The 528,257-nt window shown below is 37.2% G+C and overlaps 2 protein-coding genes across 10 annotated transcripts; one reads left to right on the top strand and one right to left on the bottom strand.

Annotated features, from left to right (window-relative positions):
- Positions 1 to 196,109: 196,109 nt before the first annotated feature.
- Positions 196,110 to 197,000, top strand: LOC131036621 (uncharacterized). The gene has a single exon (XM_057968550.2). The coding sequence runs from the start codon at positions 196,110 to 196,112 to the stop codon at positions 196,998 to 197,000; it is 891 nt and encodes a 296-aa protein (XP_057824533.2).
- Positions 197,001 to 223,033: 26,033 nt separating this feature from the next.
- LOC131036604 (uncharacterized) lies at positions 223,034 to 486,467 on the bottom strand. Of its 9 annotated transcripts, XM_057968516.2 has the most exons (27): positions 486,182 to 486,467; positions 485,843 to 485,900; positions 485,582 to 485,689; positions 485,272 to 485,456; positions 475,601 to 475,710; positions 455,856 to 455,928; positions 448,157 to 448,218; positions 409,766 to 409,907; positions 380,199 to 380,420; positions 380,013 to 380,079; positions 363,392 to 363,791; positions 358,153 to 358,300; positions 357,198 to 357,358; positions 356,870 to 356,969; positions 354,177 to 354,251; positions 353,868 to 354,002; positions 337,566 to 337,658; positions 294,090 to 294,272; positions 293,878 to 293,982; positions 275,338 to 275,496; positions 238,457 to 238,501; positions 238,109 to 238,330; positions 224,715 to 224,821; positions 224,548 to 224,604; positions 224,371 to 224,452; positions 223,728 to 224,065; positions 223,034 to 223,577 (listed from the first exon to the last, which is right to left on the bottom strand). In XM_057968516.2, exons 4-26 carry the CDS (start codon positions 485,410 to 485,412, stop codon positions 223,904 to 223,906), a joined length of 3,051 nt encoding a protein of 1,016 aa, XP_057824499.2. In that variant the 5' UTR covers positions 485,413 to 485,456; positions 485,582 to 485,689; positions 485,843 to 485,900; positions 486,182 to 486,467; the 3' UTR covers positions 223,034 to 223,577; positions 223,728 to 223,903. The 9 variants fall into 9 exon arrangements, with proteins under 9 accessions (XP_057824499.2, XP_057824503.2, XP_057824501.2 ...); XM_057968520.2 differs by lacking the exons at positions 485,582 to 485,689; positions 485,843 to 485,900 and having other exon boundaries at positions 223,728 to 223,785; positions 223,984 to 224,065; XM_057968518.2 differs by lacking the exon at positions 485,843 to 485,900.
- Between the last annotated feature and the right edge of the window lie 41,790 nt (positions 486,468 to 528,257).

The raw sequence follows: 528,257 nt of genomic DNA on the forward strand, positions 1-528,257 counted from the left end.
GCCTCACAACCGCCTAAGGACATACTTTGTATGGCATTCGTATCCTTTTTATTAGATGAAAATTATGATTATGTTAATTGAGCATTGAAGTTAGAATGCAATTTAAACTACTTATATATATATATATATATATTTATTTATATGTTGTTATGTTCTAACAATCTGTTCTGCAGGTTAATGATCTCTAAATAGTAGGGACATTACATAGTGTTTTAGAGAAGATTTGCCTACTTTCAAGAAGGATACAACTGGTACATCCTCCAGTAAGCTTAGGAATATTCTACATGTAGTTGATTCTCATTTTATGTCCTTGGAGAAAGTTGTAGATAAACAATTTTGAATAGATTTAATGCAATGAGATTGCAATCCTTTTTTAAAATAGTTGAGGAAGATAGGGCTATTTTGCAAACTAAGGTGAATATTATTGAGGATGCTTTAGATGAAGGTGGTAAGTGTTAGGATCCGGAGGAAACTGAGAGGGGGGGGGTGAATCAGTTGTTTATTAATTTCAACATAAACATAACTTAATTAAACTTGATACTTAGTACCAGTAAACCAAACTTAATCTTGGTAAACATATTAATAATTAATATCAATACCGGTGAAACTTAATGTATGAAATAGAAAGAGAAACAACATCCACAACACATAACACAGAGATTTGTATGTGGAAACCCTGTAAGGGGAAAAATCATGGTGGGAAACCTTACCCACAATCAGATGATACTAATGCAAATAGTATGTGTGTACAAATGGGGTATGCACATGTAGAAAGGCCAGCTGCCTAGAGCTCACTGCTCAATCACAAAATGGGAGTCTCACTGACTACAATTGAATGATTAAATCCAATGACAATGTACTGCTCAAAGTAGCATCTCCAATGTTGGATTCAGTACTGGTTAAGCTTTGATTATCTCCTTCAAACCTTCCTTGAATCTTCAAATGAGGTCTGTGTGAGTAGCTCTACTTATATTCGCACATACCAAATATCACAACCTTACCATACCATTTTACATTTTTCTTCTTCAATCTCACAAATGAGATCCTACATATATACCAAAACCTAATACCAAATGTGTAGGTTGGCTCACTAAGAATATTATAATTAAAATCAATTACAACAAGTCAAGATGCGATGCATCATGTCAGCTCAACAAAAATACTAATTGATTAAATCATCTCCATAACGTGTCATGCTGATTTGAAATAGATAACGCATGTCAGTCCATAACCCAAACCAATTTATCGGTAACAACAACTATGTCAACCCGGTTAGACCAATAAAAAAATCATCAAAACCAAGTGTCCAAACCATGTCTAGACATAACCAAGTGATTTCCATATGATAACAAGTCATCCTTAGTGTCAGTGAACAATATAACCTGTCGGTGAACCAGATACCGATGACTGTGCATAAGTCACTGAACTTGCCGGTGAACATAACCAAAGATCTCCAAAAGGATAAGTGTTAACATCAATGACAAAACCAATGCAGCATATCCATAATACCAACAATCTCCCCCTTTGGCATTAATGGCAACACAAGATGGAAAAACCATCTAAGTGCCAAAGCAGAAAGGCCAATAAACCAAAAACCAACAATCTCCAGAATAGATTAATACCAGAAATTAAAATACAAATGCAGAGAGTAAGAATCTCTTCCCAATTGAGTAATCTCTCCCCAAAGAATAATGTTTTAATATTTTTCCATAGATATCTCTCCCCCTTTGACATCAAATGCCAAAGAAATACAAATACCAGATAAAACCAGTTCATAGAACCAATTACAAATACCAACTACTCCCCCTGAGAAGTAGCTCTCCTCCATCAAAGCCGGAAAAATATTTCTTTGTAAATTCTATCGGTTTGATGCAAAGCATCAACTATCTAAGTCTCTACCGGTGAGAGTATGACCCCAAGCTTCTCTCTGAGATATTCAAAAGTTTCCATAGGCAAAGGCTTAGTAAAGATGTCTGCAATCTGCTCTTTAGTATTCACATAAACCAATCTCACTTTTTTTGCTTCAACGTTCTCTTTCAGAAAATTGTAATTGATAGAAGCATGTTTAGTTTTAGACTGAAATACCGAATTCTTAGATATATCATTTTTTGCCATATTATCATAGTAAATGATTATAGGTTCTTTGTATTTTACCTTTATGTCCTTCAACATTTGCTTAATCCATAATACCTGAGTACAATTAGTTGCTACTGCAACATATTTTGATTCTGTTGTTGATAATGATTTACAACTATGTTTCTTGCTCAGACATGAAATCAATCTGCTACCAAGAAATAATACCCCACCGGTGGTGCTCTTTCTGTCATCTACATCTCCTACCCAATTAGCATCAGTGTATGCACATAAATCAAAATTTTCATCTTTAGGATACCATAAACCAAGATTTGTTTTGCCTTGTAAGTACCGGAAAATCCTTTTCACTATTGATTCATGATTTTCTCTAGGATTACTCTGAAATCTTGAAACAATACATACTGCATTCATTATATCAGGTCTTGTTTGTGTCAAATATAGTAAACCTCCAATCATAGACTTCTATCTTGTCAGATTAACAGGAGCTGATTCATCCCTCAATGATAGTTTATCAGTTGTAGTCATAGGAGTACTTACCAGTTAAGAGTTTTCCATACCAAATTTCTTCAGTAATTCCTTCAAGTACTTTGATTGACATAAGAATATACCTTTATCAGTCTATGAAATCTGTAATCCTAAAAATAATTTTATCTCCCCAATCATAGACATTTCAAATTCTTCCTGCATCTTGTTAGAAAAGCCTTTACACAATCAATCTTCTCCTCAAAAAATGATGTCATCAACAAAAACTTCAATAACCAAAATTTCTTCATCAATCACTTTGAAATATAAGTTGTTGTCAGCATTACCTTTAGTGTAGCCAAGATTCATAAGATATTTGTCCAATCTAGCATACCAAGCTCTAGGAGGTTGCTTCAATCCATATAAAGATTTCCTTAATCTGCAAACCATGTCTTTGTCATTTGTCAAAGAAAATCCATTAGGTTGTTCAATGTAAACTTCCTCTTCAAGATCACCGTTCAGAAATGCACATTTAACAACCATTTGATATAATTTATAGTTTTTGTGTGCTGCAAATGCAAGAAATAGTATGATTGCCTCAATTCTAGCTACCAGTGCAAAGGTTTCATTGTAATCAATTCCCTCTTTATGTGAATATCGCTTACACACTAATATTGCTTTGCTTCTGATTACCTTACCATCTTCATTAAGTTTATTTATGAATACCCATTTAGTTCCAATTACATTTTTTTTTAGGCCGAGGAACCAATGTCCATGTATTGTTCTTTTCAATTTGTTCCAATTCATATTCTATAGCTTTAATCCAATGTTTACCGTCACATGCCTCGGTAATAGATGTTGGTTCAATTTGATAAATTGAACATACCTCTTCATTTGTCAGTCTTCCTCTTGTCATAACTCGATATTTATTCCCAATTATATGACTTTCAGAGTGATTCAATCTTACATACCTGGGTTTGTTCACTTGTTGTTGTTCTTCAGTCATTGTGGAGTTCTCTGATGATGTCGGTGTGACTGGATCAACATTCTGTACCGATGCACTCTATATAGGTTCATTTGTGATTATCTCAACTACCAGTTTAGAATCCATAGACCTTGAATTTCTTCTAAAATGTTAATCAATCTTCACATTTGCACTCTCAATGATTTTCCACAATATTTTATTAAAACATCTATATGCTTTGCTCTTAGATGAATATGCAAGAAATATTCCTTCATCACTTCTAGGATCAAATTTACCAATATACTCATCTCTCCGAATGTAACATTTGCTTCCAAATACTCTAAAGTACTTAAGAGTAAGAATATTACCAAACCACAATTCATAGGGTGTCTTACCGATTTCACCTTTGATGTGAACTCTGTTGAAAGTGTAAACTGATGTATTCACTGCTTCTCTCCAATACACATCAGGTAGATTTGCTTCTAATATCATGTTTCTAGCCGCGTCCAGATTAGTTATGTTCTTCCTTTCCACAACTCCATTTTGCTAAGGTGTCCGAGGTGTTGATAGTTGTCTTCTAATTCCATTCACTTCATAAAATTTATTGAACTCCTTAGATGTAAATTCACCTCCTTGATCTGATCTTAAACATTTGATTTTCTTGACGGTTTAATTCTCTACAAGTGCCTTGAATAATTTGAATTTTCCAAAAGCTTCTGATTTCTCCCTGAGGAAAGTAACCCAACACATTTTAGAATAATCATCAATGATTAGCATAAAGTATCTATCTCCCTGTAGACTTCTTGTTCTTGCTGGACCATATAATTCAGTATGAATTAAATCAAGACCATCATTGGTTTTCTCAGAAATACTTTGAAAGGTTGTTCTAACTTGTTTTCCCATTTGACATTCCTTACATATCAGATTATGAGGTTTTACAATCTTAGGTAAATCTCTTACTGCCTTAGATGAACTAATCTTTACAATGCAATTAGAATTTACATGACAGAGTCTTTTATGCCATTTTCGGTTGCAATTTCCAAACATGTTCTATTCATGATTTTGCATTTACCATTCTTGAATTGTAACTAAAATCTTTTTTCAACTAATTGACCAACACTCAAGAGATTATGCTTCAAACCTTCAACATAATAAACATTTTCAGTAATGTGCTTACCATCGAAAGATATTGTGCCTTTTCCTCTAATCAAACAATCTTTGTCATCTCCAAATCTTACTAGACCTCCATTGTATTCCTGAAAGGATACGAATTTACTTTTATCACTAGTCATATGATGTGAACATCCTGAATCTATAATCCATTCATCTTTTTCTTCAATTTTAGATGCCAGTGACTGCTCTACCGATGGAGTAGTAGGTGTCGGTTGATCTTCTGTTATTGCAACAAAAGCCCATCCATTGTCTCCTGGTTCTTCATCAGATTCATCAATAACTCCTTCATCAGCATAGTAACATGATTTGTCTATATTCTTCTTAAATTTGTATCTCTGATATTCAGGGTTAGGCTTATATGTTCTTTTAGCTTCTTCTCTTAATCTTGCATGTCTATCCGGACGTCTAGATGCCATAAGATGAATTTTATTGCAGTTAAAACATTTAAATGGTGCTTTACCTTCATACTTACTTCCAATAGGACCTTTGGGCATTTCCCTTGCAAATAGTGCTTCAAGCTCTTCCATTTCTTCATTTTCCTTCCTCATCTCTTCAAGTTCTCTTGCATAAAGTTCTTTCCAATCAGATTTATCAGCTGATGATGAAGATGTTGCAGATGATGATGCTTTGAAGGATAAATCTGTTTTAATTGTAGCAACAGGACCAAATTCCTCAAGCTCAAATGCTGAAAGTTTTCCAGCCAAGGTATCTCTAGATACTGATGTATTAGGCATAGTTCTTAGCTCATTAATAACAGTTACTTTCATTTTTTATGTTGGTGACAATGCTCTTAAAACTTTAGAAACAATTTCATCTTCACTTAAGGAACCTCCACAACATTGTATTCCCCAAACAATTTCATTAACCCTTTCCATAAAAGCAAAAATTATTTCATCTTCTTCTATTTTCAAATTTTCATACTTGACCTGGAAGCATTCCAGTTTTGCAATTTTGACAATGGAATATCCTTCATTCAATGTCTCCAATTTATCACAAATAGCTTTAGCAGTAGATCAGTCTGATAATCCCATGATTTGTTGATCTGATAAGGCGCTCAAAAGTGCTTCTCTTTCTTTGCAATCATTCTCTTGATCCTTAGCCAATGTAGGTGGGTTAGGTTGACTCTGTGTAGGACCAACATAACCATTCTTTGTAACATCCCATATGTCTTTTCCAATGCAATTCAGATGTGTCTCCATTCTGATCTTCCATATACCATAGTTAGTTCCATCAAGTTTTGGACTGTCCTTCCTGAAATAGTTAGTTGCCATAGAATCTCCTCAAGTTGTTAAACTTCTACAAAAAGAGGACTTGGCTCTCATACAAATTGTTAGGACCCGGAGGCAACTGAGAGTGGGGGGGGGTGAATCAGTTGTCTATTAATTTCAACCCAAACATAACTTAATTAAACTTGATAGTTAGTACCGGTAAACCAAACTTAATGCATGAAATAGAAAGATAAACAACATCCACGACACATAACACAATGATTTGTACGTGGAAACCCTGTAAGGGGAAAAACCACGATGGGAAACCTTACCCACAATCAGATGATACTACTGCAGATGGTAAGTGTGTACAAATGGGGTCTACACATGCAGAAAGGCCAGCTGCCTGGAGTTCACTAATCAATCACAAAATGAGAGTCTCACTCACTACAATTGGATGATTAAATCCAATGATAATGTACTGCTCAAAGTAGCATCTTCAATGCTGGATTTAGTACCAGTTAAGATTTGATTGTCTCCTTCAAACCTTCCTTGAATCTTCAAATGATGTCTGCGTGAGTAGCTCTTCTTATATTCGCACATGCTGAATATCACAACCTTACCATACCATTTTGCATTTTTCTTCTTCAATATCACAAATGAGATCTTACATATATACCAAAACCTAAGACCAAATGTGTAGGTCGTCTCACTAAGAATATTACAATAAAATCAATTACAACAAGTCAAGATGCGATGCATCATGTCGGCTAAACAATAATACTATTTGATTAAATCATCTCCATAACGTGTCGTGCTGATCTAGAATAGATAACGCATGTCAGTCCATAACCTATACCAGTTTGCCAATAACAACAAATATGTCAACCCAGTTAGACCAATAATCAAATCATCAAAACCAAGTGTCCAAACCATGTCTTAGACATAACCAGGTGATTTCCAGATAATAACAAGTCATCCTTAGTGTCGGTGAACAATATAACCTGTCGATGAACTAGATATCGGTGGCTATGCATAAGTCACTGAACTTGCCAATGAACATAACCAAAGATCTCCAGAAGGATAAGTGTTGATAAGTGTTGAAATCAATGACAAAACCAATGGAACATATCCATAATACCAATAGTAAGATATATAAGTCATGTCATATTTTCTGAAATTTACTTTAGACATTGACAAGAAGATTAAGGAATATGAAGGGAAGGTAGCTGCAATTTCACAATCTTTTTCCCCTCATTCAATTTTTGCTAGTAGTCTTGAAGCTCAAGTTATGGACCTAACTGTTGGCATGATTGTCATAACTGATGTTGATGAAGAATGTTGATGAACCGGTAAAGGACTGTTGGTAATGATATAGTGATGAAGAGATTGAGATTATTGGATTAATGACTTTGATCAGTTATTTTTGTTGTGATTGACGGAAAACTATGTGGCAACTATGTTTTTCATGTTTATTTTTTCATCTATCTTTTTAGTCTACCGGAAATGAAGACAGTGAACTGGGAATTAGGACCTTAATCGATAAACGTGGAAATGTTTTGATTGGTTCTGGAGATTGGTGATGAGTCAAGTGTTGAGGTTTGGAACATGTATTTGTATCATTGTAATGTATCTTTGACTGAAACCGCCTCATGCTTTGATTACTAGAAATCATGTTTATGATTTATGTTGTATTTTCTGTAGGGTTTAAGAATGGGTTAAGAACCGGTATTCAATTCTTATAACCGGTAATGATTTTGAGTTCAGCGGTGTATTACATTATGTTTGTAAGTTGGTGATGACGTGGTTGAAACCACATGACTTGTTTGAATGATGTTTTGGCGCGATCAAAGAGAGAATTTCTTGGGAATGTGCAAACTGCTTAGCGGTATGAGCTAAGGGTTTGAAAGTGTATCAAATCAAGGTGTGGTGATCATTCAATGACTATAATTGATTTTTAATTGATTGTAATGATCCATTTTGATGATCTATAATGAGTTGTAAAGATCGATGATGATCTATGTTGTTAGTCTTAGGTTTTTGTAACTGACTAAGTTCTAAAGGTTATTTAGGTCGGTATAGTTGATGTTTCTACTATGTAACTCTTGTCTACATAGCTTGGAGTTTGTTGGTTCATTCCCTAACCCACTCCTATCATTACACCATTATTTAGCAATTGGATTTTTTTCTCCACTTGCTGTGCTATGGTTCCCAAGGAGAAAAGAAGTGAGTTAGTCCATCATAGTCATAAATAAAATTTTCTAGGCTCCTTTGAATATTCAAAATGATATAGGTTGTATGATAGAACATATAGGAAATTTCTTATTGCTCATGATGTTGTATTTTGTGAAGCTTCAAAAAATATTGTTAGTGTTGAACATTAGTTAAGCTTGTTTAGGTTAGAAATAACATCTTGCGAAACTTCTCACTTTGAGAGGGGGATAAGTCATTTGGTGCCACACTTGGAACCTCTAACTCAATAGGTCTAAGAAAAGATCCCCTTGAATGAAGAATTTCATCTTTCTCACGAAGATGTTCAAATTTGATTAGAAGAATACAAGATTTAAGAACTACATGGAAATAGTTAGAATATGATGGAACTTATTTTTAAGAATAGATGTACCAATAATTCAATCTAAATTTTCACAAAAATAGAGAGACAAATTCAAGAGAATTTCAAAAGAATGCTTGATTTGACCATAACCCCTTCATATGCAGGAGGGGGATGTAAACATTATTTTTTATGGTAACACACACAATTTTGGTAGTTTTCCTCTCTTAGCTGATTTTGTCAGCTAAAATGGCCCTTCGCTGCCTATAAATAAGAATAAAAATATCAATTTGTTCAACAATAAATTTACACCACTTTGTGTTACTTCTCAATCTCAACTTGACAATAAATTTCTTACTATTACATGTTTTGAAAGGTGGAAAGAAACTTCAACCAAAGTTGGAAAATATACTAGGCAAAATTCAATAGATGTTAAATCTTGTTCAAAAGTAAATTTACACAATTCCATCTTTTGTTTTTTAAATCCTAACTTGACAATAAATTTTCTACTATTACACATTTTGAATGGTAGAAAGAAACTTCAACCACACATTATAAAAGCATATGATACGAATGTCAATAGACATTAGATCTTGTTGGATAATAAATTTTTACCACCGTGTCTTCTTTTTCAATTCTAACATGAAAAAAAAAAATTCTTATTTTTACATATTTTCAAAGGTGGAAAGAAATTTCAACCGCACATTACGGAAATATATGATGTCAAAGTCAATAGATATTAACAAAAAAAAATGATATCAAATCAGAGGAATATGTCCGCAAGGAAAAATGAGTCGAGTAGATTACAAATATGAAGAAATTTGTGCAACATCTTGACTACAAAAAATTCTCAATAGAACAAATAATATTTCAGCTGATATCAAATCAGAAGAATATGTCCGCAAGAAAAAATGAGTCAAGTAGACTACAAATATGAAGAAATTTGTGCAACATCACTCAAATCAAGATAAATTTTAATAAATGCAGCACGGGAATTGTTGATAAACTTTAATGGTGGTGGGATCCAAAATAGATATATATTTGTTTTTTTATTGAGTGCAATAAAAAAATCTGGAATCTGTTCTAGCTGCATACGATGTCATTGGTTGCTGGTGCTCTGAGGTTTATATTATATGACAATGCATAGAGATTCAAACAAGAATAATCCTGTGTGGAAAGTTTTATTATAGTATGATTAAAAAGTCAATTTCAACTCTTAGCTTTTTTAAATAAAATTATGAATTTAATGAATAATGTTAAAATTTATTTCTTTTGTATTTTGTTATTTAGTGGAACAGTGAGTAAAATATGATGAGGTTTATATTTTATATTTTATATTTTATTTTAGAATATTGAGAATATTTTGATGATAGTTTGATGTTTAAAATAATATTTTTAGCTTGATTTTTTTGTTTGATTTTATTGTTATATCATACTTTTGCAAAAAAAAATCTATTTAACTATTTCAGTGAAACATTTTTAAGAGGAACTTTTATTTAAGATATTAAAATTTATCATGATTTATTTTATGATATAAATTAGTCAAAATTATGGATTTGTGTGTCTCCTTAGAATAACCTTGTATTTATTTATGGGACTTAAATAGTGTGATTCTTACATATACAAGTTATTGAATAATTAGTGTGATTCACAAAAATAGAGAGAGATGTTCAAGAGAATTTCAAAAAATGCTTGCTGTGACCATAACCCTTTCATATGAAGGAGGGTGATGTAAACATTATTTTTTATGGCTTAAACACAATTTTGGTAGTTTTCTTCTCTTAGTTGGTCATTCACTTCCTATAAATAAGAATATAAATTATATCTATTTGTTCAACAATAAATTTACACCACTTTGTCTTATTTTTCAATCTCAATTGACAATAAATTTCTTACTATTACATATTTTGAAAGGTTGAAAGAAACTTCAACCAAAGGTGAAAATCATATCATACACAAGTCAATAGATATTAGATCTTATTCAATAATAAAATTGTACCATCTTTTTCAATCCCAATATAATGAAATAAATTTATTAATCTTATATATTTTGAAAGGTAGAAAGAAATTTCAATCGCCATGAATGATGATTAGCTCCCATAAAGCTAAAATGTCACATAGCAAGGAGCAACATAATAGATGAAAGATTTTAATCAATGATGTGACAAATATGATAGAGAAAATATTCAATGTCACTTGTCATGCAAATAACACCATCATTAAGAGCTTTCACAATTCTCTCTTAAAGACCTTACATTTGGTAATGGTGTGACTAGCTATGTGATGATATGGAAAAAAAAAAAAATCTTTTGATGAGATGGATGATATTGTGGAACAAGGAGAGTAATCAAGTGGGATTTTTTTAGTTCTAGCAATATTTTATCTTCTCTAGAAAGAGGATAAATATCATGAAGCAATCCTTTCTCATGTGAAGTCCAAGTTTTTATTTTATTTTCAGGAGGTAATGGGGAGGAGGTGGAGGTGGAGGTGGAGAAGAAGGTGGAAATTTAACACTCTTTATGTAACAGTGCAATGTAAGATCCACATGCATCATAATTTCTTGCTTCGTACATCCAATACCTTGTCCATTATGTCCACACTTAGAAAGCATGTTAAAACTGTTGGAATCCAAGAACACTGAGAAGCGGGGGGGGGGGGGGGGGGGGGGGGGTGGTAACTGAAACAAATAACGCAATCACATAAATGAACACTATAACACAAAGATTTTATACATGGAAAACCTCAATGAGGAAAAACCACGGTGGGATTTGTGACCCACAATATCAGTTCACTGACCATATGAAGAGATATTGCATATAATGGGGTCTGCACATGCAGGAAGGCACACTACCTAGAGCACACTACTCATCACCAAGAGTCTCACTGACTACAATCACTTTCTAATACAAAACAATAAAACTGAACTCATATAATGCATCTGCAATGCCTAATTAAGTTCTGGTTCTTAAACCATAAATCCTTGCCAGAATAAAATACACCTTCTGAGTACCTTAGAAATGATCTATAGATCATTACATAATATTGCTTTCGCATACAAATGATCTTGCATACATAAACTTTACATTTCAGACCTTATCACGAATATTATATCTTAAATGACCTAATAGAGTGACTTATATACCCTTACAAACATTTATGACATATGGTGGCTTACATACAAAATGATAATACATGTCTGCTCATTACAAATACATATGAATTATAAAATGCTTTGTCGGATCTCCAAGTGATGTCAGCTTCCCATATCGGTACCTAGTTTGCTAGTAACCTTTGAAATCCTTGATGCTGGTGAAGTGTCTGTCGGATGCTGGTGAACCAAAATATGTTGCCAATATTTTCATCAATGACAACATAAGAAACCGAATGAGTGTCAATTGTCAACAATCTCCCCCTTTGGCATTGATGGCAACACTCATGTGAAAAATGGTTTCTATCTGCCCTGTCGATCCTGGAATGAGATACTGCTCCCCTTGAGATATATATATATGCCATCTGAAATCTGATACATACATATTTCTCCTTTCCCTTTTTTTTTTCATCATCACTCCCCCTTTGGCATCAATGCTAAAAACCAGTACAAAGAATGAATAAATCAATGCAATTTTGTACAGTGGAATGTCTCCCAAAATACTTACTAGAGTTGAATGAGCTTGAATATTTCCGGGTAAGAATTCTTCAAAAACTCCAAGTATGTGTCCCAACTAGATTTGAATGTCCCTGAAATTGACACAAGTCCATTTAGGGCATATGCATGAGATTCTTGTTCCTTGAGTTCTATCGGGGTGGGCTTTCCCAACATATCTATACACTCCTTATGTACATGCAATGTGTCCAACCAGGGACTCACTAACCCTCTGAGCTCCTTAGCTCTCTGCATGATTTTATCCTTGTCTCTTTCAAGAGCTGAAATTTTGACTTCAAATAACAAAATTTGACCATCTACAGATGTGGTTAAAGAATTTACTCCATCAAAGTTATTTACAATGCCTATAATTGAATTTTGAATATCTTTAATGCTTTTGTCTATACCTGATGTAAGTAATCTTCAATTGCAGCATACCTGGTAAATATTTGTACATTGCCTCAAAGCATCATCTATCATTTTCAATCTATCAGCTATCTGTACTTTATCTGATTCAATCAACTGATTAAAAGTGGCCTTCTTGGCCTGAGAAAATCGGTCTAGAGCATGTCGGTTAGAGATTTGCTGCATTGATTGAAATTCCTTCGAAATATGCTCTATTAGCATCTTGAGATTGTCAGATGGGCTTGCTCCCTTATCGATTTGGCATTCCGAGACTAACTAGTGCAAAATTGGAATGGAATGATCAATTATTTGTTTTTCCTTAGTCCCTTCCTTGATCATTTTCTGAGCTGCAATCATCATTAGTTTGGTTGAACTCATCTTAGTTATGCTCTTTTGCTCAACATTTGCAGTGGTAATTGCCAACAATGTAGTTCTAGCTGTCGGTTCTCTGTCAGATTCCTCTCTCTTTTTCTCTGATGATTGAGAAGAAAAACTTATCTTAGTTTGAAGTTCCTTTTCCTTCTCTCCTTCCTGATTTTTCTCTTTATCCTTCTCCTCTAGTTGGTTTTCTCCAATATCATCTTCTTTTGCACTGGTGGCTTTGCCACTTGGTGCAACATCTGTTACTATCGGTTCCACATTAGTTGTATCCATAGCCTATTCATTTTGATCCGGAGGACTATTTTCATCAACATCTATAACCTGTTCATTTTCTTCTGCCAGAGATTATGTATGTAAATCCTTGACATCTTTCAAAAATGTGAATGGGCTATCCATTATACCTTTGCCTTTGCCATCAATCGAGATGTCTGAAATGTCAGACTTAGGATTAGATTTCGGTGATGTAAAGAAATCAAGGTTGTCAATAAAGAATTTAACCCATGCTTCATTGGTTTCACTAATTATTTCTTTAACTCTACCTGCCATAAGGCTAACTGTCTTGTGCCTACTTTTGAAAATTGTTCTATTAGCAGTTTCAAGGCACCTATCCATCTCCTCTGGGGTAATTGAACCATAATTAGTTAATAATGCTTGAATCTTTATGTGTCTATCTTCCTCCATAGAAGATAATATTCTAACATTTAGATTATTATATAATTATGTCGGTATTTTCTTTGCAATCTCTAATAAATCCTTCTTATATATCTCCAAGTGTAACAAAATTGCTTCCTCAATTTCTCTTTTCTCACCATCATCCAAATGTTCATAATATGTTGAATGTTCTTTAACATACCATCCTTTGTTATCTCATCTATTAACTCAACACAAGACATAGGTGGAATAATGGTTACATTACTGGTTTCAATAGCTTCATCTATGTCTTCCTTTTTCTTCTTCTTGCTAGATGATGCAGGAGTTTCATGAAATTTGCCTACCCATAAGGCATCTACCTCAATTGCCGAACGAGCTTCTTGCCGGTATAGGAACATTCTGCTCTATCGGTTGAGTAACCAGAGAAGTTTCACCTCTTGATTGATCATCTGACTTCCTGACCCATCTCTTGGTATGATCATGTCGGATGTCATTTATCTTTTTCTTTCTTTTATCATTGGATCCATCATTGTTAACCAATGGATTTTTGCTTCTACAAAACTTGGCTATGTGTCCAATCTTATTGCATGCATAGCATGTAACATTGTTCATTTGAATTTCTTTGCTATATCCAGAATAATTGTTTGACCTACATTGATTATCCATGTGTCCAAACTTTCCACATGCATGGCATTTTACATTCATTATGCAATCTTATATCTTATGACCATACTTATTGCATTTTGAACATTGACCGGGAACAGAGCTATAATTATGATTTGTTCTACTTCTACATTGTCTATCCAAATGACCAAATTTATTATAAACAAAGCATCTACCATTGAATTTGTGAGCATTGAACTATTTTAATGGTGTCCGCTACTTCCGATTGTTCTGATCATTATGCATACCGGGTGAATGATCTTGATTTACAGTACCGAAGCTCTGACCTTGTTCAAATCCAAGTCCTCTGGAGTCTTTATTCTACCTTTGGCTCTCCAATAATTCATTAAGATGTGTCGAACTAGCCTTGAATTTATCCTTATACTCATTTGCAATAGTCAGATCATCTCTTAGGATTGTCACATGTCTTTCAAGTTTTTGTTCATTATTTTGGAATTGTACTAATTTTGTTCTCAACGCATCATTTTCATGAGCCAACCTAATGCATTCTTAAGATTTGTCCTTCAGTAATCTAGCAAGGTCTTCCTCCTTTTTATTTTTGTCTTCAATTTCTTTTGCCATCCTCATAGTTAGGGCTTGTGTTTCATTCTTCATAACTTCATTTTCTTGACTTAGCTTCTGACATAGGTTCTTCAAATTGTCCTTTTCTTCATCATCTTGATCTTGCAGTTGTTCCCATAGTTCCTTCCTTTTGGCTTGAGAATTTGATAGCTTTTCTTGCAGAGTGATAATGAATTCTTTTGCAGATCTAAGTCCATCTTCCAGTTTTATGTTCTTAACTTTTTCAGCTTCAAAATCTTCAAGAGCAACTTCAAGCTATTGCCTTAAACACATCTCCATGGATTCCAAATTCAGGATCTCCCTCAAGTTGTTAGGCTTCCTCCAAGGCACAAATCTCTAATACCAATTGTTGGAATCCAAGAACACTGAGATGGGGGATGAATCAATGTTCTACTGAAATATAAGATTTTAGCCTTATCAAAACATTCATTCATTAACCGATAAGCATAAATACATATAATTGAAACAAATAATGCAATCACATAAATGAACACCATAACATAGAGACTTTATACATGGAAAACCTCAATGAGGAAAAACCACATTGGGATTTGTGACCCACAATATCAGTTCTTTGGCCATATGAAGAGATATTACATATAATGGGGGCCTACACATGCAGGAAGGCACACTTCCTAGAGCACATTGCTTATCACCAAGAGTCTCACTGACTACAATCACTTTCTGATACAAAACAACAAAACTGAACTCATATAATGCATCTCCAATGCCTGATTGAGTTCTGGTTAAGGCTCTAACTGTTCCGGTTCTTAAAACCCAAACCCTTGCCAAAATAATATACACCTTATGAATACCTTAGAAATGATCTATAAATCATTACAGAATATTTCTTTCACATACAAATGATCTTGCATACATAAACTTCGCATTTCAGACCTTATCATGAATGTTATATCTTAAATGACCTAATAGATTGACTTATATACCCTTACAAACATTTATGCCATATGTCGACTTACATATAAAATGATAATACATGTTGGCTCATTACAAATGTATATGAATTAGAAAATGGTTTGTCGGATACTACCCTTTGTCGGATCTCCAAGTGATGTCGGCTTCCCATACCGATACCTAGTTTTCTAGTAACCTTTGAAATCCTTGATGTCGGTGAAGTGTTTGTTGGATGCCGATGAACCAAATTATGTTGCCAATGTTGTCATCAATGCCAACATAAGAAATCGAATGAGCTTTAATTGCCAACAAAAACGAATATGATAATGCGATTCTAAATCCAATAGAGAAGGAATCACATCACAATCCCCAATAAAATGAGCTATATAATCATATTATGAAGCACGAAAAAGGATGAATGGATGAAGAAGGATTGATCCTTTTTATTAGGATGTATACCTTTACTATTGTCATCCATGTGCAATGGAGAATTATTTTTAGCAAGGGACTCCTCTTTAATTAATATATCCTAATGAGTATTGTACTTTCAAACTAGACAATCATCTTTTTGGATTTCTTGAATTCATACCTTTCACTAAAATCTTGAATCCGTACCTTTCATTTTTAAATTATTTTATTGAGCTTCTAATTTTCTTTGTCAGCATGTAATGGAGTTCTTCCTCAAGATCTAATTCAAGCTCTTTATCTTCATTGCATGCTTCTTTTTCTCCTTTCTCTTTCAAACAAAAAAATAAACCTAACAAAATATTCCATAAAATATTTGACCATTTTCCAAAACATTTCCCTCCTTGGTGTATATGTGGGTTTAAAAAGCTATATTGAATTTTGAACCTTTTTGGGAAAAAATAAGTATTTATCATGTTTAATTTTGAAGACATCAAACTCTTTCAAATTTTTAACTTTAAAAGCATTTTGAATGACTATTTTGATTGAAATTAAAAATAGGCCAACTCTTTTGGTGACTTAAAAGGGGTTTTTTTCTCCTAAAACATGAAAGGCTAGTAGCCATTGCAAATCCAAGCTATATTGAATTTTCAACCTTTTTGGGAAAAAGTAAATATTTATCCAATATCCAAGCCATATCAAAGATTATTGGACTCCTGATTCTTCCCCACCAATTGAAAAGGGTTGTTGAGGAGTTTCTTGGGATTCTTAATAATTTGGAGACATTAAACTCTTTCAAATTTTTAACTTCAAAAGACATTTGAATGACTATCTTGATTAAAAGAGAAAATAGGCCAAAATGCTTGGTGACTTCAAAGGGGATTTTTCCTGCTAAAACATGAAAGAGCAGTAGTCAATGTAAATTCATTGGGTATAAAATTGCAGAGAGCCTTGAAGAAAACTAAGAACTATAGTTGACATGTTGCTATTTATAACTTTAAAAACTAACAAACTAAATTTGATGTGTGCTCAAGATTTCAGCAGCATAAGGGTCTTGTGCTCAAGATTGCATGAAGTTCATCAAAGTTGTGTATTTAGAGTGATAGATTCAAAATTGGCTAAGTGTTGATTGAATGAAGGGAGATTGCATGGAGGGCTAGGATGGAATGCATCTGAGGTGAGATAGTTGAAGGACATGTCCACTTAATGTGTAGACAAGACTTTTCCATAAAGTCAAAGTTTATCTCTACACTCCAAGTACATTGGAGGATGGAATTTAGGAAGTGAAAATTGCTACAAGGGGGACAATTGGGAAGGACCCATGTGGGATACCTTCCCAAAATTAGATAGCCTTTAAGGCTAATTGGTCAACTTGTGTGGCCATTTATGGCATGATTTGGCCTTCTCCCTAATCATATGATTAGGAGTGACCACACCATTAGAGAAAGATTAGGTGGGATATTTGAGGGTGATTGTGATTAAACTTAGAAGCAAGTGGGAAAATTTGCAAAATTTGACTTGGAGAGAGGATGAGCAAGGAATTAAAAATTGATTCTAATTCCAATTTGAACGAAAATGGAAATGGTGGATTTAATTAAATAAACATGAAGATTTATTTAATTGAATAGATGAAGGGCGAAAGGGACATAGGTGAATAGGAAAATTAATTAAATTAATAGCCTAGGGGATTTATTTGAGAAATAGATTCATAATTTGGCAATTAATTAAATAATTATGAGTTATTTGATTAATGAGATCGATATGGAATTAGGTGAATAAAGGGGGATAAATTGACCAAATGCAAGTGGTCAAATTTAGGTGTCTACATGAACAACCAAAAAAACCTCGACAAATATGCTAGAGCATACTTGTTTGGCATCTTTTTGTAATTTTTTAGAGAGAACGGACATTAAAACCCCCTGATATAGAATCCACAAGTTTCAGTTGTCTCAAAAGCCTTTAGAATGAAGTCCCTTGTGCACTTGTCCATCATTTTTCAGGCTAAGATTGCAGTTGTAGATTCTTCTTTGACTCGTATTTCTAAATCTATAATTCTGAGTCGGTTTCTAGTTCTGTATTGTGCTATTTATGCTAAATTTGCTAGTTTCCTATCATTAACCCTAGTTCTTCAGAAATACTTCATAATCTCAAATCAAATTTATAAGAAATAAAAAAGGAAATATCAAGACACGCATTTAACTCTCCTATCAAGTTAGTGGCTAAACCTTTTTATGTTCCCCAATTATATGTTATTGAAAAAATATTTGAGATCTTAGTTTGCATCCATAGACCAAGATCTCACTTTTCCAATATATCGAGTTGAAATTTGATTCAATGAATTATTAAATGTGTTAGGACATACAATATACAACACAAGAAAGAAGAAGAAAATGATTTTTGTACCCACTATTTGTAATATGAACCAATAGAATTAAAGATAAATGATATTTTTTAAATTATTTGAAACAGAAAATTAATAGTAGGCTACATATAGAATTGTTACTAAATAATTTTAGTTCTATATGATCGTTGAGTAAACTTACAAAAAAAAGAGTGTGTTAGAAGCATTAATATTCATATTCCTAAATAATAAAAACTAATGAACCCCATAATGCCGAACACAAATCAAATAAAAAATAGTGATAGATATGCATCTGACACTTCACTTTTACCCCCATGATTGACTAATAATATTCATCCAGCTACCCAATATTACTCCCTTTATTGATGGATAGATATACAATCCTAGGCCTCAAAACATAGAATTTTTTATGATATACTTAAGATCTCTCCTTTGCAAGATACAAACTTTTATAATTTAAATTATGTTTTATAAAAAAATTACATAAATACAATCATTTAATATAATCTCATAATAGGGGAGATGACCCTGTAGTTGAGCACCCTAACTTCGTGCTTCTCCAAATCCATGTGGAAATTTCAAATCTGTCCCAATTTTTCTTTTTAGCAACTTAGTTGGCAAATCCCTTTCTTATTGTTAGGATTCCCATAGATACTGAGAGGGGGGGGGGGGGGTTGAATCTGTATCTAACCGGTTATAAGATTTTCTTAACTTAAAACATGTAGAGCATATTAATACTATGTATCCATTAGCAAAAAGTAATGCAATAAACAGAGACAAAAGCAACCACATGAAAAACACACCATAACACAATATTTTGACGAGGAAACCCAGTGTGGGAAAAACCTCGGTGGGATTTGTGACCCACAATATTCGCTTACTGGCTAATAAGAGAATATTACTGCTACAAGAGGGGCCTACACATGCAGGAAGGCCAAGTGCCTAGAGCTCACTACTCAAATACAAAATAGGAAGTCTCACTGACTTACAAAATGGATTATATAAATCCAGTGTCTTGTACTGCTTCAAAATAGCATCTATAATGCTAGATCCAGTACCGGTTTTTGCTCTACTTCTTACATAAACCCTTAACCTATAATTTGCATAATAGGTCTTCCTTATTTCGCCTAATTGCATTCCTTTATCTCTCATTCCAAAATGTTCTACAATGATCTCTCTTATATAAGAGTCATTTTACAACTTGCCAAGTCGGCTTACAATGATTTTACAATAATAAACAAAATATATTAACAACAAAATTCTTGTCGGCTTTTGTGCTGATAAGCTTCCTTTCACTGTCGGTGTCAGTGGTCTGAGTGTCGGTGTAGAGTCTGATCTTGCTAGTGCTGGTGGAATACCTTGTCGGTGTCATAGGATTGTAAGGTTGCCATCAATGACAAAACCTTCAAACACCTACAATATCTCATTGGAGTGTGCATATGCCAACAATCTCCCCCATTGGCATTGATGGCAACACTCATGAGAAAATTTCAAAACTTGTAATCCAAAAATTGTGTACCAAAAATATGTGAGCTCCCCCTGAGCAGATAAGTCTTTTGCTGATTGTTTTCTCATACTACTACTCCCCCTTTGGCATCAATGACAAAGGTTGTCAAAGTGTCAATAGAGTTGTAGTTTTCTGTCTCAACCTTGTAACTGGGTGGTTACAATTTGAAAAAGATCCACCAAAACCAAATTTATGCTTTCCAAAAACTTCTTACTTTCTTTTATTGTTGCCTCTGTTCTTTGAATTGTATTGGTGAGGTGCTGCATATGCTCTGCCGGTGTTTTTTGTCCTTGTACTAGTGCTTCAGATATTTCCTTCCTCAGGGATGCTAGATAGTCCAGTCTGGGACTTAGTCTTAATCTTAGATTCTTAGCCTTGTTTATTATTCTCTCCTTTTCTCTCTCTAGCTTCAATAACTCTTCCTCAAAACCTGTTATCTTTTGCTCAAAAATTGATAATGAATCAGATGAATTTACAAAATTGTCAGCAAGTTTATTAATTTCCTCCTGTATCTTGCTCATTTTCTTGTCTATGTCAACTGTTAAAAAGTTTGTCTTACAAGTGTCTTTGTAAAAAGTTTTGAACTCCTTGAGTATGCATATGCCAACACTTATAACTAATATTGATGCCCACATCATCAAACATGATGCCACATCATCATTCGTTTTGCCAAGGTATTTGAAAAGGCCCAAAAAATAGTTAAGACCAATACTGGTGCACTTGGTTTTCTTTTATTGTTGCACTAATGTGGTGTCACATAATTTGTTAATTTTAAGATCTAAGGAATACATTTCATTCAATTATGGATAGTCTTCATCGACACTAATATCATCAAAGTCACAACTATTAGTGCAATATTGTTAAATATATTAGACATTAAATCAACAATTACAATATAACAACTAGCAAATCCTCTCCCCTACATTTTATCTAAATAATTACACGTTCCCAACCATATTTTATCTTAAATTAACTCCCCCTACTTTATAGATGTGAAATACCAACCATAAAACAGACCAAAAAGACATAAATGCACCCAATGCCTTCCTTTTACAGTCGCAACTATTCTAGCTCCAAAACGGACCTTTTGTACAGTGTGATAGGGACATGTTAATCAATCGCATCCATTTATTGCAAAATTGATGGTGTAAAATGCATGACTAACACATGTGTTAGTCAATCCGTACTATCATTTTGAAGCTAGAATAGATGTGTCCTCCTTTTACTCTCGTGGTTGACTCAAAGCCACTTTTGTTGGGTATATGAAGCCCAACAATCACATGGTTGTTTGTCTTCCCCAAAAGACTCTTCATTTCATATCTAAGATGTCTCTATAAATGACTGAGTGCAATCATGTATGACTGTAGTATTGGATATTTGGTTAATAAGATAATTCCCTACATTTTTGGTGGATGTAGCCACTTAGTGGTGAACCACGTTAAATCTTGTGTCTCATGTCTTTTCTTGTTGTCTGATTTTCATTTTTTCTATTTTGTGTTTATCTTATGTTCTTCTCTTCTCATTTTAAAACTAGCAATTGGTATCAGAGCTTAGGTGAAGTGATTGAGAAGAGATGGAAAGGTAGATAGATAAAGGATTGAAAATTCTTGAAAAGATGTCGAAGTTCGAAGTTAGAAAAATTAGTTGCTGGTATTGTGGCAAGTGAGGTCATGTCAAAAGAAATTATTGGTTTTTTGAGAAGGATAAAAGGAAGCCAAAAGATGAAGACATTGATTCAGTCATCAAATAATTTCTTGCAAATTTAGACTCGGTGGAGAGTAAAATTGTGCAAGGAAAAGTTAAAACAAAATGTCGTGCTCATTGATGGGATGGCTGGAAAAAGGAGGAGAATTCAATTGAAGAAGAGGATGCTGAAGAGGAGGACGCTGAAGGGAGTGAGGATGAAGTTGAGGAAGTTGAGACCAGGACTCAGGAGGATTATGAAAAAGGAAAAATAATGAGGTTGAAGGAAGAGAATCTCCTACTCACCAACAAACTGATTTGTATAGACCAGAAGTTAATGGTTTTGTGTCACATCATGAATATTGAAAAATATAACTTTGAGAAAGAATGGGATTTTTTTGAAGAGACCGTATTTCAGCAAGAGGAAAGTGATGGGAAGCTCCTATCAGAGGACTCTTTCCTCACAAAAATGCATGCCGTGTTGATAGGAAAGCCTTTCATTGGTGAAAAGAATTCGCAAGAGGATTCGGGGTGCCTAGAGATTGAATATCCCAAGAGCACGGGGATTATAGAGCTCACGAAGGTGGGAGAGAGCCTTTGGCTCAAGGCTGCACAAGATCTAGAAGACTTCGGAAAGGCTGATGATAAGGTCTATGAGGAAAATGAATTTCAAAAAGAACAAAAGAGTGATGATTTATTGCTCCAGATTGTAGAAATAGAGGTAGAGTGGAATGCATTGATTGCAGCAACTACACAAGTTTCTACAGAAAATACAATAAATTCATTTGACATGGAACCCATTGGTGCAAGGTCTGTAGCTGGAAGCTCAAAATCAAATCTTGTGGCTCCCAAAAATGCTACGGCTGTGATGATCTTTAAAGGATAAGTTTCTTTGGCAACAATCATTGTTGGTCATACTGAAGAAGTTTTGGTTGCAGAGAAGAGGAGCATTGGTGTTGTTGACTATAATGGAAGAATATATTTTGAACTCATCGAATCTAGTGTTCTTGGTTATGGAATATGGGGTCAATTTGTGCCTGGAAGATTAGTAGGAGAAGATTTTTATAACTTCGATTTAATTTGGAAAAGATTAATCCACAGTGTTTGTGAACAATACCTTGCAAAATTAAAGTCTTGCCAACTGATTGTAGTATGAGCTTTGTAATGGAGATGCAAGGAATGTTATAGGCCATGTCGGTTGGACTTCACGGGGGAGATTGTTGGGTATATGAAGCCCAACAATCACATGGTTGTTTGTCTTCCACAGAAGACTCTTCATTTCATATCTTAGATGTCTCTATAAATGACTAAGTGTAGTCATGTATGACTGTAGTATTGGATATTTGGTTAATAAGATAATTCCTTGGATTTCTGGTGGGCATAGCCACTTAGTGTTTAAACGTGTTAAATCTTGTGTCTCATGTCTTTTCTTGTTGTTTGATTTTCTTTTCTACTATTTTGTGTTTATCTTATGTTCTTCTCTGCTCATTTTAAAACTAACAACTTTTCCTCCCATTGTTGATGGATAGAAATGCATCGAAAGTCTCACTTTAACACCAAAAAAAAGGATGATGATTTAGAAGCAAAAAATCTTGGTTGTATTAAACGTAACTTAGCTTCTCCTTGTATATCTGGTGTTGTGAGTTGCATTTGTGTGAGTGATCTCTTTGTTTTTATTTTTTTCTTTACTGATTTGATTGATTAGAGATTGAGTAGTTAACTAGTATTCTGAAGTTGCTTTGAAAGTTAAAAAGATTTAGGAACCGCTGATTCCCCCCCCCTCTCAGTGGTACTCTATGTTCAACAATTGGTATAAGAGCTTAGGTTCTCGGTTATCTTTAAACCTTGGGTAGATTCTAGATTTTGAACACAATGGAAAGAAATGAGTCTACTTCCTCAAAAGCCCCCATGTTTGCTTGATCTAACTATGCCTTCTGGAGAAGAAGAATGGAGACCTATATTTCCTACCTAGGTTTTGATGTGTGGATGTCTATCAAGAATGGGTAAGTTGTTCCTAGTGTTCCTCCCACTGATCCGGATGCCAAAAAGGATTACGAGAACAATGCTAAGGCCAAACATGCTATCTTGAACGGGTTGTCTAATAATGAGTGTCAAAGTCATGCACTGTGTATCAACCAAGGAGACTTGGGATGAATTGCAGAGGTTGTTTGAAGGAGATGCAAAAATCAAAGAGGCCAAGTTGCAACATTAAGGGGCCAACTTGAAAGCATCAAGATAAAAGATTATGAAAAGGTTGCAGACTATCTTCACAGATTTGATGAAACTATGAATACCATCACAGGACTTGGTGAAGAGATTGCAGATGAGACTCTTGTCTAGAAGGTACTTAGATCTCTCACACCCAAGTATGATACTAAGGTGTCTGCCATAGAAGAAGCCAGGGATCTGAAGACTTTTACAATGGATGAGTTATTTGGTTCACTGATAGCCTACGAGATGAGAACAACCGGTGATACTTCCTTAAGGAAATAAGCTGCATTTAACACTGCTAAAAATGGCAAAGAAGAAACTTCTCATAAAGAATCCAATGAAGACTCTGATGTAGAAGTAGCGAACTTTGTCAATAAGCTCAAAAGAGGATCCAACTGATATAAAGGAAAGCTACCACTTAAATGTTTCAATTGTGGTAAGGTCAGACACTTTGCCGCAAAATGTCCCCACAAAGAAACTGAGGGAGATGAGTCAAGAGAGTTCAGTAAATCTACTGGCAAAGATAGAGAAAGAAATGTCTACTGGCAAGGAAGGAGAGGCTACCAGAATCATAATAGCTAATGTACTATCGAGGATGATGTAACAAGTGAAGAGAATAAAATAAGAAGATTATCATCATGAGAATGACAAAAAATTCAACCTCTTCATGGCACTTGATGAACCAATTGATGAAGATGAAGAAGAGGAGGATATTGAAGCTGAAGTGGATTTAGAAGGTGAGCTTATTAGTGCTCTTGAAGAATTTAGTAAAAAAATAAGAGAACTCAAAAAGGTCAAGCTTTCTGCAGTAGATGAACAAGATCTCTTGAAACAATATCTGGATGAGTCCGGTCAAGTTATATCTGACCTAGAAATTATAGCTGGAAGAAACTAAGAGGATATGTGAAGCTACATTCTCTTATTTAACAAGGAAGGAAAATGAGCATCAAGAGTTGGAAGCAGAGATAGTAAAGCTCAGAAAGGAGCTTGAAGAAATTAAGGAAGAAATAAAAATAAGGAGCAAATATGAAGGCAACACTGAGGCCTTAGACAAGATGTTGAGCAAACAAAGGCAATCCAAAGACACTGGTGGCTTAGGCTTTGAAGAAGGTCAAAGTTCAACCAATAAAGATACATCCAGAAAAGAAATAAAGTTCACCTCTTCAAATGAAGGTGAAGAAAAGAAGATGTAGTCACATAAATCTGTCCACTTAATTAAATGAATACTTAGTATTTATTTAATTATTTAACCATCAATTAATAATTAATTAAATTAATATTTAATTAATTCATCTTAACCCTCTTCTCCTATTAATTAAATAAATTATTCAATTTATTTGATTTAATTCACTTAACCAAATTCAGACCATTAATTAAATAAATAAATCATATTTATTTAATTAAATACTCTCTCACATTTAAATAAATTAATATTTATTTAAATCCCCCAAAATCCCACCTCTCACATTTAAATAAATTAACATTTATTTAAATCACCTTTATCCTCTACCCACTTGCATTTTCCTACAAATGCAAGTTGCACAATTATTTTAAATAAATAATTTATTTAAATCACCTTTATCCTCCACCCACTTGTATTTTTCTACAAAAGCAAGTTGCACAACTATTTTAAATAAATTATTTATTTAAAATCCTATTTATCCTCACCCACTTGAAACCTTTAATGGTTTCCCTTAAAGTCTTCAAAACTTGATGGCTTTAAAGTTTTCAAACTTGATGGCTTCCTTCTAAAGTCTTCTTAAGACTTTAATGGTTTTCCTTAAAGTCTTCAAGCCTTTAATGGTTTCCCTCAAAGTCTTCAAGCATTTTAATGTTTTATCTTTCTTTTTCTCATTTAAATAAATTAATATTTATTTGAATATTTATCCAAATGCAAATTACACCATTTAATTGAAATAAATGATTTTATTTTAATTGAAAATACCAAAATTCCTCCCACTTGCATTTTCCTACAAAATCCACTTGCATGCCTAAACCCCTTCTAGAATTTTCTAATCACTTCTAAATAACCTAACCCCTTCTCTAAACTTTGTCACATTCCTAAGCAAAAGGGAAGTCACTTCTCAAACCCTCAAAGTCTTTGATAACCATTAAAGGCTTTCAACCTTCAACCACTAAATGGCTCAAAGTCTTTGATAACCATTGAAGGCTTTCAACCTTCAACCACTTAATCCCCAAAGTCTCCAATAACCATTAATGGTTACCTCAAACCCTTCCACATGGTTAAAACATTTGTTTTGACTCAACCTCTACCCAACCCAAAGGTCTCATCAGGCCATTAATGCTTTGACCATGATTATCTCTTAAACATTTGCACAAAGGTTTATCCTTGGATTAACTCTTAATCCAGTGGGTAATCTTAATTTGGACTTGACCCTTAGCCTCTAGATAACCATGAGGTCTTCTCAGGCCTTTAATGCCTCCAACCTCTTCTCTCAACCCAATCCTATGTGGACACTTGTCACCATTTTATTGGTGCCAATTGTGCACATGGATCCCCAGCTTTCAAACTTGGCCCTTGATTAAACCATTCAATCTTAACCCTTCATTTCCCCATTTCTTCTATAAATAGAACCCTTCTCCTCAAGCAAAAGGAAAGAGAAGCATTAGAGTATTGTTGTTATACTGGCATTAGCATAGAGCTTTCTCATAGCATCACTATCTACACTTGCATAGCATTTGCTTATCATATTCAACTATCTTGAATCTCCATATGGCATCCATGGCTAGTGCTAAAAGCTGAGAGCTACACTCATTTGGGACTTGGAGAGGAGAGGAACAAGGGAGGAGCAATTATGAGCATCTTGATTAGCTATTTTATTCTATGTTTATATGCTTTCTATTTCATGCTTAATATCTCTCTTGATATGCCTGTTTAGGATAATCTTTTGTTGCTAACACTAACATTTGTTTCTTGTGCTCTTGTGTGTGTTGCCATCAAACAGATTTTCTAATCCTTTTTGCAGAGCATCAGAAGATATTCACTGTAGGCAAGGATACTGATAAAAGGACATATGCAGATGTTGTTGGAAATCGCCACACAAATTGGTATGCATAGGAAATGAACAGGAGGCCACACTCTTTGTAGTGACATACAGATCCAAGGAGAAATACAAGAGTTGACCATGAAGGATTCACCATAATCAACAACATCAAGGGAAGACCTATGATGAGGCAGTCCTTTGCAGGACCAAGTCAACCTAACCACTATGTTTCAAACTTTCATGGTTACTGTTACCGGTGTAACAAATTTGGGCATAGAATAGCTAACTATAGATTAATCAATAAGCCCTCTAGGAGTTATGAAAGTAGGAATCCATTTAATGCACTCTAGGATATGAATGTTGTTTGTTATCAGTGCAATGGATATGGTCATAAGAGTTTTGAATGTAGGAAAAATAAACTGGTACCCCACAATAATCCTAAGGATTTTCCTTCAAATAGAGATGTAAAATGCTATAACTATCAAGAGTTTGGACACATAGCAAGGTTGTGTAAAATCGGGAAGATCAAGTAGATGAAGACAAATCCTGATCAAGAACTGGTAACTGAACCTGAGCACAATATAGCAGCTGACAAGAAGAAGTAAACCAAACCGGTATGGGTTGAGAAAGAAAAGGAAAAGGCAGAATCAAGTCTTATAGTGCAGACTACCTTACATGCTGAAAGAAAAAATCTATGGGTTGTAGATAGTGGTTGCTCCAACCACATGACTGGTGACAAAAATAAATTTATCAAACTTGAAGACTGGAATGGTGGTTTAGTAAGGTTTGAAGACAACTCATTCATCAAAATAAAGGGAAGAGGTACTCTAAGTATTGATGGAAAATTGAAGGCACATGATGTGTATTATGTGGAAGGCCTAAATCACAATCTGCTGAGTGTGAGTCAGATGGGTGACAAAGGTTATAAATTCACCTTTGACTCAACTAGTTGCTAGATAAAGAAAGATAGTACCAGACAAGTTGTGGAAGAAGGAAAGAGAATGGATAGCAATGTTTATAATCTGAAGGAATGCTATGAGTCCCAATGCATGTTGGGATAGGTTGATGAAAGATGGATGTGGCATCGAAGATTAGGCCACATAAACTTTGATAACCTAGTAGCAGTAAGCAAAAAGGGGTGTGTGAGGAATATTTCACTCATCATCAAACTGGTAAGCACATTTTGTGATGAATGTGTGAAAGGTAAGAAAACCAAAGTGGGCTTCAGGACAAAAGAGTACAATACCTCAAGACAACTTGAAATTGTGCATACAGATCTGTGTGGTCCAACTAGGACAAGAGAACTTGTAGGTGAAAGATACTTTATGCTCTTTATTGATGATTACTCAAGAATGACATGGGTCACCTTCCTGCAAGATAAGTCACAAGCATTTGAACGATTCAAGATATTCAGGAAGATGGTGGAGAAAGAAAGTGGGTGCAAGTTAAAATGCCTAAGATCGGATCGGGGTGGAAATTTTACATCAAATGAATTTGAAGACTATTGTGAAAAACATGGAATTAGAAGACAATACTCATCTCGTAGGACACCATAGCAAAATGGTGTTGTAGAAAGGAAGAACAAGAGAGTAAAGGAGATGGCCAGAACTATGTTAAATGAGGCCAGTTTTCCAAACACATATTGGAAGGAAGTTGTTCATACTATTGCATATAGTTTTAACTAGGTTCAATTAAGAACAAAAAACATAATGACACCTTATGAATTGTGGTATGATCGAAAGCCATCAGTCAAATACTTCAAAGTATTTGGAAGCAAGTATTTTATCAAGAAAGATATGGATGGTTTGGGAAGTTTTGATTCTAGGAGTGATGAAGGAATCTTCCTTGGTTACTCATCTAACAGCAAGGCCTACAAATGCTACAACAAAAGGCTAAGAAGAGTCATTGAGAGTGTACATATAAAAGTTGACGAGGATATGCACAAAGGATGCCAACCACAAGTTAACCAATATGATGGTTCCGGTGATGAAGATGATGAAGCTCAATCAGACAATGAACCAAAAGAAGCACCCAAGAAGGCTCCAAACTGGTATGTGAAGTTAAACCACCCGGAAGAGAAAATTATAGGAAATAAGAGTGATTGTGTACAAACTAGAAGAAGACTTTCCCAGAATGATGAACAAGTCAACTTCTGCATTATGACTGAAGTAGAACCTAAAACATTCAATGAGGCCAATAAAAGACAAGAGTGGATGGATGCCATGGAAGAATAATTGCAACAAATTGAGAGGAACAAGACTTGGGAGTTAGTCCCTAGGCCAGAGGACAAGAACATCATTGGCACAAATGGGTCTACTAAAATAAGATGAATGAAGAAGGTAAGATAGTTAGGCACAAAGCTAGACTAGTGTGCAAAGGATACTCTCAGGTAGAGGGGATTGACTTTGAAGAAAAATTTGCATGGGTAGCTACATTAGAAGCAATTAGAATGTTTCTAGCCTTCTTTGCCTACAAGGGATATAAAGTATATCAAATGGATGTAAAATCTATTTTCCTAAATGGAAATTTAGAAGAAGTATACATGGAGAAACCAGAAGGGTTTATGTTGCATGATGGTGAGAGACTTATGTGCCCATTGAAGAAGGCCCTATATGGTCTAAATCAAGCTCCTAGAGCATGGTATTCAAGTTTAGATCAGTACCTAAATGAGAAGGGATTCAAAAAGGGGAGTGCTGACAACAATCTATACATAAAGAAAGATGGGAACCACATGATCATTGTGGTTGTCTATGTAGATGACATTATCTTTGGAGGCAACAAGGACACCCTCTGCAAGGAATTTGTTGATCAGATGCAGTCAAAATTTGAGATGTCAATGCTTGGTGAATTAACATACTTCCTTGGTTTGCAAATATTACATCAAGATAAGGGAATCTTTATCTCACAAATCTTGTATGCAAAGGAGATGTTGAAGAAATTCCAACTAGAAGATTGTAAATCGGTAATGATGAATACTAAGAGGGGGGTGAATTAGTATACCAATAATTACTGTACTCAAACACTTTATCAGTCTAGCGGTAAACCGGTATAATAGTTTAACTAACAAATCGATTAACACAAATGCAAACCAAACAGCAAGTAAGGCATTCACCCACAGAAGCACAATCACCATAACATGAGATTTTGACATGGAAACCCAAATGGGAAAAACCATGGTGAGATGAAACTCACAAGTAACTATCTGCAGAATAGTAACCAGACTGGCTAAGGTCATACAATGTTCTTTACCAGAACAGATCCTGTTAGGAATCTCAATATGTGTTAGGAGATAAGTCCGATTAAAGACTACCTTGTGAGAGGATTTTAGATCCAAAGATGTGAATCACCTTGTTAGAGGATTTACAAAGGCTTTTCTGGGCCTACCCGGTTAAGGGTTTCTAACTTGTCAAAGATGTGAGTAATCAACAAGTGAATGATCTAGCAAATAGCACAGTCTGCTTGGTTAGATCCATGATAGCTTATTGCTAATGTATTTTAGCATTACTTCAGTCTTCAGTAAATCCACACTCTATTACAGTACACAGACTTGATCTTTTCTGTTAAAATCACACATATAAGAACTCACCAACCACTTCAAACCCTAACAACTACACACATATTAAAACCCTAGACATGATGTCCTTAAAAGGAATCTGATTTCATGTCGGTCCAATAGGATTACATTACAAGTTCCTAGGTTCATTGTATCTAGACATATTTGGTAACACGACACAAAATCACCATCAAAGTGTCAGTGGATGGTAACTCATCACAAAGATATACCGGTTGGTAACTCATCATAGAGTATTACCGGTTTATACAACTTTTCTGATTACCGGTTGGTAGAAATGAAGACTGGGAAAATGCTAACTGTCACTTCTAGTTCCTTTTCTCCATTCCACTTGAGATCCTCGAACCACTTGAGGTCCTCATGCCGCTTGAGATCGGTAAACACTTTCTGCAAGACACTGATAGTCTAAAGACTATAACATAATACCGGTTGAGCATAACTCATACATACAAAAAGCGATCTCATAGCAAGTGTGTGTCCATCAATGACAATCACAACATAATCATCAAAAATGCCAACAATCTCCCCCTTTGGCATTGATGGCAACACTTAGGAAAAATTTTGATGTCTAAGTGTTTTTACAAAAGAAATATGCCATAATAAAAAATACTCCCCCTAAGCATATACACTATCCCTTTGCAGAAAAGAAAATGTATACTACTTACATACAGAGATAAACCTGAGTATACATAGCATGCATAAAAATTTTAAATACCAAAATACTTCTCCCCCTTTGCCAACAATGACAAGATACAGCTGAATAACCCCTGTTTCTATTAGTTGAATAAATGTTTATGACAATAAAGAGTGAAACTTGTCAAAAACTGATTTAAAGTCCTACACAAATTGCTTCATGGATAAGGACCATGACTCAAGTAATGAGGTAGCAACCTCACTCTCCATTTGCATCTGGGATACTTGTTCCTCCATGGCATCCAAATTCCTCATCTCTTGAGTAGCCGTCAAGGCATCCAAATTGAGATAGAACTTCTGAAGTATTTGTAGTCTTGGTAGTAGAACCAGTTGTAGTTCCTACAAATTCTTGGTCTGGTTGCTGATCTCCAAATCAATTCTTGCAGCCTGAAGTTGAAACCGGTGAACGGTTTTCCCATAAGTGGTAAAGGAGTCATATGGGGTCTTGAAGGTGCTTATGAATGTCTGCAAATCAGTTTGTAGTTTGTCTTTCTGGGCAAGCACATCATCAAAAAATAGATGGGGTAGACATATCTTACTGAAAAGCAATTTCCACTCACCCATTGCATCTCTGATGTCCTTTAGTGCCTTCTGCAGATCGGACCGGCGCTCATGTAACTTTTTCACCAAGGCAATGTTCAAAGCCTTTTGATGCTCCTTCTTGGCATGCACTTCGGCAATCTCTTCCAGGCATTGTACCTGGTCCTCCACAACTATGCATAAGAGTTTCAATTGGGCCAGAGAGGAATCGGTACTGGGGAGGTTGGTACCAGGTATCAAACTGGTAAGAGTGTCCACTGCAGCTTGGATCACATCTTACTCTTTCTTCCTTCTTATCACCTCTAGGCATTCTTGAGCAAGCTTAATGCTTTGTAGCAGCTCTGATTCATTACCAGATTGGAGGTCAATGGGACTAGTAAAGTCATCCATTTTGACTTAACTACAGGTTGCCTTTGGGGTCTCCACTTGTGTGCTCTTTGATGCTTCCTGCTTCTCTTTGGCTCTTAACTTAGCTTCGTTTGCCTTCTTTTGCTTCTCTGCTTCTTGCTTTCTTTTCTCTTCTTCCTTCTTCTTCTTCTCCTCTTCCTACTTCTTCTTCTCCTCTTTCTGCTTCCTCTTCTCTTCTGCCTTTCTCTTCTCCTCTTCCTGCTTCCTCTTCTCCTCTTCCTTTCTCTTTTCTTCTTCCTGCCATTTCTCTTCTTCTTTCTTTTCTTCTTCCTTCTTCTTCTTCTCTTCCTCTTCTTTTCTTTTCTTTTCCTCTTCTAGTTTCCTCTTCTCCTCCTCTTTTTTCTTTTCTTCCTCTTTTCTCTTTTTCTCTTCTTCTGCCTGTTTCTTCTTTTCAACTTCCTATTGCTTCTTCTCTCTTTTTTTGCTTGCTCCTTGGCAACCTTTTCTTTGTCTTGTTTTTCCTATCCCGCCGCTTCTGATGGTGTACCTGGAGTGACATTTTCACCATTCAAGGCATCAACATCAATAGGATCCATTTGATCAGTGACCTATTCTCCTTCACTGTCATATACCTCATCTAGTTTATTGGTTGCCGGTTCTTGCTCATCTTTCCCATTGGCTTCAGCCACTTGATGCAACCTTAAAGCAGCTTTGGCATGAGAGTGGGTATCTTTTACCACTTCAGGAACTTTTCCTTCTAGCAACAAGAGTCTCCTTCTTCTCATGAAGAAGAGGCCCTTATATCTTTCCAGTACTTCATAAATTTCAATTTTAGGCACATTAGGAAAGTATTGTGCAAATACTTCCTCTCTTATTTCTCGTTCCTTCTCTATGGCAATGCGCCATTTGTTATCTAAAGAATTATACAAAGAATCAGGTGTCTCAAATTTAATTTTCGATGGCCACCAGTCATTAATACATAAATAATTGATGACTTCTTGTTCCACTTCCTTCTTTTCATCATCATTAAAATCATCAAAGCAATCTTTCAAATCACCAAGTACTTTTCTTCTAATATTCTTAATAGTTCTTTGACAATGTGTCAAAGGTTTGTAGGAGGAAATATCAATATTTACTGGTGCAGATGTTGTCGATTCATTCTTTGTCTTTTTCCTCGTTTGCCTAGTCTTCTTAGGCTATTCTTTAGACACAGTGTCCTCTGAGTCTGGTGTGGTGTCTTTTGTCTTCCTCTTTCTCTCAAAGACTTTGGCAGGTGCAACTTTCAGTTTCTTCTTTGCTGGTGACCGCTTGGTCACTTTGGGACTTGCTATGGTAACTGGTGTTAATACTAAAGTCACTGCCTTTCCCTTCTTTACTGATGGTTCTTCAATCGGTGTAACCCTTTTCCAAATATGTGTCGGTTCTCTTTGCCTTTGGATCAAGGGGTGAGGCGAGTAGGGTAGAGGCATACCCATCTAGCATGTCATACATAACCTCATATCCCATCGGTTCCACTTCTTCCTGTCTAGGCTCAACTGCCTCCATTACTATACTCAAACACTTTATCAATCTAGTGGTAAACTGGTATAATAGTTTAACTAACAAACCAGTTAACACAAATGCAAACCAAATAGCAAGTAAGGCATTCACCCACAGAAGCACAATCACCATAACATGAGATTTTGACATGGAAACCCAAATGGGAAAAACCACGGTGAGATGAAACTCACAAGTAACTATCTGTAGAATAGTAACCATACTAGTTAAGGTCATACAATGTTCTTTACCAGAACAGATCCTGTTAGGAATCTCAATCTCTATTAGGAGATAAGTCCGATTAAAGACTACCTTGTGAGAGGATTTTAGATCCACAGATGTGAATCACCTTGTTAGAGGATTTACAAAGGCTTTTCTAGGCCTACCTGGTTAAGGGTTTCTAACTTGTCAAAGATGTGAGTAATCAACAAGTGAATGATCTAGCAAATAGCATAGTCTGCTTGGTTAGATCCATGATAGCTTATTGCTAATGCATTTCAGCATTACTTTAGTCTTTAGTAAATCCACACTCTGTTATAGTACACAGACTTGATCTTTTCTGTTAAGATCGAACATATAAGAACTCATCAACCACTTCAAACCCTAACAGCTACACACATATTAAAACCCTAGACATGATGTCCTTAAAAGGAATCTGATTTCATGTCGGTCCAATAGGATTACATTGCAAGTTCCTAGGTTCATTGTATCTAGACACATTTGGTAACACGACACAAAATCATCGTCAAAGTGTCGGTGGATGGTAAGTCACCACAAAGATATACCGGTTGGTAACTCATCACAAAGTATTACCAGTTTATACAACTTTACCGATTACCGATTGGCAGAAATGAAACTAGGAAAATGATAACTACCGCTTCTAGTTCCTTTGCTCCGTTCCACTTGAGATCCTCGAACCGCTTGAGGTCCTCACGCCACTTGAGATCAGTAAACACTTTCTGCAAGACACCGATAGTCTAAAGACTATAACATAATACTGGTTTGAAACAAATATCAGTTGAGCATAACTCATACATACAAAAAGTGATCTCATAGCAAGTGTGTGTCCATCAATGATAATCACAACATAATCATCAAAAATGCCAACAAGTAAGTACCTCGATGGCGACCGACAGTAAATTGAGCAAGAATGATGAATCACCGGTGGTGGATCAGACTCTCTATAGATCCATGATAGGTAGTCTATTGTATCTAACCACTTCAAGACCGGATATAGTTCAGGCAGTATGCATGGTGGCTAGATTCCAAGATGCACCTAAGCAATCACATATGAATGTTGTAAGCAGAATCTTTAGGTACCTACAAGCGACACTTAGTTATGGATTGTGGTATCCTAAACAAGGAGAATTTATTTTGAAAGCATACACTAATGTTGATTGGGTGGTTTGCATTGATGATCGAAAGAGCACAAGTGGTGGTCCATTCTTTCTACGTGACCGGTTGGTCTCATGGCATAGCAAGAAGCAATACTTAGTCTCTCTATCTACTACTGAAGTTGAATATATTGTTGCTGCTACATGCTGCTCTCAAGTGATTTGGATGAAGCAGACCCTCAAAGACATATAGGTGGACATCATTGATCCTATTCTCATCCGGTGTGACAATTTGAGTGCAATCAATATAGCAAAGAATCTGGTGATGCATTCTAGAACAAAGTACATTGCTATCAAGTATCATTTTCTTAGAGAGAAGGTTGAAGGACAAGAGGTAAGGATGGATTATGTCCCTACTAGAGAACAAATAGAATACATTTTCACCAAACCATTATCAGTAAGCACCTTTGGGTACCTCCGACACAAGTTGAGAGTTGTCTCATCTACTTAGATAGGTATTTTAGGTGGCTTAGGGGGAGTGGATAGTGGTCCAAGGGGGAATGTTCAATACCCTTTTTCATTGTGTCAAAGGGGGAGAAATATACCGGTATGAAGTGTCATGTGAGATGTTGACATCAATGCCAAAGACGGAGATTGTTCGTATTTTGGCATTAAGTTGTCATTGATGTCAACTGATTGGGCAATGACATTGGTATGATGGCTACCAGCAATGTAATGCACTAGTATGAGTTTGCTATGGATGGACCACCGCTAAGACAACAAGCCTATCTAGAAGATGGCTGCCTATTTATGATGAAGAGGTAGAATGCTAAAGAAATAACAAACCATTGGAAGAGAAGATGAGTTGCCAGTATAGTGTACTCTACCGGTTAGCAGAAGAAGAAGGTTCTACTGGAAAAGGGATGTACCGATATGAGCTTTCTAAATGATCAAGTGTGAACCAACTATGTGTTGGTGAGCCATGTATTGATCATTGTGATACCATGTGGAGCTGAGGTGGCAAACATGTTGTGGTCGGTGAAGCCCCCATCGATAGGGTTATTGAAACAGATAATTGCCATTAATGAAACAACTATAAATCACGGGATTGTATCTAACTGTTCTGGCTTGAGGAAGAAAGGATAATAGAGTAAGATCAGGGAATAGTTGGTACTTGCATCAATGTAAAGGAAATCCAATTGCAAGAAGATCATAAAAAGGAAAAAACTAAACCATTTTATGAGTCGATGGATTTCAAGACAAGAAATCTTGTATGTGATTTCTATCTTCAGCAAGTATGTGTTGGACAATGGAAACCATGTACAAATGCATCCCTAGAGTACAAGTGATTGATCCAAGGAAGGTTGGGTCGAATCTCATCGAGATTGTGTCGAGTAAAGGAAACCCTAATCACTTGATATTTGAATGCATTCTTGGCGGGAAATCAGTATGATAAATATATGAGCTCAAGACAGAGCAAAGTGCTGCTATAAAGAATAGAGATCAAGTGTAGAGAAGAATCTAGCCTTATCACTTTTCAATAAATTTGCAAGGTAAGTGAGCAAGTAGACTGGTGACAGGGTTTAACCGGTAGAGATTCAATATCGGTATTCTATAGTTTCATAGTTAAGCAAAACCGGAAAGGTGTGGTAGAGTAGACACCATCCAAGTTTGACATGGTGTGTTGTGAGGCTATGAGAGAAAGAGAGAGATAACATAGGCCAAGAATCTAAGAGAGCAGTCTCACAATCGACAGTGTGAGATTCAGTGGAGGAGAAAAGACTATCAACCGATAGTAGGATATTTAATCAAGAGTTGCAGAATTCATTTGCAACAAGAAGCCTTAACTATTTTTAAATTATATTTTAACATACATCACCGAGTTGGAGCTTGGTGCAAGGGTTGGTGACCTAATCTTTGTAACCTAGTGTTTTACTTGTGAGGCTGGATTGGAGCAGTAGTCTCCAGCAGCATTTCTCACCGAGGTTTTTCCCATATTGGGTTTTCCTCGTATATCTGGTGTTGTGAGTTGCATTTGTGTCAGTGATCTCTTTTTTTTTCTTTTTTTCTTTATTGGTTTAATTGCTTAGAGATTGAGTGGTTAACTAGTATTCTGAAGTTGCTTTGAAAGTAAAAAAGATTCAAAAACCACTAATTCCCCCCCTCTCAGTGGTACTATGTTCAACAAAACATTAAAAAAACAATGAAATTTCCATATCTAAAAGTGCCTTTCTTAACTCCTTTTATCTTACCAAGGTTCAACATCAATTCACTCCTCATCCATTCACATAAATCATACTTTACATCATTCCTTAGCATCTGATATGCAACATGAATGCATGAAATAGCAACAAAATTCCATCGGTTGGATTGAGTTACCTTATAACCTATTCTCATGCTTATAAATTTTACATCAGTGTCAGTGATTGTGATTATCCTTATTGATCTGCTATCAGGAGTTGCACTAGTGAGTTTTTTTACCTCATTGTTGGAAATTTTCTTGCCATTTTCTTGTCCGATTTTGGGTAAGTTGGTTACTTCTTGAATAGCCTCCTTCATGATCATGTAGGGCCTATCCATACAAATAAATGCATTATGAATCCTGCTCAAAATGTATCTGATAACCTCATCTTTTAATTCTGGCATGTACAGAATACCGGTTAACCCTAGATCCTCAATTGCTTTGTATTCTGGTTTGATGGTTCTTGAGTCTCCCAATATCATAGATTGATACATGCTTTTGATTTCCTCTATGCCCAGATCCTCCAAGGTGCAGTGAATGTATGCCCTCACATCTTCAACATACATCATGTCATCAGGAACCCTAGAAAATTCTCCCACAGAGTCTTCCTTTTTAACAATTTTGGGAACCTCCTTGAATACTGGCCTTAACCTAACCTTGAATTTGACAATGGTGGGATTTGCAATGAAAGTAGGAGTTGAAGATCTAGATGCCATTTCGAAGAATTCCTGAAAGTGAACGTCGGTGGAAGATTGAGTGCTTCAGATAACTGCTCAAAATCCTTTCACAATGCTTTTGCTCGCTCTTAACTTGCCTTTTTTTCACTCTAAATGCTTGAATTATAGATGAGTGAAAATGATTTCACTTATCCCCTTTTATCAACAAATAAAGCCCTAATTTTTCTATAATAAATTCTTCACCAAAAAACCTACAAATGTCGGTTTCACAATCTTGTGCCGGGTGAACCTTCATCAATGATGAACACAATTATTTAGATCTCTTCTAGATCTCTTGCAGGGTAATATGCAAGATTTAGCAATGAATTTTCCAACCCCTAAGGATTATACCTCAATTACTGGTGGAATTTCCTGCTGGTGGAGGAATGCTCTCTTCTACTAGTGGAGTTACCAGTGTAGATCCATCTCCACTTTGTTCTTCAGATTTCCTAACCCATCTCTTGGTGTGATCTTGTTGTATTTCATCTACCTTCTGCTTTCCTTTCTCATTATCTTTATCATTTCTAACTGCTTGAGTCTTGCTTCTGCAATATTTAGCAATAAGACCTATTTTGTTGCATGCATAACATGTAACATTATTCTTCTATTTTTCTTTGACAAATCCAGTATCATTTCTTGACCTACAATGATTAGAAAAATGTCCAAACTTTCCATGTGCATGACATTTAACATTCATTCTACAATCTTCTAATCTATGACCATATTTCTTGCAATTTGTGCATTTACTAGGAACATAATTGTAGTTTTTATTTTCTTTATTTCTAAATTGTTTAGCCATATGCCCAAATTTATTGCAAACAAAACATTTACCATTGAATTTATAAGCATTAGATTGCCTTACCAGTTTCCTTTGTTCTGATGAGTTTTGCATACTAGTTATCTGATCTTCATCTGCAGTACTAAAGCTTTCACCTTGTACAAATCCAAGTCCTCTAGAATCATCAATTTGTCTTTGTCTTTTCAATAAGTCATCCAACTATGCAACGTTGATCCTAAACTTTTCTTTATACTCACTTGCAGTAGTCAGATCATCTCTTAGAGTAGTTATTTGTCTTTCAAGTTCTTGTTCATTTTTGTGAGAGTGTGCCAAATCAGTTCTCAATAGATTATTCTCATTAGTCAGTCTGCCACATTCATCAAATTTGTTCTTCAAAGATATAACAATATTATCTTCCTTCTTCTTTCTATCCTCAATATCTTTTGATAACCTCATAGTCAGATCTTGTATTTCATTCTTCATGAGCATGTTTGCTTGACTTAGTGTCTGACATTGTTCCTTAAGTGTATTCTTATCCTCATCATCCGATTTTTGTAAAAGTTCTTTTCTCTTGGCTTGAGAAGATGATAACTTGTCTTGTAAGATAAGAATGAATTCATTTGTAGAATTCAATTCTTATTGCAATTTTAAGTACTTCATCCTTTCAACATCATAATCCTCAAGAGACATCTCAAGTTTCTTCTCCATAGCCATGTTCAAAGATTCTGGTTTCAGGATCTTCCTCAAGTTTTTAAACTTCTTCCAAGGTACCAAGCTCTGATACCAATTGTTGGGATCCAAGAAGATTGAGAAGGGGGGGGATGAATCAGTGTTCTTCCAGTAAAGTTACCATACACATATAAACCGGTAAACAAATAAACATATAACAAGAAGAAAATAAACCATCCATAGAAATGAACACCATAACACATGAAATTTATACATGGAAAACCTCAAAGAGGAAAAACCACAGTGAGATTTGTGACCCACAATTATAGTTCACTGGTCATATGAAAATATATTACATATAATGGGGGCCTGCACATGTAGGAAGGCACACTGCCTAGAGCATACTGATCATCACTAAAGAGCCTCACTGAATACAAGCTTTCTACTAAATAAAATAATGAAGAATGTACTCAAGAATGCATCTGTTATGTCAAATAGAGTTCCAGTTCTAGCTTTGCTCTGTACCAATTCATAAATCTTGAACACTACTATCGGTATCTCTTCTCCTCCCAGAATTCTTTCCAAGATATCTACAAATCATTATATGATATAACATTCACACTAATTGGATGATCTGTCAGGTTTCCAACATTGGTGGTATAGCAGATTTTCCGCTGATCAATGTATATAGCCTTAATAAAACAAAGGAGAAGGAAAAAGTATGGGGTGAGATCATTGACCATGTTGACCGGCTTAACCTAGACAAAATTATAGTGATTGGAGATTTTAATGATATCCTTGAAATAGATGAAAAGTTGGGTGGTCTTAGAAAAAGTTCCAAAGTCATGGAGGACTTCAAAGACTTCATCAAATCTATCAAAGTGGCTGATGTGATCCCAAAAATTGGATTGTATACTTGGACAAATAGGAGGATTGAATTTTGAAATATATATGAAAGATTGGATAGGTTTTTTGTGGGTGATTTTTGGATTAACGGGCAATTCTTTGTATCAAAAGTCATTATCCCGCAAGCTAGCTCAGATCATCTACCTATTCTGTTAAGTTTAGACCAAGACAAAATAATTTTGAGGAGTTGTTTCAAATTTCTCAGCATGTGGTGGAGAGATCCTAATTTTAAAAGTAATATCAAAAGGTGGTGGGAAGAAGGGAACAAGTTTGCATGCTCTCCTACTTTTTGTTTTGTGAAAAAAGATGAAGTATATGAAACAAAATATTAAAATTTAGAATAAAGTGTCTTTCAAAAATATATTTGCAGAAAAATTGAGAATAGAAGAAGAATTGGAAATTACCAATGAGAAAGTGATGATAGTCGGTATGACAAATGAAGAATTTACATTAGAAAGAAAACTGAAAGAAGAATATATGGAAATCCCATAGAGAGAAGAACTTTATTGGAGAGACAAATCCAGAGAGCTATGGATTGTGGAAAGGGATTCCACTAACAAATTTTTCCATGCCTCCACCAAGTCCAGAAGGACTTTCAATAAAATAACTTCCATCAAAGATGAGAAAGGCAATTGGTGCTCTTCGGGGAAAGAGATTGAGCAGGTAGCCCTGGATCATTTTTTGCAGGTTTTGGGGAAAGGAGATCCTCTGAGTGAAGATCACATTCTGCTCATCACTGAGACTATTGATACATTGGTCTCCTCAGAAGATAATATGATGCTTATGGCTCCTTTTTCAAAAGGGAAGGTGAAAGAAGCAACCTTCTCCTTGCATCCACACAAAGATCTCAGCCCTGATGGTTTTACGGCCGAAGTATTTCAATCATGTTGGGATTTCATGGGTAATGATATTTGGGTAGTAGTTGAAGAATTCAGAAATAAAAAGAGGTTTGTGAGGGAAATGAATCACACCATGATTGTGCTTATACCAAAGAAACATGAGTGTGATTCTATAATGGATTATCGACCTATATCCCTCTGCAATAGGATATAGAAGATTATATCCAAAGCAATGGAAAACAGGCTCAACAAGATTTTGCCTAAACTAGTTGCTGATAATCAGAATGGTTTTACTCCAGGCACAAATGTTGCAGAAGGTATCATATTGGTTTCGTAGGTGATTCATTCCATGCACAAAGAGAAGATGAAAGGTATAGCGATCAATCTTGATGTGTCGAAAGCATATGATAGGGTTATTTGTAATTTTCTGTTACAAGTTCTTGTTTGTATGGGTTTCGATAGTAAGTGGATAGAGTGTATCAAATTTTGTATTTCTTCTATTAGTTTCTCCATTCTAGTTAATGGACCAGTCTGTGGTTTCTTTGATGCTTCCAAAGGATTGAGGCAAGGAGATCCCTTGTCCCCATCTCTATTTATTTTGATGGCGGAAGTGTTAGGTAGTAGGATCAAAAGGATATGTAGATCAGGTAGGTGGAAAGGGATTTTTGTCCATCTCCAGTTTGAGCTCATTGTTAGCAACCGGGAAGGACAACTAAGAGGGGGGGTGAATTAGTTGTGAACTAGTTGTCGATAAATTATAACCCAAAATAGATTATTCCAACTTAAACTTAGTGTTGGTACAAGAAACTTAATATCGATAAAATAGATTAACAGTTATAGCAGTGTCGGTATAACCTAATGCATGAAACAGAAAGAGAAACAACATCCACAACACATGACACAAATATTTTGACGTGGAAACCTTGTAAGGGGAAAAACCACGGTGGGAAACCTTATCCACAATCAGATGATACTACTGCAAATAGTAAGTGTATACAAATGGAGTGTGCACATGCATAAAGGCCAACCGCCTAGAGCTCACTATTCAATCACAAGAAAGGAGTTACACTGAATACAGTTGGATGGTTAAATCCAATAACAATGTACTACTTTAGAATAACATCTGCAATGCTGGATTCAGTACAGGTTTAAGCTCTGAACATGAGTGCCAAACACCTTCATAACCTTTCCTTCAACCTTTAGATAATGTCTGCGTGATTCACACAAGGATCTTCTTATTTTCGCTCTTCAATATTCACACACACTCATACCATATCTGATCTTCAATAAGATCTTACAATTATATATACAAAACCTAAGACCAAATGTTAAGCTCGACTCACTAAAGATATTACAATTAAATCAATTACAAAATAAGTCTTGATGTGATACAATATGTCGACTCAATACAATTTACACATTATCGAATCAATAAACCATTTCCAAGACGTGTCGTGATGATCTGGAATAGATATCATGTACCAATCCATAACCTAGACCTATCTGTCGGTAAAGGCAAATATGTTAACCTGCTTAGACCAATAAGAAAAACACCAAATCCAAACATCCAATCCATGTCTTCGACATAACCAAATGATCTCCAGATGATAACAAGTCATCATCACTATCGGTGAACCATATAACCTGTCAATGAAGCATATATTGGTGACTGTGCATAAGCCAATATCCATGTTGGAACCATAATGTATCGGTTCAACAATAAAACAATATAACCATACTGCCAAATCAACAATTTAGACCTCCAAGAAGATAAGTGTTGACATCAATAACAAAATGAATGCAATACATGACAAAGTCATCCATAATACCAACAATCTCCCCCTTTGGCATTGATGGAAACACTAGATGGAAAAACATCTAAGTGCCAAAAACAGTATTCCGAAAGCCAACAATCTCCCAAAATAGATCAATACAAAGTTTTGTGCCAAAACAGAAACTAAAACCAAACTACGTCTCTCCCCAAAGTACAAAGTTTACAAAGTTTTCCGTAGATATCTCTCCCCCTTTGACATCAAATGCCAAAGTAGTTAAGAATCAAAATCAGAACTTAACATATAGCTGACTACTCCCGTTGAGCAGTAGCTCTCCTTCATCAAGACCGGAAAAAGATTTTTATGTGAGTCCCTGCCGGTTTGATGCCAATCTACAATATCTAAGTCTCTGCCAATGGGGAAATTACCCCAAGCTGCTCTCTGAGATATTCAAATGTTTCCTTTGGCAAAGCCTTTGTAAAGATATCTGCAATTTGCTCTTTCGTATGCACATAAACCAATCTCACTTCATTTGCTTCAACATTCTCTTTCAAAAAGTTGTACTTAATAGAAACATGCTTTGTTTTAGAGTGAAATACTGGATTCTTTGATATATCAATTGCTACTGAATTATTACAATGAATAATTATCCATTCTTTGCATTTTACCTTTATATCTTTCAACATTTGCTTGATCCATAATACCTGACTGCAATTAGTTGTTGCTGCAACATTCTCTGCTTCTGTTGTAGATAATGATGTACAAGTCTTCTTCTTACTGATCCATGAAATTAATCTTCTGCCAAGAAAGAATGCACCACCAGTGGTACTCTTTCTATCATCTACATCTCCTACCCAGTTTGAATCTGTATATGCACATAAATCAAAATTTTCATCGTTAGGATACCATAAACCAAGATTTGTTGTGCCTTGTAGGTACTGGAAAATCCTTTTTACTGCTGATTCATGATTTTCTTTAGGATTGCTTTGAAATCTAGATACAATACACACTGCATTCATTATATCAAGTCTGCTTTGTGTTAAATATAGTAATCCTCCAATCATAGATTTGTACCTTGTCGGATTAATAGGAGCTAAATCATCCTTCAATGTCAATTTATATGTTGTAGTCATAGGGGTACTTACTGGTTTGGAGTTTTCCATACCAAATTTCTTCAAAAGTTCCTTCAAGTATTTTGTTTGACATATGAATATACCTTTATCTGTTTGAGAAATCTACAAACCTAGAAAAATATTTATCTCTCCAATCATAGACATTTCAAATTCTTCCTACATCTGGTTAGAAAAGTCTTTACATATTCTTTCTTCTCCTCCAAAAATGATATCATCCACAAATACTTCAATAACCAAAATATCATCATTGGTAACTTTGTAATACAAATTACTATCAGCATTACCTTTTGTGTAACCAATATTTAAAAGATATTTATCCAATCTAGCATACCAAGCTCTGGGAGATTGCTTCAATCCATATAAAGCTTTCCTTAACCTTCAAACCATATCCTTATCATCTGTCAAAGAAAATCCATTAGGTTGTTCAATGTAAACTTCCTCCTCAAGATCTCCATTCAAAAATGCACATTTTACATCCATCTGATAAACTTTATAGTTCTTATGAGCTTCAAATGCAAGAAACAGTCTATCTGTCTCAATTCTGGCTACCGGTGCAAAGGTTTCATTATAATCAATTCCTTCTTTCTAAGAATAACCTTTACAAACTAATATTGCTTTGTTTCTAATTACTTCACTGTCTTCATTAAGTTTATTTTTATATACCCATTTAGTTCCAACTACATTTTTGTCTTTAGGCCGGGGAACTAATGTCCAAGTATTATTCATTTCAATGTTCTAATTCATCTTCATTTTCTTTTATCCAATGTTTATCTTGACATGCTTCAACTTATGAAATTAAACATACCTCTTCATTTGTCAATCTCCCTCTAGTCATAACACCTTGATTCTTATTTCCAATTATCCGATTCTCTAAATGATTCATCTTACATACTTGGGTTTATTCCGATTTCCACTTGCAAGTTGTTGTTCTTCAGTCACGGTTGAGTTTCCTGATGATACCAGTGTGACTGGTTCTTCACTCTGTACTAGTGCAATTTGTGTCAGTTCATTTATAATCATTTCAACTGCCAGTTCTATAGATCTTGAATCTCCTCTAAGATTTTCATCTATCTTCACATTAGTACTCTCAATGATTTTCTGCAATCTTTTATTATAACATCTATATGCCTTTCTTATAGATGAATAACCAAGAAATATTCCTTCATCACTTCTAGGATCAAATTTACCAATATACTCGTCTCTCCTAGGAGTATGACCAAACCATAGTTCATAAGGGGTCTTACCAGTTTCACTTTTGATGTGAACTCTGTTGAAAGTATAAACCATTGTATTCACTGCTTCTCTTTAGTACACATGAGCTAGATTTGCTTCCATGATCATGGTTCTTGTTGCATCCAGAATAGTTTTGTTCTACCTTTCCACATCTCCATTTTGTTGGGGTGTCCGGGGTGCTGATAGTTGTCTTTTGATTCTGTTCACTTCATGAAATGCATTAAATTCTCTAGATGTAAATTCTCCTCCTTGATTTGATATTAAACATTTGATTTTCTTGTTGGTTTCATTCTCTACCATTGCCTTGTATATCTTGAATTTCCCAAAAGCTTATGATTTCTCCCTGAGAAAAGTAACCTAACACGTTCTAGAATAATCATCAATTATTAACATAAAGTATCAATCTCCTTGAAGACTTCTTGTCCTTGACGGATGACATAAATCAGTATGAATTAAATCAAGAATATTATTGGATTTCTCAAAAATACTTTTAAACATTGTTCTAACTTTCTTTTTATAACTCAATGATGAATGGATAGTACCAAACTAGTACTAAGGAGGGGGGGTGAATCAGTATAGGAAAAAACATAATACTAAACTAGTTTGTTAGCAGACACTGTGCTTTGACAGACAAATAGTAACACCGGTCTTAAATAGAGTACAACAGGCAAAACCCAAAATAACTGAGACAAGCGTAAACCAGTTAACACTTATCTTTTCATATAATCTAATACTTCATTTCCATTTCTCCCTAGTGCATGAACAGGTAATCTATCATCAAAGATATAGAAACAGCTAGATCAACATGATTTACGTTCCGATACAAATCACTTAAACCATCACATGAATAACACCACACATGACACACAAATTTTTCACGTGGAAACCCAATTGGGATGAATACCCAGAAGTTGTTTTTGAACTCTTTAGAAGTTCGCTCTATTAGGAGTCTTGTCCAGTTAAAGACTGATACAATAGGTTCTGTTAGGAACCAATCTTGTTAGGGATCACCCGGTTAAGGGTTAAACCCTATTAAAGGTTACCTTGTTAGAGGATTTCAAGAGCTCAATGGTTTTGAGTCACCCTGTTAAATGATTTACAGTAAGCCAGTTAAAGCTACCCTCTTAAGGGAATTCCCAACTGTTGAAGTGGTTACAGATCAACAGGTATTACAATGATCTGGTAACAGCACTCAATGCCAATGCAGATCCACTTTAGCTCCTCTTCACCTTTTGCACTTACACTCTGCAAGTATCACTTCTCTCCTCTGGTCTGGCAGGAATCACGTATCCCTTCACTTGGATACACACACAACTTTTTCCAACAACCTCAGAAAGAAACACAACATCGACCTTATAGGAAATAGATAGATCGGTAGCATAAACCCTAAACCCTAAACCTATTAGGTTAAGCAATTCAAATGGTTCAATCCTGACCATTGAGCACATTGCATTAAATGCAACAGTCTTGAACCAATCTCAAGACATTCTCCATCATTTTTTTTCCACTGATTTCATTGCGACTGATAACCCATCGCACGTTATCACCATTTACAAACTTCGCACATTCCCGAGGTAGATAGGAACAATCTCCTTCATGCAACATCCTTCACACGAACAAGGCTGGTGTGGCAACATGATCTGTTCTTCGTTACAATGCTAACTCATCACACAAAGTCACCGGTTGAGTCACACAGGCTTGAAGCACTCCAACCGGAAACCCTAAAGTTGAGACTACCAACCGGTAGTCATACAAAGCTTCCATGTACCAGTTCCCATAGCCACATGCTGGTTCACCTTGAACAAACACAATGCTTCACTTTGGCACATATACCGGTTCACAATGTTATACCGGTTTTTGGTAACATGCCGGTTCTCTCTTCTTCAGCATATTGACATCAATGACAACATACAATGTCATCATGTCCTCATACCGGTTCACATAATGCCAACAATCTCCCCCTTTGGAATTGATGGCAATATACAAAGATATCTCTCCGCTTCACATCTTCTCTCCCAATTTCTATAGATATCTTCTCCGCTTCACTTCTTCTCCCCCAATTTCTACAGATATCTTCTTTGCTTCACTTCTTCTCCCCATTTGACAATAATGCCAAAGTGGAGGCACAAGCTTCCCTATTCTATTATGTTGCTCCCCCTGAGGAGTAGCATCCTTCAACACATCAATCCTGAAGAAAATTTTGACTATGCAATACTTGACTGATGTGGAGCATATACCTTTAGTTTACCTCCTAAAGGGGCAGCACCCCTAATTCACCTCTCAAGTACATAAATGTAGCCTTTGGGAGAGGCTTGGTGAATATGTCTGCTAACTGCTCCTTACTGGAAACATGTTCCAATGCAATCTCTTTGTTTTGAACCTTTTCCCTCAAGAAATGATACTTAAGCTCAAAGTGCTTGGTTCTAGAATGTAAAACTGGATTCTTATAGATGTAAATTGCACTAGTATTGTCATAAAATATACTTACTAGTTCAGATACAGGAACTTTGAAGCCATTTAATACATGCTTCATCCAAATTGCTTGAGTGCAGTTCATGAAAACTGCAACATACACTGCTTTCGCTATAGACTGAGAGATACAACTCTGCTTCTTACTCATCCATGAGACCAGTCTACCACCGAGAAAAAATGCACCACTGGTTGTGCTCTTCTAGTCATCCACATTACCTGCCAAATCAGCATCTGTGAATACTTTCAAGTTGAAATCCTTACTATATGGATACCACAATCCATAATCAATAGTTCCCTTCAGATACCTAAGAATCCACTTGAATGCAACCAAGTGGGATTCTATTGGACTTTTCTGGAACCTTGCAGTAATGCCAACTGCATGTGTAATATCCGGTCTGCTATGCACTACATAATGCAACTTACCAATAATTGATTTGTATTCCTTCTCATCAACCACTGTTGAGTCATCCTCTTTGGATAGTTTACAACTGGTCACCATCAGTGTACCAACCAGTTTGCTATCTTCCATGCCAAAGGTCTTCAACACCTCTTTGACATACTTGGATTGAGTGATAAAGATTCCATCTTTCATCTGCTAAATCTGTAGTCCAATAAAGAACTTAATCTCCCCTATGAGTGACATCTCAAACTCTTTCTTCATCTCATCTGCAAACTCATGACTCATCTTGTCATCTCCACCAAAGATAATGTCATCAACAAATACCTCACAGATCAGGATCTAATCTCCTTCAGACTTCAAGTAGATATTGCTATCTTCGCTTGTTCTTTCAAGTCCAATCTTCATAAGATAGGAGTGCAGGCATTCATACCATGCTCTAGGTGCCTGCTTTAGACCATATAAGGCTTTGTGTAGCCTACACACCATGTCACTGTCTTCAGATAGGGAAAACCCATCTGGTTTCTCTATGTACACCTCCTCTTCAAGTACACCATTTAGGAATGCAGATTTTACATCCATTTGATATAATTTGAATCCTTTAAAAGCTGCATATGCAAGAAGCATACGAACTCCTTCCAATCTGGCTACAGGAGCAAAGGTTTCTCCATAGTCTTCTCCTTCTTCTTGGGCACATCCTTTACACACTAGTCTAGCTTTGTTTCTAATCACTATGCCATCCTCATTCAGCTTATTTTGGAAAACCCATTTGGTACCAATGACATTTTTATGCTTTGGTCTAGGTACCAAAGACCAGGTACCATTTCTCTCTATCTAATCAAGTTCCTCTTCCATTTCCTTGAACCAATCTTCATCTTTATGTGCCTCTTTGAATGATTTAGGCTCAAATTCAGAGATCATACATAAGTTTTCTCTGACTTTTCTTCTTGTAAGGATTCCTGCATCCTTATCTCCTATGATCTGCTTAGGATCATGATTCAGCTTGACATACCGAGGAATGGTCTTGATAGATTCCTCTTGCTTTTCTTCTTCATCCTCATCTCCATCAGTATTAGCATCTACATCTACTAGTGTAGGAACACTCTTACTGGTACTTGGTTGATTGGCAACCGGTTCCCAGAAGGTTACAACCGGTTCATTTACCACTTTCTCACTGTCAGTTTCCTCAGTTTTCTCAGAGGTTTCATCAACTCTTACATTGATGCTTTCCATAATTCTCTGAGTCCTATTATTGAAACACTTGAGAGCTTTTCTCTTGGTGGAACACCCTAGGAATATTCTCTCATCACATTTCGCATCAAATTTTCTCTAGTGTTTGCTCCTCTTGATGTAACATTTTCTACCAAACACTCTAAAGTAGCTAACCATATGTGTCTTACCGGTCCAATACTCATAAGGAGTTTTATCCTTACCTTTCTTGATGAGTACTCGGTTCATTGTGTAGACTACAATGCTCACCGCTTCTCTCCAAAAGGTGTGAGCAACCTTTCCTTGAATCAGCATTGTTCTTACTACTTCCACCATAGTCCAATTATTCCTCTCTGCTAGGCCATTTTGTTGTGGAGTCCGAGGGTCAAACAGTTGCCTCTTGATGCCATGTTCTTCATAGTACTTGTTGAATTCACCGAAAGTGAATTCCTCTCCTTGATCAGTTCTCAGGCACTTGATCCTTTTACCGCTTTCCTTCTCCACTAATGCTCTGAAAGCTTTGAATTTTACAAAGGCTTTAGAATTATCTTTCAAGAATGTGACCCACATCATTCTTGAGTAGTCATCAGTGAGAATCATGAAGTACCTATCACCCTGCACACTCCTAGTTTTCATAGGACCACACAAATCAGTATCTACAAGATCAAGAAAATTGTCAGCAGTGAAAGGTTTACCTTTAAAGGTTGAGGAAGACATTTTCCCCAGTTGACACTCTCTACATAAGGTATTTTCCAGTTTGCTCAGCACCGGCAACCCTCTAACTGCCTTGATCTTACTGGCCTTCACAATGTTATCAAAGTTTATATGGTAGATTCTCCTATGCCATATCTAGCTATCATCAAATTTAGCCATAAGACATCTACTTATATTTGCATTCAGCTTAAATAGGTTATCTTTGGTCTGCATGCCGATGGCCACCAATTCACCATTCTTTCCTTTGATTCTGCACACTCCATTCTTGAATTCCAAAGTGAGACCACTATCATTCAGCTAGGCAACACTTAGAAGGTTGTGTCTTAGACCATCAACCCAATACACATTGTTAGCACTACTCTTTCCATTCAGAGAGATGGACCCTCTACCTTTGACCATACATGGTGCATCATTACCAAAGTGAACCACACCACCATCATACTCTTCCAATGATAGAAACTTGCTCTGGTCACTAGTCATATGGTGAGAATAGCCACTATCTATAATCCACTCATTGGAATTATCAAAGCAGGAGACAAGAGCCTTCTTTTCTGACACATCTTCCTTGACAGCAACAAACACAATATCTTCATTTTCTTCATCTTCTGACTCCTCATCTGTGACACCTTCATCAACTGCCACAAAACAGTTTCTCTAGTTTCCTCCTTTGAATTTCTTGAACTTTTCTGGTTTGTCCTTGTTGTCACCATTAGGACAATTTACAGCAATATGTCATATCTGGTTACAAGAAAAGCATTTCAAAGGGAGCTTACCTCTGTATTTACTGGTTCCTTTAGAAATTTTCCTGGCAAGAAGAGCTTCAAATGCCATCAGAATCTCCTCATTATCCATTTTTGTGCTCTATCTTGGTTCACCACTAGTGCTAGCTTCTTTTCCTTTTTTGGATGATACAACAGAAGCTTTAAAAGATGATTCAGTCTTTTGAACACTGCAATCAAAACCATTTAGCTCATAGGCTATCAACTTTGCAATGATAGAGTCTAGGGATACCTTAGTCTTGTCTATTGATCTCAACTCCTGAATAGCAGCAACCCTTATTGTATAGACCGGTAATAAGGATCTCAAAACTTTTCTTACCACAGTGGAATCTTCCATCTTACCACCTGCACTCTTGATATCTCCAACAAAAGTATCCCATACTTCTTTAAGATTTACTTTATCTTGGACATCAATAAACTCAATGTCAAATAAACTACTAATTAGGGCTTCCATGACTTGCCCATTCTCCTACATCGCTCTCTTTTTGTCATTGGTGAGAGTACCGGTAGGGGTAATATAAGCATTCTCAACATAGCTCTAGTGTTGAGCACCCATGCTTCTGATGTATGTCTTCATCCTATCTTTCCATTTACTAAAATTATCTTTGTTGAACTTTGGACCTTCCCTCTTCATCATTAGATTGGGATCTTTTCCTCAAGCGGTTAAGCTTATAACACAAAGGACCTAGAGGACGCTCTGATACCAATTGATAACTCAATGATGAACAGATAGTACCAAACCGGTACTAAGAGGGGGGGTGAATCATTACAGGCAAAAACACAATCCTAAACCTATTTGTCAGCAGACACTATGCTTTGATAGACAAACAGTAACACCGATCTTAAATAGAGTACAACCAGCAAAACCTAGAATAACTGAGACAAGTGTAAACCGGTTAACACTTATCTTTTCATACAATTTAATACTTCATTTCCATTTCACCCAAGTGCATGAATAGGTAATCTATCATCCAAGATATATAAACAGCTAGATCAACATGATTTACCTTCTGACATAAATCACTTAAACCATCACATGAATAACACCACACATGACACACAGTTTTTTCACGTGGAAACCCAACTGGGAAAAACCACGGTGGGGATGAATAACCACAAGATATTTTTTAACTCTTTAGAAGTTTTCTCTATTAGGAGCCTTGACTGGTTAAAGACTGATACAATAGGTTCTATTAGGAACTGATCCTATTAGGGATCACCCAGTTCAGGGATGGCTAGAATAACCGGTTAAGGGTTAAACCCTGTTAAAGGTTAACTTGTTAGAGGATTTCAAGAACTCAATGGTTTTGAGTCACCGTGTTAAAGGATTTACAGTAATCCGGTTAAAGCTACCCTGTTAAGGGATTTCCTAACTGTTGAAGTGGTTAGAGATCAATGGGTATTAAAATGATCTGGTAACAGCACTCAATGCCAATGCAGATCCGCTTTAGCTCCTCTTCCCTTCTACACTTACACTCTACAGGTATCACTTCTCTCCTCTGGACTGGCAAGAATCACGTATCCCTTCACTTGGATACACACACAACTTTTGCCAACAACCTCAGAAAGAAACACAACATTGACCTTATAGGAAACAGATAGGTTGGTAGCATAAACCCTAAACCCTAAACCTGTTAGGTTAAGCAATTCAAATGGTTCAATCCTAACCATTGAGCACATTGCATTAAATGCAATAGTCTTGAACCAATCTCAAGATGTTCTCCATTGTTCATTTTCTATCAATTTCATGGTAGCTGATAACCTATCACGCGTTATCACCATTTATAGACTTCACAAATTCTTGAGGTAGGTAGGAACAATCTCCTTCACGCGCACAAGGCGAACGTGGCAACATGATCTGTTCTTCATTACAATGCTAACTCATCACACAAAGTCACCGGTTGAGTGACACAGGCTTGAAACACTCCTACCGGAAACCCTGAAGTTGAGACTACCAACCAGTAGTCATACAAAGCTTCCATGTACCGGTTCCCATAACCACATGTCGGTTCACCTCGAACAAACACACTACTTCACTTTGGCACATATACCAGTTCTTGGTAACATATCGGTTCTCTCTTTTTCAACATATTGACATCAATGACAACATACAATGTAATCATGTCCTCATACTAGTTCACATAATGCCACTAGCTTTCAAATTTGACATTCGTTACATACCAAATTATGAGGTTTCACAATCTTAGGTAAATCCCTTACTACCTTAATTGAGCTAATCTTTACAATGCAATCAAAATTCACATGACAGTGTCTTTTATGCCATAACCAACTTTCATCAATGTTTGCAATCAAACATGTCTTATCACTAGTATTCAAATGAAAGATATTACCTTTAGTCTGATTACCAGTTGCAATCTCCAATCCAGTTCTATTTATGATTTTACAATTTTCATTCTTGACTTGTAACTGAAATCCTTTTTCCACTAACTGACCAACACTCAAGAGATTATGCTTTAAACCTTCTACATAATAAACATTGTTAGTATTGTGCTTACCATTGAAGGATACAGTGCCTCTTCCTTTGATTAAACAAGCTTTATCATCTCCAAAGCTTACTAGACCTCCATGAATTTCCTGTAATGATAAGAATTTTCTTTTATCACCAGTCATATGATGCGAGCATCCACTAAATTCATCCATTTATTCAATTTTTGTTGCTAATTCCTACTCTACCGCTTTGACAATAAGTGTCAGTTGATCTTCTTTTATTGCAACAAATACCCATCCACTATCTGCTGGATCTTCATTTGATTCATCTGTAACAACTTCATCTGCATAGTAACATGACTTATCTCTGTTTTTTTTAAATATGTATCTTTGATATGTAGGGTTAGACTTATATGTTCTTTTTGCTTCCTCCCTTAGTCTTGATGTCTATCAGGACACCTAGAAACCATATGACTAACTTTATTGCAATTAAAACATTTGAAAGGTTCTTTACCTTCATACTTACTTCCTGCTAGACTTTTAGGCATCTTCCTTGCAAATAGTGCTTTTCTTCAAGTTCTTCATTTTCTCTTCTCATATCTTCAAGTTCTTTTGAATAAAATGCTTTCCAATCAATTTTGTCAGATGATGATGATGATGATGATGATGATGATGATTATGATTATGATGCTTTGAAATCTAAATCATTTTTTATTGTAGCAACAAGACCAAACTCTTCAAGCTCAAATGCAGAAATTTTTCCAACCAAGGTATCTCTAGATACTGATGTGTTACGCATTATTCATAACTCATTAATAGCAGTCACTTTCATTTTGTAAGTTAGTGGTAAAGCTCTTAAAACTTTAGAAACAATTTCATCTTCACTTAAAGATCCTCCACAACATTGTATTCCTATAACAATTTCATTTACTTTTTCCATAAATACATAAATTTTTTCATCTTCTTCCATTTTTAAATTTTCATACCTGACCCGGTAACATTCCAGTTTTGCAATTTTGACAGTGGTATCTCCTTCATTCAATGTTTCTAACTTATCCCAAATAGCTTTAGCAGTAGATCGGTCTGATAATGCACTCAGAAGTGTTTCTCTTGCTTTCCAATCATTCTTCATGTCCTTAGCCAATGTCGGTGAATGAGGTTGATTCGGAGTAGGACCAACATAGTCATTCTTTGTAACATCCCATATATCTCTTCCAATGCAGTTTAGATGTGTTTCCATTCTGATCTTCCATATACCATAGTTAGTTCCATCAAGTTTCAGACTGTCCTTCCTAAAAATATTTGTTGCCATGGGATCTCCTCAAGCGGTTAGGCTTTTGCAAAAAGACGACTTAGCTCTGATACCAATTGTTAGGAACCGGGAAGGAAAACTAAGAGGGGGGTGTGAATTAGTTGTGAACCAGTTGTCAATAAATTATAACCCAAAACAAATTATTCCAACTTAAACTTAGTGCTAGTAAAAGAAACTTAATGTTGGTAAAATAGATTAATAGTTATACCAGTGTCGGTATAACTTAATGCATGAAATAGAAAGAGAAACAACATCCACAACACATGACACCAATATTTTGACATGGAAACCCTATAAGAGGAAAAACCACGGTGGGAAACCTTACCCATAATCAGATGATACTACTGCAGATAGTAAGTGTATACAAATGGAGTCTGCACATGCAGAAAGGCCAACCGCCTAGAGCTCACTATTCAATCATAAGAAATGAGTCACACTAACTACAGTTGGATGGTTAAATCCAATAACAATGTACTGCTTCATAATAGCATCTACAATGCTGGATTCAGTACCGGTTTAAGCTCTGAACATGAGTGCCAAACACCTTCATAACCTTTCCTTCAATCTTTATACAATTTATGCATGATTCACACAAGGATCTTCTTATTTTCTCTCTTCAATATTTGCGCACACTCATACCATATCTGATCTTCAATAAGATCTTACAATTATATATACAAAACCTAAGACCAAATGTTAAGGTCGGCTCACTAAAAATATTACAATTAAATCAATTACAAAATAAGTCTTGGTGTGATACAATATGTTGGCTCAATACAATTTACACATTATCCAATCTATAAACCATTTCCAAGACGTGTCGTGCTGATCTAGAATAGATATCATGTACCGGTCCATAACCTAGACCTATCTATCGGTAAAGGCAAATATGTCAACCCGGTTAGACCAATAAGCAAAACACCAAATCCAAACATCCAATCCATGTCTTCAACATAACCAAATGATCTCTACATGATAACAAGTCATCATCATTGTCGGTAAAGCATATATCAGTGATTGTGCATAAGCTAATATCCATTTTGGAACCACAATGTGCCAGTTCAACAATAAACCAATATAACCACAGTGTCAAATCAACAATGTAGACCTCCAAGAAGATAAGTCTTGACATCAATGACAAAACCAATGCAACACATGATGAAGTCATCCGTAATACCAACACCTATCACTCATTCCCAATTTGTGGATGACATGTTTTTATTTGGGGAAGCCACTATGTAGGAGGCATCAATGATTAAGTCCATATTGGAGGAGTACTCAAAGGCCTCTGGGCAGATAATGAATAAAAATAAATCACAGGTGTATTTCTCAAACACTAACAGATAGGTCCAGATTAAGATTGCTTGCCTATTGGAATATCAAATTGGCATGCTCCCTTTCAAATATTTGGGAGTCAATATTAACTCAGGTAGCAGACAAAACCAAATCTAGGAGGACGTGATTAACAAATGCAAGGTCAAATCAGAGCAGTGGAAAAATAGATGGCTATCTCAAGCAAGGAAGTTAACAATGACTAGATCGGTATTATCAGTCATCCCCATTTATAGTATGTCATGCTTCGGGATGTCTTATCCAACTAGTAAGAAGCTAGATGGTATGCTCAAAAAATTCATTTGGGAAGGGGAAAAGGAGGTAAGAAGAATCCCACTGATCAATTGGCAGACCACTTGCCTGATTAAGGAATGAGGGGCAGGGTTGAGGAAAATGGATCTTCAAAACCTTGCATTAGGAGAAAAATTAGCCCAAAAAATGTATAAATTTTCAGACAGACTCTGGTGCAGATTGTTTAGGAGAAAATATTTGGACTCGAAGGATCCAGAGAGAATATTTACTATGGAAAATGCAAATAAGGGATTTGTTGTTTGGAATTTTTTGTGGGAAAGTAGAAACATCATCACTGAACATCTATCTTGGCTAGTAAGGAATGGGCGGAAGGAAAAATTTTGGGATGATAAGTGGGAAGGTGAGAAACCTCTCAAGGAAATGTTCAAAGACTAGAAGTGCATAAAAGATTTGGTGAATGTTATGGCAGACAAAGTGGGTTAGTATTTTGAAGAAGGGGGACTAAGGGGAGACAGGGTCGGGTGGAAAAATATAGGGATAGGGAGAAAGTAACTTTGTTCCAAATTGGAAGGAATTTTAAGGTCTAGGATGATCCTGGTGTCAGAGGAGGAAGACACTCTTTTCTAGTGTGCTGCCAAATCAGGGGAGTACAGTGTAAATCTTGGCTATGAAATTCAAAGACATAAACGGAGGGACACTGTTTGGCTGCACAAGTTGTGTTGGAATAATAGAACTCTTCCTAAAGTTGGATCCTTTCTTTGGATTTCCCTTCATGACAGGGTGCTTGATGGGAGTAAACTTAAGATCATTGGCATTGTTGGACCCAGTCGATGTGTAATGTGTAAAGGAGAGGAAGAGATAATGAATCACTTGTTGTAAAATTATCACTATGCCAACAGGTGTTGGGATTGGTTGTTTGACATAGTGAACTTGTATACTATTAGGAATAAAGGATTGAAAGCTTTTCTATTGTCTTTGCCTCAGATGGTCAAATCTAAATGGAGAGACATTTGGCTGGTAGGACTGGCTATGGTGGCATGGCATATTTGGAAGGAGAGAAATAGGATAATTTTCAAGGAAGTCAGTCTCTCTATCGAGCAACTTATTTCAAAAATTAAGGTAGCCATAGAGGAAGTCATAAGTGGTAAAAATTCTAAGAGGAAGACTTATAGATATAATAATTGGGATAGGTACATGGAGACAAAGTAGTCTTTGAAAGATATAGGGCCTAGTTTCTCATCCAAGAGACAAGTGGATAGGAGTTAGATTAAATGGACTGCACCACCAACGGATTGGGTGAAACTCAATTTCGATGGTGCTAGTAAAGGAAATCCTAGGAGGCTAGCTTCGGGGTAGTACTTAAAGATGAGAATGGGAGTTTGATTTGTGGAGTGTATGGTAACTGTTAGAGTTATCTTGTATTAGCTAATAATTATTTATTTAGTTATTAGTCTACTATACTCTACGCTTAAGCTAAACTTAGGCATTTAATAATATTGTATGTATTTAATAATTATTCTAATTATTAAATACACATTATCCTTTTAGGGTTTCTTTAGGGTTGCACACCTTTAAGGCTGCTAATATCATTTTTTAAGGATTGTATTGTATTTTTTCATTAAATGATTCCCTCTCTGAATGATAATATTTTTCTTCAGAGCCATTATTGTGTTTTTGTCTCCTATCTTATCTTGTGATAGTTATTTTGCTAGGAGGTGTTCTTGGGATCTCTAAAGTTGTATTTTCTCAACTTCTTCAGTAACTTGGGAGAAATTTCAAATAATGAAGTGGAAATCAGAGCATTGGAAGAAGGTCTGAGCATGTGTGTTAAGGAGAATGTCTCCAAGGTCACTATAGAAGGATATTCCCAAGTCATCATTAACGATGTGATACAATCGTCATTTCACAATTGGAGATTAAACAAATGGTTGCCTTGCATCAATAGCTTGTTGGATCACATTGGTGTTTTTGAAATAATCCACACCTATAGAGAGGGAAATAGAGAGGAAAATCTCCTTGCGAATATGGGAGTTGAAGGCAAGAATCAGTTTTGCTCAATCAGGCTAGATGATGTTTCACAAGAATTAATGGAAGCCATCAGAAAGGACATTCCCTGTAGTCCTCAGCAAGGTATAGGTTAGGGGAAGAAATTTTATGTGACATATGAGGTGTCCAACACTTCTTTTAATAAAAACTTAAAGGGTACTGGAAGATCAGTAATCTAGACATGTTTTGCAGACAAGGGTTCAGAGTTTTTTATTATCGTCAGTTAAAATAATATAACACAATTTGCCCAGTCACGAGGAGAGGAAGATAGGTATTTGGAGACTAAGGTGGAAATTTCCAGAAGGAAAAGACTATTAGGATTCCCAAAGATACTGAGAGGGGGGGGGGGTGAATCAGTATCTAACCGGTATATAAATTTACTTGACTTAAAACATGAAAAGCGTATTAAAACTATGTATCGGTAAACTAGAAATAATGCAGTAAACAAGAGTAATAAAAATCACATAAGAAGCACACCATAACATAGTATTTTAACAAGGAAACTTAGTGTGGGAAAAACCTTGGTGGGATTTGTGACCCACAATATTCGCTTACTAGCCAATAAGGGAATATTACTTTTACAATACGGGCGAAGGCCAAGTGACTAGAGCTCACTGCTCAATTACAAAAGAAGTCTAACTGACTTACAAAAATCTATTATAATAATCCAATGTCTTGTACTGCTTCAGATCAGCATCTGCTATGCCAGATCTAGTACCAGTTTAAGCTCTACTACATACATAAACCCTTAACCAATAATCTACATATTAGGTTTGCATAATTTCGCCTATTGCCTTATTACAAAATGATCTACAATGATCTCATACATATATGAGTCATATTACAACTCACCATGTCATCTTACAATGATTTTACAATTAATTACAAAATACATTATAAACAAAATTAAAGTCGGCCAAGGTGTCGGTATCCTTCCTTTCACTATCAGTGTTCTGTGTGCCAGTGTAGAGTTTGTCTGTGTCGATGCCGGTATATTTGTCTTGCTGGTATCATATGATTGCAAGGTTGCCATCAATGACAAAACCTTCAATCACCTACAATTTCTTATTGGAGTGTGCATTTGCCAACAATCTCCCCCTTTGGCATTGATGGCAACACTCATGAGAAAAATAAAAAATGTCCAAAAAAATAATATCCAAAAATAGTCTGCCAAAATTGTCTTTCCAAAACTATATGCTCCCCCTGAGCAGATGATGTCCTTTCTTCTAACCATTTTTCTCATCCCACTACTCCCCCTTTGACATCAATGACAAAGGTTGTCATTCGGTGTTAGTGGAATCCTACCTAGATTCTTGTAACCGGTGGGTTACAATCTGAAAGATATTTGTCAAAACTAAATTTATGCCATTGCTGAATGTTTTGCTATCTTTTATTGCCTCTTGTGTTCTTTGCACTGTACCAGTGAGTATGTACATTTTCTCTTCTGGTGTCTTCAGTCCGGGAACTAGAGTTTCAAATATTTCTTTTCCCAAGGAAATAAGATACTCTAGTCTTGGACTAAGTCTGCATTTCAAGTCCTTTGCCTTATCCTTTATTCCCTATTTGTAATTCTCTAGTTTCTTGATTTTCTCTTCCTGATCTACAATCTTCTTCTCTAACTCCAAAAATGAATCTGATGTTCCAATCAAATTGTCAGCAATATTATTTATCTTCTCTTGTACTTTGTTGATCTCCTTGTCAAGATCCTCTGTTAATACATTCATTTTGCATGTGTCCCTGTATAGTTTCTTGAAGTTATAGATTATTTCTCCAAGTTCCAGTAAAAGGGTGTCCATTTCTTCCTTGTTCTTCTTTACAATATCCTCAAAGAATTTCTCTTTTTCTTTTATCATTCTTTCCTTCAATGTATCCTCATTTATTTGATCCATAGTCAATAGGTTGTCAGTGATGAACTTAGACAATGTGTCTAGTTGACCTAAAGAATCTTTATTATCAACTGTGCACTTTGGTGATTTCAATTTAAGAATTGGTATTGTATCATCAATAGCCTTAAAGGCTTGTGCATTGCATTCTGTGATCTTCTTTATTGAATCTAACAGGACCTCTGTTACACTTGTAGGTTTGAATTTTGTCATAGTTGTACCAGATGTTTGTCCAACAGTCTTTAAAATAGCCATGCTACCTGTTGTGGTAATCACCTTGCTTGATTTGACCTCTAGTAGGTATGTCTGTGTTTGCATTTCTACAAACAAAGGTTTATGCTTTTCAGTTTGGGCCGGTGGTACTATCTCTGTCTGAACCTATGCTTCAACCTGTACCGGTTTTGGTTTCTCTATCTGTGTTTCAGAGGGTTTCTCTGAGCTTTTAACTACCGGTTTCTCAAATGTAATTTCTGTTTGTACCTCAGAATTCTCTTTTGTCGGTTCTTCAGATGGATTATATGTTGTATCTCCCGGTTCCTTAGTGGTATCCTCTATCAGTTGCTCTGCCTGTGAAGGTTTTTCTATGTTTATCTCAACCTCTGTAGCCGGTGACTTAGTAGTCACATTTTTCACCTTATCCTCAGTGGTTTCTCTATCAACCACAACATTAACATCCTGAGTATCTACATTTACTATATACAAAATTTCTGATTCAGGATTTGTATCTTCTACCGAAGTCTCCATATGCTTAGTGGCTAGTTGATTTTTAGTAGTGTCTACCGGTGGAGTATCTGAAGGAGGTGAGGGCATATTGTCGGTTATTTTCAGGCTTGGTGGTCCACCTACCTTACCTTTCCCCTTATCTTTGTCCTTTTGATATACTTATTCACAATGGCTTGTGACAGTCTTACTCTAGTATTCATTCGAGCCTTCAATGCTTGAAAATACTCATTTATGTTTTTTCTCTCGGTTCTCTCCCATATTGTTCAATAGATCTGCTAGTTGTTTTCCTATCGGTATGTCAAAACCAAAATCTCTAGCACCAATACCGGGTACTTGTTTGGTTATGTACAGCATCAAACAAACAAGTAAATTTGCAAATCTGAATGTTCCTTTCTTATCTCTCTTGATCTTACCCAAATTGTCTATCAACTCATCTTTAAGCCATTCACATATATCTATCCTTGCATTATCATTGACCATATCACAGGCACTTTTGATACATAGGCTAGAAACTGAGTTTAACCTATTTGCATGTGTAGCCTTATAACCTAAGATCATACTGATAAATTTGACATTTATATCCTTCACATCGTTTACCCTTAAAGATCTCTTATCAAATGTTGCACCAATTAGGTTTATCACAATGTCATTTGAGACATTCTTTGTTTTGTCTGGTCTGTTACCGGTGGAGGGTAACCCTATTACAACTTTTACTGCTTCTTTTGTGATTTTATGAATAGAGTCTAACCAGAAAAATTCACCATCTACTCTTCTTAACACAATCCTTATGATATCCTTGGGAAAATCTAGGATACTAAGAATTCCAGTGAAACCTAGGGTTTCTACTACCTTATGTTCAGTTTTGACATTTCTAGATTCATCACAAATCACGGTTTTAAACATGTTCTTAATCTCATCATCACCTAATTCCTCAATATGACAATGTATATACATCCTAGGGTCTTCAGCATATACTACTCCTTTAGGGATTTGAGAAATGCACCTATGCTATCATCTTTCTTTGCAATGTCAGGAACTAGCTAGAATATGGGTCTAGGGCACTTAATAACCTCAACAATAGTAGGATTTGCAATAAATTCAGGAGTGGATGAAGATGCCATAGCTATAAATACCTCAATTTTCCTTAAGGATTAATGATTTGATAGATTGCTTCACTTCTTCGCTTGAAATACCTTCGCTCGGGAATTTTTGTGCTCTCGAAGATTTGAATGCTTGGTGAATGAAAAACGAAAGCCAAAAAACTTGCTTTATAATGTTATTTTCTCCAACTACCACATTTAATGCCTGCCGGTTAAGTCACAACTTAACTCATTTGCCGGTATAGAAATAATTTCAACTTCTTACCATCAACCGAGGGAATAATAGAATGTTTTTCATTTTGTTGCTAAACCCCCAAAAGATTTGCTTTAGTTAGATGAAGATTCTCCTGCCGATGGAGTGTTACTTTGTTTTGCCAGTGGAGGATTATTCCAATTAATATTTTGATCTAACTTTCTGATCCATTGTTTTGAGAATTCTTGCTTTACCTCTTCAACCTTTTCTTTACCTTTCAAACTAGGACCTTTGTTATTTGTCGGTGATGCCTTACTTCTACAAAATTTTACAATATGTCCAATTTTGTTACAGGCATAATAAGTCACATTGTTCTTCTGAATAGCTTTCCCATATCCTATGTTGGTATGTGTTCTGCATTGATTAGATAAGTGTCCAAATCTTCCACAAATATAACATCTTACATTCATTCTGCAGTTTTCTGAATTATGACCAACTTTGTTGCATTTGGAACATTGACTAGTGGGTGTATTAGTGTTCTGATAATTTCTAGATCTACACTTATTTTCTCTATGACCATACTTGTTAGAGTTAAAATCATTTGCCAATAAATTTGTAAGCAGTAGGTTGTCTAACCGGTTTTCTATGATCATGATTGTTTGCAGTACCAGAGCTTTCACCAGTTTCAAAGCCAAGTCCATTTGTATCACCATTAGGTTTCTAATTCTTCAGCATGTCACCAAGTTCTTCTAAACTTTTCTTGAATTTCTCCTTGTGTTGATTTGCAGCAGTCGGTTCATTCTCCAAGATTCCTTTTTGTCTTATGAGTTCAGTTCTGTCATTTTGTGTGTGCATTAGATCTGTCTTCAACATATCATTTTCATGGTTGAGTCTTGTGTTTTCATTTCTAGCATCATTTAGTCTTCTAACCAAGTCTTCTTCATTATTCTTTATATCTTCAATTTCTTTACAAAATCGCATAGTCATATCCTACATCTCATTTTTTGTTGTATTGATTTATTGTCTTAGCTTGTTTACCAGATCATTAAGAGTTTCCTTTTCATTTTCCTCATTTTGCATCTTTTCAAAAAGTTCTCTTCTCTTGTTTCTTTCAATAGTAAAATTTTCTTGAAGTGCTTGAATAATATCCTGAGCAGCTTTTTGATCATCTTCAAGTTTGATATTTTTTACATTTTCTGCATCATAGTCTGTAAGAGTTGTTTCCAATTATTTTCTCAAGTTTTCCATCTCTACTGGTGACAAGATCTTCCTCAAGATGTTAGGCTTTTGAAAATAGAGGACTAGGCTCTAATACCAAGTGTTAGGATTCCCAAAGATACTAAGAGGGGGGGGTGAATCAATATCTAACCAGTATATAAATTTACTTGACTTAAAACATGAAAAGCATATTAAAATTGTGTACTAGTAAACAAGAGTAATAACAACCACATAAGAAGCACACCATAACACAGTATTTTAACGAGGAAACCCGATGTGGGAAAAACCTCGGTGGGATTTGTGACCCACAATATTTGCTTACTGGCCAATAAGGGAATATTACTTTTACAATAGGGGCCTGCACATGTAGGAAGGCCAAGTGCCTAGAGCTCGCTGCTGAATTACAAAAGAAGTCACACTGACTTACCAAAATGGATTATACTAAGCCAATGTTTTGTATTGCTTCAGATTAGCATCCGCTATGCCAGATCCAATACCGGTTTAAGCTCTGCTACATACATAAACCCTTAACCAATAATCCACATATTAGGTCTGCATAATTTTGCCTATCTTCTTATTACAAAATGATCTATAATGATCTCATACATATATGAGTCATATTACAACTCACCATGTCGTCTTACAATGATTTTACAATTAATTACAAAATACTTTATAAACAAAATTGAAGTCGGCCAAGGTGCCGGTATCCTTCCTTTCACTGCGGTGTTCTGTGTGCCGGTGTAGAGTCTGTCTGTGTCGGTGCTGGTATCATATGATTGTAAGGTTGCCATCAATGACAAAACCTTCAATCACCTACAATTTCTCATTGGAGTGTGCATTTGCCAACAAAGACAACTCAGAGACGATAGTAGGTGCAAAAATAGCAGGGATATGAGATCTAAACAAGATTTGAACAAGATTTCCTTGCCTCAGGATTTGATACACTTTTAGATTGTGGAGAGCATCTTAGTAAGTTCTAGAAGCGACGGGAAACTATATGTGGATATCTATTGAATAGATTTTGACAACTCTAGGAGAAAGAAAGCAGACTTGTCGATATAGGATGGCTCTGTTTGCATGGATTTTGTGCATGAACTATGAAGAGATACTTGAGAATCAATGTATCATTCTGTTTAATGCAGATGAGGATATTTATGAGGCAATTTTGAAATTGGTGGATACTTCTCTGAATCTATAGAGGCATCAGTGTGATGGCTTCATGTATGAATCTATGTTAGTGTTGATTGTGGATATACTGGAATCGAAGGAGAGATGTGTGGATATTCTGGGGGATTTTATGAATGAAGACAATGGGGATGTGATGGCGAAGGCCCTATGCGAACTGTAAAATGGTGTAAAGAAAGTATTTTGAAGGTATATTTCAACCTAACAAATTATTATTCTTCTAATTCACAAGAGGAATCTGAAGTAGAAGGGGATCAGACTGAAGATGAGGAGGATTTTGATATACATGATTTGAATGATAGTGATGAGGAGAGAGGGGAAAGGGCGCAAAGAGCTGTGAAGAGGAGAAAGAGGAAATTCGTTAAGGAAGTGTTAGTAAATAGATTTGTCAATTCAAAATATTCTACTATGTGCCCAATGAAAGAGTGACAAAAAGTTCTCAACAGTTGGATAGATCATTCTATGAAACACAATCTTCCTTTGCATTTGAAAAGGGCATCTCCCTCGTATGATAGGGGTATTTCGTATTTTTACAAATAATTAACTTTGAAAAAGGAAAGGAAAAATAACTATGAATGGATTTTAAATAAATCTACACAACAAACATACGATTGCCACTCAGATTACATTGACCTTTAATCTTATTACTATCAACTCTTAGACTACGCATGAGAAGAGAGTGAAACAAAACATTAAACTTGCATAACGCCTATATATTCCAGAGATACCAAAGAAATCTATAACGTTATATGACCATTGTCTTCATGAAACTGGGAAAGTAATTTGCAAGCTTGTTTTTTCAATATCACATGATAGTTACATAACATTGAGAAAATGAATACTTAACAACCATGGAAATACTTCCAATCTGCCTTGTATTAAAAATGATGAAGTTATATAATCCAAAATTTCACTTGTCCCAAACTCACAAAGTCTAGAGAGTCTTTCTACCATCTATCTTTCTAATATTTATAGCCGCTCAAAATAACTACCTCATAACCAACTTTGATTTTGAGTTAAAAACTAACTCATTTATGTGCATATTACAATGAGTTAATAACTAGCATATTTATGCACGAAAAAAGTCAACCTACTAACCTTGACTCTATGAGATAGAAAATCACAACTTATACATGAAACCAAAAATTAAAAAAGTAAAACATGACCAATGAGAGTATGCTAAGATATAAACATGGTGTTGATTTTTGATATCGTGGGAGAGAATTCTAGTTGATCATTTGTTTCTGCTGAATTGGTGTTTTAGCCTTGAACAACTTGTATGCTTTGAGCGCATCTACCATGAACTTGTACCTGGGACTGATCACATTATCCATTTTTAATTTGGTAGTTGCCTAGCCATCCTGAATGTTAACCAAATCTTGATAATATGAAGGCATGTTGCAAGCATCTAAGGCAACTGAAATGACACTAAGTCTTTTCATTCGATTTGCATCTGACACCTATACATCTGCTAATTTGGTATTGACTCTATCATGAAACTTGCTTAGGAGCACTTGGCTGTCCATTTACTGAAATTTCCCTTTTATTGACACATCACCAATGATATTCATTGTATCCTCTATTACCTTCATCTTTGTTTGTTCACAAGTTATCAAAAGTTTTTGATACTCATCCAAGCATTGTTTGGTATTCTCCAATTTCCAACTTATACTCTTGCACCATGTACTGGATTGATTTTCTTCTTTATGAGAGAAGACCTTTTCAGAAATGAGTACATTCATATCCATTTTTGATATCCTTTGGAATTCTTTCAAAGTATCTTGCTAAGACATTTCTTGTTCTTTAGCATTCTTCAATTTTGTTGAAATTTCTTGTTCTTGTGCACCCAGCTTTATATGAACATCCTTGGCCTTCTCAATGAAGTCTAGTGTTTCTGACTTCATTTGATTAATCCACTCTTCTAACATCCTACTATGTTTCTTGCATTTGTGTATATCTTCCATCACCTTCTTCTCAATAATTCCTCCGGTGTGTGCTAATGTCGAAGTTGAGGCTGACTCCAATTGTTTATCTGAAGAATCCACAATATATTTGATATAGGATGAAAGAACCTGAATTTGATGCTTTAGTTGATCCTTTGTTTGCTTATATTTATTCGATTTGTCAATAAGAATAGCTTCTGAAATTTGAAAATTATGGGCAGCTCCCTCATGTGTTGTAGGACCTAAATCCACCAGCGTCATGCTAAAATCTTCCTCATTAGCTTCACTTACATCTTTTTCAACAATGGGTTGAGTTACTTCAACACATAACTTTCCTAATGATGGATTAATTCCCAATCTGGATGCAACTTTGGTTTTCTTTGGTTTGGTTGTCCTGTGAAGTACATTTGCAACTGCATCAAAACTAGGAGCTATCAGCTAAATAGTCCTCTTCTTATTCTACAAACTTTGTTGTAACCATAATGATGAAGATGATAGAAATGATTCTTGATTGTTCACATATGCAAAGATTAAAGATGTTAAATTATTTGGGAAGGGTGGAGATTGAAATTCGGTATGAGCATCATTCATTTTAGCTTCCTCATGAATGGCAAAATCATCATGTTGGGGTGATGAAATAATGATAGATGGTGAGACGAAAGGAATTTGCTGACTATCAACATTGGGAGGGTGTTGAGGTGAAATACTTTCTAACTCATCTTCAAGCTCCTGGGCAAGATTCATTGTTTTACCTTTTGTCTTTGATCTCTTTTTCTTAATGGCAGAGCTAACTTCACATGCCTTTGTAAGATCCTTCCCTTTTTCTAGATCTTCTCCATCATCACCTCCTTCGGAAATATTTTGGTGTAGACTCATCACTGGGTTGGATCTTTGTGAATTGGCTGGAATGGAAGAACTTCCTTATGCTCCACTTCTATCTTTTGAGGAATTATCTTTATATGAAGGTCTAGTTGTCATGGACTCAATTCTCTTACCTTTAACCCATTCAAGCATCCTTTGAACCACATAAGCTGATCTTTCTTGAATACTTCTTATTTCTAAAATTGACCAATTGATGGGTGGAAGTGGAAGAAGTTGAATCCTCTCAAAGTAAAACCCATCAATCAAATCGGATTCATCATCCTCAATGCCATTCACATTTATTTCAATTCTATAGTCAATTATCTGTTTGATAGAAAATCTCATCCAATCCCTTTTCCGCACTTCAAAATCATCTTCACAGTCTTGCCAAAAATCTTCTATATCAGGAAAGTGTTCAAATCCAACACCAAGTTCTAACTCTCCTGTAGCATATCCTTTGCTATCGAAGGGAAACCTAATATCATAAGGATATAGGTGAATCTTTTCTATTGACCTCTCAATACTTTAGGCTTCTAAATAGCTCTCACAGCTAAAATAACCAAGTCCAATGGGAAAAGGAATGATACTTTTTCTTTTTTTCTAGCAAATCTTGTTGAATTGTGCAATTTGTCGGCATACCTCAATGAGGATCAACTTATATTCAACAAACCTTGGCAACATGAGAGGGAAGCCATCATAACCTCCTATCTGAATGTATGTGAACTTCAGAAACTGTATTAAGTAACTATCATATTTCCGAATTAATGCTAATGCTTCTGAGGATATCCTGAGTCCAATATTACCCTTTAGTTCTCTTATTGTGAACATAGTGAAAGAATCATTAACCCGCCTGAAGTGATGATAACTTTCTTCCAACTACAGTTGTGGATGATAATTGTAAATCTGAGTTGCATCATCATAAATGCCTTCAACATTCAAACCTGGCCATTTCTTCATCCCAGCAATGGCATAAAAGAGGTATGATGTCATATGGAAATTATAATTGTTCTTCAGTTTAAGTAGCTGATCACAAAGATTATTGCTAATAATCTTAGCCCAATTAATAAATTGTATGCCCTCACAAATGATATTGATAAATAATAACATCCACCCTTCTAAGTCATTCGAGTCCTCATTTCCTGTGACCCGGTTCAAGAAAATAACCATATTAGCAATATCCTCCATCAGCAAAGACCTGTGAATTATTTTAGGAAGCTATGTTTTTCCTTTCCTTGGTTTTGCTAACCACTTTCTGGCTATATTATTCAAACACTGGGTTTCATTATTCATAAAGTAATTATCTCCATATTCCCTGTCTACCTCTATGAATTGGTCTCTAAAAGGCAATCTGAAAATTATGGCAATAGAGACTAGATCAAGTTTAGTGACCACATTACCTTCTGTTGTCCTAATTTCTTTCATATCCAGATTAAATGTTTTCATGTGTTCCAAGACTAATTTCGTACATTGGACTGATGTGGGATATCCTGCTGCGTGAGCTAATCCACTTTCTAATAACCTCTGGGCTGTCAAAGTCTTATCTTTCCTTTCCATCGATTTCCAAAAATCTAAAAGACTTACATTTCCCAACTTCGTATCTCCGATATTTGAAAGTGTACATTTGAGAATGGGAGAATAATCAGGGCTATGAAAGTTGTATTTCATTATGACAAATAAAAATTATACTCACTTAGCCCTATTTTAATGAATGTTTGCAACTTTGTCAAAAAAATTTACATGCTCTATCTATGCATTGTCAACATCTTTACATGCCTTGTTTATCCTCCCATATTTTGTATGTATGTTCGCAAGGCAATTGCTTTTGCTTGAAAGTTTTTAAAGTCTTTATAAAAATACAATTTTGTGCATATCGTGCTATCATTGCATTAAATGAGACCTCATTTCTTTAAGACATCCTGTCAAACAATTTGTATGCTTTTATTATGCTCCATGTTCTGCATACAAGTCTATTAAAGCAGTTGAAACTACACGACTGACAAAATTCCTCTATCCTTTGTGCTTTGATGAAATCATGATAATTTTGTGCATATCCTTTTGACATGTTATGACAATCAATTTGCACCTATAATGCTTCCATATTCTTCCCGTGTCAAATTGTCTTTGCTCAAAAGTCTCAAAATATTTGAACATTTCCAATTATAATCGAGCTGATAGAAATCCTCCTTTCATTATGCTTCAATAGCTGCCCATAACCTAGTTCAAATCTTTCTCATTTACTCGACACTAAGAATAATACCACAACAAACTATAGAATTTGGTGCTACAGTTGCAAGTTGCATTTGCATGAAAGATTCTAAAGCTTTCTACACATATCCAATCTGTGTATATCTCGCAAACACCATATTTCACAAGACGACATTCTTTTGAGAAATTTTGTCAAACATTTCATCTTTTTTTTTATGGAAACCCATAATCCATGTCAATGCTCCCAATTTGGATTTTCTTGTGCCCATACATCATAACAGTACTCCCATTATTAGCCCAATAAAGAATGCGATCGCAAAAGTTGTTGAATTCATCTCTATGTCTGCCCATTGCATTTGCTAGAAAATTTCCTAAATCGTTTCAATAAACATGTTATGTGCATAATCCACAATCATTGTATTTCAATACTAGGGTCACCATTTCTTTTGACGCACTCTTCAAATGGTTCACATGCCTTGAGTATGGTTCTACATTATTCATCCCTCCAAACCATGAGTAAGATATTCTACCATCACCATATTCCATGAGATGACATTTCTCTGTCAAAATGGATATTGAAATTTATCTGTGCCTCCACATTTTGCATAAGTATCAACAACTCACGACATATTTGTTCTACTATAATATGTCATGCAGTTATGTCTACCAGTGCAATATTGCGGTGTAGTCTTGTTTCCATAGTTAGCATGCATGCCTCAAGAGTAACTGCAATTAACTTCCTCTATTCTGTAATGCCTTAATGAATGCCCTCAGGTACCTATCTTTGATTACACCTCACACTCAAATAGGTCTCTAATTCCTTTTGGAACTCAATCCTTGAAAGGATGTAAAATAAACTTGTAGGTTGGAAAGGCAGACTCCTTAGTAGTGTGGGCAAACTTCAACTCTTGGCTTCCTCTCTACAAGGGATCCCTGTGTACTTTTTCTTTTTATTCAAAATCTCAACCTCTATGGCTAAGAAACTAGAAAGAATCCAAAGCACCTTTCTTAGGATGGGTATGGAAGAAAAGAAGAGGTTGGCCTTGGTTGGATGGGACAAATTCTGCTACCCGAGAGATAGAGGAGGATTGGGAATAAGGAAAATCTCACAGTTTAACAAGGCCCTCATAGCTAAAATCAGATGGAAGTTAGCTATTCACAAAGCTGACTAGTGTCACATTATGAGTGCTAAGTATCTTCGCTAGGATACATTCCACAAGGTTTTGAATTTGGATGTGTAATACCCTAAAAATGGTCATCTAAACCATGAGCCCCTAATATCAACAACGTCACCAAGGTCCTAACCAGAGGCAATTAAATCAATCGTGAGCACACAATTAATTTCTAAAATCATCGACGTCACATGGCAAATTAATCACTCAATATTAATTAAATATTTATTTAATTAATTAAATCATTCCAAGTAAATCATTTTAAATAATTATCCTATTTATTTTATTGAATATCCTAACATATTTAATTAAATAAATCAATTTGCCATCAAATCTTCAAAAAAGAAATTAATTGACAAAAAAGAATTAAAATTTGAGAAAAGAAATCAATTGGAGATAATCTTGAAAAACAAATTAAAAATTGATAAATAATCTCAGAGAAAACAATTAAAATAATTAAATATTAAAATTGAATGAAATAGAGAATAAATCAGTTTTTTCTTATTTTATCTTAATTTTAGTTCAATTTCCTTTAAAACTGAGAAAAGCATCCAATCACATCAATTCACCCGGATTGTGCTTCCTCTTGGAAAATCTTGACCACTCATCATCATTTGATCTCAGCCTTTGGTTTCTTTCTAAATTTTCTATAAATGCAGGCTCTCATCTCTCATTCAAAAATCCTGGAGAATATATTGTTATTATGTTGTTTTTGCTCTAGGTTCATTGAGAAATTGCATTGAGATATTGCATATTAGTTATTTCATACATATTTAGATCATTTATCTCATATATTACTTAAATCATGTTAGATTAATCTTGCATATCTACCTTAAATCTTGCATCCATTTAGCTCATATTCATGCTCATATAGATTTAAAAATCCTTCGTTTAGGTGTTGTCTAGTCACTAGATAGCTTAGCAATCTGAGAGCAATCTAAACTCACATCTACTAGAAGGCAATGGGTCGCTTTGTAATGGTTTATTATTCATTGATTATTGATTTACTAACCATGCATCTAATGACTTAATTGAAGTGTTGTGTATTCCAACTTACAGATACAGGTCCACTTTTCACACACACATTTTGGCACCCACCATGGGGCAAAAGACTAATTTTTCGGCCTCAAAATCATTTTTTTAATCCTGCAAGTTTTGTCCGTACAATCTCTGTGAAATATCGTACGAGTGGTATTACTACATCGTACAACATTCTATCAAAGCCTCCAATTTGTCGTATGAATCATAAAAGGGTGTCGCACGAAATTATGTTTTGAATATCTGATTTTGTCTTCTGTCATTTTATGCTCAGTTCTAACTCGTACGATAAAAGCCTTTTGTCATTTTACTCTGTGATAATTGTCGTACAATGTTGTATTCTGTCGGATTAAAACAAATTTCACTTTTCAGGTTTTTTGTCCAATTTTGATTATGCTAACGCTAACCCTAAATCGTCTTCTGTCTACCTGATATTTTCACAACCTAACCAATTTCTTGCAGGACGCTTGTCAAAGAATTTATCAATAAAACATACACCAGTCAAAGAATACAAACAACATGACTACTGATATGTTGTTTTTGTAGGTTGCCTAAAGAGAAACAACTAAACATCGTGTATTCTTGAAATTCATTTTTAGGCACCTAACTTGCTAACTGGTTAAAGAACAAATCTGTATTTCATGTTTTAAGAAAATTTTGAGAGGTAGGAGAGTATGCTCATGTCTGTATAGACAATCAGAAATCTAGACCCTTGAGGCATTTTCTTTAAGTCTGAGATTTTCATATCTTTAGCGAGCCTACCCTCCCAAGGAGCTAATAACTCTTAAAGCCATTACGGTCGATGAGAGGGGCACGACCCAAGTGGGAAGGACTAAATGCCAAGTACTCCAACCCACTATAAAATAAACTTGATTTGATGAAAATCAAGTCAACGGCAGTGCTCGGGAATAGCTCTCCTCTATACCTTCGGGTATATTAAACCTTGGTTTTCAAGGCTGGGAGACCTCTTAATTGAGTTTATACCTTGACGCGCCAAATGAACCCCTTACTAGTTCCAAATCAAAGAAGAAGCTACCTAATTCACCTCCAAAAGGTTGATAATCTTTGTGCAAGAGATATAGTAACTCTCCCAAGACACTTGCCATATCGTGCCCCCATTAGTGTTTGGAGTCGGCTAATATGGCGTTGAGAATCCATCGCATGAGACTAAGTGGCTATATTTTGATTAGCTATTAGGTGTGTACCTAAGTCAGCAAGCAAAGGTTTTATTCTCTAAGCCAACTTCCATAGGGTTTGCATGTTGTGATTGAAGTTATTATTTGTATTGCATGTTTTCTGTGTTTTCATCCCTGAAGCTAAAACTGGAATACCAAAATGGAGAAAACAATTTCAAATAACTCGGTGATAAACTTTGTCAGTGTCAAAAACTAGTCTTTATCGGTCATTGAAAATTAGTCCTATATCAAAAATTGGTCATACTCGATCATCAAAAAATCAGTATTTAATCTTTGTCCAGACACAGTCATACGAGCTTTCTATTTTATCATTTTGTTGCATATCTTCTATCGTACGAGATTCCATCAGTCCTAATAGTCTATCATTTTAGCCTCCATTCTATGTCGTACGAGCCCTAATCGTCTGTCGTTTGGGTCTGAGAACTATCGTTTCATCCTGAACCTTGTGTCGTATGATAAAACATTGCATTTATCAGTTTGTCATTTCAGACATACCCATATGTCGTACGGTACTAGGCAGCAACTCATATGAAACAATACTGTCATTTTCTTGAAGCTATTACACTGTCGTCCAGTCCTGGAAATCCTGTCATATGAATCTCTGATTTTGTCAGTCCAAAACAGTCAAACTTTACTAAAATAGTCTACAGTGAGCCTAAAACTGGTTTTTATCCTCCTGAACTTAAACAACCTTGATAGTGTACCCCTGCCATTGTGTTGCACGATTTTTTCAGTCATCTCTCAACTAGCTCAATCAACATGTTATCAAACCTAAGTTAACTTAGATAATGTCTTACACAGGATAGATCATTCTTGAAACCAGACCAGATCTTCATTACTTCACTCAATCACTACGTTAAACGAATAACTAGCTACAATTTGATCTTGACTTCTGCAACACATCTAGCTCTCGGTCCCGTCGGTTGTAAATGCTTGTTCAAACCAAAAGTTCTCGTAGCAAAACAGACAAAGGAAAAGAAACACCCTTTTCATCAAACGACAATCCATTCTTTGTAGAAGACCTCGTCTCAAATAAACCGTCATCATCACAAATACCAGTTTATGATCTACCAATCTTTGGTCAGCCCCTATCTCCCACCATGTCTAGAGAAAGGCAAGAAAGACAAGCTAGTAAACGAGACACTTATGACAACCTCAACAATCATGCCATTGACAATGAGTCCTCATCAACTGAATCTGAAACCTCTGAACCTCCAGACATACATAAATGTCAAAATGATAAAGATTTCCAAAAAATGATGAAGGTTATCATGGCTAGAGAAAAAGAAGACTATTTCCTAGAATTAGCAAAGCAAGGTGCCAAGCTCCCTACCGGTTATGATGTGGAGGCCCTCATTACTAAAGAGGAAGAGACACCATTGGGAATGCTAAACAAACAAATACAAGCATTATGAACTGAGGTCACAGAACTAAAAAACAAAGATAAATCACCAAAACAATATTCTCTAGACACAATATGCCCATTCCCATTTGACAAAAACATTTACATACCTCCATTTCCCTCAAAAGTAGAAATGCCTAAGTTTGACAAATATAACGGGAATACAGATCCTCAAGATCATATCAGAGAATTTTGTGCTTTATGTATGGAGTTCATGCACGACCAAACGTATCTCATGCACCTTTTCCCGAGAAGTTTAGGGGGCCAAGCTATGGAATGGTTCTCAAGTCTACCTATGGGAATAAAATTTTTTCAAGAATTAATCCAACTATTCCTACAACAATACTCCTATAACATTCATCACCCAGTCACTATCATTGAGCTTTGCAATACCAAAAAAAAAGACAGGATAACCCTTTCTCACTTTTCTCCAACGATGGATAAAGATGTTCTCTAGATATTCACGGACTATTTCAGATCTTGAGAAGATGGATATCTTTGTCAACAACTTAATCCCTGAATTGAAATATAGTGTCCAGAGGCAAGTACATCCTTCATTCAACAAAATGGTAGATAATGCCCTCAAAATGGAAGATGTGCTTATAAAAAAGGGAGATATATCACTTTGGAAAGAAACATCACAAGGTTCTAGTTCTAAAGAAAAGAGAAAATACAGGAAATATGGCAAAGATAACAATAGAAACGTTGTTAATGATGGAGTGGTAGACAATTTTAAAGCAAAGACAAAATCCACAATATTTAACTTTTCTAGTGGCACGCAAGCACTCAAGGTAGCTGAAACTGCAGCAGAAAATCCTCTCAAGAAAGCAAGAGAATGGTTTAAAGAGAAGCCTTGGCTTTCAAAGCCTAAGCATGCTTTTACTCCTCTAGATGAATCGTATGAATCAGCTCTTAAAACTTTATTGGCGAATGATCTGATAACATTGGAAGACAATTATAGACCATATGACCCAAAATTAAACCCAAATGGTGGAGATAAAATGAATACTGTGACTATCATCGAAACAAGGGACATAACATAAACAACTGCATGAAACTCCGACATGAAATCCAAGATCTCATCGACACTGGCAAAATCATTGTTGGAAATCACGCGACTAATGTTGATCATAAGGCCTTTAAAGATCCCTTACCGACTTATGAACAAGGAGATTCCTCAAAATCCAAGGGAGGTGCTAGAGTCAATTATACCTACACTAACAACAATAACGTGATCAACATTATTGAATCTTCCCAACCTGAATATTGCAATGTGATCATAATCAAATATAAACAAAATCAAGCACAAACTACTAATGCTGTGACCCGTGCTCAAAAGAAGGTTACTCTCCAAGGAGCGAGTCCCTCAACTTTCGATCAAACAACATCAAACCTACCAACTCCTCCAAATAGACAAACATACACAATCACGGCCAAATCAAAACAGTTGGCTTTATCATCCTCTCCTGGTTATAGTATTGTTGAACAACTGAAAAGAACCAATGCTCAAATCTCCATTTTGGAACTGCTTAAGATCTCTTATACTCATAGAGAGATCCTGGACAAGGCTTTGCTCACCACTATTGTCCCTAAAGATTTAGATGTAGATCGGTTTCAATCTATGGTGGGCCACCTAACTTCACCTCATTACCTCACTTTCTCTGAAGAAGATGATAACTCACTAAGTCACCCACATAACCAACCATTACACATTGAAGCTATGATCCATAAACATCGAGTTAATTGTGTTTCGATAGTTGGAGGCGCTAGGTTGAATATCTGTACCTATAATCTACTAACACAGCTGGGATTTTCCGAAAATGTTATTGATCCAACAAAGAAAATAACAATCAAAGCTTATGATAAAGAAGAAAGAACCTCTAAGGGTCTGGTGCTATTACCAATTAGGGTATGACCTGTAGAAAGAGATGTCATCTTTCAAGTCCTTGATCTTCCTCTTTCATACAACATCTTACTAGGTAGGCCATGGATTCATGAAATGAAAGTTGTACCATCTACGTATCATTAGTGCTTGAAATTTCCTTATAATGGAGTTGAAGTCAGTATTCCTATTGATACAAGCTATACCTGCAATGCATTGACGCAGAGTGTTGATGCTTTTGTTCCTCGTAATAGAGCAACCTCTATAGCTAAAAGTTTGAAATCTTTGCTGAAAGATCTAGAGAAGAAATTGAAAATCACAAACACTGGCATGGATGGCTACAAGATAAAGCCTGTACTATCACTAATGTCTCTTTTTCCGTCACCAAGAAAGTCGGGAAAACCATCAAAGGATATGAAGCCACAAATTTCAACTCCAAAATTCATTTATGATGGTCTCTTTATATAGTCCTCTACTTCCCTTGCAAATGAAATAGAAGAGGATGCTGCTCTCAAATGGTTTTTCAAAGAAGATAGCGCAAACGAAGAAATATGACATTGTGATATTTCCCTAGCACAATAGGGTCTAGGCTATAAGATGCTTCAATGCATGGGATATTCAGGTACCGGTCCTCTAGGCAATCGTCAAGAAGGTACTGTTGAACCTATTCAGTTACAAAATAAGTCTACAAATGATAAAGATGGTCTAGGATATGATCCAAGAAAGTCATCAGATCAGAAACACACATCTCACCATCAACTTAAGTGGAAGAAAAAGGTAATACCTTTAACGTCACAGGAAATTAATACTCAACAAACTCAGGAAGAGTGCGATGATGAACAAGAAGAATTGCCAACCCAGCGAGAGGAAACAGATGGTAATCAAGTTCTGATTGTATCAACTATAATACCACAGGAAGTAGAAGTCCCAAAGAATATGAGAGACGAAGAATACAGAATCGGAGAATTGTTTGCGCCACTGAACATCTCGGTCACATATACTGGCAAACAACAAGTAGAGGATTCAAAAATTGATTCCAATGAGTATGAATGGGGTCCAGACAATCTTTCAGATACATCTACTATAGGAACTCCCAAAGAATCCAGTGATATTGCAGATAACACACAAGAGCTGATACGCTTAAAAATGCAAAAGGAAATAGAAGAAATCAGACTAAAAAGACAAGAAGACTATGAACAACAACTGGAGGAAGAAAGGACACAATAAATTTCTTCACCTACTAACTCTCCCTCTAACGAGATAGGACAAATCAGGTATGGAACTACAAAAGAAGAATTAGAAGCTACAGAAAAAGAACCAGTCATCAGTCCATAGGAAGCTGAATGGAACAGGCGACAACGATTAACAGAACCATCAAAGTTATGTTCAAAAGTGTGTCAAATACAAGTGATCAATGAACCAAATCACGAAGGAACTTACAGCATCAAATATGTAGGTATTGATACTATATATACTTTTACTGGGCCACTTGCAAACGAGTCAAAAACTTCATCTTATGACTCTAATAACTTGAATAGGAGCTCTATTTATAACAACTACTATTCAACAACACATTATGACTACTCTGTCATGAACGTTGAGATGTTGTATGTTGACCATGTTACTGTCACACCATGGTATGTAGTCCAGTCTAAAGTAGGTGACGAAGCTAGAAGTAGGTTGGTTGGGTTAGGTCCAATAAATACTAACATGAATTTTGATAATCATGTTGTAACTCTTCTTGGTCTTGAGACACATACGCAAGGGGGCCTTCTGGAACTCGATTGGTCGGTCTAAAGTCAAGATGATAGTACTGTGAACTCCCTTAAACCGGTTCAAACTTTATCCTTAGTACATCCAAAACTAATTGACTATACTTTACAAGATCAGCCCATTAATATACCTACTTTTGCCAATGACTATACATTAGCCTATTACCTCAATGCAGTTGAACCTATGGACTCTTCCATCAGTGAACAGAGTGAAAACATAACTGAAACAAATATCAAATATCTTAGTCGCAAAAATAAAAATAAATAAAAATAAAATATGTGATGGTGAAAACCACATTGTGGCGGTATCAGAATCTAAAAAAGAGAAAATAAAGGATGTACCTAAGGGTGAAAACCTCTCTGAGGCGCCTGAAGGTGAGATACTTGATATACTGCCAAGTCATTTTCAGGAAAGGTCTTCTATACTAATCAAGCCAACTCAGCCAATGAACATTGGGAGTCAAGAGACACCACACATCATTCATGTAGCTCAATCATTATCAGCCAAAGAATTGAAAGATTTCACTCATCTCTTTTCAGAAAAGAAGATCAATTTTGCATGGATGTACTCTGATATCCCAGGCCTCAATCCTAATCTTATCATGCACCATCTTTCTATCACACTAGGAGTTAAACCAGTCAAGCAAAAACTCTGTAAGATGCATCCTCATGTGGCATTGCTAGTCAAGGTTGAACTAGAAAACTTGCTAAAAGCTGGATTTATCAGAGCTATAGACTACACAGAATGGATATCAAACAAAGTACCTGTATCAAAGGCAGACAAATCTATTAGAGTTTACACAGACTTCAGGGATCTCAACAAAGCATGTCCGAAAGATGATTTTCCATTACCCAACATTGATATGATAGTGGATATGACTATTGAACATGAGATGTATTTGTTAATGGAAGTGGAAGGTTAGAAAGGAGGTTGAATGGCTTGCAGAGAAGATGGGTATAACCAAAGAAGTTGTTCAGAGGGCTAGGAAGTTGAACATGTTGAAGGAGGAAGACATGGTGAAGCAATAGACTAAACCGATATTCACTTCTCCCAAGTAGACCAAGCATAGAAAAAGCAAGTCAGTACCTACCTCCAATGTGTAGAAACTTGTCCCTCCAGCTAAGCCTCAATCCTCATCAACTAGTGGAGTAGAGACAAGGAAAAAGAACAAGCCCCAAAGGGAATATGTTGCAGCCAATGCAGAGGAGGAAACTAAATCTAATGAGGCAGTGTGCGAGGTGAAGAAGACTGCTACCTATCTTGGGGTAGTAAGAAATCCCCCATTTGGTGAAGCTCAACCTGCCAAGAAGCCTAAAACACAAAGTGAGCCATCTAGTAAGGCCAAAGCAAGAAAAAAAATAGAAATTAGAATTGGATGAGGCTCTGAAGTCAGACAAACTAGAAGATAATTATGTAGTTGTTCCTCCAAAGACAATAAATGAAATATTTGATGAAGTGATATTAAAAGAAGGGAACTTGAAAAATCTACCTTTATATTGTAACAATTTTGATGATAAAGACCAAAGGGCTATTGATGAAGTTGTTGTACAATATATGAACATTTTTAGCAAAGCAGTGATAGAGTTGTCATCTATGATTCCAAAGGAATTATATGAAAATTTGGATGTCCAGAGACATATAGCCAGTCTAGAGGATGAGAGATTAAAAGAATATACCTTAGTAAACTTGTGTCCTAATGCATCAAATGATGAAATAAAAATAATTTTAGGGCTTTCAAAAGAAAAGATCTAAAGCAAACATAGAGTGAATAAAATAATGTTCGGAAAAGTTGATGAAGTTGTTAAGGAAATAGAGGGTATACTAAATAAAATTTTGAAGGAAAATAATTATTAGATCAATCTGAAGAAGGGTGGTCCTCAACCGAAAGAGAAATCAAGCAAAGACACCTCTATTCTGGTAGTTTAGGTTCAAACAGAGGTTCCTCATAAGAAGATTGATCAAACAACTAGGAAGGATGATCTGGTAGGAACACATGGGCAAGTAGTTGTAGATGATACCACTGATAACCTGGTAGTTGGAGACTCGGGTGAAGTTGTACAAGATCCTCTAGTATTAGAAGTTCATTTTGAGCATGTAGCTAAGGATTTTGGAGATGTTAGTGTGGAGAAGGAGAAAGGAGAAGAGAAGGTTGATGAGGCTCCAGTAACAATGGCAAGAGCCATTGTATCGGATAAGGGGAAGTAGATTGCTATAGATGAAGATGACTTCTCTAATGAGCCAATTGCTTTAAGCTCTTTATCTCCCATCAAAGCACTAAATTTTGCCACCCTTGCACAAGCTAAGGCAAGTGAGGACTTTCTAAAGTCCCACTCAGAAGACAAAGAGTTGATAACTCTTTCAACTAGTGCGTGATAACCCCCACAATATCACTTGATGCAAATCATTAAATAATATTAATATCCTAAAGAAGAAATAAATCATTAAATATTGTAAATAAATGATTAAAATATTAATGTATTTAATATATAAAATAATAAAGAAAAATATTATTAAATATATTATTAAATGTCAATATAAAAAAATAATAAAGAAAATATATTTAATCTATATATTAAGAAAGTATTATTTGATATTTAAAAACATTTACAAAGGCAATATTTAAAATATAGTATATTTAGAAAAAAAAAAGAGAAAACAATGAATATTTAATATATAATAAGTGCCCCTAAAACTCATTAATACCCCACCCCCACGATCACCCCCGCACAAAGGGATGCGACGATAAACGCAGCCTGGGCTGCGGTTACCCTTGCACACCTTCATGCGGAAGGGGATCCGTGAAAGGGCACGTCCCTTCACGAGGATTAAAGAGGAAGGGAGGAGGGAGGAGGGGGGGGAAAGGAAGGGTGATGAGGCATTGCAAAGAAGGTTACGGGCAAACAGGTAAGGGATATCGTAAAATAATAGTTGTTGCATTAATATATAAATATATATATATATATATATATATATATATATATATATGCTATTCTATATATTAGATAGGTTAATAGGAATAGTATGTATTAATAAATATAGAGATATAAAAATAGGCAATGGATTATTATATATATTAATAGGAACAATTAATATATATACATTAATAAATACAAATGCATAAAGATAGATAGTGACATTATATATGTACATTAATACATAGAGGAATAGTTAACATATATATATAGGAAGGAAGAACTTGTTGTAAGCATATATAATGAATGATTCTTAAATAGTAAAGAATGATAGGAAAAATACATATCAGGGTAATAGGAATGTATGTTAGGGAATACATGTGAGTAATGGTTAATGAACATTTTATGAATATAGGTAATGAATACAAGACTATGTACATGTGGATTATGAAATAGGAAATAATAAATGAAAATGCAAAGGAATGTATTATGAATGAAATTACATGAGGGAGGCTATAGGAAGGAAACTCTCTTAGTCTAAGGGGGGATTATGATAATCCCTAAGGCAGTATATATTGAATATCTATATGCGCATATACACGGCTTGGTTGATTAAGTTCAACCAAGAAGAGAAGGATCTAGTCAATTCCCTTGAGGACTTGGATGATGGAGGCATCACTCAAGACAAGGAAAGGCAAGGGTCTTCCTTGGCTGGCTTGGGTGTAAGAGGTTATACCCAAGACAAGACTCAAAGGTCGGGCCGATCCCCTTTGAGGACTTGGGTGATGAGGGCATCACCCAAGGCAAGGTAAGACAAGGGTCTTCCTTTGAGGGCTTGGGTGTAAGAGGTTACACCCAAGACAGGATTCGAACTCATCTTTGATTTCCTAGAGGGCTTGGAACCAAGGGGTTCCAAGAAGGCGAGCCTCATAGCCACCTAAGGACATACTTTGTATGGCATTCGTATCCTTTTTATTAGATGAAAATTATGATTATGTTAATTGAGCATTGAAGTTAGATTGCAATTTAAACTACTTATATATATATATTTATATTTATATGTTGTTATGTTCTAACAATCTGTTATGCAGGTTAATGATCTCTAAATAGTAGGGACATTACATAGTGTTTTAGAGAAGATTTGCCTACTTTCAAGAAGGATACAACTGGTACATCCTCCAGTAAGCTTAGGAATATTCTACATGCAGTTGATTCTCATTTTATGTCCTTGGAGAAAGTTGTAGATAAAACAATTTTGAATAGATTTAATGCAATGAGATTGCAATCCTTTTTTAAAATAGTTGAGGAAGATAGGGCTATTTTGCAAACTAAGGTGAATATTATTGAGGATGCTTTAGATGAAGGTGGTAAGTGTTAGGACCCGGAGAAAACTAAGAGGGGGGGGGGGGGGGGGTGAATCAGTTGTCTCTTAATTTCAACATAAACATAACTTAATTAAACTTGATACTTAGTACCGTTAAACCAAACTTAATGTTGGTAAACATATTAACAATTGATATCAATACCGGTGAAACTTAATGCATGAACCAGAAAGAGAAACAACATCCACAACACATAACATAGAGATTTGTATGTGGAAACCCTGTAAGGGGAAAAACCATGGTGGGAAACCTTACCCACAATCAGATGATACTAATGCAGATAGTATGTGTGTACAAATGGGGTATGCACATGCAGAAAGGCCAGCTGCCTAGAGCTCATTGCTCAATCACAAAATGGGAGTCTCACTGACTACAATTGGATGATTAAATCCAATGACAATGTACTGCTCAAAGTAGCATCTCCAATGCTGGATTTAGTACTGGTTAAGCTTTGATTGTCTCCTTCAAACCTTCCTTGAATCTTCAAATGAGGTTTGTGTGAGTAGCTCTACTTATATTCGCACATACCAAATATCACAACCTTACCATACCATTTTACATTTTTCTTCTTCAATCTCACAAATGAGATCTTACATATATACCAAAACCTAATACCAAATGTGTAGGTTGGCTCACTAAGAATATTATAATTAAAATCAATTACAACAAGTCAAGATGCGATGCATCATGTTAGCTCAACAAAAATACTAATTGATTAAATCATCTCCATAACGTGTCATGCTGATCTGAAATAGATAACGCATGTCAGTCCATAACCCAAACCAATTTATCGGTAACAACAAATATGTCAACCCGGTTAGACCAATAAAAAAATCATCAAAACCAAGTGTCCAAACCATTTCTAGACATAACCAAGTGATTTCCAGATGATAACAAGTCATCCTCAGTGTTGGTGAACAATATAACCTATCGGTGAACCAGATATCGATGACTGTGCATAAGTCACTGAACTTGCGGGTGAACATAACCAAAGATCTCTAAAAGGATAAGTGTTAACATCAATGACAAAACCAATGCAACATATCCATAATACCAACAATCTCCCCCTTTGGCATTAATGGCAACACAAGATGGAAAAACCATCTAAGTGACAAAGCAGAAAGGCCAATAAACCAAAAACCAACAATCTCCAGAATAGATTAATACCAGAAATTAAAATACAAATGCAGAGAGTAACAATCTCTTCCCAATTGAGTAATCTCTCCCCAAAGAATAATGTTTTAATATTTTTCCATAGATATCTCTCCCCCTTTGACATCAAATTCCAAAGCAATACAAATACCAGATAAAACCAGTTCATAGAACCAATTACAAATACCAACTACTCCCCCTGAGAAGTAGCTCTACTACTATTGATTCATGATTTTCTCTAGGATTACTCTGAAATCTTGAAACAATACACACTGCATTCATTATATCAGGTCTTGTTTGTGTCAAATACAGTAAACCTCCAATCATAGACTTCTATCTTCTCGGATTAACAGGAGCTGATTCATCCTTCAATGATAGTTTATCAGTTGTAGTCATAGGAGTACTTACCGGTTAAGAGTTTTCCATACCAAATTTCTTCAGTAATTCCTTCAAGTACTTTGATTGACATAAGAATATACCTTTATCAGTCTATGAAATCTGTAATCCTTAAAAAAAATTTATCTCCCCAATCATAGACATTTCAAATTCTTCCTGCATCTTGTTAGAAAAGCCTTTACACAATCAATCTTCTCCTCAAAAAATAATGTCATCAACAAAAACTTCAATAACCAGAATTTCTTCATCAGTCACTTTGAAATATAAGTTGTTGTCAGCATTACCTTTAGTGTAGCCAAGATTCATAAGATATTTGTCCAATCTAGCATACCAAGCTCTAGGAGGTTGCTTCAATCCATATAAAGATTTCCTTAATCTGCAAACCATGTCTTTGTCATTTGTCAAAGAAAATCCATCAAGTTGTTCAATGTAAACTTCCTCTTCAAGATCACCATTCATAAATGCACATTTAACATCCATTTGATATAATTTATATTTTTTGTGTGCTGCAAATGCAAGAAATAGTATGATTGCCTCAATTCTAGCTACCGGTGCAAAGGTTTCATTGTAATCAATTCCCTCTTTATGTGAATATCGCTTACACACTAATATTCCTTTGCTTCCGATTACCTTACCATCTTCATTAAGTTTATTTATGAATACCCATTTAGTTCCAATTACATTTTTTTTTTAGGCTGGGGAACCAATGTCCATGTATTGTTCTTTTCAATTTGTTCCAATTCATATTCCATAGCTTTAATCCAATGTTTACTTCACATGCCTCGGTAATAGATGTTGGTTCAATTTGATAAATTGAACATACCTCTTCATTTGTCAGTCTTCCTCTTGTCATAACTCCTTGATATTTATTCCCAATTATATGACTTTCAGAGTGATTCAATCTTACATACCTGGGTTTGTTCACTTGTTGTTGTTCTTCAGTCATTGTGGAGTTCTCTGATGATGCTGGTGTGACTGGATCAACATTCTGTATCGATGCACTCTGTATAGGTTCATTTGTGATTATCTCAACTACCGGTTCAAAATCCATAGACTTTGAATTTCTTCTAAAATGTTAATCAATCTTCACATTTGCACTCTCAATTATTTTCCACAATATTTTATTAAAACATCTATATGCTTTGCTCTTAGATGAATATCCAAGAAATATTCCTTCATCACTTCTAGGATCAAATTTACCAATATACTCATCTCTCCTAATGTAACATTTTCTTCCAAATATTCTAAAGTACTTTAGAGTAAGAATATTACCAAACTACAATTCATAGGGTGTCTTACCGATTTCACCTTTGATGTGAACTCTGTTGAAAGTGTAAACTGATGTATTCACTACTTCTCTCCAATACACATCAGGTAGATTTGCTTCTGATATCATGTTTCTAGCCGCGTCTAGATTAGTTATATTCTTCCTTTCCACAACTCCATTTTGCTGAGGTGTCTGAGGTGTTGATAGTTGTCTTCTAATTCCATTCACTTCATAAAATGTATTGAACTCCTTAGATGTAAATTCACCTCCTTGATATGATCTTAAACATTTGATTTTCTTGATGGTTTAATTCTCTACAAGTGCCTTGAATAATTTGAATTTCCCAAAAGCTTCTAATTTCTCCCTGAGGAAAGTAACCCAACACATTCTAGAATAATCATCAATGATTAGCATAAAGTATCTATCTCCCTGTAGACTTCTTGATCTTGCTGGACCATATAAGTCAATATGAATTAAATCACGACCATCATTGGTTTTCTCAGAAATACGTTTAAAGGTTGTTGTAACTTGTTTTCCCATTTGACATTCCTTACATATCGGATTATGAGGTTTTACAATCTTAGGTAAATCTCTTACTACCTTAGATGAACTAATCTTTACAATGCAATCAGAATTTACATGACAGAGTCTTTTATGCCATAACCAACTTTCATCAATATGGGCAATCAAGCATGTCTTTTCATTGTTATTCAAATGAAAGATATTACCTCTAGTTTGATTACCGGTTGCAATTTCCAAACATGTTCTATTCATGATTTTGCATTTACCATTCTTGAATTGTAACTAAAATCTTTTTTCAACTAATTGACCAACACTCAAGAGATTATGCTTCAAACCTTCAACATAATAAACATTTTCAGTAATGTGCTTACCATCAAAAGATATTGTGCCTTTTCCTCTAATCAAACAATCTTTGTCATCTCCAAATCTTACTAGACCTCCATTGTATTCCTGAAAGGACAAGAATTTACTTTTATCACTAGTCATATGATGTGAACATCCCGAATCTATAATCCATTCATCTTTTTCTTCAATTTTAGATGCCAGGGACTGCTCTACCAGTGGAGCAATAGGTGTCGGTTGATCTTCTGTTATTGCAACAAAATCCCATCCATTGTCTCCTGGTTCTTCATCAAATTCATCAATAACTCCTTCATCAGCATAGTAACATGATTTGTCTATATTCTTCCTAAATTTATATCTTTGATATTCAGGGTTAGTCTTATATGTTCTTTTAGCTTCTTTTCTTAATCTTGCATGTCTATCCAGACATCTAGATGCCATAAGACCAATTTTATTGCAGTTAAAACATTTAAATGGTGCTTTACCTTCATACTTACTTCCAATAGGATCTTTGGGCATTTTCCTTGCAAATAGTGCTTCAAGCTCTTTCATTTCTTCATTTTCCTTCCTCATCTCTTCAAGTTCTCTTGCATAAAGTTCTTTCCAATTAGATTTATCAGTTGATGATGAAGATGTTGCAGATGATGATGCTTTGAAGGATAAATCTATTTTAATTGTAGCAACAAGACCAAATTCCTCAAGCTCAAATGCTGAAAGTTTTCCAGCCAAGGTATCTCTAGATACTGATGTATTAGGCATAGTTCTTAGCTCATTAATAACAGTTACTTTCATTTTTTATGTCGGCGACAATGCTCTTAAAACTTTAGAAACAATTTCATCTTCACGTAAGGAACCTCCACAACATTGTATTCCCCAAACAATTTCATTAACCCTTTCCATAAAAGCAAAAATTATTTCATCTTCTTCTATTTTCAAATTTTCATACTTGACCCGGAAGCATTCTAGTTTTGCAATTTTGATAGTGGAATCTCCTTCATTCAATGTCTCCAATTTATCCCAAATAGCTTTAGCAGTAGATCAGTCTGATAATCCCATGATTTGTTGATCTGATAAGGCGCTCAAAAGTGCTTCTCTTTCTTTGCAATCATTCTCTTGATCCTTAGCCAATGTAGGTGGGTTAGGTTGACTCTATGTAGGACCAACATAACCATTATGTGTAACATCCCATATGTCTTTTCCAATGCAATTCAGATGTGTCTCCATTCTGATCTTCCATATACCATAGTTAGTTCCATCAAGTTTTGGACTGTCCTTCCTAAAATAGTTAGTTGCCATAGAATCTCCTCAAGTTGTTAAACTTCTACAAAAAGAGGACTTGGCTCTGATACCAATTGTTTGGACCTGGAGGCAACTGAGAGGGGGGGTGTGAATCAGTTGTCTATTAATTTCAACCCAAACATAACTTAATTAAACTTCATAGTTAGTACCGATAAACCAAACTTAATGTTGGTAAACAAATTAACAGTTAATATCAATACTGGTGAAACTTAATGCATAAAATAGAAAGATAAACAACATCCACAACACATAACACAAAGATTTGTACGTGGAAACCCTGTAAGGGGAAAAACCACGGTGGGAAACCTTACCCACAATCAGATGATACTACTGCAGATGGTAAGTGTGTACAAATGGGGTCTACACATGCAGAAAGGCCAGCTACCTGGAGTTCACTGATCAATCACAAAATGAGAGTCTCACTGACTACAATTAGATGATTAAATCCAATGATAATGTACTGCTCAAAGTAGCATCTTCAATGCTGGATTTAGTACCGGTTAAGATTTGATTGTCTCCTTCAAACCTTCCTTGAATCTTCAAATGATGTCTACGTGAGTAGCTCTTCTTATATTCACACATGCCGAATATCGCAACCTTACCATACCATTTTGCATTTTTCTTCTTCAATATCACAAATGAGATCTTACATATATACCAAAACCTAAGACCAAATGTGTAGGTCGTCTCACTAAGAATATTACAATAAAATCAATTACAACAAGTCAAGATGGGATGCATCATGTCGGCTAAACAATAATACTATTTGATTAAATCATCTCCATAACGTGTCGTGCTGATCTAGAATAGATAACGCATGTCGGTCCATAACCTAGACTAGTTTGCCAGTAACAACAAATATGTCAACCCAGTTAGACCAATAATCAAATCATCAAAACCAAGTGTCCAAACCATGTCTTAAACATAACCAAGTGATTTCCAGATAATAACAAGTCATCCTTAGTGCCGGTGAACAATATAACCTGTTGGTGAACCAAATACCGGTGGCTGTGCATAAGTCACTGAACTTGCCAATGAACATAACCAAAGATCTCTAGAAGGATAAGTGTTGATAAGTGTTGAAATCAATTACAAAACCAATGTAACATATCCATAATACCAACAGTAAGATATATAAGTCATGTCATATTTTCTGAAATTTACTTTAGACATTGACAAGAAGATTAAGGAATATGAAGGGAAGGTAGCTGCAATTTCACAATCTTTTTCCCCTCATTCAATTTTTGCTAGTAGTCTTGAAGCTCAAGTTATGGACCTAACTGTTGGCATGATTGTCATAACTGATGTTGACGAAGAATGTTGATGAACCGGTAAAGGACTGTTGGTAATGATATAGTGATGAAGAGATTGAGATTATTGGATTAATGACTTTCATCAGTTATTTTTGTTGTCATTGATGGAAAACTATGTGGCAACTATGTTTTTCGTGTTTATTTTTTCATCTGTCTTTTTGGTCTACCGGAAATGAAGACAGTGAACAGGGAATTAGGACCTTAACCGATAAACATGGAAATGTTTTGATTGGTTTTGGAGATTAGTGATGAGTCAAGTTTTGAGGTTTGGAACATGTATTTGTATCATTGTAATGTATCTTTGACCGAAACCGCCTCATGCTTTGATTACTAGAAATCATGTTTATGATTTCTGTTGTATTTTCTGTAGGGTTTAAGAACGGGTTAAGAACCGGTATTCAATTCTTATAACCGGTAATGATTTTGAGTTTAGCGGTGTATTACATTATGTTTGTAAGTTGGTGATGACGTGGTTGAAACCACATGACTTGTTTGAATGATGTTTTGGCGCGATCAAAGAGAGAATTTCTTGGGAATGTGCAAACTGCTTAGCGGTATGAGCTAAGGGTTTGAAAGTGTATCAGATTGAGGTGTGGTGATCATTCAACGACTATAATTGATTTTTAATTGATTGTAATGATCCATTTTGATGATCTATAATGAGTTGTAAAGATCGGTGATGATCTATGTTGTTAGTCTTAGGTTTTTGTAACTGACTAAGTTCTAAAGGTTATTTAGGTCGATATAGTTGATGTTTCTACTATGTAACTCTTGTCTACATAGCTTGGAGTTTGTTGGTTCATTCCCTAACCCACTCCAATCATTACACCACTATTTAGCAATTGGATTTTTTTCTCCACTTGCTATGCTATGGTTCCCAAGGAGAAAAGAAGTGAGTTAGTCCATCATAGTCATAAATAAAATTTTCTAGGCTCCTTTGAATATTCAAAATGATATAGGTTGTATGATGGAACATATAGGAAATTTCTTATTGCTCATGATGTTGTATTTTGTGAAGCTTCAAAAAATATTGTTAGTGTTGAACATTAGTTAAGCTTGTTTAGGTTAGAAATAACATCTTGCGAAACTTCTCACTTTGAGAGGGGGATAAGTCATTTGGTGCCACACTTGGAACCTCTAACTCAATAGGTCTAAGAAAAGATCCCCTCGAATGAAGAATTTCATCTTTCTCACGAAGATGTTCAAATTTGATTAGAAGAATACAAGATTTAAGAACTACATGGAAATAGTTAGAATATGATGGAACTTATTTTTAAGAATAGATGTACCAATAATTCAATCTAAATCTTCACAAAAATAGAGAGACAAATTCAAGAGAATTTCAAAAGAATGCTTGGTTTGACCATAACCCCTTCATATGCAGGAGGGGGATGTAAACATTATTTTTTATGGGTTAACACACACAATTTTGGTAGTTTTCCTCTCTTAGCTGATTTTGTCAGCTGAAATGGTCCTTCGCTGCCTATAAATAAGAATAAAAATATCAATTTGTTCAACAATAAATTTACACCACTTTGTGTTATTTCTCAATCTCAACTTGACAATAAATTTCTTACTATTACATGTTTTGAAAGGTGGAAAGAAACTTCAACCAAAGTTGGAAAATATACTAGGCAAAATTCAATAGATGTTAAATCTTGTTCAAAAGTAAATTTACACAATTCCATCTTTTGTTTTTTAAATCCTAACTTGACAATAAATTTTCTACTATTACACATTTTGAATGGTAGAAAGAAACTTCAACCACACATTATAAAAGCATATGATACAAATGTCAATAGACATTAGATCTTGTTGGATAATAAATTTTTACCACCGTGTCTTCTTTTTCAATTCTAACATGAAAAAAAAACAATCTTATTTTTACATATTTTCAAAGGTGGAAAGAAATTTCAACCGCACATTACACGGAAATATATGATGTCAAAGTCAATAGATATTAAAAAAAAAAAATGATATCAAATCAGAGGAATATCCGCAAGGAAAAATGAGTCGAGTAGATTACAAATATGAAGAAATTTGTGCAACATCTTGACTACAAAAAATTCTCAATAGAACAAATAATATTTCGGCTGATATCAAATCAGAGGAATATGTCCACAAGGAAAAATGAGTCAAGTAGATTACAAATATGAAGAAATTTGTGCAACATCTTGACTACAAAAAATTATCAATAGAACAAATAATATTTCAGCTGATATCAAATCAGAGGAATATGTCCACAAGGAAAAATGAGTCAAGTAGATTACAAATATGAAGAAATTTGTGCAACATCTTGACTACAAAAAATTATCAATAGAACAAATAATATTTCAGCTGATATCAAATCAGAAGAATATGTCCGCAAGAAAAAATGAGTCAAGTAGATTACAAATATGAAGAAATTTGTGCAACATCACTCAAGTCAAGATAAATTTTAATAAATGCAGCACGGGAATTGTTGATAAACTTTAATGGTGGTGGGATCCAAAATAGATATATATTTGTTTTTTTATTGAGTGCAATAAAAAAATCTGGAATCTGTTCTAGCTGCATACGATGTCATGGTTGCTGGTGCTCTGAGGTTTATATTATATGACAATGCATAGAGATTCAAACAAGAATAATCCTGTGTGGAAAGGTTTATTATAGTATGATTAAAAAGTCAATTTCAACTCTTAGCTTTTTTAAATAAAATTATGAATTTAATGAATAATGTTAAAATTTATTTCTTTTGTATTTTGTTATTTAGTGGAACAGTGAGTAAAATATGATGAAGTTTATATTTTTTATTTTTTATTTTATATTTTATTTTAGAATATTGAGAATATTTTGATGATAGTTTGATGTTTAAAATAATATTTTCAGTTTGATTTCTTTGTTTGATTTTATTGTTATATCATATTTTTGCAAAACAATTTCTATTTAACTATTTCAGTGAAACATTTTAAGAGGAACCTATATTTAATATATTAAAATTTATCACGATTTATTTTATGATATAAATTAGTCAAAATTTATGGATTTGTGTGTCTCCTTAGAATAACCTTGTATTTATTTATGGGACTTAAATAGTGTGATTCTTACATCTACAAGTTATTGAATAAATCTTGAGGAAGGACACATATAATTAGTGTGATTCACAAAAATAGAGAAAGAAGTTCAAGAGAATTTCAAAAAATGCTTGCTATAACCATAACCTCTTCATATGAAGGAGGGGGATGTAAACATTATTTTTTATGGCTTAAACACAATTTTGGTAGTTTTCTTCTCTTAGTTGGTCGTTCACTTCCTATAAATAAGAATGTAAATTATATCTATTTGTTCAACAATAAATTTACAGCACTTTGTCTTATTTTTCAATCTCAATTGACAATAAATTTCTTACTATTACATATTTTGAAAGGTTGAAAGAAACTTCAACCAAAGGTGAAAATCATATGATACGAAAGTCAATAGATATTAGATCTTGTACACAAGTAAATTTACAAAATTCTATCTTGTTTTTTCAATCCTAACTTGACAATAAATTTTCTATTATTACATATTTTGAATGGTGGAAAGAAACTTCAACCACATATTACAAAAGCATATGATACAAAGGTCAATAAACATTAGATCTTATTCAATAATAAAATTGTACCATCTTTTTCAATCCCAATATAATGAAATAAATTTATTAATCTTATATATTTTGAAAGGTAGAAAGAAATTTCAATCGCCATGAATGATGATTAGCTCCCATAAAGCTAAAATGTCACATAGCAAGGAGCAACATAATAGATGAAAGATTTTAATCAATGATGTGACAAATATGATAGAGAAAATATTCAATGTCACTTGTCATGCAAATAACACCATCATTAAGAGATTTCACAATTCTCTCTTAAAGACCTTACATTTGGTAATGGTGTGACCAGCTATGTGATGATATGGAAAAAAAAAAAATTCTTTTGATGAGATGGATGATATTGTGGAACAAGGAGAGTAATCAAGTGGGATTTTTTTAGTTCTAGCAATATTTTATCTTCTCTAGAAAGAGGATAAATATCATGAAGCAATCCTTTCTCATGTGAAGTCCAAGTTTTTATTTTATTTTAAGGAGGTAATGGGGAGGAGGTGGAGGTGGAGAAGAAGGTGGAAATTTAACACTCTTTATGTAATAGTGCAATGTAAGATCCACATGCATCATAATTTCTTGCTTCATACATCCAATACCTTGTCCATTATATCCACACTTAGAAAGCATGTTAAAACTGTTGCAATCCAAGAACACTGAGAGGGGGGGGGGGGGGGGTAACTGAAACAAATAACGCAATCACATAAATGAACACCATAACACAAAGAGTTTATACATGGAAAACCTCAATGAGGAAAAACCGCATTGGGATTTGTGACCCACAATATCAGTTCACTAACCATGTGAAGAGATATTGCATATAATGGGGTCTGCACATGCAGGAAGGAACACTACCTAGAGCACACTGCTCATCACCAAGAGTCTCACTAACTACAATCACTTTCTGATACAAAACAAGAAAACTGAACTCATATAATGCATTTGCAATGCCTAATTAAGTTCTGGTTCTTAAACCATAAATCCTTGCCAGAATAAAATACACCTTATGAGTACCTTAGATATGATCTACAGATCATTACATAATATTGCTTTCACATACAAATGATCTTGCATACATTAACTTTACATTTCAGACCTTATCATGAATGTTATATCTTAAATGACCTAATAGACTGACTTATATACCCTTAAAAACATTTATGATATATGGCGGCTTACATACAAAATGATAATACATGTCGGCTCATTACAAATACATATGAATTATAAAATGCTTTGCCTGATCTCCAAGTGATGTTGGTTGTCCATATCGGTACATAGTTTGCCTTTGAAATCCTTGATGCTAGTGAAGTGTCTGTCGGATGCTGGTGAACCAAAATATGTTGCCAATATTTTCATCAATGACAACATAAGAAACCGAATGAGTGTCAATTACCAACAATCTCCCCCTTTGGCATTGATGGCAACACCCATGTGAAAAATGGTTTCTATCTGTCGTGTCGATCCTGGAATGAGATATTGCTCCCCTTGAGATATATATGCCATTTGAAATCTGATACATACATATTTCTCCTTTCCCTTTTTTTTGGCATCATCACTCCCCCTTTGGCATCAATGCTAAAAACCAGTACAAAGAATGAATAAATCAATGCAATTTTGTACAGTGGAATGTCTCCCAAAATGCTTACTGGAGTTGAATGAGCTTGAATATTTCCGAGTAAGAATTCTTCAAAAACTCCAAGTATGTGTCCCAACTAGATTTAAATGTCCCTGGAATTGACACAAGTCCATTTAGGGCATATGAATGAGATTCTTGTTCCTTGAGTTCTATCGGGGTGGGCTTTCCCAACATATCTATACACTCCTTCTTATGTACATGCAATGTGTCCAACCAAGGACTCACTAACCCTCTGAGCTCCTTAGCTCTCTGTATGATTTTATCCTTGTCTCTTTCAAGAGCTGAAATTTTGACTTCAAATAACAAAATTTGACCATCTACAGATGTGGGTAAAGAATTTACTCCATCAAAGTTATTTACAATGCCTGCAATTGAATTTTGAATATCTTTAATGCTTTTGTCTATACCTGCTGTAAGTAATCTTCAATTGCAGCATACCCAGTAAATATTTGTACATTGCCTCAAAGAATCATCTATCATTTTCAATCTATTAGCTATCTGTACTTTGTCTGATTCAATCAACTGATTAAAAGTGGTCTTCTTGGCCTGAGCAAATCGGTCCAGAGCATGTTGGTTAGAGATCTGTTGCATTGATTGAAATTCCTTCAAAATATGCTCTGTTAGCATCTTGAGATTGTCAGATGGGCTTGCTCCCTTATCAATTTGGCATTCCGAGACTAATTGGTGCAAAATTGGAATGGAATGATCAATTATTTGTTTTTCCTTAGTCCGCTCCTTGATCATTTTCTGAGCTACAATCATCATTAGTTTGGTTGAACTCATCTTAGTTATGCTCTTTTGCTCAACATTTGTAGTGGTAATTGCCAACAATGTAGTTCTAGCTGTCGGTTCTCTGTCAAATTCCTCTCTCTTTTTCTCTAATGATTGAGAAGAAACACTTATCTTAGTTTGAAGTTCCTTTTTCTTCTCTCCTTCCTGATTTTTCTCTTTATCCTTCTCCTCCGGTTGGTTTTCTCCAATATCATCTTCTTTTGCACGGGTGGCTTTGCCACTTGGTGCAACATCTGTTACTGTTGGTTCCACATTAGCTGTATCCATAACCTATTCATATTGATCTGGAGGACTATTGTCATCAACATCTATAACCTATTCATTTGCTTCTGGCAGAGATTCTATATGTAAATCCTTGACATCTTTCAAAAATGTGAATGGGCTATCCATTATACCTTTGCCTTTGCCATCAACTAGGATGTCTAAAATGTCAAACTTAGGATTAGATTTCGGTGATGTAAAGAAATCAAGGTTGTCAATAAATAATTTAACCCATGCTTCATTGGTTTCACTAATTATTTCTTTAACTCTACCTGCCATAAGGCTAACTGTCTTGTGCCTGCTTCTGAAAATTGTTCTATTAGCAGTTTCAAGGCACCTATCCATCTCCTCTGGGGTAATTGAACCATAATTAGTTAATAATGCTTGAATCTTTATGTGTCTATCTTCCTCCATAGAAAATAATATTCTAACATTTAGATTATTATATAATTATGTCGGTATTTGCTTTGCAATCTCTAATAAATCCTTCTTATATATTTCCAAGTGTAACAAAATTGCTTCCTCAATTTCTCTTTTCTCACCATCATCCAAATGTTCATAATATGTGTAAAGCGGAAAAATCGAACCCTAGTTGTTCTCCCCTCCCCAACTCCAAGGAGAGAGAAGGGAGAGTCACTAGGGTTGATGGTTTTCACTTAGGAGAGACTTTACATTCAAAAGAGGGGTTGAAACCCACAAGATCCAATCCCACACAATGCAAGATTGGATTCTATATGAGTTTCAAGGGTTAAGACATCAAGGATACCCTCTTTTGTAAAGAATGTAGATAGAAAGATTGAACTAGGAATGCATGTAAAGTAGGAAAGATTCGCTTATAAATAGAGATAGGGATATGGGATGAAGCTGCGGACCTGGAATTAGTAGTAAAATGTTGAGACGGTGCTGTTCTACAAATTTGAGCGAAAGTTGATGGGACGATGGCGCCTGGCGTGCACACGGTCCTCCGAAAAATCCGTGAAACGAAGGGGGATCTGTTCGTCTCTACACAAGGATTCCAGATCTTCAATTACAGCCGCGTACCTGCAACCTACACATAGAAAAGAGAGGACGATTGGGGGGTTAGGGATGAGGGGTTTGCCTTTAGGTCAAACCCCGGTTTTGGAATTAACCAAGAAATGAGAATGCTGTAAATGTTTGTAATGTAAACAAGTACTGATACCTTGTTGTAAGAATGTTTGTATTCTTACATGCGAAGGTGTAATGTATGTAGTATGTTGTATGTTGTATGTGATCTCCTCTTCAATGGTTGAATCCTTGTCTTGAATACAACACCTAGCCTTGAATGGAGACTTAGAATGCTCAATTGCTTGAAGGAATGCTTGAATGTTTGAATGCTTGAATGTTTGAATATCGCTTTCGCCTCTTGCTCTTGCTCATTTCCTTTTTTCCACCTCCTCAAATGGGAGAGGAAATGTAGTTTATATACTTGTCAATTAGGGCTGATAGACTGATTTTCCCGACCTTGGGCCGACCAGGAAATAATATTTTCCAATTTGCAAACTTAAAGACCCCAAGCCTCATAAGAGACCGGGCCCAAAGTAGGGCCAAGGACCATGGCGCTTGGTGCCATGGTCCCACCTCCCGGGACAACAGGGTGCAAGAAGGATCAGGCCAGGGTGCTGAAAAATGCAGTTTTTGATGTCATGAACAAGTTTCGGGGTCTCCATTCGGGTTCCGTGTTGCATCACCATCGTGAAGACCCAAATGCAGTCAAAATTGCAAGTGTCGCAATTTTAGGATGCTACATTTAGCCCCCACTTTAGCGGGACTATAAGCGTACGCTCATACTTCCGATAAAGTACAAGGAAACAACATTGAAAGACTTTCACCACGTCAAGGAGGCAAGATACACCAAGCCCCCAGTGGACTAAGGATCTTACGACTTCAATTGATAAAGTAAAAGGGAAGATCACGAGGGAGAACCATGACTGTCAGTAGTAAGATTCCCTCACTATGAGTCATGCAAGAAAGATATCAAAAATTTTCAAGGCAAAGCTAAATTTGTCAAGAAATTTTCAAGTATCTTGAAAAGATATGAACGGGATGTAGGCCCCCCTACGTTAAAGCGATCGTACACGCCTCACCGGGGGTGATTTCTTTAAGGTAGTGATACATATAAGAAATGAGAAAGGAGCACGTTATCACAAGGATTTAGCCCCCAAGTGTGAGATAAGCCCAAGGATAATAGACACAAAACACAAAGCACAAGGTGACTTCGCTTTCCTCGGGGTCAGTATGTTGTATGATAATTCATGTATATCATATGTATGTATGCATAATTGTTCTTCATTCCCCAATCAAGGAAGGTCACCTAGAAGAAGGGAACACATGTGTCTTTTGAGTCAACATGAGAGAGACCAAAAGAGATCTCAATGTTTTGCATCGTCCTCAAGTAGACAACACTAAGGACAAAAAATAGAAGAATGAGAATAACACATAGAAGAAGTCACAAAAGAGAGGAGGAAAGAATCTGCTACACTAATGAACTAGTCTAGCACGTCATCTACCCCCCGATCTTGCTGATCAATGTTTCGGGAAGGCAGGAAACACGCTAGAGGAGGAACATCTAACACAGCAGATGGAGCTATCACAAGATCCAAACAAGGGCTATGTTCATGTTCCGAGCCACGTTGTTTTTGTCTAGGAGCTAGGATAAGTGCTTTAGAAAATTCGTTAGATAAATGGTTATCAACATCAACATATTCATACTCACTATCAGAATGAACAGGAGTAACATTTTCATCATGAATAACATTTTCATCTATATCATCATCAAGATTTATAAAAATAGGATCTTTAACTCGCACCGGATCAAGACCATCATGTAGCTTATGTTCAGGAGATTTCGGCTCAATCGTCAGCTGAGGAGAAAATGGAATAATATTAGTTGAAGGTGTTTTGGGGGATTGCAAAGTTTGAGAAGCAGTTGCCTGAGCTCTAAGACGACGCTTTCGTTGGCGTTCACGTGCAGAATGATTTCGTCTAGTCTTATTAGGTAGTTGAGAAGATTGAGGAGGAGGAATGTTCTCATCCTTATCACTTGGGTGTTTAGGTTGTGGTCTCTTAGGTTGAACAATAGGAGAAGAGGAAGGTCTCTTCTCTCCATAAGAGGAAGGAGGAGGAACTGCTCCATATAAGGGAGGAATATCTGGTTTAGGAAGGAGACCAAGTCCATCATGACGAGGAGGTATAGGTCTACTTTTAGGAAGTTTATTAGTCATAGGCATAGTTACATTCATAGGGATGGGTTGGGAACCTTCTTGAGGAAAGACATTAGTTTTATCTTTCAAAGGAAGAACTTCCTTCTCAAGAACGATAGGAATATCAAGTTTGGGTGTTCTAGGTTTACTTAGAGATAGGATCATATCTTTCTTCCACTTTTGATAAGATTTGAAAAGATGATCACTTCGTGGAGGAAGAGATTGGAATTGTTTAGGCCAAAAGTAATCAATAGGAATGCTAGAAGTTCTTTCAACTGGTTTAAAGAGACTATGATTGACAGTGTAGCGTCGTAAATTGTACGCACTTGCTAGGGTGGTACAATTTCACACCTAGTTTAGCACCCGCCTTGGCGCATTTTGCATTTTGCATTGCATTTCCCCTTTAGCACTTAATTAATTAAATTAATTAGGTCTAAGGTTCTATTTTATCATCTCCCATATCATAAAGTTGGGCCCTTTTCTTTAAAGTGTGCCCCTTTCATTTTATTCTTCCAATACATCATTTAATCAAAAACCCTAATTAGGTCCTATTTTGAACTTGGGGGCTTGATTTCGGGGGTCAAAACATCTCGAAATCAGCTGTAACTTCGGGATTCGCTCTAAAATCATCATATCCGACGGCCCTGAAAATTTGGTGAAAAGTTGTCAGGACCATGGCGCCCGACGTGCACATGGTCCCGGACATTTTTCCCAAAATTTTAGGAGCGCGATCCAATCATAAAATAAAGCTTAACCCCAAGAAATTGGTGGGAGATTCAATCTCTAGGTCAGCCAAAAGTTGAAATTAAGACCTAGGGTTTCATATATAAGAGCTCTCTTTCTTCATTTGAAAGGATCCAGATTTTTGGTTTTCAAGGACCTTCTATGCAGTGAAAGAGCAGATCTTTGAAGACTTCAACAACATTCAACATTCATCCATCAAGCATCTATCAATTTCATTCATCCATTTAGGGCTTTGAAGGCATTGAAGAACAATAAGGGATCACCTACTGAAGATTGGCTTGTACCCCTCCCTTGGGGTTGGGTATGGTTTCATGTTGTTTTCATGTCCTTACATAAGCTTCATCATATCATTTGTATTCATGCTTTAGATCACTTTGCATCTTGATTTGAAGCGTTTACATTATCATTTACAAGCAATTAGGGTTTACTTTCTAGGTTGCTCTAGTTTGCTTACTTGCATTTTAGGATCTTGCACACACACAAGGTCTACACACACATTACTTTTACAATACAACTTGGCTATTCGTGGAGGTGTAAATCACCAAAGCGGGGGTTTGACTAAGGCAAAACCCTATATAGCCGCCCACCATACCCTTTTCAGATATAAGTGCAAGTTTCAGGATTCGGACGACGCCGCAAGTTGCAGATCCGGGAAAAGCAGGCCGAGACAACACTTCACACCAAATTTTAGAGTAAAAGACCAAGATAGGGGCGTGGGGTGCCCTGGTCCTGCCAGGACAGGGGCGCTGGGTGCCCTGGTCCTTCTGTCAGACAACAACTTTCAGAAACTTTCTAACAGCTTTTCAGGTTGCAAAACAGCAGTTTCAGGGGCAGAATCAGGACAGTGGCGCCCACGCCCCCGTCCTGAACATTTTCACTTAGATTTTAACACCAGATACGCATTTACATTCTTTTCTTGTCCTTGTGTTTACAGCTTTCCATTATTTAAGTTCAATTCTGCAAATCTTGTTATTAGTTCATACTTGCACTTCGGGGTTTGGGATTGAACTTGCATCATTCTATCTATCATTTGCAACAAAGGAATAGAAATCCTAATAGGTAGCCCGTGGCTCTCTCTTCCACAAAAAGAAGTAGCCAATTGTGTGATACCTCTAGGCTCTTTCGTATTCCACAAATGTGTGATTGAAAGTGAGATTAGGGCATGTTTGCTTAGTGTCACTTTTTCCCCCACACATTTTGGTGAACCCGACGTGAATTCCAATCTTCTCTAATTCTGATTTATGCTTTCAAATTTGAGTGTTTATGCTATTTCAAAATCAAATTTGTATTTACAAGTTTTAATTTCTTGCAAGATTCAAAAATCTGGAGGAATTTTTTGCTAAAACCATAAATTTTTCAATTCGAAGTTGAACTTGTGGATAGCTTAATTGGGATCAATAATTTCAAATCTGATTTAGGAACTCATTTGAATCATAAATTTCATTTTCTAAATCTACATTCTAAGTGCTTGTATTGGTTAAAATTAAACATTTCCTTCTATTTTGAATGTGTTATCACTTGAAGAAGGAAAATTGTTGTCATGATGCATTCATTTCATAGATGTGATAATGGGTTAGCTTCCCTTGTTTCAATTTTTCCTTCTCATAAAGAACCTCCCCCCATCTATAACAACATTTTAGTGCCTAAAAGAGTTGCTACCAATCCCTTTGAGACTCTCCCATGCTCTAAGGATGAAGACTTTAAGAGTGATCTTGACAATTCTCCTAAAATGTGTCATTCCTATTTATCTATCCTAGAGGAAGAGAATGATATCATAAACACATTTCTTAATGTTACTTCACCTTCCCTACATGATGCCTCTCTAAGTGAAAAGGTATTGATGGACATTGACTTATTTTCTCCTAAAGTTGGTCCTTCCAATGGGGGCATGTTAGTGCAACAAGAGGTTATGAACACTTCTTTCAAAGATCTCCTTCCTAAGCATGAATCTTTGGAGAAATATGTTCATGTTCCTCCTAAAAAACACTCCCTTCATGAGGATCCTTTTGTGCAAGAAGATGACATTATCCCTACATTACCTAGTGATGGCATTTCCTTTTCCAACAAAATTCCCACTAGAGATGATGAGTTAATGATAAATGCTTACCCTTCTCCTAAAGTTTGTCTTACCCATAAGCATCCCTTAGAGAAAGAAGATGAAATAATAAGCAATTTCCTTAATTCTCTCTCCCCTAAAGATCATATTGAACATATTTTGAGGAAAGAGGATGAGTTTAACACATCTATTGATGCTCTCCCTCCTAAGGATGAGGAATTAATAAACAATGTTATCTCCTCTCTCGAAATTGACAATACTTCAAACATTCCTTTCAACCACTTCAGTATTTGGGATGAACCATTAGAAGAAGGTGTAGATTATTCTTTACCCCATGAGAGAACCCTAGCCAAAGGGGATGAAATCAATATTGAAAACTCCCTTGATAGTTTCTCACCTTCCTTGAATCTCAATTATTCTCCCTCTAAAAATAAAGCATCTCCCTCTCCTCAACTTGGTTCTACTCATAAGGAAACCCTAGTTCAAAACAAGATGGTTAACATCTCTTTCAAAGATCTCCATCTCAAAAGTGAGATTTTAGAGAGTAATGTTGATCCTTCTCCTAGAGAGTTTATTCCCCATGTAGATCCTTTGATGATAGAGGATGATATGACCTTTCCTAGTATTACTTTTCCTACTAGAACATCAATGCCTACCCCTTGTCTCTCTCCTAAAATTGATTTAATCTGTGATAAGATTTTAGTGCAAGAGAAGACTATCAATAATTCTTCCAACACTTTTGTTCATTCCTCTAAACCATCCTCAATCAATTTGATACATGTGAATGAAACACCTAACAAACCTCTCTTCACTATCCAAGGTGCTTGTCCTTCTCAAAATTCTCAACCTTTAAATAAGCCTATCTTAGTGGTTCAAGGTGGTTATGCTAATGATTCTTTTTGCACTCCTAAGAAACCTATTATTACTGTGCAAGGAGGTTATTCTACTAAGAGCCCTTATGAGTATGCTAAGCAACTGACTAGAGAGAGTTATCATGTGGTTGCCCATACTTATAATACTAGAAATAATAGGCAGCCTAATCCTCCTCCAGTTATCCCAACTTCACTTCCTCCTTCCCAACCTATTCTTCCCCAAGCTCCTCGTATTTCACAAGTTCTTGGTAAGGAATATGATCTCATAGAACAACTTAAAGCTACCCCTGCTAAGATATCCCTTTGGGATTTGATCCAAACTTCTTCCACTCATCATGGAATGTTACAAGATGCCTTGAAAGATTTGAATGTTCCTCCACCTAATACATCTAGTAATATAGTGTCTTTGGTTAACTCTGTGATGAATCCTAAAGCTCAAATTGTGTTTACTCAAGATGAGTTGCCTACTAGTGAAATTCAACATCAATATGATCCCTTGATGATTGTGGTTATCATAAATGACACTGCTATAAGACGAACACTGGTAGATAATGGTTATGGCCTTAATGTGTGTAGCATTAATCTATTGCATAAGATGAATGTGGATACATCCCTTATTGAGCCTGACTCTCATCCCATTCGAGGCTTTGATAATGTGGCTAAGTCTTCATTAGGTATTATCACCTTACCCATCACAGTGGGACCTGTTACTTTGCCTACTCCTATCCATGTTATGTCGGGAAATCTAACATACAACTTGTTATTAGGGAGACCTTGGATTCACAGTATGCAAGCTGTCCCCTCTACATTGCATAGACAAGTTAAATTTGTTTATAATAATAAGACATATACCTTGATAGGTGATACTAATTTTCAAGCTTGTTTGCAAACATCTACTTCCAAAGGGAGTTCTTCTAAGCCTTCCTCTTCTAGTGATGACTCATTAAACAAGATACCTATGGATGAATCATCACCCTCTAATAATCAAAATTCTTTGGATGAGTCTGAAGTTCCTGAAGAAGATTCTTCTCAACTTGAATCTACACATGAAAAGGCTTTTGATCCTGAGAAGGTTCTCGCAGAAGATGATTGGGGATCCCTCAATTTCAATCCCACCTTTGTAGGTGAGTATAGGGTTCCTCCTAGAGAGCTTAAAGTTAAAAAGAATGAAGAAACTAGAGATCAATCAGTCTTACCTGAACCTATGAGCAATAATTTTGTGGCCGCTTCTCAAACTTCTTCTCCTCACACCTCTAATTCTGAAGAATCTGATTCTTTGTCTTATGAAAAACCACCTTTTCTTTCTGAAATGGCTAATCGTTATGGTTGTGGTTTTCATATTTTGGCTAAGAGTGGCTATAGTGGAAATGGTTGTGGCGCAAATGAACAAGGAATTAAAGTTCCTTTAAAACATAACATGCATGAATATTCATTTGGACTTGGATATAATCTTTCTAAAGACAAATCTCCTCAAATTTCTAAATCCACTTATGAATCTTTATCTCCTATTCATCATAAAGTCCTTTCCTCCAGGGATAAGGCTCTAATAGATTACACTCATCCCTCTTCTAAGATTTCTTGTGACTTTTCTTCTACAATTTTTATCATTTAATACATGTTTTTGATCTCACTTATAGTTGAGCATTTAGCATGTCATATTCAAATACCTCATTCAATCTATCATATCTTTAAATAACATTAATGGCTATTATGTTTCTCATCATTATGTGACATTGGTAGCTCATTTACTGGGGGCTCATTGTCATTCATGATGGTACAATTTCAAGTGCAATCATATTTTTGAAGCAACATAATAGCCTAATTTTTCTATGTTATCTCTTGTTCCTATGGGGACAAGAGTGATTTCATACATCTCTTCTTTTTATGGTTAAAATTTCCCTTTGGGGTAATAGTGTGGAAATATTGATCATCTTTTCTTTAGAATCCTCTTTTCCTAGATATGGGAGAAGATGTGTATTCTCTTTCTTACCCTACCCACTTCTTGTGAGGAGCATTTTACATACACTAATGTCTTGCTTGCATGAACTCATGTGAGTATGTAGTACATTTTTCTTATGTCTAAATCTCTCCCTAGAAGATTGTGTAAGTCCTTCTCATTGTCCTTATCCTTGGGAGGCAATGATCTTTCCTTATTTTTTTCTAAGGATCCACTTTTTCCTATTTTGTGGATGGTGTGAACTTTATTACTTGATGTTATTCCTTGTATGCATTTGTTGTTGTTTGTTCAAGGATTCTCTCTTACAAGAGGTGTAAGTCCTTGACTGCAACCTCTTTTGCACTTGGTAAAATACATCCATAATGAATTCACTCTCCCAATTGGGTTAAAAAGAGTGTCATCCTTCATTAAGAATCATTTTCACCTCGCAAAAGAAGGAAGTATTGCATTCTTATTCTCTTCTTAGACAATTCCTCTCGGGGATAGGTGTCTTTTGTACAAAGATCTCTTCTCCTCTAAGGATTTCCTTTACACATACTATAGGATATCCCTTTTCAACTATCTTATCTTGGCTTAAAGAGTGCAAAACTCTCTTGTTTGGATCTATGACATTGTTGCATTTTGGGGGTATCTTCTTTTGTGATGAAGGTAGGTATCCTTGTTCTACTTTGCTTATAACATAAACATTACACTTTTTGAGCAATGGGTCATTCTCGGAACTAGAGCACAGACTCTTAGAGCGAGATGTCTCCATTTTTCTTTTATGCAAGGTGATTATTCTCAGAACCAGAGCACAGACTCTTAGAGCGAGATGTCACGCTTTTGTACTATACATATACAGGTTATAGCATACTCGGGCTTAGACTCCTATGAGGTGCTTCTAACCTCCCTTACACACACATGCATGAGGTTGAGTGGAACTAGCAGCATAAAGCTAGACTTTCTCACTCTCCTCCCTTACATGGATCACCTAGACAGACTCTAGGGGCTAGTTTTCCATGCCCTTTTTCCCATGGATCACCTAGACAAGATCTAGGGGTGAGAAGTCCATGTTTTCTCTCTCACTATTCTTCTCATGGACCACCAATGTGTGTGTTCATGCTGCTTTTTCCTTTCTTTTCTTCTCTTTGCATTTTGTTTCCATTTACATCCTTCATCTTGCGTTAGAGAACTCTCAAATCCTCACACTCTTTGTTGTGTTGGAATTGAGGTTTAGTCCTCTTTCTTACCAAATGATTCTCCATTAATTTTTGATCTCATATCAAATCTTCTTGTGAGCATTTGTCATCAATATTCTTTAACAATTCGAAGTGGTAAACATGATACCCTGTTTCAACTCACTAAAATTAGCAAGCCAAAACAGGGGGGGGCATATAGCTACCCTCGAATTTTCATCACCTTCCTTAGTAAGCATTAGGTGATTTTGTGATCTAACATGTGGTTTTGTAGGTTGTGGTTCCCAACTGAGTACTGCAGATACCGCTAGGGGCTTCGTCCGACGACTTATGGATATATCCTTTTTCAAATAATGTTTACTTTTTTGTACTTTAGCTTGCATATGCACGTAGTGTTCATATGACCGCTAAAGTGGGGGCTAAATGTAGCATCGTAAATTGTACGCACTTGCTAGGGTGGTACAATTTCACACCTAGTTTAGCACCCGCCTTGGCGCATTTTGCATTTTGCATTGCATTTCCCCTTTAGCACTTAATTAATTAAATTAATTAGGTCTAAGGTTCTATTTTATCATCTCCCATATCATAAAGTTGGGCCCTTTTCTTTAAAGTGTGCCCCTTTCATTTTATTCTTCCAATACATCATTTAATCAAAAACCCTAATTAGGTCCTATTTTGAACTTGGGGGCTTGATTTTGGGGGTCAAAACATCTCGAAATCAGCTGTAACTTCGGGATTCACTCTAAAATCATCATATCCGACGGCCCTGAAAATTTGGTGAAAAGTTGTCAGGACCATGGCGCCCGACGTGCACATGGTCCCGGACATTTTTCCCAAAATTTTAGGAGCACGATCCAATCATAAAATAAAGCTTAACCCCAAGAAATTGGCGGGAGATTCAATCTCTAGGTCGGCCAAAAGTTGAAATTAAGACCTAGGGTTTCATATATAAGAGCTCTCTTTCTTCATTTGAAAGGATCCAGATTTTTGGTTTTCAAGGACCTTCTATGCAGTGAAAGAGCAGATCTTTGAAGACTTCAACAACATTCAACATTCATCCATCAAGCATCTATCAATTTCATTCATCCATTTAGGGCTTTGAAGGCATTGAAGAACAATAAGGGATCACCGACTAAAGATTGGCTTGTACCCCTCCCTTGGGGTTGGGTATGGTTTCATGTTGTTTTCATGTCCTTACATAAGCTTCATCATATCATTTGTATTCATGCTTTAGATCACTTTGCATCTTGATTTGAAGCATTTACATTATCATTTACAAGCAATTAGGGTTTACTTTCTAGGTTGCTCTAGTTTGCTTACTTGCATTTTAGGATCTTGCACACACACAAGGTCTTCACACACATTACTTTTACAATACAACTTGGCTATTCATGGAGGTGGAAATCACCAAAGCGAGGGTTTGACTAAGGCAAAACCCTATATAGCCGCCCACCATACCCTTTTCAGATATAAGTGCAAGTTTCGGGATTCGGACGACGCCGCAAGTTGCAGATCCAGGAAAAGCAGGCCGAGACAACACTTCACACCAAATTTCAGAGTAAAAGACCAGGATAGGGGCGTGGGGTGCCCTGGTCCTGCCAGGATAGGGGCGCTAGGCGCCCTGGTCCCTGGGACAGGGGCGCTGGGCACCCTGGTCCTTCTGTCAGATAGCAACTTTCTGACAACTTTTCAGGTTGCAAAACAGCAGTTTCAGGGGCAAAATCAGGACAGTGGCACCCACGCCCCCGTCCCAAACATTTTCACTTAGATTTTAACACCAGGTACACATTTACATTCTTGTCTTGTTCTTGTGTTTATAGCTTTCCATTATTTAAGTTCAATTCTGCAAATCTTGTTATTAGTTCATACTTGCACTTCGGGGTTTGGGATTGAACTTGCATCATTCTATCTATCATTTGCAACAAAGGAATAGAAATCCTAATAGGTAGCCCGTGGCTCTCTCTTCCACAAAAAGAAGTAGCCAATTGTGTGATACCTCTAGGCTCTTTCGTATTCCACAAATGTGTTATTGAAAGTGAGATTAGGGCATGTTTGCTTAGTGTCACTTTTTCCCCCACACAGACAGTAACAACTTCACCATTATGGGGCAATTTCAAACACTTGCGAATAGGAGAAGCAATAGCTTTCATGGAAGATAGCCAAGGATAGCCTAGCTTCACACGAAATTGTTCGGATGATGGAATAATAGCAAAGTGAACATCAAGGGATTTGTTATGGACCTCAATAGGCAATATAATAGAACCAATTGCAGGAGAAGAAAATGCATCAAATAGTTTCACAACCACATTTGTTTCATCATAGATCACTTGATTCAATTGCAAAGTAAAAAGAAATTCTACAGTAATGATATTAACCATACAAGAAGGATCAATAAGCACTCCACGGCAAGGTGTATTCTTGACTTTTGCAACTATATATAAAGGACCATCAGGTGCTCTGATAGTTTCACTAGAATCAAAGGTGATGGAAGGTTCTTTAGGGATTTTCTGCTGCTCTACAAAGTTAATCACATTCGGAGCCATAGACACAAGATCATCAGGTGAGATAGAGGAATCATTGGTATCAATCGCATTAGAGGTATGAGAAGGTAATAGATCAGTAAAAATCTTAAGATTTTGGTTAAGAGGAGCTACAGATGTGTTGCCTTTATCATTCACACTAGAAACAAAGATAGTATTATTATCAATCAAATCTTGAATCTTACCCTTTAAAGCAAAACATTTTTCAGTATCATGCCCAGGATGACGATGAAACTGACAAAAAGATTTGTTATCAAAATAGGGTGAGTTAATCTTTGCAGGATCTATTTGCTTTATAGGAGGAAGAGTAAGCACATTTTGTTCCAATAACTTATTCATAATACTATGCAATGATTCATTCAAAGGAGTAAACTTTCTTTCTTTCTTGAAAAACTTAGAAATAGGAGGCACACCTGATGCCGCATTCACATTGTTGTTGATGATGTTTTCATTGAATTTAATGGACTCTCTGTTCAATTTAAACTTCCCAAATGGTTGTTTACTACTATCACCCTTATCACTCGGAGCCATAGGATTTGCTTGTTCCATTTGACTCACAGTCAATTGATAATTGTGAAGAGTTGCGCACAACTGTTGGAAAGAAGTAAACTCAGAAAACATAAGTTTTTCTCTAATATCTTTTTGTAAATTAGAAATAAAGATTCTTTGAATATCATTGTCAGGTACTGGAAAAGAAATTTGAGCATACAAATGCTTATATCTACCAATGAAATCAGTCACTTTTTCTTTAACACCTTGTTTACAATGCATTAAATCAATCAAAGTAACTTTAGGACTTATATTGTTTTGAAATTGTTGAATAAAAGCATTTGCAAGTTGTTCGAAAGAAGTAATAGAATAGGAAGGAAATGAGCAATACCATTGTAGGGCTTTATCTCTTAATGTTCTAGTAAACAGTTTTGCAAGCAACCTTTGGTCATAAGCAAAATCAGTACATATTGTTTGAAAGGTCTTAACATGTGTTAGAGGATCCCCCTTACCATTATAAATCTCCAAATGTGGAATTTCAACATGTTTAGGGGGGATAGCTCGAACAATGTCAAGAGACAGTGGGCTCGCAACATCAAATGTGGGCACACTAAACTTAGATTGATTCATAGAGGCAATTTGTTGCTGTAAAGAAGAGACAGTTTGTGCAAGATTGTTAATGGTCGCTTCAGTCGAAGAGTTCATATTAGATGTGTTAGATTGTGATGGAGGTGTTATGTTATTGAAAGAAGGTAGAGAGTAAGGTGGTGGGACACTATGATAGTTAGTCATAGGAGATGATTGGAAAGGAGGAACACTACAAGGAGGAATGGAAGGGTTAAATGAATTGCCCCCTTGCGTCATGTTTATTTGTGGAGATATAATAGGGACACTCATTGAAAGAATGAATGAAGAAGTTGGATTGCCCCCATGACTGGTGATCATAGGAGGAATGTCTTGTATTGAAGTAGTCATTATGTTTGATGTAAAAGTAGGTATACTAGCAATAGGAGTTGTCAAAGGAATAGAATGATCAACTTGAGTAGGAGGTTGTGTATAACCTAAGGTTTAGGCACAACTTTTCATAGGCATCACATTCGAATCCACAATGTGTGCAATACCACGCAAAATATCAATTCCATTCTTATCACTTTGAACCATACGTTTTAGACCCTCAATTAATGAAAGAGCTTCACTATCGGGGTATTCTTGAGACATCCATTGTCGAAAATAATCAAATTGGTTATCCAATTTTGAAAGTTGTTCTACAGAAACCTCATGGAGAGCTTCTTCATCATTAAGAGGATTAGAGGAATTACCCATGTCCTCGTTAAAAAGGCCATTCAAATTAGGTTCCATCTCCTCGGTAATTACACCTTGGAAAGACTTAATTCTAAGGCTTCGTCTAACGGGAATAGTGTAAGTAGGGCTTATTGTTGTAAAACTCATGCACTAGAGAGAGAGAGAAGATTTTGAATTTTAGAGGTAGCAAATTTCAATAAAATCAGCCAATCTCCTAGATTTAAGCTGTTAAATGCAATCAGGACAACCTCCCGAAATTTCAGAAAAAATGTCTGGGACCGTGGCGAACGGAGTGCACACGGTCCTCGCAACTTTTTTCGAAATTTTCAGGGATGAAAGTTATGATGATTTTAAAGCTAATCTGAAAAAATTGAGTGATTTTATGATCTGTAGATAGGCCAAATTAAAGTTGCAATCTCAAAATTGAACCCTACCAAGATTGTTGAAAAATGTAAAATTTGAATTTTGAAAAAGAGGGGGAAACTGAAATTTTGAATTTTATGATTTTAGAGGGAATGCTGAAAGCAATGCAAGTGTTGAAATTTAAAAATTGACTCAATTTCATGCAAAATTCAAATTTGAAAGCGGAAATCAAAGTTGTTGCAATTAAACACTTAATTTTAGAAGTCACAAACTGCAAAAATTTGAATAAAACACTGAAATTTCGAATGAATGCCAACACACTTTTCAGATTTAGGACTGTAAGAAACACAATTTTGAGATGAATTTTAATTTCAACAATTTTTGAATGATTAGAAGCCTCAATCCAAGCAATCACTAGACCAACTTTGACTTTAATTTTGAAGGTGTTAAAATTGATAAAATCAGCCAAAATTCTGGACTTTAGCAGAAAAATACAGTAAGATCTAGCTCCCGAAATTTTAGAAAAAATGTCGGGGATGATGGCGCTCGAGGTGCACACGGTCCTCGCAAATTTTTTCCAAATTTTTAGGGATGAAATATATTGTGATTTTATTGCGGAATCCAAAGTTACAGCCGATTTGGAGGTGTTTTGATTAGTGAAATTATCAGTCAAAGGTTGAATCAAGAAGGTCTTAAAAATTAGGGTTTTGACATTTAACCACTTAATTTTCAGAATTAAAGCACAAATATGAATTGAAAATTTGTAATAGAAGGGTAGATCTGAAACAAGCATTAACAATTAAACATTTCACAAGTTTAATTACTTAAAAGAAAATTTTAGGGTTTTTATGCAATCAACCTCTAAAATTTGCAAAAGATCAAACATGGAAATGTAATTAGGAAAGCAAAATTTTCAGATCTAACCATGAATAATCAGAATGAGGATGTTCACGTCGGGTTCACCAAAATGTAAAGCGGAAAAATCGAACCCTAGTTGTTCTCCCCTCCCCAACTCCAAGGAGAGAGAAGGGAGAGTCACTAGGGTTGATGGTTTTCACTTAGGAGAGACTTTACATTCAAAAGAGGGGTTGAAACCCACAAGATCCAATCCCACGCAATGCAAGATTGGATTCTATATGAGTTTCAAGGGTTAAGACATCAAGGATACCCTCTTTTGTAAAGAATGTAGATAGAAAGATTGAACTAGGAATGCATGTAAAGTAGGAAAGATTCGCTTATAAACAGAGATAGGGATATGGGATGAAGCTGCGGACCTGGAATTAGTAGTAAAATGTCAAGACAGTGTTGTTCTGCAAATTTGAGCGAAAGTTGACGGGACGATGGCGCCCGGCGTGCACATGGTCCTCTGAAAAATCCGCGAAACGAAGGGGGATCTGTTCGTCTCTGCACAAGGATTCCAGATCTTTAATTACAGCCACATACTTGCAACCTACACACAGAAAAGAGAGGATGATTGGGGGGTTAGGGATGAGGGGTTTGCCTTTAGGTCAAACCCCGGTTTTGGAATTAACCAAGAAATGAGAATGTTGTAAATGTTTGTAATGTAAACAAGTACTGATACCTTGTTGTAAGAATGTTTGTATTCTTACATGCGAAGGTGTAATGTATGTAGTATGTTGTATGTTGTATGTGATCTCCTCTTCAATGGTTGAATCCTTGTCTTGAATGCAACACCTAGCCTTGAATGGAGACTTAGAATGCTCAATTGCTTGAAGGAATGCTTGAATGTTTGAATATCGCTTTCGCCTCTTGCTCTTGCTCATTTCCTTTTTTCCACCTCCTCAAATGGGAGAGGAAATGTAGTTTATATACTTGTCAATTAGGGTTGATAGACTGATTTTCCCAACCTTGGACCGACCAGGAAATAATATTTTCCAATTTGCAAACTTAAAGACCCGAAGCCCCATAAGAGACCGGGCCCAAAATAGGGCCAGGGACCAGGGCGCTGGGCACCCTGGTCCTGGGGGACCAGGGCGCTGGGCACCATGGTCCCACCTCCCGGGACAGCAGGGTGCAAGGAGGATCAGGCCAGGGTGCTGAAAAATGCAATTTTTGATGTCATGAACAAGTTTCAGGGTCTCCATTCAGGTTCCGTGTTGCATCACCATCATGAAGACCCAAATGCAGTAAAAATTGCAAGTGTCACAATTTTAGGACGCTACAATATGTTGAATGTTCTTTAACATACCATCCTTTGTTATCTCATCTATTAACTCAACACAAGACAGGTGGAATAATGGTTACATTACTGGTTTCAATAGCTTCATCTATGTCTTCCTTTTTCTTCTTCTTGCTGGATGATGCAGGAGTTTAATGAAATTTGCCTACCCCTAAGGCATCTACCTCAATTGTCGGACGAGCTTCCTACTGATGTAGGAACATTTTGCTCTATCGGTTGAGTAACCAGAGAATTTTCACCTCTTGATTGATTATCTGACTTCCTAACCCATCTCTTGGTATGATCATGTCGGATGTCATTTATCTTTTGCTTTCTTTTATCATTTGATCCATCATTGTTAACCAGTGGATTTTTGCTTCTACAAAACTTGGCTATGTGTCCAATCTTATTGCATGCATAGCATGCAACATTGTTCATTTGAATTTCTTTGCTATATCCAAAATAATTGTTTGACCTACATTGATTATCCATGTGTCCAAACTTTCCACATGCATGGCATTTTACATTCATTATGCAATCTTATATCTTATGACTGTACTTATTGCTTTTTGAACATTGATCGGGGATAGAGATATAATTATGATTTGTTCTACTTCTACATTGTCTATCCATATGACCAAATTTATTACAAACAAAGCATCTACCATTGAATTTGTGAGCATTGAACTATTTTAATGATGTCCTCTGCTTCTGGTTGTTCTGATCATTATGCATACCGGATCTCTGATCTTCATTTGCAGTACTGAAGCTCTGACCTTGTTCAAATCCAAGTCCTCTGGAGTCTTTATTCTACCTTTGGCTCTCCAATAATTCATTAAGATGTGTTGAACTAGCCTTGAATTTATCCTTATACTCATTTGCAATAGTCAGATCATCTCTTAGGATTGTCACATGTCTTTCAAGTTTTTGTTCATTATTTTGGAATTGCACTAATTTTGTTCTCAACACATCATTTTCATGAGCCAATCTAATGCATTCTTAAGATTTGTCCTTCAGTAATCTAGCAAGGTCTTCCTCCTTTTTATTTTTGTCTTCAATTTCTTTTGCCATCCTCATAGTTAGGGCTTGTGTTTCATTCTTCATAACTTCATTTTCTTGACTTAGCTTCTGACATAGGTTCTTCAAATTGTCCTTTTCTTCATCATCTTGATCTTGCAATTGTTCCCATAGTTCCTTCCTTTTGGCTTGAGAATTTGATAGCTTTTCTTGCAGAGTGATAATGAATTCTTTTGTAGATCTAAGTCCATCTTCCAGTTTTATGTTCTTAACTTTTTCAGCTTCAAAATCTTCAAGAGGAACTTCAAGCTATTGCCTTAAACACATCTCCATGGATTCCAGATTCAGGATCTCCCTCAAGTTGTTAGGCTTCCTCCAAGGCACAAATCTCTGATACCAATTGTTGGAATCCAAGAACACTGAGATGGGGGATGAATCAATGTTCTACTGGAATATAAGATTTTAGCCTTATCAAAACATTCATTCATTAACCAATAAGCATAAATACATATAACTGAAACAAATAATGCAATCACATAAATGAACACCATAATGCAGAGAGTTTATACATGGAAAACCTCAATGAGGAAAAACCACATTGGGATTTGTGACCCACAATATTAGTTCATTGGCCATATGAAGAGATATTACATATAATGGGGGCCTGCACATGCAGGAAGGCACACTTCCTAGAGCACACTGCTTATCACCAGGAGTCTCACTGACTACAATCACTTTCTGATACAAAACAACAAAACCGAACGCATATAATGCATCTGCAATGCCTGATTGATTTCTGGTTAAGGCTCTAACTGTTATGGTTCTTAAAACCCAAACCCTTGCCAAAATAATATACACCTTATGAATACCTTAGAAATGATCTATAAATCATTTCAGAATATTTCTTTCACATACAAATGATCTTGCATACATAAACTTCGCATTTCAGACCTTATCATGAATGTTATATCTTAAATGACCTAATAGATTGACTTATATACCCTTACAAACATTTATGCCATATGTCAACTTGCATATAAAATGATAATACATGTTGGCTCATTACAAATATATATGAATTATAAAATGCTTTGTCAGATCTCCAAGTGATGTCGGCTTCCCATACCGATACCTAGTTTTCCAGTAACCTTTGAAATCCTTGATGTCGGTGAAGTGTTTGTCGGATGCTGATGAACCAAATTATGTTGCCAATGTTGTCATCAATGACAACATATGAAACTGAATGAGTGTTAATTGCCAACAAAAACCAATATGATAATGTGATTCTAACTCCAATAGAGAAAGAATCACATCACAATCCCCAGTAAAATGGGTTGTATAATCATATTGTGAAGCACGAAAAAGGATGAATGGACGAAGAAGGATTGATCCTTTTTATTAGGATGCATACCTTTATATTGTCATCCATGTGCAATGGAGAATTATTGTTAGCAAGGGACTCCTCTTTAATTAATATATCCTAATGAGTATTGTACTTTCAAACTAGACAATCATCTTTTTGGATTTCTTGAATTCGTACCTTTCACTAAAATCTTGAATCCGTACCTTTCATTTTAAAATTATTTTATTGAGCTTCTAATTTTCTTTCTGAGCATGTAATGGAGTTCTTCCTCAAGATCTAATTCAAGCTCTTTATCTTCATTGCATGCTTCTTTTTCTCCTTTCTCTTTCAAACAAAAAAATAAACCTAACAAAAAATTCCATAAAATATTTGACCATTTTCCAAAACATTTCCGTCCTTGGTGTATATGTGGGTTTAACAAGCTATATTGAATTTTGAACCTTTTTGGGAAAAATTAAGTATTTATCATGTTTAATTTTGAAGACATCAAACTCTTTCAAATTTTTAACTTTAAAAGACATTTTGAATGACTATTTTGATTGAAAAAAAAATAGGCCAACTCTTTTGGTGACTTAAAAGGGGTTTTTTTCTCCTAAAACATGAAAGGCTAGTAGCCATTGCAAATCCAAGCTATATTGAATTTTCAACCTTTTTGGGAAAAAGTAAATATTTATCCAATATCCAAGCCATATCAAAGATTATTTGACTCCTGATTCTTCCCCAGCAATTGAAAAGGGTTGTTGAGGAGTTTCTTAGGATTCTTAATAATTTGGAGACATTAAACTCTTTTAAATTTTTAACTTCAAAAGACATTTGAATGACTATCTTGATTAAAAGAGAAAATAGGCCAAAATGCTTGGTGACTTCAAAGGGGATTTTTCTTGCTAAAACATGAAAGAGCAGTAGTCAATGTAAATTCATTGGGTATAAAATTGCAGAGAGCCTTGAAGAAAACTAAGAACTATAGTTGACATGTTGCTATTTATAACTTTAAAAACTAACAAACTAAATTTGATGTGTGCTCAAGATTTCAGCAGCATAAGGGTCTTGTACTCAAGATTGCATGAAGTTCATCAAAGTTGTGTATTCAGAGTGATAGATTCAAAATTGGCTAAGTGTTGATTGAATGAAGGGAGATTGCATGGAGGGCTAGGATGGAATGCATCTGAGGTGAGATAGTTGAAGGACATGTCCACTTAATGTGTAAACAAGACTTTTCCATAAAGTCAAAGTTTATCTCTACACTCCAAGTACATTGGAGGATGGAATTTAGGAAGTGAAAATTGCTAGAAGGGGGACAATTGGGAAGGACCCATGTGGGATACCTTCCCAAAATTAGATAGCCTTTAAGGCTAATTGGTCAACTTGTGTGGCCATTTATGGCATGATTTGGCCTTCTCCCTAATCATATGATTAGGAGTGACCACACCATTAGAGAAAGATTAGGTGGGATATTTGAGGGTGATTGTGATTAAACTTAGAAGCAAGTGGGAAAATTTGCAAAATTTGACTTGGAGAGAGGATGAGCAAGGAATTAAAAATTGATTCTAATTCCAATTTGAACGAAAATGGAAATGGTGGATTTAATTAAATAAACATGAAGATTTATTTAATTGAATAGATGAAGGGCGAAAGGGACATAGGTGAATAGGAAAATTAATTAAATTAATAGCCTAGGGGATTTATTTGAGAAATAGATTCATAATTTGGCAATTAATTAAATAATTATGAGTTATTTGATTAATGAGATCGATATGGAATTAGGTGAATAAAGGGGGATAAATTGACCAAATGCAAGTGGTCAAATTTAGGTGTCTACATGAACAACCAAAAAAACCTCGACAAATATGCTAGAGCATACTTGTTTGGCATCTTTTTGTAATTTTATAGAGAGAACGGCCATTAAAACCCCCTGATATAGAATCCACAAGTTTCAGTTGTCTCAAAAGCCTTTAGAATGAAGTCCCTTGTGCACTTGACCATCATTTTTAGGCTAAGATTGCAGTTGTAGATTCTTCTTTGACTCGTATTTCTAAATCTATAATTCTGAGTCGGTTTCTAGTTCTGTATTGTGCTATTTATGCTAAATTTGCTAGTTTCCTATCATTAACCCTAGTTCTTTGGAAATACTTCATAATCTCAAATCAAATTTATAAGAATTAAAAAAGGAAATATCAAGACACGCATTTAACTCTCCTATCAAGTTAGTGGCTAAACCTATTTATGTTCCCCAATTATATGTTATTGGAAAAATATTTGAGATCTTAGTTTGCATCCATAGACCAAGATCTCACTTTTCCAATATATCAAGTTGAAATTTGATTCAATGAATTATTAAATGTGTTAGGAAATACAATATACAACACAAGAAAGAAGAAGAAAATGATTTTTGTACCCACTATTTGTAATATGAACCAATAGAATTAAAGATAAATGATATTTTTTTAATTATTTGAAAGAGAAAATTAATAGTAGGCTACATATAGAATTGTTACTAAATAATTTTAGTTCTATATGATCGTTGAGTAAACATACAAAAAAAAAGAGTATGTTAGAAGCATTAATATTCATATTCCTAAATAATAAAAACTAATGAACCTCATAATGCCGAACACAAATCAAATAAAAAATAGTGATAGATATGCATCTAACACTTCACTTTTACCCCCATGATTGACTAATAATATTCATCCAGCTACCCAATATTACTCCCTTTATTGATGGATAGATATACAATCCTAGGCCTCAAAACATAGAATTTTTGATGATATACTTAAGATCTCTCCTTTGCAAGATACAAACTTTTAAAATTTAAATTATGTTTTATAAAAAAATTACATAAATACAATCATTTAATATAATCTCATAATAGGGGAGATGACCCTGTAGTTGAGCACCCTAACTTCGTGCTTCTCCAAATCCATGTGGAAATTTAAAATCTGTCCCAATTTTTCTTTTCAACAACTTAGTTGGCAAATCCCTTTCTTATTGTTAGGATTCCCACAGATACTGATAGGGGGGGTGGGGGGGGGGGGGTGTGAATCAATATCAAACCAGTTATAAGATTTTCTTAACTTAAAACATGTAGAGCATATTAATAGTGTGTACCGGTAAGTAGAAAGTAATGCAATAAACAGAGACAAAAGCAACCACATGAAAAACACACCATAACACCATATTTTGATGAGGAAACCCGGTGTGGGAAAAACCTCGGTGGGATTTGTGACCCACAATATTCGCTTACTGGCCAATAAGAGAATATTACTACTACAAGAGGGGCCTGCACATGCAGGAAGGCCAAGTGCCTAGAGCTCACTGCTCAAATACAAAATAGGAAGTCTCACCGACTTACAAAATGGATTATATAAATCCAGTGTCTTGTACTGCTTCAAAATAGCATCTATAATGCCAGATCCAGTACCGGTTTCTGCTCTGCTTCTTACATAAACCCTTAACCTATAATTCGCATAATAGGTCATCCTTATTTTGCCTTATTACATTCCTTTATCTCTCATTCCAAAATTATATACAATGATCTCTTATATAAGAGTCATTTTACAACTTGCCAAGTCAGCTTACAATGATTTTACAATAATAAACAAAATATATTAACAACAAAATTCTTGTCGGCTTTTGTGCTGGTAAGCTTCCTTTCACTACCGGTGTAGAGTCTGATCTTGCTAGTGCTAGTGGAATGCCTTGCTGGTGTCATAAGATTGTAAGGTTGCCATCAATGACAAAACCTTCAATCACATACAATGTCTCATTGGAGTGTGCATATGCCAACAATCTCCCCCATTGGCATTGATGGAAACACTCATGAGAAAATTTCAAAACTTGTAATCCAAAAATTGTGTACCAAAAATATGTGAGCTCCCCCTGAGCAAATAAGTCTTTTGCTGATTATTTTCTCATACTACTACTCCCCCTTTGGCATCAATGACAAAGGTTGTCAAAGTGTCAATAGAGTTGTAGTTTTCTATCTCAACCTTGTAACTGCGGTTACAATTTGAAAAAGATCCGCCAAAACCAAATTTATGCTTTCCCAAAACTTGTTACTGTTTTTTATTGTTGCCTCTATTCTTTGAAATGTACCAGTGAGGTGTTGCATATGCTTTGCCAGTGTTTTTTGTCCTTATACTAGTGCTTCAGATATTTCCTTCCTCAGGGATGCTAGATAGTCCAGTCTGGGACTTAGTCTTAATCTCAGATTCTTAGCCTTGTTTATTATTCTCTCCTTTTCTCTCTCTAGCTTTAGTAAATCTTCCTCAAAACCTGTTATCTTTCGCTCAAAAATTGATAATGAATCAGATGAATTTACAAAATTGTCAGCAAGTTTATTAATTTCCTCCTATATCTTGCTCATTTTCTTGTCTATGTCAACTGTTAAAAATTTTGTCTTACAAGTGTCTTTGTACAAAGTTTTGAACTCCTTGAGTGTGCATATGCCAACACTTATAACTAATATTGAAGCCCACGTCATCAAATATGATGCCACATCATCATGCTTTTGGCCAAGGTATTTGAAAAGGCCCAAAAAATAGGTAAGACCAATACCGGTGCACTTGGTTATCTTTTATTGTTGCACTAATGTGGTGTCACATAATTTGTTAATTTTAAGATCTAAGGAATACATTTCATTCAATTATGGATAGTCTTCATCGACACTAATAACATCAAAGTCACAACTATTAGTGCAATATTGTTAAATATATTAGACATTAAATCAACAATTACAATATAACAACTAGCAAATCCTCTCCCCTACATTTTATCTAAAAAATTACACATTCCCAACCATATTTTATCTTAAAATAACTCCCCCTACTTTATAGATATGAAATACCAACCATAAAACAGACCAAAAAGACATAAATGCACCCAATGCCTTCCTTTTACGATCGCAACTATTCTGGCTCCAAAACGGACCTTTCGTACAGTGTGATAGCAACGTGTTAATCAATCGCATCCATTTATTGCAAAATAGATGGTGTAAAATGCATGAATAACACACATGTTAGTCAATCCATACTGTCATTTTGAAGCCAGAATAGATGCGTCCTCCTTTTACTCCCGTGGTTGACTCAAAGCCTTTTTTGTTGGGTATATGAAGCCCAACAGTCACATGGTTGTTTGTCTTCCCCAAAAGACTCTTCATTTCATATCTAAGATGTCTCTATAAATGACTGAGTGAAATCATGTATGACTGTAGTATTGGATATTTGGTTAATAAGATAATTCCCTACGTTTCTGGTGGACGTAGCCACTTAGTGGTGAACCACGTTAAATCTTGTGTCTCATGTCTTTTCTTGTTGTCTGATTTTCTTTTCTGCTATTTTGTGTTTATCTTATGTTCTTCTCTTCTCATCTTAAAACTAGCAATTGGTATTAGAGCTTAGGTGAAGTGATTGAGCAAAGATGGAAAGGTAGATAGATAAAGGATTGAAAATTCTTGAAAAGATGTCGAAGTTCGAAGTTAGAGAAATTAGTTGCTGGTATTGTGGCAAGTGAGGTCATGTTAAAAGAAATTGTTGGTTTTTTGAGAAGGATAAAAGGAAGCCAAAAGATGAAGATATTGATTCAGTCATCGAATAATTTCTTGCAAATTTAGACTCGGTGGAGAGTAAAATTGTGCAAGAAAAAGTTAAAACAAAATGTCGTGTTCATTGGTGGGGTGGCTGGAAAAAGGAGGAGAATTCGACTGAAGAAGAAGAGGGTTTGAAGTATTCATTGTTTGAAGATTTTCTTGATTCAATTAAAGAAGAGGATGCTAAAGAGGAGGACACCAAAGGGAGTGAGGATGAAGTTGAGGAAGTTGAGACCAGGACTCAGGAGGATTATGAAAAAGGAAAAATAATGAGGTTGAAAGAAGAGAATCTCCTACTCACCAACAAACTGATTTGTATAGACTAGAAGTTGATGGTTTTGTGTCGCATCATGAATATTGAAAAATATAACTTTCAGAAAGAATGGTATTTTTCTGAAGAGACTATATTTCAGCAAGAGGAAAGTGATGGGAAGCTCCTAACAGAGGACTCTTTCCTCACAAAAATGCATGCCTTTTTGATAGGAAAGCCTTTCTTTGGTGAAAAGAATTCGCAAGAGGATTTGAGGTGCCTGGAGATTGAATATACCAAGAGTGCAGGGATTATAGAGCTCACAAAGGTGGGAGAGAGCCTTTGGCTCAAGGCTATGCAAGATCCAGAAGACTTTGGAAAGGCTGATGATAAGGTCTATGAGGAAAATGAATTTCAAAAAGAACAAAAGAGTGATGATTTATTGCTCCAGATTGCAGAAATAGAGGTAGAGTGGAATGCATTGATTGCAGGTACTGCACAAGTTTCTACAGAAAATACAATAAATTCATTTGACATGGAACCCATTGGTGCAAGGTTTGTAGCTGGAAGCTCAAAATCAAATCCCATGGCTCTCGAAAATGCTACAACTGTGATGATCTTTAAAGGATAAGTTTCTTTGGCAACAATCATTGTTGGTCATACTGAAGAAGTTTTGGTTACAGAGAAGAGGAGCATTGGTGTTGTTGACTGTAATGGAAGAATATATTTTGAACTTATCCAATCTAGTGTTCTTGGTTATGGAATACGGGGTCAATTTGTGCCTGGAAGATTAGTAGGAGAAGATTTTTATCACTCCGATTTAATTTGGAAAAGATTAATCCATAGTGTTTATGAAAAAGACTTCACAAAATTAAAGTCTTGCCAACTAATTGTAGTATGAGATTTGTAATGGAGATGTAGGGAATGTTATAGGTCATGTCAATTGGACTTCACGGGGGAGATTGTTGGGTATATGAAGCCCAACATTGACATGGTTGTTTGTCTTCCACAGAAGACTCTTCATTTCATATCTTAGATGTCTCTATAAATGACTGAGTGTAGTCATGTATGACTGTAGTTTTCGATATTTGGTTAATAAGATAATTCCTTGTGTTTCTGGTGGGCGTAGCTACTTAGTGGTTAAATGTGTTAAATGTTGTGTCTCATGTCTTTGTTGGCATTATGTGAACCCGTATGTGGACATAATAACATTGTATGTTGTCATTGATGTCAATATGTTTAAGAGGCATGAACCGACATATGTAAGAACCGGTATAACACAGTGAACTGGCATATGGTTATGGGAACCGGCGCATGGAAGCGTTGTATGACTATCGGTTGGTAGTCTCAACTTCAGGGTTTCTGGTTGAAGTGCTTCAAGCCTGTATGGCTCAACCAGTGACATTGTGTGATGAGGTAGCATTGTAATGAAGAATAGATCATGTTGCCATGTCATCCTTGTGCGCATAAAGGATCTTGCATAAAGGAGATTGTTGCTATCTACCTCGGGAATGTGTGAAGTCTATAAAGGGTGATAACGTGTGATGGGTTATCAGCCACCATGAAATCGGTGGAAAAAAAATGATGGAGAATGTCTTGAGATTGGATCAAGACTATTGCATTCAATACAACATGATCAACGGTCAAGATTGAATCGTTTGAATTCCTTAACCTAATAGGTCTAGGGTTTAGGGTTTATGCTACCAACCTATCTGTTGTCCTATAAGGTCGATGTTGTGACTCTTTTAGAGGTTGTTGGCAAAAGTTGTGTGTGAGTATCCAAGAGAAGGGATACGTGATTCTTGCCAGACTAGAGGAGAGAAGTGATACTTGCAGAGTGTAAGTGCAGAAGGTGAAGTGGATCTGCATTGGCATTGAGTGTTGTTACTAGATCATTGAAATACCTATTGATATCTAACCACCTCAACAGTTAGAAAATCCCCTAACAGGGTAGCCTTAACTGGCTTGCTGTAAATCCCTTAACAGGGTAACTCAAAGTTATTGAGATCTGGAAAGCTAGAGAGCTCTAGAAATCCTTTAGCTATTGAGTTCTTGAAATCCTCTAACAAGGTAACCTATAACAAGGTTTAACCCTTAACTGGGTATTGTAGCCATCCCTTAACTGGGTGATCCCTAACAAGATCGGTTCCTAACATAACCTATTGTATCTGTCTTTAACAGGACAAGGATCCTAACAAAGCGGACTTCCAAAGAGTTCAACAAAAAGCTTGTGGGTATTCATCCCCACTGTGGTTTTTCCCAGTTGGGTTTCCACATGAAAAATATGTGTGTCATGTGTGATGCTTTGTTATTACCTATTAAGCATATGATGGTTCTGTGTTTTATGCCTATCAATAAAACATGTTGAACTAGCTGTTGTGAAGATATGATGATAGATTACCTATTCATACATAACGAAGAAATGGTAGTGTAGTTTTGAGTTAAGTGGAAAGCCAAGTGAGTAACCGGTTTATGATTGTTTTAGTTGTTCTGGGTTTTACCAGTTGCACTCTGTTTCAAACCGGTGTCACTATTTGCCAGTCATTTGGAGTAATCCCTGTTGAATGGGTTTAGGACTGTATTTTGTCAATACTGATTCACCCCCCCTCTCAGTATCGGTTTGGTACTATTTGTTCATCATTGAGTTATCAATTGGCATCAGAGCTTCCTCCAGGTCCTCTGTGTTGTAAGCTTAACCGCTTGAGGTAAAAATCCCAGTCAAATGATGAAGAGGAAAGGTCCAAAGTTTAACAGGGAAAATTTCAGTATATGGAAAGATAGGATGAAGATATTCATCAGAAGCATGGGTGCTCAACACTGGAGCTATGTTGAGAATGTCTATGTTGTCCCTACTGGTACTCTCACCGATGACCAAAAGAGAGAGATACAAGAAAATGGGAAAGTCATGGAAGCCCTTATTAGTAGTCTATCTGACATTGAGTTTATTGATGTTCAGGAAAAGGTAAATCCCAAAGAGGTATGGGATGCTCTTGAAAATATCTATGGTGGTGATGAACATGTAAAATAGGCTAAGGAAGAAAGCCTGAGAGGGAAGTTTGAAGATATGTAGATGGTTGAAGGTGAGACCATTCAGCAGTATGGAATAAGAATCAAAATAGTTGTTGGAGAAATCAAGAGTGTAGGTAGTAAAATAAAATATTCCACTGTGGTAAGCAAGTCCTGAGATCCCTATTGTTGGTCTATGCAATAAGGGTGCTACTATTCAGGAGCTGAGATCAATAGACAAGACTAAGGTATCCTTGGACTCCATCATAGCCAAGTTGATAGCCTATGAGCTAAATAGTTTTGATGGTAGTGTTCAAAAGACTGAATCAGCTTTTAAAGCCTCTGCCATACCATCCAGAAAAGGAAAAGAAGCTAGCACTAGTGGTGAACCTAGACAAAGAAGAGAAATGGATGATGAGGAGATTCTGATGGCATTTGAAGCTCTCCTTGCTAGGAAGCTTCCTAAAGAAACCAGTAAGTATTAAGGTAAGCTACCTTGGAAATTCTTTTCTTGTAACCGAATAGGACATATTGCTATAAACTGTCCTAATGGCGATAACAAGGACAAACCAGAAAGGTTTAGGAAATTCAAAGGAGGAAACCAAAGAAACTGTTTTATGGCAATTGATGGAGGTGTCACAGATGAAGAATCAAAGGATGAAGAAAATGAAGATATTGTGTTTGTTGTTGTCAAAGAAGATGTGTCAGACAAGAAGGCTCTTGTCTCCCGGTTTGATAATTTCAATGAGTGGATCATTGACAGTGGTTGTTCTCACCATATGACTGGTGACCGGAGCAAGTTTCTATCCTTGGAGGAGTATGATGGAGGTGTGCTTCGCTTTGGCAATGATGCACCATGCATGGTCAAAGGCAGAGGGTCTATCTCTTTGAATGGAAAGAGTAGTGCTGACAATGTGTATTGGGTTGATGGTCTCAGACACAACATTCTGAGTGTTGCCCAGCTGAATAACACTGGCCTCACTCTAGAATTCAAGAATGGAGTTTGCAGAATCAAAGGAAAAGATGGTGAATTGGTGGCCACTGGCATACAGACCAAAGGTAACCTATTTCATTTGAATGCAAATATAAGTACATGTCTTATGGCTAAGTTTTATGATAGCTGGATATAGCATAGGAGACTCTGCCATGTAAACTTTGTTAACATTGTGAAGGCTAGTAAGATCAAGGCAGTTAGAGGGTTGCTGGTGCTAAGCAAACCGGATAATACCTTGTGCAGAGAGTGTCAACTGGGGAAAATGTCTTCCTCAACCTTTAAAGGTAGATCTTTCACTACTGACAACTTGCTTGATCTTGTGCATACTGATTTGTGTGGTCCTATGAAAACTAGAAGTGTGCAGGGTGATAGGTACTTCATGATTCTCACTGATGACTGCTCAAGAATGATGTGGGTCACATTTTTGAAAGACAAGTTTGAAGCCTTTGTGAAGTTCAAATCTGTTAGAGCATTAGTGGAGAAGGAAAGCGGTAAAAGGATCAAGTGTCTCAGAACTGATCAAGGAGGGGAATTCACTTCCAGTGAATTCAACGAGTATTGTGAAGAATTTGGCATCAAGAGGCAACTATCTACCCCCCAAACTCCACAGCAGAATGGCCTAGTAGAGAGGAATAACCGGACTGTGGTTGAAGCAGCTAGAACCATGTTGATCCAAGGAAAGGTAGCTCACACCTTTTGGAGAGAAGCTTTGAGCACTACAGTCTACACAATGAATCGGGTACTCATCAAGAAAGGTAAGGATAAAACTCCTTATGAGTACTGGACCAGTAAGACACCTATGGTTAGCTACTTTATAGTGTTTGGTAGCAAATGTTACGGCAAGAGGAGTGAACACCAAAGCAAATTTGATACAAAATGTGATGAGGGAATATTCCTAGGATATTCCACCAAGAGTAAAGCTCTCAAGTGTTTCAACAATAGGACTCAGAGAATTATGGAAAGTATCAATGTGAGAGTTGATGAAACCTTTGAGAACTTGCAGTGAGAAAGTTGTAAATGAGCCGGTTGTAACCTTCTGGGAACTAGTTGTCAGTCAACCAAGTACCAGTAACAGTGTTCCTGAACCGGTGAATGCTAATACTAATGAAGATGAGGATGAAAAGGAAAAGCAAGAAGAACCAATCAAGACTATTCCTCGGTATGTCAAGCTGAATCATGATCCTAAGTAGATCATAGGAGATAAGGATGCAGGAATCCTTACAAGAAGAAAGATCAGTGAAAACTCATGTATGATCTCTGAATTTGAGCCTAAATCATTCAAAGAGGCTCATAAAGATGAAGACTGGATCAAGGCAATGGAAGAGGAACTTGACTAGATAGACAAAAATGGTACATGGTCCTTGGTACCCAGACTGGAGCATAAAAATGTCATTGGCACCAAATGGGTGTTCTGAAACAAGCTGAATGAGGATGGCATAGTGATTAGGAACAAAGCCAGATTGGTGTGCAAAGGATATGCTCAAGAAGAAGGAGAAGACTATGGAGAAACCTTTGCTCCTATAGCCAAATTGGAAGGAGTTTGTATGCTTCTTGCATATGCAGCTTTTAAAGGCTTCAAAGTATATCAAATGGATGTAAAATCTGCATTCCTAAATGGTGCACTTGAAGAGGAGGTGTATATTGAGCAACCAGATGGGTTTGCCCTATCTGAAGATAGTGACATGGTATGTAGGCTACATAAAGCCTTATATGGTCTAAAGCAAGCACCTAGGGCATGGTATGAGCGCCTTCATTCCCATCTTTTGAAGATTGGATTTATGAGAAGAAGTGAAGATATTAATATCTACTTGAAGTTTGAAGGAGATCAGATCCTGATCTATGAGGTATTTGTTGATGACATTATCTTTGGTGGAGATGACAAGATGAGTCATGAGTTTGCTGATGAGATGAAGGAAGAGTTTGAGATGTCACTCATAGGGGAGATTAAGTTCTTCATTGGACTACAAATCCAACAAATGAAGGATGGAATCTTTATCACTTAGTCCAAGTATGTCAAAGAGGTGTTGAAGACCTTTGGCATGGAAGATAGCAAATCGGTTGGTACACCGATGGTGACTGGTTGTAAACTATCCAAAGAGGATGACTCAACATTGGTTGAGGAGAAGGAATACTGATCAATGATTGGTAAATTGCATTATGTAGTGCATAGAAAACTGGATTTTGCACATGCAGTTGGCATTACTGCAAGGTTCCAAAAAAGTCCAAGAGAATCCCACTTGGTTGTAGTCAAGTGGATTGTCAGGTATCTGAAGGGGACTATTGACTATGGATTGTGGTATCCATATAGCAAGGACTTCAACTTGAAAGTGTTCACAGATGCTGATTGGGTTGGTAATGTAGATGACCAAAAGAGCACAACCGGTGGTGCATTCTTCCTTGGTGGTAGATTGGTCTCATGGATGAGTAAAAAGCAGAGTTGTATCTCTTAGTCTATAGTGGAAGCGGAGTATGTTGGAGCTTTCATGAACTGCACTCAGACAATTTGGATGAAGCATGTACTGAAAGGCTTCAAAATCCCTGTACCTGAACTGGTAAGTATATTCTGTGATAACACAAGTGCTATCAATATTTCAAAGAATCAGGTTTTACATTCTAGAACCAAGCACTTTGAGCTTAAGTATCATTTCTTGAGGGAAAAGGTTCATAACAAAGAGATTGCACTGGAGCATGTGTCCAGTAAGGAGCAATTAGCAGACATATTCACCAAGCCTCTCCCAAAGACTACATTTACATATTTAAGAGGTGAATTAGGGGTACTGCCCCTTTAGGAGGTGAACTAAAGGTATATGCTCCACATCAGTCATGTATTGCATAGTCAAATCTTTCTTTAGGATTGATGTGTTGAAGGATGATACTCCTCAGGGGGAGCAGCATAATGGAATAGGGAAGCTTGTGCCTCCACTTTGGCATTGTTGTCAAAGGGGGAGAAGATGTCAAGTGGAGAGAGAGGACAGATATCTTTCTATATTGCCATCAATGCCAAAGGGGGAGATTGTCGGCATTATGTGAACCGATATGTGGACATAATGACATTGTATGTTGTCATTGACATCAATATGTTGAAGAGGTATGAACCGGCATATGTGAGAACTGGTATAACACGGTGAACCGGCATATGGTTATGGGAACCGGCATGTGGAAGCATTGTATGACTACCGGTTGGTAGTCTCAACTTCAAGGTTTCCAGTTGAAGTGCTTCAAGCCTGTATGGCTCAACCGGTGACAATGTGTGATGAGTTGGTATTGTAATTAAGAATAGATCATGTTGCCCTACCATCCTTGTGCACGTGAAGGATCTTGCATAAAGGATATTGTTCCTATCTACCTTGGGAATGTGTGAAGTCTATAAACGGTGATAATGTGTGATGGGTTATCAGCCGCCATGAAATCGGTGGAAAACAAACGATGGAGAATGTCTTGAGATTCGATCAAGACTATTGTATTCAATACAACATGATCAACGGTCAGGATTGAACTGTTTGAATTCCTTAACCTAAAAGGTCTAGGGTTTAGGGTTTATGCTACCGACCTGTCTGTTTTCCTATAAGGTCAATGTTGTGACTCTTTCGAAGGTTGTTGGCAAAAGTTGTGTGTGAGTATCCAAGAGAAGGGATACGTGATTCTTGCCAGACCAGAGGAGAGAAGTGATACCTGCAGAGTGTAAGTGCAGAAGATGAAGAGGAGCTTAAACAGATCTGCATTGGCATTGAGTGTTGTTACCACATCATTGAAATACATGTTGATCTCTAACCACCTCAACAATTGGAAAATCCCCTAACAGGGTAGCCTTAACCGGCTTGTTGTAAATCCCTTAATAGGGTAACTCAAAGTTATTGAGATCTAGAAAGCTAGAGAGCTCATGAAATCCTTTAGCTATTGAGTTCTTGAAATCCTCTAACAAGGTAACCTATAACAAGGTTTAACCCTTAACCGGGTATTGTAGCCATCCCTTAACTGAGTGATCCCTAACAGGATCAGTTCCTAATAGAACCTATTGTATCTGTCTTTAACAGGACAAGGCTCCTAACAGAGCGGACTTCCAAAGAGTTCAACAACAAGCTTGTGGTTATTCATCCCCACCATGGTTTTTCCCAGTTGGGTTTCCACGTGAACAATATGTGTGTCATGTGTGATGCTTTTATCTTGTGATGCTTTGTTATTACCTGTTAAGCATATGATGGTTCTATGTTTTATGCTTGTTAATAAAACATGTTGAACTAGCTATTGTGAAGATATGATGATAGATTACCTATTCATACATAATGGAGAAATGGTAGTGTAGTTCTAAGTTAAGTGGAAAGCCAAGTGAGTAACTGGTTTATGATTGTTTTAGTTGTTCTAGGTTTTACCAGTTGCACTCTATTTCAAACCGGTGTCATTGTTTGCCAGTCATTTGAAGTAATCCCTGTTGAACAAGTTTAGGACTATATTTTGTCAGTACTGATTCACCCCCCCTCTCAGTACCGATTTGGTACTATTTTCTCATCATTGAGTTATCAGTCTTTTCTTGTTGTCTGATTTTCTTTTCTACTATTTTGTGTTTATCTTATGTTCTTCTCTGCTCATTGTAAAACTAACAACTTTTCCTCCCATTGTTGATGGATAGAAATGCATCGAAAGTCTCACTTTAACACCAGAAAAAAGGATGATGATTTAGAAGCAAAAAATCTTGGTTGGATTAAACGTAACTTAGCTTCTCCTTGTATATCTAGTGTTGTGAGTTTCATTTGTGTGAGTGATCTCTTTTTTTTTATTTTTTTCTTTACCGATTTGATTGCTTAGAGATTGAGTGGTTAACTAGTATTCTAAAGTTGCTTTGAAAGTTAAAAAGATTTAGGAACCACTGATTCCCCCCCCCTCTCAGTGGTACTCTGTGTTCAGCAATTGGTATAAGAGCTTAGGTTCTTGGTTATCTTTAAACCTTGGGTAGATTCTGGACTTTGAACACAATGGAAAGAAATGAGTCTGCTTCCTCAAAAGCCCCCATGTTTGCTGGATCTAACTATGCCTTATGGAGAAGAAGAATGGAGACCTATATTTCCTCCCTAGGTTTTGATGTGTGGATGTTTGTCAAGAATGGGTATGTTGTTCCTAGTGTTCCTCCCACTGATCTGGATGCCAAAAAGATTATGAGAATAATGCCAAGCCCAAACATGCTATCTTGAATGGGTTGTCTAGTAATGAGTGTCAAAGTCATGCACTGTGTATCAACCAAGGAGACTTGGGATGAATTGCAGAGGTTGTTTGAAGGAGATACAAAAGTCAAAGAGGCCAAGTTACAAGCATTAAGGGGCCAACTTGAAAGCATCAAGATAAAATATTATGAAAAGGTTGCAGACTATCTTCACAGATTTGATGAAACTATGAATACCATTAGAGGACTTGGTGAAGAGATTGTAGATGAGACTCTTGTCTAGAAGGTACTTAGATCTCTCACACCCAAGTATGATACTAAGGTGTCTACCATAGAAGAAGCCAGGGATCTGAAGACTTTTACAATGGATGAGTTATTTGGTTCACTGATAGCCTATGAGATGAGAACAACCGGTGATACTTCCTTAAGGAAATAAGCAACATTTAACACCGCTAAAAAGGGCAAAGAAGAAACTTCTCATAAAGAATCCAATGAAGACTCTGATGTAGAAGTAGCGAACTCTGTCAATAAGCTCAAAAGAAGATCCAACTAATATAAAGGAAAGCTACCACTTAAATGTTTCAATTGTGGTAAGGTCGGACACTTTGCCACAAAATGTCCCCACAAAGAAACCAGGGGAGATGACTCAAGAGAGTTCAGTAAATCTACTGGAAAAGATAGAGAAAGAAACATCTACCAGAAAGGAAGGAGAGGCTACCAGAATCAGAATAGCCTATGTACTATTGAGGATGATGTAACAAGTGAAGAGAATGCATAAGAAGATTATCATCATGAGAATGACAAAAAATTCAACCTCTTCATGGCACTTGATGAACCAATTGATGAAGATGAAGAAGAGGAGGATATTGAAGCTGAAGTGGATTTGGAAGGTGAGCTTATTAGTGCTCTTGAAGAATTCAGTAAAAAAATAAGAGAACTCAAAAAGGTCAAGCTTTCTGCAGTAGATGAACAAGATCTCTTGAAACAATCTCTGAATGAGTCTGGTCAAGTTATATCTGACCTAGAAATTATAGCTGGAAGAAACTAAGAGGATATGTGAAGCTACATCCTCTGATTTAAGAAGGAAGGAAAATGAGCATCAAGAGTTGGAAGAAGAAATAGTAAAGCTCAGAAAGGAGCTTGAAGAAAGTAAGGAAGAAATAAAAATAAGGAGCAAATATGAAGGCAACACCGAGGCCTTAGACAAGATGTTGAGCAAACAAAAGCAATCCAAATACACTGGTGGCTTAGGCTTTGAAGAATGTCAAAGTTCAACCAATAAAGATACATCTGGAAAAGAAATAAAGTTCACCTCTTCAAATGAAGGTGAAGAAAAGAAGATATTCACTGTAGGCAAGGATACTGATAAAAGGACATATGCAGATGCTGTTGGAAATCGCCACACAAACCGGTATGCACAGGCAATGAACCAGAGGCCACACTCTTTATACTGACATACAAATCCAAGGAGAAATGCAAGAGTTGATCATGAAGGATTCACCATAATCAAAAACATCAAGGGAAGACCTACGATGAGGTAATCCTTTGCAGGACCAAGTCAACCTAACTGGTATGTTTCAAAGTTTCATGGTTACTGTTACGGGTGTAACAAATTTGGGCATAGAATAGCTGACTGTAGATTAATCAATAAACCCTCTAGGAGTTATGAAAGTAGGAATCCATTTAATGCACTCTAGGATATGAATTTTGTTTGTTATCAGTGCAATGGATATGGTCATAAGAGTTTTGAATGTAGGAAAAATAAACTGGTAACCCATAATAATCTTAAGGATTTTCCTTCAAATAGAGATGTAAAATGCTATAACTGTCAAGAGTTTGGACACATATCAAGGTTGTGTAAAATCAGGAAGATCAAGTAGATGAAGACAAATCTTGATCAGGAACTGGTAACTGAACCTGAGCACAATATAGCAGCTGACAAGAAGAAGTAAACCAAACCGGTATGAGTTGAGAAAGAAAAGGAAAAGGCAGAATCAAGTCTTATAGTGCAGACTACCTTACATGCTGAAAGAAAAAATCTATGGGTTGTAGATAGTGGTTGCTCCAACCACATGACTGGTGATAAAAATAAATTTATCAAACTTGAAGACTGGAATGGTGGTTCAGTAAGGTTTGAAGACAACTCATTCATCAAAATAAAGGGAAGAGGTACTCTAAGTATTGATGGAAAATTGAAGGCACATGATGTGTATTATGTGGAAGGCCTAAAGCACAATCTGCTGAGTGTGAGTCAGATGTGTGACAAAGGTTATAAATTCACCTTTGACTCAACTAGTTGCCAGATAAAGAACAGTACCAGACAAGTTGTGGCAAAAGGAGAGAGAATGGATGGCAATGTTTATAATCTGAAGGAATGCTATGAGTCCCAATGCATGTTGGGATAGGTTGATGAAAGATGGATGTCGCATCAAAGATTAGGCCACATAAACTTTGATAACCTAGTAGTAGTAAGCAGAAAGGGGTTTGTGAAGAATATTTCACTCATCATCAAACTGGTAAGCACATTTTGTGATGAATGTGTGAAAGGTAAGCAAACCAAAGTGGGCTTTGGGACAAAAGAGTACAATACCTCAAGACCACTTGAAATTGTGCATACAGATCTGTGTGGTCCAACTAGGACAAGAGAACCTATACGTGAAAGATACTTTATGCTCTTTATTGATGATTACTCAAGAATGACATGGATCACCTTCCTGCAAGATAAGTCACAAGCATTTGAAAGATTCAAGATATTCAGGAAGATGGTGGAGAAAGAAAGTGGGTGCAGGTTAAAATGCCTAAGATCGAATTGGGGTGGAGAGTTTACATCAAATGAATTTGAAGACTATTGTGAAAAACATGGAATTAGAAGGCAATACTCATCTCCTAGGACACCATAGCAAAATGGTGTCATAGAAAGGAAGAACATGAGAGTAAAGGAGATGGCCAGAACCATGTTAAATGAGGGCAGTTTTCCAAACACATATTGGAAGGAAGTTGTTCATACTATTGCATATAGTTTGAACCAGGTTCAATTAAGAAAAAAAAATAGAATGACACCTTGTGAATTGTGGTATGATCGAAAGCCATCAATCAAATACTTCAAAGTATTTGGAAGCAAGTATTTTATCAAGAAAGATATGGATGGTTTGGGAAGTTTTGATTCATAGAGTGATGAAGGAATCTTCCTTGGTTACTTATCTAACAACAAGACCTACAAATGCTACAACAAAAGGCTAAGAAGGGTCATTGAGAGTGTACATATAAAAGTTGATGAGGATATGCACAAAGGATGCCAACCACAAGTTAACCAATATGATGGTTCTGGTGATGAAGATGATGAAGCTCAGTCAGAAAATGAACCAAAAGAAGCACCCAAGAAGGCTCCAAACTGGTATGTGCAGTTAAACCACCCGAAAGAGAAAATTATAGGAAATAAGAGTGATTGTGTAAAAACTAGAAGAAGACTTTCTCGGAATGATGAACAAGTCAAGTTCTACATTATGACTGAAGTAGAACCTAAAACATTCAATGAGGCCAGCAAAAGATAAGAGTGGATGGATGCCATGGAAGAAGAATTGCAACAAATTGAGAGGAACAAGACTTGGGAGTTAGTCCCTAGGCCAGAGGACAAGAACATCATTGGCACAAATGGGTCTACGGAAATAAGATGAATGAAGAAGGTAAGATAGTTAGGCACAAAGCTAGACTAGTGTGCAAAGGATACTCTTAGGTAGAGGGGATTGACTTTGAAGAAACATTTGCACAGGTAGCTAGATTAGAAGCAATTATAATGTTTCTAGCCTTCTTTGCATACAAGGGATATAAAGTATATCAAATGGATGTAAAATCTATTTTCCTAAATGGAAATATAGAAGAAGTATACATGGAGAAACCGGAAGGGTTTCTATTGCATGATGATGAGACACTTATGTGCCCATTGAAGAAGGCCCTAGATGGTCTAAATCAAGCTCCTAGAGCATGGTATTCAAGTTTAGATCAATACCTAAAGGAGAAGGGATTCAAAAAGGGGAGTTCTAACAACAATCTATACATAAAGAAAGATGGGAACCACATGATCATTGTGGTTGTCTATGTAGATGACATTATCTTTGGAGGCAACAAGGACACCGTCTACAAGGAATTTGTTAATCAGATGCAGTCAAAATTTGAGATGTCAATGCTTGGTGAATTAACATACTTCCTTGGTTTGCAGATATTACAACAAGATAAGGGAATCTTTATCTCACAAATCAAGTATGCAAAGGAGATGTTAAAGAAATTCCAACTAGAAGATTGTAAATCAGTAATGATGAATACTAAGACGGGGGGTGAATTAGTATACCAATAATTACTATACTCAAACACTTTGTTAGTCTAGCGGTAAACTGGTATAACAGTTTAACTAACAAATAGGTTAGCACAAATGCAAACCAAACAACAAGTAATGCATTCACCCATAGAAGCACAATCACCATAACATGAGATTTTGATGTGGAAACCCAAATGGGAAAAACCACGGTGAGATGAAACTCACAAGTAACTATCTACAGAATAGTAACCAGACCAGTCAAGGTCAGACCGGTTAAGTTCATGCAATGTTCTTTACTAGAACAGATCCTGTTAGGAATCTCAATCTCTGTTAGGAGATAAGTTCGATTAAAGACTACCTTGTGAGAGGATTTTAGATCCACAGATGTGAATCACCTTGTTAGAGGATTCACAAAGGCTTTTCTGGGCCTACCCGTTTAAGGGTTTCTAACTTGTCAAAGATGTGAGTAATCAACAAGTTGATGATCTAGCAAATAGCACAGTCTGCTTGGTTAGATCCATGATAGCTTATTGCTAATGCATTTTAGCATTACTTTAGTCTTTAGTAAATCTACACTCTATTACAGTACAAAGACTTGATCTTTTCTGTTAAGATCGCACATATAAGAACTCATCAACCACTTCAAACCCTAACAACTACACACATATTAAAACCCTAGAAATGATGTCCTTAAAAGGAATCTGATTTCATGTTGGTCCAATAGGATTACATTGCAAGTTCCTAGGTTCATTGTATCTAGACACATTTGGTAACATGGCACAAAATCACCGTCAAAGTGTCGGTGGATGGTAACTCATCACAAAGATAGACCAGTTGGTAACTAATCATAGAGTATTACCAGTTTATACAACTTTACCAATTACCGGTTGGTAGAAATGAAGACTGGGAAAATGCTAACTGTCGCTTCTAGTTCCTTTTCTCCATTCCGCTTGAGATCCTTGAACCGCTTGAGGTCCTCATGCCGCTTGAGATTGGTAAACACTTTCTGCAAGACACTGATAGTCTAAAGACTATAACATAATATCGGTTTGAAACAAATACTAGTTGAGCATAACTCATACATACAAAAAGTGATGTCATAGCAAGTGTGTGTCCATCAATGACAATCACAACATAATCATCAAAAATGCCAACAATCTCCCCCTTTGGCATTGATGGCAACACTTAGGAAAAATTTTGACGTCTAAGTGTTTTTACAAAAGAAATATGCCATAATAAAAAATACTCCCCCTAAGCATATACACTATCCCTTTGAAGAAAAGAAAATGTATACTACTTCCTTACAGAGATAAACATGATTATACATAGCATGCATAAAAAATTTAAATACCAAAATACTTCTCCCCCTTTGCCAACAATGACAAGATACAGCTAAATAATCCCTGTTTCTATTAGCTGAATAAATGTTTATGACAATAAAGAGTGAAACTTGTCAAAAACTAATTTAAAGTCCTGCATAAATTGCTTCATGGATAAGGACCATGACTCAAGTAATGAGGTAGCAACCTCAGTCTCCGTTTGCATCTAGGATACTTGTTCCTCCATGCCATCCAAAGTACTCATCTCTTGAGTAACCGTCAAGGCATCCAGATTGAGATAACACTTCTAAAGTATTTGCAGTCTTGGTAGTAGAACTAGTTGTAGTTCCTGCAAATTCTTGGTCTAGTTGCTGATCTCCAAATCAATTCTTGTAGCCTGAAGTTGAAACCGGTGAACAGTTTTCCCATAAGTGGTAAAGGAGTCATATGGGGTCTTGAAGGTGCTTATGAATGTCTACAAATCAGTTTGTAGTTTGTCTTTCTGGGCAAGCACATCATCACAGAATAGATGGGGTAGACATATCTTACTGAGCAGCAATTTCCCCTCATCCATTGCATCTTTGATGTCCTTCAGTGCCTTCTGTAGATTGGACTGGTGCTCACGTAACTTTTTCACCAAGGCAGTGTTCAAAGCCTTTTGATGCTCCTTCTTGGCATGCGCTTCGGTAATCTCTTCCAGGCATTGTACCTGGTCCTCCACAACTATGCATAAGAGTTTCAGTTGGGCCAGAGAGGAATCAGTACTGGGGAGGTTGGTACCAGGTATCAAACCAGTAAGAGTGTCCACTGTGGCTTGGATCACATCTTGTTCCTTTTTCCTTCTTATCACCTCTAGGCATTCTTGAGCAAGCTTAATGCTTTGTAGTAGCTCTGATTCATCAGTAGATTGGAGGTCAATGGGACTAGTAAAGTCAGCCAATTTGACTTGACTACAAGTTGCCTTTGGGGTCTCCACCTGTGTGCTCTGTGTCGCTTCCTCCTTCTCTTTGGCTCTTAACTTATCTTCTTCTGCCTTCTTTTGCTTCTCTGCTTCTTGCTTTCTTTTCTCTTCTTCCTTCTTCTTCTTCTCCTCTTCCTGCTTCTTCTTCTCCTCTTCCTTCTTCCTCTTCTCTTATTCCTTTCTCTTCTCCTCTTCCTGCTTCCTCTTCTCCTCTTCCTTTCTCTTTTCTTCTTCCTGCCATTTCTCTTCTTCTTTCTTTTCTTCTTCCTTCTTCTTCTTCTCTTCCTCTTATTTTCTTTTCTTTTCCTCTTCTAGTTTCCTCTTCTCCTCCTCTTTTTTCTTTTCTTCCTCTTTTCTCTTTTTCTCTTCTTCTGCCTGTTTCTTCTTTTCAACTTCCTGTTGCTTCTTCTCTTTTTCTGCTTGCTCCTTGGCAGCCTTTTCTTTGTGTTGTTTTTCCTATCCTGCTGCTTCTGATGGTGTACTCGGAGTGACATTTTCACCATTCAAGGCATCAACATCAATAGGATCCATTTGATCAGTGACCTATTCTCCTTCACTGTCATATACCTCATCCAGTTTATTGGTTTCTGGTTCTTGCTCAACTTTCCTATTGGCTTCAGCTACTTGATGCAACCTTAAAGCGGCTTCGGCATGAGAGTGGGTATCTTTTACCACTTCAGGAACTTTTCCTTCTAGAAACAAGAGTCTCCTTCTTCTCATGAAGAAGAGGCCCTTATATATTTCCACTACTTCATAAAGTTCAATTTTAGGCACATTAGGAAAGTATTGTGCAAATACTTCCTCTCTTATTTGCCGTTCCTTCTCTATGGCAATGTGCCACTTGTTATCTAAAGAATTATACAAAGAATTAGGTGTCTCAGATTTAATTTCCAATGGCCATCGGTCATTAATATATAAATAATTGATGACTTCTTGTTCCACTTCCTTCTTTTCATCATCATTAAAATCATCAAAGCACTCTTTCAAATCACCAAGTACTTTTCTTCTAATATTCTTAATAGTTCTTTGACAATGTGTCAAAGGTTTGTAGGAGGAAATATCAATATTTACCTATGCATTAGTTGCCGATTCATTCTTTGTCTTTTTCCTTGTTTGCCTAGTCTTCTTAGGCTGTTCTTTAGACACAGTGTCCTCTGAGTCTGGTGTGGTGTCTTTTGTCTTCCACTTTCTCTCAAAGACTTTGGCGGGTGCAGCTTTTGGTTTCTTCTTTGCTGGTGACCGCTTGGTCACTTTGGGACTTGCTATGGTAACTGGTGTCAATACTGAAGGCACTGTCTTTCCATTCTTTACTGATGGTTCTTCAACTGGTAACCCTTTTCCAAATAGGTGTTGGTTCTCTTTGCCTTTGGATCAAGGGGCGAGGTGAGTAGGGTAGAGGCATACCCATCTAGCATGTCATACATTACCTCACATCCCATCGATTCCACTTCTTCCTGTCTAGGCTCAATCGCCTCCATTATGCACTCATCAACTCCAATGGTGAAGCAGATGTCATCTTCATATTTCTTGACAATATCACCTGATATTCTCACTCTTTGGCTCATTTTGCATCTGAACTCATCAAAGTATTTGTTCAAAACTTTTGGATAACCGGTTCCAGCCACTTGAAGGCTTTCCTTGATTTGCTTTGTAACTGGTTGGTCGGCAGACCATTGAATATCTCCGACTCCTAGGAAGTAACCTTGGAAGTAGAAGAAGAACCCAACCAATAGTTGTCCAAACTTAAATCTCAAGGCATTGTCCTGTTTAATCGACTTTAGGTTCACCAGAAGTTGCCTTTGCATACAGGTGCATAAGTCAAATGATGCATCTTCCATGATCATCCGATAGGTAGCATTTACCGCTGCTGTAGAGATAGAGTTTATTCTGCTGGCATTGAACAAACAGTATCCTATCACCATACATGCATATTTGACCAGATCATCCTTGATGGAATTGACAGTCATTCCCCATGAGTCACTCATAGAACCAGTGAGCTTGGTCATTTCCATCTTGTTGATCTTCCTTAGGGATGGCACTTCACCGACTTTACAGAAACTGGTGACAGTATGAATCACTTTTGGTGTGATGTCATGCGTCCTCTCTAAGTACATTTTATCACCGTGCACTCTACTCAGAATGATGCGGATGTGATCATCGGAAAACTCTTCAAGGAAATAGACTGCATTGTGAAGCTTCTTCTTTTCCAGGATGCTAAATTCTAGTTTAATCTTCTTGTCCTTCCCACAGAACAAACTCAACTAGGAATGGATTACAAGAGATCCTAAGTCTTCAATTTTATAGTCAATGTAATTGGAAATGCCTTCCTCCACTATAACACCAGCGGGTATTTGAGATAGGGCATTGTATTTTTCCTTCCATTGAATGAAGTCTACTAGATCAACGGGTGCACTAGGGCTAGAGTGTGATGCGAAAGCCATGATAAACAGAGAGATTTTGAGAAATACCTTTGTAATTCAAAATTCAAGGCTTGCAAATTACACTTCATCACTCACTCCTTCAATTGCTGAAATACTACTTTGTGCTCTACACTTGACTGATTGATATTTGCTTCTGATTCTTCTTCAAGATTTTGAGAATTCTTTGAATCGCAAACCAAATCGCTTTCATCACTCAGTGCTTAAAAAAACTTCTTCACTCAATAACTGATAAGTGAAAAATGACTTGAAAAATCCTTTTAAACAAGTTCTCCACCTACCATAATAAATGCTCCACTATTAGGGCATAAACCCTAATTTGCCTTTTACCATTTTTGGTCTGCTGCCAGTTGGCAGGTATCACTTACCAGTTAAGGTCTTTTACCGGTTTAAACCGAGGGTTCAAGATATTTCACCATTTGCTCTCCCTAAGCTTTTCTCATGCTTAGTTTGTTGGTTCAGTGACTTCCACACTAGGTGCAGAAATCAGTTCTTCTTGAATCACTTCTTCTAGCTTCTTCTTCCAGGTTTTCTTCATATCCATTTGAATGGTTTCAACATCTATCTTTCCTTCTGGAGTTACCGGTATATCATCCGATATATTATTTCTCGTTCTGCAGAACCTTGTTGTATGACCCGGTTTGTTGCAATGATAGCAAATCATTCCAGGTGCTCTCCAAGGTCCATTGTTCATGTTTCCATTCTTCCTTCTACATGTTGCAGCAGTGTGACCATTACCATGATAGATCAAATAGGTTGTTTTACATCCAGTTGCTGCTTGATAGCCACTGCTTCCTAACTAATAATTATAGGTATTAAACCGGTTCCAGTTCCGGTTCCCAGAGGGTTCAGAAAAAGCTCCTTTACTCCTTTGAGGATACCTTCCGATGTTGTGCATGACAGACCTGCATTGAAATGCTCTATGCCCAAACTTGTTGCATGCATAACAATTACCATTGAATCTATTAGGTCTAGGCTTATTGTTTAGAAAATAAGGAAATTTATTGTAAGCCTTACTTCTACATACATTAGCAGTGTGTCCTTCCTTGAGACAATTAAAGCAAACAGGTTTGAACTTTTGCTTACCTTTATCCTTTGGTGTTGGTTGTTTATTTGATGCTCCATCTTTTGTTCCAGAGGTCTCACCTTCCTCATATTCAGAGAAAACAAGTCCATTGGTATTCTTTACCGGTTTAGCTGACTCAAGCTTCTACTCTAGCTTGACAGTGCTCTTATTGAATTTGGCAAGTATTTACTTTGACTCAGTAAGTTCTTTGGTGATAGCAGCATTAGATTCCTTCAAGGTTGTATTCTCAAAAACAACCATGTGTAGTTCACCTTGCATTTATTCCTTTTCCATTTTATTTTCATGAAGATGAGTGGTAAGTGCACTGATCTCTTGCTTCAGCTTGGAGATCTCATGATCTTTTCCTTTTACCAGATCTTTAGCTTTCCTCTGGTTCTCAAGTTCTTGACACATTCTGATAGTTAGTCCTTAAAGTTCCCTTCTTAGGTTGGCATTGGACTCATTCAATTTTTCAACTTCTTGAACTAGGGCTTCCATGTCCACTTCATCAGAAGAACTATTTTCAGTTAGCTCCATCAGTTTTTCAGCATACTCTCTTATTTTTGCCTGAGAGGCCTGATATTTGACTTTAAGTTCATCATAGGCTTGCTCAGTCTGAGTGAGCCAATGACTAAGTTCCCTCATAGTGTATTCCCCCATATCTCTTTCCAAGTGGTTAGACTTATAGAAAGGTTGGCTCTGATACCAATTGATGAATACTAAGAGGGGGGGGTGAATTAGTATACCAATAATTATTGTACTCAAACACTTTATCAGTCTAGTGGTAAACTGGCATAATAGTTTAACTAACAAACCGGTTAACACAAATGCAAACCAAACAGCAAGTAAGACATTCACCCACAGAAGCACAATCACCATAACACAAGAGATTTTGACATGGAAACCCAAATGGGAAAAACCACGGTGAGATGAAACTCACAAGTAACTATCTGCAGAATAGTAACCAGACTGGTTAAGGTCATACAATGTTCTTTACCAGAACAGATCCTATTAGGAATCTCAATATGTGTTAGGAGATAAGTTTGATTAAAGACTACCTTGTGAGAGGATTTTAGATCCATAGATGTAAATCACCTTGTTAGAGGATTTACAAAGGCTTTTCTGGGCCTACCCAGTTAAGGGTTTCTAACTTGTCAAAGATGTGAGTAATCAACAACTCAATAATCTAGCAAATACCATAGTCTGCTTGGTTAGATCCATGATAGCTTATTGCTAATGCATTTCAGCATTACTTTAGCCTTCAGTAAATCCATACTCTGTTACAATACACAGACTTGATCTTTTCTGTTAAGATCACACATATAAGAACTCATCAACCACTTCAAACCCTAACAATGACACACATATTAAAACCCTAGACATGATGTCCTTAAAAGGAATCTGATTTCATGTCGGTCCAATAGGATTACATTGCAAGTTCCTAGGTTCATTATATCTAGACACATTTGGTAACATGACACAAAATCACCATCAAAGTGTCAGTGGATGGTAACTCATCACAAAGATATACCGGTTGGTAACTCATCACAGAGTATTACTGGTTTATACAACTTTACCAATTACCGATTGGCAGAAATGAAGACTGGGAAAATGATAACTACCGCTTCTAGTTCCTTTGCTCTGTTCTACTTGAGATCCTCAAACCACTTGAGGTCCTCATGCTGCTTGAGATCAGTAAACACTTTCTACAAGACAGTGATAGTCTAAAGACTATAACATAATACCGATTTGAAACAAATACCGGTTGAGCATAACTCATACATACAAAAAGTGATCTCATAGCAAGTGAGTGTCCATCAATGACAATCACAACATAATCATCAAAAATGGCAACAGGTAAGTACCCCGATGGCAACCGACAGTAAATTGAGCAAGAATGATGAATCACCAGTGGTGGATCAGACTCTTTATAGATCCATGATAGGTAGTCTATTGTATCTAACCACTTCAAGACTGGATATAGTTCAGGCAGTATGCATGGTGGCCAGATTCTAAGATGCACCTAAGCAATCACATATGAATGTTGTAAGCAGAATCTTTAGGTACCTACAAGGGACACTCAGTTATGGATTGTGGTATCCTAAACAAAGAGATTTTATTTTGAAAGCATACACTGATGTTGATTGGGTGGTTTGCATTGATCATCAAAAGAGCACAAGTGGTGGTACATTCTTTCTAGGTGACTGGTTGGTCTCATGGCATAGCAAGAAGCAATACTTAGTCTCTCTATCTACTGCTAAAGTTGAATATATTGTTGCTGCTACATGCTGCTCTCAAGTGATTTGGATGAAGCAGACCCTCAAAGACATACAGGTGGACATCACTAATCCTATTCTCATCCGGTGTGACAATTTGAGTGCAATCAATATAGCAAAAAATCCGGTGATGCATTCCAGAACAAAGTACATTGCTATCAAGTACATTTTCTCAGAGAGAAGGTTGAAGGACAAAAGGTAAGGATGGATTATGTCCTTACTAGAGAACAAATAGAAGACATTTTCACCAAACCATTATCAGTAAGCACCTTTGAGTACCTCCAACACAAGTTGAGAGTTGTGTCATCTACTTAGATAGGTATTTTAGGTGGCTTAGGGGGAGTGGATAGCGGTCCAAGGGGAATGTTCAATACCCTTTTTCATTGTGTCAAAGGGGGAGAAATATATCGGTATAAAGTGTCATGTGAGATGTTGATATCAATGCCAAAGGGGGAGATTGTTGGTATTTTGGCATTAAGTTGTCATTGATGTCAACCGATTGGGCAATGACACTGGTATGATGGCTACCGGCAATGTAATGTACTACTATGATTTTTCTATGGATGGACCACCGCTAAGACAATAAGCCTATTTGGAAGATGGCTGCCTATTTATGATGAAGAGGTAGAATGCTAAAGAAAAAACAAACCATTGAAGGTGAAGATGAGTTGCCGGTATAGTTTACTCTACCAATTAGCAGAAGAAGAAGGTTCTACCAGAAAAGGGATGTATTGATATGAGCTTTCTAAATGATCAAGTGTGAACCAACTATGTGTCGGTGAGCCATGTCTTGATCATTGTGATGCCATGTGGAGCTGAGGTGGCAAACATGTTGTGGTCGGTGAAGCCCCCATCGATAGGGTTATTGAAACAGATAATCACCATTAATGAAACAACCATAAATCATGGGATTGTATCTGACTATTATGTCTTGAGGAAGAAAGGATAATAGAGTAAGATCAGGGAATAGTTGGTACTTGCATCAATGAAAAGGAAATCTGATCGCAAGAAGATCATAAAAAGGAAACAATTGAACCATTTTATGAGTCGATGGATTTCAAGACAGGAAATCTTGTATGTGATTTCTATCTTCAGCAAGTATGCATTGGAAAATGGAAACCATGTACAAATGCATCCCTAGAGTACAAGTGATTGATCCAAGATAGGCTAGGTTGAATCTCATTGAGATTGTGTCGAGTAAAGGAAACCCTAATTGCTCGATGTTTGAATGTATTCTTGGTGGGAAATCAGTATGATAAATATATGAGCTTGAGACAGAGCAAAGTACTGCTGCAGAGAATAGAGATCAAGTGTAGAGAAGAATCCAGCCTTATCACTTTTCAAGAAATTTGTAGGGTAAGTGAGCAAGTAGGTTGGTGACAGGGTTTAACCAGTAGAGATTCAATATCAGTATATTGTAGTTTCATAGTTAAACAAAATCGGAAAGGTGTGGTAGAGAAGACAACATCCAAGTTTGACATGGTGTGTTGTGAGACTATGAGAGAAAGAGAGAGATAACAAAGGCCAAGAATCTAAGAGAGCAGTCTCACAACTAGCAGTGTGAGATTCAATGGAGGAGAAAAGACTATCAACCGACAGTAGGATATTTAATCAAGAGTTGTAGAATTCATTTGCAACAAGAAGCCTTAACTGTATTTAAATTTTATTTTAACATACATCGCCGAGCTGGAGCTTGGTGCAAGGGTTGGTGACCTAAATCTTTGTAACCTGGTGTTTTACTTGTGAAGCTAGATTGGAGCAGTAGTCTCCAGCAGCATTTCTCATCGAGGTTTTTCCCATATTGGGTTTTCCTCGTATATCTGGTGTTGTGAGTTGCATTTGTGTCAGTGATCTCTTTGTTTTTCTTTTTTTCTTTACCAGTTTGATTGCTTAGAGATTGAGTGGTTAACTAGTATTCTGAAGTTGCTTTGAAAGTAAAAAATATTCAAAAACCACTAATTCCCCCCCTCTCAGTGGTACTCTGTGTTCAACAAAGCATTAAACAAACAATGAAATTTCCATATCTAAAAGTACCTTTCTTAACTCCTTTTATCTTACCAAGGTTCAACATCAATTCACTCCTCATCCATTCACATAAATCATACTGTACATCATTCCTTAGCATTTGATATGCAACATGAATGCATGAACTAGCAACAAAATTCCATCAGTTGGATTGAGTTACCTTATAACCTATTCTCATGCTTGCAAATTTTACATCAATGTCGGTGATTGTGCTTATCCTCATTGATCTTCTATCAGGAGTTGCACCGGTGAGTATTTTTACCTCATTGTTGGAAATTTTTTTGCCATTTTCTTGTCTGATTTTGGGTAAGTTGGTTACTTCTTGAATAGCCTCCTTCATGATCATGTAAGGCCTATCCATCCAAATAAACTCATTGTGAACCCTACTCAGAATGTATATGATAACCTCATCTTTTAATTCCAGTATGTACAGAATATTGGTTAACCCTAGATCCTCAATTGCTTTGTATTCCGGTTTGATGGTTCTTGAGTCTCCTAGTATCACAAATTGATACATTCTTTTGATGTCCTCTATGCCCAGATCCTCCAAGGTGCAGTGAATGTATGCCCTCACATCTTCAACATACATCACGTCGTCAGGAACCCTAGAAAATTCTCCCGCAGAGTCTTCCTTTTTAACAATTTCGGGAACCTCCTTGAATACTGGCCTTAACCTGTCCTTGAATTCGACAATGGTGGGATTTGCAATGAAAATAGGAGTTGAAGATCTAGATGCCATTTCGAAGAATACCTGAAAGTGAATGCTACTGGAAGATTGAGTGCTTCAGATAACTGCTCGAAATCCTTTCACAATGCTTTTGCTCGCTCTTAACTCACCTTTTCTTCACTCTGAATGCTTGAATTATCGATGAGTGAAAATGATTTCACTTATCCCCTTTTATCAACAAATAAAGCCCTAATTTTTCTATAATAAATTCTTCACCAAAAACCCTACAGATGTTGGTTTCACAGTCTTGTGTCGGGTGAACCTTCATCAATGATGAACACAATTATTCAGATCTCTTCTAGATCTCTTGCAGGGTAATATGCAAGATTTAGCAATGAATTTTCCAACCCCTAAGGATTATGCCTCAGTTACTGGTGGAATTTCCTGCTAGTGGAGGAATGCTTTGTTCTACTAGTGGAGTTACCAGTGTAGATCCATCTCCACTTGGTTCTTCAAATTTCCTAACCCATCTCTTGGTGTGATCTTGTTGTATTTCATCTACCTTCTGCTTTCCTTTCTCATTATCTTTATCATTTCTAACTGGTTGAGTCTTGCTTCTGTAATATTTAGCAATAAGACCTATTTTGTTGCATGCATAACATGAAACATTATTCTTCTGATTTTCTTTGACAAATCCGGTATCATTTCTTGACCTACAATGATTAGCAAAATGTCCAAACTTTCCACGTGCATGACATTTAACATTCATTCTGCAATCTTCTGATCTATGACCATATTTCTTGCAATTTGTGCATTGATTGGGAACATAATTGTAGTTTTTATTTTCTTTATTTCTAAATTGTTTAGCCATATGCCCAAATTTATTGCAAACAAAACATTTACCATTGAATTTATAAGAATTAGATTGCCTTACCAGTTTCCTTTGTTCTGATGAGTTTTGCATACCAGTTGTTTGATCTTCATTTGCAGTACTGAAGCTTTCACCTTGTACAAATCCAAGTCCTCTAGAATCATCAATTTGTCTTTGTCTTTTCAATAAGTCATCCAACTATGCAACACTGATCCTAAAATTTTCTTTATACTCACTTACAGTAGTCAGATCATCTCGTAGAGTAGTTATTTGTCTTTCAAGTTCTTGTTCATTGTTCTGAGAGTATGCCAAATCAGTTCTCAATAGATTATTCTCATGAGTCAATCTGCCACATTCATCAAATTTGTTCTTCAAAGATATAACAATATTATCTTCCTTCTTCTTTATGTCCTCAATATCTTTTGATAACCTCATAGTCAGATCTTGTATTTCATTCTTCATGAGCATGTTTGCTTGACTTAGTATCTGACATTGTTCCTTAAGTGTATTATTATCCTCATCATCCGATTTTTGCAAAAGTTTTTTTCTCTTGGCTTGAGAAGATGATAACATGTCTTGTAAGATAAGAAGGAATTCATTTGCATAATTCAATTCTTATTGCAATTTTAAGTTCTTCATCCTTTCAGCATCATAATCCTCAAGAGACATCTCAAGTTGCTTCTCCATAGCCATGTTCAAAGATTATTGTTTCAGGATCTTCCTCAAGTTTTTAAACTTCTTCCGAGGTACTAAGCTCTGATACCAATTGTTGGGATCCAAGAAGACTGAGAGGGGGGGGGGGGGGGGGGTGAATCAGTGTTCTGCCAGTAAAGTTACCATACACATATAAACCGGTAAACAAATAAACATATAACAAGAAGAAAATAAACCATCCACATAAATGAACACCATAACACATGAAATTTATAAATGGAAAACCTCAAAGAGGAAAAGCCACAGTGAGATTTGTGACCCACAATTATAGTTCATTGGCCATATGAAAATATATTACATATAATGGGGGCCTGTACATGCAAGAAGGCACACTGCCTAGAGCATACTGATTATCACTAAAGAGCCTCATTAAATACAAGCTTTCTGCTAAATAAAATAATGAAGAATAAACTCAAGAATGCATTTGTTATGTCAAATAGAGTTCCGGTTCTAGCTCTGCTCTGTACTGATTCATAAATCTTGAACACTACTACTGATATCTCTTCTCCTCCTAGATTGCTTTCCAAGATATCTACAAATCATTGTATGATATAACATTCACACTAATTGGATGATATGTCGGGTTTCCAACATTGGTGGTATAGCGGATTTTCCCCTGATCAATGTATATAGCCTTAATAAAACAAAGGAGAAGGAAAAAGTATGGGGTGAGATCATTGAACATGTTGACAGGCTTAACCTAGACAAAATTATAGTGACTGGAGATTTTAATGATATCCTTGAAATAGATGAAAAGTTGGGTGGTCCTAGAAAAAGTTCCAAAGTCATGGAGGACTTCAAAGACTTCATCAAATCTATCAAAGTGGTTGATGTGATCCCAAAAATTGGATTGTATACTTGGACAAATAGGAGGATTGACTTTTCAAAGATATCTGAAAGATTGGATAGGTTTTTTGTGGGTGATTTTTGGATTAACGAGCAATTCTTTGTATCAAAAGTCATTATCCCGCAAGCTAGCTCGGATCATCTACTTGTTCTGTTAAGTTTAGACCAAGACAAGACAATTTTGAGGAGTTCTTTCAAATTTCTCAGCATTTGGTGGAGAGATCCTAATTTTAAAAGTAATATCAAAAGGTGGTGGGAAGAAGGGAACAAGTTTGCACGCTCTCCTAGTTTTTGTTTTGCGAAAAAGATGAAGTATATGAAACAAAATATTAAAATTTAGAATAAAGTGTCTTTCAAAAATATATTTGCAGAAAAATTGAGAATAGAAGAAGAATTGGAAAGTACCAATGAGAAAGTGATGATAGTCAGTATGACAAATGAGGAATTTACATTAGAAAGCAAACTGAAAGAAGAATATATGGAAATCCTATAGAGAGAAGAACTTTATTGGAGAGACAAATCCAGAGAGCTATGGATTGCAGAAAGGGATTCCAATAACAAATTTTTCCATGCCTCCACCAAGTCCAGAAGGAATTTCAATAAAATAACTTCCATCAAAGATGAGAAAGGCAATTGGTGCTCTCCGGGGAAAGAGATTGAGCAGGCAGCCCTAGATCATTTTTTGCAGGTTTTGGGGAAAGGAGATCCTTTGAGTGAAGATCACATTCCGCTCATCAGTGAGGCTATTGATACATTGGTCTCCTCGAAAGATAATATGATGCTTATGGATCCTTTTTCAAAAGGGAAGGTGAAAGAAGAAACCTTCTCCTTGCATCCACACAAAGATCTCGGCCCTGATGGTTTTACGGCCGAAGTATTTCAATCATGTTGGGATTTCATGGTTAATGATATCTAGGTAGTAGTTGAACAATTCAGAAATAAAAAGAGGTTTGTGAGGGAAATGAATCACACCATGATTGTGCTTATACCAAAGAAACATGAGTGTGATTCTATAATGGATTGTCGACCTACATCCCTCTGCAACAAGATATAGAAGATTATATCCAAATCAATGGAAAACAGGCTCAACAAGATTTTGCCTAAACTAGTTGTTGATAATCAGAATGGTTTTACTCCAGGCACAAATGTTGCAGATAGTATCATATTGATTTCGTAGGTGAATCATTCCATGCACAAAGAGAAGACGAAAGGTATAGCGATCAATCTTGATGTGTCAAAAGCATATGATAGGGTTATTTGTAATTTTCTATTACAAGTTCTTGTTTGTATGGGTTTTGATAGTAAGTGGATAGAGTGTATCAAATTTTGTATTTCTTCTGTCAGTTTCTCCATTCTAGTTAATGGATCAATCTGTGGTTTCTTTGATGCTTCTAATGGATTGAGGCAAGGAGATCCCTTGTCCCCATCTCTATTTATTTTGATGGCGGAAGTGTTAGGTAGTAGGATCAAAAGGATATGTAGATCGGGTAGGTGGAAAGGGATTTCTGTCCATCTCCAGTTTGAGCCCATTGTTAGGAATCGGAAAGGACAATTGAGAGGGGGGATGAATTAGTTGTGAACTATTTGTCAATAAATTAGAACCCAAAATAGATTATTCCTACTTAAACTTAGTGTCGGTAAAAGAAACTTAATGTCGGTAAAATAGATTAACAGTTATAGCAGTGTCGATATAACTTAATGCATGAAATAGAAAGAGAAACAACATCCACAACACATGACACAGAGATTTTGACGTGGAAACCCTGTAAGGGGAAAAACCATGGTGGGAAACCTTACCCACAATCAGATGATACTATTGCAAATAGTAAGTGTATACAAATGGAGTGTGCACATGCATAAAGGCCAACCTCCTAGAGCTCACTATTCAATCACAAGAAAGGAGTTACATTGAATACAGTTGGATGGTTAAATCCAATAACAATGTATTGCTTTAGAATAGCATCTGCAATGTTGGATTCAGTACCGGTTTAAGCTCTGAACATGAGTGCCAAACACCTTTATAACCTTTCCTCCTACCTTCAGATAATTTCTGTGTGATTCACACGAGGATCTTCTTATTTTCGCTCTTCAATATTCGCACACACTCATACCATATCTGATCTTCAATAAGATCTTAAAATTATATATACAAAATCTAAGACCAAATTTTAAGGTCGACTCACTAAAGATATTACAATTAAATCAATTACAAAATAAGTCTTGATGTGATACAATATGCAACTCAATACAATTTACACATTATCGAATCAATAAACCATTTCCAAGACGTGTCGTGCTGATCTGGAATAGATATCATGTACAGATCTATAACCTAGACCTATCTGTTGATAAAGGCAAATATGTCAACCCGATTAGACCAATAAGAAAAACACCAAATCCAAACATCCAATCCATGTCTTCGACATAACCAAATGATCTCCAGATGATAACAAGTCATCATCACTGTCGATGAACCATATAACCTACTGGTGAAGCATATATCGGTGACTATGCATAAGCCAATATCCATGTCGGAACCACAATGTATCGGTTCAACAATAAACCAATATAACCATAGTGCCAAATCAACAATGTAGACCTCCAAGAAGATAAGTGTTGACATCAATAACAAAATCAATGCAATACATGACAAAGTCATCCATAATACCAACAATCTCCCCCTTTGGCATTGACGGAAACACTAGATGGAAAAACATCTAAGTGCCAAAAACAGAATTCCAAAAGCCAACAATCTCCCAAAATAGATCAATACAAAGTTTTGTGCCAAAACAGAAACCATAACCAAACTACATCTCTCCCCAAAGTACAAAGTTTACAAAGTTTTCCATATATACCTCTCCCCCTTTGACATCAAATGACAAAGTAGTTAAGAATCAAAATCAAAACTTAACATACAGCTGACTACTCCCCCTAAGTAGTAGCTCTCCTTCATCAAGACCGGAAAAAGATTTTTCTATGGGTCCCTGTCGGTTTGATGCCAATCTACAATATCTAAGTCTCTGCCGATGGGGAAATTACCCCGAGCTGTTCTCTGAGATATTCAAATGTTTCCTTAGGCAAAGCCTTTGTAACGATATCTAAAATTTTCTCTTTAGTATGCACATAAACCAATCTCACTTCATTTGCTTCAACATTGTCTTTCAAAAAGTTGTACTTAATAGAAACATGCTTTGTTTTAGAGTGAAATAGCGGATTCTTTGATATATCAATTGCTGTTGAATTATCACAATGAATAATTATCCATTCTTTGCTTTTTACCTTTATATCTTTCAACATTTGCTTGATCCATAATACCTGACTGCAATTAGTTGTTGTTGCAACATATTCTTCTTCTGTTGTAGATAATGATGTACAAGTCTTCTTCTTACTGATCCATGAAATTAATCTTCTGCCAAAAAAGAATGCACCACCAGTGGTACTCTTTCTGTCATCTACATCTCCTGCCTAGTTTGAATCTGTATATGCACATAACTCAAAATTTTCATCATTAGGATACCATAAACCAAGATTTGTTATGCCTTGTAGGTACCGAAAAATCCTTTTTACTGCTAATTCATGATTTTCTTTAGGATTGCTTTGAAATCTAGATACAATACAAACTGCATTCATTATATCAGGTCTGCTTTGTGTTAAATACAGTAATCCTCCAATCATAGATTTGTACCTTGTCAGATTAATAGGAGCTAAATCATCCTTCAATGTCAATTTATATGTTGTAGTCATAGGGGTACTTACTGGTTTGGAGTTTTCCATACCAAATTTCTTCAAAATTTCCTTCAAGTATTTTTTTGACATATGAATATACCTTTATCTGTTTGAGAAATCTACAAACCTAGAAAAATATTTATCTCTCCAATCATAGACATTTCAAATTCTTCCTACATCTGGTTAGAAAAGTCTTTACATATTCTTTCTTCTCCTCCAAAAATGATATCATCCACAAATACTTCAATAACCAAAATATCATCATTGGTAACTTTGTAATACAAATTACTGTCAGCATTACCTTTTGTGTAACCAATATTTAAAAGATATTTATCCAATCTATCATACCAAGCTTTGGGAGATTGCTTCAATCCATATAAAGCTTTCCTTAACCTGCAAACCATATCGTTATCATCTGTCAAATAAAATCCATTAGGTTTTTCAATGTAAACTTCCTCCTCAAGATCTCCATTCAAAAATGCACATTTTACATCCATCTGATAAACTTTATAGTTCTTATGAGCTTCAAATGCAAGAAATAGTCTAACTGTCTCAATTCTGGCTACCGATGCAAAGGTTTCATTATAATCAATTCCTTCTTTCTGAGAATAACCTTTACAAACTAATATTGCTTTGTTTCTGATTACTTCACCATCTTCATTAATTTTATTTCTATATACCCATTTAGTTCCAACTACATTTTTGTCTTTAGGCCGGGGAACTAATGTCCAAGTATTATTCATTTCAATGTTCTAATTCATCTTCATTTGCTTTTATCCAATGTTTATCTTGACATGCTTCAACAATTGATGCTGGTTCAACTTAAGAAATTAAACATACCTCTTCATTTGTCAATCTCCCTCTAGTCATAACACCTTGATTCTTATTTCCAATTATCTGATTCTCTGAATGATTCATCTTACATACCTGGGTTTATCCTTATTTCCACTTGCAAGTTGTTGTTGTTCAGTCATGGTTGAGTTTCCTGATGATACCGGTGTGACTGGTTCTTCACTCTGTACTGGTGCAATTTGTGTCAGTTCATTTATAATCATTTCAACTGCCAGTTCTACAGATGTTGAATCTCCTCTAAGATTTTCATCTATCTTCACATTAGTACTCTAAATGATTTTCTACAATCTTTTATTATAGCATCTATATGCCTTGCTTATAGATGAATAACCAAGAAATATTCCTTCATCACTTCTAGGATCAAATTTGCCAATATACTCGTCTCTCCTAATATAGCATTTGCTTCCAAATATTTTGAAGTACTTAAGAGTAGGAGTATGACCAAACCATAGTTCATAAGGGGTCTTACCGATTTCACTTTTGATGTGAACTCTATTGAAAGTATAAACCATTGTATTCACTACTTCTCTCTAGTACACATGAGGTAGATTTGCATCCATCATCATGGTTCTTGTTGCATCTAGAATAGTTTTGTTCTACCTTTCCACAACTCCATTTTGTTGGGGTGTCTGGGGTACTGATAGTTGTCTTTTGATTCCATTCACTTCACGAAATGCATTAAATTCTCCTCCTTGATCTGATCTTAAACATTTGATTTTCTTGCCGGTTTCATTCTCTACCATTGCCTTGTATATCTTGAATTTCCCAAAAGCTTATGATTTATCCCTGAGAAAAGTAACCCAACACATTCTAGAATAATCATCAATTATTAACGTAAAGTATCTATCTCCCTAAAGACTTCTTGTTCTTGATGGATGACATAAATCAGTATGAATTAAATCAAGAATATTATTGGATTTCTCAAAAATAATTTTAAACATTGTTCTAACTTGCTTTTTATAACTCAATGATGAACTGATAGTACCAAACTGGTACTGAGGAGGGGGGGGCGCGGGGGGCAGGGGGTGAATCAGTATAGGCAAAAACAAAATCCTAAACTAGTTTGTCAGCAGACATTGTGCTTTGATAGACAAACAATAACACCGGTCTTAAACAGAGTACAACCGGCAAAACCCAAAATAACTTAGACAAGCGTAAACCTGTTAACACTTATCTTTTCATACAATCTAATACTTCATTTCCATTTCACCCTAGTGCATGAACAGGTAATCTATCATCAAAGATATATAAATAGCTAGATCAACATGATGTACCTTTCGACACAAATCACTTAAACCATCACATGAATAACACCACACATGACACACAGATTTTTCACGTGGAAATCCAATTGGGAAAAACCACGGTGGGGATGAATATCCACAAGCTATTTTTGAACTCTTTAGAAGTTCACTCTGTTAGGAGCCTTGTCTGGTTAAATACTGATACAATAGGTTATGTTAGGAACCAATCCTGTTAGGGATCACCTGGTTAAGGGATGGCTAGAATACCCGATTAAGGGTTAAACCCTATTAAAGGTTACCTTGTTAGAGGATTTCAAGAACTCAATGGTTTTGAGTCACCCTGTTAAAGGATTTATAGTAAGTCGGTTAAAGCTACCCTGTTAAGGGATTTCCCAACTATTGAAGTGGTTAGAGATCAATAGGTATTACAATGATCTGGTAACAGCACTCAATGCCAATGCAGATCCGCTTTAGCTCCTCTTCACCTTTTGCACTTACACTCTGCAAGTATCACTTCTCTCCTCTAGTCCAGCAAGAATCATGTATCCCTTCACTTGGATACACACACACAACTTTTGCCAACAACCTCAGAAAGAAACACAACATTGACCTTATAGGAAACAGATAGGTTGATAGCATAAACCCTAAACCCTAAACCTATTAGGTTAAGCAATTCAAATGGTTAAATCCTAACCATTGATCACATTGCATTAAATGCAACAGTCTTGAACCAATCTCAAGACGTTCTCCATCATTTGTTTTCCACCGATTTCATGGTGGCTGATAACCCATCACATGTTATCACCGTTTACAGACTTCGTACATTCCCAAGGTAGATAGGAACAATCTCCTTCATGCAACATCCTTCACACGCACAAGGCTAATGTGGCAACATAATATGTTCTTCGTTACAATGCTAACTCTTCACATAAAGTCATCGGTTGAGTCATACAAAGCTTCCATGTACCAGTTCCCATAACCACATGTTGGTTCACCTTGAACAAACACACCGCTTCACTTTGGCACATATACCAGTTCACAATGTTATACTAGTTCTTGGTAACATACCGGTTCTCTCTTCTTCAGCATATTGACATCAATGACAACATACAATGTCATCATGTCCTCATACCGGTTCACATAATACCAACAATCTCCCCCTTTGGCATTGATGGCAATATATAAAGATATCTCTCCGCTTCGCATCTTCTCTCCCAATTTTTGCAGATATCTTCTCTGCTTCACTTCTTCTCCCACAATTTTTGTAGATATCTTCTCTACTTCACTTCTTCTTCCCCTTTGACAACAATGCCAAATTGGAGGCACAAGCTTCCCTGTTCCATTATGTTTCTCCCCTTGAGGAGTAGCATCCTTCAACACATCAATCCTGAAGAAAATTTTGACTATGCAATACTTGACTAATGTGGAGCATATACCTTTAGTTTACCTCTTGAAGGGGTAGCACCCCTAATTCACCTCTTAAGTACATAAATGTAGCCTTTGGGAGAGGCTTGGTGAATATGTCTGTTAACTGCTTTTTACTGGAAACATGTTCCAGTGCAATCTCTTTGTTCTGAGCCTTTTCCCTCAAGAAATGATACTTAAGCTCAAAGTGCTTGGTTCTAGAATGTAAAACTGGATTTTTAGAGATGTTAATTGCACTAGTATTGTCATAAAATATACTTACCGGTTCAGATACAGGAACTTTGAAGCCATTTAATACATGCTTCATCCAAATTGTCTGAGTGCAGTTCATGAAAGCTGCAACATACACTGCTTCCACTGTAGACTGAGAGATACAACTCTACTTCTTACTCATCCACGAGACAAGTCTACCACCAAGAAAGAATGCACCACCGGTTGTGCTCTTCTGGTCATCCAAATTACCTACCCAATCAGCATCTGTGAATACTTTCAAGTTGAAATCCTTACTATATGGATACCACAATCCATAATCAATAGTTCCCTTCAGATACCTAAGAATCCACTTGACTGCAACCAAGTGGGTTTCTCTTGGACTTTTGTAGAACCTTGCAGTAATGCCAACTACATGTGCAATATCTAGTCTACTATGCACTACATAATGCAACTTACCAATCATTGATTGGTATTCCTTCTCATCAACCACTGTTGAGTCATCCTCTTTGGATAGTTTACAACCGGTCACCATCGGTGTACCAACCGGTTTTCTATCTTCCATGCCAAAGGTCTTCAACACCTCTTTGACATACTTGGACTGAGTGATAAATATTCCATCTTTCATCTACTGAATCTGTAGTCCAATGAAGAACTTAATCTCCCCTATGAGTGACATCTCAAACTCTTTCTTCATCTCATCTGCAAACTCATGACTCATCTTGTCATCTCCACCAAAGATAATGTCATCAACAAATACCTCACAGATCAAGATCTGATCTCCTTCAGACTTCAAGTAGATATTGCTATCTTTGCTTGATCTTTCAAATCGAATCTTCATAAGATAGGAGTGCAGGCATTCATACCATGCTCTAGGTGCCTGCTTTAGACCATATAAGGCTTTGTGTAGCCTACACAGCATGTCACTATCTTCAAATAGGGAAAACCCATCTGGTTGCTCTATATACACCTCCTCTTCAAGTACACCATTTAGGAATGCAGATTTTACATCCATTTGATATACTTTGAATCCTTTAAAAGCTGCATATGCAAGAAGCATATGAACTCCTTCCAATCTGGCTACAAGAGAAAAGGTTTCTCCATAGTCTTCTCCTTCTTCTTGGGCACATCCTTTACACACTAGTCTAGCTTTGTTGCTAATCACTATGCCATCCTCATTCAGCTTATTTTTGAAAACCCATTTGGTACCAATGACATTTTTATGCTTTGGTCTGGGTACCAAAGACTATGTACCATTTCTCTCTATCTGGTCAAGTTCCTCTTCCATTTCCTTGAACCATTCTTCATCTTTATGTGCCTCTTTGAATGATTTAGGCTCAAATTCAGAGATTATACATGAGTTTTCTCTGACCTTTCTTCTTGTAAGGATTCCTGCATCCTTATCTCCTATGATCTGCTTAGGATCATGATTCAGCTTGACATACTGAGGAATGTTCTTGATAGATTCCTCTTTCTTTTCTTCTTCATCCTCATCTCCATTAGTATTAGCATCTACATCTACCAGTGTAGGAACACTATTACTGGTACTTGGTTGACTGGCAATCGGTTCCCAGAAGGTTACAATCGGTTCATTTACCGCTTGCTCACTATCAATTTCCTTAGTTTTCTCAGAGGTTTCATCAACTCTTACATTGATGCTTTCCATAATTCTCTGAGTCCTATTATTGAAACACTTGAGAGCTTTGCTCTTTGTGGAATACCCTAGGAATATTCCCTCATCACATTTCGCATCAAATTTTCTCTGGTGTTCGCTCCTCTTGATATAACATTTGCTACCAAACTCTCTAAAGTAGCTAACCATAGGTGTCTTACCAGTCCAATACTCATAAGGAGTTTTATGCTTAACTTTCTTGATGAGTACCTGGTTCATTGTGTAGACTACAGTGCTCACCGCTTCTCTCCAAAAGGTGTGAGCAACCTTTCCTTGAATCAGCATTGTTCTTGCTACTTCCATCACAGTCCGATTATTCCTCTCTACTAGGCCATTCTGCTATGGAGTCTGGGGGGCAGACAGTTGCCTCTTGATGCCATGTTCTTCATAGTACTTGTTGAATTCACCGGAAGTGAATTCCTCTCTTTGATCAGTTCTCAGGAACTTGATCCTTTTACTGCTTTCCTTCTCCACTAATGCTCTGAAAGCTTTGAATTTTACAAAGGCTTCAGACTTATCTTTCAAGAATGTGACCCACATCATTCTTGAGCAGTCATCAGTGAGAATCATGAAGTACCTATCACCGTGCACACTCCTAGTTTTCATAGGACCACACAAATCAGTATGCACAAGATCAAGCAAATTGTTAGCAGTGAAAGGTTTACCTTTAAAGGTTGAGGAAGACATTTTCCCCAGTTGACACTCTCTACACAAGGTATTTTCCGGTTTGCTCAACACCGGCAACCCTCTAACTGCCTTGATCTTACTGGCCTTCATAATGTTATCAAAGTTTACATGGCAGAGTCTCCTATGCCATATCCAGCTATCATCAAATTTAGCCATAAGACAAGTACTTATGTTTGCATTCAGCTAAAATAGGTTACCTTTGGTCTGCATGTCGGTGGCCACCAATTCACCATTATTTCCTTTGATTCTGCACACTCCATTCTTGAATTCTAGAGTGAGACCACTATCATTTAGTTGGGCAACACTCATAAGGTTGTGTCTTAGACTATCAACCCAATACACATTGTCAGCACTACTCTTTCCATTCAAAGAAATGGACCCTCTACCTCTGACCATACATGGTGCATCATTACCAAAGTGAACCACACCACCATCATACTCTTCCAATGATAGAAACTTGCTCTGATCACTAGTCATATGGTGAGAACAACCACTGTCTATAATCCACTCATTATAATTATCAAAGCAGGAGACAAGAGCCTTCTTGTCTGACACATCTTCCTTGACAGCAACAAACACAATATCTTCATTTTCTTCATCTTCTGACTCCTCATCTGTGACACCTTCATCAACTGCCACAAAATAGTTTCTCTGGTTTCCTCCTTTGAATTTCTTGAACCTTTCCGATTTGTCCTTGTTGTCACCATTAGGATAGTTTACAGCAATATGTCATATCCGGTTACAAGAAAAGTATTTCAAAGGGAGCTTACCTCTGTATTTACTGGTTCCTTTAGGAAGTTTCCTGGCAAGAAGAGCTTCAAATGCCATCAGAATCTCCTCATCATCTATTTCTCTGCTCTGTCTTGGTTCACCACTAGTTCTAGCTTCTTTTCCTTTTTTGGATGATACAGCAGAAGCTTTACAAGCCGATTCAGTCTTTTGAACACTGCCATCAAAACTATTTAGCTCATAGGCTGTCAACTTTGCAATGATAGAGTCTAGGGATACCTTAGTCTTGTCTATTAATCTCAACTCCTGAATAGCAGCAACCCTTATTGCATAGATTGGTAATAAGGATCTTGGAACTTTTCTTACCACAGTGGAATCTTCCATCTTACCACCTACACTCTTGATATCTCCCACAATAGTTTTGATTCTTATTTCATACTGTTGAATGGTCTCACCTTCAACCATTCGCATGTCTTCAAACTTTCCTCTAAGGCTTTCTTCCTTAGCTTTTTTTACATGCTCATCATCGCCATAGATATTTCCAAGAGTATCCCATACTTCTTTAAGATTTACTTTATCTTGGACATCAATAAACTCAATGTCAGATAAACTGCTAATTAGGGCTTCCATGACTTGCCCATTCTCCTGCATCTCTCTCTTTTCGTCATTGGTGAGAGTACCGGTAGGGGCAATATAAGCATTCTCAACATAGCTCCAGTGTTGAGCACCCATGCTTCTGATGTATATCTTCATCCTATCTTTCCATATACTGAAATTATCTCTGTTGAAATTTGGACCTTCTCTCTTCATCATTAGACTGGGATCTTTTCCTCAAGCGGTTAAGCTTATAACACAGAGGACCTGGAGGATGCTTTGATACCAATTGATAACTCAATGATAAACTAATAGTACAAAATTGGTACTAAGAGGGGGGGGTGAATCATTATAGGCGAAAACACAATCCTAAACCGGTTTGTCAGTAGACACTGTGCTTTGACAAACAAACAACAACACCGGTCTTAAATAGAGTACAACCGACAAAACCCAGAATAACTGAGACAAGCATAAACCGGTTAACACTTATGTTTTCATACAATCTAATCCTTCATTTCCATTTCACCCTAGTGCATGAATAGGTAATCTATCATCAAAGATATATAAACAGCTAGATCAACATGATTTACCTTCCGACACAAATCACTTAAACCATCACATGAATAACACCACACATGACACAGAGTTTTTTCATGTGGAAACCCAACTGGGAAAAACCACGGTGGGGATGAATACCCACAAGCTGTTCTTGAACTCTTTAGAAGTTTGCTCTGTTAGGAGCCTTGTCCAGTTAAAGACTGATACAATAGGTTCTGTTCGGAACCGATCCTATTAGGGATCACCTAGTTAAGGGATGGCTAGAATACCCGGTTAAGGGTTAAACCTTGTTAAAGGTTACCTTGTTAGAGGATTTCAAGAACTCAATGGTTTTGAGTCACCTTGTTAAAGGATTTATAGTAAGCCAGTTAAAGCTACCCTGTTAAGGGATTTCCCAACTGTTGAAGTGGTTAGAGATCAACAAGTATTACAATGATCTGGTAACATAACTCAATGCCAATGCAGATCCGCTTTAGCTCCTCTTCACCTTCTACACTTACACTCTACAGGTATCACTTCTCTCCTCTGGTCTAGCAAGAATCACGTATCCCTTCATTTGGATACACACACACAACTTTTGCCAACAACCTCAGAAAGAAACACAACATCGATCTTATAGGAAACAGATAGGTCGGTAGCATAAACCCTAAACCCTAAACCTGTTAGGTTAAGTAATTGAAATGGTTCAATCCTAACCATTGAGCACATTGCATTAAATGCAATAGTCTTGAACCAATCTCAAGACGTTCTCCATCATTCATTTTCCACCAATTTCATGGCAGTTGATAACCCATCACGCGTTATCACCGTTTACAGACTTCGCACATTCCTGAGGTAGATAAGAATAATCTCCTTCACGTGCACAAGGCTGACATGGCAACATGATCTATTCTTTGTTACAATGCTAACTCATCACACAAAGTCACCGGTTGAGTCACACAGGCTTGAAGCACTCCAACCGGAAACCCTAAAGTTGAGACTACTGAGCAGTAGTCATACAAAGCTTCCATGTACCGATTCCCATAACCACATGCCGGTTCACCTTGAACAAACACATTGCTTCACTTTGGCACATATATCAGTTCACAAGGTTATATTGGTTCTCACATATACCCGTTCTTGGTAACATATCGGTTCTCTCTTCTTCAACATATTGACATCAATGACAACATACAATGTAATCATGTCCTCATACCAGTTCACATAATGCCAACAGCTTTCAAATTTGACATTCCTTATATACCGGATTATGAGGTTTCACAACCTTAGGTAAATCCCTTACTACCTTGTAATGATAAGAATTTGCTTTTATCACCAGTCATATGATGCGAGCATCCACTATCAATGATCCATTCATCCATTTATTCAATTTTTGTTGCTAATGCCTACTCTACCGGTTTGACAATAGGTGTCGGTTGATCTTCTTTTATTGCAACAAATACCCATCCACTATCTACTTGATCTTCATCTGATTCATCTGTAACACCTTCATCTGCATAGTAACATGACTTATCTATGTTTTTCTTAAATATGTATCTCTGATATTCAGGGTTAGACTTATATGTTCTTTTTGCTTCCTCCCTTAGTCTTGCATGTTTATGAGGACAACTAGAAACCATACGACCAACTTTATTGCAATTAAAACATTTGAAAGGTTCTTTACCTTCATACTTACTTCTTGCTAGACCTTTAGGAATCTTCCTTGCAAATAGTGCTTTTCTTCAAGTTCTTCATTTTCTCTTCTCCTATCTTCAAGTTCTTTTGAATAAACTTCTTTCCAATCAATTTTGTTAGATGATGATGATGATGATGATGATGATGATGACGATGATGATGATGATGATGATGATGATGATGATGATGATGATGATGATGATGATGATGATGATGATGATGATGCTTTGAATCTAAATCAGTTTTGATTGTAGCAACAAGACCAAACTCTTCAAGCTCAAATGCAGAAATTTTTCCAACCAAGGTATCTCTAGATACTGATGTGTTAGGCATTGTTCATAACTCATTAATAGCAGTCACTTTCATTTTGTAAGCTAGTGGCAAAGCTCTTAAAAATTTAGAAACAATTTCATCTTCACTTAAAGATCCTCCACAACATTGTATTCCTATAACAATTTCATTTACTTTTTCCATAAATACATAAATTCTTTCATCTTCTTCCATTTTTAAATTTTCATACCTGACCCGGTAACATTCCAATTTTGCAATTTTGACAGTGGTATCTCCTTCATTCAATGTTTCCAACTTATCCCAAATAGCTTTAGCAGTAGATCGGTCTGATAATCCCATGATTTGTTGATCTGATAATGCACTCAGAAGTGCTTCTTTTGCTTTCCAATCATTCTCCATGTCCTTAGCCAATGTCAATGGATGAGGTTGATTCGAAGTAGGACCAACATAGTCATTCTTTGTAACATCCCATATATCTCTTCCAATGTAGTTCAGATGTGTTTCCATTCTGATCTTCCATATACCATAGTTAGTTCCATCAAGTTTCGGACTGTCCTTCCTAAAAATATTTGCTGCCATGGGATCTTTTCAAGCGGTTAGGCTTCTGCAAAAAGAGGACTTAGCTTTGATACCAATTGTTAGGAACCGGGAAGGACAACTGAGAGGTGGGTGTGAATCAATTATGAACCAGTTGTCAATAAATTATAACCCAAAATAGATTATTCCAACTTAAACTTAGTGTCGGTAAAAGAAACTTAATGTCGGTAAAATAGATTAACAGTTATATTAGTGTCGGTATAACTTAATGCATGAAATAGAAAGAGAAACAACATCCACAACACATGACACCAATATTTTGACGTGGAAACCCTATAAGAGGAAAAACCATGGTGGGAAACCTTACCCACAATCAGATGACACTACTGCAGATAGTAAGTGTATACAAATGGAGTCTGCACATGTAGAAAGGCCAACCGCCTAGAGTTCACTACTCAATCACAAGAAAGGAGTCACACTGACTACAGTTGGATGGTTAAATCCAATAACAATGTACTGCTTCATAATAGCATCTACAATGCTGGATTTAGTACCGGTTTAAGCTCTGAACATGAGTGCCAAACACCTTCATAACCTTTCCTTCAACCTTTATATAATTTATGCATTATTCACACAAGGATATTCTTATTTTCTCTCTTCAATATTTGCACACGCTCATACCATATCTGATCTTCAATAAGATCTTACAATTATATATACAAAAACCTAAGACCAAATATTAAGGTCGGTTCACTAAAAATATTACAATTAAATCAATTACAAAATAAGTCTTGGTGCGATACAGTATGTTGACTCAATAAAATTTACACATTATCCAATCAATAAACCATTTCCAAGATGTGTCATGCTGATCTGGAATAGATATCATGTACCGGTCCATAACCTAGACCTATCTGTTGGTAAAGGCAAATATGTCAACCCACTTAGACCAATAAGCAAAACACCAAATCCAACCATCCAATCCATGTCTTCGACATAACCAAATGATCTCCACATGATAACAAGTCATCATCACTATCGGTAAATCATATATCGGTGACTGTGCATAAGCTAATATCCATTTTGGAACCACAATGTGTCAGTTCAACAATAAGCCAATATAACCATATTGTCAAATCAACAATGTAGACCTCTAAGAAGATAAGTGTTGACATCAATGACAAAACCAATGCAACACATGACGAAGTCATCCATAATACCACCACCCATCACTCATTCCCAATTTGTGGAAGACATGTTTTTATTTGGGGAAGCCACTATGGAGGAGGCATCAACGATTAAGTCCATACTGGAGGAGTACTCAAAGGCCTCTGGGCAGATAATGAATAAAAATAAATCACAAGTGTATTTCTCAAATACTAACAGACAGGTCCAGATTAAGATTGCTCGCCTGTTGGAATATCAAATTGGCACGCTCCCTTTCAAATATTTGGGAGTCAATATCAACTCGAGTAGTAGACAAAACCAAATCTAGGAGGACGTGATTAACAAATGCAAGGTCAAATCAGAGCAGTGGAAAAATAGATGGCTATCTCAAGCAGGGAGGTTAACAATGACTAGATCGGTATTATTGGTCATCCCCATTTATAGTATGTCATGCTTCAGGATGTCTTATCTGACTAGTAAGAAGCTAGATGGTATGCTCAAAAAATTCATTTGGGAAGGGGCAAAGGAGGTAAGAAGAATCCCACTGATCAATTGGGAGACCGCTTGCCTGATTAAGGAAGGAGGGGAAAGGTTGAGGAAAATGGATCTTCAAAACCTTGCATTACGAGAAAAATTAGCCCAGAAAATGTATAAATTTTCAGACAGACTCTGGTGCAGATTGTTTAGGAGAAAATATTTGGACTCGGAGGAGCCAGAGAGAATATTTACTGTGGAAAATGAAAATAAGGGATCTGTTGTTTGGAATTTTTTGTGGGAAAGTAGAAACAACATCACTGAACATCTATCTTGGCTAGTAAGGAATGGGCGGAAGGAAAAATTTTGGGATGACTCGTGGGAAGGTGAGAAACCTCTCAGGGAAATGTTCAAAGATTAGAAGTACATGAAAGATTTCGTGAATATTATGGTAGACAAAGTGGGTTAGTATTTTGAAGAAGGGGGACTAAGTGGAGACAGGGTCAGGTGGAAAAATATAGGGATAGGGAGAAAGGAACTTTGTTCCAAATTGGAAGGAATTTTAAGGTCTAGGATGATCCTGGTGTCAAAGGAGGAAGACACTCTTTTCTGGTGTGCTGCCAAATCAGGGGAGTACAATGTAAATCTTGGCTATTAAATTCAAAGACATAAACAAAGGGACACTGTTTGGCTACTCAAGTTGTGTTAGCATAATAGAACTCTTCCTAAAGTTGGAGCCTTTCTTTGGATTTCCCTTCATGACAGGGTACTTGATGGGAGTAGACTGAAGATCATTGGCATTGTTGGACCCAATCGATGCGTAATGTGTAAAAGAGAGGAAGAGATAGCAAATCACTTGTTGTACAACTATCACCATGCCAACAAGTGTTGGGATTGGTTGTTTGACATGGTGAACTTGTATACTATCAGGAATAAAGGATTGAAAGCTTTTCTATTGTCTTGGCCTCAGATGGTCAAATCTAAATGGGGAGACATTTCGCTGGTAGGACCGGCTATGGTGGCATGGCATATTTGGAAGGAGAGAAATAGGAGAATTTTCAAGGAAGTCAGTCTCTCTATCGAGCAACTTATTTCAAAAATTAAGGTAGCCATAGAGGAAGTCATAAGTGGTAAAAATTCTAAGAGGAAGACTTATAGATATAATAATTGGGATAGGTACATGGAGACAAAGTCGTCTTTGAAAGATATAGAGCCTAGTTTCTCATCCAAGAGACAAGTGGACAGGAGTCAGATTAAATGGACTGCGCCACCAACAGATTGGGTGAAACTCAATTTCGATGGTGCTAGTAAAGGAAATCCTAGGAGGGATAGCTTCGGGGCAGTACTTAAAGATGAGAATGGGAGTTTGATTTGTGGAGTGTATGGTAGTTGTTAGAGTTATATTGTATTAGCTAATAATTATTTATTTAATTATTAATCTATTATACTCTACACTTAAGCTAAACTTAGGCATTTAATAATATTGTAGGTATTTAATAATTATTCTAATTATTAAATACACATTATCCCTTTAGGGTTTCTTTAGGGTTGCACACCTTTAAGGCTACTATTATCATTTTCTAAGGATTGTATTTTATTTTTTCATTAAATGATTCCCTCTCTGAATGATAATATTTTTCTTCAGAGCCATTATTGTGTTTTTGTCTCCAATCTTATCTTGTGACAGTTATTTTGCTAGGAGGTGTTCTTGGGATCTTTGAAGTTGTATTTTCTCAACTTCTTTACTAACTCAAGAGAAATTTCAAATAATGAAGCAAAAATCAGAGCATTGGAAGAAGGTCTGAGCATGTGTGTTAAGGAGAATGTCTCCAAGGTCACTATAGAAGGAGATTCTCAAGTCATCATTAACAATGTGATACAATCATCATTACACAATTGGAGATTAAACAAATGGTTGCCTTGCATCAATAGCTTGTTAGATGACATTGGTGTTTTTGAAATAATCCACACCTATAGAGAGGGTAATAGAGTGGAAAATCTCCTTGTGAATATGGGAGTTGAAGGCGAGAATCAGTTTTGCTCAATCAGGCTAGATGATGTTTCACAAGAATTAATGGAAGCCATCGGAAAGGACATTCCCTGCAGTCCTCGGTAAGGTATAGGTTAGGGGAAGAAATTGTATGTGACATATGAGGTTTCCAACACTTCTTTTAATAAGGAACTTAAAGGGTACTGGAAGATCAGTAATCTAGACATGTTTTGCAGACAAGGGTTCAGAGTTTTTTATTATCGTCAATTAAAATAATATAACACAATTTGCCCAGTCACAAGGAGAGGAAGATAGGTATTTGGAGACTAAGGTGGTAATTTCTAGAAGGACAAGACTGTTAGGATTCCCAAAGATACTGAGAGGGGGGGGGGGTGAATCAGTATCTAACCGGTATATAAATTTACTTGACTTAAAACATGAAAAGCATATTAAAATTGTGTACTGGTAAACCAGAAATAATGCAGTAAACAAGAGCAATAACAACCACATAAGAAGAACACCATAACACTGTATTTAACGAGGAAACCCGGTGTGGGAAAAACCTCAGTGGGATTTGTGACCCACAATATTCGCTTACTGGCCAATAAGGGAATGTTACTTTTACAATAGGGATCTACACATGCAGGAAGGCCAAGTGCCTAGAGCTCACCGCTCAATTACAAAAGAAGTCACACTGACTTACAAAAATGGATTATAATAATCCAATGTCTTGTACTATTTCAGATCAGCATCTTCTATGCTAGATCCAGTACCAGTTTAAGCTCTGCTACATACATAAACCCTTAACCAATAATTTGCATATTAGGTCTGCATAATTTTGCCTATCGCCTTATTACAAAATGATCTACAATGATCTCATACATATATGAGTCATATTAAAACTCACCATGTCATCTTACAATGATTTTACAATTAATTACAAAATACATTATAAACAAAATTGAAGTCGGCCAAGGTGTCAATATCCTTCCTTTCACTGTCAGTGTTTTGTGTGCTGGTGTAGAGTTTGTCTGTGTTAGTGCCGGTATATTTGTCTTGCCAGTATCATATGATTGCAAGGTTGCCATCAATGACAAAACCTTCAATCACCTACAATTTCTCATTGGAGTGTGCATTTGCCAATAATCTCCCCCTTTGGCATTGATGGTAACACTCATGAGAAAAATCAAAAATATCCAAAAAAATAATATCCAAAAATAGTCTACCAAAATTGTCTTTCCAAAACTATATGCTCCCCCTAAGCAGATGATGTCCTTTCTTCTAACCATTTTTCTCATCCCACTACTCCCCCTTTGACATCAATGACAAAGGTTGTCATTCGGTTTCAGTGGAATCCTACCTGGATTCTTGTAACCGGTGGGTTACAATCTGAAAGATATCTGTCAAAACTAAATTTATGCCATTGCTGAATGTTTTGCTATCTTTTATTGCCTCTTGTGTTCTCTGCACTGTATCGGTGAGTATGTGCATTTTCTCTTCCGGTGTCTTCAGTCTGAGAACCAGAGCTTCAGATATTAATTTACCCAAGGAAATAAGATACTCTAGTCTTGGACTAAGTCTACATTTCAAGTCCTTTACCTTATCCTTTATTCCTTGTTTGTCATTCTCTAGTTTCTTGATTTTCTCTTCCTGTTCTACAATCTTCTTCTCTAACTCCAAAAATGAATCTGATGTTCCAATCAAATTGTCAGCAATATTATTTATCTTCTCTTGTACTTTGTTGATCTCCTTGTCAAGATCCTCTATTAATACATTCATTTTGCAAGTGTCCCTATATAGTTTCTTGAAGTTATAGATTATTTCTACAAGTTCCGGTAAAAGGGTGTCCATTTCTTCCTTGATCTTCTTTACAATATCCTCAAAGAATTTCTCTTTTTCTTTTATCATTCTTTCCTTAAATGTATCCTCATTTATTTGATCTATAGTCAATAGGTTGTCAGTGATGAACTTAGACAATGTGTCTAGTTGACCTAAAGAATCTTTATTATGAACTGTGCACTTTGGTGCAATCAATTTAAGAATTGGTATTGTATCATCAATAGCCTTAAAGGCTTGTGCATTGCATTCTGTGATCTTCTTTATTGAATCTAACAAGACCTATGTTACACTTGTAGGTTTGAATTTTGTCATAGTTGTACTAGATGTTTGTCCAATAGTCTTTACAATAGTCATGCTACCTATTGTGGTAATCACCTTGCTTGATTCGACCTTTGGTAGGTCTATCTGTGTTTGCATTTCTACAAACAAAGGTTTATGCTTTTCAGTTTGGGCCGGTGGTACTGTCTCTGTTTGAACCTGTGCTTCAACCTGTACAAGTTTTGGTTTCTCTATCTATGTTTCAGAGGGTTTCTCTGAGCTTTTAACTATCAGTTTCTCAGATGTAATTTCTATTTGTACCTCAGAATTCTCTTTTGTCAGTTCTTCAAATGGTTTATCTATTGTATCTCCCGGTTCCTTAGTGGTATCCTCTGTCAATTGCTCTGCCTATGAAGGTTTTTCTATGTTTATCTCAACCTCTACAGTCGGTGACTTAGTAGTCACATTTTTCACCTTATCCTCAGTGGTTTCTCTATCAACCACAACATTAACTTCCTGAGTATCTACATTTACTGTATACAAAATTTCTGATTCAGGATTTGTATCTTCTACCGGAGTCTCCATACTCTTAGTGACCGGTTGATTTTTAGTAGTGTCTACCAGTGGAGTATCTGAAGGAGGTGGGGGTATATTGTCAGTTATTTTCAGGCTTGGTGGTCCACCTACCTTACCTTTCCCCTTATCTTTGTCCTTTTGATATACTTATTCACAATGGCTTGTGATAGTCTTACTCTAGTATTCATTCGAGCGTTCAATGCTTGAAAATACTCATTTATGTTTTTTCTCTTGGTTCTCTCCCATATTGTTCAATAGATATAATAGTTGTTTTCCTATCGGTATGTCAAAACCAAAATCTCTAGCACCAATACTGGGTACTTGTTTGGTTATGTACAGCATCAAACAAACAAGTAAATTTCCAAATCTGAATGTTCCTTTCTTATCTCTTTTGATCTTACCCAAATTGTCTATCAACTCATCTTTAAGCCATTCACATATATCTATCCTTGCATTATCATTGACCATATCATAGGCACTTTTGATACATAGGCTAGAAACTAAGTTTAACCTATTTGCATGTGTAGCCTTATAACCTAAGATCATACTGATAAATTTGACATTTATATCCTTCACATCATTTACCCTTAAATATCTCTTATCAAATGTTGCACCAATTAGGTTTATCACTGTGTCATTTGAGACTTTCTTTGTTTTGTCCGATCTATTACCGGTGGAGGGTAACTCTGTTACAGCTTTTATTGCTTCTTTTGTGACTTTATGAATAGAGTCTAACCAGAAAAATTCACCATCTACTCTGCTTAACGCAATCCTTATGATATCCTTGGGAAAGTCCAGGATACTAAGAATTCTAGTGAAACCTAGGGTTTCTACTACCTTATGTTTAGTTTTGACATTTCCAGATTCATCACAAATCACAGTTTTAAACATGTTCTTAATCTCATTGTCACCTAATTCCTCAATATGACAATATATATACATCCTAGGGTCTTCAACATATACTACTCCTTTAGGGATTTGAGAAATGCACCTATGCTATCATCTTTCTTTGTAATTTTGGGAACTAGCTGGAATACGAGTCTAGGGCACTTAATAACCTCAACAATAGTAGGATTTGCAATAAATTCAGGAGTGGATGAAGATGCCATAGCTATAAATACCTCAATCTGCCTTAAGGATGAATGATTTGATAGATTGCTTCACTTCTTCGCTTGAAATACCTTCGCTCGGGAATTTTCGCACTCTTGAAGATTTGAATGCTCGATGAATGAAAAAAGAAAGCCAAAACACTTGCTTTATAATGTTATTTTCTCCAACTACCACATTTAATGCTTGTTGGTTAAGTCACAACTTAACTCATCTATCGGTATAGAAATAATTTCAACTTCTTACCATCAACCGAGGGAATAATAGCATGTTTTTCATTTTGTTGCTAAACCCCCAAACGATTTTCTTCAGTTAGATGAAGATTCTCCTGCCGGTGGAGTGTTACTTTGTTCTGCCAGTGGAGGATTATGCCCATTAATATTCTGATCTGACTTTCTAATCCATTGTTTTGAGAATTCTTGCTTTACCTCTTCAACCTTTTCTTTACCTTTCAAACTAGGACCTTTGTTATTTGTCGGTGATGCCTTACTTCTATAAAATTTTGCAATATGTCCAGTTTTGTTATAGGCATAATAAGTCACATTGTTCTTGTGAATAGATTTCCCATATCCTATGTCGATATGTGTTCTACATTGATTAGATAAGTGTCCAAATCTTCCACAAATATAACATCTTACATTCATTCTACAATTTTCTGAATTATGACCAACTTTGTTGCATTTGGAACATTGACCAGTGGGTGTATTAGTGTTTTGATAATTTCTAGATCTACACTTATTTTCTCTATGACCATACTTGTTATAGTTAAAACTATTTGCCATTAAATTTGTAGGTAGTAGTTTGTCTTACCGGTTTGTTATGATCATGATTGTTTGCAGTACCGGAGCTTTCACCAGTTTCAAAGCCAAGGCCATTTGTATCACCATTAGGTTTCTAATTCTTCAGCATGTCACCAATTTCTTCTGAACTTTTCTTGAATTTCTCCTTGTGTTGATTTGTAGCAGTCAGTTCATTCTCCAAGATTCCTTTTTGTCTTATGAGTTCAGTTCTATCATTTTGTGTGTGCATTAGATCTGTCTTCAACATATCATTTTCATGGCTAAGTCTTGTGTTTTCATTTCCATCATCATTTAGTCTTCTAACCAAGTCTTCTTCATTCTTCTTTCTATCTTCAATTTCTTTACAAAATCTCATAGGCATATCCTGCATCTCATTTTTTGTTGTACTGATTTCTTGTCTTAGCTTGTTTACCAGATCATTAAGAGTTTCCTTTTCATTTTCCTCATTTTGCATCTTTCACAAAGTTCTCTTCTCTTGTTTCTTGCAATAGTAAAATTTTCTTGAAGTGCTTGAATAATATCCTAAGCAACTTTCAGATCATCTTCAAGTTTGATATTTTTTACCTTTTCTACATCATAGTCTGTAAGAGTTGTTTCCAATTATTTTCTCAAGTTTTCCATCTCTACCAGTGACAAGATCTTCCTCAAACTATTAGGCTTTTGAAAATAGAGGACCAAGCTCTGATACCAATTGTTAGGATTCCCAAAGATATTGAGGGAGGGGTGAATCAGTATCTAACTGGTATATAAATCTACTTGACTTAAAACATGAAAAGCATATTAAAACTATGTACCGGTAAACCAGAAATAATGCAGTAAACAAGAGTAATAACAACCACATAAGAAGCACACCATAACATGGTATTTTAACAAGGAAACCCAGTGTGGGAAAAACCTTAGTGGGATTTGTGACCCACAATATTCGCTTACTGGCCAATAAGGGAATATTAATTTTACAATAAGGGCATGCACATGCAGGAAGGCCAAGTGCCTAGAGCTCACTACTCAATTACAAAAGAAGTCACACTGACTTACAAAAATGGATTATACTAATCCAATGTCTTGTGTTGCTTCAGGTCAGCATCTGCTATGCTAGATCCAGTACCGGTTTATGTATGCGGTTTAAGCTCTGCTACATACATAAACCCTTAACCAATAATCCGCATATTAGGTCTGCATAATTTTGCCTATCTTCTTATTACAAAATGATCTATAATGATCTCATGCATATATGAGTCATATTACAGCTTGCCATGTCGACTTACAATGATTTTACAATTAATTAAAAAATACATTATAAACAAAATTGAAGTTGGCCAAGGTGTCGGTATCCTTCCTTTCACTGTCGGTGTTCTATGTGTCAGTGTAGAGTCTGTCTGTGCTGATGTCGGTATATTTGTCTTTTCGGTATCATATGATTGCAAGGTTGCCATCAATGAAAAAACCTTCAATCACCTACAATTTCTCATTGGAGTGTGCATTTGCCAACAAAGACAACTCAGAGATGATGGCAGGTGCAAAAATAGCAGGGATATGAGATCTAAACAAGATTTGAACAAGATTTCCTTGCCTCGGGATTTGATACGCTTTTATATTGTGGAGAGAATCTTAGTAAGTTCTAGAAGTGACGAGAACCTATATGTAGATATCTATTGAATAGATTTTGACAACTCTAGGAGAAAGAAAGCAGACTTGTCGATATAGGATGGCTCTGTTTGCAGGGATTTTATGCATGAACTGTGAAGAGATTCTTGAGAATCAATGTATCATTTTGTTTAATGCAGATGAGGATATTTATGAGGCAATTTTGAAAATGGTGGATACTTCTCTGAATATGGAGAGGCATCGGTGTAATGGCTTCATGTACGAAGTTGTGTTAGTGTTGATTGTGGATATACTAGAATCAAAGGAGAGATGTGTGGATATTCTGGGGGATTTTATGAATGAAGACAATGCGGATGCGATGGCGAACGCCTTGTGTGAATTGTAAAATGGTGTAAAGAAAGTATTCTGAAGGTATATTTCAACCTAACAAATTATTATTCTTCTAAATCACAAGAGGAATCTGAAGTAGAAGGGGATCAGACTGAAGATGAGGAGGATTTTGATATACAGGATCTGAATGACAGTGATGAGGAGAGAGGGGAAAGGGCTCAAAGAGCTGTGAAGAGGAGAAAGAGGAAATTTGTTAAGGAACTGTTAGTAAACAGATTTGTCAATTCAAAATATTCTACTATGTGCCCAATGAAAGAGTGACAAAAAGTTCTCAATAGTTGGATAGATCATTCTATGAAACACAATCTTCCTCTGCGTTTGAGAAGGGCATCTCCCTCATATGATAGGGGTATTTTGTATTTTTACAAATAATTAACTTTGAAAAAGCAAAAGCAAAAATAACTATGAATGGATTTTAAATAAATCTACACAACAAACATACGATTGCCACTCAGATTACATTGACCTTTAATCTTATCACTATCAACACTTAGACTACGCATGAGAAGAGAGTGAAACAAAACATTAAACTTGCATAACGCCTAAATATTCCAAAAATACCAAAGAAATCTATAACGTTATATGACCATTGTCTTCATGAAACTGGGAAAGTAATTTGCAAGCTTGTTTTTTCAATATCACGCGATAGTTACATAACATTGAGAAAATGAATACTTAACAACCATGGAAATACTTCCAATCTGCCTTGTATTAAAAATGATGAAGTTATACAATCCAAAATTTCAGTTGTCCCAAACTCACAACGTCCAAAGAGTCTTTCTACCATCTATCTTTCTAATATTTATAGCCACTCAAAATAACTACCTCATAACCAACTTTGATTTTGAGTTAAAAACTAACTCATTTATGTGCATATTACAACAAGTTAATAACTAGCATATTTATGCACGAAAAAAGTCAACCTACTAACCTTGACTCTATGAGATAGAAAATCACAACTTATACAATGAAACCAAAAATAAACAAAGTAAAACATGACCAATGAGAGTATGCTAAGATATAAACATGGTGTTGATTTTTGATATCATGGAAGAGCATGGTAGTTGATCATTTGTTTCTGCTGAATTGGTGTTTTAGCCTTGAACAACTTGTATGCTTTGAGCACGTCTACCATGAACTTGTACTTGAGACTGATCACATTATCCATTTTTAATTTGGCAGTTGCCTGGCCATCCTGAATGTTAACCAAATCTTGATAATATGAAGGCATGTCGCAAGCATCTAAGGCAACTGAAATGACAATAAGTCTTTTCATTCAATTTGCATATGACACCTGTACATTTGCTAATTCGGTATTGACTCTGTCATGAAACTTGCTTAGGAGCACTTGGATGTCCATTTGCTGAAATTTCCCTTTTACTGACACATCACCAATGATATTCATTGTATCCTCTATTACCTTCATCTTTGTTTGTTCACAAGTTATCAAAAGTTATTGATACTCATCCAAGCATTGTTTGATATTCTCCAATTTCCAACTTATACTCTTGCACCATGTACTAGATTGATTTTCTTCTTTATGAGAGAAGACCTTTTCAACAATGAGTAAATTCATATCCATTTTTGATATCCTTTGGAATTCTTTCAAAGTATCTTGCCAAGACATTTCTTGTTCTTTAGCATTCTTCAATTTTGTTGCAATTTCCTGTTCCTGTGCATCCAGCTTTATATGAAAATCCTTGGCCTTCTCAATGAAGTCTAGTGTTTCTGACTTCATTTGATTAATCCACTCTTCTTACATCCTACTTTGTTTCTTGCATTTTTGTATATCTTCCATCACCTTCTTCTCAATACTTCCTTTGGTGTGTGCTAATGTCGAAGTTGAGGCTGACTCCAATTGTGTATCTGAAGAATCCGCAATAGATTTGATATAGGATGAATTTTGTTGCTTTAGTTGATCCTTTGTTTTCTTATCTTTATTTGATTTGTCAACAAGAGTAGCTACTGAAATTTGAAAATTATAGATAGCTCCCTCATGTGTTGTAGGACCTAAATCCACCAGCGTCATGCTAAAATCTTCCTCATTAGCTTCACTTACATCTTTTTCAACAATGGGTTGAGTTACTTCAACACATAAATTTCCTGATGATGGATTAATTCCCAATCTGGATGCAACTTCGGTTTTCTTGGGTTTGGTTGTCCTGTGAAGTACATTTGCAACTGCATCAAAACTAGGAGCTATCAGTTGAACAATCCTCTTCTTATTCTACAAACTCTATTGTAACCAGAATGATGAAGATGATAGAAATGATTCTTGATTGTTCACATATGCAGAGATTAAAGATGTTAAATTATTTTGGAAGGGTGGAGATTGAAATTCAGTATGAGCAACATTCATTTTAGCTTCTTCATGAATGGAAAAATCATCATTTTGGGGTGATGAAATAATGATAGACAGTGAGATGGAAGGAATTTGCTGACTATCAACTTTGGGAGGGTGTTGAGGTGAAATACTTTCTAACTCATCTTCAAGCTCCTGGGCAAGATTCATTGTTTTACCTTTTGTCTTTGATCTCTTTTTCTTAATGGCAAAGCTAACTTCACATGCCTTTGTAAGATCCTTCCCTTTTTCTAGATATTCTCCATCATCACCTCCTTTGGAAATATTTTGGTGTAGACTCATCACTGGGTTGGATCTTTGCGAATTGGCTAGAATGGAAGAACTTCCTTGTGCTCCACTTCTATCTTTTGAGGAATTATCTCTATATGAAGGTCTAGTTGTCATGGACTCAATTCTCTTACCTTTAACCCATTCAAGCGTCCTTTGAACCACATAAGCTAATCTTTCTTGAATACTTCTTATTTCTAAAATTGACCAATTGATGGGTGGAAGTGGAAGAAGTTGAATCCTCTCAAGGTAAAAACCATCAATCAAATCAGATTCATCATCCTTAATGCCATTCACATTTATTTCAATTCTATAGTCAATTATCTATTTGATAGAAAATCTCATCCAGTCCCTTTTCCGCACTTCAAAACAGTCTTCACAGTCTTGCCAAAAATTTTCTATATTAGGAAAGTGTTCAAATCTGGCACCAAGTTCTAACTCTCCTGTAGCATATCCTTTTCTATCGAAGGGAAACCTCATATCATAAGGATATATGTGAATCTTTTCTATTGACCTCTCAATACTTTAGGCATCTTAATAGCTCTCACAGCTAAAATAACCAAGTCCAATGGGAAAAGGAATGATACTTTTTCTTTTGTTCTAGCAAATCTTGTTGAATTGTGCAATTTGCCGGCATACCTCAATGAGGATCAACTTATCTTCAACAAACCTTGGAAACATGAGAGGGCAGCCATCATAACCTCCTATCTGAATGTATGTGAACTTTGGAAACTATATTAAGTAACTATCATATTTCCAAATTAATGCTAATGCTTCTGAGGATATCCTGAGTCCAATATTACCCTTTAGTTCTCTTATTGTCAACATAGTGAAAGAATCATTAACCCACCTGAAGTGATGATAACTTTCCTCCAACTACAGTTGTGGATGATAATTGTAAATCTAATTTGCATCATCATAAATGCCTTCAACATTCAAACCTGGCCATTTCTTCATCCCAGCAATGGCATAAAAGAGGTATGATGTCATATGGAAATTATAATTGTTCTTCAATTTAAGTAGCTAATCACAAAGATTATTGCTAATAATCTCTGCCCAATTAATAAATTGTATGCCCTCACAAATGATATTGATAAATAAGAACATCCACCCTTCCAATTCATTCGAGTCCTCATTTCCTATGACCCGGTTCAAGAAAATAACCATATTAGCGATATCCTCCATCAGCAAAGACCTGTGAATTATTTTAGGAAGCTGTGTTTTTCCTTTCCTTGGTTTTGCTAACCACTTTCTAGCTATATTATTCAAACACTGGGTTTCATTATTCATAAAGTAATTATCTCCATATTGCCTGTCTACCTCTATGAATTGGTCTCTAAAAGGCAATCTAAAAATTATGGCAATAGAGACTGGATCAAGTTTAGCGACCACATTACCTTCTGCTGTCCTAATTTCTTTAATATCCAAATTAAATGTTTTCATGTGTTCCAAGACTAATTTTGTACATTGGACTGATGTGGGATATCCTGGTGTGTGAGCTAATCCACTTTCTAATAACCTCTGGGTTGTCAAAGTCTTATCTTTCCTTTCCATCGATTTCCAAAAATCTGAAAGACTTACATTTCCCAACTTGGTATCTCTGATATTTGAAAGTGTACATTTGAGAATGGGAGCATAATCAGGGCTATGAAACTTGTATTTCATTATGACAAATAAAAATAATACTCACTTAGCCCTATTTTAGTGAATGTTTGCAACTTTGTCAAAAAAATTTACATGCTTTGTCTATGCATTGTCAACATCTTTACATGCCTTGTTTTATCCTCCCATATTTTTAATGCATGTTCGCGAGGCAATTGCTTTTGCTTGAAAGTTTTTAAAGTCTTTATAAAAATACAATTTTGTGCATATCCTGCTATCATTGCATTAAATGAGACCACATTTCTTTAAGACATTTTGTCAAACAATTCACATGCTTTTATTATGCTCCATGTTCTGCATACAAGTCTACTAAAGCTGCTGCAACTACATGACTGACAAAATTCCTCTATCCTTTGTGATTTGATGAATATTGTGACAATTTTGTGCATATCCTTTTGACATGTTATTACAATCAATTTGCACCTATAATGCTTCCATATTCTTCTCGTGTCAAATTGTCTTTGCTCAAAAGTCTCCAAATATCTGAACATTTCCAATTATAATCTAGTTGACAGAAATCCTCCTTTCATAATGCTTCAATAGCTGCCCATAACCCAGTTCAAATCTTTCTCATTTATTGGACACTAAGAATAATACCACCACAAACTATAGAATTTGGCACTACAGTTGCAAGTTGCATTTGCATGAAAGATTCTAAAGCTTTCTACACATATCCAATCTATGTATATCTCACAAACACCATATTTCACAAGACGACATTCTTTTGAGAAATTTTGTCAAACATTTCATCTCTTTTTTATGGAAACCCATAATCTTTGTCAATGCTCCCAATTTGGATTTTCTTGTGCCCATACATCATAACAGTACTCCCATTATTGGCCCAATAAAGAATACGATCGTAAAAGTTGTTGAATTCATCTCTATGTTCGCCCATTGCATTTGCTAGAAAATTTCCTAAACCATTTTAGCAAACATGTTATGTGCATAATCCACAATCATTCTATTTCAATACTAGGGTCACCATTTCTTTTGAGGCACTCTTCAAATGGTTCGCGTGCCTTGAGTATGGTTCCACATTATTCATCCCTCCAAACTGTGAGTAAGATATTCTGCCATCACCATATTCCATGAGATGACATTTCTCTATCAAAATGGATATTGCAATTTATTTGTGCCTCCACATTTTGCATAACTATCAACAACTCACGACATATTTGTTCTTCTATAATATGTTGTGCAGTTATGTCTACCAGTGCAGTATTGTGGTGTAGTCTTGTTTCCATGGTTAGCATGCATGTCTCGAGAGTAATTGCAATTAACTCCCTCTATTCTTTAATGCCTTAATGAATGCCCATACTAGTGTTTGAAGCATTTTTTTTAAAATAGCTCTTATGGAGGAGGTTAAGAATGCTCCAGAACGAAGCATTTCTAACCTCCTTGACAAAGCGGGCCCACACAAGGTTAGGAAATAAGGCTAGAAATTCTTTGTTTTGGAGCATTCTTAACCTTTTTTGGGGGATATTTTGACAAGTTGGCATTTTTAGACAACTTATTCCTCCTTAAAAAAAAAAGTTAAGGATATTTTGGGATGTCAGATTGTCACCCTCTCAGGTACCTATCTTCGATTACACCTCACACTCAAATAGGTCTCTAATTCCTTTTGAAACTTAATCCTTGAAAGGATGTAAAATAAACTTGCGGGTTGGAAAGGCAGACTCCTCAGTAGTGTGGGTAAACTTCAACTCTTGGCTTCCTCTCTACAAGGGATCCCTATGTACTTTTTCTTTTTATTCAAAATCTCAACCTCTATGGCTAAGAAACTGGAAAGAATCCAAAGCACCTTACTTAGGATGGGTATGGAAGAAAAGAAGAGGTTGGCCTTGGCTGGATGAGACAAATTCTGCTACCCGAGAGATAGAGGAGGATTGGGAATAAGGAAAATCTCACAATTTAACAAGGCCCTCATGGCTAAAATCGGATGGAAGTTAGCTATTCACAAAGCTGACTAGTGTCACATTATGAGTGCTAAGTATCTCCGCTAGGATACATTCCACAAGGTTTTGAATTTGGATGTGTAATACCCTAAAAATGGTCATCTAAACCATGAGCCCCTAATATCGACAACGTCACCAAGGTCCTAACCAAAGGTAATTAAATCAATCGTGAGCACACAATTAATTTCTAAAATCATCAATGTCACATGGCAAATTAATCACTCAATATTAATTAAATATTTATTTAATTAATTAAATCATTCCAAGTAAATCATTTTAAATAATTATCCTATTTATTTTATTGAATATACTAGTATATTTAATTAAATAAATCAATTTGCCATCAAATCTTCAAAAAAGAAATTAATTGACAAAAAAGAATTAAAATTTGAGAAAAGAAATTAATTGGAGATAATCTTGAAAAACAAATTAAAAATTGATAAATACTCTCAAAGAAAGCAATTAAAATAATTAAATATTAAAATTGAATGAAATAGAGAATAAATCAGTTTTTTCTTATTTATCTTAATTTTAGTTCAATTTCCTTTAAAATTGAGAAAAGCATCCAATCACATCAATTCACCTGGATTGTGCTTCCTCTTGGAAAATCTTGACCGCTAATCATCATTTGATCTCAGCCTTTGGTTTCTTTCTAAATTTTCTATAAATGCAGGCTCTCATCTCTCATTCAAAAATCCTGGAGAATATATTGTTATTATGTTGTTTTTGCTCTAGGTTCATTGAGAAATTGCATTGAGATATTGCATATTAGTTATTTCATACATATTTATATCATTTATCTCATATATTACTTAAATCATGTTAGATTAATCTTGCATATCTTGCTTAAATCTTGCATCCATTTAGCTCATATTCATGTTCATATAGATTTTAAAATCCTTTATTTAGGTGTTGTCTAGTCACTAGATAGCTTAGCAATCTGAGAGCAATCTAAACTCGCATCTACTAGAAGGCAATGGGTCGCTTTGCAATGGTTTATTATTCATTGATTATTGATTTACTAACCATGCATCTAATGATTTAATTGAAGTGTTGTGTATTCCATCTTATAGATACAGGTCCACTTTTCACACACACATTTTGGCGCCCACCATGGGGCAGAAGACTACTTTTTTGGCCTCAAAATCATTTTTTTTATCCTGCAAGTTTCGTCCATACAATCTCTATGAAATATCATACGAGTGGTATTATTACATCATACGACATTCTGTCGAAGCCTTTGATTTGTTGTACGAATCATAAAAGGGTGTCGCACAAAATTATGTTCTGAATATCTGATTTTGTCTTCTATCATTTTATGCTCAGTTCTAACTCGTACAATAAAAGCCCTTTGTCATTTTACTCTGTGATAATTATCGTACGATGTTGTATTCTGTCGCGTTAAAACAAATTTCACTTTTCAGGTTTTCTATCCAATTTTCATTACGCTAACGCTAACCCTGAATCCTCTTCTATCTACCTGATATTTTCACAACCTAACCAGTTTCTTGCAGGACGCTTGTCAAAGAATTTATCAATAAAACATACACCTGTCAAAGAATAAAAACAACATGACTACTGATATGTTGTTTTTGCAGGTTGTCTAAAGAGAAACAACTAAACATCGTGTATTCTTTAAATTCATTTTTAGGCACCTAACTTGCTAACTGGTTAAAGAACAAATCTGTATTTCGTGTTTTAAGAAAATTTTGAGAGGTAGGAGAGTATGCTCATGTCTGTATAGACAATTAGAAATCCAGACCCTTGAGGCATTTTCTTTAAGTTTGAAATTTGCATATCTTTAGCGGGCCTACCCTCCCGAGGAGCTAATAACTCTTAAAGCCATTACGATCAGTGAGAGGGGCACGACCCAAGTGGGAAGGACTAAACGCCAAGTACTCCAACCCACTATAAAATAAACTTGATTTGATGAAAATCAAGTCAACGACAGTGCTCGGGAATAGCTCTCCCATGTACCTTCAGGTATATTAAACCCTGGTTTTCAAGGCTGGGAGACCTCTTAATTGAGTTTATACCTTGACGCACCGAATGAACCCCTTACTAGTTCCAAATCAAAGTAGAAGCTACCTGATTCACCTCTGAAAGGTTGATAATCTTTGTGCAAGAGATATAGTAACTCTCCCAAGACACTTTCCATATCGTGCCCCCATTAGTGTTTGGAGTCGGCAAATACGGCGTTGAGAATCCATTGCGTGAGACTCAATGGCTATATTTTGATTAGCTATTGGGTGTGTACCTAAGTCACCAAGCAAAGGTTTTATTCTCTAAGCCAACTTCCATAGGGTTTGCATGTTGTGATTGAAGTTATTATTTGTATTGCGTGTTTTCTGTGTTTTCATCCTTGAAGCTAAAACTGGAATACCAAAATGGAGAAAACAATACCAAATAACTCAGTAATAAACTTTGTCAGTGTCAAAAACTAGTCTTTATCGGTCATTGAAAATCAGTCCTATATCAAAAATTGGTCATACTCAGTCATGTCTAGAGAAAGACAAGAAAGACAAGCTAGTAAACGAGACACTTATGACAACCTTAGCAATCAGACACTTATGACAACCTCAGCAATCATGCCATTGACAATGAGTCCTCATCAACTAAATCTGAAGCCTTTGAACCTCCAAACATACATAAATGTCAAAATGATAAAGATTTCCAAAAAATGATGAAGGTTATCATGGCTAGAGAAAAAGAAGACTATTTCCTAGAATTAGCAAAGCAAGGTGCCAAGCTCCCTACCGGTTATGATGTGGAGGCCCTCATCACTAAAGAGGAAGAGACACCATTAGGAATTCTAAACAAACAAATACAAGTGTTAAGAACTGAGGTCACAGAACTAAAAAACAAAGATAAATCACCAAAACAATATTCTCTGGACACAATATGCCCATTCCCATTTGACAAAAACCTTTACATGCCTCCATTTCTCTCAAAAGTAGAAATGCCTAAGTTTGACAAATATGATGGGAATACAAATCCTCAAGATCATATCAGAGAATTTTGTGCTTTATGTATGGAGTTCATGCACGACCAAACGTATCTCATGCGCCTTTTCCCGAGAAGTTTAGGGGGGCAAGCTATGGAATGGTTCTCAAGTCTACCTATGGGAATAAAAACTTTTTAAGAATTAATCCAACTATTCCTACAACAATACTCCTATAACATTCATCACCCAGTCACTATCATTGATCTTTGCAATACCAAAAGAAAGATAGGATAACCCTTTCTCACTTTTCTCCAACGATGGAGAAAGATGTTCTCTAGATATTCACAGACTATTCTAGATCTTGAGAAGATGGATATCTTTGTCAACAACTTAATCCCCGAATTGAAATATAGTGTCTAGAGGCAAGTACATCCTTCATTCAACAAAATGGTAGATAATGCCCTCAGAATGGAAGATGTGCTTATAAAAAGGGAGATATATCACTTTGGAAAGAAACATCGCAAGGTTCTAGTTCTAAAGAAAAGAGAAAATACTGGAAATACGGAAAAGATAACAAGAGAAATGTTGTTAATGATGGAGTGGTAGAAAATGTTAAAGCAAAGACAAAATCCACAATATTTAACTTTTCTAGTGGCATGCAAGCACTCAAGGCAGCTGAAACTGCAACAGAAAATCCTCTTAAGAAAGCAAGAGAATGGTTTAAAGAGAAGCCTTGGCTTTCAAAGCCTAAGTGTGATTTTACTCCTCTAGATGAATAATATGAATCAGCTCTTAAAACTTTATTGGCGAATGATCTGATAACATTGCCAGACAATTATAGACCATATGACCAAAAAATTAAACCCAAATGGTGGAGAGAAAACGAATATTGTGACTATCATCAGAACAAGGGACATAACATAAACAACTGCATGAAACTCCAACATGAAATCCAAGATCTCATCAACGCTGGCAAAATCATTGTTGGAAATCATGTGACTAAAGCTGATCATAAGGCCTTTAAAGATCCCTTACCGACTTATGAACAAGGAGATTCCTCAAAATCCAAAGGAGGTGCTAGAGTCAATTATACCTACACTAACGACAATAACGTGACCAACATGATTGAATCTTCCCAACCTGAATATTGCAATGTGTTCATAATCAAATATAAACAAAATCAAACACAAACTGCTAATGTTGTGACCTGTGCTCAAAAGAAGGTTACTCTCCAAGGAGCTAGTCCCTCAACTTTCGATGAAACAACATCAAACCTACCAACTCCTCCAAATAGACAAACATACACAATCATGGCCAAATCAAAATAGCTGGCCTTATCATCCTCTCCTAGTTATAGTATTATTGAACAATTGAAAAGAACCAATGCTCAAATCTCCATTTTGGAACTGCTTAAGATCTCTTCTGCTCATAGAGAGATCCAGACAAGGCTTTTCTCACCACTAGTGTCCCTAAAGATTTAGATGTAGATCGATTTCAATCTATGGTGAGTCACCTGACTTCACCTCATTACCTCAGTTTCTCTGAAGAAGATGATAACTCACTAAGTCACCCACATAACCAACCATTACACATTGAAGCTATGATCCATAAACATCGAGTTAACCGTCTTTCGATAGATGGAGGTGTTGGGTTGAATATCTGTACCTATAATCTACTGACACGGCTGGGATTTTCTGAAAATGTTATTGATCCAACAAAGAAAATAACAATCAAAGCTTATGATAAAGAAGAAAGAACCTCTAAGGGTCTGGTGCTATTACCAATCAGGGTAGGACCTATAGAAAGAGATGTCATCTTTCAGGTCCTTGATCTTCCTCTTTCATACAACATCTTACTAGGCAGGCCATGGATTCATGAAATGAAAGTTGTACCATCTACGTATCATCAATGCTTAAAATTTCCTTATAATGGAGTTGAAGTCAATATTCCTACTGATACAAGCTATACCTGCAATGCATTGATGCAAAGTGTTGATGATTTTGTTCCTCATAATAGAGCAGCCTCTATAGCTAAAAGTTCAAAATCTTTGCTGAAAGATCTAGAGAATAAATTGAAAATCACAAACACCAGCATGGATGGCTACAAGATAGAGCCTGTATTGTCACTAATGTCTCTTCCTCCATCACCAAGACAGTCGAGAAAACCATCAGAGGATATGAAGCCACAAATTTCAACTCCAAAATTCATTTATGATGGTCTCTTTATATAGTCCTCTACTTCCCTTGTAGATGAAATAGAAGAGGATGCTGCTCTCAAATGGTTTTTCAAAGAAGATAGCGCAAATGAAGAAATACGACATTGTGAGATTTCCCCGACACAATATGGTCTAGGCTATAAGATGCTTCAACGCATGGGATATTCAGATATCAGTCCTCTAGGCAAGCGTTAAGAAGGTATTGTTCAACCTATTCAGTTACAAAATAAGTCTACAAATGATAAAGATGGATTGGGATACGATCCAAGACAGTCATCAGATCAGAAACACATGTCTCACCATCAACTTAAGTGGAAGAAAAAGGTACTACCTTTAACGTCACAAGAAATTAATACTCAACAAACTCAGGAAGAGTGCGACGATGAACAAGAAGAATTACCAACCCAGGGAGAGGAAACAGATGGTAATCAAGTTCTGATTGTATCAACTATAATACCATAGGAAGTAGAAGTCCTAGAGGATATGAGAGACGAAGTATACAGAATCAGAGAATTGTTTGCACCATTGAACATCCCAGTCACATATACTGGCAGACAACAAGTAGAGGATTCAGAAACTGATTCCAATGAGTATGAATGGGGTCCAGACCATCTTTCAAATACATCTACTATAGGAACTCCCAAAGAATCCAATGATATCACAGATAATGCACAAGAGCTGATACAATTAAAAATGCAAAAGGAAATAGAAGAAATCAGACTAAAAAGACAAGAAGACTATGAACAATAGTTGGAGGAAGAAGGGACACAATAAATTTCTTCACCTACTAACTCTCCCTCTAATGAGATAGGAAAAATCAGGTATGAAACTACAAAAGAAGAATTAGAAGCTACAGAAAAAGAACCAGTCATTAGTCCAAAGGACGTTGAATGGAACAAGCGACGACGATTAACAGAACCATCAAAGTTATGTTCAAAAGTGTGTCAAATACAAGTGATCAATGAACCAAATCACGAAGGAACTTACAACATCAAAGATGTATGTATTGATACTATATATACTTTTACTGAGCCACTTGCAAACGAGTCAAAAACTTCATCTTATGACTCTGATAACTCAGACAGGAGCTCTATTTATAACAACTACTATTCAACAACACATTATGACTACTCTATCATGAACGTTGAGATGTTGTATGTTGACCATGTTACTATCACACCACGGTATGTAGTCCAGTCTGAAGTAGGTGACGACGCTAGTAGTAGGTTGGTTGGGTTAGGTCCAATAAATACTAACATGAATTTTGATAATCATGTTGTAACTCTTCCTAGTCTCAAGACACATACACAAGGGGGCCTTCTGGAACTCGATTGGTCAGTCCGAAGTCAAGATGATAGTACCATGAACTCCCTTAAACTGGTTCAAACTTTATCCTTAGTACATCCAAAACTAATTGACTGTACTTTACAAGATCAACCCATTAATATACCTACTTTTGCCAGTGACTATACGTTAGCCTATTACCTCAATGCAATTGAACCTATGGACTCTTCCACCAGTGAACAGAATGAAAACATAACTGAAATAGCTATCAAGTATCTTAGTTGCAAAAATAAAAATAAAATATGTGATGGCGAAAACCACATTGTGGCGGTATCAGAATCTAAAAAAGAGAAAATAAAGGACGTACCTAAGGGTGAAAAACTCTCTGAGGTGCCTGAAGGTGAGATACTTGATATACTGCCAAGTCATTTTTAGGAAAGGTCTTCTATACTAATCGAGCCAACTCAGCCAATGAACTTTGGGAGTCAAGAGACACCACACATCATTCATGTAGCTCAATCATTATCAGTCGAAGAATTGAAAGATTTCACTCATCTCTTTTCAGAAAAGAAGATCAATTTTGCATGGACGTACTCTAATATCCCAGGCCTCAATCCTAATCTTATCATTCACCATCTTTCTATCACACCAGGAGTTGAACCAGTCAAGCAAAAACTCTATAAGATGCATCCTCATGTGGCACTGCTAGTCAAGGTTGAACTAGAAAACTTGCTAAAAGCTGGATTTATCAGAGCTATAGACTACGTAGAATGGATATCAAACATAGTACCTGTATCAAAGGCAGACAAATCTATTAGAGTTTACATAGACTTCAGGGATCTCAACAAAGCATGTCTGAAAGACGATTTTCCATTACCCACATTGATATGATAGTGGATATGACTACTGAATATGAGATGTATTTGTTAATGGATGGATTCTCTGGTTACAATACGATCAAGATAGCTCCTAGGGATCAAGAAAAGACAGCCTTCACATGTTCCTGGGGAACCTTTTGCTGGAATGTTATGCCATTTGGACTAAAGAATGCAGGAGCAACTTACTAATTAGCCGTAACCACTATCTTCCACGATATGATGCATAAAAACATGGAAGATTATGTTGATGACAGCCTAGTAAAAACCATGAAGAGATCTACACATATTCAAGAACTAGGCCTCATACTGGATAGAATGGAAAGATTCAAGCTCTGGTTAAATCCTAAAAAGTGTGCATTTGGAGTGACATCAGGTAAATTGCTTGGTTACATAATTTTAAAGAAAGGAATTGAGGTTGACCCCGAAAAGGTCCAAGCTATAATGGAAATGCCTCCACCCAAGAATATCAGTCAAATGAGAAGTTTACGGGGTCATCCTTAGTCAATAAGGTGCTTTATATCTTAGCTACCAGACAAAGCTCAACCCTTCACAAAGGTATTAAGGAAAGGAGTTCAATACGAGTGGGATAAAGATTGTGAAAAACATTTAAAACAAATCAAGTATTATCTTTCTAATCCAACCATAATGATGCCACCAATTCAAGGTAAGCCATTGATTCTATACATATCAGCTACAGATACTTCGCTGGGGGCACTTTTGGCACAACAGGATGAAAATAAAAAAGAGAGAGCTATATATTACAACAGCAGAACATTGGTGTCTTATGAAATGAACTACACTATAATAGAGAAAGCATGCTTGGCATTGGTCTTTGCATCACAAAAATTGAGACACTACATGTTGGCACACTCTATTAACCTGGTAGCTAACATTGATCCACTCAAATATCTTCTCAGTAAAGTAATGCTTATAGGAAGACTGGCTAAATGGGTCATGGTTCCTATGGAATTTGATATTGAATATGTGGAACGTAAATCCATCAAAGGACAGGTTATTGCAAACCAACTTGTTGATGCTCCACTTGAAGACAGTAAACCTCTGCATATAGAATTTCTAGATGAATCAATCATGCACCTTACTCAACAATCATAGAAGATGTTCTTTGTGTTAGGTCCCGGGGACAACTGAGAGGGGGGCGGGGGGGGTGAATTGGTTGTCTAATAAATTCAAACCAAAACAACTTAACCAACTTTAATGCTTGATACCGGTGAACCAAACTTGTATGGTGGTAGACAATTTTATCAGTTAATTATAGTATCGGTAAAGATTAACGCATGAAACAGAAAGACAATAATCAATCACAACACATAACACCAATATTTATACGTGGAAACCCTGTAAGGGGAAAAACCACATTGGGAAACCTTACCCACAATCAGATGATACTACTGCAGAAAATATGTGTATACAAATGGGGTCTGCACATGCAAAAAGGCCAAGCGCCTAGAGCTCACTGCTCAAACACAATATGAGTCACACTAACTACGATTGGATGGTTAAATCCAATAAGGATGTACTGCTCAAAATAGCATCTTACTATGCTAGATTCTGTACCGGTGTAGCTCTAATTGTCTTCACAAAAACCTTTCTTCAACCTTCAAATGATGTCTGCGTGTATAACTCTTCTTATTCTCGCATATACCTTCACACAATTCTTTTTCACATTCCACACTGATCTTACAAATAAGATCTTACATTTATATCATAACCTAAGACCAATTTTAGTAGGTCGGCTCTAAAAGATATTACAATAGAATCAATTTACAAATAAAACAATGTCCGATGCAATAACTAATTCAACATGTTAGCTTGATGCATTTACAACAATAATAAGACATCTCCATAGTGTGTCGTGCTCATCTGGAAAAGATAAACCTGTCAGTGTACAACCTGGACCTATTTGCCAGTAACAACAAATATGCAAATACAAATATGCCAATGAACAAATCTCCAAGACAAAGTGTCAAACGATGTTTTTGACATAACCAAGTGTTTTCCATGCCATTCCAAGTGCCGGTGAACATTATATCCTACCAGTGTACCAAATACCGATGACTGTGCATAAGTCGCTTGCCGGTGAATGTTGTTGATTCTCCAAAGTGCCAGAGTTGATAAGTGTTAGTAGGTGTTGACATCAATGACAAAACCATACCAAAATACCAACACTTTGATGGGTCTTTCACTCAACATGGTTCGGGTGCCGGAATACTTTTTATTACTCCTAAAAAATATTCAATCCCAAAAGCTTACAGGATTCTCTTCCCTTCCACAAACAACATTGCAGAATATAAAGCTTTGGTAAATGGGATCAAGCTAGCCATTGAGTGAAAGATTGTTGAATTACACATCTATGGAGATTCTCAACTCATTATCAACCAAATCAATGATCTATATCAAACAAGAGATGAGAAAGCGATGCCTTACAAAAGAATGGCGGATGATTTTAAGAAATACTTTACCTTTGTATTATTTCAACATATCCCCAGGTTAGTAAATAGAGCAGCAGATGCAATGGCCACCTTGGTGTCTATACCACCACTACAGGAATCCAAATCTTGCTTTGAATTCCTGGTGGAAAAGTTACATTATCCTCTGCCTATGATTCTCCTGAGTCCCAAATGGTTTGTTCTATTATTGGACATGATTCATCTCACTGTAGCCACATTTACTCTTACCTGCATGACAAAGTTGTCCCTGCTAATCTTTCCCAAAATGAAAAAAGGAACCTAATCCGAAATGCATCACGGTACATCATCATTGCTAACGAACTATTTAGGCGAGGTTTAGATAGTAATTTGCTTAGATGTCTAGAAATTGAGGAGTCTCAACATGCATTATTTGAAGTCCATGAAGGTGTTTGTGGATCCCATTCGAACAATCTAACTTTAGCACGAAAACTACTAAGGGTTGGCTACTACTAGCCAGACATGGAGAAAGAAGCTATAAAATTTGCTAAAACCTGTGAAAAATGTCAGCTACATGGGAACCTTATACACGCTCTAGCAAGGGATCTCATACCCTTTGTTACACACTGGCCCTTTCAACAATGGGTGTTTGATCTAATTGGCCAAATATATCCTGCATCATCTAATGGACACAGGTTTATTATAACTGCCACTGAGAACTTTACTAAGTGGGTAGAAGCAGTTCTGCTCATCAAAGCAACTGGTAAACAACTAGCTCTGTTCATCCTTAATTATATCATCTACAAATATGGTATACCTTCATCCATTATAACTGACAATGGAGGATAGTTCAAGAACAAATATCTAAGTGAACTCTGTGAAAAATTCAAAATAAAACAACACTAGTCATCTGTGTACTACCCTCAAGGTAATGGACAAGTTGAAGCATCTAACAAGAATCTGTTGACTATCTTACATAGAACAGTCAATAAATCTGGAAAGGATTGGCATCTGTAGCTCAATCCTGTCCTATGGACTTATTGAACAAGTATCAGAACACCTACTGGGGCTACACCTTTTTCTTTGGTGTATGGGTCTGAAGCAGTATTACCTATTGAAGTAAAAATATCGTCTCTAAGAGTTTCTTTGCAAGGTCTTGTTACTGATGAAGACTACAGAATAGCTAGATTGCAAGAACTCGAATTGTTGGATGAACATCGGCAAGTGGCGTTTGATCATCTAAGAGCATATCAAAAGAGAATGTCTAGAGGATATAACAAGAAGGCTAGAGAACAATAATTTCAAGTTGGTGATCTTGTTCTGGGAGAAAATCCTAAGAATCAACAGTTTTGAGACAACAAAGGGAAGTTTGAACCCAACTGGCTGGGTCCCTACATCGTTACTACAGTGTTTGGCTCTGGTTCCTATCAACTCTTAACATCGAAAGGAGAACAGCTCCGTGAACCGATCAAAACTATCCACTTGAAGAAATCAAAAAAAAAAAGAAAAAAAGAAAAAAAAGGGGGGAAAAGAGAGAAAAAGCCTTGGTGAAAACCTAGTAAACAGGCATCTTGGTAAAAAAAAATGAATCTTTGCCAAGCAGGTGAAAACCTGGCAAATAGGCGCCTCTTGTACTCAAGCGCTCCATCTATCAACACAACATTAGTGTTCCCACTTTCATGCATCTTTGCTTTCGCTCATACATATTTCAATCACTTTTGTGACATCCTGATTTGTTGGAACCCTCGTGGCTTGAAACTGCTCAATGTCCTAGTCTTAGGTAATCGACAGAGCACATTACATGTCCTAAGCAGTATCAACCAAGTCAACTTTATGTCAGCAAAACTTGGTCATCCACTCCGATTCAGTCACCTGTCTCCTGACTACTGAAGAGTTTTATCACTGATTACACAAGCAAAACAACATTACTGAAAATAATCACTAAACAGTTTGAGCTATGCATGAAATTTTCTTTGTGTGTTGTCTTTTATATTGGTTTTCAATTATTATTCCCTCTGAGTAACTCAAGGAAGTCTATCTTGACTAAGAGAAGCAAGGATTGGGGGCATAATATTTTCTTTCTTTTCCTCTTGTAGGAATGATTCTGATGACCTGAAAATATCTATTCAGCTGGGTGTCTGTGATAAGAGCCTTCACATCAAGGTGAAATCGCCACACATACCTCGACTCCACTTATTTGTATACTACAGGGAGGTTCCCATCATTTCTTTATCATGCAATCCAGGTCCCTGTGAAATCTGTCCAAGGATATGAACAAAAAAGGGTCATTGCGGATAAGATAATTACTATTGCACATGAAAAGCAAGGAACTCTGATCTACCCATTGTGGTTGTAAAATGCTCAATGATGAAAATTAAGCTTTTCAAATCCAATGACTAGGTTTAGGCTGCATCCGATTTCATATTTCATTCTGCATCTTGTGAATTTAGAGTGATTTCGGCATGGTAACAATGATCTCTTTATCTTCTGAATGAGAATTTGAAGCATTCGTCATTTCTCAACTAAGTGGTCTCTTTTTCATCATCATTTCTCTTATAGAGTACTTGTGTATTGAGATGTTAGTTGCATACATGATCATCTTCTATAGATCCATACATTTCATTTTATGCTTATTTGCATTCATATTATTGCATGAAGAAAAATAAACATTCGCACTACTCGTTGCTCATTCTCATCATTCATTTGCATCATCATTTATTTGCATAAAAAGAAACAAAAATAAACATCCATATTCATTTGCATTACATACATCCATACTGAATAGATATGCATACATATAGAATAAAGCATATAGACAAGCATCTCATAAATCGATCGACACAAGTACAATGAAGTCAAATCAGGATCTCGTATATATAATGATCAAGTCTCAGGGTACAAAATAATGTCAACTGTCAAATACAAACTCCCATCAGAGCAAGAATCGTCAAGGCTACAAAAAATGGGGGTGTCTACAAAAAATCTAAGAGCTACACAAAAGACCTATCTCTCTACCTCTCCCTCACCACCATGTGGTGGAGGAGGTGGAGCCTGTTGACCCGGATCCTGCCTAGGTGCCTGAGCTCCCTCTGATCGAGCCATATACTGTGAATATGGTACAACCTATTGCGCTACTGGAACTACTACGTTGTAAGCCGCAACATAATAGGTTGCTCGACTCGTCTGATGAAGAACCTCTTGTCGCAAAGAGTCGCTCTACTCTCATCTCTGCTAACTGACAGTCTCACTCCACCAGCTGAGTCTGTGCCACTGTCAGCTATGACTATAACCTCCCTAGGCTTGCTCTCATCGACCGCACTATGTCGGCCCCCTCATCCCTCGCAATCCCTTTGCCTCCATCTCCTCATCCATCTCCACCTCTGGCGCCCCCCTGCTCCTCTCTCCTCTACCTAAATAGTCTCGGCGCTACTCTCCCTCCTCTCTTCCACCCTCTGGCATTCTCACTCCGCTAGATCTCACTCCAACCATCCCTAGGGATCTACCCTCTCCTCTCTGTTGTCTACCACGAGCTGATACCCTGCTGCTGCCAGCACCAGGATCACCACCTGCCCACCTCGAAGCCTCGACTCTCTATCCCTGCCTCTGTCCATGTCCCTGTCCCTGCGTGGGGGCATCATCCTCTACCTCCTCTATGCGAGGTGCCTCCTCAGCCGAATCCGTAAATCTTAGGAAAGAATGCCACTAGAACCAATCCCTATACTAGGGGAATACCCCCGCATCTGCAACATCATCCATATAGTCCCATCTGAGACGTTATAACCCATTCAACTCCTGCATGCTCAAGGCATAAGATAATCTCGGTGCCCATCCCTACCTCTCCTCATCTGCATAATGCGCATATGCAGTGAACTCTTGCAAGATCCCCTGAGGTCAACCATACTGCCTCATCACCTGAGAAACAAAGAATCGCTCAACTACAGTCTGTGATGTGCCGATGAGTGGTTGAGTCACAAAGAAATCCCTACGGACAACCCTCCAATTGTCCCACAGCTCTAGATCCCCGTGCGGTCTCTATATCACGGCTATTAAGTCGTCCTGCTGTTGTCTCCAAAAATATATCTTTCCCAAATGGGGATGAGTAACATATCCTGAATATCTGTATATAATGGGCTGACCAGGATCCCTGTCGTCATCTACAATCGGCCTACAAACTATGAGGTGCTCCCAGGCCTATACCAATAAAATCAAAACTCCTATAGCCATACTCTTCCCCTCCCTATATACAATCTCATGCATCTTGCGATACATGTGTGTAATATATAAGAACCCCAGCCTAATCTCTGAGGGGTCTAAAAAAGCCTCTCTAGCATCTTGCCCCATCTACACAAAAATCCCTACTATCCCCAGTCCGGCATCAGAAAACAGCCGATAAAATCTGTCAAGACGCAAGCAAGTGGAAAGCATACATTGTACCTACCCATCATCATGTCCCAACTGATAGAACGTGTCAGAATATCAGGATCCCTGAAAACATGTCTAACAACTAGTAACCCAGGAAGTTGTGCTGCATCATAATCAACCTTACCCCCAGCAAAAGAGATACGGAGAATCCTATAAACATCCTCGGGAATGATGGTCATCTCCCCAACTGACAAATGGAACGTGTTATGCTCTGAGTGGAATCTCTCAACTAATGCAGTCAACATACTATGATTCACACGGATATCAGGTAAATCAAGAAGGTGGGTCAATCCGCACAAATCAATATGTGCCCAGTCAACATCTGACAATTGACGTACTAATGTCATTGTCGGTGGATATACACATCTGAACAACACATGAGGCAATCAAACCTGCAAAAATCAAACAATGGAGCATTAGAAAACATTTCAAGTAAGCATATAAGAGAAGTAAAACATCACGCAAATTCAACTACGTAAATTGCACAATCAAAATTTCAAGTTTGCACCTTCAAAAATGTTCACTGTTTTCCAAACGACAAAACATCATAGGGGCAGAAACTCGTATGAGTCAGAAATAGGTCTAGTATGACAAAAGACTCCCATACGAAACAAGACTAGCCCTAGGACGACAAAAAGGGCTCTTTTGAATGTTATTGTACGACATAAGGGTAGACCTTGTATGACAAAACTAGTCACTTTAAATGACAAAACATACTTAATCAGTTTGTCGTACGAGACAGGATCCTGTCTCGCACAACAAAACGAAAACGCCCGAATTAAACATGCAAAAAATTGAAATATTCAACAAAAAAATTCAAAAATAAAATGATTAAAAAGCTTAAGATCGATCACCTACCGTTGGCTCATAGTTCTAAGGTCGATTATGTCATCTTTGGTGCTTGAATCGATGCATATGAGTGGGAACCACCATTTTTCTTCACAAGAGGTTTTTTGAATTTTCAAACTTGGAGGGTTAAAATGAATTGAAAATGACAATTTTAACCCATATATAGCCAAAACCCTAATTTTTCAACTTGCTCCAATGGACATGAAAATTGTACCCTTAGCTAATTTGCCTGTCCGGATTCCATTTTCAGGATCGAAATCGATATTCGAGATCATTCTGCTAGTCAATTTCTAAAATTTGCACCACTTAGCGCTTTTCATCAAAAAGCTCAATCTTTCTTCAATTTGTGCTCAATTTCTCAGTAATCAACGTTGCATCTTAATTTTTATTCTATCAATCAACTTTGCGCTCAATTTCTCGCTAAATTTTCAAATGTTTCTCTGTATCACTTTTGTTCTCAAATCATTATCATCGCTAAAGCAAATACCTATAATCATGTACCCTCGCTATCTTTCGATTTCGCCACTGAGGAGGCATACTCATGAGCTTATAACCTCACATCTTCAAATGTCAAGAAAATTTTCAAATCTTCAAGCAACTAAGCTTCATCAAATCAATCTCTAGGGGCATATCAGTTTCATCCCTTCAAATCAAGTTGATATTGTCTTTGTCTGAATCAGTCTCTTAACATTAATCAGTTTCATCGCTTTTCATCAAGCTGATTTTTCGTTTAAACTCAATCAAGGGTTTAAAGAGTGTCTTTGATCACACTCAATCTAAGCAGGTGTTCAATTTCATAGCTTCAAATCAAGATGGACAGTTTATCTTTGCTCATCGTATCTTGATCAATCAAGTTCAAGATCAATTTTTATCTTCACTCACTGTGTCTAGTTCAATCAAGTTCTAAATCAGTAAGATCCTCTTCTTGATCAATCAAGTTCAATTTAGGTATCTTTTTTCTTCATCGGTCCTAGTTCAATCAAGTTCGGGATCGATTTCTCTTTGATCAACTCTATTTAGCTTCATCGCTTCAAATCAAGCTAAACACCTTGCTCTTCATCTGGTTCGTGATCAATCAAGTTCAGAACGGGTATCTCCTAGACATCAAATTTTATTTGAACCAACGCGGTGCTTGCACATTAATTCAAAGAGGGGCAAATGTAATACCTTAAAAATGGTCATCTAAACCATGAGCCCCTAATCTCGACAACGTCACCAAGGTCCTAACCAAAGGCAATTAAATCAATCTTGAGCACACAATTAATTTCTAAAATCATCAATGTCACATGGCAAATTAATTACTCAATATTAATTAAATATTTATTTAATTAATTAAATCATTCCAAGTAAATCATTTTAAATAATTATCCTATTTATTTTATCGAATATCCTAGCATATTTAATTAAATAAATCAATTTGCCATCAAATCTTCAAAAAAGGAATTAATTGACAAAAAAGAATTAAATTTGAGAAAAGAAATCAATTGGAGATAATCTTGAAAAAACAAATTAAAATTTGATAAATAATCTCAGAGAAAGAAATTAAAACAATTAAATATTAAAATTGAATGAAATAGAGAATAAATCAGTTTTTTCTGATTTTATCTTAATTTTAGTTCAATTTCCTTTAAAACTGAGAAAAGCATCCAATCACATCAATTCACCTGGATTGTGCTTCCTCTTGGAAAATCTTGACCGCTCATCATCATTTGATCTCAGCCTTTGGTTTCTTTTTGAATTTTCTATAAAGTCAGGCTCTCATCTCTCATTCAAAAATCTTGGAGAATATATTGTTATTATGTTGTTTTTGCTCTAGGTTCATTGAGAATTTGCATTGAGATATTGCATATTAGTTATTTCATACATATTTAGATCATTTATCTCGTATATTACTTAAATCATGTTAGGTTAATCTTGCATATCTAGCTTAAATCTTGCATCCATTTAGCTCATATTCATGCTCATATAGATTTAAAAATCCTTCATTTAGGTGTTGTCTAGTCACTGGATAGCTTAGCAATCTGAGAGCAATCTAAACTCACATCTACTAGAAGGCAATGGGTCGTTTTGTAATGGTTTATTATTCATTGATTATTGAATTACTAACCATGCATCTAATGACTTAATAGAAGTGTTGTGTATTCCATCTTACAGATGCAGGTCCACTTTTCACACACACAGGATGGTCACCCTCATGGCTCCAGAATCGGGAACAATATTCTTAAATGCGGAGACTAATGCAAGTATTGTCATTGATGTCAAATTAAATGAAAGCAGGAAGCATCTAAAATGACATCACAGAAAGAATGAAAGTATCTAAAATATATCCTAGAGTCGAGTGTTGGTTTGGGAGTTTCCTAGCAAATCAGCTCGATGAAGCAAAAGATTACAGTGAGCATGGTTCGTATCTATATCATTATCTGAAGGCAAAAATAGAAATCAAATGAAAACTATTAATGCAAAGACTTTATAAATAATCCGATATATTTATTACCTGATATATAATATGGAAAGACTTTATAATTATCGGCAAATATATTAATATAGCGGCAAGTTTATTAAAGCAAAAAAAGGTTTTGATGGCGAATGTATTAACCAAGTATTTTTTACAGCACCTCATGAGCATTAATATATTGAACAATATTATCGGCAGCACACTTTAAATTAATTAAAGCGGAGATAGATATGGAGCGGCAAAATTAAAAGTGAAAAATAAATCTCGACAACAAAAATTATTAAACTTTGTGCTTTGCAAAACTTACTTAATGCCGGCTGGGAGAAAATAATATCATAAATAAATTACATACCTTATTTTTACAATACATATTATCGGGCTTCATTAAGTTTGGTGGTTTGTTTATTATGAAAAGTATTGTCTAAGGTATAGTGGCGTAAGAGTTTATTAATATAAACAAAAGTGTTTGGCAAACAAATACTCCCATAAAAAGTTTATTAATAGAATTTAACAAAAAGATTTTATTGAAATATTGAAGGATATGACTTTTCAAACTAAAAGTCATGTTGGTTTGCAATCGGTGGAACTAGCACATATATATATATGAATTTTTAAAAATACTTTGAGAAGGACATTGATATGCTGGATATATATACTTTGTATAAAACTGTGGATTTTTGAAAGTATACCTCATGTAGGTGAAGTAAGAGGTGTGCAAAGAGAAACATGAACAATCAGTCCTAAAAGAGCATAAGTTTAGAATATAATAGCAGATATATAAACTTAGCACATGCAGATTTGAAATGAAGAGTAAGGCAGATTTATGATCAGCTTACAACAGATTTAAGAAAGAAATTGTGACATATTTGAATGAAGATGTGTATGCAGATTTAAAGAGTGTTACCATTGTCCATCATCCATTGTTACAACAACATGTTCAAGATGGAAAATTAGATTTGTGAAGAGTGAGTTGGTGCTCACAATTTCAGCAAAGAGAGTTGGTGCTTCTAGTGGGTTGGTGCTCACAAAATAGAGTTCAGGGGTTGGTGCTCACAAAACAGAGTTCGGGGGTTGGTGCTTCCAGTGGGTTGGTGCTCACAAAATAGAGTTAGGGAGTTGGTGCTTCCAGTGGGTTGGTGCTCACAAAATTGTAAAAGAACATAAATATATAGCATTCATTTTCAGTGGTTTTCTCCCGCATTGGGTTTCCACTTAAATCTTTGTGTTATTGTGTTCATATGCAAAATTATTTTTAGTGATTGATTGTATCATATAAAATATTGGGTTGAAAAGTTTCATTATACTGATTCACCCCCCCTCTCAATATAACTATGTGCTCTTCAATTGGTATCAGAGTCGGTTCCTTCGGAGATAGCTTTACAGCTTGAAGGTAGATCCTCAAAAGAGCACAATGGTAGATAACTATGCAGTTAGAAATCCAATTTTTGATGGGACAGATTATGCATTTTGGAGTATCAAGATGAAAGCCTATCTGAACGCACTTGGTTATGATGTTTGGAAATCCGTGGTAGATGGATACACACCTCCATCAACTCCTCCGACCGATGCAGTAGGAAAGAGAAAAAGTGAGAATAATGCCAAAGCAGAACATGCTCTCCTATGCAGCCTAGTTGATTCTGAATTTACAAAAGTCATGCATTACAAATCAGCAAAAGAGATATGGAACAAACTGAAAAGTATCTATGAAGGGGATGAAAAGGTAAGAGAGGCCAAGCCTCAATCACTTAGAATGAAATTTGAAAGCCTTAAAATGAAGGAAGATGAAGATATCGCCACCTACTTTTTGCGTGTGGATGAAATTGTAAATGCAATCACAGCATTAGGAGAAGAAGTTGAAGACATGCCTCTCGTTCGAAAGTTGTTGAGAACATTGACAATGAAATTTGATCCTAAGATATCAGTAATACAAGAAATGAAGGATTTGAAAACATTAACAAAAGATGAATTGTTTGGAATCCTCACAGCCTACGAAATGAGGAGAGAAGACAAACCATCACAAAAGGAGGTATCTTTCAAAGCATCAAAGAAGGGCAAGAACAAAAATCATACATCAAAAGAGAGTACAAGAAGTGAATCAGATGAGGCTGAAGCTTACTTCATGAGAAAGTTCAAAAAGGTCAAAGGTAAATACAAAGGCAAATTCCCTTTCAAATGTTTCAATTGTGGCAAGGTTGGGCATTATGCTTCAAAGTGTCCTCAAAATGAAAGTGATAGTAGTGAAGAGGAGAAGAAAAGCTATTCAAAGAAGAAAGGAAAGAAATACTTCAAGAAGAACTACTGAAAACATAAGAAAAGCTTCTACTCTAAGCAAAGTTCCAGTTCATCGGAGGAAAGTTCTGAAGATATGTCCAGCAGTGATGGAGAAGAGATTCTTTTTATGGCAATGAAAGTCGAAGATGATGAAGATGAGAAGGAAGAAGGACAAGAGGCTATATGTGATGAAGAAGATGTAGATCTTGAAGAAGAGTTACATTATGCATATAAACAAAATGAAAAGCTAAAAGGAAGGGTCTCAAAATATAAGACAAAATTACAAGAATCAAGCAAGCTCATTGAAGACTTAAAAATACACTTGGAGGAAGCAAAGAAGAATGAGAAGGAAATAAGAGATCAGCTTAAAAGAAAAGAGGAAGGATGCAACAAATTAGAATTAGAAATTGTCTCCTTAAAAGCAGACTTGGGGAAACTTCAAAAATTTGAAGACAGCACCAAGAAAATGGATCGACTTCTTAAGGCACAAAGACCTACGTTCATTAAATCAAGTCTAGGACATGAAGAGGATCAAACAAAAAATGCTACTAAGTTAAAAACTTTGGATGATTCATGGAAGATAGTAAAAAACAAAAGAAGAAAGAATGATGCTCAAAAATCTCATCCTCCCACAAATATGTTGAAAACATCTCACATAAAGAAATCACATGTAACTAATAATTATTATCCATTCAAAGGACATTGTTTTTCATGCTATAAGTTTGGTCATAAAGCAATTGATTGTAGAAGTCATACTAGAAATATTTCTAACTTCACTCCAAAGAAATATAATTCATTTTCTCCTCTAATGAATTATGATGTAATATGTTATAAGTGTCACAATTTTGGACACACGGCCAGATTCTGCCGAACTATCTTCCCAAGTTTACCAAGAAAGGGAGATGTACATATCAAAAGGGAGGAAACATCTAGAATGACTTGGAAGAAAAAACAAGAAGAAGAGAAAGAATCCTTATTTGTTCAAATAGCTCTTCATGCAAAGAACAAGAAGGATAGATGGTATGTAGACAGCGGATGCTCAAGGCACATGACAGGGGACAAAAACAAATTCATCTCTTTTGAACCAGCAGATGACGGATCAGTAAGGTTTGGTGATATCACAAAAAGAGAAATAAAAAGTAAAGGAACACTTAGTTTAGATTATGGAAAGACTAAAACTAAGAATGTGCTATATGTCAAAGGCTTAAAAGAAAATTTATTAAGTGTTAGCCAGCTTTGTGATCAAGGACATAGTGTGACATTTTTGTCTAAGGGATGTGAGATTAAAAAGAATGCAAGAATCATTGCAAATGCCCATAGAACTGCAAATAATTTATATATTCTAAATGAAATAAATGAAGAAACGTGTAATTTTGTTCAAGAGGATGAAAACTGGCTATGGCACAAAAGGCTAGGCCACCTTAACTTTGACAATCTTGTCAAGATCAGCAAAAAGGAAGCAGTAAGGGATATGCCTAGAATTACAAAACCATCTAATGTCATTTGCAAACAATGCCAATTTGGGAAACAAACTCGAGTAAGTTTTAAATCCAAAGAATACTCGTCTTCAAAGCCTCTAGAGCTGATACATATAGACTTATGCGGACCAACCAGAACAAAAAGTTTGCAAGGGGAAAGGTATTTTATGCTACTCATTACTCCAGGATGACTTGGGTCACCTTTCTAAAAGAAAAATATGAAGCTCTTGCAAATTTTAAAGCCTTCAAAGAGTTAGTTGAAAATGAGATGGATGTCAAAATTAAGTGTCTTAGATCAGACCGAGGAGGGGAATTCACTTCAAATGAGTTTGAAGATTTTTGCACAAAACATGGAATAAGAAGACAACTTTTAGCAGCAAGAACTCCACAACAAAATGGAGTTGTTGAAAGGAAGAATAGGATAGTTCAGGAAATGGCAAGAGCTATGTTGAATGAATCAAAGATTGCAGACACTTTTTGGAAAGAAGCAGTTCACACAACAGTGTACATATTGAATAGAGCGCAAATAAGGGAAAACAACGACAAGACACCATACGAACTATGGAAAGGAAGGGTTGAAACTATTGATTATTTTAGAATTTTTGGCAGCACTTGCTACATTAGAAGAGATGAAGAGGACTTGGGAAATTTTGATGCCCGGTCAGATGAAGGAATCTTTCTTGGATATTCCACCACAAGCAAAGCTTATAAATGCTACAATAAAAGACTTCACAAGATAGTTGAAAGTGCTAATGTGAAGATAGATGAAGGAAAGCAATTTGAGAAAGCTATAGAAGATCATCCTAAGGAACAAAGTGATGAAGAAGAATTAAAAGAAGAAAGTGAAAATGAGGAACAATAAAGTTTTGAAACTCCATCAAAAACACCATCAAAGACACCTTTGAAAACACCATCAAAAACTCCATCAAAGTTTGTTCAGAAAAATCATCCAAAAAGCTTGGTTATTGGAGAGTCGGATACAAACATTCAGACAAGGAGGAGACTAGCTACCACCATAGAACATGCTCATTTATGTCTACTTTCTAAGATAGAACCAAAGAATTTTGATGAAGCTAGTGAAGACAAGTATTGGGTAAATGCTATGAATGAGGAGTTGGACCAAATTGAAAGAAATCACACATGGGAGCTTGTTCCAAGACCCTCAAACAAAAATGTCATTGGGACCAAGTGGGTTTTTCGCAATAAAATGAATGAGGATGGTGAAATTACAAGAAATAAGGCAAGGCTTGTGTGTAAGGGTTATGCACAAGTGGAGGGAGTCGATTTTGAAGAAACATTTGCCCCAGTTGCCAGATTGGAAGCTATCAGAATGTTTCTAGCTCTTGCAAGTCATAAGGGTTTCAAAGTCTATCAAATGGACGTAAAATCAGCCTTTCTAAATGGTGATTTAGAAGAGGAAGTGTATATTGAACAGCTTGAAGGGTTTATCCTGTCAGAAGAGGAAGATTATGTATGCAGATTAAAGAAGGCACTCTATGGTCTCAAACAAGCCCCTAGAACATGGTACTCCAGATTAGACAACTACCTTCAAACACAAGGGTTTAAAAGAGGAGCAACAGACAGTAATTTGTACTTCAAATGTGAAGGTAATCATTTGCTGATTGTAGTTGTTTATGTAGATGATATCATTTTTGGTGGTAGTAAGAATCAAATGTGTGAAGAATTTGCTTCTAACATGCAAAAAGAATTTGAGATGTCTATGCTTGGAGAACTTTCTTTCTTCTTGGGATTGCAGATTTCACAATTAGATGAAGGGATATTTCTCTCATAGACTAAGTATGTTAGGGAGATGCTGAAGAAATTCAGAATGGAGGATTGCCATCCTGTCAGTACTCCTATGGTCACTGGTTGCAAACTTAGTAAAAATGATGAATCCCCTGATGCGAGTTAGACTCAATATAGATCCATGCTTGGAAGTCTCTTATATGTAACAGCTACCAGGCCAGATATAATGCAAGTTGTTGGTGTAGTAGTATGGTATCAAGCATCACCAAAGGAAACACATGTATAGGCAGTTAAAAGAATCTTCAAGTATTTGAAGGGTACAATGAATTTTGGATTGTGGTACCCAAAATGTGATTATTTCACTCTCAAAGCATACACAGATGCTGATTGGGCAGGTGACAAGGATGATAGAAAAAGCACCAGTGGAGGAGCCTTTTTCCTTGCCAACAAACTTGTATCCTGGTTGAGAAAAAACCAGGTTTCAATATCTCTATCTACCGTAGAGGCAGAGTACATTGCAGCAGCAGCATGTTGTATGCAAGTATTGTGGATGAAACAAACCTTGCAAGATGTTAAGATTGAGTATGATCATCCTATCTCTATCTATTGTGATAATACAAGTGCAATTAGTATGTTTCATTTAGTATGTCTATGCAAAAAGAATTTGAGATTCTATCATATAAAATATTGAATTGAAAAGTTTCATTATACTGATTCACCCCCCCCTCTCAGTATAACTGTGTGCTCTTCAGAGACATCATCTCTCTAAGCTTGAAGTGGCTTATTGGCAATGGGAGAAGCATTTGCTTGTGGGAAGATAACTAGATGGGGGATAAACCATTAGCTTCCATCCCATCACTCAAAAGATTACAGAGTTGTGTTACTACCTTCTTTGGTCAATGGGTTAGTGATTATATCGCCCCCAACAATTAGAAGCATATTCTCCTCTGCTGCCATGATTAGCCTCACTTACTACATGTTGCCTTAGAGATGCAAAACATGCTTAAGAAGGTCAAATTGCCCTTCTTCCCCTGTGAGGATAAGTTTATTTGGAGATGGAATTTGGGTGGGGACTTTACAGTTAAACCTACTTATCATAGTCTTCTTCGAGACAATAACTTTCCAAATTGGTGGAGGCGGCTCTAGAACCCTCATCTCACCCCTAAAATTATTTTTTTATGGTGGACAACCCTCTATAATAGAATCCTCACTCAAGAAAGTCTTACCAAAAGAGGTTTCCAACTACCTAACAGATGTGTCATTTGTAAGATGGATGAAGAAAGCATTTCTCACTTATTGCTTCAATGTGCCTTTGCCAGAGTCTTGTGGGAGATGGTTTATCAAAAGTTTAATCTTTTTTGGACAATGAATGAGGATTTGACCCACCTATTCAAAGAATGGGGGGGGCTCAACATCTAACCTCGTGATTCATCAATTATGGAAGCAACTTCTACCTCACCTATGTTGAAGTATTTGGAATGAATGGAATAACAAGATCTTCCACAGTGTGGAAGCCCCTGTGGAGGTGGTCTTTAGGTCCTTCCTCAAGCTCCTACTGGAAAATCTTTTGGTCACGCATGTCAAACCCCTCCAATCCTCCTTCAATTTGTGACACTAAGGTGGCCCTGCAATGGGACCTTCCTTGCTCTTTTGCAACCTTTGATAATATGAGGCGTTTGTTAAGAATGAATACCAAATGGCAGTCGCCTCCTCCTAGTTGGTACAAGCTAAATTTTGATGGTGTTTCCATACATTCCCAGGGTTTGGTCATTGCTAAAGGGGTGTTAAGGTCACATCTTGGTGATTTAGTGCTTGCCTACATTGGTAATTTGAATGGATGCACCAATAATCAGGCTAAAGGCATGGCCTTAGCTTGGGGTCTTTAAATTGCCCTCTATTGGCCTTTGTGTCATTGTCATTGAGGGTGATTCCAAACATATTATTGATGTTGTTAAAGGTTTGAGTTGAATTAATTGGACTATTGATGGTACCATTAAAGACATTCTCAGACTAATTTTGGGGTTTGACTAAATTGAAATTGGTTATGTTTATAGGGAGGGGACCAAGGTTGTTGATGCTTTAGTGATGCTTGGTCTCCCTGTTGTATTATTGAGATGTTGGAGGAGGGTGAATCATTTCCTCAATAATGTCTAACTACTCCAAGGAGAGTGTTGTAGTTGAAGCCCCCATGGAAAGTGATTTCTTCATTAAAACCCACCTTATTCAATTGGGTCATGGGTGCTTCTTGAGGCGTGAGTTTTTGAATTTGAAAAGGCCCAGCTCGTTGATGACAAGTAGAGAGGGCTACATGATGTGGACTTCCACATGGCCTAAAGATCGTGGCGACCACCTCATCATCATGACTTGGTATTGCATTTGTCTATTTCTATTGATGTTACACTTCAACTACGTTTGAACTCACATGACACCCCTAGAGGTTCGTGCACTCATGAAAAGGAATTAGCTTGACTGGACACGTGGATATATGAATAATGATGATTTTTTAAGCCCCAAAAACTAGGTGATGATCTTAAAGTTTAATGTCCTTTCGCAAGGTAAGATTTACCTTTGACACGCGCCACACAGCAAGGAGGTTAATTAGAGTAATTATGCGTCTACTGGCTTGCATGATTTCAAAAATCAAAACAATGCTGCTAAGGCTAAGCTCATTTCAACATGGTAGCATTCTTTTTTTCCTATCTCTTTTGCTAAAGGGTTAATGTCGATGATTTGTGGTAGTGCCTTAACTGGTAATATTTGTGAGTCGTCCATGGGAGGAGCTGGTGCATTTTGAGCCAAATAAGTCTGATTACTTTAAGAAGGATCTAATTGTTTGGCATTACTGTATTGAAGGGGGAGTGGAGGAATACTTTGAGAACCTAAGGTGGCATGATGAATAGCTCTCAATTCAATTTTCTACATCCTAGAATAATCAAAGGGTTGTTATTGGGGGAATCTCCTTTGAAGTCTTTGAAGAGGTCATCGCCCAAGCCACTGGCCTTCCCCTGGAAGGTGGGAGATGGGAGCAAACTAGCTATATTGCCAATAGTGACAGCCTCAACAAATTTATCAATGGGAAGTAAGCCCCTATTAAATAGCAAGGCAACTTTGCTCGAGACGAGCTTCAACACCCGTGGAATCTGGTATGTCTTATGGTCATGAAATGTTTTACCCTCGAGGGCCATCATAGTTTTTTATTATTAACATATGCCTTTGTTAAATCATTTTACAAATCATGATCTTATTTGCTTGCCTTATTATTTGCTTCATTCCCTTGAAAACTCCATTAAGGACGCTCTTGACCCTAAAAATGAGGATAAAAGACCAATTCCTCTTCACCAGGGTTTGATTCACAAACTCTATGCTTACCACTTGGCCTTATGCCCTTCGCGTAACATCATGTTGATTCAACCCCATTCGCATGCTTCGAACCCCTTGGCTACATTTGCAAGTGGAATTGCCCACTCTAAATTTTTCTAGCTATCTGGCGATGCCTTTGCATCTTCACCTCTCCCTTCTTCCTTTGTGACCATCATGGAATTGACCCCCCCAACCTTTTCATCTGCTCTTATTGTTAAAGAGCGAAAAACCATTTTCTCTAAGGGTAAGAGGAAATCTGCTAGAAAAAGGAAAAGAATTATAATTGACAACTCCAATTCAAAGGATATTGACAAAGAGAACCCTAACGTGGAAACTGAGGGAAGGAGAAGGTCACAAAGGGTTGCCTCTTGGGGTGCTAGAGGGAAGAATGAGGAGAAACAGACTGTTTTTGAAACAAAAGAGGATACTGAAGGGGGTGATAGTGATGGTGGAAATATAAATGAGCTTGAGGGAGAGGATGCAGACACTAGGGACATTGGTGTTGGCAATGAGGGTGGTATTTGCCCTCCGCTGGACCCTCAAGATATGACGAAAGAGAAAGTGGACCCTGTTGATAAAATGGATGAAGTAGCCCCAGAGGAAATTCTACAGAAAGTTGACCCAATTATTGTGTTGGCATAATATATTGGTCATGAGGGGGATGAGGAAAAGGAAGGGGATGATTCAAGGGGTGTAGTGGAAAAGTTAGACAAGGAAAGGAAAGGCAGTAAGAAAAAGGAGAAAAAGAAAAGGAAAAAAGGAGTTGTCAATCTGTTGAAGAAGATCAACAAAATGTGAAGATGGAGGAGAATGTTAAACCGACTGGCCAACTCAGGGATGGTGAATTACAAGCCCTAAAGCATGAAGTTTGAGAGCTGAGGAGTTAGCAGGATGGCCATGGAATGAATGTTGAATTGTAGGCTTTGAAGAAAGAGATAAAAGAAATGAGGAGCAGATGGTATGCCAAGGACAAACAACTTGCTAGCATCAACAAGTTTTGCATCAGAGTAATGCATAACGACTCTGCCTGTTGTAAGACAAGATTGTGGAGGACGTCGTTGATAAACATGCTTGCAAAGAACTTTAAAAGTTCCTCACTGAAGATTGGGATAATGTCCTTTGACTGGCTAGGATTCGTAAGCCAGGTCCCTACGTCTAGGCTCAATTTAGTTTTTATGTTTTTATGGTTTTGTATGGCTCTCTGGACTTACGTGGTGCAACCCCTTGTTGCGTTATTCTCTACTTTGCAATTTAACTCTTTATTTCAGTTTTAATACTTTTGTTGTTAATATGCTATTGATAGCCCTTAGGTTATGTTAAGGGTCGACACCTTGGTTATCGTTGCTTTTATTATCAAAAACATCAAACTTATAATCACCAAAAATATGAAATATATATGTGTAGTCACATAAATTTGTCCACTTAATTAAATGAATACTTAGTATTTATTTGATTATTTAACCATCAATTAATAATTAATTAAATTAATATTTAATTAATTCATCTTAACCCTATTCTCCTATTAATTAAATAAATTATTCAATTTATTTGATTTAATTCACTTAACCAAATTCAGACCATTAATTAAATAAATAAATCATATTTATTTAATTAAATCTTCTCTCACATTTAAATAAATTAATATTTATTTAAAACCCCCAAAATCCCACCTCTCACATTTAAATAAATAAATCATTTATTTAAATCACCTTTATCCTCCACCCACTTGCATTTTCCTACAAATGCAAATTGCACAATTATTTTAAATAAATCATTTATTTAAATCACCTTTATCCTCCACCCACTTGTATTTTCCTACAAAAGCAAGTTGCACAACTATTTTAAATAAATTATTTATTTAAAATCCTATTTATCCTCACCCACTTGAAACCTTTAATGGTTTCCCTTAAAGTAGTCAAACTTGATGGCTTTAAAGTCTTCAAACTTGATGGCTTCCTTCTATAGTCTTCTTAAGACTTTAATGGTTTTCCTTAAAGTCTTCAAGCCTTTAATGGTTTCCCTCAAAGTCTTCAAGCATTTTAAATGCTTTATCTTCTTTTTCTCATTTAAATAAATTAATATTTATTTAAATATTTATCCAAATTCAACTTACACCATTTAATTGAAATAAATGATTTTATTTTAATTGAAAATACTAAAATTTCTCCCACTTGCATTTTCCTACAAAATCCACTTGTATGCCTAAACCCCTTCTAGATTCTTCTAAACCCTTCCTAATTAGCCTAATCCATCCTTTAAATATTGTCACATTCCTAAGCAAATTGGAGTCACTTCTCAAAGACTCCAAAGTCTTTGAAAAGCAATTAATGCTTTGTGTGTTCAACAAATTAACCCTCAAAGTCTTGGATAACCTTTGAAAGCTTTCAACCTTCAACCACTTAATCCCCAAAGTCTCCAATAACCATTAATGGTTAATTCAACCCTCCCACATGGTTAAAACATTTGTTTTGACTCAACCTCTACCCAACCCAAAGGTCTCATCAGGCCATTAATGCTTTGACCATGATTATCTCTTAAACATTTGCACAAAGGTTTATCCTTGCATTAACTCCTAATCCAGTGGGTAATCCTAATTTAGACTTGACCCTTACCTTCTAGATAACCATGAGGTCTTCTCAGGCCTTTAATGCCTCCAACCTCTTCTCTCAACCCAATCCTATGTTGACACTTGTCACCATTTTATTGGTGCCAATTGTGCACATGGATCCCCAACTTTCAAACTTGGCCCTTGATTAAACCATTCAATCTTAACCCTTCATTTCCCCATTTCTTCTATAAATAGAACCCTTCTCCTCAAGCAAAAGGAGAAGCATTTAGAGTATTGTTGTTATACTGGTATTAGCATAGAGCTTTTTCATAGCATCACTATCTACTCTTGCATAGTATTTGCTTATCATATTCAACCATCTTGAATCTCCATATGGCATCCATGGCTAGTGCTAAAAGCTGAGAGCTACACTCATTTGGGACTTGGAGAGGAGAGGAACAAGGGAGGAGCAACTATGAGCATCTTGATTAGCTATTTCATTCTATGTTTATATGCTTTCTATTTCATGCTTAATATCTCTCTTGATATGCCTGTTTAGGATAATCTTTTGTTGCTAACACTAACGTTTGTTTCTTGTGCTCTTGTGTGTGTTGCCATCAAACAGATTTTCTAATCCTTTTTGCAGAGCATCATTTGGTGAACCCGACGTGAATCCAAACACCAAAAAGATCAATTTTTTTTTTTTTAACCAATAACATGTTTGAATGTTGAAAATGTCACACAGGTTGCGATTTTGACACTGTTTTGGTGCGTTTGGCATTATTTTGGCGCTATTCCCCCTGTTTCAGTGTTTTTCCCTTCTCTGTCTTTCCCTTTCTTTTAATACGTTTGTGTTAAATAGTGCCTCTGTTCAAACGCAGACTAGCGCTATTGTAACAAAACGTTGTACAAATCACTTTGTAACCAAAAAAAATAAAAAACCAAAAAAAAAATAAAAATTTAGGCTTGTAGAAGCCCACCAAATAGGCGGATTTTACTAACTATTTTTCTCTTTTGTGCAGATTTAAATTAGATTAAAGAGTAGATTTATATTTTTTACTAACTTGTTTTTGAAGTTGGTTTTAAAAATGAATTCACTTTTTATTTTGGTTTAAAATTAACTTCACATTTCAAATTTGGGCTTTTGAAAAAGAATCACACATTTGTTTGGGGCTATTAAAAAGAATTTCATTGTTCAAAGGTAAAAAGAACCACAAACTTATACAAAAACAACTTTATTTTTTTTTGCAAGTTAGAAAACAAACTTCGTTTTGGTGCTTAAAATCAACAAGGCAAATTTTATTTCTTGCATCAAGATAAAACTCACAATCCACACTTCCATTTTTGGTGCAAATAAAATTCACAATCAACTTGTCTCATTTTCAAAGCAATTTTACTTCATGCAAACGTGTTTTTCATTAAGTTGACCAGGATTTTCAAATTCTAGTTTACTCAAACAATTGCCTTTGAAAATTAAAAAGAACACCATGATTGTTGGAGCAACATCTCCAAATAGTTAGATCACATTGCAATGATAGATTAAAAAGAACAAGTGTTTTTCGTGCTTGGCACACTTGTGCAAAGAGTTGGTTGAGTGGTCCTACCTCTAACACACACTATCCTCTCCCTTGGCTCTCGTGGTCCTAGGTGCAAGAGAAAAGTGTTAGTAACACTCAAATTTTATCTTTTTAAGAGAGGCCTGCCAAGGGATCGATACTCTTGGGAACGACCTCGAGCGGTAAATCCTTCGAGCCGCTATAGAAATCAGGTGAGAGCGAAAGCTGTAGCCTTGGGTATAGCTGTTCCTACAGTGTAACTGGCCGAAAGGACAAATGGGCCCCACCACCAGTTACAAGGCTCTTAAGTGAGTCACTGCAGAATGAACTTATATCCAAAGCCATCGAACATGACTAAACACCTTTAAGTAGTAGCCCACCTGTTCTATTGATTGAGGATATTTGAGGTATAATTTAGTGCAAGAGCATAGATGGTTTTGCTCCCAAGATACTCACCATACATATTTCCTTGAGTAGAAACATAGCTTTTTGAAAAGTCACTTGTGGCTTGATAAAAGTGGTGACTCCCCCATCATAGGGATCATCTATTTGTTATGCTCGTGCAAGACTTAGTATATCACATCCTTACCTGCCACGGCCGGATTCATAAGGTATGTAGTACCAAAGTCGAAGAAATATCAAGATGTGGGCTAAATTTATCACAACTGGCCATTTGACCTTAGGGATAAAAAGTGTTTGAAGTGTGTTCGTTTTACAGACCTAGTGCGAATTGAGCCGACTTCAGGCTTTGGAAATACACCTTAAAATAAATCTAAAGGAAGGGTCAAAAACAAGTCCAAGGATTGGGTTGATCTAGACCCATACTCATTTGTGCCTTTGAGGCTACAATTTTGTGTTTGTGTGCTTGCTTTGTTTTCTTGTCAAAGAAAAATCAGAAAATCAATCCCAAAAACAAAGTATTCATCCAACATCTGTCAACACAACCAAAAATACCAAAAACAAAGTGCAAACAACACAGAGTCACAACTTTTATGACCATTCTTCACATCTTGTGAAAGAAGAAGTGTCATCAGAATATTACCTTGAAAAGAAGACCACTAAGCTCAAAGGCTTTAATCAAAAGGAGGAAATTCTTCTATATCAATCGACAAATCTTTGTCTCCCATAGAGTCTTTCTACATCGCATGCGTCTATACCTTCAAGGTAAAACAAACGAGTTTGATTCAGAATCATTGAACCGCAGAGCTTTTATGCAATATAGAGCTCTGAGTTATCACACAAATCAAGGAGGAAAGATTAATCCCAATTTCTTCCCAAACATCTGTATCACCTACAACACAGCTCGAGAAGTGCCACCAACGCCTGAAAGGGAAGAGGTAGAGTTTGTCCCATCTGTGATACAGAGTTTTTATTGAAGTTGAAAACAAAAACATCCATCATCTCACTCATACATCATCACTTCATCATCAATCCATCCCAAAACTCTCAAAACATTAAGAGGTTCTTGTCCCAAGATTCTTTTTTAGATATTGCTTGAAATCAAAACACATCACATCACTTTTAGATTGTTTCTACATCTAGGATAAGCTCATCCTAAGAGACACATCTACGCAGGTTAAAACTAGTTCATGAGTGAATCCTCTCATTGCTAGGTAGTCAAAATCTGTAACACATCTCAGATTTCTCTACACCTTATCACATCCAAACTCATCAAAACAAACAAGCAATTCAAAGAAAGAATTCTGGTTACATTTACCTTTAGAGTGCTAGAGATCTACAATCCACTAATCATCCATCTTTCATTGAACAACTCATCATCATCTTCAATCAACTTCAACACAAACTTGCAAACAAAATGGCTCAAACCCGATCGCGATCAAGGCAACGAGAAATAGAAATTGAGGAAGAAGAGGACAACCTCAATGAATTTCAAGAAGCACTTGGAGGAAATGTAAATGATGAAAACCCAAGTAGTCCCACTCCTTCAACAATCGAAAGGGTTCAACATAACCCTCACTTTAACAGATTATTTGATGAAATTCTCAGGAGCAATGCGGATGCTCACTTCTTAAGACTTGCTCAAGAAGGAGCCAAACTCCCCTCAGACTTTGATCTTGCCCAATTAAGACAAGCATCAGAAAGACAAAGTCACCATGAGGAGGAAAGGCGTAGAGATCCCATCAGATATAACATCCCTCGAGGTAACCCACCACCTCCTCCTCCAAATGAAATGGAGATGTTGCGGCAACAAGTCGCGAATCTCACCCAACAACTTCATAGTGGTGTTAAGACCAATCAATTTTCACTTAACGACATCTGTCCCTATCCGTTTGATAGGAATCTTTATATGCCACCCTTTCCACGCGGGTTTGAAACACCCAAATTTGAAAAATATAGAGGAAAGGGGGATCCCCGTGATCATGTCCGAGAATTTCATTCTGCTTGTCTTGAAGTAGCTTATGAGGACACATACCTAATGCGCCTTTTTCCCCAAAGCTTGGGAGGAACAACCACATCATGGTTTTCCCGACTTCCAGGTGGCATTAGAACATTTGAGGAACTCATCCAGAAGTTCCTATCTCATTACTCTTATAATATTGAACGCGACATCACCATGGCTGATCTATGCAATACCAAACAAAAACCAGGTGAACTATTCTCAGTATTCCTGCAACGATGGCGCCAAATGTCTAGCAGACGTTCTCTTCAGTTACCTGAACGAGAACTAGTGGAAATTTTCATTTCCAACTTAAACGAAGAAATGGAATTTCACCTGGATGTCAAAGACACAGACTCCTTTAACGATATGATCACCAAGGGTATAAAATGTGAAAGGGCACTCATCAAGAAAGGACTCATCAAAATCTTTAATGAACCAAAAGATGGTCCTCGCCCGCGATTCAATAGTGATAAACCAAACTTCTGGAACAAGAATAAAAATATCGTCAACGATGGGGTTGTGGATGCTCGGACTGTCCAAAATGCAAAACCTGTGGTTCGGTTTGCAGGACAAAATCCTCCACCTCAAAATAACACAAATGTTCCTCTTAATCAAGGTCGCATCACATCTCATGATGAACCAAGACCTCGTCCACAAAAACAAAAACGCACATACACTCCCTTAGGGGAACCCATTGAAACAGTGATGCGACAACTCATTTCTCAGAATTTGATCACTCTACCTAAGTTATCCAACTATGAGCCTCAGGTCAAACCAGCATGGTGGAGAGATACTGAACATTGTGAGTTCCATCAAGGACGAGGACACAAGACAAGTAATTGTCATCGATTGAAAGATCTCATTCAAGATCTTATTGATCGAGGAGAAATTGAGATTGAAGGACATGATCCAAAAATGACAAATAATGATCATTTAATGTTTAAGAATCCACTTCCATCACAAGATCAAAGGGGTCCTTCCACTTCCCGGCGAGGCACTGATACCACTGATTATACGCAGGCTGCGTATAACTACACTGTAAATCACCTGTATGATGCCAGTGAACAAATTGCAACCATAACCTTCAAAAATCCCACCTCAAATTGCAATGTTGTTACACGTCGTGGCAAGGTCACCATCAAGGCAGCTCCACAAGGCACCACCTCCAATCCAAAGCAGTACAATCTTGTGGAACAATTAGACAAAACGCCTGCGCTCATATCCATTTTAGAACTATTACGCCTATCGCCATCTCATAAAACAATCTTGGATCAAGCACTCCAAGAGGCGTCAGTCCCTGCAAATCTAAATACGGACCAATTTCAAGCCATGGTTGGAAGTCTAAAGTCATCACCTTGTCTCACTTTTTCTGAAAGTGACAACTCTTCCTTCCAGCAACCTCATAACGCCTCACTCCACATTGAAGGCTTCGTCAACCAACACAGGATCAAGCGAGTCTTGATCGATAATGGAGCAGGCCTAAACATTTGCACACTACAGTTGGTCACAGCATTGGGATATGCAATAGAATCAGTGGATCCTCGTAAGAAGATCACCATCAAAGCCTATGATGATGCAGAGCGTTCATCCAAAGGAGCTGTGGTACTACCAATCCGAGTGGGCCCTGTGGTAAAGCATATCATTTGTCAGGTTCTGGACCTTCCTCTGCCATATAATCTATTATTAGGGAGACCTTGGATACATGCCATGCAAGCTGTTCCATCTACCTACCATCAATGTATCAAGTTCCCACATAATGGTGCAGAGATCACAATCCTGGGCGATGCAAATCCCTTTGCATTTTGCCATAATATCAGCCATCAACCAGAAATTACTGTTCCTAATAATAGGGAAGCCATTTCCTCCACATCATATGTAAATCCCGCCTCTCTTGCTAGTTCAAACACCCCTATACCCAAGCAAGAAAAGCTTAAGATGAAAATCGCAGAGGAAGGTCCTGGAGAATACAACTTGAGTCAGCTCTTTTGTGTGGGACAAATGCCCACTTCTCCTAGAAAACATGGTAAACCACAGCAGTTGCTCCAGCAACCACTAATCATGCCTGCATGTGCCTTAACGCCTTTCATTCTTGGAAAGAGTCAAGAGGAAGAGACACAAGATGAGGACCTAGCGGACTGGATCTATAAAGATCCCATCACCACTGACAAACCACAAGTTACACTTCCTACGGAACAATATGGCAAAGGCCTCCTCATTATGCAAAGAATGGGATATGATGGTCAGAGTGCTTTGGGATACTGCAAACAAGGACGACACGAACCTCTACTACCAGAATTCAAGCCCAAAGGTAATACAGGCCTTGGCTTTGAAAAAGAGATCCTTCCTAAACTCAGATTCAAAGGAAAACCCAGCAAACCATTTTGCCCACCTACTGCAAAGAGGATACCTTTCATAATCAAAGCACCATCAAGCACTATCCCCACTGCCCCCTCAAGGCTCACAACTCCACCATCACCAATGTCACTCATCCCATCAAACGAACCAGTAATCCTATCAGCAACACCATTTGTAGCAGCAACTATATTGGAACCCGCAGCAGCATCTATGGCACTAGTAGTTCCAGCAGAAGCCACTGAGTCACCATTACCAATACTTCCAGTGACAAATCCATTAAACCCCATCACAATTCCTGCAACACCGATCACTACAAGGATACATAAACCAATCACACCTGCCGTGTTTAACTCCAAAGACATCCCAGTATGGTATAGCAATCGGATGCTGGAGAGTGATTCAGAGACCGACTCACATGAGTGGGAATTCGATTCAGTGCAACTTAACACTTCAGATGAGGAAGACACATCACCACCTCCACCCCGCAAAGACATCCCTGTTTACGGAGAAGCACAGATAAAGACCACTTGGGTACCTGAGCTGGAAACATCTTCCACAGACCCTACGTCTCATCCTACGCCTGATTCTGACAGGGAGAGTACCATCAACGACCTTCACCACACTGTCTTAACCCTCACTGATACATCTCCCGCACTTAACTTAATCGATGAAGTAATGCCCATTATCCACCCTGAACTCATTGAATGGAACCAACCAAATCCCCCATGTCTTGACCTCTTCCAGAACGATGAGGCTATCATTGAATTTTTGGAATTAAGGGATAATCTACCAAGCGGGGATCACAAAGTTGGATTCGCCATTGAACTTAATAGCGCAGCATACTTCGGGGCGGATGCCAAACCTTTCAGCTGCAAAAACATAACAATAAAACATGGATCTTCCAGTGAAAACCACACTGTGGCGCTGTTTGATCCGACAAAAGTAAAAAGAAAGAGCGTATCCAATGGTGAAAACCTCTCTGAGGCGCCTGAGGATGAAGGGTTTGACATCCTCCCTGCTAGTACACAACAGGAACGATCAACGATTCTTATCGAGGAAACCAAAGAATACAATGTGGGGACTCCTGAAAATCCTCATATCATACATCTGGCATCTCTTCTCACTCCAGAGGAACAGCCTCAATTTATAGAGTTCTTCCAACAGCGTCAGATCAACTTTGCATGGTCATATGCAGACATGCTTGGGCTTGATCCTGATTTAGTCATGCATCATCTCACAGTAGCAAAAGGAGCCAAACCTGTCAAGCAGAAGCTTCGTAAGATGCATCCTCAGATTGCCGTGCTAGTCAAAACAGAACTCAAGAAACTCCTGGATGTTGGTTTCATTAGACCAATTGATTATGCAGAATGGATCTCCAATATTGTGCCAGTTGGCAAACCAAAAGGGGGCATCCGCATTTGTACAGACTTCAGAGATCTAAATAAAGCATGTCCTAAGGATGACTTCCCTCTACCAAATATTGACATCATAGTAGATTTGACAGCAGGACATGCCATGCTTTCACTCATGGATGGCTTTTCGGGATACAATCAAATAAAGATCGCACCAGAGGACCAACATAAGACAGCCTTCACATGTCCATGGGGCACATACTGCTGGAATGTAATGCCTTTTGGTCTAAAGAATGCAGGAGCGACCTATCAAAGAGCAATGACCACCATCTTCCATGACATGATGCATACTATAATGGAAGATTATGTGGATGATTTACTAGCAAAATCACTTACTAGAGAAGGACATCTTCACATCTTAGATAAAATCTTTGATAGACTGGAACAGTACCATGTTCGACTCAACCCAAAGAAATGTGTCTTCGGAGTGACCTCCGGGAAGCTTCTAGGATACATTGTCTCAAGCAAAGGTATTGAGGTCGATCCAGCAAAGGTTAAGGCAATCATGGACATGCCACCTCCAAAGAATATCAGTCAGCTAAGGACACTACATGGACGGCTTCAATCTATCCGCAGATTCATTGCACAATTGGCTGATAAGTGTCACCCATTCACACACCTGCTACACAAGAACATCCGCTTTCAGTGGGATGACAGATGCCAGCAAGCATTTCAGGCGCTTAAAGACTATCTCATGAATCCACCATTGCTGATGCCACTAGATCCAAGTAGACCATTATTGCTCTATATCTCAGCAACAAGTACAGCATTGGGTGTACTACTGGCACAACATAATGCAGAAGGAAAAGAGTGTGCTATTTACTACATCTCTCGCACACTGGTGGGCTATGAACTCAATTACACACCTATTGAGCGAGCTTGCCTAGCAGTAATCCTGGTAGCCACTAAATTGCGGCACTATCTGTTGACACACAAGGTACAACTCATCGCAAAGATTGATCCACTCAAGTACTTACTCAGCAAAGCAGCATTGACAGGTCGCTTGGCCAAATGGGTAATGATTCTAAGTGAATTTGACATCGAGTATGTGGACCGTAAAGCTATCAAAGGTCAGGTCATTGCAGATCAATTGGCCGATGCACCACTCATAGGCGATCATCCTCTCATTTCCAATTTTCCAGATGAAGACATATTCATGATCACAGAAGCACAACCATGGAAGCTATATTTTGATGGTTCATACACTAGGCACGGCTCGGGGGCAGGCATTCTGTTTATCACACCTCAAGGTGATAGCATCCCGAAGTCTTACAGGCTCACATTTCCATGCACAAACAACATAGCAGAGTATGAGGCCTTGATCACAGGACTCAGGTTAGCCGTACAATGGAAATTAAAAGAATTGCAAGTATATGGCGATTCCCAACTAGTCATTCGACAAGCAACCGATGAATATCAGACCAAGGATGATAAACTCATGCCATACAAGCAAATGGTGGACAGTCTAAAGACATCATTTACTACTATCACTTTTGAGCAGATACCAAGAGATCAGAATCGAGCTGCTGACGCCATGGCTACCATCGCATCTCTACTAGATCTTCCACAGAATTCAACACGCTACGAGTTCTTGGTAGAACAACTTTGGATCCCCGCTTATGATATCCCCGAATCTGAAATGATATGTTGCCTTGTTGGTTCTGAATCCCCATGGTACGGTGAGTTCTACACCTATCTCCGCGATCACACCCTTCCTCCCAACCAATCAAATAACCAACGTAAAACCTTCATTCGCCAAACTGCTCGATATACCATTATTGCCGAAACCCTATACCGACGCGATCTTGATGGTACTCTCCTTCGATGTCTGGAACAAGGTGAGATAACAAAGGCTTTGGAAGAGGTACATGAAGGAATTTGCGGGACTCACTCAAGTGGTCCGTCACTAGCCAAGAAACTCATGCGAGCTGGATACTATTGGCCATCTATGGAAAAGGATTCCTACTACTTTGTCAGGAAATGCAAGAAATGTCAAGTTCATGGCGACCTGATACATGCACCAGCACAGGAACTACAACCAATCACAACACCATGGCCTTTTTGTTAATGGGGCCTTGACCTTGTGGGTAAAATCCATCCATCTTCATCCAATGGCCATAAATTCATTATTACCGCCACCGAATATTTCACCAAGTGGATTGAAGCTGTTCCACTTACCCAAGTCACCGGCAAGCAGATTGCCTCATTCATCCTCAATTACATCATCTGCCGGTATGGTGTGCCCATGTCCATTGTCACAGATAACGGTCTTCCTTTCAAAAATCAGGATGTCCGTGAGCTTTGTGAGAAATTTCATATCCAACACTGCTTTTCCACTCCCTATTACCCACAAGGCAATGGTCAGGCCGAAGCATCCAATAAAAACATATTGAGGATCCTAAAGAAGACAGTCAATGATGCCGGCCGTGATTGGCATGTTCAATTGAATCCAGCGCTATGGGCATATCGAACTAGCATTCGGACCCCTACAGGTGCAACTCCTTATTCATTGGTCTATGGTGCTGAAGCTATCTTACCTATTGAGGTCGAGATACCATCCTTACGAGTTTCATTGCACAATCTCATCGATGATGAAGCATACAGAGTATCCCGTCTTCAAGACTTAGAGTTACTAGATGAGAAGCGACAAGCTGCATACAATCACCTCAAAGCCTATCAGCAGCGCATGAGTAGAAGCTACAATCACCGAGTTAGATCTCGTACATTTGAGGTAGGTGATCTTGTTCTTCGCGAAAATCCTCGCAACCAACCAAAGAGAGAACATCAAGGCAAGTTTGAATCAAATTGGCTCGGCCCATATGTTGTCACTGCTGTATTCGGGTCCGGGGCATATCAGTTGGCTACATCAGAAGGAGAACCGCTTGCAGATCCAATCAACAGCATGCACCTCAAAAGGTTTTATACCTAAGGTGTACAGAGCATCAGGCTCCACTGCACATCAGAAAATACCAAAAACATTCAGAAAATGTCCTGAAGAAAATACAAAAACATTCACAAAAGTAAAGAAAAAAATCATGCATCCAAACGGTGAACAACCACTCCGGTGGCACCTTGGGTAAGTGCGATGGTGAAAACCTGGCAAACAGGCGCCACTCGTAAAGGCTATGGCTCCATTATCTTTCAGACTTGTGGCGATCACATCTACTTCATACATACATCCATCCATCCATCAACCATGGCTTGTTATTCCTCTGCAATTATGATAGTACTCCATACATCTTGCATCCCGCTTTTTCATAGTCATGTCTAAAACTGGGGGCAATGCCTTTAACCTATTGATGGAAGTGGATTCTACATTGTTTTATGATTCATTAAGTTCTTCATTCAAACAATCATCAAAAATCCAAAAACATTCAAAAATATCTCGCAAAAATACCAAAAACATTCAAAACAATTCAAAATCCAAAAACATCGACAAAACCATTGAAAAATCACACAAAAACATGGCAACACCTTGTACATACTCATCCATGCAGATACCAAAACAAACATTGTGACAAACTACTCACACAATGACCATTTACCAAACAACCACACAATCCACATCAACAATCCAAAACTGTCTTTAAAACAAGGATGCATCCTTCCTTACCAAAACAAAGACAAGATGATGTTTTCTTTGACAAGAAAATTCTGTTAGGCTGTCAAATACTTGGTTGATTCGTGAGTAATTCATTTGTTTATCTGTATCGGGATATTTCAGCATTGTTTTGTATCGTTTGCGCATTATTTCCGATGAAGTTCTGGGGCATGTACTAATGGTGTCTACGTGGGAAGTTCACCAAGCTACGTGATCTTATGCCAAATGCAGTCATAGATCACTACGGCTTGCTGACTACAGCGTATATCTCGACCATATGAGCATGAACCATTACCAAGGATCCATATTCTTTATTCTTTATGTATATATTGTTTGTTTACAGGTACAATGCTCATTCTTTGGTTCCTCCTCATCCAATTTGGATAAAGGTTTTTATTTCTTAGTACGGTATGCACTTGTCTCAAGATATGATCAGCCTAAGATCAAGGAGGACGATCCAAGTCATGCATGAAAGGAGATAATCCTTATCTGTTCCGCAAGCAATACTCAGGTCAACTTGATCCATTATATCAAGTTGCTTGTATTAACTTGCTATATCAAAATCCATGTAAGAAAGACTCTGGTCATCTTGAATCTTTATGTCAAGTTGCTTGTATTTTCTTACAACATTTTAAAGCTCAATGATGAAAAATAATGCACCATGGATCATCATTCCATCTCATTTGTATATATTGCATTCCGTTGCATTCCATCCATCCATACATTCATAAATAGCTGCATATCATTCATACATAGTAATGACAATGGATACTCTATTTTCCTCTTCTTCCATAGGAATGTAATAGGTCCTCCATTTCTTCTATCTAACATTGCACCCCCCCCCACCCTCCCCATCTCAATAATCAGCATCACATACCCTACATCGTGTCCCAATCAGCCTAATCAAGCCACGTTCATCACCATCCATCTCTAACTAGGAGGGATTGTGTTTCCTATCCTAAGTCATCCAATAAGTCAAGAAAGTTACTCTATCTACACAGATACATCGACTCCCACACACCTAGACTATCAACAGATACTCTGATCAAGTATCTTCGGGTCTCAACAGGTAATCGATTATGGTAATCCTAGACTACATCAGGCATTTATCATAATGACCTAGTCTCAACGGGGCTGCCATGATTCCCCACAGCCATCCATCATATGCACACACTATCAATTGATCAACCAATCAAACACAATCCAACGGACAATTACATCAATTGTCTACGTCTCAACGAGTATTTTGCTTCATATACCTTGACTTCATCGGGCAATTACATCAATTGTCTAAGTCACATCAGGTCACTTTGATTCACTTACTCAGACTTTATCATGTCCAAGCGACCAACTGACATCAACTGTCACGCTTTGACTTGACCGGGGCAATTAAACCGATTGCACCAGATTGTCCAACCAATTTTGATCAATTGTATAGCATCAATCCAAACCCCACACTACATCTGCTATGTATCTCTTGCATGACCTCAGGGTATTCGTTGGCTTGTTGTTTCTTCATATTCACTCCATTTTCTCCCATTCTTTCATCATTAGTTCTAATTTCTTCTATTCTACCTCCCCTCCACTTTTCATTCTTTTTCGAGAGATCGCCCGATTTTTCAAAAAAAAATTCGGCCCATCTCTCGAGGGGGCATACCACCCATTAAATTTACATTTTATGGGGCATTTCTTCACACCTATTTTTCTTTCTTTGAAACGACGCGATAAACCACACCGTCTCAAAGAGGGGCAAATGTAGTCACATAAATTTGTCCACTTAATTAAATGAATACTTAGTATTTATTTGATTATTTAACCATCAATTAATAATTAATTAAATTAATATTTAATTAATTCATCTTAACCCTATTCTCCTATTAATTAAATAAATTATTCAATTTATTTGATTTAATTCACTTAACCAAATTCAGACCATTAATTAAATAAATAAATCATATTTATTTAATTAAATCTTCTCTCACATTTAAATAAATTAATATTTATTTAAAACCCCCAAAATCCCACCTCTCACATTTAAATAAATAAATCATTTATTTAAATCACCTTTATCCTCCACCCACTTGCATTTTCCTACAAATGCAAATTGCACAATTATTTTAAATAAATCATTTATTTAAATCACCTTTATCCTCCACCCACTTGTATTTTCCTACAAAAGCAAGTTGCACAACTATTTTAAATAAATTATTTATTTAAAATCCTATTTATCCTCACCCACTTGAAACCTTTAATGGTTTCCCTTAAAGTAGTCAAACTTGATGGCTTTAAAGTCTTCAAACTTGATGGCTTCCTTCTATAGTCTTCTTAAGACTTTAATGGTTTTCCTTAAAGTCTTCAAGCCTTTAATGGTTTCCCTCAAAGTCTTCAAGCATTTTAAATGCTTTATCTTCTTTTTCTCATTTAAATAAATTAATATTTATTTAAATATTTATCCAAATTCAACTTACACCATTTAATTGAAATAAATGATTTTATTTTAATTGAAAATACTAAAATTTCTCCCACTTGCATTTTCCTACAAAATCCACTTGTATGCCTAAACCCCTTCTAGATTCTTCTAAACCCTTCCTAATTAGCCTAATCCATCCTTTAAATATTGTCACATTCCTAAGCAAATTGGAGTCACTTCTCAAAGACTCCAAAGTCTTTGAAAAGCAATTAATGCTTTGTGTGTTCAACAAATTAACCCTCAAAGTCTTGGATAACCTTTGAAAGCTTTCAACCTTCAACCACTTAATCCCCAAAGTCTCCAATAACCATTAATGGTTAATTCAACCCTCCCACATGGTTAAAACATTTGTTTTGACTCAACCTCTACCCAACCCAAAGGTCTCATCAGGCCATTAATGCTTTGACCATGATTATCTCTTAAACATTTGCACAAAGGTTTATCCTTGCATTAACTCCTAATCCAGTGGGTAATCCTAATTTAGACTTGACCCTTACCTTCTAGATAACCATGAGGTCTTCTCAGGCCTTTAATGCCTCCAACCTCTTCTCTCAACCCAATCCTATGTTGACACTTGTCACCATTTTATTGGTGCCAATTGTGCACATGGATCCCCAACTTTCAAACTTGGCCCTTGATTAAACCATTCAATCTTAACCCTTCATTTCCCCATTTCTTCTATAAATAGAACCCTTCTCCTCAAGCAAAAGGAGAAGCATTTAGAGTATTGTTGTTATACTGGTATTAGCATAGAGCTTTTTCATAGCATCACTATCTACTCTTGCATAGTATTTGCTTATCATATTCAACCATCTTGAATCTCCATATGGCATCCATGGCTAGTGCTAAAAGCTGAGAGCTACACTCATTTGGGACTTGGAGAGGAGAGGAACAAGGGAGGAGCAACTATGAGCATCTTGATTAGCTATTTCATTCTATGTTTATATGCTTTCTATTTCATGCTTAATATCTCTCTTGATATGCCTGTTTAGGATAATCTTTTGTTGCTAACACTAACGTTTGTTTCTTGTGCTCTTGTGTGTGTTGCCATCAAACAGATTTTCTAATCCTTTTTGCAGAGCATCAATATGCAACTTAGTAATGACAAAAATAGAAACAATCACATGGAAAGTTACATAACACCAAACTTCCATTGAAAAAATCCTTTCAAAAAAATCATCATTAAATAAATGGCACTTACTATAATACTAATAAAATAAGATTACAATATAATGTGAGAGAAAACCATTGCCACAAGCCTCTTATTTATAGAGTTAAGAGATAAAGAAACCACCAATGAATTCTAAAATCATATATCAATCTCATAAGTCTGCATTCCATAACAAGACCCTTGTGTGACCCTTCACTTTATAACCTTTCACTTCGTAGACCAAATATGCCCACTTGAAGAATGACATCCAAATTGCAACTTCATAATCCATCTTTGAGTGGTATGTAGACTCGAAAGGTGATCCATAATTATCTATATTATATGTTTCCCATCTCAAGATTAATATGCTTAACCACCAAGATTAATTATTAGTCGCACAAATGTGCATTTACATCGACAATCTCCCATTTTTATATACATAAGAAATCATAACTATAATAAAAAATAAACAAATTAATGTGAATAAAGATACCTATAACTTTCCTATATACACATGATCAAGATGTCAATTATTAAACTCACTTATCATACTTTATCACTAACAAAATCATATGGATAGCTTCACACTACTAGAAACTTTAGTCCTAATTTTATAAAAAGATTAGACGACCCTTGAATTCCAAGTTAGTACAAATTGTGAAACTTTGTTCCTAATTTTATAAAAGGATTAGAAGACGCTTGAATTCCATATTAGTATAAATTGTGCTACCAATTCATTACAATAGCCCATACCTTGAGCAAATATAGAACTTGTCCTCTACTGATTCCTTTAAGATATTGTTCGAACAATTACATTCAATATGATTCCGAATTTTTTTCTTTTTCTTTTTCCTTATTAACAACTATTCAAAAAGAAAAACTACACATTTTTAATTTAAATAATTTTATATTAATCTCTGATATTTTCATAAGGTGTGAACGCATTCTACTTCCCTGCTAACACAATTAGTGACGAATTGGTGAGTCGATTTTTTTCTACTGTTAAGTAGCTAAATTTTAATTCAACATTATGAATCTATAACTTGTCAAAAATATTTTAGCAAATTACTTGCTCCTGCCGCTACTAGAATACAATATAATTTCATTTCTCTTTTCTTTTAAAAGTATACTATTTTAATTTTTAACCACCTTTGTTTAGAATGGTGTTTCATTTTTTAACATATTGTTCACGGAGGGAATTTCAGGGCCTATTTTTATGGAAGAAAGTCTGTTTAGAATTAAAACAATCTGTCATACGATAAGTTAGATTTTTCTCTTTGAAAATAGGAGCACTTATATTTTAATTCTCACTTTCTAATGGGTGCTTTGAGGAGCTGAAAATTATCTTTACCAAAAACATTAGATCACCAACTTCATAGAATTTCTAACGCTTAGCTTAAAGTTTTAACTTTTAAGTTTGTAAATCTATGAGATCATCCGCTTGTGATATGTTCTCAGAAGTGCCTGCTTAAAGATTTTAAGAAACACCCCTCCGAAAACATTAGCAACTTGTTCCCAATGGCTAGCACATTAGCCAAAAGGAGGATTTTTAACCCCTTATCATATCCATGTCAAAACACTTAACAACAATACCAGATTTTGATATGATGTAAATATCATTTAAAGTTGCCATTAATATTAGCTTTGTATTTTTTTATTGAATATTGATAAGAATAGTAAGAATGTCATAAAACCCAAAAAATACCTTAGGAAATTTTTTTTGAAGTGAAGGTTTGAAGAACTACAATGGCTTGAGATATTTTGAGAATGGTACAGAAGAATAATTAAAAGCAAAGACAATAGAAGAGAGTTTGAATTCCATGGCAAAACATCATCCAAAAAAAGAGTAATACACTGGACTAATATTTGCATAACAATTCACTCAACAATGTGTTCAATTTATAACATTTATGTTACATGTACATAATTTTTAATATGGTAGAAAAATACAGGGACCATTTGAAAATTAATTTTCCAACACTTGATATGTAGTTCCCCTGCTCCAAGACATTTCTGGGAGTGGACCTTGCCCGTCAAATTTTTTCAGCATAATAGCTTAAAATCTTCACGCATAATTTGATTTACATTTGAACTAATTTTCAACAGGTTCCTTTTTAAATATCATGAATGAAAAATTGCACTCACCCATAACCATAGGGAAAACCAAGTTAGAGTGTCTGATTACAAGAAACAGGTAGAGATATTCTATATGCTTGAATCAAATATATAGGAAGCCTGGAATGAGAAACCTCGGTGTTTATTCAATGGCCAGATAGAATTAATAATCTTGGATTCGAACCATTACAGCTATTTTCTTATAAAGTATCAATCTCAACTGAATTGAAATCCTCGTTTATGACAACCTTCTGGAAAACAAGGCTGATGACACATTTCATTCTATAAAACCTTGTTGGATATTATTATTTCAATCTAATAAAATACCTTCGTGAGGACAAAATTAATGCAAACCTTGCAGACACACAATTCTGCCAAAGATGCTTTCATAGCAGAAGGGATATGTTATAAACAGCCTGCAAACAAGGAATAATCATCAAAACAAGTTCTGTTAATTAAATTCGTTAAAACCAATATGTGTTGGCATGGAGGACAGGAGAGGGAGGTAAAGAATATTAGCAAAATAATATCCAATTGTATAACCCTATAGAAAGAAGATGAAGTACCTGAATTTTGTAACTTGAAAGAATGAATGTTCTGCTGCGTCTTTCTTTAGGTTTCAAACTGGACTTGTCAAACAATGGTATATGAATAAAATGGTGAAGGTTGAAACATAATCTTAGACCAGAAGAACAATCGAAAGAATGATTTCCATGTATCGATTAGTATGCAAGCTCTCATATTAAGTCTTTAAAAAGTGCTGCAATTGCCCCAACACTGTAGGATGCACTCTCGACATAGCTGCATTGAAAGGCACCTCACCATGCAAAGCAGCACATGCTTGAAGATTTTCTTTCATCACATGAGCCAATGATGAGTTCTTGATTGGGTCGGATGATTTTACCTACTCAGAATAGCAGAACAGAATAGTTACTTTTAAATGGTAGTCTAGCCAAAATCAAAACAATGAATCATCCCAGATTAATCACCAAACACATAATGATCAAACAAATTAATGAAAGAAGTCCTTTAAAATGCTGTAGCATTATCCATAAAAAAAGCTCTGTAGAGTCTAGACAAAATGTATACAATCCCTTGAACAGCCCCAAATTGTTTGCACGCAAAATTTGATAAAGAGTTTCCATGCTGCTGCTCAAAAACTAAAGAACAATAATGAAGATTAAATAGTTCTGCAAACCTATAGCATACCTGCCTCTTTCTGGAATCTATGTTTTCTGCAGCACCAGATTGAAGTGCTTCATGATTTTCAACAGAATGTATGCTATCAAAACTGTGCATTCAACCAAAGGCCAAGCAATATACATTACAAACAATTTTAAAAGACAAAAACACGATTGATGACATTTCCAGAAATATCATTGTTACCTAGATTCTTCACTTCCATTGTTGTCAATATCAACCACAAGAATACTTGTACAGACACTGCATCAAACGTGAATCTTAATAGTCAGATTTTCCTTTAGTAAAGAGACCAGAAATCATGAATGGAATATTTTATAATGAAATGAAGCATAAAAAAGAAGGAAACTAACTTGATTATTTGGTCAAGTTTTTCAAGAATATGAGATTCTCTTGATGTCAACAAGATACAAAGAGCCAATGCATAAGCCTTTCTAGGAATAATAGTAACATTATCCACCTGCAGATAAAGATGGAGCACTGTTAGAACTAAAATAAACATCTGTTTCATTTTTCTTATTTGCACATATACACTTGTCTGAAAGGAAAGCAAACATAAAGGATTGGAATTATGGGTCTTGCCTCAGCAGAAAAACTGCATCAAACTCTAACAAAGAAAGAATATTGCAGTAAACATTAAACATCAGAATGACAAGGTGAAATGCATGAATAAGACGAAAAGTTCATCTAAATATTGCCACAACACCAATAGGAGAGTCACACTCCTTTATCTCCTTTTTTTGAATAATAACTCTGGATGCAGCGGGAATCAGTATGATCCTACATGATCACGTGGAAAAAATAGAATAATGGGGAACCTCTGGTAATCTGCTTCCATAAATCATCTTCTGTATGGATTTTTTTTCTCAATATTCATATCAGATTCCTCCTAGAAAATTTGTTCAGAACTGTTGATGTAAAGAAAGGCACGACGTGTAAAAAATTTAAAGGTTCATTTTTTGCCACAAATCAAGGAAAGGTAAGTTAAAATGTGCCAAAATTCTACAATGACTAAGTTCATTATCTCACTTTCAGCCAAATGTCAATTATTCTTGAGCTTAGAAAACTAGAGCACATGCACCAGCTGGAATGCTTTCTTAATGCCACAACAGGGGAGGGCAAGAGATTTCTAACTGACAAAAGCTGTCATCAGAAACCTCTGATTTATCCTTATTTTTGTAATTGTATCTCAATTTTCAATTCAAGGTGCAAGTTATATTCAAGTTATTCTTCCTTTCAAGTATATGTTAATTCACAATATAATAAGTCTGATTATTATATGGAATGTTGCAGATGGAGAAAGAGCATTTATTAATTTCAATGTTCTTCCCACATTTCACCGATCGATATATATATGCAAACAAAGGAGATCAAGCAATACCTTGACCGGTCATGTCTATTAGACATGACCGATCAAGATATTACTTGATCATGCCTCTTCAACTATAATCGAATTAACCGATACCAATCGGTGTGTATACACTTAACAACAAACTTGATACTCATCGGTGTGTATGCGGTAAACAATAAACCCGATACTAATCAGTGTGTATGCGATTATCAATAAACCTGATACCAAACGGTGTGTATGCATTTAACAATAAACCCGATACCAATCGGTATTCTGTGCATTATGATTTGTAACCGATGTTAATCAGTATTTAGGCATTGGTTAAGAACCCGATTGTTAATCGGGATTTATATGCAAGGTTATATATATGAATCGAGGGATATGATCACAGCTAGATCGTATATCATGCATACGATCAATGATAAATATATGATAACTGAATCATGATCATAATCTCATGTATATATGATAGCTGAAGTCTTATCATAGTCTATCGATGAGATAGATGATTGAATGAGAGACTTCATTTATCTCTCATTCAATCATTTATCTTACCGAGGCTATCATGTATCAACACTCACTCTTAGCTAGGGAAGATAAATGGAAGACAACATATCTAGTATCACATTTCTCATTATGGTCTTATAATCTTACTCTCTAAGGAATCATATCACCTAGACATGTGACATGAAGTATCATCAATCATATGATACAGGAAATCACATAACCTAAGCACGTGACATGAAGTACCACCTAAATGCGTGATACAAAAGTTCATCACATCAACTTGTGATGACAAGATATCACCTAATCACGTGATATCAGTATTGCCTAAACACGCAATACTTTAAGAATAAATACATGAGAATAGTTAAATTCTCAACTTATCCAAGTTGTGGTATGTGCACTAGCATTTTATCCAAATGTTTTACCACAACACAATCATGGCACATTCATGGCATACCAGAGATCCAACATGATAACTGGTTTGAACATCATAGCATCGTCACCTTATAATGTCTACATACAAGTGTTCATTATCTGAGAGATCGTCACCTCTTAGACATGAACTCAGGGGGTTAAACCCATAAAAGTCCTAACATGACAAAGAAGTTTACACATAAAACATCTTAATAAGTATAGGAGTACAAAACAAATTAAATTTCAATCATACCAAGACCTTTTCTGAAGTGCTCAACTTTCACCCTTGACAGTGGTTTGGTAAGAATACCTGCTGTCTGATCTCCTGTACAAATATATTCCAACTGGATCACATTCCTATCTACCATGTCTCGTACATAATGATATGGAATCTCAATATGTTTGGATCTATCATGAAACACTGGATTCACTGAAAGTTTTATACAACTTTGGTTGTCGCAATGAAGAACTGTAGGCTTCATTGGTTCACCGAATAACCCCACAAGCAGCTTCCTAAGCCATACTGCCTCTCGAGCAGCCATGGAGACTGCAATGTATTCGGCCTTAGTGGAACTCTGTGCTATCGATGACTGTTTTCTGCTAATCCAGGATATCATGGCTGAACCTAAACTGAAACAGAATCCTGAGGTGCTTTTCCTGTCAATTACACTTCCAGCCCAATCTGAATCTGTGAATCCGTGTAAAACTAGTTCAACTCTCTCATATTTGAGACCAAGTTTTAGGGTACCTTGTAGATATCTCATGATATGTTTTACTGCTACCAGGTGTATCTCCTTTGGTTCACACATAAACTAACTCAAGGCATTAACTGCATAACAGATATTTGGTCTTGTATTTACAAGATACATCAGGGACCCAGTCATTTGCCTGTATAGAGTAGGATCTGAGGGTTGTGATTCTATTGCTACTTCCTTAAGTTTATGAAGGTTTGTTTCCATTGGAGAGGTCACGGGTCTGCAGTTTTGCATTCCAAATCTCTTCAAAATGTCCAAGGCATATTTACCCTGGTTTAGTATAATGCCATCAGAATTCTACCATACTTCCAAACCTAGGAAGTACTGAAAGAGTCCCAAGTCCTTCATGTCAAATTCTTTAGCAAGGTCTTTCTTACACTGATCTATGAGTTAATCTTTTCCTGTGATTAACAAATCATCAACATATAGAATCAATATCAGCATATCACCTTTGTCTTGCTTGTAGTAGAGATTTGGATCCGCATCATTCTTTGAGAAGCCTAGCCTTGAGAGATAAGTGTCGATTCTTTCATACCAGGCCCTGGGAGCCTATTTAAGCCCATAAAGAGCTTTCTTGAATTTACATACATGAGATTCTACATCATGAATCTCAAACCTTGCTCTAAGTATACTTCTTGTGCAATCTCTCCATTAAGAAATGTTGTCTTTACATCCATCTGATGTACTTTCCATCCTTTTGCTGCTGCAATGGCTAAGACTATTCTTACTGAGGTATATCTGGCTACAGGTGAAAAGGTTTCTTCATAGTCAATTTCTTCCTTTTGTGAGAACCCTCTAGCTACAAATCTAGCCTTGTGTTTCTCAATGCTGCCCTCTGCAGCATGTTTGATTTTGAATAGCCATTTGGAGGTGACAACAGATTTTCCAGCTAGCCGAGGAACAATCTCCCAAACATCATTTTTCATAATGGATTGGTATTCCTTAGACATGGCATTCTTCCATACTTGATGTTTAAGTGCATTTGATACATTAGTAGGTTCAGCTTTTGAAAGGTCATTCATGAGAGCAACGTAGTTGGTAAGTTTGTTAGGCCTTTTGCTTTCTCTGAAGGTTTCTGAAGGGGCAGTATACTTCTGAGCTTCTTCTACAGTTTTGGTGGCCCATAGTGGTCTTTTCTTGAAATTTTCTCTAGGTGGGTTTTGAGCTTCATCTTCATTTTCCTCAAGACTCTCCCTCTAAAGCTCAGGAGCAAGATCTTCATCTATGCTAAGGGTAGGGATATAGACTTCGGGCTCTATTGAGCTTTGGGCTCTTTTGAAGGCTAAGTCTTCTTCAAAGATTACATCCCTACTCAGTTCAATATTCCTCTGACCAAGTATTTAGATTTTGTATGCCTTGGAGGTTTCACTATATCCTACAAGTATTCCCTTTTTACAGAAGGCTCTAATTTTAATCTTTTCTCCTTAGATACATGAATATAGACAGGACACCCAAATATTCTAAGGTGGCTAATATTTGGCTTTGTTTTAGTAAAGACTTCCTCAGGGGTTTTATCTTCAAGATGGGAGTGAGGACATCTATTTTGTATATATACAGCAGTGCTGGCTGCTTCTGCCCAAAGATTGGTATTTAGATTCTGATCAAGAATCATGGCTTTGGCAGCTTCTACAATTGTCCTATTTTTCCTCTCAGCTACTCCATTTTGTTGAGGATTATAAGATATAGTAAGATCCCTCTTAATCCCAGCATTTTTACAAAAATCTTTAAACAAATCTGAGGTGTATTCCCCCCCATTGTCAGTTCTTAAGATTTTAATTTTATTTCCTGAGTAGTTTTCTGTTAGTGATTTAAATTCCTTAAACCTATTAAGGATCTCTTCTGATTCTTTACATTTCAGAAAGTAGATCCAAGTTTTCCTAGAGTAGTCATCAACAAATATTACATAATACAAAAATCCCCCTAAAGAAGGTACGAACATAGGTCCACATACATCAGAATGAACTAACTCTAAAACTTTGCTTGTTTTCCTAGTACTATTTTGAAAAACACCCTTAGCATTTTTACCTAGGGCACATCCCTTGCATGCCCTTGAATGATATTGCTTTAACTTAGGTACGCCTGTGACAAGGTTTCCCATTGATGATAAAGCTCTAAAATTCAGGTGACCTAGTCTTCTATGCCAAACTTCATTAGCATCTGTAGTTTCATGGATTATGGCTAGGTTGGGCTCTGTGCACAGCTCATACAAGTAGCCTTGTCTTTGACCAATGGTTTTAGCTTTCTTGATAGATGAATTCTTTGGCCAAGCCAACACTCTGTTGTCCATGAAGGTCACTTTGTACCCATTATCCTCTAGTGCTGATATAGAGACTAGATTTCTCTTGATCACTGGGACGTATAGTACTCCTTTAAGTTGCAATGATACGCCTAACTTCAGTTTGATGGTGCAGGTTCCAACTCCTCTGATTGGATGTGTGGAGTCATCTCCGATAGTCACTTCCTCATCATTCTCCTCTATCATGGAGTCTAACACTTCTCTAAACCCTGTAATGTGTCTGGATGAGCCACTGTCGATCACCCAGGAGTTAACCTTGTTTGATGCTTGGTTTGTAAGTGTTGAGTAGAGTACATACTTCTCGGAGTCATCTTCCCCTTTAGATTTTCCTGCTTTGGCAAATGTGGCTTGTTGTTTGGCTCTTTCCGGACATTTGGCAACATAGTGTCCGAATTTGTCACATCTATTACATTGAATCTGTGAAAGATCCTTCTTGAAGGTGTTCTTGCCATGACGACCTTTCCTCTTCCTAAATTGTTTCTGCTTGTTTTTCTTATTGGAGTTTGTATTTAGGACTTGAAGATCTTCATCTATATTCTTTTGTTTGATCCCTTTCTTATTTAACCTTGATTCTTCTTGGAGACAGTCTACCTTTAGCCTTTCAAACTTTGGAAATTTAGCCCTTGCACTGATGCCTTGGACGAATGTTTCCCATATACTAAGCAACCCATCTAGGGCAATGAATGTTAATTCTTTGCTTTGGATCTCATATCCAAGGGTTGCTAGCTCATCCCTTAGGGCTGATATCCGCATGAAGTAGGCATTGACTGACTCCACTTTGATCATAGCTATATGATTTATTTCTCTTTTTAAAGCCAAGGTTCTACTTGCATTGGATATCTCAAATGCATCTTCAAGTGCTTTGAACATGTTGTAGGCCGTTTCATGTTTCCTTATGATGGGCATAATATTATTCCTCACCCCATCAACTATGATTTTGATGGCCTTTTCATTTCCCTCTATCCAAGTTGCTTTGTCAAGTTCAGTCTCAGGTTCTGTAGTTTTAGTTATTACAAATGATTCAACTTTATTTTCTCTTAGAATCATCTTAATTTTGAACTTCCATGCTGAGAAGTCATCGCCTCCTCCGAGTCTATCTTTGAATCTGATAGTGCTAGCCATTTGGAGAAATGTGATGTTGAATATATGCTTGTCTTGAATTTTCCACAAAATTGAATAGCCTCAGGTTCGATTTAACTATAGCTCTGATACCATGTAATGTATCTCAATTTTCAATTAAAGGTGCAAGTTATATTCAAGTTATTCTTCCTTTCAAATATATGTTAATTCACAATATAATAAGTCTGATTATTATATGGAATGTTGCAGATGGAGAAAGAGCATTTATTAATTTTGATGTTCTTCCCACATTTCACCGATCGATATATATATGCAAACAAAGGAGATCAAGCAATACCTTGACCGGTCATGTCTATTAGACATGACCGATCAAGATATTACTTGATCGTGCCTCTTCAACTATAATCGAATTAACCGATACCAATCGGTGTGTATGCACTTAACAACAAACCCGATACTAATCGGTGTGTATGCGGTAAACAATAAACCCGATACTAATCGGTGTGTATGCGATTATCAATAAACCCGATACCAATCGGTGTGTATGCATTTAACAATAAACCCGATACCAATCGGTATTCTGTGCATTACGATTTGTAACCGATGTTAATCGGTATTTAGGCATTGGTTAAGAACCCGATTGTTAATCGGGATTTATATGCAAGGTTATATATATGAATCGAGCGACACAATCATAGCTAGATCGTATATCATGCATACGATCGATGATAAATATATGATAACTGAATCATGATCATAATCTCATGTATATATATGATAACTGAAGTCTTATCATAGTCTATCGATGAGATAGATGATTGAATGAGAGACTTCATTTATCTCTCATTCAATCATTTATCTTACCGAGGCTATCAGTATCAACAATTTTTAGTTATTTATTTTATTTTAAACCCTTGTACTTGAATTCCAGATTATCCTTAAAGTTACAATGCTAATTGTTAATGATTTAATCAGGTTTTACTCCGGGTGAATTCCATGGAATGCAAAAAAATCTGGGTTAACTAGCATAATATATGTTTTCAGTTGGATGTACATTTTTTACACCAAGATTCATGATTGAGTTTGTTCCCAAGGCACCAAGGTTTCGTATTGAGTATGAGTGGAGCTCAAAGTTCAAAGATCCAGAGTCTCTTTGAACCTGATATCATGATATATCTGAGTTAAAAAGAATTTCGCACCCAAAGTTCAATATTCACAGAACACATTGGTCAAAAGATAATCCAGACTCAAGAATTTCTACACCAGATTTGAAATCCAGTTTGGATCCAAATGTATTTCAAAGGAGTAAACCAACAGATTTTTTAATCTTGCATTATGAGGCAAAGACAGTCAAAAATTGTATAGAATCTAGCAGAACAATTTTTAAAATACCAGCGATTCAAGATTATAAATAGTGTCGATCAATGGTACAACAGAGCATACAAGATCAAGATGCATGGTTTAACTAGAGTTAAGCTAAGATATATACAGATGTAGAGTTAAAGTAAAAAATAACCAGATCGGAAATGAGTTTATACACAAAATCTTCTTATCTGATCCATATTTGGACTTTTTTAGCAATCTTTAGGTTATATCTTGCTTGTGCTTCCTATGAAGAAAAGTTCTTACCAAAAAAGGGTTTACAAGTTCTGATGGTTTGAAATACAAATAGTGCAAGGATTGAACCCTTGAAGATGAGGTAGTCTGGGATTGTTACATGGTTTACCAGGATGATGATGGTTTACATATGTTGGATAAAGCCAGACCTGAGATGTCCATTCACTAGGGTAATATGAAGGAAATTGGACTTCAAATGATAAATGAAGTGCCAATCCGGAATTACTTGTGTAACAACCCAAAGGGACAACCTTAGAAAATAGGCAATTTTCCTAATGTTTGCAAACTGAAACAATAAGAGATATTAAAGTAGATGCCAAACCCCAATAAAATGAATGTTTATCAACAGTATAAGTTGCAGGAACAGCTTATGAAGCCCCTACCAAAGAAAAAATGCAACCATGAACAACACATATCCAACATTCCAAAATGCTGATATGTTTTTGGAAACCCTTGAATGACAAATTTGATCAAAATAACAGCAGATCTGAACTATTAATGTTTGGTATGAACTTAAAAACCTTTATGCTGAAATGTGATAACTATAATGGCAAATCTGAGTTATTTATTGTTGATATAAATATGAAACCCTCGATAAACATCATTATCAATTGTGAACAGCAGAATTTGACAATTAATGTTGATATAACAATCAATATGTCAGCATTTTCAGCAATTAGGGTGCCCAGTAAAATAATTTATTTCGGCAATAAATCCTCAAATCAGATCTACAAACCTGGTGTAGCAAAATTATTTATCATGATTTTATTGCAAACCAAAATCAACAATCAAACTCGCAGTACAGAAGTACTTTAAAAGCAGCAATAATACCTTAAAACCCTTTCAAATAGCAGATCTGACCCTTAAATTGTATGACAACCCTTACCAGATGGTACAGCAACTAGAAATATCCAATGGCTGAAAATCCTCACGAGCAACAGTAACACTGAAAACCTCTTCAAAATCAGCAATCCTATGGCTGTACAGCGGCGATAACAATGGAGTGACAGCTAGAAACATTGTTTACAAAAAATCTAAATTGGGCACATGTTAGGAACTATTAGTGCATGACAGAATAATTTAATAAGTTAGTTATTAGTTAGTTATTAGTTATGTGTTAGTGGTTTGGGTAGTTACTAAGTTGAATGGCTTTATAAAGCCATAGAATGTAATCATTTGTGTGTTGAAGGTGAATGACCAATTTGTGGGTTTGAACCTCTAGCTCTTCGTTTTTTCAATTTCAATATGGTATCAAGGCAACTGTCTTGTGACTGTTTTTCTTTCAATCACTTGCCTTTCCTCCAAAGTAGTTCATACAATGGCCAAGAAGTGCGGAACACATGCAACAATCATTGATGTACGTCAACTATTTTAGCATTTGTCAACAGACACATGGTGCAGACCATGTCAAATCTGTGACATTCATCATTCATTTGCATTTTTGCTCTCTTTTGATCTTGTTCACTCTTTTCATAGTTTTCACTTCATTCTATACAGACACAAAGATGCAAAAATCTAAGGTGTTGCAGAAAAGTGCAGGGGATTAAGGTGGTTGAGAAGAAAAATTTCTTTCAGTTATGAAGTTTTATATGTTTCAACATAGGTTAGGATTTATTGTGTTGCTCTTTGATGGATAGTCAAGTTGTGCAAATGATAAATCATGTTCTCATTAGGAGCCATTCTGTTGTTGCTACATTGTTCTGATTAATAATGGCAGTTTAGAACAATCTCACTAAAACCGCAATATCTTTTTCATTTCTTAATAAAACTTAAAAATTCAAAATGTTCTAGAAAGCTGATGAAGATTAGACCAAAACCAGAAACCATTTGAAAATACCATCAATATTTAATTTGCAGTTTGATGCAGCATTAGAATGGTTACTGTCAATTTAATTTATCTTTTTATGGAGCCACAAGGGTGTAATATTTTGCATTGCACATTGTAATTGGATGCATTATCAGTAGAAACCAACATCCAAAGAAAAAAAATTATTTAAGAGTGAAATATGAGATCGACAAGTTATCGACATTGCAGCACCACAAAAAAATCTCTATGTCAACACAAGGGGGGGTTAATAGAAATTAATAGTGCATGACATAGAATAATTTAACAAATAATAAATTAATATGATAATGTTAATTTATTAGATGTTATTTTTTAGTTAGTTAATAGCAGAGTTCCTAGACTCGCTGCGAGTCAGGCGAGTTCACCGAGTTGGCGAGTCGAGCCAAGCTCGGCGAGTTTTGCTGACTCGGGACTCGGACTCGACGAGTTTTGACCATAACTCACCTGACTCACGAGTCAAGCGAGTTATGGCAAAACTCGCCGAGTCCGAACTCAAGGACTCGGCCACGACAGGTCAATGTTTTGACTTGCAAAAAAACAAAAAAAAACATGAAGTTGTTTGACAAGTTAGTCTCTCTGTCAGGATTCATATATGGAATATAACATTTAAGTATAAGTTCTTATACTTTAAGTTATATTCCATATATATTGTCAAGATGTTTGAGAGTGGTTTCGAACCTCCATGAGTTATAATGCAAAATCTAGTTTTTGGAGGTTCCTTCAAATTTCCAGACTTAGTCAACCATTTCAGGATCAGGATGACATTCCAGACTTTTAAGGCAAGTTCACTCTGACCTTGATGTAAGGGACGAGACCTAGGAGGACACTATGCATTCAACCAAGGTTTGATTTAGCAACTTGAAGCGTGACCGGATAGTACACAAAAACCCTAGGAATGATCTAAATAACCCCTAATCACTCAACTGACCTAACCTCCTTCACTCCACCTTGAGGAGATCCACCTAACTTGATGACCTTTGAGAAACTCAATCCCTTCAATGCAAAGGCTAAGACATTAAAACAGCCAACAACAAAACTAAAAGAGCTAACCCTAGAAAGCAAAACGTGGGGGTCTTCATTTGCAATGGGGCGATGTGCGAGTACCTCACAACAGGGATGTTTCTTAAAATTTTGAAAAAAGGGGGTGAGTTGGGGACATTTCCTACCTGTCCCCACATCCCAAAAAATCCCCCCATGGGGCATAATGTTATTTTTGGCAAGGGACATGTCTCTGAGGAGCATATTTTCAAACCCTTATGGCCTCACAATTCCCCCTTCCATCCAACATATATATAGCCTAAAAACTAAGAGGTCCAAGAAAGACCAAGGTCAACTATAGTCCCAAGGTAAAACCTAAGTTCAACAAGCACACTATTTAATCCATACACAAGCACTCCTTACAGTTTCCAAGTGAAGATGTTCATGATGTCTCATGTTGGTGCTCCTAGAATTTCAATTTGGCCAAAGAAAATACTAAACAGAAGCCCCAAACAAGTAGATACTCTACCAACATGCCTTTCATGGCATAACAAGCTAGCACACATTATAATTGGGCTTTATTCAATAATGGGTGCATGAAACAAGTTTTAAATCATTAAAAATCTCTTAAATTCATTATTTTGCCGAGTCATTGCCGAGTCATAGCTGAGTCATGAGTCGAGTCGGCCTTGCCGAGTCCGAGTCGAGTCGGCCTTGCCGAGTCTGAGCCGAGTCCGAGTCTGGGAACTTTGGTTAATAGTTATGTGTTGATTCGTAATTACTGATTTGGTAGTTAGTCAATTGAATAACTTTATAAAGTCATAGGATGTAATCATTTTGTGTTGAAGATGAATGACTAATTTGTCAATTTGAGACTTTGGCTCTTTGTTTCTCAATTTCAATGGTGCAGCCATAGAATGATGTACAATGGCAATAATTATGTAAAATCAGAAATCCAAATGTTAGCAATCCTTTCACAAACAACAAATGAAGATATAAAATAGATTTGCTTGCAACTATCCAATCGATCCAATCTTTGACGATCAAATCTACAATAATTTCTTCAACAAATCAGCCCATACATGATTCCTGAATGGAATCACCTCTCATAGACAAGATGGTTTTTGTACTCAAATCCAAATATGGAAACTAAGAGAATTTCCTTTAAATTACATATTGAATTTACTTTTGACTTTAAGTGTTTAAAAACACCTTTTAATAAAGTATTATATCAAATGTCTAAAATCACAAAATATTATATAATGTCTAAAATCATTTTTTAAATATAATCTTACATAAGCCCCATAATAGCATTTTAAGTTGCCCTTTCGAAAATAAAGCAATTGGCCCCACTCAAAATACTATTATTAAATTATTTTTCTTAGTTTATCCGTTAGCCTTGAAGAAATAAAGAATAGGCTATGGATCATCAAGTAATTCTTTTAGTTCTAAAAAGGGGATTTGACATTCTAAAATATTCTTCATCAAACCTTGGATTTTGTGAATTAAAGAGGAATCAAACACAAAATAAGTATACATCCAAGTTTAATCTTTAGAAATCCAAATATGTAGAGGTGACGTGGATTCTACAAGGATCCAAGGTAAAGTCAAAGTCATCTAGGGAATATTGATTGTTTAAACATCCAAGTAGTCTGAAAGATGAAAGGTGGCAAGATTGAGACACTTGGTGTGGATGGCAATGCGAGTTAAGAGCATCTATCCAAGCTGGGTATTTGAAAGATTTTACAATGTGGCAGGTGATCAGCCAAGTTGTGTGGTGAAATCCATTTTTGGATCCAGATTTGAATTGCATGATAAAACAAAACATTTGGCCCAACTTTGTTTCAAGCCTCAACAAGATCCAGATTTAATCTAGTTAATAAAAAGTCTTCATCCAAAAAAATTAAACTAAGCAATATATAGAAAACTAGATGTGAAATATTGTACACTGACACACAAAAAATCTAGACCAAAATTCTTGCCGCACCATGTTAAGGATATCATATACCCACGTTGCTCCAAAAGATTAACTGATCTGACAGTTATTTCAATTAATCAACATTTTTGTGCAAATGAATATAACCATCGATAACTCAATTTTGCAAAGTTAGAATGGTGTTGCCCCAAAATTTTGATCTTGACAATTTTTTATTTCTGTGCCCACCAAGTTGAAATATGTTAATCAAATCATCTTCTCAAATATTTATGAGCATTTTGAATCATCTGCAAAGCTCTCTGTCGTTTGCACCTAATTGAATCAAATTCAAATACTTCGGAGCAAAATCATTAATGATCAACAGTCTCAGTCATAAGTAATTTAAGAGTAAAACTTGGTAGTTTTGATTTACCTAAAATTGTCTGACTTAAAGACACAGAGCACTTGGAGGACTTTTGAAACACATTTAATTCAGGAAAGGAACAGCAACAGATAAATTACCAAATTATTGAGGAATCCCACATCAAGTTTTTCAGATGAAATAACATCACACATATTTTAATTCCTAATGGAATTATATTGGGACCATAATAACAGCAACATCATGAAAGTCTTAAAATATGACTTTAGAGCAACATGATATTGTTTATGCATTCAAACACAATTTATTGAATGAAGAATAGCTTCTTTTAGTACAGCTTTGATGCATACAATTGCATGAATAGGTCAAGCTTAAAATAAATCAAAAGACATGAAATTCATAGTACCGACCACAGACTATAAACTACCATCCTTTAAGCATTCAACATTGAGAAACTACTGAGAGTAATCTTTCATAAAATGAAACAAATAGGAGAACCAGTTTTCCAACTGATGGTTTTCAATATAAAACATATATCAAAATCAGAAAATGGCAATCTGAAACTTAGCGTAAGTATTTAAACACAATGTCCATACTATATAATACCTTATCAAGCCAAGCATCTATCAGACAAAGAAGGAGGTTCTGATCCAGGTTTGTCCCTGCTTGTTGAAGCATCACTGAGAGGGAAGACTCTGTAATCATGTGTGCAAAATAATTACTGTTTTGCACAAGCAACCTTGCTAAAATTGCACCTGCAGATGCCTTTATTGCTGCTGCTGTGGGATCAGAATCATCTCCTCCACTTAGAAAGAATACCACAATTTTCTACCAAAGAAGTCAAACATAAATATAAATACCATTTAGATAGTAGTCAGGTAACAAATTAAGAGTCACATTACAACTGAAATTATACAAAACATTATTAAAATAATCACTTGGAAATTAATATACCTGCAGCACTCCACCAAGCAAAGAAGGAGCATCCCTAGGAAACAACTGTTAAAAAAAAATCCCAATATATTAGATCCTTCAAGCATATGCATATTTTTACCAGTAAATCTGAATCATAGAAGAACAACACAAACCTACAGACAAGTATGCAATTAGACAAGATAAAATAAGATATATTTTAATGTTCTTTCGATCCAGGACATATAACTTTGATCATCTCCAATATCACAAGGGTACACCAAATCAGCCATCTGCACCACTAGTTTCAGCATCATCCCAAGTATATGCAGTCAAGCCATGAACTCCTTTACAACAGTATTTGCATAAATCAATAAAATGGAGAATATGAATTTGCCAAAGACAAGCAGTTACGTTTCTTGAAACTACCAAGCCACATTTTTGTTCCCTCCACTTTCATATTAACATAAATGAGCAGTTCTTTGAAATAGCTGACCAAATAGGAAACAGGCTTCTAGCCAATCTTTTAGATCCCTCAGAACATTGTCAAGAACTTGCATAATATAATCTTGTGTTAAACTTAAGCTTGTTTTCTTTTTCTTGCAATCTCTTTGACTCAAAATTTCAAGCATTATTGTTTTTCCAGTGTTCCATGGGAATGTATCTCCCTCAGAAAAGTAATGTTTCTAGAACTGGGTACAGCTAGGAAATGTTTCACCTCATTCCCCCCACCCACTACCACCAAGTTGGATAAGTCCCCCAGGTGTCTTTGGCAAAGAGGGTGCATTTCTAAGAATGAAATCATTGGGGGATGTCAAGACATACCCAAAACCTCAAAGAAACTCCCTAGAGTCTTGAAAGTTTTTGAAATGGTTAGTCATTCCCTACATCAAACACCTCCAAAAAACAATTTTAAAAAAAATCCAGAAAAAATTGAAAATCTTAATGTTCACACACCCAACCCTAACCCTAATAGTTTATGGGCCACACCCACACTGTACTGAAAAATTAATTTCTCAAATAATCGATGTATTAATAAAGGAGAGGAAGGCTCCTTAAATAGAGATTACAAGATAGTGTTCTAAAAAGAACAAACCGTTTAACAAAAGTTTCAACCTAAAGCTAAAAAGCTAAAAAGATAACTACGCCTTCTAATAAAAGCAATAGTTACACTAAACGAACTAAAAAAGACAACTAAGATGACAACTCTAACGACCATTATAGAATAAATATAATATTATTTTAATACCCTCCCTAATGGTCATCATACTCAATACCCTACAGAAGACACTACAGGTCTTTTGATCACAAATGCAAAAAACACTCTGCTTCTATGGAGACCCTCCCAAGATCTGCAAAATGTTAATGACCAAGAGTACCAGAAGCTATCCAACCTGATGTAATCTCACATGTGAATTACAAAACCATCACATGAATTACTGAGCTGAAAACACGATTTTGAGGAAAAATCGGCAAACCCTCCAAAGGGCAACAAACACAATTTTCGCAAAAACTGCAAAAACTTTTGCACTTCAAAACAAATTGCAAGATACCATGGTTGTAGATGTTCGCCCCAAGAACTCCAGGTGTGACCCAAAACAAACTGCAACAAAGCATTTTTTTGTGGAGAAAACCATCAAACCCTAAAACAGGAACCCTCCAAAAGAGAATTCACAATTTTTGAGAAGAAAATAAAAAAACCCATAAATCTGAGGTGACAAAACATTGTTTTGTGGAAAAAACGTTAAAACCGTAGAATAACAAAATCCCACGCAAACATCGCGAATTACAAATAATACACAATTTTTGAGGAGAAGAATCAACCAAAACCCACAAACAATTTGAGGAAAAAATCATGAAAACCCAAAAACAATTTTTTTGGAAAAAATCATGAAAACATAGAATAATTTTTTAAGGGAAAATATTATAAACCCTAGGAATAATTTTCAAGGAGAAATTATTAAAACCCCACAAGTAATTTTTTTAGGAAAAAATTAGTATAAAACCCTCCCATGGTTTTTTGTGGCAAAAAAACCAATAAACCCAACAAATAATATTTTATGGATAAAAATTATAAAACCCATGGAATATTTTTTTAAGGACAAATTATTAAAAACCCAAAACAGGAAAACCTGAAAAAATATTTTTTTCAAGGAACAAAAGTTATAAAACCCTAGAAGAAAAATTCGTCAAAAAACGTTAACTTCCGAAAACCCTCACATGGAAAAAAATAGGTCGCGAAAAACATACTACAATTGTCGTCACCACAAGAATGAACCCATCGTGAAATAAACAAGAAATCGCGAGCAAAATCCACAAAAAAAAACGATGTCATCGCAGAAGAATCCCAACACCCAAAAAAACTGCAGAGAAAACGACAGCCAGAGACAAATCACTAGTAGAAAAAAAATCACGATGCGAGAGGAAAAAAACACGTCTACAAACACGCGCTCAGAACCCGCATAAAATGCAGGAAGAATGTCGCCCACAAAAGAAAAGGTCTGCAAAAATTGTGATTCCTTTAGAAAGAAGCCCACGAAAAAAAAAAGATCAAAAACCCTTGCGATTTCCAAACAAAGATACCCACGAAATTGCAAACCAGAGATCCGCGATTTTTGAAAACCTCAAAAAAAATACAGCCAACAATTTTTTCATAAAAAAATGGATTAAATAATTTCTAGAAAAAAAATTCCAAGCAATGCCACCACAATTATTTTTTTTTAAATTCGCCAAATCCTATAAATATTAAAACCCCATAGACCTGCTCTAATACCATGAAAAATTAATTGCTCAAATAATCAATGTATTAACAAAGGAGATGAAGGCTCCTTAAATAGACATTACAAGACGGTGTTCTAAAAAGAACAAACCGTTTAACAGAAGCTTCAAACTAAAGCTAAAAAGCTAAAAAGCTAACTATGCCTTCTAATAAAATTAGTAGTAGTTACACTAAACGAACTAAAAAAGACAACTAAGATGACCATTATAGAATAAATATAATATTATTTTAATACACACACTCCAAAAAACTATAAATACACCTCACTCCAAATCATAGATGAAAAAATTGCGAAAAAATCATTTGAATCGTGATTTTTGGCGAGTCAGAAGGACAAACGATTTAATCACCAAACAATCACCTGTGATTTTTTTTTTAAAAAAATTGCGACCTTTTCAAGCATTTAAATCACGTTAAAATCGCGATCGATGCAAAAAAAATCGCAAGTCTAAAAGCGATTTGGTTTTAAGTTCAATAAACCCTAAAAAGCAACATTATTTTTTACATCTAATAAAGTTCACGTTTTTTTTTAACTATGCGCGACTCTTCACGCGAGGGTGGAAGGAAACAAGGAGTTTGTCGTTTGCAGGTTGAATCATGAGTCGACGCCAACTAGACAAGTAAGAGGAAAATTTATCTATAATCTATATTATGATTTCACATACCCAAAAGACATTCTATTGGAAACTAGGAAGCCAAAAATCTCTTACAGTCTCAAACTCTCAAAGATTTTACATCTAATGAAGTTGGATCCCATAAAGTTATAAACATTGTTAATATTAATTATTAAATACTACATTGCTACTCATTGTTATCGAATTAACTTAATTCGATAACAATGAGTAGCAATGCAGAATTTAATATTATCTACTGCAAGGATATGAAGGTCTTATGTGCTATTTGTCTATACAAAATTACAAATTTTACATGAAAATGGGTATACAGCTGGTTCTCTCTATTCATGTTTATGGTATTACTTTGGCTAGATACACGGAACGCAAACAATTCCTAACAAAGTATTCATGGTGATTTACGTTCTTTTTGGAATACTTTGGATAGGAATTTCCTCTCATGATGTCTCTATTCTTTTTCTGGTCAAATACATAACTCTAGGCATTTGTCATCGATCAAAAAAACAAAACTCTAGGCATTTGTTACAGAAAACTTGTTATGAAATGGAAAATCCTTTCCCAATAGAACTTTACCACTAGAAAAGAATTCCAATCATTTTTCCTTTATCCTATCATGCATGCTCTTACAATCTTCCTTTTCAGGCAATTGGTAAATTAAAGCTATTTGAGCTTCCTTTCCAGACTGCCATGAAACTTACTACTTAGGAATCAAAGGCTATTTGAAATCTGATGTTGAGAAGTTAATTTTTCTAGCCTTTGCAAGATGGATTGTCTCTCAGAAATTTTTAAACTTCTGCAACTTACATGTTTCTTTCTGTACTATAAGATGCATTCTCCTCCTTTCTTTTTGTATTTATTGATCCATAATTTTAACAACAATCAGTAAAGTATATTTATTGATCCATGTTTGGTCTCTTTTGCTAAGTTTCTTTTGAATATTTATAAAAGAGTAAGACTGTAAGACAATGGCTTCTACAACCAGAGGTGGTGGTAGAAAGAGGCATCCTTTGTGGAAACATGGCACACCAGGTGCAGTGGCAGGAGAGGTTATTTGTAACCATTACATGAAAACTATGATCGGTGGCATACACCGACTCAAATATCACCTTGCACAGATCACTGGACAAAATATTATGGTATCTAACAATTGTCCTAAAGAGGTTCAGAGGGAGGCAAAAGCAAGGCTTTCAGAATTTGAGCAAAAGAAGGCAATGGCAGCCCCAATGAGAGATATCAGTTCTACAGGGTCAGGACATATTGGGGTGGGCAGCAATACATCTAGTTTTTTCATTCCTCGTAACACTCTTGGTGTGCAACCTAGATTGTTAGGTACTTCATGGAATAAGGAAGTGCATCAGCAGACAAAGGTGGCATTGGCTAGATTTTGGGTTGATAGTCCATATTGGGAGCAATTGGTCAATGCATTGACCATCTCAGGTAAGGAGTTCAAGTCCCCAAATCGTTATGAGTTGAGTGGGCCATTATTGTAGAATGAGGTCCAAACCACACATCAGCTAGTGGAACAACAAAGGAGGATTTGGGAAAAGAATGGCTGCACCATTTTATCTGATGGACAGATGGATGGCAAGAATAGGACACTCATCAACTTTCTAGTTGCTTCAGGGGGACAGGTGGTATTTTTAAAATCGGTTGATGCCTCAAATGAAGTGAAGAATGCAGAAACCTTGTGCAACATGTTGGATGAGGTGGTGACCGAAGTGGGAGTGTAAAATGTTGTTCAAGTTGTGACTGATAATGCAGTTGCATATGTGGCAGCTGGTAAACTTCTACAAGCTAGGCATCTGTCATTATCTTGGAGCCCTTGTGCTACTCCTTGCCTTGATTTGCTCCTTGAGGACATAGGGAAACTAAGTTGGGTGAAGAATGTGATTGAAGATGGAAGGGAAATCACAAAGTACATCTACAACCACACATGGGTCTTGGAGCTTATGAGACAACACACTGATGATAAGGATCTTGTGTGTTCAGGAGTCACATGTTTTGCCACTAATTTACTCAACTTACAAAGCATATTACATGCATTGCGCATAATTGATCGAAGGTGGAACCGACAACTCCACCATCATATACATGTTGCTGCCTACTATTTAAACGCCAAGTTCTTTTTCTCCCGTACTTTCAAAGTAGATGAAGAGGTTCAAATTGCCTTGACACATGTATTCAGAGGTTGGTTGTTGATGAAAATATTCAAGACTTCATTACTGATGAGTTGCAGAGGTACAAGAAGGAAGATGGGCCATTGTTTTCATCACCTATTTGTGTTCGTAAGAGAGACACCTTGCTCCTAGGTACAAAAAAAGTGCTTTTAAATTTATTTTACCATTTGTTTCAATCTTTAAGTTTATAAAAATCTTTACCAAGTTATCAATGTCAAATTGTATCCTTGCAGATCTGTGGTGGGAAGATTATGGTTCCACAACACCTAATCTTCAAAGGCTTGCAATCCGCATATTATCTCAGCCTTGTGGTGCTTCTGGTTGTGAGTGCAATTGGAGTGTCTTTGAGGCCATTCATACAAAAAAGCACAATAGGTTGACTCAAAAGCGCTTGAATGACCTTGTATATGTGCGATACTGCTGTCCCCATTTTTGAATTTTCTAAAACGTGACAACCCCTACATTTTTTTCGCTTAAATGCGTCATTTTTGTCTCCAAGGCATGTTTTAAGAGGTGCAAAACTCACATTTCTTAGTACCAAATCATTGGGAGGTGTCTTTGCCATCATTGTCCAAGTTTTGGTGAGTTTTGGTGTTCATTTTCCTAGCATTTTGTTCAATTTCAGGTTTCAGAGCAGTCACTGCAGGTTGAAGATTTTACTCTTAAAGCACGCTTCCCGAGGCAAAAAAAATTGCTTCTTGCTGGACTGGACTAATCTTCGGTTCATCCTCAATCCACGTTTCAAATTTTATCGCGTTTCGAGTTCGTTCGCTATGTTTTTTCTTCAATTTCAGGTTCTCTTCTTGACTGCTAGTGGGAAATTTTCCTTTGATTGCAAGTTTTAATTTTCTCTTGTTTTAATGTTGTAGGAAAATTTTAAAACAATTACAAGTGCACTTTATTTAAAACTTGTCACTTGTAACTTAATTTTTATTTTCCCCTTGCTTTTTATGTCTTTTAAATCATTGTAGGAACTTTTTGGACAAATTACAAGTGAATTTAAAATTATAAGTTTAAAAAAGAACTTGTAATTTCTTTTAAAAGTTCCTACTTAAGTGATATTTAGATGTAATAGGGATTTTATTTCCCTATTACATGTTTTATGTCTTTTAAGTCATTTTAAAACTTGTAGAAGGGATTTTATTTCCCTATTACAAGTCTTTTGTTTTAAGTCATTTTAAACTTGTAAAGGGGGTTTTATTTCCCTATTACAAGTTATTTTGACATGTCTTTTTGTTTTTTCCTCTCACAAAACCGAATTCGCCTTAGGAGTTCAAAAGTGAAGGATTTAAAACTTGTAAGAAGGGTTTTTAAAACCCAATTTAAAACTTGTAGAAGGGTTTTTAAAACCCAGTTACATGTCTTTTGCAAAGCATTTTAAACTTGTAGTTTCTTGCCAAAAACCCGACCTGCACATTTGTTCTCCCAAATCCATTTCTTGTGGCATTTCTCCACTAAATTCGTCCTATATTCATGCAAAATTGTTGGAAATCAATGTTTATTGCCAAGTTTTTCACCAAAAACGGATTGGGCAAACACGTTTTGCATTTTTGAAAGCGTTTTTGGAAGACGTCTTTGCTAGTTATTGCCACATTTTAGAACATGAAATTCGCCACATTGCAAACACGTCTTGCATTCTCCCTTCATTGATGAGTGTTTGTAGGCAAATCTGCTTCTCTTCATGCCATTTTTGGAGGAGGAGGTTAAATCAAAATTCCTTTTTGGCTGCCAAGGGTTTTCAGCATGTCTATTTATGGAGCATTTCAGTTCTTCCCAAGCTCATTTGTTTTGGTCTAGGGCATTGACCAAGCAAGAATTCAGATTTTAAAATGTTCTTCCCAATTGATAAGTCATTTGCAATGCAAGTTGTGAATGTGTATGATTTTCCCCTTTTCATTTTTCCCCATTTACTTAAAATCGGGATTTTAAAACCCGATTACAAGTGCAAGTTGTAATGTTCTCTTACTTGCAGTTAGCCTTCCAGAACCCGAAATTGGTCCAAAATGCACTAAAAAACACTTGAAAATGAGTTTTAAAGGTCCAATTACAAGTGCAAACTTGTCGTTACCTATTACACCTATGAAGTTGCATGTTTGTTCTCCACAATTGCAAGTTAATGCTCTTGTTTTTCCACACATGTAAAGCAGTTTCCAGAATCCAAAATTCACTTGTGAGCCCATTTTTGAATCAATTCATCCCTTCCCATGTCAGTCCAGTTTGCACACACAACCTACTAAATCAATAAATTAAGGCACGGGCCTTATTTTGCAAGCAGATTTCAAGATTGGAGGATGATTCAAAGAAGAGATACAACAACAATTCATGGATGCAAATTATAGAATGCTTTCAAGACAAAGATGGTCATGACATGAAAAGAGGAAGGCAGCCATTTACCTCCTGAATGAATGGTACTACCTGTTGTGACCATTTCACACATCGCCCCATTAAAATGGGGACCCCCTCTTTTTTTTGCTTTTGTTTTGCCTGTTCTTCTCTCTGCTTTTAGGATTTTGAGTAAGTGAGTGAGTCGTCTGGACTAGGGTTAAGCTTTAGGAGTTGCCTTTTGATATTTTCAAGCCGAGTCCAGTCTAATTGAAAGATAATTAAGCATCCTAACTGAGATTGCAATTTTGAAATAGCTTGAGTCTGTCAGGAAGTTGAGTATGTCTCAGGATGGGTCCAGTCACGATTTTGAAGGCAAATTCCAGTTAGGTCTAGGGGTTAGCATTTTAATGATGGAATTATTCATTTTGTCTGGGCAAATTCTAGCCAAAATTTTGGAAGCAAGGTAACCGATTCCTGGACTTGAGGACAACCTAACCCTGCATGATGAAGTGATTTGAAGACCTAATTTTTTATATTTTGGCTTATAAGGGCAAAATAGCTCCTGTCCCTCTCTCAGGGACCAGGGCGAAAGTGATATTTGGTGCATTTTGGTTATTGACTTGTTTTAATTCTTTTGTGCAGGGTCGCCAAGATATACAATCGAACATGAATTGAAGATTTTGAAGATTTTGAAGACTCAAAATGACAAGTTTTTTTAAGTTTAAGACAAGTTCGCTCTTGTCCCTCACTGAAGGACCGGAGCTTGTTTTTCAAAGTTGCACTGTCCTTGCAGGACCAAGACAATTTTTTGATTGGAAGAGATCAAGGAGGGCATGTTTTGTCCATTGAATATAATTTGAGTGATTGGCAAACAAGGAAATATGCTAAAATGACAAAATCGCTCCTGTCCCTCACTGAAGGACCAGAGCTTGAATTCCAAGTTTGCCTTATCCTTGCAAGATTTAAATGATTTCGCGATTTGGAAGAGATAAAGGAAAGTACGTTTTGCTCATTGAATATAACTTGAATGGACCACAATGGAGAAATTCGATCCAAATTGGCTAAGGCGCTCCTGTCCCTCTCTCAGGGACCAAGGCGAATTTCAAAGGAAATGATTTCGCGATTTGGAAGAGATCAAGGAAAGTACGTTTTGCTCATTGAATATAACTTGAATGGACCACAGTGGAGAAATTCGATCCAAATTGGCTAAGGCGCTCCTGTCCCTCTCTCAGGGACCAAGGCGAATTTCAAAGGAAGCTCCTGTCCCTCTCCCAGGGACCAGAGCGATTTTCCCTCAAGACAAGTTTTTGGCAAAAGTAAAGCAAGTTTTACATTTGGGATGAGTAAAGGAAGGCATAATCGATCCGTTGAAGATAATTTTGAAAGATTGCAAAACACAAGTGGAGCCTATTTTGGCCAAGGCGCTCCTGTCCCTCACCCAGGGACCAGGGCGAAAAATGCATTTACAAGTCTTCCCTTCCAAATTTGGTCGAATCCAGGCCAAGGCACAATATGAAGATGATATTTGAAAAGCTTCAAGGGAAAACAAAGTTGCAAAAACCACAAAACTGGACGAGTAATGGCCAAGGCGCTCCTGTCCCTCACCAAGGGACCAGAGCGAAATAGTCAAGTATGCCTAATTTTTAAGTGCCACTTTCGTTTCCAACATTCAAGATGGAGTAAGCAATGACGTTTTTCGCCTTGAAGGCAATTGGAAGTTGACACAATCAAGGGTTTGCACCAAGAACTAAATGGCGCTCTTGTCCTTCACTCAAGGACCAAGGCGATTTTCATAAAAACAATCATTCCCTTCCAAAGCCACGCCAAAGCAAGGTTGTACAAAGTCAAAAATGTCTTTCGAAGGGCGATGAACAAGGAACCAACCATAAAAAATTAACTAACTTAAGCACAAATGCAAAATCACTCCTGTCCTTCACTGGAGGACCAAGGCGAAAATCCTAAGGAGGTCAATTTTGCCTTGAGAAAACAAGCAAAACGTGCATACAACGAGAGATGAGGATCATTGCCTACCTCACATCATGAATTGGCAATTTGGAGAATGAAGTCCAAAGATAAAAGGTAGAACGCTCCTGTCCCTCACCAAGAGACCAAAGCGAAATCTTCAAATTTGCTTGATTGCCTAACATTTTGGAGTACTACTTTCGTTTGCAGGACTCGAGATGGATTAAGGAACAACGTTTTACGCCTTGAAGATAATTTGATATTGATATGATTAAGAATTTGTGCCATAAATGCAAAATCACTCCTGTCCTTCACTGGAGGACCAGGGCGATTTCTATAGAATCAATCATTCCTTTCCAAAACCATGTCAAGGCGAGGTCATGCAAAGTCAAAAATGTCTTTAGGAAGACGATGAATAAGGAGTTAACCTCAAAATCGACAATTTTAAGCTCAAAAGCAAAAAATCGCTCCTGTCCTTCACTGAAGGACCAGGGCGAATATCCTTGGAAGAGCTCATTTGGTATTGAAGAAACGAGTTTGGCATGCATAGAACAAACGAGGAAGATCATTGATTACCCCCCAAACTTGAATTGGCGATTTAGAAGATAAAGATCAAGGGCAAAAGTAGAAATTCGCTCCTGTCCCTCGGAGGGACCAGGGCGAAAATGTTCCAAGGTACGCCCCTTCCAAAGATCACATGAATCAAACTCAAGATTCCAAGCAAAAACGCCATTTCGAACATCAAGGATGAAGTTTCAAACGTAAAAAAATGAAAGATGGAGGACCAAAATGCATGGGCGCTCCTGTCCCTCTCCCAGGGACCAGAGCGATGTTGATAGATGTCCCTTATTCCTCCCATGCTTAGACGCCAAATTTTTTGAATTGCATTAAATGCCAAGTCCGCTAAAACTTTGGAATATTTTTAATTAAAATGGGCATTTAATGAGTTCGCATAAGGCATTTAATAATTAATTTAGCCTTTTAAAAGATCGAAATTTTAATTGAAAAGGCATTTAAATTAATTAATTATTAAATTAAATGAAGGGGGTGCGCTTGGGCTTTTATTTTAATATTTTATAAAGGTCGGCCTCCTCTTTATTTAATTTTTGTTTATTTTCGCCTATTTTTCAAGTCGGCCTATGGGCAATTGCAAAGCATAAGCGCCTATATATGGGAGGTACTTTGAGGCATTTTAATCCATCATTCAATCATTGTTTACATGCGATTTGGAAAAGCTTGGAAGGAGCGAAATCTCATCCAAGGAGAGGTGCGAATTTTGATCCAAGGGGAGGTGCGAATTTCAATCCAAGAAGAAGTGCGAACTTTGTTAGAGGTGGAGCGAGTTTCCTTCAAGGCGTTGAAGACCCAAAGGGTGGTGAAGTTGATGAAGGAGGTGCCTTTGCTAGAAGACTTCGATCTTCATTTTGCCTAACAAATTTCTTAATTTTTGCATCGCTTTTTAGAGCTAGTTCTCAAAGAGAGGTATGGCAAGATCTCCCTTCTTTAAATTTTGAAATTTTGAATTTCCAATTGCATAATTGTATTTAGGAAATGATAATTCAAAGATTTATCATGAAGCTTCCTAAATTTAAAGCTTAAACTTAATCTATATTTCTACGTTCCAAGGTATATTGCTCATTATGAAATGTTGTGTAGGTGTCAAGATGGCGACCCCAAAGGCGGGAGCATCCACCAGTCGTCCAGCCCTTATGAAGGAAGATCAAAGGAATGAAGAAATGGAGACCAAGATCGTGTCAAAATGGAGCAACATTGGAGATACCAACTTGGGAAACTTCAGTGTGAAGAAGTTTCGAGAGGTCCCTTACATTGGAAAGCCATCACCTGTCGCAAGAAGAATAATTGAAAGTGGCATTATCAAGGCGGTCGGCTTCCCTCCAGCAGTCCAGTGCCATGAGCTGATGATCGAGTGTGCCCGCCATTATGACCCACAGTCAAGATCGATCGTGTCCAAGGAAGGAAACACTTTGGCTTATCTTTCAAATGAGGCTATCAGTGAAGCTCTTCATCTACCAGAACATAAAGATATGATTTACAAAAGCTTGGAAGGAGCTAGATCCATGTACGAAGATGATCCAGACACTTGCTTGAGCATCATCAACAAGAATTGGTTACTCAAAAGTCATCCTCGCCTGAGCAAGATTCCCAACACACCACATAGGATCGACTTCCAAGAGGAGTACAGAGATTTGATAACCTTACTCAATCGAGTTACAGGGGCTCCTCAAGCCTTCTATTTTGAGAAGTGGATGTTCTTCTTCATCCAAGTGATAGTTCAAGGAAAAGGAACAATTCATCGGGCTAGAATTATTAGCCATTGCTTGGACGTGCAGTTGAGAAGACTGAAGGCTACTAAATCCTTCCACATGAGCTCGTACATCATGTATGCCTTGATCAGGAGTTTTGAATATGCAGGACTACCTCACAGAGGAGTGATTGGACGAGGACCTGGAGAAGTCAGAGTTTGTGATTCTTATGTTCATTTGCATCATCCACCAGGAAGCAACTACAAGTTAGTCAATGATACTTTCACGATGAACATCACCAGGACATTGCAAGGCGGGATTCACAATCGGCTATCTCAAGAGGCACAGGAACTTGTAAAGAGGTATGGTGCTTGGTTTATCCAATTCCAGAAGTTTACATATATTAGAGTTCATGGGTGTCCTTCACCTCCATATATGTTGCCAAGATATCCGACAGACAGGATAGTACTACTTGAGGTGACTAGGCAGTTGGCAGCTTATGCAAAGGCATTCAGACACAGGCATGGAAATGGGATTCCTGTACCTATCATACTAGGGAATTCAGTTGAGGTATGTCCTAATGTTCCAGCTTTAGATGATGCAGAAAGGGAGTTGGCCTTATATTCATTTTCATTCTTTTCATTGAGGGAGAATTTTGATCCTTATGGATATATAGAAGAGACAGTTGGTAGGAAATACAAGCATGAATGTCAGGTAGAGGACTTTTGGATGAATCTCTAAGATGATTTAGAAGTGAAAAGAAAGATGCATTCCAGATTGCCTTTGGATTTCATCAGGAAATGCAAAGTTTACAGAGTGGCCAATCAAGCTCAGGACAGTGGCAGGCACCTCCAGTCATCATATGATAGAGAAGACAAGGCAGTAAAGATAGATTGGAATGAACCTGAGGTTGTGGACTTAAAGGCTTTGATGACCCCAGTTTTGTCCTGTACTCGCAGATGGGTTGATGTGCAACACCAAAAGTTGAGAGAGCAAAACATATCTATGACTTTTACTTTGGAGGAAAGGACGGCAGAAGGAGAAGCAAGCGCAAGTGAAGGCCATCCTCATCCTAGAAGCACAAGCGAAGGCAATCCTCACCCCAGAAGCGTAAGTGAAGGAAATCCTCACTCCAGAGGTGCGAAGAGGAAGGAAAGACCTGAGAAAAGAGAATCTTCCAAGAAGAAGCAAGAGGCCAATCGAGATCGCTCATCTGGCACATCTTCTCGATGGGAGAAGAGGACACTTGAAGTGGAGGAATCTATGGAATCAATGGTTCAGAATGATAAACATGAAGGAGGACAGGCATCTCAACGTTCATCAAGTCAATCTCCCCAGGCCAATGAGCTACATGAAGACCAGAATGACGATGAAGCGACATCTCCTCTCCGGAAAGAAGAACCACTACCTAAAGAAATACAAGTTAGAGAGACAAGGTCCGCCATTCCAGATTGATTGAAGGAGAGACTAACAAGGGTGATTGTGATCGAAGACGAAGATAATGTGATTGATTTAGATAGCCTTGTTGGAAATTCTCAGGGAGTAACAGAAAAGAAGAAGGCCACCAAAATGTCCAAGATGATCAGAGATGAGACAGGGTCCATGAAGTTGCAGATAGCTACACCGGCAGTGGACAAGTACGAGGGTGAAATCCTTGCAGAAGAATATGATGTAGAAACCGTTGAGCTTGGTCCACTCACCACCGAGCAGGCATTGGATGAGGCAACTGATTCATTTGAGGCACTTAAAGACAAGCTTAGAGGAGAAATGGAAAAGAACAGAAAACTTGAGATAGAGGTCGATGCTTGGAGAGGCTACTTTAGCCACCTCAGTCAGCCTTTGGGACGGCAGGACCCAGCAGTATCTCCTGTGCAAGCACTTCCCCTTGAATCAGTTGGTGAGGCAGAGAGAGTTAAGAGCTTGGTCCAGCTTATGAGCTCTTGGATTGACAAATCCCATACAGTTGTCGTTGAGTTTGCAACAAGAATGATGCAGACCATCCATCGGGCTATCTAGGTCCTTGAGATCATCCACAACCTAATGATAACAGTAGCCGCCTTTGCTCATACTAAAGATGTTATCATTCCTGTTCTTCAAGTAATCAGGCAAACACCAAGGAAGACCTTAGCACAAGAAAAGATAATGGATGGAGGAGCTCATAATTTACTCCAGTGGTCTACTTTACTCCAGATGAAGGAAGTTCTTTTTGAGGACACCAGCGCCAAATGCAATCAAGTGGAGGAGGTCATCCATCCAATCGAGGACAAGGTGTTTGGGGTTTTATGCACTATTCTTGGTAGAAGGATCGAAGTTGAGACAGATGTGGATCTTCAAGAGTTGGAAGAAAGGGTCAAAGTCATCTTTTGCAAAGATGAGAATGTTATTTCAGATGAGCAAAGAGATCAAATGTTTGCTACTATGCTCCTGATTGAGAAAATCAAGGAACTCGAACCTGAATGGGACGCAGCTCTTTGTTGGGAAAAATGGTGTCTCAACCTTGCATTTATGCGAGGTTACTATTTATAGTAAGTTTTCATTTGAGCACGAAATGGTGCGAAACTCTCCCTGAAGCTTCTGGTTGGCTAGATAAGCATTCCGGTAAAGTTTCGTCGCAAGGTCACAGCTAGTTTTGAAGATATTAAAGTTTTCGTCTTGGAGGGGTGCAATAAAATATTTAAACTTAATTTTGGGGACTTTAGAGGCTCCGAAACGCCCTGAAAAGTGGCCGTAACTGGCGAAGCGGGTTACGAGGTGATAGAGCACTTCACGAGCTTTCCGGCGCTTCAAACGGTTCGTCAATCGGACACCCGGTTCTCAAGTTATGGCCTCCGAAAGTTTGTACTCCTGAAATAGGAAAAATAATTTGTATCGGACACATAAATGAGCTGTAAAAGGGAGCGACATGTGTTGATGTGTGCTTTAACATGTCATAGAAGGGAGATAAGGTCGGCTACACTTTATTGGGTGGTTTTAGCCCATGGTTTTGTAATACCGTTTGATGGTTTCTTGTATTGTATCTCCTATTTATGAGGTGTGTGAGATAGAGGTTGTGTGAAAGAGTCTTATGGCTATTGAGTTGCCTCTGAATCTCTGATTAGTGGTACTCCTGCGAAGAGCTTGCTCTGCAAGTATTTTGTAATCTATTTTTGATTGTTGAATAAAATATTGAGCTGCTTTTGGAGGGTGGGGTTTTTCTCCCGAAAGGGTTTTCCCCACGTAAATCATTGTGTTGTGGTATGATTGCTATTATATCTATTTCTATTTTCTGTAACTGTTGTAATGATCTGAAAAAGTTTTGCATTACCCTCCTCTCAAGGTTAGTGTAGGAAGTTGTTTCCGCTACTTAACTTCCTTACAAGTGGTATCAGAGCTTGATCACCTTTGGTTTCAATTGTGGGCAGTTGGGTTTTTTGAACTAATCCAGATTTGAGTGGGAGCTTGTGCAGAAGACACTTTTTGATCTTGTTGCAGGAATATTCAGATGGCGAGTTCGTCAGGGAGAATAGAGGTGGAGAAATTTAATGGAAGTAATTTTGAGATGTGGAAGCTGAAGATGGAAGATCTGCTAATAGATCGAGATCTTTGGGATGCTGTTGATGCGAATGTCCAAAGACCCTCAGATCCTACTGCAGCAGCTCAGTATGATGTTATGGACCGAAAAGCCAAGGGTCTAATTAGACTGTGCCTGGCAGACTCTGTTCTAATCAATGTCCATGAAGAAAACTCTGCAAAGAAGCTATGGACTAAGCTTGGTGAGATGTATCAAGTGAAATCTTTATTAAATCAAATTTTCTTAAGAAAGAAATTGTATTCCTTGAAGATGGAAGAGGGTGGACGAATTGCAGACCACCTGGAAGCATTCAATATGTTGGTGGCTCAATTAGTATCCGTCGGTGTTAAGATGGACGAGGAGGAGAAATGTCAGATCTTGCTTTGTTCTTTGCCTGATTCGTGGGATTCTCTTGTTATGGCTATCGGTAGTACTTCTGTTGTTTTGAAATCTGAAGACGTGGTGGGTGCCCTACTCGGTGAAGAGATGCGAAGGAAGGTATCCATCAGTTCAAAGGAAGCCTTAACCGTTCGTGGAAGACCTAAGGAGAAAGGCAAGAAGAATGAGAAGCGCGGCAAGTCCAAATCCAAAGGGAGATCGAAATCTCCTGGAAAGTCCAAAGTCATTTGCTGGAATTGCGGTAAACTGGGTCACATCCGTAAGGACTGCAAAGAAGAAAAGAAGAAGAAAAAGAAAAAGTTCGATTCTGATTCTGAGTCCGACAAGGAAGATGGCGATGCATTTATTGCAGCTTTGGCGACTCATGCAGGTAATGATGCCTGGCTAATTGACTCAGGTGCATCTTTTCATATGACTTCCAATAGAAATTGGTTTTTTGAATATGAAGGATTTAATGGAGGTAAGGTGTACTTGGGTGATGATTCACATCTAGACATTGTTGGTCGAGGTAAAGTTAGAATTAGGTTTTCTGATGGTAGAATAAAAGGGATTAATGGTGTGCTGCATATCCCTGGATTAAAAAGAAACCTGTTATCTGTGAGCAAACTGATAGATGCAGGTGTGCAGGTAGTCTTTTCTGAAACAGGATGTAAGATGATTAAGGGTGCTATGGTAGTTGCTAGAGGTGTCAGGTTTGGCACTTTGTATAAGCTTGAAGCATACACTGTTGAGTGTAATAGCACTTCTGTAAAAAGTAAATCTGCGGATACTTCACTGGAAGATTTGAAGGTTTCACCTTCAGCAGATGGTAATGGTTTTTGGGTACCTAAGGGTGCTCTTTCGTCTGAAGCAAAGTTACCTGCAGAGAAGACTATGTTATGGCACCAGAGACTTGGCCACATTGGAGAAAAGGGTCTAAGGACCTTGAAAAATAAAAATCTTGTTGAAGGTTTGAATGACTGTAACCTTGACTTTGATTTCTGTGAGCATTGCATTTATGGAAAACAAAACCGCGTTCAGTTTTACTCGAGTTCTCATAAAACTTGTGGTGTTTTGGATCTTATCCATTCTGATGTGTTTGGTCCAGTAGATGTCTCTTCGATTGGAAAATCCACATATTATGTTTCATTTATTGATGATTTTAGTAGAAGGACATGGGTATATTTTCTAAAGAGTAAATCTGAAGTTTTTAGTCGTTTTAAAGAATTTAAAGCAATGGTTGAGTTGCAGACTAGAAAGAAAATAAAATGTTTGAGAACTGATAATGGCGGTGAGTTTTGCTATAATGATTTTGATAGATTTTGTAAAGACTGTGGAATTAACAGGCAGAAGACAACTCCGTATTCTCCACAGCAGAATGGAGTTGCAGAAAGAATGAACAGGACACTGATGGAAAAGGCTAGGAGTATGTTGAGTGGTGCTGGTCTTGAACAAAAGTTTTGGGCTGAAGCTGTTGCCACTGCTTGCTACCTGATTAACAGGTCTCCTACATCAGCTCTTGTTGATAAAACGCCTATGGAAGCATGGTCAGGTCACAAGCCTTCATTGAGACATCTTAGAGTTTTTGGTTGCGAGGCATATGCACATGTGCCAAAGGAGAAGCGAACAAAGTTGGAGAACAAGGCTGTGAAATGTATCTTCATCGGGTATAGTTATGGTGTGAAAGGATACAAGCTTTGGGACCCTGTTGCACAAAAGGTAATTCACAGTAGAAGTGTTATTTTCAGAGAAATTAAGTCTCCTTCTGTTACATTGCAGCCAGAACAGACTAAAAAATTAGATGTGATTCAACTTCCTTCTACACCTGAAAGAGTTGAATCAAGACCCCTAGATAGGCAAGAATTTGAGGAGAGCTCATCTAGCTCTGAATCTTTAGAAGAGGAGGAAGAACCTCCAACTCAGCTTGTTCGAAGGTCTACAAGACATAGACAACCACCTGAAAGGTATTCACCTGATGATTGGAGATGTATTTTTACTCTGAATACTAGTGTGGATGAACCGAAATCTGTAGAAGAGGCATTAGGTATGAATGATGCAGAATCCTGGAAGATTGCTATGGAGGAAGAAATGGCAGCTTTGAAAAAGAATGATACATGGGATCTTGTACCATTGCCTGAAGGACGAAAACCTGTTGGTTGTAAATGGGTGTTCAAGAAAAAGATTGGTTCAGATGGAAGCATTGAAAAGTATAAAGCAAGGTTAGTTGCAAAAGGCTACTCTCAGGTTGAGGGTGTTGATTACGGTGAGATATTTTCTCCTGTTGCAAAAATGACGTCCATTAGATTTTTGCTTTCTATTGCTACTGCTTATGATTTAGAGGTTGAGCAAATGGATGTGAAAACTGCTTTCCTTCATGGTGATTTGGAGGAAGATATTTATATGACACAGCCGGAGCACTATGTGGTGAAAGGCAAAAGAAATTTGGTCTGTAAATTGAAGAAATCTTTGTATGGCCTCAAACAAAGTCCTAGGATGTGGTACCAGAAATTTGATACATATGTGTTGAGTTTGGGATTTGAACGTTCTAAATCAGATCACTGTGTTTATTATAAATCTGATGGTGATCTTTTCTTATTCATTGCATTGTATGTTGATGATATGTTATTCATTGGTAAAGGGAAAGGTATGATTTCAGAACTGAAGTCTCAGCTCGCTGCTAAATTTGAAATGAAAGATCTTGGTGCAGCAAAGCACATTCTTGGGATGGAAATTAGAAGAGATAGGGCAAACAGAAAGCTATGGCTAGGCCAGAGTAAGTATGTGAATTAAGTGTTACAGAGGTTCAACATGCAAAATTGTAGACCATTGAGTGTTCCTTTTAGAGTTGGAACGAAACTATCTGTTTCAGATTGTCCTACATCCCCATTGGAGATGGAAGACATGAGCAGAGTGTCTTACCAAAGTGCGGTTGGAAGCTTGATGTATGCTATGGTCTGTACTAGACCAGACATTGCCCAAGCAGTGGGAGTACTTTCTAGATATATGTCTAATCCTGGTAGAGTTCATTGGGATGCAGTCAAAAGAGTCTTCAGATATTTGAAGGGTACTTCAGAGTATTCTTTGTGTTATCATGGTAATTCAGTTGGAGACATGACTTCCCTTGATATCCATGGTTATGTGGATTCAGATTGGGCAGGTGATATTGATAGCAGAAGATCCACCAGTGCTTATGTGTTTACTTTGTTTGGTGGTGCAATTAGTTGGATGAGTAAGCGACAGGCTGTGGTTGCTTTATCCACTACTGAAGCAGAGTATATGGCAGCTACTCATGCTTGTAAAGAGGCCATTTGGCTTAAGAGACTGTGTTCGGATATTGGAATAAAACAAGGTACAGTGACAGTTTACTGTGACAGTCAGAGTGCAATTAGCCTAGCTAAGAACCCGACATTTCATGCCCGGACCAAACATATTGATATTCAGTATCATTTTGTTAGAGATATGGTCGAAGATGGTAGGGTGAAGCTGGTTAAGGTGGAAACTTTGATGAATGTTGCAGATGCTTTAACTAAGGCTGTGAGCACAGAGAAGTTCAGATGGTGTTCAGAGTCTATGGGCCTTATGGCCCCTAGCAATTGATTCATTGTGTTGACATTCCCTTCCGCTCATGCAAGGTGTTCGACAAGTGGGAGATTTGTTGGGAAAAATGGTGTCTCAACCTTGCATTTATGCGAGGTTACTATTTATAGTAAGTTTTCATTTGAGCACGAAATGGTGCGAAACTCTCCCTGAAGCTTCTAGTTGGCTAGATAAGCATTCCGGTAAAGTTTAGTCGCAAGGTCACAGCTAGTTTTGAAGATATTAAAGTTTTCGTCTTGGAGGGGTGCAATAAAATATTTAAACTTAATTTTGGGGACTTTAGAGGCTCCGAAACGCCCTGAAAAGTGGCCGTAACCGGCAAAGCTGGTTACGAGGTGATAGAGCTCTTCGCTTCGCCGGTTACGAGGTGATAGAGCACTTCGCGAGCTTTCCGGCGCTTCAAACGGTTCGTCAATCGGACACCCGGTTCTCAAGTTATGGCCTCCGAAAGTTTGTACTCCTGAAATAGGAAAAATAATTTGTATCAGACACATAAATGAGCTGTAAAAGGAAGCGACATGTGTTGATGTGTGCTTTAACATGTCATAGAAGGGAGATAAGGTCGGCTACACTTTATTGGGTGGTTTTAGCCCATGGTTTTGTAATACCGTTTGATGGTTTCTTGTATTGTATCTCCTATTTATGAGGTGTGTGAGATAGAGGTTGTGTGAAAGAGTCTTATGGCTATTGAGTTGCCTCTGAATCTCTGATTAGTGGTACTCCTGCGAAGAGCTTGCTCTGCAAGTATTTTGTAATCTGTTTTTGATTGCTGAATAAAATATTGAGCTGCTTTTGGAGGGTGGGGTTTTTCTCCCGAAAGGGTTTTCCCCACGTAAATCATTGTGTTGTGGTATGATTGCTATTATATCTATTTCTATTTTCTGTAACTGTTGTAATGATCTGAAAAAGTTTTGCATTACCCTCCTCTCAAGGTTAGTGTAGGAAGTTGTTTCCGCTACTTAACTTCCTTACACTCTTCTCAAGGCCTTTGATCAGATTATTCACTTGGAAGAACGAATGAGGAATCTTACCGAGATTCCAATTGCTGAGATTGAGGGAATCGTGTCCAGGTTCATTGCATATGCTAAAAAGGAGCATTGGAAAGGGAATAAGGTTCTAGAAGAGAGGTTGTTATAGATGACATGGCACCTTAATTATCATTGGTCTATGTTTCCTAGATTTTTGTGCCAAATTAAATATTTGGCTATGCATTTAATATTGTGCAATAAAAAGGGAACTTTTGTAATAAAACCCTAATTAGGGTTTAGGTGTCAGAATCTCACCCGTTGATCTTCTTTTGATCTGGGCCGTTCATTGTAATTGAGGATGCTATATATACCCTCATTCATTTTCATTTTATAATTAGAAATAGAGCAATAAGAAATAGTTAGAAGATTAGAGCTTTTGGAGAGAAGAAAGTTATTTTGTAGCAAGATTGAGTTTTGAAGAAAGAATTTCAAGCAATCGTTGTCTATTTTGGCTTTGAGATCAATAAAATATTGAAGTTATGGTGTTTTATTGCAATTCTTGCGGCTATCTTCATGGTTGTTTGCTTTCTTGAATCATTCTCAGTCGAAGTAGTATTTAAGTTTGAAGGACTAAGTGTTGGGCTTGATTTTGGTGAGATTCACGTTCCAAACCACTAGCTTCTTACTAATTGTAGGAAAGCCTTGTGTGGTCAACTGGAGAGACTTGAATTGCTTAAACCTTCAATCGTCATTGAGCTTTGGATATGTGCCTTTGTGGTAGTGTCTATGATCCTTGATGAATTGAAAATCATTTGTTACCTTAGAAGATCGCATCAATTTCAGTTAGGTTGTTATTTCATGGCAATATTGAAATTGGTAGAATCTGGACAAGTCTAGCCTACATTAGGTCATTCATAGGATTAGATTAGAATTTATCCCTTGCAAACTCTACCCTTTGATCTTTTTTGAGAATTTGTTAGTTTAGAGAAATCTTGTTCCTACAACTCAGAGGACGTAAGGCCCCTTGATGAGACCCTACATAAAAGAACATTGGAGTCACCCTGATTGATCCTTTTTTGCGACATCTTCAGCAATCAGAGGCTTTATTCAAGAGAGGATAAGGTACCCTTGGGTATTTTATTCTGTGTATGATTGTGTACAAAATACACGTCAACACTACCCCAAGCATGTGAAAGGTTCGAGTTCGCTGGTTAAAGACACAAAGACCATCAAGAATGCAAATTCACGTTCCAGTTCAAGATGTCTTCGCCAATCCAGAATACTTCAAGTTCTAGCATCCCCAAGTGGCATGAAAATTATCACAGACAAAGGATGATGCAGTTGGAGTCGTGTCTTTGGACACTTAGATTAATTATGCATTTGTAATTTTGTTTTGACAAGTTACCTGTAAAAACAAGTTTTGTGATTGCAGGTGTCACTTTACTTGCACTTTTGTAAAATGTAATTACATGTAAAGCAACTACAAGTTGAGTTCAATTAGGATTGTAGTTGGAATAAATCATGGTGGTTGAAAGAATTTCTCGAGCTAGTTGGGATCCTCCCACCTTTTTTTGAAGCTTCATCTTCTATAAATACTTGAGGGGATCTATTGTAATCTTTATCTTTTTTGCAATGCAACAAAATTCTGCCAGTTTGTATGTGCACTCTAAGACTTTGAGCTTAGATGTAAATCAGATGTTTCAATAAAAGCGACAGGTTGTGTTGAGACTTTGTGCCAATTCAAGTTGTTATGTGACAGCATTTTCTAGAGTTGATTGTGATTTTTGTTCTATTGTTCAAGAGGGATTTAAATTCAATCTTGCAGACTTTGAGCTGCTAATTGTACTTAGAGTTATATGTTTGATTTTCAGATTCGGTCTTGCAGACTTTGAGTTGCTTATCATATTTGAAGCTAGTGTGGGAAGATAGCTTGTAGACTTTGTGCTGCTTCTATTTTTAAGACTTGTGCATGTAAGGTGTAGTGCATCATGTAGTTAGAATTTGACCTGCTACATACTATGCTTGGTTACCAGAAAATCATCTAAAAAGGTTGATAGGAGAATAGATAGTTGAAGACTTTGAGCTTTCTTTTTGTTTTCCCATCCGGAGAAGTGACGGAGGTCTTTGTGCCTTCATGGAAACTTTGCTTCCCTTTATGTTCCAAAAATTCTACAAAAAGTCTCATTTTTGTATTTGTTGTTATTTATTTCCAATTGCTATTGCTTTTCTATGAAGAGAAAAGAGTATAGTTTTTCTTGAAAGAAGAAGAAAGACTGTTGTCTCACCCATATTAGATTAGTTTAGTTTGTAGATAGGGGGGAGCCTTCCCTAAATTAGGAGAGTATCATACTCACACACTGTGACTAAAACCACAATTTTGCACATCCCTCAGGTGTACAAAATTTTCAACCAACAGGTACAACCTTCGATTGCATGAAAAGAGGGTACAGGGGAACAATTAATATGATGCACTTGACAAAGATGAGATTGATCCATATACAACGGATTGGATTGCTGAACCTGATGATTCTACTGGTGATGTTGATGTGGGTCCATTTTTCACTAACGATCACTTAGCTGAGATGGAGAGGGAGGCAGCTGAATGGGCGGCAGAAGTGGCAGGACATGAGGAGGCAACAGATGAGTTTGTTGATCCAGAAGAGGCAGATTCCTCACCTGTTGAGGATATTGCAGCAGCACCCACTCAGCGTCAACAGAGTTTTTTGAGCTTTAGTCATAGAAGCAATCTATGATTTTTATTTTCATTGATATGAAAGCTTGAACTTAATATGTATTCAGACTTCAGAGATTGTATTTGTTTTGTGGTCTAGACTCTACGACATGTATTTGACTCAAAGTATTTAGAACTTGAACTTGTTTTTTGGTATATTACTATATGGTATGTATCTGACTCAAACTATGATTTATATATGATGGAAACCAATAATATGTTATTGTGTTCTGTAAATTTAGTGTATATGTGTGTTTTTTTAGAATATTTTAAGAAATTATATATTTTCACATGTTCGATAATTTTACCGATTTTTTCCCGATTATCTTTGCTCCAAATCACTATCAAACTTTAGAAGCATTGACGAAGGCTGCAAGTGCAACAACTACATGTCATGATTGAGAGCATTGGCAAGAGGTAGAGCAAGAGAAAGAAAACCAAGTGCCAAGTGTTTAAGTTTTACAAAAAATAAAATTAAACATTTTTCTTGGTGTTCACACACCCAACCCTAATCCTAATAGTTTATGGGCCACACCCACACCCTATGCAATCAAAGAAAATAATAAATGCACCTATCTCTCACTCCAAATCACCATCAAAGCTTAGGAGCATTGACCAAGGCTCTGAGTGCAACAACTACATGGCATGAGTGAGAGCATTAGAAAGAGGTAGAGCAACAAAAAGAAAAGAAAAGCAAGTGCCAGTGTTCAAGTTTAAACACATTCATCAAGCCGAAATGTAATATCCCTTGCCCAAACTGATTGATTTTGGCTCAAGGAATATTGTCAAACACTTTGTATGCTGTCTTTCTCTATTCTGATTTTTGTATTTCAGATTGTTTGATACACTTTGAAAGTTGCCAAGAAATTTAGGAAGTTCACCAATGATGTTGACAATACCTCTTACAATGAACTAGTATGCGAGTGCAGTTCTTTTTGGTATTTTTAATGCATATACATGAAAACTAGATATGGAATGCATACCTATAGCCAACTGACATTTCGACAAACAACTGGCATGCAACTATTATGCTGATCATATATGCTATTAAAAGGACATTTCGTCAAACAAATGGTATGCAACATATATCTTCTTTATTGAATTCATTCCTAAGTACAATGCTGCTATGGATTTGCCAAGACTAATTGGCCTACAAAAAGACTACATCAATGCCAAATCTGATTCTAAGTTATCACTTACAACAGCAAAATTATATGCCTAATATTTCAATACTAGCTACTAATAGTTGCAAGAGGAACCTGATAATAGTGATGCTTAATGATGGAGATGAAAGTTGCAATCGGAATCAAGCAAAATACTGTAGCACGGCACTGTTCATGTGCACTGTTCACGTGCACTGTTCATGCGCACTATAGCAGCAAGAACAAACTTGCAATCTGCTCTTAAAACCCTGAATAATTTGTTGATAATCTCTCCCAACAAGAATGATATAACTCCATGTGCCAAAGAAGGACGATTCACAACCAATTATAAATGTTCTCCAACAATAAACTTCAAACCCTTGTAGAAAAATTCACCAATTTGCACAAATGAAAGAACTGAAGTTTTCTTTCCCACAACTGCAATAATTCAGGTGTTATTTCACACCTTCAAAATTACTATCAATAGGAAGTTTTCGTTTCCTATGATCAAAGAAGAAAATTGCGAAAGCCCTAGGCTCCACAATAAAAATCAATCAAAATATTATTCATCAACTGGATGCCGAGAATGAACTCCTGCCTTTCCTTTTATTCTTTCCTTAAGAGAGCTCAAACACCTTCCTGGCCAATGTGGGATAAAAGATTTATTCCCACATTAAATTATTCACTTAACGCACTTTATTATATTAAAGTGACTTTATTATTATAAAGTTACTTTAGAACTTTATAATAATATTAAAATATTAAATAAATCACTTAAGTCACTTAAACTTTAATATCTCTTGATGTACTTGTCTGATTGCTAAGCCGTCTGAGCCAGGAGTCGACTCTCCCTGTTCTCCATGTGATTGGATGCCTGTCTAAAAATAGAAACCCTGAATAGTGACTTACTATAAATAGTAAGTATGTGGAACTGAGTCTAGAAATAGCTGCAAAGGCCCAATCAAGGTCGACACTGCCAATAAGCTCTGCTCAGGTGTCTTTCTATTAATAGGAACCCTGACTCTCCCAAAATAGTAACTTACTATAAATAGTAAGTGTGCCAATCTGAGTCAAAAAACCTGTGCAAAGGCCAAAACCTGAATCCAGCTGAAGAGTAATGTCTCTAATCACCAAGTAACTGCCACACGAGGCCCTCTATCAAGAATTATTAGCCTACGAGGGTCAAATGATAGGCTAATTCTTACAAACTCCGATGCTCACAAAATGGGGACATTACACGAAAGCCCTCAATTCTTCAAGGTAAGCCATGCCCCTTCTTCTTTTCGGATTTGCATTTTCTATTTTAATTTTTTAGTGCTAAATGGCTAAATCTGAAATTAATGATTATGTGATAGTTTTTCGTGTCTTGATTTCAATTTAGATATACAAAAAATTATTCATAGAATTGTATATGATTGTAAATGTTGTTTTTAGGTTTGTTTAACTGCCACTCTTACTGAAAATAGCAGTTAGACAACCGTAAAACAGCATTTAGGGGTTTAATTTTTAAGTATTAACTTTACATTTATAACAATAGTATTTTACATTTCTAAATCTATTTACTAAGTTATTATTAAATGTTTATTTGCAAATTTGCATAAATAGCTGATTCACGTGAATCAAATTAGGATTTTTTCTTTTGTGTATTCTTTCTTCTACAATTTGTGCAAACTAAGTAAGAAGAACATAAGTGAAATCCTCCTTTTACATAGGTTGAATGACAAGGATTCCTACTTTTGTGTATTGTTTGCTTCTACACTTTGTGCAACCTAGAGCAAGAAAATCCATGTACCTTAAGCCCATGCATAATGACATATGAACAGCATAAAGTTTTAGCCATAAATTCGTTTTATTGCATTGTAACTATGAGTTCTCAAAGCATGAGTGATGAAGAGGGTCAACAAAATCCTACAAGGGTTTGAATTTGAGACTAAAAGGTCTATTGGGAATGCAAAATCTAATTCTCCTTCCAACTTATTAGAAAAGTTTTCCAATGGTCCCTTCAATAAAAAGTCTCCTTTAAAATAATTTGCAACCAACCTACAAGCAAAACTTGGTGCAACCAAGGGCACTAGGTTGTGGAGATGTCATTTTTGTCATGTTTAATTTCAAGGCAGCATTACAAGAGTTAAAGCAGACCTATTTCATATCCATGGAAACGTATGGAGGTACGGATAGAATTGTCACTCAAACAAAGGGTTGAAATAAATAGATTGTGGTGTTGTGGAGAACATATAACACTTAAACTTCTACTTTGTTGCCAATTAGTTTAGGGAAAATAGAGCCTAAGGCATAGAATGATTAGTAGCAAATGATGTTGCGAACACAATGGTAAGGTTATTAAATGTGAAAACAATGATGAGGCAGATGATGCCATTGGCAAACTTTGCCAATGGCATTCCATTCCATGTGGTTTGCTCCCCATATTAAGGAACATGTGGCAAAGATAATAAAAGGACCATCATATGTGCCGATTACCGCTAGGGAAAACAAAATTAAAGAATTAAAGACAATAATCTGGATAAAAACTATTCCAAGATTGATATTATATTGGAGAAATGAAGGCTACTAGGGTCCAGCATAGTCATGGATGGGTGGACAAACATCGGGCATCTGTAAAGACATGATGCCAATAGCTAACAAGATGAGAGGGGGGGTGAATCATACAAACTTAATCTTCCATAAAATCAACAGATTCAACCTCGATAACTTATACTTCAACAATATAACCAAAAACTGCTAAACATGCAAACTCATAAACACATAATCATCATAACACATATAACACCAGATTTAACGTGGAAACCCAAATAGGGAAAAACCACTGTGGGATTTCGGACCCACTAAGAAATATACTCTTCTAGAGTATGCTCGGTTAAAAGCAAATCCTGTTAAAGATTACAAACACATTGCTAGATGTGACCCGGTTAAGGGATTTCCCTCAGATCCGTTAGGATCTTAACTTTGTTAGAAGTGACCTTGTCAAAGGATTTCAAACACTCATTTAGAATGTCACCTTGCTAGAGGGTTTACAAATAAGACTGTTAAGTCCATTCGGTTAAGAGATTTTCTGTCACTTACAAAATAGCAGTAATAAAAATATATCTGCAACTTCAAATCTAAAATGCTAAAGCAGATTCTTATTTGCTCAAAACAATCTTGTCATAGGACTTATCTTGTCCCTCTGTTGGGCTCTCTACTCTATTATTCAAACAAGTCTTCAAGCTTCTATGCTCGGTAATCACTATGTAGCATCCCTGTGCTTACACTTGCCCGCATACATTGTTCATCAACAATTTCTTATTTATAAACAATTTGCTAACCGCTGAATCTCCTTGATCACATTTCCCATGATCAATCTTAGCCATCAAATCTTCAATCTTGACTAGGTTCAATGTATTCTTCGATCTGAAAACGTTTTACCTTGCCTAGGGACTTGCATTCCTTTCTTGGAACTTGCACAAGGTTATTGCGGTTCAATCTGCGCTGTAGATCTTCCTGTCGATCTTCTATTGCCATAGATCCTTAACAAACTTCATGCGCGGCATACCAATCATTTAATCAACTCTAGCTCATCAGCATCCTTCATTAAATAATGCTTTTATCCATCCAATGCGATCTGTCATAACTCGGTTGCAACTCAGTAAATACTAAACTTTACTCGGTAGACATTCCTCCTTCATTAACAGATATCGATAACCTTAGGGTTTACCGACTAGGTTCTTTGCTCGGTAACATAGTATAGTATTAACCTTACAATCAACAACATTTGGAGGATATCAAAACAATCTAAACATCATGATCTCATCATTGTCTAACTCGGTAATAGTTGCCCATTGAATAACTTATTTCTCCCCTTTCTTATCACATTCTTTCTGTGTCTTTTACCGACCACTTAATTCTCATCAAAACATACTTCTCAAGATATAGCAACATCATACTGAATCAGAAAATCAATTTCTTGACATCAATGACAAAATAATGTTATAAAGATAGTTATCATCCCTTTTCAGTTATATCAAATAATCTCCAACAACTTTCTCAATATCCTTAATGAATATCAACAATCTCCTTCTATTGAAATGCCAACAGCATCATCCACACATCATCATGGTCGCATGTACTAAGGACTTGTATTTTCTTATGGCTATCGATTGTTTATGGCACCACAAGGATGTCGAGTGTCAATTCCAACTCCTTCAAGATTCTACTAAGGAGATTGGGCTAGAAAATGTGGTGAAAATAGTGATAGATGCAACATGTGTGTGTAAAGCCTTCAATAAGGTAGGTAATGATACTAGTGTAGATATTTATTACAGCCACAATACTTAACTTGCATGTTGTAGGACCTTTTCCAAGGAGTTTCTAAAACCTATAGAGACCAACTATGCATTATACTTCATTCTCTTGGAGAGGATTCTTGATTTGCAAGAGGTTGTAACTTATGGTAATGACAGTAGAGTGGAATCAATAGCCTAATTTTAAGTCAATGCAATGAAAGAACATGAAGTTGGTGGTGAAGAGCAACAATTTTTAAGCTGATGCGAGATATATTGTCACCATCATTGCTATAGTCAAAGCCATTTGATATGGAAACACTAATGCACCTTTCCTTGAAGAGGTGTATGAGTGTATATGCTTGGCGAAACGAAGACCATTGTACAAGAGAAAGACCTCACATTACAATTCTACAATGAACATATTAAGCCAATCATTCATCAAAGATGGAAAAGCTCAACAATCCCTTGCACATGGCTATGTATGCATTGAACTCGAAGTGATAAATGCAAAGGCTTGGTAGGGTCACCTTTATACAAGATGCTGAAGTAAAAATAGATTCATGGAGGCTATTTAGAAGACGTATGATACTATAGATGTCAACATCATTTGTACTGAGTGGTCAAAATTTATCACTTTTTGTGGATATCTAGAAGAGGCCACACTAGATAGCAAGATCATGGCACAAAAGGAACACAATTTTGTGGTGGACTAGGCCTACTTCTTTGAAAACCTCACTAACCATTCATCTACCATCCTATGTTTCTAGTTTTTCTACAATGAAAGGAATCGATCTACTAATATTTTCATCCACTATTTTGAGAGGAAAAAATTTACCTCTAAGAGGTAGAGAAGCTTGTAGTTGTACATAGCATCTTCATCTCATTGACTACCAAATGCTTACATACAAGGAGAGTACAATAGCCCAATTGGATGTAGAGCTAGTGAAGATAACAGAGGATGATATGTGGCACATACAAGATTGGTTGGCGGTATTCATTTGGAGGAGTTTGACCTCAAGGAGTCTAGTAATTCAATTAATGAGAGCCATTCCCCCATCCCCCCATCCTCCCATTCTAGAACTCCATGGAACATAGGCTTTTGTACTCTACCATTCATAAACCATTTCCACACATAACAAATTGAATTCATTCAATGTGTTGTCCCCCAAGCTTCACCTAGGCCCCAGAATTGTCTTATCCAAGCCAATTTCTATTCACAAACGAATCAATCTTGAAATTCTCACTCTTTCATCTTAGCTTCCAAGTCACTTTCCACAAGCCCAATAAATGGCACAAATATCAATGCCAAAGACGTCAAATTACCAATGATTTGAAGGCCAATTGAGGATGACTTGCAACAAGAAAAGGATGACTTAAAGCAAACCACACATAAGGACAAACCAAAATATTTTATTGCTTCACTCAATTCCTACAATGTGTCCAAACCCCTTAAGACTAATTGTCTTCATCAATCTAGAAGCTATTTAGCAGCCAAACACTACAAAAGGCACACATAAATCTAGATATCTGTATATTTTCAATAGAGATGCATGTTGATATGCCAGAATCCTAGATTACTAGAATACCTATCTTTAGAGGAATATAGATAAAGTACGCCAAAAGATATCATATTTGTTCATTATTCCATTTTAAAAAGTTATTGTATTATTATATTGTAATTAATATTAAATTAATAATACTATGATATTGTAATTAATATTAGATTATTATTAAGATATTATTATATTATATTATTATTATTAAACTCTCGACCAAAGCAAAAAATCTATTAAGAATACATTATTATTATTATATTATCATATCATTATATTGTTATTATAATATTAGATAGAGATAATTATGAAATTAACTAATTACATAAAGGAGATAGAGAGAATTGATTGATCAATTAAACTCGGAGTGACTGGTAGTTGAGAAGAGAAAATAAATACAAACACGTCAAATTAAATACTTCTAGTTTTTATTAACCAATGTTTTTTCATCTATTATGTGAGTGTAACAAACCTTTGGCATAATTATCTTTAATATAATATCTTCCTAGTCTGCTGTCAATTTATTTTCTGATCCAAAAAAAAATTAGCTTTCCCTTTTGTAAGTTCCCACCTGAAAGGCCTACTAATGTGTACTATGCAACAATCAGAGGTGATTCAAGCTATCAAGTTACATGGGTGGGTGAAAGTTGATGGCATGGCAGTGGATGCTGTGGAGCTGACCCCAGTTTCTAGCAATGGGGTTAACAACATGGCCTTTGAGTTCTGGCAGTTTCCTACTTTAAGGAGTTCTTCTGCTAGAGAGGTGTAACGTCCCCTTTTTGTAAATGCCCTAGTTTTTCCCTAAAATCACAATTCTGAGTAAAACAAGGAACGAAATAGAGATAGAGATATCATTTGCTAATTAAATCGTTGAGCAAGATAGGTTCTTGGTTGGGACCTTGCAATCATGTTAGATAATCATTGAAAGCATATTCCATAAAATAGATCTTTCCTACTAGGGTTAGGAACACTATCTTAATAATATTATATATCTAATTCATTAATGTGTAATGTCACCAATTTTTAAAGTGACAATTAATTAAATTGATCTTTATTAAATCATCAAAAAATAAATAAATAAATATTTAAAGAATGACTTAATATTAATTAGTTTAATTAAATGACAACATAATAATAAAATTTTATTATAAGGTCACTTCATTTAATAAAGTTCTCCAGTCTTCTTGATCTTCTAGATGTTTCTTGGAGGGCTTTATAAGGAGGTCCTGGGGTTGTAACAAGGCATGCTTGAATTTGATTAACGGCATGATTTCTGAAGATGAAAACCTTCAAGAATTTGAGAGAAGGGCTGGACTGTAATGTCCCCTTTTGGGATTAACCTTAATTTAGTCCTGAGACATCAATTTTAAATTAAAATGAGAAATGTAATATATTAATTAACATAACTTTATTAGATCTGAATCCATTCTATTATAATATTAAAATTAAAATTTAGGAATAATCCCGAACGTAGAACTTATCTTGACAACTCTCGCTCTCTGATTCTACAGATTTGATGTATGTAAGGTGATCTTGATCTATGTATCTGATACTTGAAGCGTGTAGTCGGTATAACGTATCACTGTTGTCCCCAATATGGACGGTGATGTTTTCTGATCTGCACTGGTATTATGATCCAACCTTGCAGTATGGAACAACCTCTACTCATTCTAGTATATATCCATATGACGTATGTTGTGATCCTTCTTATCGAGGATAACAAGTTTCTATTTGCAGCATCGGGTTTGGTCTGTATACGATGTGAATGTGAGGTGCTGTTTCTGATTTTGTACTGGAAGTGTATAACCAGTTTGATGCCCAAGGGGTGATGCTTATGGGAGTCATTCCAATCTGGATGCCAGGAGGAAAAACCCATCCAATGTCAATGTTCCCGTCCAAGATCCAATACTGGAATGTAGATTTCGTAATTACTCCATAATGGAATAATTTTATATTATTGCTGTCAAATCCCTTCTCCTCCCACATTAATTCTGACGTTTTTGTCAGATCAAAGATATGATCGTAATATATTTGCTATCCTTCTGGATTGGTAATGCCTGGTAATTCTGTGATGTTTCTGTTATGTCGATATACTTGAACAATCACAAGGTGCTGCTATAATTGATATGATAATTTGGGTAATCAGCAAAGATGGTGATATTCGCTGAGAGTGGTGAAGTTCTCTCTGTCCTAATCTCCGCATGTCCCTCCTTTTAAATTGTCTATCGATATAAGTATAATTATTGAAAGGTTACATCCCCCAATAACCAATCTATGATTAGTGACGACAATCCACAAAAATCCTTTAGTGACGATCCTTTAGTTAATGTAAGCACTTCTCTTTGCTTTAGATATAATCACCTAATTTTAAATGATGACTGGTTCAAGCATTCCTATGGAGACAAATCGTAGCCTTTGACTGGTCGCCCTGATAGACTATATAATTTGTTTCTTCTATAATCACTTCGTAGACGGTTCAATACTTATGTGTTATGACATCAAATGACTACTTGCGTGGGATATAATATTTCTGCAGATTATTATATTGGCAGCATAGGAAATGATATGCCTGTGAATGGAGACAAGAGGTGATGTGGCTCAATGAGTGGTTCGTATTTCACCTTTAGAGGAGTTTGGAAAAAACTTTATTATTTTGTTGCAAGGGAGACCATTCTGACATGCGTCAGATCTGGTCTGCCACAAAGTTTACCATTTGATATGCTAGCAGCAGCAATCAAGCTCAAGGAACCAATGAGTTGAGAACTTTTTGTGTTTTGTTAAATTTATATTATTGTTTGATGAATATGAAAATGTTAATATTTATTAAATATAAATTATATTAAATATTGTCTATTATTATTATCAAGATTTTATTAATTTATTTGGTATATATATATATATATATATATATATATTAATCGTATTATTTTTTATTATGAAATTCTTTTATGTTTAGATGGGGACATCACATGGACGAAAACCTGGTTCTTCCGAGAGGAGGGTTCACGGCGGATATTTTCAAGGATAGTAATAAGGATAGTTGCAGATATAGAGTTCAGCTGATATTTGCAGAAATAAATGAAAGAAAGGAATTATATTTTCAATCATTGCTAAAGGTGTGTGGCTTGAGGTAATCTGCATCAATCTGAAAATAAAGACATTACATTCTGAGCATTGCAATTGTTGTTGTAAACCAGTGGCATATCGATATTCTAAGCTTGTGACTTGAGGAGTAATGTGGAGATTAGTGAATAGAGCTGATTTACATAAAGAAGGCTTAATTCTTAGAATTATATCATAGTGGTATAATATTGGTGGGTCCCGTCAGGTATAATAAAGTCTTCAGCAAGCGATTACTACCATGGTCATACCTTGGATGATATTACAGGCTCGATACTATTTGAGGAAGGGTATTATTCCTAAAGTTTGAGATCGTAGTGAATTCCTATTTGAGGTCAAAACTATATAAAGATTGGAGCATCGATAACATGTGTTGTCTTTGATTAATATTGCAAATATTACTGTAAGTCGTGGGAAAAGGCTTTTGTGATGGGAGCTTGCTTTACATTAAAAAATCAATATAAAGGAGACGGACTGGATTAATATTAAGGAGATCATTGCAAAGCTAGGGATTCGATGCATTGGAAAATTGTTGTGGCTGCCATCCAGTTTTGAGTTTTGTGGGTGTTTCCTAAACAACATTTAGGGTTGGAGAAGCACCATTTTAGGAGTGGAACTCTTCATTTTTCCTAATCACTCATAAAGCTGATTGAACAGGTCTGGGTATAGTAATTGGATGATCAATATATTAATGTTGGTGAAATTACAAACGCCGAACACTGGTAATATCTTTCTCATATATCTGTTATCATTCATGCATGTGTATTACTGTTGATAAATAAGAGGGTGAATGCATATTGTTCTAAAGTAATTTTCAGTATATATTATTCTTCTGGTTATCTGTATATGCATAGCAGTGGTATGGGATTTTCAAATAATCAGAAATTGAATGTTGTCAAATGTGAAATTCAAAAGGAGTAATTGGGGAGATATTATTGTTTTTCCTATTATCTCTATTTGGGTATCTTTCATAAGAAAGAAAGAAAGAAACGAATTTTAAAGTCCACGAGGCCAAGAATAGCATATGGGACAGCCTGTCCAATCAGAACCAACTTCTGCAGATCAGATCTTTGCCTATGCAAGTTGATGATGAGTGCTCCCAGCTTCTCGATATACTCCTCGCTGAATAAATTATACCACGTGCTAGCAGTTAAGATACTGAAAAACTTATCCCTGCTGTCTTTAAGTACATCACACTCTTAAGATAAAATGTTTTTCAGTTTCCACACTCCCGAAGTTGCAAAACGTGCAAACTCTTTCTTCCCAAGTCTCTTTTGGCCTTTTCCACTGTTTGGTCTTACATCGAAGTTGGTGGAAGTTGGTTCTAAGCTGAGCAATAAGAATTTTAGCTCTCCATAATATTATGTAAACTTTTTGAAGATGATTATAAGTGGGGTTGAACTCATTGATATAGTATTGTTTCTTTCTTCCTAGCCCACTACCCCAAATTCTCTTGTAAAACTTATCTATAATGCAGGCCTTTATCTCCTTGTTATTTGTGGGGCACAAATTCAAATAAATGTTCCATTTTTTCAACCATTTAATGTTTTCCTACATCCATGTCTTCTTCCTTTTGCACAAAATGTCATTGGCAACCACCTTAGGCCATCTACCTTCTCCCATTTGCTCAGTTCTTTTTAAATAACTAATGAGACACACCATAGCAATTGCTTCAATAGGGGCAGCTCCCATTTCACTTAACATGATATCATATGGAACTATACTTTTAATTTTGAACTTGCTTGAGATTAAATGTTTTTGAATTCTCTCAATTTGCTTCCATTGGGAGACTAATAATGTAGTTCAACCATAAAATGTTAGGATAAGAAGGCATGACAGGGTGTCTGAATCGATCCTCTACCCTAGGCCCAAGAGCAGATATACCATCCCTCTTGGCCTCATGTGGCCTTCCGCTATCTCGTATGAGGTGGTGTACCAAGTGAGGAGTCCTATAGCCATTCTCCCTCATCATGCCACCCTCATTCTCCCTACTAAGATTGGGGTTCCTCAATCCCATAGTCAACCATGGTAGAGGTTTGAGGCAAAACTACAATAGGCTGTCTGGAACATCCTTCCCTTCTAAGCCCAAGGGCGGGGCACTCCCTCCACCCCCTTGGCCTCATGGGATTAATAGTCTTCCACCATGAGGTGGTGCGCTTACAAGACAACCTCATAACTATTACCCCTCTTTGTATTACCTCACTATCTCTATCATGGTTGTTTGCAGCAATTAAAACAGACATATGAGGGATTACACATTATTGTCTATATTCCATATATAAAAGATCAAATATGCCATTATACATAATCATACATATTACAGCCTATATTTATATGTGAAGATTCTGCATAGAAACATTCTCTGGCTTCATATATTAAGTAACAATGCCACTGCCTGCAATATTAAGGATTTATGGTCTGATTTGGATGCCTGATCACAGATATATTAAGAGATGAACTGCTCCTGTTTATACAGATACTTGTTTTTATTCTTTTCCTTGATGATCTTTTCCATCATGGTTTTATAAAGATACATGATTTTATTATTTTCCTTGATGATCTTTTCCATCGTGGTCTTCTCCCATATATATCTTAACATTTCCATGAAGGTAGGCATCCTTTGGAAATAACTGCCCTCTCATAAGGGATAGTGTCTCCTTAGAACTGACTTTTAGTGATGTCTTTTCATAATTATTAGTTCCCTTAATCATACCTTCTAATGCTTGAATTAATTATCCCTGCTTGGGATGTTTAATCGCTGTCAATGAGGGATCACTGTTCCTTCAATAGTCATTAGTTTCTCTCTTTTACTCCTGCAATTAATCCTTTATCAAAAATCGCTGCTATTGATATGATGACTGTTGTCTAACGTATGTTTGTTTCTACCAACCACTGATCTTGTTGTCATGTTTTCTGATCGCTCTTTAGAAAAATCGTGAAGTCTTAAGGTAAGACGATTTTTCGTAAGGCATCATTATTCCCTTCATGGCGGGAACATGACAAGGTGGGTGTTAGAATGGTGCTCAAGGTTCTTGGTTCTGTTTCTTTATGCTAATGTTTCGCTCTTGATGATGTTCCTATAATGTGAGTTAGATGTGGTATGAAGTATTTCCTTTAATCTTTGTTTTCTATATTGCTACACACACTTCCTGGGTTGTTCATGCAGTTCTACTTTCTTATATGTTGTATATGTGTTGTGTTATTGGGTTGGGGCACCATACATAGAACCCTATTACATTAAATAAAAATTTAAACTATCACAACCTACACAAGCAAATTAAAAAAAAAAATCTGAAACAAATAAACAACTTTCCTAATTTGGGTGCTAGTTCAAACTCCACCTATAGTATATACCTAACACTAATATTTAACAAAATCATCAAAATGTTCTACTAAAACACTACATTCGGGGCATTTTTAAAACAGGCCAAAACATGGAAAAAGATGTCCCAGAAACAGACTAACCTGAACAAGCATTTCAATGATGGGCATGGCAGATAGCAGCCCCTTTTGGTTCACATTTGCAACAACACCATCAAAAATTTTGGCTACGCCAGAGGCATGGAGATTCAAAAAATCTGCTCCACCTAAAAGAATGTATCCCTCAATGATTTTCATTGCAAACTGGATAAACATGACACGATAAATTCATCAGATATGTGCACAATTTTCAACAATAAATTATTACAACCATGAAAAAGTTGGTACGTAGGAAAATAATATCAAGATGTTCAGAAATTAAGAAATTAAGAGTTCCAACAATTAATTGTCAAGTAACAAATATATTTGCTCAACGCTAAAGCCCATTCTTTTAAAACATTCTAAATATTCCTAGAATAGCTGTCCACTATAAGCATTCACCCTCAGTATTCAAATAGCTCTAAGAAAAAAAATCTTCCAAGAAATCAAAGGCAATGAATATTATAGATAATAACTTTACTCAGTATAAATTAAAATTTATACATGAAATGAGTCATACATGTTATATATAACTCAGAATGTGTACACTTACATATGAAATGAATTGTACATGTTATATTTCCGTGTCACCAAATATTCCTTAATAAGAAGAGAATATAAATATTAAAACCCATCTGCATATATTGTTACAATCATGAGTCAGCAAAATCATTATTCAAGTGTTATGTTGTTCAAATTATTTGCAACATGCATGAATAAGGGTAGGAGATTGTTTATTTTATTTCCACATGAGCTTTACAAAACATGCACACGTTGCAATGAATTTGCTCAAGAAAGATATGTGCACACCCACATACTCGTCAAACAACAACATTGAGACATCATAATCAATGTAAGAGTTTACCTAGACAGCCTATTGATGGTAACTTTAAGGGAGGCAGTGCATCTTACAAGATAACAACAGTCATCAAGAGAAGCAAGTGTGTAACCAAATCAAAATAAATCGGAGACATTGTACTTTTTTCACCAGAAATCATTCTTAAGAATCATAATCCCTAGTTAAAATCACAGCTGTTATATCTCTAACATAATGCAGACTAGTTTTACATCTCAATGTTGGCAATATGTGATGTCATTGATGTAAACCTGACGTTTAACAATATGTGTTGTCCTTGATGATGTGTTCTTGTTGATGAGCAATTGTTATGTGGTCATTGATGTTGTTGTGTTGTTGATGTCAATGGGTGGAGTGTTGGCAATGTTGTCATTTGTTGTCAACCTGAAATTTGTTATGCAATGTCAGATGCGTTTCACTAAAATATGAGGAGATAGTTGTTACTAATTGTAGTTGCTTTGGGTTGTGGATGTCCACCTTCTTGGTGTCTAATGTCTACATTCAATATGAGGTGTTGATGTGTTGTGGATTTGCAACATGATGATGATGACTTGGATGTGTTGTTTGTGGAATGTTTTCAGCACAAGCAGATGTGATATGCACGAAAGAGTATTTAATGTCTGGCTAGAAGAATGCTCTGCATTCCTCCCCACTTGAGAATTTGGTCTTGCGGATTTGGACATAATGTTTATGCTATGTGAGCATTGCATTGTTATCTTTTCAGGTTCCTAGTGTTGTAGCTGATGAGGCTAGTGATTGTTGTTTGCTGATTGTCAAGATATTTGTCAAAAGTGGATTTAATAGGTCCAGAAAATGCTCTGCATTTCTCCACATTGATGTTTCAAGTGTTGCGACTTGGCAAACATGCTTGTGAAGTTTGGGTGTTGTCTCAATTCCAATTTTAGGTGTTGAAGTGTTCTACAAGAAGATTTATTAAGTTCTATTCAGGATTGTGTTTCCTAGCACTTGGGCAATTAAGTGTTCTATATCAATTTGTGATGCGCTAGCATGTATAGATGTGATAGTGAGAAATAAATATTTGGGAATGTTGCTAGATGTTCTAGGAATGTCCGTGTGTGCTCTACATGGTGTTGAATGTTCTGGTTGGTGTTGCATTATGTCTAATGTTGTCCTTCAGGGTAATTGCTCTAGTTTGGCCACAAAGTTTCATTTTCCAGCTTGTGCTATGATCTTAATAATATATGCCAACTTTGGAGAGTGTGTTAAATTGTATTTGGCTCCTACATTGGGCATGTGGGGATTTGCATTGAGTTTATTCGTTTGGATTCTATGTTTTTGGGCCGATTGGTTATGTGCTACATTCTTTATCTACATGTTACCCTGGTGTCATCCTTGGATGATGTGTGCCAACATGTATATTATTTGGAGCTACTTAGAGAAGTGTAATATGATGTTTTAGGTCCTCTCTATCTCCTAGATTGGACAACATTCGATATAATTATGTTCGGTGGCTAGCTTAATAGGAACTATGCTTATCCTTTGTTTTGGCCACCCTAATTGATGGACGTGATGAAGAAAATGGTATATAAAGAAGATCAATTTGGAGTTGTGTAGTGTGGGTGTTGTGATGTGAGCAAATAAGTCAGAATATATGTGAATGTGCTTTCATGATCATATCAATTGCAGAGCTTTGTGATGCGAAGGCAATGAAAGTGTGGTGGGGATTCTTGTTGGAGTTGGCTACTTGTGACAATGGTTCAAGGGAAGCTTCATATTTGGAGAAGACTTTATCCTACTGATTCAAATGTTGTGATATTGTATCTTGCCCTAGAGAACTAATCTTCAGTTTACGAGTCTTTGTATCTTGCCCTGGAGCAATGAGCTTCAGCCTGCAAGTCGTTTTGTATCTTGGCCTAGAGCAATGAGCTTCGGCCTGCAATTCCTTGTGTCTCTTGCTCTAGGATGGTGCATCTCAGCCTGCAAGTCTTTTAGGTGGTAGTGTGGTTCCTTGGTAGTGAGCCTATGTCATGCCCCATTCCCTTCGATCAAGTATAATGGATCTTTTATATTGTAATAATAGTATATCTCTGTTTAATAAGACCGATCCTCTTTAATCTTGCTGGCTTTATTATTAATCATAGAAACAGGACTCGCCCAGACTCGGCGAGTCCGAGTACGAGTCAGGCTCGGTGAGTCCCAGGGGCTCGGACTCGTCCGAGTCTAGCGAGTAAACTCGCCAGACTTGCCGAGTTGGCGAGTTTGGCCCAAACTCGCCAAACTCGGCGAGTCCTAAGCCCCAGACTCGGCCGATGTCAAGCCAAACAAAAAACACAAAAAAAATTATTTTGCAATGTTTTTTAAGTCCGTTTTTTTTTATAATTATCTTCTATCCCTAAAAGTGACTTTCATTTCATTCACTTGCAAAAAAAGGAGTAAAGTGAGTTGGGAAGAAAAACAAGGGTGCATAGAAGAAAAACCAGCAAGGAGGAAGCTCAAGTTTTCTTCAATTTGTCACATTGGAGCTGCATTGTGTTTCGATTTGGCGCATCAAGAGTTGGATAGGAAGACTTTGCAGCTCATTTCAAGCTTGTTGTAAGAGGTACGATTGTTTTTTTGAAGATTAGTTTGTTTCTTGTATGCAAAAATTGCATTTTCTATTCATTTTTTTTGAAAGTTTTACATTTTCTTTCAAAAAATTTTGTATGTTTGTATGTAACAGGTAGTATGTAGTTGTAGTGTTGTACTAGGTAGGGTTTGTAAATTTCTTTTTTTTCAAAAGTAGGGTTTGACAAACCCTACTTTAGTTTTTTTGAATGTGTGTAATATGTATTAATTTTATTTTGTATTTGTAATGTTTTATTGCAGCAAACTTCACTTTATTATTTGCCTCAACTTCAAGTTTCACAAAACTATCCTAAAATGTCTACTTCAGCTTCTAGACCCCCCATTAGAAAGGACCCTACTTGGAAATATCATGAGGGTTTTCCAGGGCAAGGAAAGGGGCAAACAAAATGTATGTTTTGCAAAACAATATTCCATGGAGGTATATATATGCTGAAATACCATATTGCTGGTGTGCGTTGACATGATGCCGAACCATGCCTAAAAGCAGTCCCTGAGGCCATACGTGAATGTTATGTAATGGTTGAGGAGATTGAAAGGAAAAAGAAACAAAAGGAGGATTGAGCGGCCATTGGGAGAGAGACAATTTTAGGAAGAGGGACACAGTTAATTTGTGTTGGAGGCCCTTCTTCCTTACCTCCATATCGTCCCACTCAGTTTGCTATTGTTGGTGCTTCTGTTTCTGCTTCTGCTTCTATAAGTGGCAGTTCCACCGCCACTTCTCATGCTCCTAGCACTAGTAGTTGTAGTGGGAGTGCTACCATTGGACCTAGGATTCGTAAATCTAGGTTGGATTCCTTCTTTGTGCCTCGCACTACTCCTGGGTCCCAACCATCGCTTGAGAGCATGGGTTGGAACAAGGAGGTCCATGATGCTGCTAAAATGGCAGTTGGCAGGTTTTGGAGCTACAGCTGTATTCCATTCTTTGTAGCCAGGTGAATGTTTTACTAACTTTTATGTTTGATAACTTTGATTGTTTTAATTTTTATACTTAACTTATCTCATTGAATTTTTATACTTAACTTATCTCATTGAGTTTCTTTGCAATAGGTCTCCTTATTGCCAACAAATGGTTGATGCCATTACCATATGTGGGGCGGGGTTCAAAGCCCCTAGTGAGAGTGATTTGAGGGGACCCATTTTGTCTCAAATGGTGGATGATGTGAAGAAGGATTTAGATGAACAACACCAGATATGGAGCACTAAAGGTTGCACCATCATGACTGATAGTTCGACGGATAGAAGAAATAGAACTCTCCTTAATTTTCTTGTTTCTTCCGCAGGTGATTGATTAATTTTAGTTTCATATAGTCTTTAATTTTTTATTTTTTATCTAATGGTTTAGTGAATGATCATTGACCTAGCTTTATTTTTTTATTTCAGGGGGCACCGTTTTCATCAAGTCCATTGATGCCTCTGCCCATTGCAAGAATGCCACCTACCTATGTGAGCAGATAGAGGAGGTGATTGAAGATGTGGGTGAGGAGAACGTGGTACAAGTGGTGACCGACAATGCAACAAATTATGTTGTTGCGGGTAAACTTTTGCTTACAAACTAATTTTGTTTGCAAATTAATTACTATATTGTAGTTTGTACCTCCATTAATTACAATTTACAATGCAACAAATTATGTCGCTACAGGTAGACTATTGACGAAAAGGCACCCATCTATAGTTTGGACTCCATGTGCTGCTCATTGCATTCACCTCATGTTGGAGGATATTGGAAAAATCTCATGGGTCAAGAGATGTGTAGAAAGGGCAAGAAATGTCTGCAAATTTGTATATAATCATTCATGGGTGTTGGCTCTTATGAGACAATACACAAAGCAGAAGGAGTTAGCTCGTCCAGGAATCACAAGATTTGCCACAAACTTCCTCACATTGCAGTCCATGCTTAGGTCTAAGTCTCCCTTGAGACGTAAGATTGTTGGTGAGGAGTAGTCTTCCTCATCCTATGCTACCACCCCTGCAGGGAAAGATATGGCAGACTGCATTTTTGATGAGCAAGGCTTTTGGGTCCCTTGTGATGAGATAGTGAAGGTAATTTTTTTATAAATTCTACAATTTAACTTCATGTTTTATAACTTATTATATGTATTCTCTTATTTGCTCATTTTTCTGAATTACACAATATTTTCAATTTTGCAGTTTGTTAAGCCCTTAGTGGTTTTGTTGCGAGTTGCGGATGGAGATAAGCCCGCAATGGGATATATATATGAGGGCATGGATAGGGCGAAGGAGGCCATCAAATTCGTCTATGGAGGAGATGAGAGCAAGTATGGTCCCATTTGGGAGATCATTGATAGGAGATGGCATCATCAGCTTCATACGCCCATCCATGCGGCAGCCTATTATCTGAATCTGGCATTCCGTTTTATCCCTTCTTTCAAGGCTGATGTGGAGGTCCTTAATGGGCTATATGCAATCATGGAGAAGATGGGACTTGCTGGTACTTCTCAGATAGACCTTTTTTGAGAGCTACAGTTGTTCTCAGATGCAAAAGGGGAGACCTTCTCTCGTCCTGTCGCCAAAGATGGTAGGACAACTATGATGCCAAGTAAAAATAAATTGTAAGGCTTTATTTTAGTTTTATTCAATACTATATTGTAGAGTGAGACTGATTTTATTTATTTTTCTCATTTCAAACTCAGATCATTGGTGGAACTTTTTTGGCCCAGAGACACCAAATATTCAGAAGTTGGCCATTCGCACTTTGAGCCAACCATGCAGCGCATCTGGTTGTGAGCGCAATTGGAGTATGTTTGAGCACATACACTCCAAGAGGCGCAATAGATTATCTGTGGAGAAGATGAATGATCTCGTCTTTGTTCACTACAACCTCCGCCTGAGAATGAGAAAGAATGCAATAGTTGACATGTCTCCTATCATTCTAGATGAGGTTGATCTTGAAGCAAAGTGGGCCAATGAGAATCAGACAGCTCCTGGGACTCCTACAGTTGTATTTAGTGATGATGACATTGATTGGATCGACCAGGTAGATATAGAGGCTGGGGCTGTAGCCATGGCAGAGGAGGAGCAGAGAGAACGAGCAGAGACAGGAAATACTGAGACTCAGAGTGACACAGTTGTTCCTGATGTTGGTGAGCCTGACACAGTTGTTCCTGATGTTAGTGAGCATGGCATGGTGTCACAGGGAGCGACTATGGCTGCTGAATCATCCAGGACCTACTTTAAACGCCTTCACAAGGGGCCAAGGCGAGAGGGTGCACGGCCTTCTGAGCCATAGGCTTGTACACTTGTAGTTGTATTTAGTATTTACTATTTACCTTTGGTATTTGTATGAAACATTTGATGATGATCATATGATGACATGGATTTTTTATTCCATGAGTTTTGTAATATTGTATACATTTGACAATATTTATATATCTATGTTTGTTATTTTCTTCAGCTACAATTTGCGTTTATGCTTATGTGATTGATGTATACTTGTGTATGTAATCAAATGAGCCGAGTTTAATGATGTTTTTGTGTCTTTAAGGTGTATTCAATAAAGGGTGTCTGAAACAAGTTTTAAATCTTTAAAAATCTCTTTTCTTGAGTTTTTCACTTTCCCGAGTCCAGCCGAGTCTGGAGCCGAGTCTGACGCCGAGTCCCGAATCTGAGTCCGAGTCGGCCTTGCTAAGTCCAAGCCGAGTCCGAGTCCCGTTTCTTTGTTATTAATAGAACATATAAATTGTTTATAAAATTACAGTATAAATATTTGTATTGTTAATTGATTATTTACTCATCATGTTTGATTAGGTTAAACAGCATCAACAACATAACCATTCAATATCAAACATATTCCAAACATATTGATGATAACAATAATTACCTATGGTGTGGTTTGGATAACAAATCCCATCGCTGATTATCTTATGAAGAGGAAAGTTTTAGAAACAATGATGGCAATGATTCTAAGAAACAACGGACATGTCTTTAGAAGATGCATCCATCCACAATATAAGAAGACATTCAGAATCAGTCCAAGGAAGGCATTGATTATTAAGACAAGAAATAAAAGCAGAAAGGAATTGAAGGTGTGATCTCAGTCATTGCAGAAAGGAACAAGGAATCAGCCAGTCACTATTAACACTGGTATGTTGTATCAGTTTGATACATCTCTGCTGTTCATAATAATAAAATATTGAAAATGCTATAAAATCATATATATAGCTTGTATTGTTGTATGTCAGACCCATATATATTAGATTCCGCAATTCACGTATATAACAATAGTTATTTGGAGTAATCCTTAATAGTATATTGAATAAAACACCTTAGAAATATTCTTGCTATTGGAAATGCATTACTTTATTTGCACCATTCTATTTTATTCCTATCATAGCTGCCTAATAGTTATGATATGCTTAGAAAAAGAATATACTTATCATATTAGAACCAATCATACCTTATTGGGAATCAATCATAATTAAGTATGAATAATATATCCAAGTTATGCATCAGTCACTATAAATATAAAATATGCTTCTTTAGATAATATCCAAATAACCTGATTACATTCTCTACCTATTCCCATCAAGACATGATAAAATGGGAGAAACGGAATTGATAGGCAAGAAAGTGTGAGCCGCCAAGTGAAGCAAGAAGGTTGTAGAAGGCAACCTATCTTGGGCTTGTTATAGAAATGGCTCCAAGCAAACCTTCATGTCTCTTTCTCTCCAACTCTTATGTATTATAATTCTAGTGTTTTGTCTAACCCTAACAATAAGATGAATATGTATTTGTATTTGTTCTTATGCTTTATATGCAGGATCTACATGCAAGGGTTCATTTTGTTTAGCAAGTTGCTGATTGGTAAGTTCAAACCCTAACCCTAATTTGTGTAATTTATGTTTTTACGTAAAAGTTACAACCTAAAACAAATCTGTAATCATTTCAAATATTGTGAGTTGACTCTCACCGTGGTTTTTCCCTATTTGGGTCTTCCACATAAATCTAGTGTTCTCTTGTGCATTGTGTTTTCATTGCTCTGTTCTTCATTTCTGCTCATAAAATTGAAGTTAAGTTATTGTGTTTTACAAAGATAAAGTTTAAGATTAAATGTTTTAAGGTTTGGATTGATTCAACCCCCCCTCTCTCAATCCTAAGATGTTTTCAACACTCAATGCCTTGAATGACAATTGAATTCAAGGTTCCAAAAAGACATCTTCGATGGTTTTGAACTGTCCGACCCACTCCAAGACATTTCAGGACCTTGTAAACAGGGACAATATACTCAACCCATCCCAAAAGTATTGCTTAAATTTGAGAATCTGCCCCAAATTTGGATGATGTTATCAAGGATGTCCTCCCTGTTTCCAAAGGTTAGAGGGATGGCCTACCATCCTTGGGGCACTCAAGAATGTCAGGCCATCCCCAGCCGGTTTTTCTTCATTCTTGAAAAAGGAAACAAACAGTTTTGGACTTTTTTAACCCAAGAGACATATGCCCATGGCTAGGATTCTCCAAACTTTTTAATTAATAACTCATCAATTATGAATTGTCTTCATGTTTGAGAAAGATTGTCCATCACTAGTTCTATTACTCTCCCCATTTTGGATTGCATTTCACCCATACCCAGTTGTATCTCTCATTGGGAAATTTAATCAGTATCCATACAACTACAAATGAAGGCAAACTAATTTGTGACTCATTTTGATTGAAAGTGTGAGCTCAGCCAAAATGACCTAAGATTCCACCTTCTTGTTTACTTTTTATTATTTTGATTTTTAATTTTCGCATTTTGAAAATTTTAATATTATTTCAATAGCCATCCCACTTGGAAAAATGTTGCTTAAAAAAACTCCTCCTTTTGATTCCTATATAACAATTAAGTTCTATATGACAACCCATAAATGAAAATTAATTGCCCATTGATATCCAGAGAATTTTATGTTACGAGTGCTACAAGAAAACATCCAAAAAGAAAAGTTAATCTCAGCATGAGATTATTCATGTAAAGCATGCAATGGGGAGAAAGAAAAGGCAAAAGAAACAAAGAAATCATATAAATATTCCATGAATGACTAAAAATTGGTCAAATCGGCAGAAATATATTACTGCGACAAAAAAGGGGCCCGAGACTAAAAGAAATTAAATAAATCAATAAAAGTAAGAAAACAAAGGAATATACAAAAGTGGTGGTAAGCCTAATATAGTAACCCCAAAACACGTACCAATATAAAAACATGTGGAAAGGCATGACCCATCTAACTTGTGGGAGCAAAAGAAGTCCGAACCTTGCAGCCCAAGATGGAAGAAAAAATCATTAGCAGCCAATATGCAGGCACACATTCAGAAGCAAATGATATTATCAAAAATCATTAGGGGAGTACCAATGCGAAATCTAAGAATGATCATTAGGGAGAGTCAAAGTTTAACTAGGTCAAGCTGGACAATCCTAGGAGAAAGCCAATTTCTCTTAGAACCTCCCTTTACGCTCAAGATGAACGAGTTATAGATAGAACAAAATAGTGGTGCAACTTTGTCTGTAAGACTAGCTATAGGAGAGGAGTGCTAAAGGGTCCCTAATTTGAGATGAGATAGCTAGGACCACTAGATTGAGAGCTAAGTATCCTCATCGAGGAACAAAGAGACAAAACTTGATATACCCCACGATTGAACTTGTATCATCCATAGATCTAAGCCTATGTATAAACCATGTGACTTTGAAGATAATCTCGAGATAATGAGATTGTGTATCAAATTTGGCACAGATAGAAAAATTAAGGGACCATTCATTTGCATGGGCTGAAGCATAATCATCTAAACCCACTCAATCCAATGGCAACCCCATTCACTAGAACCCAATCCACAAACCTAAACCCCTAAGCTAAGTCATTGTGTTGAATAGAAACATCTTTAAAGGGATATCCTAAAAAATGTACCAAAAACCATTAGCACTCTAGAATAGATAGTGAGGTATACCCATTGGAAAGAAGAGCTTGAGACATGCAATGAACCAAACTCCCCCATCAGTATATGAAGTGGCGATCTACACCATGCCTCCTTTGTAGATGAATTGAGACCTACAAAGAGCATCCATGCTAGTGTTGAAGACCATAACCTTAGTAAAATTGAGGTTGACTACAAGTTGGCAAAGGCCACAAAACTTTTAAATAGAATCAAGATGTCCTTATAAGTCAATAGAAGGGGAGAGGAGGAGCACATCATCAACAAAGAGAAAAATAACTATCAAGACATGGTTCAATAGGGGACCATCATTCAAATGAATATTTTGCCAAATAAAATTCTCAAGCTCATCAATGTAGAAACCAAAAAGGTTAGTTAAAGTAGACAACCTTAAATCATATAAATAGGACTCTTGACAAAGTCAAAGAGGCCATGAGTCCAAAAGAATCCAACAACTATGTCATACAACATCATGATGGTAGTAATGAATGTTAAAGTCACCAAAAACACTCATAACAACAAGAATCTTCTATAACAAAATAATCTAACACACAAGAGAGATGCAATGAAAAGCACTATATGTCAATACTTGTACAATAGGATACAATACAATCGAATGAAAAATACATACAAAACCATAATATATAAGCAAGGGTGGTAATTTGGCGACAACTGTCATGATCACATGACTTGAGACATAAAAAGTAAACGCTCTAAATTGCATAAAACTTAAATGCCCTAAGTAACCTTAACTAACTAGGTGTGAAAAGGACTCAAACAAGAAATATGCTAAGGAATATACCCATTCACACCAACAACCACCCCTAGGTGCAACTTAGGTTAGGAAAAAAAAAAAGAGAAAAAGACTCAAAGATTTTTCTCAACAAGGCTTGATGAAGTACACATGTACAAAAGATCTCTTACAAACATTGAAAAAGAGAAAAACCTATAGGAAAAAAATCCATCCCAAAAGAATAAAGACAACTTCTTTCACCCCAAGCATCAATAACAAATGAAGATAACAAGGCAATACCAAAGGCTTAATGAAGATGTTTGCAACTTACTACTCGGTAGGGAAATACTCTAAGATGTGAACATAATCCTAGATGCATTGTCAAAAGAAGTGCATGTAGATCTCAATACACTTAGTCCACCACAGCTCCGCTTGATCATGCGAGATGTTGATGGAGCTTTGATTTTTACATGAAAGAGTGGTGGTATGATCAAGAGGACAAGAAAGCTCTTCTATCAAAGCCATATAACCTCCTAGCTAACAAGAACTACACTACATTACTCAACCTCTATAAACGATAATGCAAAACTTGCAGATTTTTGCAAGACCATGCAATCAGACAAAAACCAAGGTAGTGAACAAAACTAAAAGTAGGCTTTCAATTGTCATCATCATCAACCCAATCTAAGTCAATGGAGCCCACAATTGAAGAATCTCCTAATGTGTAGTGAATGCCAAACTGTGAAACGCCCTGGATATGCCTCAACATACACTTGACTATCTCCTAGTGACTCTCATGACGATCCTAAGAAAATTGAGAGACAACCAATCGTGAACAAAATATCAAGACAACTATGTGTCAAGCAAAAAATACTTGTCAGTGCCACTTTGTCTGTAGTGCAACCAATAGAGAATGTGACACTTGACTAAAATGGAGTTGGGACAAGCTTACATTCAACCATGACAAATCTTTGAAGCAAATCAAGAGCGTGCTTTTGCAAAAAAAAATTGACCCCCCTTCAAATGACTATAAAACATGATGACCAAGGAAGAAATGTAGAATCTTGAGATGTATCATATCAAATTACTCCATCAATGCTCTTTGAACACCCCAAATCATGGATGTGGAACTATCTATGAGAATTAAGTCATCCATAGAGAAAATAAGCATCAAAATATCCTCTCCATACCTCTAAGTATGAGCTATCAAATCGGAATGGCAGTGGCAAAAACTAGAAGCAAGCAAGAACTTGTCCATCTTCTCATACCAAGCCTTCAAGGCCTATTTTAGACCATAAGAGTGAATGGCAAAGCCTACAAACAAGTGAAGAATCTTGCACAAAACAAGAAGCCTATTCCTTGTGAAATTATATAGTTAGCATACAATGTCACTTGTTATCTTCGATATATTTGTTATCCAACTATGTATTAATTGTTCATATTAAGTCTTTGTCGGCTTGGTTGGAAATATTATAGTTGTCATTGATGTCAAGATGGAATGTCACGTTATTTGTCATTGATGTCAAAGGTCTCATAGTCCAAGAAGTGATATCAAGAAGGAACTCGCTGGTCCAAGAATGTTGTCATTTTGCGTCTATTGAAGAATAAAGAAATCAGTTTGCTGCTATCAACGAAATTGAAGGAATTAATCACAAGCCAAACATGAAGACTTTATGACGAAATAATGCTCGCCGACTTGCAAATTATGGTACCTCACATTAGAAAACAAGCATTACACTTATGGCGGCTGACCCTCGAAGAATTAGAAAAGCATTTGTTATATTATAATCTGATATGATACAAGCTGAACTCTTGGAGAAAGAAAAACAAATTATTTAATATTTATAAGTGACTGACTTCTTCATAGCATCCCTCTTTGATAAATATATGAGGCCAACCTCCCTTGAGAAAAAGCACCTCCTTACTGAAAGGGCATGTGAGATGGTATTTAATGAAGATGTGATGAGAGTTAGAATATAAGAAATGCAATGCAAATCACTTCCGATTTAGAGCAGACTTAAGGGGAAGAAGAAGAAGAGTAGAGTTCTTAAATGAAAAGAAGCTGACTTCTAAAAGTGATTTAAGAGCAGACTTGGAGCAGACTTTGAGCAAATCTAGAGCAGAGATATGTAATGGTGCAAAAGTGACCCTGCAAACAGAAGAACTAGGTTCCCTTGAGAGCCAATTCCACAACATACATTCAAATATCTCCATATAATAAAACTGGTGAAGATCTCTAATTACAAAAATGGAAAGAGCAAACGACAAAGAGTTTTTCGTCCAAATCTAAGCATCTCAGCCAAAGATGCCAGTGCGGCATCCAGATGTCTGCGCAGTGCGCTGTAATCTTGTATGGACCGCAAACAGATAAGAATCAAAAACACAAAAACCCAACTCTATATTTGAATGACCTGCAAAACTTAGAAGTTAGAAATGTGATAGCGAATAGCAGATAATAAATATATTATCAAGTCCAAGTTTATTTTGGACAATATTATTGCCATTTGGGAAGGGATGGATTGGGCCAGACGCTCTAAACAGTGGGCAATCTTCCTTAAGATTGACTTCGCTAAGGCGTATGATCACATTGAGTGTCCTTTTATCTTGGCTATGCTCAAAGCTCTTGACTTTGGTCCTTGATTCATCCAATCTGTCCAGATGTTATTCGGAGATGCCCCGGCTTGTATCACCATTAATGGCCGGCAGTTTGAGGCTTTTGGCCTTTTCAGATCCATTCGCCAGGGATGCCCTCCGGCTCTTGCTTTATATGTTCTTGCAGCGGAAGGGTTTCGTTACTTACTTGCTAATGCTATCTCTGTTGGGCATGTGCATGGTATCTCCCTGCCTGAGTCACCTTCTCAACTTGTCAACGGCCACTTTGCGGATGATTCCTTTCTCACTCTCATTGAGGAAGAAGACAATGTGCAGGCTACTCTTCATTGTCTAAACACCTTTTGCTTGGCTTTTGGTTCGGCCATTCAATGGCACAAGACGCAATGTTATAGGCAGTCTTTTATGCCCGCCCCGCCTTGGATTCTCCAATATGACTGGAAATGGCTTCATCATTGCGAAATTTTTCACTCTTTGGGCATTCCTTTTGCCTTTCAAGCTTCTCCTGTGGATCTTTGGAGTGTTGTTTTAGCCAGGATTGAGAAAAAGTTGGCCTACTGGATTACCGAGCCTCTCTCTTTGGCTGGTAAATTCCAAATTTGCTCCAAGGTGTTGGCTGCCACCCATGTCTATTATTCCTCATGTTGGGCTCCTTCTAAGGCCTCTTACATGAAGTTGGAAAGACTTTTGCGGGCCTTTCTTTGCACCTTTGGGTCTGACCATCAAGGCTTCCATAGGGTCGCTTGGGAGTATTGTTGTCTTCCCAAGGAGTTCGGAGGGCTTGGCCTTTTTCTACCCAGAAACAAGAGCTTGCCTTATGTGCTAAATGGATTATCAGAGCCTTATCTAGCAACAAGGCCTGGAAAATTCTTCTTCGACATTGCATTTCTTCAGGCTTTCCTACCAACAGGCCAGCTTGGAAGGGGATTGGTTTTCAAACCCTGCTCATTATGAAAGACCCTATTCAGATCCAGGGTGCTTTTATGGTTAAAAGCATTTGACTTGCTTGGGAAGCTATCAAGCCTTGGCTTCGATGGGTCAGTGATGGTTTTCGGGACGGGCTATCCATGAATCAACACAATCTCTGGTGGTCACCTCTTTTTTAGGTGCAAGGGTTACGTAACACTGGCCAAAATCCAGGGTGTTAATGCTCTGCGTTTTCACAAACGCGGCATTAGAACACCTAAGGATCTGTTTTCCAGAGCTTCTATGAGCCTTCGGTCTTGGGAGGACCTCCAGGTCCAATTTCATCTGTCTCAGCCAGATCGACAGACTTATGACCTTCCAGTCTTGGCCTTACCCTCAAATTTGTTACAGAAGCTTGGCACTCGGTCTGTCAGACCTTGGTGGAAAGATTGGAAATGGTATCCTTGGATTCCTTTCACCAACTACAAACCCAAAATGGGTTATCTCTGGCCGGTTCCTCATTTGCCTATGGTCCATATTCTCAATCAAAGGTGGCACTTGCAGTATTCTCAGACTTCCTGGAGATTCAGGTTTCTTGTTGTCTGGTCCGCCACCATTGAACCCAAGATTGCACACTTTGCTTGGTGTGTGCTTTTCCAAGGGTTGCCTTTGGGTTACAAACTTAAGCATTTGGGGGTTCCTAATCCTCGATGCCCTTTTTGTGGTCACCCAGAAACTTTTATGTACATTTTTTAGTTTTGTAGAAGAGCTCAACAGTATTGGAGCTGGATTCATGATTTCTTTAGGCCTTTTCGGCCTGAGCCCTTTTCTTGGCATATGGCTCTTCTGCGCGATTCGGCTAGAATCCCCTTTAAATTTTCCTAGATATGGCATGCTTTCAGAATGGAGATCCTATTCACTCTTTGGAAGGATAGAAATGCAGTTATTTTTACTCACAGCTTTTTGGATACTAATGTCTCGCTTTATGCTAAAGCTTGCATTTGTAATAATGTATTAATGCAGATTCAGGTACAAGCTAACAAAGTGGCCCTGGAGGTGGGCCACCTTCAGGAGCTCCTCCAACACTGGGGCAACGCCCCTTGTCCAGTTGCCAGAGTGCCGCCGGATTTTGTCTCTGCCGACCGCACTCCGCCTCGTGGCCGTCGCCGCGGTCGCAGTTCCTCTGCCCGACGCTCTCAGACCCCACAGTCCCAGGCTCCTCGCTGCTCCTCGAGTGGGAGAGACGATGCTTGGAGGCACCGCTCAGCTTATCCTCCGCATCGTGGCTCTGCCTCGGGGTGGCCCTCTGCTGCTCTTGTGACTTTTGCTCCTCCCGCTGGTGATGGCTCTGGGTGGCCCTCTGCCACCACTTTCAAGTTTCCTCGCCTGGCTCTAGTGATTTCGCCTCCCAAGCAAGAGGAAGGAGAAATTGACAAAGATCCTGAAGATGGGTGGTTCGTGTCGGACCCGACTCCTGACCCCACTGATGTATGGGGCAAGAAAGTTGATCCTGATCCTCCTCCCTCGGCTACCTCTACCTTGGCTGCTTGAGGAAGTTTTCTGATGAATAGCTTGTTTTTTTTTGGTTTCTGGTCGTTGGTCGTGTGACTCTCGCGAGGTCATCTTGTATCCCCGGGCCTTTTTTGTGAATATGTACTTTAATATTTTAAATTAATAGAGAAGGCCTATTCATCAAAAGATTCACCATTTTTGCAAAAATCTTCATTACCTACAAAGCGAGATCATCTCATCAGCAAGGGCAGATCGCTACATTGACAACTTCTTGAAGCCACAGCGAAGCTAACACCAAAAAGTCTACTTGACTTTGACTGACACATTTTTATCTATGTAATGGGGTGAAAAGTCACAAAAGTTACTGTGTACTTTCTTTTTACCTTTGTGACTTTTCCACCTTTTGGGTAACTAGGTAATAAGTGAAAAATAAATAACTATGTAAAATTCATTGTAATTTCTCGAAGTGAGAAAGTGGTTATAAAAGGTAATTACAAGTTGGTTATTAGGTGGTTATTAGGATAAGTCTATATTGTAAAAGGGGGACTTTTTGCAAGAGGAAACTCTGGAAAAAATTTCAGGGATATTTTGAAAATCTTTTATGTTCACACTGTGTACAGAAAGGATTTTGGAATTGTACAATTTCACAAGATAAAGAAGAATGCAGTTTAGTTCGTGTGTTCTAACTCTGTTCCTATGTTATCATTTTCAATTTCTCCTATCTTAAGTTGGTAACCTTCATATGCTTTTGTGTAAAACATTGATGATTCATGTGATTGATGTAATGAAACACAATCAAACTTTATTATCTTGGTTTGGATGTGCTAGAGTTACCCATCTCTTCATATGTTGAGATCCATCACCCTTCTTTCATCATCATTGTATGTCAGAAATTATGTTGTGCTAAAACCCCCTTTGTAATCATTATCTGTTGTGGGATCTCAGTTAGTATTAGTATGTCTGATATTGGGGTTTCTGTTATCTATTTTCTTTAGTTTTATATTTTCTCCTTTATGTACTTTCAGGTTAAAAGTACACAAATATCCCAAATAACCCCATCATACGAGGGAGCTGCCCCTCTAAAACACAGAGGAAGATTGTGATTTCACCACAATCTCTCCAACTGTTGGAACATTTGTCACTGCTCTTTGGGCGAACAGGGTCAGTTTCAAAGAAACAACCACAGTGACAAATCTGTTTAACAACAGATTTCAAATCATCAGATCCTAGGCTTAATGTTAAATGGCCTAAACGAAATTAATCTTGGAAACAATGACATAAATATAGAATGGAAACTCCATAAAAGCGCAATACATTCTATGAGAACATTAGACAAATAATGCAGAATTGAATTAAGAAGAGTATTTTTATTCAATACATTGAATACAGCGTACAACATGACATTAATGACATCATATCGAAGAAAGATGCAATATAAATAGGAGTCTAGGATAAATGTTACTACTCTTCATTGCCTTAATAATTCACATAAAAGATATACATACAGTGTCTTTCAATTTACTCATGATGATACTTTATTATAGTATTGTCTATAACAGTAACAAGCAATCTATCAACACACCACCTTCATGCCCTAAAAACTTAAAACTTCTACATTATTTACACATCAAGTTTTTTCCTCCTCTATAGTTGGCAATAAAAATTTGCATCCACCTATAACATTTCGTTTAAGCATTATATATTTTTATTTGCCAACCAATTGAAAGAAGCATGCAAATATTGAAGGGCAAGAATACTAAGAAACCAACAGGGAGTTGAAACCAAGGCAATTGTGTAGAAGGTGGTTATATTGAATCTATTCAAATGTTGCAAGAATACAAGAGAAAGGCTGTACCAATAACTAATACAAGCTGTCATGAAGGTACCATACACAGAAAATGTGGAACCAAAACCAAACCAGTGATGGTGGCAAAACTAAAAAGTCACAAAGGATTGCGAAAGAAAATGGATGAAGACCACAAACAACCATATACAAAGTCAACCAGATTTAGATTCATTTAATTAAAACAATAAACACCAAAGATGAAAATATGAACCAAAACAATTTGCTGAGATTCAACCTCGATAACAGGAATTGGTCAATATGCATTTCTCACAAGATTTTATTATATGGCATATCATATGTTACTTTACTGACTTCCAATTTACATATTGGTAAAGTGAAAATATATAAAATCTCTCATAAGATGGTCAAAAGAATTGGTCAATATGCATTTCTCACAAGATTTTATCATATGCCATATCTGGTCAATATGCATTTCTCACAAGATTTTATCATATGCCATATCATATTTTACTTTACTGACTTGCAGTTTACATATTGGTAAAGTGAAAATATATAAGATACTGCTTTGCAACACAAACAAAGTGAGGAGAATATGAATCGAAGGATCAGAAAACAAACCAATAGATGATCAAAGCTCTTCTCAATAATAGCTACAAGATTTGGAAAAAGCTCCAACAATTGGGGAACCATTGAAGTAGCATTACTGAGCGTAGTCTCCCATAACTACAAACACAAAACAACAGAAAGTATAAATAAATAGTTCACCCATTTAACAAGAGAGTAAATAACAATCTCAATCTTCCTGTCTACCAAATATATGATATACCAACCATCACTCCATCCTCCAACAAATTGAGTTCGTCTGGATTGTTCACATCAGTACTTTGTTGTAGAATAGGTAGTAACATGTTATAACACATGGGTGATTGCAGACCAAGAGCAACTACAAAATTTTGTATCGCAAGTATGACTTGAATTCTCAAGAGACTCTCACCACTTGATTCATCCCAGACCTGTTGCAATATTAATATATTACTGAAAATCAATTTCCATTCTCTTTCATGACAAAGTCAAACTACAGGAATAACAAGAGTTCGAATATTTTCCTAGTACCAATACAAAAAAGTACATGATATGATAACATATGGTGTGATTGTCTGACACTCTATGATATGTCTTATTATTAGCAAACAATGCAAATACAATACCACTCAGAAAATAAACCAATCATAAAAAATTCAAGTTTTTTGAAAATAATAGAGGCATAAATATCAAGATTTAGATCACCTATTGCCCAACATGTCTACTACACTAGAACGTTAAGATGCCAAATTTGGACTAAACAAAAAAGCCCTTAAGATATGCATACACACATGAAGGATAATTTGATGAAATTTCAAACTCATTCATAAATTTAACATAGTTATATTTGTTCCCAAAGGATTTGATAACTGGGGGAATTACTCATAGCTGGAATAAACATAACATTCAGTCATTGTATCTAAAGTTGTATCCTTTTTGTCTTGTGGAATGTACTTGAGACCCCTTTCTAATTATTGATAAGGAATAAATATAAATAGACCATTGTATTCAACCATGATAGCTGCCATGACCCTTTCTTATGAGTGCTATTCATTTCAATATATTCAGAGACTGACAATTGCAGCACTCTCTATTGGGATTAAGGTGTCTCAACCTTTGGAACCCTAGCATTTAATTAGGTAATTATTTATTTAATTCATCCTAAGTTTTAGTTGCCTACTTAATTAATTTTATGTGCACATGATGTTACATTTCGCCAGGTGTAAGTGTGGATGTGCAGGTTGAGTTACAAATGGCAATTGCAATATTGCATGTAGTGACAAGTGGAAACTTGCCGCTATGCATGTGTAGTGTTTTTGGCACCTTCCATGTTGAGGTCTGGGCATCGGATTTTGGATATGTCTATTTTGTGCATTGTAAGCTCCTATATAATGAGCACTTATCTTTTAGGAGTTGTCGATTGTTGCTTGTTGAAGTAACATTATGCTGTTAGAACCACTCCAGAATGCATTGACTCTATAAAATTGTATTGTTTGTTGAATAATACAATTGAACTTGGTGTTTTGCAGTGTTGGTTTTTTCCCGAAAGGGTCTTCCCATGTAAACCACAGTTTTATGGTTTACATTGTTTATCTGTTTTAAAATGTGTTCTTTGAATGTGAATCTTTCTGTATTCGGAATAGTTGAAGAGTTAAAGGAAAGTTTTGCAACCCTCTCCTGCTCAGATTGGTGCAGGAAGTCTTTTTCCATACAGTCAGCTTCCTTTCACTCTCTTGATTCCAACCAAGAGAAAGCTCTAATATTTACATATAATGAAAGAATTCATAATCCCCCTATATGTGTCAATATTCATTACTTTATAACTTATATAAACTTTCTATCTTGTGTAGATAAATTGTGCATGTGTATACAATACATTATGTTCAAGTATCGCAAAGTACACTTATGTATCTATATTTCAAATAATGTTGTCATTTCTATCTTTTTCATTCACATTGAGTGATAAGCTGATTGTCATAGCATAGTACTCATGACCTCACAATCGTAGACTTGCAAATTTTTAGCTATTCCACGCTATTCCTTTTGTAGGAAATGTAATACCTTGCAGCTTCTAGTTAAGTTCAACACTCAAATATTAGTCTAATGGTCACAGCTTATTGATTTGTAACATGACCACCAATAGAGTTAGTTGTCACTGCTAAAGGGCTAGTACAAATTTTAGCACAATGTGTTTTACACGAAACACAAAAACAATTGTATCTTGTCAAATTTCAGGCTAAATCCTTGTCTTTTTTGTGAAGTCAAGAATCGTTTTTCCAATCTTTTCACAGTTGTCCTTGTTTCTGTTGTTTTGTCCGTGTCTTTACAGGGTCAACAAACAGAGTATTTGAATGCTTCCATGTGATGTCCCCATTTTTCCAGTAATCACTCAAGAATCTTAGATTTGCCTATTAGCCGTCTCTGCAGGCAAATGATGAGGTTAGGAGATGTTTGGTTCACCAGGAGGAGCTATACTTAGCCAACTTTGGAGCTTGGTGGGAAATTCTTCAATAAAGTTTATAATAAAAGCTTATAAGACCTTATAAGTTACTTTTTCTATTAATAGAAAATTTTAATAAAAGTAACTTTATGAAGTTATAACTTTATTTTACAAAAGTTAATAAAAGTAACTTTATAAGTTACTTTATGACTTAATAAGTAACTTTATATTAAAAGTTACCTTGCACACTTCCCTAGGAGGTTTGAATAACTTAAAAGGTGGTCAATTTATTCATGTTAAAGCAACCCTCAAGCTGGGCGTAGCTTTATGAGGGAAAAGATTCCTTTGAAATCTTCAAAAGATGCCAAGTAGGGGTTCAATTTACGGTTTAAGCATAAATGTGCTTTTGGAGATCATTTGGAGGCATGTTATTTTTGTTGAATATTATTCTTTCTTCTCTACAATATTCTGCCATAGCAGGTATAGCAGTGTGGAGGCCAGATTGAGGATGAAACCCCTTGAATCAAGCAGGTTGGACGATACCCCAGCCACCATTCCTTCTTCAGCACTCAAGAAAGATCAATTTTCAGGCCATTCAAAGGTCAAATCATGTGGATTTTTGTATCAGATTACAGGGTTACCAATGTCAATCAGATCTGAGCAGTTTGGTTACATTTCTCAGCAAGTTTAATGCACATTTAAGCCAGCCGTACCTTCCCTAGGTCAGTCATACCATCTTTAGGAGCCTGGGATGGCCAATAAATAAATAAGAAGGTTTTTGGAGCAGCTCTAGCTTGTGAAATCATTGTTAGGAGGTAACTAGGGCATATTGGTGATCGATTTGGTGAATCCCCAACACATTTGAATGATATCAACAAATTAGAGGAGAAAAGGAAGCAATTTTGGTGATCTCTCTTGGCAAGATTTCAGAATAAGCTCCAGATCAGCTATCCATCTATTCAATTGTTTTTGATAATTATTGTTTGAAGAATAAAACCCTTTGGAGTTGTTGGAACGCTTTGGAAGCTCCTGTAGCAGCATTTCTCTTCAATAAAGTCAATAAAGAAGCCCTCCAGGCAAGACATTGGACCCCTGGTAGACCAATTTGGCATGTTAGTGTTGAAATTCTTCCATTCTTTGCATTTATTAATTGCTGATAATAAATCAGATATTCTGAAATTTAGTTTCAGTAGTTGTCATTTGTTCTTACTTGCATTTCCAAAATTGCATTATGCATTCTATCATCTAAAACCCCCAAAAAACACATTAAACTCAAATTTCTTCAAAAACCTGCAAGCTATAATACGCTGGTCAAAGATTGATATTGAAACAAAACAAATCAGAATTGAGCCATCTTCTAGTTGGCATCTTTCATTCCATCATGGGGAATAACAGAGTTCAGATGATGAAGAGGTAATGGAATTCACTAAGATTTGATAATATTGTATCTCAATAAAGTGGAGCTTTCCAGTCTAAAAATGTACAGAAAATAAGTCAAGAAGTTGCAATTCTATTACTACGCACATGCAACTGTTAAGAGACAACAGATTTCTCAAGATTAAAATATGCATACACATACAGGGTGTGTGCTAGAGGAAAGGCAAACATGTTGAAATATCAAAAATCTACAAAGCTATTGACAGGAACAAAGGGCAACATGAAGATGTTTACAAGTTGAAATCTGCTGTCACATTTCTTAGCGTAACTATATCATAAGGGCAGATTTTGAATGTTTCATCAAAAATTTGAAAGGTTATTGACAGGCTTGCATCCATGCAAAGGGTAACATTGGATGTTTACAGGTTGAAATCTGCTGTCACATTTCTTAGAGTTCACCATATTCCTAGGTCAGATTATGAATGTTTCAAATTTCACAAGAGTATTGACTTTCACATGCAACATAGAAGAAGAATTGATTTTCATTTGTTAAAATCTTTGTAACCTAGAGACATTTCATGCTTCCTGAGTCTTCATTTTTGGATGGAGACTTCACTTCCACATCTCCCGTTGTCTCCCCGTCTCCCACCAAGCTTCTGGCCATCAGCCACACATCTCCTCTAGCCAAAGGCCCATGAATAGGTCAAAAACAAAACAAAAACACTGTTTTCCATCACTCAGCAGCCACAGTGGATGAAGCGGTTGAACCAGATGGCCTTAATGAATTTTCCCCAATTCTACCACCATCAGAGGAACCTGAGTTTGACAGTGATAATTATCTGGAGAGCATCATAGCTGAGGACCTTGACATGGATGATCAAAACATTGAAAGATGACAAATTTCTGATTTTTGTTTTCTGTTTGCGTATCAGAAATAAACTATCAATATTTTTGAATTTCAATATGTAATGATAATCTAATATGAAATATGTAGTATGAGTTTTGAACTCTTTGACTCTTTGTCACAATAACATTTGACATTTTGATTTGTGTATTTAAGCTTTAGAGTTAATGTTAAACTTTACCACTATTCTTGTTTTCGAAGTTCTCTGTCATGATATTTTTTGGAAATTATTACATTATATTATAAAAAATTGGTGTCTCCAAGTACCCCCCACCTTCTATTTTTGAAATTTAGTCATACCAATACCAGTACTGATCTCCCGAGTCTCCAAGTACCCCCTGACCTTGGTTAAAATTTGCAGTCTAGCTAATGATGCATGCAACCCTGAGAACCATGTAAGGTTATTGCAGTGTGCATGCCACAGAAGGGTGAATATAAAGTTTAAGAGTGACAGTTGCATGTCCATACGTATAGTCACACGCCTTTGTACAAGGGCTGACTGAATTTCAAAAAGACTTCAAAAGCTTTACAAAGGAGTACACCTATTAAGAGTCAACTGTCTTTTCAAAACAAAAGCACAAACATAAATATATAGGAGGGTGCCCTTATGAGTAGGCAGAAATCATTCAAAAAAGATCTGCTATAAATGGGCACTCTATTTGATGAACCAAATGGTTTTCAAAATAGAAATTTGAAGGCAGAGAAGCATTTTATATATAGGCAATTGAAAGGCTGGATATAACAGTTGTATCTGTGTGTACACATACCCCGATTGTCCTATTCTTCCATACATTGTTTTCATTCTTCACACCATTTGGCAGCAGCAGATCAATGGTAGTTTACCAGCACTGACATTCACCACCTTTTATGCAGGGTTTTTTATATAAGTCTTCCTCATATCAGAAGCAACTTTTGTCTTTTCGAAGAGAAAGCTCGTGTGATCAATTTCAGGTTTCCATTCACATTAACCTATACCAGCGATCATCAATTCTTGCAGGGATTTCACTCTTTCCAACAGTTTTCATATGCTTTCCAGCTGAATTTTCTTCTAAGAGGACATTCTTATCCCCAATAAAAACAAGATTTTGAATACATAGCACCTCGGGTTTTCAGTCAATTCAAGGACATCCATTTACAGACCTTTGGCTGTTCTTTCATATCAAGTTATCTGAAATTCAGTCATATCATCCGCAAAGTTTACATGTAGAAAGAAGCATTACAACAGCATATCTTCAATATAAAGGTACAGTTTTGAGATCAAACCAGCAAGACTCCCTTGCATATTCTTGACAGAAGTTATCATTGATTTGGCATTTTGATCTTGTAACAATAGTTTACAAAAAAAATACAACTGCAACTTTCAGGCTCGAACCAAAATATTCGATGAGACCCGTCTCATATCTCTCTTAAGAGCTTTTTCCCTAATGTTTCCAATATAAGCAAGGCTTTAGGCTAATATTCAAGGAATGACCTTAATTCCCTCAAATAGATTGGACACCCGATTCCAATATCACTAAATATTGGAGGATGGAAACCCCTTTACGTCCATCATTGGATTAGCAGATGAAAACTCCTGATTCAAACTTGGACAATCTAATTCACAGATTGCATTTAAGCATATATATATATATATATATTGGTACACAATTGAAGGTCATTGGTGGATCTATTTTTGGTTTATATTTCATTGTTGAATCTCAATAGTTCTGGTTTCAATGCCATTTGTGCAGGTCCAATTCAGGAGTAAATGCATTATTTGGGTTGCTTCATTAGCATCATGGCGGGTAACACCTGAGCTGCTTTCACAACATCCTAAATTGATTTGTTTGGTAGATAGTATAACGTCATTCTGCTATTATTTGGTAGCTGGTATATTGCCAATCATTGTTAACTGTGTTGCTGGTTTTGTATGTGCAGAATTGAAGTATAGGTATGCTAATCTGCTGGTTCTGATTTGTTGCAGCGACTGTCATAGATTTGCAGATCCGATAGAGATCATTATTATTGCTGGGCTGCTCCCTTAGGCCAAATTACTGTTGTTTGTGCTATTGGTAATAATTGTGGTGATAACTGTCTGAACTTTCAGTTTAAGAAATTACAGTTTTCTAGCCTAATAAATTAACAAAAAAATTCCATTTCTCTTGCAAATTTTGAAAGTGGGCAGCTTGCTGCCAATAGTTATAATCAAAAGAATCTGGTCCTAACACATTATTTTTATTTTGTGACAATAGTTCAATTAATATTTTGTGAAGAAGATATTAGAATTAGAGTTAATAACAGATAATATTCCATTCAGGATAATATTACATTCAGGATGGCCTACTAATGGGCCATATTGGGTTCATTCGTCTTGCAGAAAGAAAAAGATGGTCGAGTGGAATAAACCTGAAGAGGGATGGATTAATATAAAATTTGCAGGGCGTCCAAAGTTAATTAGGAACCGTTAGGGGCCTGATGTGCTGCTTGAGATTGGTTGGGGAACATTTTGGCACTGAGTGCCCAGAAGCTCGAAGATTAGACCAATAAACGAAGCTGACGTGTGTTAGCCTCATTTTCAAACAAGTAAAATTTAAAAAATTTCACGTCAAACTCTTCAAAATAATAACTCTCATGGCCAAATATTGTCTCACTTGAAAGTTTCATGTTGTTCTCTATCTTCAAATCAACGGGTCTATCAAGAAAAAAAAATCTCCAAGGAAACCAACTATAATAGTACAAAAGCATTAATTAAATGAATTCTATAACCTTCTCATATTGGTTGAAGACTAAGGGTTGATGACTTCACTTGCAAACTTTATCTCTCACTTTTGCTAATGTTGAATTAATGACCACATTTTATTAGAAAAACATAAATGATTATGTGTTCAAAATATGAAAGCTTTTTAGTGAGAAGGGAGAAGAAACCAATGGTGAGAAAATTGCCAATGATAAAGGCCAATGGAGAAATGAAAATAATGTCTTGTCGGCACTTTTGTAGCCATTCAGAACTCGCCAATTAATCTTCATTTCACCAATTGCATTGACAAAAGAAGTTGAATTGTTGGCCAAAAGTCTTCTCAACAGTGCAAGAATTGGTTATTTTGTCCATCAACAATTTGGACCTAAGCTACTGATTTGCCGATGAATCTTAAAGCATTTCAAGTCAATAAAAATCGGTGTTTTGCTCAAGGCTCACAAGTTACCGATAGAATGAAGACATAACTATCAGTGGTTTGGCAAAGTTGACAAGTTGGCCAATTTTCACAAATCCCCAAGAAAGGGAGTTTCTCATTTGATTTCAAAGACCAAGAGGGAGGTAGTTATTATAACTACTTCATCAAAGCATAACGATACAGAGGATTTTGTGCGATAATATTGTTGGAAATGCTTCGGCCAACATGATATGCAGCAAATGGTTTTGGTGAAAAGGCTTAGAAACCTGAAGCGAATGCAAGCGGCAGTTCCACGATGATATCCAACATCATCACCCCTCTGCCTAAATGAAAGCATTGGAACAATTTATAAACATCTATTAAAACGCACCAAATGCCCAAAGAGATGTCATCGCAAAGAAGGAAATGAAATGATTGCAGGTTGTGCATAAAGTGATGTGTCGAAAAATCTTTAGAAACTTTCAAGCGATTATAAAATGGCAGGTGTAAAGCCATACAACCTTGGTTGTATCTTACCTACCCGCGCAGACTGGAAGCTTTCAAACAGTGTTAGGACATTCATCAAGGCATAATGGAAAGGAGATTTCTGTCAGCAATTATAGTTTGGAATGCATGGATCAACAGGAATGCAAACTATCAAGCAAACGCAATTGACAAGTGAAAAGCTGATTCCACGGACTTTGCTAACATGTTCCTTGGTTGGGCATTTTGTCAAGTTGTGTAAATGGCTCAAGCGGCTGAAAGTTAAAATGAGCAAGGTAGTTATTTATAACTACCTAGAAAGTTACTGCATTAGTGACTTATGTTATCAGGATCAAATCGCAAGATCTGCACAGAATAGATTTGTTGACAAGGCTTTGATAGCCTTCTTCAAGAAAAATGCAATCGGCAAGAACAAAGCCAAAGTCCGCAACCGTTGCCCGCATCCTACCTGCCTGTACAGAAATATGAGTTTTGGAGCATCGAGTAGACGCCCATCAAAGCATCACATGAACTATTAAGCAAAATGCCTCAAAGAAATGTTAGTCTCGTGGCCTTTCTCAGCACCCTCCCTACCTATGGACCAAAGTGGGGGCTTTGAATAGAGTATGCACATGTATCAAGGTATAATGGTAGAGAGATATGCGTCAGATATTATAGTTCCAATTGCTTCGGTCAACATGCACGAATGTGTGGAAGAAGCATAGAGAAAACATGTGAGCTATTTGTCACAGTGCAGTGAGGGGAAGACTTCTCATGGATCACAATGATTGTAGAGTATATGCAACTGTCAAAGCATAAGTGCCCAGTTTGATACACATAGAAATGTCAAATCGTAAAGAAAAACTTGAACAATTTCACAAAATGCCTCTTGGATGGTTGTGTCCTTCAATTGATCAAGACAGATTACAAAATTCACCACCAAGCTATTGTAGTTGAAACATATTGGTCTCACATTAATTGGTATGGTCATCGTACACAGTTGAACAGAGCTAGTGTAATTGGTGATCACAATTCAAGAGCAAAGAGAATTTATGATTCATACCCCTGGTACTATTAATAATGTTGGTGATAATTTGGTTAAGTCACCTTCCACTAATGTGCAAAATATAATAATGTTGTATGAAAGACTATAAAGATACCAAATTGAGAGAAAACTTAAAATGATAAGACGTAAGTTTGTTACAGGGGAGGATATTACGGCCACCAGATAGGGAGCCTCGTGTTGATGGAGAAGATACATTTAATAGAAGTTTTGTCCAAGGCATATTTTATGATCAACATTATACAAATGATAGCAAGAAATGACCATGAGAAGATCAAATATTGTAAATCATTTGGAAATACAAGGAGTTCACAAGAGGAAAAGATGACTAGCAAATGTAGTCAAATCTCTCATATCTGAAGACCAAATTGTTGATGAACAAATGACTCACAGATTAGAAGATGACACAGTGCCTACCTTGACAAGGCCAATATCTCACTTTTCTCTTTGATGTTATGGACTTCAAATTATCACTTTTGTAAAAGCGACTTATGTCACTTATTGTAACCACAAGTTAGAATTTGAACTTCACTCTTGTAAAAGTTAGGTAAATCCTAACCTGCCTTCGAAAGGGTAGTTATTTTAAGTAGTCACTTGGGTAGTTTTATTAAGTGGTTATCCTAGTTGGTTATTCTAAGCATTGGCTTAGGAAGTTATCCCAAGTGATTAAGTTAGGTAGTTATTTTAAGTGATTCTCCTAGGTAGTTATCCTAAGTAGTTACACAAAGTAGTTACCTAGGGTGGTTATTCAAAGTGGTTATGAGTTGGTTATCAAGGTAGTTATTCTTTCAAGCCTATAAATGCAAGGCTTTTTCATTTGTAAAGGGGAATTCTCTTACAGAGAGGAGACTATGGAGAAATTCTTAGAGAAATAGTTTGATGAATTTTGTGTTTGCACTTTGTATAGAAGAGTTATTGAGATTGTATAATTTCATGAAGATAATAAAGGATGCATTTAGCTCGTATATGCTAGATGTGCTTCTTGAGTTATTATTACTAATCTTTCATATGTCAAATTAGTGATATCTTTTGTCTATGTGCAAATCATCTGTCATCTATTGGAATGCTTACAATTTATGCAATTGATGTAATGAAACACAATCAAGCTTTGGTATCTTGGTTTGGATGTGCTAGAGTTACCCATCTCTTAATATGTTGAGATATTTGAGTTAAATCTTGTTTTGTGCTTAAATCCCCTTTGTATCAATCATCATTTGTGAAATCCTATTTGGTGTTCGTATGTTTGCCATTGGGGTTTCCATTAATCTCGTTTCTTTAGTTTAGTTGTCTCCTTTTTGTACTTTCAAGTAAAAAGTACCAAAAAATCCCAAAAACCCCCATCAAACGAGGGAGCTGCCCCTCTTAAATGCAGAGGAAGATTGTGGCCTCACCACAATCTCTCCAACTGTTGGGACGGTTGTCACTGCTCTTCGGGCGAACAGGGTCAAGTTTGAAGGAGAATTCACAGTGACAAATCCATTTAAAAACAAGGTGAAAGCTGAATTGCTCGCCGTAAATATGGCAAGAAAATTATAGTGAAAAAGGTCCACTTGGAGGGCGACTCGCAAATTATTACTAATGCAATCAACATAGGAGAAATGCAAGTGTGGAAATTAAATAAATTTATTTAAATAATTAGAGAAAAATTAAATTTTTTTCAAAATTTCAAAATCACACATATTCAGAGGGGGGAAATGAAGTGGCAGACACTGTCCAAATGGGCATCTACATTTACTTTTGGCGAGGACGATGAGATATAGGAAGATTTGCGAGAGGTGAATTTCAAGGACGAAGAGGTACGAGCTGCAAGAGAAGTATAATGAGTGCAATCTATTGATTGCAATAGTACTCCCAAGACAAACGATTTGTGTGAGAAATGTTCTATGGAGGCGAAAAGATGACATTTCCATCACAATCTGTAAGCGGTGGTTGCGATGAACAAAGATTGAAGTGCACAAGATGGAAGCCAATTTCTCTATACAAAGGAAGCAGATGCTTGTGTTTTGGGGAAGAATAATAGATGACAGACTAAGGAATATCTTCAAGATTGAGGCCTCGATGTTTCTTCAAATGGTGAAAATGATGTTCGAATAGGAGCCTTTGGCAACAGAATTTAAATATAGGAAGAATATTGACGTGGCTTCCATGTTTTTTACATGGTGCTTAGAATTGGGCAACAAGGACGAAATCCAATGGCTCATGAAGGAGTGCGTCAACGATGAATGGTCCTGGGGAGTCAACACATTCATTGCTATCACCATACCAAACGAGGGTTTTAAGGCTTACAAAGGAGACCAGCTCCATGTAGCCGAATTCACTCCTTTGCAACCCTTTATAATTTGGCGCACATCATGCAATAAGGAAGATCGTCGGGCTAAGGCATAGCTAGGGTGGAATTTCATAAGGGAGTACTAGAGAGACAAAGAAGCGAAGGAGAGGGTGGCGTTGAGGGGAAGTTAACAATTTTTTTTAGACGAATGCGTACTTGCGTTGGATGTAAATGATGTATATCTTGGATAGCTGGTAGTTTATTGGTATATGGTGGTAGTAGAATTTTTTGTATGGTTGGGCTGATGGTGGTAGCATTTTTTGGTATAATTGGATTGTTGGTGGTAGAATTTTTGATAATTTTAGAAATCTTGGACAAAATCGAAAACATTATACTATATACTTTTTGAATAGTAATACAACACAAACCTTTTACCAATAGAAAAAAAATATCACATTCAAGATGTTACAAATAAAAACACTATCTAATTTGCAAGAGTGCAAACTAAATTCATACAAAATAAAGTCACTTATTCTTAACTAATCTCAATAAAAATGTTAGCACTATCCCTCATGATCTCCATCCCTTATATTAAATTAGCAACCACCAAATCTTTCATCAACCTATAATAAAAGCTAATATTTCCTAACCCTATTCATATTATAATTGTTACCATTAACATCTAATCAACATATAAAATGATAACAATAAATTAATTGTTTATCAAACAAGAAATCATGAATAGTACTTATCTATGATTTCTTATCTAATTAATGTTATCTTTTTGTTATTTTTGTTTATTTGTGATTTTTATCGTATGTTTTGTGTAGTTTTTGATTTATTTTCTTTTTTTAAAGTCTTCTAGGATTCTCTCTTTCTATTTTCCACTTTGTGTTTTCCTTTTATATATATATATATATATATATATATATCAGAGATTAGAAAATCGCCAATGAGTCGCCAAACTCGGCGAGTCCAAGCCCGAGACATGCTCGCCTAGTCTTTGGAGCTCAGACTCGGGCTCGGCCGAGTCTGGTGAGCAAACTCGCCAGACTCACCAAGTTTGGCATAAACTCGCCAAACTAGGCAAGTCCCGTTCCTGGGACTCAATCGGTGTTTAGCTTCAAAAAAGACCCAAAAAAAAAACATTTTTAAAAGATTTTTCAAGTCCATTTTTTTGGGTTAATTATCTCCTACCCCTAAAAGTGAACTTCATTTCATTCACTTGCAAAAATAGGAGTAAAGTGAGTTGGGAAGAAAAACAAGGGTGCATAGAAGAAAAACCAGCAAGGTGGAAGCTCAAGTCTTCTTCAATTTATCACATTGGAGGTGCATTGTGTTTGGATTTAGTGCATCAAGAGTTGGATAGGAAGAGTTTGCAACTCATTTCAAGCTTGTTATAAGAGGTAGGATTTTTTGTCTCTTGTATGCAAAAATTCCATTTTCTATTCATTTATTTTGAAAGTTTTACATTTTCTTCCAAAATCTTTTGTATGTTTGTGTATATAGTATGTAGTATGTAGTTGTACTATGTACGGTTGTATGTAGGGTTTGTAAATACACCAAAGAAACGGGACTCGGAATCAACTCAGACTCAGACTCGGGACTCGGCGTCAGACTCGGCGTCAGACTCGGCTCCAGACTTGATGTCAGACTCGGTGTCCAGACTCGACTAGACTCGAGAAAGTGTAAAACTCAAGAAATTTAGAGATTTTTAAAGATTTAAAACTTGTTTTAGGCACCCTTTATTGAATACATCTTAAAGACACAATAACATCATCAAACTCGGCTCATTTGATTACATACACAAGTATACATCAATCACATAAGCCTAAACACAAATTGTAGTTGAAGGAAATAACAAACATAGATATATAAATATTGTCAAATGTATACAATATTACAAAACTCATGGAATAAAAAATCCATGTCATCATATGATCATCATCAAATGTTTCATACAAATACCAAAGGTAAATACAACTACAAGCCTATGGCTCAGAGGAGCCTACACGGCAGCACCCTCCGGCCCCGGCCCCCTGCGAAGGAGTCTAAGGTAGGTCCTGGATGATTCGACAGCCATAGCCGCTCCCCGTGACACCATGCCATGCTCACCAACATCAGGAACATCCGTGTCACTATCTTCCTCTAAATCTCCTGTCTGTGCTTCTGCTCTTCGCTCCTCCTCTGCCATGGCTTCAGTCTCAACCTCTATATCTACTTAGTCGATCCAATCAATGTCAGACTCGGAGGCTAAATTTTCCCTACTTCTATTGACGCAATTTCCCCCCATATTTTTCAATGGGGGTCGAGGGGCAGCGCCTAGCGAGGCCAAAAAAACTTATTATTTAATAAAGGCGTCGGGTGTTATTTTTCTATTGGCTAACATATTGTAACCCTAATTTTTCTCATTCTCAAGTGGAGGTTGTAGTGAACAAAGACAAGACCATTCATTTTAAAAAAACTTTTTAAAATGTTTTTTTTTTTTCATTTTACTTAACCCAAGCAGTAGCTGAGTTTGAGGCTTGGGACTCGCCGAGTTTGGCGAGTTTGAGCCAAACTCGCCAACTCGGCGAGCATGACTCAGACTCGGACTCGTCGAGTTTAGGCGATTCATGGCGATTCCCGTTTCTTTGAAATACACAGAGCAGAAGGAGTTAGCTCATCCAGGAATTACAAGATTTGCCACAAACTTCATCACATTGCAGTCCATGCTTCGTTGTAAGTCAGCCTTGAGACGTATGATTGTTTGTGAGGAGTGGTCTTCCTCATCCTATGCAGCCACCCTTGCAAGGAAAGATATGGCAAACTGCATTTTTTATGAGCGAGACTTTTGGGTCCCTTGTGATGAGATAGTGAAGGTAAATTTTTTATAAATTCTACAATTTAACTTTTTGTTTTATAGCTTATTCATCATATTCTCTTATTTGCTCATTTTTCTAAATTTCACAATATTTTCGATTTTGCAGTTTGTTAAGCCCTTGGTGGTTTTGTTGCGAGTTGCGGATGGAGAAAAGCCCGCAATAGGCTACATGTATGAGGGCATGGATAGGGCGAAGGAGGGCATCAAATCCGTCCATGAAGGAGATGAGAGCAAGTATGGTCTCATTCGGGAGATCATTGATAAGAGATGGCATCATTAGCTTCATAGGCCCATCCATGCAGCATCCTATTATCTGAATCCGGTATTCCATTTTATCCCTTCTTTCAAGGCTGATGTGGAGATCCTTAATGGGCTATACTCGATCATGGAGAAGATGGCACCTGCTGGTAAAACTCAAACAGAGCTTATTCAAGAGCTACAGTTGTTCTCAAATGCACAAGGGGAGACCTTCTCTCGTCCTATCACCAAAGACAGTAGGACAACTATGATGCCAAGTAAAAATAAATTGTAAGGCTTAATTTTAGTTTTATTGTATATTATTAAATGAGTTTGAGAGTGAGACTGATTTTATTTATTTTTCTCATTTCAAACTCAAATAATTGGTGGAGCTTTTTTGGCCCAATGACACCAAATAATCAGAAGTAGGCCATTCGCATCTTGAGCCAACCATGCAGTGCATCTAGTTGTGAGCGCAATTGGAGTATGCTTGAGCACATACACTCCAAGAGGCGCAATATATTATCTGTGGAGAAGATAAATGATCATGTCTTTGTTCACTACAACCTCCGCCTGAGAATGAGAAAGAATGCATTAGCTGACATCTCTCCTATCATTCTAGATGAGGTTGATCCTGATGTAGAGTGGGCCACTGAGACAGATCCTGCGACTGTCTTTAGTGATGATGACACCGATTGGATCAACCAGGTCGATATAGAGGCTGAGGCTGTAGCCATGGCAGAGGAGGAGCGGAGAGCACAAGCCCAGACAGGAGATTCAGAGGCAGATATTGATAGTGACACAGATGTTCCTGATGTTGGTGAGCATGGCATGGTGTCAAAGGGAGTGGCTATGGCTGCCGAATCATCCAGGACCTACCTTAGACGCTTTCGCAAGGGGGGCGAGGCCAGAGGGTGCACGCTCCTCTGAGCCATAGGCTTGGAGTTGTATTTACCTTTGGTATGTGTGTGGAACATTTGATGATGATCATATGATGACATGGATTTTTTATTCCATGAGTTTTGTAATATTGTATACAGTTGACAATATTTATATATCTATGTGTATTATTTCTTTCAGCTACAATTTCCGTTTATGCTTATGTGATTGATGTATACTTGTGTATGTAATCAAATGAACCGAGTTTGATGATGTTATTGTGTCTTTAAGGTGTATTCAATAAAGGGTGCATGAAACAAGTTTTAAATCTTTAAAAATCTCTAAATTTCTTGAGTTTTTCACTTTCTCGAGTCCAGTCGAGTCTGACTCCGAGTTCTGAGTCTGAGTTCGAGTCTGAGTCTGAGCTGAGTCTGAGTCCCGTTTCTTTGGTATATATACATATATATAAATGCCACGAAAAATGATAAAATATATACTTAAGCCATGCGAGTGTCAAAATGACTAAGGACTCAAAAGATTCACGACTAACATAGTTGAATCAATTTTAGACTTGACTATAGAGATTTATTTTGTGTTGTTGCATCACCTCCCCCTCGTGTGCACTATATTCGCTCAAGTTATATACATATGTATGTATATGTATATATAAACATATGTATACATATATATAAACATATGTATATATATATATATATGTAATTTGTCTTGTTTAGTATATGAATAGCATATCTATATTTATTTATTTTTTTATTTTTTTTTTGTTTGGTTTTTCATCTATTTATTATTGCTTGGTCTTTTTATCTCCCTTTCTATCTTATTTGTTTCTCTTTTTTAGTATTTTTGTTAATATTTTTTGTCTATCCTTTCCTTGAATTTTGTAAATCCCTTCCTCCACTACCCCCATCCCCTCCTCTTTTTATTCAATCAAGGTCTACAATACATCATTTTTCTTCTGCAACTATTCTTTCATCTTGATGATGGTTCACAGAGCATGACCCTAAACGTCAATACAAAAATTCTCTCACAGTTGAATTCATAAAACAATTTGTAATCAACAACATGGACTGTGGAAATCCGATAAATCTAATTGATTGTTTATCTGCTTATAATAAACACAATGATCAAATTTAGCTCTAACAAATCCTAACTTTAAAACATACGAGTCAAATTTCTAATCTTACATCCCAAGGGACTATTTTACACCATAAAGTCACATCTTGAACATACAAACTATGTCCTCTTTACCTCTTACCACAAAGTTCTCTAGCTATAGTATGTTGATCTCTTCCTCCAAATCCCCATGCAAGAAAGTTGTGTTAGGCTATTAGCAATCATTTACTATAGGTCAAAGGCAACAACAATAAATAGAAAAAATTTAAAGCATGTAAACTTTGCAACAAGAGAGAAGATCTCGCAAAAAAATGATTCTCATAACCTAAGAATAACCTTTAGGAACCAATCTTGCCTTCTAACTTTTCAACCTTGTCTGCATATCTAATTTCTTCTTCAAAACTCATCTACAATTAACAAGTTTCCTACCCTCAAGCAACTATACTAAATCCCACATTAAATTATTTCCAAAATAGTTGCTCCTTATTCGTGCCCTCCTACCAAGACTTCTTGTCTCTAGACTCAATTGCCTCCATAATTCCAAGCTTATCATCATTAGTAAACAAAGCAAACATTTAATGAAATTCTAGTGTGTTACACCTTTCTAGTAACTATTATCGATCCAAATACCTACCTTGAAAGAAACTACTTACAAGTCACTACCAAAGCCAAACCAAAACTTCCAAATTTAAACAAACCCATTCCTATCTCTTTCAACCAATTTCATTTCAGCGTATCTTCCTTATTTGCAATCTCCTATTCAATTTAATGATATGATAGACATGGTGGATATTCACGCTTGATCACCTCAAAAAGCCTGACATCACCATGCCTACCATATCCTTTTCTCCTAACAATCTACCCATTAATATAGAGGATCCTACACTTTATGTGACTATTCATCTCAACAAGAGAATTATTAATGGTATTCTCGTTGACCCTACAAGCAAGGTTAATGTCATATAGGAAGAAATATTCATCGTCAATGGTTTTCATAAAGACAATCTTTCTCTTCCGACCATGGGTTCCACCACTTTGATGGTCAAGGTTGGACCCAATTATGTACAAACCATGCTTTTTGTTATTCCTGAATCTGGCTTGTTCAGAGTGGAGCTGGGCATTCCATGGAAAACTTCCATGAGTGTAGTCACTTCAATAGTACATTAATACTTCAAATTTCCAAATGAGGGTGTGGTGTGCACTGTCCAACACGCTATATATAAACCACTCATCTCTTAGAGGGACTTCTCTCTAGACTACTTCTCACCTATTCTTTCCAACCTCATGTAGATTTGTTGTTGAAAGAATATTCTAAATTCAAAGTGACTCATTCAAGGTCTTCCTTTTTAGCTCCGTCCTCTCGGTGGTCGCTTCCCCCTCAATCACCCAATTGCAGCAACATTTGTCTATTCCCACACCTACCTCCTCGATAAGGATAAAAATGCTCCATTGGGTAGACCTCCCATTCCTCATAACATCTCCTAGCCTTCAACAATGCCTTTTATTCCTCCTCATGTCATTATGACAGACAAACAAAAGGCACCCATGTTGTCTAGATCTTCTCCCCAAGTTTCTTGTCACCCTCTGGCCCTTGCAATTCCTAAACATACCCCTCTAATAGCAAAAGGAAAGCAGCTAAGTAGATGAAAATTCTCCCATGCACCACCTACACCTCATTTTCCAATTGTCCATCCAACTACTCCCACAATAGAAAGAGTAAAGGCATTTGTCACATAAGCTAAATCACGTGCACCCAATTCCCTTGACCTTCGCTTAGTAAGATTGTTCTTCCTCCTATCTCATAACTGAAGACAACTTCATCAATATGGAGTTGAGTGATCTTGTCCCCCTCTTACAATTGTACCTAGAGCCCCACAATCGACAAAACCAGCTTGTTCGTGAACGCAAGCATTGTCGACATGCATGTCAAGGCCAATGTGTGGAGACACCAAGATGTAAAGTTCTACAAAACGATAACACTTATGAAGATCACCAAGAGATTGAGAAAGAAAACATAACAAAAGGCATAAATGACTTGAAGGGTCATCACGACTCACTATCACTCCACGCTTCACCATTCAAAGAAAAAGGAAATGAGCATTCACCACCCATTCAAGAGGAAATTGTCCTTGGTGAGCATCCATCCCTACTGCAAGTAGAGGAGTTAAACGAAGAACTTTCAAGCATCCTTGAAGATGAACAAATGGAACTAGAGAGTGAAGAGCATTTTGAAGTGGTACTACAATCAATGTCAACATTCGAAGAACCACCAAAAAAAAAAATTTGAAGATCAGCTTATCAAGGAGAATCTAATTTTCGAAGATATTCTTATGGAGTGTCACAAGGATGCCTAGTTTATGGAAGATATTGAAACTATTGTCACCACAGAAGCAAATAGTAAAGAGCAATTCGAGGTTGGGCTACATCCAATCTTGAGGATTCAAGAGGAACCAGTGAATTGAAATTCGCATATCAAAGATGCAAGTGGAATAATACATCACCAATGGCAAACTCCTGAAGCAGCTCACAGCCTTTCTTTTGATGATACAGGGGTGGACGACAAGCAAGCACTTCCGTCTAGGCAAGACTTTCCACTTCAGCACGAACTGTTAGGTTGTCTGTTTCCTTAATCCTAGATTTAAAAATTATTATGATTTTGATTATGGGGGTTTAGGAAAAACAACTTGCATATGGATAGATCACGGACCCGATGAGTTACCTCAATTGATTATCTTGAGTGAAGTTTTGATTGAATATGAGAAATGCATTGTGAGAGCCTACCTTACCGAGTTTAAAGATGAGTTTGTCTGTCTCCGAACCGTCATTGTTGCCATGCTCTTGCTTTATATCCTGAGAAATCATGCAAGGTCATGTAAATATCTCGCTTCTTTGAGTCGTGTTTGTCTTAAGAGTCTTGTATATAGCTTTACAGTAGGTTTCCGTTCGTGTGTTTTTGTTAGGTTGTTTTTGAGTGAGTCAGGTTGATAATTTGCCTTGAGTCATTTAACTCATTATTCTTAGATCGCTCAAGTAGTTTTTGTTTGTTTTCTTTAGCTTGGCTTTCTTTAGCTTAGTTTGCTTTTGAGTCAAGCGTTTCGCTTAGTTTAGGTGTCCTAAGTGGTAGCCCTCCATTTGTGAGACTGGCATTTGTGTTGTTTTCTCACGCATTGGCTCATTTTGGATCTCAAGTTTGGTCCATTTCCTAGATATCTACTTGTGAAGTACTTTAGAATCTGAGGTTGTTCCTCTTCAACTTCATCATTTGGTTAGGATTTGTGCTTGACTTGGAAAAGAATCACTTATTGTGTCTTGATCTTTCGATTACTATATTTTTACAAGCTTAATCTATTGCTCTAAGTCATTGTGGTTTCTTAGGTGAAGTCATGGCCAGTGAAAAATCTTAAATCTAGCTTCAGTGCCACTGTAATTCTCAAACCCAACTGAGCTCCATTGCTTACGCACCAAATTGCAAAGAGTGGAAAATATATGAAAAGAAAGCAATATCATGAGAAAGGGAAATGAGTAAGAAAAGTGAAAATCAGAAAAGAAGAAAAGATGAGCAAAAATGAAACTTGAAAGTATTTGGCTTTGGGAATATGCAAGTAACTCCATCGAGGCTATGGACGTCGAACTGGCAATAGAGCAATATTCGTGAGATTACAGCGATAACCTCGTCGGGGCTATAAACGCTCACTAGCAGTGAGGCTCTATCCAGATGCTTATGAAGTACGGATAAACTGCATAGCTATTCACAACACATCCTAGCAGTCACATTGCTATTGTAAGCTGGAATGAATACATTTGCACACGCATAGGTATCTAGAGACAAGTGCCTTGATCTAGTTCTAGATTCTTCTATGCTTTCTAGTCTCTTAATAGGTTGGGTTGAATTTTCTAGAGGTTCTAAGCGTGGATTGAATTTTTATCTTTGAAATGTTCAGGAACATTTATTCGAGGTGGTGCTAGACGTTGGGACTATTTCACACATCGCCCCATTGCAAATGGGCACCCCCACTTTTTTTTTTCTGCTTTCTAGGATAGTTGTTGAGTCTTTAGCTATTAGCCTTTCATTTGTAAGAGGTGTAGTAGGTCAAGAGCTAATCAAGTCAAGGCTTTCTCTTTAGGATAGAGTGGCATTAATTAGTTTTCAAGGCTTAGTGATTCACATCTTTGCTTGATTTAATGAAATGAAATGCTAAATTTGGCTAAGACATAAAAAATTCTTTGATTGCCTAGATCAGCGACCGAGGCTTTGACACCACTCCCTTCACCCTCCTAAGCCTCCAACCTACTCATCCCAGCATTGCACGTGGGTGCCCATCGCCTTCCACTTCCACTTCTTTCATCTTCTCTTCAACTTCTTTACTTTCATCCATCCTTCCTTTGACATTCATCCCTCCCACTTCACAATCTCCCATCCTCCATCTTCCTTCATCCTCCTTCCTTTACCACCTCTCAACCATTCCATTCACCCTCCTACTTCCTAACATTCCATTCATCCTACATTTCTACTTCTCGTTCACTTCCTTCCATTTCACCCCATATCCCTATCCTATCCTATCCCACCTTCCTTGCTACACTTACATACCCCAGTTTTGTCCTAGCCTACACCCGTCAACCCCTTTACTACCTCCTACAACCTATCCCTTCCTTGCCATGACATCCTTTCATCCTTTATAACTCCCCATTTCCGGGCACCCTTCCTTATCACCTCCGCCCATCATCTGCTCCCTTTATGAACCTACCACGTCACCTTTTCCTATCACATGTCCTTACCCTCTTACCACCTACCTTACTCCTGTGACATCTCTTTACCACTTCCCTTATCCTACCGCACCCCCTTCCACCACCTTCAACTTCCCCCCACTACCACGTAGCATTGCTTGGGCCCCACCAAAACTTTAGAATGGAGAGTAAAAAGTTTTAGAGGCATTTATAATGTCACTTCACTAGCCTTACAATTTCCTATTAGGAGCGAACCAACACTTCCTTTGACCATGCCACTTCATCGGCTACATCAGTGTTGGCGGCATTATTGTACACGGGAATAACATTAGTTAATTGTGTGTAATTGTTTTGGTTAGTCGGCAACCGAGGGGTGGAAGTTGCGGTGCGACGGTTGGCGCTCGCACCCCCTCGGTACCCTTTTATACTCCGGAATGTAACTTGTAAAACACACTTATTGAGGAATAGAACATCTGATACACTTTGTCTGATATTTACGGCATTATTCTGCGTTGTGTCCTTTATGTCTTAAGTTATTCACCCGAGAGGGCAAACATTTGGCACCGCTGCCTAGACGAACTCGGGAAGGGAAGACACGGATGGCGCACAGACACAATGGGCCTACCCGTTGGTGAGGTAAACCCGGAGACCGACGACGCGCGGACAAAACTGTACATAGGAGAAGACACGACAACGCGAGAATTCTCGATTTTGCTCCAAGTAGCCATTCAGACATACGTTCGACGAGAAGCGGCGGAGGCAGAAATCCTACCAAGTGCCGTGTGGACAGCGCTGGAGGTTAGCCCGACAGTAAACCGGTTAATGAACCACCTCCCCCGGTTGCTTGCACAGGCATCGCTGGCACAACAGGCCCGCCTGGAGGAGATTGCCCAGGAAGAGCGACGACAACAAATCCTACAACGCTACGAAGAGAACAGCCGACAGGACACAGAAAGAGATGGCGCCAGGCCAAGAGGGAATTGAACTGTGAACTTCTTATTTTCAAATAAAAGTGTCATTGACACGAGTTGTACTTGAGCAGATGAATTAATAAAGATATGTTTTGATTTAAGAATTGAGAGTTATGGAGATGTGTGACAATTAATGCCAAACCTATTGAATAAAGATAGGAATAGAAAACCGGAAACGAACGAGTGGGAGGCTGCGCAGAGGGCTTTGATTCTGGAGTAGCAAGTAGAACGAAGACGGAGGCTAAGGCAACTTGCCAAAGGACGACCTGCCGAAGGGGGGCCCGAGGGGAACCAGCGAGGTGTCACGGAAGGTGCAGAGGCCGACGAAAATTTCTATGCGTTGCGAGATCATCGTAGGACGCGGAGCCACGAAGAATTTTTAGAAGAAACAAGGTTACAGCGAAATCTAGTCGAGGAGACTCGGGATCAGTTTAGGAACTTATCCCTCACACCACGGAGTGAAGATCACCAACGGGAAGCAGGAGTAGGAGCGTGTCAAAACGAAGGGGAGGGCAACAGTACGGGTGTAGGTGCCACACGCGACAGGCAAAACACCGTACCTCCAGGACACACCACCAACACTACCAGAGGTAGCAGCGCAGGGCCACAGACACAGCCACAGACACAGACACAGACACAACCGCCTCCAGGAAGACGACAAGGGATGGCGAGCAAACAAAAGTTACCAAAGTTCACAGGGGACGGCAAGGAAGACCCCTTACGGCACTGTCGTACATGTGAGACTATTTGGTCCGTCAACGGAGTAACAGACCACGATGACTGGGTACAGCAGTTCCCAGCCACGTTACGAGGAGTCGCCATAGATTGGTACTCCGATGTAGATAAGCAAAAAGTGGCCACATGGGCTACCCTACAGAAGGAATTCACGGAGGAGTTCTGGTTGCTTCGTGATGACAACGAAATTGTGACAGAGATATACAGTACCAAGCAAGGTACTAAGGAGACAGTACGAGCATACAGTCGGAGGCTGAAAGAACTCTTGGGTAAAATGGAGAGCCAGCCGGCTGAGGGCTTAAAAAAACGATGGTTCGTGGAAGGATTGAAATCCTCCCGACGAAAAAAAATGAAGATTGTACCCCCGACGTCATATGACGATGCCTATAACAGGGCAATGGATCTGGAAAGCGAGTACAAAACACCAAGAAAGAAGAAAAGTAATAGATATTCATCGGACGATGATGAAGATTCTGACGAAGAGAGCAGTAGCAGTAGCGAATCGGGTAAAAAGGTACATGCGCTCCAGAAGGACATAGAACGAATGCTGAGAGAATTCAAGGCCATGAAAGGGAATACAAGTAAGACGGAAGAAACTGAAGTATGGTGTACAGACTGCAGGAGTGATGGACACACAAAGGGTACTTGCCCGAAGAAGGCATTCTATGAGATTTGCCAAATGATGGGACACTCCACCAAGGAGTGCCCATACAATATGAAAACCCGAAGCCCGAACCAGGTGTTGTTCACAGAGCAGGCCACAACATCCGCACCAGCAGGTACGGTCCAACAGACTAACACAACGGCATCATCTGGAGGATACCGGGACAATAGACGCGGCGGCGGAAGAAACAATAACAATAACAACAAAAACCGGATCCAGTACGATGCCAAGGGCCGACCGATGATTCAATGTAGGGCCTGCAATCAGTGGGGACACTTCGCCCGTGATTGTACGAAGGAAGCCAACACTCAGCACCTCTGTCGATGGTGCGGGCCAGGCAACCACGAGGACGCAAATTGCCCGAAGCCTGGTGTACACCTTCTGAACATAGAACCTACGAAGGCAGAAGTATTGGCAATCACAAGGGCACAGGCTAAGAAGATTGCCTACCCAAATCCCCACACAGAGACCGAGAGAGTGCGGGAGGCCAGAGACGAGATCACAAAAGAACTGGCCGCACAAGGACAGAACAGTCACCAAACAGCAAGTCCACCACGGACGAAGGGAGAAGAGGAAATCTTGCAAGTAGAGGTACCGGTCAGAATTCAAGACCTCCTGGAGAGTATGCCGCAGCTAAAAACGGCTATTTTAAACTCTGTACCCCCACAAGTAAAAACAAAGGAGGTCGTGCGCCCCACAACCAACCCCGCGGTTAGGGAGGTCGCAAGCCCCGCGGTCGACCCCATGTTGTTGGTAGTCAACAACGGACACCACCCGGCGGTGGTAGAAATGGGTATACTAGGGACCACCTTAACAGACACTATTGTGGACGGAGGGTCACGAGTAAATGTACTCCCAGAAGCGACATGGAAAAAATTGGGAAAGCCTACGTTGTGGCCCCCTACGTTCAACCTACTAGGGGCAGACCAACATGGAATTAAACGCATTGGTACCCTCATGGGCCAGCAAGTGATGGTCGGCACGCAGCCATTCGTGCTGGACTTTGTGGTAATCCCCTTAAAGCAGAAAGGATATGACGCCATCCTGGGGCGGGGGTGGCTCATTGCAGCAAAAGCGAACCATAACTGGAAGCGGAATACCCTTTCTTTGGAAAACGTCGGGAGGAAGTACGTAATCGACCTCCGTACGCAGATGGTGAGCGAGGAGTTAGCCTCTTCCTCCGACTCAGAGTCCGAGCGACACCAGTTAGCGGAGGGTGGAAATAGATGCCGCATGGAGCCCAGTGATGAAGGGGTGTTAGAACTGGAGGCATGCTCAGGGGACGATGGGGACTCCTTGAATGGCCTATTCCATTGGCAAATGGGAGATTATGAACTATTTACACCATTGTGCAACGTATTGAGCATCGAAGAAGAAACAGATATATTTCCCCCAGAATATGGCGAGTATAAGGAAGGGGAGGCAGCAGTGAATGAGGCGCCGGCACACCAATTCCTGAAGGGGGAGCCTATTAAGTATCAGGAAACCACGTTAAAGGAAATGAATCTCGGAGAGACAAGTGACACCAAGATCATCCTGGTCGAAGATGATTGGAATCCAGTGTTGAAGGCCGCAGCCTTCAAAATTTTCCTTGAATACAAGGATGTCTTTGCATGGACCTACAAGGACTTGAAGGGCGTGCCCCCAGAGCTATGTGTGCACAGAATAACGTTGGTACCAGGAGCCCAGCCAGTGAGGAAGCGGCCGTACCGAATGAACAAAAATTATGCTGTACGAGTGAACGACGAAATTGAGCGGATATTGGAAGCGGGCATAATCTTCAAAGTGCAGACAAGCAAATGGGTGTCCCCCATTGTGATTTCCCTCAAGAAAGAGGCCAATCAGATCCGGATCTGTGTAGATTTCCGGTGCCTAAACGCTGTCACCGTTAAAGACCCGTTTCCCATACCCTTCACAGACAGCATCTTCGAGGAAGTAGCTGGACACGAAATCTATTCCTTCATGGATGGGTTCTCTGGTTACAACCAGATATCCATCGCGGAGGAGGATAAGCTGAAAACAACCTTCGTGGTGGAGGACGGTGTGTACACATACAACCGAATGCCCTTCGGTCTATGCAATGCGCCTGCCACCTTTCAGCGCATCATCTTGCACATCTTCGACAAGATGTCGGTGGGGAACTTCAAAGCATTCCTAGATGATTGGTCTATTTACAGCGAACAGGGAATCCACTTAAAAACTCTTGGAGAATGCCTAGAGAGGTGTCAGAGGGCACGGTTGGCCCTCAACCTGAAGAAATGTATATTCGTGGTACCACAGGGAAGATTGTTGGGACACATTGTGTGTAAAGAAGGATTGAAAACGGACCCAGACAAGATTCGGGTAATAGTAGAAATGGAACCTCCGACGGATGTCACAGGGGTAAAGTCCTTCCTTGGTCATGTGGGGTACTACAAAAGGTTCATCAAGAACTTCGCTGAGATATCCCACCCATTGGATAAGCTGGAAAGGAAAGGGGAACCATACATTTGGGCAGAACCACAGAGCAAGGCCTTCGAAGAGCTAAAGACAAGGTTGATGGCAGCGCCCATACTGGCGTACCCGAACTGGGATAAGGAATTCCACGTTCACGTAGATGCCTCAAACTATGCCATCGGGGCTACATTAGCCCAAGTAGGAGGACACGAGCTGGACCACGCCGTTTATTTTGCCAGCAGATTGCTCTCAAAGGCGGAGAAAAACTATAGTACCACAGAACGTGAAGCACTCGGTATGGTCTATGCAGTATAGAAATTCCGTCATTACCTCCTGGCCACACCATTCACATTTTACGTAGACCACCAAGCACTCATGTATTTAGTGAACAAGCCCATTATCCAGGGGAGGATAAGTCGTTGGCTATTGCTACTACAGGAGTTCACATTTTTAATTGTGGTAAGACCAGGGCGAAGCCATGTCATCGCCAACCAGCTGTCGCGAATTAAGTCAGGGGAACCTCCAGAGGGAGTAAATGATGATTTTCCGGATGCACACTTGTTCCAAATAGCCGTACTCCCTTCGTGGTACAAGAAGATTGGGGAGTACCTATCGACGTCCCGATTTCCGGAGGGTATGCCTCCAGGGGAACGAAGAAAGCTCGCATTAAGGAGCAGTACTTTTTCGCTCATCAACGGGTTACTTTACAAGATGGGGCCGGACCAGATATTAAGGCGTTGTGTCATGGAGGAAGAAGTCTCGAGTGTACTAAGGGAGGTGTTAGTGTAGGTTTTTTTATTTTCCTTATGTTAGGGGGTATTTATTTTTCCTACACATATATTATTAAGCTTGCTTAGGTTATTAGGTGTGGTTAATATGAGGACACGTGGCGGAATACATTAGCTACATGTGTAACTCTCCACCTCACATGGGTAGTTGAGTTACACACCCTCTTTTGGCTTGTTGTGCCACCTCTCATAACCACTATTTTGTCATTTCCTAAGTGGGTTATGGGGTATTTGGGTTTCTCACCCTCTTTTGGCCTTATGTGCCACCTCTTATAACTCCTTTTTTGTTTTCATGTAAGGAGGTTATGCCACATGTTTTGGCATTTACCAAGTAGGTAAAAACCTCCCACCTTTTATGGGGTAGTAGGTAAAACCTCCCACTTTTTATGGAGGTGGGAGTTAATGCACCTCTTGGTTGTATATGCTATTATTTTTCTATATAATAAGCAATATACTCTCACCTTCACAAGGGAAGTGATAGCTCGGTGAGAGTCTTCTCAAAATTCTCTTCTTTATCTCTATTTTTCTCTCATATCAGATTTATCTTCATTCAACTATTTTGATCTTCGATCATCCGTTGCTTGGAGTTGCATGTGATCTATGACCGACATCAGATCCTGGCTTGATTCTTGCTTCTCGCAGAATTTAACATGGTATCAGAGTTGTGTTGTCTGGTATAGCTCATTGCTTTTCTGATTTATTTGAGAGATTTGAGATTGTTAGATAGCTAATATTTTTCTTAAAAACCAAGTATGCTCTTCTCCTGCATTTTCGTGTGATCTGGAGAATCAGAACAGTTTAAAGGAAAATAAGCTTCTAGTTAAATCTGGTTTTATATATGTGTTCTTTGAGATCTGGGTGATTGCAGCATTTTTGGTAATATTGGAGGTTTCTTTAGCATTTCCAGAGTGTCCAGAAGGCTTGTGAAAATCATAAGTGACTTTTATTTCACCAAATTCAGAGTTTGGAGAACACAGTAAAAAAAAAATCAGAGTACTTGACGGAAAGCTGGAAATGAGCACTCTTCATAATTGCAGGTCTTATTGAAATATTCTACCCTTCTTTGTTAGATATTGCAGGTTGAATCAGCTGCATGTTTTTTTTTCTTCTATAGATCATATCTTTCTTCTCACAACTCTATTTTACAAAAACGAATAGTTGGTGGAAAGGTATTAAGATACATTGAGCAGCTATAAGGCTAATTTTTTCAGATTTTGTATTTAAACTTTCTATTTTGGCCATTAAAGCCTTAGAAAGTATTGTAATATGATAAAAGCCTTGTAAATGCACTAATTATAAAGTGCCAACCTTGCAATATTTGGGGGGGGGGGTGATTTCAAAGACTAGTGAAAAGGGGGGGTGTCTCTTGTGTCTTCTTTCTTGCACTCTTCTTGACTCTTTGCAATCTTCTTTTCTGCTATCATGGATGCATCTACAGTTCCACTTTTAACACCATATAATTACTTTGAATGGAAATCTAAGATGATAATATATCTGAAAAGACATGGATATCATCGTGTTACTATGGGACTTGAAACTGAACCTCAAGATGCTGCAGAAAAGATTAAATGGTTTAATAAATGTGATGAAGCTTTTGGTACATTGTGCATGTCAGTCTCTCCTGACCTTCTTTTTCACATTGAATCTGCTACTACACCAAATGCAGTATGGACTACTTTGGGAAACCTCTTTGGTAAGCAGGATGAACTAAGAGGTCATCAATTGGAGAATGAACTCATAGGGTTGAATCCAACCAATTTTGATACTATACAAGACTTCTTCACTAAACTTAAGTCTATAAGATTGCAGTTGGAACAGTGTGGAACTAAGAAAGATTATAAGCAACTGATCTTGAGTATTCTTTCTAAGCTTGGTCCTAACTATTCAGTGTTTGTTTCTACATTCTATGCTACCAAATGTGCGCTAGGTACCACATTCAAAATGCCTTCTTTAGATGATTTTGCTGCAGAACTCACTAGGGAGCAGGACAAATTGGTTCAAATGGGTACAATAAAGCCCTCTAAGTCACATGCCTTAGTTGTAAATCAAGGCATAAAAGAACAGAAAGGGTCTAGTAAGCAAGATAAGAAACAAAAGAACCAAGGAGAGAAGAAGAAAGATCAGAAATCTGCTACTTCAAAAGCAGACAATGAGACCTCTTCATCAAAAGGTGAACAACCTAAGAAGGAGAAGGTCAAGTGTTCTTATTGTAAGAGGCCTGGTCATGATGAACATAAGTGTTTAAAGAAACAAATTGATCACCTTTCAAATCTTCTTGAAAAGAATAATATCAAGGTTCCTAATTCAGTCAAACAGAGTTCATCAGAAGGATCTTCTAAGGACATAGATAAGAGTAAGGGGAAAGGAAAGGGTAAGGCCCTAGATGCTATTGCTTCACAACCAAATTCTTGGATAATTGACTCAGGTGCTTCACACCACATGGCTTCTTCAAAAGATGATTTCACATCTTTAGAGCCATGTTCTATGCCTTCCATCCTAATGGGTGATGACACTCCTGTTGAAGTGCATGGGAGAGGGTCTGTTGATGTGGGTGAAGGAACATTTCAAGATGTCCTTTGTGTTCCATCTTTATCAACTAATCTCCTATCTGTTTATCAGATCACTCACACTGGTTCTGGCAAGCGAGTTGAGTTCACATCAGATGCAGTGGTAATCAGCGAAATGCATAATGGGTCTACTATTGCTGTGGGAAAAGCAGATCATCATTCTAGATTATATCAGTTTTCTCACTTTGTTCCTGACTCTCCTTCAACAGTTTTACTCACTCATGCAGATGAGGTGAGTTGTTTGTGGCATCAACAGTTTGCCCACTTGAACTACCGTTACTTGCAACAACTCAGTCAACAAGAAATGGTTTCAGGGTTGCCTTCTATTCGATTTTCTGATGGAGTGTGCCAGGGGTGCATTCTTGGTAAGCATCCAGAGGAGAAGTATGACAAAGGTAAAGCTTGGAGAGCTACACAACTATTGGAGTTGGTACATAGTGACTTGGCAGGACCATTTCCACAACCATCTTTCAGCAAGGCTAGATATGTCTTGACATTTATTGATGACTTTTCCAGATATGCATGGGTTTACTTTCTCAAACAAAAGTCTGAAGTCTTTGAAAATTTTCTAGATTTCAAAGCTTTTGCAGAGAAACAATCTGGGAAGTTCATCAAGATTCTACATACAGATAATGGGGGTGAATATGTTAATAATCAGTTTGAACAGTTTTGTGCTTCAGAAGGTATCAACATGCAGCACACAGTTCCATACAGTCCTCAACAAAATGGTGTAGCAGAACGAAAAAATAGGTCCTTGAAGGAGATGGCTAATTGTATGATTCACTCCAAGTCTTTGGCACCTCAGTATTGGGCAGAGGCCATCAACTGTGCGTGTTACATCCAGAATCGAGTTCCTCATAAAGCTGTGAAGGGGGTAACTCCCTTTCAAGCTTGGACTGGTCGAAAACCCACAGTTAAACACTTTAGAGTGTTTGGTTCTCTTGCATGGGCCCACATTCCAGCTGAAAAACGCAAGGCTATGGATCCGCAGAATAAGCCTTGCATATTTGTTGGATATCCAGATGATGTCAAAGGGTATAGGCTTCTCCATCCCACTACTCATGAGTTGTTCATTGAGAGGAGTGTTCGTTTTGAGGAGAGTTCTTCTAGTTCTTCTCATACCACCTCTCCATCCACTATCACATTGGAGAAATTGCATTATGATGACAGTTCTTCAGAGGATCTTAATCCTCCTAATCTTGATGAGGAGTCTTCTTCCTCTACTTCAGATGGTGACAGTGATGATGAGGATTCACATTCCTCTCATAGTCATCATTCAGAGGCTGATGATTCTCCCCCAGACTCTCCAGCTTCGGTGCCTCTTTGGGCTCGACAAACTTTTGAGTCAGCAGGAGATTGGCTTGGTGATCCATTAGATACTAGAAGAACAAGGTCACAATTTCAGCAAGCTCCACATCTCTTCATTGCTTCAGCTTCTGATCCACAGTCCTTTCGAGAAGCTTCAGGTGTTCCTGAGTGGGATGCTGCAATGCAAGAAGAGTTCAATTCCTTGGAAAGGAATCACACATGGGATTTAGTTCCTCTTCCTAAGGGAAGGAAACTTGTTCGATGCAAGTGGATCTATCGAACAAAATTTGCAGCGGATGGGTCAGTTGATAAGTATAAGGCTCGCTTGGTAGCAAAAGGTTTTTCCCAAGTTCCAGGGGTTGATTACTCTGAGACTTTTGCTCCAGTTGCTAAGATGAATTCCATCCGACTTGTTCTTGCTATAGCTGCAGCACATCGTTGGGAAGTTCATCAGATGGATGTGAAGAGTGCATTTCTTCATGGTGACCTTCACGAGGAAATCTACATGGAGCAACCACAGGGGTTTGTTCAGGATCCTTCACTTGTGTGTCGACTTCGAAAGTCTCTCTATGGCTTCAAACAGGCTCCTCGAGCTTGGTATGCCAAGATGGACTCATTCCTTCTGACAGTTGGTTTCACTCGTGCCATTCTGATCCGAACGTATACATTCTGCAACAGGATGAAACTCTCACATTTTTGGTTCTCTATGTTGATGACTTGTTACTCACAGGGAGTCACTCATCCACCATCAAAGCAGTGAAAATTGCTCTACATGATAGATTTTTGATGTCAGACTTGGGTCTTCTGCATTACTTCTTGGGAATTGAGATCACTCAATCATCTTCAGGAATCTTCCTTGGACAACCCAAGTATGCACTTGATATGCTCTCCAGATTTCACATGGCTGATTGTAAGCCTGCACCTACTCCATTTTTGTCAGGAGTCAAACTTGAGGCTAAGTGCTCTTCACCCTTCGTTGATGGCACTTTATATCGACAGCTTGTTGGAAGCCTCATTTATTTGACTCATACGAGACCCGACATTTCTTATGCTGTGGGCATGGTCTCTAGATTCATGCAGGAGCCACATGAGTTGCATTGGAAAGCAGCTAAGCGGATCCTCCACTACATTCAGGATACTCACAATTATGGAATTCAGTATGTAGCAGGTGTGGATATTGACTTGGTAGGATATACGGATTCAGATTGGGCAGGTGATTCTCAGGATCGCAAGTCTACTTCTGGGTATTGCTTCTCACTTGGTTCTGGTCCAGTTTGTTGGTCGAGCAAGAAGCAGTCTGCAATTGCTCTTTCATCGACAGAGGCTGAGTATCGAGGGGCAGTCAATGCCACCACTGAGGCTATTTGGCTTCAAAATATTCTTACTGAGTTTGGTATTCCAGTTAGAAAGCCTACCATCATCTTTTGTGATAATCAGAGTGCTATACAGATCTCAAGAAATCCAGTTCATCATCAGAGGACGAAACACATTGAGATACATATGCACTATATTCGGGAGCTCATTCAGGAAGGCATCATTGATCTTAAGTATTGTTCTACATCGGAGCAAATTGCGGACATCTTCACCAAACCTTTCACTGAAAGCAAGTTCCTTCATTTGCGATCTTTGCTTGGGATGCAAAAGGTGTCTACTTCAGGAGGGGCTTCTTAGTCCTTCATTCTTTCTCTCTCTATTTAGGGGGGGCCTATTCCTCTTATGGGGGGTCTTCTTCTTTTGGGGGGGATATTTATGTACATGGGTACCTAACATGGCCTCATTTGCCGGGACCCATCTTTTCACCCACCTAAGCTATGCTTAAGGGGGGGTGTTAGTGTAGGTTTTTTTATTTTCCTTATGTTAGGGGGTATTTATTTTTCCTACACATATATTATTAAGCTTGCTTAGGTTATTAGGTGTGGTTAATATGAGGACACGTGGCGGAATACATTAGCTACATGTGTAACTCTCCACCTCACATGGGTAGTTGAGTTACACACCCTCTTTTGGCTTGTTGTGCCACCTCTCATAACCACTATTTTGTCATTTCCTAAGTGGGTTATGGGGTATTTGGGTTTCTCACCCTCTTTTGGCCTTATGTGCCACCTCTTATAACTCCTTTTTTGTTTTCATGTAAGGAGGTTATGCCACATGTTTTGGCATTTACCAAGTAGGTAAAAACCTCCCACCTTTTATGGGGTAGTAGGTAAAACCTCCCACTTTTTATGGAGGTGGGAGTTAATGCACCTCTTGGTTGTATATGCTATTATTTTTCTATATAATAAGCAATATACTCTCACCTTCACAAGGGAAGTGATAGCTCGGTGAGAGTCTTCTCAAAATTCTCTTCTTTATCTCTATTTTTCTCTCATATCAGATTTATCTTCATTCAGCTATTTTGATCTTCGATCATCCGTTGCTTGGAGTTGCATGTGATCTATGACCGACATCAAATCCTGGCTTGATTCTTGCTTCTCGCAGAATTTAACAGGAGGCACATGAAGGGCCCGCAGGTGGACACATGGGTCCAGACACCACAGCCCGAAAGGTGCTTCTCGCAGGACTATGGTGGCCAACGGTATATCACGACGCCAGGGAGTGGGTCGTGAGGTGCGACACTTGCCAACGGGCGGGCAAACCTTTGAAGCGAAACTTCATGCCCCTCAACCCGTCGCATGCACAAGAACTCTTTGAGCGATGGGGACTCGACTTTGTGGGTCCTCTTAAGGCCAGTCGCACACGACGGTGCCGATACATTATAGTTGCGACAGAATACTTGACCAAGTGGGTGGAGGCAAGGGCCCTCCAGGATAATTCGGCAGTAAGCACAGCGAAGTTTATTTATGAACAAATCATTACGCGATATGGTATACCTATTCAGTTGACCAGTGACCGGGGAGGCCACTTCGTGAACCATGTCATACACCGGTTGACATCAGACTTCAAGATTTTTCACTCATTCTCAAGTCCGTACTACCCACGTGCCAATGGCCAGGCGGAGGCCACAAATAAAATAATAATGTCGGTGATATATAAGTCTTGCGGAGTGGAGAAGGATATGACTGGGAGGAGCGCCTACCGTCAGTACTTTGGGCATACCGAACGACCTACAAAGTAACTACTGGACAGACTCCTTTCCAGCTAATGTATGGACAAGAAGCCGTGGTGCCAGTTGAATTCATGGTACCGAGTCTGCGGATTGCCATCGATAATCGCCTTGGCGACATGGAAAGCCTAAGGGAGAGGCTATACGCATTGAACAAATTGGACGAGCGAAGGATGATGGCTCAGTGGGCGACAGAAACAGCCCAGCAAAGACGGAAGGTGTGGCACGACAAGCATCTCCGACAAATGAATTTTACTCCCGGACAGCTGGTGCTAAAATTCAACGGGAAGAACGAAATTAAGCCTGGGAAATTCAAAGTCCGATGGTTAGGGCCCTTCCGGATACGTGAGGTCAATACAAACGGTGCGATAAAGTTGTGGACGCTGGAAGAGAAGGAGATACCAGACGCAATCCACGGGTCGAAACTAAAGATCTATCACGAACGGAGGGAACCAGGACCCCCCAGTCAATCAGCCCGTTAGGAAAAAAAAAATTGAAAAAAATATATATAAAAGAAAATTTGAAAAAAAATATATATATAATAATAAGAAACAGAGAAAATTGAAAAAAAAAGAAAAAAGGGAAAAAGTGGCCACCGTACGGTGGGACCACCGAAGGCGGCATCACCGTACGGTGGAACCGCTGACAGTGGGACCACCGTGCGGTGGGACCACCGTGCGGTGGAACCATCGTGCGGTGGGACCACCGTGCGGTGGAACCATCGTGCGGTGGTCACACCGTGCGGTGGGAGCCACCGAAGTCCACGCAGGGTATAAAACGCCGCAAGGAAGAGACACCACCGAGGGAAGAAGGAAGCCACCACGCCGCACACCGCACAACACCGGACACTGCGAGGCGCGAAGGGTAAAGGAGAAGACCCCGCACACAGTTGAAGGCACATCACCACCAGGGAAAGGGACGCACCGCACGGCCAGACCAATTTCGCACAATCCCACGCAACCACAGGTAGACCAAATAAGAGTTACGCGCAGCAGCCGAGGGAAGAATAAGAGCCACAGGTAGACCAAGCAGCCGCACGGCGGCAGCCAAAAAGAGAGGGCCATTACGAAGGGTGGATTTTTTCTAAGCAAATCAGTTACAGGGAGATCGATGGATTCAGCCGAGAAGAGGAGTTGGAAGAAACAGCTACACGCTTCTTCTAGTAGCAGCCAGAAGGATAGAGGTAGCAATATCAGGATTTTAGCTTCAGGAGTGCGTGTTGCAGGCGGCACCATGGATGTCAGCGCTCGACAAAAACAAAAACAGAAAACACCACAGGTTGCCACAAGTGCGAAAAACACAGTGACGCCACAGAATATTACTTTCGAGGGCCTGAATGGATTGGAATGCTGCAAATGGTGGCAGGATACCCCCGATAATGACCTGGTAAAGCAAAACCTCCGGAAGGCACAGGTAGAGTGGGCTATTCGGATGCCTATGTTCCCTATCCGAGAGTACGAGGGTGCCCTACGCTTCATGGTGGACACCTTCGACAGGCATACATGCACCAGCACGTTTGAATACCTCCAGAGGGATGTCACCATATCCTTCAAAGCAAGGGATTTCACGAGGGTATTCGGCATTCCGGGCAGCCAGGGCAAGAAAATAGACTTGAAGGCCAAGAAGATGACAAAGGAGGAGAAGGAGCGGTGGATTAAACTAGTCTCCCGGAATTTGACCACAGTGGAGTTGGACAGCGTGGCTAGAGCCACGAAGAGTCGCGGAATCCGTAAGACTTTTGTTGCGGAGGGCCACTGGAGATGCATTATGGATGTCATCAAGAGCAGATTGACAGAGTCAGGTAGGGCGTCGGACATTGCCCTCCCTCAGATTATGCTGATGAATGGGCTGATGAATGGCATCGTATATGACTGGGCAGCGTTACTGGCAGAGCGTATGTATGAGTTTCTGACGCTCCAGCATCGCACATTCTATATGCCTCATTATGCTATAGGGTTATTCCTGGAGGCCACGCGGGAAGTAGTGCCGGAGGACGAGTTGGAGGTACGGCCACAGGGACCGTTGGCAACGGGAGAGCCTCCAATAATGTATTGGAGGCACTTGGACATTGGGCACTCTTCCGCGAAGCGGAAACGGGCGATGGATAGGGCCTCGGCCTCAGGGGAGCCTAACAGCGGGAGGGAGTCCAACAGCACCGAGGATTCGGAGGAGGAAAATGAGGAGGACGATAGCAGCCAGGCAACGGAGGAGCCTATACGAGTCCGGTTTGCCCCACCTCTGTTACCGATGGGCACGACTGTGCCAGCATCTGGAGTAGGCGGCACTTGTATTCCGGCCTTCGGGCAGAGCCACACGCCTGTTACACTTGGTCCCCTCCAGCACAAGCAACAGGGAGCACTGTCGGGCCCAACCACAGCGGCACTTACCGAGGACATGGCAGAGTCGGGGACGGAGGAGTCACCGCACCGGGTAGTGGTCGAGCAGGGGCCGACAGAGGTGGAGGATACCGAGCCTCACGTGTGGTTGGAGGTCGTGGGTAGTGACGCTGTGGTGACTGTTTCGGCTTCGTTGTTGGAGGAGCCGACGACAGCGAACCATCCACCGGTCACAGAGATGCGTGCTGACCTCGAGGCTATGCAGAGCTGGCTCACACAGCGGTTTCAGATGACACTGGCACAGCCGGAGGGAGCTGTTGTATTCTCACCGTGTCGAGAGACTGGAGCGGAGGTAGTCCACTTGGATGACTCGTCAGGGGAGGCACATGGACTCACAGTTGGGCACGAGGCAGGGGAGGTCGCCTCCGGGCAGGCACCAGGAGATGGTGCACCTTCGGTGGCGGAGGCGGTACCTTCACAGCAGGATACAGTAGTGACCGTTCCACCAGGGATTTCCCAGTCTTTGGCACAGACGGGGAAGGATGTTGAGACTTACCTCGCTAACATGGCTGATTTGGTAACGAGGGGTAGGCGGGTGGTGGCCGCCGCCCAGACGCAAGCATTGCAGCAGGTGGTGGTGGAGCTAGAGCAGGTCTTATAGTTTATGCGGGTGCGCTGCCCGACAGCCTTTGCTACCTGCTTTGAGTCTCAGGGGTGGCCAACTACGGAGACAGAGGAGATGCTACAGGCTTGGAGGCTGCGTCAGCCCGTTGTGGAGAGTCGGGTGACGGCAGTGGTCTGCGAGATCGAGCAGGTCTATCAGGATGCCTATTATACATTGAGGCGTACACAGCAGGAGTCTGCAGCCAGGGAGGCTGCCCGAGTAGCGTTGGAGAGAGAGGTGGCCAGTCAGCAGGCCTCATGGGCAGCCGAGAGGGCGCAGTTGTTGGCACAGCTAGAGGTGGCCCGCACAGAGACGGCTGAGACCCGGACAGCGAAGGCTGAGGTAGAGACCCGCCTGGCAGCCGAGCAGACACGGTTGGCCTGCGCGACGGAGGCAGTGGATACCAAAGAGGAGGAGTTATTGGAGGCAGCACACATGGTGAAGACAGCTCTAGAGAAGGTCCTCGTAGCGGAGCGGGATGTGGCTGCACACACTCAGCAGGTGTATGAGCTTCGTGCCTACTTGGCGACCCAGACACCACCATCTCACACTTCTACTTCAGGGACGCTTTCTCAGCCCCCTCCCTAGTCTTTCAGATATCTTGTATAGGTTCCATTATCTCCATTTTTGTAAGTCGCCTGGAGACGACTTTTCTTTTTGGGGGGGATGATGTTGGCGGCATTATTGTACACGGGAATGACATTAGTTAATTGTGTGTAATTGTTTTGGTTAGTCGGCAACCGAGGGGTGGAAGTTGCGGTGCGACGGTTGGCGCTCGCACCCCCTCGGTACCCTTTTATACTCCGGAATGTAACTTGTAAAACACACTTATTGAGGAATAGAACATCTGATACACTTTGTCTAATATTTACGACATTATTCTGCGTTGTGTCCTTTATGTCTTAAGTTATTCACCCGAGAGGGCAAACAATCAGCACTTCTTTTGGTTAGGAAACATGAACTCAGCCTTGCGATTTCCTTCAAAAGTAAATTAACCTTACGATTTCCTTTTGATTGTTCAAAGCATCAATTTCCTATGCCCATCCAAGTCAGCAAGCTAACATTTCCATTGCAATGGCAAAGTGCAACTTAAGGGATTTGAATTATTTTTGTTGCCTTGCTCCAAACACAAGCTAAGAGACAAGTGACTTCCAACTTGGCTTCAAAAACACAAGCTAAGGTTTAAATTATTTCCATTGCTATGCCAAGTCGGCTAAAACAATGACAAAGAGTGAATTAAGAGATGGTCGACATCCTTCCTTGCTAATGACCGATTTTGACAAAGCATCCTTAAGCTAAGAATATCAGCACATAAAGCAATTCACCCCTTGTCTAAGGATATTACATCCCTTGACTAAGGATATCAACAACCTTTCATTGGTGGACCTTCCTAGCCTAAGAATATTATATCTTTTCCATAAGGATATTGGCAACTTAAGGAAATCATGCATCCTTTGACCTAGGACATTGTATCCTTTGACTAAACACATCAGGAATTTAAGAACTTAGGACTTCCTAGGCAATGACACCCCAAAGACTTGACTTAGGGAAATGCGATCTCATCTAGGACAAGGGAGGGACATTTGATATCAGTGCCAGCTAAGATGAGAAAGCTGATTCAAGTAAAGACATCTCATTTGAAACACAACCGTTGGCATTTGTAACAAGTTTCAAGACAAGTTGGCTTAATAAAAATAAAACAAGAAACATATCCTTTAGATCAATACATATAAAGGATGGTTGATCATTCCATTTGATCAACCATCGATATCAAACAATTTGTTTCTAATAATCAACAGCGACCTCCTTCATGTCTGAAAGATCCCCAATCCAATTTTCACCCAATCTGATCCAAATTAGGAGGTTTTGTGCAATGTTTATTTGCTGATAAAGCTTTGGCCAGCGTATGTTTGGATGGGGTTTGACTGGTTTTTGTATTTGTTTTGATTGGTTTTGAAGTTTAAGCAAGATTCTTGAATATTGCGTAAAAGAGATTGCTGATTTAACATAACAAAATGCATAACACATAAGGAAGATAATCAAGAACTTTCATTTTTGCTTAAACGAGCAATGAACATACCATTAGCATGTGCTCATAGGTCTGATGTAAAATTCCAACCAATAAAAATATAGAAATCAGCTCCAAATAATGGTAAAACCCTAAATAGACTCTAGGGTTTGAAATCCTTCATCCCAAAATGTAGCGGCTGACTAAAATAGAGCTGGAAATAGATAGTAATGACCCCTAGAAGGTCTGCCCTGCAACAAATTTAGAAAATCTGCCCTCAAACTAATAGATCTGCTCATAAATCCTCAAAGAAGGTTGCCATATGCATACTGAAGTTGTATTCTGATGGAAATTGATACCCAGAAAGATGGGTTTTCATCCAAATCCCCCAAATCTTCCAGAAGTTGGTGTTCCTAGAAGCCCAAAGCTGCTGAAACCCTCATGCAAGCTGTTGATCTGAAATTGGAGATGTAAGAATGAATGAAAATGTTATGAAAGTTACTTTTTATATCTCTCCAAGAAGTTCGATCCATGAGAGGGGTCACTTTTGGGCTTAAAAACTTAAAATTGAACTTGAGGGTCTATTTTCTCATTGACAAAAATGGCCCCCTCTTAAAAACAACTTGAGTTACTAGGTAGGGAGTCACTTTTCACTATTCATCCTTATGTTATTCAGTTCCTATTCAGCTTTCACTATTCACATAAGGCCAACATTACAATTTCAATTTTAACCATAGAAATAACTTCCAAAAACCAATTGGAAGACCTACGAAGCTCCCAAACTGGACCCCACAACCTTGGGTTGGGTCCCATACCACCTTGTTGACCTACGGGACCCCAATAGTAGGTCAACCTCCACCAAAAAAATCTGAGAGAACTAAGGAGGGGACATTACAATGTAGATCTTGGAGAAAATACCAGCAGTCCCTTATGTGTGGAGACACATTGTCCTCTGTGCTGATAGTTTTCAGATTTTTTGAATGCAGGTTATTGTTTTTGTTTTGTTTGTATTCTTATTTTTTTTTCTGTTTTATGAGGGTTTTGACATAACATATGAAAGATATACAAACAAATGTTCTATATAACTGAAAAAATCAATTGCAATCCATTCAACTTGCGAAGGCTACAAGATAAAGCATTATAGCTTTGGATTTTAAACCTTATTAAATCTAAATATCAAAAAAGCAATTATATTGGAATGATTGGAACCTGTTGTTCTGATTCAAACTGCTGCATCAGATTGATTGCACTTCTAATGGCTGTGTTTGATTTCTCAATGGATGCCGCTGCCTCTGAAATTATTCCAGAATTTTTAATCATCTCCTCACGCAAAATGGCCCAAGCCCTAGATGGTACAGCTGGGTAAGAAGTACGGCTGGGCTGAGAAAGATTTAAATGGCCTGTAACAGCTGTAAATGATGACGAATCTTCCTATTTTAAATCTGCAATCAATTCAATACTTTTTCCCTCCTTCAAATGATGAAAACTTGAAGAAATACTTTGCAGTTTAAGCACAATTTGGACTCGTGATGTGAAGCCCTCCTATAGACCAAATTCAAAAGATATTTCACTCCCTCAAATGGTCGCACACTGAAGATTATCCGTTGTCCAATAGCTGCTTGCACGCTGAAAACCCTGGCTTTTGCATGTAGAGAGAAATTCATGAAGACAAAATGCAATAATGATGCTTTGGTTAGATTTCCAAAGGCTTTTATATATTCTCCATGAAAGAGGTCGAATTTCTCCTAAAAAGCACCATTTTAACTCGTTAAACATTTTTACTGTTGGCATAATAACTTAATTTCACCCCTTTGGCCTAGGCACATCACTTAAATAATCAATTGGCCCCTCTTTTATGATGCAAAGACCCCTTCTTTATGAAATATTAATAAATTTATAATATCGCATTAAATGCCTTATTATAATTAATTATTAATAAAGTGTTCACTTTATTAATAATTAAATAATCATAACTCCCAAAATAATCATTATTTCTCAATTTTGTCTGCACTTGGAAGTTAACCATTTTATCCTCTATACATGCAATTGCCTTACTAAAAATAGGAAGTGTCCCCCTCTATGTAACTCTAACTTACTATAAATAGTATGTAATGCATACGGAGTACTGGAGACCTCAAACGAAAGCCAAAACTACTAACCACTGAACATTGGAGATGATACAAGCCTCAAAAGACCCTCTAACCATCCTCATCAGCCTACGAGGGTCAGAAAAATAGGCTAATCATCCAAAAATCCATGTCTACTAAAATGGGGACATTAAATAATGCAAAGTGGCCAGGACCTGATGCTAATTTCCAATGCAGAGAAAAGCATTCTGATCTGAACAGATTCAATCACATTTTAAGTCAAGTCATCATTTCCAGACCTTGTTCATTTCCAGATTTTATTGGTAAAGGTTGATGTTGTTTTAAGACATAGGTGTGTATGATTGAATTCATTATTACCTCCTTTTGATTCACAATGCTTCTTTTTCAGGTGGATGGATTACAAGGAGCTCTTTGGTATGCGCTTAGACCATGAGATAAGAGCAATCGGTCATAGGAGAATGGAAGTAATCAAGCGAGCTCCACACAAAGAAAGAAAGGACTTCATGAGAATGTATAAGTTATGATGGAGTAAGATCAAAACACTACAAGGCAAAGAGTAGCGATCGGCATCAAGCACCCAAGGAAGAAATTTTCACAATCTTGAATTTCCTTCGGAAATCCAAGAATCATTGCCAGTATAGCCGGACAGAAGGACAGAAGCGATCAAGACAAGAGATAGTTTCAAGAGTTAATCGAAGTTAAAGGATCAATTTGAGCAAGGTCATCATCATATCAAGCACTTGGAAATGTTGAGTATCAAGAGATATGCCTCATTCATTCACGCACTTGTGATGAGTTACAAAGATCAAGCAACTTGAGGTGGTGCCCAGTCATCATTTATCCAATCATATTATTTAAATATATGGCCTCCAAATTTGATGTACCTAACTCATCCATCAAAAGAAGATAACCACCACATATGGGCACAAAGTTCGATGTACCTACTATCACCATCTATTGGTCAAATTTTCAAAGGACATGTGTCCATTTTATTGTAATTTTATCATTGGTCAAGCATTAAAAGCTTTGTAATGGGTGTAACAAATGCTAATTAGGGTTTCTATCTTTCAATCTTGGCCATTGATTGTGAAACAATCTGAGCCACTCAATTGTAATGAGAGCACTATATAAGGCTCCACTTCTTCATTTGTAAAAAAAAGAATAGACAGTAGTTCAAGAATAGCAAGCAAATATTTAGAGTAGAGTAGGAAGAGAAGGCAAAGATTGTTGTCAAGACATTGTCGTAAGAAGCATGTAAACTTCATTGAAGATATGGTGAAATTTATATGTTGATTCAGCAATTTGCATGGTCTCTACTTCTCATTTGTTTTCCATGTTGATTACATGAATGGAAGAACTTTGTGTATGATCAATGGTGAAATTCCTATATCCATACTACTAGCACCTTGCTGATTGTAAAGTGCCTTGTGTAGTCAACTAGATTCATCTTAGCCAAGCTTAACTTCAATTATCGTTTCTTCATTGATAATGCATCAACTTGATAGTGTCTATCCATGTAGTGGTGATTTAAAAATTATAAAGCTATCCTTAAAAGATCACACTAGCCTTGTAAAGATGTTCGTTGCATGTCAAAGCAAAGCTTAGTTGAATTTCATCAAAGATTGTCCTTTGCTGTTACATTCTTGGGAGTTAGAGTAGCTACCTCAAACCTTATCTTTTTATCCTTTTTTTAAGTGAATTCCCACGTTCTAGCGACATTCAAAGCATTCAAGCATTCAACGTAAGTCCACCTTGTGATTCCAGCAATATCACATCCAATACAACTAAGTCTATCCAAGAGCACGTCAAGACTTGACATTCGAGAACCTTGGAGTCGTCCCACTTGATCACACAGCTTAGCATTTGGGAGTCTTTGTTCAAGAGAGGATAGAATACTTAGTATTTTAGTCTGTGTTGCATAGTGCATAAAAACACCATCAACAATACCCTTATAGATACATGGAAATAAACGAGATGTAGATACAATTTTGTCAGATTTCTTTGCAGTTTGCTGAATTTCAAAATTCTTACATAATAATCAGTGAATCTGGTGACAGCTTTTCTTATGCTATGACTAAGGTTTAAGATCCGAATTCCAATTTAAATGCTCTAGATTTGCTTTCTCTATAGTGTTTTAGTGCTATGATTCATATATCAGAAATTATGGTTCATCTTACCATAGCACTTTTCTATTCTAAGTGGGTGGTCCTTTGAGGGTCACTAAATACTCTGCTCACATGTGGGCAATAATATAATTTATTTTTCTTTCATCAATTCCCTACTTCTAGCCGTCATGCCATGTTAATTTTAGTTGTATTATCATCACTCAACTAATAATTGTTAAGCAACAATCAAAACAGTTCAACTAAGATCAAATAATCAAGTCAGGAAACAAATGTTTTCCTTTGCAAATTAAGTTCTATCAGGTTATTTTTTACAAGATAAATGGTAATAATGAATATAAATGTTTAAAACAACATACATGACACATTCAAATGCCAATATGAGAAATAGAGTTTGAAAATTCAAAATACCTGAGGAAAAAACTGCATTAATTTATTTGCAGATGGTACAATTTTCCCACCAAGTCGCTCAATCATAACTGATATTAAATTTAATATCTGCACCTGTGCAGTACCAAATAGAATGAAACATGTAGCTTAGCTTAATTTAACAAGTGATATAAATCTAAAACAATTCCAGAAATGTATGAGGTAAGCATGCATGATAAGCATTCAAACTAAAAAGTTCAACTACAAAAAAGACTGCTTTAGCATTAAACAGAGACATCCTTTGATCAACACCAAAAATTAAGGCAGACAAAGGCCCTCAATACCATAGTTACCAGTTTCAAAAAGTTCAATTCATCAAAGAGGTTGAAGAATCCAGGCATACAAATAAATTCAAAACAAAACTGGTAAATTTCTGGAATTGAAAATCTCTAGATCAAATCAGAAATCTGGCCAGTCCTAAAAATCAGGATCCAGCTGAATTTGACCCAAAAATCCTAAATTTGCTGCTTTATACCAGTATCTTTCTCACAGATAAGAAACAAAGATCCAAATAGAAAGAAAACGATGGAGGGATACAATGAGGACATCCACACTACTGGAGATCCCCCTCCAAAAAATGTTGAAAAAAACTACTTAAATTGTAAAAATAAAAAAGAGACAAGTGTGAAGATGTTGTTCTATTTTTTCTTTTTTGTATAATTGTGTGATATAGATAGTAAAATTATGACCACTTTCCATATTGTAATGCATTATTTTTATTTTTTTCTTTTGTGCCGTTGTATAATGTTTTCACACAACAGTTATAGCATGTTTTTATACAACGATTATGGAAAATGTTGCCAGTGTGCAACATATGATAAAACCCAGTTGTAGGAATGCAAGCATGACAGCAGCTTTTGAGTCTTGACAGCACATGCACATCAAGCACATGGAACTAAATTAGAAAAAATAGGCTGAGGAGTTAAAGAACAAGAAATTAAGAGAAGAAAATAAAAACATGATAAGGAGAGTTTAGAATTGAAACAAGAACTGTCTCATGGTCTAATCCAGACGCACATCAGTACACACATTGTATCTAGAGTAATTAGTATCCTAAAGACGTGGAATTAACTTAGAAAAAATAGACAAGGAGCTAAACATTAAGAAACTAAATAAAGCTGGTTGATGGATCTTAGGGTTAGGCCGATTATTACATCTTTGTTGTCTGTATATTTTGGCACTCGTCGTTTCATTTGGAGGGGGCAGCACATGGACCTAGCTTAGAAAAAAAAGGCAGTGGAGTTCAAGTTTTCACACATCGCCCCATTGCAAATGTGGACTCCCCACTTTTTTCGTTTGCTAGGATAGGTGTAGTTGGTCAAGAACTAATCAAGTCAAGACGACTAAGACAATAGGAGCTGAAATACAAAACACAAACTAGGACTGAGAAGAGGGAGGAGGCGTCCCTGTAGTGGCCAGAGAAGAAGGTTGTTGTCCAGTGTAAAGTCTTAGGTTCTTTTCAGCCAGCAGCTGTCATTCCCGTGCCTTCTTTACCATGTGGGCAACTTCCAACAGTTTCTTATCTTTTTGCTCCATCTGTGAGGTGAGCTCTGCAACCTTGGCTGCCAATACTTGCACCTCCTCCTTCTGCATGCTGCAATGGGCCTCATAGGTAGTCACCTTCATTTCTAACTCATTCCGCAAGTTCTTCTCTACTACAGCTAACTATGCATGCTTCTCCCCTTCCTTCTCCAGTTTTGTTATATGCAGCCGCTGGGCCTCCTGCTCTATCTGGTGTCGCCGCATCCGCAAGTACACATCCCGGAAGGCCCCCTCCATGCTGCGGAAGGTGGTGCCCAAAGTGCCACTGCCTCCCACCAGGTGCCTGTGAGTCCATTCCTGAACCATCTCTGGCATACTACGATCTGGCCACCCTTGCTGCTCGAAGTGGTGTGCAAATTCATCTGCACACCCCGAAGTCATGAAGTGGCACAGTTGTGTAGCGTGGGCGGAGCTGCCGGCCTCCATCTGCCCAGTCAACTGTGCCATTCCCCGTGAAACATCGAAGAGCCCCTGTAGCTCTCCAAGGAATCGTTGTAGTGAGCATGCTGGATCACTTCGATCTGGTGGAGTGAGATGGAGCCTTGCCAGTGATCCTTTTGGCCCGCTTTCCCCATCATAGTTGCTCTTTTGGTCCTACCCGTCACTTCCTGGGGCCTGATGCTCTCGATCAACAGACATCCCCATGTCCTGGTCTGTGATAGTAATAGTTTTGTCCGGTGTCAGCTGCACCCCAATGGCCATTCTGTGCGGTGCGGGGGAGGGGGGAAGGTGCTGAGTGAGTGCAAACTGCCCCAGCCATCCATCCAGCGAGGCATCTATATCTTCATCCGTGAGTGTCTACAGTGCTGCCAACGCCTCCAGGCCATCCCCAGTCATCAATATATTCCCTGCCTCCTCCTTCCCTGTTGGAACTGTACTAGCACCTGGTGTGTCGGTACCTGTTGGCATCATACCAGTACCTGTTGAAATCGTACCAGTACATGATGTTGTACGAGTACCTGCTAGTACCGTACCAGAACATGGATCTCTCGTACCAGTTCCCTGCTCGGCCATTGTGTCTTTTCCTGGTACGGCCTCCCTTGCCACTGTCTGGTCTACCGTAATGGTACCCTTCGTGGCTTCTGCTGCATGTACAGCCAAGTTGATTTGTGGTAATGATACCTGTCGTTGTGCTGGTGGTTCCCCTTCGTTGGTTTTCTGAAACAGCACCCCTACTGGTCGTACGTCCCCCACAGGGCTGGCCACCGAAAGTGCTTCCTGCGGTACCAAGTGTGTCGAAGATAATTTCGAAGGTGTGAACTTTACCCTCGTACTCTTCCATTGTGCCTGTAACCCTTCGTGTTCATCCTCGTCTTCCTCCTCTTTCTGTTGCTGCGACTCTACTTCCCCTTCATCCTCTGCAGCTGTGTCTGGCGCCATATGGAACACCTCATCACCACTTTCCTGCTCCTCACTCTCTTCTGCATCCTCCTCAGAATCCTTTGCGCTGCTGGCATCTTCGACCTCTATGGATATGTCCAGCTTTCTTCTCTTTTTCGTCGATTGCACAGTGTCACCTAGTGTGTCCAAGTGGGTATAGTAGTACATGGTAGATTTATTTGGTTCTACCCGTCCGCGCGGTTCGAAGGTTCCCCACATTTCTGGTGGTACTTGCAAGCCTACGGCGTCCAGGAATAAGCTGATGGCATGATGGCACATGTAGAATGTCTTCTGTTCTAGTTTGAAAAAATCATGGATTCTTTCCACTAAGAGTTGCCCCCAGTTGTACACTTTCCCACACTTAATCCCATTCATTAACCCTATCATCCAAATAGCTATGTCGGATGCGCGACTGGCTCCTGTAAGGCGACTTTTTACCTGGTCCATTAGCATTCTCCATTCTCCTGGTGCAATAAATGCACACTTCACCCTCCTGTCGTCAAACCAGGCACTCTTCCACTGTTCCTCTGTGAGATCGTCCCTACATACCAAATCCATCAACCATTTATTTTTTTCCTTGGTGAGGTTTTTGGTTGGTTTGGCCATGGATGCCCCCTTCTCGGGTATACCAAATACCCTCCTGAAGTCCTCTAGTTTAAAAGAAACTTGCACCGTGCACCCCTGAAACTAAATGACGGAAGCTCGTTCGTGCGAGTTGTCTCCGGACACCATGGTCCACAGTACTGGCTCAAAATCCTTGATGTTGAATGTGGGCATTTGGATGGCACGGTCAACCTGGGCCTTCCTGAGATAATCCTTTATCACATGGTCCAAAGGGGTTTCTTCCCACCAGGTATGGCATTCGCTACCGATCACGCTCTCAAATGCTACATTCTCTATCGTGATTCCCTCTAAATCCTTTTGTACCTTTGGTCTGGTTCTGACCTTCTTGTTGTTGGTTGGCTCTATGGCAGTCATGGTTGTACTGTAAATGCTATGTTCTGTTCTCTTGCATCTATCCCGTCCTCGATCGTTATTATAACCGTCTAATAGTGTGGCTCGCCAATTGGTACGAACCATTAGATCAAGTGCCACTTCTCTAGCGTATTGATGGGCTTTTATACATTCCACTCTTGTCTGTACGACCTGTCTGATGCACGCCAACTCTTTATCCAGCTCCATACGGATGGCAAGGAATTCCTCCTGTAGCGCAGTTGTAAGGAATACCGTACGGATCACCCTATCCTCTGTCTTCAATTCCGTACATTGTCCGTGCAATGTCTGATTTCCTTCGTATGGTGTTTTCTCTCCCTTGCCTTTCGTACCTTTCATGTATGTACGGTCATGCAAGTACTGAATGTCTTCGTCGTACGGCCCCTTCTTCCCATACGGATTTCCTAAGGTACTTGTGAGGTACTTGTGGATCCTTGGAACCGCCACACCTTCCACCCGTCTCGGCACAAGTCGTTCTTCCATGGCCACAAAAGGCTTCGCCCAATCTTCATCTCTCCGGTAGGGTTCTTTTACCACTAGGTCTTCTTCGACTTCCTTGTTGTGGCCAATGGTCCAGTGCCCTTTGGTAGCATATCCCAGCATGTTAATCTCAATTACAGGTTTGTTTCGTTCTTTGTATATTTTCAACTTGGAACCATTCACTGGGTCCCTAATTGGATTGTTGTCCAGAGTCGAGAGCTTCACTGCCCCCTTTTCCCCGACCTCTCTGATCTTATAGGGTCTGAGCCATCAAACTTTAAATTTTCCTGGTCGAAGTTCGTTCCGGCCGTTATACTTAAAAACTAACTGCCCCGGCCAGAAGTTGACCCACCGTAGGTACTGGTCATGCCAACACTTTCGTCGACGTTGCGCCACCTCGGTTGCCCATTGTGCCATTATTCTTCGTTCGTCCAGTTTTATCAGGCTGCCACGCCTTACACTCAAGCTCTCTTCATCACCGAGTCTATTATCCACCGCCACCCGCAGGCTGGGTACGATATACTCGGCTGGTTTTACTACCTCCTGCCCATAGATGAGCTGGAACAAGGTATGCCCCGTAGTGACTTTGTACGTTGTGCGGTAAGCCCATAGTACGGTCGGTAGCCTTTCCTCCCAGTCTTCCTGCTCCACCTCACATGATTTGTAAATTATTGACACCAACACCTTGGTGGTTGCTTCTGACTGCCCATTAACTCAGGGGTAGTACGGACTAGAGAGATTGTGAAAGATTTTGAATTCTACGGTCATGGTACGAATTACTTGGTTAACAAAGTGCACTCCCCAGTCACTCTTGATTTGAAGGGATATCATACCTTGTGACGATCTGTTCATACAAGAACCGTGTCGTACTCAGAGTAGTGTTATCCAGCAAGGCCCTCGCTTCTGCCCACTTGGTGAGGTATTTCGTAGCTACTACAATATATTTGCACCTGTGCATGCTACTCGGCTTCAAGGGTCCCACAAAGTCCAGACCCCAGCATTCGTATAACTCATGTGGCTACGAAGGAAAGAGAGGCATGAAGTCCCTCTTGAGTAGTTTTCCCGCCCGTTGGCCAATGTCACACCCGATCACCCACTCTCGAGCGTCGGCGTGTAGAGTTGGCCACCATGGGCCAGCCAAAAGCACTTTTCTGGCAATCGCATCCAATCCCATATGTCCGCTTGCTATCCCATCGCGTGCTTCCTTCAACACACCGCGAATTTCCTCCTCCATGACACATCTCCTCAAGATTTCGTCGGGACCCATTTTATATAGCAGCCCATTGATTAGTTGGAAGGTCTTACTCTTTAGTGCCAGCTTCCTCCGTTCCCCTGGAGGCATCTCCCTTGGAAATGTGAAGGTAGAGAGGTACCAGCAGATCTTTTTGTACCAAGATGGTAGTATTGCAATCTGGAACAATTGTGCATCTTGAAAGTCCTCGCTTAGCCCTTCAGTTAGTTCCCCTGATCTTATCCTTGATAGTTGGTCGGCTATCACATGGGGCTTTCCTGGTCGTACACTAATGGTGACGGTAAATTCCTGCAGAAGCAGTAGCCATCTACTTACCCTACCTTGGATAATTGGTTTATTTACCAAGTACATTAGTGCCTGATGGTCCACATAAAATGTGAACGGCGTAGCCAACAGGTAGTGTCGGAACTTTTGGACGGCATACACCATCCCTAGTGCCTCTCGCTCTGTTGTGTTGTAGTTTCGTTCAGCCTTTGACAGGAGTTGGTTGGCGAAGAAAACGAAATGGTCCAGCCCTTGTGTCCCTACCTGTGGGAGAGTAGCACCAATTGCGAAGTTGGAGGCATCGACGTGTACATGAAACTCTTTATTTCAATCTGGGTATGCCAGTATTGGTGCACTCACCAGCTGATCTCTCAATTCTTTGAAGGCTTCTTCCTGCTCCGTACCCCATACGAACAGCTCTCCCTTCCTCCTCAACTTATCTAGTGGCCACGAAACCTGTGCAAAGCCTTTGATAAATCTCCGGTAGTAGCCGACGTCGCCCAGGAATGATTTCACCCCTGTTGCATTCGTTGGGCTCTCCATGTTGACAATCACTCCTATCTTATCTGGGTCTATCTTCAGACCTTCCTTACAAACAATGTGGCCAAGAAGCTTCCCTTGCGGTACCATAAACCTGCATTTCCTTGGGTTCAGGGCTAGCCTAGCCTTTCGACACCTCTCCATGCATTCCCCAAGAGCCTTCAAATGGGTGTCCCAATTGCTAAAAATCGACCAGTCATCCAAGAATGCCCTAAAGTTTCCTACGGACATTTTGTCAAAGATGTGTAGAATTATTCTCTGGAAAGTTGCAGGTGCATTACATAGTCCAAAGGGCATGCAATTATAGGCGTACACCCCTTCCTCCACCATGAATGTGATCTTCAGTTTGTCTTCTTCCACAATACTTATCTAGTTGTATCCCGAGAACCCATCTAGAAATGTGTATATCTTGTGCCCGACTACTTCCTCCAAGATGTTGTCAGTGAATGGGATCGGGAATGGATCTTTGATGGTTACTGCGTTTAGGTACCTGAAGTCTACGCATATCCTTATCTGATTAGCATCCTTCTTAAGAGAGATGACTATTGGAGAAACCCAGTCACTAGTTTCCACTTTGAATATGATCCTTGCTTCCAACATTTTGTTGATTTCCTCATTTATTTGGTTGTGTAGTTCTTGTTCATCCTGTACGGTCTCCTCCATACCAGTTGGGCTCCTGGTACGAGGGTTATGTGATGTACGCACAATTTCGGCAATACCCCCTTCAAGTCCTTGTAGGTCCAGGCAAAGACGTCCTTGTATTCCAGAAATATCCTGAAAGTCGCCGCCTTCAGTATGGGGTTCCAATCATCTCCTACGAGTATTACCTGCAGGTCCTCATCCTTGCCTAGATTAACTTTTTCCACCCCCCTTTCCTCGTACTTGATGGGTTTGTCTTGTTCAAACTGGTGGGCTGGCGTGTTGTCCACTCGTGCCATTCCCTCCTAGTACCTGTCGTACTCCGGTGGAAATGATTGTTCGTCCATACTACCACTCGATTCCCCAATCTCGCATACTTGCAACATATGGCACTCCGGGTGGAAGACCTCGTAGTCCTCCATCTGCCAATGGGAGAGCGTGGCCAGCGAACTAGTTCCATCCTTGGAGCATCCGTCCATTTCCAATACTCCTTCGTTGGGTTCCCTCCTTCCTCTGTCTCCTTCGAAACCCCAGTCCCATCTATTTGAGTCCTCTGAGTCGGAATCAGACGACGCAATCTCTTCACTGACGGACTGATTCCTCAGGTCAATCACATACTTATGGCCTTCACTCTCGATTGAGAGTGTATTCTTCTTCCAGTTATGATTGGCTCTAGCCATGATCAGCCATCCCCTTCCCAGGAGGGCGTCATACGCTTTTCTCTCCAGTGGGATGACTACGAAGTCCAAAATTAATTGTTGTGTCCCGATCACCATCTTTTGTGCCATGAGAGTTCAGAGGGGTTTGATGTTGTGCTGATCCGCACCGACGAGATGAAATGTTGGTGGCCTGAGGGTAGGCTTGCCCAGACCTCTCCAAGTTTCTTCCGGTAGCATGTTGACTCAAGACCTACCATCCACAATGGTGTTTCTGAGCTTTTGTCCTATTATGTCCATCTCCACCATGGCAAGTTTATGTCCAATGCTTATCATGAGCAGCATAGGGTCCATGGCCTCCGTACCAGGTACCTTCACCCGGTCAATACTATGTGGTTCTGCCATCGTCTAGTTTCCCTGGCTATTGACAGTGTCGCCAACTGCATTTGTCAAGGCCATCCTCAACTGTGGCATGGTCTGTAGAAGGTCGAACACCCACACGGGTATGGTGGTTTGTAACATCTGCTTAATGATTGTTTTCTTCGGTCCTGACCAAAGTGGGGTATTGGTCGTCGGGTGCGAGGCCCTTCGTTCTTCTGCCATCGCTCGCTCAATATCTGCCCTGGCTTCCTAGAGTCTTTCTTTCTCCATGCGAGGGTCCAGATACATGGCTTTCTTGTTTTGCAATCTTGTGATTGCCAGTACGCCTTCCTCTGGTTCGTCTACCTCCAGCATATTCACCCCTTTTTGCTTTGGACGCATTGTGTCCTCGTGATTCCTCGAACCGCACCATTTGCACAACAAACTTCCTATGTCATCTCCATTTTGGCATTCCCACACAAAGTGACCCCATTCATTGCATTTTCGGCATTGGATCATGGGTCATCCCTTTCTGTCGTATTGAATTCTACTCCGCGGAGTGTTGGTATTGGATATGTTGTTACCCCGCCGGTTGTTTCGGTACCCTCCCAGAGAGGCGTCAGAGTTTGCTGCTTGTTTCGGAGGTGTCACTGGCGGTGTGACTTGGTCGGGTTGGGCGTAGAGCACTTGGGTGCTCCGTGCTTTCAAGTTGTACGAGCATTCCTTAATGGAATGTCCCATTACCTCGCAGATGTCACAGAAGGCTTTGCGGGTACAACTCCCCTTAGCATGTCCTTCCGTCTTGCAGTCGGTGCACCAAAGCTCCTTTCCTTCCCTGCCACCTTCTTTGTCAGCCTTTAGTTCTTTCATCATCCTCATCATATCCCTCTGGAGTGCTTGCACGGTTTTGGACTCCCCATCACTGTCTTCATCTGTACTATCACCATCGCTCACCGAGTGCTTCCCTCGGGATGTCTTATTTTCACTTTCAATAGCCATCACACGGTTGTATGATTCGTCATACGAGGGCGGGGGGACCACCTTCATCTTCCATCTGAAGGATGGTATCAATCCTTCAACAAACCATCTCTTCTTGAGGCCATCAGTCGGTTGGTTCTCTATTATGTTGACCAGTTCCCTCAACCTTCTACTATATGCCCGCGCGCTTTCACTTTTTCCCTGCTCGGTATTGTAAATCTCAGCCACAATTTCATTGTCGTCCCGTAGGAGTTTGAACTCCTCTTCGAAAGCCTTCTTCAGACTGTTCCAAGACGTTTTATACTGGGCATCTAGGTTCGTATACCAGTCAATGGCTATTCCTCGCAGAGTGGCTGGAAATGCCTTTAAACACTAATCCCGGTCATCCTGGCCATTTGCTTCCCAAATGGTCACCCATGTCTTACAATGTCACACGGGATCCTCCGATCCGTCGCCCATGAATTTTGGAAGCATTTGTTTCTCTGAGGTGTGTGCCATTGTTTTTGTCTGGAGGGTTTTATGTAGCACTTGAAAGCTACTATATGCTTGGAAGGTATTATGTGTTTGGAAGGTACCGTACGCTCTTGACCTGGTTGGACCTCTGTCTCCAGCGCTTTGGTCCCCCTCGCTCCTCTAGTCCCTCCTTCTCGGGGTTTCTGGATCTGATCTTCCTATTTTGATTTCCTCTGACAAGGACAAATTCCTGATGCCGGATAATGTTGCTTCAAAAATATTGGCGACCTCTTCGTGTAGGTCTCGTACTGCCTCCTCTCCTTGTTCCGAACACTTTGACGGGTTGCTCTATGACTCAGCTCCTGAGTACTCTTCACTCGACGTCAAGTGTGGGCCCTGGTCGGCGAGATCTTCCTCCACTATGTCTGGAAGTAACAGGTTCCTCGCGACCTCTGCCAACTCCTTCCACGTACACAGCCTTTCTCTCTCCCGACTACGACTCCAACTCACACTCTGACTTCTACTACGTTTCCCAGGGCTCTTCGAGTCAACAAACTCCCTTAGCCGTCATTTTTGCTCAGCCTGTTCCTTTAAACGGAGAGATCTCTGTACCATTACCTCGTCTTCTCCTTCGGTGGCAGTGATACATTTGTCTTTGTTCGGCCGTAGGGGCATTAAGTGCCCGAGGTACGGCGTCGGCTTGTCTCCCTCTCCTCTTCCTCCCTACGATTGCGCTCTTCGTACCTTTGGAGTACTTTTTGCCAACGAAGTTCCTGTACAATTTCCTCCCTTCGGCCTTGAAGTGCAATCAGATTTCTGGTAACCTTGGAATACTTCCAAGCAAGTCAAAGACAGGGGTGTTGACGGTGAGTTCACCACGTACCGTGCCTTCAGAGACGACTCTCTCCTGAGCCTCCCTCTGCACGTACTACATGACTGACACGTCCCACAACTCCACCAAGTCTGTCGTCAACTAATCCTCTCGTGCCTCTTCCGTGGTACTCTCTTCATGCGTGTCACTGTCCACGACAATTAATTGTTGGTTGAATGGCCGACCCATTGATTTCTTCCGCCTGCCGCCATAGTTATCTCCAAGTTTGTTCAGGCAACGATGCCAAAATGTTTGGTCCTCAATGTAAGGTTGGTAACACTCACAGATAACATAGTGTTTTCCACACATACCAGTTATTCAGGTAACAGAACATTCATATATCACAGCATAAGTGATAAAGATAAACAACTAGACCGGAAGAGTTATATCTTTATTGAATTATCCAGAATATATCCATACATAATCTCTCCTGTCGAGGTTCCATCCAAACAATACATAAACTCAACAATTGGCCAAGTTGCCAACCGTCACCAACTCCCAACTACCCAACAGGAACCTCTCGACGACGCAAAACAACCATAAACACAAATATAACTATCATTCCTACTAACAAGTGTTATTGACCCCTAACATCTGTTATCAAAAAAGCTTGTACCTTTGTTGAGCGATCAACTCAGCAACCATGTGAAACATGGAAACAACCCCGAAGTGTGGCACCTTGCGCAAGGGGGTTGAATCTCCGAAGAAGGCCGGCTTCCTCTCAATCCAAGTGCAGGTGTTGAACCAACTCAACACTTCAAATCTTACTTCTAAGCCTATCCTAATAGCTTGCCGAGGCAAAGGGAAGAGAGAAATGATTAAAATGAAAGGAGGTGATGCACCAAGATAAGAGATGTTTCTCTTCCCACCCGAAATGGCACAAAGAATCAACTAAAATACCCAGGAGATGCACAAACTTCAGTTGCATGAATGACCTCAACGCACGTATGGAGGTTACAATGTCAAGAGGGGAGAAAGTTTCCCACAAATCACACTCAGAAATAAATTAACACAGCATATATGAGAGAAGAGCCACAAAACATACACCTATAATGAACGTAAGGAAACATACACAACATGCATAAGTTGAAGGAACGCAAGAACGATAACTTCAATTCATTCAAAGGCCAATGGCCAACCTTAAAGTTGCAGAAATACAAGATATACAAGTCTTTAAGAGATGTGAAAGAGCATAGAATAGCTCAAACCAGCAGGGAAGAGAACCCTTTACAATGAGGCCTAACAGCCTTATATAGAAAACTTGTTGCAAGAGTTGTTGGAGCATTAAAAACCTTGAGTGTTGATCACACCATCTATAAGTGTTGCAAGTCGGAAGGAAGTTGGGAAGACTTCGGAAGCACAGATTGCCAAAGTTGCGAAGACTAAGGAAGGCATCTCCGAACTTCGGGATTCCGGAGTTCCGGGGAAAAGGAGAGGAGGCTTAGCAAAGGAACTTCGGAACCTCGGGGTTCCGGAGTTCCGGGGAAGAGAGAAAAGGAAGCAAAAGAAAGGAACTTCGGAACCTCGGCGTTCCGGAGATCCGGCGTTCCGAGGAAAAGAAGAGGACGCTTAGCAATGGAACTTCGGAACCTCGGGGTTCCGGAGTTCTGGGGAAGAGAGAAAAGGAAGCAAAGGAAAGGAACTTCGGAACCTCGACGTTTCGAAGTTTCAGAGTTCCAGGAAAGAGAGAAGGAGGCAAGGAAAGGAACTTCGGAACCTCGGGGTTCCGGATTTCCGGGGAAGAGAAAAAACGAAGCGAAGGAAAGGAACTTCGGAACCTCAAGGTTCCAAAGTTCTGAAAAAGAGAGGAGGCAAGGAAAGGAACTTCAAGACCTCGGGGTTCAGGAGTTTCGGGGAAGAGAGAAGGAGGCTAAGCAAAAGAACTTTGGAACCTTGGGGTTTCGGAGTTCTGGGAAAGAGAGGAGGCAAGGAAAGGAACTTCAAAACCTCGGGGTTCCGGAGTTCCAGGGAAGAGAGAAGGACGCTTGGCAACCTCGGAACTTCGGGGGTCCGGAGTTCGGGGATTGAGGACTACGGGACTTCCTCCAAACAAGACAACACTTCACACTTCATAATTCCATTTCTTTTCTCCTTGATCAACTGGGGCAGCGCTGGTCCATGGATCGTATCTCTAATCGGTTCTCACTGATAGACCAAGGGTGTCATAAAATGACAACAGTATCATTAGAGACATTGAGCCCATTCAATCTTTATCCTGCTCCAAGTATAATGCAACTTTTATCAATCTAGATATGCCCAAAACATATTATAGGATGTGCAGCACTGGCAAGAGAACATCTATGGATGTACCTGCCATCAGAGTAATGCACAGGCATCCCCACTATTTTAAACCACATCTAGGCAAAAATTTTACCCAAAAAAACAAGAAAAATACATACGATGGGGGGGCCACAAGATGAATGAAAAAATCCTGTTTTGTTGATTCTCCTTTGGATTTTATTTGAAAATATGAATGGTACTGACAATTTTCTTCCAAACACATGTAATGTTTTGAAATATAGTCAATGCCTGAACATCAAAGAACACAATCCATTTCAATGGTTTGATTCCCACAACAGATCAAGCTCTCAAACAAGTAACAATCAGGTAAATATGTGAGTAACAATAGAAGAGGATCCGATTTTGTCTCTATTGCAGTTCTGTGAAGTGTTGTAGTTTGTTTTTCCTAAACATGAGCAAATATATCCCAGTAGATTGCCACATTACAATTAAGGTCCAGAAATACAAGATTCAAAGAACAAGTCCAAAAATCTCTCATAAAGAATCTGAACAACAATAAAAAACTGGAGGCAAGTTGAGGCTATTTTTTAAAACATAACAGCAGAGACAAGACCATCATTTTATTGATTTGTGTTCTGCCTCTCATGTAAATTCTCAATTCAATTCTAATGTTATGTAATGTGTATCTATAACGAATATGATGAATGCTTTATAACATGAACAATTTATATCTCCTATATTTTTAAAACTTTCCCTAATTTTTAAATTGTGATCCCCTGCCAAGCCCAAGAAAAAAGGCCCCCATCCCCTAATGTCCCCAGAAATGCCCTTCCTTGTCTACTACCATCCCCATCCTAGAAACAACATGGAACATAGGTTAATACTAACCTAATGATCTCTAGACATTCAACAAGTATCCTTTACTAAGCTACTTTGATAAAAGCTTAAGGGACATCATGACCTTGCAATGTCCCATTTAAAATATGTTTTCCAATTTGTTCAAAATTACTTCAAATACAGCAAATCTGAGTCAAAATAACAAATTTTCAAACCCTCATACCAACATAAAATGAAATACCCACAATAATTTAGCAATTTCTTTTCAAAACTATGCACCCAAATTTTCAAAATGTTGTACAAACTCCTGAATCTTCTTGTATATATGAAATCTGATTTTAGTACATGTAATATGTCGAACACAAATAGCAGCAGAAAAGCTGAAAGCTATTCAAATTAAACAAACACCAGAAAGCATCAAACTCACACAACACTGCTAACTCTAATCGGCCCCAATCTAGAAGAAATTCCTCAACAACGAGGCTGATTAAAATAACAAAAAGGTACAACAAATCTGATCTACAACAGCAACAAACTGATCATTAACACCATTCAAAAAGGCACACCAAATATTGAAAACAAACTACACAATCTTCACCAACAACTAAGCACACCGACTTCACCTACAAAACAAACTTTTCCAAACAAGACCTCGCTCGAAAGATGAACACTTCAAATCATGTGAAGATTGATAAGGTATGAAATAACATTCAAAAACACTCCACACAGCAACAGCAACACCTACAACAAACTGAAAACAAAACTGCAAACTTGGGCCTGCATACACACACACCACACTGAACTTGCTGAACAGTACAATCTTTGAAGCTCTATTGCACTACCTGAATGAGGCACCCTTCTAAATGAAAAGGTTTTCCTCCTCTAACTCTTGTAACCCATGGGTTTTCATACACAAGTCACAACTTCTATGGGTTTTTGTCCATAGAAGTAATTGAAAAGTTGCATGGACACAGATATGTTATCGGATACGGATACGGCCATTTTTTAAGATCCCCAATTTGGATATGACTGGATATGTCATTCGTAAAAAACACACACATATATTTAACACAATTTTCTAAGTTATTCGAGGAGATTTTCATTACTTCAAAAGCAATATAGACACATAATTGCTACATAAATAATGATGAGTTGATATAACATTTTAGAGTTGCATTGGAAGATAACCCAAAAAATGGGTCACTGAAATAGAAAAACATTTCATTTGTCTTTCTCATTTGGTGTAGGTTTGTTAATACCAATTTTTCAATTAAAAAAAAGCATGAACGAAGTTTTTAAAATTAAATTTAGGAAGATTTACATCAAATTTTTAAAAAAATCAAATCGCATAGTATCTAGCATGGTTGGAAATCAAGGATTTTTGGGCATGCGTGGGTACAATATTCAACGTGTATCCAAGTTGTATTGGATAAGTATCCATTTTGGAAACGGGAATGGATACGGGGATACGCGTGCCCAGGGAGGCACAAAAGAGTTTCCGGCTACTATGAGTAATTATTGAAATGTGACTTTGCCTATAAATAGAAAGAGCAAATCCAAATGCCACTCTCTTAGAAAAATAAATAAAATAATATTATTTTCATTATTCTCCCTCCAAAGAAGCTCAGCATTTTTGTAACAAAATTCCTAACAAAAATTAGACAACAACATCCCATATGCAAATGATTATAAAAACTACTACCAATAATTGACAACATCCCATATGCAAATGATTATAAAAACTACTACCAATAATTGATTGCCACCTAAACCCAGAGGTTACAAACATCTTCATAAGAAATCCCACGTCCTTCCTTGGATAAATACTTGAAAATAATAATATTAAAACGATTATTTGACCCCTTTTATCAAAAACAAGAAATAATAAATGATTCAGGTCCAAATAATCAATTTTTAATATCATTATTTCTCAATTTTCATACCTTTGCCCAAGGAAAATATTTGGAATGGGATAATATATCTTCTGTAATAAATTAATTAAAAAGGGGACATGACAAAACTCCTATTGGAGAAGTGCTAAACCTAACAAGATTAAGGGTGAATTATTTTCATTTGTAAAATTTCCATTCGAAACAACAAAAGAAAAAATATATTAATGTCCACAAATGACCAAACATAGGTAAAGAGGACTGGAACATAGGACTGTTACAGAAGTAAAGTACCCAAGCAAAAAGGTCCTTAAATCAAAATAAACAAAATAAAGCAAAAAAAAGCAAGAAAGTGATGAAATAAACAACTGGGGGGTGAAACTAACATGGTGACCTGGAAACAAATATTAGTACATATATCAGAGTGAGTAAAGGATCCCACAACTGAGTGATTAAGACCAAAGCCAGCAAACAAGTCAAAATTTTATCGCTACCCTAGTCAAATATCATATGTAAATCAGACTTCAGCATGTTAGAAACAGAAATATTAGTATAAAAGTGAATATCAATAAAGACATACCTATTCCATTCTATTGTGCAGTGTTCATTTCTTCATTTATAGTAGATAGTTTCTTGTCCGTCTGTCATATATTTTGTTTCCTATTGAATTTTATCCTAAGAATGGTTAGTTACATCCTTTTCTGGACATATTTCTACTAAGGATATTGACCGGATGATTGGATTTCGATCAGTTTGTTCATCCTTACAAGCAAGAACACTAGCATGGAGGGTAAATCCCCAAATGAAAACGAAAGATGCTATGATGCTTAAGATTATGAATTGACAGAACATTACATCTCAAGAAGTCAACCAACAGTTGCCAAAGCAATAGAAAATAATTAAATAAACCTTTGAGTCAAACTCTTGCACATCCTGCATGGCTTGAAAACAGATCTCCAAGCATCTTGTTACATAATCCATAAAGTCTTCCTCGTAGAACTGAACATCCTCAAAAAGAGAACACAAAGATCGGCATGCTGCAAGCTGAAATACAGCAAAAACTAAAAGTTAAGTACAATTAAAAAATGCACACCAGTTTAGCAGTATGATTCACAAATATAGATTGCCCGAAGCATAAACATTAGTTAACCGATAAACTTTAGTTATAAGATGATGACTGTATACAATCAATGTCAACCAATGATATCAAAAACATACTTTAACTGCTAGATCCTTATCTTGTAGCAAACCAAGCAACTCAAAATATACTGGTTTTCTGATCTCATCCTTGATCTGTCACATCACAAGCAACAGATCATGCATTAGAAGATTGAACAACAATAACATACAGAACGAAACCATTATTCTTCCTTATGACAATCACAATAAATCAAATAACAGTTATCCTTGTTGATGCACACCCAAATCCCGTGCATGCCTGCACAGCCAATGACACATGCAAATGCATGCACACAAACAAGTGAATACTCAAGTCATGAACACACACAAGCATTACATTAACCTATAATCTATGTTTAAAACATGTGATAGCAACTGTCTATCTCTGGTAAATTGGTAATGTTAACCTAGCACCGAACTTACTAAGATGTAATATAAATACACCAAAGTCATCTATTTGAGTTTAATTTTCATCATACGATGTGAAAGCAAAGAGTCTTTTTCATACCTGGTGCTAAAATTATAAGTTAAAGGAAGTGAAAGTCAAATATTTCTATTCATGTTAAATGGACTCATACCACAGGCAATTTGATGAATTTCAACAGATGACCTCAAAGCACAGTTCCAGCAAGTTCCAGCACAAATCTTCTCACACATGTTTATATCATTGGCTCTTCCAATGCATGAGGAGGAACAGACCCCAGATGGTTTTTGCTGCCAGCTTTGGAAATTGTCAGGTCTCACCTCATTGAAGGGCCTTACCTTTGCACAGCTATTTGCACTTGTACTTGTTCTAGAATTACTGTGTTAAGTTTTTCCCTGCTGATCTATTTCACTGACTTCTTAAATTTCTTTGCTTTATTTTGTTAGCTTTGAGTAGAGAGCCCTCTTTGCCCAAGCAATTTGCTATAGTAACAGTTGTATGTTCAAGTCCCATTGATCTATTCTTAGTCATTCACGGACATTAATATAGTTTATTTCTTTCTAATAAAAATAACTAGCACCTCCAAAGGAGAGTAAATGGCAGCCTCAAAATTAAGCCTTCACCTTGGCATTCTCAAGTATGTAAGGATTTATTTTATTCTCTGTCTGGTTTCACCCCTCCAAAAAATTCTTTCTCAATCTGTCAACTACGCAAAGTTCAAACACATGCCCATCCTATGGTTTAGCTGACTACCATCCTATAGAAGCAGTGGAGACGGCATCATAGCTTCATCAGATTCATTAATTTCAACAACAAAACACCCCATCCTGAAATCTCTCAAAGGAAAGGCTGCAGATATTATATTTCAATCTACAAATACTGGTTCCTCACACACAAGCAAATCCTGATCCTAAAAGAGAAAGCCTGTTAGGAGCCTACATATGTTACCTTTGCAAATGTATTTCAATTATTAGCTAACATGGATGTTGAACATAATATACACCAAAATCCTTTTTCCCACTGTCAAATTTTGTGCATTCCTCTTCCACCAGACACACAAGCATGTACTATGAAGGAGGCCCTTCACTACAACACAAGTAGCAGTACATTGACCACTAGTGGATGATTTTGCAAGTTTTCTCATATTTCCTTGCAAAGTTTTTGGCCCAACTCTTAGCTGAAAATCAACCTACCAAGTACCATATGAGTCCAAGTCCTAGAGGCTAGTACTATGTTCTTGAAGAATGTAGCCAACTATCCCAGTTTGTAGGATTATCTCAAAGATCACAGCAAAGCAGCTTCAACCTTTATTCCCAATTGGCCTTTACAAAAGTAAGACAGATCATGAGAAAGTACTATAGTAGTCCAAGAAATCATCCACTCACCCCATACTCAATATTTCCAGGGAGCAATTACTAAAGTAGATATACAAAGCCTTTGAAAGATGCTATCAGCAAACTCTCCACAAATGATGAATTATTCGACTTGAACCCAGTAATCACTAAATCAATCACAGTTGCATTACCACTGACATATTCACTGTTAGTAACAGTTCTTCCAATCCACAAGAGCACTTCAATAAGTGATCCACCATAGTTGGAAACAGATATCATATGTGATATGGATATCTCAAGATATGTTGCTTATTAAAAATTACACAACAATAGTCCAAATTTACATTGTCAACCACCCTTTATGTCATATGAACCAGATGACCAAATGTCCTTTCATGGCAAACTCATCTACCTTACACTGTTTGGTGGGCAATTGTCTTCTAGCAATGTCAATCTCTGTGAAAATGCCCTAATGTTTGGTGTTACCCAACTCTTTAGCAAATCTTAATTCTCTGCTTAATAATTCCAAAACTACTGTTGAAATCCTCAAAGCCCGTTACAAATTCCATACAATATTATCAGCTCTAACAACCATTTAACCAACTTCTCCATTAACTACAATAGTCACCATGCCAACCAAGGTACAGTCCACCTGTAATACATCCCTATCAGCTAACATGCAATAACCTACTGAACCTCATTAGCAGCTACTAGACAATGGGCATGCAGGACTTTACAACACCAAAAGTATATCTTTATATCCAATTTTCACTGAATTGCACGTACTACCCATTCTACCTCTTTTTGCTACTGCATATCAGAATATTCAATAAAACAAATGGTAATACTGCAATGAAAAATCTTGACCAGAAACCTCACACGTGTGTAATGAAAATGATAGCAAGATTTTGTTAACATTTTCATTATATTTTGCAAGCCAAGCAATCAAACCTATTATAATTATTATAACAAACCTCAGATACCCATTGGCCTAAAAGCCATGCAACCCTGCGACGAATTATCCATCGGTTTGAATGCGTATTATGGAGTTCTGGCAAAAGAGCTCCTTCAAACCTGCAAAAATAATATTGACTATTCAGCTTTATGAGTGAACTACAGAACCAACTATAATTTTTGAAGCACATCCATCTTCATACAAAATTTTAGGTGGTTAAAGTCGGTTGCTCCTCTGAAACATAAACTACAAGATGTTGAAGACAAAGATGTTCGAGTACTTCCAATATGTAAAATGTCTTGGTATGGTTTCAATAAAATCAAATAAGAAAAGAAAAGGGCACACACCATCCTTTGAAGCTTAGATAATTAGAAAGTTCATAATGAGTCATTCCAACAGCACTGTAAGCGGCCTCCTTGAGAAGCATTTGCTGTGTTATCTCAACCTCTGTTGGAAGACAATTACCCATTGCCTCCTTAAGAATATCAAGTACCATGGGAGCTAAAACCTGTGAGACACAATGTGTAGTTAGAATTCACATTCCAAAAACTTTTGCAATTATTAGACAAAAATATGACAGGGCAGGAAGACTTCTATATAGGAACAAATTTCTATAGTGATGTTGCAACAGAAAAAGGAGTGGAGAAGAAATTTCACCCATAAAGATACAAAAAAGCAATGTGGTACAACCCAGAAATCAAAATGCAAACAAAGAATCTAGACAACTAAAAATATGAACAGGAGAAGACTAAGTACTGTTTCTCTAGACCCCAATAACACAATAAGTAGCATTTGCATCATTCAGAACAGTACATGCCCCAAAAACATCTCAGACAAAAGCATGCCCTATACATTATAAAAGTAGACAAAAACACCGTGCAATATAAATATTCAAAGATGAAGAATTTACCAAGACAAATACTAGATGTGCATGTGCACATGAGGGACACAGGCACAGAGACACAAAACTGCATGAGACCCCCACACACACACACGAAAGCATGCCCTATACATCATAAAAGTAGACAAGAATACCATGCAAGATAAAAAATCAAAAATGAAATAAAGAAAGAATTTACCAAGACACAAATATTATATGTACATGTGGGCACACGAGAGGTGTACACGCACACACTAAAACATGCCCTATACATCATAAACGTAGACAAGAATACTATGAAAGATAAAATTAAAAGATGAAGTAAAGAATATACAGAGAAACACTACAGGTGCATGTAGGCACATGAGGGACATGCACATGTGCACAAACATGCCAACGGGGATGAGGATACACATTCACACCTGTCGATAATTCTCAAATAATGTCAGATACAATGCCTCAGCACAAGGTCGCAACTTCTCTGTCCACTGAATCATGTCCTGATCATGATGAAAACTTTCTGGATCACGAGCCCATTCTTCCAAATCTTTTGAAGAAAAAATTAAATATCTGGAAAAATAAATACAAGTGGAATTATAACCAAACATCAGAATGCAGTTTCCTGAAGTTTCAAGAATTGTATTTAATCAAAAGAGTTTGGTTAATTTCACATGCATGTTTTTATGTATATGTTGATCTTCGGAAAACTCAAAAAGAAAAAAAAAAGAAAAACATCTCTTTGAAACAAAATAATCTGACGATTTTTAAAACATGTCTTTTAATTCTTTAAAGGACAAAGGTATCATACTTTCAATGGCAGAGTTCATAGTTTAAAAAACAAATCGTATTTATCCATATTAGAAGCAGTGCTCTAAGTGAACATTAGAATGATTTGCAATTACATCAAACAAGTTAAAAAAGAGCTGATGATGCAGCTATTGCTAAGCCTAACAAGTTAGCAAGTTTTGCCAATGTCAAAGTGTCAGACGACTTTAGAAGAGTAGAAATTTTCCCTGAGTCCACTCCTAAAATCCTTCTCCTAAGAAACAAGCTGTTGATTACTTCGAATCTGATGTACATCCTCTATGCAGTGAAAAGTAAACCTCCTAGAACCCAAGATCCTTTCCATATTGATGCTTGTATTCCTTATGGTAAGAGGGTCCAATTCATGATGCACATGTTTCAGCTCTCTTAGTTCTTGGCAATCTGGAAAATATATTAGCAATCTTATTTGCTGTTCCTTCATTACAAATAATTACCAAATTGACAATAGTAAGAATCCAATTCACTTCAATTAACAAACCTGCCACAAATCACTCTAGGTTTCCAACTACTGCAATGTTGTCAATTTGTACAGATTGCACTTTCTTTTTCCAGCAAATAAAGACTTAATTGTTCCACAACCTGAGCCACTAAATATAACTAACATAGTTCACTAAAGCTCCCAAGAATCATTCTAGGTGATAACTGCCTCCCAGTAAAGCTCCCTCTTGCATATCCTAATGCATTTTTTTCAAGTTGTTCTTCAGTTGCTCAAAATATTGTTGTTGGGGTTTACCCCAGACAAACTAATAACCTGATGGAAGCACATGGAATGATGTCATAGTCATCAAAAAATGGGCTATTGAATTTTAAAAATACAGAATAGCATCTGTAAAATCCCTTACAAATCGGGGATTTTTGAGCATTATTATATGACCTCTATCAATCACAAAATCTAGATATAACAAAGTTCCCAGACTCGGACTCGGCTCTGACTCGGCAAGGCTGACTCGACTCGTGACTCGGCTCGGACTCGGCAACGACTCGGCAATATAAGAAAACCCTTGAAATTTAGAGATTTTTAACGATTTAAAACTTGTTTCATACACCCATTATTGAATTAAGCTTAAAGACACTATAACATCATCAAATAGAAGCTAATTTGATCACATACATAAACATACATCCATCACATGCGTAGAAATGTAAATTGTAGCTGAAGGAATTAGAAAACATAGATATATAGAGTTATAAATGTTGTCCAATGTATATAAAATCCATGACTTCAAATGTTCCCAAACATATATGTAACTGTAAAGTGTAAACAAAAACAAGTCTATGGCTCAGGCTCTAGCTCAGCCTCGTCTATCTGCCTCCTAGAAAGGCGTCAAAGGTAGGTCCTGGATGACTGAGTAGCCATAGTCTCTGCTTGTGATGTGTCAGTCTGAGTAGCCATAGGTGTTGGGGACGAGGGGACGTGTTTCCAAGACGGGGGGACCAAGGGCCTAAATTTGGGGACGGCAAGGGGACGGCGACAGGGGGGTGGCGGGGTGGTGGTGCTGATATAGTTATACATATACATATAGTACTTGAAAAACTAGTTTTGAAAAGATGTATGACAGTATTACAGTATAAGAATTACATTTTCAAATGAGCCTATAGGAAATTTGAAATACTAAATCTAAATACCAATTACCAAGATTTCTAAGTTGCGTTGTTATATGGAGCCTAATCAGAGTCAGAGGTTAGATTTTCCCTACTTCTATCGACGCGGTTTCCCCCTATATTTTTCAACGGGGATTTGGGGGCAGCGCCCCCAACTTGGGGTCAAGGGGCATCGCGACCCGGCGTCGGGTGTTATAAGAAAGGGAAATGGCGAAAAAAGTCATTAAAAAATGTTTTGTTTTTTTTTTACTGCACTTTATTAAGTGACTCCAGCCGGGTCACGACCCTCAGACTCGGCGAGTCAGGGAATGACTCGCCTGACTCGGCGAGTCAGGCGAGTCACACCCTCTAACCCGTCCGAGCCCGGGTCAGGGTCACCGTGACCCGGCAAGGGTCACCCGGCCCGCTGACTCGCGTGACTCGCCGCGAGTCACGGAACTCTGAGATATAATAACAATTTCTAGGCAATAGTATGATATAATAACAATATGTTAATCACCAAATAAGAACCAGTCAAAATCATGTTTAATCACAAAAATATTAGGTTAGAAATATATCAAAATTGCAACTTGACAATTGATTTTAAAATCGCAACTTTAACAGGGAAAAACTCAACAAATATGCCATTCCACGAATAATCACATATAATCGCAAATTTTGATTCTTTGGTTTAGGAGTTTATGGATCTTAGTAATTATACCCTCACATGAATCATGAGACAACTTGATGGAGGTCTATGAATGTAGCTCTACACAAATGGTTGTCCAGTTAATTTTAGAGTTTATGGAGGTAAAATTTGTTGGAATATTGCCTCCAATGCCAGGAACACAAATAACGAATTCACCTTCACAAAAAGAGAACAATATTATACCAGAAAGATAACTGATATTGAGATGAATAAAAATTAAAAAGTGCTATGAGCTTTGTTTATAAAGGCAAGAGCGAGACAAATGAGAGCACACAATAATCACATGTGGCTCAATGAGACGCAAGGGTAGGTAGAAGTAGATAATATCCAACTACCGGCACAAATATTAATGTAACCTAGGAAGTCATAAATAATGTTTTCCTAACAACTAAATGATTAATGCCTAGGTAAACTTAGGCATGTGAGTAAATATTAATTTACTCCAACAATATTCAGCAACTTGGGAATTTAGCTCAGATACTACACTAACGTGAGGATATTTGGTAGCTTTAGAGAATTCTACCTAGTCCAAGAACTATTTTAAAGAAAAGCTTCTGAAGAATATATGATTATATTTGGTTGAAATTTTAAGTTTTTGGTCATTGTGCTAGTATGACCTCCTTTTATTACTATAAGCACTAAGAGGGGGTATTAGAATATAAGGCTTCCTCGTAATAGTCAAATTAGTGACTTGAGGGAGTTTTAGTGTTGCTATTATTAGTGTTTTGAATCTTAGACAAGTGCCACTTTTATTTATTGTCGGTTATTGCTCTCACAAAAGTGTGCACCCTTATTGAGCTATCAACCCAACAACCCTATAAAACATGGAAACAATCCCCAAGTGTGGGACCTTGCACAAGGGGTTGAATCTCTGAAGAAGGCTGGCTTCCTTCCTAATCTAGGGCAAGTGTTGAACCAACCCAGCACTTCAAATTCTAATTCTAAACCTACTCTAACAACTTGTAGGAGAAAAGAGACGAGAAAATGCAGAAAGTAAAGAGGTGATGCACCAAAATAAGAGATGTCACAAGGAATCAATCAAAATACCATGGAGATGCACAAACTTTAACATAAATGACACCAAACGCATGTATAGAGGTTAAGGTTTGCTGAATGTCAAAAGGGAAGAAGATTTTCTACAAATCACACTCAGAAACAAGTAAACACGACATATATGTGAGAGAAAGCCCCAAAACACATGCTTATCATGAAGTAAGAAGACGTGAACATGATGCACAAGTCAAAGAGAGGCAAGAATGATGATTTCAATTCATTCACAAGCCAACAACCAAATTTACAATTGCAGAAATGCAAGAATATACAAATCTTCAAGAGAAGTGAAAGAGCAGAAGATAGCTCAAGCTAGTGGGGAGAGAACCCCTTACAATGAGGCTTAACAGCAAATTTATAGCAAACTGGTCACAAAGAAGAAACCAACAGTCAGGGAAGAAACCCTGACTCTTGTGTGTACAGGTGGATGTTAGTCTAAGAAGATAGGGGAGCGGATCAATTTGACATGATTGTGCGTGCAAGAAACCTGGCCATACAATGACAAAGCAATCCCAAGAAGGAAAGTACATCTGGAAGGTGGATTTCCTCACAATCCAAGGTCAGAGCACATAGACCTGACATGAAGACCATTAAGCAACCATAAATAGGCATGGCCTTGGACTCAACTTGATGGCAACCTACAAAACGCATTAAATGCACCCCTTATAGCTCCATGAATCGAAATAGACAAGTTGCAGGTGTTGATGAAGTTGAACTGATCAACTAGGGCAGAACTGGTCCATGAAACATATCTCTTATCGGTTCTCACTGATAGACCAAGGGTGTCATAAAATGACAAAAGTTACATTTCCCAAACTCTATACAAGGATATGAATCTCATTGTAATACTCGCTCCAATATCTAATAATTTTATATTGTGTTCTCCTTTTAATAATAAGATCAGCAAAGTGACCATGGTGGGATTTAGTTAACCAAGACAGTTTTATCCAGAAAAATCAATTCTGCAATTTCTCTATCAAATTGGATTCTCTCTATGACAATTATATTGATCACCTAATACATAGATTCCAGGACACATCAATCTAAATGTCTTGTATGAAGTCAGCAGTTTAATTTAACATAAATTTACACCTGTAAGTCTATGATAGCCATAAAAATACTGTAGTATTGATAAAATAATATTCTGATATTTCTACTTGGTTAACACCACGTGAGAGCAAGTTATAACACAAAAAATGAAAACATATTTCCGATTTTTAATTGTCAGATTGAACAATTTCTGCAACATAAGCCTATTTTAGACAAAATTGTGGTTATTCACACTCACAGACCAGTATGTGATTGAAACATGAGCATAGATACAAGTGCAAGCAGAATCTATAAGATTGCTAGAATCTTCGCTTTATATACGCTGGATTATAAATGGCTCATAAATAAAAAAATTATCTTTGCAGTAAACAGAGTTAGAAAGAGATGTAAGATTATTCCATCACTTAAAGATTGATGGACCTATGTATACTTTTTTAAAACCATACCTTCGAATAAGTACATTACACAGCAAGGCAACACGTTCACCGACCATCAGAGATTTAACAATTTTCTCAGCTTCTCTGGCAATATTATTCTTTGCTTGATCCAAAGTAACAACTGTATCACCAACTACACGACCAGCATTGCTAGACTTATAATCTTTACATTCAAGCACGGACTTAAACAAAATCATACACTGTATCAAGAAAGATTCAAATGAAACAATATATGGCTCTGGATCAGTGATTTGCTTGTAGCAGAAGTCCAAAATAGAAGGAAGCACATTCTGATTACTGAACGAATATGGATGTACACACTGCACTGAAACCAAAACCTTCATTAATTTCAGGCATGCCCTATCTGCAAAAGCACAAAAACTCTCATGACCTTGCTGAAAAGCAGACCCTGCATCACAAGAACCAAAGAGGGTCAATTTAAAGATAAATGCAACATAAAAAAAAATCAAGTTTATGTGCTTCGAAATCACCTCAACAAATCTTCATACCTAAAGGAGAATTTTTCACAGACTAAACTGAAATACCTTAAAGCCCAAATGGTAATAGAGAAAACAGTATTTCATATTATTTCGCCAAAGTACTCACAGATGCCTGAAAAATAAAATATGTAAAGAAGAGAAATATACAATGACTACACAGGAAAGAGATTTGTGACAAGGCAGACTGTAGAAGGCTACATAACACAATGACCAATTAGATTGCATCTTTAACGAAAATAGAAGAGCTGATTATAATGAATTCCAATGGATTTTCAGAGAAGTAATTATGTTGCTGCTAGTTTTTGGAAGAAAACAGCAACTGCTTTCACCTACATATTCACCAAAACAAATATTATTGATCCTTAATGTATATTGATTGAGTAAGTTGCTGTTCCTTGTGGAGAAAGATGGAAATACAGTCTATATACATGAAGAACAAAGTTAATAAGAGCATGAGCAATAAAGAGAAACCTGTATATACAAGTAGAGAGCATAAAACAGCAATAAAAATGTTACATAACAATAACATGGCCAGGAGAAACCCAAAATGGGGATGACCTCCAGAAGAGAGTGATTTCCTCCTCAACCCACTATCTGATGAGCTGTTACAGTGATATAATACCTTTGAAAAATCCTTCATAGACTTTTGTGCAAAAGAGCAAACTCCAAACCTCTCATACTCTATCTCTATAATTTAATTTAACATGTTAAATTGAGGTCAGAACCATCCTGCACACACAGTCCTGTCAGAGACAGGTTCAACAGTGGTCAGATGAGTGACATGCATAGGACCCCAATTTAACCCATCACCACTATCTGATTTTCTATCACTTCCAATGAAACTGAGTGCTAAAGTCCTCCAGTGCAATTCTTCTCTATTCTCTGACAGAGATCATTTGAAACTTGGCTTAGGTGGCCTAAAAGAATGATCCATCAAGAGTGATTAACATATGGAACTAGCTTCAATGAGAACTCCGAGTCAGAACATTTAAGTGACTATGTTAGATGATTATCCTAACTTAACATATCTAATTTTGCATATCTTACACACACATCGTAGTCTTGAGACTCAGCAAGGACTAGAAGATCAGATTCCAAGTCAGATTCAGCGAGTCTGCAGCCTCAACTCACACTCAGATGAATCTGACAGTAACGACTCATGAGCATCACTTATCAAGCTCAGTCGATTCAGTGAAAAATCAGAAAATCAACTCAAAACTTCAAAAATAACATTAGCAAGTTTAACCAAGATTGAGCCAAGTTTTTGCACTAAATCCAAATATAAGGCAAAAAATGCCTTGCCAAGTCAATGGTGAATCTGAGTCTCAACACTCTACATACACATATGCACACACACACACATATAGATCTCTCTGTGTGTGTACAAATCAGGCTTACAAGGCTCGAACTCAGATAAGACTTGTTTGGCTCTAAGTTACCAAGTTCGCTAGCAACTTGGCCGGATCCGGGTGCTGGTTCATATGTGTTTAGGTGCACCCAGTTCTCAAAATCGACTTGAAATCGGCGGAATGGGAAATGTATACACCATTTGACAGTAAACACCACTGGGCAGCCATCCATCTCCCTAGCCGGCCGATGAAAGGTTCAGTGCTGGTTCGTAGAGACTATCAACTATATGCACCTCAACCCCATATAATAAGAATCTGTAGAATATGAACTATTATCAAAGTGGATTTTATGTTAATGTAGAATAATATTAAATTTACAATTTAATAATATTGTTTTATTTTTAATAATTTTAATTTAATAAGTGTAAAATACTGTTTTATTTTAATTTTAATTTAATTTTAATTTAGAAAAGATAAAAATAAATGTTCTCCAGCAAAGCTGACCCTCCTAAGAGAAGTCGCCTCCTTTGGGCAAAGGGGTGTTTGAGGCTACATAAACAAATTAAGTGGAGGAATCGAACGACATATATCCCATGGATGGCAGAATCAGAGCAGATCAAAAATCCCTATGTACAAATACATATAACCTGCAGGGAAGATCAAATCAGAAAAGGCATCGATCCAGAATAGGATTTCTCATAAAAAGCGATCAAGATCAGATCTGAACCGTGTTACTCTAGTCCCTCGTGTATGTAGAAATAGTTAATCTATATCAGTTGTATGTAGATGTGAATTTATATGCAGACATGAATGTCTGAATTTAACATTAATTTCTATGCAGTTAATAATGTAAATATCTGCTTGCAATAATCGATCATGTTGGTGTGAAAAGGAAGGGAATGCAAGAAAGGGGAATGGCGAGGGATACCTCACTAGACATGCCACCTCATGAAAACGGTTAAGGACCGCATGAGGCCAATGGGGATAAGGTACGACCTTGGGCCTAGGGTTGAGGGTCAGTTTAGGGGCACCCTATTGCAACTCCCCTACTGTCTCCACATTGATCAATAGTTGAAGTGAATCAATCATAAGAGGTGAGGGATTGACATGATGGAGGGAAATTGTGTAAAGCCCTCACTAGGTACACCACCTCATGATGATGGTTAAGGACCACATGAGGCCATTGAGGATAAGGTCTTGTTGTTGGGCCTAGGGTAGAGGATACTTGGGCCACCTCATCATATATCCCAACACAACCCTCGTTATGTTTGAGCTTCCATGTAATCATTGGGATTCGTTGTATATATATATATATATATTTCCTAGCCCTAGAATTGGATATATTTCATAAGTTATATCTACATTGTTGTCTGATCCGGTTGCACATTTCCAAAACAGGCTTATCTCATCTTATTTTTGAGTGAAGATTATATCTCTAATTATGTTTTGCCCTTGTTTCATTCTGGATTGGTGAATTTAGGGCAAAGTATAAAGTGATCCCAAAAGGGAAACATTACATAATAAGCGTAAAATATTTAAATTAATTTTAAATTTAATATATATTATTTTACTTTAATTGATAATAAAATTGTTTTTGTGCTAACAAACCCAAAACCCATTTCAAAATTTTGCCGAAATGGCGAACCGGGTTCTCGTAGCCAAACCCGTGCCCAAACCCAAACCGGCAACTTAGGTTTGGCTGATTTTTTACTCAAATTAGGTGGTTGTTTTTTGCAATCATGTTTTTCACACTCGAAATTTGCTGCACTATTCAGTCACATGTGGTTGCTTTTGGCACATATGCATGAGAAAGCTAATGGTTCTAGTCCCAAACAGAAGGAATGGTGAGTTTTAGGGCTTTCTACAGTCAGGGTGATTAGTATACACAGATATACATATATACAAACACATATATACATGCATGCATACATACATACATACACATGCACATGTCTATATATGTGTGTGTGTGTGTGTGCTAATGACATTGATAAATCATCATTTTTGTTTTTGTATACAATATGTTTGTTCAAGACATGTTCAATTTCTATTTTCTATGATGTTTGGAACACATGGTGATGCTGGAGCATCCTGGGCGTATGGCAATCAGCATCAACCAAAAACATTTTCAGATTGTTTGCTTCAAATTTTGGCTTGTGTTGGTTTTCGCTTGCCATCTCTACATTATTCACTCCAGCGCAAGGCAAGAGTTGGAGGTCAACATGTCAAAATGCAGATGACAGGGCTTCAGACTTTCTGTATTGTCAAATACTTCATAGCAATGTCAGGTACCTTAGAGAAAGGTATTTTCATGCAGACAAATCTGACGGCAATTTGTCACTCTAGCAAAAGAAATCCCATCTCCAGAAGTATTGAGATTGTAATTTGTGATCCAAGTGCATACAACCTCGCATTTCGAGCAGACTAATTTCGGCTCTTATCTCTATTAGTATGTTCAGTTCATCTTATTTGTTACCTCCTTGCAGCCTGTGTTAAAATGAGCTCTGAAATATAAATGGAAATCCATCAAAGCATATGGGATGAGGAAATCTGCCAAATCTTCAAATTGCAACTGCCCTGGAAGACGTGTATGCAACATGTGGAAGCATAGATATGGCACGTGAACTGTTTGACAGAAAGCCTCAAAATGTTGTGGACTGCCATGATTACAAGATATGCACAAAATAGATCTGTTGAAAAGGCTCTAGACGTTTTCAAGCAAATTAAATTGGCAGGCATAAGGAGAAGGATGAACAGCACCTCCTATTTCCTCATTTTGAACAATGTTATCACCATTTCCATTCTTACTACTACTACTAGCAAGCTTATGAACTTTAACATTAATGCTTTCAACATTTTTATGCAACCTCTTATTGAAACCCCTATAAGCTTTACTTTTAGATGAGTAGCCCAAAAAAAAGCCTTCATCTGATCTGCGATCAAATTTACCTAGATTGTCATCATCTCTTTTTATAAAACAAGGGCTACCAATAATTTTGAAGTACTTTACAGTTGCTGGTTTACCTTTCCAAAGCTCATAAGGAGTTTTGCTGTATTTGGCTCTCAGCAAACTTCTATTCTAAATATACACAGCTGTATGAACAGCTTCTCTCCAAAAAGCATCACTAACCTTGGCCTCATTCATCATGCTTTGGGCCATTTCTTGAACTGTTTTGTTCTTTCTCTCCACAACACCATTTTGTTGAGGTGTTCTAGGTGCTGAAACCTGTCTTTTAATCCCATTCTTTTAACAGAAACTAACAAACTCATTAGAAGTGAATTCACCATCATTATCAAAGCGTAAACACTTTATTTTTAAATCCTTTTCATTCTCAACTAAAACCTTAAAAGCTTTAAATTTTTCTAAAGCTTCAAATTTCTCTTTCAGAAAAAGTAACCCAAGTCATGCGAGAAAATCATCTATTAACAGCATAAGATATTTTTCACCTCGTAAACTTGCTGTCCTAGTTGGTCCACATAAATCAATATGGACTAACTCAAGTGGTTTAGTACTAGATAAATCTTTAGACTTAAAACTGATTCTAGTTTGTTTACCCATCTGACAATCTTTGCAAACAATATCTGCTGGTTTTCAAGCTTTGGCATGTCTCTAACAGCTTCTTTCTTGCTGATTTGAACCGGATTATCAAAACTCATATGCCCAAGTCTTCTATGCCACAACCATGTTTCATCTATCTGACTCAAACAACACTTTTCATCATTAGAATAATCAAGAATATACAAATTATTTGCTGCTCTAGTTGCATTTGCAATATACTTCCCTCTTTTATTAATGACACAGCAGTTTGAATTAAAATCAAGATCATATCCCTCATCACATAACTGACTGACACTCAACAAATTGTGCTTCAAACCTTTAACATACAAGACATTCTCAACCTTGGTTTCTCCATCATTTAAGACAAGAGTACCAATACCTACAACTCTTGGTGAAGAGTTACCTCCAAATCTGACTTTACCTCCATTCATTCTTCTAAGAGACTGAAATTTGTTCTTGTCACCAGTCATATGTCGGGAACAACCACTATCAACATACCAGATGTCTTTTTCATTTTGTGCTAAAAAAGCAGTTTGCACAACTAAAGACATTTCTGAACTTGGCTTTTCTTTTTTCCTCCAGACTTTGACATTCTCCTTTGCTTTCCCTTTGTCATTCACCTTCTTGGATGAATTTGTCAAAACATTCTTACAAAAGTTTACAGAATGACCAAGGTTATTGCACTTATAACAAACAAGATTATAATTATTCAGAGGAGTAAAAGGATTTTGATTCACAAAACTGACATTTTTCTAGGAAATATTCTGCAATTTACAGCCTTGTGACCAAAATAATTGCAGGAAAAACAGTAACCATGAAAGTAAGCATCGTTGTATCTAGTCAAATGAGTTTGTCTAGCATTAGAAAATTTGTTGAACTTACCACATCTATTTTTAGGAACAAAACCAGCATTAGGCTTCCATTGTTCACCTCCAGAGGATTTAGAACATTGACCTTCAACATGGCCAACTCCACTCTTGTCAAGAGACTACTTTTGTGAGTTCAACAGACTATCAAGAGTCATAGTACTATTCTAAAAAGTATTCTCATTACTGAACTGTAGTGAGGATTTTCCTAACTTTCTTAAAGAGAGAACTTCATTTTCAAGTTTTTCACAAACAACCTCTTTGTCCTTGAATTGCTTTCTAACATCATCTTCAATCTTTTTGGCTTCTTCAATCTGCACTTTAAGTTCTTCAATATGTTTTCCAGCAACCTCTAAAGCAATTATTTTTTCAGAAACTTTGTCACTTTCCTCTTGCAACAACACTTTCAAACTTTGTTTCTTCTTTCTAAGCTTCTTTATTTCAATTAGAGCACAAATAAGTTCTTGTTCCAAATCAACCTCAACTTCTTCATAATTTTCAGACAAAGTTTCTTCTACAACCATGAAAAGGACTTCGTCATTTAGAGAATCTCCTTCACTAGCTTCTGACAACCTGCTCTCTTCTTTCAAATAAAGATTTCTTTCTGAAAAGCGAAACTTTTTGCCTTTCTTCAAAAACTTTTTCTTGCTGTTTTTGTGTTCATTTTTATAACAGTTGTCCTCCTCTTTCTCATAAGGACATTTTGAAGCAAAATGCCCTTTCTTGCCACAGTTAAAACAAGTTAAAGACAACGTGTTTTTAAACTTATTAGAATTCTTCCTAGATTTTCTTGCAAAATGAGCTTCTTCACCATCACTTTCTTCCTTTGAACTGTCACTAGATGCAAGACTTTTCTCTTTACCCTTCTTTGATACCTTTAAGGCATTTTCTCTCTTTGAAGATGCTTCAGCACTTGTTCTCATTTCATAAGCAGTCAAGATCCCATGCAGCTTATCAACCATAAGCTTATCAAGTTCAGTTATCTCTTCTATTGTTGAGACTTTAGCATCAAATCTTAAGGGCAGCGATCTTAAGATTTTCGGAACAACAACTTTGTCATCTAGCTTCTCTCCCAAACCTTTCAAGGAATTGACTACTTCATCAACTCTTAAGAAATATGCTGCTATGATCTCCTCCTCTCGCATTTTTAGACCTTCAAACTGCATTTTATGTGTCTATAGCTTAGAATTTTTAACCTTTTCATCCCCTTCGTAGGCATTTTGTAATTTTTCCCACATAGCTTGAGCAGAGTCACAATGCATGACTTTAACAAACTCAGATTCAGACAAACCACACAAAATGGCATTCATGGCTTTGGCATTATTCTCAAAAGCTTTCTTTCCATCAAGATCTGTAGGTGGTTTAGAAGGAGGTGTGTAGCCATTGACAAGACTCATATAGACATCAAATCTTAGAGACATGATATAAGTTTTCATACAAACACTCCAAAAAGCATAGTTTGAAACTTTGACCCATCAAACAAGAGAGCTTTGTTGGTTGCTAGACCTTCTAGAGGATTCATACTAACCTACCAGGAACAAATCTTCAGGCTTTCAAGCTTTGACAGAAGATGACCGGCTCTAATACCAATTGAAAACACACAGACAATACTAAGGGAGGGAGGGGGTGAATCAATATTGTAAAACACAACTAATTAAAATAAAACATTCAACAAATGGTCAAAACACCAGAACACTGAATTTCCCATGGAAAACCCTTTCGGGTAGAAAACCACGTATTACAAGAATTATTATTACCAAAGTGGGCACCGACCCAAATACAAACAAGAGCACCAACTCCGTGATGAGCACCAACTCAATACAAGTACTCCAACTTTAATGAGCACCGACTCAAACTCTCAATGTACAAATTCAAAAGATTATATAAACATGCAAGCTCTCTATTTTACTCAGAAATGAGTAAACCCTTAAAAATCTCTGCACTCTTACATTGAATAATATGAGTTTATACGTAGTTAAAACACAGCTCCATCTAAACACACTCCTCTTCATGAAAACTCATATGTGCTGATAAGTCTTCTGTTTAGAACAATAATGCTTGACATCTCATGAACACCCAGAATTACTGCTTCAGCAAATACTACCAGCAAATAGATGATGGCCAGAAAATAACTCTAACTATATGTCTTGAGCCCAGTACTTAACAATGCACACATCTGCAAAACTAATCTTCTACGCACAGAGAAAAATCATATCTAGATTTTTGACCTGCACAACCACTGAATCCTCGGAATACCACATCAATCAAAAACCGGCTCCTTACAGTTTTCAAACTTAAAATTATAGCACGATACCCATATTTCACATGCTGGTCATCATCATCTCTCTAAAAAGCAAACTCGCAAAATATATTCACACAGCTATTTCGATGTCTCTGTTCTGTTTTTTTCTTTTCAGCATTATCACATATGAACAGTCACATCTCAAAAAAAAATTCAATATTCTCCTCAGATAAAAAACACGGTATCTCAGCTATCACCAAATCAATTCCCTTCCACCTTTGAAGAGTACATAATTAATTTCTGCAGTTGCCAAAAGCAGAACATCCAGCAGTAACGCATCTTACATTATACATAATTATCAAGCTGAAAGAGAAAACGGCACACTTTAAACAAAAACCGTGTTAGTTTCATTTTTGATGTAAAAACAAGATTACCGCCACAAATTGCATTTCACCGGCTTGTGAAAAGAAAGCATTCACTCATTTTTACGCCTTCATGTCAAAAAAAGGCCTTTTCACCATACGTAATGTGTATGTCAAAAAAAACGGTTTCCATTATTTTTATCGAACAGATTTTAGCTGAATGTTAACATCTCTGCATGAGCATTTTTTTTTTTTTACAAAGAGAACAAAACCACTTTAATATCAAAGCTAAAGTTTATATCAAGAACATCTGTCCACCAAAACATAACTCCAGAAAACGTGTCTTGCTGACCAATCCTTTACCATCGGGCTATTCAACTTTCACAATTGGAAATGATTTAAAAAAAATATTTCAAAAAGAACGCTCCACTGGAAAACAACCACCCTTCTGCAAGACCCGACATACAAAAACAACACCTTACACAGAAACCATAACTGATGTAATGCTCTGAAAATAACTGATGAAAATGGTTCTGCAAAAATCTTCCAAACAGGCTGAGAACGATGCCAAATACAGAAATTTTCAGGAAACAAAAAAATTGAAAACCATAACCAATCAAATATTCAGAGGAAACATAAGAAAAACATTTTTTTACCAAATAGACACTTGGCACCTTGTAAACAGCATCGAACTCTTATACACAGGTAAACAGATCACTTGCATCGAATAGGTCTTTAATTAGACATCAATGACAAAATGCATCTACAGGAAGAATAAGACACAATAAATTTGAGTAGAGCAAGGCAAGCAGGTAGAGTTAAGAAGGCGTTCTTTATGTTGAGTGGAGAGTTGGTTAGCTGCACTGAGGGCAGAGGAAGACTGCATATTGATAAGCGAGAATTTGAACAATGTGTAACTATTGAAGTTGAGAAGAGCAAAGGAGAAATAGGGAGAGTGAGATGAGAACAGAAAGCCCAAATTGTGAATTGTGTATTTGCAGATTTGAGAATAAAATTATAATTCTTGTTGCAATCTAAGTAGCAAAGAGTGTCTGCATTCGATTAATGTCTTGTGTGTTGAAGTTGATCGTAAGAGGGATTCCCTCTTGCCTCAATTGGTATCAGAGCGGTTGGTCTTGAGAGTGAAGAGGATACACCAGAACCTACAAGTGAAGAGTGGAGAAGTGTGAAGCGGTTGTGGAGAGCTCAAGAGAATCGTTGCAGGTATGCAACATCCTAAGTGATTGAGAGCTAGGAAGTCATGTTTGGCAAATTGCAGAGCATGAGAGAGATTGAGATGGATCATGAAGGGACCCGTGACGATTTCATTTTTGGAAACATATTGGGAAGAAAGTTATGGGATGTGGAAAATCCCCTTGAAAAAGGATAGTTGCAGCCGGAAGGAGAAAGATGTAAGAGCAGCCCACACAAGTGAAAAGAAGAAAAGAAATGAGGTGAGTAATGAAGAGCGAAGAGAGGAGAAAATGGTCACAATGGACCATCAATTGGGGACTAAAAGCAGAGAATGCGATGGAGGTAAAAGTAACTCACAGGTAGGAAGAGAGGAAGAAGTTCATAAGGTTTACCAATGACCTTATAAAGATGGTGTGTTGCTTGGAGAGAAAATCAAAAAGATTGAAGAGTTGTTCAATTTGAACGAGAATGAAGGTGTAGTAGATGTTCAAAAGGATGTTGCAGCAGCTGAAATTACGGAGGTAATCGATTTCTAATTTGAAAAGGATGTGCTTTTGTTATTAAGTTGAAAAGGTTAAAAGTTTGGCATTATACTGATCCACCTCCCCCACCCCCCCCCCTCTTAGTATAACTGTGTTCTCAACAGTCTCTACATTTGATAAATGTCTTGTGTGTTGAGGATGATGGTAAGAGGGAGTTCCTATTGCATCATATGGACCCTATTATGTTTACATGTGGAGTTTCTTCCACTAGTCAAAAATGCAAATAAATATGGAATACGTAAAGCCAAATTCTATTAGCACCATCCATGCATGGAAAATAAGGCAAAGCCTCTACATAGGCAAGAAAGCATTTGGGCCCTTACCTCAATGGCAAAACATTTAACATTTTCCTTAATCCATCAAAGATTAGCTTTGCACACTCAAATATATTGGTACACATACAAAACACAAAGTTCATACTACTTTGTGTCCATTGTGTCATCAACTAATCATTTCATGCATGCTGCTCTATGCCAGTAGCAGTTTTTCCCTCATCAAATTGTAAGGATGTCATGTCATGGTCTGTTTACTTTATAACTAAATTTCTCGTGCAGGATGTCCATGAAATAACAATTGATTGTTGTTTACCAAAGGAGAGGAATACTCCTTATATAAGCAATTACAAAAGATCTTTCCATAACGGAAACAATCAAGAACTAAAGACAATATAGAAAGATTCCAAATACTAACTAAGTGACTCACAAAATAGAAAGTTACTAAAAACTAAATAAACTACTTAAATGAGCATTATAAGCTAAATATTACAATATTACGTCCAAGGTTGCAGCCATTCTGAGATGAAATAATAGTAAGCTTCAAGATTGAAGATGGATGTGGTAAAAGAAGAAACATGAAATGAAGAAAGATATGAAGGCATGGCATTGTGCTTGGCAAATTCAGCCCATATTTCCACTTTGCAGTTCAATCATTGTTGAGATAACACTTTTCTCCAACAAGGTAAGGAAGGCACTAAAAACTCACTGGATCCATGCAAAATATGTCGTGAAATTCGAAGTCAAAGCCAGGTGCATCTTTTATATGGTTTAGCCACCTTCTTTCTCCTCCAAAATGAGCTGAACCTTAAATGAATTCCTCTCAGAGTGCATAAGACAGGTTGACACTTTTTGGTGGGCCAAAACAGCAATTTTTTCCACCAAAAGCATGGCAATTGCATTTGTTAACTGTGCCATCTTGTAAAGGCAGTGAGAAATCAATGTGTTAGGCACACGTGCCCATGGGTTTTTCCTCACAAAAATCCACCAAGCATTAGAAACTGAACAAAGATGTTAATGATTGCATCTAATTTAAAAGGGAGAGATTTCAAGTTAAAACAGGCACACTTTTGGAAGGCTTTTGCCATCAAATATTTCCACCTGCAGCTCTAAAAAGTGGCAAAGTCATCAGTGAAATGCACCAATCATAAAAAATGCAATTTCTTAAGACTTGGGTACACTTTATTGATGATTTTACAACCTGATCTCCCTGCCACAAATTCTATCCATATCCTATTCACTAGTAAATGGAGAACTATGAGAGATTTCCATTTAATTGTAGTTTTATTGAGGCTATAGAGATGAATTAAGAGCAGAAAATGAAGGATGACTTTGAAAAGATGGACAATTTATGCATGTCGGACATGGTACATGATTTGCAAAAGGTCACAATTTCAGGCCTAGCAGACACATCCAACTTTACAAAAGATTGCAAAATTAATAAACGTATGTCTCACAGTAATAATATTAAAATAGTTGATTTGGAGTGTATTGATACTTGTCAACAAGTCAAATCAACTTCACAGAATAATTACTGAAAAGGAAAAAATATCATATGATGTGCTGGACAGAAAATTCTTATATTCAAAGCAGAAAATAAAATGTGGGCCCCACAGTAAGAAAATGGGAAAAAAATAATTATAAAATATAATTCTTTTGCAATAGAGGGGGAGAATAAAAAAAAAATTTTAAAATTATAAAGTTCTTAATCATTTCCCAACCGTACGGCCTATGACATCAAAAATTAAAAGGCAAAATGTAAACAGCATTTATGATTAATATTGTCAGTCCTCTTTGACCGTACAACTGTAGTTTCCTCACCAAGCGGCTGCTATGACCATTGCCAACCATTTGGATGACCCAAAATCTACAATTTGCAATCTTTTGGAGTTGAAAGGATGTCACTGAGTTTACACTAACATATATAGAGAAAGATAAAGATTTTATGGCAAATAAGTATGATTTTATGGATGTCAATATGCCGGATCTCTTTCCCTTTCATGTGGATGTATCTAGGAGTGGGGACGAAGCAAGTTATCTACAACATAGTGAACTTCGGCTTCCTAAATTTGGGCTGTTTGGTGGAGGATGAACAATATAAGAGAATAATGGATCAAATAAAGTAAATGGAATCATAAATTTATTATCTGATGTATCTTGTTTTGACAGACAACCTCACCTTCCTATCATCATTGTTTTATCATTACATTCAATGTTCTAAGGATAGCCTACAACTGGATTTATTCCTCCTTCAATGTTGTGCTATGGCTCCAGAGGTGTTTGCTCTTAGAATTATTTAACAATTTGGCTTGTCTGATTATCTTTTGCCTAATATTATTTGTCCCAATAAATGGAACCAATATTAACATAGAAAATACTATAACCCTGATCATTCATGTAGTGGCAAATGTGAATGTTGCAGATTATCTACAAAAGACTTTTTGAAAATGGAGCTGATCTACAAGGTAGTTGTTGGTGATGCTACTTGTAGTCAGCTTCTTTCCATCCAGCATGCGACAAGGAAAATATCCCTTGTAGAAAGATTACTGGAAAGAGCTTGATCTTTGCCATCCAAGATGGAGCTCAAGGGATTTGCAGATGGAAAAAGAGCACTAGGCTCACTTTTGCAAGGCATCTATTGTGGTTAACCAGTTGGCTCCCTAGAACAAACCCTTCTGTCCTCTTTACAGTCTGTCTCCAATAGCTACTTCAAATTATCCATTTAGTGGTTTTCTATGCTTTTTTTTAAAGAAAATTATTGTAAGTCACACACTCCCAATGGTGTGTCGTTCATAGCTCTACATTTGCTTGTATTAGGGCTTTATATTTTCTCTTCAACTAAAACACAAAGACATTACATGGCAAATAATGATGTCATTCCACAAAAGTCAAATCAGCAATTTTGAAAGGTTGCACTCAATTCCTAGGATTTTTGCCATTCACTGCTTGCCACACACCAACCTTCTTCTTCTCAACTTATTAATTTTCTTACATTTATTTTCTTTGTAATTTTCTTGCTGGACTTGAATTGTTATTGTTGTAAACATCTATCAATGACAATTTAGGAAACCTTCCCTGCTGTTACTTAATGCTTACTTGTTTGGGGATGGTGTAGTCGACATACAATATGTTTTGCTAATATGATTATATTCGACTATCATTACTTGTTTACAGCTTTCAGATAGTTCAGGAAGCAATTGGTAGAGGATTGTGTTTCAACTGACAACTGTTGAGTCATTTAAATAGCCTTTGTGTAGTTAAGAAAAGCAATTTGATCCTTATTTGGCCATCTTTCGTTTACTTCTGCAATAGCTTCATGTGCAAATAAATATGCTTTTACTCCTCTATCTGGTATGTGTTGTTATTTATATCATTAATTCAAATATAAATTTTATCAGATAGAAGAGTAAACAACGATCATTAACAGCAGCAGCTAGTCTTAGTGTTCTATGTCTGGGCAGTTAAGAGTCTAATTTTAGGCCTTTTTGTATTTACTATTTTATTAGTTGTTTAAGAATGAGTTTTCTTTAAAGTTGCTTTCTTTCTGTTTTTTTCGCAGCTTAAAGCAGTCTTTTTTGGAAAGTTAATTATTATTCTCAAATCCCTAAAAAATGTTTATTCTAGCCTATAATAAATTCTTTGAACACAAAAACTTTCAGTGATAGTTGAAGTAAAGCTTATGCTACAGAAATTGTCATTCACATTTTTTATCTGAGTTATTGTCTTCTTGTGTAAGATTCTATGTATTAGCACTTATCTTTTATCTTAGCAAGTAACTTTGTGTACTTCTAAGTGGCTTGCTTTCCTTAAATTTTACAATGTCTGTTTCAATTAGTAGATTAGATTTCATTTAATCCTCTCTCATTAAAGTGGATCTACAGGTCTCTTCTTTTAACCAATTGGCAAGCATTTGTCCTTCAGTTCACTTTTTTGGTTGCAAATCATATATATCTTAAAGCTTGTTTGTGAGATAAGTTCCTTTCAGGTCTTGTACCTCCAAGATCATGCAAACCCCATTGATAATCTTGTAAAGTGTGCATAACTGTAAACTTGTATATAGCTTTAGGTTTTAGTAGTGTCTAGATCTCAGGGAGCTTCCCTTACTAACTTGAAGAGAAGTTTTCCTCATGTGCTATTCTATTTTGTGTTGCATCAACTGTATGCCAAAGACGCTAGCAGCTATCCCTAATCATCCAAGAAAACCCCTAGAATAGATTTATGCCAAGAGAGATTGGCAATTAAAAATAATGATTTGGCTTCTAACCAACCCCATAACCCTTAGTTGCTTAGCAATTCTAAAAGCCATGATTGACTATCTCCTCTTTCACATAAATGATGTTAAAAGCACCTACAATAACTGCCTTAACAGTTTTTTGACAGTTAAACTTTGATGACTTACTCATCATCCAACCACACTGAATTTGAAGGAGGTTCTTTCTGCCCTTGGATACACATTTTGAGTTGGATATATATGATTTGATGCAAACATTGTTTTCTTGTCAATATATATGTTTTTTTCCATATTTTGGTTGGTGATCTATTATGTCTAGAAAGTGGCAAGTTTTGATTTCAATTTTCTATGCTGTTTGGAACACTTGGACCCCATGTAAGTTTGCCCGTGTGGAACAACTTTCAATCTAGTGAAACATTAAAAATCTAGATAAAAATTGAATACAAGTGTAAATGCATGAAGCAAATTTCTATTAAAACTATATGCAATAAAACAAAGGCATGTCTTTATTCTTTTTAAAAATGAATATCATACTACTCCAAGAAAACATTTGATTTACACAAGGTGAGAATTCTTGATTACAGAGAAATATCTCCCTACATGAGCAAGAAAAAAACGCACGTAGGCCTACAATCCAGTGGATAGAAAATTCTCATCCCCCCAAAACCACTTAATCTTAGTTTGCACCCAACAAAAATCTCATCTTAAAACTTGAAAGTTCTTTAAAACAATTTTGCATCTTGTCCTCAAAAAAATTTGTCTTTTGATTTTCTCTTAGCTTTAATGCTTAATCCATTTTTATTGCCTGGAAAATATCCTTTATCTTATTATTCATTTTTTTTATATTATCCTTTTCATGACACTTTCAAACACGAGCCTTTCTTTCTTTTGTTGATCTTGACATTTCATTTCATTCCAGGTAATACCATTTGTGTTTCTTCGTAAATTCCTTCCGTTTATTGTTTAAGGTACGGAAACCTTACTATGTTTTTTCAAAAACAAGACAATAGCATCTACAACTGCAGCAAATCATAAATCTTAAATATATGCGCTAGAAAAATAATTCATTTACATATAGCTATTTTTTCATTTCTATTTCTGTGAGCTGTAATTAAGATTAAAGATTGCATTTAAATAAAACTCGAGAATCAAAAACCATAAGCCTCCTCCAAACTATAAAATCCCTAAGCCTTGCAAGCTTCATCCCATAAAAATAAATTTTAAACCAACATAAATACAGTCATTGTTATTTCAAGTGGTACTTTTCAGTATCATATATTCATGAAACATGAAACATACCGGTTTTAACACTTATTCCTTGATTTGATCAATTTTCAATTTTCTTCATTCATCATTTTTTAATTTTTAACATGATCTATGAGTGTAACTTTCATTTATATTTGAAAGAGTGCTTTTTCAATTCCACACTGAAGCTACCGATGTGAATCAAGGACTTTCTTGGTTAACACAGAAATTGTAAAGCTAAGAAACAAAGGAACCAGGATTTGCTTACGATACTGAAGTAATGATTGGACCGCTTGCAACATTGAAGGACACACTTCCTTAACTGGCAAAACTTCCTGCAAAATGTTTAGTAGAAATAAAAAATCAAATTGCTAATTGATACAAAATGCTTTCATAATGTAGAACAATATGGTAGTTTGCAGAAGAGAATAAAAATAAAAGCAAATGAGCATACTTGAACACTTCTTGCATCACTTTGGAAACCCGAAATTAGCATTCGCTGTAATGTTTTCAAACAGAGGAGCCATCTCTCACATGTCAATTGTAGTGCTTGCTGACGTTCAAATGAAAAAACAGTTCCAACCGGAGATTGAACAAAAACAGAAAACTCATGGAGAATAGTTTGCATATCACTACGCCAATGATGCCACGTATAATCAAAAAACTGGGAAGTGATCTACAGAGCAAAGTTGAAAGCCAATGAGAACAATGACCACAGCATAATACACAACTTTGATTCAACCTTGCTTAAAACTAATTCTCATAAAAAGATAACTATATAATTAAAACATAAACAACATAAAAGATAAATTATATCATGCGTGGCTTGAAAAGGGCACATTACTTAACCTCACTATTTTATGTATCAGAATAAAAGTTTACTTGTAAATTTCTATGCAAGAACTATCCTACTCTATATTGTATTGTCAGAGAGTACTATAACAGCAAAACAAGTATTCTAAATCTTGAATTTGGACTGGTAACAATAGCAGGTCATATGTTGTCATCTAAAAATTGTTTGCATATCACTATATATTAGATGGTGCATAGGCTCTGAAAAATAAGGAAAAAATTTGTAATTAGTAAATTCGTAGGTGCCTCTCTGAACAGAGAGAACTCACATATCTTGGCTCCAGAAGAACTACCAGTGAGACCCGTTGGCATATTCATGATGCCAAAAGCCCACTTCTTAGTTCTTAACCAAGAATTGCAGGCTGTCACTGGTTCATGAAAAACCTGGTCTCTTCATAAAGCCTTGGTCACCGAATTTCTACCTGACTGGAGATATTTCAAGCACAGTTACTGTTTGGATTGAGCTTCCTCTTCTTCCAAGTGAAAGATAGTTAGATTCTCTCCTCAAGAATATAGGAAATCAAAATGTCATAGGAGACTATATCATAGCCTTCAAGTTCACCAAGGACTAGAATCCGTATCTGTTGGCCTATTTAACTAGACATTTCAGCTACCACCAAATTGACAAAGAAAAAACTCAATTGAATTTTGGAAGTGTGTGACTCACCCACCAAAACTTCAAACAAAAATGTGGAAAAATGGTGGCATAGATCTGCTGCATTTCACATCATGAAATATAAAAATTTCAGTACAATTTAAGTCATCAGGCTAAAAATGAAAGCATGTTGTCAGCAAGTTGGCAAAAATCAAAATCTTTTTTCAAACAAAATATACAATGGAGAAGGCAGAAGGAAAAATAGATCAAAGAGGATGGATTCAACAATAAAATCACTGAACAAAAAAATATTAATACAAGACTTAGCAGTCCTGCAACAAAGGGAAGAATGCTATTGGTGGCAAAGATCCAGGAAATATGAACAGGAAATTCTTTCTTAAGTCTGTACTCGATACACAACATATCAACTCAGTCAAACAAATAAAAATAGACACTAACACAATTCTATAAACCAATCCACGGATCATATAATAGACTACTGATTATTTGCAGCTCTTCGTCAATAGAGGACACATCAATCTTCATAGGATTCTGGATTGACATCATCTCATTCTGCCATGTGGACATTTGCGCCAGAGGCACACATCATTTGGCTTTGGATTCCCTATTCATCCAACTTATGGGAATGGCTTCTCCAATCACTAGCAGATCTATTTCTTCTTAAGGGGAGAAATGTTGTTTGCAGGCAATGGCTCGTGTTCTGTCTTTGAGCCTTCATCATTTGCACTGTAATGTCCCTTCTAGACACACTTATAATTCTTAAATGACAATGTCTGATTTCTGCAATGAATCCATGAGATGAATTTTATGAAGACAAATGTATATAATTATGGCAGCCAACAATGTTACTGGATGTCTCTGATTTATATGATAAGTATGCTGCAGTGAAATGGTATACTTACTATATTAAGAAAATGCTATATACAATGAGATAGATGTTATTGCCTATACTTATAGGCTTATAGCGATATAGATTGCTGTTTCAGCTTTTGCTATGAAAATATGCAAAGGTAATGAAGCTGTTCCTGATTTCAATCTTTGGATGTATGCAGCCTGATTTACCTTATGAAGGCTACTGCTCAATAGAGTGATCCAATAATGGGTGTAGATGAAAAATAAAAGAAAATCCATATCCTCTGCAAATGAATTTGATTGACTCCTTATACAATGGGAAAGGTGCCTTAAGAGACATGTCTCTTGTCTCTTAATAATCGTTACTCTAATCGTGCACCTTCGTATCAATAAAACATAACCGATGGTGTTTGATTAGTCAATCCATGCCTTTTCATAACAAGGTTAACATTGATAAAGTTGGTTAGTTAAACCGTTCCATTAGTAATTGTTGTTATCGCCCAAATTGATTAGTTTCTTCATACTTCAATATTCTTGGAATTAGAGAATGTTTGATGACAATGGTTAATGTGATCTGCCTATTCATACTTTAATAAGGATGCTCATCCTGATCTGGCCAAAGGTTCTTTGATAATAATAAAATCGATATGTTTGCAAGGATCGATATTTCTTGATAGTCAAAGGATATTGAGACATTCCACAGTTCTATATTCTGATCATCAATGATCATCCCTTAACAATGCTAATCGCCATCTCTTGATTCATAACGATTTTAATCTTTAATTGATATTGATCAAGGAATATCGATTATCAATGTGAGCAACTTAGATACCGATATGATAGATATTGTTCAATCAATATAGAGGGATCGTTCATATCTTTGGTGATCTGAATAAGATAATCTATGCCGGTTTTGTATATATGGATATGTTCTACATATAGAATACTTATTGCTTCATAATGTCTTGGATAGGATGTTCATGCCAATGATGGTTTGGTTTTCTGATATCTTCCTGATCCAATTCTTCTTCTGTGAAGGTGGTCTTCTTACCTGAAACGGACATGTTACTTCTGCAATTTTGTCTCTTTTAGAGACTTCGCAAAATTGAAGAATCGTGTGTAATATTAGTGGTGTGATGTCAAGGATGGGAACATCGCATGCACAAGAGCTACTTTTTATGGGGGGATTCATATTCCCATCTTCTCTCTCCTGTTGGGGGCACATCTATTGTGCTTGTAACACAAGTAGTCCTTGGGGGTCATATCAAATCCTCATCCTTTCCTTCTTTCACTAGTACGCATCTATTTTTATTTTCTCTATTTTGGAGAGGAGTTTTGTCCTATGTGGTTATCTCCTTTTCTCTAGCTATGAAAGATTTATCTATTTGTACATTGGTATGTCATCAGGCCTCATAGCCGAGACCCATCCTTGCATGCATCATTAGGTTTTCCCCTTCTCCCTAAGTTGTACTTAAGGGTGGGTGTTGGAGTAAAATAGGCATATCACCTAATTAACTAATTAATCATCAATTAATTAATTAGATCTCCTTTTTAATTTATTACACTTGCATTAAACTTAGGAGTGTTTTTCTATTTTTACATCATTTTCATCTAGGGTTTTTCTTGCTTTTATAAAAACATTATTGTACATTGTAATCATCCATTAATCCATTATTGAGAAGACTACACTTGCTTTTTTGGATCAAACCATTTATCAAGGTTGCATAGCACAATCCATGGTTTTTTCTCTCTTCATGGGATAGGCGTTTTGGTTGCAGGTGATTTATGGGAGTTATGGGATTCATTGTCAACTCCAAAGTGTAGACACATAGAGACTTTAGAATTGCTGAAAAATGACCCAAAAAAATAGGAAGATCTAAAAACACAGTGAAAACATGACCAATAACTGAAGAAGAGGTAAAAATCGTTAAGTATCCATTCCAAAAGGAAAAAGCACCAAGCCTTGAGAATTTCCTTCTTGTTAATTGGCCTCGATGGATTGATTCATCTAACAGAGAGGATGCAAAAACTGTTTGGATGAAACTAGATGAAGGGTGGGTCAAAATAAAATTTGATGGGGCCTCAAAAGGTAACTCGGGGCCTTTGGAGGCAGGATGTGTTCACTGAGACTAGTGTGGAAATATACTAGCATGGAGCATAAAAAGGCTCGAGGAGGGGGTGAACATAGAGGCCGAAGCAAAAGTTGTTGTGCTTGCTATAAATTTAGCAAGCAAACTTTCAATGACTAATATCCACGTAGAGGGAGATTCACAAATAATCATTAATGCGATTATCAAAGGAGAGATGCAAATATGAAAATTAAATGAGGTCATTAAAATAATTAAAGAGAGGCTTCCTGTTGGTGTGTGTTTTATCACACACCAAACACAAAATAAAGATGCCCAAAAGACACTCTATCCTCTCTTGAATAAAATCACCGTGTATGCTAAGATTGCAAAGAAGATCATATGGCGATTCCAATGTTTTTATTGCGAACTAGCGACTTTAATGTTGGATATATAGCTCATTTGGTGATGTATGTTGGTAATCCAAGGGTAACTTGGGAATTTCATTCACAATGAAAACTTTCAGCTATTTCCTTTCTCTTCCTTGAACTTATACTTTCTGGTGCTTGAGCATTTTGAGATGCTTCATCATTATTCGAAGAATATGACTCCATAATGCCCATCAAATTCTAAGTAAGAGGCATATTTCTTCGTTTCAGCTCCTAGATTTGTTGATCGGCCCAGCATTTTGTATATTTAACAACTGGCCTCATCAAGGTGGTCAAATCTGCAAGTTCAAGATCAAACTATCTTGTTGCAGAAAGAGGTTTGCCCTCATCATATCGTGGTTGTGTGTATTCCCCATTATCTTCTAATAGGTCGGGCACGTGGAAAAGTTTAGTTGTCCTGATCAAATTCACAAGTAATCTTCACCACATTCTTTTCCTAATATCAAATTCATATGCTGCATTAGCCCAAAAGTCTTCAAGATCCATTCGGCAACTCGTCGAGTCATGAGCCCTAGACTTGGATGCCTAGCAAGTAAAAAAAGGCAAAAAATCAGTGTAGTCTCCATTAGAGACAAATGTCAAGGACATGAGGAGTGATAAAGCCGACGCCAACCTTGGACTTTGATGGATATTCTACAAATATTATTTTTCGAGCATTAGATATCAGCCAATAGAAAAAATAACTCTCGACGCCTTTATAAAATAATAAGTCATTTGAGCTTTCAGGTGTGTTGCCCCCGGAAAACCCCGCAAGGGCGCTGCCCCCAAACCGCTGTTGAATAATTTGGGGGGAAAAATGTGCCAATAAAAGTGGGGAGAATTTAACCTTCGAGTCTAATTAGGCTCCATATAACAACATTGGTCAATATTTATATCAAACTCAAATTTATGAAATTCTCTATTAAAGTTATTTCTACAAATCTGTCCAGTAATAGTTGTTCATTTATTATGATTTAGTTGCTATTCAATGTGCAAATATATTTGTTTAGTTGAAAAAGATTGAATGCAAATATGTTGGAAGACATAGCTGATAAGGTGCACCATGTTGTAATACTTTGAGTTCTTATAAAATGTCAAGTTGGTTACAAACCAAGTCTGCTCTGCAATTATTATTTTCTAAGCATTAGACGTTTAGCAAATGTTAGTTCTAATTGTTTGGAATATATTACAAGGACTTGGGGTGAAATCAATAAGGGTATCTCACAATGGTATCAAAGATTTGACCTTGCTAGCATGTTGGGTTAAGAGATGCAGTTGTCAGACAAAGATGAAGTCCAATCAAAATCACACTGAGCAATTCAATATAGAGTTTATAAAGTGTTTGCAGGTGTTCGACAAATATCAAGAAGATTTTATGAATTAGATTCATTAGATTTCCACAATCCATGTTGTTAATTTGCATTTATACTTGTGTGATCAATGTAAACTTGTGTATGTGCTTCTATTTGATGACATTATTGTGTCTTTAATATTTATTTATTAAAGGATGCATGAAACAGGTTTTAAATCCTTAATAAAAATTGAATTTCTTGGGTTTTTCAATTTGTTGAGTCTTGGCCGAGTCTTTGTTGAGTTTGGGCGCCGAGTTCAAGTCCGAGTCAAAAATCAGCTTGCCGAGTCCGAGTTGAAAATCAGCTTGCCGAGTCCGAGTCTTGTAACTATGATTCTAGTGATATACATCAAGAATGCATCATTTACTCGCTTGAAATGAGATTTATTGTGAAACTACAGTTGTGAGTAACAATCATACACATTGAATTCATTCTCACCATTACCCACTATACCTCTACAAATTAATCCTATGTACTTGTAATTTCTGGCAAGTAGGTAAATAACATAAGAACTCATATAGAAAGATTTTGTTCTTTCCAAGTTTCTTAGTTATTCATCTCTATTATCACTGATTATTCTCGCCCAGTTGAACATCTTAACTCTTGTAGTGATTTCATCAATGAAATAATACATCTAGGTTTCAAATGGTGCACCTTGAGGGCTGCCCATTACTCTATTAAGTAGTGTTGTGTGTTGCACACACTCCCTGTCGCCGACAGGGTCCCCCTTCCTGTTTTTTTTTAGCCTTTCGTTCTCGCCCTGTTGAGTTTCGCGCAAAGTGTCTCGCGTCCTTTCAAGCGAGCCCGCGACTGGTCCATGAAGTGATGATGTCAAAGAAAAGAGCCGATGAATCCATCAGGCTAGTCTAGCCCTCGGGCACGAACACTAAAAGTTTGTCCAAAATTGTAAAAATTGCCGTGAATGGGCGTAAGATGATAGAGGATGGTGAAGCCCGCCAAGTAAGAATAGTGCGTCTGAAGGTCGCACGAGGACCAAAATTGTCATTTTTTGCCTGAGGGCGATGAGATGGATTGCATAAGGTTTGTCTCCACAATGTTTGTGGGATTTGAATAAAGGATGATTTTCACCTGCTAGTGAAGGAGCGAATTTCCTAGCCAAAATGCCAAGGTTGCAAAGCTTGCCCAAATGCCTTAAAATTCCAAAACTGATCCAAAATCCAAAATTTGTAGAATCTAGCGAAAACTGATCCAAAATCCAAAATTTGTAGAATCTAGCGAAAACTAATCCAAGGTCTGAAATTTCACTTAAGTTCCCAAAATCGCCTTATGAGCCGAATTTCGGACCCAGAGGCCAAAATGTTAAAACTTCACCAGGTTGAAAGATTGCTAAAATTGCCCAAGGGGCCGAATTTCGGACCCTGGGGTTAAATTTCAAAAAATTCAAAATTTCCCAAAAATGGCAAATGGTCTGAAATTTACCTTCAAATTGCAAAAACCCCCAAATGGTCCGAATTTCACTTAAAATATCCAATTTCGGACCCTGGGGCCGAAATTCAAAATTTTGTATAAATTTGCAAAAAGGTGGTTAAGGTCCGAAATTCGTGGAAATTTGCAAAACATGCTAAATGGTCCGAAATTCTGGACAAGTTGTAAAAAGCGCCTTAAGCTCGAAAATTCGAAAATATGAAAAATTTGTGAAAATGGGCCTAGGGTCCAAAGTTTTTAAAAGTTGCGAAAATGTGCAAATAGTCCGAAATTCTTCCAATTTGCCAAGGGAGACAAAAAATCGCGAAACTCCAAACATGCCTTATGGTCCGAAGTTTCTTCGATTTTCAAACGGGGGCTTACGGTCCGAAGGTTTTTTGTTGCGAAAAGTGTTAAATGGTCCGAAAACGCCTTAGTAAACAAAAATGTCTAAACATTCGAAAATTCCAAAAGGCATCTAGGTCCGAAACTCCGAAGTCCTTGAAAAATCGCGAAAATCGCAAAGGCTTTGAAACTCCAAAATACTCCAAATCCGCCAAAAGGCGTGAAAGCTCCAAAAGGTCCAAAAAGAATGCAGCCTTTGAAGTTCACGCAGGTCGGGCAAATGCGAAGTATAAGTTTTAGAAGGGCCTCCATATTCGCCAAAGGGTCCGAAGTTGGAAGATAAAACGCAATTGAAATTCCAAAGTCCCCTACTTCTCCGAAAATCGCGACGCACAGGCCCAAATATAGGGAGTTCGAAATTGATAACCCCCCCCCCCCCCCAATTCTCCGAAATTCACTAGAACGAGGATGAATGTTAGGATTTTAAAATTTGCGGGAGCTCTTCAAACCTCCAGAGTCGCGCTGTAAAGGAGGATCATGTCCATAAATCCCTCCATATTGTCGAATTTCGCATGAAGGAGGATCACGTCCGATTTTGAAAGAGAGACAGGGCCAATTTAGCGTGATTCACATTCAAGGTAAAACACTGCATAAACTATTCCAAATCATTCAAGTTCAGATTACCAATTGCCCCAGGTAAAAACCGTTTAAAAATGATAAATTCCTTTCAAACAGCAACCACGAAAATTTGAATTAAGGAGATAACCATTGGAATTCAAAATTTGCATAATTGTCTATTCATCTTTACGCAGCAATGTCGGGCAATTTCTCGCTATCCACTATCATCAGGTAAGTACGCTTTGTCTATCTTGATCATCTAAAATGCTCATAAATCAAATAGACGTATGTGCGAAATCTGATTAAAATGCTTAAATTCTCGAAATCTGCATCTTTTTCGCTTGTAAAACATTGTGCAAAGCAGTCAAAATTTAGAATCTGCCCCTAAGATTTAACCAAAAATTGCATTTTCAAGCTTAGGAGAATTTTTCGAGCTTTGTCCCTGTTGAAAATAAATCCAAAATGCTTAAATACAAATTCGCGATCAAAAGCTTCATGAATACTCTGGTTTAAAATCAATCAAGCTTTCAGCTAGAAATGTCACTCCGTTTCCAATCTAGATTTTGAACTAATCCTTGAATGCTGGAGTATTCTCTAGTCTAACCCGCCTTACTTCTTTTGTATCGCCTTGTAATCCGTGTCTGGCTATGCAGGATAAATGTCTAAATCGGCGGTAGAATCATCAAAGATGCTCGCTGCAGCCGAGACATTGCGAGCACCCAAATTAGATATCCCACGCAAAGTTGAAAGGATGAAGTATTAGTATCAAAGAGGAGGATTGAGGGAGTAAAAACTGCAGAGCGTCTAGGACAATATCGGTGATACCGACCTAGGCCATATTGACATTTAGGACTTCAGGAATCGGGTCTTCTCCCCTAACTCATATGGCATGCCTAGACAGATGGTGGAAAGTGGCATCGCCTAGGCGGTGGGATTTCCTCCAGCAGTACAGAACTATGAGTTAGTGGTAGAGGCTGCCCGACATTATCAACCAAATTCCAGATTGGTGCTCCTCGAGAACATGACCATCGCCAACTTCACTCCTGAGGCCATTGGTGATGCGTTCGACATTCCCTTCCCAAACAAACCCACAGCCACGATTATAGATGAAGCACGGGGGGAAAATGATATGAATCCGGCCCGATGCAAAGCACTGATCAACGAAGAGTGGTTCAAGGAGAGAAGGCTTCCGAGCGCCAGGATTGTGAAAAAGACCCCCAGAAGTGATTTTCATAATGGGCATGGGGATATGGTCACATTACTCAGCCGAGTTATTGGACTTCCTAAATCCAACTACATTGAAGAGTGGATGTTTTATTTTACAGAGCAAGTCTTCACTGGGAAGTCTAAGTTTGGAAGGCCCAAATCATAAGCGAAACAAAGAAATACTTCACTATGACCTCTTATTTGGTCTACATGTTCGCCAAGAACCAGCCGCTGCCAGATAATGAAACGTGAAATCGGGAATGGACCTAGTCAGGTAAAGGTCTATGATTGTTACCCACAGCTACATTACCAAGATATAGCTCAGAGAGAAAAAAGAAGCCCAGCTTATGCAATTGGCCAATATGAGCGCGTCAATAATGCCTTCACAATGCGCCTGGTCAAACTAATGCAGGGAGGATTACACATAAGGCTCTCAGAGCAAGCTACTATTCTAGTACAGAGATACGGGCCCTGGTTCATCCAGTTCCCAAGGTTCTCCTATATCCGAATAGCGAGCTTTGATGGTGCCCCTCTCCGACTTCCACGGTACCCAACCGACAAAGTAGTTCTTATGGAGGTCGCAAGGCAGTCACGTCCGGCCGGCATCTTACTCAGAGAAAGCAAGCAGGCTGGATTCGCGTTCCCCATGATCATAGGCAACCAGGATGTCCACCTGAAGACCCCCACCCTAGCAGAGGAATCCCTCGCAGAGCTGGCCTCTTATGGCCTACAGGACCATTTTCCGAGAAAATATTTTGATCACGATAATCTGGTGAAGAGGGCCTATGGCAGGCGGTACAGAGCAAAGGAATCAATTGAAGACTATTGGAAAAATTGCTCTGATGACTATGAAGTCCGGAGACGTGAATATTCTAGGCTGAGTGTGCAGCAAATGCGGCTCTTTGAATACCGCCGGGTCCCAAATCAACTCACGGATTCAAGGAATTGCCTTCAAGTCCGAGAATTTGAGGCAGTAAGGCATCTTTTGCCAGGTGTTGATTGGTCACAGGACCTAATCACTGATTTTGAGGCAGTCATGGCAGCCCCAACAAGATACACAGACCAATGGTTACATTAGCAGATTGAGAGGCTAATTCATGAGGGAGTCCAGTTCACTTACCACCGAATGGGCAACCTCGATTCTCAGTCTTCCGAAGATAAAGGAACATCCAGTGCACCCAGAGAAGAAATTGAGAAACCTGCAAAGAGAAAGAAGGCTAAGGCTTGCAGAGGGACTCGGACGTCCAAGAGAACGAGAAGGGAAAAGATTCCTATAAGGAGACCAGAGGTCACTTCATCGTCAAAGCACCCCAGTTCGTCCGACGATGTAGTGGAATTAGATTATATACTTGCTCCGCCTTCTCAAAGTGACATTGATGCATTTGGAACTGATGATTCTCCTGCACCCGGCATGTTAGAAGCTGAGCTAAGGGCCATTGAATCGACCCAACCGAATAACCTAATAGAGGAACGAGAGATTCCATCCATTCAAGGGATCGAAGTGCATGAACCCACCCAACAAAGCCGCCATGAATTGCTGCTCCACAATACGGCCAAAGATGACTCTACTGTCGAAGGAGAACAAAGGATAGAGGAGACTCGCAAGCTCGCAAAGACCGAAGAACAACCATCACGTGAAGATACCAGACAACTGTTCAGTGAAATGGGAGAAAGTTCAGCTGCAAGTAAGGAACTTGGCACCTCCCCCACCTCTCCGATAACAGAACAGCTGCAAATCTGTGACGAGTCGACTGAAAACCTCAAAGAACAGAATGCAGAGTTAACCACATCATCAGCCCAAACAGTGCCTCAAGAATGGTTGATTGCCAGAGCCCAGTGCAAGGCCGCCACCAAACCGCCTATTGATCTAGAGGACATTTTCTCGCGCATAGACCAAGCTAAAGCTAAGGGGAAGAAAAAGCCTAGGGCATATTCTAGAATGACTAAGGATGATCAAAGGAACCGCACCCTTCACATTGCCACCCCGCCTACAGATAAGCCAGCAGATCAGATCACACTGGCAAATTATAGCATCACAACTGTCCCCATTGGACGAGCCACTAAGGAGCAAGAAAAAGAAGAATTCAAGGATTCAGTGCAAAACATACTTAGGCAACTTGAAGAGATAACAGCTGAGAAGGATATGTATCGGGCCTGTGCTGAACAGGCCGAAGGGTACATCGATCAACTCCTGAGACCATTACACAATGCCTCCGAATCCCACATTCCCCCGACAGCATTGGCAAAGAAGACCACAACAGAATTTGAAGGAGTACGAGACACCGCAAGGGCCGTCAAGGAATGGATACAAGGCATCAGAAAAAGGGGAGAACGAATCCTTGAGGAAGTGAAGGAAATGGCTCGCCACCGAGAAACCACTTTGGTTAAGTTATTAGAGGTAAAGAGGGAATCCCTCCACATCCAGGAAGCGGTTGCCACTACTCTTCCCCTCATGAACGCTCTTTTCTGGACCCATGCACAGATTCCTACATTACCCACCATCCTAGATCCTCATAACATCAGCACTCTTAAGGAATGGTACTGGACTATCAACATGAAGAATGATGCGAAGGAAATCATCGATAGAGAACACAATGCATGCGAGGTAATTTTGAAAACCATGCAGGAAATTGGCAAGATAATCCTTCGATCAATGGTTTCGGGATGGGTAAATGACCAATCCGATGAAGTGATACCGCCAGACAAGGAGGAAAGATTGGGAACAAATAAGATCACTTATTCCATTAAGGACCTAGGCTTCACAGGTCAATTCCACTCGGACATGTGCTTTGAGCGTAATCATTCCAGTTGGCAAGATGGTCTTAAGCAGGTAGACCAATACCTCTAAGGCATGCAATATAAAATTCGCCATCCTCCTATGCCTCCATTCAGTCTGCTTTTCAAATTATGCATCAGGTTCCAGGAGTATGTTCGTGAGGAACGTGCAGCAGGTCATGATCTATGGCAGGAATATTTGCACGATGAATATGAATTTCTAGAAAAGGAGTCTGGGGCTGGAAAAGAAAAAATGATTTCTTAAAAGTGCTTTTTATCTCTAAAATTTTGAAAAGTGCACTTTTGGCCAAAAGGGCCATATTTGACTTTCAAGTCAACTAAAATGTAGAACTTTATGAATGCACCTTTTTGGGTAATTTTGGGATAAGTTTTAATTATCCTTTTTGGGTAGTTATTACTCATTTTGGGGTGGTTGTTGATATTTGCCTCCCATTTATGGGTATGGGCAGCCATGCTTTATGGATGAATCTGGGCCACTTGTTTAGATTAGATCTGGGCCATTCATCCAATTTTGGAGCCTATTTAAAGGGGACTGGTTTCCCTCATTTTGTAAGAAGTTCTTGGATTGTTGCAAAGGCTCTAGCGAAATTTACAGGAATTAATGCAAAGATTAAGACTGTTTTCAAGTTTCCTTGTGAGTGCATGGTCTCCTTCTTCACTTAATTTAGAAATCTTTCGTTATGTCTTTCATCTTTCTATAGCATTTTCAAGCAAACATATGATAGAATCCTCGCAATTCATATCATTGGGGAATGGCTGATTGCCTTTCTCTATGCATGGTTAATCTGAACCTTTTATATGCTTAAGTTCGGCTATTGAATACTCACTATGAATGTAAAAGTTTTGATGTTGTACTTGATAACATGAAAAATCTTATTTTCCTTTGAAGATTGCACTAGATTTATGCAAACACTGTGCTTGAGTAGCTGGTAATGCTTAGTCTTGTTATTTGGAGGCATCCGTCTATTTGATGAAACTGCTATATTAGTTAAAATTTTACATTTCATGTATCTCTCTCTCCCTATCCTTCCCTCCTTTTTCCCCTCTTTTATCAAGAGAATCCACAGTCCCATCGAAAACAGTATCAATTCAACCGAAGTCATTTGGTAAGAAAGATCATAAAAGTTCCAGGGAACTTATCTATAAATTGTCTATCTCAACGTAAGTCCCCCTTGTGTTTTCAGCATAAACACATCAAACCACTGAGAAATCCCGCAATCAAGACCTGACAAAAGAAACCTTGAGGTTGTCCCCTTTGATCAAATATAAAAAAATAGCATTAGGGACTTCCTTATCTCAAGAGAGGATAGGATACTCAGCTGGTTATTCTATTCTATGTTGGCCGTATGGAGTTTGCAACAATGCGATTTCAGACACTTCAACAAGTAGCAAGATAATATCTCCATAATCTTCTTTAAAATCTATACGAAGAAGTTCCTTTGGCATCTTTTTGTAGCTAGGCCTTGGTTTCTCTAACCATAGTTTGTTGATAGTTGTTGCACAAGGTTCAAATTGTGCTTCATAAAGCCTTGTAGTTTCTTCTTTGGTTTTGAACATGGTTGCATGGTAGTTAGAAATCCCAAATGCTTCTTTGATAGCAACTTCTTTCAAGTATGCCAATACTCTCCCATCAAGTGCAATAATATGTGGTTCTTGGGCATTGTAGTGTATGGCACATTCTACATAGCCAAGGTTGGTGTCTCCAACCTTCTTCCATTTCAAAATGATTTTGGATTCTGGCTGCGCTGCCTTGCTGGCAAACTTCATTTGAACTTTCCTTGAAAGTCCTCCTTGAGTAGTCATCTATTGCCTGAAAAAGACAACGAAATTAAATTAATACCACTTTCAACATGTGAATTCTAAGTCTAATGAGATTTTATTCTTGATTTCGAACTTCATTGTCTTAACTTTTCACTTTCAACCTGTCATAAATTTGGAATTCTGTGAAAAATCAGACTACATATGAAAAGAATATGCTCAACACTTAGTAAAATTTGTGAAAATTAACCTCTGAAACAAAAAAACAATGAAAAAAAAATCAGTCCATAGCTCAAATTTTGGACTGAAAATTATACTTTTAACTCCAAAAGTCGATGGAAAATCTGTCTTCACTTCTGAAAGAAGATGAAATCCTTAAAGAAATTGATTAATTATTTCACAAAACTCAGAAATTCACTTCTTGTTGCTCTTCAAATGCCTTCTTTCCTCTTGAAATCTGAGAGAGAGCTCTTCAATTTTGAACTTTAGAAGGAGTGAAAGTGAAATGAAATGTAGAATTGAATATAAAGCTATAAGAAGTTTGAGCTTCTTTGGCATCTTTTCGTTTTTTATAGATTCAATGAACCTAGTCCCTTTCACATATCTTCTTCCTTGTTTTTCTCACCTAAAGATGGCGACTATATCCTTCTAAAAGATTCCAAAGAATATTCTTTCCTTCTTCCTTGGCAAAATTTCATACTTAGCCCTTTATTCTTCTATCTTGATGATGTGTTGGCAAAGAATCTTCCCTGCATTTTCTCTTCTTAAGTGAACTTCACCTTGGATTTCACACTTAGCCAAACTTTTCACTTATCCTCCTAGGGCCTACTTGGCCATTGGTTAGGATTATTTTTCTCATGCCTTGGCGGACTTTAGCATGTTTCAAGACATTTTCTCAAGTGATGGGCAAACTTTGCCGTGTCTTGAGACATTTTCTCACCTTGAGATGGCGGACTTCAGCTTGGTCTAGGATTTTTTAACCTTTGCTAGAGCGGACTTTATCATGTTTCCAGACATTTTACCAAAGGCTTGGGTGGACTTTACCATGGTTCAAGACATTTTACAAAAGGCATGGGCGGACTTTGCCTTGGATTAAGATTTTTCATCTAAGATGGGCAGACTTTGCCTTGGATTAAGATTTTTCATCTAAGATGGGCGGACTTTGCATGAGTATAAGATTTTTTATGCTTTGAGAAGGGTGGACTTCATCATGCTTCAAGACATTTTATCTTTGCCATGAACAGTTAGTAAAATTTCTTGCTCATCACCTTGTTTGTCTAGAACCTTTTGGATCAACGCCTTGTCACGAGAATTTTCTTGATTTTTCACCTTGAAGATACAAACTTTTCATTTTAAAAACAAGAACCTCATTGTCTTGACCTGAATGATCTAATCCCAGGTCAACTTTCCAAAAAGCAAGCAAAAAAGTTGCTTCCTCGATTGGTCCCAAAGTGCCAAAAATGAAAAAGCAAAATCCCACAAAAATAGGACATTGTCAGAATTGACCTCAAGCAATTGCATTTTTTGTCCTTTGGCTTGCCTTAGCACTTATGAGATGTCAAAATGCCCATTTCATCATGATTGGTCCAATTGACCTGGGGACTTTAGAAAATCTCTTTGAAATCACTAATTGTAGAATCGCGAAGATTGGCGACTCAAAACACTACCCTAAAAAAAGCAAAGAAACCAGGGGTCCTGTTGTGACGAATTCACACATTGCCCCATTGCAAATGAGAACCCCCACTTTTTTACTTCCTAGGATAGTGGTAGTCTTTTGCTATTAGCCTTTGCGTTAAAGAAGTGTAGTTGGTCAAGAGCTAATGAAGTCAACTCTCTCTCTCTCTCTCTCTCTCTCTCTCTCTCTCTCTTAATTAAGTGAGGTCAATAAGTTTTCAAGGCTTTCAAACTGAATGATTTCCATCTATTACTTGCAGAACTATGGATGAAATGCTAAATTTGGCTAAGGCATAAAAATTTCCTTTGATTACCTAGATCTGCAACCAAGACATAATCACTTCCACTTCTCCCAGCATTGCCAGTGGTTGCCCAAACTCGAGCACTTCCATTTCCATTCCTCACCATTGCCCTCACCATTTCACCCTTCCTTCCTTTCATCTTTAGTTCCTTCCTTCCAGCCTCTACACACCTACCTTCCTTCCTAACATCCTACCTTCCCACTTCCCCTTCCTACCTTTACCTTCACCCCCACTACCACTTCCATCTCCCTTACCTTTCATCTCCTTCCACTTCCTCTACCTCCCTACCTTCCTATATACCATATCCCTCAATCTTCTTTCATCACCTTCCCTTCTACCCTTCTACTTCACCCTCACCTTCGCCTACCTTCACGTATCCCTTATACCTCCTAATTACCATTTCCTTCACCCTCTAACCCATACCTCACAACCCCCTTTACCCCTTTCTCCCCTTAGCCTACCAATCCACTACCCTCACTCTTTTACCACCCTACCTCCTACCCTATCCTATCCTAAGCCACCTTCCTTGTTACCCTTCATAACCTAATCCTATCCTATCCTACACCCCTCCTAACCGTAACTCTCTCAACATATCCTAACCCACTTCACTACCCCTTATACCTCCTACATCCTTTATCCCTTATGACTCCCCACGGCAGCACTTATCCTAACCCCTCATACCTCTCCCTTCCTCACGTGGCACCTTTCCTTACCACCTCCCTCACAACACATCTTTTTTCACTTCCAACCCACAACACCTAACATTCCTCTCCCTCTCTACCACGTCATTGCTTGGGCCCACAAACTCTAAGGTGGAGATTTAAAAAGTTTTTTCAAGGCATTTGCTATGCCACCTCACAAGCCTTCTAATTTCCTTGCCTCCCTCCACTATCGTACCTTATGCTTGGGTCCCACCAAAACGTTGGAATGGAAGTAAAAGTTTTAAGGCATTTTTAAAACATCCACCTCACCATTTCCTTTGACTCCTAATATCCCTGGCACATGCCTAAGCCCCCTAAATCCACAATGAAACACAAGACAAGGTGTGGCACTAAGGGAATAAGGAAGCTGACCCTCGAAATAAAAGACGTCACTTAAACAAAACTGTTGGGGATTTAAATTCAAAATCAGATCATAAAAAGGGCATAAGTAAATGACAATACAAAGGTGCGAATTCATATTTAAATTGAGGTAATCAGATTTTAAGGAGAATTCAGGAGGTGCAGATCTAAGCGAATAATTTGGCAGACATGAATTATAATCTACATCAGATTTTGGAAACAAATTTATGCAGTCCTGATATGAATTCAAGCAGAGATTAATGCAATTTTGTGAAGAAGATCAAATTTAAGCCAATTCGGAGAAGGGAAGCAATTTGTGAGGACAAACAAGTTGTTCATATTCAAATCTGGGTGTTTTCCTCCCTAATTTTGTGCAGGTCCAGATCTGATATGTCATTTGTAGGTCTGAAAGTGATTTCCAAAGATTTTCAAGATTGTTTCAAAGTCCTGAAAGGGAAATGAAGGTTCATTTTTCTTAAAAAGCTTGGTAAAAAAAATAAGACAAATTAAAGCAGATTCAAAGCAAATTTGAGATCAGAGAATTAGTGAACTGTAGCAGGTCAGGTCTGACTCCTGTAAAGAAGGAAATTTCAATCAGATTTCAAGATGAGGTTTAGAAGTTTGTAAACAAATTCTTATCAGGAACAGACTTTAAAATCAGACCTGAATGAGGAAAGTCCAAATGGAAACATAAGGATCAGATTCAAGAAGCCCTAAGCTCAGTTCAGACGTAAGGAAAACAATTTAATTACGAAATGAAGGAGTTTCCACACAGCAAAGTGCATTTCAAGATTTGAATTATCATGTCCAGAACTCCTTGGTGTTATTTCCAGATGTTGAAGGGTTTCATGAAGTGAATCCCATGAATCATCTCACATTTCCTTAACCTAGGATATTTGTTCACAATTTTGATCTAAGTGTTTTCTTGGTCTTTCAGGTTTGGTATGAAGATGGAGGACTAGGAAATATGAGCATTCAAGGAAGCATGGAGGACCAATCACGTGGAGAAGTCAAGAAGATCAAATTCAAGATAAGAACTCACATTTCAAGACAACATCAAGCTTGAGATAGCATTCAAGGATTACTTTACATGGAGGAGAATACTACAACATGAAGTAAGCAAATGAACCACTAAACACTGCCTTTGTCTTGGTCCAATGAAATGATCAATATTTGATCAATCAAAATGACTTGAGCAAAGGAACACCTAGGAGCCAATTAGCTGGTGCAAATGAGGTATTGATACCCGCTCAAAGCAAAAATCATCAAATACAAACAAGACCAAGAATGCCGATTTGCTGGAGTCATACTTGTGCAAGTGAAGGGTCAAATACCGCCACACCAATCTTGGGCTAGGCAACAGTCAATTATGCAAACCAAGGGTTCTAAACCGACTTTGTACAAATGAAAGCAAAATTTGACTAAGTGTAGGGTCATTTTGTTTGACCCCTTGAATCCACGATCTAGCTTAGGCTCATTTCCATTGACCCTTGCAATCCACGATCAGGCTTGGCATCATTTCCTTTGCCAATCAAGATCCACAATCAGGCTTGGCATTATTTCATTTGACCATCTAGATCCACAATCTGGCTGAGGTTTTATTTTTCCATTGCCCTTTGAAGGATGTCCGATCAGCATGGGATGTGGTCCAAATCAAAATAGGAGGAGTCTTGATGAAGAGAAGCGCTGGGCTAATGAGCTGGAGATGATTTCCTTTGCTCCTCATAAACCCTGAAATTCTTTCTTTGCCTTCTCCAAACCCCGAATTTCCCTTTCCTTGCCTTCTTGAATCCCCAACCTTTCTTAGGATGACTTCCTTTGCCTTTGCCAATCCACAAAAATTCCCTTCCTTTGACCATGCCAATCCACGATAGGGATGAAAAGGTATTCGCACCAATATTAAGGGAGAGGCCCGCCAAAAGTAAAGATGAGGTTTGATCTTAAACTTTCGAGGCATTTAAACAATCAAGTCGGCCTATGAGTGAAAAGAAACACCCTATCATTAAAGACCTATAAAGAAGATGTTTTGATCATTCCATTTGATCAAAACATGAAGCGAGTCATCTCTTCTTATGCATTGATTTTAGTCAGACAGAGCAGCGATTTGCACCATTAAAAAGCAGCGATTTTGATCAAGGTAACGTAAATTCATCTTCAGTAGGCAGCGAATTCACTGATTAGCATCAGTCACTACCAATGATAGCCCATCAACAAAAAGTTAAAATCGTCAAAGTTAGAGCGAATTTTAGTATTCAACCTAGTGGAAAGATTTGGTGAAGATTATAGGAATGAGGAAGAAGGAACTCCATCACTTAGAGAGAGGAGGATCACTTCAGCAAAGAGGACTATGATCAGTACATTCATAGCATCAAAGGAAGTCAACACAATTGCTTCACCTCAAGCTAGGAAGCAGATAGTTTCAAAGAGTTAATCAAAGTTTGCTTAGCCATAGTGATGCTTCCTATCATCACCCCATTGAGAAAGCCTGAGATGCTGAATATCAAGAGATATTGCTTGAGGCATCAACACTTGCTTGTGATGAGGTATCAAGTCTACTAAGAAAACTGAGGTGGCATCCTTGTCATCACTAACCAATCAAAGGGTTCTACATCAGCATGTCCAGATGCAATGTACCTAACTCATCCATTGGAGGCACAAAATTCAAGATACCTAACCTCATATTTCATTGGTTCGCATTCAATATGGAACACATGTCAAATTAAATGTAATTTTCTCATTGGCTAGAGGGAGTTGTTGTAACAAACCCTAATTAGGGTGTTCATCTTGTAATCTCGGCCATTGATTGTGAATCAATCTGAGCCACTCATTGTAAAGAGCTATCTATAAAAGGCTCAAATCTTCTAATTTGTAAGGGTTCATAGCGGGATAATGTTAGAAAAATTGAAGAATAGAAAGATTAGAAGTTAGAAGATAGATTAGAGTAGGAGAAGAAGAAATTGTTGCTAAGACTTGTAAATGGATATACTCTTTTCATTGAAGATATAGTGAAATGTGTTGTTTTAACAAGTTACATGGTTTCTACTTCTCATTCATTTTCATGTTGACTAGATGAATGATAGAACTTTGTGCATGATCAATGGTGAAAGTCATATATCCATACCACTAGCAATTTGCTGATTGTAAGTTTGCCTTGTCTAGTCAACTGGAATCCTTAAATGAGCTTAACTTCAATTGCTATTCACACTTTGATATGCATTGTCTTGATGGTATCCTCATTGTTGATAGTGATTTGAATATCACGTGTTTACCTTAGGAGATCCCACTAAGCTTTGTGGAGTTGTTGCTTTGCATGTCAAAGCAAGGCTTAGTTGAGTTTCACCAAAGATTGTCCATCGTTTCTACATTCTTAGGATTAGATTAGAAACCCTAAACATTATGTCTTTTGCCCTTTTTTCATTTTCAAAGCAAGTAGTCAAATGATCAAGTTCGAGCAAACATCCAAACGTTCAACATTCAAGTATTCAACATAAGTCCCCTTGGATTACCATCAATCACATCAACCAATTGAGCAAACTACACGTCAAGAATTGATTATAAAAAACCTTGGAGTCATCTTGGTTGATTATTCAATTTAGCATCCAAGAAGATTTTGATCAAGAGGATAGAATACTTTTGGTATTTTATTCTGTGTTAGAGGTGCATAAAAACACATCAACAAGTCCCCATTTGCAATGGGGCGATGTGTGGAAAAAAAGTCACAACACTTCCTCATTTCAAACATCAAAATACCCCACGTAAGACGTACCAGAAATGAGGAAGCAAACGTACTGTCCAAGTGGGCAATAGGGTTAATGCTCAACAATGAAAAGGAGATTTTGGAGGGATCTCAAAGAGGTCTCCATTGAAGATGATGATGTACAGGTTGCAAGAGATTTGATGTGAGTTTAAATGGCACTGCAGGCGCTACGCTTCCCAATCTTCTCATAGCATGAGAAGTAATTAAAAGGAGATAGGTTGGTTTCATCGACATCTCATTGTAAATAGAAACTATTTCATAAGGCAGCGAGAAACGCATAGACATGCAGGCTGATTTCTCGGTGCAGACCACAAAGCAAATGATTTCGTTTTGGGGTCGAATTTTGGATGATAGGTTGCAAAATGTCTTCAAAATAGAAGACCCCATGTTCTTGCAGTTAGTGAAGATGATGCTGGCTGTAATGTCCCCTACTAGGATGCTGCCAATTCCCCAATAATCTATATCCATTACTTAATATTATCATGCCTTAAATTAATTCATTAAACTAGATGACCATATTTATTCACACTACAATTGATAGTGGCTATATTCAAGCCCCAATACTTCCTCCCTTCCTAATCCTCAACCCTAGATGGGGATTTACTTGTCTAGGGCATGCTGACACCACCTCCATAATTGTGCCCAGGTTTCAGGAACATTCGTCCAAACCACCTTTGGGGCTCCCCTAATTTGGGATGGCTTTACTCCGCCTCTCCCTATGGGGGGGAATAGAAGTGATTAAGCAATTGGGCTATGAATATGCCAATCTCTTTTGTTTTAAGACTATATATGTCCATCAATGGAAATTAATTAACCACTATAGATCTGATTAGTTCTGTTATATGTACAAAATAAGAAATAATTAACTGTTGTGCTGCAGTATTCAGATATAATATAATTGTAAACAAACAATTGGTTCATCAGTAAGACACAGCATACCAATCTGATGTCTCAGTAATAATCTGCCTGTGAACAAGTATTGTCCGCATAGAATCTGTTGAAATGTGGCAACTGATCAGCAAAGTACTGTACACTCAGCACGTATCCTCGCCAGAGTCCGGGGCCGGGCCGGGCCCTAGGTAGGGGTTCGGGGGCAACAGCCCCCGAGAAAAGCGGAGGTTCGGGAGCGGGAGCCCTCGACAAAAAAAAATTTGGGTATTTATTTTTTTTATGAAAACCAACATTGTAATAAAACCCTAAAAAGGCCAACTTTGTTTGTTGCCCTAAATACGCATGTTATAAGCGGTTGGGATGCTTAAGGCATTGTAAGGTTGATGTACTGTTTTTGCTAGATAATAAGAAAGATTGGACGACTGTGTATAGTGGACGTAACCCATTCTAGGTGAACCACGTTAAATCTCTGTGTTATCTGTGTCTTATTTTATTTCTTTATCTTTTGTATTTAAATCTACATATAATTGTTAGTTCATATTTGCTTCGGATCTGCTTGAAACCCTAACAATTGGTATCAGAGCGAGGTATTTTGTAAATTGGCAGGACTCTCAGATTTGAGTGGGAGCAATGGAGGATTCCAAATTCAAGGTCGAAAAGTTTAACAGGCAGAATTATCCGTTATGGAAAATGCAGATGGAGGATTACCTGTATCAAAAGGATTTGTGGCGGCCATTGGAAGGAAAGGCAAAGAAACCAACCACAATGTCAGATGAAGAGTGGGAAAATTTAGATAGAAAGGCACTGGGATCCATTCAATCGTGCCTTGTGCCGTCTGTAGCATTCAATACAACAGAAGCAAAAACGGCTGTAGATTTGATGGCAACATTGGCTAAGTTGTATGAGAAACCCTCGGCTTCGAATAAGGTATTTCTTATGAAGCGTTTGTTTAATTTGAAAATGAGTGAGGGAGGATCTGTAGCGGAGCACTTAAATGAATTTAATACAATTACCAGTCAATAGTCTTCGGTAAAAATTACCTTTGCAGAAGAGGTTAGGGCTCTCTTGATTTTATGTTCTTTGCGAGAAAGCTAGAATAGCTTGGTTCTGGCTGTAAGTAACTCTATCTCTGGTAAAAATACTTTGGTATTTGATGATATTGTTGGTGTTATCCTAAGCGAGGAAATGCAAAGGAAAAGCACAAGTGAGACTCCAACATCATCGGGTAGTGTTTTGAATGTGGAGAACAGAGAAAGATCAAAGGAAAGAGGAAAAGGCCCTAGGAATGAGAAGTCACGAGGGAAGTCAAAGAAAGGACGCTCTCAATCTAGAGGAAAGAAAGATTGCTGGTACTGTGAAAAGCCTGGTCATCTAAAGAAAGACTGTTGGTCTCGGAAAAACAAAGAAGGAGACAAAAATGAAAATGACAGTAAGGAAGCTAATATTGCAAGTAATACTTTACAAGATGCTTTAATCTTATGTTTGGATAATGTTAATGATTCCTGGGTGATAGAATTTGGGGCTTCATTTCATGCTACACCCCATAGAAAATATTTTCTAGATTATGTTCAAGGTGATTTTGGACAGGTGTATTTGGGTGATGATGAGCCCTGTCAAATTGTTGGAAAAGGAAAGATAAAGATAAAGTTGCAGAATGGTAATGACTGGTTTCTGCAGGAGGTAAGACATGTTCCTAATTTAAGAAGAAATTTAATTTATGTAGGGCAACTAGGTAGTGAAGGTTGCATAGTTACCTTCTCAAACAATATGTGGAAGGTCACTAAAGGATCATTAGTAGTAGCTAAAGGTGCGAAGGTAGGCACATTATATCTGTGTACTGGTAACACTTACTCTACCTTAGCTGCTACAGATAAAGTTACTGCGGCGACAACAACAATAGATGTTGCAAGAACAGATTCGATAATGTGGCACCATAGGCTTGGGCACATGAGTGAGAAAGGGATGAAAACCCTTCACTCCAAAAATCTATTGCCAGGACTAAAGAAGATTGATTTAGAGTTCTGTGAAAACTGTGTTTATGGTAAATAGAAAAGAGTCAGATTTCTCAAGGTTGGGAAAGAGAAGAAGAGTGAGAAGTTAGAGCTTGTACATTCAGATGTATGGGGACCGGCTCAGGTATCATCTCTTGGCGGCTCTTGTTATTATGTTATTTTTATTGATGACTCAACCAGAAAAACATGGGTATATTTCCTCAAACAAAAATCGGATGTTTTGGAAACTTTTAAGAAATGGAAAGCTTTGGTTGAGAATGAGACAAGAAAAAAGTTGAAGTGTCTCAGATCGGATAATGGAGGTGAGTATTGTAGCAAAGCATTTGAAGATTACTGCTCCTTAAATGGGATTTGAAAGCAGAAGACAATTCCAAGAACTCCACAGGAAAATGGTGTGTCAGAGAGAATGAATAGGACTATCATGGAACGCGCGAGGAGAATGAGATTGCATGCTGGATTGCCCTTACATTTTTGGGCAGATGTTGTACATACTGCTGTCTATTTGATAAATAGAGGACCTTCAACCCCTTTGGATGGTGGTATTCTAGAGGAGGCATGGACTGGTAAAAAGGTAAATTATTCTTTTCTAAAAACTTTTGATTGTGAAGCTTTTGTCCATGTTGATAAAGAAAACAAAACCAAGCTTGATGCTAAATCTCAGAAATGTACCTTAATTGGATATGGGATAGATGAATATGGCTATCGGTTATGGGATTTTGAAAATAAGAAAATAATTAGAAGTAGAGATGTTATATTCAATGAGAAGGTTATGTATAAAGAACAGATGCAGGAAAAGAAGCATGAACAAGACAAACAAGAATATGTGGTGTTGGATGAGATTGCTGAAAATGAAATGCCACAGGTACCTGATGCTCTGCAACAACAGATTGTCCCACAAACTCCTACAAGTGTTAGACGTTCTACGAGGACAAGTAGACGCCCTGAAAGATTTTCTCCTTCTTTGTATTCTATTTTATTAACGGATTCTGGTGAACTAGAAGAATATGAAGAAGCAATGCAGGTAGATGCCAAACAACAGTGGGAGCTAAGCATGAAAGAGGAGATGGACTCTGTGATGAAAAATAAGACTTGGGACTTAGTCCCTTTACCTGCAGAAAAAAAGCCTTGCCTAACAAATGGGTTTATCGGCTGAAGGAGAAGGAAGGAGGTCAAAAAAGATATAAGGCCAGACTTGTGGTAAAAGGTTTTGCACAGAAAAAAGATATAGATTATGATGAAATATTTTCTCCAGTTGTAATAATGACTTCAATTAGAACTGTACTTAGTCTTGTGGCTGGAGATGATTTACATCTTGAACAATTAGATGTCAAAACAGTTTTTCTCCATGGAGATTTGGAGGAGGAAATTTACATGTTGCAACCACAGGGATATGAGGTCAAAGGTAAGAAGAACTTGGTGTGCAGGTTGAAGAAAAGTTTGTATGGCCCAAAGCAAGCACCTCGACAATGGTATTTAAAATTTGGCAGTTTCGTGGCTGAACACGGTTATCATAGATGTCATTCTGATCATTGTGTATATTTAAGAGATTTGATAATGGCAGTTATATTATCCTGTTGCTTTATGTTGATGACATGCTTGTTGTTGGGTCTAACATGCAACATATAAATGATCTTAAACAGAAATTAGCTAGGTCATTTGCTATGAAGGATTTGGGTGCAGCTAAGCAAATTCTCGGTATGAGGATTACACGGGACAGGAAAAATAGAACCTTGAATTTGTCCCAAAGTGAGTATATAAAGAAGGTGTTGAAAAGATTTAACATGTAGGATGCAAAAGCAGTTAGTACACCTCTGGCTAGTCATTTCAAATTGACTAAGGAGATGTGCCCAAACGCAGAGGAAGAGGTTAATAAAATGTCTAACATGCCGTATTCATCAGTTGTTGGCAGTTTAATGTATGCAATGGTATGCACAAGGCCAGATATTGCACATGCAGTGGGAGTTGTGAGCAGGTCTATGAGTAATCCGGGTATGGAACATTGGAATGCTGTGAAATGGATTCTTCGGTATTTGAAAGGAACTACTAAGAAGGCATTATGTTTCAAAGGATCTAATCCTGCTCTAAGTGGATTTGTTGACTCTGATCTGGCGGGTGATATTGATTCACAGAGGAGTACTACAAGGTATGTTTTTACTATAGGGGTAACTGCAGTCAGTTGGATTTCTAGGCTGCAAAAGGTTGTTGCACTTTCAACCACTGAAGCTGAGTATGTTGCTGCTACAGAAGCCAGCAAGGAGATGATTTGGGGTCAATGTTTTATGGAGGAATTGGGTCAGACACAAGAGGATAGCCCATTGTATACTGATAGTCAGAGTGCCATTCATCTTGCGTAGAACTCTGCTTTTCATTCAAGGACAAAGCACATTCAACTCAGGTACCACTTCATCCGGGCTGTTTTGGAGGAGGGTCAATTACGGCTTGAGAAGATTCACACAAGTGAGAATCCTGCCGATATGTTCACGAAGGTAGTTCCACAAGAGAAGCTGATTTCTTCATCAGTTTCTATTGGTCTTCTTGATTGATAATTGTGGAATTTATACCAGTCGAGTCCTAGTGTTTTATTCAGCGAATGTTGCATGTACAATGGTGTCGTGTAGTATCAGTCTCCAAGTGGGAGATTGTTCGGTGTCGATCCTGATCAGTCTCCAAGTGGGAGATTGTTGAAATGTGGCGACTAATCAGCAAAGTACTGTACACTCAGCACGTATCCTCGCTGAGGTCCGGGGCCGGGCTGGGCCGGGCCCCAGGCAGGGGTTCGGGGGCGGTAGCCCTCGAGAAAAAAAAATTTGCGTATTTTTTTTTTATGAAAACCGACATTTTAATAAAACCCTAATAAGGCCGACTTTGTTTGTTGCCCTAAAAACGCATGTTATAAGCGGTTGGGATGCTTAAGGCATTGTAAGGTTGATGTATTGTTTTTGCTGGATAATAAGAAAGATTGGACAACTGTGTATGGTGGACGTAACCCATTCTGGATGAACCACGTTAAATCTCTGTGTTATCTGTGTCCTATTTTATTTCTTTATCTTTTGTATTTAAATCTGCATATAATTGTTAGTTCATATTTGCTTCGGATCTGCTTGAAACCCTAACAGAATCTGATCTGCCAATCCAAAATAATTATCCTCCAACGATCTATCCCTCCATCGATCGCTTCATGTTGTTCTTTTATACTCCGTCCTTGGGGGTGGAAGGTTGTGGCTTCCCTCAAGTTGGTGACCGCTTGGAAAGAGAAATGTACTTTCATGTATTGGAAACACATGTTAGGAATGCACATCATTTCACTTGCTAATTCGCTGCTTAGTATTAGTTAACAATGAATGGTTATCTCTTCAACCGGATCGGTCAGTAATTTAATCGAATTCTTGCATGAATCATTCCATCATACCTTTTTAATTTACCCTTAAATGCATCCTCGTAAACTATAATCAATCACTGCTTAGTGAATCGTTGACTTTGTTTATATTTGTTTTCCATGATAGATCGTAACTCTTCTTAGTAATCGCTGGTCTAGAATGCCGATTAGGAAAATCACGAAGCCTTGCATCAAGGTGATTTTCCTTTATGCTGTGTCTGCCCTTCTATGTTGAGATCGTGACACTAGGCGAGGAGTTTTTGAAGGCAGAATATAAGTACCACTCAAATATTGATATAGCGTCTCTCTTTCTGGCATGGTGCCTCAAGTTAGGGAACAAAGAAGAGGTGCACTGGCTGATGAATCAGTGTGTAATGGACGAATGGTGTTGGGGTGTTGAGGCTTTTGTTGCAATAGCCAGACCTAGCGAGGGCTTCGCTGCTCCAAGAGGCAATTGGCTTCACGTGGTGGAGTTCATTCCAGCGCTACACCCTTTTCTCATCCAGAGTGCAAATTTTGACAAGGAGGACCAAAGGACTGAAGCCCAAAATGGGTGGAACTTTATAAAAGACTATTTTCGAGAGATGGAAGCCAGGGAGAAGGATGGAGACGGAGTGGTGAGACAGGTCCAAAGGAAAAGTTCGAATTTCCAGAAACAAGACTACTAGGACTGGTGACAGCAGAAGAACAAGAAAAAATGTGGATAGATCCGTTTGCTAATTTGTAAGTATGGCCTATTTTGTTTATATATATTAATATTGTCTTATGGGTAGGTAGTTATACGATGTAAATTTTGGAGGTGGTTGAATTCTAGGATGCAGTGGTAGCCGAATGTTGTAAACTTGTTAATATACTGCCGATATAATTTTTTGTAGAATAGGAGTATAAAGCTGATGTATGAATCAAGCAATAGAAATACACATAGAACTATTTACCGATAAAAAAAAAAATACAAGAAAAATAACTAAATGTTGCATAGTATGAATGCAACAATGTTGATCCTCAATCCAAAGAAAGCCCGCACAGTGAAAATGGACCAATAAATACCCATAGCTCTATATAGCATATTTGTAAAATACTCTGAAAGTTTATTTCTAGCAGAATTAAGCCTTTGTTTCTCATCTCTATATAGCATATATGTAAAATCCATTCCTTGATTCTATCTTTATTCTCTGAAAATCACAGAAAGCAACACAAGTCAGAAAAAAGTGAACTGGGAAAAGATTTCACTGGTGACTGAATATGTGAAGGAAGGCCTCACTATCCAGAGTTTGGCACAGAGATTTTAATGAGCTGATAGAACTGCTGAAAATCATTGAATTTGAGGAACAAAGGCAGCAAAAGCGTAACAAATTAATTATTCATAATGACAGAGCACTCAATATCCTCAATTCCAGGCTTCATGGAATTGCCTTCTCAGACCCATACCAATCGAAGATTGTACATAAGATGTTCAAAGAATATAGGTTGGTGGGAAACGATCAGGAGGAATTCATTTTGACAAAATGATGTGTATTGCTATTTTTAGACTGTCTAAAAAAGAAATCAGCTTTATTTATGGTGAAAATATGCTATTTCGCATGGAAGATATTTTTGAGTTTAGATATTTCTACAACGAGCTGATTTCAACATAGCTTATTTTAGAAGACGAGCTTGTATCTAAACTATTTTTCATTTCCATGTAATTTTCATTTTTAAAGTAATTTTACTTTTAGAAGACATACAATTATGAAAAGTGAAACTTTGAAACCCTAAAAATATAGGTATTATAGTTGAGACAAAGTAATGGTAAATCTTTCTACCCTTTATGGATAAGTTTATTGCTCGAGCTCTCTTTGTGTGTGTGATGAGATTGTTCTTGTTTTGTGTGAAAGGTTTTTAACTTTTATTTATTAAATGAATGATTACCAATAATTTCAAGTTTTGTTCTGTGATTGTTGTTAATTCAGGTGCTTGTAACTTTGTATACACCACTTGTTTAATTTAAGATAATTCCTGTTGTGTGTAACCAAAATCTTCAATGCAGCTCGTGTGCACTTACTTCTTGGTGTCTGTCTTTTAGCCAGAAATCGTGTTTGATTGTGTTATAATAGGTTAATTGTTTGTAGGGTCATAAAAGATACAAAATCTCTCATACGTGTGCAGAATAACCATTCGATTTTGTTTCCATACCTGAAAAGAATAAATAGATGTGATAGATTAGTTGATTTTCTTCTACATATTGAAAACTCTCCAAAGGAAAAGAAAAAACTTTGTACATGTTATGCTAACTGTAAGTTTGTCCATAAACTAGTGTTCTAGGACTATAGTTGACTTTATATTTTTACAAGAGAGCTAACCCTTCCAATTCAAATTCTGCCTACATTGTGTTTCATTTTGAGTTGTCCTAGAAAGGACAACTTAAAAGTAACAATTTACAAAAAGACTTTCCAAAGAGATTCTTTTTAAATGGAAAGAAATATAATGAACATATTTTATACATTTCCTAAGAAGTTCAAACAACTTTATTATGTCTAAAACATTAAATAATACATACTTTACCACCAAATCCAACAAATTATAGTTGACAAGTTTCCTTTAGTTAGGATTTGCCTTTGAATTTTAAATTACTAGCATCTACGAAAGGGTAAAAACCTCTGCAAAGTTCCGCTGATCTGCAGTCAGGCGTTTAGTTGATAGCTCTTTCAAAGTACGATGCAGAACCATGTACACTCTCTGAGTAGTAAGGATATCGGATGATTGAAGTTGTTGTATGAGAATAGAAAACAGCTCAGGCCTGTGAAAGAAAATGTGCGCATTAGATTTCAATAAGGACATTATACTAAGAAGTCCTTAAACAAATCTATAACTTACTGTAGAAATCTACAATAAAGATATTTAGAAAACTGTCTTACATTTGAAACCAAGAGTCACACTCTTCGATGCCAACCAAGTAATTTTCAGATAGAATAACATGAAATAATTGTCTTGCATGTATGATAGAACACGTCATAGAAATATTATCATCACAAAAATAAAATAACCTAAAAGAAATGCAGCATATGGTACACCATGTTTCAAATGGTATGATAATAATCTGGGAAAAACTTCTTCCATGTTTTAAGGATTCATATAAATTCTAATACAAGCATGTTGCAAGTAATACCCCTTATATATGTCCTATATTACATACTAATAATCAATTTATAAAATCTATCAACAGAAAAAGTCAATGCATAAATCAAAAAAGCTGCATCTGTCAGATTCTTGTTATTTCAAAATTCTTAGTTTAATTCAGTATTGTATAAGATTTAGAAAGCCAAGAAATTGCATATATCAGTTTTGGGTACGCCCTGTGTACGTCCAGGCAGTACACTAGGTGTATTCAAGGACAAACCTGCACCAGACCAATACAAGGACCAACTACACACATGAACCTGGGCAAAAATAGGAGCCAGTAACACAGTATTTAACCTAATAGCAACCCATAATAGGTCTTTATATTTCAATGCACAATTCACCAACACAGATATGTTTTCTTTTCCTTCATGATGTTCCCAATTTCTAAGCTATTTAAGTAATAATCTAAGTGATGCAGTCTATGCAAATGGGTCCAATCAAGGACTAGCATCCTACAAATTTCCTCACAATCATAAATGCCATACAGAAGCCAAATTATTACTGTTTTATTAATTTAAAAACAATCTCTGACCTTACAGGCTACAATAGGCTGAAAGAAGTCTAGCTCGATACCTGCAAATAATCACACATGCCTTGCCAATATAGTTTAAAACAATAAAACAACCCAACACCACACATGTGCCCAAGTCCTACATGCAAACATGATCCAACCCTATAGTCCTCCTCCCAGATCTATGCACAAACCTCTACTTCCAGGCCCCTTCAATGGCCACATACTAGACTATGACCCACGAGCTCTAAATCCTTCCTTGGCATAGTCTCTCTCCTTTCCACTACTCACTTCCTCTCTTTTTGAGCAAATGATTTTTCCCTCATTCTATATTCATTGCTCTGTACAGGGAAAGTTGATACTTTTTTTTTTTCTCCCAGTCACACACAAGCATAAGCTTATGAAATGTATGAACAAGCATATGTTGAAGAGGTGACCTAGGCAGATGCTAAAAAAGTCACACAAGTGTAAGCTTATGAAATGTACACCACAAGCCTATGTTGATGAGGTGACCCAGGCACATGCTAACAAAGTCAAACGATGATAAAGCAAATGAATTACCTTACTGCAAAAGTTAACTCAAAATACTAGAGAAGATGCAACTATGTTTTCTTTGCTACTGAATTAAGCTAGAATGTTATTTCACCTTTAAACTCATCTGAGCATGGCCAAAACCTACACACAAAGCCAAAATACTCTGAGCCACCCTTATTTTGTTTTTCACTGATACAGGATTGCTTATGGACCCAAATGCTCCTGCATCAAACAAATCAAGTAAGAAATGTTGTGAGTATGGTACTCACAAAGTAGAGCTAAGTTACACAATTTATCAGTTCTTTTCTGCTGACTTGTTTCTCTTCAACTCTATAAGCTGAGCTTGTTGGGCTAGATGGGATTGAAATCTGAATCTTTGGTCTTTAAGTTTCACCCATAATTTTTGAGGCACATATTGATTTCAACAACGAGAGTACATTGGACTGCCATTTGAGTTTCCTAACATATGATCAGAATTCAGTTATGTTTCATCTTAGACAATTCTGTAGTAAGCGCCCCATGAGAAATAAAAAGTTCAATGAATTCATTATGCCATTCCCTTTCAACAAACTACTAAATACATCAGGCCTCTTGCTAAACCAAGTAAGTATGGGCACTATCTGTTGGTATTTTGGTATGGTTTTGTTATTGATGTCAACACCTACTAAACACTTATCAACTCTGGCACTTTGGAGAATCAGCAACATTCACCGGCAAGCAAGTGACTCATACATAGTCACTAGTATCTGGTACACCGGCAAGATATAATGATCACCGGCACTTGGAATGATATGGAAAACACTTGGTAATGTCAAAGACATTGTTTGGACATCTTGTCCTGGAGTTTTGTTCATTGGTATATTCATATTCGCATATTTGTTGTTACCGGCAAATAGGTCCAGAGTTACACCGGCAGGTTTATCTTTTCCAGATCAGCATGGCACACTATGGAGATAATTAATTATTGTTGTAAATGCATTAAGCCGACATGTTCAATCGGTTATTGCATCGGATATTGTATTGTTTGTAAAATGTTTTTATTGTAATATCTTGTAGAGCCAACCTACTAAGATTGGTCTTAGGTTATGATATAAATGTAAGATCTTATTTGTAAGATCAAGTGTGGAATGCGAAAAAGGATTGTGTGAAGGTATATGCGAAAATAAACAGAGCTATACACGCAGACATCATTTGAAGATTGAAGGAGGGTTTTTGTGAAGACAATCAGAACTACACCGGTACTGAATCCAACATATGAAGATACTATTTTGTGCAATACATTCTTATTGGATTTAACCATCCAACTGTAGTTAGTGTAACTCCCATTTTGTGATTGAGCAGTGAGCTCTAGGCGCTTGGCCTTTCTGCATGTGCAGACCCCATTTATGTACACTTACTATCTGCAGTAGTATCATCTGATTGTGGGTAAGGTTTCTCACCGTGGTTTTTCCCCTTACAGGGTTTCCACGTACAAATATTGGTGTTGTGTTGTGGATGACTTTGTGTTTATGTTTTATGCACTAATCCTTACTGGTATAGCAATTCACTGTTAAAACTGTCTACCGGCATAGTGAACTGGTTTACTGGTATTACGCATTAAGTTGGTTAAGTTTACTGGTATTACTGGTTTACTGGTATTAGACAACCGATTCACCCCCCCCCCAAATCTCAGTTGTCTTTGGGACCTAACAATTGGTATCAGAGCTTAGTCCTCTTTTGCAAAAGTTTAATAGCTTGAGGACATCCAATATCTACTAATTATTTCAGGAAGGACAGTCCTAAACATGATGGAACCAACTATGGCATACGGAAGATCAGAATGGAGAGACATCTAAATTGCATTGGAAAAGACATCTGGGATGTTACAAAGAATGGTTATACTGCTGCTGTACAAGGTCAGCCTAGTCCAGCTAACTTGACTAAAGATGAGGAAAATGATTGCAAAGCAAGAGAAGCACTTTTGAGCGCATTATCAGATCAACAAATCATGGGACTATCAGATAGGTCTACTGCTAAAGCTATTTGGGATCATTTGGAAACACTGAATAAAGGAGATTCCACAGTCAAAATTGCAAAACTTGAAAGCTTCCGGGTCAGGTATGAACATCTGAAAATGGAAGAAGATGAAAAGATTTATGCTTTTATGGAAAGAGTAAATGAAATTGTTTTGGGATTAAATGTTGTGGAGGAACCTTAAGTGAGGATGAAATTGTTTCAAAAGTTTTGAGAGGATTGCCACCGGCATATAAAATGAAAGTCACTGCTATAAATGAGTTAAGAACAATGCCTAATACATCAGTTACTAGGGATACATTAATTGGGAAACTTTCAACTTTTGAAATTGAAGAATTTGGTCTTGTTGCTACTATAAAGACAGATTTGGCCTTTAAAGCATCAACATCATCTGCTCCATCATTTGACAAATCTGATTGGAAAGCCTTTTATGCAAGAGAACTTGAAGAAAGCAGAAAAAAAAATGAAGAACTTGAAGCACTATTTGCAAGGAAAATGCCTAAAGGTCCAGTTGGAAGTAAGTATGAAGGTAAAGCACCCTTTAAATGTTTTAACTGCAATAAGATTGGTCATATGGCTTCAAGATGCCCTGATAGACATGTTAGACTAAGAGAAGAAGTTAGAAAAACATACAAGCCTAACCCTGAATACCAGAGATACAGATTTAAAAAGAATAAAGACAAACCTTGTTACATTGCTGATAAAGGTGTGACTGATGATTCTGATGAGGATCCAACAAACAATGGATGGGTTTTTGTTGCTATAACAGAAGATCAACCGGCACCTACTGCTCAACCGGTAGTACAGGCCTTGGCAGCTAAAGTTGAAGTAAAGGATGAATGGATCATTGATTCAGGATGCTCACATCACATGACAGGAGACAAAGGTAAATTCTTGAACTTTCAAGAATACAATGGAGGCTTAGTGAGATTTGGAGATGACAAAGCTTGTTCAATCAAAGGTAAGGGTACAATATCTCTTGATGGTAAGCACAACACTGACAATGTTTACTATGTTGAAGGATTAAAGCATAATCTTTTGAGTGTTGGTCAATTAGTTGAGAAAGGATTTCGGTTACAATTCAAAAATGAAAAATGAAAAATCATGAATAGAACTGGTTTGGAAATAGCAACCGGTAATCAGACTAGAGGTAATATCTTTCATTTGAATAACAATGAAAGACATGCTTAATTAGACATATAGATGAAAGTTGGTTATGACATAAGAGACTCTGTCATGTAAACTTTGATTGCATGGTGAAGATTAATACTACTAAGGCAGTTAGAGATTTACCTAAAATTGTCAAACCTCAGAATACAGTATGTAAGGAATTTGAAAAACAAGTTAGAGCTAGTTTCAAAAGTATTCCAGAAAAATCAAATAATGCTCTTGATTTGATTCACACTGATTTATGTGGTCCAGCTAGAACCAAAAGCTTACAAGGTGATAGATATTTCATGCTAATCATTGATGACTATTCTAGAATGTGTTGGGTTACTTTTCTCAGAGAAAAGTCAGAAGCACTTGGAAAGTTCAAACTGTTCAAAGCAATGGTAGAAAATGAAACCGATAAGAAAATCAAATGTTTAAGATCAGATCAAGGAGGAGAATTTACATCTAAGGAATTTAATACATTTTGTGAAGTGAATGGAATCAAAAGACAACTATCAGCACCTCGGACACCACAACAGAATGGAGTTGTTGAAAGGAAAAACAGAACTATCTTGGATGCAGCAAGAAGTATGTTATCAGAAGCAAACCTACCACGTGTATATTGGAGAGAAGCAGTCAGTACAGCGGTCTATACATTCAACAAAGTTCACATCAAAGGTGAAACCGATAAGACCCCTCATGAATTATGGTTTGGTAATACTCCTACTCTTAAGTATTTCAGAATTTTTGGAAGTAAACGTTATATCAGAAGAGATGAGTATATTGGCAAATTTGATCCTAGAAGTGATGAAGGAATATTTCTTGGTTATTCATCTAAGAGCAAGGCATATAGATGTTTTAACAAAAGATTGCAGAAAATTGTTGAAAGTACAAATGTAAAAATTGATGAACAATTCAGAGGAACTTCAAGATATATAGACTCTGAACCGGCAATAGAAATTTTAACAAATGAACCTACACTAAATCCACCGGTACAGAATGAATATCCAATTACCCCGGTATCATCTGAGGATTCCACAGTAATTGAGGAACAACAGCAAACAAAGACACCCCAGTATGTAAGACTGAATCATTCTGAAGATCAGATAATTGGAAATAAGTTTAAAGGAGTTATGACAAGAGGAAGATTGGCAAATGAAGAGGTATGTCTTATTTCTCAAATTGAACCATCATCTGTTAATGAGACATGTGAAGATAAATTTTGGATTAAAGCTATGGAAGAAGAATTAGAACAAATTGAGAAAAACAACACTTGGACATTAGTTCCCCGGCCTAAAGATAAAAATGTAATTGGAACCAAATAGGTATTTAGAAACAAACTTAATGAAGATGGTAAGGTTGTCAGAAATAAAGCAAGACTAGCATGTAAGGGATATTCTCAAAAGGAAGGAGTTGATTACAATGAAACCTTTGCACCGGTAGCTAGAATTGAGACAGTTAGATAATTTTTGGCTTTTGCAGCACACAAGAACTACAAAGTTTATCAAATGGATATTAAATGTGCATTTTTAAATGCAGAGCTTGAAGAGGAAGTATACATTGAACAACCTGACGAATTTTCTTTGACAGAAGATAATAATATGGTTTGCAGGTTAAGAAAAGCTTTTTATGCAGGTTAAAAAAAGTTTTTTATGGATTAAAACAAGCTCCAAGAGCTTGGTATGCAAGATTGGATAAGTATCTTTTAAAGATTGGTTTTACTAAAAGAAATGCAGACAGCAATTTATATTATAAAATAACTAATGATGACATCTTGATTATAGAAGTATTTGTTGTTGATATAATCTTTGGAGGAGAAAATGGATTATGTAAAGAATTTTCTATTAAAATGCAGCAAGAATTTGAAATGTTTATGATTGGATAAATAAAATTCTTTTTAGGATTGCAGATCTCACAGACTGATAAAGGTATATTCTTGAATCAATCCAAATACTTAAAAGAGTTACTAAAGAAATTTGGGATGGAGAACTCTAAACCGGTAAGCACACCTATGACAACAAATGACAAATTATCACAAAGGGATGAATCTACACCTGTTAATCCAACTAGATACAAATCTATGATAGGAGGTTTACTGTATTTTGAAGAGCACACGATTATACTAAGAGCAGGGGGGGGTGAATTAGTATAATGAAACTTTTCAATTTAATATGATAGAATTAAGTTATCCAAGACAATTATGCACATAAATACAATAACAAAAGAATTTGAGTGGAAACCCAATGAGGGAGAAAACCACTAAAATGAATATTGTATATTGTATATTTCTTTTACAATGTTTGTGAGCACCAACCCACTAGAAGCACCAACCTCCTAATTCTGCTTTGTGAGCACCAACCCACTGGAAGCACCAACTCCCAAATCTGAACTTTGTGAGCACCAACCCACTTCACATATATCTGATTTTCCACCTTTACAATGTTGCTGTACCAACTGATGATGGATTATATTCTTCTCAAATTTCCTTTTTCAAACGGTTACAATGTTGATCATGAATCTGTCACAAAAACTGATTATAAACTCTTATAAATCTAAATGCTTCATAAGTCTGCTAAACTCTGCTTCATAAAGTCTTCACAAATATACTCATAGAATATTCACAAATCTGTACATGAAGTCTTCATAAATCTATTTTATATCTGCATATACATATTCGTATATTTTCTTGTGTATGATTGATCTTCACACGCACACTCACACTCATAAAATATATTCTTTTATTTTTATTTCCATACACTCAACACTACTTTCCTTTTCAAATTATTGTATTAGTATTTCTTTATCTCAACATTCACACGTACCACATAATATACACATATATTATTCCATTACAAATACTCTCAGTCTGAAAATTATTTCCAGAATTATTTATTCAGTGTACACTTCCACACTTACTGCAGCATACACTCTTCACATAAAGATCTAATTTTATTTTTACATTTCACAATACCCAGCGACACTTGTGTCTGATTATATTTTCTGAATAACACACCTGTACGCAGCACACTTAACTTAACTTTTTATCACCAAGCAAAAGTATTATATATATCTTCGTACTTCTATAAAGAAAGACATCTCCCTTCAAGTAGTTACAACCTTAAATCGCACCACTTCAAAATAGATTACTTTATATAATGGGACATATCTTTTGATCATCAAAGAGACGCGTCTTAAATCAACCCGTGGTTATTAAGAATCAAACCGTTGATGTACTCTTTTCATAAGTCGTGGCATTGACTAATCCATGTATTCTCATAATTACCTTTCCTTTTTCAATCCTAATTGCAGCTTTTTGTCTTTAGAGTAAGACAACTTAAAGTTACTGACTTGTTTTTTGAATAAGACAAAAATTTTGTCTTATATGTCTTGCCTTTTTCTTTATGAAAGTGACCGCTGGCTATAGTCTTTAAATAAGACAAAAATAATTTTGACTCTTTTTGATTTTTGCCTCTTTTTTTTTTTTTTGTTATATTAATATTACTCCAAGTTTTTGAATAAGACCAATTTTTCCAGCTTTTTGGCAAAATTTCTCAGCTTTTTGAATTAGACAAGTTTTGTCTTATATGCCTTAAATATGGATCGCTATGCTTTCAACCTCTGATCGCTGTCTTTCAACAATCTAGTATAGCGATTAATTGTCTTCAAAGAACATATACACAGTCATATATATAACCTGGTGTATACTGTCAATTCATTTTGTTCTTATTTACTTTATATTCTCAGTCAATATGCTCTGATCACTGCTGGCTATTTACTGTATACATATATTTCTGAGTATCACTATTTTGGCATCAATGACAATATTCCCATCATATTTAACACAAACCAAACCTGATATTATGAATGCAGTATGTATTGTTTCAAGATTTCAAAGTAATCCTAGAGAAAATGATGAATCAGCAGTAAAAAGGATTTTCCGGTACTTACAAGGCACTATAAATCTTGGATTATGGTACCCCAGAGATGAAAACTTTGAATTATGTGCATACACAGATGCAAATTGGGCAGGAGATGTGGATGATAGAAAAAGCGCCACCGGCGGAGCATTCTTTCTTGGAAACAGATTAGTCTCTTGGTTGAGTAAGAAACAAAGTTGTACATCTTTATCAACAACAGAATCACAATATGTTGCAGCAGCAACTAACTGTACACAGGTACTATGGCTTAAGCAAATGTTGAAAGACATAAAAGTAAAATGCAAGGAACCTATTACTATCTATTGTGATAACACTGCAGCAATTGATATATCTAAGAATCCGGTATTACATTCTAAAACCAAACATGTTTGTATAAAACTAAATTTTCTAAAGGAAAATGTTGAAGCAAAGGAGATAAAACTGATTTATGTGAATACCAAAGAGCAGATTGCAGATATTTTCACTAAACCTTTGCCTAAGGAGACTTTTGAATATCTCAGAGATTAGCTTGGAGTCATACCACCACTAGTAGAGACCTAGACAGTTGATGATTGTCATCAACCAGCAGAATTAACAGAGAAATCTTTATTCTGGTCTTTGATGGAAAGCTACTTCTCAGGGGGAGTAGTTGGTATATTGAATTGATTGGTATTTTGTATATGAACTTGGTTTTTATTGTAACTTTGGCATTTGATGTCAAAGGGGGAGAGATTGGTATGGAAAAACTTTGAAAAACACAAGGAAAACACATGTTGCTCCCAAGGGGAGAAATTGTTGTTTGGGAGAGATCATTACTCTCTGTATCTGTATTTTGATTTCTGGTTATGATTTTTTTTTGACATTGTTGGTTTTTGGTATTTGGCATTTCTGTTTTGGCACTTTGATGGTTTTTCCATCTTGTGTTGCCATCAATGCCAAAGGGGGAGATTGTTGGTATTTTGGTATGGTTTTGTCATTGATGTCAAAACCTACTAAACACTTATCAACTCTGGCACTTTAGAGAATCAGCAACATTCACCGACAAGCAAGTGACTCATGCACAGTCATCGGTATCTGGTACACCGGCAAGATATAATGATCACCGGCACTTGGAATGATATGGAAAACACTTGGTAATGTCAAAGACATTGTTTGGACATCTTGTCCTGGAGTTTTGTTCATTGGTATATTCATATTTGCATATTTGTTGTTACCGGCAGGTTTATCTTTTCCAGATCAGCATAGCACACTATGGAGATAATTAATTATTGTTGTAAATGCATTAAGCCGACATGTTCAATCGGTTATTGCATCGGATATTGTATTGTTTGTAAAATGTTTTATTGTAATATCTTGTAGAGCCGACCTACTAAAATTGGTCTTAGGTTATGGTATAAATGTAAGATCTTATTTGTAAGATCAAGTGTGGAATGCGAAAAAGGATTGTGTGAAGGTATATGCAAGAATAAGCAGAGCTATACACGCAGACATCATTTGAAGATTGAAAGAGTGTTTTTGTGAAGACAATCAGAACTATACCGGTACTGAATCCAACATATGAAGATGCTATTTTGTGCAGTACATTCTTATTAGATTTAACCATCCAACTGTAGTCAGTGTGACTCCCATTTTGTGATCGAGCAGTGAGCTCTAGCTGCTTGGCCTTTCTGCATGTGCAGACCCCATTTATGTACACTTACTATCTACAGTAGTATCTTCTGATTGTGGGTAAGGTTTCCCACCGTGGTTTTTCCCCTTACAGGATTTCCACATACAAATATTGATGTTATGTGTTGTGGATGACTTTGTGTTTATGTTTCATGCACTAATCCTTACCGGTATAGCAATTAACTGTTAAAACTGTCTACCGGCATAGTGAACTGGTTTATCGGTATTAAGCATTAAGTAGGTTAAGTTGTTTTTGGTTTGAATTTATTAGACAACTGATTCACCCCCCCCCTCTCAATTGTCTCCGAGACCTAACACTATCTAGCCTCCATACAATTTATGCTACTTCACACATTATATGTGCCATAGGTTCCAAACCTTGAACATACTATTGGATGGTATGAAGTAGATCTGCAAGATCTAGCTTTCCAATCTAAATAGAAACAGTGTAATCCTCACTGGATGATGAGCTATGTGGTACAGGGGATACATTATTCATACGATCATGTTGTTGAGTAGGAGTTGTCTCTAGCTAAAGAATGTCAAGAAGTGTTTGAGTAGGCTCCTCATAATTGAGCGCAAGGATCATAGGAGGACACTCTACAGCATCAATAAGAGTCCCCAATAAACTTAGACACTCATCAATATGCTGTGATGACCAAGTGGTCATGATCTGTATCTGGCTAGAATCTACCAGCTATCAAAGATGGTACTTGTGTATGACTAGACCCAAAAAAGTGCTATAGCATGTTGTATCATATAAAAACCCTTATGTTTCAAGGGGAGGAATTCTTGGATTATGATGGAATGGAGCTCTACCTAGTTGTGGATAAACTCCTTGCTAACTACAATCATATGGTCAATCATCCGCTCACATCAACCTACTTTTATTTAGGTCTAAAATACATAGGCATTTGTCAATTTCTAAGTAAACCTTTCTCAGACCCCTATAAAATACATCGTCATTTGTCAATTTGTACATAAATCTTTCTCAGACCCCTATTTCCTTTACTCCATTATTTGTCAGCTCTTTGCTAGTTATCCCTGCATAACATTTGAACAGCACATTTTTTTGTGCTTGACTAACATTACTAATGGGTTCTAGTATTGAAGCCCTCATCCACAGAAAGCCCAAACAGTAGAGAGAAATTTATAGGAATGTATATAACAGTGACTTCCATATCCATGTACTTTAATACTAACTCCTATTTTTCATTATCATAACTTGATATTGTGAATAGTAAACAAGGTTCAAAATCTATAAAATTAAAATATCGAACATGAACCATTTTGTCAACCTAGGCTTAAGCCAACGCAAAGTTTAAATGATGATCTTATTGTTTTCCAGCCCACCACTACCGACATTCAGTAACAATAAAACTCTCCCAAGTGAGAGCTTCACCAGTATTGGTGAATTTCGTTTGTGATTCTTGTCATTTCCTTTTTCCCCTAGTTCATATTTTAGTTGATTGTCCCTGTGTACTGCCGCATGTTTTTCAAAAGCTTTATCTAATATTGTTTTCCAAAAATCCAATCTATATAACAAAGAAAGGGAATTGTCTGTTGTATTCATTTCATTATCTAAGAATATTTTTTTCCCTTTCCTAGCCAAAGCCAACGCCACTTGGGAAAAGCCCAAATATCCATCAACACAAAACAAAAACTTGTACCTGAAATAGACCTTATTGTTGGTGTTGGAAATAAGCCACACCCAAACCGACGATGGACTGGTCCAAGAGGGGCCAGTAGCTCAATGGTAGAGCACTCCAGCAGCATATGGAAGGTCCTAGGTTTGAGTCCTAGCTGGTCCATGTCTCAACATGGAATCAGAGCCAGGTCCAGGCTAGGAGCCCCAAGCACACGAGAGGTGTGGCTTAAGGGGGGGTGTTGGTGTTGGAAATAAGCCACACCCAGATCGACGATGGACTAGTCCAAGAGGGGCCAGTAGCTCAGTGGTAGAGCACTCCAGCAGCGTATGGAAGGTCCTAGGTTCGAGTCCTAGCTGGTCCATGTCTCAACACTTATAGCTTCTTCTGATCCTTGGATCTTTTTGGGTTCTCCAAACTGTTGGCAATATGCGTTGCAATTGATGTCAACCTGATGTCTGACAATATATGTTGTCCTCTGTGTGGTCCTTGCCTGGTGATTGTTTGAAGATAGTAACTATGGCAACCTATTTGCTGCAGGTAATGATGAAGTTGCACGGTACCCTTGATCATATGAAAATGGTATGGGTGATCATGATAGATCTACAATAGGTTGATGGTTCTCTATGGTGGTTGTCTGTTAGTTGTTGATGTTCTTATCCAATATTGTCACTTGGTATAGTTTGGTAAGATGACTACGGATAGTACAGAACATGACTGATATAATGAACGATGCAGATTGTGAAGGATCTCAATCAAGTGGGAATTGAGCAGATACTTGATGTACATCCTATTGGTGTGGATATCTAGCATACCGTGGTGACATGTTGAAAGTACTAATATTGGAATACTGTTCTGACAGTTATGTATTATGGAAAGAATTGAAGAAGATACTTGTTCTTGAAATGATAACATTTGCCCTAACAGATATGCAGTGATATAGAGATGACTGATTAATAATATTCTTGATTGTTTACCATCACTATGGTGTATTGAAAAGCAATGATTGCTGCAATTGTTGAGGATGGCAGTAGTTGTATCACTGTCATGATAACATTTGCCCTAAAAGATATGCAGTGATATAGAGATGACTGATTAATAATATTCTTGATTGTTTACCGTCACTATGGTGTATTGAAAAGCAATGATTGCTGCAATTGTTGAGGATGGCAGTAGTCGTATCACTGTCATGATTTGTATGGCTGGCATAAAGAGGTTAATGTGATAAACAGATGAATATTGGTTGCAGATGGTCTATAGGTGTCCACCTCCTTGGTGTCTGGTGTCTCTACACTAAGTATGTTGTACTGATACTGTTGATGTTGCCGACAATATGGCTACTAGCAGTGATAGCATGATGAAGTTCAGATGGCTCGAGATATTAAGATGAGGATTAGTTGCACGACAAAAAAATGAAGATGTTGTACTAAGAGAGAAGGCGATGTTTCCGAGATAATTTGGTCTCTGGAAGACTAATAAAGCAAGTTGGTACAGAAGTTTGTATTGATATTGATAATATGATGAAACTATAAGGATCCAGTCAACTACTAAGAGGGGGGGGGGGTGTTAATCAGTAGATAGAAAATAAATTAAACTTTCACCAAACAAACTTTCAACTCAGAATCCAATCACTAAACTAACTGGTTTAGTCATTGTATCAAAAACTGCAACTGCACTATCAAACTTTACCAGTTGACCAAAACATCAATGATACAATTACAATGTAACAGATCTGAAACTCAAATACCTTTTAACCAAAACATTAAACCAATTCACTAATATTAGTAATAGCTCATTTCAGATCATTTCCGGTCATCTAAACATATCTATAAGTGGCTTTACCAGTTATTCAAATCAACCATATCAAAACACATCCACAAAATCATTCACCACTCGACACAATGATTTTTCACGTGGAAACCCAAATGGGAAAATCCACGGTGGCGATGAATATCCACAAGTATTCTAAACTCTTTTGAAGTTCGCCCTGTTAGGAGCCAAGCCTTGTTAGAAGCTTATACAATAATGTCATGTTAAGAACAGATCCGGTTAAGGACCACCCGGTTAAGGAATTGACTACAATACCCTGTTAAAGGTAATACCCTATTAGAGATAACCTTGGAAGAGGATTTCAAATCCAAGCTAATGGATCACCTTGTTAGAGGATTTAAACAAGAAGCCTGTTAAAGCTTACCCGATTAGGGGATTTAACTGTTGTAATGGTTAGAGAATAACAGGTTCTTTGCTGATCTGGAAATAGCACTTCCTTGCTTAATCAGATCTTTTTCTGCTCCTATCTGCCTTCACAACATTTTGCAGACACACCTTCTGGTACAGCAACAATCACACAACCAAATTTGCCAACACAATATTGAATCAAATCATCGACCTTATAAGCAAATACAATAGGTCGTTAACACCACAAAACCTACAAATCTCATAGAGATTACAAACATATCGGTTCAATCATGACCGTTAGATTACACAGCAATCAACTACACATTGTTCTAGACACCTTGAACCGCTCCTAGATCATCGCACATTGGATCTTGTAACTCATCACGCATTTTTCACTTCATGCTATGCATTTGATCATTCCCAAGATAAACAGTTATCTTCACACGCCAAATCCACTTGAAAACTCATCACGTGCATCATGCATACATGGCATCTTCATCTTTGATCACCATTCGGTCATAGATCATCACAACCGATTCTCCAAGCTACATCGTTTAGGGTTCTGCTTATCAACTGGTTAGGGTTACCGGTTGATCTCTCTGCTTCAATAATAATACCGGTTTCCTTCACTGCTTTACTACCGGTTGCATTACTGCATCATTACCGGTTGCAATACAACTTCATTACCGGTTGCTATTGACATCAATGACAACACTAAACTTCATTAATGCAATCTCATGCAATGCCAACAAATATGTGTCCGGAAGAATGCGGACTCAACATTCTTCCGCATCGACAAAAATGGTCTTACAAACTTCAATATATTGTTTATGTTTTGTGAACATTGCACTCTTATCTTTTCAGGTCCTTGGTGTTGCAGCTGATATGACTGATGTTTGCAGTTGGCCGACAGTCTAGTTCTCTATCAAAATTGGTCTAAGAAATGCTCTGCATTTATATTTCATGTGTTGCGGCTCAGAGGACATTTTTACAACATATGTGTCTTGTCTCAATTCAACATCCAGATGTTGATGTTGCCTGCAAGTAGTGATTGTATTTTGTGTTTGACTGGCTCTCCGGAATGAAGTGTTTAACATCAGTTATGTTGGGCTAGTACGATCTTGACGTGGAAAGGTAAAAGAAGCATTTGACAATGTTGTTGGATGTTCATGGAACGTTATAAGGTGCTCCACATGATGTTAGATAGTTTGTATGACGGTGCATTATGATTGCAATCAGTGTTTCAAGGTAATTGCTCTAGTTTAGCCGTCTGGTGTTGTTCCTCGGCTAGCGATGAATCCTTGGATGTCTCTGCTTGCTTTGAAGTTTGTGTTGCATTGATTTTGGGTCCTACCTTGGCATGAGGGGATCCGCATTGAGCTTGTTCATCTGGAAGACATGTTTTGGGCCGACTTGTGGCATGTTGCTTGGTGTATCTACATGTTACCTTGTTGCCAGCCTTTGGAAGTTGTATGATAGCATGTGAATTGATTTTAACTGCTTGGAAAGAAGTGATATGTTGTTTTTAGGTCCTCTCTATGTAATGTCCCACCCTCTCTGGGACACTGAATATTTGAACGGTAGAAGTAGAACCCCTACTTGTTCTTTAATTAAATTAATAATACTGTGTTTTTTTTCTGTATGTGATCTTTCAAAGCTAGACATAAGTTGCAAAAGATGTAGTTGTTTTTTGTTTTAAGTTTTGAAAGAAAGAAAATAAATGCCTTCTAATAACAAGAAGTAGATTAAAAACTAATTTAAAATCACATCTAAGCTCAATACTTTTATCACATCAATCTTCTGATAATAGTTCTATTACATACAAGTGAAGTCCTTCAAACCACTAATAATGGTTTGAGAAGGAAAAGTTAAACTCTAGATGTAGTACACTATTGATGGTATTTTTATGCACTATGCAACACAAAATAAAATACTAAGTATTCTATTCTCTCTTGAACAAAGACTCCCAAATGCTAAGTTGTGTGATCAAGTGGGACGACCCCAAGGTTCTCGAATGTCAAGTCTTGATGTGCTCTTGGATAGACTTAGTTGTATAAGATGTGATATTGCTGGTTTCACAAGGTGGACTTACGTTGAACGCTTGAATGCTCAAATGATGTTGGAACGTGGGATTAATTTGATTAAAAAAAGGAAAAAGGATGAGGGTTGAGGAAGCTATTCTACTCGTACGAATGTGAGAACAATGGCCAATCTTTGATGAAATTCCTACTAAGTCTTGCTTCAACATGCAACGAACATTTCCACAAGGCTAGTGCAATCTCCTAAGAATAGCTTTATGATTTTCAAATCACCACCACAAGCATAAACACCATCAAGTTGATGCATATCAATGAAGAAGCGATAATTGAAGTTAAGCTTTAGTTGAATGATTCTAGTTGACTACGCAAGGTACTTTACCATCGACAAAGTGTTAGTGGTACAGATATACAAATTTCACCATTGATCATACACAAAGTCTTCCATTCATCTAAATAACAATATCTAACATGAAGATCCAACAAGAAACCATGCAATTATAGAAGAAACAACACATTCCTTCATAACTTCAATGAAACGGAAGTTTATTTACAACTTTGGCAACAATTTTTGCCTTCTCTTCCTATTATACACTATTTATTGAACTACTATCTTCTATCTATTCATTATTAACTTTACAAATGAAGAAGTGAGGCCTTTTATAGTGTTCTCATTACAATTTGGTGGCTCATATTGATTCACAATCAATGGCCAAGATCGAAAGATAGAAACCCTAATTAGGGTTTGTTACACCCATTGCAAAGCATTTAATGCTTGACCAATTATACAATTACATTTGATGAGACACATGTCCTCCTTAGAAAATTCAACCAATGGATGACGGTGGTAGTGTTGACGTGGCTAAAGTCGTATCGCTACATCTCTCTTCGGCCAACGCAGATTAGAATTTACTTGCTAAGTATCCTATCCTCTCTTGTATAAGGTAGCCCTAATGCCGTTTTAGTTGATCAAAGGGGATGACCTCAAGGTTCCAAATGTCAGTTCATGACTACGCGATAGCTCAACGGTCGATGTGTTTTGCTGGGAGCACAAGGGGCCTTACGGTTGCAACAAGTTGGTCTGCATTTGATTTTCAAACTAGGAAATAAAAGCAAAGGAGAAGGGTTTAGTAAACCTAAAATTAACAAGACTGGTGTGCGAGTAGATGGATTCAACATAACCAATCCCTACTTGGCCAGAACAATTCACAACCTCACAAGAACGGTGCAATCTTCAAGGGGACTTTGAAGATCTTCGGACTGCAGGTGCATGCCTAAGCACCCAATTCTGGAGTAGTTCAGACAGACACCTGCAATTGAACTAAACACAATTTTAAAGGCTCAGACTAACCATACACAGGGATACACAATCAGAATATCCCCAATGGTATGAACCTGAATCCATCAAATACCTGCACACCAAAAGGATCTATCTAATCTGCTGAAGGAAACCATGCAAACAGAATAAAACCAAGATGATAAACACCAAATCAATGTCCATTATATTGATTCTAGCTGCTATTATAACAATTTCTGCAACATTTCTATGCTACTCCTAATCTGAAAACTGTCCAATGTTGAAGATGTAGCTTTAATCGGAATCCTAAATACTGACACACTAGATCAAATGTGTAAGTGGCCTATCGGCCTTACACATTTGATCAAGCAATTAATCTTATTAAAAGATTTCTTTCATAAATATACTTAATCATAATTCATTTATTTGACAAGTAGGATGATCAAGTTAATCACCAATACATGTTACAAAGTTGATTACTACAACCAGTTCAAATAAAGACCTTTGTGACTTCAACCGATACTAAGCAGCGACTGTGATAAGGGATACATTTTGACGTGAGGAATCCGATATGAATATCAAAGCGATGTGAAGAAATAAAAACAGACCGCAAATGATAAATATAACTATTTGGTGGCAGAGAACATGCAAGGAACAGCGAGCCTTCAGTGGTGTCAGATTTCTTTGGAACACTTAGTTTGAATCGTGTTTTCACAAATATTAGTTAATCAGCGGGTTCAATCATTATAAATTAATCCAAGACAATAAAGATTAACATCGTGTTTTAGAAAGATACACAATTCTTCTTAAAGGCATATCTATTCAAAGGAGACATAACCTTTGAAATAAGTGGTTGATAGATATACATACACATCTGATCTGAAAAGGTGAAAAAGTGTGTGGAAATTATATTGAATAGAGAGAAGCATATAATAATAATTCTGGAATTACAAAAACAAAAGGAGGTTTTCAGATATAAAAGATAATGTATGAAGTCAAAGTTCAGAATAATAATAATATAGACGTCAACAATAATATACCACTTACAGACCGTAAGATACACAGTCGATATCTCCAGCACTATAAGCAAGATCAGTTTGAATATCGACTGCAGCCAATAATATGATAGCAGATTGAATAGTTATTAGATTGATAACAAGGAACATATGAATCAGAATATTATTGTTACTGATCACAGATCGAACACATAGACTTGAACAGAAAATCGTGGAAAACAATCACAGCTTATCTAACCCTTCTGCAAGCAAATTGTATACGAAATATCTAGATTAACATTTATATATATATATATATATATTATAACTGTTCGATTCACTCTACAGTTGACATTGATCGAACTTACGTAGTTCATCGAGCAAAAGGATAGTACAGCAGATTGGATATAATATATTGATAAGGTCAAATTTATTCATCCATACGTAGCAGTCCATTCTTGTTCAGTGGCAGATTGTATTTGGATTACATTCATACACATCAGTAGATCGAATATAAGACTGACTGAAGAACATATATCACTCATAGATATCAGACGTTGATCAAGGTATAAATAAAATTTAAAATTTACCTGCCTATTATAATCTGTTCAAAATCAAAATCTAACTCTAAAAATCTAACTAGAATCTAACAATCTAACCCCAAAATTCTAACTGTCTACAAAAACTCTAACCCTTTACAAAGAGAGGCATCCTACCTTTTATAGATTTTACATATTGAATCAGAGGCCAAGATTGACTGCATCCAAGGGCCCTGATCTGCCTTCTAGAACTTGGCAGCTTTAACCCATGCCTACTCAACCCTAAGTTAGCCCCCCAGCCATATTCTCAACTACCTACAATTGTTTGGCTTTAATCTAGTCAATCAAGTAGCTGGACATAACTGATCTGTGTCCCTTTTATTTAAAATACATTAGGTGGGGCCCACAGGCAGGTGTCTTTTTACAATAAACAATTTCAAGTTTTCAGAAACTGAATTTCTGGAATTAAATCCAGCTGTGTATCCTTCTAAGAATGCATAATTTGGCAGCACTCTCTATGTTTTTGCCTTCAGTAGATGAACTTCAACTTGTCGTCAGGTGGCGCGCTTCCCCGTGCCTCGTTTTGCGCTCTGTGGTGCTTTTCTGTATTTCCTCTTCCGGCATTGATCGCAACCAAGGCTCCAATTTGCGCTTCAGGTTGTCGTTGGACTCTTTCAGCGACGTTGTCTTGCAAACAATGAATTTCAACCCGGATTAATCATTTGAAAAATTAAATAAATTAATTTTAACAAATATCAAATTTTAGGCAAGGTCGGGCTTTGGTTGGCGAAGGCGAAAGATGCTCGCATTTAAAACAACATAAGTCCTCTTTCGCGAAATTAAGGTTCCAAGATTAAAATGCGAGATTTTGGTTTGGCTCTAAAACGTCTAACTTCTAGAGAAGAAATTAGGCCAATTGGAGGAAAATGCACGATTTTTGTAGACACCCCCTAGCAAACTTGGCCATTTCCTTTGAAAATGACGAATTTATGTTTAAAAACTTCTTTCCTTCATTTCAGGCTTTGGGGAAATTCGGGCGACTTCCTATTGCAAACTCGGCCCTTGCGCGATTTTGTCTCTCACATTATCTCAGCCTAAATGGATCTTAATGCGCAACCTTTTACTTAGCTCTAGCTTTGGCTAAAAGATAAATTTCGGCTCCTGAGCTTAGAATGCAAGCTTATGTTTTTCGGCCTTTTGGGCGATTTTGTGCGACTTCGTTTCATTTTCTTGGCAATTTCGGCCTAAATGCCGATTTTGCAAGCTTTAACGTTTTCACTTTTTAGAGGTTACTTGTGCGATTTAGTTCATTTTGTTCATTCTCAGCTAAAATGGGGGTTTTGTGAATTTGAAACCTTGGTCCTCGGTTTGAATTATTTCGGCCAATATGACGATATCGTGCGATTTTGAAGTTTTGGTTCTAATGCCCTCCCCTAGACTTATATGAAACTTAGGTTTCGAGGGTAAATCGCGCGATTTTTGGTCTTTGCCTTTGAATCGAACTTCGGGCATTAAGGCTAAGACCCACAATTTTCACCAAGTTGCCCCGCGATTTTAAATTTTGTTTTTTCGGCCTAAATACAACATTCGTGCAAACTTGGTGATTTCGAGTATTTGGATGATTCGCGTGACTTTGATTTATTGCAAGATTTTAGACATACTTGGCCATTTTGAAAGTTTAACCTCTTCTTTAAGATTTTCAGGTTATATGAGCATTTCGCGCAACTTAGGGTTTCGTGATTTTCAGGCTTTACAATGAGAATGCACGATTTTATCTCAAACACCCCCCTTCATTGCCAAATTTAGGATGCTGAAGCAAAATGTGCGAAAATCACTTTCAGCTTAACTGAAGGTTTTGCGCGATTTTTACCAAGTATACCTCCCTCTCATGTGAGAAGACGAAAAAATCGAGGGGTCCCTATCAACAGGACGGGGATGTGGTGCAATACGCACAACGGGTAGGTACATCGAACTTTGTGCCCTTGCAGTAGTTATCTTCTTTGTAAGATGAGTCAAGTTCATTGAATCCGAATGCCTTATCATGAAATGATGTGATTGGATAAATGATGACTAGGCGCCACCTCATCTTCCTTGATCTTTGTAACTCATTACAAGCATGTGAATGAATAAGGCATATCTCTTGATACTCAACACTTCCAAGCTCCTGATGTGATGGTGACTTCGCTCAAATCAATCTTCTAACTTTGATTAAATCTTATCACTTATCTTGATCACTTGCATTCTTCTGGAGCTTCCATCTGGCTTTAGTGACAATGATTCTTGGATTTGCGAAGGAAATTCAAGATTGTGAAAATTTCATCCTCGAAAGCTTGATGTTGAGAGTTGCCCTTTACACTGATTGCTTTTGATGATAATCCTATCAGTCGTCTTATAGAGACTTGAAGTGTGATGTCCTTCCTTGATAAGAGTTCACCTTGCTCCAGCCATCTTGCACCTATGAGAAATGCTTAATTTAGTTTTATGAAATGATGTTTGCTTGTGAATATGAAATGATAATCTAAGCTAGGGAACCTAATTCTAATAATAATCTTGAAAACCTAGGCTACTCCTCTAGCCTTTTGACTAAATATAGTCATCTTAAAAAGTTAAAATAATAATCCAATCAAAAACTCGAGGATGATCAAAATGAAGAAAAGGAGGCTATAAAAAATCAAATAAGACAAAACCAAATCAATATGAAACATAATCTGATTTCTGTCAGAATAATTAAAAAACCTACGATCTTAATAATCCTTTCAAAAACTCGAGGATGATCAAAATGAAGAAAAGGAGGCTATAAAAAATCAAATAAGACAAAACCAAATCAATATGAAACATAATCTGATTTCTGTCAGAATAATTAAAAAACCTACGATCTTCTCTGAAATGGATACACTAATTCGATTACTCACTCCGAATAATTTGATCAAACGCAGTGATCAAAATAGGCACAAACACAATAGTGTTATCACCTTTGCCTTGATTCAAAACAACAGGTTCACCACCTTTCAAAGTTGCTAATTCTGATCAGATAATCTCTTTTCAATTTGTTGTTTGGATCAAAATCACCTTCAAATGGAAATCGCTGTTAAATTACTGCCAAGATAATAATGCATTTTGCTGTAATGATTGCAAACTTGAGTAGATTGAGAGCACGAATTGCTGATTAATTCGCCAGAGTCACAACCTTGCAAACAACTTTATATTAAGTTAAGTTATAAGTTGTTTATTTATAACTTGTTTATTTTAAATAGCTTTATATTACTCCCTTGGCACACTTTCCTAAGTGAATTATATTTTAAAAAGTGGCCCCATTCAATGATAAGCTAACCCCTCAAGTTGAGTGAACCATTATGAAGCCCAAAGATTCCATTTGGAATCTTCTAAGATGCCATGTAGGGTTCGATCTAGGGTTTGGAGGCTTATAAGGCTTGTACGTGCCAATTGGGGAGGTATGCTTTTGGAAAATTATTGAATCTTTTACCTTGCAGCAGTTTGCCATTGCAGGAACAGCTCGAGGAAACCTGATTGGAGACAAAAACCCTTGATCTGGGCCTGGTTGGATGATAGCCCAGCCATTCACACTACATCAGCACTCAGAATTCACCTCGTATTTGGCCATTTGGGGTCACAAATCAGAGGTTATTGATTGTAACAGGAATTATAGGGTGAGAGCCACAGATCATAGCAAATTGGAGGGTCTCTATACTTTTATAACTTTAAATTATAAAGCTACTTTATTAACTTACCAAAGTCATAAAAATGACTAAGTGTATGATTTCCTTTGGCAAGTAAATCATCCCCAAACACTAGAATTCACCTGTGGAGATGGATGTCAGGTGAATTCCCCATCCTGATAGATCACTCAGGAAGTGGGGACATTACATAATAACACTAAGGTGTCCAACTTTGGGGACAAAACATAACACTTTAATATTTAAACACTAAAGTGTATAATTCAATTTCACTTTATTACTTTAGTGCATATATTAAATAATACCATTCACCTTGGGGAAAAACTTGCCAAGACAATAAGTGACGCTTATCATATACATTGATATGCTTGCTGATGGTGACATAGCACCTGTAGATCAATTTTCTTACCAAGTCTATGGTAAACGATGCTTGATTATTCTCTTTCTGTTATCTTCTCTTCACAGCAATAATACTGACAGATGTTTATGATGTCTTCCTCTGTCTGATAGTGATATCGATGAGGAGTTGTCTTCATTTATGATCGATGCATATAAGAGTTCCTCAAGAATTGTTGCTATGATACTACACTTCTGTGCGGTATCCGTATTATGATCCATGAGTATTGCTATATCCATGCTATCAAACTCCCTTCAAGTTGTCTTGGTGCTTGATAGGAAAATCATAGTCTTATGAATAAGACAATTTTCCTCCATAAGATCTTGATGCTACAGTCTTAATTGATATAATATGCAAACCTAAACTTGTTAAGTACTATGCACAAACCGACACTTCCTAATCACTAACTAATTGAAGGTGTTCAAGGTCTGCCACCCTCGACCACATAGGTGTTTCATTGTTATCTCGTATTAGGTTAAGGATGGGGACATCACACAATGTCAATTGTTCCTCACTATTGTTTCTTGTTTCCATTGATTTAGTACTGTTAACATCCACTTCTACTTGCTTTGGAATTGTTTTAGTAACATAATAAGAATCCATAATTGGTCAATTGATTACAAGTATCTTGATCAATTCGTGGATCACGAAAGGAGTCAAGGGTCGCCTCCCAAAGAGCATTAGAGAAAAACACATACAAGCTATTGACAATGTAAGATGGATGAGGGTAGACATTGGACATAGTAAATGTTGTATTCGTCATCAAAATGGATCGTGGTGCAACAATTACTGGTTACCTAAAGAGTAGGAAAGGGAGCAAGGAGGAGAAAGACGGAGCAACATAATAGCATAGTATGGTTGACAAGTGGGGTAGATGCATGACAAAGAGGTCTCAAATATGAGAGATGAAAGACGTGTGCTTAATTGAATTTGCTAGCACCACTGGAATGAGAGAAGCATATATATATAAAATATCTATAAGAAGTTTAAGAAACAAGTGAGCATTTTAAGAACGTATATACTCTAAGATTCTCCCTATTAAATAAGTATATCCCATGAGCAGTGATAGGGTTATTCAAGTTAATCAAAGTCCTCAACAAGCCAAACACATCTGAGTCGAACTCCTAAAGGTAAAGCTTACCATCAACAAGATTGTAGATGGGTGTGCAATGGTTCAAACTTTATAGTGTTAGAATCAAAGTAGAGTGAATGGCAAATATCTAGTGTTAGCATCAAAGTAGAGTGAATGGCAAATATCTAGACGGAGATCAAGGCAATGATTTCCTTCAATGTGTACAACATAATCAAAAGAGTTTAATAAGAAATAGCATGCATGAATGAAATCATCTAATGAAAAGGTGGACTGTCCTAAATTTGGAACCAATTGTATCCACAATGTAAATCCAAGGCCAACCACAATATCCTAGACCAGAGGTTATCATAGAAGAGACAAGCTAACCCACACAAATCACAAATACCCCATCCTAAAAGTTTTGCAACAAAAGGTTGAGGCCCAGACATAACTTGTGATTATAGGGTGAGCTTGCTCAAAGATCTTGTCAGTTTCAATAATTTAGATTTTAGATAATATCTTGCGAAGAAATAACATCCGAGGAGGTACTTGGAGAGCAGCATACAAAACCATTACAATTGCCGCATGCAATAATGACACCATTTCCAACAGTTGAGACCCAAGAACATTGTCATGTAGATAAACAAGTGCATGAACACCCCTAAGGTGAGGAATCTTTTATTACGACCTGCCAATTATCCTTTTTGGTAGCAACAACTATAGCATGAGCCTTCTAAAGCTCCTCCACCTAAATCATGTGAGATTGGCATCCAAAACGATGTCTCAAGGATAGAGAAGAGCAGTTGCTTAGCTCTAAGGGCTTATAAGTGCTTTTCACTGGACCACAGTCTAATTAAAAAGGTGTTATCCAGAGTTTGCCAAGATGTCTTTGAAGCCTAGACAGTCCTACAGGAAGGTGTGACCAGCTTCTTTCTGGGGCTTCATTTAGTTAGGGAAATCCATGAACCCAGAAGTTAAGTGCCTTGGCATGCCAAGCTTTTCTTTCATCGAATTTGGCCTGAACAGACATAGCAACAATAGGAGGGGGCCTCTTATCCCCTTAACCATTTGGACCCACAAATTTTGCTCTTCCCCCTATTTTCTGATAGACTCTTGATGAGCCATTTTTTCTTCTTTAAGGAGGTGTTCTTGTTGAATGAACAACTTTGATTGTCTATTTTGAATATCGAAATGGTCTACTGGACTTGCTCAAAATGCATAGTGGTTGACAGAAAGGTGTGACATTTCTCGAGCACAAAGGTAACAGCCTGCAAATAATTGACTGCATTGTCCTCTTATAGTTGTTGATGAAGAAGTGAAAGAAATTTCTAAAATTCAGAAACCAATTCCTTTTATTCAGAAATTCTGCAAGAAATCCTGCTGTCCTGCATTTTGGTGTCATCACAGCATAATTTTTAACACCAGGGGTTTTCATGATAACCACGAACCCTCTATGATTATTCCACACATTAAACCAGTCCAACGGATGTGCATAAAGCTTGAAATCCATATCATGTTGGTTCTATAAAAGTTATCTTCTCTGTTCTGCTCACAATTTTACACTCGTCAAAAAATCTCTATTGTGAATAAGGGGTGTGACTGATCTGGGGTCCAATTATCTGTTAGGGCTGACAGTCTGATAACACAGCTGTAATTAGAGCCAACTAGGGCCAATTACAGGGATGGCAATTGCAGAAAAGCCAACTTAAGGTAGAAAACAGATATTAAGGGCCATTACAGACTGTTTGGAATGGGTTCCACTTTGTTCTTCACCTGATTCTGCTCCATTTGCAGAGCCCAAAACTCTGCCCATGCCTGCATGGAACAAAACTACCTCAGCTCACACACTGATGTTTGCACACTCCTCTGCTTATGGGCAGCAACTCACACTATTATGCAGACACGGCTGTTTGAATCTGCTGCTAGACACAACTTGTTGCTAGAGACAATCCTAGCATTCTAGACCATCGGTGAGATGTAGTTTGCTAGCAGCTATTCAGAATAATGGGCAGCATGCAAGGAACCTCAAGGGTAGGGAATGCTTACTAACAAAGAGGAAGATAGCATTGTACCACCTCAAAGAGACAAAATAGCGTCCACAAATCAAGGACAACAATCCAGAAGACGAGGTAGAGGACCATCACTCCGTAAACCTTGTGCAAGTAAGCACAAGGGCAGCCCAGAAAGGTATACAGAAAGATGAGCCATTTTTTACTATATTATTCCAATTGTAAACAAAGAGGGCATGGAACCTCTTATTGTGGAGAAATGAGCCATGTTTGTTTTGTGGAACATGTAGCCATGTGTAAATGAAGTAATCCATCATCGGGCAGCACAAGTACTTGAAAAAAAGCAAGTTGTGAACACCACTCTTAAATCTTAGGGAAGAGAAAGAAGAAAAAGATGTTGTGCAAGGGCATCAATAAGAAGTGTTAAAACCATCACAACACCAGTGGATATTAGAGCATTGTAAAACCATTTCTTTAAGTATGTAGCATTTCTTTTCTTGGTCATGTCCTTGCAGAGGACCTCTTCCACAACTGACTTTATGTTGTTGATATTCCAGGCAGGTGACTGCTTGCCACAAGAGGGAGTATGTAGTTTTGCAGTGTGGGCATGTTGAGGCTATTGGCTTTGATTTCCTTAGCTAAACGCCTAATAATGTTTTTCAGATTTTTCAGATTTCGGTTCTTTCAAGCCTGCCGTTGGAGATCAAAGATAGTGGAAATGTGCACACCGCCAATGGAGATGGGACCTTGCTCTTTAGAAATTGCCCATCCAATGAAGGTGTTCATTGAGTCACTTTCCTTGTCCCTGTGCTTACAGAAGTAAACTCTTATTCTTTTTCTGATATAAACTTGCAGATCTGAAAACCCCTTATATATAGTTTTTTGTAGTTATTTAGGACTTCCTCTGCCTAAAATGGTCATGTTCCAGTTCAGCACATTCTTAGCATCAATAAATGTAGTGGGATTAACACTCTTAACATCAGAAGTTTGTGGGATCTTCAATTTCTTTTTGGAAAACCCTATTGGAGGGGACAGCGAGGGTGGTTGTGGAGTGGTTACTAATGGTATATCTTGCGATGGCATGCATTGATGAGTTGATAGCCCAGAGCCAAACAGTTCATGGATTGGAAGCCAGGGAACCTCATCTCCAAGGCCACCATCATTCATTTTTGGACCAAGAGAGAAGTAACTCTAAGAGAGGGAAGAGAATCATGTCATAAAAGACCAACAGTAGCTATGGAGCAGAGGGTTTTGGAATTTCTACATTAGAAATGGGAGCATAATACTTTAGAAGTAGATGATTTTGCATTTCGAAATCTCTTCAAGCCATTTAGAACTCTAAACTCTATACAATATATAAAAGAAGTATCACAAATATAGTGATCAATTTTAGGCTGCATACCTCTTGTGATGAGGACAAAGAACCAGCTTTATGCTTTGACATCAATGGCATTAACTTGTTTAAAATGTTCATTTGATTCTATGTCAACATCCTTGTCGAGAAAGCATTGACCCACTTGAAGGGAGGGAAGCCAGATCGACATATAAAAGTAGAATTCAGTAACATAAAACTCAAAGCATCATCACACATCTTTGTTACAACATTCAATTTGTACAGTGGAAGGACCATATATTGGTAGTAACAAAGAAGTGATTGTGAAATCTGATTTATAGCATTGTAGCCATGTATTTCAGCATATACATGTTGAAACTGAATAAAAGTTGTAGGTGGCAGTCCATTGCAAGCATCAATGTTTCTGCCATATGTAAGTTGATTTAAGTAGCATATTGCATTTGATCAATACATAAGTAAATTTGAACCCACATTTGAGAATTACACAATGGAAGATATAAGTTGATTACAGAACAAGAGGTGGGGTGACATAGTAAGACTCAAACGGTACAAGTAATGAGACAGACCTGGATCCATAAGAAATCAGCTGCTTTCTTTGAAAAATGTACTAAATATGGGCAGAAAGAATGACCAAAAGATGTAATCCCTAAGGTGATATGAAAGAAGGACAAAAAACCTGATGGCACCCTTCTCAGTAGAGGAGAACAATGAGGTGGTTCCCAAAACATAAAAGGAAAAAGGCTCCTTGGTCTAATGATTTACCATCCAGATTCTTTCAAGCTCTCTCAGACATAACAGAAAAAAAGGCTCCCAAATGTTTTTTGGGATTGGCAGTTAAAACTTTGAACATAATGAAAATTGAAATTTGTCTTTTGACCTGTTTATTGCAATGTCCCCTAATGGGACCCTCTAATATTTTGTCCTAGAATCACAATTTTAATATATAGTGATTACGATAGAGAGACACTACAGTCAACTAAGCTTGGTTTGGAACTTGAATGTGATTCCCGGACAATACAATAACAGAGGCCTTTGTCAATCCTTATTTCCTTATTCCATTATTTCTCCTCTTAAATCTATCGTAAACTAAATCACTGACTTCTCACAAGTCTATCATAAACTCTTCATATTAATCTAAAACAAGTTCTTCATTTAGTCTACAGTTTGTTCTCTTATTACTGATTTCTGGTGTGTTAGTATTAGCTATTTATTAATTACTTATTATATGATTTATTATATATTACTGCAGAGTAGTTTCCAGAAAATTATTATAATAATTATAATTATTATATTACTGTTAATATTTATATAATTATTGAAATTCTACATAAGAACATCATCGTGCTCCCCCACTTTCAATCTGCTCTTCATTCCCCCCTTTCAATTTGTTCAATCTATCTGAAAAATAATTTCATAATCACTCCCCTCTATTCTCCCCAGAGTTCCAGGACTCGCCAAAACTCGGCGAGTCACGGGTCGAGTCACCCTCGGCGAGTCCTGGGTGGCTCGAACCCGGGCTCGGCGAGTTTTGGCCGAGTCCTGGCGAGTCCTGGAACTCGGTGACTCGGCTCGGACCCGGCGAGTCCCGAGCCCAAAACTCGGCCGGCGTAAACAGCCGAAAAAAGCAAAAAAAAAACATTTAAAAAATGGTTTTGCTTGCTTTTTTTTTCATTTATATTTTTAGCTTAGTTGTAAAAGGCATCTCATTTCATTCTATTGAAAAAATAGGAGGAGAAGAGTGAGTTGTGAGGAAAAAGAAGAGAGCATAGTAGGGCAACCAGCAAGGAGGAGGAGTAGAATTTCTTCAACAAATCACATTGGGGCAGTGTAATACTTGCATTTGGTGCATCAAAAGCTTGTTAGAGAGGATTGGAAAGAGGTTGCATTTCATTTCAACCTTCTTATAAGAGGTAAGATTTATATTTTTTGGTTTTTTTGGTCTTTTATAAGCAAAATTTACATTTTTTTGTTTTCTTAAAACTTAAAGAAATCAGCAAACCCTACAATGTACATTTTTTTTGTTTAAAAATGTACATTGTAGCGTTTGCTGATTTTTTTATGTTTTGAAATGAAAAAACAATCTACATGGTAGGTTTGCTAATTTCTTTGAAAAAAATGATGCAAATTCTATTACATTGTTTTTTGTATCAAAATCAAAACATTGCTATTATATTTTTTTTTGTATTAATTTATAATTTAACAATGGACAAATATTCATTTTTTTTGTAATTGTGTCTTATTCCAGCAACCTTCAACTTTTGAAAACAATGTCTACTTCTAGTCCTCCTCATAGAGCAATCCCGGGTAGAAAAGATCCAGCTTGGAAATATACAGAACCTTTTCCTGGGCAAAAAAAAGGAGAGGCAAAATGTTAATTTTGCAAAACAATCTTTCATGGAGGCATAAATAGATTGAAATACCACCTTGCCGGCATACGTGGCCATGATGCAGAGCCTTGCACAAAAGCACTTCCTAAGGCTATTCGTGAGTGCCAAGTGCTATTAGAAACATTTGAGACTCGAAAAGAAATAAAGAAGAGGCAAAGGGAGGAGTTGGCTCAAGCTAGCATTGGTTGTGTTGGAGAGGCCTCTTCCATGCCTTCATATTGTCCTAGTGGGAGTGCTAGTGCTTCTGTTGCCGGTAGTGTCAGTGCTAGTGGTAGTATCAATGCAACTCCAACCATTGGTCCTAGAGTTCGTAAATCTAGGATGGATTCATATTTTGAGCCACACACTACTCCTGGTGCCCAACCTTCACTTGAGAGCATGGCTTGGAACAAAGAGGTACACAATAAGGCTAAAGCTGCAATTGGAAGATTTTGGTTTTATTGCAATATTCCATTCTTCGCAGCCAGGTAATTCCTTTTAGTTTTTATTTGATTGTTTTAAGTTTTTAAGTTGTTAATATTCTTAATTTGTTTTGTGACTTTGTGATTGTCTAAGACTCTAATTTTATAATTTTATACTTATCTTATTTAATTTATTTGTGATAGGTCTCCTTATTGGCAAAGCATGGTTGATGCCATTGCTATTTGTGGGGCGGGTTTCAAAGCCCCTTCTGATTCCGAGATAAGTGGCCCAATCTTGATAGAATCGGTGGCTGATGTAAAAGCCACATTAGAGGAACATCGAGAGATATGGAAGAAGAAGGGTTGCACCATCATGACCGATGGTTGGACTGATAGAAGAAATCGGTCCTAAATTTTCTTGTTTCTTCTGCAGGTGATTGAATAACTTGAATTTTATTAAATGATTCTTATTCGTATTTTTTTTTGGGGTTGAGATTTATTGAATGATCATTGATCACTGTTTTTGCTTTGTTTTCAAATTTCAGGTGGCACCATGTTCATTAAGTCCATTGATGCTTCCGCACATTCTAAAAATGCCACTTACCTATGTGAGGTTATAGAGGAGGTCATATATGAAGTGGGCGAGGAGAATGTAGTACAAGTGGTGACCGATAATGCAGCAAATTATGTTGCTGCAGGTAAACTTTTGATGGAGAGGCACCCATCTATATTTTGGTCTCCCTGTGCTGCCCATTGCATTGACCTCATGTTGGAGGGCATTGCTAAGATTGCATGGATCAGGACATGTGTAGAGAAGGCAAAAAATATTTGCAAATTTGTATACAATCATGCATGGGTCCTTAACTTAATGAGGCAATACACGGGGCAGAAGGAGTTGGCTCGTCCTGGAATCACTAGATTTGCCACTAACTTCATCACACTGCAATCCTTGATTCGCAGTAAGGCAGCTTTGAGACGTATGCTTGTTGGTGAGGAGTGGACTTCCTCATCCTATGCTACGAGTGCTAAAGGAGTTGATGTTGCAGATTACATTTTTGATGAGCCAGGCTTTTGGACCCCTTGTGCTGAGATCGTGAAGGTAAAATTTTTAAGCATTCTAATCTCTACCTTATGTTTTAAGTTTTAAGTTTTTATTTTTATTCGTATTTTTCTTTTATTTGCTTATTTTCATTTACAATTTCACACTTACATTAACTGATATTACATATTGTTTCACAATATTTGCAGTTCATTGAGCCCTTGGTAGTTCTCCTACGTGTTGCTGACGGGGAGAAGCCCTCAATGGGCTACATATACAAGGGCATGGATAGGGCCAATGAGGGCATCAGATCTGCCTATGAAGGGGATGAGAGTAAGTATCATCCCATTTGGGATATCATTGACAGGAGATGGCAAACCCAGCTTCACAGGCCCCTTCATGCAGCTACTTATTACCTCAATCCGGCATTCCATTTCCGCCCTGATTTCAAGGCAGATGAGGAGGTTCTTAGTGGGCTCTACTCAGTGATAGAGCGAATGTCACCTGGTCATAGCAGCAATATAGTCCAGGAGCTAGAGGCTTTTTCTAATGCTAAAGGGGAGGTCTTCTCTCATATGCTTTGCAAAGAAAATCGGACAAAAATGCAGCCAGGTAAAATGTATATTTTAAGAAATTAAGAGCATAATTTTAATTATATGTTATTCAATTTGTTATTAATTATTAAATGAGGCTGATTTTGTTTTCCTTTTTCTCATCTCAGATAGGTGGTGGCAGATGTTTGGTCCTAAAACACCAAATCTTCAACAGGTAGCCATTCGTATTTTGAGCCAACCATGCAGTGCTTCCGGTTGTGAGCGCAATTGGAGTATGTTTGAGCACATACACTCCAAGAGGCGCAATAGACTGTCTGTGGAGAGGTTGAATGATCTAGTCTTTGTTCATTACAACCTCCGTCTTAGACACAAACAGGTTATGGACCATGACAGCACCCCGATCACGCTAGAGGAGGTTGATCCAGAATCTGAGTGGATCAGTGAGGCTACAGATCCTATGTTTGGTGATGAGGACTTAGATTGGATCGACGAGGTAGATAGAGAGGCTGAGGTTGTGTTGTGACGTTTTCACACATCGCCCCATTGCAAATGGGGACCCTTGCTTTTTTCTTTTTTTTTTGCTTTTTAGGGTTTGTTCTTTAGGTTTTTTAGGGTTTTGTTAGTTAGCCTTTGCATTTTGAGTGCTGTCGGGGAGATCAATAGGATAGCAGGTCCTGCTAGTTTGAAAGTCTTGATCCTGAAATTTGGCTAAGTTTGAAAGTCTTGATCCTGAAATTTGGCTAAGTCTGGAATGTCCTGATCCTGAATTTGACTAAGTCTGGAAACTGAAAAACCTCAAAAAACTAGATTTTGCAATATAACTCCTGGAGGTCTGAAACCACTCTCAAACATCCTGAAAGTATATATGGAATATAACTTAAAGTATAAGAAAGAAGAAAGATTAAATGTTATATTCCATAAAAGTTATCCTGATAGAGAGTTCGAAAAGTCAAATTTCGCTCCTGTCCTTCACTGAGGATCCAGAACGAATTTCGCTCCTGTCCCTCCCAGGAGGACCAAGGCGAAGCGCTCCTGTCCCTCACCAAGGGACCAGGGCGATAATACTTATTTGAGCCATTCCTGACCTTGTTTGGACGAATTGAGACATCAAAGGCATGGTGAAGGGCAAAATGAGCATGATGGAGCATCCAGACTTGATCAAAAGCAATGAAATGATGAAGTTTTTGCCTAGAAGGTCAAAATCGCTCCTGTCCCTCACTGAAGGACCAGAGCGATTTTCTTTATATGCACATTTTTAGACCTTGTTTGGACTCGAACTTTTATTCATAGCATGAAGCAAGATGATATCTTCCCTAGCAAAGACATTTCATGGTGAAAAGTGAGGCATTTGGGCCTGGAGGACAAAAATCGCTCCTGTCCCTCACTGAAGGACCAGAGCTTGAAATCCAAAATTGCCTTGTCCTTGAAAGATTTGAACGATTTCGCGAATTGAGAAGATCAAAGGAGATACATTTTATCAGTTGAATATAACTTGAAAGCGCAATCATGAGGAAAATTGACCCTAGAAGCAAAATCGCTCCTGTCCCTCTGCCAGGGACCAGGGCGAATTTAAGTGATAGCTCCCGTCCCTCTCTCAGGGACCAGAGCGATTTTCCCTATAAGACAGGTTTTGGGCAAAGATCAAGTAAGTGTTAAGTTTGAGGCAAGCAAAGGAGGCGTAACGAGTCCGTTGAAGATAATTTGAAGATTGCAAAAACGCCAAGTGAAGCCCATATTGTCCTAGGCACTCCTGTCCCTCTCCCAAGGACCAGAGCGATTTCTTCCTTAGACAAATCTCTCGCCAAGATGAAGCAAATTACATGTCAAGGATGAGTGAAGGGAAGCATAGCGGATCCATTGAAGATGGTTTTAAAAGTTAGCAAAGCATGATTGAGCCTACAAGTGAAAGTTCGCTCCTGTCCCTCAGCCAGGGACCAGGGCGAACTCAAGGTTATTTAATATTCCCTCCAAGCTTAAATCACTCCAAGCTAAGACACGAAGGGGCAATGATGTTTGGAACGCCTCGGAGAGAAAGTAAAGTATCAAAGACCGCAAAGGTGATGGAAATGCCCAAGTTCGCTCCTGTCCCTCACCAAGGGACCAGAGCGAAATGTTCAAGTGTGTCCAAGTTTAAGTTGCCACTCGCATTTCAAGTGTTCAAAAGGGAGTAAGGAACATCATTTTACACCGTGAAGACAGTTGCAAGTTGATATAAACAAGGATGAGCACAAGGAACAAAGGTTCGCTCCTGTCCCACACCAAGGGACCAGGGCGATATTCACTCAAATATCAAATTTGCATTGTAAAGGACGAGTAAAGTATGCATGGAATGAATGGATAACATTGTTACTTGCCTTGCGATATAAATTGGTGATTAAAGAGACAAAGACCCAAGGAAAAAGGCAAGTTCGCTCCTGTCCCTCACCAAGGGACCAGGGCGAAAGTACTTTAAAGCGCACTCCTTCCACAAAAGGGACGAATTAAGCTCAAGATTCCCAATTAAAATGCTATTTTGGACGTCTAAGACATGACTCTGAACGTGAAAAACAAGAAAACAAGGCCAAAATGAAGGAGCGCTCCTATCCCTCTCCCAGGGACCAGAGCGATATGGTTAGTGTCCCTTATTTCTCCCATGCTTAGGCGCCAATATTTTCGAATTACATTAAAATGCCAAATTCGATAAAAATGTGAAAGATTTAATTAAATTGGTATTTAAAAATAGTGCGCCTAACATTTAATAATTAATTTTGAGCCTAGAAATCGAATTTTTTAATTATAAAGGCATTTAAAATTAATTATTATTATTTTAAAAATAAAAAGGGAGCGCTTGGGGTATTATTTTGCAAGGTCGGCCCCCTCTTTTATTAAATTTTATTTGTTTTTTGGGCCTATTTTCCAAGTCGGCCTAGGGGCAATTATCAAGATGAGCGCCTATATAAGAGGGGTGTGTTGAGCATGTTAATCCATCTTTCAATCATTTGTCCAAGTGCGATTTTGAAGGAGCAATAAAGGAGTGCGAAATCTGGTCCAGGAAGGAGTGCGAGTTGAAGGCTAGAGGTGGAGCGAATTTTCCTCAAGATGTTGAAGGCTAGAAGTGGTGAAGTTGATAGAAGAAGCACATTTTGAAGACTTTGATCCACATTTTGCCTAGCAAACTTGCTTAATTTTGCATCTTTTCTTAGAGTTAATTCCCAAGTGGAGGTATGGCGAGATTCTCCTAGGCTCAATTTTGAATTTTCAATTTTCAATCTCAAGTGGCTTAGTAAATTTAGGAAATGATAATTCAAAGATTTATCATGAGATTTCCTAATTTAAAACTTAAATCCTCTTTCTAGTCTATATTTCCACGTTGCAAAATATATTACTAATTTTGAAATGTTGTGTAGGTATCATGATGGTGACTCCAAGCTCGGAAAATCAAGCCAGATCAAGGACGGTCTCCTCAAGGACGATCAAGCAAGGACAAGGGCGGCCTCCTCCAATCCAGCGTTTCAAGGCGAGGTACATCATCATCCTGCAAATCAAGGACACAAGAAGTCAAAGCAAAGGGTTCGTTGAAGAAGCAGATAGTTCCAGATGAATTAATTAAAGCTAGCTTCTCAACAACATATTTACCAAGTTACAAGTGTCAGACGAGGTGGCATCCTAGTCATCACTTCTCCAGTCAGTGTGGTCCACCTCAGCATGTCCAGATTCAATGTACCTAACTCATGGAAGGTGGCACAAACCCCGATGTACCTACCCCAGCTATCCATTGGTGGAATTTTCTAGAGAAGACATGTGTCAAAGCAATACAATTATTTCATTGGTCAAGCATTAAATGTTATGTAATGGTTGTAACAAACCCTAATTAGGGTTTTCATTGTTGAATCTTGGCCATTGATCTCAAATTGATCTAGGCCATCGAATTGTATTGTGGGCACTATATAAGCCCTGGCATTTCATTTGTAAAGGCTAATTAGCAATAGTTAGAAAATAGTTAGAGAGTTGAAAATAGTTAGAATAGTTAGAGAATAGTTGGAAGCAATTAGAGTAGAGTAGAGAGAGAAGGCAAAGATTGTTGCCAAGATGTTGTTGTAAAAGACTTGTAACTTCATTGAAGAAATGGTGAAATTTATGGGTCGATTCGACAATTTGCATGGTCTTTATACTTCTCATATTTGATTTCATGTTATTAGATGAGTGGAAGAAATGTGCTTGATTGATGATGGAATTCGTATATCCATACTACTAGCAGTTTGTTGATTGCAAACTTGCCTTGTGTAGTCAACTGGAATCATTCAGCTTAAGCCTAACTTCAATTGTCGCTTCTTCATTGATATGCATCAACCTGATGGTGCCTATGCCTGCAGTGATGATTTGAACATCATAAAGCTTTCCTTCGAAGATCGCACTAGCCTTGTGGAGATGGTCCTGCGATGTCAAAACAAGACCTAGTTAGAATTTCATCAAAGATCAATCATTGCTCCTACATTCCTTAGTATTAGGATTAGATCCTTTCCTCACCCTCCTCTTTTTTTTCTTTTTTTCAAGTCAAAGTTAGTAAAATCCTGTGTCCAGCAATATTCAAAGCAAATCAGAAGTTCAATCATCAAATGTAAGTCCCCTTGTGATTCCAGCAAATCACATCATACCACAAAGAGCTTATCCACACGTAGAGACCCTACATACAAGAACCTTGGAGTCATCCTGATTGATCCTTTTTCGCGATATCTTCAGCAATCAGAGGCTTTATTCAAGAGAGGATAAGGTACCTTTAGGTATTTTATTCTGTGTTTGATAGTGTACAAAATACACGTCAACAGGTTGTAGCCATGGTAGAGGAGGAGGTTAGAGCGCGACGAGAGCCAGAGACAAAGCCAGACACAGCTGATGTTTGTGAGGGTAGAATGGAGTCACGGGCAGAGAGTATGGCTGTTGATGCATCCAGGACCTACCTTAGGGTTAGACGCCTTCGTAGGAAGGACCCAGGCTCCTTTGAGCCATAGACTTGTAGTTGTTTTACTTTTGATATATGTGTGGAACTGGAACATTTGAATTTTGATGTCATGGATTTGATATTCCATGAGTTTTGTAATATTTTTACATTTGACACTATTTATATATCTATGGTTATTGGTTGCTATTTCCTTCAGCTACAATTTGCGTTTATACTAATGTGATCGATGTATACTTGTGTATGTGATCAAATTAACTTCTATTTGATGATGTTATTGTGTATTTAAGGTTTGTTTAATAAAGGGTGCATGAAACAAGTTTTAAATCCTTAAAAATCGCTAAATTTCTTGGGTTTTTCACTTTGCCGAGTCCTGCCGAGTCCTAGCCGATCCGACTCCCGAGTCCCGAGTCGAGTCACCCTTGCCGAGTCCGCGCCGAGTCCGAGTCCCGTTTCTTTGATTCTCCCCCACACCACTTCATTACATGCCACTTTATATCTTTCGTATGTCCTTTTACAAGGATTGTGTCTCCTAAGAAAGACGTGACTTTTGATATATATTTGTTTTAATAAACAAATTTACATTATTTTAAAGTGAATCGCAACTCCTAGTTTATAAAACAGTTTGCACATAAGTTTGTTTCTATAATAAAAACAACATCCCATACTATTTGAGAATCACATCTCTTCATTAACCCGTGCTTGGTGAAGGATAATAACACACCTTTTTAGTGAGTCGCTATCTTTAATGAATCGCTGCCTTTAATTAATTGTTTGTTTAGAACATCGTTTTGTCTTCCTTTTAACGTCTAAACACATTATTCATTTTGAATTGCACTTTTTCATATGTGCTGTTTGGTCAAAGATCTACGTTTGAACAAGTAATTAAGACTTGTATTAGTTTATTATTAAGTCGTTCTTTCTAATCAGCCACCTTTACCAAGTCTAAAAATGGTGTGAGGTCAAAATAGAACATACTGTAAACTGTAAACATGCTGTCATTATGTAGCATGCTCACTGTAAACTGTGCAAGTTGTAATATAATATTAATGCTTATAATGTAATATTAATTTATTTTTTATTTGAGCATTTCAAGAATATTATTAGTAATAAATATTAATTAAAAAGTAATATTTAATAAAAAGATAAATTTCAGATTATCATTCGTTGGTAATTATTATATTAATTAACAATAATAATAATTGCTTTATTTAGGATATATATAACGATCAAGGAGGGGACATGATATTTATTGAGACTTTCATCACAATTATGATTTTGATATTCAGCATATGTTATATGTTTATTTTCATGTCTACACATTATATTTGACATGAAATAACACAATCAATACTTTTGGCTACTTTTATAAAGAGTGCATAATTTTTAATCTGCCTTGCTTTTACCATTGTAAATGTGCATAATTGTGAAAACACTAACTCTTGCAAAGCCATGTCTTAGCCATGTAAATGGAATGCCAAAATAGTTTAGTGACAAAGAAGGGAAAAATGCAATATAGCAGTGAAATCCACTTACCATTCCCTTGGATAGTCAATCCGTGCAATTTTTGATACCAAAACAGCTAGTTGAACTGCGATCTGCATAATCTCCAGTATAACACATCAAATCAACAAAAATATTTTATTTTATTACAACTGAGGCAGAAGAAAGAGAATGAGAGAAAAAAATCAAGTTTTACTTTTCAAAACTATAAAGAAAATAATTATTTCCCTGTGGTAAATTGACAAACATATTAACAAATGCTCAATAACTTGATGCTATAGAAAAATATGATTTTGAATGGAAAAAGATATGAGCACACAGATTTCTTCACATGTACTTGCAAAAAATCCTAAAGGTACAAAACATGGGACTTAGAAAAATTTGTCCACAGACCAAGCTAAACATCAGCAACTGGCACCTCATCAAATTCAACAGGTACCACCCACCAATCACCACTGACAACAAAAATGTTCCATCTAGTATTAATATGTTGACAAAGACTGAAACCTGAAATAAAGACTTTCACATTTGGCCCCAACAAAAATGTTCCATCTAGTATTAATATGTTGACAAAGACTGAAACCTGAAATAAAGACTTTCACATTTGGCCCCAACAAAGAGAGACTAGACTGCACAAAAGGGGATTGATTAATAAAAATACAAACAGCCAAAGTAAGACACTCTTAAATAGAAGAGAAGATCCCTCACAAACTTGTATTAGTTTTTGGTAATGCTAATATCACAAAAGATTGGAAATTCCCAAGTTACTTCTAAATCCAACAACAATAGGAAACCTCTGAACATTAATTTAAAAAAAAATTCAAAAAGAAGCAGAGGCAACAAGCATGCTAGGCATACTACAATGAGGAAATCATACAAAATAAAGTGGAGAATGTAGAACAATAGCCCAACATTTGAGGGACAACAAACCCAAAGGGCAAAGGATGCAAAAGATAAAATCAGAGGCAAATAAATATTACCTTGAGAAAAATTTAGGGAGGTGTCATTAACATAAGGCAATAAAGTATTAGGGTTTTACCCTTTTTTGTGTGAAGTACAATGCATGTTTAGTCCTAAATGTATAGTTGGTGAATAATCAGATAACACAGTACTTCCTACACGTACCAAGTATTCATGGAACAAAACAATTGTACATCATAACATAAATGACAAATGATAATAATTAGACCAAAAAGTTATATCTTTATTCCAATGTCCAAAATTGTCCATATATATCTCCCCCTGCCGAGATTCCAACCAAACAATATATAGACCCGACGGTTGGCCAAGTTGCCAACCGTCACCAACTCCCAACTACCCGACGAGAACCTTTCGGCAACAACAAAACATAACCACGCATAACACACTCATAATTATTATTCATACTAACATACGTTTTTACCCCTAACATTAGCCCCCCCAAAAACGTAGTCGTCTTCCAGACGACTCAGACAAGAGAAACTGAATTATATAAAACATAGCTAAGACCGAGAAGAGGGAGGAGGCGTCCCTGTAGTGGCCGCAGGAGGAGGTTGTTGTCCGTCCTAAAGTTTCAAGTTCTTTTCCGCCAGCAGCTGCCGTTCCCGTGCTTTCTTTAAAGCAGCTTCCAGTAGCTTTTTATCTTTTTGTTCCAGCTGTTAGGTGAGCTCTGCCACTTGGGCTACGAATGCCTCCCAGTCACCCGTACCAGTTTTTGCTGGTACCGTACCGGTTTCTGCCTCCAAGTCACCCGTACTAGTTTCTGATGGTATCGTACAGATTATTACTGTGCCGTACCAGTTTCTGTTGCCGTCGTACCAGTTTTTGCTGACACCGTACCAATTTCTGCTGACACCATACCAGTTTCTGTCGTCGCCGTACTAGTTTCTACTGCTACCGTACCAGCTTCTATCACCGTTGTACCAGTTTCTGCCGACACCATACCAATTTATGTTGCCGTCGTACCAATTTCTGATGCCGTCATACCAGTTTTTGTTGCCGCTGTACCAATTTCTACTGCCAGCGTACCAGTTCTTGCTGCCAGCATACCAATTTTTGTTCCTGCTGCAAGTACAGCCAAACTGATCTGTGGCAACGATATCCATCGCTGTGCCGACGGTTCCCCCTCTCCAATCTTCTGGAACATTGCGCTCGTACTCTTCCATTGTGCTCGTAGCCCTCCATACCAATCTTCTGGTTTGAATGAAACCTGCACTGTGTACCGTTGGAACTGGATGACCGAAGCTTGTTCGTGAAGGTTATAACCGGATACCATGGTCCGTAGGACTGGCTCGAACTCTTTAATGTTAAATATGGGCATCTGCACAGCGTGGTCGACCTATGCTTTTTTAAGCGATTCCTTCGTCACATGGTCTTGAGGGTTTTCCTTCCACCAAGTACGATATTCACTGCCAGCCACACTGTCGAATGCTACATTTGCTGCTGTGAGTTCCTTTGCGTCCTTTGTTGCCTTCAGTCTGCTCCTGGTTTTCCTGCTGCCGGCAAGTTCTGTGGCAGTCATGGTTGTACTGCAACTGCCTTTCTTTGCTCTTCTGCCCATGCCCCTTCCTGAGTCGTTATTATAACCGCCTGACAAATTATCTCGCCAATTGGTACGGCCCATTGTGTCACTTTTCATTTCCTTGTTGTACGGTCTCCTTGATTGTCCTGACGAGTGCCTATTGTACGGATTTCTCTACCTGTCCACCTGGTACCTTATGCCGTACGGATCTGCCTGACTGATGTCGTACGTCGTACGGACTTTGCCTTGTGGGAGTGGTTGATGCTATTTGTCGTACGGATGTTGATGATGTTGGTCGTACGGATGCTCTTGGCTGTACGGATGTCTCTGTTTGTCTGGCAAATGTTAATGATGGTTGTCGTACGGATATCTCTGCTCTGCACGTACTGGTGGAAGTGGGTCGTACACCATACGGTGGGGGTATACCCTCAAGGGTTATGGTCGTACGGTAGCTCTGTACGTCGTACGGTACTACAAGTTGACAACCCCCTGTTTCTCCTAAGCCGTACTCATACGGCGAATGGTCTACTCTTCCTCGTGCCACAATTCTAGTCACTATGTGTCGTACACCGTACGGAGCCTGTATGTCGTACACTTGCTCCCCTTCAGATGAGTTTTGTATACCGTACACGTACGGAAGCCTAAGCCTTTCCCTTCCCGTATTCAGTACACCATACACCATACAGTGGTTCCAGTCTCTCGTGCCCTGAATCCGTACGTTGTACGATATGACTTCTGCATTGTTCGATAGACTCTGGCAATCTTCTGCAAACCGTACGCCGTACGGTATAGCCCTCAGATTTTCGTCCCTTCTTGATCGTTCACTCCATACCCTATATGGAATTGTCCGCTCTTGGGCGTCCGTACACGAGCTCCGTACTGTTTCTGTTGTCCTTGCAGCATGCCACTGATCCATACGGTGTACTACTTCCTTTCGTATGCCCAGTCTTGTCTGGCTGTCAGGTTCATCTTCCTGATATTTCAATTTTTTAGTACTTGCCGACGTTGACTTAGATGTTTTTTCCCTTACAAGTATCACCTGTGCTTTTGCCTCGTTGCCCAGATTAACCTTCTCCACACCCTGTTCCTCGTACTTGATGGTTTTATCCCGTTCAAATTGGTGTGCTGGCGTGTCGTCCATCTGTGCCATTCCCTCTTGGTATCTACCGTACTCCGGGGGAAAAGATTGTTCTTCCATCCCGCTGCTTGATTCTCCTATCTCACATATTTGAAGTATGTGACACTCCAGGTGGAAGCACTCATAGTCCTCCATTTGCCAATGAAAAAGTCCTGCCAGTGAACTAGTTCCATCCTCGGAGCATCCGTCTAGTTCCAGCACTCCTTCCTCGTCGGGTTCTTTCCCTCCTCTGTCTCCTTCAGAACTCCACTCCCATCGATTGGAATCTTCTGAGTCGGAGTCCGATGACGCGAGCTCTTCGCTGACGGACTGGTTCCTGAGATCAATTACATACTTATGCCCGTCCTTCTCGATTGAGAGCGTATTCCTTTTCCAGTTGTGGTTAGCTTTGGCCATGATCAGCCATCCCCTTCCTATAAGAGCGTTGTACGCTTTCCTTTCCAGAGGAATGACTACAAAGTCGAGAAGGAATTGCTGCGTCCCAATTATCACCTTTTGTGCCATGAGGGTGCCAAGGGGTTTGATGCCGTGCTGATCCGCCCCAACCAGGTGGAAGGTTGGTGGCCATAGTGTCGGCTTGCCGAGGTTTCACCAAGTTTCTTCTGGCAGTACATTGACTCCAGACCCACCATCAACGATGGTGTTTGTAAGCTTTTGTCCCGATATATCCATCTCTACCACTACGAGTTTCCGTCCGACTCCCACCGTTAGTAGTACAAGGTTCATTGCATCCGTACCAGATCCCTGAACCGGGTCCGTACCAGACTTTGTCAGCGTTTGGTGTTCCTGACTGATGGTAGTGTCCCCGGTTACATTTGTTAGAGCCATCCTTAGCTGTGGCATGGTCTGCAGAAGGTCAGACACCCGTACGAGTATTGTGGTTTGTAACATCTGCTTTAGGATATTTTTCTCTGGTTCTAACCGGACTGGTGTACCGGCAGCCAAGTGCGAAGCCCTCCACTATCCAGCCATCGCCCGCTCGATATTCGCCCTTGCCTCCTGGAGCCTTTCTTTTTCTGTGCGAGGGTCAAGATACATGGCTTTCTTGTTTTGCAACCTTGTGATTGCCAGTACGTCTTCACCTGATCCTTCCACGTCCAGCATGTTCACCCCTTTTTGCTTTGGACAATCCATGTCCTCATGATTTCCTGGACCGCACCATCTGCACAGCAACCTTCCTGCATCACCTCCATTTTGGCATTCTCGGGCAAAGTGACCCCATTCGTTGCACTTCCTACATTGAATCATGGGTCGCCCCTTCCCGTCGTATTGAATTTTGCTCCTTGGTGTGTTATTATTGGATCTATTGTTACCCCGCCGATTGTACCCTCCAGGGGAGGCACGTCAGAGTTTGTTGTTGGCTTCGGAGGTGTCGCCGGCGGTGTGGCTTGGTCGGGTTGGGCGTAGAGCACTTGTGTGCTCCGTGCTTTCAAGTTGTATGGGCATTCCGTAGTGGAATGTCCCATTACTTGGCAGATGTCACAAAAAACGTTGCGGGGACAACTTCCTTTAGTGTGTCCTTCAGTCTTGCAGTCAGTACACCATAGTTCTTTTCCTTCCTTACCACTTTCTTTGTCACCTTTTAACTCCTTCATCATCCTCATCATATCCTTCTGGAGTGCTTGCACGGTTTTGGATCCCCCGTGGCTGTCTTCGTCCGTGCTGTCACCATCGCTAGTCCGTCGCTTCCCCCAGGATGTCTTGTTCTCACTTTCAATGTCCATGGCGCGGTTGTATGTTTCATCGTACAATGGCGGAGGGACCAATTTCATCGTCCTTCTCAGGGATGGTACCAATCCTTCCACGAACCACCGCTTCTTGAGGCCATCTGCCGACTGGTTCTCCATTTTGTTAAGCAGTTCCCTCAGCCTTCTGTTATATGCGCGCACACTTTCGTTTTTTCCTTGTTTGGTGTTGTAAATTTCTGCCACAACCTCGTTGTCATCCCGTAGGAGTTTGAATTCTTCCTTGAAGGCCTTCTTCAGATTGGTCCAGGATGTTTTATGCCGGGCATCAAGGTCTGTGTACCAGTCAATAGCTATTCCTCGCAGAGTGGCCGGAAATGCCTTCACCCAGTAGTCTCAGTCGTCCTGGCCATTTGCTTCCCAGATGGTGACGCATGTCTTGCAATGTCGTACGGTGTCCTCTAACCTATTGCCCATGAATTTTGGAAGCTTTTGTTTCTCCGGGGTGTGTGCCATCGTTCTTTTCCGTGAGGTTTTATGCCGTGCCTGGAAATGGCTATATGTCGGAAAGGTACTATGTGTTTGGAGGGTACCGTACACTCCTGGTCTGGTTGGGCCCCTGCTAACCGGGCTTTGGTCACCTTCACTTCTATAGTCCCTCCTTCTCGGGGTTTCCGGATCCGATCTTCCTATTTTGATGCCCTTCGACAAGGATAAGTTTTTAATGCCGAACAACGTTGCTTCGAAAATAGTGGCAATTTCCTCGTGCAGGTCTCGTACCGCCTCCTCTCCTTGTTCGGAAAATTCTGATTGGGTGCTTTGTGATTTGGTTCTAGAGTCTTCCTCACTTGACGTCGAGTGTGGGGCCTGGTCGGTGAGATCTTCCTCCGCTACGTCTGGAAGTGGCAGGTTCCTGGCGACCTCGGCCAACTCCTTCCACGTACACGGTTTTTGCCTCTCCCAACTATGACTCTGACTCACACTCCGACTTTTGTTGTGTTTCTTTGGACTCCTTGAGTCGGCAATCTCTCTTAGTTGTCGTCTCCTGTCGGTCTGTTCTTTTATGCGGAGAGATCGTCGTACAGTTCCCTCGTTTACTCCTTCGATAATAGTGGTACATCTGTCTTTGTTCGGTCGTAGCGGTATCAAGTGTCAGAGGTACGACACTAACTGGCCTCCCTCTCCTCTTCCTCCCTACGACTCTGTTCCTCGTACCGTCAGAGAACTTGATGCCGCCGAAGTTCCTTTGCCGTTTCCTCCCTTTGGTCTTGGAGTGCAATCAAATTTCTAGCGATTAACCTTGGAATACTTCCGAGTAGGTCAAAGATGGGGGTGCTGACGGTGAGTTCACCACGTACCGTACCTTCCGAGACGGCTCTCTCCTGAGCCTCTCGCCGTACGTACTGCGTGACCAACACGTCCCACAACTCCACCAAGTCTGTCGTCAACTGATCCTCTCGTTCCTCTTCCGCAGTACTCTCTTCATGCGTGTCGCTGTCCACGACAATTAATTGCTGGTTAAATGGTCTGCCCATTAATGGCTTCCGCCTGCCGCCATGGTTATCTCCAGGTTTGTTCAGGCAACGGCGCCAAAATGTTTAGTCCTAAATGTATAGTTGGTGAATAATCAAATAACACGGTACTTCCTGCACGTACCAAGTATTCATGGAACAAAACAATTGTACATCATAACATAATGACAAATGATAATAATTAGACCAGAAAGTTATATCTTTATTCCAATGTCCAGAATTGTCCATATATATCTCCCCCTGCCGAGGTTCCAACCAAATAATATATAGACCCGACGGTTGGCCAAGTTGCCAACCGTCACCAACTCCCAACTACCCGACGGGAACCTTTCGACAACAACAAAACATAACCACACTTATAATTATTATTCATACTAACATACGTTTTTACCCCTAACAATGCACGTACTTATTTGGTGTATTTAATTTTACATCTTCAAGAAAATACTTCAACACGCATGCTAGAGATGACTACAATGAGGAAATCATACAAAATAAAGTGGAGAATGTAGAACGGTGGCCCAACATTTGAGATGACAACAAACCCAAAGGGCAAAGGATGCAAAAGATAAAATCAGAGGCAAATACATATTACCTTATGAAAAATTTAGGGAGCTGTCATTAACATAAGACAATAAGGTATTAGGGTTTTACCCTTTTTTGTGTGAAGTACAATGCACGTACTTATTTGGTGTATTTAATTTTACTTCTTCAAGAAAATACTTCAGAAAAATGAATGCATATCATGACTACCATATCAAATAGAAACAAAGTAAAGAAACATAAAAAATATAATTAACACACAAATATGGCTATAATCAAATCAAAAACAATATTCATGAGCTGCTCTTGCGATTACAACCAAAATCATGCTTACCTGATGATTTTCCTCCCTTATAAGTTCCAAAAGCTTTTTTCGCAAATATGGTTTCTCTGCACTGCTGATGCCTCTGTTCCACACACATCACATATTACCATCATCAAGCATTAAAACAGAGTCATTGAAATTAAGAATATAAAAGAAACGAGTCACTGGATAGCAAGCTTAGCTAAAAAATATTAAAACAATTACATGTATTGTTGCACACAGCATACTGTACTACTGAGAAAAAAACTGCAAGAATGGTGGAAATGCAAAAACTGTGTAACCATCTAATATGTATACCAAGACTTGCCAACTCAACAAGCATTGCTTTACTTGATTTTAGAAAAATAATGCAGCAATAAACTTGGAACTATCTGCATCACACTCTGGACTTGACAGTTTGATCCTAGCAAACAAGAGTGCTAAAGTATGACCTCCAAACGCCATCTTTACAGAATTAGCCATAGAAAAGATTTCCTCCACAGAATTTCCCATTATTTTTAAACATCACTTGTTTGCAGAATGATTTTCAATCAGAAAGAGGAAACGTACAATCAAAGATTCAATAACTGAAAATATTTGCACAAAATGCTTCTTCAATCATCAATACTGATAGAGGGAACATAATGAATTTTGAGCAACGATGCAACAATAAAAACATAAATCCAACGGTAGCCATGTATAAAAAAAACCACTCAGAAAAACTTTTCCAGAGACAAATATAGAACATAAAGGACATACCACAACAAAACTCAAAGAGTGTGCTTCTTAGACAATGTAACCTCTAGTTTTGAATAAAAACAAAAATCTACATAACTGGTCTTTAGTTTACATTATTTAATTTCATTGTTGTAAAAAGCCAGTAATGAGGTGAAATGGACACAAAAGAATTAGTGCATGCTTATTTAATAATGAGGAAAAATGTTGTTTCATCTGTAACTTACATTGTGTAAATTTTATTTAAATATCAGACAGCACTCATATTGCATCAAGTTATATAATAAAATATTGATACCACCCTACGTCTAAAAATAAACATCACCTTGTGTCTAAACACATTAGTACAACCTTCTGTATAAATATTATGTCTAATATCCCCCACTAAATGACCACACCCGAGACAATCCTAAGCTTGTCTAAAACTTTTACGAACATATCAGGCCCGAGTGACTTAGTCATTATATCTACAGTGCCCATTTATGACACAATAATGAAGACAAATGTGTTGACCATCAATCAATTGTCATTTGTAGTGATGATGAACCTCAATATATTTGGTCCTAGTATGATATAATGGTTTCTTGGCCAAATTTAAAACACTGTAATTATCACAATCAGTGAGTGTACCAACTGAATCCAACGGCAAAACATAGAAGAGCCATTGCAACCGTAATGCCTTACAACTTAAACTATTGGCTGCCTTACACTCAGCTTTAGTTAAAGACAAAGAAGTGGTATGTTGGCGTTTACTTTGCCATAAAATAGCTGCCAAATTCATAGTTAAAAAATGGCCACTCATGGATCCTCAGACATCCTCTCATGTCAACAAAAGCATCCCAATCAAAGTTTGCACACCCTAACAACTTGAACCTGGAAGACTGCTGGTACAAGACACTGAAATCAAGGATACCTTTGACATATCAGGACGGTGCTTGCCAGTGAACTATTTTGGGTTTTGACAAGAAAAAGTAAGATAGCTGATAACAAAGCACAATCTGGTCAAGTGGATAGACGATAGATCAAACTACACACCAATTGTCATAATGCTGATTCATTGTCTGGACGTGAATCAACCTGAGCTGAAAGTTTAAGCCCTGCCCCCATAAACATAAACAAGGGATTACAGTCTGCCAGTTTGAGTTTCTCCAGAATATTTAAGCATACTCCACTTGAGAGGAAAAGATTGCACAATAAAATTGCCAAAACATTTAAGAAATAGTAGGGTGGGACCAAATCAATAACATAAATAGCTCTGGCCCTGCTACCAGTGATAGTTGAATTATCAGCATAAACAATTTGAATCACAGTATTATCATCATTGCTTTTGAACTACGTACTTTGTCCCCACCACCATCCCCAGGTCAGAGAGACAGAAGGTAAAATCAACCAATCGTTACATGAAATCTCATGTACTTGGGGAACTCGGGGAAACTAGGTATGCATCCCAAAAATAATCAATCTTCACAGCTTGGCATCCAAGGGACAGTTGGGAACATTTCTGATGTCCCTCAAACATTGCAAGGACGGCCATCATCGCCCACTTCTTATTAAAAAAAATATATAGTCACTTTTAAAAACATTAATAAAAGGATTTGGTGGGGGGATGACCGCACAACGTAACAGTATGTTGCGAGCCTTGCTCATGCAAGGTCTTGGGTTCGAAACTCAGCGGGCTCGTGATGCTTTGAACCCTTGTGTTCCGTAATTGTGCCCTGCCAGCCGTCCCTGCCTGCCATGTTCCGTACCTTGAGCTATCGCGGTGGAGATTGTATTGGTGACTGCGCCCACGGTATTGCCCTGTCTCCTGGCCAGCGACTGGTGACCGTGCTGAGGTAGTAATGCCTCGCGATATGCCTGAGTGAGAGGAAGGAATAAGGCAAGGCACAGTGTCTGGAGTGATAAGGAGGAGACTCCAATACATACAAAAATGTGGACAGATGCAGACGGATAGGGTGGAGAACCTCCAAATTGGCAGTGGCACTCACATGATTGGAAGGATAAGGCGTTAAGGCGGTCCCACGCCAGACAATTCCACACTCAGGGAATGGAAAGATAAGGCGATGCCTGGACGTGGAGATGGAGATATAGATAGGACGTCACAAGGAGATATAAGGGTGTATTGCCCAACAAACATGAGGATGAGGCCTCTCAAAAATGTGGTCTCACTGGTTCATATCTCCAGTTACCGGTACGTCTGGGTTTTCCCCCAAATCCGGATGCGATTCGTCTTGGATTCGGATTTGAAGTGGAATCCCTATGGAATCAAACAGGGTTCCTCCATTTTGATCTTGAAACGTATACGCGTTTTTACCCATGCATACCGACGAATCCAATGTCAATGTGGCGTATTTCTCACGTTTTTTCAACGAATCTGCTTCAAGCGCGAATTTCGAGAGGTTTTTTGTTGACTTTTGTGGAAGGGAAATGGGTTATTTAAACCCTAAAACAAAATAAGAAGACGTATTTTTTATTTCACTTCCGCGACGGCACGAGTAGACAAAAAACACATTCGGATTTGTTTTCGGCACACAGGTCTTTGTTTGTCTTCGGCGACGGCACACAGGTCTTCGGCGACGACACAAAGGTCTTCGGCTCATGGCAAACAAGCAAAGTGAGGGCTCGCAACGGCTCATGACACACAGGTCTTCGGCACACAGGGCGACGGCTCACGACAGAGAAGCTCGCGTGAGGGCTCGCGGTAGACAGGCGACGCTCACGGCTCGCGTGAGGGCTCACGGACAAGCAACGCGAGGGCGACAGCAAGCTCAGGTATGAAGGTTTTAACTTTTTTATTTCTTTCAAAATAATTGTATAGTTTGTTTATTAATTTTAGAATATATAGTTTGTTTATTATTTTTAGTAGTTTGTTTATTATTTTAAAATTAAGAATCTATAGTTTCTTTATTAATTTTTAATTTTTTAGTAGTTTGTTTATTAATTTTTAATAGTTTAAGTTTATTTGTTAATTAATGAAAAAAAAATTAATTTATATAAATTATTAAATAATAAATGTTAAATATTTAAATTCCATTTAATGGGAAAATGAAATTATTCATAATGTTTAAGTAAACATATATAAGATAATACTATTTTTACAAATTTTTAAATTACAAAATTGAAAATAATTAAAATATTCATATTTATAATTTAAAATAATAATAATACAAATTAAAATTAAATATCATATTTGATATTTCATTTTAATTTGTATTATTATTATTTTAAATTATAAATATGAATATTTTAATTATTGTGTAATTTAGAAGTTTGTAAATATATTAATATCGTTATAGGTTACTTTCATAATTATTAATAATTTCACTTTCACTTTAAATTAAATTTAAATGTTTAACATTTATAATTTTATTATTTATATAAAATTAAATTTACTGTTAAATACTTAAATTTTAATAATTATTGTTTAACTTGTTGTAGATAGCATAATGGCAACGACTGCTAGCTCAATTCCTCAATGGACTTTCAAAACCGACCCAAATTCACCTTTATGGAAATATGTCAAAATAACAGACCAAGTAAAAGGTGGTGGAACATTTAATTGGATATGCAACTTTTGTGGTGTGAAAAAAACTAGCTCCTATAGCGGTGTCAAAGCCCATTTTTGTGCCATTCTCCAACAAGGAATCAAACCATGTCCAGGAAGGGATGGAAATGGGTTGCCACCTCAAAAAATAGCAGGATTTATTAGAGAGCAAGAGGAAGCAGATGCAAGAGTTGGTAATGCCTCAAACCATCCTTTGTTGAAAGGAAGAGGAAGTAGATCAAAGAGGCCCCCTACTTCTCCATCTCAGAGTATTTTCCTGATATCGTGGTACAGAGCCACCCATTCTTGGGCATAACTGATGAAGAAGAACCTGTTATTGTGAAGAGAAGCAGGGGACCATTAGAGAGAGCATTTAGAAATGATGCTAGAGAGATTGCAGATCAATCCGTTGGAAGATGTCTATATGCAAATGGTTTGTCATTTAATGTGGTACGATCACCATATTGGCAGGATATGTTGAGAAAGGTAAATGAGGCTCCACAAGGGTACATAGGGCCAGGTTATGAGAAGGTGTGTAGCACCTTACTAGCAAAGGAGGTAAAAAACTTAGAAAATGCATTGGCTCCCATTAGAAATTCATGGAAACAAACAGGGGTGTCCATCATTTCTGATGGATGGAAGGATACCAAAAATCGACCATTAATTAATGTAATTGCAGTGTGTCCTAAAGGAGCAATGTTTCTGAAAGCCGTGGATTGTGAGGGACAGGTGAAGGATGCACAATTTATTGCTAACATCCTTATACAATGCATTCAAGATGTGGGACCTCATAATGTTGTCCAAGTAATAACAGACAATGCAAAGAATTGTAGAGCTGCAGGTATGTTGATTGAGACACGGTTTGAACACATATATTGGACACCTTGTGCTGTCCACTCTCTCAACCTCATGCTACAAAAGATGGGCAGGAAAATAAATTGGATCAAACAAATTTATGCTGAGGCTGAAGAGATCCAAATGTTCATCACAAACCATAGCATGTCACAGGCCATTTTCAGACCATTTTCAAAGTTGGAGTTGCTAAAGGTAATTGAAACACTTCAATTTTTAAAATCTACATTTCACTTTAGTAATCCTTAATTTATTTTTTAAATTTGATCATGTCTTCTTTGTATTCTAATTTTATTTTTATTTTGAATAGGTTGCCGAGACTCGATTTGCATCCAACACAATTGTCTTGAGGCGCCTTGTGAAGGTGCAGGAGCCACTTGCTAGCATGGTAATTAGTCAAAGTTGGTCCCTATGGAGGCAATCCAATACTGAAAGGGCAACAAATGTAAAACACATGATCCTAGATGACACTTGGTGGGATCGAGTGGAATATCTTTTGAGTTTCACTAAGCCCATCATGAGTATGATCCGTTATACTGACACGGATCACCCATGTTTGGGAGAGGTATATGATGGCATTGACTCGATGATTGAGGAAATGAAAGTCATCATCAATGCAAAAGAGCAAGATCCCAAAGAAACTTTCTTCAAAGAGGTTCAATCTATTTGTGTTGAGCGGTGGAACAAAATGACCACCCCACTACATCTTCTTGCATTTGCATTGACTCCCAAATTTTATAGTGATGAAATGCTTGCTAAGCCATCAAGGGTACCACCATATAGAGATTCAGAAGTTAGTGAAGGGTGTAGGACAGCACTTACTAAACTCTTCCCCGATTCTGAAATGGAGGATTTAATGTCAAGTGAGTTTGCTGATTTTGTAGCCTCCAACGGTCAAAGTGTTGCCGCTCTCTGTGACAAGTATAAGAAGGATGCTCATGCTTGGTGGTACCTTAATGGCCATACATCACCAAACCTTCAAACTCTTGCAATCAAACTTTTATCGCAAGTGAGTTTCTTAATTTTTATTGCTCTCTAAATTTAGATTTTTTACTATTGTCACCCTCTAACTTTGTGTCAATTATTCAATAGGTTGCTAGTTCCTCTTCATCTGAGCGAAATTGGAGCACATACTCCTTTACACACTCAGTGAAACGCAAACGATTGGCAGCAAGTAAGGCGGAAGAGCTAGTTTATGTGCATTCAAACTTGCGCCTTCTTACTCATAAACAAAAAGAGTACAAGGATGGGAGCACAAAGTTTTGGGATGTAGATCCAGAGCGAACTGATTTGGATTTTTCAGCTGCCACACAATCTTTACTTTCTGGGGAGTCCAATAACCAATTTGCTGCTAGTGCAAGTGGCAGTGAGGCTGCATGTGGTTCCACTACTCTAGCTACATCATCTAATGTCAATGATGATGTTGATCTTGATCTTCCTAGTGACCCATATGATGCTGATTATTAATTGTGTTAATTTATTGTTGAACCAATGAACAATGAATTCGATATATTGATCATAACTGATTCAAATTTTGACAAATGGAAATTAGGTAAGACTTCCAGTAAATTTGTTATATTTATATCATATATGATAGTTCCAAGTTTTGTTTAGCATATGGATGATATTTGGGATTCTAAATTTAATTTTTGTTTCTACTTTTTAGGCTGCATATATGTATATATTTATGATTTTTACATTTTTTGTACGGACGTACCCAAACGTGCCCAAACCCCCCCCCCAAAATATTTGCCGTACCGGCGTATCGTACCCACGTACACGTACCGGCAACTTAGGTCAAAAGCGAATACTGCTTCGGCCGTGGTTGAACAAAAAAAAAGGATTAGGTGGGAGGGGTTGGCAAGGGGCACAAGCCCTCACATGTTCCTTATGAAATACCTGATCCCTATATCTTACCCACGCCCTTTTGCACTTGCAGCTGTGAAAAAGAAGAGGAAAGAAAGATCGATCATTTTCAACATTTGTGATCATCTAGCATGTGATCAATTATTCCCAAGTAAGCTACAACCACCAAGGCTGATAATAGGTGTTATTTTTTTATTTGTTTTCAATTTTTAGAATAACTATTTTTGCTAAAAAGATTTCAATTTATTGTTGTCACAATATTTTTACAAAAAATAATAAGCAGCAATGATGAGTATAATATGGAGGGTGAGAAAGTAAATGTGAATACAAATGAAGTAAGTGTTGATGTCTCTTCTGAGTGTACAAAACCTTTTTGAATGCCCTTCTACCATTTTCAATAAATATGCAAAATCCCATCCAAACCCACAAAAACATTGATTCAGAATGTCGCCATTTTGGACAAAACCAAGTCCAACAATTCAAGGGGTAGTAGACATCGGTTGCATCATATATGCAAAACTGATTTCCATGAGTTATAATAGGGTTGGTCACCATTTATTAGGCAGGAGTGGGCATGGGCTTAGGGTTTGTGGAGATTGATTTTAGAAGAGAAGACTGAAACGGCTAGGCTGGTGAAGGAAATTAGCAAAATCTAGAGGCATACCTCTACAATATATGGCAGAGTATTCTAATGTGTTGTCTACTAATTGTAGGGATGCTGTAAGATGATCCTAGTAGAGGGAAGAGGAATGGGCGAAATATGGTTACATGGTTGTTTGGAATGCAAGCATGTGAAAACATTGATTATGTCAGAGTCAAATTGTTCTATGCCATCTCATTTTATGCAGCACATTCTCCGTATTTCAAGGAAGTGTCAAAAAAGCATACACAATTAGATCCTTGTATGCCCTTGGAGAAAATTGATTGCAAAACTCCCTCCTTGACATGAAGATGAACTTGTCGATGTAAGACATGAAACAAACATGGACAAGGCCAGATTACTCTATTTCATTGAAGGATAGACTAATATTCGACATCAGCCACTCTTTGATATTATTGTAAAATGTTTAAGTGGCTCGTATTTTCCTAGAACAAATAAAAAGATGCAAACTTCCAATTTCATCTTTCAAGAGAGGCCATAGAGAGTTTAAACTTTCAAGTATTGTGCAGGTTGTGATTGATTCTGCTTGTGTTTGTAAGTTAGTTAGTTTGATGGTAAAGAGTTCTTACAAACATATTTTTTTACCCCTTGATTTGTTTGCGCATTAAACAATGATTTGAAAAACATTTGGTAAAACAGAATTGGGTGAAGACAATGTATGTAAACATACAAACCTTTGTATGCAACCAGCACACATCACTTGCATTATTCAAGACTCTTTTGATATGCTAGCTATTTCTTGCTAGAGAGAATGCTAGCGGTTCAAGAGCCTCTACAATCAATGGTGGTTTGAAGAGCAAGAAAAGTGGACTAACGCAATGTTTCGCAGAGAGATAAAGGTGAGACAAAAAGAACTGGATGATACTTGGTGGTCCACTATGTGGTAAGAAATGTATAATATTTCTTTTACTTTCATTGTAATTTTGACAAATTTTAGCATTTACTTTTTTAAAAATGTATATATTTTTTATTCTTAAATGTTGCTCGTGGATATATTTGCTCATTCAAATTACCTGTTTTGGGGATAATTAGATGTGCTAATACAAACTATCCTAGCCTTGGAAAGATTTATGAGACATTTGACAACATGCTTGGCCAAAACAAAGCAAAAATATTCATAGCAAGGAGCCTACATTGGAATATTGTGAGGGGCGTATAACACCTATGCAGCTTGCACTAGCAAATTTCCTCCTAATAATGAAATAAAGGACAAATAAAGCTACTCCTCAAAAAGGCCCTATTAGATAGTGGGCATGGCACGGAAAGTATATAATAAAGCTGAGGTGATTTATCATTCACATATTCTCATAAATAAGCTAATTACTCTGCCACAAAGAGGAATTGGTCCATCTAAAGATGCATCTACTTAGTCAAGAGGAATAGGCTTACCTCTAGACAACAGAACAAGTTAGTTGAAACTCAAAATGTCCTCCGACTTCAAGAAAAAACAAATCTTGGGGTAAAGATGAGCTAATTAAGGCCTTGGGAAGATTGTTGAGACATGGACCAGCTAGGACTCGAACCTAGGACCTTCCATACGTTGCCGGAGTGCTCTACCACTGAGCTACTGGCCCCTCTTGGACCAGTCCATCATTGGTCCGCGTGTGGCTTATTTCCAACGCCAACACCCCCCCTTAAGCCACACCTCTCGTGTGCTTGGGGCTCCTAGCCTGGACCTGGCTCTGATACCATGTTGAGACATGGACCAGCTAGGACTCGAACCTAGGACCTTCCATACGCTGCCGGAGTGCTCTACCACTGAGCTACTGGACCAGTCCATCGTCGGTCCAGGTGTGGCTTATTTCCTACGCCAACAAAGATGTGCTCAAGATGCAAATACACTTTATTAGCAAGAAATTTGAGGGACACATACCGGCATTCTAAGCCCTGGTGATATCTTAGTGTTGTAGTCTTTATAACCCAGAATCTGTCCTATTAAGGGTACACAGAATTAGATTTGGATAAAGGGATAGTTGTTAATCAGATTAAGAATAGCATACACCAAATACCGTATCAGAACCCAAAAGTATTTATATTTATTATATTCAATTGGTACATATTACATATCCTTATAACTCCATATACTCATATATACATTCCTTATATCTCCTTTCTATTCTCTAATCACTTTCTTATTCAGCTTACTATTCACCGTCACTACTAGTGAATAGAGCTCCTAATATACTTATAACTATTATATGGAATGTGACTCTTAGATGGTATCCCTAGACTACATTCTATGTTCCAAAGCATATCCTTCGCGGACTTCATGCTGTAAGATGCAGCAAGATCTCAAGATCTGTGTCTGCACCCTTTTCCCTACCAACATCATCCCCTCTTCAAAACTTTGACTTGTCCTCAAGTCAACCTTGCCTTGTCGGAAGAATGTATTTGTAGATGTCCTAGAAGAATGTCTTTGTAGATGTCCTGAAGGGTATCGAAATTGTCATCCCACTACTTATTCACCAACTGAAGCTGATTGGTGTGGATTTGGAGTTGTACCATCTGTAATGTCCCCTTTCTAAATTTTGCCCTAAATTCACAAACAAAAATGAAATAAAGCATACCATATATTTAGGAATATAAATTTTACTTAAGAATAAGATGTGCTATGTACTTTCTTGGAAACCTACTATTAAGTTAGGTAACATTATAATTTATAGACATGATCCATGTAACAATTTTATTATTAGAACAAGGAAATCATATATTCATTAATAGACAACAAGTATGATGCGTATGTGGGATCTCATCCATGAAAAGTAAGGAACGAGGAGGCATGATAGGGTGCGCTACGACACCCATTCTCCCTTCATGCAATCCTCCTTCATTCTTTCATGGTTGGAGATCTTGAGTTCAATAATCCATCAATGTAGGAGTTGGAAGGGAGATTGCAGTACGGAGCCTATAGCAGTTCTCCCTTAACCACAATTCCATGGGGTGTCTTAGTAACGGTTCTCCCTCAGTGCAACGGTGACGGGGCATCCTATAACAGTTCTCCCTAAAGTAGTTGTAATGCCCCCTTCCTAGGTGACAAGCAGTTAAGGAGAGATTGGTCTATCATCTGGTTCCCGTAGACCAGTGGAGTGAAGAGGGAACCCATACAGGAGTCATGGAGCCTTGCAGGGGGCTTTGTGAGCCAATTCAGACATTCAAACGACAGTTCCTAGTTTTTAGGAGGGATCCCTATTTTTTAGGGAATAACTAAGAGTTGATTCTGGGGTGTCTAGGAACCATTTTGGATCATATGAGACCATCTCCTAAATTTTAGGGTGGGTCCTACTTTTTAGGGAGGACTGCCAGTTGACTGGTTGACCACCCGGAGGGCCACAGAACATAGCAGGATAGCTTTTGAGCATTCCCAGAAGTTTGGAGACAGTTTCCTACTTTCTAGGAGGATTCCTACTTTTTAGGGGAATCACTGCCAGTTAGCCTGCAACACTCAGAGTTCATCCATGGACAGGTGGTTTCAGTCAAAATTCGATTCGGGGTCCAGATGAGCAGCTTTTGAATTATTTGGGAAATATTTAATATTTCTTAAGTTGGATTAAATAAATAATAATAAAGTGAAATAATATAATCACTTTATATTATAATAAAGTGGCCCCTTGGCACATTTTCCTAGAAGTTATAACTTAATAATATGGCCACTTTTAATGAAGAATTAGACCCTCAATGGGTTAAACCGCTTGGGGGAAGTTATTTTTAAATAAAAAGAAACATTTTAACATGTTTTATGATGCCAAAAGTACAACCCTAACCCCAAATTCGAATTAAGGTTTGAGGAATGTTTAAAAGAAGCATTTGGCATTTCATTTTGCCATTCATGATTGCCTTTTTCTTATCAACTCTTGGGAACGAATATTAGAATATTTAATTATATTTTAGTCACCTATATTTAGTTCCTTGTTTAATGGTCATTTACATTTTTAGTTAATTAGCTTTTAAGCTTTATATAGCGTTTAGCTTTTTCTTTTTAGTTAATTAGCTTTTAAGCTTTATTTAGCATTTACCTTTTTCTTTTTAGTTAATTAGCTTTTAAGTTTTATTTAGTGCTTAGCTTTTTAGTAGTTCACTTTAAACGACTTGTTCTTAATTTAGAACGTCGTCTTGTAATTGTTAGATTTTGAGTCTTAGACCAGCAATCAGACTTTCAATATGTAATTTCAGATTAGGATTAAGTGACTAAAACTAGTAAATGAAAGAAAGAAATGAGTGCACAAGAGACCAACTTGATTACCCTGGGAAAACCTCCAAGGAGGAAAAACCCAGCACTAAAGACCCACAGGTCAGATTATGTATTCAATTTTGAATTGTAATAATACAATACTTAGCTCAAAAGTGAGATCTTCAAACTGCACGCTTGCATGAATCAGATCTGCCCCTTTTAGACACCAGGTCTGCACTTTAATGTCAACCAGATCTGCACCTTGACATGCACCAGGTCTGCTCCTTTTAACAGCTGAATCTGGACATTCACATGCACCAGGTCTGCACTTTCTTGGCAACTGAATCTACACTTTCTGATTGCAATTAGGGCATAGAGATCTTCACACAAGGTTGAATCTTGTGTTATCAGCAGAGTCTTCAACTTTGCACAATAATATTCGCACTTCTAGGTATCAAGGTTGCACTTAGATTAGACTGAATTTGCACCTTGACAGAAGTATTTCACATAGACTGAATTCGCACCTTGCTGGAGTTAATTCGCATAGACTGAGAGCATAAGCAAAAACTGAATGAATTTAACCATGCCAAACGTCCTTTATTTATATGGTGTGTAGGCTCATTTAGGTCGGCTATATTAAATTGTTTTGGCGCCAATTTGTAGCGTGGCATTATAGTGCAAGTGTGGCATGCTCATTATAGGGCTGGCCCTACACGCTATCTCCTTTATTATTTACACGTTATCATTGAGATAGGGCCCAACCCTATTTAATCCTAATGGATTTGAATGTTGCCTTTGGCAATTCGAATCCACTATAAATATTGTCCAAACTAGTTACAAAACAACAGTAATCTCTATATATAAGCTTGTACATTGTTGAATACATTATCCGATTATTGAATCATTCTTCATTCAATTTATTTTTCATAGTATCAGAGCGAGTCGATGGGATTCTTTAAAGTTTGGCGAATTTTTAATAAAAATTTATGGCCTTCTTTCAAGAATATTTTCCAGATTTTTTTTATCGTTTTTTTATAAAAAACGATTTTGCTTTTTTGAAGGCTTTTTGAGGGTTTCGAGGGTTTTTGGTTCGTGGGCAAATTTCTTTGTGCTGGGCAGCAGTTCATGTTTTTTTTAGGGTTCTGGAGATTTTCGAGCCTGCAACCTGGAGGTTTTTTTTGCAAATTGAAAATTTTCCTAGGGTTTCTACAATTTTCGACTAGGGTTTTGACCCTTCAGTTCAAGTCGAAATTTTGTTCTAGTTGCAGATTCTTGGTGGGTTTTTCGAGACCTCAATTGAGGCGTCATCAAATTTTTCTAGGTGCATCATTCTCTATGCCTCGATTTTTGAGCCGTCGAATGTGCATTCTGATTTTAGATTTTTGGTGAATTTTTCGAGATCTTTTCTGGGTTGGTTTTGTTGGTGTTGGAAATAAGCCACACCTGGACCGACGATGGACTGGTCCAAGAGGGGCCAGTAGTTCAGTGGTAGAGCACTCTAGCAACGTATGGAAGGTCCTAGGTTCGAGTCCTAGCTGAGCCATGTCTCAACATGGTATCAGAGCCAATTCCAGGCTAGGAGCCTCAAGCACACGAGAGGTGTGGCTTAAGGGGGGGTGTTGGTGTTGGAAATAAGCCACACCCGAACCGAGTATGGACTGGTCCAAGAGGGGCCAGTAGCTCAATGGTAGAGCACTCCAGCAGCGTATGGAAGGTCCTAGGTTTGAGTCCTAGCTGGTCCATGTCTCAACAGGTTTCAGATTTTTCTAGGTGCCTCGTTTTCCGTGCCTCAAATTTTGTGCTAGCGAATTTGCCTTGGAATTTAAAAAAATCAACGATTTTTGCTAATTTTGTGGATGTCAGGAATTTTGATGTCTTTTGGGCGTCGTTTATGTTGTACATCCGACCTAGGGTTTTTGCCCCTGTTTTGGAGGGTTTGTTGATTTTTCCTCAAAATCATTGTTTCAGGTTTCAGTTTGGTTACCCAACGTCAGGTTGGATGGAATGTCTTTTGTAGGGTAGTTGGTGGATAGAATGACCATTAAGGGAGGGTATTAGAATATTTAATTATATTTTAGTCACCTATATTTAGTTCCTTGTTTAATGGTCATTTAGATTTGTAGTTAATTAGCTTTTAAGCTTTATTTAGCGTTTAGCTTTTTCTTTTTAGTTAATTAGCTTTTAAGCTTTATTTAGCGTTTAGCTTTTTAGTAGTTCACTTTAAACAACTTGTTCTTAATTTAGAACATCATCTTGTAATCTCTATATATACGCTTGTATATTGCTGAATACATTATCCGATTATTGAATCATTCTTCATTCAATTTATTTTTCAACGAAAACTCCCATTTCTTCACTGATTGGACATAACCCCAGTCAGATTTGGTCATTTTCCAGCATTGTGGTGCTTATAGAAGATTAATTTCAGGTCATTTGAGGACCAGATTGAGGATAATTCATCTTTTACAGCAAGAAGGGTTTGTGGAGACCATTTCTTGGTCATTTGGAGGTCATAATCTGCAGCCACAACATTCCTATTGCAGCCGTACAGCAGGTACAGCAGGCCGTACCCCTGGGAGAGATCCTTTCAACCAAAGAAAATTAATTACAGGGTTACAGCAGTTGGATTTGTCACAAATTTCATTGCAAATCACAAAGATTTTCAGGTGGAATTAATGCCTACGAGGGTTAATTGAGCAATTTATTGGGGAAAGTGCCAGAATTTGGAACCCTTGCCTGGAGACTTTGTGGGTTATGCAGCATATATGCATAAATTGTTTTTGATAATTCTTTTTAGGTCAAATAAAACTCATCGATGCTGTTAGTTGATCTTGGAAGCACCTATATCATCATTTATTGCAATTCAGTCAAATAAATAAGCCTCACCAAGCAAGCTCAGGATACCTGGTATGTTAGTTTGGTTTTGAATGTTAGTATTTAACTATTCTTTGAAATCATTCATTGCTGATAAATAAAATTAGAAGTCTGAAACTTAATTTCAGTATATTATTCTTTATGTATTGCATTTGTATTCATTCTATATTGTCAAATTCTAAGCATAAACTTCAAAAAGTCAAAAAACCTCAAAGCTCCATCAAACCCCAAAGCATTGATTCGCTGGTAAAAGATTTATACTGAAAAAAAATAATTCAGATTAGTGCCATTTCCCAGTTGGCATCTTTCAGCAGTCCTTCCTCCTCCTAATCTGATTGATTATTGAAGGCAAATTTATACATATATTCTAGTGCATGGATATATGTTTACTACATGCAACAATTCATTAATAAAAGTTCCTTTATTCATACAATTTATGTAACATGAGGATTTAATAAGTAATGATTTCTGCATACCACATGAACTGTATGTATTAATAAGTTAGACTCAAATCAGATCATCTGTTGTAGCCTTTGGCGTTATGTATTTGTCCCTTGAACTGAAGGTTCAATCTGCTGGTGGATTAATGTTTTTCTTTGTTTATGATTTGATGCCCCTCCTTCTCCATTATAACTTCTTTTATATCCTCATTGCTGAATGGATGTGTCTTTTGGACTGGATCTTTCTCTTGGAAGCTGGCATCTCCTTAAGTGTCTTTATCATTGCTCTTTGACTAACTTGTTATCTTAACAATCCGTTTGTAAACTAATTCAGAATCACACTGATTGCTCTTCCTTAGTGTGTGGTAATTAACCCATGATCCTATCCTTAACACAGATTTGTTATTTACTGCTCCAAATGCCTCTAATGCCCTTCTATCCCATCGTTATTTTCATCCAGGTTATTTGGCAATGTGTATTTGCTGCAGGGGGCATGACACCATCTGCTTCTTTGCTTCAGGAAGTGTGGTTGGTATCTAAATGTTTTGTGAAAAGTGTTGGACATCCTGTAGAATACCGATAAAGTGGGTCAACCTCAGACTGACAAACTCCCTCGGTGGAGCCGTTTCCAGATTTATCACGCTGCTCCAGGAACTGTTGATATTGATCATGTAGGTCCTCAATGCCTGCTCTTTCTTGTCTATCCACATCTTTCATAGCATCATAGTCCCGGGATCATCTTTGAATAATCCAAAGCTCTAAATCCATTTGTGCCTTGGTGGGAGCAACAATAGTGGGCCACTGCAAACAATATTGGTATAGATTATTGTTCTCCCACTCTGTAGTCTTCACCGTATTGATTTGGGCTTCTAGTGTAGAGCATGCAATAGGACACCTTTTCCTTTTTCATCCTTTTTTGTTTTTTGGAATTTTGCCTGCACTTTTTGCTTAAGGATATCCTCTTGCAAAGTGGTTTCCTGAAGCACTTCATCTATCAACATCCACAACAGCACCAGTAAGGGTTGTGATGATTCCCCTTATAGATGAGAGAGCTTACTCTGTAATTCTTTTACCATCTCTTCCATCTGATATGAATTTGCCACATGTTGCTTTAGAAGTTCATTCGGCTGTTTGATGGAAAATATCCCCTAATTGAATTTTTTGCCGAGGGAAGATGCTCCCTATGTCGACTTGTGTCCCTACTAAAGGTAGTTGGAGCAATTGTGAAGATGCTACTGATTGAATGTGTTGTTGCATGGCTAAGAAATCCTTAATAGGCTGCATCGGAGAGATTGCAGAGGATGAAGGTGTATCAGACTGGGGAAGCTGTGAGGACTACTCCAAAGAAGTTGGTTTATATTTTGCTTCTTCCTCGCGCATCTACTGGTAGGCTTTGGTTGTTGCTTCGTTAATCTCTACTTTGACTGCCTAGGTTATGTCCAATTTATCCAACATGTGTTTATCTATTCTTTGCTTCGACCAGAGCTCTTTTGTCTGTATTTCTTGGACCTTCTGCTTTTGTGGAGGTGTGATTACAAGGGCAACTGTTTGAATGTCCAACTTCTTCAACTTTTCTTCTTTCACTTCTTTCTCTCTCTAGAGCTTAAGTGCAGCAGCTAGGAATTCCGAGAGCCACCTCATAGTGGAATATTAGATGCTACCATATATTTGATTAATGCTTTCTCAGTGGTCTGCTTGTTAAGGAGAGCCATACTGAAGTAATTTTGTAGTGTCTTTTGAAAAAACCCCTTCTAGTATAGGCCATTGTATAATTTTTCATCCAACAAAGGACTAACTTTCAAGACCGATGTGTCTTCCGTTCCAAGAGCTTCCTCTAGTATTATTAGTTCTCCTTGTAGAACACAGATTTACTACTAAAAGGGGAGGGAGTGAACCAGTAGTAAATAAAACTTAAATACTTATTCAATTAAGTCTTTTTTACCAACTTATTAAATGTTCTTAAACTGAATTCTTAAATGAGAGCATCAAACTAAAATCTGAAAACATGCACCACACAATAAAACCAATGCACAAGAAGATACATGGAAACCCAAATACCAAATCAACAGTGTCATACCAGAAATTGTAACTTGTGTTCTTTGTCTGGGCGGTGTTCTCCAGTGGCTCCATTCTAAGAATTTCATAGAGATCAAAATCTTTTCCTTCGACCACCATTTGATATGTCATGTGGATAGTTGTAGCTGTGGCGGAACCCTCCTGGTTGGTAAAATAGATCTTGTGGGCAATCACCTTTGTGGCGTATTTCACAGCTAGGTTTGTGATATTGTTGATGTCCAAGCTCCTCCCATCAAAAGTAGCCCCTGGTGAGCTTCATAAGCTGAGCATTCTTGATAGCTTTCTTCAACAAACTTGCTCCTTATGCTAGCAATCCGATAACGGTTTGAATGGCCTCCTTTGTGATCTGGTAGGGTTTGTCTAAGTACAAGTACTCGTCATGCATTCAGCTAAACACCAATCAGACCCATTAATATTCAACAACAAAATCTGGAAAGTCTTTCCACACATCCAACTTATTTTCTCCAATTCAGGTATACTAAGATAAGTAAAGGCTACTCCCAGGTTGTAGCAAGACTCTCCTTAGTTCTTCAAATGTTGTGTGATCAATTTCCCTTGTAGGCACATGAATATACTTTCTCACATCTTCCATGTAGATGACATTGGTGGGAATCCTAGAGAAAGCACCCTCGAGACTAACCCCCATGACTTTGTAAGGAAATCTTTAATATTTGGGTTGCGGCTTATCAGTAGCGGCTACGAGAACCAGGGCAGCCATTGCAACAACTATAGGTTGTGGTCGTGAATGTAGAAAGATAGCTAGGGTTTGTACGTGCAAAGCTAATTTCGCAGGAACAGAATGAGTGTAGTAGAAAGAGGGCATGAGTTAGAAAGTGGATGCTATAATAGTGATGAAGAGTATTTATAGAATTTCCTAGGGTGAGTGGATTTATGATTGTAGTCATTTTTCCCGCCATTTTTTGGCCGTTAACTTTACTACAACTCTTTTTCTGGCCTTTATTCCTATCTACCTACTTTATAATACACTATAATACAAATATTTACATATGAATATGCTTGTCACGTAATATTTCTCATACTTTTCCCTATACCATGTCAAATGTGACTACGGCAGGCAATCCTCATACTCTAGTGATGGCCTCCTTTGAAGAATGAAGCTGAGAAGGAGCATTCAAGGAATAGATGAAATGAGGTAGTCTGCCAATCAAGATGCCAATAGAATGGCAGGGCAAACTAGTCTCAAAGTAGAATGATTGTATCAAACAAGGCCCAATGAAAGAATCCTCTTTAAAGAACAAAAAAGCCAAGTATGATATCTATCACAACCAAAAGAAAAATCCCCATTTGATTTAAGTCTGTGTAGAAAGTAAGCCAAAAGATAGTCTTGAAACGAAGTGGTTGGGATAAATACTTAACCTAGACAATATTTTAAGAAACAATTTGTCTAGACTTGATAACGTGCTGCAACATGAGAGTCTATACCCTCTCGATAAGAGCCCAATCAATGAATCCAAGCCATACAAAATTGTAGACTTGATGATGGAATCAAAAGGGCATATCTTTGAAGGGATATCTTTGAAGTGGATATGGAAGCACTAATGAGAGGCATACCCCTTGCAAAAACACATATGTGAGGCGAGCTTCATGCTAAAGAAGGGACCAATAAATTGGAGCCCATAGTATCTATAAGTAGATGAGATATCCAAAATTTCTCCCTTGTAAAAGAACTAGAATCTAGAAACAAGACATATGGAGATGTTGAAAATCATGACCTTAGTTTTACTAAGGTTGGCTAGAAGGTGGCAAAGTTCACAAAAGCAAGCAAGGGCATCAAGTTGTCATTGTAACCCTTCAACAAAATGACAAGGGAGAACAACATGATTAGCAAAAAGTAAAATGGCAATAACCACCTCATGTAAGATGCAACCATCATCCATATGAGCATGTTGCTGATGAAACTTCTCCAACTCATTAATATAAATTTTGAAAGAACCCAGCAATTCCTAGAAATTTCCATTTGAAAACCAAAATGCTCACATTAGCCCCTTACTGAGATTTCCAGAATTTCTGCTGTTTTTCTTGTTTTGGAGCATGCACTTTTAATTAATAAATTAGGCTTATCAAAATAACAGAACTACTTAATAAGCATTGTCCTTAATGTACTCAAAGAGTTCTCTTAGCTACTTCATCTACAATAATAGTTTTTCCATGTTTTGCTATTCTAAAATTTTAAAGCTATAACAAAAATCACTGTTCCAGCATATAAGTTTCCATGTATACATGCATGCTCACTAAAACATGGAAAGCAAAAAACAATCATCATGCATTCTTAAAAGTGTAAAACATGAAGGTAGTGGCAAACAAAAACAAAAAGAAGAAATCAAGAACAAGAAGCTTTGATTAGAACTCTAGTTTGTCTGGGAAAATTAATAAAATGTTTTCTAACAGTCCTTCAAAAGAATCAAATAATTCCAAAAATCCATGAGGTACTTTCGACAACATGCTCAATCCTTGAATGCAATGTTTATATCAGAGTCTTTCAGAAAGAGAATGCAAGTACAATTAATGACATGTGAGTGTCCATGTTCAGAATCTTACAAAGAATCTCGCCTGTTCCTCCAATATCGATTGATGCTATTCTTGAAGTAGACAGATGCCAACCACCGAGCATTGTTCTGACTCTCCAAATTCTTTGTAGCAATTATCTCCTGCATACATCCTTCACAAAAAATTAGTCACACACCTAGGTATGTTAAGCAGTGTGAATTTACAAGATTTAGATTTAACAAATATTGTTGGGACAATTTGGATTTTATTTGAGCTCATTAAGCCATTTAAAAAAACTGGATGCAAAACTCAAAATTTCAACAAAATGTAGGAACATTAAGGTCAAATCAAAAAACTGGATGTGGCCCTCAAATAAACACAGTGTAGGAACATTATAACAATTTCAAAATTACAAACATATAAGATTGACCCTGCGACCAACATGCAGAAACCCAGCCTAATGAAAGAGTTTTCTGAACTCAATTGCAGTGCCCATTTGCATGAAAAAGCATATTATGACCTCATTCATAAATCATTTGCAAATTTAGTTCTGCCGTAGAACCCTACTAACAGCAAGGAACCTCAACTCAAAGTATTGCACAAAGAGCAAAATGGCATACATTCAATTGATCTACTAAATAATATAAAGATTGCCAGAACTTATATCTGCCATTCCTCGAGTGTTCATAAATATTTCAGGATGTTAAATGTGTTTAGTACCTATAAAACAGAACATGAAGACTATTTCATCCCAAGTATATATATTTTGAAGGAGTTTCGATGTTGTTTGTATGTAGCTTTGTTATATGGAATAATTTAGTACTAATCATATATTACAGGATGCTGTGTGCCTGCTAATTTCAGAAAACAATTTTGTCCAGTAGTTCTTATATTTTGAACCAATATACACAAGGAACTTTACACAAGAGTCGTTTTAAGGTGTAATACAATGTGTTTTGTGGCCAAAATCTTCTGAGACTGGACTAATTATGTCTAGTTTTGTTTTTTATGCGTACTAATCATATATTACAGGATGTTATGTGCCTGCTGATTTCTGAAAACAACTTCGTCCAGTAGTTCTTATATTTTGAATCAATATACACAGGAAACTTTACATAATAGTCGTTTTAAGGTGTAATGCAATGTGTTTTATGGCCAAAATCTTCTGAGAATGAACTAATATGTCTAGTTTTTTTAATGCTACAAGAGAAAATGAAGCAATGGACAAACTATCCTTTGAATATATAAGTTGGTGACCATGCTTCAAGTAGACACTGCCAGCCATATTTTAGTACAAGTAGGTCGAAAGTTATTCTACTGCAAAATGTATAAGTAACAAATATATAGATCTGCTTTCAAATGTCTGAGATATCCCAAAGGTCAGGTCATTGTTCAGAGAATCACTCAATAGATGGCACAAGAAGAATGTTGAAATTCAATAAAAAAAATTAAAAAGAAAAGAAATGAAGTAAATGAAATACAATAACACATATAGATAAGAAAAAGAAGACATATGGACATGCATACAAGTAATCTACGCTATCAGTAGGAGATGCTTAAAGAGACTTCCAGCTAGGTGTAACCATAAATACAGAAAAATGAGGAATAAAGCATGCAAGAATGTGTTGTAGTGCAACTGTTACAAAGCCACTATCACCCTTCTGAATAATAACTATAAACTTGCAGACGCCTAAAATTGACCACCTTCAGTCAATTTACCCCTATTCATCTATTTCTCCATCATTCATATTAATTGAATAATATCCTATTCAATTAATATTATCTACTTTCTTCTATGTTTCCTAAAGTCGTAGCCTAAAATAAATAATTTTTTTATTTACCTCCATCCTTAGTCCCTTTCCTCAAAACAATTAAATAAATAATCTAATTAAATTTAATGTATCCCCTCACTTGTCACATCCTCCATCACTTTTCATTATCTCCTAACCTTCACCTAGCCCTTCCCCTATTCATTTGCACATTCCCTAATCCTAATCAAGTGAAGTTGACCCACTTCAAATCCCCACACAATCTCCTCCCATCACATCAAGAACATGGGCCCCTTAAACAAGCACGTGGGTTTGTCACCTCAAGTGCCCTCTTCATTTTGTCAATCTTCCATCTCCCTCTCAACTCACCTCATTGTGCCACTTGGCACCATCTGATGAGGTGTGAGGACCAATCCATCCTCCACCCTTGATCCTCATTTTCTATCTCAATCATCCATTAAACCTTACCCTCAATCCTATATATACAACCCTTAGACATATTTGTCTAGCAAATCACTCCTTTTTCATTTGAGCGCCATTATGCTGCCAAATTTCCGAGTGAGCAAACATTCAATCAAACATCTTGGGCAAATCTACACAACATGAGGTTTAACTTATTTTGATTTCGTTAAATTATATGCTTTTTTAACCTTCTTTAGCCTAATCTCGATTGTTGTTGTGCTTTATGTTTTTTAGTTGATCTTTATGCTATTTCAATTCCTTTGAAAGCACATTTCACCGCACACAAATCTAAGCCACAATCTGCCTGACAAGGATATGTGAAGACTTTGCAACCATGTTGTTGTCCCATGCAATCACTTGCGGAGCAATTATGTACACATCAAACTAAAAACATTGCCTTGTCAATAGATTCAAAGAAAGCTATCCACCAATATAATATTACTTATTAGTTATTTGCTACTATTAAAATTAAAATTTAATACTAAGTCTAACAATTAATGAACAATTGATACACTGCCCAAGAACGACCAGGGAAAAGGACATCAATTGCAGGATTCACATGTTATAGTGATGTGAAATCACACTTTAAAAAAATATGTTGAAATGCAAGACATTCAGAGAATTGAACTGTAAATGAATAGAGAGAAGAAAACTATCATAAATTAGTCAACTTCAATGAAAAACTCCTTCGCTTGCTTAGGATTTAAGTTCTTTAATAAAGAAAAATTAAAATGAGATAACCTTTTCAAAAAATATTATTTAAAATAGAAATTTTACAACAAGGTCATGGTTAACTTGATACTTGATAGAGTTTCACACTGCTCAGCAGGGTTCGACTCCATCTTTAGATTGCCCAACTAGATGAAATGAGGATGGATGAAAATCTCATATGATTTGGGGAGTGTAGATAAACATTAGACATGGCATCTAACATTAAAGGAAGTCCATGCATGCAGTTTAATCCCTCAAAGACATGTTTCAAGAAGCCTCCTTGCTAAAAGAGAACATTTTCACCAAATTATCAAATGAAAATACTTCACAACTCAAAAAGGTGATCTCAATTTGACAGGCAGATTCAAACAAGCTATTTCAAAGGCAGCTTATCCTGCCATTTAATTCTATAATGAAATTGTGTAATAGATACATTCCTTTGCTGATTAAGAGTAGAAAGAATATATAATATTGACTGCTTCAAGTGGGCTATCACCATGTCTTGGTAGATGCTTACTAAACTTCAATACAAGTAGAATGCTTATAAAACTGACACCATGGGGAGGACCAAAGGGCACAAAGGTCATACAAAAAACTTCTAGAATCTCACCAGCACGAGTGATGTTCAATTTAATCAATTATTTCTTGAGCTGGTTGTACCGTTATAGCCTTTGATCAGCAAATTTTCCTAAATGTAGCCATCACCTGATGCCCTTTCTAATTACCAGGCACTTGGAATTCAGAAAACTAAAAATATATACAGCAGTGATCCCATATGAACCCAAAAAACTAGCTGAAGCTATTTTCTAACTTCCAAAATAAAGCTTTTAAAACAACCCTATAAACCACCATCTCAAGAAAATAACCAGCATAACAAATATGTTGATTAAAACAAGCTCATTTGCAATCAACACAAGAAAAACAGGAAAGGGAGCACATATTTGAAAATGAATACCCAAATTTCAACAAAATCCACTTACCTATGATAGATAATTTCTAAGTTGTCAGTTCCCATGTTCATGGGGTTGGAAGAATTAAGTCATCCATTAACCAAAGGGAAGGAGCCCAATGGGAACCTCCCCCAAAAGGCTGGCATGAAATCAACTCCGATGGAGCTGCTAGAGGCAATCCTGACCCATTAGGGGCAGGTTGCTTAATCAGGGATTCAAATGAGAATTTAATTGATGCAGCATCTACATACCCAAAAAAAGGTACTAACAATAACACAGAAGTGCAAGCTCTTTTACCTCATCTAGAGATCTACAAGGCTAATTGAATTGACTTCAAGGAGACTCTATGATAATTGTCAATGCAGTTAGAAGAAAAAGCTCCCCGGTCGGAAAATTAAAAACATTTTGTAAGAGGCATGGTCATTGTTTGATTCCTTCTTAAAACACTCCTTTCAGCACATCTACAGAGAGGCAAACAAGAAAGCCAACTTTGCCATCGATCACAAAGGTGATTTGAGAGTATGTAATAAAGCCAATTCATGGGATTCCTTTCTTTTGTTTTTAAATTGCAAGGGTGGTTGAATTATTTCTGGGCAAAAAGTATAAGGTGATGGATAATAATACAGGAATTACTGCATTTCCACTCCAAACAGTTTCAATAGCATTCCAAATCTTCGAGCCAGTTGCAAAGTATATGGAAGTAAGATTGATAGCTAAGAAGAGACAAACGGACTTCTTAAGGGAGATATTGGAGAAAAAGTTGAGGAATGTCCTAAAATCAAAGGCAAGAATTATTATGTCCAATGTTATGGTGCAAAACCATTACCAGGTTCATTTGAATATTTCCTCAATGTTTGTAGCTGTGTTACTAGATTTGGGAGAACAAAGGATGTGATTCACACTTTGTCAGATGTTTTTTAAAGAACAAAGTTCTGGGTGGGTTGAAGGAAGTATTGATCATCATTGTCCCTATATGCAGCTTTGCCATTCCAAATCAACAATTCATCATTAAGGATGGTGTTACAATGGGGCAATGGCATCCTTTTCTACACAACAGCAAGGCTTGGAGGGAGGCACTCATGGAAACAAGACAGTGAAACTTTTTAAGGTGGTTGCATGTCTGCAGTTGGCAAGAACAATTGATTGGCGCTTTGCCCTAGGATGATGAATATAGTTTAGTTGGAGCTGAAGATCATAACCATCTTTCATTTTGGCTATGTTAGGATCATGTCTAGCTTATAATTAAAGTCTAGTTTTCTTATGCAATAAAGTTAGCTGGTTGGAGGATGATGGTGATCCATAGGCACCATTTTTATTTGTCAATCCTCATGCAAAAAAAATATGCCTTCTCTATTTTGCTACTTGTAACATATGGGAGTGGTCCCCTACACCACAATTCACCGCTCAAATATATATATACATGTACATACATACATACATACATACATACATACATACATATATATATATATATATATATATATATATATACATACATATACGGTGTTCCACGGCCATTGGGGACGGGGGGACGGGGGGACAAAGGGCCTAAGTTTGGGGACGGCAACGGGGTGGTGGCAGGGTGGTGGAGCTGATATAATTATACATATACTTATAGTACTTGAAAAACTAGTTGTGAAAATAAGTATAACAATATGAAATTAGCAAAATTAAAAAATAGCAAAATTTGAGTCTGACGTGTTCGAACTGGAGACTCTTGCAAGTCTCCTTGCCCCTCAAGAGACGTCTGGAAGTCTCCCAAGGAGTCTTGGAGACATCGGATGGGAGATTCCTGCAAGTATCCTCGCCCCTCAAGAGATGCCTAGGGGTTTCCCAAGGAGACTTGGAGATGCTGAGACGTCTCCCAAGGAAACTTGGAGACACGGAGACGTTTCCCCGTCTCAGGCAGAGCTCCAGTGGCAGTGGTGGGACGGCGGGAGACATCGCATCCCCGTGGAACACTGTACATATATATATATATAACATGCATACATACATACATATATAAGATACATACATACATACATATATATATATATATATATATACTATATATATAAGATACACACATACATACATACATACATATATATATATATAAGATACATACATACATACATACATACATACATACATATATATATATATACCACATACATATATAACATACATACACACACACACATATATATAACATACATACATACACGCATATATACACACATATATATGTGTGTGTATAGTTAGTAACCTAGTTCAATGTAGTAATACGCTATGGTCAAAAATAATTGCAAGAAATGACAAGGAGTGCATAAACGACATGAGAATAAAAACTGACCTTAAACAAAACTATTGCCAACAACGTGGGACAAATCCAAAGTTGTCCTGTATTGGAACTGTATTTATGCAATAAATAGTCATATTTAGGAGAAACTGGTAACATAGGACAATTTAATAGATTCCATAAGGACAATCTTTTAAAAAATAGATCTAAGAAGTGGGTGCCAACAAGTGAATCAAACAAACAGACATACCAAAGAACATTCTCAGCATTCAACCAAAAGTCAATGTGAATTCTATGCCATGCATTTTGACCTCACAATTACCCATACAACATTCATAACAATAAGGAACAACACATTCCATCCATATGTATAGCAAACTTTGAAAGTATTCTTGGATGACATAATCTTTCTCATAAAGATGAAGAATACAAATAGCGTCCGCAAATATTAGAGATCATAAATTACACATAAAAGTTGAAACCCTCTTAGCTCAACTTTTTTTAAAACAAAACTGGATACCTGGTGCATATAGTTGCACATAGTTTCTGACAAATGTATTGCAGTTTTAAACCAAGAAAATCAAATGCATCCAGATTGGCATACACCCACTAGAAAAATGGACACAATGGATTTCCAGGATTGACATGAATCTATAGAATATTTACCCATTGATCTTCCAAAATAGCATTTGACCATTACATGAACTACTAGGAAGACAGATTTAAATGGAGTAGGAGAGAACCAAAAACATCAACATCCTTAGGAAGCCACTAGTAAAAGGACCAATTTCAACACTATCCATTCCAAAAGAAACATCTGCACCTATAATGAAGCTATCAATCACATCGTAGGAATCATTTTATCAAAAAATAACTACATAATTGTTTATTATACCAAGAAAAAAGGCTCATATACAAGAAACCACAAGAAGTTGTTTATGCTGTCAAAACTTAAAAATTCATCATTAAAAAATCACTTTATAAATACGTAGATCACAAACATTTACTAAAATTACCTCCAAAAGGATAACTTTTAAAATAAATGACACAAATGGTACCAAGACATAAATAAATATAATGAATATAGATGCTATGCATATATAAACCAGCAGTCATAAATGTAGTTGCAAACACCCTCTCCAAAACCCATTTAGTGTCAACAATAAAAGAGAACTTCGGAAGAAAAGAATCATGAAATAAGAAACACATAATGAGGAATGCCAACACATTATTAAAGTCTTTACAGAAAATTAATTCAAAGAAAGATGTAGATTGCAAGAAAGCACTCCCTATTATTAAATTTCTATGGTACTGCCAAACAAAGACCAAAGACTGGCCCTGATATGAAACTCGATGTCTCTACTGATATTAGACAAAAAGTGGAAAAGTCTATGCATAGAAGTCCAACTGTCCTTCTAAAACACCCTAACCACGCTGATCAAATCATGGAAATGGTAGATGGATAATCAAATCATGGATTTAGTATACAGATGATCAAATTATGGAAATGGTAGGCAAATGATCAAATCATGGATTTAGTAGACAAATAATCAAATATGGAGATGGTAGATAGATGAACAAATCATGAATTTTGAAGACGGGCGATCAAATCATAGAAATGGTAGATAGATAATCAAATCATGGATTTTGAAGAATGATGATCAAATTATGGAAATGGTAGATTAATGATCAAAACATGGATTTGGTAGAGAGATGATCAAACCATGGAAAAGATAGATAGGATCAAATCATGGATTTAGTAGACATGATCCCATTGTGCATTTAGAATACAAATGACCATATCATGGTTTTAATAGACTGATTAACCAATATGATTAGTTTCATTGGCCATAACAAGACATACAAAACTTTAGAATAAAAACATATTCACAGCACATTATTATTCTCTAAAGGATTTTTAAAGCACTAAACTCTAAAATTACAGAAAGTTCATTGGGAGACATCTTTCAGCATTTAAGAACATAATCAGTTATGGAAATCAATAAGAAGCATAGAGTACCTCATAAGCCAGGGAATCAATACCAACACTCATGGCATCATGCTACCATGAAGTAGCCATTGGTGAACCTCAATGTATGCATGCAATACAGAACTATCTTACAGGCCCAAGCTCACCCCTATGTATAATCATTAGAGCACCTGTAGTTAATTGATTGCACTTGTGGTATGTGCTCACCATGTAACTATTTAGAGATTCAAGTCAGACTCTATATACGCTTCCTCTACCCTAAGGTTGCACTTGCGCCTAAACCTTTAATCAAATCACTTGCACTATAATAATATGTTGGGGCATTTATCAGTGCAATGATTGAGGTTCAAACCGCAGCATGCATGCCCCTGCAGTGAATTGGATTCCACATGAATATGGCTTGGTAGATTTGAGGGAGGAATGGCCTTTCATTATATCCAAAATTTGAAAATATGACGAGTTATATGATTTCTCAACTGAAGTAAATATTACAATATGATGAATATTGTAAAATATAGTGGGAGGACAACACCCTCCATGGATATAACAGACTTGTTTACCTGTCAGAAAAGGATATTTGGGAACACTGTTGAAATTAATTACCACCTAAATGGCCAAACTAAATCAGTTTACCACGGTCAAGAGGAAGATAAGTCCATATTTAGAAATAAATGAAATACGAATTTGGCATACATATATACGTGTCATAGAAATATGTAAGTATTGCATATAAATACACAATGACACTGAGTACCTCAAACCCATTGATCTTAAGTACCAAATGCATGGCCCACCTAATATAATTTGAATCCAGAAAAAAGACTGTTAGATTATAATTGTAATGCAATTTTCATTTTGTGTTTCCTCTGATTCATTCTCTAACATAACTTCAGATTCATTGTTAGCATGTTCGTCTGAAATGAGGAAACTACTAAATTCAAATATTAACTCTAACTGGTGTATTAATCATGGGTTGTTCCTGTTTGCATATAAATAAACATAGTCTTAGCCATTCTCCAAGATGACCAATCATATTTCCCCAAGCACCTATCTCTTCCAGCCATGAATAGAGCAACCATGCAAGAGAAAAGATTGACATAACTCCATCAACCATGGGAGACATAGGATTAGAGAATAGAGATTGGAATAGATGTTAGCGAGATGAATCTATCACCCAATCGTTGGGCATTCTCAATCTTCAGGTTGAATGCACATAAAAAATACGTATGTATATACATAAAAGCATATCTCTACATTATAGTGAAAAGGTACTAGCAGCAAAATTGAGAGGTCGAAGGAAACTGGAGAGAAACATGATTAGTTAACAGGGGAAGGAAGAGATGAGGGCTTCATATCAAATTACTTGGTTAGTATAGCACATTTTCATGGTTAGTTTGTGAAAAGGCAAATAATCAATGAAAATGTATTGAAATGTAAAGTTCTTACTTAAGCATTTTGTGTAAACATAATGTGAACTCGAGAAGAAGCATCAATAACGTAGTGAAGAAGCTTTCCAGATATCAATAACCAAGTAGAAATCAGAATAAAAGACTTACCAAGAGACAGGAGCAGAAGCCTGGTCTATTTTCACAGGCTGATAGAGTTGTCTCTGCAGGCTTGCGCAGACTTTCATCGGGACTCAGAGCATTCGTTAATAGTGCGTACAAAGTTGGAAGATCAGTTGTGGACAGTGCCATATGTAGACAAACAAAACAATCTCTGAAATATAATAGCAGAAGTCCTGTACCACGAATGTAAAACAAATAAAATACAAGCCAATGAGAATCCTCTAACCACATGTTTTAATAACTTCCCTGGCCACTAAAGTTGCATTGACTAATATTCAATTATTTGCATACCCTTTACCTTAGCTAAGAACAAGTTTTCAAAATAGATTTCTGGTATTCTTTTCACGTGTTCTTGTTTTCCATAAATATGTCTGGAAACAACTGTGTTGGAAACGCCTTCCTACAACTGCGATCATATTTGTTTTCTTTGTCATAATATCCCAATTATACAACTGTATCAATGTCCTAAAAGAAAGGTACCATAACTACAGTTGTAGAAAGAAGATATGAAAGCAGTGGTTTCCAAATATATTTATCTGAAAATTGGTGGAAATTTTACCATATTAAAAGATGGACTGAGGGAATCAAACTGCAAAAGGAATAATGTCGCCGCTAACCTAAGGTTATTGAATGATTCGGAAAGCCAAATTCATCAAATAGACCGACATGAGCTCCAAGAAACACAAAGATAAAGACATTTAAATCGCTATAATGGGGGAAACTTTAGCACCGAGCTTAAAGTGCTCTTTCCTAGAAATATACCGCAATTCAGATTTATTAAAAGCTATCAAACTAAATATTTTTAAATATGGTAGAAAAACCCAGCATAAAAGAAAACTTAAATTGTATAATGATGCAAGCAAACAATCTTGATGATCTGTGAAAGATTTACTACGACCTGGAGGAAGAAGATGGATTGTTTTGGTGAGGATTCTCCTTATGCTGTGCCTCCCTTTTCCTCTTTCTCACTTGCTTAGATTAGCAGAATTGTGAAAATCGAAAGATGCTCAGAGTATCGTCACTTTATATCATTAGGGCTGTCTGAGGAGCTGTGTTTTTTTGTGCAAAAAGTCTGGGACCAACGATTGGTATTTTATGTTAATTTTGTACTGACGAGAGACTAACTCTTCACAAAACTTTCCTCATGATGTTCTTCTCAACTGAGATAGTTATATCGTTTAAAATGTAAAAAAAAGTAAGTTGAATACCAAAGGTTGAGAGGGTTGTGGTTTTGTTGCAATGGACGAAGGTTCTAATTTTCTTTTAGTTTATTAAATTGTGTTATTTTATTTTATTTTTAATATTATTAATATTTTATCCATTAGTAATGGATTCCTTTTTTTTTAACGAACAAATATTTTTTCAATTGATTTAGATATAATTAGAGTTAAATCAAGAAAGCTTTGGTGAAAGGTTACAATTATGGATTAATCAAAAAACTTATTGTAAAATGTAGAAATAAATATTAAAAACAAATAATAAAAATAATCAAATTGAAAAAAAAAAATGCATTGGTTTTTTTTTTAAATATTTTTTAAATAAAATGTAATCCATTTAGAGCAAAAGAAAATAGACAAAAAAACAAGTGTCACATGTAGTGGCGAGTACTTGCCTTTATAGTATTGAAATAAAAATATTTATTATAACTTAATTATTATAATTTTGAATTATTATTATTTTAAAGTCATATTATTTTATTGTAATATTAGCTATAATTGTTACATCAATAAAATAATATTAATAATTATAATACAATATAAATATTATAGTAAAATATATATTTTTCGTAAGAATATAATCCTAAATTAATTATAAAAGTTATATAATTATTTATACTAATAAAATTAATCTTAAACTTAATTATTAATTATTAGTTTAAGATTATATATTATTTTAAATATATTTATGTAATATTAATTATAATTAATTCTCACACAAATAGGTGAGTTGGCTTGGGCTGTGGGTTTGCTCCCCACGGGTCTCGGGTTCAACTCCCTTTCAAGTTTAAGAGGGGGGACTGCTTGCGAGGTGTGGATCCTTCCCTCAAGGGATTAGTCTCACCTCAACTTGTCTTGGTTGCTAGGCTGGGTCGAAGGGATAGCCTCTGTATCAAAAAAATATTATTATTATTATTAATCTTAATAAAATAACTATTAAGAATTAAAAAATTATATAATATAAATATTAAAGTGAAAATAGGTATTTTTTAATGACTAAATAAAAAATATTTAGGTGGATGTATGGAGATTGTTTGTAGACATTTGAGATGACAAATAATGATTCATTGTGGTGTTTCTAGACCTCTAGTGATAGTCTTTGTGGTCTACAATTGTGATTCAGTGAAGTATGATTGTTCTGGTGAACAATCTATCAATTAGGTCTTTGGTTCGAATCATGGCAAATATGTGTCAGATGATCATGCAGTTGTAGTATGATACTTATAAATATATATGCTCATCATATTTCAAATTTCATATGTCTGAGTTCTGGTTGGTTTAGTGACAAAGTAACAGTGTGCAAGATTGTGTTACATTCCTCTGCTTTCAGTTGGTTAGAGTGATGCAGTTCCTTGTTTTGGGTTCTTTGATGTTTTGTGTAGCTATTTTGGTCATCTATGAGTATGTTTGGTGGTATGCATTAAAGATTGAATCAATTATGTCAGTACACATTAACAGAGTTATTATTTAGGGTCGACATATGGTATTTTGGTCATGTGGTTGCATAAGAGATATTTTGGAAGTGTCTGGAAGGTGTGTCGACATGGTGGGATCCCTCACAAGTTTCATTTGTCTTCTACATTGTCTTGGAGATTGGTTTTTGGTCTGACCATTTTGCATGTACACGTTACGCGTGTTTTAGCCGACCTAGTTGATAATATTGTGGTTGTGGATGGTATATAAAGGATGGAATGATTAAGTAGATAAAAGAACGAATTGTGTATATTGTGTGAAGTGAATGTGAAGAAGTACAAAGGTTCGTATGTACAATAGAGCAGTGATGAAGACAGTTTGAGATGTGTTTTGAACTGTGAACTGTGATCAACATTTCAGTGAATGTGGTTCTCTACAGTTCAACCTTTTTGATGTTTTTGTATCAAAACTCATGTATCTTACCATGAAAAATTAATCTCTATTTTTTGCCAGTCCTTATTGTATCTTGACCTAAGGTTGTGCGCCTTAGTTTTGTAAGTCCTCTCAAGAGCAATGAGCTCCTTGGCCTCTAGCCTAAACATTGTAATCAGTTTATTATATTGAGTGTGATTCTTTGCTATAATTTTTTTCAGTTAAGGTTTTACACATAAAAATCAATATCAAATAATCTATGAAATAGTAGTATAATAACATATTAGAAATAATATTAATTATAGCAAATGAAAGTTTCCCAACATAAAATCCTAAGGATGAGAAAAAAGATAAAATAAAAATATAATGATATGATAATATAATAATAACAATTAATCTTAATATTTTTTTTGTTTTGGTCAAGAGTTTAATAAAAATATAATAATAATAATTTGGTACTAAAAGATTTTATCTTTTGTAAAGAATTAAACTGAAATATAAAAATACAATAATAAGAATATATTAAAACATAATAACATAATCATATCTTATAATAATTTAATATTAATTACGCCGAAGGTGTATTACACTCACATAATAGATGCACAAATATGTGTTAATAAAAACTAGAAGCATTAAATTTGGCGTGTTTGTGACCCTTAAATGCATTGAAAGTAAAATATATATTTTATTATTTTTTCCTCTCAACTACCACTCACTATGAGTTTAACTATTAATCAATTATGTCTATCTCCATCACATAATTGTTAGAATACATGAAATGTGAATCCCACAAGCCCAGTTATCTTCTATCTTCTGCAAGAATACGTGTCACACGTAAAGAGAAAATTGAACGGCAAAATAATTGAAGACAATAACAATGAAATTGATTGAATTGCTTTGAAATTGCTTGAGTTACAATGAAGGATATGACATCTTTATAAAGAAATCCAACTCTAAAGATAGAAACCCTAAATGGTGGAGTTTACGAGAAAGAGTGAGAGATAAAATATAATGCATGAATCAGTCATGTATGCACAAAAAGTATAATAGGCTAATTAAATGCATGAAACTTTCAAAATCTAAACATAATTTGTTTTTCCTAGTTTGCATTATGCATGGAGATAAATATTAATTAATTATCTGTAATTAATTAATTAACTAAATAATAAATGCCAATAATTAATTACTAATTAAGGCATAGACTATTTAGTGAATTAATGCAATTAAGTGAATAATTAATATATAAATTATTTACTCCAACAATAATGGATGCACAAATATGTGTTAATAAATACTAGAAATATTAAATTTGACGAGTTTGTGGCACTTAAACGCATGAAAAGAAAAGAAAAAAAAATTATTTTCTCCTCTCAACTACCGCTTACTTTGAGTTTAACTTTTAATCAATTATGTCTATCTCCATCATACTAGCAGATAGCTTCATAATTATGTCAATTTAATAGTATAGTAATAATATAAAGATATATTTTTATAAAACATAACAATTTTAAACATTCTAATGTCGATCTTGGCTATAAGGTGTGATAAGGTTCTTATGCAGAACAGTGGAATGGTCTGTTCCAAATCTGGCAAGATAAGATTTCAGGTTAGAGCTATGTTTGGACATCATTATCGAGGACATCATTGTCAGGGAAGGGTCGAATCGCAATGCATAGGAAATCTTGGACGATCTTTAAGTATTCTTTCAAATAGATTAACCTGGATGTGAATTATCTAGGGATTCATGTATCTTGATCTTTATTATTAGCTTTTTGTAGCATTAGTTTTCTGATCCATTAATGGATCTGGGCTAGACCAAAGGTTTTCTTCCCTCCATTCTTTCCTACCGGTGCCCACACTGAATGGAGTTGTAATTATCATTTTCAATTAATAAAATTTATCTGGCTTCGGCCTTTTATCGATCAAAATAATAATAATAATAATATAAAGATATAATATAATAATTAGTAATAGTCTTAATAGATTTTTCCTTTGGTGAAGAGTTTAATAAAAATATAAAAAATAAATAGTAATATTTTAATAATAACTTGTTATAAACACGGTTGTTGTTGCACCAAAAGATCAACCTGTTAATGTCTGATACAACCACTAGACTTATAGAATCCATAGGAGGCAGTTAAGCCATGTTACAAACCCAAGGCGATTAAGCCATGTCACAAACCCAAGCACTTTGTTGCACATCACAAGGAGACCAAGGTTGCACACCTTGCAACATCAAATTTTTAATGATTGATACAACCACTAGACTTATAGAATCCACAAGAGGCGGTTAAGCCATGTCACAAACCCAAGCATTGCACTGCACAACACAAGGAGACCAAGGGCACACACTTTGCAACATAATTTAATATTGATTACAATATATGATGCAGAGGAAGGAGGAAAACCACAAAAAATCACAATTCAAGCACCTTTGAATGATACTTTCACCTTTATGGCTCTGACTTATTGTCTTTTCACAGTTCTTCAATCTTGGCCTTATAGCCCTCCATAACTGATTTTATGATCATAACTTCTGATCCAAAATAGATCTCCACAAGAAAAATAGGTTTTTAGATACCCTTTTATGAATTACAAAACATATGTAAAATTATGATATAGTTTCTTTGGAACATGTGTGCCAAATTGGACTGTTACAGTATAGCCTAGGCCTAATTAGCCCTCCCAATTAGGACTGGTGAAAATTTCTCCTTTCTCAGGATGTTTCTCCACAAACTAAAAGTAGTTTCAGCTACCCTTTTAATATTTCTAAATAATATCTCAAAATGGGAATATGGTGTTTTGGAACAGGTCTATCAAAATTGAGGTTTTCTCGCCGCACTAGGACACAATTAGGTCACTTTTACAAAGCACCTACCCTCTAAACACTCTCCCAAACCAAATTATTTACTCCAATAGCCTAGGAATGGTTAAAATAAACAAAATCCAAAAAATTTATAAGTAGGTACTCTCACAAACTCACCCAACACACCAATCTCACTTTTTTGTCCTTCTAGATTTGCATACAATGAGGGTTTGTTGGAAATACTATATCCACACCTTTCTAAACTCCACCAATAGGTCCAAAATATTCTATCAAGCTTTCACATGCTTCCCAAACCATTGTCTAGGCTTTGGTTACACTATTTCATCAAACACTCACTCTAAACAACCATTTTCAACTCACAAATACATGGAATTGTCAACTATGGCATCAACCCAGACCCTCAAATGACCTTTCCTGCTCACCAAATTATTTAAATACCCATGTCTTACTGTCTTGGGCTTATTCCACTAGGTTACAAGAGATACAGTAGGTAGAATGGAATAGTTTCATAATTTATATTCACAAAACCCTTAAATCTCTCCACACAGACCTGCCTTCACTAAATTTGCAATAAAATGTGTTGAACTTTATGAAAACACTCCAAATCAAAACCCAAACAAATTTAATTCACTTCTTTATCCATTTCTAAATATTGCAAATCATAACAATACAATACGGACAACTACAGGAGCCTGCAACAACATATTAACAGTAAAAAATGCAGGGAAACCATATTTTATTAAGGTTTCAACCTACACAATTCATGGCCAGCCATTTGCTCGACCATATGAGGCCTATATAAATATTTTTCCATCCCTTTTTAATTGTTACAATTAACTATTAAACTTCATGACCGTTGGCCTTCCATATTTTTGCCACTTTGACAATTTGACATGACAACTTTTTGACAAAAAATGTATAACTTGACATTTTAACAAAAATGACTTTGTAAACCTCAAATTACACTAGAAATGGACTACATTGACCTTATTTGCAAAACAAACTAGAAAAAAAACTCCTAAAACCTAACCCATGACCATATTAGATCATAAGGTGACATGGTGCCCCTGCACCAATATCATAATATAATAATAATTTAATATTGATTATAATATAATAATATAATTGTTTTTTAAGTGGAATAATGAACAAATATGATATCTTTCAACGTACTTTACCCATATTTCTCTAAAGATAGGTAAACTAGTTATAATATAATAATATAATAATTTTTTAAGTGGAATAAAAAACAAATATGATATCTTTGGTGTACTTTACCTACATTCCTCTAAAGATGTGTATGTTAGAAGAAATATTTGTCGAGTAATGCTTGTAATGAAATAATTTAAATATTTATTTAAATTTTAATTTAATTTAATTTAAATGGTTTGAATCAAATCTTTATACGATAGTTAACTAATTTTACTACACACACGCACGCACACACGTATATAATATGTGTAGTAAAATTAGTTAACTATTGTATAAAGATTTGATTCAAACAATTTAAATTAAATTAAATAAAAATTTAAATAAATACTTAAATTATTTCATTACAAGCATTACTCGACAAATATTTCTTCTAACATACCCATCTCTAGAGGAATGTAGCTAAAGTACACCAAAGATATCATATTTGTTTTTTATTCCACTTAAAAAATTATTATATTATTATATTATAACTAGTATACCTATCTTTACAGAAATATGGGTAAAGTACATTGAAAGATATCATATTTGTTCATTATTCCACTTAAAAAATAATTATATTATTATATGTATATGTATATGTAATATACATGTATATACATATATACATATGTATATACATGTACATATGTATATGCATATACATATATACATGTATATACATATGTATATGTATATACATGTATATATATATATATATATATATATATATATATATATATATATATATATATATATATATGTAGATGTATATACATATGTACATGTATATACATATGTACATGTATATACATGTATGTGTGTGTGTGTGTGTGTGTGTGTGTAATTTAAAAAGCTATTTAAAATAGACATTTATTTTTTAAATATAAAGAAATCTAAAAAAAAACTATCAAATCTATCATTCCTATAAATTTGCTCCTATAACTCCAAAAAAATTCATCCAATCATATTGTAGATAAATAATTTCCAGTTTAAAAATATAAATCTTAACTTTATAAAAATCCAACTTATTTTGAAATAAAAAATAATAATCACTTTTGATTGGTGCAAAAAATCGATTAATTAGGCTTAAGTGAATGCAATAGTATTGGATATGGCAAGTACTAAAAAGGGGGACATTCATTGGAGAAAGCAAAGGAAGTAGTCGCTTTGGGACAAAATTGAAGAAGTATTTTTTTCAAGAAGTTAAGGAGAATAAATGCGTTAATCGATCAGCACATTGACAAACGATCTCTTAACCCTTCAAAGGCAAAGTTGGATCATCAAGTGAAGTAGGAATACAACTAGTATGAAAGTCATGGCTAGAAGAGTCCATAATGGGGAAATACATGGATAGGAGAAGATAAAATCTTAACCTAGAGGCCTTCGAGAAGAAATGGGTTCCAAGGTATTGATGGTGGCAATCAAGGCTAATAAAGTTACTTTGTGTCCAAGGCAACTACTAAGTTGTAAATCCTTTTACCAAAATTTGAATGAATAGACCAAATCAGTAGATTGCCTCCAAGAGTGTGCCTTTTTTTCATGAAATGGGTGATAGAGTGGCTTATTGGGGGGAAATCCAAAAGTGATGCTAAATGGGGAATTGATGTCAAAATTAAAGCTCTTCCTAGGGGATTTTTCATGGTGGAATGTCTCGCCAAGGAAGAAAACAATAAATTTTGAAGCAAGAACCAATAATGATGGATGGTATTTGCTTCTATGTTATCGAACGCATCCCAAATTTTAACTCAATCTCTCATTAAGTCACCAACACCTCAACGTGTATCTAAATCTATAATCTTCTGACAAAATACTAAAATATTGACACCTTAAAAATGATTAGAGATAAAATAAATTCTTTTATAAAGTTGGATGATTAAATTAATGGTGAAGACTTTAGGATGTATGCTAATATATACGTATTAATAAATCTCAACTCACCTCCTCTATAAGAATTGGAGTTAAGATAAAAGTTTGGGAATTGGAGACAAAAGGTCAAAATTACAATCTTTGAGCAATTGTTGGTAGTATCACTCGATTGAGCACTCTAATGCAAATTGTGAGAAGAACGAATGCCCATTGAAAAGTGGGGGGAGAATTTATTTCAAAGACCAATGCAAACTTAGTGCCACACATAGAGATTCGTATGAATGTTCCTCCTAGGCATTCACATATTAACACCATGCAAAGAGTGGATGACATTGAAACAAGCTTGCTATATTTCATTATTCTAAAAGAGAATTTTGAAAAAAAAAATCCAACACCTTTATTGTCTCCTATGATCTCTTTGGCATGACAAATGGCATGGGAAAGTGTGATTCCCTCTAAACAACCAATAGTAGACCCCCATCCTATTCACAATCATAAAGGTTTTGGAGATAGAGCCACTAGATGTTATCCCAATGAAACAAACAATACTCTTTAAGTGATGGAGTAAAATATTGGGATCCTCGTATTTTTGAGACAAGAAAAACCTTGCATGGAAAATAATCTAGAGGACTTAGAGGTCATATCTCTAGAGAGAGAGAATAACTTATTAGACATAGAGTATTGGTAAAACTTGATCGTGGGGTTAGAAAAGGAGGGGAAGGAAGACTAATAAAGAAAAAGAAAAACCAAGAATGTGATACAAAAGGATAATTGAAAATAAGCAGGATGCTGAGATCTAATAATGGAATGTAAGGGACCTCAACACCCCTAACAAAAAGTTCTTAGTGAAGCACCTTATGGATATATCTAATGTTGATATGGTTTTTTATTAAGGAAACAGACTTGAATTGTAAGAAAGAAGAGTTAATGAAGAAGAAGCTCAAAAGGTGAGTTTTATTTCATGTTAATGTGAATGGGGCCTTAGGTGGTCTAGCTACTCTCTAGCATCCCTCAACTATTTCTAAAAAAATGGTTGGTTGCGCAAAATATCAGCTATTATGTAAGCTTTCTCGTCTCACCTCTAAATTTTAGTTATTTCAACAAATGTATATGATTCTTCTATGTGCACTTTGAAGAAACAACTATCAATTAAGTTGGATGAAATTGTATCCTCCTTTCCTATCTCTTTCTTCATTTTTTGTAGGGATTTCAATGCAATTGTATCTAATGATGATAAGCTTGAGGGAGTAAAAAAAAGAATCAATTGCAATACTTCTCTAATTTTATATCCAAAAACAATTTCTATGATACCCCTTCACAAAATGGGAGTTACACCTAGACCAACTCAAGACTTAGTTTTAGCAATATATCATAAATATTAGATTGTTTCCTTTGGTGTGGGAATTGGTTTGCCTCTCCAAAAAGATGTGAATGCACGATAGTTCCCTTCTCTAGATCTAATTGCGTTCTCATCTAATTGAGCATTGTGGATAAGTAGAAACCTAATAGATGCTCTTTCAAAGTCGAGAAAATGTGGATGAGAGCCAAAATTCCTCCCCAACATAGATAAATGGTTGGGGGTAGACACTCAATAAGGCTCTAAAATGTTTACATTATTTTTGAAGTTGAATCTACTCAAGGAAAACCTCAAAAGTTTGAATAAAGAACATTTTAAGGCCATCTTTGAGAAGGAGTTGATATAAAAAAGATAGAAGACTTGAACAAAAGTTTTTTTGCCCATAAAATGGACCAAAATAAATTATTGGTTAAAACAGAGCTAATAAACAAAAAAATAAAAAATACTATCTAGGGATGAGGTATTTTGGTGGTAAAAATCAAGGGAGGTTTGGCTTATAGAGGGGGATAAGAACACCAAGTTTTTCCATGACTCTTCCAAGGTAAGGAAGATTGAGAATTATATTTATAATATTAAAAGGGAGGATGTTTATATTTTGAAAGAAGAAAAATAAATCAAAGTGGAGGTTATTAAAAAATTTCAAAAGCCTCTTAATAACTAGGAGGACTTTGTCTTGCTTAATCAATAAGTGATTCTTTGACACATTTGAGACTAGATAATCACTCTCATACAAATCGATTGACAAATATTCTCTTGGAACAAGAAATAAAATAGGTAGTTATGCATTCACGTCCAAACAAAGCTCATGGCCCAGATAGCTTCCCAGCTAGTTTCTTTCACAAGCATTAGCACACGATTGGGAGTTTTTTTTTTTAAGTTGTTAAGGAATCTTAAAAGAAAGACACATTGCTAAAGGATTTGAATAATACATGTAAAGTGGGGAAATTTTGATTTGGCAATTTGCAACATCGAAGGGAGAAATCGCCAAATAAATTTTTACTTGGGACCTTTACATTTAAAAGAGGATTAAAATCCACCAGATTCAATCACAAATCAGATAAGGACTGAATACTAAATGGATTGGATTAATTTGGGTTTCCTCTTTTGTAAGTTAAAAATGTTGAAATAGGTAAACTGTTGAAAAATGAAGGAAAATATGCAGAAAAAATGAGCTTCAAATGTGGGATTGAGTTGGGCACCTGGAATTGAGCAAAATAAGCCAAATCGGATCTAACCCTCGAAAAAGCTCCTAAAAAGTCAGGACCATGATGCAACACCATGGTCCTTCAAACTTTTCACGTGCCAAAAAGGGTTGATTCATCTATGTGAACGAAGCTTAATATGAAGAGTACAACTCCATACATGTTTCCCACACACAGAAAGAAGGGGGAAAAGGTTGGGAATAGGGGTTTGCTTAAGTCAAACCTCGGTTTGGAATCAACCTTGAATGAAATATTGCAAATACTTTAAATAAATGATGGAAAGGTATACCTTAGATTTGTAATGATTGATATTGATGCTTTGCTTCTAGAAAGCAATCACATATGTTGTATGAAATGGCATGAACATGACAAAACCCTAACACACACACACATGCTTGCAAATGATTGATGTAAAGTTGCTCCACAATTGATAGATGAAGAATATGCAAAATTGAAGACCTCTAGAAATGCTTGATGATGAATACTTCAATGCTTGAACACTTGATTGCTTGAATGTAGTTCGGCCTATGTTCATCTATCTCCTTGCCTTTTGTCCAATTGAAAGGGGAAGACCTCCTTATATACTTTCCCATCATCAATTATGTTAACTTTTTGACATAAGCCGACACGGGGAGGAGATTCCTGCCCAAATTTTGGATAAGGCAAAGGGTTTGAATTGGGCCCCAAATAGGGAGGACCATGGCATGGCACCATGATCCCATTGAGGACCAAGGCACCATGCCCCTGGTCCTACCCCATATTTAGGCCAGGGTTAAGGTGCAATGCAAGGTATAATGTGATAATATGACATTTATTTTATGGTACAACATAAATGAGTCCCATTTGAGCATAGGGATGAGAACACTAAGGTGAGGGCCCCAAATGCTGTGAAAATTGCAAAGGGTGCAATTTTAGGACACTACAATGCCTTCACTTTTGTCATACATAATAAAGATCAAATGTTGTTTTTAAATACTACAAACCAATTCCCTTATGTAATACAGTCTATAAAATTTTCTTGAAGACCATTTCCAATAGGTTGAACTCATTTTGCTAGATTAATCATTGAAGAGAATATTAGTTTTGTCCCGTGTTTTTCCATCTCAAATGAGACTATCATAGATCAAGAAGAAGTTCACTCTATCTAATATTTAAAAATAATTTGTATGATGGTGAAACTAGACATAAAAAAAAGGCTTTTGATAAGTTCAATTGTATCTTTTTCTTTAAAGTTTTTGAGGTTTTTGAATTCAATACCAAGTGGTTGCATTATATTTTTAGTATGATTGCTAGCCCAAGATAGTTAATAATTATCAATGGTGTCCTTTTAGACATTTTGGTTCTTCTCGTGGTCTTAGATAAATAGATCATATCCTCCTTTTACTTCACTCTTGTGGTAGATGTTTTGGGTAGGGTCATTTATAACATTTCTACGACGAGGACATGGAAAGGTGTTGTGGCGATTAAAATTGTCCCTCCAATTACTCATCAACATTTTGTTAATGAAATAATGTTATGTGGGCTATCTAAAATATGTGAGGCTTCTTGCCAAAAGAGAAGTTTTTTTTCTTTTTGACACAATAAGAAAACAATTATAAAATCTCAAAATTTTGAAATTCAAGAAAGGATTTTTTCCAGGCATAGCATCATAAATTGTATCCTTATACAAATTTGTCCTCACCTAGGCCTCACTTCAACGTTCTGACCTCCCACACCCTACCCCTATTTTGATTATGCTCACAAAACCCTAAAATTAACATTTTCAGTACCTTTCTAGGACTCTGTTCAAATTTCAGCCCTGATGGATGGGATAGGGATGCCCTGGGCACTCTTCTCCTTAGCCAAGGACCCTAGGTGCCCTTGTCCTCTCGAAAGGGGCCCAAATTTGGACCCCTTGACAATCATATTTTGGAGGTGGGAAAATTTTATCCATATCAATCTGCTTTGTAATTTCAAATAGTTTGATGCGATTAGGTATAAAACCAAGCCTTACCCCCTCATTTTACGATCTCTCAAGTTGGAATTCAATCACTATTAAGAAAATTCAAGTGAGCAAGCAATTAAACATATTCAAGGTAGTGAAGCAGAGGTTAGGTTCATATTTCAAGCATTCATGGTGGCATTAATGATCAAAACATTATCAAGACATTCCACCTGACAACATCAACCTTGGCATGAAGACTTCAATGCAAGATTCATCAAGGTAGCAAGTTCCAATTCAAGCATTTTCAATCAGATTTAGCGTTGCCCTCAAAATGCAAGCTTTCCATTTCAATTCAAGTATTAATTGCAAACACGGGGTTTGACTTAGGCAAACCCCTATCAATAATACCATATCCCCTCCTTCTATGTACAAGTGACAAATCCAGAAGCTACAAATGAATATTTCGACAGAATATATAAAGACGACCGGATCCGACTTTTACAACAGTGAAAAGTAGAGGACAGGGTTGCCCCACACCACTTTGTCCAACAAATTTATGATGAACTTTTCGGAGAAGATTCTGAGCAACATTTTGATTCCAAGAGTTTCTTATTTGTCTGCATCTAACATTTGGAGGATAGGGTCGAGCCAAGCTACCTTGTCTTATACTATCAGACTATATTTTTAGATAGAAGTTCCTCTCTATTCGCTTACTTCAAATCTAGATCCGTGTCTACATACTACATTTGAAGCTTATTGTTCACGTTATTTTATGTCAATTTTGCATATTTGACCCTAGATCTAGCATTCAATTTCAAACCCTTTAATACACATTCAACTCAATTCCACTAAGGAAGTGAATTTGATCTACATTCAATCCATTTCATACCTAAAGTGAGATTAGATCAATTAAATTTAGTCTCCCTTTAATGTTTAACATTTGAAAGTAGGTTTAATTCCTTGTTTGCATGCATAAACTTTTGAACCCTATTTTCCACAATTACACCAAGTAAATATTTTGGTTTTCCACTATTAGAAATATATTATATAATAAAATTGTCATATCCCTTTCTCAAGTACTGGTCTAAAAATATTTATTCATTGAAATGAATGCACGATTATCTTGGGGTGGGAGGATAATAATGTTGAAATTCATCATTTTGGCTATCTCAATCTTTCTTCTCTCTTACTTAAAATTTTGTATCTTGGTAAATGAGAAATTGAATCAAAATATGCATAATATATTTTGCAAAGGAAACTCAAAATTATCCCACCAATTATATGGGAAATGAATTATAAACATAAGGTTGGTGGGGATATGGGGTCGAGGAAATAGAGTACAAAAAATAAAACATTAGGTGTCAAACTTCCATGGAAGATGCATTCTCATGCTGACCTAAAATGGGCTCAATTTTTCCAAAACAAATATCTTGATTCCTTGGAGTGTTTCAAGATGCTTGTGACTTCTAACCCACCCAATCAATTGGGTCTCTAGAATTTCTTGTTATCATGCAAATCAATCATATTTGATCATCTAACTTGGGATGTGCAGGTGATAGTTCTGATACTTAATGTTAAGTACAAATGCCAAGCTAATAAGATGAGAGGGTGGGGATGAATCATATAAACTTAATCTTGTATAAAAACATTAGATTTAATCTCGATAACATATACTTCAGTAATATAACCAAAACTGCTAAACATGCAAACTCAAAAGCATATAAATATCATAACACTCATAACACCAGATTTAACGTGGAAACCCAAATAGGGAAAAACCACTGCGGGATTTCGGACCCACTAAGAAATATACTCTTCTAGAGTATGCTCGGTTAAAAGCAAATCCTGTTAAAGATTACAAACACATTGCTAGATGTGACCCGGTTAAAGGATTTCCCTCGGATCTGTTAGGATCTTCACCTTGTTAGAAGTGACCTTGTTAAAGGATTTCAAACACTCAATCAGAATTTCACCTTGCTAGAGGGTTTTACAAATAAGATTGTTAAGTCCACTCGGTTAAGAGATTTTCTGTCACTTTACAAAATAACAATAATAAAAATCTATCTGCAACTTCACATCTAAAATGCTAAAGCATATTCTTATTTGCTCAATACAATATAGGACTTATCTTGTCCATCTGTTGGGCTCTATACTCTGTTACTCAAATAGGTCTTCAAGCTTCTATGCTCGGTAATCACTATGTAGCATCCATGTGCATACACTTGCCCGCATACATTGTTTATCAATAGTTCCTTATTTATAAACAATTTGCCAACCGCTCAATCTCCTTGATCACATTTCCCATGATCAATCATAGCCATCAAATCTTCAAACTTTGACCAGGTTCAATGTATCCTTTGATCTGAAAACATTTTACCTTGCCTTGGAACTTGTGCTAGGGTATTGCGGTTCAATCTGAGCTGTAGATCTTCCAGTCGTTTTTCCTTTGCCATAGATTCTTTAACAAACTTCATTCACGGCATACCAATCATTTAATCATAGCCATCTCATCAGCCTCCTTCATTAAATAATGCTTTTATTCATTCAATGCATTCTGTTATTACCCAATTGCGACTTGGTAAATACTAAACTTCACTCGGTAGACATACCGCCTTCATTAACCAATAGCGATAACTTTAGGGTTTACCGACTAGGTTCTTTGCTTGGTAACAAAGTATAATAGTAACCTTACAATCAATAACATATGTATGATATCAAAACAATCTAAACATCATGACCTCATCATTGTCTAACTCGGTAATAGTTGCCCATTGAATAACTTATTTCTCCCCTTATTCATCATATTATTTATGTGTCTTTTACTGACATCTTTATACTCATCAAATCATTCTTCTCAAGATATGGCAACACCATACTGAATTAGAAAATCAATTTCTTGACATCAATGACAAAATAATAATATTAAGACAGTAAACATCCTTAATCAGTTATATCCATAATCATCAACAACCTTATCAATATCCTTATTGAAATGCCAACAATCTCCCCCTTTGGCATTGATGGCAAAACCAATTGATTTGACCTAATTGATTCGGATTGCTGTGAGATTCTGAAATGCTGAAATGCTCTCCCTCTGTCATCAGAATTCTCCCCCATACATTAGTATTCACTCCTCTTCTCCAGTCTTCTCCCCCTTTGACAACAATGCCAAAAAGTAAAGAACTAAAACATAATTTCTTCCTGTATGAAGTGATTTTCTGCCGTTATGTATCAACTTAGTCTCGGTCAGAGCATTTATGTCTTCAATTCCTGTTCCCTGTATTGTTTCCTGTACAACTTTAGAAAACATCCTAAAGTGTGTAAATCAACATCAACTCCTAAAAGATATTCTGTAGAGTCATCGAATTGATGCTTTCACCGAACTCGGTCAGTGAGTAGAAGATAGGGGTAGGACCCCTAACTTACTTTTGAGATACTCAAAAGTGTCCCTTGGCAGTGGCTTGGTGAATACATCTGCTATTTGTTCCTTTGTGCTAACATGCTCCAGCACCACTTTCTTTTCTTGAGCTTCTTCTCTAAGATAATGATATTTGATAGAGATGTGCTTTGTCTTAGAGTGCATAACAGGATTCTTTGAAATGTTAATGGCACTGGTATTGTCACGGAATATAGTTACTGGCTCGGTAACTTTCTCATTTATACCTTCCAACAGTTGTTTGATCCATGCTATATTGGTGCAATTCAATGCTGCAGCAACGTATTTAGCTTCTGTTGTTGACTGTGAAACACATCCTTGTTTCTTGCTAAGCCAACTCACTAGTCTTTCTCCTAAAAAGAAAGCTCCTCCACTTGTGCTTTTCCTGTCATCAATGTTGCCTGCCCAATCAGCATCAGTATAAACTTTTAAATCAAAGTCATTTCCTTTCTGATATACTAAGCCATAATCCTCAGTGCCTTTAAAGTATCTGAAAATTCTCTTGACTGCTGTCATGTGTGTTTCCTTGGGATCTGTAGAGAATCTTGCAACTATACCTACTGCATGTGCTATGTCTGGCCTGTTGTGAACAACATATTGTAACTTTCCAATTGTGAGATTTTGCCAAGATCAAGAGGCAATGGAAAGCACAAATAAGAGAGAACAAAATAGATGATAGAAATAAATTGTATTATATCAAGATGAAAAATATGATCAATTGGATCATTAAGCAATACATGCAATGAATATAAGTCTGCTTATATAGGCAAGGCTATATGGATATGTGAGAACACAAACATGACATGTGGCTCAATAAGAAATAAGGGTAGGTAGGAAATAGGTGTGGGTAGGTAGGAGAAATAATATAATAGTCCACATGAGGTGGATCACCCACTGAATGTGGAGTGTAACAACAAGATCAACACCATAAAAGGTGGAAATTCTCCTACACACACTATCCCAATGTGGCACAAACACCCAAGTGTCTCATACCCAAACTACTATGAAATGCATTTCCTAAGTAAACTTAAGTAAAGTGTAATAATATCCATGAAGAATAATTATTTACACCAACACCCCCCCTTAAGTGCAACTTAGGGGAATGCACTTAAGTCTACAATCCAACTAAGCAATGCAAGATGGGTCCCAGCTACTACGCCATGTTAGGTACCCATGTACAAATGCGAATGCATGAAAACCAATGCAATGAAATCTCTCACAAAGTGGGGAAAGAGAGAAAAACCCAATGGGAAAAAACCCTCCCCCAAAAGAGAGATGAAAACATATAAGAGAACTCTCATAGAAGAATGTGAAGGACAAAATTCCATGTGAGGAAAAAGTCCCCCCCACATGAGAGAAGAAGAGAAGCTAGGAAGCCCCCCCCCCCCCAACTATGGAATCTGCACCAATGTTAGAAGCTCGATGTATGAAGAAACTGCTCCATGAATGTCGAACAACATTCCTCCCCTTAAGAAGAAACAAAACCAAAGGTGTATCCATGAAGTCTCCCCAATCATGAAGGGAAGATGTATGAAGAAAACTCATGATGAAAGGAATCTCTGAAAACTGCTCAAGTGTCCCTATGTCAATGCTAAAAGATACCCCCTCCAAAGGTGGTAAACTGTGCCACGCTATTGAAAAAGGAACTCCAAGATATAGTGGAGATGGATGTAGAACATGTCCCAAAGACTCACATGTCTCCTCAAAAAATAAAGAGACCTTGTCCAATTGTTGTACATAAGTATCCACAATCATGTCAACCTCAAAAGAATGATCATGTAGAGAATGAACAAGAGGGTCAGAGTGTTCCCTCACAACAATCGAAGAAGGATCACCTTCATCAAAGAGAAGGTGAATGTCATCAATGATGTCTCCCAAATTTGCAATGTAGGATTCCATAAATAAACCTACAATGTCTGTCAAGTAATCATCCCATGAATTTGAAGCTAGAAGACAATGAATATCCTGCTGCACTGAATCACATGAAGGCAAAACTGTCGCACTATCTGCATCATCAGGTGCAATAGGTGATGTGATATCAATATGAGGAGATGAAATACAAGACTCAAGAACGAGGTCACATGTGAGAATCCCCATGTTCAAGTGCCCAAAGTTCTCAAAATCTGAACCATCACAAGAAGTGTGATCAACATGTGTAGAATCATCAAATGTGAAATCATCATCATCAACAAAATCTGAAAAGGAGTATAACCAAGATGCATGATCAACCACCCCAGTCACAATGATAGCTCTAGTCTCCAAGTCTCGAATGAAAGCTGACTCAGGTGTGAACTCCACAACTCTCTTAGTTGCGCCATGTGTGATTTGATATATGGAAAGAAGATTATTTGTCAAGTGGGGTACACACAACACATCATTGAAGGAGTTATCCCCAATGTCAATAGATCCTTTCCCAATCACATCCATGTATGTATGATTGCCCATCAAAATATGCGGCATGGTGCAAGGCTCAAATGTAGAGAACATAGACTGCGAAGATGCCATATGATGACAAGCCCCTGAATCTAGAAGCCATCTCTCTGAATCATGACTGATAGTAGCACGTAGAGTTTTTCCTTTTCTTGTTCCAAAAGAGTGAGTCTTCCCACTTGTAGAAGCCATGAATGCTTGCCCTTTTCCTTTTGAATGTGAGAAAGTGGAAGTTGATGAATCATCCTTCTTGTAGACTTTAGGCAAATCAATGTTATGCTTTTTGATGATATGTGTGAGCTCATCAATCTTCTTAGAATGTCAACGATGCTCCTCATGACCAACGTTTTTACAATAGGCACAAGTAGGTCTCTCCCTTTTTGGTGAGTTATCCCTCTTGGAAGAGGATGAATCTCCTTGTTGTGAAGAAGATGGTGCTTTGTCCTTAGGCTTTGATTGCCATTTCTTCTTGTTTGAGTTGTCCTTTCCTTGATTTCCTTTGTTCCCTTGATTTGCCACTAATGCTTGAGACTTAGAAGCCTTAAGAATGCCCATGCTTATCAACTTAGTTTGTTCCATCATCAAAATTCCATTGAAAGCATCAAATGTAGGCATTGTGTAGCTTGAACCCATTGTCATCCTATGGGTTTGGAAACTAGGAACAAATGTTGCATATTCTTGTGGAAGCTTGCCCATCAAGATGAAGATCAATTGAGTATCCTTCTTATCAATTCCACAATCTTTGAGTTGTGCCCTCAACTCATTTGCCTTGGTGACATAATCTTGTATAGTATCAAAGTTCTTGGGATCCAACATGGTGAGATCACTATCAATTTGATATCCCCTAATCTCATCAACTTGACCATACAAGTCTTGAAACTTTTTCCAAGCATCCTTGATTAGAGTACACTTCTCAATATGAAAAATGAGATCCTTTGATACATACTTTCTTAAGGTACCAATTGCCATGATATTTTTAGTGAGCCAATCCAAGTGACCAACTGGATCAACCTTAGGATCAGCGGGAGCAACAATAGTTCCATCAATGTAATGAGTTAGTCCTTTTTCCATAAGTTTACTCCATGCATCAATTTTCCAAGTAGCATAATTATGAGGAGTTAAGAGAGGAAACTTAGAAGAACCCATAGCAGCAGAAAGGAAGGAACACAAGAGCACAAAAGCATAAGAGACACTCTCACAAATTCACTCAATCAAAGTACCCCCCCCCCCCCAAAAAAAAAAAATGATGATTTTGGCACTTTATACTCAGTGCGTATACAATGAGCCACTTGCAAAACAAGGCAAAGTGGACTTCTGATTTCAATTTACAACTTCTCAAAATGAGATCTAAGAGGACTTCAACAAATATTGCTAGTGATCTAAACTGAGATCCAAGCAAAATGCAAGTACCAAATATGCCAAAAATGGCCAAATAATAAAAGTACAATTTCTACTTAAAATTACAGCAAACAAATGGTAGATTATGAAAGTAGATGAAAAAATATGCAATTTCAAAAAAAATGGCACCTGAAAAGGAGTCCATATGAGCCCAAATGAAGCCTCCAAAGTTGTAAAAATCAGGATTTCATGATTTCTGAAAAACCTATATCTGAGAAATAGAAAAATCCTGCACCATTGTACATATCATGAAATTCTACCCCAAAACAAAAAAAATTGCTCGAAAAAAGGAGTTTGGATGAGTGAGATATCGCTATTTGACAATCGTCTGCAAAATTATAATTTCTGAAAAATTTCCGTCGCGGCTTCAAACTTCAAATGCCTCTAGATTTGGCCTCTAAAGTCTGATTTGGATGAAACAAAAGGAAAAACTAACTTTCTTGGACCTCCTCAATCCAATGGTAACTTCATATTTGATCCATCAAGCTTCAATAATAACTTGCAATAGAAAATTCCAAAATGCAAACCCCAAATAACATCAAATTTCTCTCAATTGGCAAACCAATAACACTCTAATGGCTCTAATACCATGTGAGATTTTGCCAAGACCAAGAGGCAATGGAGAGCACAAATAAGAGAGAACAAAATAGATGATAGAAATAAACTGTATTATATCAAGATGAAAAATATGATCAATTGGATCATTAAGCAATACATGCAATGAATATAAGCTTGCTTATATAGGCAAGGCTATATGGATATGTGAGAACACAAACATGACATGTGGCTCAATAAGAAACAAGGGTAGGTAGGAAATAGGTGTGGGTAGGTAGGAGAAATAATATAATAGTCCACATGAGGTGGATCACCTACTGAATGTGGAGTGTAACAACAAGATCAACACCATAAAAGGTGGAAATTCTCCTACACACACTATCCCAATGTGGCACAAACACCCAAGTGTCTCATACCCAAACTACTATGAAATGTATTTCCTAAGTAAACTTAAGTAAAGTGTAATAATATCCATGATGAATAATTATTTACACCAACACCAATCATTGATTGGTAAAGTGTCTCATCAACAGATGCAGATTCATCATTCTTTGATAGTTTACAGTTGGTAGTCATAGGAGTACTTACTGGTTTTGAATCCTCCATTCCAAATTTCTTCAAGATTTCCTTTATGTACTTGGATTGAGTAATAAAAATCTCATTTTTCATTTGCAGTATCTGTAAACCTATAAAATACTTTATCTCACCGATTAATGACATCTCAAATTCTTTGCTCGTTTCATTTCCAAAGTTCTTGCATAAATAGTCATTTCCACAAAAGATAATATCATCAACAAATATGGCTAAGATCAGTATTCCATTTTCATCATTTTTCATGTACATGTTATTGTTTTCACTTGTTCTTATAAAACCAATCTTGATCAAATAAGAGTGCAATCTTGCATACCATGCTCTAGGTGCTTGTTTCAAACCATATAAAGCTTTGTTCAATTTACCTACCTGATCTTTACTCTTGTCTTCAACAAATCCTTCACGTTGTTCAATAAAAACTTCTTCTTCTAATATACCATTCATAAATGTAGATTTGACATCCATTTGATATACCTTGAAATTCTTGTAAGCAGCATATGCCAACAATGTTCTTACTCCTTCAAGTCTAGCCATAGGTGCAAAAGTTTCACCATAATCAATTCCTTCTTCTTGAGCATAACCTTTGCAAACTAGTCTTGCTTTATTTCGAATGACCTCACCTTTTTCATTCAGCTTGTTTCTGAAAATTCACTTGGTACCAATTACATTTTTGTCCTTCGGTCTTGGGACCAGTGTTCATGTGTCATTCTTCTTGATTTGATCAATCTCTTTTGTCATAGAATTTATCCAATCTTCACTGTTAAATGCCTCTTTCACTATTCTTGGTTCAAATTCAGATATCAGACATGTGTTCTGTTTCAGTTTGTTCCTTGTCATCACTGGATCATCCTTATCTCCTATAATCTGACTTGATTTATGATGTCTTCTGACATACTTGGCTAATACAGGTTCGGTAGGCTCTGTATGATCTTCTTCATCACTCGGTAACTGAATATTCCCTTCATTTCCTTCTGCAGTTTTCTCGATAGGGCTTGTCGGTTGAACATAGACAAATTCATCATAATCTTCTAGTTCTTTGGAGTTTCCTTCATCATTTCTTTCTGCAAATTCATCAATTTTCACATTTGCACTTTCTACTATTTTGTTAGATGATTTGATCAGACATTTAAATGCTTTACTTCTAGAAGAATAACCAAGAAATGTTCCTTCTTCACTTTTCTAATCAAACTTGCCATTTATCATCCTTGTGTACATAGCATCTACTTCCAAAGATTTTAAAATAACTTACATTAGGTTTCTTGTCGTACCAGATTTCATATGGTGTCTTCAAAGTTCCTTTCTTGTTAATATATATTTAATTTGTTGTTAATATTTTTTTTTTTAAGTGTTGAAGTCTGACTGGGTTTCCGAGATTGACAAGGTAAGTATAAGCATATAATTGTGAATGAAAAGCTTTAGATTAGTTATGAGGGGAGATGGATGCCATCCGCTCCCATGTTAGCTAACTCATCCACCCTTTTGTTACCTTCCCTATAGATATGATTGAACGTGAACCTCTCAAACCCTCGGCATAAATCAATGGCCCGAGACAATAGGGTGTTGAGCCTCCAATTGTTGTCGTTTCTGAGAGAATTGACAATTATTTTCTTCACTCCTAATTTCCTACAAAGATGCAGGCCTTCCACCAAGGCCATCAATTCTGCCCAATTATTGGATTGCCCCTATGCCTGCCACTCCTGGATTGCATCCTATGCCTGCCACTCCTGGATTGTGGACAGAGCATCCTATGCCTGCCACTCCTGGATTGCCCCGGAATGCCCCATCAAAGTTTAACTTAAGCCATCCCTTGCCTAGAGGATGCCTTCTACAATCAGCTCTTCTCCTAAGAGGGTGGGACAGATAGACCCTCCCACCGACCTTTCATCTTTTCATCCCAATAGGTTACAATGGCATTCTTCTTCACACCAGAGAAGATCCGATTGTTTATGAATTCAATGATGGCAGCCTCAATTTTATTAATTACCCGGTGCACCTCTAGTTTTCATTGTTGAAAAGACGTCTATTTCTCTCCTTCCATGGTTCACGCATTAAGGAGAGGCCAGGCCTTGAGCATCCCTAAAATGGAATGGGGAAAGGCAGAGGACCAGTTAAGTTTCTTGGTGAACCAGACCCAACATTGGTTTGCATAGGTGCAATTGAGGAGGAGATGGTTGGTGTCTTCTTCATTCATCTCACAAAGAGGACATCCCTTAGGTCCCTCGTACCCCATCCTTCTGAATTTATCAATCGTCAAGAGCTTATTCTGGAGAGCAAGCCAAGTGAAGACTCCAGCCTTGGGAAGGCAGTACTTATCCCAACAAAGTTTCAAAGGTATCTCTATCAAGGGTCTAAGGTGGGCTCTTGTTATATGAGAGTACCCATCCTTAGAATTATACTCCCCACTCAGGGATCCATCCCATACAAGCCTATCCTTGTTTAGGCCAAAGGAGATGTTCCTTGCTCTAAGAATTTCCATGAGCTTACATTTATCCCCTACAGGGATATCCTCATTTTCTCTTTCAATCCATTGCCACCCCGCCCCATCCATTGAGGGGGAGATGTAGTGCCTTAACAATGTTCCTCCATGTGATTCAAGGAGAGCTCAAGAGGCCCCAAAGTCATATTTTTTTTCCGATAGCCTTGTACCCTCCCCACGAATCAAATCAGAAAAGGGCTTCATCCTCAGAACCAAGGTTCTAAGTGAGTTTATCTAAAATAATACTTCTGCATTCCAGCATAAAAATCCAAATGCGAGATCCTTTGGGCGGGTTGTTTTCTCTGAATATTTGGATAGGGTTGCCTCCATTAAGGTATTTATGGTGCAATAACCTTGCCCATTTCAGGTGGGGGTGTCTAAAGATTCTCCAAACTAAGTTAGCCCCAAGGGCTCTACCTTGATCACAAAGATTTTTTATGCCAGCACCTCCTTCTTCTTTTGGTCTGCATATATTGTCCCAAGATAGGAGTGATAATTTCCTGTCTTCATTGGCGCCTTGCCAGAAGAACATCCTAAGATGTTTGTTTAGTTCATCCTATTTTTTGGATGATAAATTTTGACAGGAAAGCTGGTAAATGGGCATACCTGCCAAGACCGATTTAACCAAGGTTGCCCTGCCTGCAGATGACAACCATCTTCCTTTCTAGGTGTTAATCCTTGATTTGATTTTATCCACCAGGTGATCCCATAATTTTGAAGACCTACTACCTTTATCTAGGGGAATAGGGGAGGAGACCCGACTTGATCTCCAGAACTTTACAGATCTCCTCCCCGTATGTGGGGTTAATGTTGAACATAAATACTGTCGACTTCTCTAGATTGACCTCTTGACCCGATGCTATCATATAGGATTTGAGGATGCCTTTGAGGGCTCTTGCTCCCTTGATGTTGCCTTGTCCAAAAAGCATTGTGTCATCAACAAATTGCTGGTGGGTAATGGAGGGGAGACCACTGGTAATAGGAATACCTTGGATCTCGCCCTCCTCTTTGGCCTTTGAGATGGTCCTCCCTAAAGCCTCTGCCATAATAATGAAGAGGAAGGGGGAAATGGGGTCCCCTTGCCTAAGCCCTCTCGAGCTGCTAAAGAAACCTTCATGAGTGTTATTGATCATAACAGAGAATTTAGGTGTGGAGATACATTAAAAAATTAGGTTGATCCAAGTTTTGGAGAAGCCAAATGCTTCCAAGCATTTGCATAAAATGCGCCAATCAACTTTGTCATAGGCTTTATTGATATCTAAATTGACTAATAAGCTTGGAGCATTATTAAGCTAGACCAAGTGGATAGCTTCCTAGGCTATTATTACCCCGTCATAGATTGATCTGTCGGCAACAAAGCCTGTTTGTTCTTTGCTAATAATGAGAGGGAGAAGTTTCTGAAGTCTAGCTGCTAAGGTTTTGGTAAGTAGTTTATAAAGGGTGTTACACAGGGCTATGGGCCTATAGTCATTGAAGCTATCTGGTTTCTCTTTTTTTGGAATCAGAACTAGGAAAGTATTGTTGATCTCCTTGAGAATCTTCCCTGAGTTTCTGACACCCTCTTAAGGCCTCTGTGATCTCCGGCCCCATAAAATCCCAACATTTTTGAAAGCAGTTGGTTGGGAAGCCATCTAGACCTGGAGTCTTATCTGGATTCATCTTCATGAGGGAAGATTTAACCTCCTCCTCAGAGAATTTCTTGAGCAAGCATTTATTGTGTTCTTCATTAATAAGTTTTGGGAGATTGTTAATAATATTAAGTTGGCCCCTAAGGTTGGAGCCATCAGTATTGTTTAGGACATCATCAAAGAACCTTATAGCTTCTGAGGCAACAACGGTCGAGTCTACCAGGTTGGTTCCTTGGCTATTCTTAATGTTCAAGATCTGGTTAACCCATCTCTTCTACTTGGTGCTATCATGGAAGAACTTGGTGTTGTGATCCCCATCTTTCAGCCAAGATTCCCTAGATTTTTGTCTCCAGAAGATCTCTTCTTTTGACAGAATCTTTTCATACTCAGAAAGTAGTGATTTTTCTTTAAGGAAGAGATGTTCATTCATCCCCTTTGCAAGAACTTCTTTGTTAACATCCTTAAGATCCTTTTCTATTAAGAGTTTCTTATCAAATATGTTCCCAAAGTTTTCCCTATTCCACTCCAAGAGCTTCCTTTTGATAAGCTTCAACTTGTTTGCCACAATAAATATTTTCAAGCATGAGAAAACCAAATCATTCCACCAATGCTTAATTAGGTTGATGATGTTGCCATCCTTGAACCACGTGCTTTCAAATTTGAAAGGGTAGTTTCTAGGGAAGTGGTCTGTCAAGATGTTAAGTTGAAGTGGAAAGTGATCAGAGCTAGATAAAGGTAGGATCTCTGCTTCCATGGTGAAGTTGAGCTCCGAAAGCCCTCCATGGATAAAAAATCTATCAAGTTTTTCCGCAATATTGCAGAAGCCTATCCTTCTATTGTTTCATGTAAAGGCTCTCTCTGTCATTTGAATTTCCAGCAGAGAATTCCTATTGATCCAGTTATTGAAGTCCACAACCGCTGGGGGTAGCTTGATGCTACCTCCCCTTTTGTCTTATGCCTTAGTGATGGCATTGAAATCTCCACCAATGATACAAACTTCGCTCAGGTGATTACCAAGGAAGGCCTCGAGTTCCAACCAGACCAAGGCTTTGTCCCTATTCTGGATAGGACCATATACATTGATCAGATTAAATCTTAACTTATTGTTGTAGCAGGCTACTACTCCACCTATCCAATTCTGTTTTATCTCTAATGGTGAAAACGAGGAGAATCTAGGATCCCAGATGATTGCCAAGCCTCCTGAAGCCCACATGGCCGGGTAATGCTTCAGTTTTCTAAAGCCTAATTTATTCTCAAAAAGGTCAATCTCATATGAGTTCATCTTAGTTTCTTGGATTAAAATTATGTCTAGTTTTGATTCAAATATACAATGCTTTAAGATGCGTTGTTTGTTAGGGGCGTTTAAGCCCCTAACATTCCATGATATGATTTTCATGGTTTTGTGGGGAGGAACTTCCCCTCCCCTACATTAAAAAGAGATGAGATTTTAGGCTGACCCCTAGCTTCCCCATCCTTGGCTCTTAGTTCAGCAAGGGATCTTCTGCCTCTTCTCTTAACGAGCTTGGCATAGTTGGGAGAGTCTTTGCTTTCTTCAGAGATATGGATGCCTAGAATGTTTGGGTTATCATTTTCCAGGTTGTCCAAGGCCACAAAAAGTTCTTCTGTTTCCAAATTGACTCTGGTATTATTCATTAAATTTTTAACGTAGAGTTCCCTCAGTCTCTCCAGTTCCTCAGAATCGCAGACCTCATCCATGACTTGTTCCATTAGGTTGTTAACTACTTCTTCCCCTATAAAATTGGAAATGATATTGATCTCCTTAGCTACTCGTTCATTCTTAGGCTCTGCAATCTCTACAAAGTTATTCTTCAAGGGAAGGGAAGATTCCTCTGCCCCCTCATTAGCCCTCCTATCTGAAACTAGAGTTGTTGGTTGAACCTGCCTAGATTCCTTAACCCCAACCGAGGGACAACTTTCCTTCTCCAATGATTGCTCAGAGGGGAATAAATTACCATTTGATGGAGACCACGGGGGGCTCAACAACCTCGGGTTACTGCAAGAACCAGAGGTTGTGTTATTACTAGACCTGGTTGGTCCTTCTAAAGAGGAGGCTCCCTAATCTCACCTTCTTCTAAATCTAGATCACTGATCCTGGAGTCAACTATTGGTGTAATGCCCTTTATCAGAGATGGGAGGGACAGGGAGCTAGAATTCTTGATGAGGGGGTCCTTGGGAAAGGATTTAAAGCATCGGTCCTATGTGAGATTAGAGGGATGATGCTTAGGGTTCTTTATAGATTCAAGGCCTTCCAAAGTAAAACCCCCAATTCCTTCCAAGAATTTAAGTGAGACGCTAGAATTCTTTTGATCTAACCTGGGGTTTGACATCATGGGAGAGTATATCTTAGGGATATCTTCTCTAATGAGACCAACATAAAAGGATAATTCTAGAGTTAAACTGAAGTTATCGAATTTTAGTGTTATGTTTTCTAAAGTTTTGATTTTGATATCCATATTTACGATAAGAATCTAGTTAGAGAATTTAAGAGATGTTTTTTTAACACCTACGAATTTCCCAATTTTATTACCTATCATTTTTAAGATTTCAATATTACGAAGTTCTACTGGTGAATTCTCAATTGATATTGCTCTATTTACCATGAAAGGCTTTAACTGGGATGGGTAAAAGAGGGGCTGCCATTCCCAACATTCTAAATTAAAACCCTTGTATGTTAAGATATCTCCAAACAACAGTCTATTTCTCAAACTCGGGTTGCTGCATTCAATTGCAAGGAAATTGTCGGGAAGGAAATCGATACTTACGTGATCCTTAAAGGATGAAGATAACCAGTCAGGAGCATGGTCGGAATACCCAAACCTTCCCATCGAGCAAAGACAACGCATTCTTTGTGAAGCTTTTGATGCTTAGAAACAGTTTGATTGTTGTTTCAACCACTGACCGTTTCATAGTGGCTAGAGGATTCTTTGAAGAGTCCACCTCAGAATGCTTTACACCCATTGCATTCTGGTCATTCTGAATAGAATGACAACCAATGGTTTCCTTAGCCTTTGCCAATTTTGCTGAAAAATTCCATGGAGGAATGATATCCCAATTAATGGTACTATTTAAATGGTTAGGTTTTAAAAAACCCTCCTCCCAACAATGTTGAGATATTCGGGCATGGCCTATTGGATGACCTGGCGCCCACCTAGCTGAATGCTTGGGCTTTCTGCATCTGACCATCTACCAAATCTAATCACTACCTTCACGGGGAGGAGGGGGAGCCCTATCCATTTTAATCATTGCATATTTGGTTTTCGCAAAAAAGGCATGTTGTTCATGAGTCTGTGATGCCACCTTAATGGGACCTCTGGTCTGTTTTTTGTTAGCTAGAACAGAGAAGCGATTCGTCGAGCCTAGAAAGGTGCCAAACGACGATCTCGATAGCAGAGTAGAGGATGCCAAAGCGTTGAAGTGATATTTCGCTTGCAGAGACATTTATTTATTTATTTTTACTCCTCATTTTTACTTATTCGTAAGTTGAATTGTTAAAATAATTAGAATGTTGAAATTGAAGACAAAATATGCAGAAACGGTGAGCTATAGGTTCGGGATTCTGTCGTGCACCTAGATCTGAGTAATATCTATTGATTCGGAACTGCCATGTGAAAATGACCAAAATTAGTAAGGACTTGGACGCCTCCTCTTAGTCCTCCAAAATTTTCGATCGTCGAAAAGGGTTTTTCCGTCTTTGTGTCTGAAGCTTATTTCTAGAAGTACAGTTGTGCACCTATTTCCTACACACAGAAAGAAAGGGAAATGTGTTGGGAATAGGGGTTTGCCTAAGTCAAACCTGATTGAGGAATCAACCTTGAATGAAATATTAAAAATACTATAAGTAAATAATGGAAAGGTATACCTTATATCTGCAATGATTGATAATGATACTTTTCTTCTTGAATGTAATCACATATGTTGCATGAAATACAATGAACATTACAAAACCCTAACACACACATGCTTGCAAATGAATGATGTAATGTTGCTCCAATGAAGAATATGCAACCTTGAATAATTATTGATGAAGAATGCTTGAATGCTTGATTTAGTCTCCTTGCCTTCTCCGCCTTGCTCACCTATATGCTCCTTATTCTTGTTATGATGCTATCTTAAAACGAGAGGAGGTGACCTCCTTATATACTTTCCTGTCGTCAAACATTCTAATTTTTTGACATGGACCAACATGAGGAATTGTTTTCTTGCTCAAATTTGAGATAGGGCTTAGGGGCCAAAATAGGTCCCAATTAGGAAGGACCGGGGCATGGCGCCCTGGTCCTACCACAAATTGGGTCAAGAACGAGGGGCTATGCAAGGTGCAAGATGGAAAACATGAATCTTGGTTGCATGGGAGAGGCACAAATAGGTCTTGATCAAGCATGGGGATGAGACCGCTAAGGTGAGAGCTCCAAATGTGGTCAAAATTGCAAGGGGTGTAATTTTAGGATGCTACAATTTTGATAAAGTTGGGATGTTCTTGTTCTATCAATGATATTACAAGATAGATACTATGAGGATTTTTTTTAGTCCCAACATTGGTTGCTATTGTCTCTTTTATTAGAATAGATGATTAATCATGATATGTTGTTAAGAGGAGAGTGTCAAGCCTTCCATCCTCTAGCGCCTCAGAGACATTTTCACCATTATATGTGTCCTTTCTTTTTATTTTTTCATGGTCTAAAAGTGCCACAATACGGTTTTCACTAGGAAACCTTTTATTTATTTATTTACAACTAAAAGGCTCGACACACTTTCCAAAATAAGTCACACTATTAAGTTCGTTGGGTGAAAAATTTGTAAATTTGGGGAGGCTTACAGAATGTGGATTTTCACCATAGTGTGTGAGACAATATCTCTCAGAAGGAAAGATATGGTTTCTCCTATTTATAAGGGAAGGCTCCCCCTTTCTACTGCAATCTATATCCATTGCTAATCTACCTACTAACTTTACACTAATTTCAAGATGATACAATAACTTAGTTCTCTTTTTTTTAGAACAAGTGTGTATCCAATTCTCTATCTCGAATATATTTCTTCTTTTCACAACAAAACAATTTTAACTTGTAGTAACTTTAAAATATATGCTAGTTGGAAGCAAAGTGTCCATGAAAGTACAAAGCCTTCCATTGCTTCCTTTTCTGAAGATGACTCGAGGGATGGGTTTCTTGTATATAAGGAACTCAAAATCTCCTTCAAATACTCAAATCCTATCAATCACTGTAACCTAAATATTGATAATAACTGACAATGAAATAAGATTCACAATATATTGTAAACCCAAAGTATTCCAAATATATCACAAAACTTTCTACCTTGACAAGCTAACTCAACGAAGCACAAAGTTTTCACCTTATTATCCACAATACAAATTTTGCAATAAAAATCATAACACAAAGTCTACAATATTTTACTCTCTCTTTTAACTCAAATACTTTTCACAAAGCAAGATTTAATCTCAAAGAAAGTAGAAAAGAATGGCATAAGAACATTACCTCACACAATAAAGCACTCTCAAGACAAATATTGGATGCAACTTATTTCCTTCTTTGATTGAACTTCTTGAATACACTACAAACTCAAATTCTTAGATAGTTTTTCAATTTTGCAGAGTTTCGACGTATTAGCCAAAAGATGATTATTACCAAAAGATCCCTCATATGTATAAAAGAGAGATGAATAAATATGACTAAATCAAAAGTTGAAACCTATTTGACTTAGGACGCATATAGTCCTATATGCAATGCATATATAGAATGACACCTAAGGTATCAATAGCTTATTACAAAATGACACTAAGAAAGCATAAAATAATTGAAGTGCCTGCATCTTCACATTGGTCTTGTTTCTGGAATTCTTCAAAATTTTGTAGAGCAATTTTCTTTTGGGCTTTATCGGGTCCTTGAGTATGATTGGTGATGACCTTAACCCGTGTAATTGAATCTCCCAAATCAATGCAACATTTCTTCTGTTTATTCAATAGAGAATCTAAATAATCCAAAATGAATTGTAGATCTACCAATTTGTCAATTGAGGACAAAGAGAAGTTCTCTTTCTCAGTTTCAGTAGTTAGCAACAAACTAAACTCTTTGATGATCACATCCTCATCAAGAGATTTCTGATTTTCATCTAGGAAAGTGTAGGGAAATTTTGATACTTTATCCATAATTTCTTCCCTTTTATCCATGCACTCCTTCTGATCCTTTCTCATGTCCTTTATAAGCCACTCCAGAGTATTCATTTGATGCTCTAATGGTTCCCATTTTTCAACATATATATTTCAAGAAAGAATAACTCCATTATCTACCAAAGCATCTGAATCAAAATCTTCAAGTTTCAACCAAGTATCAAAATCTTTCTCTCGTGTTTCCAACTTTTGAGAATTTTTTTTTATAGTATTGTCCACCTCAGTCTTCACAACTTCAAGATTCCTGACTATAGTAACTACTAAACTCAATAGTTGTGTTCCTTGAATAAGCATCATGTCCATCCATTCACCCACTACCCTGCTCCATGAAGCTACTTACTCTGCTCATTTCATGACTTTTTCATCAAGCGATGAAGTAATTGATAACTTAATGATGGACTAATAGTACCAAACCGGTACTGAGAGGGGGGGGTGAATCAGTACAAGCAAAAACCCAACCTTAAACCGGTTTGTCAACTAATACTTATGCACTAACAGACAAACAGCAGCACTGGTCCTTCAACAGAGTTCAACCGACAAAACCCAGTATAACTGAGACAAGCAAAGACTGGTTGACACTTATCTTCTCATATAATCTAACTCTTCATTCCCATTTCACCCTAATGCATGAACATGCAATCTACCATCAAAGATGTACATATTACAACAAGATCAATCATGCATCACCACTTAATCAGAAAACAATCATAACATCACATGAAGAAAGCATCACACATGACACACACATTTTTAACATGGAAACCCAACTGGGAAAAACCACGGTGGGGATAAATACCCACAAGCTATTTTTGAACTCTTTAGAAGTCCGCTCTGTTAGAAGCCTTGTCCGGTTAAAGACAGATACAATAGGTTCTGTTAGGAACTGATCTTGTTAGGGATCACTCGGTTAAGGGATGGCTACAATACCTGGTTAAGGGTTAAACCCTGTTAAGGGTACCTTGTTAGAGGATTCCAAGAACTCAATAGCTAAAGGATATCAATGACTTAGTAGCTTCGAGTTACCCTATTAAAGGATTTTCAACAAGTCGGTTAAGGCTACCCTGTTAGGGGATTTCACAACTATTGAAGTGGTTAAAGATCAACAGGTATATCAATGACCTGATAATAGCACTCAATGCTAATGAAGATCTGCTTAAGCTCCTCTTCACCTTCTGCACTTACACTCTGCAGATATGACTTCTCTCCTCCGGTCTAGCAAGAATCACGTATCTCTTCTCTTAGATACACACACAAATTTTGCCAACAACAACTGAAAGAATCACAACACCGACTTTATAGGACAACAGATAGGTCAGTGGCATAAACCTTAAACCCTAAACCTGTTAGGTTAAGCAATTCAAACAGTTCAATCTTGACCGTTGAACATACTGCATTAAATGCAATAGATCTTGAATAAATCTCAAGACATTCTCCATCGTTCATTATCCATCAATTTCATGGCGGCTGATAATCCATCACGCGTTTTCACCGTTTACAAACTTCGTACATTCCGGAGGTAGATAGGGATAGTCTTCTTCATGCAAGATCCTTCACGCGCACAAGGCTGATGTGGCAACATGATCTGTTCTTTGTTATATTGCTAACTCATCACACAAAGATCACCGATTGAGTCACACAGGCTTGAGGTACTCCAACCGGAAGTCTTGAAGTGGAAACTACCTACCAACTGGTAGTCATACAATGCTTCCATGTGTCGGTTCCCATGACTACATGCCAGTTCACCTTGACATGCCAGTTCACCTTGAACAAATATACCGCTTTACTTTGGCATATATGCCAGTTCTCACATATGTTGGTTCTCTCTTCATATCACATATTGAAATCAATGACAACATACAATATCATTATGTCCTCATACCGGTTCACATAATGCCAACAGTAATTGGTTTAATTGCTTATGAGGAATTGGTTTAATTGGTGGTAGGGAAGAATCATCATCAACACTGACAACTAAGGTCTAAGATGAATTTGCTTGTTCTTGAGTAGTAATAGTCATAATAGGTGAGTTTGTAGCAACAATGACAAGAATATTCTCAAGAGATGACTCATTAGGTCGAGGACTAGTTTCTGTCATGAATTTATCAAAGTCATCTCACACAGTGGCTAACACCACAGACCGATTTAGAAAACGTAGAGAAAACATTCTCAATGTTATCATGAGGGGTATCCAAAGCAGAAAATTAGAGAAAACATTCGCAATGTTATCATGAGGGGTCTGAAGCAGACTCACTAGTACTAGTGGAAGGAACATTAATGATTGTACTAGGAGTAATACAAGGGACAATAGGTCCAAAAGGTTACGACTCAACAATTGAAACAAGAATATGAACCATAGTTGAAAGAGAATGAGATACCTGTGGATGGGACTCATGGGACTTATCTGACTGAGAAGTCTTGAAGGATTTTAATAATCCCTCTTCATCATATTCATAATCACGTTCATCATTATCTTCCTCTTAACCTTCAAGTTTATCCACATCAATAGGCTTTACATAAGGAGGTTCATCATCCAAATGCTCACCTTGTACCTTAGGCTCTTTTGCCTCTTGAGCATTTGAAATGGATGACTATTCTCAGCCTTTACCTTTATTAACCCCAGCTGTAAATTTAAACTTTGGAGCTTTTTGGGGAGTAGCCAAATCTTGTTTGTTTTATGTCCTAATTTTTGACCTTTTACCAACAGGTCCAACAACATCATCTTAGAACTAGTAGAGAAGGGTTTCAACTAGATTCCTTTGTTAATAAGCCAAACATTATATTTGTAAGAATACTTTGGAATCTATCCTTGATGGATGTTGCTTCTTTTTTCAACCACTGAATAAGTGGTAATTGTGTTCCTGAAACCTTCCTTTCTACATATACGAAATCCAAGACGTTGTCATCATCTTCAAGATCATTTGGAACATCTGTAAGATCAAGCTCTTGAATTTGATATGTTCTAAGTCAACAATAATCCAGTATCCTGATATCATGTTATGTCCTACAATCAACCTAGATGTCTTCAATGCGGTGTACATGAACATATGCCTTTCTTTAATTTATTCTTCATTTCTCTATAATCAAAGTCTCTCCTTGACTCGAAGAATCGCATTGTTACTCTTCTTATTTCCTCTTCCATTTCCCTTGCTTTGATAATTGAATTGATGGAGTACCTACCAATAGTTAATGAGAACTTGAAACCTACCTTATGTGAACCAGACTATGCCTCATGCATTGCCACTATTTGACTAGCCAATTTGATCAAGACAATTTTATCCAATGAATACCTTGGAAGCATGAAAGGTTTGCCATTAAAACATCCCACCCTAAGGTAGGTGAAAGTAGGGAACTGGAGGAACATACAACCATATTGATTCACCACTTCCTATGCATGATCAAACACTCTTTTATTATATAAATTTTTGTTTAACATGCACATATGGTAGCCAGAGAATGCATCATTCACCCTTCAAAAATGATGAAAACTATTCTTCATTACCAACTAGGAAAAATATTCATACACAACAACTTTTCTTATGTCTCAAGATATAGAAAAACTGGGAAGTGTCTCGTAGAAGCTGTTGCATATACCAGATAAGATGTCATATAAAATTTGAGGGTAGTTGGCGTGTTGACTTGAATTTCATCATCAAAATACTACATGCAACATATTAGTTTCACAAAATACAAAGGAAATGCTACAGGAAATCCAAATTCAACCAATGAAACTACATGAAATTGATATAAAATAAAAACACTATTTTTATCTTCATGATTTAAGTCTCATTGTGTCCTAACTCCATTATTCCTGGTTGTAGATAATGTGCTCTCAGACAAGCACTGGTAACTTCCAAGATGGCATATGAAGAATGGACTGATAACTGATAGTTAACTGATACTATGATATTGAATGCAAATGATTTAAAGCTAAATGATTATGCTAAATGAGAAAATGCTAAAATGCTAATTGCTTCAAGATTAAAACTCACAGATGCATAAGTTTATTCAAATTTTTAACTCGAGAACTCACTTGAAGACTAACTCTTTCTCAACTCAAACTCTTACTTTTATAGACTTTGAGAGGATAAGATGATGTGGCCTAGATCAATGGTCGTGATCAGATCTGCAAATTTGGATGGCTGTGAGCAAAGGTGAAGGTTGAGAGAAAGGGGGAAGGAGAAGACAAGTGTCACTCATCTCACTTTGACTGGGTTGCTAACTGGGGGAATCTAGGGATGGTTGGAGAAGATTTAGGCATGAGAGGACAAGTGGACTCAAGTCCTTCCTAAGATATAGGGATGTTGGAGAGAATATAGAAGAAGACTAAGAAATATGTGTACGTACACAATATTTCATTTATTTTGGAAGTTGAAGATAAGTGGTTGATAAATATTTTATTTATTTTAAATTTATTGAATTAATTTAGCCACGTGATGGATGAGTTGGCAAAGGAAAGATGAAGTGGAGATGGAAGGATGAGTTGGAAATGAAATTAAATAATTTAGAAATCATTTAATATTTCAGACTATAGGATAGAAGAATAACCATTAAATATTAGATATTTAATTGATTGAGGAATAATTAAATTTTAGATATTTAATTATTTGAGGAATAATTAAATATTAGATATTTAATCAATTGATTTGAAGAAAAGGATAAATGAATTAATTAATAAAATGTTTCAATTAAATTAATTAATAGCACGACACGAAACAAATTAAATAAAGTAATCTTTTCAAATTAACTATTTAATAGAAGAATAATTATTAAATAAATATAAAATATTTATTTAATTTCTCATTGCCATTTTTATGTGTATATAGTTGGTACTTTGGTGAGTTACTCACACAAGGCATCGCTTATTTGCTTACCCTAATATATTTTCTCCTTGTTTTGTCTAATGATGTGAATGTACTGATACATCCATTCATACTAGGTATATGAAGTAGGAGGACCCTTCACCCTGGTTAGAAGAGTGACCAAGTCATTGACTTCCTCAACAAGATCACTTCTGCGAAAGGTTTTCGACCACCTAGCCTTGAGGTCTTCAACTAGTTATCATTCATATTTCTTCTGCACTTATCAAAATTCCTATCATAGTAACTATGTGTTGATTGCATGGTGATATCAGAATAATTCTCAATGTTTGGACACTTGAAGATAGTGTTGAAAAAGTCCTCATCAAGCTTGATAAGCTGTTTTCTACTAGTATCTTTCACACTTCTACTAACAGGATCAAAATGATTTGCAACTGCAACAACAAATTCAAGATCGTGAGCCAACATTGGAAATGTCGAGACTAGATGCATACTATTGTTACTAATAGGCTCCATCTTATAGTGTGAGGGTTGTTGCTTGATCCTTTTGAGAATTTATGCTAGATCCACATGACCTATTTTAGTATCCCTTATATTATAAATATTTGAAGATACTGGTGAAGGTAGAAAGATTCGATGTGAATCTTGCTTTTTGAACTTGATTGTCTTCTTGCTTGGAGATGGTTCCAGCATCTGTACAAGAATGGCACTGTATCATACAAAAATCATCAATATGTGAGAAAAATAATCACCAGCCATCTTGATCATTTGAACTGAACAGGATCATGTATGTGTTGCATTTGGTGTCATTGGGGTTTCAAAAACCCATTGTATAATAACAGATCAAGTGTAAATCAGGTCTATGAACCCTATTTACATGTGTGTGCATTTGGTGTAATCGGGTTCATAAACCTGATTTACAAGGCTAAGTGTGGATCAAAGGTGTAGTTCAAGTATGTAAGTCCAAACTACACATTGAAGATGGGAAGGACAAAACTAGGTTTAGTTCAGACCTACAGACCTGAACTACACTTGTGTAAAACAAAGCATCAATGTAGATCGGATCGGTAGGTCCAATCTACACTTAAATAGTGCATTGAATGGAACAAGTGTAGGTATAGTCTATAGATATTAACTACAACTAGGAGTGAGATCATGGTGTAGGTTGGACCTACAAACTCTACCAACACTAGGAAAGTGGGAAGTGCAAAGTGGTGATGTTCAGGTTTGTGGACCTTATCAAAACCTGTGATATGTTGTAGTTCGGGTTTACAAACATGAAATTTCCCACTAACAAAATTGTGCAAAAAATGAAACACGGTGCTATTTGGGTTTACATACCCGAACCACACCATGTGAATGGTGTTGTTCCGGTCAGTAAACCCGAACAACACCATGTGAATGTTGTTGTTCCGATCAATAAACCCGAACAACACCATTGAAAACAAAGGGAAAAGAAAGGTTGAAAACAAAATGGTATTTAGGTTGATGAACCCGAATATCATTATACATTGGTGTGATTTGAGTTCATCAACCCGAATAGCACCAAGGGGAGGGCAAAACAATAAGAAGGAATGGTGTGATTGGGGTTTGGAAACCCGAATCATACCAAAATATTAAAATGATGTGGCTTGGGTTTATAAATCCTGACCATGCCAAGCAAAAGAGTGAGATTCAAAACAAAGGGAAAGGCGACCCAAATAGGACACGAAAAAAACCATAGAACACGAAAATGATAGGAAAAGCCATGGAAAAAGAAACTCACTAGTAAAAACACTAGGAAATCCTGCAATTTCGAAGGAGAAGAAAGTCCCATGAATTCGCCTTTAAGCAAAGTGATAGATCAACAAGAGATAATGTGGGTTGAAGAGATAAGAATGAATAAAATACTCCTAGATCAAATCGATAAATGAGACATTTAATTCATCATGGAGTGTAATTAATAGGTGGAAATAGGGTTCATGAACCTTATTTGCACTTAAATCTAAGCCAAGGTGCATTTCGGGTTCATGAACCTGATTTGCACCTAAATGTGTAAAGAAAAGAGCATAAAGGGAAAGGCATAAATCAGGTTTACGAAACCGATTTGCATCTAGAGGAGAAAATGGTGTAAATCGGGTTTGTAGACCCGACTAACACCTAAAACTAAAAAGGGAAATAATTTCTAAGAATTCCAAAATGACAATTACGCACGAGGTGATAGAATCATCTCAAAAAGCATGCATAGAGAATTTGAACTAGAAATGGGCCAAAACTTTGTAGGCTTACCCCAATTTTTTCACAAGTCCAAATTGGGGATAACAAAGTTCAAGGACAAATCCTACTCTATGGTCCCTAATAGAAAGATTGTCTCTAAGTCCAAGATAATCGATAACAGCCTCATCATTTTGGAATGTGTCTAATTGTGGAGGTTCTTGTTGGTCCCATTCAATGAGTTGAGGGTGAACATGTGGAAGGTTGTTGGTGGGTTCAAATTCAAAGGTCATGATGGTAAAGACATATGAGTCTTCATATATATCAATGACATCATTGGTACTCTCCTCGTCATTTTCTATTGTAGAGGTAGTTTGACTAACACTGTCATAAGCACACTTAGTACTCAGGGTCATTATTTTTCGTGGTTTAAACCCTAATCCTGGCTTAGAGGGTTCGGGATCACAACAAGTTTTTATCTATGATTTACCACCAATGTGCTTATCTTGGGGAATGGAATGATCTCCTCTTAGCATGTTGTGTGCTTGAAAGACTTTAAATTTTGCTTGAAAAGTAGGTTGACCAAGTTCCCTAAAGTTTTCTTCAAGGTCATAGTCGCTAGAGGATTTATCTAAACCCCAAATTAGAATTTGTTGTAGAACTGGATGGACTAATTTTCAAATGCTACTTGTGTAGGAAGTTTAGTGTTAGAACCACACAATCTTAAGGGTGCAAATCCCAAACCTTTTGTTCATTAATTCTTAGGTACTAATTTAGGTTGAAGGGGTTCCACAATGCCCTAATTTTACAAGCCAATGGGACCTTTGCCATCATATCCCATTTTTATGTAAAAAATTAAAGCCTTTACCATAGTTTTTAGTTAGTGTAAGTAAGGTATTTTACTTTGGTTATTTCTCACCTAGGTCCTAATTACACGTCACTTAAGCTTACTTAGGGAACTACATAGGATTATTAGGATCATCTCCACTTTAGGTGGCATTATCATGTTATCATTTTCACTTTAAGTGGTGTCTCCACATTTAGTGCCTTCATCACATTATCATATCCACCTTTTGTGGTTTCACTTTTCCATGTTTGGTGGGTGATCCACCTTTAGTGGTGTTATCATGTGATCACTTTTCCACGTCGGGTGGGATGTTAGGTTTTTACTTTTTGTTGCATATAATAATATTATAACACTTGTCATAATCTTATTCACTCCTATGTTCTCACCTTGGCTATATGAGCAAGGGGTCTCCTATGTGTATTTATTCATTCATGGAATCCAATTGATTATAATCTATTGCACCATTGATAGGAATACAATTTATTCTTGTCATATTATTTCTCTCTTGTTTATGTGCTTTCCATTTGGTCTCTAGACCTTGGGTGGCTACCTTCATAACCATGGTATCAGAGTTGATAAAGTGCCATTTGAGAGTTATTTTTTTTAGCAATTTTGGAGTTTTGCAATCGTGGAACCTTTTTTTTTGTAGGTTGAAATTGGAGCTTGTTGGATTAAATCTGAGGCCATCGTTGATTCAAGAGGTTTGAGAAACTTAGAGTTTCCTTTTGTTTCATCCAAATCTAACTCCAGAGACCAAATATTTGAAGTTTAGAGGTGCAACAACGATTCAAATATTATAATTATGCAAGTGATTTTCAAACAACAATATCTCAGTCATCTAGACTTCTTTTTTTCCAATTTTTTTATTTTTTATGGGGTTTTAATTTCATGCTCTTCACAATGGTGCAGGATATTTCTAATTTTCATACACGATTTTTTTTTTAAAACTGTGAAATCCCAATTTTGCAACTTTTGGGGCATCATTCGGGCTCATATGGACTCCTTTTCAAGTGCAATTTTTTCTTCAAAATATGTAATTTTTTTTTCAAAATATGTAATTTTTTTGGTATTTTATAATGGTGCTATCAATATGTAGTCACTATGATAAAACAATCTCACTTTCAACACTTGGTCTTTTTTTTTACCTAAATTGGCAATTGCAATGCTTAGATCTTAGTTTTGCCTTTTGCATAAGTGATTTGAGTCTAATATAGCTTGGTTGTGGGAATCGTAATCACTAAAATCAGAAGTCCAATTTGATTTTATTTGCAACTCTCCATTGTCATTGCAAGCACCTGCAGCCCCGCAAGTGTACTATAATGATATTATTTTTTTAATAATGTTTTTGTTTAAACTTTAATAAAGTATTTGTATAAACAAATCTACACAATAAATAAGCAATTTTGGGAAATATATTTTTAGTCCACCTATCATACCTTCCATAGAAAGGTCCATCTTCCAATCAGCAGCTGGGGGGGTCAGTTTCTCCTACATTTTTCTTGGCAACATACCAATCGGAGGCATCTTTTTCAGCGATCATCTACAGGGCATTTCTTTTGTGGCATTATTTTCATGTTTCCATATTTCCATCATCATTTTAATCATGTTGTGTTATCCTGCATGAGCTATGCTATACATTCACTAATATAATGTGTCACGCCTCTTTGTATCTTGTCATTGATGACATATTTGATGTAATCCTCCTATACTTAGTAGATTGGGAACTATCTTGCGAGATTTGGTACATGTCTCCAGTTGATAATTTATGTAGTTTGAGAATCCAATTGAAACACATATAGGTTGCCTCCATACCTATCTTCATCATGTTGTAACAAGAGATTCATCAACCATTGTTCATTGACAATAGTGTCTGGTTTTGTCACACTTTGACATTTTTGGTGCAACATTGGCTCTATTTCTTCCATTGAGGAGGAAAGTTGGTTGACATCTTGTACCAACCTTCTAGGAGATTCTACATTGAGGGGGACTACATGGTCTCTCTTCTTCTCTCTTATGGGGTGGATATTTTCCTCACATGAGGTTTTGTTCTTCACATTCATCATTGAGAGCATTGTGTGCTTTCATCTATCTTTTGGGGAGGATTTTGTCCCACTAGTTTTTCTCTTTTTATCTATTTGTGAGAGATTGCATTGCATTTGTACATGGGTACCTAACATGGTCTAGTAGTCGGGACCTATCTTGCATTATTAGCTTTTGTGCACATCTCCCTAAGTTGCATTTAAGGGGGAGTTGTAATGCCCCACCAAGAAACCCTAAAGGATTCAATAAAAAACACTCGAAAAGAGTGCACAACATTTTTTTTGGTTAAACAATACTGAACTAAAATATGCATTAAGATAAACATCGCATTTAAATTTGCACAAGCGGAAGACTTAACTTAAACTCCTAAAGGGTTCCCAATGAAGATTACTCAATTAAAATAATAAGAACAAGGTTGATTGATCTAACTCAAGGTAGAACGGTTACAACATGAACATAGCATTTACCATTTCATTAAGAGATTACAATAAGCATATTTGAATACCTACAACTATGTTATTTACATTACATTATGAAAGCTACATTCATCAAGTTAATTACATTGCATTTAATCCATAATTCAATTCATACAAATAAAAGATCTATCACCTAGGTTACATCATAATTACATTGCATTAATAACACCAAGTCTCATAAGAGTACATAATGATTACATCAAAATTACATCTTTCCATAAAGGCATACATAAACAAATGATACATCCAACCACATAAGGTCCAAGAGATACAAAAATTCTCCAAGAAGAACAAAGATGATACAATTGGTACATGAGATGATCGAATCCACGAGATCAACTAGAACACCTGTGAAGCCAACCCTCGCAAGAAAGGAATGAACACCCGATGGAAAATGGCACTACCACCCAACCATGTGGCCCAAAAAGGAACCACCCCACTGTGCTAGGAGAT

This window comes from Cryptomeria japonica, chromosome 1, assembly GCF_030272615.1.
Source record: "Cryptomeria japonica chromosome 1, Sugi_1.0, whole genome shotgun sequence".
NCBI lineage: Eukaryota > Viridiplantae > Streptophyta > Pinopsida > Cupressales > Cupressaceae > Cryptomeria > Cryptomeria japonica.

Bases quoted from the DNA above. Each gene is read 5' to 3' on its own strand.
- LOC131036621 (XM_057968550.2), top strand. From the start codon at position 196,110: ATGGTAGATAACTATGCAGTTAGAAATCCAATTTTTGATGGGACAGAT.
- LOC131036604 (XM_057968515.2), bottom strand. From the start codon at position 485,412: ATGGCACTGTCCACAACTGATCTTCCAACTTTGTACGCACTATTAACG. The intron at 238,502-275,337 runs GTTAGTCTGTTT...TTTTTTTAACAG, and splicing joins TCATTGAAATGCTTGTTCAG to TTGTTTCCTAGGGATGCTCC. The intron at 224,822-238,108 runs GTATTATATAGT...CTTTATCTGCAG, and splicing joins TAGATGCTTGGCTTGATAAG to GTGGATAATGTTACTATTAT.